Source organism: Staurois parvus, unplaced genomic scaffold (assembly GCF_062004578.1).
Source record: "Staurois parvus isolate SC_StPar_1 unplaced genomic scaffold, SC_StPar_1.0 ptg000099l, whole genome shotgun sequence".
Taxonomy (NCBI): domain Eukaryota; kingdom Metazoa; phylum Chordata; class Amphibia; order Anura; family Ranidae; genus Staurois; species Staurois parvus.
Genome location: NW_028317895.1, coordinates 3,851,534 through 4,303,794, shown reverse-complemented (window position 1 = coordinate 4,303,794; position 452,261 = coordinate 3,851,534). Strand labels below are relative to the sequence as shown.

The 452,261-nt window shown below is 42.0% G+C and overlaps 8 protein-coding genes and 1 long non-coding RNA gene across 12 annotated transcripts; 5 read left to right on the top strand and 4 right to left on the bottom strand.

Moving 5' to 3' along the window:
• The first annotated feature begins 17,944 nt into the window (after positions 1 to 17,944).
• On the top strand, positions 17,945 to 79,931 carry LOC149467828 (uncharacterized). The gene is made up of 18 exons (XM_089671121.1): positions 17,945 to 18,020; positions 33,102 to 33,284; positions 36,514 to 36,692; positions 36,854 to 37,059; positions 43,753 to 43,890; positions 44,039 to 44,222; positions 44,854 to 44,944; positions 47,867 to 47,965; positions 53,323 to 53,413; positions 58,231 to 58,425; positions 60,156 to 60,297; positions 66,226 to 66,313; positions 68,206 to 68,300; positions 70,425 to 70,579; positions 73,334 to 73,517; positions 75,210 to 75,322; positions 77,941 to 78,034; positions 78,121 to 79,931. The coding sequence occupies exons 2-18, from the start codon at positions 33,182 to 33,184 to the stop codon at positions 78,199 to 78,201; spliced, it is 2,238 nt and encodes a 745-aa protein (XP_089527247.1). The 5' UTR covers positions 17,945 to 18,020; positions 33,102 to 33,181; the 3' UTR covers positions 78,202 to 79,931.
• LOC149467827 (uncharacterized) lies at positions 72,201 to 80,418 on the bottom strand. The gene is made up of 3 exons (XR_016311824.1): positions 80,280 to 80,418; positions 80,083 to 80,185; positions 72,201 to 72,663 (listed from the first exon to the last, which is right to left on the bottom strand). It is a non-coding gene; the product is annotated as an uncharacterized LOC149467827 (long non-coding RNA).
• Positions 80,419 to 80,576: 158 nt separating this feature from the next.
• LOC149467826 (ADP-ribosylation factor-like protein 3) lies at positions 80,577 to 97,025 on the top strand. The gene is made up of 6 exons (XM_089671167.1): positions 80,577 to 80,731; positions 88,734 to 88,886; positions 90,179 to 90,295; positions 92,160 to 92,210; positions 94,242 to 94,427; positions 96,294 to 97,025. The coding sequence occupies exons 1-6, from the start codon at positions 80,714 to 80,716 to the stop codon at positions 96,339 to 96,341; spliced, it is 573 nt and encodes a 190-aa protein (XP_089527293.1). The 5' UTR covers positions 80,577 to 80,713; the 3' UTR covers positions 96,342 to 97,025.
• Positions 97,026 to 108,441: 11,416 nt separating this feature from the next.
• On the top strand, positions 108,442 to 118,739 carry NOP16 (NOP16 nucleolar protein). The gene is made up of 5 exons (XM_089671120.1): positions 108,442 to 108,602; positions 110,472 to 110,580; positions 111,755 to 111,800; positions 115,937 to 116,043; positions 118,380 to 118,739. Exons 1-5 carry the CDS (start codon positions 108,499 to 108,501, stop codon positions 118,506 to 118,508), a joined length of 495 nt encoding a protein of 164 aa, XP_089527246.1. The 5' UTR covers positions 108,442 to 108,498; the 3' UTR covers positions 118,509 to 118,739.
• On the bottom strand, positions 118,731 to 140,344 carry ARL10 (ARF like GTPase 10). Its single transcript, XM_089671119.1, has 4 exons — positions 140,143 to 140,344; positions 129,600 to 129,768; positions 122,260 to 122,435; positions 118,731 to 119,202 (listed from the first exon to the last, which is right to left on the bottom strand). Exons 1-4 carry the CDS (start codon positions 140,293 to 140,295, stop codon positions 118,951 to 118,953), a joined length of 750 nt encoding a protein of 249 aa, XP_089527245.1. The 5' UTR covers positions 140,296 to 140,344; the 3' UTR covers positions 118,731 to 118,950.
• A 9,325-nt stretch (positions 140,345 to 149,669) lies between these two features.
• CFAP43 (cilia and flagella associated protein 43) lies at positions 149,670 to 266,211 on the bottom strand. Its single transcript, XM_089671115.1, has 38 exons — positions 266,111 to 266,211; positions 261,924 to 262,177; positions 256,519 to 256,615; positions 253,362 to 253,529; positions 250,035 to 250,185; positions 248,878 to 249,034; positions 247,798 to 247,880; positions 245,405 to 245,536; positions 243,433 to 243,549; positions 242,592 to 242,672; positions 242,271 to 242,419; positions 241,540 to 241,643; positions 240,010 to 240,165; positions 237,698 to 237,867; positions 236,611 to 236,766; positions 232,106 to 232,236; positions 231,500 to 231,653; positions 218,180 to 218,284; positions 217,270 to 217,347; positions 216,213 to 216,338; positions 208,786 to 208,890; positions 208,589 to 208,705; positions 207,841 to 208,044; positions 197,637 to 197,843; positions 195,726 to 195,815; positions 192,988 to 193,068; positions 190,658 to 190,783; positions 188,563 to 188,682; positions 180,154 to 180,261; positions 176,073 to 176,159; positions 175,903 to 175,991; positions 174,428 to 174,635; positions 168,823 to 168,935; positions 164,208 to 164,367; positions 159,296 to 159,460; positions 155,856 to 155,936; positions 150,986 to 151,136; positions 149,670 to 149,967 (listed from the first exon to the last, which is right to left on the bottom strand). Exons 1-38 carry the CDS (start codon positions 266,140 to 266,142, stop codon positions 149,795 to 149,797), a joined length of 4,986 nt encoding a protein of 1,661 aa, XP_089527241.1. The 5' UTR covers positions 266,143 to 266,211; the 3' UTR covers positions 149,670 to 149,794.
• Positions 266,212 to 266,399: 188 nt separating this feature from the next.
• On the top strand, positions 266,400 to 297,457 carry KIAA1191 (KIAA1191 ortholog). 2 transcript variants are annotated; one of them, XM_089671116.1, is made up of 9 exons: positions 266,400 to 266,578; positions 275,615 to 275,724; positions 275,904 to 275,991; positions 277,609 to 277,799; positions 279,245 to 279,362; positions 288,437 to 288,561; positions 291,214 to 291,317; positions 293,430 to 293,548; positions 296,491 to 297,457. In XM_089671116.1, exons 3-9 carry the CDS (start codon positions 275,964 to 275,966, stop codon positions 296,700 to 296,702), a joined length of 897 nt encoding a protein of 298 aa, XP_089527242.1. In that variant the 5' UTR covers positions 266,400 to 266,578; positions 275,615 to 275,724; positions 275,904 to 275,963; the 3' UTR covers positions 296,703 to 297,457. The 2 variants fall into 2 exon arrangements, with proteins under 2 accessions (XP_089527242.1, XP_089527243.1); XM_089671117.1 differs by lacking the exon at positions 275,904 to 275,991 and having other exon boundaries at positions 266,401 to 266,578.
• Positions 297,458 to 327,443: 29,986 nt separating this feature from the next.
• Positions 327,444 to 422,295, bottom strand: SIMC1 (SUMO interacting motifs containing 1). Of its 3 annotated transcripts, none has more exons than XM_089671114.1 (10): positions 422,040 to 422,295; positions 410,797 to 411,423; positions 409,221 to 409,444; positions 405,687 to 405,756; positions 398,468 to 398,604; positions 397,926 to 398,018; positions 396,346 to 396,474; positions 386,072 to 386,234; positions 385,169 to 385,247; positions 327,444 to 327,806 (listed from the first exon to the last, which is right to left on the bottom strand). In XM_089671114.1, the coding sequence occupies exons 1-10, from the start codon at positions 422,121 to 422,123 to the stop codon at positions 327,775 to 327,777; spliced, it is 1,638 nt and encodes a 545-aa protein (XP_089527240.1). In that variant the 5' UTR covers positions 422,124 to 422,295; the 3' UTR covers positions 327,444 to 327,774. The 3 variants fall into 3 exon arrangements, with proteins under 3 accessions (XP_089527240.1, XP_089527238.1, XP_089527239.1); XM_089671112.1 differs by lacking the exon at positions 327,444 to 327,806 and adding an exon at positions 333,591 to 334,814; XM_089671113.1 differs by lacking the exons at positions 327,444 to 327,806; positions 385,169 to 385,247 and adding an exon at positions 333,591 to 334,814.
• A 15,527-nt stretch (positions 422,296 to 437,822) lies between these two features.
• Positions 437,823 to 449,646, top strand: THOC3 (THO complex subunit 3). The gene is made up of 6 exons (XM_089671111.1): positions 437,823 to 438,035; positions 440,848 to 441,004; positions 443,270 to 443,474; positions 444,083 to 444,244; positions 445,417 to 445,517; positions 449,118 to 449,646. Exons 1-6 carry the CDS (start codon positions 437,865 to 437,867, stop codon positions 449,279 to 449,281), a joined length of 960 nt encoding a protein of 319 aa, XP_089527237.1. The 5' UTR covers positions 437,823 to 437,864; the 3' UTR covers positions 449,282 to 449,646.
• Positions 449,647 to 452,261: the final 2,615 nt, after the last annotated feature.

Below are 452,261 nucleotides of genomic sequence, written 5' to 3'. Positions count from 1 at the left end.
TGATGTATGCCTAATCACTTGGTTGTCACGTTTTACAATAGACTAGTAAGTGCACGTCTGTCCATCAATGGAGTCATTCTACTATTTAATAATATATCACATTTTGTATTTCTCTGATTTCTTATCTAAATAAAATATGCAGTTACTACACCGTGAGCATTATCAATACTCTGCATTTTTCTACAGGTACACCTCAATCAAACACGAAAAAGTTTGCACAGAACATTATGATGTAGCTGCTCTAGAGGCACTGTGAAAGGTTTCCTTAATCTGGCTATGGTGCATTATACAAAGCTAAGATTAACCCTTTGAGGACCGTAAGATTTTGGAACGCCAAAAGAATCAATTTTTTTGTTTTTAAAGTTCGTACACTTCAGTTGCTGTAACTAAGCCATTTCATGAAATAACTGGCAAAAAGCTAGATCCATTTGTTGTTTGTTGATAAGAACTAATATTTTGACTCAAACCAAAAAAAAAAAGAGTTTTAAGTTCTTAATCAGATGATACACGCAATTAAAAACATGGGACAAATACGTCCCTTGGTCCTCAAAGGGCGCTGGCGCTGGCGCCTCCCGGCCCTTTAAGGGTTCCAGAAGCCGGGAGGCGGGGTGGGGTTTTAGGGTCATGTGACTGCCGTGATTCGCTGTCACGGCGGTCACATGATCGGGAAAGGTCCCGATCGAAAGAGGAGATCGGGACCTTTCCGTAAATACCGAACGTGTATGCTGGGAGCGCGCAGGGCGCACGCTCTCAGCACATATTTTTTTTTAATAGAACGCAAATGTGCGGCTGCTCGGCATCTAGGCCCAGACCGGCACCAAGAGGTTAAAGGTAAACTGTTTTAATTGCTGTTTAGCATCATTCATTTGTTGGAAGAATTAAAGCTGACTTCTAGCCCTACTATCAGTCTTGTACAGTTATACAGGCCCCTCTCCTGTACTGAAATTGCTTATTCTGATATCATTGCACACTGTGAACTTCTCACACTGTGCATAAGAAGCTTCAGCAAGTCAGAGCCTGCCTCATTTACTGGCTGGAGGACGTCCAGTATTATCTATCGCTTTCCTCCCCAGCCTTAAAGCAGTATTAAACCCAAAACCAAAAATGTAATATAACAGGAAGCACAGTGGCTAAGTGGTTAGCACTTCTACCTGTCAGTACTACCCGTATGGTAAAAATATGAAATATATTTTAAAATTATTCTTCCCAAATATATTGACATATATTTGAAATGCTACAATTTTGGCCGTATTCAATATATTTCAATATATATATATATATATGCAAACTCCAGGCAGGTAGTGCCGTGGGTGGGATTTGAACCAATGACCCTACCCACATGGAAGAAAAATATATTTGAAATATATTTCAAAAATATTCTTCCCAAATATATTGACATATATTTGAAATGCTACAATTTTGTCCATATTCAATATATTTCAATATATATTTCAAAAAATATATATATATATATATATATATATATATATATATATACATATGGTCAGATGAAACCAAAATAGAACTGTTTGGTAGAAACACAACTCGTCGTGTTTGGAGGAGAGAGAATGCTGAGTTGCATCCAAAGAACACCATACCTACTGTGAAGCATGGGGGTGGCAACATCATGCTTTGGGGCTGTTTCTCCGCAAAGGGACCAGGACGACTGATCCATGTACAGGACAGAATGAATGGGGCCATGTATCGTGAGATTTTGAGTGCAAACCTCCTTCCATCAGCAAGGGCATTGAAGAAAAAAATTGCATTTTTTTTTTTTTATTTATTTTTTTAAATATATATTGAAATATATTGAATACGGCCAAAATTGTAGCATTTCAAATATATGTCAATATATTTGGGAAGAATATTTTTTACATATATTTCAAATATATTTTTCTTCCATGTGGGTAGGGTCATTGGTTCAAATCCCACCCACGGCACTACCTGCCTGGAGTTTGCATATTTTCCCTGTGTCTGTGTGGGGTACTCCAGTTTCCTCCCACACTCCAAAGTCATGCTGGTAGGTAAATTGGTCCTAGCATGTGTATGTATGAATGTGAATTAGGGACCTTATTGTAAGCTCCTTGAGGGCAGAAACTGATGTGAATGTACAATATACAATATACATATATATAAAGTGCTGCGTAAATTGATGGTGCTATGTAAGTATCTGTAATAAATAATAAAATATTGCAGGTTACCAATCATTAGAGGTGGTGTCTGCATTACTTTTCTTTTTTAGACTTTTTTTTACCTGATGATTTGGCCAGTAATACACCTCCTGTATTAGTCTAGGTTAACACCTATGTATTTTCTATTGTGTTTTGCATTTTGCAGAAACGCACAGCAATCGATTTAACATGATTTCCTATGGGACAGGTTCACATCTCCGCGTTTTCATGCATTTTCATGCATTTCGTGCATTTTTTGGAAAGGGTCAGGGACTTTTTTAAACACAAAATGTTGTGTTTTTGGTTCAATAGACTTCAATGGAGACCTTGCAGAAATGCATTTAGTGTGTTTTTGATGCGTTTTTTAAGTGGTTTTAATGCGTTTTAATCTCCCCGGCAGCAAGTTGTAAAAAAAACGCATCAAAAACGCACTGCAGAAAGCACTGCAGAAACGGATCAAAAGCAAACTGCATAGGCGTGAGCTTAGCCACTGGATGAAGGAACACAAGGGGCACCTTTGGGCAGCAGTATTGTCAGTCTGGGGGGAGGAGAGTGTTAGATGTAGTATCAGATTTAGATTCACTAACAAATTGAAGCCAAACTCCAGTTACGGCAACAGTTTTTCTCTTTCAGCATTTTTTCTTTCAGGTTTTCCATGAATAACTAAAAGTTGATCATTGTAAGCACCCCTGTCCCTAGTAAACAGCTTGTCTCAACACATCTGCAGGACAGCTTGTTCTGTTGAAAAACAACAGACTATTGCAGGCCACTCCTCTCCTGCACATACTACCTACCGCCATACACTCCACACTCCTCTCCTGCACATGCTGCCTACCGCCATACACTCCACACTCCTCTCCTGCACATGCTGCCTACCGCCATACACTCCACACTCCTCTCCTGCACATGCTGCCTACCGCCATACACTCCACACTCCTCTCCTGCACATACTACCTACCACCATATACTCCACACTCCTCTCTTTCACATACTACCCACTGCCATACACTCCACACTCTTCTCCTGCACATACTACCCACTGCCATACACTCCGCACCAGGGGTGGACTGACAACTCATGGGGCCCCCGGGCAATAGGGTATCATGGGGCCCCTGTGTCCTTATCCAAACTCACAAAAGCCTATGAAAAAGGTACCAGGGGCATCTCATGGGGCCCCCTACTGACCCCGGGCCCTCGGGCAGTGCCCGAGTTTCCAAATGGTCAGTCCACCCCTGCTCCGCACTCCTCTCCTGCACATACTACCCGCCACCATACACTCCGCACTCCTCTCCTGCACGTACTACCCACCACAATACACTCTGCACTCCTCTCCTGCACATACTCCCACTGCTATACACTCCACACTCCTCTCCTGCACATACTACCCGCCACAATACACTCTGCACTCCTCTAATGCACATACTAAACACCGGCATACACTCTGCACTCCTCTCCTGCACATACTACCCGCCACAATACACTCTGCACTCCTCTAATGCACATACTAAACACCGGCATACACTCTGCACTCCTCTCCTGCACATACTACCCGCCACAATACACTCTGCACTCCTCTCCTGCACATACTCCCACTGCTATACACTCCGCACTTCTCTCCTGCACATACTACCCGCCACCATACACTCCGCACTCCTCTCCTGCACATACTACCCGCCACCATACACTCCGCACTCCTCTCCTGCACATACTACCCGCCACCATACACTCTGCACTCCTCTCCTGCACATACTACCCGCCACCATACACTCTGCACTCTTCTCCTGCACATACTCCCATCGCCGTACACTCCACACTCCTCTCCTGCACATACTCCCACTGCTATACACTCCAGACTTCTCTCCTGCACATATTACCCGCCACAATACACTCTGCACTCTTCTCCTGCACATACTCCCATCGCCGTACACTTCGCACTGTACATTTAACATTCTGCACTAATGTAAGTAACTTCAGACTCTATTTAACCACACCCCTTTAAACCATGGCCAATAGTTAGTGCAATTTAAACCACGCCCAATTTTTGCAGCGGCGAGCTTTTCTCACTGTATATATTTTCTCCATGCCTAGGGCACACTTGTTATCTTTCACATGGGCCTACTAATTTCATAATATGCCCCTAGAATGCAAATTAGTTTTGTTTTTTTTTGCATTCCCGCACTTCTTCATTAATAATTTACTCATCATTGCTATTAATTATTGTATTTACTTAGTAATTAACTATAGCACATTTAGAATTTTTATATTTAAAGTGGAAGTCTAGCCAAAACCAATTTTTTTTTTTTTGGTTAGAAGAGAAGGCTGAGAACTTCTGTCAGGTTTTACTGCAACCCAGTATTTCGTGATTCACTTTCTGTTCTGGTGACAACTGTGTCACCACACAGGACGTGAGGGAAACCATGCAACAGCTAAACAGACAGCAATTCACCACTTAAACCATATTTTCACTTTTGTAGTCTGATTTGAAAACCCTAACTATAGCATTACATAGCATAGCCAAAAATAATTTAAAAAAATATTTCTTACCTTTCTTTGGAGCGGGTTTACTCATAGTAATCTATAGATGGCTTGCAAGCCGTTCTGAACAATTTCAAGGGGAACAGAGGACAGATTGAGGGACAGATTTTTTAAAGTGCATTAACATACAATGTACCACCCAAGCCTTGAGATTTATTTAACTTTATTATTTATTTATTTAATTTTTTAGAACAGAGAATTTAGTTTACAATGATTAATGAGACCTGCCAGCACAGCACAGAGGGGGTTGATTAAGGTAAACATCACTTCCCAACCCCCTCCCTAACATTACATACAAGAGGAAAGCTAGGTAGGATTTTAAGCAAGTTAAAAGGTAAGCAGTAATTTTTTATTCTCAGTTATGCTATGTGAATAGGAACATTCAGTATAACAAATATAAAGTTGGTGTTATCCCAATATGGCTGCAAAAGTGGAGATACACTTTAATCCCCTGGTGCCCAACCTGAGGTCCGAGGGTCACATACTGCCCTTTGGTATATGATGTCTGGCCAGGGGTGGACTGACCATTTGGGCACTCAGGCACTGCTTGAGGGCCCAGGGTCAGTAGGGGGCCCCATGAGATGCCCCTAGTACCTTTCATAGACTTTTTTGGGTGTGGTTTGAGTGTGGGTGAGGACACAGGGGCCCCATGATCCCCTATTGCCCGAGGGCCCCATGAGTTGTCAGTCTACCCCTGTGTTTAGCCCTTGGACCTCAGCAGTGTAAAGTGGGAACATTGCTTAGGGTTAATAAGATTGATTTCTGCTAGTCTCATGTAACATGGTCCCAGTTTCATATCGCCTTCTGCAGTATATCCCCAAGCAAAAATGTAGCATTTCTGTACTCTCTGACCATCTTTTCTGTTATTAGATCTGTATTTTCCGACAGCCCTCTCAAGCAATACATACAGTATATTGAACATTATGTGTGGTCCTTTCGTGATGTCAGGGGCCGCGTTTGAGGCCCCTTTTAGCTTATAAGTTGACAACCACTGCTTTAATCCTTTTTCTGCAACCAATGTATGCTATTTTTGTAGCAGCTGGGAATTGTGTAAATCTGACAAGCTGTCAGTCGGCTGTCAGATGGACATGTACTCTATTTTTCCTGAAATAATTTATTACTGTGTTTTTCTGCCTCCTTGTAATGTTCTCTGTGAGCTCCTAAACCTCTCCCTTTCTCTCTCACTCTTTGTTTGTAATGATTAGGGCACATAAATGGCAGTCATGTGTCCTGCTCTATGCACACTGACCTGACAGTAGCATATTTTGGGGTTTATTTTCTAAAGCTGGAGAGTGAAAAATTAGGCTCACTTCTGCATAGAAACCAATCAGCTACTAAGTTCAGCTTCTTCAGTTAAGCTTTGGCTATAAAACCTGGAAGCTGATTTGTTTCTATGCAGAAGTGAGCCTACCTGAGCAAGAGAAGTTGTCTACATTCCTATATACAGTGGGACCATAGAGAACAAATGTAGTAACCTTCTAACACAGAGGTGTCAAACTGCTATTGCAAAATTACAAGTCCCATCATGCCTCATGCTTGTAACTGTCAATCTTGCAATGCCTCATGAGACTTTGGCAACAGCTGGAGGGCCGCCATTTTGACACCAATGTTCTAATAGGAAGTCGGATCACACAGGAAAAAAAAAAGGAATTTGGAGATTTGGAGGAGGCTGGGAGTAATAGAGTATATTTTTTGTTCAGTTCACAACCGCCCTATAGAATATTTACTACTACAGGGTGGCCACTCTGTGCAAATTCACATAAATATATATATATATACACACATGACTCTGCACTACCATGTTGAGGGGGCACACGTGCGCTCCAGGTTAGTCACAGCAGAAGCTGATCAGTGTGCACTGGCCAATGAATGACCGCTGGCACACGCTGATTGTCGAGAAGAAATGGAAACAAGGCAGAGCTGTGTCCTGTCAGTGTGCTGGATTTTGTTTACCTGCAAAGCAAGGAAGAAAATCCAGCACATCCCCTGGTAAAAAACACGAGTAAACACAAAATCACTGGTTAGACACAGTTAACCATTTTGATTGCCCTAGATTTTTAACCCCTTCCCAGCCTGTGTCATTAGTACAGTGACAGTGTATATTTTTAGCACTGATCACTGTATTAGTGTCACTAGTTCCCAGAAAGTGTCAGTTAATGTCAGATTGTCCGCTGCAACATCGCAGTCCCGCTGATCGCTGCCATTACTAGTATAAAGAAAACATAATGCAAACTTCCAGTATATATACCATAGTTTGTAGACACTATAACTTTTACACAAACCAATCAATATACGCTTATTGGGATTTTTTTTTTACCAAAAGTATGTAGCAGAATACATATTTGCCTACATTTATAGAGAAATTAGATTTTTACATTTTTTTATTGGATGTTTTATAGCAGAAAGTAAAACATTATATGTTTTTTCTTTTTCAAAATTGTAGGTCTGTTTTTGTTTATAGAGCAAAAAATAAAAACCCAGAGGTTATTATTATTATTATACAGGATTTATATAGTGCCAATAGTTTCCTCAGTGCTTTACAATATAAAGGGAGACAATACTGCAACAGTACAGTTCAATACAAAAGGTTAGGAGGGTCCTGCTCTTTGGAGCTTACAATCTAAGTGGTGATCAAATACCACCAAAAAAAGTTCTATATATGGGAAAAAAAATTACATAAAATTAATTTATGTACAGCGTTGCATGACTGTGCAATTGTCAGTTAAAGTAGCGCAGTGCCACATTATAGCAAAAATGGTCTGGTCATGAAGGGGGGTAAATCTTCCGGAGGGTAAGAATGTTATGAATACATACTTGAGTAGAGTTTAGAGTTACTAAATTCTAAGGAAAATTTAAGTCAGCAGGCAAAAAGGGTGAATAATTGGTGCATCACATCTTATATTTATTTACTCAGCACTATTTTTGAAGGTGGTATAGATACGAATCTACTGAAATTAATAACATGTATGACTAGGAGTAACTATTTATACATGGAAACTGTTAATATTGTTGTACGTTATATGTCACAAATAATTTTCCTGAATTTGCTAATAACAGGTTAGCAGAGGACCAGTGCTGAAAGACTTTCTGGGGGGGGGGTTTGTTGCATTAATACGTTAATGTATATAAAGATACAAATACTAAAATCTCATATAAGCTTATACATATGTTAATGTTCTTCCAAAATTCATTTTTAATCTTTTTAAACCTACAGCTTTTATCAAAACAGTAGCTGGTGATCCTGCCAACAAGGACCTTGTACGGGCAGTCATGCTATGGGGTGGCAACTGTCTCCCAATTCTTTTCCTGGTTTATCACACCATTGCATGTGTATTTGTTCGAGACTGTAAGAGGCCATGCTGACACATATTAGTCCATGTTACCATCAGGATGCCCTCCTTGAGTAAATAGGACAGCAACCACTGAAGTGTATTGCGTCAGGAAGTGGCTGTAAAGAAGCTGAAGAAGATCAGCTGCAATAAAATACAACAAAAGATTTAAAAAGGTGAAAAAAAGTAATTACCAAAAACAAACTTGCCAATTGTGTGTGATACCCAGGGCTTTAGCCAAATAAATGTTATCCAGGGTACTTTGAAGCTCAACTCTGGGCTAAGCTTACCTCCCCCACCCCCACAGGAGGCCCCCATGCAGTATTTTATTTGGTTTTTTTTATTAACATATTTCAGATGACTTCAGGTCAATAAAGTAAGTGTGTCTTCTTTGTCTTTCTCTTCTGACATAGAAGACAAATATATTTGAAATATATTTTAAAAATATTCTTCCCAAATATATTGCCATATATTTGAAATGCTACAATTTGGCCATATATTTCAAAATATATTTCAATACATATATATATAAATGTATTTTTAAAAATATTTTCACATATTTTGTAATAAAAGTGCATTTCAACATGCAGTATATACAGTATATATACAGTATATATATATATATATATATATATATACACTGCATGTTGAAGTGCGCTTTTATTACAAAATATGTGAAAATATTTTTAAAAATACATTTCAAATATACTGTATGTCTTTAAAAATACAAATCTACATTTTTGGAATCCATTTACAAATATATGTAAAAATATATGTTAAAATTACTTTTTTTATATGTTAAAAAAAACCTAAAGAATATAATTTAAAAATATATAATATATTTTGAAATATATTGAATATGGCCACAATTGTAGCATTTCAAATATATGGCAATATAGTTGGGAAGAATATTTTTCAAATATTTTTCAAATATATTTTTCTTCCATATGGGGCTTTCCATTGCCTTATGCAGGGAGTGGCCCTGACCTTCAATATGCTGGGCCATTAACACCCCACATGCCTAATATGGTATCACTCTTTCAGGCTGAATAACACTGGATGTTAGGCTGGCCATACATTATGCAGTTTTCTTTCCATCATCCACGGTATCGTATTCTGATAGTGGGAAGATTCCCCGCTGTCAAAATACAATGATTACTGCTTGCAGATAAAGCTGCCGCAGTGATCATATGAAAAAAAAAAAGACTGGTTGTACTGAAATCAACTGATAGATCTACTCCAGTAACTTCAGTACAACCAGACTGCCCATGGATGGATTGAAATTTGGTCGGGTCCTGCTGAACCAGCTGAATTTCAATCTGTCTATGGCCAGCTTTTTTATGCCCAGAAGACTGAGGACAAAAAAAAGAAGTACTGCAGAATCTATGCACACTAGGGGCAGAAAAAAATGCCAGAACCTCGGAAGAAAAAACGCTCATAGTGGCTTGTATTGCACAAGCGTTTATTCACAAGACTTTATGGGCCTGAGCTGCATCTTTCACACTGTATGTTGCCTGTTTTAGTTAAAAAAATTACTTGGAGTTGGGCTTTAAGGTAAATATATTAATGTGGTTCTTGAAGTAGACGTATAAGTCATATATTGGTATATAGGGTGATCATTCTTTGTGTGTTCTTTTATATTTGTTAATTAAAATATCTTTCCCACTATGGTTAATCCCACACCCCCGCTCTTCTTTTTTTTCTCCCTTTCTCTCCCGTTCCATTTTTGCAGGGTTATTTGCTGATTGCTTTTAGGGTTTTCTAGAATTGTTACAAAGATGTATGTGTTTCCTATGCTCATCAGCTCCATCTAGTGGCCATAATGTAGTACGTTACTAGAGCCCATAATAAAAAAAAAACATCAATTCAGAAGGGGAAATAGCCATTTTTGCCCCATTCAGTGAGAACAAATGTATTTGCAGATTCACTGTAATTTTTTCTTAATATAGTATAGATATAGATCCCTAAGTAATTAATATGTACGGCTTCACTAACAAATGCCAAAGTTGCAAAACTGAGTTCAGGCTTTAAGGTTTGCTTTACCTTTGTCATTAGGAGGTTAAAGATGCACTCTCACATTTCCCATGCAAAGTAAAGTGACTCTGGAAAGGACCCTTTTAGATCCTCTATACTCCTCTACTCTATACTTTACCAGAGATACCTCATCGCTCCTACCCAGCTTTCATTGAAATGGCTGGTGTTGAAGAACTAAGGGAATGGTGACTTCAGATCCCCACCCCACCATCCAGTTATGTGGCATTGTTCGGACTCATTGATTGATTGCTAGACCTGAGAAGGTCATGTGCTCCTACATTCTTGGAAGTACTGACTGTTGTGGACGGTTGCAGAATAGGAAGGAATAGCGGGGTAGAGCAGATAACAAAAGAAACTCGGGGTGCTTTCTCAAAGACACTGTCAATTTGCCCTACATGGCTAATGTGATAATGTCTCTTTATTGATTCTTGCTCTGTAAGGTGTTCAACATTGAAATCAATGCCACATGAATTTGTGGTGCTTTGTTTCTCTTGTAGAGACACGTATATGATGCAACTAATATACCATTTCCTATCTGTATACAGGCGCACCTTGGTTTACGAACGCCTCGGGTAACGTAATTTTCAGTTTACGAATTAAAATACATTAAAAATAATGGCTCAGTTTACCATTTTTTTTTGCAAAATGAACGGATTAATTGGCTTTCAATGCATTTACAAATTTTTTTTTTAATCATGTCCCTTTATTCCTATAAAGTGCACTCTATAGAGAGTTTTGAACAGATAAAACTTTTTTTGACTTTTTGCTGACCTCCAGAATGGATTAATTGGTTTTCAATGCATTTACAAATTCATTTTTAATCATGTCCCTGTACAGTATTTATGCCTTTAACCACAAGCCTACAGGGCACTTATACCCCCCTTCCTGCCCAGGCCAACTTCCAGCTTTCAGCGCTGCTGCACTTTGAGTGACAATTGCACGGTCATGCAACACTGTACCCATATGAAATTTTTATCATTTTTTTCTGACAGATAGAGCTTTATTTTGGTGATATTTAATCACCTCTGGGTTTTTTATTTTTTCTTAAACAAACCAAAAACCACTGAAAATTTTGAAAAAAAAAAGTTTTTTCTTAGTTCTTGTTATAAAATTTTGTAAATAAGTGATTTTTCTCCTTCACTGATATGCGATAATGAGGCTGCAGTGATGGGCACTGATAGGCTGCACTGATGGACACTGATAGATGGCACTGATGGGCACTGATGAGGAGACACTGGTAGGTGGCACTGATGGGCATTGACAGGCATCACTAATGGGCACTGAAAGGCAGCACTGATACATGGCACTGATATATGGCACTGATATATGGCACTTATAGGCGGCACTGATAGGCGGCACTGATGCGCACTGATAGGCGGCACTGACTGGCACTGATAGGTGGCACTGATGTGCACTGATAGGCGGCACTGATTGGCATTGATAGGTGGCACGGACTGGCACTGATGGGTGACACTGAAAGGCAGCTCAGATGGGCACTGATATGTGGCATTGATGTGCACTGGTAGGCACTGATATGTGGCATTGATGTGGCACTGATGGGCACTGGCACGAGGCACTAATGAGCACTGACACAAGGCACTGATGGACACTGACAGGTGGCACTGCTGGGGCTACACTGATCATCAGGGCACACTGATCATCAGTGCCCTGATGATCAGTGTACATGTCCCCTCTGCTCTCGAACTCTCAGCGTGACAGCTTGTGAGGAGAGAAATGCCGATAACTGGCATTTCCCTGTTTACATGTGATCAGCTGTGATTGGACACAGCTGATCACATGACCGAGCCGACATCTTCAGTTCTTTCCGTGATCGGTGATCTGCTGTGTCCAAGGGACACAGCGCACCGCCAATAGCCGCGGATGCGCGGTGAGAATGGGAGGATGTCATATGACATCCTCCCAGAACGAGAGGACCACCTTGCGTCCGTCATATTACTATATGGCAGGCGGGAGGTGGTTAAAGTTCCCTTTTTTAAAGAGTTTTGAACAGATAAAATATTTTTTTTTTACTGTTTTTTGACCTCCGGAACGGAATAATTAGTTTTCAATGCATTCCTATGGGAAACCGCGTTTCGGTTTGCAAATTTTTCACAATACGAAAAGTCCTGCAGAACAAATTAAATTTGTAATTCGAAGAACGCCTGTATAGTTGCCAACTGTCCTGGACACTCATGAATTTTCAAGAGCTGTCCTGACATGACCTTGTCTTGGGCTGTATCCTAGAAATCAAGGTCTGTCACAGATGATGTGCATTCAAATAAAGGCAAGTGTCTGCTCTATATGCTGTCAGGGGACAGGTTCACAGCACTCTGAATGAACAGACATGCGGCACACAGTGAGGACACAGATCCTTCCCCCTTCCGTCTCCCCCAGAAGTTGAGCTGTGTTCTGGTGGCTCTCAGTATAGACTGAGGTCAGGTGGAGCCTTGTGCCCTGCAGTGATTGGGCAGGACTCGAGGAGAGAATGTGGCCTTCCTTGGAGGTGCATCAAAGAACACACGTGTGAGGCAGGCTCAGTGAGCACCTGTATATGAGTCAGTGCCCCTTACAGCCATGTATAATCTTTTGATTTCTCAGCTATCATTGGAAATGTAGTCCATTCTTTTTCTCTGTGATGGATTGTCAGATAGAGGTACTGCTCTTTGAAATGTGGAGTACATGTTGTGCCTGTTACTTGTAATTGGTTCCCTGCTTATTCATTTCTGAGCAGCAAGGCTTCCCTGTTCCACCTCCCTGTGCTAGAGTGTTCCAGTTTATGGCAGATGCTTCCAATAACCTAATGTCTAACCTGTGCCATGCTGCTGCTTATTAATGTTCAAGAACAGGTGGAAAAATGAAAATCCAGCACAACGAAATATATACTAGTTTTGTTGTATGAATCTGAAGGCCTTTTATTTAACCCCTTCACGCCTAAGGGTAAAACAAATCTAAATGCCTAAGCACAATTTTGCAACGTTGACATGTGATAGAAAAACCGTACATATCATCACAACTACTTTGTACACCCAGGTGAATTATACCGCGTTTTTTTCAGGACAAATTGGGCTTTCATTTGGTGATAAATGGTAATGGATATCTCCTGATTTTTTTTTATCAAAGGAAAACTGGCCCAAAATATAAAAAAAAAAAATTTTTTTATTTAGCTGTGTGTTTCTTGTTACTACCATAACCTACCACCAAAGAACGACCCAAAATAAATTCTCCAGCTCTTGAAGATCGCAGCAATACCATATATGTGTATGTTATTTGTTGTTTGTACCCGTAGTACAGCCCAGAAACAATAGTGCGCACTCCCAGCACAAAGACACGGAAAAAAGCCCAGTTCTGTGAGGCTGCATATTTGTGTTACGCCAGCATCAAGGGGTTAAAGAGAACAAGTCACAAAATGATTTAAGCAGGAATGCCCTTCTGAGGATTTACCCCACTTCCTGATCAGGCCATTTTTTGCGTTACGGCGCTGCATTACTTTAACTGACAATTGCGCAGTCATGCAACGTTGCACCCAAATGAAATTTACTTGTTTTCCCACAAATTGAGCTATCTTTCGGTGGTATTCGATCACTTGTGCATTGTTTATTTTTTGCACTATAAAATAAAGACCAACAATTTTGAGAAAAAAACTGTATTTTTGACTTTTTGCTATTAAACATGTCCAGTAAAAAAAATTTAAAAAATCAAATTTTGTCATAAATTTAGGCCAAAATGTATTCTGCTACATGTCTTTGCCCCAAAAAAAATCCCAATACGTGAAATTAGTTGGTTTACGTGAAAGTTATAGTGTTTACAAATGGTAATATATATACAGGGACTTTTTTTTTTAACTAATAATGGCAGCAATCAGCAACTTATAGCGGGACTTCTGACACTGGGGGGAACTGACTTGATGTCACTGACATCCCCAGTGACACCAATACAGTGATCAGTGCTAATAAAAAGCACTGACACTGTAGTAATGGCACTGGGCAGGAAGGGGTTAACATCTGGGGCTATCAAAGGGTTAACTGTGTGCTGTGTGTGTTATTACTATGAGGGCTGTGTGTGTGCTTTCCATTGTAAGCACACTGCTATGCAGAGCCATACAAAGCAGTGTACTGGATCTGACAGGGGAAAGAACTGTATGCCACTGTTGGTGGCTACTTTCATAATAACACTGGCGCAAAGTCGTTTTTACTGCACTTTTGGCGTGCTTTATGAGCGTTTTTAGAGGACACGTGACTTAAAAATTGCACCAATAACGCTTCTCAGAGGCGTTTTTGAGGTGGTTTTCAAGCATTTTCCATTGATTTCAGTGGGAAGAGGCGTTTTTGGAGCGTTTTTTGAAACTCACCAAGCATGCCCCAAAGATGCTGCAAGAAGGAGGTTTTACACCGCACAGCAAGCGCAACACCTCAGTGTGAAAACATACATAGATATACATTCACTTACATAAGGAAGCGTTTTTCTTGAGTTTTTATAACGCAACAACGTTTCAAAAACTGCTCAGTGTAAAAGTAGCCTAATATTCGTCAATCACCCGATGGCTGCGAGTAATCACCAGCCAGGTGCTAGCGATTTATCACCGGCCGGGACCCGGTGATTGACAGCCGAGGCTGCGAATAGCGGTATATAGGGTATATACATGATTTTGCACACCCCTGTCGCTCTGTAGCAGTATTTCTGCTATAGGGCGACGGGAAAGCGGTTAAAAAGCAACAGTATGGCTTTACTATACAGTAGCGCTTCTTTAGACCTCATATACATGGGCTCTCCATAATCAGGCTGTTTGTTTACATGTCTGAAGCCACCAGGTGCTGTGTTCAGGCAGCTCATTTAAGTCTATAGGGATGCTGTACGGACACAGCCTCTCAACCTAACGTGACAGGCATGCGGGTGAACAGCCCTGAAGACACACTGTCTGCATTCAGGACCACTCACTTGAACCAACAAGCCTGTTACAGTAAGATGAATGGCTGGTTCCGTACAGCCTCTGCATCCCTTTCGCCCTAAATGAGCTGCATGAACACAGTACCTGGTGGCTCCAGACAGGTAATCAAACAAGAGGCCAATTCATGGTGTATGGGCCTCAGCACCTGTGTAAATGAGCCATTAAATAAAAAGCACTGCATATTTATAAAGCACAGCTGTATTAATAATAATAATAATAATAATAATGTGCTGTGTGTGTAAACAACACAGCATAATCGCAGCACCGGAAGTATAGCGTGAATCGTACTGCCCAGCATCAAACTGTCAATAGTACAGAAACACCAGCTAGGCCATCTTAATTATTGATTGGACCCTGGGCAAAAATTTTCTTGGGCCCCCCATTACATTTTTCTCTCCACCTGCTCTGATACATACAATTAATAGCAGCTAAACTCAAAATCAGTTTACTGCAGCAGACCAGGCAGCAATTGCAATTGATTTCTGGAGGTTACAGCATATCATTACCGCTCACTGACTGGTTGCTAGAAGTTACAGCACACATTATTGCTCATTGATTAGTTGCTAGAGGTTGCAGCACATGATTTCTTCTTGCTGATTGGTTGCTAGAGGTTACTGCACATCATTGCTGCTCACTGATTGGTTGCTAGAGGTTTCTGCACATCCTTACCGCTCACTGATTGGTTGCTAGAGGTTACTACACATCATTACTGCTTGCTGAATCGTTGCTAGAGGTTACTGCACATTATTACCACTCACTGGTTGTTAGAGGTTACTGTACATAATTCCAGCTCACCCATTGGTTGCTAGAGATTACTGCACATCCTTACCACTCACTGATTGGTTGCTAGAGGTTTCTGCACATCCTTACCGCTCACTGATTGGTTGCTAGAGGTTACTGCACATCATTACTGCTTGCTGAATCGTTGCTAGAGGTTACTGCACATTATTACCACTCACTGGTTGTTAGAGGTTACTGTACATAATTCCAGCTCACCCATTGGTTGCTAGAGATTACTGCACATCCTTACCACTCACTGATTGGTTGCTAGAGGTTTCTGCACATCCTTACCGCTCACTGATTGGTTGCTAGAGGTTACAGCACATCATTACTGCTTGCTGAATTGTTGCTAGAGGTTACTGCACATTATTACCACTCACTGACTGGTTGTTAGAGGTTACTGCACATCATTACAGCTCACCCATTGGTTGCTAGAGGTTACTGCACATCCTTACCACTCACTGAGTGATTGCTAGAGGTTACAGCATTTAATTATGTCTCACTGATTGGTTGCTGAAGGTTACAGCACATAATCTCCTCACTGCCTGTACACCATGGACTGAGAAGGTTAGGGGAACCACCAATAGACAGAAAACTCCTAGGACTCCTGGGATTAATGGCAGTGCTGGGCGGGAGGGGTTGATGGAATCGGTGGCAGTGGTAGGGGGATGGGATCAGTGGCAGTGGTGGGAAGGATGGGATCAGTGGCAGTGCTGGGGAGGATGGGATCAGTGATAGTGCTGGGGGGATGGGATGAGTGACAGTGCTGATGGGGGGATGGGATCAATGGCAGTGCTTGGGGTGGATGGGATCAGTGGCAGTGCTGGATGGGGATGGGACATGACATTTCTACACCGACCACCACTGTTAGGGGGGATTAAAACTGATGACCAATGTAAGGGGGATTTACCCTGACCGACGGTGTAAGAGCAATTCTGCACTTACCACCAATGTAAAGGGAAATTTACAATGGCTACCAATGTAACGGGGAATCTGCACTGACCACCAATGTAAAGAAGAATGTAAACTAACACCCAGTGTAATGAGGGATTTTACAACCACAACCAATAAATTTCTACACTGGCCACCAATGTAAGGTTGGAATTTACACTGACCACCAACAGAGGTGTTGGTGACTGGGGGGGAACGGGGGGGGGGGATAATATACAGATGAATGCCACATTTCCGCTACTATTTACATATGAATGCCATGTTGCTGTCACTACATATGAATGCTGTCTTTATTTATATGTGTATGCTTACATGGTTTGCACATGTAAGTCATCTGTACATGGCAATAGGACAGAGGTAGGCAGCATTAGTGACAGTGCTTCACACTGAGATATCAGGCATCAGGAAGGTCTCCTGAAGTTATCTTTAAAAAACGCTTCTAAACGCAAACGCTCATAAACGCGCATAAACGCGGTATGCAAACATGGCTAAATAGACGTTTTTTAACCCACATTTTCCAGTAGTCAGTTTCCATCGTTCAGAAGTGTTTTCCAAATGTCCCATGTACATGGAGTCTAAGGAGGATGATGTCACCCTTGCCTAGATGGGAGAAAGCCAAGGGAAAGGTAAGCATTTTATATAACCTTTTTCCCCAGGTAAGGAAATATATTATATAACCTTTTTTTTTCTTTATATGTACTTTCATCCATTATTTTAGGGAGGGGCGATACCTTGAATAAGTGACCCTTGCCACTGATGTGTAAAGTCTGCTTTGAAGCCCAGGTTTTTCCTTGACAAAATCATGTTATTTTTCTTCCTCAGCTGAAGCAGCTTTTGCTTACTTTATTAGTGTTTGCGGTTGTTCTCTCATATTTCCCAAATTTGAATGCAGTCATTTTTTTTCCTACAGGGAATGCTTTGTTTTAATGTCACTCTTCATTTGAGTTATGCAAATGGTTTTCATATTAGCAGTGGTAATTAGCATTTGAAAAGAGTATAAAACACTGAAAATAAAGTTAATCCCAAATCCAAATCCAATAAACAAATTCTCATGGAAATATATCAGAATAGTCAAATGGTTTCTAAAGAAGCCAGACGCCCAGACATGGCCGTTTGGGAGGAGGACTGAATCTGTTTCTTCAGAGAAGCAGACAAAAGAGTGTGGAAACTAGTTCCCATAGAGACAGCAGCAGGAAATAATACAATGTCCCAAACACAAGTTGAATGCAACATGTCGTCCTCAACGTAAAGAATGTTGACAAGAGTCTGATGCAGGTAATGGCACTTGATGACACTGCAATGGACTTTTACTGCACATACATTCCAGGTTGTCCTGTCTGGTCTATACTAATGATTAAGGTCATTTGTAATGAAAAGTGACCAATATTCTGTAGCTGATCATCCACACTAAGGTAATCTTCTACACACTTTACTAAACAAGCTCAAGTTTGCAATTTAGTGCCATAGGCTCAGTTACATTGCCATGCAAATTTCTGTTGCTATTGTACTGTAGGGTAATATGACAGTAATGTACTAATGTAGCACATACGTTGAAATATTCTATTAATATAATAATATATAAGTGCTTCTGTCTCAATGTAGTGAGCCAACAAACTTTCAAGCAATTTATACAACGTTAAAGTAGATGTATAGCTTAACCGAATGACATTTAGGTGTGTAGTCATAAACAAAAAATTGCATAGCTGTGCGTCCATCAAAATTGCATGTAAGTTCATTCAGGGTGAATGGAGCAAAATTGATTGTTCTCCGACTATATTCTTTGCAGATCGAAGGTTATTTATTGGAAAAAAAAAACTGGTCACTAGATGGGCTGTTGTCTCAGTTTCATGAGCTAACAAATATGTGCACTGTTTTACTGTCAAGTGATTTATATATGTCAAATAAAGCTTAACCAAATGACAGTTAGGGGTATATTCATAAAAACACTGCATAGCTGTTTGCCCATCAATACTGCATGTAAATTTGTTCTGGGCAAATGGGGAAAAACTGAATGTTATCTGCAGATCAAAGACTATTTATTAGAAGAAAAATTATTATTAAGTGTTCTTGCATGGCAAGACCACTTACTGTTATCTCACATATATATTCTTATTATTATAGCCAAATTTACCACCCTAACTCCTCCCACAGTTTTTACACTACATAGACAGTAATATACCGAAACGTGTGGATTGTTCCTGATTGGTGTGCTATTACTTTGTGGAACGTTTCGCCGAATGTTTCACGAAATATCGGCGTTTTTGTGGTAAAATTGGTCCCATAGGAATGTATGGCGGAATGTTCAAAACTAGAGTGGGAGCTGACAAAAGCTAGAGTGTGAGCTGAAAAATCAGGACATGATTTCTAAACTGCCATCACTCCCTCATTTTAAAGCCCACCTACACAAATCTTATATCAAAACGTTCAGCTATCCCTGCTGCCACTAAAAATGTCCACAGCTAAGCCATAGTCCTGATAGTTTTCACAATATGACCATTTGTTTGCTACTCACGCCGCCCATTGACATTCATTGAAACTCCACTCTAGCCACCTCAAATTTGAAGGGCAATTTCTAAACTGGGACTGTGCCTTCATTTTTAATATTGCAGAGACATACTATGCATCGAAATGTAGGTCTTGGTCTTGTGATTCTCACAATATAAAGCTCTTCGGTGTAGGATTTATAATTTTTAAACTACAACCATTTGAAGATGGCAACTGCCAGTGCAGTGAACAAGTTGGAGCAGTTTGTTTTTAACCGCTCTTCTCTGCCCTTGCTGTAGAGTGAGTTGCCATAGGAAACCAGGTGTGTGAGCAGGCAGCAGAGTGACAAAAGCTAATTAAAAGTTGAAATGCATTTCTCACTCTATCAAGCTTGCCATGTGCACTTTTTAAATTTGATCAATCAATTGGTTAGTGTAATGTTCACTATCTTTACTCCAAATACTCCACACAGTTACTCTGCCCACTCCATAAAGTTACTCTGCCCAGTCCAACCTTTTCACAGTTACTCCAGCCACTCCAACCACACAATAGTTACTCAAGCCACTCAACCCAGTTACTCTGCCCACTCCAGTTGTAGACTACTGGTGGAGGCAAGAACACTTCACACTATTTCCCCTGAAATTGTAGCTTTTCTAGTTATTATTATTATACAGGATTTATATAACAACAACAGTTTGGGTAGTGCTTTACAATATTATTATTATTTTTATTGTACAGTATTTATAAAGCGCCAATAGTTCACTCAGCGCTGCACATTACAATGGGAGACAATACATGAGACAGTACAATAACAATACAATGTGATACACGAGGGGTCCGAGGGCCCTGCTCCTTGGAGCTTACAATCTAGGAGGGGGGGATAGTGGTACAGGAGGAAATACAGTTGTGTCCAAAATTATTCAACCCCCAATGCTGTAAAGGGGTTTAGGGACTATAGTGTACATTTGGAATTGTATTCAGAATCAAATCCTACAAGGACGTTGTAACTACCCAAATGCAACTAAAATGACATCAATTGTTTATGTAATACAGTAGTAAATGGTTCTTATGTGGTTTCTTCATTGCCACAATTATTCAACCCCTTAAAGACTACCACTCTGAAGAACAGAGGTTCATACAGGTGCTTTCCATCAGGTATTGAAAACACCTGTGGATGTCACCGAGCAGCAATCAAGCATAATAAGCACCAATTAGGCAGCTTTAAAATGACTGTGATACTCAGCTCCTTCTAGACATTTACTGGTGTGGTTACAAACATGGTGAAGGCAAGAGAATGGTCCAGGAAGACAAGAGAAGAGGTGATTTCTCTTCACAGGAAGGGCAATGGCTATAAGAAGATTGCAAAGATGTTAAACATACCAAGAGACACCTTAGGAAGCATCATTCGCAAATTCAAGGCAAAGGGCACTGTTGAAACGCTACCTGGTCGTGGCAGAAAGAAGATGCTGACTTCGACTGCTGTGCGCTACCTGAAGCGTAGAGTGGAGAGAAGTCCCCGTGTGACTGCTGAGGAACTGAGAAAAGATTTGTCAGATGTGGGTACAGAAGTTTCAGCCCAGACAATAAGACGCACACTGCGTAATGAAGGCCTCCGTGCCAGAACTCCCAGGCGTACCCCCTTGCTGTCTCCAAAGAATAAGAAGAGTCGACTGCAGTATGCCAAAAGCCATGTGGACAAACCACAAAAGTTGTGGGATAGTGTTCTGTGGACTGATGAAACAAAATTAGAACTGTTTGGGCCCATGGATCAACGCTATGTTTGGAGGAGGAAGAACAAGGCCTATGATGAAAAGAACACCTTGCCTACTGTGAAGCATGGTGGAGGGTCAATCATGCTTTGGGGCTGTTTTGCTTCTGCAGGTACAGGGAAGCTTCAGCGTGTGCAAGGTACCATGAATTCTCTTCAGTACCAGGAGATATTGGATGGAAACGTGATGCAGTCCGTCACACACCTGAGGCTTGGGAGACGTTGGACCTTTCAACAGGACAATGATCCCAAGCATACCTCCAAGTCCACTAGAGCATGGTTGCAGAGGAAAGGCTGGAACATTTTGGAGTGGCCATCGCAGTCACCAGACTTAAATCCGATTGAGAACCTCTGGTGGGACTTAAAGAAAGCAGTTGCAGTGCGCAAGCCTAAGAATGTGACTGAACTGGAGGCCTTTGCCCATGAAGAATGGGCGAAGATACCCGTAGATCGCTGCAAGACACTTGTGTCAAGCTATGCTTCACGTTTAAAAGCTGTTATAACTGTAAAAGGATGCTGTACTAAGTACTAAGATTGAATGTCACTTGGGGGTTGAATAAAACTGATAATGCTGTGAGCACAGAAAAGACATTTGTGGTTATTTCATTATAACTGTTATGTTATATTTGTCTGACCTACAAGTGCCTCTTTAATGTAAATGTAAGCAAGATGACTGAATGATCAAAAGCAATGTCAAACTGGCCAAAACACTCAATTTCAGTGGGGGTTGAATAATTTTGGACACAACTGTAGCTGTGGGGGATGGAGTTGTGGGAAGAGTGGAGGAGGTCGGCAAGTTAGCAGGGGGTGGGGTAGGCTTCCCTGAAGAGATGGGTTTTCAGGGTGCACCTAAAGGAGAGGAGAGTAGGTGATAGTCTGATGGATTGGGGCAGGGAGTTCCAGAGGATGGGTGATGCCCTGGAGAAGTCCTGGAGGTGGGCATGGGAGGAGGAGACCAGGGAACTAGAGAGAAGGAGGTCTTGTGAGGAGTGGAGAGTGCGTTTTGGGTGGTATTTGGATATTAGGTCGGTGATGTAGTTTGGGGCAGAGTTATGGACAGCTTTGTACGTCGGTGTTAGCATTTTGAATTTGATCCATTGGGCAATCGGAAGCCAGTGGAGGGGTGGAAGAAATGGAGCAGTTGGTAAGGTGGATGAGTCTGGCTGCCGTATTCAGGATCGACTGAAGCAGGGATAGCCTGTGGCGAGGCAGGCCAGTGAGGAGGGAGTTGCAGTAATTGATTTGTGATATGATGAGGGAGTGGATGAGTTGTTTAGTGGTTTCTGGGGTTACGAATGGGCGTATTTTGGCGATGTTGCAGGGGTGGAGTCTGCATGTTAATTGGATTCTGTCTAATATAAAGGGAGACAATAAAGCAACAATACAATTCAAAGATAAATTGGCAGCACAGTGGCAAAATGGTTAGCACTTTTACCTGGCAGTACTCCGGTCATTGGTTCAAATCCCAACCACAGCACCACTTGCCTGGAGTTTGCATGTTCTCCCTGTGCCTGTGTGGGTTTCCTCCCACACTCCAAAGACATGCTGGTAGGTTAATTGGATTCTGTCTAAATTGGTCATAGTATGTGTATGTATGAATGTAAGTTAAGGACCTTAGATTGTATGCCTCTTGAGGGTTAGGGACTGATGTGAATAATAACAATACAAGAGGGTTAGGAGGGCCCTGCTCCTAGGAACTTACAATCTAATAGAATAGCCACTAGGTGGGCTGTTGTTTCGTGAGTCAACAAAAATATGCACTGGTTTACGTTTAAGCAAATTTATATAATGTTATAGTACATGTGAAGACTAACGAATGACATAAAAAAAAACGTTCATAAACTGTAGACAGTACACAACTCTTCTGCTGAAGGAGCAAACCCAGACACGTCCATCGGATTGCCAGACAGAGAAGCATGATTCATCACTACAGAGAACACGTTTCCACTGCTCTAGAGTCCACCAATGCATCTGCCGCTTTGCATTGCACTTGGTGATGTAAGGCTTGGATGCAGCTGCTCAGCCATGGAAACCCATTCCATGAAGCTCTCTACGCATGTTGTGCTAATCTGAAGGCCACACAAAGTTTGAAAGTCTTTAGTTGTTGGCTCTGCAAACAGTTGGCGACTTCTGCGCATTGTGCGCTTCAGCATGCACTGACCCCGCTCTGTCATTTTATGTGGCCTACCACTTCATGGCTGAGTTGCTGTTGTTCCCAGCTGCTTTCACTTTGTTATAATACCACTAACAGTTGACTGTGGAATATTTAGTAGCAAGGAAATTTCATGGATGGACTTATTGCACAGGTGGCAACCTATCACGTACCACAATTGAATTCACTGAGCTCCTGAGAGCGACCCATTCTTTCACAAATGTTTGTAGAAGTAGTCTGCATGCCTAGGTACTTGCTTTTATACACATGTGGCCATGGAGGTGATTGGAACACCTGAGTCCAATGATTTGGAGGGGTGGATGGAAGGAAGGGGTAGGTGGAAGGAAGGGAGGGGTAGGTGGAAGGAAGGGAGGGGTGGGTGGGTGGAAGGAAGGGAGGGAGGGGTGGATATAAGGAAGTAAGGGAGGGGTGGAAGGAAAGAAGGAAGGGGCAATTGCCAAATACTTTTGGTAACATACTGTAAGTATGCTCCTCAACTATATCTAGTAGCCATAATGCAGTATTTCCCCCATTCATACATTTCTTGAATGAATTTACATAAAGTTTTGTTAGACAAACAGCTATGCAAATTCTATTTTAGAAATACAGTCCAGACTCAAGGGGTTGCCTTAGGGATGCAACAGCTGTTAGACATTGTTACTCTATAACAGGAAGTGTCTGAACAAGGACCTCCATGGCAGGATCAATAGGTATATTTTTAATGAAGACTACAGATTTAAAAATATAAAAAAATTACTTTGCAAATTAGACTAAAGCAGAACTATAGCCATTAAGATCTTTAGATTGGGAGGGGGGCAATTGCTATAGCAGACATGGAAGATGTGTGGAAGTAGTGGGGTGTAAAATGCACCCTCTAGGAGTACCTGATATAGGTCATGGTCATGTGACCATTCTATGGGTCATCAAAAAGAAATAAGGCTGGTAAAGTTAATCCATGCATATGATCGCATGGAATCATATCTTTTCCCATGTTCTGTTGTTTCACAAGGAATAAAGCAGAGGTCCAGGCAAAAATATCAAAATAAAAATAACTAGCCTATTAAGCCCTGGTTCACACTAAATGCGACTTTACGCTACTTCACTTGAAGTAGCGCGATTTCAAAGCTGCAGGGCAGTGCGACTTCAGGTGTGACTTGCCTGATATCTGTGCAACTTCATGCACAGATGTCTATTCAAGTTGCACCTGAAATCGGCGAAAATAGTGCAGGAACTACTTTAAAAATCAGTGCTCCTGTCAGAGCAGCACTCATGTGAACAGTTCCATTGCCGGCAATAGGGTGCTACTTGTCATGTGATTTGGAATGGTCAAATCACAAGACAAGTTCCACCAGTGTGAACCAGGGCTAAAAGACAAAATAACATACCATCTTTTGCAACAATATTCAGCTTCAATCTACAGATTTCCCCTGCTGTACTTCTTTTTTCTGTGTTTTTTCTTAGGTGAACTATGTCTTTAATGCAGAACTTCAGCTAACAACTAGATAAAATGTACAGCCCATAAAAAATAAAGTAGGCAAACCAGCTTTTGATACAATGTTCACCATTAATTCAGAGGTTTCCCCTGTAGCACTTTTTTGTCATAGATATCCTCTTTTTAATGATCAGCATCATTCAATCCTCTTCCTCTGAGCCCAGGTTGTCCTGGACAGTGAAATGAGAAGCAGCACAGTGATGAGCTCATCTCTGCCCTTCTCCTATCAGCATGCCTATCAGAACATGAATTGATTGGCTCCTTGTTCTGCTTCTTCCTTTCACACACCAGCCCTGCTATACAAGGACTGCAAGAGGCCGATACCAGGGTTAACCTCTTGCCGTCCGCCTGCTGTTTATAAACGGCAGGGCGGTGGCAGTCCAAGGTCGGGTTGCCGTTCCTAAACGGCACCCGCCTTTTCTAGCTGTGCGCGCTCCCTGGGAGTGCGCACCACCGCGATCCGGTGTCCGCTGTGTCCTCCGGACACAGTGAAACACCGATCGTCAGACGGGACCTCTGTACGAGGTCCCGGTCATGTGATCACTGATTGGCGAATCAGTGATCACATGCAAAGTAGTAAGCAAGATGTCACTTGTGACATCATTGCTTACTACGTGTGAAATCTGTGAATGATCACAGAGGTCACATGGTACAAGGCTATTCACAACAGCCTTGTACCATGTGACAAGCTGTGACCAATCACAGCTCACTCAGTATTTCTCAATGACTGCAAGAATGCAGACAGAGAGAAAGAGAAATGATTGCTTTTACATCCTATATGGGTGTAAAAGCAATCAGTGTAAAAAAAAAAAAAAAAAATCTTCATCACCCCCCACAAGTAGTACAGTGTCACCATGGTGACACTGTACTGCTAGGGTGACAGTATGTAAAAAATAAAAAATAATATAAAAAAAAATAAAATAAAAATGTAAAAAAAAATGTTTAAAAATTATAATGTTTGGTTATAAACTAATTTGGATTTTTTTTTTTTATTAAAAAAATAACGGAATAAATTTTGGCCAAGATTTAGGATGAAATATTATTTATTTGCAAAATTTTATTAAAAAAAACACTTTTTTTCAAAATTTTTGGACTTTTTCATTTACATAGTAAAAAAAATAAAAATCCCAGCGGTGAATAAATACCACCAAAATAAAGCTTTATCTGTCTCAAAAAAATGGTAAAAAATTCATATGGGTACAGTATTGCATGACCGCGCAATTGTCATTCAAAGTGTGATAGCGCTGAGAGCTGAAAATTGCCCTGGACAGGAAGGGGGTAAAAGTGTCCGGACAGGAAGTGGTTAACTCAGGTACTTTGCTTGTATAAAATTAATATGTACACATTGTTATTTATAGAACAATGCACACAGCTGTAGGGCTGACACAACTAATCAACAGTATAAAAATACTTGTCAACTCTTTTCATTATTGATTAGTTGGTCAGTCAAGTAGCTGCTCTGCTTATAGAATGCATTCTTTGTTTATATGTCAGTATACACAGTGCAGCGCACATCCAGCTCAGTACACCATCCATACATGTTAGTATACACAGTGCAGTGCACATCCAGCTCAGTACACCATCAATACATGTCAGTAAGTACCTGAGAACTTCTGATTGTGACTGTGTGAAGATCAATGTCTCATGGGACATGTAGTCTTGGGCAGGAAAAGGAAGTGATGTAAGGGCTCTGTGCAGGGTAGATCAGTATCTGAACCCAGAGAAGCTGGCGGGTGATAGACTGGAGGTAAATTAACCACTTGCCCTCCTGAGGATTTACCCCCCTTCCTGACCAAGTAATTTTTTTTGCGTTATGGCGCTGTTACTTTAGCTGACAATTGCACGGTCATGCAATGCTGCACCCAAATGAAATTTGGGTGCAGCATTTTTCCCACGAATTGAGCTTTCTTTTGGTGGTATTTGATCGCCTGTGCATTTTTTATTTTTTGCGCTCTAAAAAAAGACCGACAATTTTGAGAAAAAAACAGTATTTTTGACTTTTTGCTATTAAACATGTCCAGTAAAAAAATTTAAAAAATCTAATTTTGTCATAGATAAATGCCAAAATGTACATGTTTTTGCTAAAAAAAAAATCCCAATTTGTGTAAATTAAATGGTTTGCGTGAAAGTTTTAGCGTTTACAAATAGCAGCATAGATACTGGAATTTTTTCACTAGTATGGTGGCGATCAGCGACTTGCATTCTGACACTGGGGGGAACTGACTTGGTGTCACTAACATCCCAAGTGACAATAATACAGTGATCAGTGCTAAAAAAAAAGCACTGACACTGTACTAATGGCGCTGGGCAGGAAGGGGTTAACATGGGGGGCGATCAAAGGGTTAACTGTGTGCTGGGAGTGTTTTACTAGGAGGCTGTGTCAGAGTGCTTCAATATAAGCATGCTGCTTTGGAAGGCTGTGCCGTGCATATCACACTTCTCTGTCTGGCAATCTGATGGACGTACAGTCAGGTCCATAAATATTGGGACATCGACACAATTCTAACATTTTTGGCTCTATACACCACCACAATGGATTTGAAATGAAACGAACAAGATGTGCTTTAACTGCAGACTGTCAGCTTTAATTTGAGGGTATTTACATCCAAATCAGATGAACGGTGTAGGAATTACAACAGTTTGCATATGTGCCTCCCACTTGTTAAGGGACCAAAAGTAATGGGACAATTGGCTTCTCAGCTGTTCCATGGCTAGGTGTGTGTTATTCCCTCATTATCCCAATTACAATGAGCAGATAAAAGGTCCATAGTTTATTTCAAGTGTTCTATTTGCATTTGGAATCTGTTGCTGTCAACTCTCAAGATGAGATCCAAAGAGCTGTCACTATCAGTGAAGCAAACCATCATTAGGCTGAAGAAACAAAACAAACCCATCAGAGAGATAGCAAAAACATTAGGCGTGGCCAAAACAATTGTTTGGAACATTGTTAAAAAGAAGGAATGCAGCGGTGAGCTCAGCAACACCAAAAGACCCGGAAGACCACGGAAAACAACTGTGGTGGATGACCGAAGAATTCTTTCCCTGGTGAAGAAAATACCCTTCACAACAGTTGGCCAGATCAAGAACACTCTCCAGGAGGTAGGTGTATGTGTGTCAAAGTCAACAATCAAGAGAAGACTTCACCAGAGTGAATACAGAGGGTTCACCACAAGATGTAAACCATTGGTGAGCCTCAAAAACAGGAAGGCCAGATTAGAGTTTGCCAAACATCTAAAAAAGCCTTCACAGTTCTGGAACAACATCCTATGGACAGATGAGACCAAGATCAACTTGTACCAGAGTGATGGGAAGAGAAGAGTATGGAGAAGGAAAGGAACTGCTCATGATCCTAAGCATACCACCTCATCAGTGAAGCATGGTGGTGGTAGTGTCATGGCGTGGGCATGTATGGCTGCCAATGGAACTGGTTCTCTTGTATTTATTGATGATGTGACTGCTGACAAAAGCAGCAGGATGAGTTCTGAAGTGTTTCGGGCAATATTATCTGCTCATATTCAGCCAAATGCTTCAGAACTCATTGGACGCCGCTTCACAGTGCAGATGGACAATGACCCAAAGCATACTGCACAAGCAACCAAAGAGTTTTTTTAAGGGAAAGAAGTGGAATGTTATGCAATGGCCAAGTCAATCACCTGACCTGAATCCGATTGAGCATGCATTTCACTTGCTGAAGACAAAACTGAAGTGAAAATGCCCCAAGAACAAGCAGAAACTGAAGACAGTTGCAGTAGAGGCCTGGCAGAGCATCACCAGGGATGAAACCCAGCATCTGGTGCTGTCTATGCGTTCCAGACTTCAGGCTGTAATTGACTGCAAAGGATTTGCAACCAAGTATTAAAAAGTGAAAGTTTGATTTATGATTATTTTTCTGTCCCATTACTTTTGGTCCCTTAACAAGTGGGAGGCACATATGCAAACTGTTGTAATTCCTACACCGTTCACCTGATTTGGATGTAAATACCCTCAAATTAAAGCTGACAGTCTGCAGTTAAAGCACATCTTGTTTGTTTCATTTTAAATCCATTGTGGTGGTGTATAGAGCCAAAAATGTTAGAATTGTGTCGATGTCCCAATATTTATGGACCTGACTGTATCTGGGTTTGGTAGTTGCCAGGAGAACGGTACTTGCCTAACTGCATTGTGACAAGTGTAAAGTTTGCTGGGGGGGGGGATTATGGTGTGGGGTTGTTTTTCAGGGGTTGGGCCCCTTAGCTCCAGTGAAGGGAACTCTCAAGACGTCAGCATACCAGGACATTTTGGACAATTTCACGCTCCTAACTTTGTGGGAACAGTTTGGGGATGGCCCCTTCCTGTTCCAACATGACTGCGCACAATTGCACAAAGCAAGGTCCTTAAAAACATGGGTGAGTAAGTTTAGGGTAGAGGAACTTGACTGGCCTGCACAGAGTCCTGACCTCAACCCAATAGAACACCTTCGGGATGAATTAGAGCTGAGACTGCGAGCCAGGCCTTCTCCTCTGACATCAGTGCCTGACCTCACAAATGTGCTTCTGGAAGAATGGTCAAACATTCCCATAGACACACTCCTAAACCTTGTGGACAGCCTTCCCAGAAGAGTTGAAGCTGTTATAGCTGCAAAGGATGGGCCGCCTCAATATTGAACTCTACAGACTAAGACTGGGATGCCAAAAAAGGCTGGCGTCCCAATACTTCTGGCAATATAGTGCAGTTCTGGTACAGAACAACGCAGCTGCTATGTGTGCTGTATTATACTGTTGTAGCATTAGCTCCATACAGTAAGCTTTGCTGTGTTCTGGCAGCAGTGCGGGCAATGTCCCATTTGTTGCCAGAATTAAAGCGAGTCATGTTGCATGCCCCTACAATTAACAGCTACAATATACTGAAAAGGAGCAGTGGTAGTTTGAATTTTTTTTTTGTTCCCTGTGTGTATGGCTTCATGTGAGTCATGAAGCTCTGTAAACAATAAGGCTTTTTGCTTTCAAAATCTTTTTTTTTTAAGCTGGATCAGGGTTATGTTATGGGGTCAATTTATACTCAAATAGCATTAAGTACAATTCTCCTTTAAAAGTGATTAGCAAGAAGATTTATGTCTGGAGAAAAGCTACAAACATACTAAAGCCAAAAGGTCCTTAAAACCCATAAAAGGTTCCTGAGATTCTTTAGAAATATCTCTTCTTGGATAAACTATCATGCTATTAGAGAAGCTGCTGTGAGACAGCAGTTGTCTTTTGTATATAAGTAAAGTAAGTAAGTAAAAACACAAGAAAACAGTGCTGGATTAAACCCTGTGGAGGCCCCTAGGTAGTTAAAACCTTGGGGCCCCCCTCGCAGGTTTCTGGAGGTTTCTTGTGTGTGCGCTATAGTGCAATAAAGTCATATGCAGGTCAGGCACTAAATGGAGATGACCTGTACATTGCACGTACTGTATGTAGGTTAAATTGAAAATTGAATAATTGAGCTGATTTTTTTCGATCTTTTGTAAAAAAAAATTTAAGAACGTGTCATTGTAATTTTCTTTCAAGATCAAATCAATAGTATTTTTATCTGTTGTCACATGGCCCTTAAACAGCATGGGGTCCATATGGTGGTGCTTACTCTGCCTATTGGTAATTTGGCACTGCAAGGAACCATCATCATTTTCAGAGAGTTGACAAAATCAATTGCCATTATATCCAAAAATGACAGCTCCATTATGAAAAACAATTGTTGCAATGTAAAATGTGCATAGAGACCAACAATATGTATTTTTCCTTGTTCTCACTTATGTAGGGGTCAGAAACCAATCAATCTCAATCAACCGGTCGACCATGGGGAGCCAACTGGTCAATCGTGACCATGGTTCTGCCTCCCCCAGCCTCCACCAGGAGGCAGCATATTGATGGATGGCGGGCTGGGTCGGGGGGTGGAAGCTGTTCAGTCATTGTTTGCTAGGCTGACCTAGCAGCCAATTACCAACTTGGTGATTCCACCTTCCACCCAGCACTGTGTTGTCTTTTGATCTCTACACATGCTGACAGGTAGGCAGTGCTACCTGTGTGATATGAAAGGGACACAGGAGACACTGGGGGGGGGGAAGTTAGAAGACACTGTGAGAGGGGGGCTTAAGAGACACTGTGGGGGGTCTTAGGACACACTGTGAGAGGGGGGACACAGGACTCTGTGGGAGGGGGGCTTGGGAGACACTGTGGGAGGGGGGACACAGGAGACTCTGTGGGAGGGGGAGATTAGGAGACATTGTGGGAGGGGAAGGGCTTAGGAGACACTGTGGGAGGGGGGCCACAGGAGATTCTGTGGGGGGTGGCTTAAGAGACACTGTGGGAGGGGGGACACAGGGGACTCTCTGTGGGGGGGGCTTAGGAGACACTGTGGGAGGGGGGGACACAGGAGACTGTGGGGGGTGTAACAACTGGGTGCAATAGAGACAATGGAAGCTGTACGCGACAGCCATTTTGATAAGGTCTTAGCATTTTGGTTTCAGGAGTAGCATTCCTGTTCTTACCCCTACCCCTTTGCAAACTATGGAATTTGTAGCTGTAACTTTTAACAAGCTTCAAAAGAGCTTCTTCTCTTAATTAAAACACAAATAGACTCCAATGTCCAGGGCTGTAAACAGCTAATTAGTCTTGGTATTATGTCTGTTTCCAGGAACCATGAAAAACACTTTCTTCTGCCCTATCATAAAACAACAATAACTTAGTCAACACACACACTCTGGAGTCTTTGGTGTGACTCTGTAGACGTCATACGCCCGGACTCCAGAGTGTGTGTGTTCTCGGGCCAGCTGTGTGTTGTGTGTAGACTTTGGTAGCTGCGAGGGAGGTGGCCAAGGAGGAGCCGGCTGCGCGTGCGCGGTGACCCCGCCTCCTACGGAGCATTGTGAGCGCCATTCGTTGGTGTGATCGGAGAGGTCCGGTTATTCCGAGCTTCTTCCATCCTTGCAGCCCTGGTGATCCCTGTGTCAGCATATTTGGAGGCTTATCCTGATTGATACTGCTCTGACCTGCTGGACCACTTTCTTACCACAAGAGGGCGTAGGATTTCCATCTTTCCCAGCTATTTCCCTGACCAGACCTAAGAGGACAGGGGATCTTCAGGATATATATATATACATGCGCAATTCCATGCGCGTTCTGGTTAGTGTGAATTTCTACCATTTGCACTGGGAATCAAGGAGCACTGTTCTCATCGGACTGTGTTTATCACTATATTCATTAATTTTTAAGAGCGCTGCATTTTCTTTTATTTATGTATTTCGGGACTTTTTATGTGTTTTCCTTAATGTTCAGCTGCTTCATATTTTAAATGAGCGCTTACTATATATTTTTATTCTCTTCTCTGAATATACCTGTCTGTGGTGACAGTGTGTGTTGCAGACATTTATTGTTCACATTTGTTCTTGCTAACATTGTGAAGGGTTGATAGGCCCAAAGTTATCTGGTGGCAGTTTGGAGTTTGAAGGGTTAATTGCATAATTAAACTAACCCAGTGACAAACACTCTCAGGCTGCTGGCACCTAGACTGTGGTCCTGCGAGCTGGAAAATCTTTGTGCAGGGTGCACCTGAGAGGGGCATTGTTATACAGGTGACAGTAAGGTGTGACATTAGCTAGTCATATGTTATGAGTTGGTGAGAAGGGCAGGGGTCAGGCACAGTGCTCGTCACAGCAGGGGCTTAGGAGACACTGCAGGAGGGGGGACACAGGAGACACTGTGGGAGAGGGGACACAGGAGATTCTGTGAGAGGAGGGAAACAGGAGACACTGTGGGAGGGGGGACAGGGGAGACTCTGTAGGAGAGGGGGCTTAGGAGACACTGTGGGAGGGTGGAGACAGGAGACTCTGTGGGGGGGGGCTTAGGAGACACTGTGGGAGGTGGGACACAGGAGACTCCGTGGGGGGGGGCTTAGGAGACACTGCAGGAGGGGGGACACAGAAGACACTGTGGGAAGGGGGACAGAGGAGACTCTGTAGGAGGGGGGACACAGGGGACATTGTGGGAAGGGGGACAGAGGTGACTCTGTAGGAGGGGAGTCTTGGGAGACACTGTGGGAAGGGGGGGCTTAGGAGACACTGTGGAAGGGGGGACACAGGAGACTGTGGGGGGGCTTAGGAGATACTGTGGGAGGGGGGACACAGGAGACACTGTGGGATGTGGGGACACAGGAAATTCTCTGGGGGGGCTTAGTAGACACCGTGAGAGGGGGGACACAGGAGACTCTGTGGGAGGGGGGCTTAGGAGACACTGTGGGAGGGGGGGCAGAGTAAACTACAGTGGGGGGGACTTTGATGAGAAAAGGACAGGGGGCCTCCTAGAACCCCCCCAGGGGATATTTGATTTACTCCATGTTCTCCACATAGATCTCAACCTCTGAAAGGTTGCCTACTCCTGCTCTACATGAACTGTGTTTTAAAGCCACGGATAATCAGTGACTAATACATTACTCTGAATCTTTTTATAGCTTTTGCAGTAAAAGTAACATGGTCCAATGTGGATGCTGTCAGAACGTGTATTCTTGAATGTCATACTGGAGCTGTCAACATGGCAATGCAGAAACACCTTAGTGTGCGAGACTGTCACCAACGATCCATTACATCGCTTGGGTACCACTCAGCAAGACGAGAGTTTCTCACAGGCTTTGAAGGTACTCTTATTGACTATTCACACCAATTACCGAGACTACTGTATAACTCCAAAGTCAGTAAGAAGAAAAAAGGTTCAACAATGCCACTGTGTGATGAACCAGCTGATTCCACTGCTAACAGGTGGTGGTCTACTAGTAGAGTACGTCTTAGTGATATGATTCCAAAATATAATGCAAGTGTAGCACACTGTCAGTGAACCACAATAACAAAAATCCATAGGTAGGCTTCAGTCCGGTTTCTCACCAAGAAGACATTCCCCATTAACTCGTTTTACACACTGAGGGCTTAGTTGTAGAGGATTACAATCTTCGATTAAGCCCTCAGAGAGTGAAACGCCTTAGAGGGTATGTCTTATGGGCAGGAGACTTTTGTTATTGTGGTTCACTTATGGTATGTGATACTTGCTTTACACTTTAGAATCCAAATCAGAAGTTCACCTGCCTTGGGTACTAAATTTGTGGCAAAAGAGCGAGTACAAATACCTTGACTAAAGGTGGCACACTTGGCAAGCTGATGACCATAGATGTCGGTGTCCAGCCATTAAAAAAATTATCTCATCTGCTACAAAAAGACACAAAGGCATGCACACAAATGTTAATCCTTGTATCTCAGGGATATAATATAACCCAGAAAATTGATTTTTCCCTTGAGATTTATTGGCTGGATAGGTTGTCACATATAGACACATCCACCTAAAACAGGGGGTCAGAACACAGTCATCTAATGTTTTGACAGATCTGTAACAACAGAAAACCCTAAAGAAAACACCAGAAAAAAATATAAATTAAGTCCTAAAATACAAACAAGCTTACCTGCCCAGTGCTTTAAGTATACCTGAAGGCAAAACTTTTTTATTTTTTGATAGAGTGAAGATGGAATAGAACACCTGTCAGGTTTTATTGCTGTCTGGGCCCCTGTTAGGGAGATTCAGCTTCCCAATTTGTCCTGTTTATCATTATCACTGAGAGTGAAAGGGAAAGAAAATCTCCAATTTTGAGTTGTCCCCAAAACAGAGGGGAAGTCATCTAATGTGGACATTAGTTCTTGTGATCCTGGTGACAACCAGGTATTCTCTTATTTTGTAGGCATTTCCTCTCCCATCCTGTTTTGGCTATGGGGCAGGAAGTGATGATAAATCTCCCCAAGGGGACATGGATGGCAAAAAAAAAAAACTGGCAGGGGTTATAAAATTTCCTTACTCTATCCAAAAAAATTTTTAAATTGTCTTAAGCCTTACTTTAAGTTTTCACTCAGATGTAGCTGTAGTGCTCTAGGCCAGACTACTGCTGAATCTTCTTACCATTAGTCTGGTTTTCCGGGAATACCCTTTGCTGAGCCATAAGAATATGTGGATGAGATATTTCCAGTTCCGTGCCCTGTAGGCTACCTGCTATCTTTCTGCCAGAGAAGGACATACACATCATGCAGTAGAATATTTTGTTTCATCCATAAGCAACGTAAGAGAAATGAGAAGGAGAGGTGGCAAAAGATACAGAGGGTGTAGGGGAGGCTACAGAAAAAAGGAAGAGAGGAAACTAGGGGAGGGTATCTTTAATCATAGCGGAGTGCAATTTTCAGATAATGAACTGAAAGTATTGGACTTAGGACATAAATGCCCCGGACAGGGATTTTATGAACTCCATGCATATATAGATATAAAAAAGTTTACACGGAAGCTGAATATAAATATTTCGCTGAGAATAAGGGGACGGTCAGTTCAGATAGTCCACTTTATCAAAAATAGTGGTCTTAAAAATAATTCTGTTTGTAATCCAAACGGTTCAACAAATCATTTTATAGAGGTTTTTAAATCTGTTGTGGAAAAGGATATAAAGCAAATAAAGAATAATTCTAGGAAAAAGCAAGACATTTAGGGAGGCATTAGGGAAATAGATAGCAGAAATGATGTGGTCATCCGCCCTGCGGATAAGGAGGGGGGGATAGTTATTCTCAGTAAAGAAGACTATAACAATGAACCCTAGCCTGCTATCTTTTTGTGGCATTGATAAGGTGGAGTTTCACTGTAGAGGCACAGACATGTATAAAGCAGTGTCCATGGATGAGACGTGCTGGATACATGAACTGTGTACTCTGACACCGGATGGTTTGAATAAAGATACAGATATCAACTGCTTTATTTCGAATTTTTGAATATCTGTTAAAGAGTAAACAGCTAAGGAGGAGGTATATTATTCCTTTTAAATATGGGCCATAATATTATAAGTTATCCACAGTTATATAAATTTTGTAGGATTTTTTTAGGATTTATTATTATTAATATTTTTGGTAGAACAAGAAAAATAAGGCAATTATTTGTAATAGAGAGGTAATATCATTTTCCACTATAAGATGGCATTTGTAGAAATTAGATATGACATAGTAGTTTGTTGATCCACAAATTACTAATGGACTTTTTGGATAGTGATTTAAGGCATAGATGGTACATCAATACTAAGTATTAAGAACCAACCCTTGGTTGTTTTCTCTTAATTCAAAATTTGTTGATAATGTGTATGGTGAGGGCAGGTTTGCCGTAGAGCATATAGAGGGGAGTTGCGCACCATGTCTTCCTGCTTCTGAAGACGTCACACTTTGATGGTGAAATGCGTCAAGCGGAACTTCCAGTGTGACACTTCCAGCCCTACTGCGTGGATGTAACGGGGAGAGGTGACGACTAAGGAGGTCCTGAGGTGACCACAACATACTATATGACTTTTCTTATTGTACAACAAGGAGGTCATTGGCATCTAGTGAGTAAGGAGAGTACCTTGGCTGTTGGTGGTGGATCACTTGGCAGTGGGAACAGTGGATTATGAAACATTTTTTACTTTGCATGGACTTTATGTTACTATATTGGCTTTGAGTTTATAGACTGTGTAGGGCTTGGGTCTTGTGCACATGGAAACCTATTTGTGCTTTGCACTATATTTATTTAAAATATATGGATATGTGAGTACATTTAAACACAAGGTCTTGTAGTTGATGGTGGTGAGCAAGCACCATCGGTAACACGTTTATCCATAAGCAGGCATCCAAAGCTTACAAAATCAGAAACATACAGTAAAATTGTAATTAATGTAATTGAATTGCTTTTGTGACCTTAGCACAATTCAGAGTTCTCTATATGACTCTAGTAATTTACTAGTCAACATCATGAATTGTCTTTTGCTGCTTAAGCCTATTTACTGTAGTTTGTAAATAAATTCAATATCTGATTCCATTTTCTAGATGGAGTGATCAAATGGTGGGATCTGGACAGTGGCCGTATGTCTCAGTCAGCCTCAGAACATTCAGGAATGGTCACTAGTCTGTTGTACTGGGCAGATACAAAGCTCATTTTCTCCTCTTCCAATGATGGTTCACTTATTGTATGGACTTCTGGAGCAGTTGTGTGGGATAAAATCAAGGTGACTATAACTTCACTACTGGCTATTGCTTTAGATCGGTGCGCCCTTACCAGTGGGTTTGCTTTTGTTAGGAAGTGTGGATCTTGATTGACTGCGACAATACCCTTCTTTTATAAAACACCTCTATAAGAAATAACATTTTTCTGTGTTTTCGTTTTCAGCTGGGAAGTCCAATCTTTAGCATTGCCATGAATTTCCGCCGTCATTTGTTAGTATGTGGATTTAAGAATCACCTTACAATCTACCCACTAGATGAACAGAAAACCTGTGGACATGTGATCAACCTAAAGAAGAGCTTTACTGACCACCAGCATGCGGACATTGTATCATGTATTGTGTCATTAGACAGTCAGATCTTCACAGTAGGGTATGTACAAATTAAACTCAAAGGAAAACAATGTTACAAAATGTGTAAGTTCAAAAAACTATTCAGCATTTTGTAGCATGGCATAAATGTATGTAAGCATACCTCAACTTTATTAAAAGTTTTTTGTTCTCTTTTTACAACTATTGAGATAAAATCTAGCTATAATGGGAATTTTCAACAAGATGGCTGACTAATAGAAGTACTCTCAAGGAGAGAATTCTTACTAAAATTGGCCACAGACAGGCAGTTTTTTTCTTTCAGCCAGTGTGCTGAATGGAAAAAAACCTAGCAGATTCCTCTATCCACATAAGCAAGGAGGATGAAGGTATTCTCCTCACTGGGACATTGCATTCTGACAGCAATACTTAGAATACTAAGTTTTCCAGCAAATCCTTTTGACAGAAGTTGATCAAACTATCAACTTCTGTTGGACAGGGACAGCCACACACTGATGCAAATGTGTCTGACCTCTGTTGAACCATCTGAACTTCAAACCATCTATGACCAGCTTTAGCAAAGCAAGTTGGGGACGAAAGTGAATGTGTGTTCAATCATTCAATTACGTTCAAGGCAAAATCTTGTTTTTTTGGGAGGGTTTTTGTGTTCAGTTAAAACAGATTCACTTTATTATCTTATCTAAGGGAACGTTTTTTTTCTTCTTTATTAGATCAACACCAAAAACTTGCGTTTTTGAGAAAGAGCATTAAAGCACAACCAATGAGTTGATGTACACCTGTCAGAATTTCAAAGAAAGCTCACCCCTAACTTCTTTTTGCAGTTCTGTCACATGAGAAATCACATGACAGAGCCACAAGAAGCTGTGAAGACACAGAGGTCTATATAGAGCAGCAGGTATATACTATACCTATCTATATGCAGTCATTACAGGGCTATGGATATTCCAACCTGCAGCATTACAGTGACTGGGCATAGCTGTAATACTCAATTTCTGCTGTTGTAAGGGGGCTTTTAGAGCACATGGGGCCTTGGGCAATTGCAAGTTTTATTTTCTTGAAGTGATTTTATTTCTTCTTCAGCTGCTTTTCTCCACTGATCGGCTTCCCTTCTCGGCAAAGTTTCTATGTCTTCCCAGGATGTTGGCTCCTGTGTTTGATGTGTTTTAGCAGCGTATGATAACCTGCGGGGTGGTATCCCTTTTGTCAATCGTGAGGATCTTCTGATTTCTTGTTGTTCAGTGGGTTCTATTGGATCGTTGATTGTAAGTTCCACTTCTTGTTCTGGCTCTTGTCCTGCTTCACATAAATCAGTGTCTCTTGCCGATTCAGTGTGTAAATCCTCTCCACATTTTTCAAGAATTGTATTATCTGGTGCTTCACTTTCATTAAAATAAACACTGCGGCTTACTGTGACCTTGTTGGTCTTTGGACAAAGGATTCTATATCCCTTACTCTGCTCACTGTAGCCAACCAGAATGCCTTCTATGGCTTTGTTCTCCCACTTGGAGCGTTTCTGACTTGGAATGTGGGCATATGCTTTACAGCCAAATACTCTGATGTGTCCTACGTTAGGTTTTGATCCATTCCACATTTCATATGGTGTACTCTCAATAGGTTTTGATGGGAGCCTGTTTTGTAGGTATGTTGCAGTCATTATTGCTTCTCCCCAGTATTTGTTAGGTAAGCATACATCTTGTCATTTCTACAAGAGTGCGATTCTTTCTTTCCGCTACACCGTTTTGCTCAGGAGTGTATGGTACGGTTGTTTGTTGTATAATACCTTGTTTCTTTAGGTATGATTCCATCTCTTTATTCATATATTCCCCTCCATTGTCAGTGCGTATTATTCCAGGTTTCCTTTGAAACTTGTTGCTTGTCATAGCTACAAAATCTTGAAGTTTTTCTAATGTCTCACTTTTGTGCTTCATTAGATACGTTATTGTGTACCTGGAATAATCGTCGATGAAAGTCAGTAAATATCTGTTCCCACCAGGTGTGATGGTTTTCATTGGTCCGCACACATCACTGTGTATCAGTTCCATGGGTTTAATGGTTTTACTCTGACTGGTCTGTGGAAGAGGGGTTCGGGTGGCCTTTGCTTTGATGCAACACGCGCACTTGCTGAGTGTGTGGCAAGGCAATATTTTCATGTCTTCTGATAGACCTCTCTTTGCAAAGTCCTTCTGGGTTTCGATGCCCCAATCTTCTATGCCACAGGTGGATGCACTTGTCATGTGGGCTATGAGTTGCCGCATTGGCCTTCTCACTTTCAGTGACGAGTTTGTACAGATGTTCATTTAATCTTCCTCTTGCTAAAATTTGCTTTCCATTTTGAATTGTGCATTCATTACCTCTGAACTGGACAGTGAGTCCATTGCTTGCAAGGGTTTTAACTGATAGGAGGCTTGGAACATATAGAACATTCTTTACAAGGATGCTCTGCTTGCCCCCTGATGGCGTTTTGCAGTTCAGAAATCCCTGACCATTACCTTCTGCTGTAATACTTTTCCCATTTGCTAGGAAGACTTCATCTTTCACACTAAAATCAATTTCTGTGAAGAATGTCTCGTCGCTTGTCATGTGACTTGTTGCCCCTGAATCAATGTACCATCCATGTGAGGTACTATTCTGAGTCACTTTAAAAGTACCACTCCATGATGCACTTTCATTTTCTTTCATGACTGCTTTAGCTCTTTCTCTTGTGGGTAGCTCCCGCTTTTGCTGCTCAGCTTTCCAGATTGAACAGTTCTTTTTCAGGTGACCGGCCTTTTTGCAGCGAAAAACATACCCTGGTTTCTTTGCTTTGTCTTATGCCTTCATGCACCTTCAGAGCTGCCTCTGGTCTCTCGTTCTCTTCACTATGCAAATTTTCCTTTCTTCTGCTGTATTCATCAATTCATTTTCCCTTAACATATTCTAGCGTCAGTTCAGTTTCCGGTCTAGTTTCTAGAGCATTTATAAGGGCACTGTATGATTCTGAAAGGCTGCACAGAAGTATTGACAGAACATGGTTGCTTTTTAATTCTTCACCTATTGCACCCAGCTGGTCCACAATTTCTAGCATAGCATTTACATGTTCACCCATTTCCTGCCCTTTTTCCAACCTCATCTTATACAGTTTGCGCAGTAGATATAGTTTACTGTTTAGGTTTGCACGTTCATGCAGTCTTTGTAGTGCAGTCCACATACCTTTAGCTGTGCTTTCTTTCCTTATATGAATGAGTTGATCGTCCTCCACTAACAGGCTTATGACTGCTTTTGCTTGCCTGTTTTTTCTGTCCCATTCTTCTGGGTTGTCATTGGGTCTGTGTGTATCTAGTACCTGCCACAAGTCATCTTTGGATAACAGCATTTCAAGCTTAAACTTCCATAGCTGGTAGTTGGTGTTGTTGAGCTTTGCTATTGTAAACTTCATATCTGAAGCACTTGCCATCTTTCAGTGAATTGGATTGTAAATGCAGCACTTACTTGCTTGTAGTTTTCCTTTTTCCAGTGTCTGGAGCTGGGTCCATAACCTGTTGGTTATGTGTTATAGAAGACACTGGTAGTGATAGCAGAATTCAGGCTTTACTTGTGTGGCTTAAGTTACAAACATACAGAGCACATTTCAGCAGACATATTACAGACTCATTACTTCCTGAAGAGATGATAGAGAAAAGGAAGAAGCAGCAAGTTTTACACATACACAACTAGTAACCTTTAGCGTACAGTGCCATCTACTGGTCAAGTGATATTACCACAGAATACTGTATATAGTACATTATAGTACATGCTGTTGCATTCCCAACAGGAATCACAATCATGGGAAAGACTGCTGACCTGACAGTTGTGCAAAAAACCATCATTGACACCCTCCATAAGGAGGGAAAGCCTCAAAAGGTAATTGCAAAAGAAGTTGGATGTTCCCAAAGTGCTGTATCAAAGCACATTAATAGAAAGTTATGTGGAAGGGAAAAGTGTGGAAGAAAAAGGTGCACAAGCAGCAGGGATGACTGCAGCCTGGAGAGGATTGTCAGGAAAAGGCCATTCAAAAGTGTTGGGGACTTTCACAAGGAGTGGACTGAGGCTGGAGTCAGTGCATCAAGAGCCACCACATACAGATGGATCCTGTACATGGGCTTCAAATGTTGTATTTCTCTTGTCAAGCCGCTCCGGAACAATAAACAACATCAGAAGTGTCTTACCTGGGCTAAAGAAAAAGACCTGGTCTGTTGCTCAGTGGTCCAAAGTCCTCTTTTCTGATGAGAGCAATTTTTGCATCTCATTTGGAAACCAAGGACCCAGAGTATGGAGGAAGAATGGAGAGGCACACACTGCAAGATGCTTGAAGTCCAGTGTGAAGTTGATTTGGGGAGCCATGTCATCTGCTGGTGTTGATCCACTGTGCTTCATTAAGTCCAGGGTCAACGCAGCTGTCTACCAGGAGATTTTGGACTTCATGCTTCCTTCCGCAGACGAGCTTTATGGGGATGCTGACTTCATTTTCCAGCAGGACTTGGCACCTGCCCACACTGCCAAAAGCACCAAAACCTGGTTCAATGACCGTGGGATTACTGTGCTTGATTGGCCAGCAAACTCGCCTGACCTGAACCCCATAGAGAATCTATGGGGCATTGCCAAGAGAAAGATGAGAGACATGAGACCGAACAATGCAGAAGAGCTGAAGGCCGCTATTGAAGCATCCTGGTCTTCCATAACACCTCAGCAGTGCCACAGTTTGATAGCTTCCATGCCACGCTGCATTGAGGCAGTAATTGCTGCAAAAGGGGCCCAAACCAAGTACTGAGTACATATGCATGCTTATACTTTTCAGAGGTCCGATATTGTTCTATGTACAATCCTTGTTTTATTGATTGCATGTAATATTCTAATTTTCTGAGATTGTGGATTTGGGGTTTTCATGAGCTGTAAGCCATAATCATCACAATGATGACAAATCACGGCTTGAACTATCTTGCTGTGCATGTAATGAGTCTATCTCATATATTAGTTTCACCTTTTAAGTTGCATTACTGAAATAAATGAACTTTTGCACGATATTCAAATTTTTCGAGTTTCACCTGTAGAATTTAGGTTGGTTTCAAAATGGCAATATATGTTTAAATGTTATCACATTCCTTTGCCTGGAAGATGTTCCCATAATATTTATAGGTATTTGATAGATATCAATCAGTATAGCCCAGCTAAACAATGATGATCATTTATTCTATAGCCATCTGGCCAGACTTATACTTGACATGTTTTACAATAAAATTATACTAGTATTTCAGTTATGGATCTAGGGGCTCTAGTTGTATGATCATCCCACTGGAGTTCGTATCTCTGCACCCTCAAGCACAGTCTCACTATTCTTGTTACTTTGTCTGCAACCTAAAATACCATAAACCAAAAAACAATAATGAGAAGGGAACTACATTGCAGTAGCTCTGGTAGTTTGGACAAACTGGGAGTTCAGGGACAGTAGTCTCCACCAGAGTCCCCAAGAGATATTATGTTTGGCTGGCAATTTTGGAAATTTGCTGGAACTAACCAGAAGTGAAACAAAAAGCTTTAGGGCCAGTTCATAGTACATGCGTTTCAGTTGCTTTTTTTCTCCATCCAAAACGCACAGAAAGTAGGTTATATGGTTGTCAATGTCATAGTTCACATCAGTGCTTGCAATTCCAGTGCGTTCCGGTTGCAGAAAAAAAACAGAATATGCTGCATTATTTCTGCACAGAACTGTACTGGAACGTGGTAAAATGCATCAAAAATGCACTGGAACGCACCAAAAATGCACTGGAATGGACATGTCCCTATATAAATTGAAGAAAATAAGAGGGGAAAAAATTAACTGGAATGCATAAAAAACTCACTGGAACGCATAAAAGGTGTGCATGCGGAAACGCATCCAAAACGCATCTGGAACTAACCAGAAGTGAAACAAAAAGCTTTAGGGCCAGTTCACACTACATGCATTTCAGTTGCTTTTTTCTTCATCCAAAACACACAGAAAGTAGGTTATATGGTTGTCAACGTCATAGTTCACATCAGTGCTTGCAATTCCAGTGCGTTCCGGTTGCAGAAAAAAAAAGTAGAATATGCTGCATTTTTTCTGCACAGAACTGTACTGGAACGTGGTAAAATGCATCAAAAACGCACTGGAACGCACCAAAAATGCACTGGAATGCACATGTCCCTATATAAATTGAAGAAAATGAGAGGGGAAAAAATTAACTGGAATGCATAAAAAACTCACTGGAACGCATAAAAAATGTGCATGCGGAAACGCATCCAAAACGCATCTGCACTGCATTTCTATAGTGTGAACCGACCCTAAGGGGAACCGACCTTTAAAGCATAGATAGTACAAGCAGCACATAGACTGTGAACACTGCATCAGGTTTTCTCTGCTCAGTCACAACAAGACACAGTGGGGAACTGGACAGAAATTCAAACACATGCAAAGCTCCTTAAGCATGCAAGTTTATAAAATATTCCATATAAACAGTCCAGGAGGTGGCCTACTGCCTACTGAGACATTTGTAGGACAACCAATTATCATATGTCTTATTAACAAGAGAAACTTTTACATGCCACATGTTTAATTCATGTAGCATATATTGTACAGCGCTGAGCAAACCCTTTGGCGCTATATAAACTCGTAGTAATAATAATAATATATTAAGAATATGTAAAAATATGACATTGTCTACTTACTTAACTTTTTCAGATTAAAGTATTTCTTTTTTTTTAGATATGACAGAAAGTTTTTGATATGGGACACATATCAGACCCCAGAAAAGATTTGTCTTAAAGCTGTACATTGCAATTTCCGTGCTCATGATGCAGGAATTACTCACCTCCTACTCATTCGTGACCGGGACTGTACAAGGTACATGCATATACTTTAAATGCCATGTATGATGGCCTCAAGCAATAAAAACCTCACAGCTGTGCTATGAAATATTCAAAATCCATAGTTATAATAAATGTAATTTATGCAATTGCCCTTAATCCATAACACCAAGCATTTTTAACAGGTTTTTGACAGGCTCTTTCGATTGTACAGTTGGGGTTTGGTCACAAGATGGTCAGCTAGTCCAGAGGCTTCGCCAGTTTACAGGTGAAATCACTGGCATGTGCTATGTGGCATCGGTGAAGGCAGTGTGGATTACCAGTGGGAACAGTCAACCACTTGTTCTGGACCCACGATCTGGGGACATAGTAAGTGATCTTGTCTTCACTTTTGTTAGCAAAAACGTAGGTCTAGGTTCACAATAAATGATGTGTTTTAATTTGTATAAACAACAAAACAATGCATCTGATAACCATTTAAAAAGCTAGGTTATATGACTGATTTTTATACTGTACAAATCAACAAGTGGGAAACCCCTCCTTATGTGCCCTAACTAATCAGCCAGGATGGTGCAACTCAACCCCCTATTGATTAGCTGCTTTTCATGCCTTACAAAACAATTTGGAGGCGTCTTGTTCTTGAAGCTACTTCATGTCACAGCTCTGGTCTTGGAAAGCCATTGCTCTCAGGGATTTTTTTGCATTTATTCAATAAAGAAAAAAGAAAAGTGTAAATTAAAGTAATCCATAGCAACTAATCAGAATATACAGTATCTTTTACTGATCTGTCTTCAGTCAACTAAAATTCCTAAGTGTTGATGCAGTTTTGCACATAAATCATCATTGCTAACTACTTTGCTTTACCAAATACAGCCTAATGGAGTTTGTCCTGCTTGCTTATTCAACTATAGAGCTTGACAGCAAATCATTACAACAGAACCAAACAAAATGATTGACCCTCTCAAAACACTTCTATTACTTATATTTGTTTTCTCTTCAGATATCTGAATTTGTGGATACTTTTCAAAGTCAAGAAAACAGCCCACAAATAAAGCAACTAGTATGTCTACCTGAGACAAGTCATGTGATTGGTGAGTCACTTCAAATAATTTACCTTTAACCACTTGCCTACCGGGCACTTTTACCCCCTTCTTTACCAGGCCAATTTTCAAAGTCGCACTTTGATTATTGCGCGGTCATGCAAGTTTATACCCATATGACATTTTTATCATTTTTTTCTCACAAATAGAGCTTTCTTTTGGTGGTATTTAATCGCTGCTGGGCACTTTACTTTTTGCGCTATACACAAAAAAAGTGCAAAAAATTTGAAAAAAAAAAGTTTCGTTTCTATTATAAAATTTTTCAAACAGCTAATTTTTCTCCTTCATTGATGTGCGTTGATGACGCAGCACTGATGGACACTAATAGGCGGCACTGATAGGCCGCACTGAAGGGCACTGATAGGCAGCACTGATAGGCAGCACTAATGAGGTGTCATGGATAGGCGGCACTGATAGGCAGCACTAATGAGGTGTCACGGATAGGTGGCACTGATAGACAGCACTGATAGGTGGCACTGACTGGCATCACTGCTGGGCACTGACTGGCGGCACTGCTAGGCATTGACTGGCACAACTGCTGGGCACTGACTGGCACAACCGCTGGGCACTGAATGGTGGCACTGACTGGTGGCACTGACTGGCAGCACTGCTGGGCTGCACTGATGGGTGGCACAGGTGGGCACAGGTTGGTGGCACTGGTGGGCACAGGTGGGAGGACACAAGTGGGTGGCACTGCTGGGCACTGGTAGGTGGCACTTCTGGGCACAGGTGTTTGGCACTGCTGGGTGGCACAGGTTGGTGCACTGCTGGGCACAGGAGGGTGCACTGCTGGGCACAGGTGGGCGCACTGCTGGGCACAGGTGGGTGGATCTGGTGGGTGACACTGCTCGGCACTGATCATCAGTGCCCTGATGATCGGTGCCGATCCCTGCTCTGACAACTGCCGGTTCTCGGCAGTACTTTCCTTACGCTCTGACAGTGTGAGGAAAGTGCAGCCGAGAACCGGCAATTGCATTTCCCGGTGATCAGCGTGTCATTGGACATGGCTGATCACATGGTAAAATGCCGCTGTGATTTGCCTTTTACCACATCACGTGATCAGCTGTGTCCATAGGACACAGCGATCATGGAGATCGCCAGGTGCACGCCCCCGTGGGTGCGCAGGAGAGCGCGTTCTGGGAGGACGTCATATGACGCCCTCCCAAAACTGGCTGGCCGCAGTGTACCTGTCATTCGGCTATCTGCGGTTGGCAAGTAGTTAAGATTACTTTTACAAACAAGGAACCTCTAGTACAGCTCCCCAGTGCAGGGGCGCAGATAAGGGGGGGTTAGAGGGGTTCAAACCCCCCCTCCCAGAGCATCCCTCAACATCACAGCAGCAAAGGACAGGAATGTGGGCGGCAGCAATCTGAGTGTTATTAAGCCATACAGTTGCATTCCTGTAGCCACCTTTATGTTACAAAAAGTCCTAAGCCTTCACACCATTAATTGCACAGGAATGCACACTGCATTTCTGTACAATTCACAAGCTATTCAGTGCAGTGCTATTTGAGCCCATTCATTTTAAATGGGCTCAAATCGCATGACATGGCCGGGTGGGCGGAACCCTGCACAGCCACGTTTTTTTAAAATTGTGACAGCTAGCGGGGAGGGAGAAGATCCCCTGCTAGCTATCACAACAAGGAGCGGGGAGGAGCGGGGTCCGGTCAGTTCGTACCATGTTACACCTTGAATATGGGTGTAACATGTAACATATAATGAAAGGTGAACTTATTCTTTAAGCCTGCAAAGTAATTCCCCATAGACTTCTATAGGGCCATAGAGCTGGAGATGCTCAGCAGATGGTTGCATAGACATCTATGGGAAGCTTTTGCACAACACTGTTGACGCACAGAAGATGTCTTGGCTGAGATATAAACAAAGTCCAGAGCCCATGGCTGCATATCAGTATCTGCTAATCTTATCATTATGTATTACTGTTTTAAAAAATGTATTGAATAAACATAAATAAATAAATACATAAACACATAAATTAATAAAATAGCAGGCAATAAATACAAAATAATGTGAAAGTCAAAATAAAATGTCTGCTCACAAAACCACTACTGATACAAACTGCATATACAGTAGTTTTCTTTATAAAATAATCCAAGTGGCAAGGAAATAAAAACACAATGGGATTGATCTATTAAAGGAATAGCAAAGTGACTGTATCCATGCATAAATAGGGTGAAGCTCTGTTTAGCACAACCTTCCAATTGTGAGCAAGTAAAAATGTTTTTTTTTTGTTTTAAATGTCCCATGTATATGTAAAGGTATCCAAAGTAAACACAGCTTGTTTATTGAAACATAATTAAACCTTAATTATTAAGAAAAAAAAATTAAAAATAGCTCCCGGCTTCATGCCATAATTATGGCTGACTTACCTGCCAAGTGATCCTCTCTAGTGCTGTGGTGTCATCGCTCTTGGCTGTCACGGCCACTTCCATCTTCATCTAGTCTTCCTCCTGGGTTTGGACTCTTTTGTTGCTTGATTGGTCGGGTCGTAATGACATTACTCCTGGGCATGCGAACGTCATCATCATGGCACAGAGTGGTGCCGTATGCACTTCTCAGTGTACATTAGCGCTGACAGATAGAGAGAAGCGGTTTAGACAGAAGAGGCTAACATGGTCTCTTCTGTCATAAAAATCCTACCGGTCAGCTTATTTTTGTTAAATTCTACTTTAAGATATGTGAACGTTAACTTTTCTAACTGAACAGTCTCTATTTCTTTAGTAAATCAATCCCACTGTATCCTTCGTCACACTAATAAACAAATATGTTGTGTCACTGTCACCAATACATTATATGGACACATTCTGACAGCTGAACATGGAATGTTGTTAGATCATAGTCCTATGAAAAAACTAATAAATATGGCAAAAGTAAATATATTCTACTTTTCTTTAGGATCCACTAAGAATAATCAAGTCATAGTGTGGAAATATCACAAGATAGGCTGCGTTGCTGTATTGCATAGCAAAAATCCTCTGGAATGTCTGTCATATAGTAAGTAGCATTTGATTTCCAATACATTACATTATTAGCCAGTCAGCATGGATAACTTGGATAAGCTATCGAGCCATAAGGCCTGGTTTACTGAAAGTAGAACTATAAGCAAAACTTTTTTTTTTTTTCATTTTTGATAGAGTAAGGGAGGGTTATAACCCCTGTCAGGTTTATTTTTACCCTCACATTTGTCCCAATGTGAAGATTTCCCTTCACTTCTTGTCCCATAGCCAAAAGAGGAAGTAAGAGGAAATCCCTGCAAATTAATGAAATCTATTGGGGACCCCCAGGTCACCAGAACTAGTATCTGCATTGCAAGAGTTCCCCTCTATTACTTTCTGGGGAAAACCCAGAAGTTGGGATTTTCTTTTACTTTCAATGATAATGATAAACAGGACAAATAGAGAGGGTGGATCTCCCTAACAGGTGACACAGACAGCAATACAAATCTGACGTGTTTTAATCTCTTTCCACTTTTTCCTAAACTAGAGAAAAAAATGTACCTTTATTTATACTTGAAGTATGAATCAAAATGAACCTGTGTTTATGTCAGACATCCATTCATTTGTACCAGGAGCTCTGGTTATTAAATCCTATCCATACCTGTATTCTTAAAGTGAATCATAGTGACTTATAGTGCATCTTATTTGGAAACAAGCATGACAAACACTGCAGTTAATACTGTTGTGCAGTAAGCTACAATATACATTAGGCCCCTTTCAGATGGGATGGAACCGTCAGCGCATCTCACCGCTGATCCCAGGCAGATGACAGGTCTGTGTCTGCTCCGCTGCTGCAGAACAGACACAGACACTGCCCGCTGTCTTCTATGGGGCAGTTAGATGGAAACAGACTGCCTGTCTGTTTCCATACGACTGCCATCCGACCTAATCCACCAGATGGGTGGGGAACGGATCCCCATCCGTCTGTTTTTGGCATACAGGATCGGAACAGATGCCACAGATGACACTGCCGCTGACACCAGCCGGTCCATAAGGTCTATGGATGGTCTGACCGGTTCCGCCTGAAAAACTGATAGGGTCCTTTCACACGGCGCGGACCCATTTAGCGGATCCGATTGCTCAGTGGGGGATCTATGCTGATCCCCACTGAGCAAGTGGATGACAGTTCTGTGTTTGCCTTGCTGCTGTAGAGCAAACACAGAGCTGCTCGCTCTCCTCAGTGGGCGGTCGGATGAAAATGGACCACCTATCCATTTCCATATGACCCAATCCAATGAACGGAAGGGGAATTGGATCCCCATCGTCCCTTTTTTGTGGATCAGATTGGATATCTGCAGGTGTAAACAGACACGTGTCCATTTACACCCGCTGCTCCATAGAGGAGACTAGATGTTCCAATCGGGTCCGCTTGAAAAATGGGCAGGTGGACCCGATACGAACATCCATCTGAAAGAGGCCACAGACGGACCCGATCGGCCCATCAGTGAGAAAGGTGCCTTGGGTCCTTTCACATGGGTTTTCCATTTTTTTCATAAGTTCAGTCACGTTTTTTCCAAGAAAAAAAAGGATCAGTTCACATCAGTTTTTCATCAGTTTACATCAATTTTTAATTAGTTTACATCCATTTTTCATCTGTTTACATCCGTTTTTTACATACTTTACAAATGGAAAAACAGACCATACATCCGTTTTTTCATCTGTTCCGTTTCTTTTTTCTATTACAACGGTGTTTATTGATAGTATCATTCCATCAACAAACAAATCCAGAGTTAGAAATTACAGTACAGAGCAAACAGACATGACGTTCCTCAATAAAACATGAAACGAGGTAAATGCACTGATTTACATAAGCAAACGAAAGAAGCGGTTACAACATACAAAAGTTAAGGATGCAAAACAATTTACAGTTTTGATCAGCATACGAAAGCCGATGGGTCATCCATACAAATCTTTGGTTAAACATGAAAACAACGTAAAAAGTGTTATGTGTGACCATATAGAAAAAGGTCTGTTCCATTTTTTGTAACGGAAGAAAAATAGGGTTTTCTTCCATTCAAAAAAACGGATGTTAACAGATGCGGACATTAATGGATGTAAACAGATGATCATCCGTTTACATCCGCTAGTCCGGGTGTCGGCAACCCGCGGCTCCAGAGCCGCATGCGGCTCTTTTTCATCTTTGCTGCGGCTCCGGAGCACACTGCCCACCAGGTGACAGGCAATAGGGTTTCAGTGGTCGGCAAGCCGCGGATCGCAAGCCACATGCGGCTCTTCTGTGTGCCGGGCGCCCGCTCCCCTCCCTCCTCTCAGGCGGCCGCCTCAAAAGTCAGGACTCTTTTAATCCGGCCCGCGGAGCGTGGAACATTAGCTGTCAGGATGTAGGCGGGGCAGCCAGGATGTAGGCGGAGCAGCGTGACGAACTCCTCTCACAGTCCGCCCTGAAGACCGGAACACAGCACGGGAACACAGCGAGAGGAACGCGCGGAGCAAAGGTAAGTGAATTGAGACAATATGGGGAATTAATTACTATAGGGGGGATGAATTACTATGGGGGATGAATTATTATATGGAGGATTAATTACTATGGGGGATGAATTACTATGGAGGATGAATTACTATATGGGGGATGAATTACTATGGGGGATGAATTACTATGGAGGATGAATTACTATATGGGGGATGAATTACTATGGAGGATGAATTACTATATGGAGGATGAATTACTATATGGGGGGTGAATTACTATGGAGGATGAATTACTATATGGGGGATGAATTACTATGGAGGATGAATTACTATATGGGGGATGAATTACTATATGGGGGATGAATTACTATATGGGGGATGTATTACTATATGGGGGATGAATTACTATGGGGGATGAATTACTATATGGGGGATGAATTACTATGGAGGATGAATTACTATATGGGGGATGAATTACTATATGGGGGATGAATTACTATGGGGGATGAATTACTATGGAGGATGAATTACTATAGGGGGGATGAATTACTATAGGGGGGATGAATTACTATGGGGGATGAATTACTATATGGGGGATGAATTACTATGGGGGATGTATTACTATATGGGGGATGAATTACTATGGGGGATGAAGTACTATATGGGGGATGAATTACTATAGGGGGGATGAATTACTATATGGGGGATGAATTACTATGGGGGATGTATTAATATATGGGGGATGAATTACTATGGGGGATGAAGTACTATATGGGGGATGAATTACTATAGGGGGGATGAATTACTATATGGGGGATGAATTACTATATGGGGGATGAATTACTATGGGGGATGAATTACTATAGGGGGGATGAATTACTATAGGGGGGATGAATTACTATGGAGGATGAATTACTATATGGGGGATGAATTACTATATGGGGGATCAATTACTATAGGGGGGATGAATTACTATGGGGGATGAATTACTATAGGGGGGATGAATTACTATATGGGGGATGAATTACTATGGGGGATGAATTACTATATGGGGGATGAAGCTAACTGCACGATCCTGTATATAGCATTAAGGTAAGAAACAATATATGCAGTGTCGGATTTGTTTTAAATGTTGCAATGGTTTTGCGGCTCCCAGTCTTTTTTTTCCCTTCGGAAACGGGTCCAAGTGGCTCTTTATGTCTTAAAAGTTGCAGACCCCTGCGCTAGTCCATAGAAATACCACCTCACTTATTTATTTCTCATTGGTTCAAATGATTTACTACAGTTCATTGTTTTATTAGCATAGGCATTTGGGCCACGTTACCAGTTACATTCAAAGGCCTCATGCACACCGGACATAAAAAAAAAACGCCAAAAAATGCCACTTTTAGGGCTCGTTGACACTAGGCTGTTTTGCCAACGCTTGCCAAACGCCCCTATAGCGTTTGGCAAGCGTTGGTCCGGTGTTTGCGGAGCGTTTTTAACGCTCGGCAAACGCTCCGCAAACGCCGCATGCGCGGTTTAGCGGCGGTTGCTAGGCATTTGCCGAGCATTAATAACACCCCACAAACGCCTATAATGCATTTGAGTGGTGTTACCGCTCCGCAAACGCCCCGCAACCGCGTCGCAACCGCACCGCAAACGCCGGCTGGGCGTTTGCGGAGCGGCACCATAGACGAGAATAGGAGGCTTCAAAGCCTCCTGACTCGACCAGAGGCGTCCGTTTTGCCGCGCTGCAATGCGACGGGACGCAAACGCTCCTGTTAGAACAGCACCATGTGCTGTAATGTGCAGAGTTGGCAGAGGCGTTTGGGAAGCGGTAAAAACGCTTCCCAAACGCCTCTCTGCCGCCTGCACACAAGGCTAGTGTGAACGTAGCCTTACAGACATTTGAAGCTTTTTTTTCAATCTCTAAACACCCCTGTATTTTAGCCTATTTGGCCATGCATACATAGGCATTTACAGGAATTTTAGAACAGGAGCGATTTTTACAGGCTGAAAAAAAAAATTACATATGCAGGAGAGTTTGAGCAGAAAAACCAGCTGACACGCCTAAATGCCTATAAACACGCCTAAATGCTAGCCGCGTTTTACACTTGAGCATTTATTTATTCCAATGGCCAAAATAAATTAAGCATTTGAGCCTCAGTACCAAGTTACCAGTTCCATTCAAAGTCCTTATGCACACAGGACATAAAAAAACTGCCACTTTTACAGGAGTTTGAAGCTTTAATTTCAGCTTCTAAACATCCCTGTATGTTAGCCTATGTGGCCATGCACTCATAGGCATTTACAGGTGTATTAAAACAGGAGCATTTACAGGCTGAAATAAAAATAGAACTTATGCAGCAGAGGAGAGTTTGAGCAGAAAAAATGCTTAACTTGCCTAAATGCCTGTAAACACGCCTAAATGCCAGGCGTGTTTAGTGCATGAGCATCTAGTCATTACAATGGCCAAAATAAATTAATATTGTGGCCATTGGAATTAATGAACACCTAAAATGCTCCTGCCAGGAGAAAAGTTGATTAGAGGAGTTAGGCAAATGCTCAGTGTGCATAAGACCAAAGACTCTAAGGCTGGCCATACACTATACAATTTTCTGTCCAATTTCTGCACAATTTCCTTTAGATTTACCTTCAACTATGTAATGCAAGAGCCTGCCTAATTCGATACTATTGAAAGTGTTGTTTAGGTTTGACCTCATATTATATGGTTTTTGGTAAATCTAAAGCAAAATTCTCAAGAAAATTGTATAATGTACGGCCAGCCTTAGGGTTCATCTGACTAGCTGCTATAATAATAATAACAATAGTAATACATTTTATTTATGGGTGCCTTTCAGAACACCCAAGGTCAACTTACAAAGTACATACAGTGTTTTAGAATTTACTAAACAAAAGCTGCTGTGTTATTTCGCTATTTTTCAGCTGGAAAGAAATTTCTTCTACTTTTTACTGGCGATAGCAGTGGCATGGTGGAGAAATGGAAAAAAAATGATTTGTCCCCATGTGTTTACAGGTAAGCAATAACAAAATTAATTAATAATTACTCTTAGCCAACTAGTCAAACATCTGCACATTAAAAACACAAAAATAGCTTGATAGCTCTTATTTTAAATCCATCATCTACGATGGCAGCACAGTGGCTAAATGGTTAGCACTTCTGCCCAACAGTACTAGGGTCACTGATTCAAATCTCAGCCAAGGAACCACCTGCCCGGAGTTTGCATGTTCTCCCTGTGCCTGTGTGGGCTTCCTCTGGGTATTCCAGTTTCCTCTCACACTCCAAAGACATGCTGGTAGGTGAATTGGATCCTGTCTAAATTGGCCCTAGTATGTGTATGTATGCATGTAAGTTAGGGACCTTAGATTTTACACCTCTTGAGGGTTGGGGACTGATGTGAATGTACAATATACAGTTGTGTTCAAAATAATAGCAGTGTGTTGAGAAAAGTGAATAAAGCTCAAAATCCTTCTAATAGCTTTTATTTCCATACACACAAACAAACGCATCGGGAACACTACACATTCTATTCCAAATCGAAACATGAAGAAAAATATATCAAATTTGTGTTGTTCCTCTAAAAAAAATGAAGAAAAATGAATATTAGACTGTTCAAAAAAATAGCAGTGTTTGTATTTTTCTTTACAAACTCAAACATTCACTATATAAACTGAAAAACGTTTGAAGATTTTGTTTTCCTTTGAATCACTTAATTAATATTTAGTTGTATAAGCACTGTTTCTGAGAACTGCTGTACATCTGTGTTGCATGGAGTCAACCAACTTCTGGCACCTGTGAACAGGTATTCCAGCCCAGGATGATTGGACTACATTCCACAGTTCTTCTCTATTTCGTGGTTTTGCCTCAGAAACTGCATTTTTTATGTCACCCCACAAGTTTTCTATTGGATTAAGATCCGGGGATCGGGCTGGCCACTTCGAAACGTCTTGTTGGTCTGGAACCAAGATGTTGCACGTTTACTGGTGTGTTTGGGGTCGGTGTCTTGTTGGAACACCCATTTCAAGGGCATTTCCTCTTCAGCATAAGGCAGCATGACCTCTTCAAGTATTCTGATGTATTCAAACTGATCCATGATCCCTGGTATGCGATAAATAGGCCAAACACCGTAGTATGAGAAACATCCCCATATCATGATGCTTGCGCAACCATGCTTCACTGTCTTCACAGTGTACTGTGGCTTGAATTCAGTGTTTGGGGGTCGTCTGACAAACTGTCTCCGGCCACTAGACCCAAAAAGAACAATCTTACTTTCATCAGTCCACAAAATGTTGCGCCATTTCTCTTTAGACCACATCAATGTGCTCTTTGGCAAATTGTAATCTCTTCAGCACATCTTTTTTTCAACAGTGGGACTTTGCGGGGGATTCTTGCAGATAGCTTGGCTTCACATAGGCGTCTTCTAATTGTAACAGTACTCACAGGTAACTTTAGACCTTATTTGATCTTCCTGGAGCTGATTGTTGGCTGAGTCCTTGCCATTTTGGCTATTCTTCTATCCATTCCAATGGTAGTTTTTAGCTTTCTTCCACGTTTTTCAGGTTTTGCACTTCTTTATATGTTTTCCCCTCTCCAATCAACTTGTTAATCAAGGTACGCTGTTCTTCTGAACAATGTCTGGAACAGGGGCAGACTGACAACTCATGGGGCCCCCGGGCAATAGGGGATCATGTGGCCCCTGTGTCCTTGCCCAAACTCAAAAAAGCCTATGAAAAAGGTACCAGGGGCATCTCATGGGGCCCCTTACTGACCCTGGGCCCTCGGGCAATGCCCGAGTTTCCAAATGGTCAGACCACCCCTGATCTGGAACGACCCATGTAACCAGCATGTACAACATTTTGCTGCCTTCCTTCCTTAAAGAAGGGCAATAATTGCCACCTGTTTTTCAAAGAATGAATGACCTCACTAACAGAACTCCACACTGCTATTATTTTGAACATGCCCCTTCCAATTAGTGATTCAATTACACAGAATCAGCAGCATGCATGTCGTGACTGTTGGGTCTGTTGGATTTCTATTACTTTACTACACCTGCTAGTAAATTATTTGCCATGTAGAAATATCATTTCTATCAAAAACAGTGATTGATCAGGCTAGCGATGTCTGACTGCTATTATTTTGAACACAACTGTATATATAAAACGCTGCGTAAATTGATGGTGCTATATAAGTACCTGAAATAAATAATGATCTGCAGATCCATACCTTCATGTGGCAAGTGACTGCGTAGGAAATCCCCCTCCATATAAGCTCCTGTGCTACATGTGATATATATAGTTGCCTGTTTATTTGAACAGCTGGTTTGTGTACTTGTAATTGGTGATTTAGGTCAGTGTTCCTTAAACTGTTTGTGGAAGACACCAGTCTGCAAAGTTTTTATGTTAAGCCTTCATCAGAGGGATCTTTTTATTTATAAATGCATAAACAAAACTATCAAAAGTAAAATGTCACATACTGGAGTACTTCTGAAATTTGAAGATGTTTTGTTTTTATTCAATCCAGAAAGCTGCAATAAATATAATTATAGAATGATCAGTAATCTAAAAAGCAAATGACACTAAAACGTAGTATACCCGATCACAAAATCATATGAAAAATACTGCTTTTAGAGTGACCGCACGATAATCTGATCATTAGTATACATCTTTAGTCTGAAATTATTTGAAAAGACAAGCACGAAAAATGTTCTTGTATGATACCAGATCGTACGATATTCGTTTAATCAGTACAGTTTTTGTCCGAAAATATAATACAAATACATTACACCACTTCCAAATTTTCTTCACGTTTGATATGAAATTATTTGAAAAGACAAGCACGAAAAATGTTCTTGTATGATACCGGATCGTACGATATTCGTTTAATCAGTACAGTTTTTGTCCGAAAATATAATACAAATACATTACACCACTTCCAAATTTTCTTCACGTTTGATATGAGTCTAGCATGCAAAAAAAAAAGGATGATCATTTGTCTAATATTCTCATGTGTATATGGGGCTTAAAGCTGGCCATGCACGTGTAGGTATTTGTAAGAAAAGTCATATGAAAATTCTTTGCACATTCGATGACTGGACGAATGTCATTTGAAAATCTTCTTTTGCTTTTAACATTCGATTTTAAAATGAATGTAATTTCTGAACAATAACCACATACACTAGCTGAAAATTAGTTTGAGCAAAGTTTTCCTTCCTGCCCCATCAAATTTTCCCATCACTGCTGTTGAAAAAAAACATCGATTTGACCCCACTAACAATTAGAAAATCAAACAAATATTCTTGAAACAAAAACTCTCAAATGAAAATCTAAATTTGTATGGCCAGCTTTAGCATAGTCAAATAATTTTGACCTGTGGCAGCCCAGACCTATAAATAGGCAGATCTCTCTAAGAATGGTGCCCATGCCTATTACAAACAACTGGACCTGCCAAGACTCTTCTTCCAAACCAGTGTTTCAAAGGCACACTTTCACTAATGCTTGCTAGTTATATTTACAGACAAAAAATATAATATTTAATAAGGTCATGTAAAATGAAATGATGATCTGCAAAGAGCAATAACCCACACAAAGATTTAATCTCTTAACTGATCTGATTATACTAAACTGAAATAACTGGCTCGAGTTGCAAAACATTGCATTTTATACTTCCTCATCAAGTAAGCCCAAAGAGCTTTTGGCTTTTATGCTATTTAGCGTTTACTTATAGAGGTATTAAACACAAAAACAAACATTTTATATATTGCAGTGTATATTGCAACTTTCCATTCCTTAAATCTTTTCAGCAATTTTACCTTTTTTATGCTTTTTTTTACCTTTGTTTTTACCATCTGCTATATTAAGGTGTCTCCACTCCAATGGAGGAGCAACAAAGCCACCCTTGAACAGCAGTATTGTTAATCTGGGGAGAGAGTAGTCTTAGATGTACTAGCAGATTTTTAGATGGACTTTATTAACAAATTAAAGTCAATCTCCATCTAACACTTTTTAAAGTAGTAGTAAACTTAATTTTTTAAAAACCACTCACAGGCAGGGAATGACAGAAGAGACCCTCTTGGCCCCTTCTGCCATTAATGCTTCCTCCTGCCTGTCAGCTGCCATGTACACTGAGCCATGCATGCGCAGCTCAGCAAACATTTATGGCCGCAGATCTGTCCTGTGCGTATGCGCGGGAGTAACTTCACCGCATCCTGGCCTTTGAAATGGCCGTAGACACAGAACACGGAAAGAAGACCAGGCAAAGATGGAAACACTGGGGGCCCACCAAATCAACTACACCCCAGAGCTGGAGGGCACCATTTGTTAAGTAAGACTGCCATGGTTTTTTAATACGCTCTGCGTACTAGCACAATATGGCATAACTCACTTGGGGGCCCCTAAAAAGAAAGAAACTACCACTTTTGCTGGACAGCTTGGTCTGTTATTGAAAGGGATAAATACAGACTTACTGGCTAACCAAGTAAAAGTAAAGAAAAAAAGCCAGAAACTAGTCTAGAAAACTAGAATAGCCATGACATCTAAGGATTAGCAAACAGCAATACCCTGTATATTATTTTTTGTTTTCTGGTTTAGATATGCATGAATAAATGCAACATTAAAATACAATTTCCTACAGCCTTGAATCAGCAAACCTCTCCCTTAACTGTTCTGAAGAAATGTGAAATTTGATTGGTTGCTATGGGCTAGTGCAATTTGCACCGCTCTCTGGATATTTGTCCTGTTTTATTAATTAAGCCCAAAAAAGTTCATCAGGTATTTTATGGTGTCTGTGTGTGTGTGTGTGATTAGGTTATGACATTATAAGTGTATTCTTTAAAGCAAAGAGTCATATCAAATGGAGGACAGCAGGCCTGAGTGGAGGGGGCTGCGTTGCTTACAACAGAAACAAACAAAAAACCAGAGCAAGAGACTACAGTCAAGGCTTCAACGACCAGGAACATCTGGAATACCAAGAAAAGGCATCATGATCAATAATGGGAGAACTAGTAGCATGAAGTGCTGCGGATACACAAAGTAAGTGTAAGATCTCTTTAAAAGATTATTTTAAAGTGGTTGTAAACCTTTAAAATAAAAAAAATGAACAAAACATATCCTCATATAGTGTGTACTTGCTTCAGTCCACTTAATGTGGATTCTGTCTGCTCTCTCCTCCCTCTGCTATCTGCATCAGTCACTTCTGACAGTGTTTCCAGACCCGAGCATAAAGCAGGTGATTGACATCTTCAAATGTGCATGTCTCCCAGTGAGACTATGCAGGGGGGGGCCTGTTCTCTCCACTCAAGTCTCAGATTACAGTCAGCTCTCGGTTCTTTGCTGTGCAGTGTGTGACATTAGATCCCCCACCCCCTGCTTACTGGTATCTGAGAAATGCCATCTGCTCTGCATACTTTAGAGGGCTGTAAAGGAGAGTAACCTGCAGATAAACAGATACAGCTTATGTAAGAAGATTTAAATAAGAATTCCAGGTATGAATATTTTATGCATAGTTACATTGGTCCAGTACAGTACAAGGTGGTATCAGAAAGTTTCGAGACTAGCTCTGTTTACAAGAGCTTTTTTTATCTACATTTACTCACTATTACCTTCAAAATAGTCCCCTGGCACAGCAATACAGCACTCTCCGAGTTCCTGACACTTCTGGAATTTGTCCTGGAAGTCTTCTGTTCAAAGAGTGTCAAGAACCTTCTGCTATCTGCAGTATTGTCAAAACATTGACCTTTGAGCTGGATCTTCATCTTTGGGACGAGGGCAAAGTCTGCAGGAGCCAAATCTGGCGAGTAGGATGGGTGCGGAAGTGAGATCATTGCAGCCTGGAGATAAACCTGGCAGCAACATGGCGCATGTTCAAATCACATGTGAGTATTGTCTGGACTGTTCCATATGACACACCGACAATGTCAGCAATGCTGTGGATTGTTCACCAACAATCATCATGCACAAGCTGCCGAATGGTTTTGACATTTTCAGGGGTTGAGCCCGTTGAAGGTCTTCCTGATCTGTCCTCATCTTCCAGTAATGGTCTTCCGCTCTTGAAGCGCGCCACTCAAAACACCTCGAACGACTCATTGCAGCATTGCCGTAAACTTGCCAAATCATGTCAAACTTCTCTGTGGCAGATTTGCTAAGTTTCACGTTTGCTCTTTGTTCTAATTTGCTGTCCATGATGAAATAGATGTGATAACACACATGGTCAGAATAGCACCAGTTGCACAGTTCCCGAATGTACAAAGGATGATGTCTTTTGGCACACTGACTTATGAAGGTCAGTGCTCCCTGTGACTGTGTGTGCAGCCTTGTGCTGCCATCTGTTGGCGTGTTATAAAACTAGTCTTGAAACTTTTTGATACCACTTTGTATATACCTTACCTGGCCAATGCCCCTGTAAGCTCGAGCCCACTTAGGTAGACACCATGGAGGCTTGTAAATAGTTCCAGGAAGTTGACCTCAGTTCATCAGTTTCCTTGGACATCCTGTACACTCCTAACCCTGTTCCAGTTCAAATCCCATAATTAAAATAACAAAAACAGCTCAAGGACTGATCTCTAACTCTGCAGGCCTTTGTGAAGATGCATGTTGCCTGGCTGTGCAGGGCTGTAGGAGGACCCGAAATCTCTTTGCAACTCCTAAGGGGGTAGTGCTACACATTTTATCACCCAACACTCCCCATTGTTTGTAAACATTTACTAGTCCTTTCTAATTTACAGATGCAAGCCATTTGAAAGTAATTTGATTTCATTGGGTAGGTCTGCGTTCTCAGACGAAATGGATCTCCTGATCATGGCCACAGAAAATGGAGACATTTATTTATGGGAATTTGATGATTCCGTCTCAGGTCCAGTACTTGAGGATAACTCAGATGTGGATGAAAACCAGCAGATCATGGAGGTAATTCCATTTTTTATCTTTTCAGTGTCAGTGTGTAGATTTAAAAATCACACACCTCTATGACTATGAGTTTGTTCCTCAGAAATACTATAGACATGTCCACAGATAAATGCAAATGGATTGTGTAGAGAGCAAGGTTTGCAGTGTTTCAGGGGAGGGAACCCTCTTTTAACTACTTGCCCTCCTGAGGCTTTCCCCCCTTTCTGACCAGGCCATTTTTTGCGTTTCTGCGCTGAGTTACTTTAACTGACAATTGAGCGGTAATGCAACGCTGCACCCAAATGAAATTTACATCCTTTTTTTCCCACGAATTGATCTTTATTTCGGTGGTATTTGATTGCTTCTGCGTTTTTTATTTTTTGCGCTATAAGAAAAAAAAAGACTAACAATTTTGAGAAAAAAATATATTTTTGACTTTTTGCTATTAAACATGTCCAGTAAAAAAAATGTAAAAAATCGAATTTCATCATAAATTTAGGGCAAAGTGTATTCTGTTACATGTCTTTGCTAAAATAAATCTCAATACGTGTAAATAAATTGGTTTCTGTGAAGTTTATAGCGTTTACAAATGGCAGTGTATATACTGGAATTTTTTTGTTAATTTTTAAATTTTTACTAGTAATGGTGGCAATTAGCGACTTATAGTGGGACTGCGGCGGACATTCTGACACTGGGGGGAACTGACTTGGTGTCACTGACATCTCCAGTGACACCAATACAGTGATCAGTGCTAAATAAAAGCAGTGACACTGTAGTAATGGCACTGGACAGGAAGGGGTTAACATGGGGGGCGATCAAAGGGTTAGCTGTGTGTAGGGAGTGTTTTACTGGGGAGCCATGTCAGTGTGTGTGCTTTACTGTAATCACACTGCTCTGGATAGCTGTGCTGTTCACAGCCATCCAGAGCAGTGTGCCCGAGCTGACAGGGAGGAGGACTGTTAGTAAACAAAACAGTCCTCCTCCCCGTTGCAGATCTTTGGAAATCACTGGGCGCCAGCGAGTATTTACCAGCCGGGACTCGGTGATTGACAGCCGCGAATAGCAACGCGTGTACGGCACTCACGCAGCTCGCGTGGAAATGCAAAATCACGTATATATACGTGATTTTGCGCACCCGTGCCACCCTGTAGCAGTATGTCTGTTAATGTATGTTCCAAAAGACTTTAAATTCGAAGAGAGTATTGTATGTACAATTATCAGCTATGAAACCCAGACAATATGTAATAAGTGACTGTTTTTGGAATAGTACCATAAAGTGTGACTGCTGCTATAAAATTTGAAATAAACAACTAATATGTCCTCATATTACACAAGACATCTGCTTCCCTTAGGATTGGCAGGTATTGCAATGATCTTGTGACCCAGGCTAAACAAACAACAGCTAGAGTAATTAAATATAACTACAAGAACATTCAGAATCAATCATCCACTTCTTACTTTTATTAATGAGCACTGCTATACAATTTAATAATAGCATAAATATGACACCTATTTTGGCTAGAATTCTAAAATATGCTAAAAAAAATCCCATAATTGAAGATTTCACATGCTTGCTTAGCAAGAAAATGGAAATGAAGTACAAATATGCATCATTTTCCATCCACACATGCATGAAGAAAGGAAAATAATGATCACCAGCTAGGGAATGTGGTCTTCCAGTGCTTCCTTCACACAAGGTAATGGATCCTTTATTGGTTCTCTCAGTACAGCCAGATATCTTGTTTGTAGTTAAAGCTACTTATTTATAAATATACATTTTAACTTTGAAAAGTACATCATACAGCATCCATAACTTAATGTGTAGCTTATAGCATCCTCCAAGTATGTGATTTAGAAGATTTTGTATTTTTGTATTCCCCTTCCTCCTAGATTGTAAGCTCGAAAGAGCAGGGCCCTCGAACCCCTCGTGTATTGTATTGTTACTGTCTTGTCTCATGTTCTGTCCCCCTTGCTACTGTACAGCGCTGAGCAAACCCTTTGGTGCTATAAAAATACTGTATATTAATAATAATAATAATAATATTCTCAATGTTGCCTTTTTAACTGCAATAAAAGACTCTCTCCTTGTTAAAACAGTAGTAAACTGCCTGAAAGAAAAACAAAATAAGGGCCCCCCTGCAGGTGTAGCACATAACGTAACCAAAAGAAACAGCACTGTGGGTAGATGTGAACCTCACATTGAGTTCTACCTTTATTAGAGTGCAATAAACCAAAGTATATGGTGGCCTGGGCAAGGTGGAAGGACCGATCGCTCCTTGGGCATTGCAGGGGAGAGCAGAGAAAGTGCTCTTGTGCACTGATGGAAAGCCCGGAGATCACGGCGTCCCGGAACTGATGTCACTGCAATCTCAGAGAAAGCAGAAGGGAGGATCCTGCTTTGGAATGCAACCTGGGGCCATTAACCTAGACAACGCGTTTCGCGTGCATGTGCTTCTCAAGTCTAGGAACAGATGGTTAGTGGCCATTTTATAGGAGCCAGGCAGGGAGACCTGAACGCGGAGCCCTCCAGCAATGCGCTGTCATGACTCCCTGATGCCGCCATCTTCACTCGGTCTTCCTTCTGGGTTTGCGGGCCCCAGCAGTATGAATGGCCAGACGTCACTGCCATGCATTCACGCGTGAGCCCTGGCTGCAGATGTGCTGTCCCTTCAGAACGCATGCATCGGTGACATCACCAGCTGCATGCTGTGTGAATATCTCCTAAAGGTTGCAAGTTTAGGAGGTATTGACAGTATCTACAGACCTTAATATAGGCTTATCTGTAGGTACAACGCACAAAGTGGACTTTACTTCCACTTTAAACTGCATTTTTAATTTTTTTTTTTGCATTGGTACATGTCCCTCATGGCAGTGCCCAGCTACCCATGCATTTTTATTAACAGAAGCTTGAAAATTGGCCTTGAAAAGGATGAAAATAACAGGTTTCGGCTCCCATCAACTTCAATGAAGTTCAGTTTGTTTGAGCTTACCAGATTTTTTTACTGGGTTTGCTGAACTTCCTTTGAACCAAAGTTTAACCTATTCATTCACCACTATTGATGCTGAAGCACCTGAATAACTCAACGGATGGCAGCAGGGGCGGACTGACCATTTGGAAACTTGGGCACTGCCCGAGGGCCCAGGGTCAGTAGGGGGCCCTATGAGATGCCCCTGGTACCTTTTTCATAGGTTTTTTTGAGTTTGGGAAAGGACACAGGGGCCCCATGATCCCCTATTGCCCGCGGGCCCCATGAGTTGTCAGTCTGCCCCTGGATGGCAGTAACTTACATAAGGTATCCTTAATGCAGTGGGAATATCAACAGTATGCTCCAGATGTTCCTGGTAGTCATACCAGTTAGGATTGGTTTTATTAAAGCCCGCACTGTGGGCAAAAATCAAATTTCAATAGTGCATTTTGCATTACTTATAAAAAATGAGTGCGCTGCACACTAAAAAATCATAAACAATAATAAATCAAATAAATACTGCTACATAAAAATGTGCATAAAATGATATGTCCACATTCATATATGAAATAATTAAAAGTCCCAAAATCCAATAACACAGTGCTGTGTGCATAGGTGCATAGGTGTCCACAAATGCTTGATACAAAAGAAAAAATCAGCCTCTTACCAGACAAGCATTTGTGGACACCAATGCACTTTCCGTTGGAGGATTTCTTTAGCACACAGCACTGTGTTATTGGATATTGAGACTTTTAATTATTTAATATATGATGTGGACTTCATTTTATGCACATTTTTTATGTAGCAGTATTTATTTGATTTATTATTGTTTATGATTTTTTAATGTTCAGCGCACTAATTTTTCATGTGTTTTGTATTTTCTGGTGTTCAGGGAAAGAGTAGCAGCAGTTCACTAATTGTTTCACTATTTTTTCAGAATATATATTTTTTTCACACATTTATCCACATATTGTATTGTCTGGGGTGTAGCGCAGGTTTTTTTTTCCCTTTTTTGTCTATTTTTTTCTATTTTGCATTACTTACCCTACTCGTTAGTGCCCCGGCAAAACATCTTCAAATTCCCATAGTGCCCTCACTGAAAGTCTAGGTTTCTTCTGTGAGGATAGGTCATTTTCTGCTTTTTGGACCAACCACTATACACCACTCGTTATTTCTTTGGGAACCAGTCAGCGTTACTAAATTTTGCATATTTTCATTGCACCGTTTTTAATACTTGTTTGATGCTTCTATGATTATTTGAGCCATAAAATGGCCAGGCAAAACAGGATAACAGCAATGCCAACTGGGGATCGAATGTCTAGAAACTACAACATGTCAGTCTGACTTACTCATGATAAGAATTCTAATGTGATGCATCTATGGCAGAGTTGTTCAGCCAGTGTTATGTATCACCCTAGGGCTACTTCTGACAGATTCATGGAGACTCATGCTTGTAAATTAATGATAGCCATCTAGTTTGACCATCTAGTAAATAATAAATCATAGCAAAAAACAACCGCTGTAAATATCTGTCTTTTAAAAACATACGTTATTTTGTGTAAAATATTCATAAATGTTTAGGGGGTATTGGCAGTAGGTGTACACTGGGGAGGTGTACTTTAAATACAGCAACACGCACCTGGGGAGCACATAAATATTGGCTGTTATAAAATGTTATATAATTTAATAACCTCTGTCATAGTAAATCGTAGAAAACAAATTGAGAAGATTTGTAGAATATACAGTGTTACTGACTGCAGCAAGGTTCTGTGCTTTCCTGACACTAGGTGGAAATGCAACATATTCATATTGACAGTGAACAGAACCAGAAATAAAATAAAAAAATACAGTTTATTAAAGTGAAACAATAAGAAGATAAAGAAACAGTGAAAACAGTGAAGGCAGTGTTCTATGTAAAAAATGTAAAATATATATAAATGCATATAATAAAAGACATTCAAATAATGAATACTATTATTTCAAGTAATAATAAATAGTGGCCTCATACAGTTACCAGCAACATTTTAGTTAAAATAAACAAGATGTTATACTTACCTGCTCTGCTCTGCCTTCTTCTTATGAGTGACCCCTCAGCAAGTCATGTGGTGAGGGGGCACCCATGCAGGCACGCTCCCAAGATGGGCTGTGTGCATCAATAGGCACACACAGCACAGCTTGGCCGTGCCCCCCACTCCCTTCTCACTGACAGCACTGAGCCTATGGCTCTCTCTGCTCTCAGAATCTCCTGTTGGAGCAGTGGTGCTACAGATTGGACAGTGCTGGATTGGTGGAGGAGTCAGGTAAGTGTTTGGGGAAGGGTGGGGGCCGCACCTAATGTAAATGCATTAGGGTAAAAAAAAATTTTGACTTCAGAAATGCTATAAATAGACATTACTCAACAGGTCAATAAATACCTTCAAATATACAGATTTATTCAGTAATGTTTAAGTTATATACAGTATGTGTTACTTACAGCATGTACATTACATTAACAAAATATTCATACCCTATGTCATCAGAAATCCTCCAAGGAAAGGATTGTGTTAGTATCCAGTATTCAAACTTAAAGCTAAACTACAGGAAAGTAATAAAATAACTACCCTTGCAGGAGGCTTTCCTGCGTTACATGGGTTAAGTGCTTATATTTGCTTAAAGTACCAGAAAAAGTACTTTTACTTACCTTACCACTAGCTGCAGCAGACTTTTCCTTCCATGCAACCAGTGCTCCAAAGTCTCTGCTATTCAACACTCCGTCTGGCGGTTCCCGCTTTGACATGATCATGTACAATCCAGGACAATCTAATGGGGGTGCTAAGGACCTGACCACAACTCGATGTGGATGGGTGGGTAAGTGAACGATCGAGGGTAGAAGAGAATGCCAGCTGCCGTTTAATTTTACTTTCCAAGCCAAAGTTTTTACTTGTGCTTTTGATTTTGTCTTCCATTTATTTACTAAATTAGTGTGTACTCTTTTTGTGTACAGAAATATGAAAACCTGTTGTCTCAGAGCTCTGTAACAGAAAGTCAGCCAACACAAAAAAACACAAAGATATTGAACAAGCACTTAGCAGGTAAGTATAACAGTACAGTTTACTGCTGCAGTATTGGAAGTTATTGAAACATTATACTGATTGCTATTAGCTAATGAAGCTGATTTCTACTTTCACTGTTTCTTTAATTGTTCTGGCTTCAAAATTAGTTACTATAGAGCAGGGGTGTCAAGCTCCATTTCATCGTGGGCCGTATCAGCATTTTGGTTGCCCTCAAAGGGTCAGTTGTATCTGTAAGACTAGATGTCCAGAGCACCCCACCCCCATTACATCAGATGTCAAGAATCCCACACCCTCCCTAAAATCACCATGCACCCCCTTTGGGGGCAGAGCTGGAAAGCAGAAAGTGCAGGGTCTGGAGGAGGACCAGAGGAGGAGTGGAATCTGTTACCAGAGTCTGCTGAATGCTGAGACCAGGGGAGGCAGAGATGAGGGGGTGCTGCAGCTGCACTTAGAGGTGCAGGATTTGGCAGAGGAGTTCTTTTCTCTTCTCTGCTGCTGACTGCTGAGACGAGGTGGAGGCGGAGACAAAGGGGTACCTGCAGGAGAGGTACAAGGGACACATGAAATCACCTGGAGGCTAGGATTCGGCCCAAGGGCCTTGTGTTTGACACCTGTGCTATAGAGTATAGACTAACCTGTACATTAACAAATACTTTAAGAAATTTTAGGATTGAATTTTAAAATAAAAGGTGAGAATAAATAGTCTTGAGTTGTGTTTCTGTATCGTGGATTTGTAATTAAAGCAAATGTATCTCAAGACCTATATTACCACTGCTTGTGCAAATTGCACTTTGTAATACTGGAAATGAATAGCATGATTTGCATTAGGCATGAGCTCATTTTGCCCTGGATTCAAGCAAGGTTCAGCAAAGTTCAAGTTAACTGGAACTGAATCTGTCAAATCAAATAATAGACAAAGGGTTGTTAAAAAAAAAAAAAGCAGCATGGGGGTGGACACCTTGGAAACATAAAATGCAAAATTGAAATGAAAGATTTCTAGAATGCAAGCTCAGATGTAGTGTATTTGATGATGCTTAAAGTGAATACTCTGAAGACATTAATAATTCAATGGGAACTTATTTCTCAAAATACAGCAGCAAACCATGGTTGAGCAGTGCAAAATATTGTTAAATGCCCAGATTTATTTCTACTCACATATAGAGATCCCTTTGGCCTGAAAAGTCTAAGTATATGAATTACTCTGATGAAGCACTAATGACGCTAAAAGAAGGCGAGTATTTATAATTAAAACACCAGGCAACCAGCTAAATACACTGTTCAAATGCATGTTTCCGTTTTCCCAACCAAGAATTTGTAATTATGTACAGTCAGTCTTTTGATGTACACAAACTTGGTAGACGACATAGCTAAAACAGTTTAGGATAAGAGCACCACAAGTGTGTTGTATCCAAGCAAGGGGATATCTCCTCTTGTCACCAGAACAGTTGTCCCCAATGGAAGATTTACCCTTACCTCCTGTTCCTGTGACAACCCAAAAATGTTGGATTTTCCATCACTTTCTATACTGGAGACAATAGTCACCAAGACCAATGCAGAGAATGAAAATCCCCAGCAGGCCCACAGACAGCAATCAAAACCTAACAGAGGTTCTAACCTTTCTACGTCCTATCCAAAACAAGGGAAAATTGTTTTGGCTTTGCATACGCTTTATTGTTTGAAAAAGTGGCCCTGGGTCTTCTTTACAAAAATAAACCTTTCTGAAGTTGAATCTTTGGTTTGTGAGCCTGGTGTACTGAACTGAATGTATATTTCTGTAATCTGAACCTGAGAGGTTTACTTATGTTTTATGTATTCTATGAAATAAATATTCTTTTTATTCTTCTGTGTATATATTAGTTAGTGATCTCTGTAGTGTGGTATGATAATCTCTCTCCCCTTTTATTGATCAGGTTTCACCTGTAGGAAGGTATTGGCCGGCCACTTTAAGGCAGTCACAGCTCTAGCTATCATTGGGAAGGAAAGTGGTTTCTCCACAGTGTATTTGGTGAGTAATTAAACACATTCAAAATGTAGTTACGAAAAAACAACAGAAGTATTTACTATATGTTATATTTTCACAATGGAAAACTATATTATGATAGAGTAACACCCTATAAAAGCCAGTAAAGCAAGGAGGACTGCAAAGGATGTAATGCTGGCAGCACTTTCCATAATAGAGAAAATACGCATTCTATGGCTTTGTCCCAAATGTCACACTGCCACCTAGTGTAACACAGACTAACTGAGCCACTAATCGCATCCTGACACATGGGCACAGTTATTATTATTATTATGCAGTGTTTATATAGTGCCACAGGGTTTGCTCAGCGCTGTACATTAACGTGGGGGACAGAACATGAGACAAAACAGTACAATACAATACACGAGGGGTTCGAGGGCCCTGCTCTTTCGAGCTTAAAATCTAGGAGTTAAAAATTCACTCTTTTTATTGGAGCTAAAGGGAACGATCCTTTAACAAGTTCAAACTCTATGGGCATAACATAGCTTGTGCAACAAAGTCATTCACAAAACCAGTCAACTACTGTGCTTGGGGTTAATAATCATGAGCAACCAACATACATCTGTGATATCAGATGACCACAGGAAATAAAAACTTAATAGTGCAGTGCGTTAATATCTCTACAATATACATACATTAAACAAAGACTAAATAATATTTAAAAAAATAATCGAGTCCCAAAAATTGTTCTCAAATAAATTGAAAAATAGAGAGTCTTTCAATCAGTGTCGATTAAATAAATATAAAGGAAATCCTCTCTCCAACAATTCAGTGTCAACACAAAGAAAATGTGCTCCTCACACTGTTCTGTTTAAGCAGCTTACCAGATATACATGACCATGAATTATAATGGTCACCAAGACACACCTCAAAGGGTTAATAATTCTGATGATAGGCCAGATTAGGAAAGCCACCACTTCACCCCTCAACAATGTCTTGTATAGTTTATGATAAATAAAGATCGCTCCTAAGCTTGTGTGACAGTCTCTCCATGGCTTAAGTAATGTCCTGGCATTAAAATGACTGACTTTACCCTTCCAAAGCTTTGATACATTGTGTATATATATATATATATATATATATATGTATATATATATGAAAATGGGTCTCTCATAGCCCTAGAAGCTCTTGGACAACAGATCGTTTTGCCATTTCCAGTTGCCCTTCCCCTCCACCGATGAAAATGGATGTTTTTCTGTATTTACATAAAGATACATTTCCTGATGAAAAAGATCTGTTGATCTAAAAAATGCATTGAATGCCTTCTGTACCCCATCACTACAAATCAGAGCATAATAAAATGCAAAGATCATTCTGTCTTATGCCTAGTACACATGATGAGAAAACTGAGTGAAAAAAACAGATTCAGAATGATCTTCCCATAATCTATTCATTAATACACAACTTTCAAGAGCTGATCACGACAAAATTATCTCAAGGGCATGCACAAAAATGTTTTCTCATAAGTCCGCGCATGAAACATGAAAACAACCCAGAAGGAAAAAGGACAACATAAACAATCTTTGTATAGAAGGAAAATGCTTCTAAATGTGATAAAAATAACATTTTCAGGGCACGAGAAGAACAAATCTACATACAAAGACCAATGCATGAATACGCTGTGACACTTTGAACAGGTATAGCCGAAGAAGTGGCAAACAGAGGGGTTACACATATATGATATCACGTCCGACTACACGCTGGTGCATTGCTACGCACACGGGAAGTTGTTCTGGATTGTATGAGAATTTCCGTATGCTTAGTAGCCCCCTTGTATTCGATATAAGATTAGCATTCAAAAAACCATGAACAATCATGGATCTGATTTTCTCATTGTGTGTATTAGAATATGTGAACCTTGCTGAATGGTGGGGTATTGAGGATGGTTCTATATGGAAACATTTTTTCTATTTAGAAATATATAACCCTTTCCCTCTCCGTTTTCATCAAATTTGTATAATATTCACAATGCAAACACATCAGGATAAGGATCCTTTTAAAAAAAAAGTGCACAAGAGTCCAATAAAAGTTGAATATTAAAGTCAAAAGGCTTTTTCTTGTGTTAAAGCTTTGAGAACTGAACTTAATATATGTTCCATTTTTCAGTAGATGAGTGGTGGATGGGACTGCAGAATCTGTATATGGGATCTACATTCTTGCTCACTCATAGAAACATTCTGCAGACCAGAAATCGATCACTGGAGTGAGCAAAGAGAGAAGGCCTGTGATGGAGTCATTTTGGATATGTGTTATTGTCCAAAAAGGTATGCTCATTGTAAACGTTTCTTATTTAGGCGTTTGTAAACGCTATATTGTTTTTCTTAAAATAATAAACGTTATACTTACCTGTTCTGTGTAATAATATTGCACATTGTGGACCTGAACCTCCTCTTCTGGGGACCCTCACCAGTTCTCTAGGCTCCTCCTCTTCTGCGTGCACCATCATAGAAAGCAGCTTGTTAAGGGGCCACATGCGTGGGCTTGCTCCTGAGTCAGGCTATGGCACCATAGACACACACAATGAGGCTCGGGCCAGCCCTCACAAGATTTGATTGACAGCAGCAGGAGCCAATGGCTCTGGCTGCCCCTGCTGCCTTTGAGTCCTGTGAGGAGAGAGAACAGTGCTGCTGCCCTAAGGCACAGTGCTGGATCAAAAGAAGAGCCAGGTATTTAGGAGGGGGAGGAGCTGATCATGGAAGGTTTTTTTTTACCAGAGAATGCAAGGTCTTAAATTGTAAGCCTTTACGAACACTTTAACCCCTTGACGCCGACGGCACACAAAAATGCGGCCTCACGGAACTGGGCTTTTTTCCATGGGGCCGCATATTTGTTTACTTGTCTTTGTGCTGGGAGCGTGCCGCATGGCAGGCTCCCAGCACAGAGACTGCGGTGTCACTGAGAGCCCGGGTTCCCGTTCTAATGATTGGGACCCGGGACTCCCGATTCCAAGTCACGTGATCACTGTGATAGCCTCTGATTGGCTATCACAGTGATCAGTCACTGTGCAGCCCAGCCCCCTTGTTTTTTCTCTGTGTTCTCTCTGTATGAATTGAGAAGAGAGATACATTGTATTTCTCTAACTCCTGACATAGAGAGATAAAAAAATGTTTGTAAAAAAAAAAAGAAGATAAATAAAAAATAAAGAAAAATACCTAGATCAAGGTTTGATCTAGTTCAGTGCCAGGGTTAGTGTTTTGGTCAAGGTCAGGGTCAAAGGTCAGGGTCAAAGGTCAGGATTTGAAAAAAAATTGGTATCAGTGTCAGTGTGTTTTAGGTAAAAAAAAAAAGGACAAAAACAAAATGCGCACTATTGTTTCTGGGCTGTACTACGGGTACAAACAACAAATAACATACACATATATCATATTGCTGCAATCGTCAAGAGCTGGAGAATTTATTTTGAGTTGTTCTATGGAGGTAGGTTATGGTTGTAACAAGAAACACACAGCTAAATAAAAAAAAATGGATTTATTTTACTATTTTGGGCCAGTTTTCCTTTGATAATAAAAAAAATTAGGAGCTATCCATTACCATTTACCACCAAATGAAAGCCCAATTTGTCCTGAAAAAAACGCGGTATAATCCACCTGGATGTATAAAGTAGTTGTGATGATATGGATAGTTTTACTAACACATGTCAACATTGCAGAATTGTGCTTAGGCATTTAGATTTGTTTTACCCTCAGGCGTGAAGGGGTTAAATTATTTTCCATCACAATAAAATATAACTGGTGATTTGTTGCTATATGTCACAATACTTTTCCTTTTAAAAGTCTATTTTCTACTGTTCCTTGTCTGTATTTATCTAAGCTACCATTTTATGTGAAAATTATATTTTCTTACAAATGAATTGACAATTGACATAGGAGAGGTTCACAATGTTCATTCATTTTGCCTTTATCAGTTTAATTTGTGGTTCCAACTTCAAAATGCACACATTATACAAAATAGAGATGAGCCACATTCAAGTCATATTTAAAAAAAAAAAACAATTTATCGAGATATGCCAGTAAGTAGAGCATGTTTTGCACAGCTGAAGGTTGATCCCGTGGATCAAGCTGAAGTCCATCAGAGCATGCAAAAATTTTCACTCCTCAAGAGAAAGCAAGAAAAGGAACCTCAATTAAAAATAGTAAAATTATTGTCAGGATTTGTGGATTCCTAGAATATATGGAAGGTGTAACACATGGGCTCCATATTTGTTTAAGCCTGAACAGAAAGCAGCCAATGTAGTCAAAAATCTTCACAGCTTCATAGTTTCAGCTAAATTCAGCTTCTTCTTCATCATAGGAAGCACTGCTTGGTTCTGCAATACGGACCTTAATGCCAAGAATCCAAGAAAAGATTGCTGAAACAAGGAGGAGTGTCAGTAGCACTGAGCAAAAATCATGGAGAAAAATCAAGATATCTATGCCAAATGGGCTTAACATCTGAAATATGCACTGACCTTGCCTGTGATTATGCTAATAAGACTAAAAAGAATAAATCTAGATTTTGGAAATGCATTTTTACTATGAACCTAAAGTGTATCTTTAGACAAATGTTTTTTTTCAGTTTTGGATAGAGTGGGGAAAAGTCAGGCCCACTGCTACGTTTTTATTGCTGTTTATGCACGCTGTAGAATGATGTACCGCTCTATTTGTACTGGCAGCTATTGTCACCAAGAAGAAGTAGGTAGGGCAACATTATACATTTTTTAGTTTTCCCCAGAACAAGAGGTAAGGGGAATCTCTCAATCATTTAGGGAGATTTGCTCTAATGTCCTATTGTGTCTTTGAGACAGGAAGTGAAGGGAAATTTCTCAAATAGTACATACAGCAAAAAATACACTGGCAAAGGTTTAATCCTTTCCACTCAAAAAAGTTGAAGATTTCATGCCTCACAGCTAATTCCAAACAAAATGTGATGTCATTTTATTGTGCATGCATAATATGGAAAATAAGGGACATAACGTACATTACAGTTTTGAAAAGAAGAACCACTCATTTCCATTGTTTCATATGCTATTCCTCTTTTAGGAAAGAATTTGCCTATTCCTCCAGTGATGGAAAAGTTTATATACGTCATTTTGGAGTAGCCAGTTCTGAGATGACCCTTGTAAATATTTTAAAGGGGCATGAAGCAGAGGTCACCACAGTCGTGTGGCATCACCTTGTAGACAAGTGGATCACTGGCTCTGAAGATGGAACTATTAGAATATGGGTAGCTATTTAAGTATTTCTTTAACAACATAAAACATATCAAACACTGATAAGGCAAAGTTAGCAAACAGCTGTTATTCACTTCACTTTGTGGTATAAGAATTCAAAAGGCAGCACAGCGTCTAAATGGTTAGCACTTCCCCCTGGCAGTACTAGGGTTATTGGTTCGAATCCCAACCACAGCACCACCTGCCTGGAGTGTGCATGTTCTCCCTGCGCCTGCGTGTGTTTCCTCCCGGTACTCTGGTTTCCTCCCGCACTCCAAAGACATGCTGGTAGGTGAATTGGATCCTGTCTAAATTGGCCCATGAATGTAAGTTAGGGACCTTAGATTGTACACCCCTTGAGGGTTAGGGAGTGATGTGAATGTACAATATATATGTAAAGCACTGTGTAAATTGATGGCACTATATAAGTACCTAAAATAAATAAAAAAATGAAAGGCCATCTTACTAGTTCTTCTGAAGAGGAGCTTATTCTCGTTGCCTGTGGGGCAAAGAAAATAAGCCTACTAATCCTACAGGTGATTACAGAATTTTTTAACTGCTTCCCGTCCACCCTATAGCAGACATACTGTTACAGGGCCGCACGGGTGTGCAAAATTACGTATATATACGTGATTTTGCATCTCCGGGTAGGGAACGCACGTGAGCCGTGCGAGCTCCCTGCCCGCACTGCCATTCGCGGCCGCGGCTGTCAATCACGGGGTCCCGGCCATTGATTACTCGCCTGCGCACAGTGATTTCCAAGGATCTCCGACAGGGAGGAGAACTGTTTTGTTTACTAACAGTTCTCCTCCCTGTCAGCTCCGGCACACTGCTTTGGATGGCTGTGCACACTGACACCACCCCCTAGTAAAACACTGCCAGCATACAGTTAACCCTTTGATTGCCCCTTCCTGCCCAATGCTATTAGTACAGTGTCAGTGCTTTTTTTAGCACTGATCACTGTATTGGTGTCCCTGGGGATGTCAGTGACACCAAGTCAGATCCCCCCAGTGTTAGAATGTCCATCGCAGTCCCGCTATACGTCGCTGATTTCCACCATTACTATTAAAAATAAACAATAAAATCCCAGTATATATAATGCCATTTGCAAACGCTATACTGTCACGTTAAACCAATTAATTTACATTACATTAATTAATTAATTTACACGTATTGGGATTTTTTTAGCAAAGACGTGGCAGAATACATTCTGGCCTAAATTTATGATGAAATTTGATTTTAAAATTTTTTTTACTAGACATGTTTAATAGCAAACAGTAAAAAACATTTTTTTCTCAAAATTGTCGGTCTTTTTTTTAATAGCGCAAAAAATAAAATACCACTGAAATAAAGCTCTATTCGTGGGAAAGAAAGGACATAAATTTAATTTGGGTGCAGTGTTGCATGACCGCGCAATTTTCAGTTAAAGTAACGCAGCGTCGTAATGCAAAATATGGCCTGGTCAGGAAGGGGGGTAAATCTTCAGGTGAGCAAGTGGTTAAATTAGGAAATGTTCACTTTTCAAAATGCAAAGGTAAAGGGTGGAACTTAGTTTATTATTTTTTCATTAGCTGGATCCATAAAATTTGCAGGTTTGGTTCATTAAATGCAGTAAGCACAAACTGTTTGGGTTTTAACAATTGCTTCTTAGACATGGGTACCATCGTCAATACTTTTTTTCCAAATCAACATGTTTATTTATGCAGAGTGCAGAAGGAGCTCTATGTGAGAAGATCCTGCACACTAAAGGAGTAGTAACTTGTATCTGCATTGACCAGATGAATGGATGCATTGCCGCAGGTGTGCAAGATACAATCAGGTAATTAACAAACTTAAGACGTTTTCCAGTTTCTAGAAATTATAGACTACTGATAAAGATTCTTGCATTTAACAATGTATAAGGATCTCTCCTTAAAACACAATTGTTGTAAGAGACAGCAGGACTCACCCAGTTAGGTATTCATACAGACCAAATTCGTAGCACTGTAATAGCATCCACATGGCAACTTGAATACACTGTGATGCCCATGCATTCTAAAGCTGGCCATGCACAGTTTGAATTTTGGTTAATTCCTGTTGATTTGGCTGGAATTCACCAGTAGCTCAATCAGCAAAAAAAAAGTGAAGACTTGGGTGTAAAACTGGCAGCTGAGCAATTTCTGTTTCCTACGGTATCAAGTGCCACTATTTGGGTATTCAGAAAGCCACAGGTGCCAGCTCTCTGAACACAATAGCCAGCAGAGGAGATTTTTCCATCCCACCCTTCCTATTTTCCCACACCTTCCCATGTTCCCCATCCACTGTTTAGCAAGGAATCTCCATGTACATGGCTAGCATAAGTCTCCTCTAGGCAGTGCAGATTCAATAGTAGTAGTGGTAGGTGATCTACCACAATGCCCCACTTATATCTAGCCACTAAAGTACTAAAGCTGACTATTGTATTATATGCCAGTGCATTTTAGATCAAATTATCTATTTTTAAAAAGAGAGAGTGAATTCCACAGAAGAAATGTTTTAAGGAATATGAAGTTCTTCGGCTAATATACATTGAAGTTTCCTTTAGGCTAGGTTCACATTGATGCAGCTCTGCAAGTAGTGTTTTGCACGGGAATGGCAGCCCATTCATTTGAATGGGTTGCCGTGCCTCCTGAAACACAGAGAAAAGGTCCCTGCACCATTTCTGGAATTGCAGTCTGCATGGGAGCCACAGGTGCAGTGCAGTTCCCAGTGCAGGAGTGATTTCCAGTGTGTTCAGCATGCCATTAGGATTAAGGCATCTCCTGCGTTTTCTGTGCTGGTGGTTGCAGCTGCAGGAACAACCGCTCTCAGCAGGAACTACCCGAACAGATGTGTACCTAGCCATAGGCTAGTTGAACTAACTGCTTCCCTAACACAGTAGCAGAACTACTGTTACAGGGTGGCAGGGCTGTACAAAATCATGTATATATACATTATTTTTGAATTTCCAGGTAGGGGGCGTGCACGTCTCCCTACCCGTGCTGCCATTGGTGGCTACAGATGTAAATCACCGGGTCCTGGATGGAGATTCCCCACTGGCACCCGCGATTGCCGTGTATCACTGACAGGGGAGATAACACAGGTCTCTCCCCTGCCAACAGTAACACAGCACAGCAGAGAAATACACAGCAGCATGTCTCCATGCACAGCACACAGCACACAGCACACACAGTCAAACAGCACACAGTTAACCCGGGCGGTAATTACTTCCTGGCGCCTGGTGATTTCCAAAGATCTCCAATGGAGAGGAAGACTTTTGTTTACTAACAGTCCTCCTCCCTGTCAGCTAGGGCATACTGCTCTGGATGGCTGTGCACAGCCATCCAGAGTAGTGTGCTTACAGTGAAGCACACCCCCCATGCCCCCTAGTAAAACGCTCCCTGCACACAGTTAACCCTTTGATCACCCCTCATGTTAACCCCTTCTTGCCCAGTGCCATTAGTACAGTGTCAGTGCTTTTTATTAGCACTGATCACTGTGTTGGTATCACTGGGATGTCAGTGGCAGTTAGTCAGTTCCCCACCAGTGTCAGACTGCCCGCTGTAGTCCAACTATAAGTCGAAAACCAATGAATTTACATATATTGGGACTTTTTTTAGCAGAGACATGTAGCAGAATACATTTTGGCCTAAATTTATGAAAAAATTTGATTATTTAAAAATGGCCTGGTCATTAAGGGGGGTAAATTCTCTGGTTGGTAAGTGGTTAAAGTACTTTGTTTCATTTAGAGGTATATTTCCTTTTTAAATGTTTTAGTTTGCATTTCTGTTGGCAACATTATAACACTCCTAATTTGTAGGTTGTTTGATAGTTTATAAAACTTACATGGCTGTATATTTGATATGATATTATCCATGCAATGCCTCGCTCCATGCAGACAGACAGTTAGTGGAATTGTACATAGACATCAGAGTACAATGGCCTGAGAGCTATTATTATTATATTATATTATTAATATTTTAGTCAGATAATTGCGCATAAAATAACCCTAGCATTCCTCTCTTTTTTTTCTGACTGTGTCCCATTAGGGAGATTTTCTTGTACTTGCACTACTAAGGATACAACAGGAAAGGAGAGGAAATCTCTACAAATGGGGGGATGATTCATTAGAACAGATGTTCCCATTGGAAGATTTCCCCTAACCACTTGTTCTTGTGACAACTGTGTAGTTTTGGATTTCCTATAATTTTCTGTTTGGGAGACAATGGTCACCAGGAAAAACAGAGGGGTAAATCTGCCTAGCAGGGATACGAGCAGCAATGACCCCCCAACAGGCGTTCTAATCCCTAACTACTCTATCAAAAATGAAAAAAATTGTCAATATGCTTAAACTTTAAATGTAAGAGGTTCCATATTTGCTACATGCATTTTCTATTGAAAAATATTTAAGCACGTCATTCTTTCTTTTAATACCCTCAGGGTTTATGATCCAGACTCTCTACTTCAGGTTCAGTTTAACACTGGACATACAGACCTTATCCGGTCCCTCATCCACATTCCAGAGATGAAGCAGGTATGGTGATTATGCACTTTTACATAAAATATGAAACATAAAAGGCAAATATGCACAGGGGCTTATATACTTTTCTGTCTTTTTAGTATGTTACAGTGTCATGGGACAGGACAATGAGAATATGGAAGGCTTATCACAAAGTCAACAACCAACAACAAATACCTTGAGCTACTCGATCTACAGGCCAATACATTTCTGGGGTTACATGATCTTTAAAAATTTAAAAATTTATTGTATGACTATGATTGTATTGGTTTAAACAGTCTTTTAATTGCATGTATTTGAATAAAATGTTTACACTGTTTATGAATTCACAGGCATTCAGATTAATATAACAATTCTTATAGCTATATTTCTTTTACATTGTACCATCATATTCTATACTACTTTATGGACGTGGTGTTTCTTATTAGCCTCTACACCAAAAATGCCAAATGAGCCATGTGTGCCTGTGGATCTCAGACTCAGGCAATGCACTTCTAAAACCTATATACTGTTATCTAATCCATCTAATCCAAGATTTAGCGCCACCCTTCCATTACTAAGCTTCCCCATTGTCATTAAAATGTCAGAACTTCAATGGTAGTAAATATTTTGGTATTTTACAGTTGAATGACAAGAGTGTGGGGCTTTTAATCTTGACTTGGCCTCAAGATGAGGCCCAATGTACAGCCTGAACCTAGAAGTCAAGGCTTTTTTACAACGGTTTTTAGACAGATTAGTGGCATACCTACCAATCAAATGTACAGCATTAACAGGGCTAACAATCAAAAGGAGCCAAACATTTGTTAGAAAACACATCTTAACAGAACAGTATGCATGTTTGATGCTCAGAATAGTATATTGGGGCAGATAGATGGATTACACAAGGTGTCTGGTAATCTACTGTATATAAATAATCCCGTTGTTTGTATATGCGGTTCATGAATACGGAGAAGCTGTGTGGAATTTGTATAGCTTTTTATATAGTCTGGGAGAATAAAGGTTTGATGACCTTAGGGAAAAAGAGGTAGGGGGTAGAGGAAAAGAAAAAAGAGGTAAGGTAAAAAAAAGATGTTAAAAGTTAAAGAGAGGAAGAGTAGAAAAAATGAGGTGGGAGGAGGGAAGAGAAAGAGAGAGATAGAGAGGAAGATTTGAAAAAGAGGTGGGGGATCCCTGGATGTAGTTCAGCAAATAAATAGATACTGTGTTTTGTAAGTTGCAAACAGGAAAACAGTCATTAACAGCTACCTCTACAACCCATAACTCCTCATCCTTTCAAAGGCTCATCCCGATTGAGCATTACTGTTTACATGACCACAAGGGAAAAGGTGTTCTCTTTCCTATTCACTTGTCCTTATTAGAGGGCTAATATGTCTAAATTTCAAAAAGTCTGGACACCATGAATTATTAATTATATGCCTTCAAACATTTCTCAATATCTGATGAGCTCTGGAGCTTGTATCTTGTACCTTGCAAGACTATACCACTGCAGGTATCCCTCCCTATAATCCTTCTCTCTCTTCCCTCCACCCCCTTTCTCTTTTTCCACTCCTTCCCCTCCTTTCCAATTCTCTTCTATTTCTTGTATTCCTACTTAAACTTTCTGCACTTTAATCCTCCCTGTGCTCTTTCCTTTTTTCGTTGTTCATCTGTTCATCTGTTTCTGGTTCTATGTTGGCTCTTATGACCTTATCTAAGCCGCAGGTTCATTACCCCAGGCATTTATGAAATTTCAGTGTGCATCCATTATTGCCTCAGTATGATATTTTTATCTATGTTATGGGTATATTTCATGTATTCTTATGGCATTACCTGTTATGTCCCTCATTGAAAGAAAATGTAAACTGTGTACTGCCTTGTTTATTGTGAAACAGAATACATTTTATTGTAACAGGAATAAATCAAAAATAACTTTTTAATTTTAATAAATAATTCTGCTTGATATACTTGTGTATGCTTTGCTTATTATTGCAGTTCAGATTACCAAATAGTAGCCTTCTCACACAACGAATGAAAGAATTTGATCAACAATTTCTTCTCTGCATAAAAAAAAATAGAGTGCTTACCTATTAGGTGCAAGAATTTGCAGGGAGCATAGATAAGCTTGGTAAAATGTAAGACTGATAGCTATGGGTTACAACACTGTCTTATAAATATGCTCTGTCCACTCTAAACAAGGAAAAAATGAAAGGAAATCTATCAATGCACACAACTAATATCACATATAAATCACTACCAAATATATCCAACATATACATCTTACTTTTAGCTGTCTTTTATCTGATGCATCTGAAGAAATAAAATGAAGGAAGATTTGCTATATAGTTTCACTGTGCATATATGTGTGGTCTTCTTTTGTTCATTGGTACAAGGTTTGCCATCTAAGAGGTTGCATAATGCGAATGGCTGTTTACAGTTGTGTCTGGTGAGAAATAGATATACTACCTACAGCAGAGTGGCAACAGATGGCATGGGGATTAGAAAGGTAATTACTTAATGCTGGGACAAAAACTGCAACTAAGTCTGTCTTCCTAATCCTTGTTCTAGCACTCCTATTTAACAGTGTGCTGCACACTGGGAAAAATATATAGAAAACAGTTCATTATAATGCTGCTATCACTGTAATCTCAGACGCTTTACTATAACCCCACTTGATGGTTTCTTGACAAGATTCCTGTACATAAGGAATGTAGAATTATGGGTGAAGTGCAAAAGGTAAGTGCAAACATAGGTATATTCAACACATAAGCAAGCCACATATTGTTTGTTTTACTATTGTTTGTAACTGGTATGTATTTGATTTGGCACATTTATAGAGGGTTATGTGACAAATCCATGCTTTCTGCTATAATCATGACACAGAGAAAAATGTATATTTCATTAGCTACCAACTATGGTAAACCATGGCTCCAAGGACTATGCTCTTTTTCATAAATATCTGCTGTGTGTGTATGTATATATATATATATATATATATATATATATATATATATAAAGAGTATATCCATAGGGTGGTACTATAGATACATAGCTCATGCACTGTGCCACATCCTAGGAAGACTAGCCAAAATGTGATTGCAGCTACATGGACTTTATAGGCACTTAAAACATCATGATCTTGTAAAATCTTCATCCTCTTTATTGACAAATCACATAGTTACAACAAAGCAATGATTTTTAAAATATGATACTGAAAAAGTACCACAATTTACAACAAGAAATTGCACCTCAATAATTGTATCATTTGAAATCCTACCACTCCTAAATGACCATATAACCTGACTGGTACCAAAATGGATCATTGATGGTTAGGATGACCTTGTAGATGATTGAACACAGATATATTGTAATAGTACAGAGCTAGTACAAGTTCAACTGAACAGTAGCTGTACATGTTTCCCTACTCTCAGTGGCTTCTTCAGGAGCTATGAAAAGGTGCATCTACAATAAAACAAAATTTGATTGTTGAACTGTATATGCAAATATATAATCCAAAAAAAATTAAAATAAACTTCTATACATACAAAATAAAAATAAACTTCTATACAGACATGAATTGGACAAATATCCACTTACAATTATTTGCAATAAAAACACATATTTTGTAGTAAGTCATCGGAGGGAACAAGATGCGTTAGAGTGGGTACCCAGACATGGAGGCACATCAGTGAGGCAGGGGCAACATCATGTAATAACATTTCAATCTGTTGAAAACAGAGCAAGTTTTGAATTCTGTTACTATCAACTAAAATTGGTTATATATATAATTACTTTCATAGGCTAGTTTGTCGCAACCTCTGTCGCTGTCATCTTTTGCTGGTCAGCTTAGGCTGCATTTCAGTGCTGGAAAAATATAAAAGCAAGTATATAATGAATGAAAAAAATTATGAAATAAATATATGAACTTATTGAATGTAATCATTACATGTATTAATAAAATACAATTACTAGAATATTAAATTTACGTTAAATTTAGGGGGGGTTGTCTTATATGGGAGAATGTGCATGATAGGGCAAAATATAAATATACAATTATGGATAAAAAAAATGTATATAAAACTATGCTAATAAATGAAAAAATATTTTAGTTTCATGTGACTATTTATAAATTTGTATGAAAACATTTTTTATCTCTGCGTGGTAATCTTACACTAATTTTTTGAATTGCAAAGATACATATTTGACAAATTACTATATGACACAAAGGACAATGAAAACTGGACAATAAATAACAGATATGTGTTCCTACAATTAAATATACATATTAACACACTTTAGTAAATGATGTCATAACTAGAAGACGACAGCCTCAACAATATAGTATCATTAGAAATTTAAATTGGTTGCAGTATTGAAGCTATCATTGAATTTCTGTAGGAGTTGTAATTTACAGACTGTGAACATTCAAGTGGGAGAAAGCCTCCCAGATTGAAAATTTTAGTTGGACTACATGAAAAAAATTAGGTTTTTTCATCCAAACCACATTTTAAATTGTGATTCACTAACTGGGGGCTTTGATCATTTGAAAATGCTCTAAATGTAACAATGTAAATTTGTAATAACTTTCAATTTAAAAAATTAATTAATTAATTTAATTAATTGATGTTGTAAATAAATACATACATTTGAATACATTTGTAATAAATCAAATAATATACATTTGAAAGCTGATTACCCACATCACATTGCACATTATACTCATTGTACAATCACCTTCATGTTTTCTAGTAACTATTTATTTGCAGTGGCCTACCTGATTGGATGTAAATTAAATAGATTGTTTGGTAAGCCTTCAAGTGCTCTAGTTGTTGGTGAACTAGTACAAGATTGTCCAGTCCAGGGCAAAGTCCTGCAGAAGCAAAGCAGTGGATCATTTATAATATGTCATTACAGTTTACCCTACTGAATGACACATTAAAATACACACTATTTTTAATGACTAAATCTGTAGCATACTCACCTTTTTATATTTGTTGTCTAATGAGGTTGAGTTACTAAAATTGGAGAGGGCAAAATCTGGTGCAACTCTGCATAGAAACCAATCAGCTTCCAATTTTTTTTGTCAAAAGAAGCCGATTGGCTACCATGCAGAGATGCACCAGATTTTGCACTCTCCATTTTCAATAAATCAACCCCAATTCGTTTTCTTATCTCCTTTTGCCTCTCCAAAATACTCATGCACAGTATCCGTTTTTTGGGTTTTTTTACATAGCAGAAATTCTTATCTGACTCAGCAGTCAGCACAACTTTTATGTCACAAAAATATTGGGTAGTCACTGCAAAGTTCTGACCCTTATAATGGCCCCCAACACAGATTAGCTAAGGTCATCTTTAACCTGAGAGCTATGTCTTAAACAGCCAAAGCTATCTGTCTAATCCTGTTGAAAAACCATTAAGTCTTTGGATTCATTTACCTTGACAATGGCATGATACCAGCAAGTTACATTTTACCAGCTATAAAAAAGACAGATCACTACTATCATCAGCTTGCAGTACTCCCTCACTGCAATAAAGTGTTTGCTCTACTGAAATAACTACAGTATGTTATCTGTTTACCTATTATGTACAGTATATGGGGATTGTATAGAGACCAATCAGCTTTTAAGTTTTTTTTTTTTTTTCAAAGCTTAATTTAACAAGTTGAAGTTAGAAGCTGATTGACTACCATGCACTGCTGCACCAGATTTTGCACTCTCCAGTTTTAGTAATTCAACCCCAAGAAGTCCACCAGAATTCAGCTACCAAACTACACAATAAAGTGTTCAACTTCAGCTTCACCACACCTGTGTATTTGTAGCACAGGCTTGGAGGAATATAGAATTACAATTTACCTCAATTTTTAATACAACATTTATACCCTCCTTTGATGCACAGTACAGATTCCATAATTTGATGACTTTTCATGAGTTTAAGATCTGAGTTTAACAGTAATCATGCATTAGTACACACTGGCTGAAAGTGCAGGACCTGTAAATGAGCCATATCTTCAATCTTCCCTTTCTGCAGCATGTTAGAGTAGGGAATACCCATTTCAACAATAACTATTATTTTGCTCTGTCTTGCTTTAATTAAGTGCTGACTTCAGCAGCAAAACCTCCCAATTTGTGAGCTGGTAGGAGGTATTACGAAAGTGCAGACACTTGAAAGGGCTCTTCTTGTCCCTGTTATGGTCAAATACTGAGCTTACCCATTCTTTCTCACCACATCACATTCTTATAGCCTATGATGGGCAGTCCTACTGACCAATAGGGATGTAAGAAAGGCTGGCGTGGGTGGGCAATTCTACACTTTATATCTGTTAGCATCTTTCCTGATTTTTTAGAATGACAGTATACTTTACAGTTTTGGCTACATGATGGAGTCTAGGGACACCTCTGCATTCTATTCTGCTTTCAATTCCTGTACTCTATTGGATGCCTCTGATTGTAGGGGACCTCTCTGTTCTCTCTTTTTGACCATTATCAAAACAAAGCCTGGGGCTGTGTGAGTACTGTATATTCATGGATCTAGTTAATCCTTTTTTTAGACAAGGTGACACACACAGGTTAAAAAGGCAATTAAAGGTTAATTTCCCACATCTGTGGCTTTTTAAATTGCAATTAGTGTCTGTGTATAAATAGTCAATGAGTTTGTTAGCTCTCATGTGGATGCACTGAGCAGGATAGATACTGAGCCATGGGGAGCAGAAAAGAACTGTTAAAAGACATGCATAACAAGGTAATTTAGCTTTATAAAGATGGGAAAGGTTATAAAAAGATATCCAAAGCCTTGAATATCCCAGTCAGTATTGCTCAATCACTTATTAAGAAGTGTAAAATTCAGCGATCTCTTGATACCAAGCCAAGGTCAGGTAGAGCAAGAAATGCGGCCACAACTGCCAGAAAATTGTTCAGGATATAAAGAAAAACCCACAGGTAACCTCAGGAGAAATACAGGCTACTCTGGAAAAACATGGTGTGGTTGTTTCAAGGAGCACAATATTACAATACATGAACAAAACTGAGCTTCATGGTTAAGTTGCCAGAAAGAAGCCTTTACTGCACCAATGCCACAAAAAAAGCCTGGTTACAATATGCCCAACAACACTTTGACATGCCTCTCCGGGCATTTTTCACAGACAATGTTATTACATTTTTAATTAAGCATTCAGAGATTCAATTTTTTAGAATATAGTTTTAATGAAAAGAAAAATGGTGCAGGAAATAATTACAGAAAAGATATTACAAAATAGACCCAAGCAACAATAAAATAAAAGGGTTTTAAAAGAGGAAACAACATTTAAGTGGAGTTCACCTGCTCTTGGTTCAGTGCAAAGTTCAGATTACGTCTTCATGCACACTGCTGCAGCTGCTGTTTTTGGATTTTGGCATTTTTTTCTACAGCCAGTAAATTCCCCAGCATGTTATCCTATGTGTCCATGCACTCATAGGCTTTAATCAACATTTTTTTGGCAGGGGCGTTTTTTGGCTGGAAAAAAACCCAGAACTAGTGGGTTTCTACAGGAGTGTTTTAGCTTTAAAAACCCTCTAAAGCTGAAAAATGCAGTAAAATGTGATAAAACACGGCAAACTGGCATTTTGGGGGTGGCTTTTTGTTAGCAAATGTTTTTTGTGTGTGTAAAAAATGCCAAAAAACATAAATGCAGAAAAACGTCTAAACGTTAATGCAAAAATGTTAAAAATTGCTGAAAAACTTGCGTTTTTTAACGCGACTTTACACAGCTAACGCTACCAGCATTAATAAAACACTTAGTGTGCATGGAGCCTACTTGTCAAGTCTGCCATGGCACAGATGCTGGCCCTCAGAAATGTGACTTTCGGTATCCTTGGAATACAAACGAAAGCTCAAAGCTGCTAATGCAGCAGCTTTTTCTTTCCTTCCAAGAGGGTGTCACAGATCTAACTGCACCCAATAAAAGGGTCAAAGGGGTCTGTTGGAGGTTTGTTGGAGAGTATTTTATTATGTTCAGAGGACATATTCTAAAAGCTGAAGTTTAGTTTAAAAAATAGTTTGCTATCAGCTGCAGTCACATAATTTACCAGTAATATAGTGTATTCCACACTCTGCAGGCTGATGTTTCCTGTAGAAACCTTCTCTTCAGTGATGCCTGGTCCTTTTCACAGCATTGAACTTCCAGCACTGCAGGGGTTAATAGTTTCAGGTCTAACATTGCAGAAGATGTTTCTGCCTTGCCCCTTTCTGTCCTCTGCTTCATTCACAATAGTTCTTGCATTGTTTTCACAGTTCAAAACTTGTTAAAAGTTTAAAAATTGTCCCATCCAATGCTATATAACTTCATCCATACTTCCAATCTTTAGCATGTTTCATTCATAGAATAAAAGTATGTAACTGGGAGTGCATGGACATTTTATCTGTAGTGGAGCATTGGATTATTTGGCATGTATGCAGAGCTGTTTGTGATGTTGTCAAGCTATGAGCTGCACCCTCTGTAGTTCTCAGAATGGGAAGTTAACTATGAAAAATGATATAAAACTCTGATTAAAACCCCAATTCTACCAAAATATGCCCTCTACTCCCAGTTCCCTTTTCTCTTGGAACACCCAGAGAACTTTGCTCCCTTGACCTCACTACCACCGAACAGGTCACTAAGATTTTCTTCAAAGCCCGCCTCACTACCTGCCCCCTGGATCCTGTCCCCTCACAACTCCTGCGGTCCCCCTCCTCTTCCATCCTATGCTCCCTCACTCACATCTTCAATCTTTCCCTCTCCACCGGTACCTTCCCCTCCCCTCTAAAGAACGCGCACGTCACTCCCATACTTAAGAAACCCTCCCTGGACCCCTCCGACCTGAACAACCTAAGACGAATCTCCCTACTGCCATTTACCTCTAAACTCCTAGAACGCTTAGTCTACAATCGCCTGAGCTCCCATCGCACCGACAACAACCTTCTCGACCCTTTACAGTCTGGCTTCCGCCCCCTACACTCCACCGAAACTGCCCTACTGAAACTCACCAATGACCTACTAACCGCCAAAACCAATGGCCACTATACTATACTCCTACTACTTGACCTCTCTGCAGCTTTTTACATGGTTGACCACCCCCTCCACCTCAAAAAACTGCACTCTCTTGGCCTCAGAGACTCCGCTCTCTCCTGGTTCTCCTCCTATCTATCGCAGCGCTTCTTCAGTGTTACCTATAACGCTGCCACCTCCTCTTCACTCCCTCTTTCTGTCGGGGTCCCTCAAGGTTCTGTCCTCGGACCCTTCCTCTTCTCCATCTATACCTCCTCCCTTGGCCAATTGATAAACTCCCACGGCTTCAACTACCATCTCTATGCCAACAACACACAAATCTATCTCTCTACCCCTCACCTCACCCCCTCAGTCTCCAATCGCATCACCAGCCTACTAAGTGACATATTGGACTTTATGTCACTCCACTTCCTCAAACTCAACCTTTCCAAAACTGAGCTTCTAGTATTCCCCCCAGCCCATGCCCCCCCCCCGACTTCTCCATCAAGATCAACAACACTACCATCAGCCCCACCCCTCACGCCAGGGTACTAGGTGTAATCCTAGACTCCAATCTCTCCTTTCAGCCCCAGGTCCAATCACTGACAAACTCATGTAGACTTCACCTCCGCAACATCTCCAAGATACGACCGTTCCTAACCTCGGAAACCACTAAGCAACTCATTCACTCCCTTATTATATCATGCCTTGACTACTGTAACTCCCTCCTCACTGGCCTACCTCACCGCAGGCTATCCCCACTCCAGTCCATCATGAATGCTGCTGCTAGACTCATTCACCTTACTAACTGCTTTATATCTGCCAATCCCTCCACTGGCTTCCAATTGCCCAACGGATAAAATTCAAAACACTAACACTGACGTATAAAGCCGTTCATAACACTGCCCCTAATTACATCACCAACCTTGTCTCTAAATACCACCCAAACCATACTCTCCGCTCCTTACAAGACCTCCTACTCTCTAGCTCCCTTGTCTCTTCCTCCCATGCTGGTCTCCAGGATTTCTCAAGGGCTTCACCCATCCTCTGGAACTCCCTACCCCAAGCTATCAGGCTATCGCCTACTTTGCTCACCTTTAGGCGCACTCTGAAAACCCATCTCTTCAGGGAAGCCTACCCCGCCCCCACCTAATATTGGAATCCACTACTCCTCCTACCACTCCATCCCCCACAGCTAATTACCTCTTGTACCACTATCCCCTCCCTCCTAGATTGTAAGCTCCAAGGAGCAGGGCCCTCTAATCCCTCTTGTATTGAACTGTATTGTTACTGTACTGTCTGCCTCCATAATGTAAAGCGCTGAGCAAACTGTCGGCGCTATATAAGTCCTGTATAATAATAATAATAATAATTACTGCATATTTATTTTCAAGGGGTCTTCTGCCTGGTCATATGACATCATGGGTCCTCTTCTTCATCTTCCTCCTGAACATTTCATGGCACCATTCCCTGCAGCTTTATCCTGTGAGTCTGGGGTGACTTGATGAGACACCCCCAAGGGGTAGTTTCTTAATACCCTTGACACACAGGAAGTGGATTGAATTACACAAGGCATCATTCAACCCAGAAAAAATGGTGCTGGGTAGAGTGCTGTGCTCCCATTTTTTGATACACACAGGTTCACTTTATTTACTAGTCTACATAAAATCTAAATGTCTATGAAAAGAATCTAAAATTCCTGATTTCAAAAACATCTTTGACTTTGTATCATGTCTGTAGGGTTTGATGTCCCTTGTGGAAGAGTTAAAAAAGGTTGAACATTTGAATGACAACGGTGTTAGAATCGTGCTACTTGGCTTGGACAACGCTGGGAAGACGACAATATTGACTCGACTTGCACTGGAGGAGGCCAGCAGTATAACTCCAACACAGGTGTAGAAACGTGCACAAATCCATACCTCCACTCAAGCCTCGCCCCTTTTAAACATGGACAATCCAGGTGCTAGCCACTATTGTCTGTCCCCACTCTCCATCAAAAATATGAAAGGATGTATCTGCTGTATGCCACTCTTACATACTGTAGCTCCTCTTACCATATTTATTAATAGTCAATAAGTGGACAGCGTACAGTATCTCCATTCGAGAACCAACCTTCCTTGATGCATTTCAACACTACTGCAATAGGAAGAAGGGTCAGCTGCACACCAGAGGACAGATGAATAGAGTGTATATTTATTGATCCATAGGACACGCAAAACACCAGGACATGAATACAGGACCTGTTAATGCGTTTCACACGATCTAGTGCTTAATCATGAAAATCGTGTGAAACATGTTAACAGGTCCTGTGTTCATGTCCTGGTGTTTTGTGTGTCCTATGGATCAATAAATATGCACTATATTCATCTATCCTTCGGTGTACGGCTGACCCTTCTTCCTGTTGCATCGTGTGTGGTGGCGAGCCAGAGCCTGCGCCTGTTGTGGATTGATCTGGATTGTTTGCCTGAGTGGTATACCTCTGTTCTTTGGTTTAAACACTCCTGGCTTGCTCACAAGGAGAGAGGAAATCCTTGTGAGCAAGCCAGGAGTGGTGAAACAGGTCAAGGAGGGTTGGTTCTAGGGTGGAAACATTGTTGTATGCAGTCAACTTATTGACTAATAGTAAATATGGCAAGAGGAGCTAAGAGTAGAGTGTGGCTGATACATCTTTCCAACACAAGTGTGTTTCTGGTTTTGTTCCACTGACTTCAGAATATAATCGTGTCTTTGCAATATCTCATTTAGAACACCCTAGTGGTCCTTCTATGGTGGGTACAGTTTCAAGTTTGTGGAATAGTACCACTCGAAGCCAAATGTGAACAGCTGAAAAACCTAGCCTCCACAAAGAACATTTGTAGTAACTGATCAACATTTTAGTGAATGGCTCCACTCTTTTGTGTGGGTGGGTGTGAGCAGTGTTAGATGTATAAATTTAAAGTTCTGAGCTGTGCACTGAAGTTAGTAAGTCTGAAGTTCCTTTTGCTTACCACATGTGTGGCCAACAATAATGTATGTGAATTCTGTGCCTCTCAGCACAGTGGGATGGGTGTACATGTGCACAGGACAACTATAACAGGAGTACATAGTAGTACAGCATTAACATTATGGCAGTAGCCCTTTAATAATGAGTTTATTAAAAAAGTTACATTTGTCAAATTTGTCTCAGTTTTAACTCTCTGTTTTAGGGTTTTAATATCAAAAGTGTCCAGTCTCAAGGTCTAAAGCTATCAGTTTGGGACATTGGAGGCCAAAGGTCCATTCGCACCCATTGGAAAAAATATCTTGGAAGCACAGATTTACTGGTGAGATAACTCTACTGCATACAGGCAGTCCAAAAAATGTGCAATATTGAATAAAGCAGAGTTTTACCAAAAAGTGTAAGCTCCACTTGTTTACCTCCTCCCCCCTCCACTGCCATATTTGGCACTTTTTTGGGGGGGAGTGGATACTTGGTTTTGAAAGGTACCCGCTCCCACTTCTGGCGCAGTTCACCATGGCAAAGTGAGACGGAAGCTTGGCCCCCTCCTTCCTCCACAGTCCTCTGGGACACTTCACAGGTCTCAAAAGACTGCAGGATCAATCAGGATGCATAGCATGACAGCTGAGACACTGGCGCCGGGGAGAAAGGAGGCAGAGAAGGGATGGCGCGGGTGAGAAAATCGCCGGACCCTGGGACAAGTGAGTGTGTGTTTATTAAAAGTCAGCAGCTACAGTTTTTGTAGCTGCTGAATTTCAATAAACACAAAAATGACTGGAACTCCGCTTTGATATATTTGAGCTACTGGCTTGTTAATAAGCAGGACATAAATTCCTGCATGATTCTAAAATGTGCCTTTCAGCTCCCTCAATCTTGTTGACAAAAGCCATGATGGAGGTTTTCATTAAGTCCCCTTGCACACAGGTGTCATAATTTACTGATGTTTACTCAGGAGCTTGTGACGCCCATGTGCAAAGGGTCAAAAACTGTGTGTGAAGACCTCAGTAATGTTGAGTATAGGCGAGTAAAGTTGTGTAACCATATAGATGAGTACAGATTAGTAAAATTCTTCTTCATTGCCAGTATTGTGGTCCCTTGCACATGGGCATCACAAGTTCCTGAGTAGACATCAGTAAATTATGATGCCCTTGTGCAAGGGGCTTAAACGATTCAACAAATGAGTAAATTACTGCACTCAAATTTTTGTTTTACTGCTCTGTACTCAACGCTGTATTACTGATCTTTACTCAGTTGTGTGCAATGTCCCATAGACAACAATGCATCTCATTTCAGATCAGTAAAAAAGTAGATGAGTAAAAAACTCTGCATTTTTCACTCTCATGTGCAACAGGCCTAAATGGAACCTGGCAGATCAAAAAACGTATTCAGGTCAACAATACCAGATGTTTGGTACCCAAAGTGGAATAAATGCACATCTAGGGGAAGGAATGTAGCACAGTGTATAATTTCAAAGTTCCAACAAGGTGGTAACAGGGCTTGAATATCACGGTCGATATATGGCAGGACCTTACAGAAGGACAGTAGTACACAGTCTCAATACTGTAGAAGACAAGTTAGCAGGTTTTACAATACCCAACAGCATCTTATCAAAGGTGACTGGTAGGCAGTGTGGCAACAGAGGCACCTAAGAAGCAGAAGAAAGGAGGTCCAAGGTAGCAGCTCAGGGGTAAGGTACCTACACTGTCCCTCCTCCACCAGAACCTTTCCCTATGCTAGACACACTGTCCCTCACCACAGGGTTCCTGTCCCTGATCTAGCCTCTTCACGAAAGTGCATCAGCTGCAGAGGGACAATGTTTTTGTGTCAGTAGATGGCCGCCCAGGTCATCCAGCACAGCAGTATCCATTCAGATGACTGCTCCCTTGATGATGCCTATGCATAGCAACTACTGTAACAGCACCACTTGTACAGGGATACGGAACTACACCTGTCTACACACCACAACCTAAACTTTTGGCAAAAAGGTGACAATTTGCCCCACACTTCCTGTTGTCATTACTAAAAGTACCAACATAAATGGGAAAACTGTTTTCATAGACATTTGGCCTAGGATGACAGGAAATATAAATCTTGACCTGGAAATAAAAAAATGTATTTAGAATGTGCATATATAAGTATATAGGAAATAAAGTCATCATGCTGCAATACCATTTTTTATTTTGTTTCAGATTTATGTAGTGGACAGTGCAGACCGTAAACGGTTTGAAGAAACAGGGCAGGTAAGGTGTTCTAAAAATCTTTCTGAAAATCTTTTAAATTAGAACTTTGCAGAAGTTGTTGTACAGAAAAAAAAAACAGAAGAAAGGAGGGTCCCTCTTCCAATCTGACCATCTTCTTTCTTTGTTTTCTCAGTAATAATATTCTGAAATAAGAGACAAGACAGGGGGGGCATAATGTATGGTTGTTCCCATTTTGATCATTTTACTATGTGTATTAGATATTCAGCGATGAACCGGTCTTTAGTGTCATTTGTAGGCCAACGATGTTCCACATTGTGGAATATTTCCTTTTTTTAACCAAATAATATATCTACTGTCATACATGTACAGAGTTAGTTTGGTTACTTTTGGGATTCTATTGAAATGGCTCTAGCTGATTTTGTTACAGCTTTTTGATACAGGCATTGGCCAGATCTGATTATTATATCTGACAACTATGTTATGTGACTGTGAGAGACCTTTGCAAACCGGGTGATGACTTGTCTTCAGTTGCTGGCAAGATTTACTAAGTTGCATCCAGACAATGGCTACTATAAAATGGGACAGTACATCTATACCCCTGTATAGCTCCTACCTTTGGGTTACTGTGTAGGGGACATCTTGTCCTCATCACCACATGTGCAACTGTCAGTTACAAGCTCACTAGTTATACAATCACATATTAACCACTTTGCCTCTCACACCTGTTCACCCCCCTATGGACCAGAGCAATTTTTACAATTCTGCTATGGACTTACTTATTTGGCAATAACTCTCTCATTACTAAATATAACAAGGTAACACATATATATTGTTTATATGAAGATAAACAAGGCTTTTTTTGTAAGTATTGTCTTGCAATATTTTTTTCGCAATCTTCAGACAATTAAATGTAACAAAACTAAATAAAAGGCACTTTTTATTTTTTTGACCAGTTTTAGTTTAAAAATAGTGTTATTGCACATAGAAAGTGCACCTTTTATTCTGTTATTTGTCTTGTTTAAAATGGCACTAAAATTATGATTCTGCTACAAAGTTTTTTACAAAACAAATTAGGTGGATTTTTTTTTCAATTTTGCACTTTTCAAAATGGGAAACGTGTAAATATATGTTAATTGTGTGGCAATACTAACAAACAAAACAAACAAAAACTAAAAAAGTTTAAATATTAATGGTTCATAAAACAGAAACTAACAAAAAAAAATCGGCAGGAAAATAATAATGGATAAGGAGAATGAGAAAAGAGTTAATTATGGCTGATTAGAGTAAACTAAGGGTTAATAAGGGGTTAAACAGAGGAATATTTTATATATATATACTAAACTTTTTTTTACTTGTCAGGTTGCTTTAGGTGACATCAGCTGAAGATTGAAGTTCATCTTCAGATGAGAGAACAGAATGATACAAAAGTTAAAAAAAAGTGCAAAAGTAACAATATGTTATGTTGCATCTTTCTATATTATCTGAGTTAGTGTTTAAACACTGTCAGACTGCTTTTCTTTTGACAGTTGAAGCTGCTGACCTTTTCTGTGTACACAGCAATGTCAGCTTTGATTAATCAGAATCAAATTGCTGTGTACTGGGAGGGGAGAGCAGGGCAGAAGGCTTGGATGTACTACACACATCCTGTGTACAATGATACCCTTATTTTGGGCATGTGTAGCATGCCCAAAGTCTGGAACTAGTTAAAGTAAATCTAATCCTTTTGTTTTGAATAATATAACCAATGGTTAATTTGCAATTTGAGTTCTTCGAGGGACTTTACATCCTGTACCATACACAAAAAAAGTGAGAGAAAATCGCTCCAAAGTAGGGGGAGTCCCTCTAAGACAGTTGTCACCAGAATAATTGTTCCCACTGGAAGATTTCTCCTCTATTCCTGTTCCCAATCTCCCAGAGGCTATGTCATTAGGTTAGAGAACAGAAGTGCCTAGAAACATTCACATATTAAGATGCACATTACTATTTTCAGGAGCATTTAAAGACAATGGGTAGATTTTTCAATGCATTGCTTAGTCAGAAATGAACCATTCTATATATTGTTTCCATCAGGAGCTGGCAGAACTGGTGGAAGAGGACAACTTACTGGGTGTCCCCCTTCTAGTGTTTGCAAACAAGCAGGATTTACTGACGGCCGCCCCTGCTGCAGACATTGCTGCTGGACTCAACCTGCATACATACCGTGACCGAATATGGCAGATCCAAGCCTGCTCTGCCCTCTCTGGAGAAGGGATCCAGGTAGTACAGTGTTTGTGTGTACTGCAATCACAATTAATACATTAGAAAATGGCTGGAAAATTGAGGGCTCATTCACACCTGTGCGGTGTGGCAACATATGCTAAAACCTTGGTGTCTAAACAACGCATGGCAGCGCACCTGCTCTAGTATGTGCTGTGTGTTGGGTTGCCATTAATACTCTATGGCAGGGGTAGGCAACATTAAAGAGGTGGAGATCTACCTGGAAAACATAGGAGAAGTCAAAGATCACTGGGCACAGATTTAAACATTTAATTGCCCTACTAATCTGTCGCAAACCGCAACACATCAGTGTCAAAGCAGCCCTTATGTTCAGTGTATTGCTTCACACTGACCTGAAGATCTCTCCTTTCCTGCTGCTGGCACCACTTTGGAGACCTCTAGCTGGGATAAGAGGTGGAGTGCAGCTGGTATTACTCTGCATGGGACAGGAACCAGCACTACAGAGGAGGCATCGGCTTATGCTGCTTACTATGGCTCCAACTTTACAAGCAGTCCCACTGCATTGAACTCTGTTTGATGCTCTGGGATGGCGGTCAGCAAGCCCAGATCGTGATCTACCAGTCACCTAGCCGAGATCTACTGGTAGATCACGATCTACTGGCTGCTGACCCCCGCTCTATGGGAAGCATAGAATAAATCAACTCATTGGATGGCACATACAAATCACTAATGTTTACATACCTTTAGGCTGGCTGTTTTCCAGACCAGTGACATTTTGTGTTCCACATCTCTCTTGTGAAAAAGCATAGGGTGTCATGCAGTGAGCTGTGGTAGGGGAAGATGTAACCCATCAGAATCATTCCCTAAAGGCTTGTTCACACGGGTGGCAACATATCACCTCCTCGCTGACTGTGAAATGCTTTCTGCAATGTGATCTACGATGGTTCACTTTTCAGAGGCAGCATATCCACACATATGAATGAACCCTAAGACTGAGTTCACAATTCTGTGGTATGGCATATCGCATGTGATTCGCACAGGAACCGCAGCACATTTCTGTACAAATCACATGTGAATTCTGTGCAGTGTGATTTGAGCCAAACATTTTGTATGGCTCAAATCGCACTTCATCTGCGCCAAAAAGGTGCAGGACCCTTTTTTTTGGTCTGCACTAGAATCGGATCTCATGGGTATTCACACCTATCTGATCTGATTTTGCACATTGCACCAATTTCAGGGTGTTGTTAACTTAACCTCTTCATGCCAGCACATCCTGGCCCTTTAAGAGTTTCAGAAGCCGGGAGGCGGAGTTTAGGGTCATGTGACCGCCGTGCTTCTCCGTCATGGCGGTCATATGATCAGAAGAGGTCCTGATCGAAAGAGGAGATCAGGACCTTTCCGGGAGCCGCAGACATAAGTGCTGGGAGCGCGCAGGGTGCGTGCGCTCAGCACATATGTATTTTCTAATTGCATGCAAATATGCAGCCGCTCTGCGTCAAGGCCCAGATGCCAAGAGGCAGCATATTTGCGTGAGATCGGCGTCAAGGGGTTAATATATACACCCACAGCTGTTCGCAAGAACGGGGTGCGATTGTGATGCATTGCGGAATTCATGCAGAAACCGGTGTGAATTCCGCAACGCATCAATGTGATCCCAGGCTAACTGCAAAAGCTTTGGTAAACTATCCCGTTTTACTATCAGTTAATGTAGAAGAGGAGATGGACATTAGAGGATGAGAATAAATAGATATAACAGATGACTGCACCCAGTGTTACCGATTAGATTTCAAGGAAATAAAATGACATGCACTAATCATGGTTTATGGAGTTTATGACATCTATGACCTGCATCATTTATACTGGAATATTTTGTCATTAGAATATTTATCTTTGCTTCATATGCAGGATGGAATGAACTGGATATGTAAAAACATTTCGGCAAAGAAAAAGTGAAATCTCAATGTAGCAAAAACAACATAGAAGAGAGAGAAACTCCTATAACTGAACACTGGTTTTCAGATATTTGTTGATGCTGTTATACTGGACTGTAATAAAGATACTTATACCCTACAGCTGGTCATGTGATTATATATATTGAGCTGGACACGCCCATATTTGAACCCACAACCAAACCAGACTAGCCTGAACTTTTTTTGCTTTGAACAAACTAGAGAAATGTTAGAATCTCTGTTTATATTGTTGTCTGTGTGCCCACTGGGAAAATTGTTCCTTACTTCCTGTTTCTTTGACACCAGGACATAAATCAAGAGGCATTGTGGCAGCACCCAAATATTGCAGAGTTCCCCTTTAAGCTTTAACATTTCTAAAAGCATCTGTTTCCAGAACCAGGTCATCAGCTCACTTCCTCCCGTTTCATGTGGAACAATGTGTCCTAGTTTAGCAGCTGACACCCTAACTTTCAGTTGGTGATATTTTATCTAAATGTGAAACCGCAAAGGCTATAGCCTGAACTGCTCAGAATGTATTTTAAAAGTACAAAAAGTAAAGAGGAAATATATGCATTGTGATGTAATTGTTGATATATACACCATGTAAGAGGCTTTTAAGACACTTAGCTTGTAGACAGAAGTCTGGCTAAGTCAACCAGCTGGTAAATAAAAAGCTTGTTTTCCTCAAGTTCATGTCTGGAGTTTTCCTGGAATTCCCAAAGTTGCTATTACAGCATGGGGTTCACCAACACCAGAAGACACAGACAGCATTTAATGCTGATCCAATTCATTAGCATGTGTTGTTGTCTCTATCTCCATTGCAGATTTCTCTGACTTCCCATCTCTTGACAACTGGTGATGGGACATGGACAGAATTAAAGGGGTGATTCAGGGGATTTGTGGGCACCCAAAATGCATTGGCTACTCCTTTTATTGTCACTTGGACCCTTGCAGGAATAAAATTGTATTTGGACTATTAAACAAGTGATGTGGCCTTTCAATTATTCCTCTTCTTGCAAAAATAAAAACCCAACAGAGGTTTTATTTCTTCCCCAACCTGTCCAAAAGTAAAAAATTTGCCAAGAGACTGCCCTTCTGCTTACTGAACACAGGAGGTGATCTACTTGTCATTTAGAGAACACTTTAATTTTCTGAATAAATGCAATGTGTTTTACAATTGGATGAGGTAGAGAGCGTGATGTCACTTCCCTGCATTAGCACTTCATCCAATCAGAGAATGCTTTGCATTCATTGAGAAAATTCATAGTATTCCCTGAATGGCATCTGTGTCAAGCAAGTGACCTCATATGTCCACAATGCAGCAGCATGGGACCTGAAAGCTAGCAGCAGTCACTTAAAGTGTTACTAAACCCACAACAGTAAAATCAGTCTGTATATGCAGTAAAGCATGCTTGTTATACTCACTGTGGAACTTAAGGGGTTAATTCTCTGCATTGCTTAAAAAGGATGTTTGATCCTGACTTCTCTGCTCCTCCTCTTGTTCAAATGTCCACCTCTTATCTCCTGATAAGAGAGGCTGAACCCATGAACCCAGAGCCATTCTGCACATGCTCAGTTTAGTGTGTATTGCTAGAAAGGTTTTTTTTTTTCTTGGGAGAGTGCATGTGATCAGCACAGATCCAGTCAGCACGGTCCGGACAGAAGTCAGGGGTTCTGCAGGATGCCTAGAGCAGAAAGAAAACTCCTCCTACAAGCTTTAACCAGTGCTCTACTGAACACTGATAGAAGTCACAAGACTGCTATATACTGCTGATGAGAAAAGGTATTTAGCAGTTTATATTTACTACAATAATTGCATTTCCATGTTCTGTGTACTGTGAGAGACCAGATATAGTGAATGCAGGGCCCTGGGTTTAGTAACACTTTAAGTAGCAGTGCCTATTACAGTGATTTCCAGCCTCCATAGGAATCCCACAGATATAATTGGTCCAGGCTAGGGATGCACCGATACCATTATCAGCGTGTACTGATATTTTCGGTCAAGTACTCACCAATACCAAGTACCGATACTTTGCATTGTGAATTGCATTAATGGAAACAAATTGCACCGCAAAGAATAGCATGCGATTCCTGTACAAATCGCATGCAGTTTCCCCACTGCTCCTGTGTGAACCCAGACTTGTCATAGCCCGAGTTCACACAGGAGTGGTGCCGGAAACCTCCCTGCAGGCATCCCATGCTGAGTGTAAATGGTGTAAGAGGAGAGAAAGCCCAGGCAATGATAGGCAATTACATACTTACAATGATCTAAACAATGACTCTAATTTCAGGTTTAGATTTGTTTTTTCTTTGTACTGCACAAACCATAAACCTCATAAATTCCACCTACACAGGGGCGGACTGACAACTCATGGGGCCCCCGGGCAATAGGGGATCATGAGGCCCCTGTGTCCTTGCCCAAGCTCAAAAAAGCCTATGAAAAAGGTGCCAGGGGCATCTCATGGGGCCCCCTACTGACCCCGGGCCCTTGGGCAGTGCCCGAGTTTCCAAATGGTCAGTCCGCCCCTGAACCTACATATACTACTATGGCACAATCCAAGAGCTTGGATGACTTAAATATCTTCCCACCTTTCTGGGATCACTGCTATTCACTCAGTGCTGCATCATGATGCCGGGCCAGAATGGCTCCTGGAGCAAACAGAAGGGAAAATGTCCAGTATACAAATGAACTCAAATAAGTGACATGAATCAAGTGTCAAAACACTGAGTATGTGTATCAGCCAGAACCAGATTACCAAATAGGCAGAGTAGACACTGGCCTAAGGGCCAGATTTAGACCTTGGGGGGCTGAGGTCACTTCAGGTTTGGGGGGCACCTTATACACAGAGTTGGTTTTACATTCTCAATGACAGGCACACATTTCTAAGATCCATTATTATAATGCAATATTATTTTATTACTATAAATTTAAAGAACTTTATTATATTGTTTTAGTTCATTTAGTATAAAGGGAGCCCTTCTGTAAGTGGGGGCCCAGAGCAGTTGCCCCTTTTGCTCCCTTATAAATCCGGCACTGGGCCCCATGCCGTTTAAGGGCCGTGTGACAAAGGATGAAAATATTATTGATTTGATCATGAAAGAAAATTACAATTAAGCTTTCTTATATTGTTTACATAAGATAGAAAAGACAAATCAACTCAAAGAAACATTAGGCCTCTTTCACACGGGCGTTCCATGTATTTCTATGGACTAGCGGATGTAAATGGATGATCATCCAAAAACCCTATTTTTCTTTTGCCAAAAAACCCGGAACAGACGAAAAATGTCAACGGATTGTATGCAGCCCGGTCAGGTCAGGGAAGAGGGGGGGACGAGCAAGCAAGCGCCCCCCCAAACCATACCAGGCCACATGCCCTCAACATAGGGGGGGTGCTTTGGGGTGGGGGGCTCCCCCCCAAAGCACCTTGTCCCATGTTGATGGGGACAAGGGCCTCTTCCCCATGGTTGTGGGGGTCTGCAGGTGGGGGCTTATCAGAACCGAGGGCATGCTGGGGGCATGCTGGGTCAATGATGTCACACAGGGGCAGGGGCACATATATGATGGCCCCGCCCCTTACATATTTACCTGTCATGCCAGCGGAGCAGTCAGACAGCGGGAGCCAGCGTCGGGAGCGCAGCCTTTTTTTTTTTCTTCTTCTTTTGGGTGGCGGCGGCGGTGGCGGGCAGTGTGATTTACATTGGATCTACTTCGGGGGACATTCTCTTATTTTCCTTCTTTTAATAAAGGACTTATCAAAGCCTGTCTCCTGTCTTTTTTCACAATACAGTTTTTTTTTGTGAATGGGTAGCGGTACCATGTACTCCATACCAGGGCGGACTGACAACTCATGGGGCCCCCAGGCAATAGGGGATCATGGGGCCCCTGTGTCCTCACCCACACTCAAACCTTACCCAAAAAAGCATATGAAAGGTACCAGCGGCATCTCATGGGGCCCCCTACTCACCCCGGGCCCTCGGGCAGTGCCCGAGTTCCCAAATGGTCAGTCCGCCCCTGCTCCATACTCATTCACACACAGGGGGCCAGGATCTGGGGGGCTTCCAGATTATGATAAGCCCCCCACCCACAGCCCCCCACAACCACAGCCCAGGGTTTTGGCGAAGTGGCCCTTGTCCCCATCAACATGGAACATGGGGACAAGGTGCTTTGGGGGGAGCCCCCATGACCCAAAGCACCCCCCCATGTTGAGGGCATGTGGCCTGGTATGGTTCAGGAAGGGAGGTGCTTGCTCCCCCCCCCCATTTCCTGACCTGCTGGGCTGCATTGCAAAGCGAAATAAAAACGAGAAGCGCACAAACCTTGCGCATTACCTCAGTAAACAGAAGTTTATTAAAAAGAAAGGTACTCACAAACAGCGAATAAAATCAGGCATGTAAGTCCTCACAGGGACTTCAGAGATAGAGGGCCAGCACGAATCGTGGGGGTAAGCACTCAGTTCAGTTGACGCGTTTCGAAGGCCAGACCTTCTTCATCAGAGCTCAGAGATGGGACTCGCGCTGGCCCTCTATCTCTGAAGTCCCTGTGAGGACTTACATGCCTGATTTTATTCGCTGTTTGTGAGTACCTTTCTTTTTAATAAACTTCTGTTTACTGAGGTAATGCGCAAGGTTTGTGCGCTTCTCGTTTTTATTTCGCTTTGCAGTGTTGGTCGGGCTTCCCCAGCCTTGTTTGGAGCTGCACAACCTTTGAAGCACTGGTGGTCGCTGTTTTTCCAGTTTTGGTTCCATCTATTTGCCACCTGCCTGGGTCCTAGAGCGCAGAAGAATTTGTGTTTGTTCTGCTGGGCTGCATGCTTGGATAAGGGTCTGGCATGGATTTTGGGGAGGGGACCCCCACGCCATTTTTTTTTAAATTTTGGCGTGGGGGTTCCCCTCAAAATCCAAACCAGACCCGAAGGGCTTGGTATGGATGGAGGGGGCGATCCCACATCATTTTTTAATTTTTTTTTTCATTGCCGGCAATTTTTTATTTTTTTTTTACATTCAGCTGTCAGTGGGGAACCCCGCTGACAGCTGATGACTTATAGGTTGTTAGGAACTCGGCAGCCACCCATTTCTTAACAACCCATGACAGTACTGACAGATACCACTACATACCGCATTCCTGGACCACTACTTAATTACCTCATGCATTTAATTATTTATTTCCTTTTTTTAATTGACTGCAGATGTCTTGCAAATCGCACCTGAAATCGGCATATCATCCGACTTTGAAATCTTGCCACTTCAAAGTCGCATGATTTCAAAGTCGAGCTTTATGTGAACGGATGAAAAACGGATGAAAAAACGGATGTAAATGGATGAAAAAATGGATGTAAACTCACCTGTTTTTTCTTTGAAAAAACGTGACTGAACTGATGAAAAAAAACAGAATGCCAGTGTGAACAGGCCCTTAACCACTTCAATACTGGGCACATTCCCCCCCTTCCTGCCCATGCCAATTTTCAGCTTTCAGTGCTGTCACAATTTAAATAACAATTGCGTGGTCATGCTACACTGTACCCATGTGACATTTTTATCCTTTTTCATACAAATAGAGTTTATTTTGGTTGTATTTAATCACTGCTGGGTTTTTCATTTTTTTCTAAATAAACGAAAAAAAAGACCAAATATTTTTTAAAAAAGCTTGTTTTTCTTTGTTTCTGTTATAAAATTTTGCAAATAAATAATTGTTCTTCATACATTTAGGCCAAAATGTATTCTACTACATTTCTATGATGGAAAAAAAATCAGTATTTATTACTTAGTCTGTAGGAAAGTTATAGAGTTCACAAACTATGGGATATATCTGAAAATTGATCAATCCTGAACAGGGGCAGACTGAAAACACATGGGGCCCCCGGGCAAAAGGGGATCATGGGGCCCCCGTGTCCTTGCCCAAACTAAAAAAAAGCCTATGAAAAAGGTACCAGGGGCATCTCATGTGGCCCCCTACTGACCCCGGGCCCTCGGGCAGTGCCTGAGTTTCCAAATGGTCAGTCTGCCCCTGATCCTGAAGTACTGACAGCCAATCTAATTTCTTGAGGCCAAAAAATGTCAGATCAGTACAGATATCCCCCAAATGACCCCTTTTGGAAAGTAGACAGTCTGACCTATTTAATAAGAGGCATGGCGAGTTTTTTTGAAGTTGTAATCTATTGTCACAATTTTTTGGAAATTGAAGAAATTAAAAAAAAAAAGTTCAACTTTTGTTTAATATTATAATAAAACACAGCGCAATAAAAAATATATATTCAAAAATGAATAAAGAAAAGTCCAAATAGGTCCAAAACAAAAGTATCAAGCACCAAAGCAAAAAAAGTGATAAAAAATTCTATATATTTTCCAGCGTGCTCACATCGTCTGTGATAAATCAGTTTTCACCCACACTCACCAAATCAAGTGGATTCCAAAGCTATTAGGCTTAAGAATCAAAAAAGCACATTTAGAGATCTCCTCAGGTGTATGTTAGGGCCAGTTCACACTACATGCGTTTCAGTTGATTTTTTTCTGCATCCAAAATGCACAGAAAGTAGGTTATATGGTAGTCAGTGTCATAGTTCACATCGGTGCTTGCAATTCCAGTGCGTACCGGTTGCAGAAAAAAAAGTAGAACAGGCTGCATTTTTCCTGCACAGAACTGTACTGGAACGCGGTAAAAGTAATCAAAAACGCACCAGAATTCACTGGAACACACCATAACGCACCAAAAATGCACTGAAATGCACATGTCCCTATTTAAATTGAAGAAAAAATGAAATAGAAAGCATCAAAAATGCACTGGAATGCATGAAAAACGCACAGGAAAGCACCAAAAACATGTAAAAAATGCGCATGCAGAAACACATCCGGAACACATCTGGACTGCATTTCCGTAGTGTGAACTGACCCTTAAGGCCACTTCACACTACATGCATTTCAGTTTATTTTTTCTGCGTCCAAAACGCACAGAAAGAAGTAGGTTATATGTTGTCAATGTCATAGTTCACATCAGTGCTTGAAGTTCCAGTGCGTTCCAGTTGCAGAAAAAAGTAGAACATGCTGTATTTTTACTGCACAGAACTGTACTGGATCATGTTAAAACGCATCAAAAACGCACCGGAATGCACTAGTACACACCAAAATGCATCAAAAACTAACTGTAACGCACATGTCCCTATTTAAATTAAAGAAAAAGAGAGGGGGGAAATGAATTGGAACACAAGAACGCACTGGAATGCGTCAAAAGCGCACATGCAGAAACGCATCTGGAATGCATCTGGACTGCGTTTCTATAGTGTGAACCGACCCTAAGTCTAGGTTCACACCTATGCAGGTTGCATTTGATGAGTTTCTGTTTTGCGTTTTGGCCGTGTTTTTGATGCATTTTGCGAATTTTTTTTTCATTGTTTTATTTTTCTTGTTGCTAGGCATATTTTAAACGCAAAATGTATCAAACACACAGCAAAAAGGCATCAAAAATGCAACAAAAATACAATACATGCTTTTCTGCCGTGTTTCCATTGAAGTCTATAGAGCTGGAACACATTCAAACACCACAAAAAAAAGACAGCTAATCTCAACAAATACTGCTCTCTCTGCTTCTGCTCTCCCTATTCCTCTCAAAATGTCTGAAATAGTTAATTTTTTACTGTTTCTCAGGGCATTCTGGGCATTTTGGAAGGTCTCCTGAGGTTATCTTTAAAAAACGCCTCTAAACGCAAATGCTCATAAACACTCATAAACATGCATAAACGCACAAAAAAAGCAGTATGCAAACGCGGCTAAACAGACGTTTTTTAACCTATGTTTTCCAGCAGTCAGTTTCCATCATTCAGAAGTGTCCCGTGTACATGGAGCCTAAATCTGTCTTTGCTCTGAAGTATGATCTGTGGTCAGATTGTGCTTCAGAGGCTACTAATAGGCAGTGAGGGAGTAATGTGATGCCTCCTTGCTGCCTGTTTTAACCCCATTTTTGCTGATAAATGTGGTGCATCGAAGGCTAGGTTCACATCTATGCAAGTTCCAGTTGATGCGTTTTCCAGCATGTTTTGCGTTTTTTATGCATATCACGTTTCGCTTTTTTGTTGTTGTTGGCTAATAGGAAAGTATTACAGTTCTGTTCATGTAGTGTGACTTTGATGCGACTTTGATGCTACTTAAGAGTGTAAAGTCCCATTAAAGTTGCACTACATAAACAGAACTGTCATACTTTCTTATTAGCCAACAGAATGTAATGAGGTTGTGCTGTGCCCGTGACTTTCTCTTTGCTGAATTGGGATGTCTCTTTGCTGGATTGGGCTGTCTCTGTGTTGGATGGGGATGTCTCTTTGCTGAATTGGGCTGACTCTTTGCTGGTTGGGTTTGTCACTTTGCTGGATGGGGATGTCTCTTTGCTGAATTGAGCTCTCTTTGCTGGTTGAGGATGTATCTTTGCGGAAATTTTGCTATTTGCTGGATGGGGATGTCTCTTTGCTGGATGGGGCTGTGTCTTTGTTGGATGGGGATGTCTCCTTGCTGGATTGGACTGTCTCTTTGCTGAATACATGGGGATGTTTCTTTTTTGCTGAACAGTGCTGTCTCCTTGCTGGATTGGGCTGTCTCTTTACTGGATGGACATGTCCTTTGATAGATGGGGATGTCTCTTTATTGAATATATGGGGATGTCCCTTTGCTGTATGGGAATGTCTCTTTGCTGGCTTGGACTGTCTTTGTTGGATGGGGATGTTTCTTTGCTGGATAGGGGATGTTTCTTTGCTGAATATATGGTGATGTCACTTTGTTGGATTGGGCCATCTCTTTGCTGGATTGTGCTGTCTCTTTGCTATATATATATATATATATATATATATATATATATATATATATTTATATGGGATGTCTCTTTGCTGAATGGGGATATCTCTTTGCTGGACTGGGTTGTCTCTTTGCTGGACTGGGCTGTATTTTTGTTGTATTGGAATGTCTCTCTGCTGAATATATGGAAATGTCTCTGCTGCATTGGGCAGTCTCTGTGCTGGATTGGGCCATCTCTTTGCTGTATATATAAGGATGTCACTGCTGGATTAGGATGTCTCTTTGCTGAACATATGCAGATGTGAGCTGGATTGGGATGTCTCTTTGCTGAATATGGATGTCTCTTTGCTGGATTGGGATGTCTCCTTGATGAATATATGGGGATTTCTCTGCTGGACTGGGAAATCTCTTTGCTATATTGGATTATCCCTTTGCTGAATATATGGGGATGTCTCTTTGCTGTATACATGGGATGCCTCTTTGCTGGATTATGCCATCTCTTCATTTTACTGCATTGCTTTTTATTATCAAATAGGTTTTTAATTGCAAATTACTTGTATAGCCCCCCCAAATTATACATCGATCCCTGTTCTCTAAAGGGGGTGGTTCTATGGGGTGGATCTAGGGGTGGGTAGGGTGCAGAGACAAGCATGATCTAGAGCAGTGGTTCTCAACCTTCCTAATGCCGCAACCCTTTAATACAGTTCCTCATGTTGTGGTGACCCCCAACCATAAAATTATTTTCGTTGCTACTTCATAACTGTAATTTTGCAGTGGGAGGAGTAGTGCCACGGCATTGGTGTCAGTGGGAGGAATAGTGTCCCATCACTGATGTCAATGGGAGGAATAGTGCCCCATCATTGGTATCAGTGGTAGGAATAGTGCCCCATCATTGGTGTCAGTGGGAGGAATAGTGCCCCATCATAGGTGTCAGTGGGGGGAATAGTGCCCCATCATTGGTGTCAGTGGGAGGAATAGTGCCCCATCATTGGTGTCAGTGGGAGGAATAGTGCCCCATCATTGGTGTCAGTGGGAGGAATAGTGCCCCATCATTGGTGTCAGTGGGAGGAATAGTGCCCCATCATTGGTGTCAGTGGGAGGAATAGTGCCCCATCATAGGTGTCAGTGGGGGGAATAGTGCCCCATCATTGGTGCCAGTGGGAGGAATAGTGCCCCATCATTGGTGCCAGTGGGAGGAATAGTGCCCCATCATTGGTGCCAGTGGGAGGAATAGTGCCCCATCGTAGGTGCCAGTGGAGGGAATAGTGCCCCATCGTTGGTGTCAGTGGGGGAGGAATAGTGCCCCATCGTTGGTGTCAGTGGGGGAGGAATAGTGCCCCATCGTTGGTGTCAGTGGGGGAGGAATAGTGCCCCATCGTTGGTGTCAGTGGGGGAGGAATAGTGCCCCATCGTTGGTGTCAGTGGGGGAGGAATAGTGCCCCATCGTTGGTGTCAGTGGGGGGAGGAATAGTGCCCCATCGTTGGTGTCAGTGGGGGAGGAATAGTGCCCCATCGTTGGTGTCAGTGGGGGGAGGAATCGTGCCCCATCGTTGGTGTCAGTGGGGGGAGGAATAGTGCCCCATCGTTGGTGTCAGTGGGGGGAGGAATAGTGCCCCATCGTTGGTGTCAGTGGGGGGAGGAATAGTGCCCCATCGTTGGTGTCAGTGGGGGGAGGAATAGTTCCCCATCGTTGGTGTCAGTGGGGGGAGGAATCGTGCCCCATCGTTGGTGTCAGTGGGGGGAGGAATAGTTCCCCATCGTTGGTGTCAGTGGGGGGAGGAATAGTGCCCCATCGTTGGTGTCAGTGGGGGGAGGAATAGTGCCCCATCCTTGGTGTCAGTGGGGGAGGAATAGTGCCCCATCGTTGGTGTCAGTGGGGGAGGAATAGTGCCCCATCGTTGGTGTCAGTGGGGGTAGGAATAGTGCCCCATCGTTGGTGTCAGTGGGGGGAGGAATAGTGCCCCATTGTTGGTGTCAGTGGGGGGAGGAATAGTGCCCCATCGTTGGTGTCACTGGAGGGAGGAATAGTGCCCATCGTTGGTGTCATTTGGGGGAGGAATCGTGCCTCATCGTTGGTGTCAGTGGGGGGAGGAATAGTGCCCCATCATTGGTGTCAGTGGGAGGAATAGTGCCCCATCATTGGTATTAGTGACACCAATGATTGGGCACTATTCCTCCCACTGACACCAATGATACTTACCTTGCTGACCCCTGCTCCAGCCTGGGCTTGCTCGCTCCCTCCCTCTCCCATGGTACAGACACTTAACGGTCAGCTGTCTTCCTTCTCCGGCCGTTCTCCTTCTCTTCACTCACTCGATCTTCGCGGTGCCGCTCAGCTCCTCCTCTCCAAGCTCCACCTCCTCGCCGGTGATTGGCCGCCTGTGTGCCTCTCCTGTGCTACACTTCCGGCGGCCAATCGCCGGCGAGGATTGATCCCGGGGGGGTGTCCAGATGACAGGGGCGGCATGTCATCCCGTCCACAACTGGAGACAGACAGAGGAGCGGTGTCTCGGTTCCTAAGACCATCGGAAATATGTGTTTTCCGATGGTCTTAGGTGACCCCTGTGAAAGGGTCGTTCGACCCCCAAAGGGGTCGCGACCCACAGGTTGAGAACCGCTGATCTAGAGGATGGGGTTTAGTTCCTGCACCTGGAGTATGAACCACAGCTAAAGGAAGCCTTAATCACCAGTCACACCGCTGTGATTTAAAATCGCACGATTTGTGTGCAATTTCAGGTGCAATTTCTGAAGACTTTGTTGCTACTTGTGAAGATTTTCTACAATTCCTTGCAATTTGCAGTGCAATTTCCATTATATTCTATGGATGTGAAATCGCAACAAAACTGCAGAAAAAGTAATGCAAGAACTATTTTAGAATTGGCGCTGCAACTAATCACACGTGTGAACACACCGACATTCACATTCATTAGATGAGATTTCAGGTGCGATTTCAATTTGTAAATTGCACCTGAAATTGCACACAAATCATGCCATTTTAAATCGCAGCGGTGCGACCAGTGACTGATGCAAATACACCTGAGCTCATCACTACCCAACAGATGGTGTCACAGCCCTCAGACAGAATGCATTCGTGCCTAAACCTAACCAAACACAACAATATATATGGCCGGCCAACCAACCAATACAAAACAAAAACAAAGTATCCATCATCCCAAAAAAGCACCGAACACAACATGGATTCCACAATGTAGCTTTTATGTATCATAGCACATTGAAGGACTCCTCACTATACAACCGCCTTACTCTCCTCCCCCTCTGCTCTCATTCATATTACTACATATCCCAGAAGCCTCTCCTTCCGTTCGTGTGACGTCAGAACCGTGCGCCTGGTGCTCCGCCGCCCATGTGTTGTTGGTGAGAGGAAGAAGATGGGGAAGGTGAGGAAGACGCGGAAGAACACATTTAATTACAGTGTGGATAGGAAGAAGTTGAGGCGCCGAGCCAAGAAGAAAAGTGCTCCGAGGATCACATGGTGAGGACAGAGAGTGTAGAGGAGGTATTGCTGACAACACTGACACAAGCAGACTCTGTCAGATCGAAACGGGGACTCCAGTCTGCCATTCTCCATCTACAGGGCGATCAACGTCTCACATTCACCCTGAACCTTATATATATATATATTTATTATTGGATCGAGTAAGGGAGGGTTAGCGCAATGGAAAAGAATGCAAATACTGGGATATAGTACCCTCATAAACAAGGGCCCTTTCATGATAAACGTTTATGTATATTAACCACTTCCCCTCCAGAGGATTTACCCCCCCCCCCTTCTTGACCAGGCCATGTTTTGCTATTTTTGGTTTGTGAATGAACATGTTCCTGGCTATCAAGGGGTTAAATGTGATGACTGGTGTACTGACGGGCAAACTGACGCAATCTGGGTGGGGCGTGAAAACCACGAATCACGTGTATATTCTATAGTATATATCAGTATTTCTGCTATAGGGCGGGCAGGAAGCAATTAAAGAAGCGGTTTGTGTTGCGTTACGGCGCTGCGTTACTCTGACAATTGCACAGTCATGCAACTCTGTACATAAATTAAATTTGCGGTGCGATTTCATGCCCTTTCATTTGAGTGGGATGAGTTTGCACCGTGATATGCATTTGTTTTTCATGTATTCCAATGGCCCTAGTTCACACCAGTGCAGTCAGTTTCCGGTGCAGAAAAAAAAGTAGAATAGGCTGCATTTTGTTCTGCACAGAACTGTACTGGAACACACTGGAGAGATTCACCACTTCTGTTCTGCAGTCCTATAGCCAGAACAGGAAGTGGGAGGAAATCCCTGCAAATTAACCACTTCCCGTCCACCCTATAGCAGTAATACTGCTACAAAGTGGCACGGATGCACAAAATCGCGCACGTGTGTATGTATATATATATATATATGTGTGTGTGTGTGTGTGTATGTATGTATGTATGTATATATAATGTGTGATTTTTCATTTCTGGGTAGGGGGCACACGCTGCTATTCACGGCCTTGGCTGTCAATAACTGGGGCCTGGGCGGTGATTACTCATCAGCAGAGGGAGATAACTGTACGTAAACAATACAGTTCTCTCCCCTGTCAGCTCCTGCACACTGCTTTGCATGGCTCTGCATGCCATGCAAAACAGTGTGCTTACAGTGAAACGCACACACACAGCACACAATTAACCCCTTTGTTTGCCCCACATGTTAACCCCTTTTAGCCCAGTGCCATTAGTACAGTGTCAGTGCTTTTTATTAGCACTGATCACTGTATTGGTGTTATTGACATCCCCAGTAACACTAAGTCTTTTTGAGGGTGTTCCACACCAGCTCTTCCTCTGACCTGCTGTTGACTCACCAACAGTCCCATTCACTTTAATGGGATGGCTGGTGACGCGGCCATCAAGGTGATGCGTAAAAAAAGCAATGAACCAGGGGCTGCACACTGTCAAGGACATCCATGAAGCAGTAAACCAAACTCTGGCTCAGCTCAGTCAACTCCTGTAGGTTCTGCCCCTTTGATGCTTTTCACCCTGATAGAGCTTAATCATAGAGGACCTGACTCCTGAGTTTTGATTACTTCTCCATGGTTGTGCTTGACAGTATGCAGCCCCTTTGTTGCTTTCTACATTTGTTTGGATCGCAACTTGCTCTTGGAGGGGAAAACGGCACCTGCAGCAGAGGAAAGCTGGCAGAGTGTATGCTCTGTGACTTTGGAGCAGAGACATCTAACATTATCCTCATTGATGGTTGATATCTATTGTTGTATGTTGTCTTAATACGTGCTCCACATGTACTGAAAGGTGAACTTGGCCTTGAAGAATATATTTATGAGGAATTCCTCATTTTTTTTTTATCTGTTTTATTTACAGTGATGAGATTAGAAATGCCTGGAATTACTCAAAGTCTGTGGCTGGAAACATGGCTGAGATGGGCCTGGTTGCCGACCCCAATAAAGCTCTGCCAATACGTGAACACACAGTAAGCACTGGTCTTTAAATGACACCTGTACTTTAGAATTATTCTTAATACCATGAAGGAGGAAATTCATATCGAGGCATTCTCCCAGCAACCAGTCAGAGCCCACACAATGTGTGTGTGGATTTTTTTTTTTTCAATCAGAAAATGAAAGTATTCTGCTGCTCTGAGTCTCTGTAGAGAATCTATATTATTTAATGTCTTTTGCCCCGGTGGTGTTGTGGCATAGTGCAACTCCTATATATAGCCCCGTGAAAAATCAGCTCAAAATAATGTATTGAAATCATTGGGAAATGCTTAAGAGACATACCAATTGATTTGTGGCTCCTAAAGCTGGGTATTTGCATTATGGGATTGTGAAATGCATTAAAGATACAAAACAAGAAATGACTTGTACATACATCTATTTACAGTTGAACTGCTGAAATTAGGCAGACTCTACCATTGAAGTGCCCCCGTCCTCCTTTAAATCCTCTTTTAGTCCAGGGTGTATGAATAAGGTGTAATACTTATTCCTTGCTCCAGCAGGCGCTCTCACTTCATGCAGTCCTGCATAGCCTCCTCTCTAAGTCTAGGTTCACACTTAAGCATTTTGTGGAACCGCACAGCAGTCCATTTAACATGATTTCCTATGGGACACATTCACATCTCCGCGTTTTCACTTTGTGCGTTTTTTGGAAAGGGTCAGGGACTTTTTTAAATGCAAAATGTGTTTTTGGTTATATACACCTCAATGGAGATGCTGTAGAAAAGCAGGTCGTGCGTTTTTGATGCGTTTTTAGTCTGCCTCGCAACAAAAAAAACCCCAAAAAACGCATCAAACGCATGTGCCAAAGCATACTGCTTAAATGCAAACTGCATAGGTGTGAACCTAGCCTAAGGTGGTTTGGGCCCTTGTTGGAAGTTTATCTATTCACATACAACACAGGGTTAATAGCACATGATGACCCCAGGGTATCGCCCACAGCTTAGTGCTTCGGGTGGAGGAAAACCGTGCTGGACTGAGGGATAGTGTAATACAGCTTATCCCTTCACCACCTGGACTAAACATGCATTTAATCTTTGCAGTGGGGCGTTTACTAGAGTAGATTTTATCCAATTCCCAGAGTTCAGCTTTAAATGGTTTTATTGAAACTGTGTTCTTATAGTGTTTGGTATGTTCTCTGATTTATTGTAGGTGATCGGTGAACGGAGAAGAGTCCGAAAATCCTATGTTGTAGAAGGTAAGTTGTCCGTCTGATCTTGTGTTCTTCTGAAAGGTATGAAAGCAGCAAAATGATGTTGTAGTATACTATGAAATGTAACAAACTGTAACAGCATTTGTCCCTCCTCTGGTGCTGTAAAGACCCAGGCTATCCTTTTGTGTGATTTCTTTTTCCCTCTAATGCAGGCCATAGATGGGTCGAAAATCGGCCGATTTGTCGGCCGAAAATAAAATCGGCCGATTTTCGGATCGTTAGTGGGCGATTTGGTCGGCCGTTTTTCGGGATTTTGGCCGTTTTTTTTTTTTTTGGTAAAGTTGGAAAAAAATCAGCCGATCGGCCGATTTTCGCGGCATTAATGGGCCAATCGGCCGTTTTTTTACCGATAAAAAATCTGCGCATGAGCATTGACCTGCAAGAGGAAGACAAAAAGAAGAGGAAGAGGATGCAGAAGAGGATGAAAAAGAGGATGAAGAAGAAGAAGAAGAGGATGAGGAAGAAGAGGATGAGGAAGAAGAGGATGAGGAAGAAGAGGATGAGGAAGAAGAGGATGAGGAAGAAGAGGATGAGGAAGAAGAGGATGAGGAAGAAGAGGATGAGGAAGAAGAGGATGAGGAAGAAGAGGATGAGGAAGAAGAGGATGAGGAAGAAGAGGATGAGGAAGAAGAGGATGAGGAAGAAGAGGATGAGGAAGAAGAAGAAGATGAGGATGAGGATGAAGAAGAAGATGAGGATGAGGATGAAGAAGAAGATGAGGATGAGGAAGAAGATGAGGAAGAGGATGAGGAAGAGGATGAGGAAGAGGATGAGGATGATGAAGAAGAGGATGAGGATGATGAAGAAGAGGAAGAGGATGATGAAGAAGAGGATGAGGATGAAGAGGATGAGGATGAAGAGGATGAGGATGATGATGAGGATGAGGATGATGATGAAGAAGAGGATGAGGAAGAAGAAGAGGATGAGGAAGAAGAAGAGGATGAGGAAGAAGAAGAGGATGAGGAAGAGGATGAGGATGAGGAAGAGGATGAGGATGAGGAAGAAGATGAGGATGAGGAAGAAGATGAGGATGATGAAGAAGAGGATGAGGATGATGAAGAAGAGGATGAGGATGATGAAGAAGAGGATGAGGATGATGAAGAAGAGGATGAGGATGATGAAGAAGATGAGGATGATGAAGAAGATGAGGATGATGAAGAAGAAGTAGGATGAAAATAAGAAGAATTCCAGTCCAGCAAAAAGTATCTCTGCAGAGAGCTCCGCTATTTCTGACAGTTCTCTGACAGTTCTTTGACATTTACAGCGGTTGAAACATTGTATCTATTTGTTTCCGAATAAAAACATCTGTATCCTAAATGGAAACAAATAGATACAATGTTTCAACCGCTGTAAATGTGAAGGAACTGTCAGAAATAGCGGAGCTCTCTGCAGGGACACTTTTTGCCAGCTGTAGAAGGGATGAAAATCGGCCGATTTTTTTTTTTTTTTTACCATTGATGGTAACGTCGGCCGCTTGAACGACCGAATTTTCGTTTTTTAAAAGAAAAATCTGCCGTTTTTTCTCCCCATCTATGGCCTGCATAAGACGTAACCAAATTTATTGCTGGGTTGCAGTACCAAGCTTATAGTAGTCAGCAGTAGAAATGCACATGTTGCGAACACTGCAAACATCACACATTGGCACATATATAGGCAGACGTTTTGCAGAAACCTTTCCAAAACTTCAGTTGCAAAAGGAGATGCAAATTGGTTAAAAACTGCAGGTTTCATATACCCCATGAGAGGCTTGTGATTTCCCCTCCACCTGCAATGCATTTACTCCTGTAGTCCTGTCTTTACTCAAACCATGCCAGCTAATTTTATGTTGCAGCTCCCAGATTTCCATTTTTTTTTTTTTTTTAGATATTTTCATTTGGATCTTTTTAAAATATACAGTTCATTCATAAAGTATACAGGCACCCTTCACTTTTTTTCACTATTATGTTGCAGGCTGATACTACAGTTGTTTACTTTTTTTTTTTTTTCTCTTCAATCTACACAGAAAAACAGAATTTTAGAAATGTCTGTGAATTTGTTAAAACTAAAAAACTCTGAAATATCACATGTACTTAAGTATTCAGACCCTTCACCCTAGGTTCATACCTAAGCATTTTGCAGAAATGCAGTACAGTCCATTTAACATGATTTCTTATGGGACATATTCACATCTCCGCGTTTTCATCTGGTGCCTTTTTGGAAAGGGTCAGGTACTTTTTTTGAACGCAAAAAGTTGCGTTTTTAGTTCTATAGACTTTAACGGAAATGCTGCAGAAAAACATGTAGTGCTTTTCTGACATGTTTTTGATGCGTTTTGCATTTTAAATCTGCCGAGCAACAATAAAAATGGGGGGGGGAGCAAAACGCGTCAGCACACAGGTGCAAACGCAATGTAGAAACAGGTCAAAAGCAACCTCTGTACTTTGTTGAAGCACCTTTGGCAACAATTACAGCCTCAGGTCTTTTGGGTATGATGCCACAAGCTTTGCACACCCGGATTGGGGGATTTTCTGCCATTCTTTGCAAATCCTCTCAAGATAAGTCAGGTTGGATGAGGACAGTCGGTGGACAGCTATTTTCAGGTCCCTCCAGAGATGTTCAATAGGGTTCAAGTCAGGGCTCTGGCTGGGCCACTCTAGGACATTTACAGAGTTGTTCCTAAGCCACTCCTGTGTTGTCTTTGCTGTGTGCCTAGGATTATTGTCATGTTGGAAGGTGGACCAATCTGAGGTCCTGAGCACTGTGAAAGAGCTTTTCATTGAGGATCTCTTTAATTTGCTCCATTCAGCTTTCCCTCAACCCTAACAGTCCCTGCTGCTGTACACCCCCACAGCATTATGCTCCCACCACCATGCTTCACTGTTGGGATGGTATTGGGCAGGTGATGAGTGGTGCCTGGTTTCCTCCAGACATAATGTTTAGACTTGAGGCCAAACAGTTCAATCTTGGTGTCACCTGACCAGAGAATCTTGTTCCTCACAGTCTGAGAGCCTTTCAGGTGCCTTTTTTTTAAGCAAAGTCCAGTCGTGCTTTCATGTGTTTTTAAACTGAGGAGAGGTGTCTAGTCACTCTGCACTAAAGCCCAGATCGCTGGAGGGTTTCAGTGATAGTTGTCCTTCTAGAACCTTGTCCCATCTCCACACAGGATCTCTGGCGCGCCGTCGGTGAACATGGGGTTCTTGATCACCTCTCTTACGAAGGCCCTTCTCCCCCAATTATTCCCTTTGGCCGGGAAGAGTCCTGGTTGTGGCTTACTGTTGCCATTTGAGAACTAAGGGAGGACACTGTGCTCTTGGGAACCTTCAGTGCAGCAAACAAATTTTTCTAGCCTCTTCCAGATCTGTGACCGTAATCCTATCTCTGGGCTCTGCAGCCAGTTTCCCTGAGCTCATGGTGTTTGCTCTGAAATTCATTGTTAGCTGTGAGGCCTTTTACAGAGAGGTGTGTACCTTTCCAAATCATGTCCAATCAATTTAATTTACCACAGGTGGAATCCAATCAAAGTGTAGAAGCATTTCAGCAATTATCAAGAGAAATAGGAGATAACTGAGCTAAATTTCAAGTGTTGTTGCAAAGGGTTTGGACATTTATGCCAATGTGATATTTCAGTTTGTTTTTTTCATACATCTGCGGACATTTTTTTAGAATTTTTTTGCTTTTTCATCATGGGGCACGAAGTGTAGAATAGTGAGGGAAAAAAAAGAATTTAAACAACTGTAGTATTAGGCTGCAACATAAAATTGCAAAAAAAAAAAAGAGGGAGGGGGGGTCTAAATACTTTATGAATGCACTGTAATCACTACAGCCTTGTTCAGGAAAAAAAAAAAAGTATGAAACGTGTTGTTGCAGAGGACATCTTGGGCTGCAGGATTTCCAAATTTTGGCTAGAGGATTCTCAGTTACCCAGTGAAAAGAGCATCACTTGATGTCATCATGTAAGATTTTTTTAGAGAGGGCACCCAGAATATGTAGTGTCTAACCGCCTGCAGCTTGAGATGTCTAGGGGAGAAAATTATTGCTTGGTACCTCTAACTCACCCATTTCTAAGATCAAAGGCTATCCGGGGGGACAGTGAGAGTGTTTGTTTCTTTCTGAATTTTGTGCTCATCCATATTATGTTACAGAACTGAAAGCTGCTGCCAGCATTCCATCCAAAAAGACTATGGGCATCTCTAACGACATGATTCTGTATGTTCGTCACATGGTGGAAAACTATGGTGAAGACTACAAGGTACCAAACATATGACTATACTAAATCTGTTACACCTTTTGTGTTTGGATAGAGTAGAAAAGCATGTTAGGTTTTTATTTTAATCCATCTGTGTCCCAGTAAGGTGGATTTCCACTCACTTCTTATCCATTAGGAAATGAGACAAAAATCTCTCCAAAATAAGGGAAATCCCTTCTTAAACAGTTGTCACTAGAATAACTGTCCCATGGAAGGATTTCCTCCCTATTCATGTGAACCCAACATTTCAAATTCTCCCTATGTGCCTGCTGCGCCGTGTCCTTGTATGAAAACATCCTGTTTTTTGTATTAATCCCTGGTGTTCCTGCCAGTCCCTTTTGCTTTCCTATTACACTGACTGCACTAAGCATAAGCACAGCGTGGTCAGTTCTTTAGCTGTGCTGGGAACAGAAGGTATGTGATCACGTATAAAAAGGAAAAACTGGTAATATATATATTTTTGTGTGTGTATCTCTCTATCCATACACAAATGTTTTGCCTTTCATTTCTATGTGTTTAATTTTTTTTTTTTTTGAGCAGTGTTTTAAACTGAATGGTTTGTTTTACAAACACTTTTTGAGCAGAGTGTGGCATCAAGTCAGTTAAACTCCTGGGATATCGATCTGGTCAGTTAAGTAGCAGGGGGGGGTTGATAATCAGGTTCAGCTGCTTTTGCTGTTAATGAAATTAACAGGTGCACTAGGTGCGCAACAATGAGATAACCCCAGAAAACAGGAATGGTTTTACAGGTGGAGGCCACTGACATTTCTTTTCCGACTCATCTTTTCTGACAGTTTTTCACTAGTTTTGCATTTGGGTAGGGTCAGTGTCACTACTGGTAGCATGAGGCGATACCTGGACCCTACAGAGGTTGCACAGGCAGTCCAACTCCTCCAGGATGGCACATCAATATGTGCGATTGCCAGGTTTGCTGTGTCTCCCAGCACAGTCTCAAGTGCATGGAGGAGATTCTAAGAGACAGGAAGTTACTCTAGGAGAGCTGGACAGGGCAGTAGAAGGTCCTTAACCTATCAGCAGGACCGGTATCTACTACTTTGTGCAAGGAGGAACAGGATGAGCAATGCCAGAGCCCTACAAACTGACCTCCAGCAGCCACTGGTGTGAATGTCTCTGACCAAACAATCAGACTTCATGAGGGTGGCCTAAGGTCCTCTAGTGGGCCCTGTGCTCACTGCCTGGCACCATAGAGCTCAATTGGCATTTGCCATTGAACACTAGAATTGGCTGGTCCACCACTGGCACCCTGTGCTTTTCACAGATGAGAGCGGGTTCACCCTGAGCACATGTGACAGACTTGAAAGGGTGTGGAGAACATTATGCTCCCTGTAACATCATTCAGCATGACCATTTTTGTTGGTGGGTCAGTGATGGTCTGGGGAGGCATATCCATGGAGGGACGCACAGACCTCTACAGGATAGACAATGGCACCCAGACTGCCATTAGGTATTTGGATGAAATCCTTGGACCCTTTGTCAGACCCTACGCTGGTACAGTGGGGTCTGGGTTCCTCCTCGTGCATGACCTCATGTGGCGAGAGTATGCAGGCAGCTCCTGGAGAATGAAGGTATTGATACCATTGAAATGGCCCCCCATGCGTTCCTGACCTAAATCCAATAGAATACCTCTGGGATATCAGGTTTTGGTGCATCTGCTGCTGCCAGGTTGCACCTCAGACTGTCCAGAAGCTCAGTGATGCCCTGCTCCAGATCTGGGAGGAAATTCCCCAAGACACTATCCATAGTTTCATTATAGCGGCATGCATACAAGCACATGGGGACCATACAAACTATTGAGTGCCATTTTGAGTTGCTGCAGTGATATTTCAGCAACATTGACTAGAATGCTGCATTTTTTTTTTTTTTCCCACGGTCTTTAATTGAAACAAAAATTATCAACCTACACTGGACTGAATTCAAAGGATGGGGCATCCTTACGTTCCTAACACATTACCCAGTCCATATCAGTATTTTTATTTTTTTTCCCCCCATTGAGATCTGATGTGTTTTCAAAGTGTTGCTTTTAATTATTTTTAGCAGTATATATACTCCTGTGTTCATTGATTACTTGAATTTCAAGCAACCTACTACACCTAGCATAGATATGTATTGGGACTAGGAAGTTGATTTAAAAAAAAAAAAAACTCAATTTTCAAAGTTAATTTCTGATAATAGAGCACCTGCTGTAAACAAATGTATGCATTGAATGGCAGAAAACTCATCTTTGGATACAGTTTTGCTAAAAGAATGTCTAAGCTGGCTTGTAGGTGACAGACTTTTTTTTTTTTTTGTTCTTTTCACTTTATCATTCTTCTGTGTAGGCAATGGCTCGTGATGAGCAGAATTACTACCAGGACACACCCAAACAGATAATGCGTAAAATCAACCTGTACAAGCGACATCACCCACAGGAGTACGAGGCTCTGCTTACATCAAGAACAAAACAGTAACAAACTGTAGAGCATGCTTCTATGCAGACTCTGATATGGCCTGTGATTTGAGCACAGACCTTTTCCAACCATCATTGATGTGTTTTAGTTATGGACAGAAATAAAAGTGGCTGCAACCTCAGTTACCCCAAGGCCCATCCTGACATCAGGTAGAGCCGTGACTAAATGATCTTATAATTAATGTATTTTTATATGTATTTGTAACATTAAATAAGGACAGTGGCAAAGTAACATTTTTATTATATTGTGTATAAACATTGTAATTCTTATAAAATAAGTTATCAGCAGTAGATTGGCATATTGCCGAAAAGGCAAGAGGTTGGAGCAGGGACCAGCCCTCACATCCTATCACCTCTGAGAGGGCATCTTATGCATGGCTTTTGTCAGTCCTCCAGTACTAACTCAGTCCACAAATTAGTAGCAGGACAAGTCTACATATCCGTTATGCACTTTTCTCTCTTTCAAATGAGGTTTGCCAGCAGCTGTTTTGCAGCGGTATGATATTTTGCTGTGATCCTCTAACTTGGTGTAGTCGTTCTTCAAGCAGTGACCTCACCATCTGTAAACTGGTACTCTGACCAAATCCATTGCAAACAGCACTAGTTCCCAGTAACATCACCTCCCTTTGGCCCTGGATTCGATGCAATGATAACTCTGAGTGAATAGCAGAAATATCAAGTGCTGACTGACAATCCTAATGAAAAAGGGAAGAAAAAGTCTGATATTAGAGCAGAACATGCTGTATAAATATTCAGCCATTTCACTCCATGAAAATTTTATCCAACAGTCTCAGCACATTTAAATGTGATGTTTGTATCCTCTCAAATGTCCATTATGCCCAGCCATCAAGAGTTATCTTTAGCATAATGAATAACACTAAAGACTTTTTTTGAAAGGGTAAGAAACTGTTGGGATTCAGACACCAGTAACCACCTAACGGTGAGATCCAGTCTTTGCCTTGGTGCCCCTTTTTTTGATGCCTCAGTACTACCTGCTCTCATACCACAAACTGTCCATTGGCATTGGGTATTGACTTTATATTCAGTAAAGTGGTTACCTCCACATTTTTTATAAAAACAGGGCAAAAAAAAAAAAGTGAATCAAATAGTGCTTCTTACATAGACTTCCATCCCACCAGCAGGTGGAGCTCTAGTCTCCTTTTTACATATTTAAATTCTGTAAAACAAGCTATATGGCTAAATAAGTCATCAGTGTAGGGCTGACGCAAATGTTTTACCCCCTAAATCAATTTTCAGGTCTCAGAAAAACCCTGTCAAGAAATGTTATCAGGGGCCAGTGGAATAAGGTGCCTTACAGAGATGGTGGCCAGGATGCCACCCTTAGAGCTTAAAAGATCTTTGGTATCGTGGCACTAGCTTTGCCACCCAGAACCATCAGATATGAATCTAAATTCTGATCTGATAATTCATCAGCTGAAGCTCAAGGAACCAACCTCTAGAGCAGGGGTGGGCAAACTGTAGTCAGTCAACTGTTGCAGAACTGCAAGTCTCATCATGCCTCGGAGTACCTGTCTGTCCTCCCATCATGCCTCTGGGAGTCGTGATTGTCACTCTTGCAATGCCTGATGGAACATATAGTTCCACAACAGCTGGAGGGCTGCAGTTTTTCAGTTCTGCTCTGGAGGAACCCTGGTTGAGAAGTACAAGATTTCTATCAGAGGCACTAATGCAACCTTCTGCTGTCTATAATTTAATGTGAAAAGAGATTCCCAAAGTGCTATGGGTTAGACAAAGCAGGAGAAACATTTACAGTGGAATTCCAGCTCAGCCCTAAATTACACAAAGCTGTAATGCAATACCTATGCTAACCTGTGTAAAAAAAAAAAGTGTATATACTTTTTCTTGCCATTTACAGTCCTTTCGTGTGATATGGCTCCCCTATGTCAGCCAGCACAGCTTCAGGGGAGAGCAGGAAGCACCAATAACAAATGGGCCATTGAAGCCTATGGGAGACATCTCTGTTCCAGGCTTTACTAGCCATTGCTGGAGAAGTCTCTCCTTTTGCCTGCAGCCGCTGGCTGACATAGGGAACTCACATGACTGGAGTGAGCTGAAAATAGGCAAGTATGTACAGTTTTTAATGCCTCGAAAAGGACCATCACTGTATGGTACGAGGAGGGAAAACAAAAGTTTTACATAGGACACACAAATGTCACTTTTACGGTTTCTCTCTACTACAGTTGAATTTCAGTAGGAATGGTCCTGTCACAGTGTAACATGTTCTAATGTTATCTAAAAAATAGGTGACACTAGACAGGTGCTTTGCAACATTTACTAAATCTGTTTTAAAATATTTGTAATTAGCAACACCATACCACAGCACTAAAGCATGAACCAACTATCTAGCCTAAAATCCTTTCATTATCCTTAGGGCCCTTTGTACTAAGTCACTTATAGGCCAATGCTAAGCAAAAAAAAAAAAAAATGTATCTATCACACACCTATTCACACCAGGGTGGTTTGTATTGGTATGTTTTCATTTTATGTCAGAAGGGACCCAAAAAAAAAAAAAAAACCTTCTGCACTTTTGTTGCAGTGGTGTGCCATTTACAAAGCATAGAACTATAATGTGCATTACTGCAGTACAGTGGTGTGAAAAGGCCCCAACAAAAGAAAGTAGCACAGACACATTTGCCATTTGTTTATTTTTCTTTCATCTGGCCACTACTTGCACCTTCAGTTCAGGTACTGTATTTGCTCACCATTGGTTAGACAACAAAAATACATACAAAAAAAACTGTTATGGTTTTGCACACAGGCTTCAGGTTGTATAGGAGCAGTGTGTACAGCAAGTTTTGCCACCCCTGAGACTGAGGTAGAGAATCGGAGGTCACAACTTGGCATTATTCTATAGTACAGCAATAAAACTGCAATTTACTATATCGGCTATTAGATACGATATGCACTGACCAAGGAAATGTATGTACGATTCTCAGAGGCAGTTGGGGAAATCTAAAACTGGAACAACTGTGCATAGTAACCAATCCACGTCTAAGTTTTATTGTTAAAGATTAATTGAGCAAGCTGACATTAAAGCTGGTTGGTTACTATGCACTATCTGTGCTCCCGTGTTAATAAATCTTAATGTGCCACCATTACATCTAAATAAAACATAATTAGGGGTTGATGAAAAAAAGTGAGGACTTTTTGTATATGTAGACTGAAATAGGAATGTTTAAAAAAAAAAAAAAAAAAAAAAGTGTGTACACATTGTCTTTATAGTATAATATAAAATATGCATATTACTGTGCAGTCTTAGATTTGGCCAGCAGGTAGAGCTCTTGGCTCCTGTTCACATTTTTCTCCCTGCACTTTGTTATAGTAAGCCCATTTACAGACCTCACTAGCTCCAGCTGACGTTTACACAGTCAGCAAAGTAAGTCATCCCTTACTGGGCAGCTTTGCCCATTGTTTCAAGACAAAGCAACCCTCAAAGCAGGCAGCTTCTACTGCGCTGTCTCTATAGCTAACCCATGGTGTTTTGGGAAGCATTTGGCATTTTTTTTTTTTCAAACAAAAAAGGATATTATGTATAGTAAATGTTGTTTTTTTTTTGTTTTTGTTTTTTAAATAGACACCCAGCCATTATATTTTCATTGTAAAACTGAACTCCAGGCAGAAATAAAAAGATTTAAATGAATGCAGTGACAGAAGACCAAAGCATCCCTTTTTGTAAACCACACACTATTATAGACATATCACAGCAAAGCAAAAAACCAGCCAATATTTACCTGCTTGTTTGCTAGGACCATCAGTGGCAAGTGTGATGCCTCTTCCAAAAGCCGATGCAGTTCTCGTCTAGCCAGCTGCAGGCGCTTGTCATCCGTGGAATCCACAACAAAAACCATTATATGTGCATTCTTCAGGTACTGGTTCCAGTATGTCCTAAGGTTCTGACTACCACCTACTGTGGAGGGAGGAGATAGATAATATTACAGTATAGAACAGGTGCCTGCAGATCCCATAACCCTGGTTCCATGTTTGAAATTTTGTAACACAATATTAAATTTTCTAACTATTATTTTGTGTATTGTAACAAGATATTAAATTTTCTCATAGGGCCCTGCAACTGGCAAGGATGGATGTAATAAAACAAATTATAGGGCCCATTTACTAGAATGCATACAGAAACTATCTTGCATTCTTGTCAGGGCAGTAAAAATAACTCTGCCCTCTTGAATTTTGAGGTCCCCACTGGTGGCTTGAATTTTGACATTTCTGCTGAAATCGGCACAAAACCAGAGCTATGAGTTGCCCTGCAAGTACCACCCAGCTCCACAAAAGTGGATTTAAAAGGCTAAGTTCACCATTTAAAAAAAAATAAAAAAATACACATTTGTGCAGGCAATTTGTTTTGCAGGTGCATTTATTTATTTTAAAGAGGCCTGCAGAGCACTGAACCTATGAACAGCAGATCGTGGGTGCAACCTCAGGCTCCTGCAGCCTCTCAGGATAGCTGTCTGCCCATACCTCTTACCTGAGAGCAGGAAGATCAATGTACTACCATAGTGCTCACCAGTGCCATTGCAGTTTTGAGAACTACAAGCAGTCAGCTGCAATGGCTGATGGTACTTGTCTATCCATTCACAGGAAACTAAAAGAATAAATGCAACGGCCGTATGGGCAGAGCCCCGCACTGTCACACGGTTTTCAAATTGAAGGAGGGAGGCTGCAGATGCTGGAACATGTAACATTTTCCAAAGGTGACCTTATTCTTTAAAAGAATAAATAAATCTACTGGAGGCAAATTATTGGCCAAAACAGTGACTGCAATCTATCAGCTGCAGTCACTGTGACAACTGTGGTTACTATGGGTGCCTAAATACAATGGATATTTTCTCATCCACACGGTTACTGTGTACGGGGGTATGCTGACCACTGAGTACCACTATCCGGGAATGCACCGAGCACGAACCACTATTGTAAGGTGGTCGCGCTGAAAATTGACCAATGATGGAAAGGGGGGGGGGGGGGAAACGCTGAGCACGAACCACTATTGTAAGGTGGTCGTGCTGAAAATTAACCACTGAGGGAAAGGGGGGGGGGGAAAACGCTGAGCACTGACCATCAGTTAGGGGACGGAATGAATGCTGACCCCCCCCCCCCCCCCAGTGTGTATGGGGGCATACTGCGTGAAGGTAGCAGACTGACCATTAGTGCAAGATGACACCTAATCCTGACCACTGCTCTCCGCTAGCTGTGCAACTACAGCTTGACTGCTGCACTGTATACTCTACATAAACTTTTTTTTTTGTTTTTACTGCTGGAGCATGGAAGATTTTTAAAAGAAATGTACTTTTACTTTATTTAAACATGCTTTTTAATCACTGTAATAGCAGCTGTGAAGCACTCAAGTGGCACTAGTTGGAATGGGGTTACAATTCCCTTACAGCAGGCATGTCCAAAGTTGGGCCCGCGGGCCATTTACGGCCCGGGGGTCGGTTTAATACGGCCCTCCAACAGCCCTCCCTGCTCTGTGTAATGTGGCCCTCCCACGGCCCTCCCTTCTATGGCAGACAGTCTTCTGCTTGAGAGCAGAGGGCAGTCCGCATGCCTGACTGCGGCGCGTTCTCCCTGGTCTGTGTAAATGCGGCTGTCCCACGGCCCTCCCTTCTGTGGCAGACAGTCTTCTGCTTGAGAGCAGTGTGCATGCGTGACTGCGCCGCGCTGGGAGTGACAGAGGGCGGTGATGTCAGGGCCGGGCTTCCAGCGTGAAGTGTGTTTCTCTTCCCCTCCCGGCTGCCGAGCAGAGACTTCAGCTCCAGCTACCTTTTTCACCCTTCACATTAGTGCAGGTAAGTTTTTTTTAAATTTATTTTAAATACATTGTGAAAACTCAGCTGTCAGTTGATCTTAATGTTATGAAATGAAAAGTATGTCGTTTGCAATTAACTTGGCATAAAATAATTTATTTGCATTTAATTGTAATGGTTCAAAGAATGTTCGGAAAAATGTTCGGCCCTCCACCATGTTCACTTCATCCAATCTGGCCCTCTTTGAAAAAAGTTTGGACACCCCTGCCTTACAGCAAACTTGCCTGCCTTCCTGCAAATAGTAGCAAAGAATAAAAACTAACAATCTTACAATGAAACAAATGTTTCCAGTCTAGATAACAAAATATCATTGTGGTAGAAAGCAGAGTAAACATCTGGGAAGGGCTTGGCTCTGCCTCATGCATTCCAAATGGGTGACAAAACAATCGCCTGCGCTTGGAAGTTGGCTCAGATAACAGGTGGTATTCTTCCCATCCTGGCTTTAACAGTCATGCCTTGCTGCCCTTTTAAGACTGGGGAAGTCTGGATCACTATAATCATGAAACAGAAAACTGCCTCATGGACACTGACAGACATCCTGGACATTTTTCTTTCTGGCAGCAAAAAAAGTGCTTGACGCTGGTAAATGTGTACTGCGTTTACCCACGTCAAGCACATGGGCGTTTTATTCATTTCATTGGCCAGAATACATTTTGGTCATTGAAATGAAGAAAAAAGAAAAGCCCAAACACGCCTAGTGATTACATGTTTTTTGCCGTGTTTGACAGTTCTGTCAAAACACTCCTCTGCTGAATGTGATTCTTCTGCATTTTATGGCCTGTGAGTGCTGCTGCTCCTGAACTCAGGTAAATGCATGGACACATGGCTTTTAAAAAAGTAACATTGAAAGGTTTGTTTTTTTTCTGTTCAAAATAAAACATGCCATATGTAACTGCACAGAGCATCCCTGATCCTTTTCTTCTGGGATCCCCCACTGGCATTGCTAACTTCTCTTTAGCAGGCACTAACACAGGAAGAAGCTTCCTATACGGCACTTTTGGGGGCTCGCTCCCAAGCTGCCTTGTCTGCATCTATTGACACAGGGCAGCTCAGCCTACCCCATCATCACAGAAATTGATTGACAGCAGCTGGTATCAATCTGTACAGTGAGGTGTGAGAGCTGGAAGAGCTGCTGCATACACATTGCTGGATCTGGTTCAGGCAAGTATAAGGGGGGGCACAAATGCAGCGCAGAGGTTTTACCTTCATGCATAGAATGCATGAAGGTAAAAACCCCTAAGGCTTTACAACCACTTTAAAAGTTGAGTTCAGGGGCTAGGGGGGGGAAAAAAAAAAAAAAAAAAAAAAAAAAAGATAGCTATAGAGGTAGATTCAAGGAAACCTACACAGTGAGAGAAACATTCGCTGACTGCTGAATTTTCCTTTTGAGAATCCCAGTTGCCTTGCAGTCACCAACCCACAAGTACACAGATCAAGAGTTTTAACTGTACTTGATACCTGCATGTTCCAGATCAGGGTCTCAAATTAAAACTAAAAGATAGCAAGTTTCTCTTAATAGAAGTCTCCTATAAAGGCTAATCAAGAACAAGGAACTTTGACTTTCAGCCAGAAGTTTGTAAAAGGTCTGAGGAGAAAGTCTCTCTTGTCCCATTAATTCTGCCAATGGTGGCATATGGAGATATGCATGTAGGGTCCTGGTGCCCACCCTGTGGCCCTTTGGGACATGCTGTGTGGCACTTGGCAGGTCCCAGCAGTCAGTAAGGGAAGCAATGATTTGTAAAAAGGCATTAACCACTTCCCGTCCAGCCGTTGTATATAAACGACCGGACGGTGGCAGTGCAGGGCCTCCCCGCCCCCTGCTCGCAGCACCACGATCCGGTGCCTGCTGTGTCTTCCAGACACAGTGGAACACCAATCGTCGTACGGGACCTCTCTGCGAGGTACCGATCATGTGATCACGGATTGGCCAATCCGTGATCACATGCAGAGTAGTAAGCAAGATGTCACTTCTGACATAATTGCTTACTACTAGTGAAATCTGTGCATGATCACAGAGGTCACATGGTAGAAGGCTATTCACAGCAGCCTTGTACCATGTGACAAGCTGTGACCAATCACTGCTCCCACAGTTCTCAATGGCTGCAAGAATGCAGCCAGAGAGAAGGAGAAATGATTGCTTTTACAGCCTTTATGGGTGTAAAAGCAATCAGTGTTAAAAAAAAAATAAAAAATTAAATTATAATTTTTGGTTATAAAATAATTTTTTTTTGTACTAAAAAGATAAAAAAAACGGAATAAATTTTGGCCAAGATTTGATGAAATATTATTTATTTTCAAAATGTTATAAGAAAAACACTTAAAAATTTTTGGACTTTTTCATTTAAATAGCAAAAGAAATAAAAATCCCAGTGGTGAATAAATACCAAAATAAAGCTTTATCTGTCTCAAAAAAAATGCAAAAAAATTCATATGGGTACAGTGTTGCATGACCGGGCAATTGTCATTCAAAGTGTGATAGCGCTGAAAGCTAAAAATTGGCCTGGGCAGGAAGGGGGTAAAAGTGTCCGGACTGGAAGTGGTTACAGTGATCTCTAGTAGTCTCATTTACCATGTCCTGTAGTGTATTTCACACTCCAAGAACCCATGTTGCATGTCTACAGTCTCTGGTAATCTCCCCTAGTATGTATGACAGTCTTCTGTAAACTGAACATTAGGTATGTGGCCCTTTCGAGCTTTCAGAGGCCACAGTTGAGAAAGCCCACTCCTTGTATGTTGACAGCCACTGACAGGGCCTCTACCAACCACTCCTAATAAATTCTAGTTACCTTGTTATTGTACTAATCTAGGGCAAGCTTTCCTCCTAAATCCCACTCCTAGCATAAATCCTCCCTCCTAGCACAAATCTCCTCCCCCAAATCCCCACTCCTAGCACAAATCCTCTCCCTTGAATCCCCAGAATAAATCTTAACCTCCAAATCCCTACTCCTAAAAAGGGATTTTTACCCCCTTACTCCTCCCTCCTAGTACAAATCTCCCCCCCAAAATCCCCACTCTTAGCATAAATCCCCCCCCCCCCCCTCCAAGTAGCCCTACTAGCACAGATTCCCCCATTCCCATTTTCAGAACAAACAGCTCCTCCATAAGCCCCCCCCCCCCTCCATTCCTACATGCAGGAACTATAAGAGTAGTGACGAGGTGCAGACTCTGCTTTCCCCCCTCCTGTATACAGAGCTTCAGATTACACAGGATTGCCCTTACATCAGACCGTACACGGCTTGATTACCTGCCCTCTGCCCACATTTCTGAGAGATGATCAGCTTTGGAGGAGATAGAGGGCAGGCGATTACACAGAATCACTCTTAACTTGAACGGTACATGGCTTAATCTGCTGTTCAGAGGAGCGCTCCACTGACAGGAATGGAGAGAGCTTAGAGGGCTTGCACCTCCTCCCAGCTCTTTCCTCTCTGCCACTGACACCTCTGTCCCCCACCCCTTGTTCCAGCCCTTGCAGGGATTGGGGGCCCAGGCGTCGGGAAACAATTTCTGGTCACCATGGTGACCTGGGATGTATCGATCCCTGTGCTAATCCAAAGGATTCCGAACTTTCAATTACATACCCAGAACATTTCCATAAATTAGGTGTTCCGACTTCACTGGCTGCATGCTTGCTTCAGGTCAGCTTTTACTACCAAAGCCAGAAACCGCAAGACAACCATTTTTCATAGGTTGACAGCATTGGCAGCCTACATATTTCACTCAGTACAGGTCTCCTCTCTTGTTCACACCAGTGTGCAGAGATGTCAGTTTTTCTGCATGCGTTCTGCAAGGGCACAATGAAATCAATTGTTCTCACCACACCACACCACTAGTATCAGGTGCAGATTTTTTTTTATGCACAGGAATCTGCAAACATGTAAAAAACTCATTGAAGCGTGCATGAAAACTGATGTAAGCTGATGTCTCTGCAAGTGAAATCTGTGTGTCAGTTTCCATCAGTTTTTCTGCACATATGGTGTGACCAAGGCCTTAAAAAAAAAAAAAAAAAAAAAAAAAAAAAAAATTGCTTGCTCTTTTACCATTAGCCGCCCGGCCAATGGCCGAATGGTGGCGTGCAAAATCCATTAGCGTTCCGGGTGGACGCCATATGGCATCCTCCCGGGCATGCGCAATTTGCGCGCCTGCAGAGCTGCGCAATCTGTCACTGGCCATGTACCTTGGACACGGCTGATGACAGATCTGCGTACTGGCACCGTTGTCGATACCATGTGACCTGCTGTGACCAATCACAGCAGGTCACATGACAGTTGTATACAATGGATGGCTTCATTCATGCCATCCATTGTAGAAAAGTGTGTGTAGCTGTGATTGGTCAGAGCAATCACATGCACAAGCTGGGCTAATCACAGCCCAGCTGTGTCATTAGCTGTGGCCAAATCACAGCTAAGCAAAAAAAAAAAAAAAACCCCGAATCAATTGATGTCATTCAGGTAAATGCTTGTTTACAGCAAAGCAATTCTTTGATATAAGCAAATTGTGTAAAAAAAAAAAAAAAAAAAAAAAAGAAAAATTTAAATTTCTCATTTTCCAAAAAATGACAAAAAATTACAACTTCAAAAAACTCGCCATGCCTCTTATGAAGTACGTTGGACTGTCTACTTTACAAAAAGGGGTCATTTGGTGGATATCTGTACTGTTCTGACATTCTTGGCCATCAAAAAATTAGATTGGCTGTCAGTACTTCAGGATTGATCAATATTCAGATCTATACCATAGTTTGTGAACTCTATAACCTTCCTACAAACTACAAAATACATCCAAATTTGGGTTATTTTCAAAGACATGTAGCAGAATACATCTCGGCCTAAATTTATGAAGAACAATTATTTATTTGCAAAGATTTATAACAGAAACAAAGAAAAACGTGTTTGTTTTTCAAAATTTTCGGCCTTTTTGTTAATTTAGCAAAAAATAAAAACCCCAGTGGTGATTAAATAACACCAAAAGAAAGCTCTAGTTGTGTGAAGAAAATGATAAAATTTTAGTTTGGGTACAGTGTTGTATGACCGCGCAATTGTCATTCAAAGTGTGAGAGCGCTGAAACCTGAAAACTGGCCTGGGCAGGAAGGGGGTAAAAGTGCCCGGTATGGAAGAGGTTAAGAGCAATGTAGCTTATGAAATTGCCTTTTACTGTGCCATATATGACATCACAAGGACACTGACCAAATCCCCCTAGAATAGTAAACAAATGACACAGATCTCCAGAAATATATAATTCTCCCCCTGATGGAAGAACTCACCTTCCAGTAGTTCAATCTTCAGTCCCTGGCTGAGAATCTGGGCAGTGTTAAACCCGTGAGTAGGTGCTGAGCTTGATCTGGTGGTGTTAGTGCTTAGGGCATGAATTATACTGCTCTTCCCAGCTCCATCCAAACCTAGGACTAAAATCTGCCGATCCAAATAATTAGGCTGGAAACAAAGAAGAGACACACATCAGCATTGTGCAAGTCAAGAGGTACAACTACTTTATCTGCAAACGTAAACCTAAATTACATTTTTAAGAATAAGTAACTGCAACATTTGGGGTAAAAATACAGCTTCAACCAAACTAGGCAATTAAAGCGGCAATCCAGTCATTTTTGTGTTTATTAATAGTCAGCAGCTACAAACCCCCCCCCCCCCCCCCCCAAAAAAAAACACACAAAAAAATAAAAATAAAAAAACTGTAGCTGCTGACTTTTAATAAATACAGACTCACCTGTCCTAGGGTCCAGCAATGTGCTCACCCATGCCTTGCCTTCCCTTCTCTCTCTTTTCTCCCTAGTATCGGCATCTCAACTGTGGGCACCAGGCTGTCGCAGCGTGTGGCTTTCCCAGCCGGATGCCTGTCAAAACCAGGTATGCACTCCCCAAAAGAAAGAAAAAAAAAAAAAAAGTACTAAATATAACAGTGGAAGAGGAGGAGGCAAACAAGCAGAGCTTCCACTTTTGGGTGGAACTCTGCTTTAATAAAATTCTTTAAATGTGTTTTTACCTGCATTGCCCTACAGCATTTAATTTGATGCCAATGTCAAATACATTCACATCCATCACCAGGATAATTTATTGTATTCAAAACAGTGATTTATGGTGGCATACACGCTTCAATGGTATTATCCCATCGATGTGCGATTCCATCAAAACTATTAGATCGGCAAACAATTGATCAGGTTCAATTGGCCAGAGTAAATATTTATTGATTGTTCTCCATCAATCAGCAGCAGAGCTGCTGTGGTCATGAATTCGATCAACCAGGATTATGGTGTCGTATATTGAAAAACCATACTACCAACTGCTAACTACTACATTGTCAATTTACACAGTGCTCAGCATAAATGAGTACATCCCAACAGATTTGTCAGAAAACCTTCACTTTCCTTTCAGAATCCACTTTTTTTTTTTTATAGGACACCATACTACAAAATACTCCCACAGATGCAGGCCATTGATTGCAAACACGATTTGTTAATTTGCACACACAAAAATGTATATTTCCTAACAGTCATTCAACACCATGTTGCAAAAATGAATACACCCCAATGAAAGTCTTAGGAGCAAAGCCAAATTTTAGACAAAAAAATTCTAATTAACAAGAATTCAACTACAGGCAAGTCTAATTATTCATTAAACCGGTGTCCAGCAGACAGTTGATTATAAAAGGGCGTTACTTAAAGAAAACCCCTTCCCCCATTTCATGCGGTCAGCAATGGCACCACATGGAAGAGAAATGACTTAAGGCCTGAGAGAATTTTTTTTAAACAAAAAAGATGCAGGCTACTTATCAGTCATAATACTGCAGCAAAAGTGATACAAACTTTTTACAAAGATGGAACTGCAACTATCTCACAGAGACATCCAGGCTGTCCATGGAAGTTAACACCTTGACAGGAGCGTCTTCTGTTGAGAAGGGTTGAAGAAAAAACATACACATTCACTGCAGTTAGCTAAAGAAGAAGAAAGCCAAACTGGGGTGATTGTTTCCCGTGACACAATATGGCATACACTGCAGAGGAATGGCATGCATGGGTGTTGTCCACGAAGGAAACCTCTCCTAAAGTCCATGCACAAAAAAGCCCCCCTAGAATTTGCCAGGGCCCATGCTGAAAAGGAAGAAGACTACTGGGACTCTGTACTCTGCAGTAACGAGACCAAGATAAATGTTTTTTGGAACTGATGGCTTCAAAACTGTATGCCGTTGCAGAGGTGAGGAGTACCAAGAAAAATGCATGGTGCCTGCAGTGAAACATGGTGGTGACAGTGTCCTTCTGTGGGGCTACATGAGTGCAGCCGGTGTTGGGGAGCTGCATTTCATTGATGGTATCATGAATTCACAGATGTACTACTCTATATTGAAAGATGATGCTACCATTACTCCGTGCCCTTGGGCATCGTGCACTTTTCCAACATGACAATCCAAAACACACATCTAAGGCCAATGTTGCATTTCTGAAGAACAGGGTGAAAGTGATTCAGTGGCCAAGTATGTCTTCTGATTTGGACCCAATCGAACACCTATGGGGAATTCTGAAGAGACAAGTTGAGCATCACTCTCCATCCAGCATCCAGGCTCTAACAGAGGTCGTTCTTGAAGAATGGATAAAGATAGATGTTACAATATGTCACCAACTTGTTCATTCCATGCTTAGAAGACTTGGTGCTGTCCTTACAAATACAAAATACTAGATGTAATAGTTTTTGTTGTGGGGTGTATTCATTTTTGCAGCAACTAATTTGAGTAAAACTGAAGATTTTGTAATCTAATTTATATAATTAACCTTACTTTAATAAGCTAAACAAATGTTCTATAAAAGGCAGTTTTGTAAAAATTTTGGAAATGGTTCTTGTGTCCATTGAGATATTGATTAAAATCTTACTTTTCAAAAGACGTGTACTCATTCATGCTGAGCACTGTATATCTTGTACATTCACATCAGTCCCTGCCATCAAGGAGCTTACAATCCAAGGTCCCTAACTCACATTCATACATACCAGGGCCGATTTAGACAGGAGCTAGTTAACCTACCAGTAGGTATTTGGAGTGTGGAAGGAAACTAGAGTACCCGGAGGAAACCCATTCAAGCACAGGGAGAACATGCAAACTCCAGGCAGGTAGTGTCGTGGTTGGGATTTAAACTGATGAACCTAATGCTGCTAGGTGAAAGTGCTAACCACAGATCTGTTATTCCTATTGGGAGAAATGGATCTTCAATAAATTATTTTCTGAGCATATGGCCACCTTAAGGGCTCTTTCACACAGAGCTGCTTTGCTCCATTCAGCAGGGCACTGTGTGGGTCTGTAGACAGATACAAGTCTGTTTTCAGGCAGACATGATTGGAAGCTGTATACAGATTTATGGACAGTCTGATGTAAACAGGTGTGCCTGACTGTAAAGCCCATGTGAAGAGGGTCCTAAGCCCTTGTTCACACAGACTTCTCATGCGATTTGACAGTTTCAAATTGCATGATAAGTCGCACCCTATTGTCCACAATGGAACCGGTCAAATTGATGCAACTCCAATTTTATGGTGCTGCACAGATATAAAAAAGTTCCTACACTATTTTTGGTGATTTCAGTTGCAACTTGCATAGACATCTGTTTCCTGAAGTTGTACAGATGTCATAAGTCACACCTAAAGTCGCACTGACATGCAGCTGTGAAGTCACACAATTTCAAACTCTGATTCAATGCTTAGAGTAACAGATGTGCAGCCCAGTGGCTAAATGGTTAGCACTTCCAACACTCCCCTTTCCGGACAAGCACCCAATAGATGCTCATTGCACTGCAAGGTCTCTCTCCTCCCTGCTAGGTGCGGTGCTGGAGACATGCAGGGAGGGGAGGAGGAGATAAAACGGCGCAATGTTAAAAAAATTTAAACGTTTAAGTCGCCATAAAGCTCCTTTTGATTTTAAAAGTCCCAGGCATTCCTAACAGCACCTCATATTTAAATATGCTTTTGGTTAAAATTGAATGTTGAACAAGTAGACTGTCATGCCGTCATGCGGGACAAGTAGATTGGGACACAGATTAATGCAGGCCATAGATGGGTCGAAAATCGGCTGATTTTTCTGCAAAAAAAATCTGCAGATTTTAACGGCAACGATGGGCAAATCGGCCAATCTCTTTACCGATAAAAAAATCTGCGCATGAGCCGTGACCTGTTAGAAAAAGAAAGAATTCCAGTCCGCTATTATATTTGACGTGAAAAAGTATTGCAGTTGCAACAATGTATCTATTTGTATCCGAATAAAAACATCTGTATCTTAAATGAATACAAATAGATACAATGTTGCAGCCGCTATACTTTTTAATGTCAAATATAATAGCAGAGCTCTCTGCAGGGCCAGAAGTAATTAAATGCCAGCCGTAGACAGGACGAAAAATCAGCTGATTTTTTTTTACCGTTGGCGGGAACGGCGGACTATTGAATGACCAATTTTTCGTTTTTTTATTAAAAAAACGGCTGGTTTTCGACCTGTCTATGGCCAGCATTAGTCCCTGGAAAAGTAGTTTTCAAACATTTCCACACCCCTGAAAGCGGATCTGTTGTTGCTTATTTCATTGTCAAAGGCTGCCCTTAGGTAACCCCATATGATGTTCTATTAAGTTTTACAACTCTACAATACACTCCATACTGTTTACATCACAGAGGAGAAAGTGCAAGGGTAACTATAGGTGGCTGTAGATTCCAGGAACACGGTATCTGATCATCTCATAACACTGCTGATTTAAGCTAAACATATACTAGAAGTTAGATTTTTTTTGTTTTAAGAATGTTTGTTCAATTTCCTAATCAGTGAGGTCAAATCAATTGACATTTGTTTTTGTGACAGAGGAGAGAATTGAAAAAATTAACAGGATGACATTTTTTCTTGAGGAATAGGTAGCAAGTTAGGTCAATAGTAAGTGGTTGCAAACATAGTTGGGGCAAACAGATCTATACTCAGTCAAAAGTTGAGAATCATGTGAGAAATGTAAAAAAAAAAAAAAATGCACGAGGTGTGACCTGGAAAGAAAAGAAAATTCTTGGCCACAAATTTAAGTTTAAATTAAAGGCTTGGTTGGTCAAGTTTTGAAATAAATGGTGGCGCCATCGGATTACAAAATCTCCAATTTTCTAACGAAAATTAATTTGGAGTTTGGAATTGAACCCATGTATGGCCTGCATTCGTGCATAGCAGCTTATTTTTTTTCTGATATCACAAGTGAAGCTGAAATATTTGTCAGATTCACCCATTCCCTTCTATATAGTCCTTTTATGGCCAACAAAACCTAACAGTTAATACCATTCAGCCACAAATGTATCTAATCTGCAGAGTTGAGAGTAGCCACCCACAAGTTACATTTTTAACTGTTCTAAATATTTCAGTTACTTTTTTCTTTAAGGCTGCATTCACACATGGGCGGTTTGAATCGGGGGAAGAATCACCACAATTCTCCCTGCGATTTCAAAACGTTCTGCTAAAATGACCAATCACGGAACCATGTGTTCAGGTGCCATTTAAGTTCACCTTTTAAAAAAAGGTGCATTTATTATTTTGTCTGCAGGAGCCTGTAAACCATTCCACCAGCAATCAGCAGATGATTGGTGCCATGCAGGTCTCCTGCAGGTCTGTCAGTATATCATACATCCCGTACGAACAAGCAGATATACTGTCTGGAATAATGAATGAAGTCCCACAACGCTGTGTTAGTTCATTGAGGACTACAAGCTGACAGCCGCTAAGGCTGTCGGGACTTGTAGTTTCATTCACAGATGACGGTGAATGAGTGATGGGTCCGTGTGGGTGGAGCCCCGCACAGCCACTTTTTAAAAAAATTTGACAGAGTGGGGAGAAGATGCCCTGCTAGCTGTCAAAGCGGGGAGCAGGAGCTGGTCTGATCACAACATGTTACACCCTGAATATGTTACGAAAGGAACTTATCCTTTAAGGTCACCTGAAAACTCACTGCTGTTCTGGTGCAATAAATTGTGCTGCAATCGCAGCAAATTGCATTGTGTGAAGCATGTTGCCCAAAAGAAGTTAAATTACAGCAGAACTGCATGGTGTTTTCGGGTACCATTAAAATGAATAGCACCTGAAAACGTGGTTCCAGGATTTGTCATTTTGGCAGAGTGTTTTGAAATTGCGGGCGGAATCTCAGCGATTCAAAACACCCATGTGTAAATACAGCTCAAGTGCCAGTTCACACTACATGCGTTTCAGTTGCTTTTTTTCCTGCATCCAAAATGCACAGAAAGTAGTTTTTATGGTTGTCAAGGTCATAGTTCACATCATCAGTGCTTGCAGTTCCAGCACAATCTGGTTGCAGAAAGGAAAAAAAAAAAAAAAAAAAAAAAAAAAGTAGAACAGGCTGCATTTTTCCTGCACAGTACTGTAGTGAAACATATTAAAACGCATCAAAAAATGCACCAAAACGCACTGTTCTCTAATTTGAAGAAAAACATGAACTGCAACACATAAAAAAAATGCACTGGACTGTGCCACAAAATGCGCATGCAGAAACGCATCCAGAATGCACCTGGACTATGTTGCTATGGTGTGAACCGGCCCTCAAGGTTTCACTCACTCCAGTCTCGTCTCCCTCCTCTTTGGCCCGAACCACATCCTACATTTAGCAATCAACTTCCTGCTACTCCAGGGTGTCATGGACATCACTCCATGGTACTTCTGCACAAGACAGTGCTCACATTTCTTGACATTTTTTCTATTCAGCCCGTTCCTTGCTGGCATTCTGGCCTAGGAGAAAAGGATATTTTCCTGCTCCTGCAGCCTCCTGGGATATTCTGTCACATATCCAATGAGACTGCAGGGATGCACAGCAGTCAGTGATGTATGAAGGGCCAGTAAGCTGCAAAAGACAGCCTGACGACATCAGAGAACATGGTAACACAGGCAGTGGCATAGGATTGCAGCTGGACAATGCTGGATTTGCTAGGTGGAAAGGGTATGTGAATTAAGGACAAACCCTAGTGAACACGCAAGAGGGGTTATTACATTTAAAAAAAAAAAAAAAAAAAAAAAAAAAAAAAAAAAACACACCACTGTCTATCATGGAGGCCCAAAAAATGTGGGGGGGGAAGGCCTTTAATCACATACTAATAAAATGATAAAACACTCAGCCATAGTTTTATTTTTTTTTTTCTGAAACGTTCCTTCTTGGCAGAGAAAGAGGCCTTTGAAATCACTAGGGAATCTGACACTTCTGGGAGTGTCAATCCCTTAGCTCTTCTAAATGACAGATGCAGTTCCCCTCCCCCTCTACTTCTACGCCATCTCCAGCTACTCACAGCACATCCTCATGAGACTTCAGCAAACAGGCCTGAAGAACATTACGGGAGCGCTCTCCTGACCCAATCTTTGGCACACACGTGCGGGATCATGTCTGTGTTTGATATGGGTGAAGCTGTGCAGCCCATGCACAACAACGTTGGCCATTCACAGATCCAATGAAATGACTACAAGTCCCATTTGACACTGGGGCAGAGGGTCTCACAGATCTCAATGGGGTGAGGTCAGGGGCCGACTGGCAACTTTTGGCCCAGGAGGCAAATACAACCCAGAGGACCACGGTGCAACTTGAGCCCCATCCCAGGCTGAAGATCAACTCCAGGTACTTTCTGCTCACCTGCCAGGTTGGGCTGGACTTAGGGTTGCCACCTTTAAGCCTAGGATCACACTGATGCGGTGCAGCACATCATGTGATCCGCACTGCATTCCTGTGCAAATCACATGCGATTCCCAGGTAGTGCAATTTGAGCCATACATTTTGTATGGCTCAAATCACACCGTATCAAAAAAGTGTAGGACCCTTTTTTTTGTCTGCACCGGAATCGGATGGCATGGGTGTTCACACCCATGCCATCCGATTCTGCACATCGCACCGCATTTTGCGAACTGATTTTGGGATGTCAACTGAAAATACACAGCAGCAGCGGTTCATATGAATGGGGTGCGATTATGATACGGTGTGGAAATTGCACAGAAACCAGTGTGAATTCTGCACAGCATCAGTGTGAACCCAGGCTAAAACCAAACCCATTACACAGGTTCTGAGGCCAATTTAATGCAGATAAGGCACCAAGTGAGTTTATTTACCACCTTAACTAGTCCCAGAACCTGTGTCATTAACCACTTCCCGTCCGGCCCATGTAGATAAACGGCTGGACGGGAGCGCTGCCGATGCGGGTGGACGTTTCTAAATGTCCCTCCACATCCATTGCCTGTGCGCACTCCCTGGACACAGATCGCTGTACGGGGCCGCTGTGTGAGGTCCCAATTCATGTGATCACTGATTGGCCAATCAGGGATCACATGAACAGTAATAAAGATGTCACTTCCTGACATCATTGCTTACTACTTGTGAAATCTGTGAATGATCACAGAGGTCACATGGTACAAGGCTATTCACAACAGCCTTGTGCCATGTGACAAGCTGTGACCAATCACAGCTCTCACAGTATTTCTCAATGGCTGCAAGAATGCAGCCAGGGAGGAGAAATTATTGATTTTACAGCCTTTATGGGTGTAAAAGCAATCAGTGTAAGGGAAAAAAAAAAAAAAATCTTCATCACCCCCCACAAGTAGTAGTGTGTCACTACGGTGACACTGTACTGCTAGGGTGACAGTATGTTAAAAAACTTTATAAAAAATAAAAACAATTTTTGAAAAATAATTTTTGGTTATAAACTAATTGGTTTTGTTTTTTTTTTACTAAAAAGATAGCTGAATACATTTTGGCCAAGATTAAGAAATATTATTTGCTAAATTTTATAAGAAAAACTTTTCAAAATTTTTGGGCTTCCATTTATATAGCAAAAAACTAAAAATCCCAGTGGTGAATAAATACCACCATTATAAAGTTTTATCTGTCTCAAAAAAAATGCCATATGGGAATGGTGTTGCATGACCGCGCAATTGTCATTCCGCAACATCTCCAAGATACGCCCGTCCCTAACCTTGGAAACCACTAAGCAACTTATTCACTCCCTCGTTATATCTCGCCTTGACTATTGTAACTCCCTCCTCATTGGCCAACCTAATCGCAGGCCATCCCCTCTTCAGTCTATCATGAATGCTGCTGCCAGACTCATCCACCTTACTAACCGTTCTGTATCTGCCCCCCCCCCTCTCTGCCAATCCCTCCACTGGCTTCCCGTTGCCCAACAGATACAATTCAAAACACTAACAATAACGTATAAAGCCATTTATAACATTGCCCCAAATTACATCACCGATCTTGTCTCTAAATATCACCCAAACTGTACTCTCCTCTCCTCGCAAGACCTCCTACTCTCTAGCTCCCTTGTCTCCTCCAATGCTCGTTTCCTGGACTTCTCCACAGCTTTCCCCATCCTCTGGAACTCTCTACCCCAATTTATCAGACTATCACCTACTCTGCTCACTTTTAGGCGATCTCTGAAAACCTCTCTTCAGGGAAGCCTATCCTGCCCTCAGCCAATAATGGAATCTTCTACTCTTCCTACCAGTCCATCCCCCACAGTTACTACCTTTTGTACCACTAGCCCCTCCCACTTAGAGTGTAATCTCCCAAGATCAGGCCCTCCTATCCCTCTTGTATTGTTGCTGTATTGTCTCCCTTTATATTGTAGAGCCCGGAGCAAACTGTTGGTGCTATATAAATCCTGTATTATAATTATAGTGCTGAAAGCTGGCCTGGAAGAGGGTGAAAGTGTCCGGACTTGACGTGGTTAATATGGGTTTGGTTTTAAAGGGATGAGGTGGCAACCCTAGCTGGACTACATCTGCTGCACCGACTCCAGGTTCCCAAACTGGCTGGCAGAGGGCAGCCAGGGGTTGCAGTGGGTAGCCTGCGCTGGCTGGAGGAGGAGAGCCTCTGGTGGGGCATGAAGCCGGCCTCAGCTCGGGCACAGTGTACACCATCCATGCCAGGGGGGCAGCCTGTCCCCAGAAGAACACTGGCTGGGACTTTTTACTGCTCTTCACCAGGAAGCCTGTAGGATTGTCTGTGGCAGAAGCAGTGCAGGATTTATATGGGGTAACAGAGTGGCCCAGAGGGGCAACAGAGTGGCCCAGACTGCCCCCCCTCCCAGTCTACCCCAGGTGAGGTCACTGCTTCCATTGATGACGTCCTCTAGTCCTGTAATGGAAGGTGCTTACTAGGGTTTGGTTTTAATTTGAAAGGAAACAATCACTCCCACCCAATCAGCATAAAGGGGTGGAGGTGCTGGTGACACCACTGACCCAGTATGACCACACAGGGATGGACTGACAACTCATGGGGCCCCCGGGCAATAGGGGATCATGGGGCCCCTGTGTCCTTGCCCAAACTCAAAAAAAAGCCTATGAAAAAGGTACCAGGGGCATCTCATGGGGCCCCCTACTGACCCCGGGCAGTGCCCAAGTTTCCAAATGGTCAGTCCACCCCTGTGACCACATGGCTATGAAATCCCAATGATGGGGATGTAGTCAGATCAGGTGAATGATGTCCTCCCCAGGGTCAGGAAATAAACAATACACTGAGCACAGGCACAATGCTCTGCACATGGAATAAATGCACTGTAGTGATGTGAGGACCTTCCTTCCATGTGTCCCATAGGGGGGCTCTACATGGAGCCGACTGGTCATCTGAGGTGATGATGGGACGGACTAGGAAAAGTGTCCTAGAAGGTATCGTCCAATCAGCTTGCAGCTAGCATTTCCCCAGCCCGAGGTGTGACAATGAAGGCAGGATAGTGTCGGGGTCACAGGTGAGGTGACGGCAGGACATACGGGGGATCCCGGATAATGACAGTCATTCCGGCCGGCAGGGAGCGGCTCACCTGACTGCACAGCGGTCTGTAGTCCAGCTGGTACCCGGCCCTCCTGGACCTCCTCCGGCCCGGCATATACCGGTTCCAGGCAATGAACAGCACCGAGCCCAAAGCCGCCACCGCCGCTCCAATCACCATTGACAGGTTCCTCAGGGCGGCCATCCGTGCGGCACTGGTAGCACCTCCAGCCGAGACCACGCCCGCCTCTGACGCAAAGACACAGCGTCACGCCCTCGGGAGCCTTTAACTGCTCTTAAAGGGAACTCTGCCTGGTAAAAGATCCTGTGCGCATGCGTGATATTTTTATTTATTTATTTATTTATATATATATATATATATATATATATATATATATATATATATATATTTTTTTTTTAAATTTGGTTATTCCTACCTACCCCAATAAAAGCTGTTCTGGTACCTTCCACTTGTCCTCACAGGAATCGCATATTTACCTTCGCTGGTGGAAAATGCAAAAAGTGTTTTTGGTTCGATAGACTTCAATGAAGATGCTGCAGAAAAGCATGTCGAGCATTTTTGATGTGTTTTAATTTGCCTAGCAACAAGAAAAAACAACTGCATAGGTGTGAACCTAGCCTAAGCCCTGGTTCACACTGGATGCGACTTGGCATGCGATTTGCATGCCCTGCAACTTGCAAATCGTATGCCAAGTCGCACCCTATTGTCCGCAAATAGAGCGGTCATATCGGTGCAATTCTGACTTGGTCGGAGCCGCACCGATTTTTAAAGTAGTACATGCACTACTTTTGGTGCGATTTGCATAGACATCTGTGTCAGATATCTTGGAAATCGCACCTGAAATCAGAAATGCACTACAGTCCATTTACACCCTGGTCCAAGGGAGGACTGGCAACTCATGGGGCCCCCCAGGCAATAGGGGATCATGGGGCCCCTGTGTCCTTGACCACACTCAAAGCACACCCAAAAAAGCCTATAAAAGGTACCAGGAGCATTTCATGGTGCCCCCTACTGACCCTGCGCCCTCGGGCAGTGCTCGAATGGTCAGTCTGCCCCTGCCCCGGTCACATTGGGTATGACTTGGTATGCAATTTGCATGCCATGCGACTTGCAAATTGTATGCCAAGTCGCACCCTATTGTCCACAATAACAGCAGTCATATTGATGTGATTCTGACTTGGTCAGAGCCGGACCGATTTCTAAAGTAGTACATGTACTACTTTTGGTGCCATTTGCATAGACATCTGTATCAGATGTCTTGCAAATCACACCTGAAATCAGCATGTCGCCCAATTTTGAAATCATGCGACTTCACTGTAAGTCGCACTATTTCAAATTCGGGCTTCTTGTGACCGGGGGGAGGGGTTAACATGATTTCCTATGAGACAAGTTCACATCGCCACATTTTCACCCAGTGCATTTTGTGGATCAGGGGCTTTTTTTAAATGCAAAAAGTTGCATTTTTGGTTCTATAGACTTCAATGGAGACGCTGCAGAAAAGCATGTAGTGTGTTTTTTAGGGATTACTAATGCGTTTTACGTTTTAATCTGCCTAGCAACAAGAAAAAAAAAGGTCAAATGTCAAAATGCATAAAAAAAGCATGTGCAAAATTAAAAAAAAAGCACGACCTGCTTTTCTGCAGCATCTCCATTGAGGTCTATAGAACTAAAAACGCAACTTTTTGCCTTTAAAAAAGTCCCTGACCCTGTCAAAAAAACGCACCAGGTGAAAACGCAGAGATGTGAACGTGTCCCATAGCAAATCATGTTAAATGGACTGTGTTTCTGCAAAACGCTGCAGAAAACGCATAGGTGTGAATCTAGACTCAAGGAGATTGTACAGATAGATTGGAATGTGTGTGCTGAGAAAGCCCCATTCACACAGTGCTGTGCGATACCAGGTGCTGCGCATATGTGCATTCTTGTGTGTTGTCATATGTTGACTCCTGGTTCACACCTATGCGTTTTTTAATGCTTTGCTTTTTGCAAAAGCGCACCACAGTCCATTTAACATGGTTTCCAATGGGACACGTTCACATCTGTGCATTGTGAGCTGCTGCGTTTTTTAGAAAGGGTCAGGGACTTTTTGAAATGGAAAAAGCAGTGTTTCTGCTACAAGAGAGTGCGTTTTTTGCGCATTTTGCATTTTTTTTTCTGGCCAGCAACCCACAAATTTCCACTTTAAGCACAGGTTCACACTTCTGTGGTGCGGCAAATCACATGTGAATTCTGTGTGGTGCAATTTGAGCCATACATTTTCTATGGCTCAAACTGCACCACATCCACACCAAAAGGTGCAAGATCCTTTTTTTTGTCTGCACTAGAATCAAATCGAATGGGTATTCACACCCATGCGATCCAATTCTGCACATTGTTAACTTGACATATACATCCGCAGCAGTTTGGGGTGTGATTATGATGCGGTGCAGAATTCGTACAGAAACCGGTGCAAATTCCACACCGCATCAATGTGAACCCAGGCTAAGGCTACGTTCACATCTATGCAGATTGTGCGATTTGACAGTGCATTTTGCTTATAGAACACGCATTTTTGATGCGTTTTGCAGGTTTTTTTAGGCCATAGGAAAGTATTGATGCCACTTTGGATGTGTGCAACTTTGATGTGACTTTGGATGGGTGCAACTTTAATGCAACTTTGGATGGATGTGACTTTGATGCAACTTTGGATGGATGTGACTTTGGATTAATATGACTTTGAATCAACTTCGGATGGATGTGACTTTGGTGTGACTTTGAATGGATGTAACTTTGATGTGACTTTGGATGGATGTGACTTTCATATGACTTTGGATGGATGCAACTTTGGATAGGTGCAACTTTGATGTGACTTTGGATGGGTGCAACTTTGATGCAACTTTGGATGGATGTGACTTTGATGCAACTTTGGATGGATGTGACTTTGGATTAATATGACTTTGATGCAACTTTGGATGGATGCAACTTTGGTGTGACTTTGAATGGATGTAAATTTGATGTGACTTTGGATGGATGTGACTTTCATATGACTTTGGATGGATGCAACTTTGGATGGGTGCGGCTTTGATGTGCCTTTGGATGGGTGTGACTTTCCTGCAGTTTTGGATGGATGCAAATTTGATGCGACTGCAAAGCATCTTTGAATAGATGTGACTTTGGATAGATGTGACTTTGATATGACTTTGGATGGATGCAAATTTGATGCGACTGCGAAGCATCTTTGAATAGATGTGACTTTGGACGGATGCGACTTTGGATGGGTGCGACTTTGATGTGACTTTGGATGGACGTGACTTTGATGCAACTTTGAATGAATGCGACTTTGGATGGATGTGACTTTGATGCAACTTTGAATGAATGCGACTTTGGATGGGTGTGACTTTCCTGCAGCTTTGGATGGATGCAAAATTTATGTGATTTTGGATGGGTGTGATTTTTTTGCTAATAGGAAATTCTGTTCATGTAGTGCAGCTTTGATGCGACTTGAGTGCCAGAGACTGTAAGTCCCATCAAAGTCTCATCAAAGTTGCACTACATGAACAGAACTTTTATACTTTCCTCTTAGCAAAAAAGTCACACCCATCCAAAGTCACATCAAAGTGGCATCACAGTCAATACTTTCCCATTGGCAAAAAAAAAGCAAAATGCATCAAAAACTCAAAATGCTATCTACTGCAGGAAAAAAAGTCCCTGGCCCTTTTAAAAAAAATGCACAGATGTGAACCAGATCCATAGGAAATCATGTAAAACAGACTGTAGTGTGTTTCTGCAAACTGGAAAATGAACTGAAATCTGCATAAGTGTGCACCTAAGGTAACCAATAAAAACAGCAAAAACGCATGTGTAAAAAAACACAAAGCACATGCAATAAGCATTATAAAATGGATCAAAAGCAAACTGCATAGGTGTGTACAAAACCTAGTCCTCATGCACAATGGACATTTTTCCAGTTGCTGTTTTTGGATTTTTGACCTTTTTTTCTACAGCCAGTAAACTCCCCAGCATGTTATCCTATGTGTCCATGCACACATAGACTGTAATCAATGTTTTTTTGCCTGGAAAAAAACCCAGGACTAGTGGGTTTCTAGAGGTGTTTTTTAGCTGTAAACGTTCTAATGTTGAAAAATGTGGCAAACCTGCATTTTTGGACACAAAAAAACTAGAAACCGAAAGCAACAAGTATTATGCCACTTCCGGTTTTCTTGTACAAAGCATCTGCTCAAACCGATCTGAGTCTGATGAGATGCTTTCAGAGCAGATGAGAGATCTGGGGTCTAATAGACTCCAGGTGTCTCAGTGAAGAGTGCCTTTCACTGCCTATTGCTATTACAAGGGAAAGTTACATTACTTATAGCAATAAAAGAAATCAAAATATCTAACCACCTCCGCAACATCTACAAAATACGTACGTTCCTAACTCCAGAAACTACAAAGCAACTCATTCACTCCCTTATCATCTCCCGACTTGACTACTGTAACTCCCTCCTCACCGGCCTACCCCAACACATCCCCCGCTTCAGTCTATCCTGAATTCTGCGGCCAGACTCATCCACCTTACCAACTGCTCCATATCCACCACTCCCCTCTGCCAATCCCTCCACTGGCTTCTGATTGCCCAACGCATAAAATTCAAAATCCTAACACTGATGTACAAAGCTGTTCATAACACTGCCCCAAACTACATCACTGACCTGACATCCATCTACCACCCAAAACGCACTCTTCGCTCCTCACAAGACCTCCTACTCTCCAGTTCCCTGGTCTCCTCCTCCCATACCCATCTCCAGGACTTCTCCAGGGCTTCCCCCATCCTCTGGAACTCACTACCCCAATCCATCAGACTGTCACCTTCCCTCCTCACCTTTAAACGTACCCTGAAAACCCATCTCTTCAGAGAAGCCTACCCTGCCCTCACCTAATTGCTGATCTCCGCCCCTCCCACCACTCCATCCCCCACAGCTATTTCCTCCTGTACTACTCTCCCCTCCCTCCTAGATTTTAAGCTCCAAGGACTGTCTCGTGTACTGTCTCCCCTTAATTATGTACAGTGCTGAGCAAACCGTTCGCACCATATAAATACTGTATAATAATAATAAAATCTTCTAAAAATAAAAAAAAGTAATACAATAAATGAAAACTACATTTTTTGTAAAGCGTCCCTGTCCTGCAATGCTTGCATACAAAGGCGAACACATAGGAAGGTTGAGCACGCATATGTAATTGATGTTCCAACCACACCTGAGGTTTTGTCACAAAAGTTACAGTGAGCAATAATTCTAGCAGCAGACCTCCTGTGGATCTCCAAACTGGTAACCTGTAAAGGCTTTTAAAGCGTTGTCTATGGAGATTTTTAAGTGCTGAAGTTTGTCGCCATTCCACGAGCATGCGCAATTTTAAAGCATGACATCTTAGGTATCTATTTATTCAGCATTACGTCAGGGTCCATTTAGGGTCCATGCATACTGGACATTTTAACCAATTCCCTAGACGCCTTTCTCCTGGCAGCAGAAAAACGTGACAGTTGTAAACGTGAGTACCGCATTAAGTCGCATTAAACGCCTGGGCCTTAATTCATTTGATTGGCCAGAATAATAATTTATTATGGCCACTGAAATGAATTAATGCTCAAGCTCTAAACGTGTCTAGCATTAACACACTTCTAGACCTGTCTACCCATTTTTGTATCGTCAAGCCCCCGGCCACATCAAAGCCGATTTTGAAATCGTGGGACTTACAGCAAAGTCGCTTGATTTCAAAACTGGTTGACCTACCGATTTCAGTTGAGATTTGCAAGACATCTGACACAGATGTCTATGCAAATCGCAACAAGTGTAGTGCATGTACTACTTTAGAAATCGATGCCGCTCTGACCAAGTCAGAACCGCAGAGATATGACCGCTCTAATAGCGGACAATAGGGTGCAACTTGGCGTACCATTTGCAAGTTGCAGGGCATGCAAATAGCATGCCAATTCGCACCCAATGTGACCGGGGTGTAAGTGTTTTCTGCCAAATCTCTCCTGTCCTGAACACAATTCTTCTGATTCTCCAATTCTCTAAATACTGCTGCTCCTAGACTCTGGTAAAAGAGGTGTGTTTAGGGACTTAGGCAAAAACACCAAAAGCCCCAAACACATGCGTTTAGGAGCAGCAGTGTGCATGAGTCCTGAAAATAACTCCAGATGATGGACCAAATCTGTCCTGAGATTTTGCTTGCTTTATTTCAGTCCTTACCAGGGGCGGACTGACAACTTATGGGGCCCCCGGGCAATAGGGGATCATGGGGCCCCTGTGTCCTTGCCCAAACTCAAAAAAGCCTATGAAAAAGCTACCAGGGGCATCTCATGGGGCCCCCTACTGACCCCGGGCCCTCGGGCAGTGCCTGAGTTTCCAAATGGTCAGTCCGCCCCTGGTCCTTACTACAATTAAATAACATTTATATGTGAAAAATCTTTTCTGGCTTTAAAACTGAACTCTGGGACAGAATGCTTCCATAATACTTTTTTTTACCAATCCGTTGTATTCACCAATAATTTCTAAATATTGTTGATTATTGATTGTTATAGGATATCATCCCTATCTTGCACTACTAGGTCATTAATGAAAGGTATTCTATCTTTATCACACTTACACATCTTTAGACCCCTTAAATTAGATACTTTTTATCTCTACTAGCATCAATCTACTTTTTCACTGATGCAGTTTACTGTTTTGGTGGAGATTTTGGATATTTTTTCACACATCAATGGGGCAGATTTATTAAAACTGGTGCACTCGGAATCTGGTGCATCTGTGCATGATGGCCAATCAGCTTCTAACCTCAGCTTGTTCAATGAAGCTTTGACAATAAAACCTGGAAGCTGATTGGTTTCTCTGCAGAAGTGCACCTACTTTCATACTCTCCAGTAAATAAACCCCAAAATCTGATGGCAATCATCGTGGTGTATATTTTTTCCTCTGTGATATATTTTCTGCGTTTTGTATATTCTGTTCTTATATTGAAAACTTTATAAATTAAAGATTGCATTAAAAAAACTCAACTCCGTGAAAAGTAAACGTTCTGCTGTTTATGTCTAAGGGACTGGGTAAAGTAGTTTTACTTACCTGATCCTCCACTTCTGTGGGCTCCCCTGAGCTGCTAGACTCTTCTACCCTGAATGTTGACAATCAGATGGCCCTGTAATTATCATGACAGATGCAGAGAGCATAGCCCTGCATTGGATGTGAGGATGCCAAGGAACAGTCCACTGTCAGAGCGTAGTGGGGTGCCATTTACCAGAGAGTGGAGGATCAAGTAAGTAAAACCACTTTTGCCTTCAACTAGACTAAATAAGCATTTAACCCTTACAGTGTATGCACAGCTCCTCTGCAAGAGAGGACTTTTACTTTTGCCGGAGTTGGGCTTTAAGGCACTGATATCACAATCCAAAGAAAACTTCTTATTACACTGGTCTACCATGACACAATCTATCCCCCCTTCAGTCTATTATGCATATTGCTGCCAGATTTATACACCTTACCAACCGATCAGCGACTGCTGCCTCTCTTTGCCAATTCCTTCACTGGCTTCCACTAACCCGGGTGTCGGCAACCCGCGGCTCCGGAGCCGCATGCGGCTCTTTTTCACCTTTCCTGCGGCTCCGGAGCACACTGCCCACCAGGTGACAGGCAATAGGGTCGGCAAGCCGCGGCTCTTTTAATGCAGCTCTTCTGTGTGCCGGGCGCCAGCTGGCAAACATTGGCTGTCAGGATGTAGGCGGGGCAGCGTGAAGAACTCCTCTCCTCTCACAGTCCGCCCTGAAGACCAGAACAGCGCGGGAACACGGCGAGAGGAACGCGCGGAGCAAAGGTAAGTGAATTGACACAATATGGGGAATGAATTACTATAGGGGGGATGAATTACTATAGGGGAGATTAATTACTATATGGGGGATGAATTACTATATGGGGGATTAATTACTATGGGGGGTGAATTACTATATGTGGGATGAATTACTATGGGGGATGAATTACTATATGGGGGATGAATTACTATATGGGGGATGAATTACTATGGGGGATGAATTACTATAGGGGGGATGAATTACTATGGGGGATGAATTACTATGGGGGATGAATTACTATATGGGGGATGAATTACTATGGGGGATGAATTACTATATGGGGGATGAATTACTATATGGGGGATTAATTACTATGGGGGATGAATTACTATGGGGGATGAATTACTATATGGGGGATGAATTACTATATGGGGGATGAATTACTATATGGGGGATGAATTACTATGGGGGATGAATTACTATAGGGGGGATGAATTACTATGGGGGATGAATTACTATGGGGGATGAATTACTATATGGGGGATGAATTACTATGGGGGATAATTACTATATGGGGGATGAATTACTATGGGGGATGAATTACTATGGGGGATGAATTACTATGGGGGATGAATTACTATATGGGGGATGAATTACTATAGGGGGGATGAATTACTATATGGGGGATGAATTACTATGGGGGATGAATTACTATATGGGGGATGAATTACTATGGGGGATGAATTACTATAGGGGGGATGAATTACTATGGGGGATGAATTACTATATGGGGGATGAATTACTATGGGGGATGAATTACTATGGGGGATGAATTACTATATGGGGATGAATTACTATGGGGGATGAATTACTATGGGGGATGAATTACTATATGGGGGATGTATTTTCAGTTTTAAAAATGTTTCTCTCAAAATAAATTTCAATCGTGGTTTTGGCGAGATTTGGCTCAGTTGAAAAAAAAGGTTGCCCACCACTGACCTAAGGCTATGATTGTGATTATGACGATACACTGTGGCCCTGATTAACCCTTTGCTTACTGGGCCCTTAAACCCCCTTCATGACCAGAGCGCTTTTTGCAATATATGCAGTGTCGGATTTGTTTTAAATGTTGCAATGGTTTTGCGGCTCCCAGTCTTTTTTTCCCTCTCGGAAACGGGTCCAAGTGGCTCTTTATGTCTTAAAGGTTGCAGACCCCTGCACTAACCCAACATATAAAATTCAAACTACTAACCACAGCTTACAAAGCCATCCACAACACTGCCCCTAGCTACATCACCAACCTCATCCACAGATACCACCCAATTCACCCACTCCATTCCTCCCAAGATATCTTCCTCTCTAGCTCCCTCAACACCTCCTACAACACTTGCCTCTAGCACTTCTCCAGAGCCTCTCCCATCCTCTGGAACTCCCTACCACAGTATGTCCGGTCAGCCCCCACCCTTTTTGCCTTTAGACAATCTTTGAAAACTCACTTATTCAGGGAAGCTTACCCCACCTGCACCTAAGAACTGTACTTGAATCACTTCCACCAGATCATCCCCCACAGCTATCACCTTTTGTATCACCTCCCCCTTCCTTTAGATTGTAAGCTCCATGTGCAGGGCCCTCATATTCCTTCTGTACTTAAATTTATTGTAATTGTAATGTCTCCCTCAGTGCTGCGCAAACTGTTGGTGCTATATAAATCCTGTATAGTAATAATAATTACACAAGATAATACCAATTTTTTATTCATGAACTGTTTTGCACCTCATCAGGTGAAATGAACAAGCCAACCAGACATAATAAATACAAATTAAAGATAGAAAATTAGTTTAGGTAATGTTAGGATGGTAAAGCCTAGTACTCCATTTGCATTAATGCCGGAAAGGTTTTCATCCTCAGTCGATCAAGATCAGTGCGTTGCATGGCGATCTCGTGAGCTTGTGCCTTAACAAGATCTACTAATTTCCGGCGCTGCAAAATGTCTTTGTATCTCTGTCTTGCATTCTTCTCGGCACTTTGCTCTGCACCTGAAGAAAATATCAAACAAACCATTAGTCATGAACAGTATTTAGTATTGAATATGCATACCTTTCTTCGTTATTGAAAGCACAAATATAGCTAAAACATGCTGCTTTTTAAGTTTTGGAAAGTCAGGAAAGGTTAGAGCCTCTGTAAAGTTTTTAGTGCTGTCTGAGTAGCAGGGGCGGACTGACCATTTGGAAACTTGGGCACTGCCCGAGGGCCCGGGGTCAGTAGGGGGCCCCATGAGATGCCCCTGGTACCTTTTTCATAGGCTTTTTTGAGTTTGGGCAAGGACACAGGGGCCCCATGATCCCCTATTGCCCGGGGACCCCATGAGTTGTCAGTCCGCCCCTGCTGAGTACCAATTATGAAGATTCTCCTTCACTTCCTGTCCTGATTTGAAACATGTAATCAGGGCAGGACATGGGAAGAATCTCTTGAATGAGGACGCAAACAGCAATAAGAGCACTTTGAGCTGTTTTGTTCGATCTCTACAGATTAGTGTGACAGCCAGGAACTTAGCAGTTTCAGAAGGAAGGGTCAGCACTGACAGCCCAAAAAACTCCCAGCTCACTTACGAGCCAACCCGCAGCAAACCAAATTAACCCTGTATAACAGTTTATGTTAAAAGAAGGGGTTTCATTTGCACACATTTGCAAATATATGCTTAAGCTGCAGAGGCCACGTCACGGCACCCCAGTGTACTGCAGTCCTATCATTTTGAGACTCTCCCATGTTGGAGCACATATATAATAATGGATAGATTAAGGGCAGGTATGACTAGAGGAAGCCCATCCCTCCTTAATGGTATAGGGACACACTGGACACCCAGCAATAGCACAATGGCAGCTGAAGGCATCCAGTGCAATCCCGCACTAACTCAACAACTGTGCAAACTGTACGTTGCTCTTTCATGTGCTTCTTGCTGCAAAGGCTAGGTATAGGTTGGGGTGGTTGTCCTTTGTTTGTACAACCTACATGTGTTAGTACATATTTTCCTTACTTTCATACATCAGAACTTACCAACTACATCATAGATGTGTTTCCTTTCAGAGAAGGAGACAAGTACATCCTGCAGTTCTTTATCCAACTCTTCATCTGCTTCCATTTTCCTAATATATTTCTCTAAATCCTCGTGAGTTTTTTTGTAGTGCTTCACATTTTTCTCATGTTGCTGCAAAACAAAAGAAGCATGTTTTAACTTGTGACTCTATGACTAGATATTAGTATTTAATTGGGGTTTTCACACTGCTGGTGGAGTAATTCTGATATGGAAAAGCTGTTTTGTTGCCATTTGTTTGACATCCATGTATTTTGTATGCTTCAGCTATGATCCAACTCATTGGATCACAGGATACAAATTAGACAAATGCTTGCTACTTAAAATCCCTTGAGAATTGAGCTCATGTGCTGGAGGCTGAGGTTCAATGTAAGTATTTTTACCTATTTCTTTTAATAGGTTTTTTTATGTTTTAATCACTTTGTTTCATAGGGTGGGGGTGGGGGTAAGGAAATAAGTGGAGGTCTGCCTTAACTGTTAAGGGTAAGGTTAGGTACATGTGTTTTTAAAAACGTTTGTCAGTGATCTTCAATTTACAAGGTATAAAGGGCCTCAACTGCTGCCACTGATATTAATATAGGACCGCAAATAAGATTTATTATTTGCAACACTAGAGAGGACAGTCAAAAAATGCAGACATGCAAGAGGAGATGATGGTCAGAGAATGTGGACATGCTACAGATTTGTTCGGGTCTGGACACATGCTACAGAGGACAGTGAGAAACTGGGAACATATAACATGAGGCTAGTAGAGACCACTGTGATTATCACTTTACAAATCAGTGCTACACTCCCTTTACAGACTGCTGGGGTTCAAGAACCACACAAGTACCAAAGGCCACTCACTGGGCACCAGGAACCTATGTACTAGCTTGTAGCTCTGCTAAAGAGCAGAATGTCCTCATACTAAAAATATCAGCCTCCTTAATGCCACATGCATGCCCTTCATCTTGGTAATGGGTGCCAAACGTGGTTTCAAAGCTGAACTCTAGGTATGAATTGTATTGCTTACTTACTTTGGTCCAGCTTGGACCAATGTAAGTATGCATACAACATACCTGTGGGACTTATGTGGAAGTGGAAAATCACTGTAGCAGTCACCAATACTACAGTGATAACCACTGTTTTTTTTAGTCCAATTGTTCAGCACTGCTGCCATTTACTGAATGCCATTTTTTTAAATGAACGCACAGCATTTTCTGATTTGACGAGGGTTGTGACATCACCTCATGTTGCTCTGTGCGGGACCTTGAAGACAGAGTTGATCACTGTAGTAGCAGAGACTACTACAGTGATTCTCTGCCTCCACAGCAGTCCCATGGGTACAGCATAAACATATTTATATTGATACATGCTGGACCAATGTAACTATGCAGGAAAATCCATACCTGGAGTTCAGCTTTAAAGCAGTCACATGGTCAGTAGCTTGTGAAAAAGCATTTACAGTTTGTATACTTTGCTCTGATTTTTTTTTAAACCAGCTGATGCACAAAGGAATTATGGGAGACAATTAAAATGTTTGTTTTTTTTAATATGTTTAGGTTTTTTTAAATAACAAGTTCATTTTAGCATTTAGTTTATTTAGTGCCTAGAGTTAATCTTTAACACACAGTTTACTATACAAGGCAAAAGCGATAATTTTGGTAGAAGATATTTTACACCTATATTCACAGTGAAATGTTTTTCATAATTATAGGCAGCAGCAAATCCTTCACCTCTACCGTTGTTACACCAGCTTCTACATACTGTATGTCTACTCTCATTTATCCAGGTCTTTATATAGCTAGTAGTAGTTACTCACACTCGACTTGTTTAGCACAATTGACAGTGTAACCGGGTGGTGCCCGCCAGCTGTGTGAATCCTCCACCCCCCCCCCCCCCTTTTTACTGCTGGCTCTGAGGTTCACTGCCTGTGTGATCTCCAGCCAGCTCTCTTCTTTCACTTTCCTGTTGTGCAAAGAAGCTGTGGGCTCTCCCCACTCTGTGCTTAGGATCAGAGTGGGCTGTGTAAAGCCCCCCCCCCCCTTTGCTCCTACTCCCCCCTTTCCTTCTTGACAATGGCAGAGAGGACTTGCTGTGTAGCTGCAATGGAGTCTGGGATATGTAGTCTTTACTGCACCATGGAAGTGGATTGGCTGCAGAACTACAGAGTGCCCTACTAGGAGAGGAGGAGGGAACCATGATTTTCCCAGGCAAATGTGCAGAGATCTGGGTAGTCGGTGCTGGTGAATCAGTGTGTGCGGACCTGCTGCTATGTGTGCCTACTCTGGGAAAGATATTACAATTCTTTAACCAGCTCTCAAGTGTCTCCAATCAGCTGCTAGACTGCACAATAACACCCCCTAGTGAATTTCGGTATGTAAATTCTAAAAGTCCAGCACTTAAATATATGCAGTTGTTTCTTCAATCAGCCAATAGGCAAGTATATCCAGTGGCTTCAATCTCAAAAATTCTTATCAGATTTTCCAACCCATACACCAATCAATGGGTCTAATAAAGCTTTTTTTTCACTTCTCTGTGTCTTCCTTATACCTCTTCACAATCTCTCCAGTGTATCCCCAAAAAAACAAAAAGCTCATACAGTGCAGTGTCTTCCAAACTATAAAACACTATCCACTCGTGCCCATATGCATTCATACCATCATACTGCACTATTTGAATACAAGGTGTGGTCCATTGAATTTGGATTGATGGGTGTGATGATTTTTTTGTTTAGTAAGGATTTAAACAAAAGGGGAATCACAAATTCACTGATCACTGGTGGTTACAGATACATGATGGTATGCATGCATGTGAGCACATAAGTGGAAGTGTATTACAGTTTGGAAGGGAGATAATAATTGTGCACAGCTCATTGGTATAAATGCGGTCTGACAGTCAGCTGTCTAACCCGCTGATGAAGTCACATGACTAAGTGACGATACGTGTAGGGAGGGGCTTGATGACGTCACACCGCACAGACTGGAAGTGAGCAGGCTGCCTTTTTGCATTAAACCATACCACATACAATACATGTATTCTGCAGTGCACCAGTTATAGTGCACTTTTAAAGTTGAAAGTTTATAAATTGGGAGTTATTTTAATGATAATACTGCTGGATACACAGAGAGTACTATGTGTACTCTTCTTTTTTGAGCTTCCCATGTTCATGTGGAGGATGGCCAAGGATAGAGATGGACTGAGGATTACCTGGATACCACTGAATGAAACATCATTCCTGGTATAGGCACCCAGCCTTAAAGGGGAAAGCACTTAAGACCTACTATCCCATTTCGGTCATAGGATCAGGTGAGAGCATTTCATTATTGGTGGAGGCATGGCACTGTGTATGGTGAATTACAAAAAATGTGAAGAGAAATTTCTGGAACAACACCTAATTCTTAAAGGCACAGTCACAGGAATTGTGTGGACTTCATACAAACTTGTTTATTTTCAGCTGGGACTTTATGTTTCACATTTAGTCACAAATGTACATTTATATATGTTTTTCTGATAATATATGTTTTTTATTATTTTGTTTTTTCCCTGGAGAATATCACTATACATTCTCACTGTAAGTGTGATAGTACTGGTTTGCATGTTTTACTGCATGGCACTATTTGTAAACTAGTTTTATTACAATTTGTAAGATACTGCGCTATATGAGCTGTTTTATTGGGGATGCACTGGAGAGATTTGAAGAGGTTTAGGGAAGACAAGGAGATGTTTGAATGAAAAAGAGCTTTATTAGACCCATTGATTGGTGTATGGGTCGGAAAATCTGGTAAGAATCTTTGAGATTGAAACTGGATATACTGACCTATTGATTGATTGAAGAACAGCTGCATATATTTAAGTACTGAACTTTTTGAATTTACAAACTCTTGGAAGGAGCCTGGTGGAGACTAGAGCTGTGTGCTGCATCCATAAAGGCTGAGGACTAATCCACAGAGAGTTTCTTGTACTGCGGACTGTGGGGGCATAGACTTGCTGCTCCTATCTGTGCCCACCTTCAGAGAGATTGATCCTGGGGAGAGTCTGAATGCAGGAACTAGACCTGATTGTGAGGACTACAACTTCTGGAACAACTGACCACCAAATGTTTGGGACCAGACCTGTTTGCATGCCAGGATTGGTGAGAGAAACAACAGAACTTAACCCCTTACAGCCCACAGTTAAAGCAATAGAGACTACTCCTTATTCAGGAGCCCATCAGCCATCCATTGTGCACTAATAAAAGGGGCAGCTTCATGTGCACCACCTTACAGAAGGGTCCCAATGATAGCTGACTAATACTGACAATTAGGCGTCAGTTACTTTGCAGATATTCTCAGGGGTACCCCTCTTAGGAACACATACACCCACCCATGATTGGGGTAGTATGTGTCATGTGCACACAAGGACCTTTGTTCTTGGGTTAGTTAATGCCTATACCTTTAACCCTGTTTGAATCAGTTAAAATTGAGTTTAGCATTACTACAGTTCATTTGTTTGCCATCTTATGGGTCAATGTTCACATTATCTAGTACAGCATCTTTAAACCTGTTTGATTGCTTGTAGATGGTGTCATGCATTGTTAAGCTGCCTTGCCATAATACATCCGTTTAATCTGCCTTCCAGTTGCTTGTGGCTTATTTCCTGTGCAGTATTATGGAGTGGTAGCTTATTAACTTTTAAGTTACACAGGTGTGAGCGGCCTTCAATCTATAACCAGGTGTGTCAGATGGGACAGAGCAGTTTAAGGAGTCATAGCAGAACAGAAGATCCATCAAACCAAGCGGCTCTTGCAGGAGTATCGCTACAACAGCTTCTGCATAATGATTAATAGAAAAATACTTAGCCTTTTCAACATACTTTTTCTTGGACATTAATAGTTTCTTCCAGAACCAGGATCTGGTTAGATACACGCTTGTCATAATTTGATTCATTGAGAAACTATGTAACAAGAAAAATAAAAATGCTGGTTAACAATGTGCAATAAAGTTTCATGTCTGTATTACTTACTCCATCTATTATACTTATATTACAGATCTGGTGGAAATTTTTGAGTTGAACAATAAAATGCTTGCTTTCCTTTTTGCAAACCTATTCTCAAAAAATAACAAATGCTTCATAATTTGTTGATTTGTACAGCATGTTATAGGGTAAATATGTGTTTAACCTCTCACCAACCATGTACAGTAACTCATTTGGCAGCAAGAAAAGTAGACTCTATGTCCAGCTGCCACACATAAACATCCATGGTGACCTGCGGTTGTGTACTGAAAGCAGGGCTGCTGTTAGAAATCATGGACCCCATACAGCCTGACAGCCCCTCCTGAAGATATGAAAATTATATTTTCAATAAAAAAACACTAAAATCGTTATTAGCAGACACAAACATTACATAACTTACAAAATTCCTGCCGAATCAGTCGAACAAATCTGGCTTCAAAATTGAAGGAACTGGGTGGAAAATTATCAACCAAACAGTGACTGCATCCAATCAGATGCAGTCACTATCTGGGTATTCAGACAGCCACGGCTGCCACTGTCTGAATACAATAGCCACCAGAGGAGATTCCCTCATCTGTTTTGTGTGGATGGGGTAAGGGGGGACCCTACACTGTAACTGGGACAGTTACACTGACCTCAACACAACAGGAGTATTTACACCAACCACCAATGTAATTGAGACATTTACAATGTCCAACAAAACATGTAATGTAACAGATGTATTTACAGTGACCTCCTCCCATCTCTCTGCTCATCTCTGCATTCTTCCTCTCAGTACACCTTTGCATCCCAAATCCCCCTGCTGCCTTCTGTGCCCCAGCCCTCCACTCCACTAACCTCTGCACCCCAACTTCCCCCCCCACCACACTCTGCTAGCCTCTGCACTCCAAACACATTTCTGTTCAACTCTGCTCCCAAACTCCTCCTCTTTTAACCTATGTCCCCCAAACCCCTCCTCTACTAAACTCTGCACCCCAAATCCCACCTCTTCTAACCTCTACCCCCAAACCCCTCCTCTACTAACCTCTGCACCCCAAATCCTACCTCTTCTAACCTCTGCACCACAAATCCCACCTCTACCCTCCAAGTCCCTTTTCTACTAACCCCTGCACCCCATATCCCACCGCTAACTTCTGTCTCCAACCCACTCCTCTACTAACCTCTGCACTCCAAATCCCACCTCTGCTAACATTTGCACTCTAACCCACCTCCCCTCCCTGTTTACCTCTACATGCCCCCTATGCTTACCTTGGCATACTAACCCCTCCTCTGCTTATCTTTGTACCCTAAATGATAATCCCTTCACTTTACACCTCTGCACTCTACCTGTTCACCTTTTTATCCCAAGCAATAACCCCCTTCACTTTACTCACCTCTGGTGCAGGATTTAAACCACCTATTTACATCCTCTAGGTGGGTGGCATGCAGAGGAGGGGCGTTATTTGCATATGAATCCTGTCAGATGTTAAAATATCGGTGCAATTTATATTTCAATGCCTGGGATTTAATTACAGAACCCTGCCCTGTGTTACTCTCCCTCCAGCGACCGAAAGCCAGCGGGAGGGGGAAAAAACGGCTTTCAGCTGCTGCAGAGAGCTGCATAGGGTATTCTTTCTGTTAATAACCCCACCCCACCGCACTGATAATCCTCCCTGCCCAGGCCCCCCCCCCCCCCCCCGTGTGCCGGGCCCCCTACAGGAGGATTGGGGATACTCCACTATCGGAGGATTGGGGGTACTCCACTATCGGAGGCCCAGTGAGCTCCGGTGAGCACACTCACTCAGCACTCCCAGCATATTGACCAACCTGTCCCCAACATCTCTTGATTATGGCTTCTGTTTGGAAGCCAGCTGGTTGGAATCCCAATCATGTGACCAATGTGAGAGTCATACACAGGAGTCCCAAAACAGAAAATCAGTGTGTTAAGGAGGTAAACGATAAAGCGTTTGGATCTGTTTTATTTTGTTTTAGTTGCTTTGTTTATTTTTGTATATTTTCAATAATGTATTTGTAAAATAATAATCCTTCATTTACAAGTACACATTTCCTACAGAGAGCACCATTGACACTGATGCTGCACAGCTTAGCATAGGATACTTCAAACTGACTTTCAATATTTAATTCTGCATTGGAAAAAGCAGGCAGAAATGGAGAGGGATAAATCACTTCTTTGATTTATGATAAATCGTGAATGTTAAATCATTCATTTGTATGTGTAAATCTTTTACTTAGGTATTGAGCTTTATAACAAGGCTTCTGTTTCAACAAGGCAGTTGAGTTTAGCCTAGCAAATATGTAAAAGGGAGCCTGGAGCCTGGTTAGGAATGTAAATATGAATGAGAAATATTTTATATTTATAATTATGGCATTTTTACCTGATTTAATATATATATATTTTGAAGTTTTATTTTTTTGTCTAGAACTTAATAAATAAAAATAAATAAATATAAGCATGTGTATACACCTAACAACTGGCCACACTGCAGGCTGATAGTTAGCACTATCATACTCATTGTCATCTGGTCCAACAGATCCGCCTGCCATTGATGACCTTCTCTGAAATTGCTAGTTTCTGGGCACAGAACTGGCATGACAGACAGGCAGTTCACATTTTTTATGACAGGGATAAGCATCATCAGCCCAAGTACTGCTCTTTGTACAAGCTTCAGTTTTAACGTTTTTAAATTGTTGTTTCTCCTTTTACTCTGTATATAATTATAAGGGTTATAGAAGTATTTTTAGAATTGTAAAAAGGCTGAAGGGATCTAAGATATCCCAAGAACATACTTCCTTAATAACTTAAGCTAGCGAATACAGGATATCACTTAAACTCCCAACTTTCTGCATTCAGCCCCTCTCACACAAGCAATTTGATGGGGTCCACCTGTCCGTTTTTCAGGCGGCCTGAATGCACCCTCTATTCTCCTCTATGGGCAGTTGGATGCAAACAGACTTGTATCCATTTACACCCAGCTACCTCTGACCCGATCAGGCAAATACAAACAGAAGGGGATCCATTCTCCTCCCCTAGCCGGATCGGAAGGCAGTCAGGTGTACATGGACAGATCCCCCGCTGAGCAAACAGGGTAAAAACAGATTCTGCCCTGTGTGAAAGGGGTCCTAATTGATGCATAGCAAGCTAAAATTCTTTAATATTTAACACCGTATAATACTCTACTAATTTTAAACACTGAAACAATCACGTGCCTGTTTCAGTTTAACTAACCAAAGTAAATATTGAATATATTGTGCTTATTTTATAATTAAAGCTAATATAAATTATTTGCAAAGTGTCATACGATCTGAATTTCTTTAGTCACACGGAGCATCGTAATGTCTCTCGATTTCTTTTTCAAGTCTTCCATCTCCATTCGGATCTTCTTGTGTTCCCACTCAAGCTGAAATATTCCTTTACGGAAATCTTTACTTTCCACCATGATGGCAATTTTCTGTTCTCCAAGGCCCTATGTAAATGTATGGGACAGTAAGAAAAAATGTAACATTGCCACTTTAGTGTTATGTGATCATCCTGTGTATATGCAAGTTGTACTCCTAAGTTGCCTTTGCTTTTGCTAAATGTTGGTAGAAAGAACTTCCATAAATATGAGAAGGACATAACATATTTATGTCACATATCCGGAAAATATGATGGCAAAAAAGAGATGTGTTAAAAAAAACAAAACAAAAAAAAATTCAATATCTTTAAGCTCAACTCTGGGTTCTATGCTTCCCCCCACACCCAGCAGTATTTCATATATACTGTATATACACTATATTGACAAAAGTATTGGGACGTCTGCCTTTACATGCACATGAACATTAATGACATCCCAGTCTTAGTCCATAGAGTTCAATATTGAGTTGGCCCATCCTTTGCAGCTATAACATCTTCAACTCTTCTGGGCAGGCTGTCCACAAGGTTTAGGATTGTGTCTTTGGGAATGTTAGATCATTCTTCCAGAAGCACATTTGTGAGGTCAGGCACCCCAAACTCGTTCATCCATGTTTTTATGGACCATGCTTTATGCACTGGTGCGCAGTCATGTTGGAACAGGAAGGGGCCATCCCCAAACTGTTTCCACAAAGTTGGGAGCATGAAATTGTCCAAAGTGTCTTTGAATGCTGACGCCTTAGGAGCTCCCTTTACTGGAACTAAGGGGCCAAGCTCAACCCCTGAAAAACAACCCCACACATAATCCCCTTCCACCAAACTTATCACTTGGCACAATGCAGTCAGGCAAGTACCGTTCTCCTGGCAACTGCCAAACCCAGACATGTCTATTGGATTTCCAGACAGAGAAGCATGATTGGTCACTCCAGAGAACACATCTCTACTGCTCTAGAGTCCAGTTGCACCATGCTTTACACCACTGCATCAGATGCTTTGCATCGCACTTGGTGTATCAGACTATCATCGCCTACTCTGCTCACTTTTAGGTGATCTCTGAAAACCTCTCTCTTCAGGGAAGCCTATCCTGCCCTCAGCTAATAATGAAACCTTCTACTCTTCCAACCAGTCCATCCCCCACAGTTACTACCTTTTGTACCACTAGCCCCTCCCTCCTAGATTGTAAGCTCCAAGGAGCAGGGCCCTCCTGTCCCTCTTGTATTGAACTGTATTGTTGTTGTATTGTCTCTCTTTATATTGTAAAGCGCTGAGCAAACTATTGGCACTATATAAATCCTGTATAATAATAATAATGTAAGGCTTGGATGCAGCTGCTCAGCCATGGAAACCCATTCCATGAAGCTCTCTATGCACTGTTGTTGTGCTAATCTGAAGGCCACATGAAGTTTGGAGGTCTTTAGCTATTGACGCTACAGACAGTTGTTGACTTCTGTGCATTGTGTGCTTCAGCATGCGCTGACCCCGCTCTGTCATTTTATGTGGCCTACCACTTCATGGCTGAGTTGCTGTTGTTCCCAGTTGCTTCCACTTTGATATAATGCTACTAACAGTTGACCGTGGAATATTAAGTAGCAAGGAAATTTCACGAATGGACTTATTGCACAGGTGGCAACCTATCACAGTACCATGCTTGAATTCACTGAGCTCCTGAGAGTGACCCATTCTTTCAGAAATGTTTGTAGAAGCAGTCTGCATGCCTAGGTGCTTGATTTTATATACCTGTGGCCATACATACATACAGCGGGTAAAGTAAGTATTGAACACGTCACCATTTTTCTAGGTAAATATATTTCTAAAGGTGCTATTGACATGAAATTTTCACCACATGTTGTTATCAACCCATGCAATCCAAATATACAACAAAAACCAAAACAAATAAGTTCAGAAATTAGGTTATGTGCAATAAAATGAAATGACACAAGGAAAAAGTATTGAACACATGAAGAAAGGGAGGTGAAAAAAGGCATGGAAAGCCAAGACACCAGCTGAAAGCTATCAGTAATTAGAAAGCAATCCTGCCCTTTGTCAGTGCAAATTATTATCAACTGGTTCAGTGTCAACTGATGGCCTATAAAAAGGTGTCTTATTACCAACGTGTCACACAAGAAACATCTCATGATGGGTAAAAGCAAAGCACTCTCTCGAAGCCCTTTGTATCCTTATTGTTGCAAAACATACTGATGGTATTGGCTATAGAAGGATTCCTAAACTTCTAAATGTTCCAGTGAGCACTGTTGGGGCCACATTTCAGAAATAGAAAAAACAAGATTTCTGAAGGAGTGAAAAGAACTGTCAGAAGAGTTGTCCAAGATCCAAGTACCACTTGTGGAGACCTGGAAATAGCAGGTACAATTGTTTCAAAGAAAACAATAAGTAATGCACTCAACCATCATGGCTTGTATGTACGCTCACCACGCAAGACTCCGTTGCTGAAGAAAAAGCACATTGCACCTCATTTAAAGTTTGCTGCACAACATTTAGACAAGCCTGTGAAATACTGGGAGAATATAGTCTGGTCAGATGAGACCAAAATTGAACTCTTTGGATGCCATAATACATACCATGCTTGGAGGTCAAATGGCACTGTACATTACCCCAAAAACACCATACCAACAGTGAAGTTTGGAGGTGGGAACAGCATGGTGTGAGGCTGTTTTTCAGCATACAGTACTGGCAAACTTCATATCATTAAAGGAAGGATGAATGGAAAAATGTACCAACATATTATTGATAGAAATCTGCAGCCATCTACCAGGATGAGGAAGATGAAACAAGGGTTGTCATTTCAGCAAGACAATTATCCCAAACACAATGCCAAGGAAACTCTCAATTGGTTTCAAAGAAAGAAAATAAAGATGCTAGAATGGCCCAGCCAATCACCTGACTCGAATCCAATAGAAAATCTATGGAGCGAACTAAAGAGTTCATAGAACAGTCCCACAGAACCTTCAAGATTTGAAAACTGTGTTTAAGAATGGGCAAAAATCACACCAGAGCAATGCATGCGACTAGTTTCTCCATACAGGGGGCGTCTTGAAGCTGTCATTACCAGCAAAGGGGTTGATTTACTAAAGGCAAATAGACTGTGCACTTTGTAAAGTGCAGTTGCACTCTGCAAGAGCAGCTGCTCCAGAGCTTAGTAAGTGAGCAGAAGCTCTGTTGACTTCCATCATCCAATCACATGCAAGCAAAAATGCTGGGGTTTTTTTTCCGCTGCACATGATTGTATATTTTTTGCAAAGTGAAACTGTACCTCATTTACTAAGCTCTGGAGCAACAGCACTTGCAGAGTGCAACTGCGCTTTGCAAAGTGCAAGGTCTATTTGCCTTTAGTTAATCAATCCCAAAGGATTTTGTACAAAGTATTAACCACTTTCCTACTGCCCCATAGCAGAAATACTGCTACAGGGAGGCAGGGGTGCGCAAAATCACGTATATATGTGACTTTGCATTTCCGGGTATGGGGCGTGCACGAGCCATGCGCACACCCTAAGCGCGCCTCCATTGGTGGCCTCACCTGTCGCCATTGGCGGCCTCCCTACCGACACCCGGCAATCGCCGTGTATCACGGACAGGCGTAAACAATACAGATCTCTCTCCTGTCAGATCCTGCACACTGCTTTGTATGGCTCTGCATAGCAGAGCCATACAAAGCAGTGTGCTTACAGTATAAAGCACACAGTAAAGCAACACACAGCACACAGTTACCCCTTTGATCGCCCCCAATGTTAACTCCTTTCTGCCCAGTGTCATTAGTACAGTGTTTTTTATTAGGTGTCACTGGGGATGTCAGTGACTGTTAGTTCCCCCCCAGTGTCAGAATGCCCGCCACAGTCCCGCTGCAAGTCACTGATCGCCGCCATTACTAGTATAAAAAAAATTAAAAATAAAAATTCCAGTATATATACTGCCATTTGTAAACGATATAACTTTCACATAAACCAATTAATTTACAAGTATTGGGATTTTGTTTTTAGCAAAACATGCGCCAGAATACATTTTGGCCTAAATTTATGACGTTTTTTATGATTTTTATAAATTTTTTACTGGATACGTTTAATAGTAAAAAGTCAAAAATATTGTTTTTTCTCAAAATTGTCAGTTAAAGTAACGTAGCATCAAATCGCAAAAAAATGGCCTGTTCAGAAAGGGGGGTAAATCCTCTGGAGGGCAAGTGATTAAATAAAGTGCAGTTAGCGTGTGTACTTTTTCCCTGTGTCATCCCATTTTCTTACACATAACTTAATTTCTACTGTATTTGTTCTGATCTCTTTGTATATATGGATTGCATGGGTTGTTACCGACATGTGATGAAAGTTTCATGTCAACAGCACCTTTAGACATATATTTACCTAGAAAAATGATGATGTGTTTAATACTTATTTTACCCGCTGTATATCCAGATGTCTTTAAGCTGGTCATGTGATGTACAGTACATATGACTCCGTCAGTGGGCAGCCCTCAATGATACAGAGAACGGTGCTGATGTCACTGTGGTGTCACTCCCTCAGGAGGCGGGTCCATGACAACCTGCAGACACAAGCAACCCAGAAGACTGAGGACATCTAGGGGCAGAAAGAAATTACTGCAAGGGAGCAGCACCTGAGAAGAGGAGAGGTGAGTGTTGCAGTCACAGCTGCTTTTTTGTTTTAAACACTATCTGGGAGACTATATTTTAAAGATGTGCCATGAGTTGGAGACTAATAGCAAATATTTTAGTCTCAAGCAGAAAAAAACACAATACCACAATAAATGTGTGTTTCAGCTCCTTCCAACAGATAAGCATTCATACTGAGATTTACCCTTATGCTGCTATTCAAATCTTCGATCACACTCCTGTGCAGCAGTATCGCATCAGCATAATTAGGCATTAAATCTGTATTTTCAACTTCCACTTGTCCTTGCTTAAGTATGAACTGGACAGTCAAATCCAGCAGAAACTTCATTTTCTCATTCCGCAATCTGTAATGATGAAATGAGGAAAATATGTTTTATTATGGACCAATAATAATAAAGTAGACAGTGGCCATTGAGATTTAATTTGACCTTATTTTCATCAGTACAGGTTTAATGTAGATGAGGTTCTATGGGTTCCAGCACTTTACACGGTGTCACTGTTTAGCATCGCCTTATTGAATCATCCTCACATGACACTATAAGGATCTGTGTTGACAGGTTTTGGCCATGTGTTGATGACACCAACTTGCTGCTGCTTCTAAGAATATTCAGAATTAATTGGGAGGTATATGTGAGTTGTAGTTGAACTCCTTCTGAAATATATTTCATTTGCTATAGTGCATTCCTATAAACTCGTATAGGAATGCCAAACCTTTTTAAAGCGACAAAAAGCCAATCAAGTGGTTGTAAACGCAAATATTAAAAAATTTACTTTTTGCCATAAATGAATAAATGCTAATGTGAATATACAGTACATACAGCTGTGAGTGTACCTCAGACAAATGTTCTCTTAGCTTGTCTCAGTCCTCCAAAAACTGCTGGTCTGTAGGCGTGGCTTAGGACCAGAGAATAGTAGGCAGCAGGGGCGGACTGACCATATGGAAACTCGGCACTTCCCGAGGACCCGGGGTCAGTAGGGGGCCCCATGAGATTCCCCTGGTACCTTTTTCATAGGCTTTTTTGAGTTTGGGCAAGGACACGGGCCCATGATCTCCTATTGCCCTGGGGCCCCATGAGTTGTCAGTCCACCCCTGGTAGGCAGATGTGATGTCACACAATCCCTCAGTTATACACACCCTCCAGCCTCGGCTCAAGAACGTGCACAGCTATCTGATATCTCTATGCCTGCGAGCATGTCTCCTGAGTGCATTATTATTATACAGTATTTATAAAGCGCCAACAGTTCGCTCAGTGCTGTACATTACAAAGGGAGACAGAACATGCGACAGTACAATAACAATACAATGTGATACGCGAGGGGTTCGAGGTCCCTGCTCCTTCATTCAGGGGAATGCACAGGACTATGTCAGCTCTGCTTACAGCACATGATCTGTGCTAATCAGGAGAAAGCTGGTAGGAGGGGGTTAATGTTAAAAATCCTAGGAATCCTGCAACCTAAAGTGGCAATGTGGAGCAGGAAACATTCTCATGTAAAACTCTGTAAACAGCAATTTACAAGCTAGGTACTGTGAATAGAGCAGTACAATAATCAACTGTAAGCAGACTTACCTAGATAACCCAACTACAGCATTACTGAAGTGATGCCGATCTATGTCATAAATCACTGATGCTGAGTTCTCGATCTTGTGAAAGCAGAGACCAGCAGGGAGAGGACACCCACTCCCCCACCCCTTTGCAGTGTATTACATGGATGTTCATTCTAATCTCGTCTTCAGCACAGTCTGTCACTCACAGGAGAAGGGGAGTGGAGACACCATTTTTCTGCTTGTGTCAGATTTATTCTGTTCAGAAGAACAGGGGGGATTTCTGGAGAAGGGGATTTCTTCAAGATACCAAACTAAGCTCAAATGCTTAATAATGATCAAATCTATTCAACTGTAGGATTAGATTGATTTGTGTTTTTTAGGTTTACAAATATGTAGGTCTGCATTGTCTACCTCCATCTGAAAATGCTAGTTTCCTAGTTGTTACTGAATGAATACTTTCTGAGTCAATGACACTGAATAAGCATGCAGCAAGGCAAGGCAGAGTAATATCAAAATTCTGGTGCTGCATCTATCCCCTGATGCCTTTACACTAAGAATTGAGTGATCAAAGACTGCTGATTGCTCAGTTCTCAGTTCTGCTCTGAGCAGTCAGTCATCACTCTGCTCTGCTCCTCTAGTGTTCACTGGAGTGCTGGAATGTGCAGGGGGCAGCTGGCTCAGGCTCTCGGGGGTGTGATGAAAGGCTGAGACAAGTGCCAGTCAAGCATCTGGGCAGATTATTGTTGGGATCCTTGCATAGCCTGGACTGGCTCTGTGTTGGCTATACATAAGTCACAGGAGTGCAGAACTAAGTTGTTTGGCCATACATCTCCTTTAAAATTAGCGTATCTGTTCCACATCAGTGACTCTAAAAGTACTAAAGCTAGAGGACTAAATTGACAACCAAGCAACCATCCATCATTTCAAACGGAGAGGTCAGCAATGGGAGACTATTTGTTTTCTTTAAATTTTTTTACATTTTTTTTCTGGTATCTGTTCTTCTCTCTCACCTCTTTATAAAGCCATGGCAAAGGAAAGACAGATCAATGACCTTGGTGTGCACAATCATTAGGCTGTAAATGGTGTGACAGAAATATCAATCAAAATGTTCAGATAAGTCTTTACAGCGAAACACCTTCTACTTATATGCCAGGTGCTGTTTGCAGGGAACAGTGCTGCAAAATCTCTGTTCTCTCTGCTGTTTACCTGCTGAACTGCACAGCTAAGATTTCATCTCTAATGTTTGATGTAAAGTAAAGGTAAACCCTAATTGAATGACATGTAGTTTGTTAATGCGATGTGTATAATAAACAAAAGCATTTTTAACTTAAGTTAATACAACTTTTAAATTTTTTAATCCTTTGTTGCATCTCAGTGCTGCTGATGTCAGCAGACTCTTTGCAGCCTCTTCCAGTCTACAGTATATGCATGCACTCCATCTATAACTATGTAATGTGTGTTGAAATGGCCACTTGTAGTATCATATTAGAAGCCTATGGGGTTTATTTACTAAAGTTTGAGAGTGCAAAATCAGGCTCACTTCTGCATAGAAACCAATCTGCGTCTAACTTCAGCTTGTCCATTTAAGCTTTGGCAATAAAACCCTGGAAGCTGACTGGTTTCTATGTAGAAGTGGGCCTGATTTTGCACTTTGCAGCTTTAGTAAATAAACACTTGTGTGATAGTATGATAAAGCAGGAGCCAAACTGGGAGGTAAGGACAGAACAATGTCACCCTATAACAGAAAGTGCCTGATCAAGGACCTTCATGGGAGGATCACCATGTATTATATTAAGCTGCATATTTAAAAGTATTGAAAATTACAGTTTAAATTATGTTAAAACTTATATGAGAATTTGGCAATTGGATTTACAAATATTAAATATTTAATAAACTATCGCCTATGGAGATTTTTATGTATCAAAGTTTGGCTCCGTTCCACGGGCATACACAATTTTAAAGCATGACATGTTAGGTATCCAGTTACTTGGGGTAACATCATCTTTTGTATTAAAAAAAATGGGTATTATATAGTTTTTGTGTGCAATGAAATAATTAAAGTTTATTTGAAAAACAGATGTGCAAATACCATGTGACAAAAAACATTGCAACACCCACCATTTTATTCTCTAGGGCCTCTGCTAACAAAATATATAATGTTTGGAGGTTCTAAGTATTTGTTTAGCAAAAAAATGTAGATTTCTACATACACTGTATGTGAGAAGAGTCAGAATTGGCCCAATGTTAAAGTGGATGAATATATAGAATGTAGTGCAAGGCACCAGAGCCAAGAGTGGATAGTGAGTGAACAGGAAGGAAGGCAAATATTTTTCTACAGTAGCATTCCCAGCAAAAGACACCATGAAGGTAAATACAATTTATAGGTCACACTACTCCAAGCACTGCCATTTTAAGCTGCCATAGTTTACCTTTAATAAACAAATATGCTAGCTGTCTTATGTAATTGTGGATAAGACTAAGGTATACATTTTCAGACGTATACATACCAGGGGCGGACTGACCATTTGGAAACTCGGGCACTGCCCGAGGGCCCGGGGTCAGTAGGGGGCCCCATGAGATGCCCCTGGTACCTTTTTCATAGGCTTTTTTGAGTTTGGGCAAGGACACAGGGGCCCCATGATCCCCTATTGCCCGGGGACCCCATGAGTTGTCAGTCCGCCCCTGATACATACACGTGTTAACTGGCAACATTATGGAGCTAACTAATTAGACCATATACCTAAGGGAATGTGAATTTTACATTTTTGGCTACAGGGTCTTTACTGCTGAGACTTAAGGGATACTAACTGAAACTTCTTTGATGACTTAGCACCTAAATCTATATATCTGAATATAAAAACACATCTGCTTCCGAGAATGATGTATTGACTGTCTAAATGATATGTTTAGTAGCGTTAAATAATTCTCTTTTTGGACAAAAACTAAAAGTGCTGATTAAGGGCAGAGGACTAATTTGCAGGCTCACTTTAAACCTGCGGTAGCATGTTATTGTGCATTTTTCATTAGTTTTTATCACGCAGAAAACACGCAGCAAAACATGTGACTGCTACCCATGTTTGGGGTACCATTAAGAAATAATGGATCTGCAAGCGTGCAATGTGTTTTATCATGTTTTTCACACGTCTGCACCACAGTGGGCAGAAATGCTAGTTTCTGCCTGCATTTCTGTTATGCCTAGGTGTGAACGGGGCCATAATGTTAAGACCACAATAAAATGTTACATTATAGTTACATGTTAATATCTTGCATAATATTCTCAATGTCCTGCCGTGTCTTCTCATCTTCTTCTATTCTCTTATATAGAAACTCCTGCATTTCAGCCAGGATCTGTGCATTTCGCTTCACCTAAACCAAAAGAAAACACAAATACATTATTAGAACTGACACATTTATCACAGAGATACATAAACAAATGAAATTTTAAAAATCCACCCCTATTCTCTCCCACAACTTTATTATGTTTTTAAAGAAAGCAATAGGGTGTATTACTTACCTTATTCCTGCCTCCAGCAGGGTCCCTCAATCCATGCAACCAGTTCCCCACAGTGTCCTCTGTAAGCAGCTTCGGGATGCAGTTGCATTAAAAACAGAAATTTTAGTTGCACAATTGCACAGCTGCCACTAAAGGATCAGTTCACCTTTCGACCAAAAATAGTAAATGCACATTTTTTTGCAGGTAAAAAAAATATGCATTTATTATTTTTGGTTGCAGGAGCCTGTAAATCATTGCACTAGCGATCAGTAGATCTCTGGTGCTATGCAGGTCTCCTGCAGACCTGTCAACATATCTGCTTGCCCGTACGGGATGTATGGGCAAGCTGATATACTGACAGGAAGAATCAATGAACTACCATGGTGCTCCACAGTGCCGTGTTAGTTCACTGAGAACTACAAGATGACACTTGCTAAGGCTGTCGGAACATGTAGTTCATTCATTCACAGAATTCTGCATGGCTGCACTCTATTTAAAAAGTGACAGCTAGTACAGGGATCTTTGATCTTTGACAGCTAGTACAGGGAGGGGGGCGGGGGAATCGGGCGGTGATTGCAGCATTGGGAACATGTTACATGTTCCACCGTAAAAACAGGTGGAACATGTAACATGTTCCCAAAGGTGTACTTATCCTTTAATTACTCATTGCTATATATCCTTCAACATGAAGACTCCCATAGATCAGAGTTAGGGCTGCACTTTACAGAGGGGCCTTGACGAGACAGTGCGGCTTCTCTGTATATTTGCAAATGTTGTACAATTAAATCCTCTGTTTTTAACGCAAATTATTACAGTGTATTTTTTTTTTTTGCAGGCTAGCTGGTACGCTAAATACATTTTGTTTTGTTTACAGGTTGTCTCATTCAGCTTTAAGACTGGCTTGGTTTGCAAAACAAAACATGTAAATCATTCAGCTTGTGACCACCATCCCTATTGGCCACTGAGCATCTCACTGTCCATACCTTTACCAGGAAGAGGAGACCTTCCTAGATGCAGGAAAGGTGCCTGCAGTCTGTACAAGGCTATCAGGCAGCATCTTTAACAGCGCTGGAGAAGCTCCAGGTCAGGCATTTTGAATGGAGAACCCAGTACTACAGGGCTGGAAGGCAGGAGCTGGCTGTATTGTCACAGCCATCCACAGGTAGTACCCATTCCACCACCTGTCTGTAAGGGGGCTTCTGATTGGCCCATTGTTGGCACCAAATTATTAAAGCCCTGTAGCTGAGGTCAGAAATATTAGATTTTTGAGATATAGGGAAAGACAGAAAACTTCTAAGGGCTCAATCACACCACAGTGCAGAGATATCAATTTTTCTGCACGTGTTTTGCAAAGGCACAATGAAATCAATTGTTCTCGATGTGCCCTGTACATGCCACAACACTAGTATCAGGTGCAGATTTTTTTCTCAGCAGGAATCTGCAACGTGTATAAAACTCATTAGGGCACGCATGAAAACTGATGTAAACTGACATCTCTGCAAGTGAAATCTGCGTGTCAGTTTCCATCATTTTATTTTCACGTATGGTGTGAATAAGCCCTAAAAGAACATTTGCTACATGAAATTAAATGAAAAGCAGTATGTAAAAAAAGCTAACTGATCTGCATAAGTGATTAGTGAGTTTCTGGGACCAAGCAGAGGGTCTGGAGGTATGGAGTCCATCTCAGCAGGGAGTACAGGATTTTCTGAATTTTGTACCAGGTACTGAGATATGGCAGCTGAGATCTCTGGCAGCATTAAAAGTTCCAGACAACAAAGAAAAGGGTCAGAATGTTCAGAGTTTAGTCCTGTAATGGAGAGAGGAGCTGATAGCTGAAGGTCTCACTAGGAGGCTAGAAAATGCATGGAACCGCTGAGGTCAATACTATCGTATGGGTTGTGCTTTGCTCTCTGCACTGCTGGAACTTTTAGTTCCGCATTCCGCTGCCCTGTGCCTTTAGACTTAGTCCTTGATGTGCCATATTGCCACCCTGTTATATTTCTGCATCTCCCTCATGGTGTTGGAATTATTGGCCTGTGGCCTTCCCCTTATCTGACTCCCTGTTTTTCAGCCCCTAAAAAAAAATAACCCCTTGGTCAGGGGCCCTAAAATCCCTCTTGATCCCTGCATGTGTTCTGTTCCACCCACTCACAAGCCCCCACCTCACTTCTTCTTGGATAGGACAACAACCTACTGCTATAGCCCAAAATGTCTGCCATGTTGTGCCCAACTCCTTGCCATAGGCCTTCCCATGACATCCCTGGCCATTAGCCTTTATATTCACAAGAAACGAAGGTTCACACAAAGTTATATTTCTGCACTTTACTGATATTCTAAAATATGGTAGTGACACATCACAGACATACCATCCAGTGTCACTTGGCATAAGTTGCCAATATCATATCATATCAATATCATATCACAGCAGTCAAATGTGCAATCACCGTAAAGCCATCTTCACTTAATATTGCTCTCCTCTCCTTGGGAACACCACAGTCGTGACTTGGGAGTCACAACTGAGCACCCAGCTCCCTAATGTCACTTTCCCACTCCCCAGAGTCATTAGTACTTACTCTGAGGGCTCTGACTGTCCCTTTAGGCTTTGTGTATCCACCTCATGGCTCCCTTCATGTCATTCCAGGGACAGTACTGCTGCAGCTGCACTTCCATAATCTGTACACTTTCCCCAGGTATCATTAAAAGTCCCAGGGGTATTAGCACTCATGACAAAGAACACTTCTCCCAGTCCAGTCAGACCATGTTACCGGTCCAGTTAGACCATGTTAAGTGAAACAGGATGACTATAGCCAGCTCATATGGGCTTTGGACTATCTCACCCAGGGGCTTCTGCCCTATGCACGGCCCTTGTTGTACTGACTACATTTGCATAGGTGTGGGGTGTTTGTCTCCTATGCCCCTAGTGCCAAAGGCTCCGCTCATCCTGGCTTTTAAAAGGGCAATGACTACACCAAGGGACTTCTCTAAAAGGTCACTTGTGTATAACTTTTCCCTTCCCATACTATTATGAGAACAGAATCATCTAGTGGCCAGTCAGCTAACTGCACCAGCTTACGTTGGTTACAACTGACTACCCATCTAGCATGCACTGTGAAACAATATACAGTAAAATAGTGAAGTGGTGACTTAGGCTGAAGTCGGGGATGAATAGTGAATTTGAGCGAAAGACGGTACAACTGGTCAGTAAATTTGAGTCTGTATTTGAACATTTCCAATTACTATTTACATCTGTTGAATTGTGGCCTATGGATCCAATTGCAACCGTCCTTGCAGTCTTTGAGCAAAGGAACATGCAGCTGTGCAGTGAATGTTATCTAAAGACAGTGCTGAAAAGTAATTTTGAGCTAAAGAAGATGAATGTGAGTGCATAAAGGTTTGCATCACAACAAATCCAATTACTATTTATAGATGATAATGAAGTTTATTTACTGAAGCTGGAGTGTGCAAAATCAGGCTCACTTCTGCATTGAAACCAATCAGCTTCTAACCTCAGCTTGTTCAATTAAGCTTTGGCAATAAAACCTGGAAGCTGATTGATTTCTATGCAGCAATGAGCTTGATTTTGCACTCTCCAACTTTAGTAAATAAACCCCAATGTGCGGCCCATGAATGAAGGTGCGACCACTTTTGCGGTCTATGATATTTGTAAAATATAAAAGATGGTGTTTCATCAAGTAAATAGATACTAAACATGTCTAAATTTAAAACTGTGCAGCCTGTGAAATGGCGACAAACTATGGTACCTTAAATTGTCCATAGGCCACACTTTAAATGTCTTTACAGGTTATCAGTTTAGAGTTAAATTTTAGCTATGGTAATAGAACTATTGCCCTCACTCTAACGTTCATGGCGATACCTCACATGTGTGGTGCAATCATCAGTTACATATGTGTGCGTTTGCATTTGTGTGCGAGCACAAGGGGAACAGGGGTGCTTTTAATTTTTTTTTTCAATCATTTTTACTAATTTAAATATTTTTTTTACACTTTTTCTTTATATATTTCTCATTTACCTTTATTGCTATCACAAGGGGTGAACAATCCCCTTGTAATAGCTTTGGGTAATGACAGGTATTCATTATGGAGACATAAGAGGTCTAGTAGAACCTCAATATCCCCCTGCCCTTCAAAACGTCTGATCATACATAGATCATGTTTGATCAGATGCTTCCCTGGCTGGGAATCTGAAAGTTACAAAAATCCTCATCACTTCTGGCTTAATTTATCACAGAGGAGATTGGAGAATAGATGTCCCTCAGTCTCCTCTGTGCACACTTGACCTGACCATTTACAGAGGTCCTAGGCTCCCCAGTGGAACGGGAGAGCCTGGGAACGGCAGTGAGAGGAGGGCCCTGCTGAGCACTGTGAAAAGGGAGGGGGTGGCTGTAAAGCTGCTTGGATCACTTTTACTGGAAGGCCCATCGCTTGAACAAAAAAAATGGTGCCAGAATCATGGCTGCAGCAGCTTGCTTCCGAGGCCGTAAATGTATGGCCTCTGGGCAGAAAGCGGTTCAGCAACTACAGGCTGGAAAATAATTATAAGAAGTGGTATGATGTAGCTGTCCTTTTTTTTAAAGGATCAGCACTTGAGGGGGGATTTATTTTCCTCTTGTCTGTATTACGATTACAAATGCATGTGGATTGGTATCTTAATAGCAACAAGCCCAACCTTGCTGATATCACCAGCACACTAAAGTATCTTTGCCACATGCTGATGAGAGGATTTTTGTCTCATGAGGTGTGATAGGATAGAACTGACTCTTGTTGTAACCCCTCACTAGTGAGTTGTTTTGTGTGCAAGGTTTGAAATGAGGTACAAGTTGGTTATTATAAATCATGACTAATTGTTGATCGATGGGGCACTATTCTAGATTTTCTATATAGGACAAGGGAAGTTCTGTAGTTAAAAATCGTCCTCACCATTGTGCTGCATTTTGTTATAAACAAAAATTGTGATACTTATGCTGATCAGTCTGAATGTAATTAAAAAAAAATAAACTCTCCCAGACCACAGACAGATCTTCAAACCACTGTATATGGCATCTCTTTGCTTGCTGTGTTAGGATCCTGTGCTTAGTTCCAATCTGAAATACTATTTTCAGGAAGTTTATTTGCTGTTTTTGTGTTTAAAACAATTCATTCTGGTTTCCTCAATTATTCAGAAAAGTAATGCAAGATTAACTGCCTTCTGACCAAACTGTGTGCGTCTGTATACTGTAAATGTGTTGAGGACATTAGATTGTAAGCCATCCAGTGCCCAGCAGAATGGTTCCATTTACTCTGCAGTATTTTATAACATGGAAGTGACATGTAAATACATAAAATAAATGTTTGTTTACGTTACTGACCTTCTGTTCATATTCCATTTTAGACCTTCTTGATAGACAGAAACGTTCCCAAACTGGAAGTTCGAGCCCTTCTGACATGTGTTCTGGTGCATCTAACTCATCCATGGCTTTCATGAGCTGAGCAATTGAATCACTGTACGTTTTTCCCGATGCTGGACGATCACCAAATGGGGCCTCATTTTCTGTCTGAGTCCTAAGACGCTGAACTCTGAAATACATAACCATTTTTTAGAGGAATTCTGCAGTTAACAACTCAGTACACTTAGGAAGTGGTTTGTCAATAATATGTGGTTTTGCATAATGATACACTTTTCATACACTTTTCATAAAACCTAGAGTGGGTTTCACACGTTATGCTGTTTTGTGGAATTTTTCACTTTAGCATTGCTATGGATTTTAGAACAGTTAATTAATTCTAAAATAAGTGTGGTAACTCACACGTATATCAACCAATCAGCAATCACCTTTCAAAAACGTTGTTCTGGCGATGGTAAGCTCATGACAGCTGAAATGTTTGAAATGAGGTACAAGTTGGTTATTATAAATCATCACTAATTGTTGATCAATGGGGCACTATTCTTCCCACTGACACCAATGATGGGGCTCTATTCCTCCCACTGACACCAACGATGGGGCTCTATTTCTTTCACTGACACCAATGATGGGGCTCTATTCCTCCTACTGACACCAATGATGGGGCTCTATTTCTTTAACTGACACCAATGAAGGGGTACTATTCCTCCCACTGACACCAATGATAGGGCTCTTTTCCTCTCATTGACACCAATGTTAAGGCACTATTTCTCTCACTGACACCAATAATTAGGCATTATTCATCCCACTGACACCAATGATGGGACACTATTCATCCCACTGACACCAATGATTAGTCATTATTCCTTCCACTGACACCAATGATTAGTCATTATTCCTCCCACTGACACCAATAATGGTGCACTATTCCTCCCATTGACACCAACGATGAGGCACTATTCCTTCCACTGACACCAATTAATGGTCATTATTCCTCCCACTGACACCAGTGATGGGGTGCTATTCCTCCCACTGACACCAATGATAGGGATCTATTCCTGCCACTGACACCAATGATGGGGACACTATTCCTTCCACTGGCACCAATGATTGGTCATAATTCCTTCCACTGACACCAATGATGGGGCACTATTCCTACCATTGACACCAATGACGGGGCACTATTCCTTCCACTGACACCAATGATAGGGCACTATTCCTTCCACTGACACCAATGATAGGGAACTATTCCTTCCACTGACACCAAACCATTTCCTACTACCACTGGCCACAGTCCGGCCCCTCTGAAGTTTGAAGGACAATAAACTGGCCCTATGTGTAGAAAGTCTGGAGCCCCCTGCCCTAGAGGACTACCTTTTGTGCTCTAGTAATATATACAGGTTTCTCAGTCATACTATACAGTAAGTATTCCTAAAATGTACCTTGGTCTTCGTTTGTAGAGTCTGTAAAGCTGGTCCACATGATGGGCTGGTACATCCGAAAATTCTTTCTTAAATCCTCGATCCAACAACTAAAACCAATGCAGGTTGACATTATATTGACTAGGAAAGAACAGTTATCATTCCCATTAAGACAGACATATAGCCTTTACCTTATCTTCTGCCACAAGGTCATCATAGGACTCTCTGAAAGATTCCACCTGTACTTTAAAGGTCTTAACTAGTTCAGCTGTTTGATTCTAGAACAAAAATACATTAGAAATAAAATGTAATTTATCTGGATGGGGTGAAAATGACAGATCACATATATTGTAGATTGAAAGTAGTTTTTTATAATTACAAAGGGTGTACAGATAATGAACTGTTAGCTTCTTCATACAGGATTCCACCTTGTCATCAAAGCTGTATCTACAGATGTGCAGCTAAAATCTGAACATCTTTGATGCTCAGGAAACTTGCATATTACTGATGCCTACATTCATATCCCATAGGAGAGCAGTACATTTTCTATATTTCCAATAACACAGTAAGATTGGTCTCCCTAAAAAGGTCAGTCAGAATGCATAACCTTTGCTGATTGCAGAGCTATAGGCCAGACGCCACAGAGGGTGTGGTAGAACTCTTTATAGAGATATCACTGCTTCCCCATGGACAGTAAGGATAATACTCTGTCGCACCGGCAGGAGACAGGATTTCCTACTCAGGCTGTGGCTGCTTTCTAAAGAAAACAAACAGTAAGACTTTTGTTTGGATGAACCTGCAATGTACAGTATTTCACTGATTTGAAACAAAGCTTTTATTGTGTTTTAACAAGCATATAAAGTTAAAAAAGGATGGCCATGCTAAAGCACACCAGTTGTTTACAATCTGTATCCAACCCTGTGAATACTAAAGATTAATAGGATCAGCTTTTGAATCAAAGTCTGGGTCTAAGGCAGAGCATATTAAATCTACATATGCATGAATATTTTCAAAATCACATACACAGCACAGCAAATGAAGAAGAAATCCAATGCACTCAGAAAGCTGATAGTAGATTTACAGGATTTGTTTTGTATTTTCTTAACCACTTGCCTACCAGGCACTTATACCCCCTTCCTTACCAGGCCAATTTTCAGCTTTCAGCGCTGCCGCACTTTGATTGACAATTGCGCGGTCATGCAACATTGTACCCATATGAAATTTTGATCATTTTTTTCTCACAAATAGAGCTTTCTTTTGGTGGTATTTAATCGCCACTGGGCGCTTTACTTTTTGCGCTATAAATTAAAAAAAGTGCAAAAAATTTGAAAAAAAAAAAAGTTTATTTGTTTCTTTTATAAAATTTTTCAAACAGGTATTTTTTCTCCTTCACTGATTTGCGTTGATGAGGCGGCACTGATGGGCACTGATAGGCGGCACTGATGGGCACTGATAGGCAGCACTAAAGGGCACTGATAGGCAGTACTAATGAGGTGGCACGGATAGGCGGCACTGATAGACAGCACTAATTAGGGGTCACGGATAGGCGGCACTGATATGCAGCACTGATAGGCGGCACTGATAGGTGACACTGATGATGGGTACTGATAGACGGCACTGACTGGCATCACTTCTGGGCACTGACTGGCGGCACTGACTGGCACAACCCCTGGGCACTGACTGGTGGCACTGACTGGCAGCACTGCTGGGCTGCACTGGTGGGTGGCACTGGTGGGCAGCACTAGTGGGTGGGCACAGGTGGGTGGCACTGGTGGGCACAGGTGGGTGGCACTGGTGGGCACAGGTGGGTGGGCACAGGTGGGTGGCACTGCTGGGCACATGTAGGTGGCACTTCTGGGCACAGGTAGGTGGCACTGCAGAGTGGCACAGGTGGGTGCACTGCTGGGCACAGGTGGGGGCACTGCTGGGAACGGGTGGGCGGGGCTAGTGGGCGCACTGCTGGGCGGAACTTGCGGGTGTCACTGCTGGGCACCGATCATCAGGGCACTGATCATCAGTGCCCTGATGATCGGTGCCGATCCCCGCTCTGACAACTGCCGGTTCTCGGCAGTACTTTCCTCACGATCTGACAGCGTGAGGAAAGTGCAGCCGAGAACCGGCACTTGCATTTCCCTGTGATCAGCGTGTCATTGGACGCCGCTGATCACGTGGTAAAAGGCCGGTGGGATCGGCCTTTCACCACATCACGTGATCAGCTGTGTCCGTAGGACACAGCGATCACGGAGATCGCCGGGTGCGCGCCCCCTGAGGCGCGCAGGAGAGCGCGTTCTGGGAGGACGTCATATGACGTCCACTCAGAACTGGCCGGCCGCGGTGAAGCCGTCATTCGGCTATGCGCGGTCGGCAAGAGGTTAAACTTGTAGCATATACTGTAAAATGTGGATATGGCAATTGGAGAAGCAATATTTTAATTAGAAAGGTCATATTTAATAGCATTGAATTAGAAACTTGTTACTGTTGCAATATTACTTTTGTCACATCATCTCCTCCCTGAAACATACTGTGATGAACGCCAAGAGGCACCATAAACAGGGTGTGTACAATTATGATATTTTTAGTGGTTGTTTAAGGTGTTGTACCCATTTTTCTCTGTAAATATTTGAAAGCACAGTCTAGATCAGTGTTTCTCAAACTTTTTTCAGTGAAAGCACCCTTTAAAATTATGGACAGTTAAACTTTACTGCAACACCTATACTGTGATGTTGTGTAGCTTTTCACTGTTATATTTTTGTTTTTGTTTTTTTGTTGTTGTAACTATATTTGTAAAACCAAATAAAAATTTATTATGGAAAAAAAAATATGGATAGTCCCGAGGCACCCTTTAAAATTATGGACAGTCTTGAGGCAACTCATTCTAAAGTGCGGTGCCTCAAGACTCCCTAATTTTAAAAGGTCAATCCATTCTAAAATGTGAAAAACTATTCTAAAAGTTTTATATAACGCAGCAACATCCACACATCTAGGACACCCAACATTAGAGGTGGTTTATTCTTCCAAAGCAAATACACTTTTGTTCACTTGTACTGAGTAGTATTCGAGTGTTTCTCTTCTCCCTCAGTTTTTCTCCATCACTGAGCTAATCTGACCCCAGCATTGATAGAGAGGGGCAAAAGAGGGGCAACCTAGGATTCTGTGCAGGCAGCTGAAATCCTCCTTATCAACTGATGATGTTATTGGTTGATGGTGGCTAGAAGGTCGTAAAGGTGCACAATGAAAACCAGTGACTTTGAGTAACTAAAAGGCGGGCTTGTTTTACCCACTGGCTGTATACAAGTTTTGGGCAATTTTTAGACATTTTGCTAAGGCACCCCTGAAGAAACCTTGAGGCACCCCAGGGTGCCTGGGCACCCTAGTTGAGAAAGGCTGGTCTAGATGCACCTTGTCTCCTGTGCCCTGTCATAGGATGCCAAACACATAAACTATTACAAAGGAATACTGTAATCCAAAGCCCTTATTTGTGCCTTGACCTCTTTCTCTACATTAAATTCACTATTAGGCGGACAGATGACCCAAATCTTAAGCACCTATTTATATCCAAAAGGTGTAGCTCTAGAGTAAGCTATCATATTGGAAACACATTTTCAATAGCAGTTTTTGGTCCTAAAAACATACCTTATTTATCAGAGGAAGGGTACACTTCCCTCTCCTCTACCAATAAAGATGGATGTCCTAACCACTGGAAACCAGTCTCACAAGACAATGGCATGCTTAAGGGCAGTGCTGGGCTTACTTATTAGAAAGCCCAGGTGGGAGATGCCATAAAGAGTTTCTATGATTCTCTTTGGAATTCCATCATGCCTCCATGCAGCAAAGTTGGTGCTGGTGAAAGTATAATTTACCATTTGGAATTGGGAACATAAATTTGGGTCAAGACCGCATGCAGAGGAACTCTGAGACCTCCATCCTCACTGCAGCTGTTTCCTCACCCACCACTGCAGCTGCCACACAAACAGCCACACAAACAGCACAGGTACTCAGCCTGCCTCCGTATGATAACTTAAAGCAGAACTTCACTGGACTCTGGTGTGTGTTTTTAAAAAGGCAGCAGATACAGTATTTGTAGCTGCTAACATTTAAAATTTTTGTTTACAGGGTGCCATATCTGTTCATAAAGGTACTGAAATGGACCGCAAGGATTTTTGAATTTGGTGCAGGCCACTTTAGAAGGCAATACCACCACAAAAGTATTATTAGGGCTTTATTGAATACCCCCTATAGTTTCCCCTAAAGTAGAAGGAAACTATTTCTCACCTTTTGTTTTCGTTTTCTGTCCAGGATTTGGTTTAATTGTACCATTCTGGTATTTATCTCTTCTTCAATCAAAATGGAGAATAGAAGATTGCTGATTTTCAGTTCTTCCTGTTTAGTACAAAGATTAGTTCAATAAACAAAGCATGGAATAACAGGGAGGTTAAAAAAAATATCAAAGTTTCACTACAGTATTTAAAGGGCTAGGCTCCCAAAATGAATATTTCATGTGCAGAGATGTCATTGCTGAAGACTCAGAGTTATAGAACACAGGGTAGCATCCAGTGCACCATAGATTGTAATTATTTTTTTATCTTTCAGTGGAGAAGTAATGTTATGCATCTATGAATCTCACAGGACAACTATTGTGTTATTTTCACTTGGGAATAACTGGACGTACCCCGTATCTTTTATTTCTGCATGAAAGTTGTATGTTTAGACTGACTACCGTATATACTCGAGTATAAGCCGACCCGAATATAAGCCGAGGTACCTAATTTTACCACAAAAAACTGGGAAAAACTATTGACTCGAGTATAAGCCGAGGGGGGAGGAATAGTGCCCCATCATTGGTGTCAGTGGGGGGAGGAATAGTGCCCCATCGTTGGTGTCAGTGGGGGGAGGAATAGTGCCCCATCGTTGGTGTCAGTGGGGGGAGGAATAGTGCCCCATCATTGGTGTCAGTGTGGGAGGAATAGTGCCCAATCGTTGGTGTCAGTGGGGGGAGGAATAGTGCCCCATCGTTGGTGTCAGTGGGTGGAGGAATAGTGCCCCATCATTGGTGTCAGTGTGGGAGGAATAGTGCCCCATCGTTGGTGTCAGTGGGGGGAGGAATAGTGCCCCATCGTTGGTGTCAGTGGGGGGAGGAATAGTGCCCCATCATTGGTGTCAGTGTGGGAGGAATAGTGCCCCATCGTTGGTGTCAGTGGGGGGAGGAATAGTGCCCCATCGTTGGTGTCAGTGGGGGGAGGAATAGTGCCCCATCATTGGTGTCAGTGTGGGAGAAATAGTGCCCCATCGTTGGTGTCAGTGGGGGGAGGAATAGTGCCCCATCGTTGGTGTCAGTGGGGGGAGGAATAGTGCCCCATCATTGGTGTCAGTGTGGGAGGAATAGTGCCCCATCGTTGGTGTTAGTGGGGGGGAGGAATACTGCCCCATCGTTGGTGTCAGTGGGGGGAGGAATAGTGCCCCATCGCTGGTGTCAGTGAGGGGAGGAATAGTGCCCCATCGTTGGTGACCCCTGCTCCAGCCTGGGCTCGCTTGCTCCCTCCCTCTCCCATGGTACACACTTACCGGTCAGATGTCTTCCTTCTTCGACCGCTCTCCTCCTCTTCACTCGCTCGATCTTCGCGGTGCCGCTCGGCTCCTCCTCTCCAAGCTCCACCTCCTCGCCGGTGATTGGGCGCCTGTGTGCCTCTCCTGAGCTACAGTTCCGGCGGCCAATCACCGGCGAGGATTGATCCCGGGGGTGTGTCCAGATGACAGGGACAGCATGTCATCTGCAGATGTTGACTCGAGTATAAGCCGAGGGGGCCGTTTTTCAGCATAAAAAATGTGCTGAAAAACTCGGCTTATACTCGAGTATATACGGTAATTTGATCAATTTTTTTCTCAAATTGCACTTACCCTTTAAGATATACAGTATCTCACAGAAGTGAGTACACCCGTCACATTTTTGTAAATATTTTATTATATCTTTTTATGTGACAACACTGAAGAAATGACACTTTGCTACAATGTAAAGTAGTGAGTGTACAGCTTGTATAACAGTGTAAATTTTCTGTCCCCTCAAAATAACTCAACACACATGTCTAAACTGCTGGCAATAAAAGTGAGTACACCCCTAAGTGAAAATGTCCAAATTGGGCCCAATTAGCCACTTTCCCTCCCGGGTGTCATGTGACTCATTAGTGTTACAAGGTCTCAGGTGTGAATGGGGAGCAGGTGTGTTGAATTTGGTGTTATCACTCTCACTCTCATACTGGTCACTGGAAGTTCAACATGGCACCTCATGGCAAAGAACTCTCTGAGGATCTGAAAAAAAGAATTGTAGCTCTAAATAAAGAAGGCCTAGACTATAAGAAGATTGTCAAGACCCTAAAAACTCAGCTGCAGCATGGTTGCCAAGACCATACAGTGGTTTAAGAGGACAGGTTCCACTCAGAACAGGCCTCACCATGGTGGACGATGTTGAGTGTATGTGCTCAGTGTCATATCCAGAGGTTGTCTTTGGGAAATAGACGTATGAGTGCTGCCAGCATTGTTGCAGAGATTGAAGGGGTGGGGGGGTCAGCCTGTCAGTGCTCAGGCCATACGCCGCACACTGCATCAAATTGGTCTGCATGGCTGTCGTCCCAGAAGGCAGCCTATTCTAAAGATGATGCACAAGAAAGCCCGCAAACAGTTTGCTGAAGACAAGCAGACTAAGGACATGGATTACCAGAGCCTGGTCTCTGATGAGACCAAGCTAAAACTTATTTGGTTCAGATGGTGTCAATCGTGTGTGGCAGCAACCAGGTGAGGAGTACAAAGACAAGTGTGTCTTGCCTACAGTCAAGTATGGTGGTGGGAGTGTCATGGTCTGGGGCTGCATGAGTGCTGCCGGCACTGGGGAGCTACAGTTCACTGAAGGAACCATGAATGCCAACATGTACTGTGACATACTGAAGCAGAGCATGATCCCCTCTCTTCAGAGACTAGGCCACAGGGCAGTATTCCAACATGATAACGACCTCAAACACACCTCCAAGATGACCACTGCCTTGCTAAAGAAGCTGAAGGTAAAGGTGATGGACTGGCCAAGCAAGTTTCCACACCTAAACCCAATTGAGCATCTGTAGGCATCCTCAAATGGAAGGTGGAGGAGCGCAAGGTCTCTAACATCCACCAGCTCCATGATGTCGTCTTGGTTGAGTGGAAGTGGACTCCAGTGGCAACCTGTGAAGCTCTGGTGAACTCCATGCCCAAGAGGGTTAAGTGAGTGGAGGAAAATAGTGGTGGCCATACAAAATATTGACAATTTGGGCCCAATTTGGACATTTTCACTTAGGGGTGTACTCACTTTTGTTGCCATCGGTTTAGATATTAATGGCTGTGTGTTGAGTTATTTTGAGGGGACAGTAAATTTACACTGTTATACAAGCTGTACACTCACTACTTTACATTGTAGCAAAGTGTCATTTCTTCAGTGTTGTCACATGAAAAGATATAATAAAGTATTTACAAAAAATTACAAAAATGTGAGGGGTGTTCTTACTTCTGTGAGCTACTGTATGTTAATATATTTTACATTTATAGTCTGCAGGTGCAGCACAGGTTCCTTGTTTTACAGCTCACTTATCAGAAGCGAAAAGGAAAAATGTCTCCCCTTTATCTATTGTAGTATGTTATGAGATAAATTATTGACTCTATAGGAAGTTTTACGTAGCACCTATCGGAGTGGTTTTACTAAAGGTATCTAGGCTGTTCACGTTGCAAGAAAATGTTGCCTTAACTTAGTAAATGAGGTGAAGCTGTGCTTTTTTCCAATATCCAATCATGTGCAAGCAAAAATACCTTTTTTTTATTTTCCTTGCATATGATTGAGTGTTGAAAAAAGAATTTACACCACATTCAATAAGCTTGGAAAGTGAAAAGCCTGCTAATTTTTAGTAATTAAATCCTACGTTTTCCTGTCATTTGCATAGCTGCTCACACTAGCGTGTCTAAAATCATGAAGCTGCAAAGGAAAAGACGCAACGCATGCTTTTTTAATTCATATTTTGCAGAAACAATGGTCTGTCCTAGCCCTGTGTGTTGTTCTGGGTGACAATAGCCTGTTTATGTATTTCAGGTACTTTGAAGGTATCATGTGTGATTTTCAGAAGGGTTTTTGTACTGCCTTGTACTATATCATATATGTGCTGCCCCATGTTTAATTTCCTTGACTTTTTTGGACATCCTCCTTTTCCCTGTTGCTAGGCATTGGTGGGTATTGCTCTGCTTGGGTGCAGGGTTCAAATGGATGAAGAAGTTGTCCCCCAATGCCCACCTCAGGCAGAATGCTCTGTGTATTCTTGAGTCCAGGATGCTATTAGACCGATTGATATTCTGTTTAATGTCTCTGTTTTCCTGGTGGTCATTAAAGGTATAAACAGAATTGTTATAATTATGGTTTTATAAGAGAAACCAGTAGACTAATGGCCTTTTATATACTTTGCAGATTTTTATTATCCTAGTTTAGCTGCTAAGAAAACAAAAATGAAGTCTTAACACTGGAATTGCATATCTTCTCAGCAGCATATGTTAGACAGTATGTGTAATCCTGAGTTTCTCAACCATGGGTCCATGGAACCCTAGGCTTCCTCCAAAGGTTGCTAGGGGCTCCTTGAGCAATGAGCGATTTATGCCTCTCAGATATGTTCCCACTGACACCATTGATCTTTTTAGCTTTCTGTAAGGGGGTAATTCTTCACAGTGACCACCAATGCAAGCAGCATTCTTCCCATTTACCATCACACTAATGTATCAGGAGTTATAGATGTAGTAATTTTTAGAAGTGGTTCCCCAAGACCGGAAAGTTATTTCAACGGTTCCTCAGGTCTTAACAATTTGAGAAAGGCTAATCTAAACGTTGTCTCTTGTGTGCACAGCCTCAAGATGTCATCATTTCTCTGCAAATGCTTCAGACATAATAGTTTACCTTAATGTGTGATAATAATTCATTGAAGTTCTAGACCTTGCAGCTTGTATACAAACTCTGGCAGAAACATTGTATGAGGCTTTTCATTGTAGCCTGCGGTTCCTCACAGGGAAATGTCAACAAGGAACATAATCTAGTAGGATGAAACATTTTGTGTTGTGTCCTGAAGTGTATTAAGTGGGGTATTTATCAGACTTTCAAGAACAACCTATAAATCCCAGACTGCACATTGTTTTGTTAAGCCTAACATCCTGTTAAGTGTATCACATTCAAAATAGCAACTTATTGTACCTTCACAATATTACACTTTTTCAAATCCTTTATGTAGAAAGAGGAGCATGGAAGTCAATTACGGACCAAACCTCCGAATTCTGCATGAGCTAGTTCCCCTCTGCACACTGACCACAGGGCTCTGCCATTCATAGAACGCCTTATATTTTTTTTAAGTGAAAACAAGATGTTCTCTGATTGGATGAGCTGGAGATCCTCCTCTCCACCTTGTCCAACCACAGAACACCTTGCATTTACTGGAAAAATGGTCTGTATGGACAAGGCTTTCTGTGAATAGCAAGGTGCCGAGCGAGCAAACCCTCCTATTATCAGTGGGCAGTTTGGAAGCATAGAACCCAGAAGATCACTGCTATAACTGTATCTGGACTAGGAATACTATTAAGAGCATCCGCAGTGGTCCCCTGGATAACAAACAGATTTGAATATAATGAACAAAACTGGGCCAATAGACTATGCAAAAAATATAATTCCTAGAATTCCTCTTTAAGGGCTGACGTAGCCTCTAGTCTGCCAAGCTGAAGTTTTAAAGATTTAGCTGGAGCAAGTATTCCTGGACCTAGAAAGTCAAATGACAGCTGTTGTGAGCCAGCATCTCTAAGGGTTGCAGTGATCATGTCCACCCTGATTACCAAGCACAGGAAACTACTTAAAAGTTTACCTTTTTTCTTTTTTTACCTTTTTACTACATTTTCCTTTCTGTAGCTTCTCTACTACTTTTTTTCTTTTTCATTCTGGTCGGACAGGTCCCCAGGTAACCCTCCACTCTCCCCCTTATTCCTTTAACCTAGCAATCGCATTCACCTATTATTTTTTTTTTTTTTCTCATACCAGTTCTCATTCATACCACCTATTCTGATTGCTTTCTCTGCTCACGATTCTTCCCCCCTATACTTTTATCTTCACTCTCCAGCTTTCCTATTCTTTTATACACTCCCAATTCTTACATCCTCGGGTCTTCTTTTTTTTTTTTCTGATCCTTCCTCGACATGGTAATGTTGGGCAAATTCACTCGGCCTGTGTCACCTCTGTTTTATATAAGAGCTACGCACTCATCACTCTCACGTATTCTTTTTCCGTCACCTACTTATGCAAGCTCTATTCTCCAGCAATCCTCAAACGTCTCTCATGTCTGCTTCTATTTCTTTAAGTTTGTGCTATTTGCCATCAGCTAACCTTTATGACTCGATACATTTGATGTAATATTCATGTCATAACTGCCTCATCATTTTGACTTTTCCTACCTTGTCCTTTCTTGTTAAACCTTAATAAATTTTCTTGAAAAAAAAAAAAAAAGTTTACCTTTTGACAAAAAAAATGAATGCACATTTTTTTGCAGGTAAAAATAAAAACGTGCATTTATAATTTTTTGTTGCTGAAGCCTGTAAAGCATTGCACTAGTGATCAGCAGATTGCTGGTGCCATACAGGTCTTCTGCTGAGCTGTCAGTATATCTGCTTGCCAGCATGGAATGTACAGGCAAGCAAATATACTGACAGGAAGAATCAATGAACTACCATGGTGCTCCACAGCACTGTGGTAGTTCTTTGAGAACTACAAACCGAGAGCCACTAAGGCTGTTGGGACTTGTAGTTCATTCATTCACAGAACACTGTGAATGAATGATGCGGTGCTGTTTTTAAAAACTGACAACTAGTACATGGTATGTTGGATTGGGCAGTGGCTGCAGCATTGTGAACATGTTACATGTTCCACCCTAAAAATGAGTGGAACATGTAATATGTTCCTAAAGATGAACTTATCCTTTAAAGCTGAACACCAGGCAAACAGCTAAATATACAGAAGAAATACATACAGTAAAATGGGAGCTGTTTTACCTGCCAAAGGATTTGTATTTCTGTCTATCTAGCCATAAAATGTACACACCTCTGCCACAGGGCACAGCCCTGTTTGGCCAGGAAGGATACCTGATTTTTCTCTGCTGCAGATAAGTAACACTTACAAGTCTTGTCCATACCCCCAGCCTGCGAGTGTACAGTGAAATCTCTCTGTCACTCTACTCTCTCCCCTAATTAGCATGTCCCTTGTTCACATGAGCACTGCAGCAAAATAATTGGAACCTTGAGCCACTTCTCCCTCCTCCTGTCTAAGCTCTGCTGTACACAGACTGCAAGTGACTGATACCAAGTCAAATTCAGGTTCTTACACTGCTTGCATTTCATAAATACATGTTATTATGTATTAATGGAAGCCTTGAGTACAGTTTCATAAGTTATTCCTTTTATCCGTTAGCATTTTTCCATTGGGGGTAGAAAGGAAGGTACTGAACTCTTACCCAAAGTGTCACATTAACCTTTTTGCAGCTTACCTATTGCAATATAACCCTTTAGGGCAGACACATCTGTGTCTCTAAATAAACCAGGTCAATTACATGCAGGAAAGGTATTATTTTTAAATATAGTTAGTGCAAGTACCTGAATTTTCTGGAGTTCAGCTTTAAAGTGCTTCTAGCGCATTCCCTACATTAGGGTAATAAACGCTCCAATACTAGTCTCCCTGCCCCTAAACACACCTGACTCCTCCATAGATCCAGTGCTGCCCCCAGCTGCAAAGGTGCTCTCCTCTCTTCCTCTTCTCACAGGAGACACAAGTGGCAGCAGGAACTATAGGCTCCTGCTGATGTCAGTCAAATCCTGGGAGGAAGGAGAGGGGGCATGAGCAAGTTGTGCTGTGTGTGTCTGTGGATGCACTTAGCCTGGCTTGGGAGTGTGCCCACATGAGTGCACTTCCAGCACAAGGCTTGCTGAGGGGGCACTCGGAGGACAGAAGGAGTGGAGAGCATCAGCGGGGGACTCCAGAAGAGGAGGTTAGAGACTGCTGTTTGGAATACCATTGTACAGAGCAAAAAATAACCTTTAGAACCACTTTAACCTTCTTTCCAGTTGTAGATATTTGTACAGCTGGTCTTTTGTCACACAATAATAGAGTAGACATTCTAGACTTCAGCAATGAAGCCTTTGTGTTGAGGGAATAGTGGTTAATTCCATCACATTATACCAAAGATGGAAATGGTAGAAACATACTTGCTGAAATTTGTCTTTAAATCCCAGGGATCAGTTATTTAATTCCTTTTCCATTTTTAATTACACAAAAGTGCTTCACTTTCTTTCCACCGTTTCAGTTATGAATGTACTAATGAGGACAGCTATGCTAATGATGTACACATATCAAGTTATTTAGTGCTAAGTGATGCTTTCTACAGGAGTCAAAATTTGAGATTTGAACTATTCCCATGCTGCCAAAGACTATAGTAAGGACATCTCTTTCTCAGTCACTGTCGCCTTTGCAAGCTGTAAGTTAGTAACATACTGCTTAACACCACATGTACTAAAGTTCACATTGCCAACATTTAGTGAATAAAAAATATTTTAAAATCCTCTCCTTATCAAATATATTAAATGCTAACAGCAATAAAAATCTACCTGGTAAATGGCCATTTCAGATTTCACCTTCTTTTCAAATAGTCTCATCAAAACATCATCAAAACTCTGGGTAGTCTCCATTATTGAAGCTTGAATTTTTTTAACTTCTGCCTCTAGAATCTAAATATAAAAATATCAATTATGACAAATAAAATGGAACAAACCTGAGACTCATGTTCATATCAAGAACATCTGCCAAACAAGTCTGATGATAGTGCTGCAACAACACTGTTCATCATATGAAGACAGTAGAAAATCCATAAACATTACAAATGGTTGAGGCACAAACACACAGCAAATATCCTATCCAGCAGTGGCAGTAAATTATTGTCTATTCCACAGCCACTTTGATACTTTAAGTGTAGCTCCCTCTAGCTTAGCTAGGTAGGTTTGTTGTTCTTTTTTAGGCAGAGGCTGAGTAAGCCTGGAAGTGATGTAGTGAGGTTACCTCAAGACAGGCTAGGGAGGCTCTAAGCTCAGAGCTTCTGGAGCCCTCCTACCTCTTCAGAAACCAGAAAGCTTTCTGGAGGAGGGCAGGATGCTCAGATTTGCATGCTATAGGGACCTCGACTAATCTCCTGGCAGGAGGCTGGGCATAGTGACTGAGGCAACCCTTAAGAATCACAGAGCATGGGAGTGGCAGGAGAGTGTTGGGTGGAAGATGAAGTGAGAGGCTGGAGTGTGGAGCCTAGGAGAGGGACCTGGGAAGGGGCTTACCTACAGGCAGGTGCTGAAGAAGAGGATCTCCACTGTACCACCACCAATCTAACTGTCAGGAATGGACTCGCCAATAGTGTTGGGACTCACCTGCCTTGTGGTTTGCAGTACCAGGACTGGCCAGCGGGTGCTCTCAGCAACCAGAGGCTCACGTCTGCAGTCAGCCAAAACACCTGAGGCTGATTGCAGGAGGTGCATATAAGGAATGGCCAGACTTGCAAGCAGGGCCTTGGTGTATGTTTTCTCAAGAGCCCTTGTACCTGCATCCTGTCGGCTTCCTGTCTGATCCTGCTTTATCCCTGACTCTGATTGTACTCCGCCTGTCCTGACCTCTAGTATTCCTGACCACTCTCCAGTCTGCTCCTTTGGTACCTTGTCTGCCTGATTGTTCCTGACCCGGCCCGTCCGACTACGCTTAGTATTGTTCTTTTGTTATCTGTTGGGGGTTTTGGTTTGGTTTGTTTTCACTGTGTTTATGTTTAGTCTTGCACTGCATTTATGTATTGTTTAGTCTTAAATAAATTATATTGTTTATACTATATCTGAAGCCTGCGTTTCCCTGTGTCAGTCCACACACCTCTGGTCATACCCGGGGCCCTGACACTAACCTTCAAGGGAGGATATCCTGAACAGCAGGGAAGCCCAGCGAAAGGCCTGACAAAAGCCACCAACCCATTAAAGCTATCAGGAAGGACAGAATAAGTACTCTTACATCTCCTGGGTTTCTTAAGAAGAGAGGGCAGTCAGGTGGAAAACCAAACTTGCTTATCATTCAGGGCTGCTGTGCTAAATTAGCAGTTTCTGGGCCCCCTTGCCCAGGGAATACCCTCAGTACAGCTGGGTGAAGAGAAGGATGCATCTGGTGTCTGAGGAGGTACACCAGAGTGCTGGAATGCTCTCAGAGGAGAGACTATTTTGTCCATATCTGTACATAGTTGCTTAGGAGTTTGTCCTCAAATTTGCAGTTCCCTTGGGCATCCCATACACCCCTCAACCCTATCCAAGTTATCAACTCCTTATTAAAATCACAAAACCAAGCGCAAGAACTGTTTACTGACTCTGAATGCAACATGTGAAAGAGAATGCTTGTTGCCTGACTGTGCAGAGCTGTAGGGGGACCCAAAACTCAGCGACTCCTAAGGGGGTAGTGCTACAGAAGTGAAATGTAATAAAATTGCTAGCACTGATTTGAAGGAATTATTTGTAAAGGGTTTGTCTAGTTTAACAACCAGCTAACAACCAGCAAGATGCCTCCTCCATTTTCTAACCAGCACTTGAAAATTAAAAGCCACAGCTGGCATGCATGCAATATGACAAATGAACTTTTCTTTTTAGCAAAAAGCAGATGGCATTTAGATGCCCAGTTCATCAATCTTACCTTCCTGTACTTGTCCTTCTCCTCATTCAGCTCCTTACATTTTTTATCATACTCTTTGAACTGCTTTTTCTCATCTTCAGTCCATTCGGCCTCAGTCTTAGACAGAAACCCTGGACTTGGCACTTCCTGCAGGGCAGAGATAAACAATGCATGTTATTTTCATTTATATACAATATTTTTAACCTCTGCTAAGTTGTATGAATGTAAAATTGTCAGTTAATGGGAAGGTCCAAAAATGGGTAATTCAACTATTGGCAGATGCTAAAAAGTTAAACTACCTTATATTGTTTCAGGGTGTGTATTAGTAAGATCTCTGCACTTATATTCCTGGGTTTGCACACCTGTTGTGGCCATAATGAGGGGACCTTACCTTCCATATGGGATAACTGAGTTGTATTACAGAGATGCTGGAAACACAAGTGGGTAGGATGGCTTGAAGGTCCAAGGGGCACAGAACATATTCAGCAATCATCGCAGAGGGATCTTGTTGAGACCTTAGCATAGCTGCGCATTAGGCTGACTTTGAACTGTATTGTTGCTGTATTGTCTCCCGTTATATTGTAAAGCACTGAGCAAACTGTTTGCGCTATATAAATCCTGTATAATAATAATGCCCTTGTCTCCTCCTCCCATACTCGTCTCCAGGACCTCTCCAGAGCTTCCCTCATCCTCTGGAACTCTCTACCTCAATTTATCAGTCTATCGCCTACTCTGCTCACTTTTAGGCAAACTCTGAAAACCTATCTCTTCAGGGAAGCCTATCCTCCCCTCAGCTAATAATGGAATCTTCTACTCCTCCTACCAGTCCATCCCCCGTAGTTATTACCTTTTGTACCACTAGCCCCTCCCTCTTAGACTGTAAGCTCCAAGGAGCAGGGCTCTCCTAACCCTCTTGTATTGAACTGTATTGTTGCTGTATTGTCTCCCGTTATATTGTAAAGCGCTGAGCAAACTGTTGGCGCTATATAATTCCAGTATTATAATAACTTACCGTTTAGTATTTCTTCCTCGTGCAAAACAAGGTCTGCACTTCCTCTTCCCTCCCTTGGTTTACTGCCACTGCATAGTTGCATCAGCCCAGTGCCAAGCTCCATTCTCAGCATATCACAAATTACAAGAATGGACACTATTGCACAGGCAGTATACACAAAAGTGGTGGGAAATTATCGGCCAAACAGTGACTGCATCCAATCGGATGCAGTCACTGTTCAAGTATGCAGGCAACTTCAGGTGCTGAATGTCTCAGCAGGGAAGATTGTGTAGATGGGAGAATCGAGTGATTCTCCACAGACTGAATGGGGAAAATGTAAACATGTATGGCTAGCTTAAGAAAACATTTGCTACCAGACAGGTAAAGCTTTTTTTCTCAGCAGAAGAGAATTATAAATTCTACCTGCTAATATTTTTTCTTTTTTTAAGTTTATGTATAGGCTAACTCCAAATACTTATTTCAACTCAGATTCTTCTATTTCATGCAGACTCAAGTGGTACTGCAGCAGTCTGCCTCTCCTGCTCCACCACAGCCTATAGTAAAACTGTCAAACTCTAACAGTAAGACTTTCAAATGACTTATTTGTACATTATAGAGACTCTATCATAGAAACTTGACAGCTCATTTTGCTTTGTATGAAACCACCAGTTGGGGATGAACTGCAAATTGTGGTGGTGGTGGTGGTGGTGGTGATGAAAAGAGATCTTTACCGGTGTCCCTAAATGATATAGGAATTCCACATCAGTGAGTAACCAGTCAAAGCTAAAATTTAAATTATCAACAGAGCTGGCCTTTAGCAAGTAATTGAAATTTTAAAGCTCATAAAATACCTGAAAATCACTGAAAAAATACTGTGAAAAAACATTAAATGTAACTAATTACAACAGAAACTGAGTCAGCTGCTTGAATTCAATCATATTCGTAAATGGTTTCTGAACATTGCTCTTTTCACTCCCAAATACATAATATTTTTTTCCATTCTGTAGTATGTAAAGGAGGATGAATTAACAATCTAACTTTTAAGTAGATATAAACTAAAACTGCATGATATTTATTTCAATAAAACAGTATATTATAAACAACTGCCACTTATTTCATAAAATACTGTTTTCACCTTTTTAATCTTTTCAAGCTTTATTCAGCCACTTCCTGTCTACATGCTTCAGCAATTACTGACTGGGACTATTTGCATGCCATTACTCTTGACTGGCTATGAAATTAAATTAACTAGTAAATCCTTTTAAATTGGAGTACTTGGGTTTAGATCTAATTTAGTTGTGACCTGAATACACTTACTACTACTTAGTCTGACCATTTGGTGAGTCCATTTGACACTCACCATTCTTAAAATATCTTCTTTCTTTACTTCCAGAACACCTCCCATCATATCATTGAGGGCACGTTGTTTAGCATCATCTTCCTAAGAAAATTGAAAATAAGATAAATTAAAAATAATTTAAACATTTCTAAATTGGCAAAAGGTATGGCAAATAATGCAGAAGTTTCTTTGTATACAAGACTGCAGTGAACATTGATGTCATTTTTTTTTTTTGCCACTGCACTTTTCTCTACTATAGACAAACAAAATATAAACTACAAAGATAGCTACTGTTTTCTACTGGCATTCCTACTCAGTAGTTGACAATGATCTAATGCCCACTATTTCTGATTGGTGTGTGGGATCTAAAAAACAGCAATGATTACCCCCAGGACCTACCAGAAACATTGCATCTCCAGCAAACTTTAAAATGTAAAGGCTTTGGGGCTGTCATATTAGTATGCTACCCAGCAATGCATTGACCAGTCAATAATGTTTAGACTTCTGTCCTGTATATTGGTTCCAGGCCAGTGCAGATAGTAGAGACAAGGTTAGGATGACATCACTTCTGTTCCACAGGAAATTAGATAGAAAGGCAAGGGCTTGGGTTTCATGCCATATAAGGATTGGAAACCATGAGATATTATATTAACTTGAGCTTCATCATGCTGACGAATAGAATATGTATGGTAAAAGTGAGAGGAAAATACTTTATTATCTGCATAATTATTAAGCATGCATGCCATAGATGACAAAGATACGCGCATCACAAAAAAAAACAAAAGATTTGCCAGCTAGTCTGCAAAAAAAAACCCAAATTGGCACTGTCTAAAAATTCACGTTACAAACAGAGGGTTTAATTGTACACGTTTACAAATACAGTATATGTAGAAGCCACACTGCCTTGCCAAGGTTCCAAGGTGGAGCATATATAGCAGTGGGCATGCATGCCTGGAGGGAGCCCACTCCTCCTCAAAGGCGCAGGGACACATTAGAAGCCCAGCAAGAGCACAATGACAGCTGAAGGCATCCAATGTGTCTTCACACCAAATCCAGCCAGCAAGCTATACAAAAATGGCAACCGCCCCAATTTATGACTAGGTTTTGAAGCAAGGTACACATGGAAAGGTATTGCATATCACAAACAAAAGATTTCCCAGCACACTTACTTACTAGCTAGCCTGCCAAAAAAACCATTGCTGGCAGGGCAGAGACTAAACAGGAGGGGTACAGAGCATGCAGCACTAGTTCTCATGTTTTCTGTCCTGTGTGCTGTATCTGTCACAGCCACAGAGCAGAGAACTGATCACTCCTAATTGAGAAAAGAGCTTGCACCCCTCTTATTAATTAGCAGCAGCATCTGCACCATGTTCTAAATTTAGAAGAGTTGCGCAAGAGCCCCCCTCTTCCTTACACAAGAGTTTACCCTTACATCAGAGTCTGCATGTAAAGGGGACCGCTGCGGACCATGATGTATGGGAGAATGCTGTGGTTTAAAGGAGAACTGTGATGTCACCAGAGCCCCCCCCCTTACATCAGAGTCTGCAGCACTCCCCTTTACATCAGAGTTCCTCCTAACATCATGGTTTGCAGTGTTCCCCCTCACACTGTAAGGGGGAATCCTACAGACTCTGATGTATAGGAGAACTCTAATTCTCACTAATTTAAGGAGGAATGCCAAGATGGGGGGGGGACTCTGATTACCACAGACCACCTTCCGCAGAGTGAATACACTAAGGGTTTACTGATATAAGGGGGAACTTTTATATCAGTGTCCCTCCTTACCTTAATGTATTCACTCTCCAGGTCCCCCCTTACATCACTGAAATCCCCACCCAACAAGACTATGTAGCCTGGCTGGTGGCTAGAGTAATGTAATGTCACACTGACCTCCCGAATGCTTGCTCGCTTGGCCTCAGGTCAGGTGCAACTCAGTAAGAGTAACGTCCTGGGCTCCTGGTGGCGCTCCCTCTCCTGGGTCCTCCTGGCTCCCCCAGCTGGCCCTGCTGTAAAAGGCGCCAAAGGGTGCCATGATGTCATCAGTGCCCCCCCCCCCAAGCCTGGCCAGCTTGAAACTGCGCATATGTGACCATGCCTGGCCCCCCAGCTGAGCCTGCCCAGCTTCGGCACATGCACAGTTTCAAAGCGGGCATGTTGCAATAGTTTTACGGGTGGCCTCTGTCCGTACCAGACATTTACAGACAGTTGTAAATCGCCTGATATTTACAAAACTGTCATAGTACAGTACGAATAGTTGGCAACCCTGATTAAGAACAGTTATTCCAGTGGAATCAATGCTGTATAATAAAGATGTTTTACAGAGGAAATGTTGTAGTGGTGTAAAAGAAAAGAGAAAACATTTTCAACCAAGAGTGGACCCTTACAGAAGTGAAAATGATGACCTCATGTAGACACAGATCAAATTAAGAAAGGATTCTTTGAACTGGTAAATACAAACCCAACTGAAGCCAAAGAGGATAAAAATACAAAAGGAAACGTAACAGGATAACGATCAGAAATATTACAAGTATTAACTGGGAGGTGAAGGAAATACTAAATATCTAAAAAAAAGACTCTGGCAAAGGTACAACTGAAGTGGAAATATTAGTAAATAAAGGCAAAAGTCAGGAAAAAACAGCTTATTATTAGAGTACAGGGGGAAGTAGAGATGCTGGGACAAGGGCCGCTGTCTTATTCTCATAGATTGTTACAGGGCTTAAGCCTTATGGACACAGAGCTGTTATAAAATGTATATTTACCTGAGCAGCCAGGTATTTCTCTTCTTCCTCTTTAGCTTGCTGCTCTGCTTTGGCTTTTTGCTTAGCTGTCAAGTATTTTTCAACCTTTATCTTTAGAGAAACAGTAGAGAGACATTTATATACATAATGTAACGCTTTTTTTCATCAAGAAATCAATTTCAGTAACTCTAAAAAATTTCTATTTTTAGTTCAATATTTCTCTTACAGATACATCTTATCAGTAACAGGAAGCTTTCTGTAACTATAACAGATAGATCACTACCTTTTGAGCTCCAAAGGTGCTGTTTGATCTCGTCACCACACTGGGGGAGATTTCCTAAAATTGGTGCACTCAGAATCTGGTGTAGCTGTGCATGGTAGCCAATCAACTTCTAACTTTAGCTTGTTCAATTAAGCTTTGACAAAAAAATACCTGGAAGCTGATTGGTTTCTATGCAGAATTGCACCAGATTGTTTGCTTTTCCTCTTGCACACCAGCATTAAAAACTTAACAGGGGCCCTCCATCTTACCAAAACCAAATACAAATATTTCACTTCAATTAAGTGTATATGTTAGGGGTTCGTTTTTAAGTTTACATTAAAGTGTATGCAAACCTTAACAATAAAAGTTTCTTTTTTTGCTTCCTTTTGGTCTGTTAAATCATTGAATGCATTTTGTTCTGCTAATCCTGCCAGAAATCCTCTACCTCTAATGGCTGGTAGCAGCTGCACTGCTCCCAGTTTTCTTTGTGGACTACAGAATACTGGCCCCCTGTGTAATGGAGAAGGGGGGGGGGGTTCTGTAGTCCCCTCCAGTACAGGGAGCAAGCATTGTTACCCCAGCACAGGAAGTGTGTTACTGGCAGGATTAAAAATAAAGGTAATGCAATCTGAATAAAAGGAAATATAGCCAACATATATAAGGACTGGTAAGCTGAAATATAAAAATGCTGTTCTTGGGTTTAAATATGCTATGTGTTCATCTGCAAGAGAACATTTTCATGGTATTATGAGTGCCCACCTTTTCCATGAGGCATCAGTGAGGCACACAGTGATTTGACCTTTGCTCTCGAAATGCAGAGACAAAGGTGAATATTTTTTTATTTCCTGCAATAGCTTTATTTTTTGCATTGCTCTTTAAATAAATAGGTATTTGGTTGGCTGTCAGTAAAGCAAACCTTCTACTTTAATGAAAGGTCACCTTTAAGGGTTAGAGATAGGTAGAAGTCATGGATATTGCTCTTAGCATTCCCTAGGATCTTGCCGAAAGGATCATGACTTCACCATCACCTAGGTACCGCGGGCAGGAGGTAAGTTTATTTACTAATTTTTTTCCCCCACTTTTTTTCTATAATGCCACTATTAAAAAAGAAGTATGGGTTTTACAAAAAAGAAAAAAAACATTATACTCAAGTAGGTGGATGCAGCATTGACCCAATGCTGGACCTGTCCCCCGCTGGGTCTACACTGAGAACTGAGTGATCAAACATCGCTGATCACTCAGTTCTCCCCTTCCTTCCGAGTAGAGAGTGGTCACTGTCAATCACAGGCTCTCTGCTCTGCGCCTCAAGCACTCACTAGAGCTCCAAGCTTCTGGGCGGATCCTGACCGATCTTATCAGAGCCTGAACCAGCCGACAGCAGGCTTTAGCCACAGGAGAACTAAATTCACTCCTGTGATCCATGGGAGAAGTATAGACAAAATAGCTTTGGCTATACTTCTTTAATTATGGGTGAGGGAGCTCTAATATATTAGGCACACCTTGCTTTTTAGTGCATGGTCTGCATTAAATTACAAATGTCTTGATGAAGATGATGACAAAAACACTATTAATAGCAATGATAAATACGATGATAATCATTTTAACTGTTTTATTAGTAAAAGTGACCTGTGTTATTATTTTCATGTGGAAATTATTATTTTAACATTTACCTCAGAATCCTCCACTGTGAGTGCTCTCTCTGGTTTCTCATTATCTGTAAATTTTGGCTCTAGAATTTTTTCTTGGATGTTTAGTTCAGACATGATATCCAGTATTCTTTGGTTTCTTTCATTCACCCGAGCCATTTCTTGTTCCTTTTGTCTATACATAACTTCAAAATCTTTGTTAAAGGCTGTTTTGACATTGTGGATGATGTCCTGTATGAAATGGTATAATGTATATAAAAACAGGTTGGTACCATTGGAAATACATGTCTACAATATTCGGAAGGCAATATGCAAAACATAATTTCACTCTTTTCTACAGAATAAATGAGTACTCCCCTTTTGAAAAGTAACATTTTAATCATTTATAGAACATTTATAGAACATTTATATATTTATGTTTTATAGAATATTTGTTTAGCTCATTACATGAAAGTAAGGTTAATAATATAACTTGTATTACAAAATCTTCAGTTTTACTAAAATTAGTTGACGCTAAAATGAATACACCTCACAACAAAAACTACTACATCTAGTATTTTGTATAACCTCCATGATTTGTTTGGACACCACCAAGTCTTCTAGGCATGGAATGAACAATTTTGCGATGTATTGAAACATCTATCTTTTTCCATTCTTCAAGAACAACCTCTTTTAGAGCCTGAATGTTAGATAGAGAGTAATGTTCAACTTATTTCTTCAGTATTCCCTATAGGTGTTTGTTTGGGTTCAGATCAGGAGACACACTTGGCCACTGAATTACTTTCATCCTGTTCTTCTTCAGAAATGCAACAGTGGCCTTAGATGTGTGTTTTGGATCATTGTAATTTTGGAAAAGTGCACGAAAACCAAGGGCATGCAGCGATGGTAGTATCTTCTCTTTCAATATAGAGCAGTACATCTGTGAATTCATGGTACCATCAATGAAATGCAGCTCCCCAACACCAGCAGCACTCATGCAGCCCCACAGTAGGACACTGCCACCACCATGTTTCTCTGTAGGAACCATGCATTTTTCTTTGTACTCCTCACCTTTGCGATGCCACACAGTTTTGAAGCCATCAATTCCAAAAACATTTAACTTGGTCTCATCACTTCTTCTTTTTCAGCATGGGCCATGGCAAATTCTAGCAGGGCTTTTTTGTGCATGGGTTTTAGGAAAGGCTTCCTTCACGGATGACACCCATGCATGGCATTCCTCTGCAGTGCATGCCATATTTTTGCCACGAGAAACAATCGCCCTGTTTGGCTTTCTACTTCTTAAGCTAACTGCAGTGAACTTGCATTGCGATTTTCTGCAACCCTTCTCATCAGAAGACACTCCTGTTGAGGTGTTAACTTCCATGGATGGCCTGAACATCTCTGTGAGATGGTTGCAGTTCCATCTTTGTTAAATTTTTGTATCACTTTTGCTACAGTATTCTGACTGATAAGTAAAGCTTTGGTGATCTTCTTGTAGCCTTTACCTATCTTGTGTAGAGAAATAATTTTCTTTCTCAGGCCTTGTGACACTTCTCTTCCATTGCTGACAGCATGAAATGGGAAAGGGCTTTCTATGTTAACCTCCCTAGCGGTATGATTATGTCCATATTTCTGTGCTCAAAGCGGTACATTTTTTTGCATGGAAATATGTATTTGTTTTATTGTAGGCCTGTAATGTTTAGGAATAACTCACTGAAATCTGTCCGAACAAGAGTCTAGTAAACATCCCGGGTATGTTACAATTTGAAACACGAAATAATAAATTATAATTTAATAAATAATCGTAAAAAATAATAATATGATAATAATAAATTTAATTCAATAATGTAATCAAACCAAAAACACTGAAATTTGAAATAGAGCGCCAAGTTCGCACATCACTGAGCAAAGTTGCAAAATTGTTTTCAGTGTCTGATGACGAATTTCCCCACAAATCATTATCACTCAATTCTGCAAGTGGTTCTGATTTACTATTGCTGTTCTCTAGCTGGTCTAAAACCGATTTTGACCTAAAGGGACGCTTTTTGGACGCCATGGACATTTCTCAGTTTCCAGACAGAAAGAACAGTAAAAATGCAGACAGGTCACAGGACAAAGCACTAGGAACAACATGTATGTGAAATGGTTTGATACAGTAATGTTTTACTATGTGATTTTAGTGTATTTAGTGAACGTCAATTTTTGTCATTTTCAAATTTCCCACCGTTCCGTCCCCCGTACGTCCCGATGCTCGCAGGGGGCGGAACCCAGATGACAGATGCCGGCATCCGCCGGAGTACATTACAGGGGACACTGCAGGAGGGACATCGCAGGAGCGAAGGACAAGGTAAGACAAGAATAGACCCGGAGCAGCGCCGCATGGAAAGCCCGAGTGTAGCTCAGGGTTACCGGTTGTGGTACTGAAACTTTACCCCGAGCTACACTTGGGAATAACGCCAGGGAGGTTAAGTAACGCCCTTTTATAATCAAATGTCTGCTGGACACCTATTTCATGAATAATTAGACTCACCTGTAGTTGAATTAGGATTTTGTTGTCTAAAGTTTTGCTTTGCTCCTAAGGTTGGCCATACAGTATACAATTTTCTTGTACAATTTTCCTTTAGCATTAACAAAACTATATAATACAAGGTCAAACCTAAATACTTCCAATTTGTATGCAATAAGGCAGGCCCTGCACTACATAGCTGAATGTAAATCTAAAAGAGATTGAGGAAGAAAATTGTATAATGTATGGCCAGCTTAAGACTTCCACTGGGGTGTATCCATTTTTGCAACATGGTCTTGAATGAATTTGTAAGAAAAAATACTTTTTTTTGTGTGTGCAAATCAACAAATCTTGTTTGCAATCGATGGGTTGCATTTGTGGGAGTATTTTGTGGTATAGTGACCCATAGAAAATTTTCATTCTAAAAGGAAAGTAAAGGTTTTCTGACAAATCTCATTTATGTTGAGCACTGTATATGAAATTGTAAAGAGACTGAAAAGGCCAGTCTAGCTCAAACTTATATTTAACTTTTTTGACAGTGTATTCCTTCAGCTAAATACACACACACACACACACACACACACACATTTCCACTTGTTGTCTCCAATGACCAGTCTATGGGGTTGAACTAGTGTGATCTATTCACATTGAGGACATCTAGCTGATTTCTTAGTTGAGCACTTTTGATGTCTTAGGTGAAGCAGATAGCAGGCTTCCCTTCACTTTGTAGCAACAAGTTGTTTAGAAGTTATCAAAGTCCCATTTTGCAGTAGTAGTAGTTACAGGGCTGAGCTCCTCAGGTATAAGCCAGTTATGAAACACTGTGACAGCCCAAAGGTAGCTGAGCAAAGTCCTTTGCAGTAGCAACACTTGGACACTCTTTTCAGAACACTAGCCAGTGTTCCCTTTTTCCTGACCCACGTTGACTATCAAACACCAGGGGAGGTAGCAAGCACACAAATTCCCCCCAGATTTCTCAATGTCAGTACTCAAAAGGCTCAAGGATAGAATGGTTGCCTCCTTCCAATCTTCCAATCGAAACCCTCCAGTGATACCAGACAGAGATTTGGCAGACAGCTCCCCTTAGTCAGCTTACTGAAGAACCAGGGTCATTCTCTCTAAATACAGGCCCCTCAAGTCGACCCACCTGAGGCCACATGGCAGCAAGAGCCAGGAGAGGTAGCCTGCCTCCAGTCTGGCTGGTGCAATCCACTCTCATTCTTCTTTTCATTCTTCTTTTCATTCTTCTTCTTCTTCTTCTTTTCATTCTTCTTCTTTTCATTCTTCTTTTTATTCTTCTTCTCCTTCTTTTCATTCTTCTCATTCTTCTTTTCATTCTTCTTCTTCTTCTTTTCATTCTTCTTCTTCTTTTCATTCTTCTTTTCATTCTTCTTCTTTTCATTCTTCTTCTTCTTTTCATTCTTCTTTTCATTCTTCTTCTTCTTTTCATTCTTCTTCTTTTCATTCTTCTCATTCTTCTTTTCATTCTTCTCATTCTTCTTTTCATTCTTCTTTTCATTCTTCTTCTCATTCTTCTTTTCATTCTTCTTCTTTTCATTCTTCTTTTCATTCTTCTCATTCTTCTTTTCTTCTTCATGAAAAGAAGAATGAGAAGAAGAATGAAAAGAAGAATGAAAAGAAGAAGAAGAATGAAAAGAAGAATGAGAAGAAGAATGAAAAGAAGAATGAAAAGAAGAATGAGAAGAATGAAAAGAAGAATGAAAAGAAGAAGAAGAATGAAAAGAAGAATGAGAAGAAGAATGAAAAGAAGAATGAGAAGAAGAATGAGAAGAATGAAAAGAATGAGAAGAATGAAAAGAAGAATGAAAAGAAGAAGAAGAAGAATGAAAAGAAGAAGAAGAATGAAAAGAAGAAGAATCTTTTCATTCTTCTCATTCTTCTTTTCATTTTTCTTTTCATTCTTCTTCTTCTTCTTTTCATTCTTCTTCTTCTTTTCATTCTTCTTTTCATTCTTCTTCTTCTTCTTTTCATTCTTCTTCTTCTTTTCATTCTTCTTTTCATTCTTCTTCTTTTCATTCTTCTTCTTCTTCTTTTCATTCTTCTTTTCATTCTTCTTCTTCTTTTCATTCTTCTTCTTCTTCTTTTCATTCTTCTTTTCATTCTTCTCATTCTTCTTTTCATTCTTCTCATTCTTCTTTTCATTCTTCTTTTCATTGTTCTTCTTCTTCTTTTCATTCTTCTTTTCATTCTTCTCATTCTTCTTTTCTTCTTCATGAAAAGAAGAATGAGAAGAAGAATGAAAAGAAGAATGAAAAGAAGAAGAAGAATGAGAAGAAAAATGAAAAGAAGAATGAAAAGAAGAATGAGAAGAATGAAAAGAAGAATGAAAAGAAGAATGAGAAGAAGAATGAAAAGAAGAATGAGAAGAAGAATGAGAAGAATGAAAAGAAGAATGAGAAGAATGAAAAGAAGAATGAAAAGAAGAAGAAGAAGAATGAAAAGAAGAAGAAGAATGAATGAAAAGAAGAATGAAAAGAAGAAGAATGAAAAGAAGAATGAGAAGAAGAATGAAAAGAAGAATGAAAAGAAGAATGAGAAGAATGAAAAGAAGAATGAAAAGAAGAAGAAGAATGAAAAGAAGAATGAGAAGAAGAATGAAAAGAAGAATGAAAAGAAGAATGAAAAGAAGAATGAAAAGAAGAAGAAGAATGAAAAGAAGAATGAGAAGAAGAATGAAAAGAAGAATGAGAAGAAGAATGAGAAGAATGAAAAGAAGAATGAGAAGAATGAAAAGAAGAAGAAGAAGAAGAAGAAGAAGAATGAAAAGAAGAAGAAGAATGAAAAGAAGAATGAAAAGAAGAAGAAGAAGAATCTTTTCATTCTTCTCATTCTTCTTTTCATTCTTCTTTTCATTCTTCTTCTTCTTCTTTTCATTCTTCTTCTTCTTTTCATTCTTCTTTTTATTTTTCTTCTCCTTCTTTTCATTCTTCTCATTCTTCTTTTCATTCTTCTTCTTCTTCTTTTCATTCTTCTTCTTCTTTTCATTCTTCTTTTCATTCTTCTTCTTTTCATTCTTCTTCTTCTTTTCATTCTTCTTCTTTTCATTCTTCTCATTCTTCTTTTCATTCTTCTCATTCTTCTTTTCATTCTTCTTTTCATTCTTCTTCTCATTCTTCTTTTCATTCTTCTTCTTTTCATTCTTCTTTTCATTCTTCTCATTCTTCTTTTCTTCTTCATGAAAAGAAGAATGAGAAGAAGAATGAAAAGAAGAATGAAAAGAAGAAGAAGAATGAAAAGAAGAATGAGAAGAAGAATGAAAAGAAGAATGAAAAGAAGAATGAGAAGAATGAAAAGAAGAATGAAAAGAAGAAGAAGAATGAAAAGAAGAATGAGAAGAAGAATGAAAAGAAGAATGAGAAGAAGAATGAGAAGAATGAAAAGAATGAGAAGAATGAAAAGAAGAATGAAAAGAAGAAGAAGAAGAATGAAAAGAAGAAGAAGAATGAAAAGAAGAATGAAAAGAAGAAGAAGAAGAATCTTTTCATTCTTCTCATTCTTCTTTTCATTTTTCTTTTCATTCTTCTTCTTCTTCTTTTCATTCTTCTTCTTCTTTTCATTCTTCTTTTCATTCTTCTTCTTCTTCTTTTCATTCTTCTTCTTCTTTTCATTCTTCTTTTCATTCTTCTTCTTTTCATTCTTCTTCTTCTTTTCATTCTTCTTTTCATTCTTCTTCTTCTTTTCATTCTTCTTCTTCTTCTTTTCATTCTTCTTTTCATTCTTCTCATTCTTCTTTTCATTCTTCTCATTCTTCTTTTCATTCTTCTTTTCATTGTTCTTCTTCTTCTTTTCATTCTTCTTTTCATTCTTCTCATTCTTCTTTTCTTCTTCATGAAAAGAAGAATGAGAAGAAGAATGAAAAGAAGAATGAAAAGAAGAAGAAGAATGAGAAGAAAAATGAAAAGAAGAATGAAAAGAAGAATGAGAAGAATGAAAAGAAGAATGAAAAGAAGAATGAAAAGAAGAATGAAAAGAAGAATGAGAAGAATGAAAAGTTCTCTGACATAGAACTGTCAGAAATAGAGGAGCTCTGCAGATACACTTTTTGCCGGCTTGGAATTCTTCTTATTTTCATCCTACTTCTTCTTCTTCTTCATCCTCATCCTCTTCTTCTTCTTCTGAGGATGAGGATGAAGAAGAAGAAGAAGAAGAAGTAGGATGAAAATAAGAAGAATTCCAAACCGGCAAAAAGTGTATCTGCAGAGCTCCGCTAAGTGTATCTGCAGAGCTCCTCTATTTCTGACAGTTCTCTGACATTCACATTTACAGCGGTTGAAACATTGTATCTATTTGTTTCCATAAATGGAAACAAATAGATACAATGTTTCAACCGCTGAGCTCTGCAGATACACTTAGCGGAGCTCTGCAGATACACTTAGCGGAGCTCTGCAGATACACTTTTTGCCGGCTTGGAATTCTTCTTATTTTCATCCTACTTCTTCTTCTTCTTCTTCATCCTCATCCTCAGAAGAAGAAGAAGAGGATGAGGATGAAGAAGAAGAAGAAGTAGGATGAAAATAAGAAGAATTCCAAGCCGGCAAAAAGTGTATCTGCAGAGCTCCTCTATTCTGCAGATACACTTAGAGGAGCTCTGCAGATACACTTTTTGCCGGCTTGGAATTATTCTTATCTTCTTATTTTCATCCTACTTCTTCTTCTTCTTCTTCATCCTCATCCTCATCCTCTTCTTCTTCTTCTGAGGATGAGGATGAAGAAGAAGAAGAAGAAGTAGGATGAAAATAAGAAGAATTCCAAACCGGCAAAAAGTGTATCTGCAGAGCTCCGCTAAGTGTATCTGCAGAGCTCCGCTAAGTGTATCTGCAGAGCTCAGCGGTTGAAACATTGTATCTATTTGTTTCCATTTATGGAAACAAATAGATACAATGTTTCAACCGCTGTATGGAGTGAATGTCAGAGAACTGTCAGAAATAGCCTATTTCTGACAGTTCTCTGACATTCACTCCATACAGCGGTTGAGGAGTGAATGTCAGAGAACTGTCAGAAATAGCCTATTTCTGACAGTTCTCTGACATTCACTCCATACAGCGGTTGAAACATTGTATCTATTTGTTTCCATTTATGGAAACAAATAGATACAATGTTTCAACCGCTGTATGGAGTGAATGTCAGAGAACTGTCAGAAATAGCGGAGCTCTGCAGATACACTTAGCGGAGCTCTGCAGATACACTTTTTGCCGGCTTCGAATTCTTCTTATTTTCATCCTACTTCTTCTTCTTCTTCTTCTTCATCCTCATCCTCTTCTTCTTCTTCTGAGGATGAGGATGAAGAAGAAGAAGAAGAAGAAGTAGGATGAAAATAAGAAGAATTCCAAGCCGGCAAAAAGTGTATCTGCAGAGCTCCTCTAAGTGTATCTGCAGAATAGAGGAGCTCTGCAGATACACTTTTTGCCGGCTTGGAATTCTTCTTATTTTCATCCTACTTCTTCTTCTTCTTCTTCTTCCTCTTCATCCTCAGCCTCTTCTTCTGAGGATGAGGATGAAGAAGAAGAAGAAGAAGAAGTAGGATGAAAATAAGAAGAATTCCAAGCCGGCAAAAAGTGTATCTGCAGAGCTCCGCTAAGTGTATCTGCAGAGCTCAGCGGTTGAAACATTGTATCTATTTGTTTCCATTTATGGAAACAAATAGATACAATGTTTCAACCGCTGTAAATGTGAATGTCAGAGAACTGTCAGAAATAGAGGAGCTCTGCAGATACACTTAGCGGAGCTCTGCAGATACACTTTTTGCCGGTTTGGAATTCTTCTTATTTTCATCCTACTTCTTCTTCTTCTTCTTCATCCTCATCCTCATCCTCAGAAGAAGAAGAAGAGGATGAGGATGAAGAAGAAGAAGAAGAAGTAGGATGAAAATAAGAAGAATTCCAAGCCGGCAAAAAGTGTATCTGCAGAGCTCCGCTAAGTGTATCTGCAGAGCTCCGCTAAGAAATAGCGGAGTTCTGCAGATACACTTTTTGCCGGCTTGGAATTCTCCTTCTTCTCATCCTTCTTCTTCTTCTCATCCTTCTTCTTCTTCTCATCCTTCTCCTTCTTCTCATCCTTCTTCTTCTTCTCATCCTTCTCCTTCTTCTCATCCTTCTTCTTCTTCTCATCCTTCTCCTTCTTCTCATCCTTCTCCTTCTTCTCATCCTTCTTCTTCTTCTCATCCTTCTTCTTCTTCTCATCCTTCTCCTTCTTCTCATCCTTCTTCTTCTTCTCATCCTTCTTCTTCTCATCCTTCTCCTTCTTCTCATCCTTCTTCTCATCCTTCTTCTCATCCTTCTCCTTCTTCTCATCCTTCTCCTTCTCCTCATCCTTCTCCTTCTTCTCATCCTTCTCCTTCTTCTCATCCTTCTCCTTCTCCTTCTTCTCATCCTTCTCCTTCTCCTTCTTCTCATCCTTCTCCTTCTCCTTCTCCTTCTTCTCATCCTTCTCCTTCTTCTCATCCTTCTCCTTCTTCTCATCCTTCTCCTTCTTCTCATCCTTCTCCTTCTCCTTCTTCTCATCCTTCTCCTTCTCCTTCCTCATCTCCAAGGGCATTTAAATTAAAGGTACAGTGTTCTGCACTAATTTAAAGGCTCTCTGAAGCCTAGAAACCCTTTTTATAAGTTAAATTCGTAGCGAATAAATTCGCATCAAATCGAATTTCTTCCTCAAATTCGGCGAATCAGCCGAATCGAATTTTTGAATAATTCGCTCATCTCTACTGATTTGTATGGATAAGTTAGATTATCTGATCAGGTATTCTCTTCAGTTTCTAGGATCCTAGTCTCTGTGTTGGCTTTTTAATTTATTTTAAAATGCAATTTTTCAACATGCAATGGATATTTAAAAAATCTACACACATATATGTAGAAACAAGTGACAAATACAGTGTGGTTAATAAGACAGGAAATTAACAGAATTTTTAAATTCAGGAAATAGACAGGAATAAAAGTATTTGTTTTTAGTAGAGTGGGCAACAGACAAAATTGTTTTTTATTGTTGTCTGTGGCTCCCTATTGGGAAGATTTTTCTGGCATCCTGTTAGGTCACCAGGACAGATCGAGAGAGAAAATTTCCCTGGGGACATAGACAACAACAGAACTGTGTAGACCTCTGGTGCCCACCCGGTGACCGTGGGGGAGGGGGGGGGGGGTGATGCAGCCCTTTGGCACTTTTTGTGTGGCTTTTGGGTCCCCTGCAGACACTAATATGTGTTTCACTATTGCCCTGTTATAGCAGTGATTTCTAGCAGTCTCATGTAATATGTTCACTGATCTTTATGTGTGGCCCTTTGAGGGTTGCACTTGAGGCCCTTCATATCAAGAAAGCTGGCCACCACTGGTGTAGACAATTGGTATTTCAGACAGCTGGATCCCCTAGTGTAGTTCAAGTTCCCAATGGGGGGGGGGGTGTCTTCTAAATATAAGGCTCTTGGAAGCCAGCTGTCCGGTACTCAAGTGACAGTATATGGTTGTTGGATCCACCATTAAAAAAAGTGCCAGAGAGCAGCCAAACCAGCAACTAGAACAGGCTTTAGGATCCTCAACAAACTGTGCACTTGAGAATCCAACCTCTTGTTGTCCAAAGCTTATTCTGCCTAACATTTTAAAGGGTCTGATGAAGAGGGCCCCTCAGAACCCCTAAATTGTATTAGCTTTTTAACAGATAGCATGAAGAAGAGAGTTTCTTGTTGGAAATAACACAATATTTATAGATTTTAGTAGATGTCAGCAATCCACCTACTTGAAGCAATATGATTTGGTTTATTTTCTCTTCTCTGCTGTGCATTTCCAGCTGGCTGTACAAGTTAGATGTGTCACCACCATACTGATCGCTCAAACTTCCAATTAATGATGTGGTATCTTGACTTTTCACTGTCTCCTCCTCCACTTCTTCATCCTCTTCTGACCCTATCTTTGTGTGAACTTCAACAATTTCCTTTCTGGCCTACATTTAAAAACAGAAAAATGGCATTGTCATACAATCCTTGGTCTTACAAGAAAAGAAAGAAGTACATAAAACAATAGCAACTGCTCTATTTGAGTTGTGCTAATTTTCAATGCATCATCCATTAGAAAATTATGACACCTGAAATGAAGTACAACTCCAGGTAAATGTATCTAAAATATTAATTATCTGAAAGTTGCAACTGGGCTTGTGGTGGGAGTGCTTAATCTGTAAACTGATGAGCAACAGAGGAAAGTACTTAGGTGAGCTTCCAGAAAGATGACAATTTAGAATGGATGTCCCGAATTTGGTAATGTTCACTAGTTGGCTAAAGATCAAGACAGGGGCTTATAAGATTGCCTTTATTATGCTACATAGTCAGAGTGGGCCATAAGAGTTTGGGATTTACTTTGTGCCTTTTGGCACATACACTTGTTTTGTATTTTTAATTGTGTGTTTGAATTTCATGTCCTTAATTTAGTAAATTACTATATATATATATATTTTTTTTACTAGATGTAAATGAATGTAATATTGTCTTTACCCTAAGATCAATAGCTTCAATCTTCTTTAGCTTCAGTACTCTGGCAATATCTTCCAGTTCCTTTGCACTTCGTTCTTTCAAAGGATAATTTTTGACCTCATATCCTGCATGAAAGGACTAAACCAAATAAATGAGTATTGTTAGGTTGGGATGCTTCCACGTAGACAATGGCCTTATGCTGATTACACTATATTTACCACAATAGCTCGTCCTTTAACAGCCATTGCATCCCAGCATTCTTTCTTTATAACATCACGCAGGTACTGTTTGGCCAAGTTTTCCATTTCGATTTCTTGCCTCACCTTTTAGAAAACAAATATTTTGACTGAAAAGTATGAACTATAAGGCTCCATGCACACGGGGTGTTTTAATAACGGTGGTAACGTTAGCTGTGCAAAGTCACATTAAAAATGTGAGTTATTCAGCTTTTATGAGCATTAATGTATTAGCGTTTAGTGGCGGTTTGCCGCATTTTTTTATTTTTGTGTTTTTTAGAGTTTTTCTTTTACCAAGAAAAACATTTTTTTGGGGTCAAAAAAAGTAAAAAAACGCTTGTTTGCCGCAATTTAATGCGTTTTTCAGCATCTTTCAGCGTTAGAGCGTTTTTACAGCTAAAAACTTCTCTAGAAACCCACTAGTTCTGGGTTTTTTTTCCAGCCAAAAAACTCCCCTGCCAAAAAACGTTGATTACAGTCTATGTGTGCATGGACACATAGGATAACATGCTGGGGAGTTTACTGGCTGTAGAAAAAAACATCAAAAGCGAAAAACAGCAGCTGTAAAAACATCAAGTGTACATGACGACTAAATAATAGAACTACAAAAAAATATATTCCATCCCTTTGTAAGCATTAACAGATACAAACCAAACAAAATACAAGAGCATAATATAAGAAAATGTTAAACTTTGTTTTTCTTTATCCTCCCACTGTCTTCAACTCAAGAACTATAGGAAAGGAAATGTAACCCACACCAAAAAGTGATAAAAAAAACTATGGTTGTTGCCTAGCAAATACGAACGGTGCTGTATGTACAAGCTAATCCACTTTGTGAGGAGGAGTCTACTCACGCCGTGACGTCACGCCGTCGGAGCATCGTGGAGCTCTGGCGGCCATTTCCTTTCAGGGACGGTTAGTCCACTGTGTTTACTCCGTTTTTACTTGGATGCATCCTATTCATCTTAATAATAAATGTTATCTAACTTACTACACTATGGGCATTTTTTTGTTCTGACCCCTTGCGGGGAGTATTAATTTCCTAGATGCCCAGTACTTACTCAGCGTATCCAGAGAGGGAGCCTCCTGTTTAAACCTTTGAGAGCTGCACCCACCCATCCCTAAAGGAGAACTCTGGACACCCCTGGATCATCAGCACCTAAGTTCCTGGACCCTATCCATCCTGAGAGGGAGCCTGTTCCATCTATTGACCCAGATGATTACCTGATGACACCAGGATAATATACAATGCACATTAATAGTGCACGTCCGGTGAGTGCGCATTACTTATATTAATACGAAGCACAAACACCGTTTTGAAGCTGTGGGGACTATTTCAATACTTTCCAGTCACCTTTACGGATTTATTTATTTTATTTACTATCCATTATATGTTTATTTGCATTATTTGGGCATAGACATTTTCTACGTGCATTGCTCAATTTAAAATACTGTAGTGTCTAGCTGTATATTTGATGTTTGCACAGACTTTTTATACATGGTCAATTCCTCTTCATTTACTCTTTGTGATTACTACTTTTAGCGCTGCACTATTTTACTTCAGATAAAAAAAACTATGGTTGTTGCCTTTAGCAAATACGAACGGTGCTGTAGGTACAAGCTAATCCATTTTGTCCATATTCATGACACATAACTATTACTGAAACTTTTAAAGCCAGGATATGCCTTTCAGAAGCCCTTTACATGCTTCATATGTGGGGCTCTTACAGTCTAAAAGTCAGGAACCTACAGAAAAATAAATGATCTTTCTGTGATACAGACCTGCTGAGAGACCTGTGATTGATATTGCAGTCCCCATAATAGCCAAATTTCAACTGCCAGTGCTGATTTTTCACAGAAAATATAGCCCTGGACAGAAGACAAGCAATTCCAATAATTGTGTGCTAATGAGTGGACAGTGAAGCCATAGAAAACAAAATGATGTCAGCATCATCTGCTGTATTTATATAGAGCATTACCGCCACATGATTATAGCTGAACTGCAACCCAATGGCTAAACATACAGGTGCATGTATACAATACATGTGAACTGTTTTAAATGCCAACAGATATATCTTTCTGTGCAGCTACTTACCCTGCCCTGTTACTTTAAAGTGATTCTAAACTTTTTTTTTTATTTTTAATACTAAACATGTTATACTTACCTGCTCTGTGCAATGGTTTTGCACAGAGCAGCCCTGATCCTCCTGGCTACTGGCTCCTTTTGACTTTTAAGTACCCCCTTCGCAAGCCATTAGCGTGCTCCCGAGCCCCATTGCCTGCGTCCATAGACACAGGTAGCAGGACTTTGCCCCTTCCCCCCACTCCCTCATGATAGGATTTGATTGACATCAGCAGGTGCCAATGGCTCCCATTGCTATAATTCTGCCCTGTGAAGAGGGAGAGAGCAGAGAGAACCACTGCTCTTGTGCACAGCGCTGGATCGAGATCGGACTCAGGTAAGTATTGGTGAGTCTGGGGGGAGGGGGATCCTGGACACAGGTTTTATTTTATGCAGAGAATTGAGGTAAAAAAAACTTTAAGGCTTTAGAACCACCTCAAACATTGGAGCTACGAATATTTAGAATAATTTTGTGCAGTAGTCTCCCACATAGCTATATACAGTGGGGATCGAAAGTTTTGGCACCCCAGCTAAAAATTTGTATTAATGTGCATAAAGAAGCCAAGGAAAGATGGAAAAATCTCCAAAAGGCATCAAATTACAGATTAGACATTCTTATAATATGTCAACAAAAGTTAGATTTTATTTCCATCATTTACACTTTCAAAATAACAGAAAACAAAAAAATGGCGTCTGCAAATGTTTGGGCACCCTGCAGAGTTAATATCTTGTACTGTCCCCTTTGGCAAGTATCACAGCTTGTAAACGCTTTTTGTAGCCAGCCAAGAGTCTTTCAATTCTTGTTTGAGGTATCTTTGCCCATTCTACCTTACAAAAGTCTTCCAGTTCTTTGAGATTTCTGGGCTGTCTGTCACGCACTGCTCTTTTAAGGTCTATCCATAGATTTTCGATTATGTTGAGGTCAGGAGATTGTGAAGGCCATGGCAAAACCTTCAGTTTACGCTTCTTGATGTAATCCCCCGTGGATTTCGAGATGTGTTTAGGATCATTATCCATTTGTAGAAGCCATCCTCTCTTTAACTTCAGCTTTTTCACAGATGGAATCAAGTTACCATCCAAAACTTGCTGAAATTTTATTGAATCCATTTTTCCTTCTACTCGTGAGATGTTCCCTTTGCCACTGGCTGCAACACAACCCCAAAGCATGATTGATCCAACCCCATGCTTAACAGTTGGACAGAGGTTCTTTTCATTAAATTCTGTGCCCCTTCTTCTCCAAACGTACCTTTGCTCATTCCGGCCAAAAAGTTCAATTTTAACCTCATCGGTCCACAGAACTTGTTTCCAAAATGCATCAGGCTTGTCTATATGTTCATTTGCAAAGTTCAAACGATGATTTTTGTGGTGAGGACATAGAAGAGGTTTTCTTCTGATGACTCTTCCATGAAGACCATATTTGTACAAGTATCTCTTTATAGTGGAATAGTGTACCACAACTCCAGTGTCTGCCAGATCTTTCTGGAGGGATCGTGCAGTCAAACGTGGGTTTTGAATTGTTTTTCTCACAATCCTGCGAGCTGTTCTGTCTGATATTTTTTTTGGTCTTCCAGATCTTGCTTTAACTTCCACTGTTCCTGGTGACTGCCATTTCTTAATTACGTTCCGAACAGAGGATATTGACATCTGAAAACGCTTTGCTATCTTCTTATAGCCTTCTCCAGTTTTGTGAGCATCAACTATTTTCAGTTTCAGTTTTCTAGACAACTGCTTAGAAGAACCCATGGTGTTGATTGTTGGGGCAAGGTCAGATGAGTCTGGGCATTTAAAACCTTTGAGATTGACATAACCTGGCCTTCCCAGACGATGATTGAGAACAATCCATGACACTGGCAGGTCTCAGCTTGGCAAAGGGGGCAGTGCATGCTATAAATTCTGCAGGGTGCCCAAACTTTTGCAGACGCCATTTTTTTGTTTTCTGTTATTCTGAAAGTGTAAATGATGGAAATAAAATCTAACTTTTGTTGACATATTATAAGAATGTCTAATCTGTAATTTGATGCCTTTTGGAGATTTTTCCATCTTTTCTTGGCTTCTTTATGCACATTAATACAAATTTTTAGCTGGGGTGCCCAAACTTTCGATCCCCACTGTATATATATCTCACTGACCAACAGGATGATAACAGGATTTTGTACTTGCCGTAAAATGCTTTTCTCCAAGTGCAAGAACAGAAAAACAGAGGGCAAGGACATGTGTCTCCAATGGACTACAGGAAAGGGTTTTTATACCAAGTACAAAAAATCCTAATCTCATTCTCATCCAGTGAAAGGCACAGGAATGCAGAAACAGTCAGGATGTCCAAAGGCAGTGCAACTGAATGGTGGGTAACAGCAACACAGCAACAACTTTTAACAGGTCCAATGAAGAGGATTGGTGACTGTCTTTAGCCCAGGAGCCACCTACGGAATGAATGCCTGAATCTGAACCTGTATAAGGTGGAGCCCCCGATTAAATAGGGGGGCTTTCCAAACCTAAAAGGAGGACACTTTGGGATTGATTTTCTAAAGGCAAATAGGTTGTTCACTTTGCATGACAATTTTACAGGGGCATGTTCCCTTAGCTTAGTAAATGAGGTGAAGCTCTGTTAACTTCCATTATCCAATCATGTGCAAGCAAAAATATTTTCTCCTTTTTTTACAAAGTGGACTTTCACCACATTCATTAAGCAAAAGTAAAGCCTATTTCCCTTTAGTGAATCAACCCCAAAGAATCAACCTGATGGTCAATACCAGGATACATAAGGTCACCGCCATAAGGAAATGACTCCACACAAAAAGGAGTTCCAAATCTGAACAAGCTGAAGGCTGAGCAACTAGAACCCACCAAACAGCTGGAATTACAATGAATTCCCAAGTAGAGAAGAGCAGAAACACAACCTGATGTGGTCAACAGAAAACTAGTGGCGACCCCAGAAGGTACAGGTCCCAAGAGGAATCCTATGACAGAAAACAAGTTGAGCAAGTATATGGGAAGGCCCTAGGCTTTGCTTCACCAAGCCTTATGGTTAAGGAGATGGAACTCCATGGCAAAAAAAGTACTGCCTAGTGTTAGGAGTGTCCAACGTGCTCGTCTTATCCCTGCAGCTTCTGCCTCTCACACTATTCCACTTCTACTGAAGCTGAGCTGGACACTGGATCCTGGAGTTGTGATAATGTTTGCTCCCTGGCTACCTGGCTTTTATATTTTGTGCTTCCCCTTGGCTCTGGACACTCTTTTACTGACTTTTGCCTGGATACAGATATCCTTCTTAATGCTGTCTCCCCTAAACCCCTTGCCCAGGTAAAGATACTCTTCTTATTGCCACCTACTCTGATCCCCTTACCCTGAAAAAGAATTACGCTACCATCAGCTATCAGTTCAGACCACTGCTAGCTTGACAACACACCAGTTACCAATCCTGGTTGCTCCTGCACACAGCATCCGCCTTAAATTTTATCATATAGATGCCATATGACAATATATGAACTTTCTCCCTCTGGGTTTGCTGGGGAGCATCCCAGTTGTTTGAATATAGCATTTCACCTTAAAGTATAAGTAGAAGCAAAACATTTTTAGGTTTGGATAAATCTGAGTGTTTAGAAGACCTGTCACATTTTATTTCCTATCTGTTTGTCCACTAGGGAGATTCACCCACTCTGTTTGTCCTGTTTACCTTTATCACCAAAAGTGATCGTAATAGAAAATCCCAAATGTTGGGTTTTCATCAGAGCAGGTATAGAGGGGAAATCTTCCAATGGAGACACTAGTTCCAGAGACCCTGGGACAACCAGAGATTCCCTCATTTTAGAGGGATTTCCTCTCACTTGTTGTTTTGGCTATGTGGCACTCTTTCAGAGATAAGATGCTGGTAATAAATTCAGTGAAACAAATCACTGCTAGTGTTTGAGTAACAAGTGGTCTACTCATTGACTGAACCTTGTAACAATTTAACAGTAAACACACATGATACAATGTAACAAATTCTTCATACTGTGACATGTGGGAATAAACATAATCGCGATAAGGCTGTATAACTGGATATATATACAAACACTATGGGACCAGGCTACAGACTTCAGTATGGCTTGGGAAGACCGATATCTGAAATGAATAAATAGGGAAGGGGAGAGAGGCACCCAAGGAACCAATATAGTATAGTATGTCAATTTATTAAAAAGATCTTTAAAATCATATAATATTGCACTCACAAGAGTGAAGTGTTTTCAGGCATGCCATTATGGCAGAAGTCCATAACCGTAGGCAAATGGATAGCTTGATCCACTGGGAGCTGCATGGAGAGGCAGCCACTAGAGGTGCAGAGAGGATGGGTGCCTTAGAGAGTGGGATGCAAAGCCAGGAACATAGCAAATAGTGCAAGAGCTTCAGCCGCTGTGGGCATAGCGAATCCGTGGATCAGTGGATCGCTGGAACTGAAGCTTTGCTGGAAAGGACTGTCATACAGGAAAGGATGAGCAGCCTGGTAATACCACTGAGGGAGTGAGTGTGTGTTAATCTAGGGAACACGTCTTCGATAGGCAGATGAAGGAAGTTTGTTGTTCTTCTGAAAAACGTGCTCTCTAAAGTGCAATATTATATGATTTTAATTATCTTTTTAATAAATTGACATACTACACTATATTGGTTCCTTGGGCCCCTCTCTCCCCTTCCCCATTTATTAATTTCTTACTCATAGCTATACTCATAGCTATTACTCATGCCAGCTTGTGTTCATACCAATCTACCATGATCTTTTAGATTAGGGTCGCTGGCAACACAGGGCAAAGGGCAGAATCAGTCAGTTCAAAATGGGCTTTAAGGAGCTGCCTGTAAGTAGAATCCTGAGAGGTAAGCACACCTTCCACTTGTCTAGTGGTACCCCTGTTAAGGTGGGCCACTGCTGGATCCACAATAGGACCAGACCACCATTCAACAGATTGTCTGACAAAGGGGAACAGTTCCACCTGAGAGTGTGCTAGAGCTGTTCCCCTTTGAGACTAGACTCCCCCCTTTCTGGGTGCTTCCAATCTGCACAGAGGAATGTTTAAAATAGCAGGTGTAGTGGGAACGTTTTTGCACCTGTAAGCACTCTAAAATATTGGAGACAGAAGGTTGAATTTTCCACTGAAAAGCTGTGAAAGCATAGTTAGCAATTTTTTTTACAGGAGAGGAGCCTTTACAACTTTACAAAACTGAAAGTTAAGCTTCCAATGAACATAGTTTATTCTCATCACTTGGGGAATAGATTTTCCTAATAACCAAGTCCTGTAGCAAATAAATGACCACTCACCCTTTCCACAGCCTGCTCTCTTTCTGCGTGGAGTCTCTCTTGCTCCTCTGTGTCTAGATTAAATTCCTGTTGATCTAGTTTTTCAATGTCAGGCAAAGATTCATTCTCTCGCATCATTGACTGTATCTAAAAAGACACATTTAATAAAGAAATTTAAACAGGGACACCTATACAAATGGGATACCATAACTAAGGTAAGAGAGCAAGAGTAAGTAGGAGTAAGAGTAAAAACATCTCATCTCAGAGTTTTAAATTTGTAAACATCATCTGGAACCATTACTAGGAGCCAGATGCCAATATCTTTAAATTTTTATCAGTGGTTTGCTGCAAATCCTCAATACAGTATAATTGGCTGGAAAACTCTAAGGTGACACCTTCCTAGAATCAGCTGTAAGAATGCATCCACATTTTTGGTTTGAAGTGGGTGCAATGCATTAAGAGGAATCCTGTTTTCTGCTTCTTTGGTGTGGTCTCCAAGTACACCTTCCACAAGGAAGGTTGGTCACACATGTGAAAAGTGTAAAACTCTGATATATAAAAAATTCAAAAGTCTAAATAAGGCCTTAGACCAGACATTCATATGATTATCTCTAAATACAGAACAATAGAAGATACAAAATCTGTCCATGCTCATTTAGCAGGCCACACCAAAGGTAACCACTATGACTTCTCTCCTAAACTTGACCGACAGGGTGCATACAATGTGAAACCAACAGAAAAAGCAAAAATTGACAAAAGCAAATACATTTTCCAGTGCAGTAATGGGAATTTTACTATGTTCATCAGTTGCAAAGTACAACTCATGACCTATAACCAGTCCAATGGCTAATAATAACTGCCCAGATAGAAAGGCTGACCACATTTTTGTCAAAAATGTATGGAAAAATATAATATTGTTTGTGCTTATTGCAATGAGTCAGTAGCATTCTGGGATTTGCTATAGAGCAGAATATGGATATCAAGGTATTAAAAATAAAGCAAATGTAACTTAAATAATATTAGATACAGGCAACATCTTCACACATTTACCTCTTAAAATAATTTAAAAGGAACTTACTCTCTGCCTCATTTCTTTTATACCATTTTTTAGACTCTTCTTCTTGTTGGCATATTTCTTTGTTTCTTCTTTTATTGCCTTTTCAAATGAAGATTGAACACGTAAAAAGTAAAGTACTTAAAAGTGATAGCTACAATTAGATGGCTATTTAGTTCATATGCTCTTTTCATAAATATGAAGCAAAGCAACAATCAAAATTCTGCAGTGCATTTAGTGAAATATAATTTGTAAATGGTTGCTTTAGGCATTTAGTAATCCAATAATTACTGACCATACAGCCATAAAAATCTACCTTTATATTACTCAGAAATGTCTGCACATTTCTTGCTGATTCTTAACAGTGGTTAAAACAAAAATCCAATTAATATAGCAATGAGTATGTTCCAAAAAAACATGGAAAAATAGTCCTCTGTCATCAGCAAATCTGCAGTCTCATTTCCAGGCATTACTCACAAATGGGGTAATTTCTTACCAAGGTGGTTGGCAATACCTTTAGTTCAGTGATTTATCTGAGATGTACTCATATCTTTCATAGGAAAGATAATAGTGTACTTAATAAACTAGCCTTTTGCAGCATGAATTAAGGAGGCTCAACCCTTGTTGTTCATTCTATTTGCCACCATTTCCCCCACTGTTGTTGTATTCTCTAGAAGGTTTTAAGGACTTTATACAATTTGAACTGTTGTATATATTAGTCACATGGTTATGTGAATGGGAACCCGACCTGCCAGCTACCCAATCATAACCAGAGACCAGGAGCTGTCTGTGACAGCTTGGTCACTTTGTTGGGAGTGACCATTTGTGGACTCATATGTGCAGCATGTGGGTATTAAAGCCCATCTTCCTTGCCACTGCACATGTGTTATGGTCAAAAAAAGGTTAAACACATTTCAACAACTGTAATTTATACCTCATCACGCTTCTGATCAAGCCATGTAGGATCTCCAGATACAATAGATGAGGCTAATGTGATGCTATCATCCTGATCAGTCACCTCCACACTCAACTGGTTTTCCTAAATAAAGAGTATGTCATCAACATATGCAAAGTAAAAAACATAATTACAAAAAAAAAACAATTCATAACAATTTAAATGATTAAAGAAATTAAGCAAAGAAAAGAGCAGGTGCTGCATATACAGTACCAACCAAATTCCAGTTGTTGTTTGCCTAAGGGCTCACACTGGTGGTCGGGGGACAGTAAAACAAGCAGTTGAGCTGCCAGTTTTACCACCCCCTGAGATTCTAATATTACAACCTGACAGGACTGTACATGTTCCATGGCCACAGCAATTGTAACTCAGACGGCAGAGTTTGACAGGTGGCACTGCAACAAGCGGATCAAATCAATTTTTGCAGATTTAACATCAGAGACTCTGAGAAGGAAGAGATCACTGAGACCCCTGTTAGAAGTGATGAAAAAACATAATGTGAAATACAGATGGGGCCGTGATACAAGTTTAATCGGGTGGAGGGATGGAATTACATGTATCTTAAAATTTCCGGAAGATATGGAAGACTTCTGTGATAAACTTGGACTGCAGAGACAAGTGATACCGGGTTGGGAAGTGGAAGAGGGAGAGTTGGACACTGGTAGATGGCAGTTGGTTAAAAGAGGAAATAGAGAGACAATAGATAAGGAGACATTGGGGAAGAGGGGGGGAAGGTGAGCGGTCATAGTTGGAGTCGAACCCCTATAGAGGGATCAAAGGTGGAACATGATCCATAGGCAAAGGAGGCCTAGGAGGGGGAGGAGGTTGGGGAGGGGGGAGGGAAAAGGGGAGGGTTATGGTGGGGGAGGGGGAGAAGGATGGTATAGGGGGAAGTTTTTAAAAATACTCTGCATAGTGAGGAGATGTATACAAGACATATGGAAGATATAAAGTTTATAACTTACAATGTAAAGGGGTTGAATAGTCCTGGGAAGAGATTTAAGCTATTTAAGGAGTTGCAACATAGAGAAGCTTCGGTAGTTTTTTTACAGGAGACGCATTTTGAGATTAAGTCAAATATTAAATTTATCACCAGAAACTATCCAACATGGTTTTATGCAGACTCCCCAATTAAGAGAGCTAAGGGGGTGGCAATCGGGTTTGCTAAAAATGTAAGGTGGGAGGTAGAGGATAGAGATGACGGATCCTGAGGGGAGATTTCTGTTTTTGAAAGGTAGATTGCAGGAAATAGAGTGTACAATAGCGAATATATACTGCCCAAATAAGAGACCAGAAGTATACCTGAAAGGGATATTAAGAAAGCTGATGGATTTTAAAAAGGGAAGACTGATAGTGGCGGGAGATTTGAATTTATGTTTAGATCCACAGATGGATACAACTTCTCGTGTGCAACGAGAGGGAGGTAGGTCTATGAAGACCTTAAAGAAGGAGATACATGAGGGCCAACTAGTGGATATATGGAGAATAACGCATGGAAAGGAAAGAGACTATACCTTCTTCTCTAATGCACACGAGACTTATTCGAGATTGGATTATATAATGGTAGAACATCAACTTATTGAGAGGGTGGTTAAAGTAGAAATAGAGACAATGACTATCTCAGACCATGCCCCAGTTATAATGAAGGTAAGATGGGGGAGGCAGTTGACAAGGGGGGTAGGATGGAGGTTAAATGAGGCCCTTTTATTAGATCAAGAGATCGATCAGCAGATCAGAAAAGAGATGGAAAGATACTTTCAAGAGAATGAAACAGGGGATGTATCAGTGGCTACTGTCTGGGAATCCCATAAGGTATATATTAGGGGTATATTGATCGCGCTAGGGGCAAAAAAGAAAAGGGAAAGGAGTAAGAAACTGACAGGGCTCTTAAAAGAAATATACGACCTGGAACAGATCCATAAAAATAGAATAACAAGTGAGACAAGGCAGAAGGTAATAGGAAAGAAGAAGGAGTTGGAGATATTAATGGAAGAAGAAAGGAGGAGAGGACTCAATAAAGTAGCAGTGGAGAGGTATAGATGGGGAGATCGACCAGGAAAACACTTAATGAGAGCCCTGAGAAAAAAGAAAAATAGAAACTATATAGAAAAAATAAGAAATCCCAAGGGAGAAATGGCTCACTCTACTAAAGAGATTGGGAAGGTATTCAAGGAATATTATAGCAAGCTGTATAATATTAATTCCCAGAATTTAGCAAATAATAGTGAAAATGAAAGCAGAGAAAAAAGAAGGGCATATTTAAAAAATGCAGGACTACCAAAGATAGATGAAGATCTATTGAGATCCCTGGAGTTGGAAATTACGCAGGTGGAAATAAAGATAGCGTTGAAAGATACTAAGGTGGGGAAAAGCCCTGGCCCAGATGGATATACCGTGAGGTATTATAAAAAATATAGTGAACTGTTAATACCTAAATTGAGGGAGTATATGAATGCCCTGGGTGGGGAAATGGAGATTAGACAGGAATCCCTACAAGCCCATATAACACTTATACATAAAGAAGGGAAGGACGCTACTCAATGCTCTAGTTATAGGCCAATTGCACTCCTAAATATAGATACAAAGTTATATGCAAAGGTCTTAGCAAATAGGATGAAAGACTTGATGCCAGAATGGATCCAGGGGGATCAGGTTGGTTTTGTATCGGGGAGAGAGGGTAGAGGCAACGGAATCAGAACTTTGTTGCTGATCCAGAAAGCTAAGAAAGGGAAAACCCCGGCAGTGATGCTCTCGATCGATGCCGAAAAAGCTTTTGATAGAGTAAACTGGAGCTTTATGATGGATACCCTAGAGATCATGGAAGTAGGTGGTAGAATGAGGGAGTGGATAGGAAAGTTGTATAAAATGCCATCCGTGGTTATTTTGGTTAATGGTGAAAAGTCTGAGCCCATAGGGATGTCAAACAGGACAAGACAGGGATGCCCACTGTCCCCATTGTTGTATGTGTTATCATTGGAACCCTTGTTGGAAACAATTAGGAAGAATGTAGATATAAAGGGAATACAAATAGGGGAAACTGAACATAAAGTGGCAGCTTTTGCAGACGACCTGTTGTTTTATGTGGGAAATCCTAGGATAACACTCCCGAATTTAATAAGAAGTTTAAAAGAGTATGGGGAAATATCAAACTTAAAAATCAACCCGACAAAAACTGAGATCTTAAACGTAAATCTTCCAAATGGTGAGAAAGAAAAGATACAAAAAGAATTCCCTTTTATATGGAGAGATACAGAGATAAAATATTTAGGGGTTAAACTTACTGCTTCATATACAAAATTGTTTAAATTAAATTATATTGCTCTTCTAAATGAGATCAAAGAGGAACTGAAGATACTGGGAAGAGGAATCCCCTCTTGGTTAGGACGAATAAATCTGATAAAAATGATAATTGTACACAAAGTCTTGTATAAATTTCAGATGATCCCAATAAGACTCCCAGAGGCCTTTTTTAAAGAAATTAAAAAGATGATAACAAAATTTATATGGAAAAATAAAAAACCTAGAATATCCTATGATCTGATGAGTAGAGGTAAAGAGAGAGGGGGATTGGGAGTGCCAGATTTTAGGAGATACTATAATGCTGTAGTTTTAACAAGAATTTATGACTGGACACACAATATAAGGGGGAAAAGGTGGGTTAAGATAGAGAACGAACTGAGTGGAGTTGACCTGAGTAGAAGCATATGGGCACCAACACAATATAGAGGTTTAAAAAATACCACGAGTGTGTATACACTGAATGTTTTAAAGGTTTGGGATAATTTACATAAACGTATGAAGTGGGATTTTAATTCACAATTAATGTCACTAAGAAACATGGAATATTTTCCACCAGGTATAGAGGGGATTATGGGAAAATGGATTAAAAAGGAAGACATTCAATTAAGGGATATTATGGATGGACAGAAATTGAAAACATTAAAAGATTTAAAGAAAGGTGGAAGGGAACTTTTTATTAAGATTGATGAGTGGAAATATCACCAATTAAAACACTTTGTTGAGAGTCTTCCGAAACCTATGAGAGGGAGAAAGGTTTGGAACCTGTTTGAGAAGTTGGAATCACGGGGAGAGGGGAAACGGGGCACGGCAAAAATATATAAAATTCTCACTGAGTTAGTCACGGAGGTAAAACCAATGTATATAGAAAAATGGGAAAAGGACTTGGGGATAGAGATAGATGAGGATAAACAGAGGAAAATATATAGACTCACACATGAAAATATCAGCATGAGAGAAGTGGAGGTAAATTATAAAAGTTTGGTAAGATGGCACATCACACCAAAGGTGGAACATAAAATGGGTATAGAGAGAACACAAGAGTGCTGGCGTGGGTGTGGAGGGATTGGTACGTGGTTTCATATTTGGTGGGAGTGCCCAAAGATTCAAAGTTTTTGGGAGAAAACGGTCAACTTAATAGAGAAAATCTCAGGGATAAAGATAGGATTAGATCCGGAAGTGTGTTTGTTACATAAGACAGATATACCAGTGAATAAATACAAGGATTCGGGTATATGGTACTATGTGAATGCAGCAAAGGGGTTGATACCTAGATTCTGGCATAGTTTAGAGGTTCCGAGAGAAAAGGACTGGGTAGAGAGAGTAAATCAGATTAGTAAGATGGAGAAATTATACTATATCCAAGAAGGTAAGATGGAGATATATAATAGGAGATGGGAGAAATGGGAAGATTTTGTACATCAAACGAATATATATGAAGCAATAAGAAATGAGAAGAGAAGTTTCTTGATTTTATAGGGAAGGAGAAAAGAGAAAAAAAAAAAGCAGAGTGGGAGGGTGGAGGGATGTGGTAGGGTGTAGGGGTAGAGGCATGGGATATAAATAGGGGGCAACAGAAGGAGATAGGATGAAGAATGTTATATATGATATGAGAACGTTGATGAAATGTATTGTAACGTTCTTTTTTTTTTTTTTCCTCTCCCTTTTACTATATATGTATTTATAAATATGAAAAATCAATAAATATTTGAATTAAAAAAAACAAAAAAACAAGCGGATCAATAGGGCCGCACCACAACTGCAAGTCACAGATTTGGCACAGTCCTGCAATGTAAAATTGCTGTTTGGCAATTAAAAAGAAAATAAGAAAAACACAAAAAGCAGTACCTCCTGAATGCCTGCCAGGCGCTGCTTTACTGCCATGAATTGCTTTTCAGAGCTGCCCCTTTTTTCCGTCCTTTGGCCACCCACTGAGATTCTAACATTATAGCCTGACATAGCTGTATGTACATATTTTATGGTTGCATGCAGGTAGCACCGCTTGTAAAACTCACTCATTGAGAGCAATGAGTCAGCACCATAACTGTGAAGCAAATTCTTGGTACAGTCCTGCACAGGGGCGGACTGATAACTCATGGGGCCCTCGGGCAATAGGGGATCATGGGGCCCCTGTGTCCTTGCCAAAACTCAAAAAAACCTATGAAAAAGGTACCAGGGGCATCTCATGGGGCCCCCTACTGACCCCGGGCCCTCGGGCAGTGCCCGAGTTTCCAAATGGTCAGTCCGCCCCTGGTCCTGCAATGTAAAATTGTTGTTTGGCAATAAAAAAAAAGTAAAAAAAACCTAGTTGCATCTTCTGAATGCTTGCCAGCCATTGCTATACCACAGTGAATTGCTTTTCAAAGCTACCCGTTTTACCGCCTCCCTGGCCACCCACAGAGAGTCTAACTTTACAGCTTGACATGGCTGTACATATTCCATAGTTGCAGCAATTTTAACTCGGACTGCAAAGTTTGACAGAAGGCACTGCTTGTCAAATTCACCCTCTGAGATCAATGGGACTGAACCACAACTGCGAACCATATGCTTGGCATGGTCCTGCAATGTAAAATTGCCTTTTGGCAAAAAACACAAAAAACCTGTGTCAGGAGGTGACAGTAGCGCATCCTGAATGCCTGCCAGCCACTGCTATTCCACGGTGGATCATTGTTCAGAGGGCTGAGTACGTGCATAATTGTGTTTCTTTCACATTTTGTGATGCACCAAGTGGAATTTACGTTGTTGATGTAGCTTTTTACATGCGTTATGGTCTCTGTGGGTTTTCAGCCTCTCCATTATTTTTAGTTTAGAGCCTTTCAGGTGTGGTAGCGCAGCAACATTCCCCCCCTTTTATTTTGTTTCTCTCTTTTTGGTTATATAGCTAGGTGCTTGCTGCTTCCCTAGATTTTATTAGTGCTTAGTGGCAGCGTGGGAGGTTTTTTACGATAAAACATGTCAAACAACCCGTCAGGGTGGGAGGTTTTTTACAATAAAACATGTCAAACAACCCCTCAGGGGAGGTGACCACGATCGATTACTCCTTCGCCATGAGGCGTACTGGATATACACGTTAGACACATTACAACCTGGTGGTCTTAACACCAATCTGACATTTAAATGTTTTCTTGACAGTAGATAATATACATAATTTTTTCAATTTCTCCTGGATACCAGTTTCCTTTGACCTGGACACGCTAGGTTGGTTATGTTTTTAGGTTTTGTAGCCGTTACTATAGTTTCACTCTTTCTGCCTTATTTTTCTATTCCTTTTTCTTTTTTTTTTTTTTCTCCTTTTGCCCATATATGTATATAAGCCTGACCAAGCAGCCCCAACCCTGCTCCTTTTAATTAATTGCATTCCCTGGTGTGATGCTGACGATTATTTCACTTGAAATAGCTGTATACATTGTTCCACTGGGCTAAATCCTGATGATAGTGCTATGGAGGTTTTTTGTCCTTTGGGACAATGATTTTCTTCGTTTTTTTCTTCTTTTTTCATTTTTATTTTATTTATTTTTTATTTTTTTTCTCTTCACCCCTAATTCCAAATTTCCCCACTTCCTTTTTCCCCTTCCCCACCTTTTTCTTTCTTTCTTTTTTCTTCTTTTCTCTATTCCCCCCTATTTTTACTTTTTTTTTTCCCTTTGACCTTTTTTTTCTTTTTCTCGATTTAGTTCCCTTATTTTTCCTTTTTTTTTTTCTCCTTTTTTTCCATTTTTTCCTTTTTTCTTTGTTTCTTTTTTTTCCTCTTTTTCTTTCCTTTTGTGGTTCTTTTTTCTGTTTTCTATTTTTTTTGTCCTGGTAAGTCTTGCATTCTCTATTTTTCACCTTCACGTTCACTTTGCTTTTTATCACTGTCCCTGGTGTCTATTCAGCTCCCTTTCTGAAGCTGACCCTGCACCTGGCCTGACAAGGAAACCCACATCATGCGTTGCCATGGCGACAGCAGTTCGTGTCCCACCGCTCAGTAGATATGCACACATACACCACACGAGGCACACTCTGATTGGTGGCAACCTCCGTTGCTTAGCAATGGCACGCCAAGGTTTGCTAGTGATTCCCAATCGGGCACATCTGTCTAGTGTGCCCGATTGAGAATAGAGATTAGCGCCACGTCTGCTGCACTTGGCAGAAGATAATTTTTAGTACATGGAGGTATATACACATAGTAGTATGTCTCTATTTAACCATATTGCACATATTTTGGTGGGATTGCGATGTCATGGGATGCCAGGTGAAGGGGATGGGGATATGTTCTTGGTTTTGATTGATGGTTTATGTATATATAGAATGTTTAGTCACTACTGCACCCTTTCCCATGCCTAACAAAGGGGTCCTGCGTGGCTCCGAAACATTGCACTTTCTTTTGTGATGTGATTATTTTGGAATAAAAACCTTTTTTGGACCATATTGGAGATCCGTGGTGTGCTGGCGAATAAGTACGTTTACAAAGCCAGGCACAACACTTGGCACAATGCTGTAGTCACAAAGCCAGGCACAAAGATGTAATCACAAAGCCCGGCACAAAAATGTAGTCACAAAGCCCGGCACAAAAATGTAGTCACAAAGCCCGGCACAAAAATGTAGTCACAAAGCCCGGCACAAAAATGTAGTCACAAAGCCCGGCACAAAGATGTAAAAATGTAGTCACAAAGCCCCGCACAAAGATGTACTCACAAAGCCAGGCACAGAGCTGTACTTACAAAGCCAGGCACAGAGTTGTAATCACAAAGCCAGGCACAGAGCTGTACTTACAAAGCCAGGCACAGAGTTGTAGTCACACAGCTAGGCACAATGCTGTACGACAAAGCCAGGTACAAAGCTGCACTCACAAAGTTATAAAGGGGTTCTCACAAAGCCAGTAATTATTCTTTGATCACAAAGCCCGTTATAAAGCATTTTTTACAAAGCCAGATATAATGCATTTCTCACAAAGCCAGATATAAAGCATTTCTCCTTTATGACTAGCTTTGTGAGAAATGCTTTACAACTGGCTTTTTGAGTACTGCAAAGCCAGAGATAAAGCATTGCTCAATAAAAACAGTCATAAGGCATTTCCCACAAAGCCAGTTATAAACAGAGCTTTATATCTAAAGAATGTCATGTATAGCCGAGCGCTGGAAATAAATCTGAAGCAGCTAGCACATAGGTATAGGTAACAACTCCTTATAAAATATGGTATAAAGTGCAGCGCTAAATAAATAAATAAAATAATTAATTAAATAAGTATTGTGAGACAACCAAGCGCAGCGCTGATATAGGGTACAACGCTAAATAAATGATAACTATGGAAAGTCAAGTACAACATATAAAGTGAAAATAAATAAAGTCCATATATAAAATAAATAATGTCTGTGGGACTATAAGGCAGAGCAATGACAGTGAAAAAAACAGTGAAAGGAATCCATTTGCTGACGTCACGCCGCCACTGCCAAAGGTCAGACCGGTGGCCATCTTGGTACTCCATTTACTTCTTTTGCTATATACTCCACTTGGATTGTTTTTACTGATTCTTGCAATAAAATACTGCACTATGGTGTCCGTTTATGACACACAGAATAGCTGAGATTCAGAGGATCACAGCTATTCTCTGGTCATTCACAGTTTATAACACCCAGGAGAATATGTTCAGCCCTTCTCTGGAAATCTGTGTTCTCCCTCCAGATTCTCCAGCCCAGAGCTGGAGAATCGGAGGGACCGCAAACTAAGCAGAGATAATTTACCTCTGTTTAGTAAACTGATCTTTTACTGTAATCTTGCGAGATTATAGTAAAATCAGCCGTTTTCCAGAGTTTGTAGACCGTTCTCCCTTCGTTCGGAGAACTGCTTCATAAACTGCATTCACAGGAGAACTGTGTTCTCCGAGAATGCCGGAGAACTGAGCAGCGATCTATTACCGCTGGTTCATAAACGGACACCTTAATTCCATCTGCAGTTTGCCCTTGGCGGAGCATTCCTTATAGAGGTTTCTGGCTGTTTCCTATGTCCTGATGTGATGTACTTACATGCTGTTTACCAGTAGCTTTCTGGTTTGTTTACATCTGACAGAGGTGGTAGATTCCTTCACTGGATCATTTCACAGTTTTTTCATCATGATTGCTGTGCCTTATAGTCCCACAGACATTATTTACTTTAATATTATTATTATTATACAGTACTTATATAGCGCTGAAAGGTTTGCTCAGCGCTGTACATTATAGTGGGGGACAGAACATTAGACAATACAGTAAGAAAACAATACTCGACGGGTTCATGGGCCCTGCTCTTTCGAGCTTACAATCTAGGAATATATATGGACTTTATTTATTTTCACTTTATATGTTGCACTTGACTGTTCCATATTTAGCATTTATTTAGCGCTGTACCTTATATCAGCGCTGCACTTGGTTGTCTCACAATACTTATTTAATTTATTTATTTAGTGCTGCACTTTATACCAGAGCTTTATATCTGGCTTTGTGGGCAATGCTTTATAACTGGCTTTGTGAGTACTATTACCTGCAAAGCCTGTAATATCCTTAAACAACCTCATAAATACCCCATCTGCAGCCAACATGGTCCACTCTTCCGACTGAGCCAGTTGCATGGCTACTTAGGGTAAGGAGGGCTCTGAGACAGCAGGTGCACACTCAGAAAACAAAAGCCTGGCCATGAGATGGCTGATTAAAAGACTGAGGGAAAAAAAGTGCATAATTACCATGAACATAAGCAGCACTGTCTGCCCCAAGGCATCCGACTCCCTCACTGCACAGACGGAAAGTGCTGATGCAAGAGGGAAGAGAGGTGAACAAGTTCAGAGGAAGGGAGTGGGCAGGAACCAGCCACACTGCCTCTCCATTATACAGCCACTGAATTAGACTGGCTTTCACATGTGGGAGGTGGGTGTCCCAGGATCGCTCTCACGTGCCACCCGAGGGGCAGCCATGTGCCATATCTGGCACATGTGCCCGTGGTTGCCAACCCCTGCTGTACACTGTAGTTATCTTCAGATTAGGATGCTACACCAAACAATGGGAAAAAAGTGATAACTGTCTGGGAAGAATTCCTAAGAGTAATCATTACTATGGTATTTTACTCTCACTAGGGAAGTATGCTGATATAACAGCAAGTGTATTGGACTAGTAAGTTACCCAGACACCACATTCTCAGTAGAATACAGTATACCAAAGAGTTATTTTTATATATTTTATTTTTAATACATTAAAGTGGTGGTAAAGTCATGTTCATAATTGAAAATAATGAGTCCCCTGCTGGTTTAAGACATAATGTACTAGTATGCACTGCATACTAGTACATTTTCACAAACTTACCCACAAAAGGAGCCCTGCAGTGCTGCGCTGTCACGGGTCTCCCTGGTTCCCGGCAGCTTCAAATTTCACCAGGTCTTAATTCCAGGTTTTATATCTTCAGCAGCTTGAATGGCCAGGCCTAAGTGATGTCACGCATTCGCATGAGAGTCACATCGCCGCCTCACACTGAGCGGGCCATAAGGCTACGTTCACACTACCGTTGTGTGCAGGCGGCAGAGAGGCATTTTACCGCTTCCTAAAGCCTCTGCCAATGCTGCACATTACAGCACATGGTGCTGTTCTAACGGGAGCGTTTGCGTCGCGTTGCGTCGTGGCAAAACGGATGCCTCTGGTCGAGTCAGGAGGCGTTGAAGCCTCCTATTCTCATCTATGGTGCCGCTCCGCAAATGCCCGGCGTTTGCGGTGCGGTTGCGACGCGGTTGCGGGGCGTTTGCGGAGCGATAACACCACTCAAACTGCATTATAGGCATTTGTGGGGCGTTATAAACGCTCGGCAAACGCCTAGCAACCTCTGCTAAACCGCGCATGCGGCGTTTGCGGAGCGTTTGCCAAGCGTTAAAAAACATTCCGCAAACGCCGGACCAACGCTTGACAAATGCTATAGGGGCATTTGGCAAGCGTTGGTAAAACAGCCAAGTGTGAACGAGCCCTTAATGTGGTCTAAGCTATGCATGTGCGGCTCCAATCACATTACCCGCTGACAGGCAGGGGGATCATTTATGACAGAAGAGACCTCTAGAATCTCTTCTGCTATGAAAAACCCTGCCTGTCAGCGTTTTTTGTTATTCCTGACTTTACTACCACTATTTATGCACATATACGCATTTAGTAAAGTTTAGAGGCAGGGGTGTTTATAGGCTGACGGGAAAAAAGAACTGCTAGGTGCATTTAGCGCTTGAATGTTAATTCATTTTAATGGCAAGAATAAATTAATACTCTGGCTAAGTAAACAAATGAATGCCCAAGCGGTTGACACGCCTAAATGTGACTAAAAACGTTACACATGTTTACAAAGTTTTTTCCTGCCAAAACGCTGCTGCTAGAAGGAAGGGCATCTAGGAGAGATCACCAAATGTCAAGTGTGCATGAGGCTTTAAAATCACATAGAAAAGCTTTTAGAAGGTCCACAAAGATACATCTATTTAACTGCTCACACATCACATAGATACCCTCACATGTCTACCCTCAAGCACCCACTGATCAGCAGAGTGAAAGTGAAAGTATATCATATTTTAGATGCCGCCAGCTGTACTATAATTAACAGATTTTCTGTTAATATTGACTTTTAGGCCTATTCTAAAACAGTATTGTTAAGATAAGACACACCATGGAGTTGAGTAATTAATATATAACAAGACAGAGTCAAAAGGAAGCTATCTAGGTGTGAATTAAATGTGAACTGCAAGTGAACTATGTCCTACATCTTGTGTTCTGAGTTCTTTCTTCTTTTTTTAGCTCTGTCTAAACAATGTAGGAAAGAAAGGATGCTGAGGATGTCTGTAAATCTATGGCTATAACCATTGTTCCGGATGTGTGGGATGGTGGTGAGAAGCAGATGGATAGGAAAGGATGTTTGGTCTTACACCTTTGGTTATGATTTTTCTTTTTATATTATGTTTTTTTTTTTTTTAATGTTATTTTTAATGGCTTTGTGGCTGAGATAAAAGACTTTGATTAATATGTAAACGTCATATATTGCCATTTTTAATTTTATCTACAATCTTACATAATCAGAATTTCTCCCTTCCCAATGGATATATGCCCGAAATATAGAATAGTGTAGAAAGCATCTAACGGATATCATAAAAATGTATTCTTGGAACTTATCACTCTGCATTTGATGTTTTGTGACCTAGTGAACACTGCTATTGCTCAGTAAACCATACACAGACTGAACATATACCTGTGTGGATGTCCTTCATTGCAAGGCTAATCTTTACAGTATCAGCATCCAAGACACACAAGTTACTACTTTCAAATTTTTATTTCAGGGTTTAAAGTGGTATTAAACCCAAAAGCAAACATTTATTATATTGCAGCTTACCAATTCTTACATATATTTTTCTTTTTTTAGGCTTTCTTCCTTTCTGTTTTTTTCTGGTGATCTGGCCAGTAAGTCTGTTGTTTTTTTCAAAAGAACAAGCTCTCTTCCAGATGTATTATTACAGTTATAGAGATGAGACAAACCATTTAACACTAGCAGGGGTACTTACATTGATCAGCTTTAATTTAATTATACAAAACCTTTATCTCAGAAGGAAAAACACTGTTTTCTGAAACTGCTTATAAAGTATTAGCTGGAATTTGGCTTCAATTTGTTACTGTATTTATAGCTGCTATTACATCTAACACTCCCCTTCCCCTAGCCTGAAAATGCTGGCCCTGTGCTCCTTTATCCAGGGTGGAGGTACTCTTATACAGGAGGTGTGTTACTGGTGGGATCACCAGGTGAAAACAGAGGGAAAAAAAAGAAAACTGATGCAGTCACCACTTCTAATGATTGGTAACCTGCGATATATTACATTTTTGGTTTTGAGTTTAATACCGCTTTAAAGAGAGTATAAAACAAGTGTTAAGAAAAGGAGGGTAAACAGATGTGAATAAAAAAGAGAGATGAAAAAGTATTAAGTATAATGAATAAATTAATAAAAAATATAAACTACAAAGGAAAACTCATGATGTTAAAACCAACCTCTTTTCCCTGAAACGGTGCAGTGTCAATATCTAGTGACCAAGCTGGCAGTTTCCTTAAAGCTTCATCTTCATCAAATATTGTGGATTGAAGAGAAATGCTAAGAGCTCTACCATATTCTTGGGCAGATTTCACTATATTGTTCCTGGGAGATCTGTAAATGTAATGAAATATTTAAAAGTGTCTCTCTTTAGATTAGTGCTAGTGAAATAAATAGGGGGTTGTTTTTGGATTTCCCCCTTATATTAAAATTATGTACTATCTTGTCGGTCCCTGTAATTATCTAGTGCAAAATATCTAAGCTATGACAATGTTGATGACAGTAATATATTACAATATTAGCTATAATAATAAACACAATACTGAAAGAAACCAATATAAAGATGTGATTGCAGCAATATACTGACTAGAAAAGCCTTTACACATTACAAGTCAATTACAAAACAAATTGTTGAATGCAATATTTTATTAATTCTTCTAATTGTAGATAAAAAGATTTGACCAATCTGTTCAGACAGACTGACTGGTTGCTGTTGCTGTAGTTTAGTTGATATATTGAATCTGTTTTCAGCATGTGCAATTGCATCTATTGGCTTCTGAACTCACCTCCACCCAAGGCACACAATGGCTCCATCTCCCATTCCTGCGGTAGCTAGTGTATGTCCATCTAAAGAAAATGCCAGTGAGCCAATACCCCCAGTGTGGTACGAGTGACAGCTTGCCTGAGCAATGGTTCCCTAGAAATTAGTCAACAGGAATAGTTATTAGATTTTGTGGCGAACCAAAGCATAGTTAATATTTCATATATTGCATAATAACTTTAGCAACTATCTGAAATATTCTGACTGTATGCTATCAATGTCTGTACCTTGGGGTGCACATGGTCAGCCAAAATGTGTACATAGTTACTGCCAGTGATTCTACCTTTCAAGGTGATGATGGCACCTTCAGAATACCAAGATATAGCTGCCCAAACCATAATTGGGGCGCCACCATGCATTACAGCTGGCATAAGACAGCCCTGGTTGTTAGCTTGGGACAATTTTTGCCACACGTAAATACGTCCGATGGTTAGGAACAGGGTGAAGCTTGATTCATCTGACCATATTATATTCTTCACAAAGGCAATGTGTCGGCCTTCTTTTTATCAAACACATTGAAGAAGTCATGGTAGGTAGAGGGAACTGATTGACTGGCCTCTGGTGAAGGTTGGACTGAGAGACATATGGAAGAATTGGTGGGTGTAGGGGCACCACAGTGTTGTAGACAATATTCTGAAGAAAAGATGATTTCCTTCTTGGGCCAATTGATCTGTGGGATGTGGGCTTGCAACCAGGGTATTCCTAGGATGGCTGGAAACATGGGGATCTGATCACGTCAAAACGAATAAACTCCTGATGGCCAGAGTCTATGGTTGCAAGAATAGGAATGGTTTCCTGGGTAACAGGTCCGGAAGTCGGAGTAGTGCCATCCGCAAGTAAGACGTCAAGTCTCTGTTTCTTAGGCAGAAGAGGGATGTGTAAGTCCTTGGCCAATTGGATGTCTAAGAAACAGCTACAAGCTCCCAAGTCGACTGTGCGCAACTTGACATCCCTTCCAGCCACCTGCAATGACATGGGGAGAATGACATGGGTGGTTAAAGTCCCAGATAGCTGAAGGTACCTAGGATGAGGCTGGCTGGACTTACTTGGGCGTACTGGGCAGTTACGCAGGAAGTGGCCCTACAGTAAAGACAGAGGTTGCCTTACTGTCTGCGTAGCCTTTCTTCTGGAGTTAGGGCAGGTCGGAGAAGGCCGATTTGCATAGGTTCTATCTCCGAATTGTTGATGGGTTGCGGAGCAAGGGCAGGAGCCGTTGTCCCTGGAACTTTTGGCAGAACCCAAGTAGGCCGAAAGGTCTGAGTATGCTCAGCACGTCTTTCCTGTAGATGCCGATCTAACCGAGTAGCGGGCAGGATAAGGTTCTCCAAGGAGGAGGGAGCTTCCACCCTAGCTAACTTGTCCTTGAGGGACTCGGACAGGCCTAGGCGGAACTGGTACTTCAATCATGCATCGTTCCAACCGGTGTCTGCAGACCATTTACGGAACTCCACTATGTAGTCCTCCACAGGCTGCCGACCTTGTAGTAGGGCATGGAGGGCGGACTCAGCAGTGGAGGTCTTCTGGGGATCGTTGTAGAGGGCAGCCATGGCTTCAAAGAATTCACTCACTGAATTGAGTGCTGGGCTCTTTTGTTCCAGAAGACTATGTGCCCAAGACTGAGGTTCTTCAGACAAGAGGGAGATGATGAACCCGACCTTGGCCGCTTGCAGAGAAAGGGTCCTGGGTTGCAGAGCAAAATATAATTCACAGGCATTCTTGAAAGCTCTGAACTTACGTTGATCCCCGAGAAAACGCTCCGGAGTAGGAACTCTGGGTTCCGGAGGTGGTAACACGATAGCAGGAGTGGTGGCAGGAGACTGACTGGTAGGTGCGGCTACTGGGTTGGAACTGGTGGAGGGATCCTGGTGTGCGGAAGTAGAGAGGGAGTGAAGACGCCCTTCTAGCTGGAAGTATCCTTGCTGTAGATCCTTCAGTGCTTGATTAAGTGCCGTCATCTGTTGGCACAGGGCCTATAGTGCGGAAGTGCCTCTCTCGGCCTCAGACATACTGGCTGGATGATACTATCACGTACCTGGTGATGGAGGCCAATGGAAAGAGGGCTTCCCTTGCGGCTAAGTTCCGGACTCCCCTGAGAGTGGGACAGCGGGAGTCAGACCCAAAGTTCTACAGGTAGCCTGTAGGAGTGCTGGTTTGTGGTCCACTCAGAAGCACAGCTGGTGCACAGAGATAGGTCTGCAGACAGGAGGTGCCTGTGCATGGTATGCAAGCCCTTCCGGGATTTAGATGTTTACTGGGTAGTCGCTTCAAGCCAAGGTCAGGTACCAGATGGGAATCAGAGCAGACGTAGTCAAATGGATAGCCGAGGTCATACACAGGGAAGCAAGAGAGAGAGAGTATCCGTAAGCCAGGCTGAGGTCAGATCAGGGGTAAGGTAGAAAAGACAGGTCCAGGAGCAAGCCGAGTTGGTAACAGAAAATCAGGGGTCAAAGTCACAGGAAACAGGAACAGGGCACGGGGAGCTAGAGATCATCCAGCAACTTTAGGAAGTGATGAGCCTCCTTATAAAGGCCGTCTAGCACCAAACTGAGGCTGATGTGTCCTTCTGCGGCCATGCAGAGTACTGGCAGAAATGCCAGATCTTGCAGAACTTCTGCTGTGGACAGGACCCTGACACACTCTCTCCTCTTCTGAGCATTAATATCGATCACAAATGGCTTGATAATTGCAGCTCCCCATGAATGTTTTGCTTTTGAAATTCCCCCCCCCCCTTTTTTGTTAACACAGACTTTGGAAGATTGAGCTCTGCAGTCACTTTTGCAGCAGCTGTTCTCTTATTCCAGGTTACAATCCTGCGCAATGTCCTTTTGTCTCTTTCGGGCAGTTGGCCATGCTTAGGCTTATCAGGCCACATTTTTCTGGAAACTGTATATGCCATCATAACCTTTCAGACAGTACCTCTCGACACGGCAAATAAATTGGCAGTTTCAGTCACATCAACTAAGCAGGCACCAACAATTGTCCTTCTTCAAAACTCAGTAAGCTCTGACATGACTCTGTATTACTAGCAATGTATGCAGTTAATGATGAAAATAAGGCTTTCCATCTGTTGGCTAGGTGTCTCATCACACAGCGGAAGCAAAAGAATGCTACATCACTTTAGCTTTCAATGCGAAACATATTGTCACTTACACACCTGCAAGTCACGTAGCATTTCCATATTTTTTTCCAACCCCTGTAAATACATTGATTCAACTGTTTCCCAAAACAGTTACATTGAAAGTATGTCAAGTATGATAACTGTCATGGTTGCCTGTGCCTGTGCTGAACTAAAAAGTCATTAAATGGCTAGTGTCATAACTAGCACCATGACAGCTGCTGATCAAATAGTGGTCAAGAGGGTAGCTTCCTTGGCTTCATTGGTAAAGGATAGGAGAGTTTAGTTCTGCTTTAAAAAAAAAAGACACAGGGAGGAAATAGCCTCCAACAAGGAAAAGGTATCTATGAATGGAGGATGAGAGTATGAATGAAAAGTCCAACTCCTTGAATCACAGTTCTCTTTTCATTCATGGAAGCTCTAGTACTTCTTATATGAATGGGTGGAAAGGGTGGGTATAGTTGATACTCTAAATGAATTTTGCATTGAGTACTATCCTTCCTGCTGATTTTTAATAGAAAAAACTTGCTAAACTTAAGCCTAGTACACATAATGAGAAGATCGGATGAAAATACACAGCAATTGTTTGATAATCTAATCGTTAGTACACAGCTTTCGACATCCAATCACAACATTTCAGACAAAAGTTTCCAAAGCAACATGACTAAAAAATTTTCTCATTTGGTAACAGAACTAATGATTTTTGTGTGATTAGTACAGAATTCGTACGAAAATATTTAAGGGACAAAGACCTTGCATGGTCGGAAACAAATGGAAGAAAAAAGGGGCAATAAAAACAAATATCGTGCAATATGAAAAATGTTATATAATATGAAAAATCACAAATTGCCTTTATAATAAATATTTAAATCCCTTTGTAACCATGTTGACAGCCCTGTCCCATTACATGCTAGAACGTAGTTACGTGCGCGGGAAGTTGTACTGTGTTGTACGAGAATTTTCACATCTTAATAACCTACTGTATTCATTTTTAATATGAGACTAGCAAGCAAAAACAAAAAAATGCAATCTTTCGTACAATTTTCCCATCGTGTGTAGTAGGCATAAGGCTTTAAATTCTATGTGGCACGTAAATTAACTACACTACCAAGCTATGTGTGAAGGAGACAGTACCTGCCTTTTATCTGTGCACATTTGTTAATAAATGTAAGGCATGCCAGGCAGTATGGTTAGTACAGGTGCCTATCTGGATCAAATTGGGTACAAAAAGGGCCACATGCACTGCAATAATATTAATTTGTCCATGCTAAATTGAGGTAATTTAATACTTTCCTGTGAAAATTCTGCATGATTCTTGCATTGGCAATCTAGCGCATATATCTTTATATACTAACTAAATGATAAGAGTCTTGAAGATACAAAATTCCATCTCTTGCAGCCACAGCCAGCCACTTTTGATGAGAAGACAAATGAAGAGACCCAGGTCCAAGCTGACTTCCCTGCACATTCTTCTCAGCAGGCAGAACTTTAAGTAGATCCCCAGCAGAATCCTATAGACACAAACAGACATTTTTGTTTCATAGAGACAAAAGCAGCTCTGACAAATACTGTACTGAAAATGGCAGTGGTTTGCAGTGAGCAAAGCAAAGATCAGCGTAAAACAGTTTATCAATAGCTTTAATTTCTTTTGTGGTTTTCTGGAGTTACTAAACAGCATCACTCTTTATACCATATTATTTAATACAGCTATGGTTGAGGTTGTATTTTGTGGTTTTCTGCATGGCCAGTTTGTCTTGCGATCCTTGGTATTAAACCTTAAACTCAATTTTTTATAGATTTAGAGTGCTAGAACCTTTGCAGTTAGTGACCCCATTGGGGAGGTAACCCCTAACATCCTGTCCCACTGACATCAGGACAAGACATGACAAAGGCTCTAATCCTTCCCCATTTTGGAACACATTCAGAGAAATGTATGCTTATGATTTTTAGTAAACATTTGCACATTAAAGAGTCCTAATACCAATTTAACTAAATTTGGGCCAACAGACATGATGGGGTTAACTTGCTAAAGCTGGTTCACCCAGAATCTCGTACACTTCTGTATGGAAACCAATCACCCTCCAGGTTTTATTGCTAAAGCTTAATTGAACAAGCTGAGGTTAGAAGCTGACTGGCTTCCATGCAGAGGTACACGAGGCTCTGAGTGAACCAGCTTTAGTAAATCTCCCCCATGTGACAAATGACATCGCCAACCCAGCCTATTTGCTGGAGTACTATTTTTTTTCTTACAAACCTTTGATAAAAATACATAGTATATTTACAAGTTATAGAGCTAATAGGTGCTCACTGCATCCTGAATGATTACAAGTGGCAATGCTTTAATACTGCACAAAATGAATGTCAGGATTACAAACAAAACATGTACACTGCCTATCTCTTTAATTATGAAACACTTCAATAATATCATTCCAAGACAATTACCTTTGGCAGCACAAATTTGTAAATCAACGTAGATTCGCCACAGTAACCATAGACTGAGTTTCCGTTGCTTCCTAGAACAGCCGAATACAGGGGCTGCTCAACTTTATACTGTTGCTTTTGGATCATGAGGTCTTTAAACATCCCATGCTGATCAGTGTATTCAATTGGATCTGTAAGTACATGGCACAGATAACTTGTCACTGAATATCAAAATTATAGGTTCACCTCATAGTTTTCCCATGGCCTGAAACCTCCTTGAAATCATGGGACCTCTACTCTATGTTACCTTTATATATAGTTAATGGGGAAATTTTATATTTCCTCAATATTAATGGCTCACAATATCTGTGAATTGAATTCTAAGCATGGTTACCTTGGATTACTTCATACTATAGGAATATCATTACAAACTGACCAAGCCAAAGCCCTTTCAGGAATGTGTGCTATCTTCCTTAAAAGATAATACTACTATGCAGATTTTACAATTGGTTAATGCCACCCACTAGTCCTGTAAATACCACAGCCAAAATTTGTAATAGTTAGTCCCGTACCAGGGCATTCAAGCATTGTGCCAAGCCGTAAAGATGGGGGACTCCTTGGCGAATGGCATCTATAGCTAAGTATTCTTTTTGCATTTTCCAATATCATTGCATTTGATTTTTATCTGTTATTATTTAATAAAATGTTATATACAGTTTGATCTTACCTACAAGTGTTTGTGTGATCTCTCTTTGCACATCTTGAAAAACCCCAAAAAAGTGAGCTATCACATGTACGTAACCATGATGAAACAATTGAAGGCTGGCCTACAAATTTCTATTTGTAATCAGGTTACTCTATGTACTTCAATGCCTGCTGTTTGGTAAACCTGGCAAATATAAGTATCTGTAGCTACCCCTAATAAAATTATATTTATATTTCTAATTCCTTGTTAGGTTTTAAAAACTTTATATACATTTTGAATTCCAAGGCTTTGTATTTTTAATCATTTGCAGTTTAACCTATTGACAGCCCATGCAGGACAGTAGGGAAATGTTTGTAACCATTGATTGTAGAAGATCCTGCAGCCACTGGTATGCCCTATGTCTCATCCAGAGCAGGGGTGGACTGACCATTTGGAAACTCGGGCGCTGCCCAAGGGCCAAGGGTCAGTAGGGGGCCCCATGAGATGCCCCTGGTTCCTTTTTCATAGGCTTTTTTGAGTATGGGCAAGGACATAGGGGCCCCATGATCCCCTGTTGCCCGGGGGTCCCATGAGTTGTCAGTCCACCCCTGATCCAGAGTACTATAATATTTACAGGCTATGGCATGTAGTAAGTGTTAATGATTGGCTGGCCAGTGTATTTTCATGAATATTTCCCTAGGCTGCATAGCTATAGGAGGGGAAATTTCAGCACTAATAATGTAAATTGCCTGCACAGCACTATGCTTTTCAAAATATCTCTTTGCAAAGCCGTAGTGTAGGCATGCCTACAGTATCCTCCAATTTACCTGTAATTTAGAATGGTCTCTTACCCAGAAAACTGCCTTGGTCAGCTTCATGTGTCAGGTGTGAGTAAAAGTGGAAAGAGAAATGGAACATTACTAGATTTTGGCCATGAAAGCAAAGAATTAAATTATGAGCAGTGTTAGTAAAAAGTGATATATGAGCAGAAAAATATAGGTGGTGCTATTGTTGACTTAGTTGACTGTCAACCGGAACCTAGATTGAGTATCTAGAACCTTGACTGATTACCTGAACCATTACAGTGACATTACAGTGGAAGATTCATGAAGCTAGTGAAGTCTGAAAGAGCTAAATTTCTAGTGTTTATTGTCAGTGTTTCATTGCCCTTACTCCTGGACAGAGCTGTCAGTGAAGTACTATAAACCCAGGCAAGCAAGATGATGTATCCCTAAGGGGGAGTCCAGGTCCAAAATGATCTGGACTTGTAAGCCATTCCTTGACAGGCTGGTCTTATAGTAAGTGGGTTGGATGATGCTGGTCATCATTCAACCAGAAAAAGGATTGGCACTGGACCACAGAGCGCAGAGTCTGAGGGAGAAAGTGCCGGTGAGTACTGCAGTAAGAGCTGTTTATTTTGTACTTTTTTTTAACATGCCTGACTACTTCTTTTTAACATATTGTGGACTTGGACATTAAGTCAGGTCCAAGATGACAGCCCCAAAGTCTGCAATAATAATGGCTCACGGGTTCTCTTTAAGCATCCATAATAATTCATCAACAATATTATTATTCAGTATTTGTGCTCTTAAATTATTTTTTTTACATTTTCTGTAATCACAAATCAACAGATGTGTTTGGAATTTACCTGCTAAGATTTGCAGTGCCAATGAAAACAGCTCCAGTTGAGTGCCACTCTCCTCTTCTTCCTTCTCTCCCATGGGATAGACAAGTGCCAAAACTTTAATGTGTGATGTATCTGTTGTACTCAGTGATGACAAAGACAGGATATCTCCACCAACCACTATGAGAAAGCACATTTTACTATATAAAAATACATAAGTACAATTACATTTTTCTCTTTTTATAGCCTTATATTCCACAGAGCTTTTACCGCAACATAATTGGTAATGAAAGCAGTGGTGACTGGAAATATGGAAAAGAGAATACCCATACTGTCTGTATTGCAATCTGCATTTCAAGATTATTTGTACAGGCAAGAGCTAGCAAAATGTCGGTTAACCTTCATTGTTAGGTGCTATTGAGTTGTGAGCGCTTAGCAAAGATGGTTCACAGCAATTGTTGTGCTGAATCTAACCTATACAAATAAACCTTTACATTGGTGCCTGAAGTCATATATATCTCTTATCCCTATTTCCCTATTACTGATGAGAAATGCAATAAACACTTGCTACAGCACAAGAACCTGCTGCAATGTAGATGTCTTTGGAAACTGACTTTTTTTCCACCATATTCAGGTAAGACATGAGGCCTAGTTGGTCTTCATTTTATGCTGAGGTCATACAGGTGATAAAACTGATGCATTTTTCAATTATTCACCCCTTGCTTCTGTGCTAAAATATAAAATCACCATAAAGCACCTGATTTAAAAATATAAATATATCTAAGGAAAATATTAATAAAGTGTGAAGAATTATCCATCTAATAGAGCCACTAAAATAAATATTTCTATTAAAAATATGTTCTAGCATCTACCATATAAGCAAAATTTTAGATGTACTCTTTACTGCCCTCCACCTCCACCTGTTGCAGACGTCCAAGTTCCTTTGGTTAGATAGTGAGTCAGAGAGGGACAGGACAGATGTGTTGATTTACTAAAATTGGAGATTGAAAAATCTGGTGCACCTTTGCATAGAAACCAATCAGCTTCCAGGTTTTATTGTCAAAGCTTACTTGAACAAGCTGAAGTTAGAAGCTGATTGGCTACCATACACAGCAGCACCAGATTTTGCACTCTCCAGTTTTAGTAAATCAACCCCACACTGTTGACAAATAAGATGAAGCACAAATGACTACTTGTCTGAACCTCAATTGGTACTATGTCCTGTCCCTCAACTTCCTCACTATGCAACCAGAGTGCCTTACAGCCTTATGAGGCTATTCTGATTGCCTAGAAAGTAGGCACAGCACCAGTTCTCAGCTTAAGCTATTGCCTATATTTACTGTTTGCCAGGGAACTAATACTTTGTTTATATCACCATCAGTTCACAGAGCAGAAGAGATTTTAAGCTGCAGGCATGAATAAGACAATAAAACACAAAATAAATTTGGTAGATTTTATTGAGAACATAAATAGAGCATTGAAAGTTGTAAGTTCACAAATCTTGCCTTTTTAACAGTACCCCCATCTTAACGTGCATTTTAATCAAATTATTACCTGTATATCCAAGAACTTGAAAACAACTGGAAGGCTTTGCATCTACTATAAATATGTGCCCATCAGCGCCCCCCGTCAGGAGGAAATTTCCTTTTTGATCAAAACTAGAGAAAAAAAAATAATTGCAGATTAAACGCCCTGCTATTTTTTATATGTAAATATTTGTTACTGTCGGTGATGGAATTACAATCTGTTAATACTGACAGTGCCTAAAGATCTTGCCTGTTTGGGTCTTTAAAAATCATTTTGGGGGTCAAAACATGAAACAGACCCATTTTATTTAAACTGCATATGTCCGTGTCAAATACGCACACTCTCTCTTTAAAGCAAACCTATACTTTGCCCATTCAGGGCAAAGCAGCATGTTTGCCTTAACCCCTATTATAACCCCAGCGTATACTTATTTTTGCTTCACTGCCAGCTGCCCTGTTCAATGCCAGGAGCCTAAAGGAAATATATAGTACCTCTGAGTATGGAGGAACATGTAACTCATTTGTCAGATTTGTCACAGGGGAAGTCAACTTCAGTGACTCATAGCTTACAGGGCTTTGCCTTGCCCCCCCCGGTTGCAGAACAGAGCAATGGGGGAGTGAAAGCAAAGTAAGTACTGTATATGCTGCTGAGAAGGGCTGCATTAAAACCAACCTGTTTCTTTCCCCGATACGGCAAAGTGCAAGTTCACTTTATAGTGCACTCCAGAAAGGGATCAAGTCAAATAAAAGGTAACTTACTGCAGGTGCAGAACAGGAACATGATAAAGTCTTTTTCTTTGAACTATTCGAGGAGATTTTAGTTTTACTCCATCAATTAAATAAATATGTCCGGTATTGTTTCCAATTGTTGCATAATGGGATGATGGGCAGCATGCCATGCAAGTTACCTAAGGAAGAAAGGCTACTTTACCACTCAAAGACAGACATGGGTATGATTTAGCAGATCATGATCAATACGTTGATTTATTTGTGTACTTAAACATCACAAAATACAGGGAAATTACAGTAGAAAGATAACATTTAATAATTCAGCAATAATAGACATTTTAACATAATTACCTGGGTGTCAAGAGCCAAAGCACTGATGTTTGCTCCATCTTCCACTGACCACATCTGGACATCTCCAGACTTGCCTACACTCTTTAATTTGAAAATAAAAGGAGATAATTTTAGGCATGAAACTTGTGTTGGACGTAATAGAAGAATGGGGACTATTCAACCTTAGAAATACATGACCTTTTCTCTTGACTTTCTATTATATAGGAAATGTATTCTCCCCACTATATCAAGCCGTCTCTGTTGATTAATAAACTAAATTACTACTTAAATGTCCTGACAGAAGGATAGATAGTAGCTGAGTTTAATTATCCATGAATTTAACGGTAAACATAAAAGTAAAAAATATGGCCCCATGCATACTTCCTAACATATTAAGGGGTAAGTCTATGCAAAGATTATAACTCAGACTTAGCTGTGTTGTAGCAAATTTGATCTTCTTTTGTCTTGGTAAATTGTTTGAGACCCCAGAAAGAGGTCTCACTTCTCTGTCATAAGCATTGAAGTAAGAGAATCAAATTAACATTCAGACGACTAGCATTTTCAGGAGAGAGCATTTAGCATGTGTCCAAGACCAGTGGAAAACAAGGTGAACAAATTCAGGGAATCAGTCCCGGTATTGTGCGTTATCTACTAAAACTGGAGAATTCAAAATCTGGTGCAGCTCTGCACTGAAACCAATCATCTTCCAGGTTTTATTGGCAGAGTTTAATTTAACAAGCCGAAGTTAGAAGCTGATTGGCTGCCGTGAACAGCTGCACCACATTTTGAGTACACCAATTTTAGTAAATCCCCCCCCCCATTGTGCCTGAATTATGTGAAATTAAAAATGCAAAGGACTTACCATGCAGTACTTGCTTCCATTGGTCAGAAAATCCACACCAATTAATCCCTTATTGTATGCGTTAAGAATTTGGATAGGGTCTTGAGAATGTTTGTGGTTGTATATATATACAGAACCCTAAAATAGAAGATAAAGAGTGTAGAGCAGTTCAAAGCTGTATATGTTGTGTAAAGCATACATTTATAGAACAATGTTATGCAGGAGGAATTATGTTCCTGCAAAATTCAAGAACCGATATAATTCAGGATGTGTCCCTTTAAATTACTGGTATATTTCTTCTATTCCACAATCCATGCAGCATCTTTGCATAAGCATGTTTAAGGCTCAACATTTTATTTTATTACTGACAAGAGTGCTTCATCCCTCTCATAGGTCCAGATGCAGCAAAAACATTACTGCAGGAGCAATGTAAATGCTTCCACATGGCGATGACGGCAAAACCACAGTCACAGGAACAAAAGAAATGGGAGCAGCAACAGGCCAGCATGATCCAGCAGAGACCTGTAGATGCAACAGTGCAGGTAGTGACAGTAATTCAATCATGAAGCTTTGCATGTGTTTTCACTAATGAGGAAAGCCTTTAGCTTACTTTCCAACTGCACACCAGATGGAAGACTACAATACACACAGCTACTGGTTGGTGAATTAGATGAAACTGTTGCCGTTAGATTGAGAGGTCCTGAACAGAACTGGAAAGAGATTTTCTGCAGCAGCAGGTATGTACTAACAGCTTATGTTGTCAAATTTCTGATAGAGGTTTTTGACATTTTATTTCAAGCACAGGTTCACTTTAAAGCATCAGTAAACGTAAATTCAAATTTGTTGATATAATTTTGTGACATTTTTAGTAGAATTTAATTGTAGAGCAACGGCCACTATATGGCAGACATCCAGCAAGGATCCCACCACAGCTCCTGTCTGCCCACAAGGTAGCACTCTGATGGACACATTGAATGTTAAGGGGCACTCTGATAGGCCCAACATAGAATATGCCCATCAGAATGCCCCTTAACATAACATGTGCCCATGGGAGTGCCCCTTAACATAAAATGTGCCCATCAGCATGCCCCTTATTTTATCTTAATTTTATGTTAAGGGACACTCTGACAGGCACATTTTATGTTAAGGGGCACTCTGATGAGCACATTTAATGTTAAGGGGCACTCTGATGAGCACATTTTATGTAAAGGGGGCACAAATGGGCACAAACTGTGGAAAGGGGCACTCTGATGGACACATGTGATGGAAAGGGGCACTCTGATGGGGAATATGATGTAAAAGGGCACTCTGATGGGGAAATATGATAGAAAGGGGTACTTTGAGTGTAAGGGGGCACTCTGACGAGAATACTTGATGTAAGGTGGCAATGTGATGGGGATACCTGATGTAAAGGGGAACTCTGATGGGGACAACTGATGTAAAGGAGCACTCTGATGGGCAAACCTGATGTGATGGGAATACATGATGTAAAGTTGAACTCTGATGGCGACACCTAATGTAAGGGGGCACACTGATGGGCACACCCTATTCGGACCTCGGCCAGAAGAAAATTTTAGTGACCTCCTGGAATTTTAATTCAATACCCCTATTGTAGAGGATGTTTGAGATACAGGGTTCTGCAAAGCAAAGAGATTCCTACACATAGTTAACTCCCTATCCAAAAAACCCTTAAAACAATACTGTCTCTGATAGTCTTTTATCCTAAATAATAGATAACAGAAACAGACTGCAGTAGAATCTAAAATATTAGCAAATGTCTCAGTGTCATTAAGTAATCAATGGTATGAATAGCTCTTTTATATAAATTAACCTCTGTATTAGGTCTCTTGGTCCTCTACAGTTTCGACAAGTGTCTGTGCAAAAGCTCGCAAAGCTTCCAAGTTGTATCCAGGTTTTGGAAGTATGGAGTTGCTCAATTTTTGGGAATTAATAAATATTGATTCATGTGACTCTCTTAGTCTCTTTGGTTTACCTTGCTTGTTGCAATGGAAAGAATCCTGTAATTACTGGAGAAAGCAATATTTTCAATGGGTTCCTTTGCATCCCAGCATTGTTCAAGTTTACATTCTGAACCCTTTACGGAACATGACCACAAAATGCCTTCCTGGAAAATACATACAAATTAATCATGTGAGAAAAATATATATCATTGGATATAGGAAACCATCAGCAAAAAAATGCAGAGGATGCCATTGCGGAGCTCTCCTTCTGAAGATGCTAGCTACCTGGATGTTACAGTGCCCTATTGGAATCAAGAGTCTGAGTCACAGATCTAAGAAAGGTTTGCAGATGGGTGTTATTGCTTTGACTTTCTAGATCTGCATACTTGTTTTAGGTTAGTGGCTCATAAATTATTGAAGCCAGGGACAGCCAAGCAAATAGCTCTTTCAGCAGGAGTTTAGCAGTGACATCTGCTGTATTTCTCCTACGGCAGATATAGGGCCTGTGTTAATTAATAAACAGGTGCATCTGACCTGCAATTGAGCTACTATGAGCCTCGCATAGGAAGAAAAGCAGATCTGATGCCAACAAAAGCCTATAGACAGTGGCCATAACTCAAAATTAAGATAAATTTAGAGCACTGATTAATTATTGGTTCATGGTGTATGATGCCCATCAATTGTTTTTCTGAATAATTATCTGGAGAGAACCAAGTAAAGCAAATCCAAGTACAAACAAGCAACATGCCTGACAAATGAGTTTATCCACATAACTAAACATAATCTGAGTATGTCCTTTAGGGGTATGTCCTGTATGGGTACAGAGTTTGATAAAATGGTTCAGGTCAGGGGCAGACTGACCATTTGGAAACTCGGGCACTGCCCGAAGGCCCGGGGTCAGTAGGGGGCCCCATGAGATGCCCCTGGTACCTTTTTCATAGGCTTTTTTGAGTTTGGGCAAGGACACAGGGGCCCCATAATCCCCTATTGGCTGGGGGCCCCATGAGTTGTCAGTCCGCCCCTGGTTCAGGTAGTATGTTTTGTTAATATTTACAGTATTTCTAACTTCTTGAACACCTAACCTGTATATCTCTCATGGAACAAAGCAATTTTTGCATTTCAGCTATTGTGTTACCATGGATAAAATGTAAAAATGTTATACTGATAATTGTCCCTTTATGCGGACATTAAAATTTGGCTTCTGGTTTAAAGCATTGTGAAGTTATTCACCAATACAATAAGGTGATCAGTGTTCCTGAAAGGGATGGGATACAACTGTTAAGCAGCCACAGCATGGTGAGTATTAGAAGCTTTCCATAAGCATGGGACAGGGAAGCACTGGCCATATGAGGTACAGTATGCTCAAGGTATTTAGTCTTTTGGCTGCAACTCTGTTAAAGAATAGGCAAACGTTTGCATTAACAATAGTATATCCGTTTTCCAACTCTGTAACAAAGAGTGCCTTGTTTCTTTAGGAGTAACCCACTTAGGGGTTACGTAAAGTATGCTTCCATTGAGATAACACTTTATACTGGTTCCATTCCAGTATGGGGACCATTTACAGAGCATACCTTAAAAAAATTACAGCATATTGTACCTTTTTTGGATGCTTATCTGGAAATTCCAGCAAGGAAAAATCCTACAAGCTCCCTTTTGGCTGGAGAGCTGTTTTTGCTATACTTAAAGCGGAGCTCCACCCAAAAGGGGAAGTTACACTTTATGGACTGCTCCCCATTAAGGATTGGCACCTTTGGGGGGCGGGGGGAGTGGGTACCCGAATTTGACAAGTACCCGCTCCCACTTCCGGTTCGATCGCCTAGGCGATCGGAAACGGAAAGTGTCCTCCCTCCCTGTTTTCTTTTGGGACACGTGACAGGTCCCAGAGGCCTACAGGACCATTCTACTCGCGCATGCGCAGTGGGTACTCGGCTGTGAAGCTGCAAGCTATCACAGCCGGGTGCCCACACTGAAGATGCCGGCCTCCTGGAATACAGGACGGCCGGTGAAACGAGCTGCGGGGGACACACCTTTGGACTGAGGGACAGGTAAGTGGCTGTTTTTTAAAAGTCAGCAGCTACAGTTTTTGTAGCTGGTGACTTTTATTTTTTGATAGGTCGAGTGTAACTCTGCTTTAACCTTGTCTTTACCATACTGGCAGATTTCATCTTATCAGATGCAAACTAGATTTGAACATTGTCTGTCCTAAAAAAGAGTTAAATGTTTAGAAGCTGGGCTTCTCCATTGTATGTCAATGAGAGGGAGCTCGACCTGCACAGAAAATCACTGACATATCTTTATATCATCCAGGACTAAGAAACACCCACTGCTGATGCCTGAGCAGAAGAGGTAGGGCTGGGAGGTCATTTAATCAACCTGAAAACTAGAAATGGGGGAGCTTTAAATAAACATATTTAAAAATTCTTACACTTCCAGCTACGTAGAGTCCATCTTTGTAAAGTACAACACTGTTTATGCTTCCTTTCATAACAGTACCTCTGGGCAATTCATCTGAAGAGAAACAGAGTTTATGCAAGTTAAAGGGAGCTTCACAAAGAAGTATATAACTTAAATTGATTCTACAGGCTGAAGGTTTTTTTTACCTTCATGCAATCTATGCATGAAGGAAAAAAACCTTGCAGCTCCCTCCGCAGCCCTCCCTAATACTTATCAGCCCAATCTCAATCCAGCGCTGTGCATGAGAGCAGTGGCTCTCCTTGGTTTCTGCCTCCTAATTGGCTCAGACACAGCAGAGGGAGCCATCCCAACCAGTAACCACTTGTTACGGACCTTTGACTTATTTACTGATTATGCTTCTGCTTGATTCCTAACTGCTATATCTGCTACTGGACCCTGGCTTGCACACGTCCTGGGGGGACGATCCGGAAGACAGCAACTAACTAACATACAGCACAAGCCATCTCCACTATTAGCAGCTCCAGTGAATACTGCTTAGTGCTTAGGGTAAACCTACATCATCCCCCAGGGTGACCTGCTTGTATACTTATCCTGCTACTCAGTGGGAGCCTCTTTACTGCTATAGCTACTGGTCTCTGAGCCTGACCCCTGACCGTGGCACTCCCTTTCACAAGCCAGTAATCAAAAAGACTTGCTTCCTCAGTTATCTGTTTAACCTACATTATGCCACACAGTTATTTGGCTTTTTGAAGACTGCTGTAGCTGCACAGCACAAAGATGTCAGATAAATGTCCCTGGCCTTCCTAGGAGATAATCAGCATCTGCTTCTTTTTTTTGTTTTATATGGAGTCATTCTTTACATTTGGCAAATATTTTAAGGTACCTACAGTATATCATAGTGATCTTGTAACTACAGTATGTGCTCACATTTGTGCTTCTTTATATATTGATAAAGCAAGAGTGTACCTTCTTTCCAACCTCCTCTTCAAATAAAAGCCAGCAATGCTATATTGGCTGAGCATTAGCTAAACATTTTATTATTTAATTATACTTATAGTTAAAAGTAAAGTCCAGAAATTAAGTATTTTACCAGCTGTTTGCCAATCCACTGGGCTAAGAACTGTAACCATCTGTGTTTCTGGATTAATGGACAATAGTTGTCCTCCTTTGCAGCCCACATACAAGTCAGACGTTGCACTCCAGCAATGTGTATTGGGTTTAACAAATGGTTTTCGGACTTCTTTAGGCTTAAATACAAAAATAAAGTAAACATTTAATATTAGACAATACTGTTATGCTTTGATATACTGTGCCAAAAAACTTTACCTGATGTGCTATCTAGGGAACAAAGCAACTTTTTTTTAGAATATAAAATTTTAATAAATGTAGTTTTCTTTTTCTCTGACTACAAGCACCAAGCAAACATTGACAAGCAAGCACACTCTCTTAAAGTGTATCTAAACCCAAAAACAAAACTGTAATATATTACCAGACCTTAGATTTGTGGCTGTATTTGTTTTTTGCAGAGCTCAATCTCAGTCCTGTGAAGACTGAGATTGAGCTCTGCAGTCACTTTTTCTTATGCAGCAGTTGTTTTCTTATTCCGGGTCACAATTCTGTGCAATGTCCTTTTGTCTCTTTTGGTCAGTTAACCATGTTGACCGTGTTTATGCTTATGAGACAAAATGTTTTCCCAGAAACTGTAAATGCTGTATATACCTTTGATACTGTACCTCAGGACAATGGAAATAAATCGGCAAGTTCAGTCACACCAGAGGCACCAACTAAGTGGGCACCAACAAATTTCCCTCTTTGAAATTTGGTAAGCTCTGTCATGATTTCGTATTACTAGCAGCGCATGCAGTGAATGATGAAAGTGAGGCTTCCCACTTGTTGGCTAGATGTCTCATCACACAGCGGAAGCAAAAGAATGTTACATCACTTCTGCTTTCCATGTGAAACATGTTGTCACATTCACACCTTCAATTCCCATTTCGATTTGTCTAAACCCTGTAATTTGCATATAAATGTATCTGAGGCATGCCATAATGCTTTTAGAGAATTCATGAATCAAATTTGAATACTGGAATAAAAAAATAATCTATGGAAATAAAAATACCACACATGTATTGCTTTTGTAAACTGAGGTTAAAATAACAAACATATATAAAGAAATCTCTATGCTCTTCTGGGAAAAAAATACATTATGCTCTATAGGTTATTACTGGTATGGACATCACCACTTACCATGAAAACTTCTGCTTCATCACCCAATAAGCCAGCAATGGCTGGTACTGGCATCTGGGGTCCAAGGTATGAGAGTTCAGTGTCAATTTGAGAAGTAAAGTACTCATTATCTGCAGTCATTGTACCATCCTCATTAGGAATTTTAATTAGTCTGTAAGTTAAATGCAGTGTAAAATTGAGTCAAATTTTTGTTAGGGTTAGAGCTGAACTCCAGGTAAATGATAAAATACACAAATGAAATACATATATTCAACCAGTTTTACCCGCCTAAGTATTTGTATTTCTGGCTATCCAGTTCTAAGCTTTACATTGCTCTGCCAAACACCACAACCAGATTTTCTCTGCTGCATCGAGGAAGATCTAGAGGTCTTGTCCTTCCCTATGCTATGCCTGGGTAACATCCATGGCTACTTACATAAATAAGTGTGGGGGGGTGAGTGTAGTGACCTTAGGGTAAGGAGTGTGTTTTTGCAGGACTACCAGGTAAACATAAAGGAAAATATTCCTGAAAAGAAAAAAAAACTAATTAAAAACTAATAGCCACCTTATCTAAGAACTGGTAGGCTACATGCACACAGGCATTTGGAGCCTTAAAAAAATATGTCTAGCGTAACATCCAAACTTTTTCTGAGCCCGTGGAGCCACAGGTGGCGCATACTAGACTAAACGGCAGTACTTTTGTGCATTGGCAAAACACACGCACATAAAAACCAATATACTAAACTTTCTAACAAACTCCTCCACCATTGTTTGAACAGTCATGTAACCTTGTGTGATTCTTCTCCACAAAGCAGCAGAGCAATGTTATATTTGTATTGCCAGTGTGTGGAGGTGGGTGTGCTGATTTCAAAATAGGTGATCTGTTACCGTTCTTTATAAATATTCCTTAAAGCCAGAAAAAAAAAACAATGGGCCCCTACAGGTTTAGGTTATAATGTACTAGTATGCATCACAGACTTACCTTAATATGGAGCCCTCCAGTGCAGCGCTGTCACGGCTTCCCTGTGCTACCATATTCGCCTACTCATCTTTCCAGGTTCACGGGCTTCAGCCGTATGAATGGCCAGACCCGCGATGACATCTCTCCTGCACACTGCACATGTGTGCAGAAGCCCTCGGCTGCGGCACGGGCTCTGAAGGTCTGGCACGGCTATGCCATTCCTTCACATGTGCTGGTGACATCACTGGCTGCGTGCTGTGTGAATATCTCCTAAACAGTGCAGGTTTAGGAGATATTCACAGTACCTACAGATAAGCCTTATTATAGGCTTACTTGTAGGTACAACCTAAACAAAAGACTTTACTACCACTTTAAAAGGACCTTTACACAGAACCTCTTTTCTTGTAACTGACTACTTGTATGACACAGGATGCTACTTTTAATCTGACCATAGATGGATTAATATTCATTTGGTTTGGCAAGTTCTGGCCAAATTTCAGTCCATCTATGGATGTTCCTGTACAATGGAAGTTGAACTACTGATTGAACTGGCTTGTTGAAAAATATTCCTTCAATCAGTGCTGCAGCCAATCGGCTGTTGATCAGTGTATTCTAACAGCGGAGGAGTCCCCATCTGTTAAAATACAATAGCAGAGGGGAGGATTCCTCCATCCACCTTGCTTGTGTCGATGGGGGAATCAGTTAGGTTTTATGTTGATCAGCCCACTGTCTGATTGAGAAAAACTGGTCTGTGTATTGCCAGCCTTAGAGTACCAATTTTCAGCAAGGAAACAGAATCACATCAAATGGCTGTAGAAAGAGATGTCTCTTTTCCTGCCCACCACTGTCTGCCCTCTCAACACCTCATAAGACCTGTCTTTATCACTAAGGATGACCCTCTCCAAATATTGATGTTAACCCCTTCTGGAAAACTAGAACAGGCCCGGCATGACTTTTTCCTCCTGGGCAACTCTCCAATGATACAATGTTTTAGTGGAAGCTTATCTGTAAAAGGTAATAAAGTGAACTAGATAGATGTTCTGAGACAAGATCTTGGGAAGTCTATGATACCAAAGTGTCAGGCTCCTGATAAGGTAAACATTTTAGGTGTTCATTTGAAGACAGGGAATAAGTTATAAGTGTGAGATTATGTATACATCCCTACGGAACAGACAGTACACCGTCCATGTGTGTTTATGTGGCTTATCTGGTAACAGGAAACAGGAACTTTATAATAGAGAAAAGACATAGAGTTTTATCATAGATGCAGCACAAAATTACAAAAACTGCCATCTACTGGTTGAAGAATATATCTCTACTGAACATTGACACTGATGTAGTTGTACAAAAATACATGAACAAGGTATTCCAACAATAGGTTATTTCTAACTCCTTATGTTAATACTAACTTTCTGAAAGTCAGTATTTGAACAGCTAACAGTGATCAGGCTTGGTGGCTGGATTTTTGAGCAACAGGTTCTTTCTCCTTTAGAGAGGAGGGCTGTCCACTCACTCCATACCCCAGAAGTCAAGGTTTTTTATGACTTCTAGTGGCTTTGTGGTGCTCATACCCATCCAAAAGCTTGTCATACACATTATACAGCATTAATGGATGAATCTGCAGTATCAGTTATAGTATTCTGGCAGCCAGTTCCAGCGGCTATCAAAATACTTAAATTGTGGCTGAATCTGACTGGATACAGCTGCTGTTCAGCTGACAATTTTCCACCTGGCTCCTTCGATTTTTCAGTTGAAGAATGTTTGGTGGGAGGGGAAATATAGGTTAACCAGATTTAGTCCGTGTCTTGACTGTATTTATTTAGCCACAAATCTTGTAGTATAACAGTCAAGTACTCACTGATAACGAGTACCGATAATTTGCAGTGCGATTTGTGTCAATACAAAATGTATAGACGCAAATTACACTGCAAAGAATAGCATGTGATATGAACAGGAATGCTGATTCTGCCCAAATGTGGTTTCCCCACTGCTCCTTTCTGAACCCAGGTTTGTCATAGCCTGAGTTCACACACGATGCGGGAAACCTCCTTGCACCAAACCCATGTTGTCACAGAAGGAAAAGCTAGGAATTTGAAATCCCTGTGGCTTTCTCTCCCTTCAGGTGTGTGTGAGTGACGTTCCTGAGGAATATGATGCTTACACTAGTGACTTGCTAAGCAGTAAAGTAAAAATAACGAGACCGGTTCCAGAGCCAGTACCTTGGAAAGAAAGTCAGCAATAGAAGTCTCTGTATTTTTACTCTGAGATGTTCCTACACAGCTGTGATTATTATTAGCAGCTTTATTTGTTAAAGCAAGTATGTAATTCTTTTGGTATGAGTACAGTAGTGCTTCAAAGATAACATTTAAGCAGGAAGTGAGTCTTACTTTTCTTTCAGGTGATACACTGTATCACATACTTCAATGTTCCACACAGTGACAAATTCCTCACTAGACAGGCATAGCTGATGCCAATCACTAGGGTTAAAAGTCAGACCGGTAAAACTGCTGCTGTAATACGACTTGCTGCACAGAGAAATGCCTTCCTGCCAATTCCTGGAATTATAAAAAAAAAAAAGTTACATATAAACGCATTCGTTAGCAAGATACACATTTTATGTATAAACGCTAAGAACAGATATTAAAGTGTTACTAAACCCCGGACCCTGCATTCACTATATCTGGTCTCCCACAGTACACAGAACATGGAAATGCAATTATTTTAGTAAATATAAACTGTTAGAGGAGTCTTGTAACTTCTATCAGTGTCCAGCAGAGCATTGGTTAAAGCTTGTAGAAAGAGTTTTAATTTTCTGCTGATTGTCCTATGAAGCTGCATAACCCCTGACCCTCTGTCTGGACAGTGCTGATTGGCCCTGTGTAGATTACATACACTCTCCCAAGAGAAAAGAAAAACTCTAGCAATACACACCAAACTGAACAAGTACAGCTTGCTCCCAAGGCTCTGTTCTATCAGCAGTTGGAGTGGGGACTGTGGAAGGAGCGGAGGATCAGAGAAGACAGGATCAAACAGCCTTTTTACACAATGCAGAGGATTAACCCCTTTGGTTCCACAATAAGTATAACAAGCATGCTTTACTGCATATACACACTGATTTTACTGTTCTGGGTGTAGTGACACTTTAACTGTTGTACTTTGGATAAACTAGCTAAGCCTTTTACATGCAGATATATTTTTGTTTATTTTAAAGGTAAATTCTCAGTATGGCAATTTTTGCATAGTCACATTGGTCCACCTTGGACTTGCTTTATTCTATATGCCATAAAAAGATCTCCATCGCAGCAAGCAGTGGACAAGGTCAAATACAACCCAAAATATTGGGTGGGAGAAACACCCCACAACTACATCCCATAGCTGAGCTGCAAAAAAACAATAACATGCAAATCCATCAGGAAAATCCCACTTACATATTTTCTTCCATTTATTTTCCAATGGTTTTTTTATTGAGTAGTCTTACAAAAACAAGTAGTACAAAGAAACAGTGTACCATCATACATACAAATATAAGACACCAATAACAACAAAGTGTGCCACAAACAATTGACATTTAAGGCAAAATGCATATTACAACCAAAGCTAGATTAAGTGTATCTCACCTAACCAATATATAAGGGACAATGCAGAATAGAGGAAAGGAAACGAGAAAGCAAAGAAAAGAGTGGAAGAGAGGGTTAGAGATGAGGGACATTAAGGCACAGAGATGTATTGAATCCATGGGCTCCATGTGTTATCACATTTTTGTGCATGATATAGGCAAGTTTGTAATAAACCAAAATCCAGTTTAGTTTATTTTTAACATAATCAATGTCTAGCTATAGTAATTCTCGCTGCCAGAAACATGTAGGTGATCAATTTATGGGATTTCTTGGGAACATTATCTGGAAATGTATGAAAGAATGCCATCTCCAGGGATCTGCGAATATTTACTCCAGTCACTGAATTTACAAAATTAAACATGCAAATCCAAAATGTAGTTGCAATTGGACATTGCCACCAGATGTGATACATAGACCCCACCTGGCCACAACACTGGAAACAGAAGCAGATGGATGCATCCTTACAATCTGAGTATCCGAGTAGAGACCAAATTCCATCTCAACAAAGTTTTATAGTTTGCTTCAATTAGGGTAGTATTGATAGAAATTTTTGATCTTGCCAATCCGATTATTCCTAATTGACAGCTAAATCATCAATACTCCATATAAGGATGTTTACCATTTGGATCAGTGAGGAGAGCATATACTGTGGAGATGCAACCTCTTGGGAAATCCCTATTCCAGCAAGAAAGTTCAAAGGTGGTGAGAAAAGGTGACTCATCCAATAAAGGAAGCTTTGAGCGGAGAAATGAGACAATCTGGTTATATCTGAAGATTTCAGAGGTAGGCATATGCAGCTTGTCTTTAAAATATTGTAAAGAATGTATGCAAGCACTGTTAAGATAGTCTCATATCCCAACAATCCTTTATCAATCCACCATTGAATCTTCCATTTATTTAAATGTTAACATCACACATATCCACTATGTTCAAATAAGGCTATACTCCCTACCATATGTACACACCAGCCACCCCCAGGGGGGCACCACCCTGGTGTGACATCTTCACATCACACACAACCTATCTTGTATATGTGTGGAATGAGTTATCCTGTCATTATTTGGTGCACTAGACTCCTATTGGATGTCACTACTAAGGGAATAGGTAGGATATATTAAAATAATATTTGGCTTTTAAGTTGTACACACTGGATAGTCGTGATATGTAAGATTCTCTGCAGGACACCGCAGCAGATCAATGCACCAATGCAAACAAAGTTATTTATCGTAATGTAAGGGTGCTAGCAAAGTCTACGTAAATCAAACTAAACACAATGGTTCTGAATGTTCTGACAAAGGTTCTAACACTTCCCTATTCTATCCAGAACAGTATAATAAAGTTTTGAGTAAATTTATTTTGTTTATTTATTTCAGGTACTTATATAGCGCTGACAATTTATGCAGCGCTTTACATATATATATTGTACATTCACATCAGTCCCTAACCCTCAAGGGGCATACAGTCTAAGGTCCCTAACTCACATTCATACATACACATACTAGGGGCAATTTAGACAGGAGCCAATTCACCTACCAGCATCTCTTTTGGAGCAAAGATACACTAATGAAACTAAATCTGAAACTAAATTTAAAGCTAGCCACACATTGAGTGTATTTTTTTGATCAGCCAAAAAATGGATTCCTCCATCCACACAACTGAGGTGCATAGAGGAGTCCCTCTGCTGGGACTCTCCGCTGTCAAAACATACTGATCAGTGGCTGCAGAGAAAAAATTTCCTAAAAGCCCAGTCAACTTCAGTTGAGCAGGCACGAGCATTTCTATATATCGAAATTCGTTTGGTCCCTGTTGCCTTTTGATCCATCTGTGGCCAGCTTAGGAGACCGTCTGTTGCTGGGAACTTGTATTACGAATGTTTTTAGAGATTGACAGGGTCCTTCTATGTACAAATCTCAATAATATTTCTTACCAGATAGTAAGCATATGATCAGGAACAGATGAATAACTAGCTAAATAGTATCCAGAATGACTGAAAGTTATTGCAGAATATTCCAACTGTGCTCCATCTGCAAAATGAGAAAATCATAGAAAGTCAGTTAAATGAGGAGGTGAAAGCAAGAGAAAAATCACAATAATAACTTGCTGAAATTATTATATGGAACTAACAGTGTACTTAGTTTTCACTGGTGGCAGAGGGGCAGTAAAAACAGGTGACTGGTACACCTTTTTACTGCCCTAGACTACCCACCTCCACACTGCTGTGGCTGCAATGCTTTACAGAAATGTTAACTCAGCATAGCAAGTTTGACAGGCTGCACCTCCTGTCAAATTCACCCATTTAACTCAATAGATGTATGCTACAAACATGTCCCAAATGTCATCATTGCTTAATAGTAAGTGTGGTTTGACTATCAAAGAAGGTTTGATTGTATAATGATTTATCCAGACTGCAAGATCATATTATTATTATACAGTATTTATAAAGCGCCAATAGTTCGCTCAGCGCTGCACATTACAAAGGGGGACAGAACATGTGACAGAACAATACCAATACAATGCAAAACATGAGGGGATTGAGGGCCCTGCTCTTTCGAGCTTACAATAAAAACAAGTTAAGATGTAACTAACAAAAATGTTGTTCAGGCCAAAGCCCACTATTGAATTACATCTGTCATGGAATGCTCCAGATCTTTGGCTCTGAAATTTGGAAGCCAGACACAGCCTGGCAACTAACATTTTAACACCTTTTGAAAATCACCTGGTTATGTCTTGCAGGTACCTTTGGAGTGGATCTTAAAGGATAACTTCACCTTTAATAAAACATGTTACATACAGGTGAAACTCGAAAAATTTGAATATCGTGCAAAAGTTCATTTATTTCAGTAATACAACTTAAAAGGTGAAACTAATATATGAGATAGACTCATTACATGCAAAGCAAGATAGTTCAAGCCGTGATTTGTCATAATTGTGATGATTATGGCTTACAGCTCATGAAAACCCCAAATCTACAATCTCAGAAAATTAGAATATTACATGCAATCAATAAAACAAGGATTGTACATAGAACAATATCGGACCTCTGAAAGGTATAAGCATGCATATGTACTCAGTACTTGGTTTGGGCCACTTTTGCAGCAATTACTGCCTTAATGCAGCGTGGCATGGAAGCTATCAGCCTGTGGCACTGCTGAGGTGTTATGGAAGACCAGGATGCTTCAATAGCGGCCTTCAGCTATTCTGCATTGTTCGGTCTTATGTCTCCCATCTTTCTCTTGGCAATGCCCCATAGATTCTCTATGGGGTTCAGGTCAGGAGAGTTTGCTGGCTAATCAAGCACAGTAATCCCACGGTCATTGAACCAGGTTTTGGTGCTTTTGGCAGTGTGGGCAGGTGCCAAGTCCCGCTGGAAAATGAAGTCAGCATCCCCATAAAGCTTGCCTGCGGTAGGAAGCATGAAGTGCTCCAAAATCTCCTGGTAGACAGATGCGTTGACCCTGGACTTAATGAAGCACAGTGGACCAACACCAGCAGATGACATGGCTCCCCAAATCAACACAGACTGTGGAAACTTCACACTGGACTTCAAGCATCTTGCAGTGTGTGCCTCTCCATTCTTCCTCCATACTCTGGGTCTTTGGTTTCCAAATGAGATGCAAAAGTTGCTCTCATCAGAAAAGAGGACTTTGGACCACTGAGCAACAGACCAGGTTGTTTTTCTTTAGCCCAGGTAAGACGCTTCTGACGTTGTTTGTTGTTCAGGAGTGGCTTGACAAGAGGAATACGACATTTGAAGCCCATGTCCAGGGTCCGTCTCTGTGTGGTGGCTCTTGATGCACTGACTCTAGCCTCAGTCCACACCTTGTGAAAGTCCCCAACACTTTTGAATGGCTTTTTCCTGACAATCCTCTCCAGGTTGCGGTCATCCCTGCTGCTTGTGCACCTTTTTCTTCCATACTTTTCCCTTCCACATAACCTTCTATTAATGTGCTTTGATACAGCACTTTGGGAACATCCAACTTCTTTTGCAATTATCTTTTAAGGCTTTCCCTCCTTATGGAGGGTGTCAATGATGGTTTTCTGCACAACTGTCAGGTCAGCAGTCTTTCCCAAGATTGTGATTCCTATGTGTTATGGCTTAATTAGCTGATTAGAGTGGGACACTTTGAGCCTAGAATATTGCACCTTTTCACAATATTCTAATTTTCTGAGATTGTGGATTTGGGGTTTTCATGAGCTGTAAGCCATAATCATCACAATGATGACAAATCACGGCTTGAACTATCTTGCTTTGCATGTAATTAGTCTATCTCATATATTAGTTTCACCTTTTAAGTTGCATTACTGAAATAAATGAACTTTTGCACGATATTCAAATTTTTCGAGTTTCACCTGTATGTAACCTATATTCAGGTTGTAACATGTAATATGTTACGAATCCACCGGTCCCGTTCCCCCGCTTTCACAGCTAGCGAGGGATCTTTTCCCCCCTCGCTAGCTGTCAAATTTTGAAAAAATGCAGTCATGAGGGGCTCCGCCTGCCTGGTCGCATAACTCATTCACTGAGTTCTATGAATGAGAGACTACAAGTTCCGACAGCCTTAGTGGTTGTTGGCTTGTAGTTCTCAATGAACTACCACAGTGCTGTGGAGCACCGTAGTAGTTCATTGAGTCTTCCTGTCAATATATCTGCTTGCCTGTACATCCTGTATATACTGACAGATCTGCAGGAGACCTGCATGACACCAGTTATTAGCTGATCGCTGGTGCAATGCTTTAGAGGCTCCTGCAGCAAAAAAAATTAAATGCACATTTTTTTACCTGCAAAAAAATGTGCATTTATTATTTTATGTATAAAAGTGAACTTATCCTTTAAGCTGGCCATACATGTGTAGATTTTCAGACGAGAATATTCATAAGAAAAGTCATATGAACATTCTTTGCATATTCAATGAATGGACGAATGTCATTTGAAAATTGTCTTTTGCTTTTAACATTGAATGTAAACAATGTAATTTTTGAATGAAAACCACAAACATTGGCTGAAAATTTGTTAGACAGAGAAACGTTTTTCTTCCTGCCCCTTTGAATTGTCCCATCACTGCTGTCGAAAACAAACATCAATTTGACCCCGCTATTGATTAGAAAGTCAAACTAATATTCTTGATATGGAAATTCTCGAACGAAAATCTATACGAGTATTGCCAGCTTTAGATTGCTGAAGTGCCAAGAAAAATACGATTTGTTCTTACTGTAAAATCCTTTTCTTTTTTGAGGGACACAGGATAGAAGTAATTCTTTTACAAGTGGGTTATACTGCTGCCTTCAAAAGGTTTGGACATTGGCAAAAAGATCATTGTATAATCCCACCTCCAACCAACATGCCTCAGATTTGTGAGCAAGCCATGCATAAGGCTAAATAACAGAGGGGCTAGACCTCTGTCACTCATGGAACTTCAAGAAAACCATTTTTTGGAATGAACAAAATACTTTTTTTTCAATATCATCCATTGCTGGACACAGGACAGTAGTAATTTTTGGACAAGTGGGTTGTCCAAAGTTGTCCAACTGAAGGGTGAGCAATAGCCACCGAAGGATCCCACAAATGTGGAAGCTTGCTACAGTAGTAGGAGAAGAAGTCAATACCTGCAAGAAGGCTTAAAGCCTAACTCCAGGTTTCTTGTGCTTTTAAATAGCTTGTTTGGATCAAGCTGGTCCAAATGAACTATTTGCTTACTAACAAATGTGTCCATAAGGAGCACTGTGTTAACTAGCATATAGCATCAGCTACATATAGTATACATCACTGTGTTCTGGCAGTGGGATGGGGACTTCCCATCCCCCTCCTGGAACAAAATTGGGTCAAGGTGAGTGATGCTTAACCACTTACAAGATGCAGGGCTGTTGTTAGACATCACAGGGCCCTGTACGGCCTACCTGACTGCTGCTCCCCCTTCCCGAGTACACCTGTCAAATTGGGACCTGTGGCTGTGTTTGTACAGCAGCTGTTTTCCCTTAGAGTAATAGCCAGAGTACTGCGTGAATGATTCCTCAGGGATCATTCACACATGAGGTTGGGGGTCGGTAAAAACCCCATGGTTGAGCTTTGCTTTTACCACTACTAACCCCTGTAGCAACAGAGGCAGTGACTAGTGGTGCACTCATGCCACGGCCGCAATTCTATGCTTTGCAGCTATGGCAGAAATTATAGACAGCAAAGCACATGTGAATGAGTCCTTATATATTTTTTCCTTTTAATTTTTGTAATTTCTTTTAGAATTTTAATTATTTTAATTATTTATTTATTTTCACGTTTTAACTGCCCTGTTGGGGGGGGGGGGGCTTTTGTGAAATATCAGTGAAATATAAACAGACCCCTGATGTCTCACATTTGAGACTGAGAAAGGAACTGAGGACATAGATTTATCAAGTCCCCTTCTCTGCAGCCTCAGCTGCACAGATGAATAAAGAGGAAGCGCTCTTAGGTTTCCTGTTCATTCACAAACTGAAGAATACACAGTTTACTATGCTTCAGTGATGAATGGACACATGAGCGATTGGTACCAATCACTCCTTGAGTTCATTCAGGAAAGGAAGGAGCTGGTAAATATTCTGAAACAATCCACTTGTGTGTCCACAGCAGTTTCTGGCAGGAGAGGAGAGGAGGAAAGCTGTTAGCACTGTGGGGGAAAGGGGCACACAGGGGGCCCAGACAGCAAATGGAATTGGGGCACACGTGGGTCCCAGATAGCAAGGGGATGGGGGAGCGAATACTAGAACTGATCCCCCTGCAGTGCAACTGGAGGGAGAATGAGAAGTGGAAGTTGGCAGTGCAGAACAGAGAAGCACAAGAGGATTGGTTCCAGCAATAAGGCAGTACAGCCATCCATCCTGCTCTGCAGGTGCCTGGGCCCCCCTTTTGAACTGATAAGGTCTGAGCACAGGACAGGATGTCTCGATCTCCACTGGCGTTGGGCTTTAATAAAGAAGGTCAACCAAATATAGAGATTGTCAGCACGAAGAGCTGACTCTGAGGTTCAACGTGGTATTCCAGATCGGAACAGATAATTCCAATTTTTTAAATTTAAACTTTAGTTCCACTTTATCTAGTTTGTTTGCAAGTGTCAAAACATCCTGAAGATGGCAATTGTCCAAGAATTACTACTATCCTATGTCCTATATCCTATCCTATGTCCCTCAATATAGGATAAGGAAAATGTATTGTTATGGGGTCTAGTCATTTCTGTTTATACCCGTGTATACTGTAGCTTAAGATGGAGGTATAGACTAATAGTGAGACAAGTGTTATTTTTCCAAGCAGAAGGAAAGTATATATGTAAAATAAATGAAACATTTTGTTATCCATTGGAATACCTTTCAGTTCTGCTCTTTTGACAAGTCCTGGGAAAGTATACACATAAATGTTTGGTTGGAATTTTTGGTCAGTAAATGCCACCATTTCACTGTTCGTATTAACAGCAAACGCTCCAATACTCCCCCTTTGACATTGTAGCAAGGTCTGTTTTCTTGTTTCTATGTCAGTAAAAATGATAAAATTTCCACATGGATGGCACACTGTATTACAATTAAGAAAGGTGACATGTTTTTCATTGATTCCTTGCACCCATCTGAAAAAGAAAAATCATAGTAAAAGTCAGTCTGATTCAACTTGCAGAACATTTTCTCAGTAGTAGCCAATAAAGTAAGAACAGGTATGTCAGTGACAGGTCCAGGCCCCATCAAGATATCTATGAAATGCAGAGAAGATTCAACATTAGAAAAACTACAAATGTAAGAGCCCTGGAACTGTACAGGATTAGTGGAGGAATTGCTTTCTAATAAATCCCAGTAATGGAAGATAATGTTTTGGATGTAAAATCCTGCTTAAAGAAGAAGTAGGGTCAAAGCTCTTTTGACCATACTTCTCCTGTGGGTCACAGGAGTGCACTTAGTTCTGCACTTCTGTGTATTGTATTCAGCTGACAGCAGGCTAAAGGCCACTGTCAGCTGACATCACTAAGTTGGTCCAGGCTCTAGAGAAATCCTGACTTTAAAGTCGGGATCCATTCAGATTCCTTACGGTTCGGCCTCTCAGTGTGCTGCTGCCGCACCCGCCCTCGTCACACTGGAGTGGCGGAGCAGAGAGCCAGTGACAGTCACTGGCTCTCTGCTCACTGAAGAGCAAGAACTAAGCGATCAGTGATGTTTGATCACTCAGTTCTTTGTCTTAGAGGCGGCAGGGACAAATACAGCATTGAGCCGAGGCTGCATCCAACTAGGTGCAAGTTTGTTTTTTTTTTTCAGTTCCCCAACTTCTCTTTTAAAGATGACATAGATGAGACTACTAAGGATGAGCAAATTTAAGAGTTTTAATTGCCTAAACGTTTGTCAATAATTGTAATGTTTCTGCATAATTTCACCATTTTGGAGAAATGCATTGGGGTCAATAGAGAAGATGAAATTAAGGAGATTTTAAGGGCTGAAATCGTTTTTAAATGGCTTTTGAGGGCTATGAAAGATCCAAGATCCTTTCCGCTATCTTGGATCTGTTCTTGTGTAAACAAACAGTCCCTCAATATGCTCATTATTTAAAAAAAAAGAAAAAGTTAAATAAAAAATTGAAAGCAACAAATAAAAATCAAATACACAATAAAGGAAAACTTACAAATGCCAAAAACACTTAATGAATAAACTATTCTATAAATTCTTCTAAATTCACTCATAATAAAACACACTCACAGAAAAACATAATAAAGAATAAGCAAAATTAAACATTTCCACTTCAGCAACAGTTTTGCTGACCGTTACACCACTCACACCTACCCGAATGCAAATTTTAAAACAACAATCACATTTTCACTATGGCTGGTGGCTAGATCATTGTCTTGTATATAGTTTTATTAGTTGAGTAGCATACAGGGTCTAGTTATTATTATTATACAGTATTTATAAAGTGCCAACAGTTCACTCAGCGCTGTACATTACAAAGGGGGACAGAACATGTGACAGTACAGTAACAATACAATGCGATACACGAGGGGTTCCAGGGCCCGATGCAGCAGTCTCACAGTGGGTGCCATGTGGTGCTACAGAGGGCCACAGTAGGTAAGATCAATAGGTATCTTAGAAGCCTATGCATATAAAGAAGAAAAAAGTCTTGTGCAATGTGTTATTAAGGTATTAGTTTTCAGTAGTGTACTGTTATATCTAGAAATGTTATACCAAAGAAATTTTAGGGATAAGGTATTACTATATTTAGTAAAACTGAATGTCCAGCAGTTTAGCTGACTGAACATAGAGATGAAGAAGGAATGGACATTCCCAAATCATCTCTATAGTCTATGAGACTGGAAGAGACAAGAATTTTGTAATTTCTGGTTTGTTGTTTACAAGCCATTACTGGTTTGTAACAGCATCTGATCAAACCAATCAGATGCTGAGCAGAAGCATCTTATCGATGCTTTTAAGGGCAGAGGAGAGATCTGGGATCTAATAGACCCCAGATGTTTCAGTAAAGAATACCAGTCATTGCCCATGCTATCACAAGATATGTTGCTCATCCCTTGTGATAGCAATAAAAATATTAAAAAGCTTATCTAAATCGATGGGAATAGAAGTTTTGGCTATGCAATTGCTCATTGAGTTGTGTTGATTGGATCACAGTAATTGGATAATAAAATCAAAGTGTGTAGGCCCCCCCATTAGCTATGTAGTACAAGGGGTATGTCTGATTTTACTCTAGGTTTACACTTGTGCAGTCTACATTTGCGTGGGCATGGCAGCCCATTCATATGAATGGGCTGCTGTGCTTGCGTTTTCCACATACAAAAAGTGAAAATTTAAAATAAAATTTTTTAGAGTGCTCCTCTAAAACATGTCCAGTTATATTCAATCATATATGTGAACCAGCTCTTAAAGTAGAACTATAGGCAAAACTTTTTTCTTCATTTAGGAAAGAGTAAGGGAGCGTTATAACCCGTCAGATTTTTTCTTTTCCATCTGTGTCCCATTGCAGAGATTTCCCTTCACTTTCTATCCCATAGCCAAACAGGAAATAGGAGGAAATCCCTCCAAATTAAGGAAATTCCTTGGGGACCCCCAGGTTACCAGAACTAGTATACCCATTGGCACATTTCCCCTCTATTACTTCTCTAGGGACAACCCAAAATTTGGGATTTTCTTTTAAGTTCACTTTTAATGATAATGGTTAACAGGAGCGGGAAGCACGGGAAAACTGCATGGTTCAAAAACACCAGGCAATTTCCCTGCAGCCACTTTTTTTTTTTTCTTATGAGCTAAATTTGTATTGTGTTCTTCAGCAAGACAAGAGATCTTACAAAGAGAATACAATGTTACAAATCTCAGAAGTGCATCCACTACCACAGAACAGTCAAAGCAGTATCACAGCCTATTGCAAGTACTGAGAGCCAATTCACACATGTGCGGTGCAGATTGAAACTCAGGTTTCACAGCTAATTGACACAGTAGTGGTTCAGCAGTTTAGGTCAGGTTTACATCACGTTCAGGGCAAGATTTTAGAGCTGGTTCACACATGTATGATGCAGATTAAAGCTCAGGTTTCACAGCTAATTAATACAGTAGTGGTTCAGCAGTTTAGATCAGGTTTACAACACGTTCAGGGCAAGATTTTAGAGCTGATTCACACATGTGCAGTGCAGATTGAAGCTCAAGTTTCACAGCTAATTGATTCAGTAGTTGTTCAGCGGTTCAGGTCAGGTTTACAATAGGTTCAGGGCAAGATTTTAGAGCTGATTCACACATGTGCGGTGCAGATTGAAGCTCAGGTTTCACAGCTAATTGACACAGTAGTGGTTTAGCAGTTTAGGTCAGGTTTACATCACGTTCAGGGCAAGATTTTAGAGCTGATTCACACATGTGCAGTGCAGATTGAAGCTCAGCTTTCACAGCTAATTGATACAGTAGTGGTTCAGCAGTTCAGGTCAGGCTCACATCAGGTTCAGGACAGAATTAGCTCAGGATCTTATCATGTTCACACATATGCAGTTTAGAAACGGTTGCCATAAAAGTCAATAGCCTGTCTTCTGAACCTGAACTGGACCGCACTGCTCAAAAATCGGACTTTACTCTTTTTTAAACTTCACTGAATCCAGACTGCTAGTGCATTGGACATATGTGAACAGGCACCATAGGAAGCAATGTTTTTTCACATGCCATGCGGATTGGATGTGGTTCAAACCGCATCCAATCCGCATATAAGTGAATGGGCACTTTGAGTGAATCGTCTTATTGCGGAGCACAGGCAGCAATAACAGATGAAGTGTTCTAAACCATCTCCACTCTTTCCAACACTAAAAAAAACAGTTTTGCCTTTAGCTGTACTATAAGTATAATACTATAACAAAACAAGTCCCAACTAGGAGTGAACAGAGGGATTTGATCTCAGAGAGGAGAATGTCCTTCCAAAAAGAGGGAATGCTGCATCTGAGTAATTCTATTACACAGAGCTGACATTTCCAGGAAAAGTGTATTTCAGTGACACAGACATTTTCATAGGAGCTCTCTGCCCAGGTTGTATTTACCTGACTTGTAGAGGGCAGCTGGAGGGGTCCATGATGTCCCTGGAGTGCCAGCTACAGCACCACTACAGAACATACACAGAGTTGCTAGGAAACACTAAACATCATACTCCATTGGATGAGGACACGTGCAAGGGATTGGTCTCACAGTTCACGTATAGAAACACAAACACAACATGCGCCTGCGCTAATTCTCTTCCCCACAACAAAAATGGCGTATAAGTGCACGACTGCTGGCAAATGAGCACAATTGTTGCCACAAGGCCTCCCACACGCGTTGTTCCTCAGACCCCGCCTTCCATTCAGCGCAGGCGCGGTGTGCTTTATTTCCGGTCGCCATTCTAGGAGTGGATAATGGCTTGTTTGGTCGGAGAGGGAGTTAGCGGTGTTTGTGTGAATCTTGTGGCACGGGAGAAGAGAGCTACAGGCGGGTTGTGATATACGAGCAACGGGGAAGAGGGAGGACGGCAGGTGAGCACGGTTGTGGGGCCTCCCCTCTATGTGTATGTTTTGGGGGGCTCTATTACTGCCTGATATCAGTGTGTAGACTGCAATGTACTCCTTTCTACGTCATCACTTCAGCTCCTGGCCTATCACCATTACACTGCTATTGTGGACCAATATACTAGACTAGAGGCCATATGTGAGCACCTTCTGAAGACCACCTCACACCCACCTTACTGCATGGGCACTGCCCAGGTGCACGGGGGCCCCTTCATAATTTTGCATTACATTATGCTTGCCAACTGTCCCGGATTTGCTGGGACAGTTGTGCTTTTTACTAAGCTGTCCCGGGATGGCAGCGGCCTGGAACCTGCACTGTGCCCTCCTGATCCCCACTGTACTGTGCCTTGAGAATAGGTGTAGGTGCAAATTGGGGGAGGCTGATACGGGCCACAGTGCATTACTTTGCCCAGGGGCCCATGATGCTATTAATACTGCCCTGCTCACACCATACAATCCCCTTTGTGATGGCCATCCCTCCACATAGGAGTGATCAATCACTATGCCACCTATGGGGATTTGGTTGATTAGCTGGAAGATACATATGTGAGTTATTGATCGCTTCTGTTTCCACCATGCAGTCTCATAATTTGATCAAATAGGATTCAAGAACAAGGCATCTTGTTCTGCCATTGGATGCAAAATTATTATTTTCCACCATGGCCAATTGAATCAATTTGATCAAAGCTTATCTAAGTCCATGGGAATAGACGTTTTGGCTATGCAATTGCCGATTGAGTTGTGTTGATTGGATAATAAAATCAAAGTGTGTAGGGCCCCCATTAGATATACATTAGCTATGTAGTACAAGGGGTATGTCTGATTTTACTCTAGGTTCACACTTGTGCGGTCTACATTTGTATGGGCATGGCAGCCCATTCATTTGAATGGGCTGCTGTGCCTGCCTTTTCTGCAAACAAAAAGTGCACAATTTTAAAAACGTGGCTGCAAAAATACTAAGTACGTAAGCAAGACTTTGCATAAGAGGTAGTAGTATGCCTACACAATGTACAGCTATGGTGAATCTATATATCAGGGAGGTATCAATCCCAGATGGACTTGTATTTTTGGTCCAGTTACCACCCTGCTAATATATGCTGGATAGACTTTTTTATTTTCTGTTTTAGTGCCGGTTCACATATATTCGGATTGGATGCGGTTTGAACCACATCCATTCCGCATGACGTGAAATAGCATTGCTTCCTATGGTGCCTGTTCACATATGTCTGGTGCGGATTCAGTGTGGTTTGAAAAAGAGTCCTGTTCCATTTCTGAGTAGTGCCTTCAGGTGTGGATTACAGGCTATTGATTTCTATGGGAATCATTTCTAAACCGCATATGTGTGAGCAGGATTGGATCATGAGCTAATCCTGTCCTGAACCTGCGAACAACTACTGTATCAATTAGCTGTGAAATCTGAGCTTTAATCTGCACCACACACGTGTGAATCGGCTCTAAAATCTTGCCCTGAACCTGATGTAAACCTGACCCAAACTGTTGAACTACTGTCAGCTGTGAAACCTGAGCTTCAATCCGCACTGCACATGTGTGAATCGGCTCTCAGTACTTGCAATAGGCTGTGATACTGCTCTGACTGTTCTGTGGTAGTGGATGCACTTCTGAGATTTGTAACATTGTATTCTCTTTGTAAGATCTCATGTCTTGCTGATGTACACAATACAAATTTAGCTCATAAAAAAAAAAAAAAAAAAAGTGGCTGAAGGGAAATTTGCACCATGCAGTTTTCCTGTGGTCCCCGTACCTGCAAATGCACTGCAGGTTGAGATGTGTGGGAATGCCTTTAAGATTAAATGGCAACCCCCTGTGTCTGTACAGAGCAATGCATTTTGACTGCAGGTGCAGGAACAACTGTGACACCTGCAACCACCCTGCACAGTGTGAACCTAGCCTCACACTGATTAAATGGAGGGCTGAGGATTGTATTTTTCATGGCTTTAGTAAAGCTAAAGATGATTGTATAGGGCAGTGGTTGTCAACTTATGAGCTAAAGGTGGCCTCAGATGTGGCTCCGGACATCACCAAAGGGCTGCAAATTTTCAATATATGTAATACTTGAAAAGACTGCCAGAACCTGCCAACCACCAAACATTTTAATTTTTTTTTTTTTTTTTTTGTTAAGGAGAGGCCCTAGAGAATAAAATGGTGTTGGAATTTCTTTATCATGCGGTATTTGCGCTGCGGTTTTTCAATAGCAGATATTTTGGAAAAAATACACTTTTTAAAAATTTTATTACACAAAAACACAAATACCCTTTTTTTGTAAAATATAAAAGATGATGCAGGGATGTTTAATTTATATCGCCTGCCTCCTGGGACTTGTAGTTCTGGGTGACAGGCAGGTAGTGTGTTTAATTTCTTCTTTTTTTTTTTTTTTTTTTTTACCTTTTTAGCCTTATTGCAGGCAAGCGGCAGTGCTCACCTGTCAGGTGAAAGCATTTGGGCAGCCGTGCTGCTGCCGGATTGCTTTCAAACTGCCCGCAGTGTCAGCCTCCAGGTCCCCTATGTGATGAAAAGAAAAAAATTAAGTAAAAAAAAAAAAGAAGTTTTTTTAATTATAAAAAATTAAAGTTAAACCCAAGCACATAACATCTCAAAAAAAAAAATTGAGGCCCGCATGTACAAACACAAAAGCACATGCTGGGGTGCCTATGCATGAAAACATTGTTTGATACATGTTACATATGACCTCGCATGCCAGAATAAGAGATAATTCTAGCGCAAGACCTCCTCCGTATACTATACTGATGACCTATAAGGGGCTTTAAAAGTGTCACCTATAGAAAATATAGGATACTGAAGTTCGTCACCATTTTATGAGTGCATGTAAATTTAAGGTTTGACATGTTGGATAGCGATTTACTCGGTGCAACCTCATCTTTTATATTTTTTTTCTTTTTTTTTTTTTTTTTTGTGCCCTAATAGTGTATTTTGCTACTGAAAGTTTGCGGTCATATCATGCTACATAAAAAAATGGAACTACCACTATTTTATTCTTTAGGGTGTCTGCTTTCAGAAAATGTTTGGGGGTTTTGTGTAATCTTCAAGCCTAAAATTATAAACTTTTGCAAAAAACACAAAACCCTCTGTCGCAGAAGGGATAAGATAAGTCTGACACTCCCCTTTCCTGACAAGCACCCAATCGGTGCTCATTACAGTGCAAGGTCTCTCTCTTTCCTGCTAGTCTGCGAGTGTAGTGCTGGAGAGAGGCAGGAAGGGTGAAGAGGAGACAAACAGCACACCGTTAAAAATATTAAACATATAAGTCGCCATAAAGCCCCTTTTTGATTTTAAAATTTCCTAAAATCATCTTGGATTTAAATAGTTTTGGTTAAATTTTATTTTTATCTGGACAAGTAGATTGGAACCCTAATTTAGTGCCGGGACAAGTAGTTTTTTCAAAAATGTCCACACCCCTGTGATATGCTGAGTAAATAGATGCCTAACATGTCACACTTTAAAATTGCGTACACCCATGGAATGACAAACTACAGCACTTAAAAATCTCCAGGCGAAATGAGGGTCGGAGAGAGTGGAAATGCTCCGATTGGCTGGCGATATGCTGCTGAAGACAGTCCAAAACTTGGAACATGTTACATGAGGCTTAGTAGAAATAAATGTTATTGTAATCCAGTGTTTCCAATACAGACTGCTGAGGGCTGCACATCATATACCAAAGGAACCCCAGTACCATGTGGATTGGTGCAGCGCAATTTAAAACAAAATTGTGCTTGTACTACTTTTTGCTCATTTAATGCATATAAGATTATGGCAGCTCAGTGAAACGAATAGGCTGTTCTAAACACACTGTGCCGGAACATGCAAAAACCACATACACCTTTATAGTGTGAATGAGCCTGTAATGCATAGTAATTTTCTTGGACGTATAAAACTTCTTCCCTGGTACAGTTCTATTCTGGCAGGCACTGGGACGCTGCTTCACTGATGCAGGGAAATCCCTGCGGTTTAATCTGCTAGCTCTTCTCCCTCCGGCCAATCGGAGCTCATGAATAACACAGAGCGGTGCGTGCAGCCACCTCCTCTCCTCTGTCCAATCCCTGGCCAGCGCCGTGTGTGAAATGTTCTGGCCCCGTCCTCTGTCTGTCAGATGGTGAGGGCGGCTCTGGGGATGTGTTCTGGGGCTCAGGCAGCTCTGAACAGTGGTGGTGAAGGTTCATCTGGTGGTCCTGGTCTCCATAGTGGACAGCTATGAGCATAGGAACAAGGGGCCTGCCAGAGTGATCAGGACTGTTTACTCTGATCACTTGTCTGGGAGGGGGCCACAATGAGCATGTGTAGGGCCCATGTGTTGTGCTGATCATATGCAGGGGCTACTGTATTGTGCTGATCATATGCAGGGGCTCTTGTACTGTACTGATCATATGGGGGCCTCTGTACTGTACTGATCGTGTGTGTGGCGCTTTGCTGCAGGGCTAGACAAATCCCAGGTCTCCATGGCACCTAGAAATTGCATCCTGGCCTCTGGGCTTTTGTCAGCCATCTGCTGACAGACACTGGGACACTGCTTCACTGATCCAGGGATTTGAAATCTCTGCGGCTTAATCTCCTATCCATACCTCTTGGGGTACGCACAAGAGGTATTCTAGTTGGTCCGCACAGTCACATGGACAGCACTTGCCAATCAGAATTCATCTAGCCCGTCCTGTCAGTGCTGGGAGGAGAGGTGAGAGCCACAGGGATTCAAATCCCTGAACCAGTAAGCGGTGTCCCAGTGTCTCTTTTCATTTTTTTCTTTAAAAAAAAAAACTGGCTCCTAACTTTTTTAGATGGCTCCTACATCCAAAGCAAATGTGTCAAGCCCTGCACTAATGAACTCTGTAGGGAGAAAAAGGAATGATTTGCATGGCTGCACCAGCTTCTATTGTTTTGGGGATATGTGATAGAAGTTTTGGTATAAGAGGGTTTTGCTGTATATCTAATAAATGAATAAAATGTCTCAGATCGGTGCAGGCTAATGCATACATAATATTGGACATGTTACAGACCTAAAACTGCATCGGTAGTACCTGGAGTGCTCACTGTTATTTGTGACTAAAAGTGCAGATCTGCATTAGATTTTCTTTTCGATAGAGAAAAATGAAGTAGTGTTGGGTTCTCTTCACCTTACAGCCCTGTTATTTCCTCTGCTTTGCACATTTTCTAGTCCCATGTATGTGTCTGTGCTGTCATTTACATGATTTTAATTGATTCTCAGGTTTTCAGGGGGTGGAGTGTTGTTGGAAGGAGTATACATTTGTTTCATCCCATATAAATGAATGCGCTGTGATAACATTGACACATTGCTGAAAAGTTTTGTAATAGATTCTGTCAGTATATAGTTTGAAACCTAAATAAAGTATGCTGTATAGCGTTCCACTGATTTAATTCTTGAACAAACTATGCTTCTTTACTACGCTGTGAAGTGGAGATCATTACAAACATATCCACAACTAATTTTCAGCCACAGCCCATCACAGATCTAATTTGTTTTAAATCCATGGGGTTTAGCCTGGGTTCACATATATGTGGTGCGGTATATCGCATGTGATTTGCACAAGAAGCAGAACACATTCCTGTGCAAATCACATGCGATTTGTGGGTGGTGCAATTGGAGACATACATTTTGTATGGCTCAAAATCGTACCACACCCGCACTAAAAAGGTGCAGTACCCTTTTTTTGGTCTGCTTTAGAATCTTATCACATGGATATTCACACCCATGCGATCTGATTCTGCACATCGCACCGCGTTGGCGGACTGATTTCGGGGTGTTGTTAACTTAACGTACACACCTGCAGCAGTTCACATGAACTGGGTACGATTCTGATGCGGTGCGGAATTCGCACAGAAAAAGCTGCAAATTCCACACCGCATCAGTGTGAACCCAGTCTTGACGTTCTTTCTTGTTGATTTGGAGTGATCATGTGAATACCAAAAACGGTCATTGGCTGAGCAATTTTCTGACCCTTTTTTTTATTTTTTATACAAATTGGCTGTTTTGTGGGAAGAAAAAAAACCTTTTCCAATTGCTACACAAGCCATATTGTAATTTAATGCTTTTTAATATTCCCTTTTTAACCTGCAGCACTAACTTTATTTAAAAGGTGTACTGTACACCTCCAGAAATGTAATTTCCTGCTTGTGTGATTGGCTGCACACTAAGATACAAGGCAGGTTTAGGCAGAAACAGAAATTTCATTTTTTGTTAGATACCCTAAGGGGTTGTTTCTAAAGGGATGAACAGTCAGAGTGCAGTAGCTGATTTTAATAAACTAGACCCTCCCATTCAGAATAATCCCTGGTTTACACTGCTGTGACTTTTGGTGCGACATGGAATTTACAAATTGCACCTGAAGTCGTATCTAATGTTCTAATGTGGCACTGTCTTAGTAGGTGCAATTTCAAGTAGCGTGACTATAGGGTAAAAGGTACTGAAATTGTTCCTGTATCTATAGCAGTGCTATTTTGAAGTCGTTTTAAATAGGACCTGATCGGACCACTTTGAATTCGCATCTGGTGTGAACCAGGGCTAAATCACCAAAGGACATGGTGAAACAAACTGCTATTTAAGGGCAACGTGATATGAATCTGGTACAAAAGGTTACAGTGTACAATGATCACACAAAAAGGATTATGTTTTGATTTTCCAACAAAAGCTGTGTTGCTCTTTAAATTAAAAATGATTGGCTCTTGAAGGCATGGTGTTTATGGGCAAATGTATATACCATGATGAATTCATTGTTACAGGTTAATCTCTGAAAAGAGGTTCATCATAGCTGAACACTTATAACACTTCTAAACAAATTTAGGTTTGGGCATTTCAATGCTCAGCAATACATTTTGAGGCGGTAGTCTAGGATTCATGGTTCACTTAGTAAGGAAAAACTGCTATATTGGGAGACCCTCATAACAAGTTTATCTCAATTAGGTAACTATGTTCTAATTAGTCCCCCTCTCCTTTTTTCCCTCCCACCAACAAACCTCATGCAAAAGTGCATTTTTTAAAAAAGGTGTACTAAGCCTTTAATTGAAAACTGAAGTGACTAGCATTTGAAATGTACCCATTCAAAAGAACACTGTAAACGAAGTCTTAAAGTGACTCTTTGCAATTATTACATAATGCTTTCACAACCCATCCTAGCTGAATGTGAGTGGCCATCTATTCCAGTGCACCCTTTTTTCTTTGTAGTTATTCCACAGGTGCCAGTGTCTGCATTTTTATCTAAAATTACACACAGTGGCCTCTCAGAGAATTCCATTTAAAATTCCCTTGCATTCTAAACATGTTTTCAACTAAGATTTATTTATTTGGTCTGTTTTTACTCGGTGCCATTTGACTCTTAGGGCTAGTTAACACCTAGATGGAGTTCAGTGCGCTTTTTTTTTTTTTTTTTTTTTCCTGCATCAAAAATGCATGCACAGTGTTTTCCATGTATTCCAATAGCCCTGGTTCACACTAGTGCAGTCAGTTTCCAATGCAAAGAAAAAGTAGAACATTCTGCTTATTTTTCTGCACAGACCCATATGAACAAACAGATATACTGACAGGTCTGCAGGGGTCCTTCATGGTACCAGTGAGCTGATCACTGGTGCAATGCTTTAGAGGCTTCAGAAACAAAAACGAACAACTGCACATTTTTTCCCTTGCAAAGAAATGTACATTTTATGATTTTGTTTTTTAAAAAGGTGAACTTATCCATTGCACCTTTATTTGGGGTGTAACATGTTTCAGTATTTCCTGCAACTGCCCTCAGTTAAAATCGGTTAGCGATCTGCGAATAAATAAATTACCAGTGCCATCTGCCTATGTGGCAGACTGACTTGTAGTTTAGTGGGACTAATTGCACTAATCGGCACTCATAGTCCATTGACACCTTAATTTTTCTAACCGAAAGCCGATACAGAGGAATGGGAAAAAAGAAAGCTGGAGGACATGTCTTCAGGAGCCTTACTACACCAATGATCCATGGATTGTGGGTGCAATACTTTGTCTTTTTTTTTTTTTGTTTTGTTTTTTCCTGCAAAAATATATGCATTTTATATTTTGTTTAAAGGCAGGTTCACACTATAGAAACTCAGTCCAGATACGTTTCGTGATGCATTCCGGCATTTTTTATGCTTTTCAGTGCGTTTTTGATGCATTCCAGTTCATTTTTCCGCCTCTTTTTATTTAGTTTAAATAGGGACGTGCATTTTTGGTGCAGTTTACCGCATTCCGGTACAGTTCTATTCAGAAAAAGAATGCAGCATGGAACTGCAGGCACTGATGTGAACTATGACACTACCAACCTTATTATTATTATACAGGATTTATATAGCGCCAACAGTTTGCTCAGCACTTTACAATATAACGGGAGACAATACAGTTCAATACACAAGGGATAGGAGGGCCCTGCTCCTTGGAGCTTACAATCTAGGAGATAACTTACTTTCTGTATTTTTGGATGGAGAAAAAAAGCTATTGAAACGCATGTAGTGTGAACTGGCCCTAAAAGGTGAACTTGGCCTCTGATGCAGTGTGACAGTATTTGAATGAGGCCTTACTGTGCATTTGGGGGTGCAGCCAGAGCAGTCCATAGCCAGATTGACTGTAGTGAAAAACTTATAGAAAGTTGCAGGCATTCTGGTTCCCTGTCCAATCCTGTATTATGTTAAAGGAAACCTGTACTGAGAAAAATCTGTGGGCTGCCAAGTGCTGATCTCATTCTGAAAATGCCACTTGCCTTGCTGTTCCTGGTTTTAGTTTTGTTTGGGTCCATGACCTACAAGTAGCATGCAGCAAATGAAGCTGGTGCACTAAATCTGAATGCTAGTATGAGGTCATTAGTATTAGTCGCTGGATTAGTATGACATCAAGGCTTCCTAGCGTTTGCATGCACAACATATACATTTGTTTTTTTCCTGTACGTACAATGTAACCATAGTTTTTCTAACAAGTTAGACTGAACATTACTTTCATTACTGTTTTCTCTGCTTAATCTTCAGGTACTCTGCATGGACCACTCCAGGGCTCTTTTCAGGGTTTCTGATTTCTTTGCACTATGTTCCATTGTGGCTCCTCTCATTTCTCATAATCCAAGGAACAGTGTGGCCTGGTAAGCTGGTTTTCATTGTGATTTGAAATGCACAGTGCTCATATAGCTGGTTGCAGAGTGCTGACTTACTAATTACACAAATAGCAAATGTGATTACAACTGGATGGGATTGATTGGGCCTTGTTTACATCTCTCATGAATGTTTGTTGGAGTGATAAACAGATGTTTGTTTTCACCAGGTAACAGAAAATATTTTCTGGACTGTCATAGAAAAAAAGGCAGCATCATTGTCCACAATAATGGCATCAAGACAACCTGATGTACCTGGTAAATGAACTCTTAAATGTGGCTCTCCTCAATGAAGGGAGGTTCTAATCTAGCATGTGAAGGTCCAATCCAGTTTTACTGAGGAATAATTAAGCTAATTAACCCTTTCCTATTAAGCCATTTTAACAAGAATACTTGTGAGTTATTTGTGCTTTTAAATCTATTTTGAAATCTGTTTATTTTTATTTATATATTTTCCTTAATATGTTTAGAACTACAATCTAAGGCCCACATGAGGTGGACCTGTCAGTGGATCCGCTTGCTCAGTGGGGGATCTGCCCGCTGTCCTCTATGGGGTGTCGTACCATCTGTGCGTTTCCCTCTGTCATCCGATCAGCCTGAGGGACCCATTCTGTCTGTTGTGGACATGATTGGATGTAAACGGACACTTGCCTTTACACCTGCCACTCAATACAGAGCAATGGAGCATGAAAAACGGACAGGCGGACCTGATCGGTCCGCTCATGTGAAAGGGGCCTTATATGCAACTGTTACCAAGCGTGGCAGAGAACCAAATCTACGCTGACTTTGGAGCTTCTGTCATTTGCCATTGTTGAAGAGGGGAGGAGTGGTTTGGGTTCAGTGTCCCTCTCACTTTGCCTGTATGTGTAGTGCAGGGAGTGGCTACATGAAAGATTAAAGTTCTAACCAGGCATGTGCATATAGTGAACACTCCAGCGGTACTCTATTAGTCCTTTCAGGCACAGAGGGCACCCTCATACCTGGAGTTGCACAAAATGGCTGGGGGATGGGTAGAGGCAGTATGAGGAAGCTCAGAGGAGAAACATTATTATATAAACGGCAATAGAATGTGTTTTTAACATTAAACGGCTTCAATACCTTCTGTGTTCAATTTGGAGTGTGCCTTTTGGTAGTAATGGTGGGCTGATGGGAATGGCCACTGGCAATCCTGTAGAGGAACGTTTTGAAATATTTGGGATTTGTTAATAGTTCTCAATATTTAGTAAGTTGAGCTTTTGTTACATTTAGTAATGGTTATGACACCTGCAGATAAACACAAATTGTCTACATTTATAGACCATAAACTACATCTAATGCTTTAACAGAAGTCTTAGAAACAGGAAAGGTATGACCAACATTTAATACAACTGACAACCAGACACATGACTCATCAGTAATTAAAAGTAAATCTATTACTTTTTAGCTGTGCTGTTTGTTTGCCTTGTGCTATAAAACTACGCAGATCTGTGCCTAGGTATTTACTTTTCCTTTTTGAGTTACTGTGTAACAGTGGTTTTTTTTTTTTTTTTTTTTTGTAGCATTAATACTAATTATGTACATTGGAAGCCTCCATATGCTTTGTATGGGTGTATAGGTCTTTTTAAGCACATACACCACATAGGGAGATCTCAGCAGTGCAGAAATCTGCTTGGACCACTGGATTTGGGGTGGTGTCACCACCCTACTAGCACTGTCTGTAGTATTGTCACTTATGGCTTGTGTGACTAGCTGTAAGATCTAGGACATATTTTTCAGCAATTTTGTATGTAGCCCTTTTTTTTTTTTTTTTTTTTTTTTTTGGAGCCTATTGTCTGTTTTAGTGTGCGCAAGAATATTTCTTAATTGTGTAGTAAGTAGTGGACTCTTTGTCCTCAGCCATTGAGCACGGCTCCAGTGGGCTTCTAGGAAAAATGTCCCTGCCCATCGGGATGCACCGTCGGGCTTTCAGCTATGATGATGCTCTGGAAGATACAGCGCCGATGACTCCACCACCATCGGACATGTGTACTAACACCTTATGGAGAAAACCTGTAATCCCAGAACGTAAATACCAGAAGCTGTCCAAGGTATGCTGCATAGAGCCAGCTTTTAGGAGCTTTAGTTTGTGACTTGTAACGCACAGAATTTGTGGTAATTTTGTAGCCAGCTGTGATTAAAGTGATTCATTTAGTGGTGGGTCTGTCTTCTAAAACGGATAATTTTGGCTTATGTATACATTTGGTTATGTTGGTGGAATTTTTAGAGTGTATTTCCAATTTTGCAGCCAATTTAGGGTATTGCCTACTTAATATTTCTTGTTCTCATTCACATAGCAAAAGTTAAAGGTTAAAACTTGTGTACATGGAAAATCGCCCAAAATTGGTTGGTTCAGCAGGAACTGGCTAACTTTCTGTCCTTGTATACAACTGCCAATGGCTGCCAGCGCAGTGTTTTCTGACAGGGCAGGGAGTTCCCCTGTCCAAACCTAAAGGCACAGCGGCGGAGAGCCCTGCACTAACCTTACTTGTGTTTTAGTACAGCAATTTATTTTTCCGATCAGTCTGCTGGGTTGAACGAGAGGGAAAAAAAACAAACTTTTAGTGTGTACCCAATTTAAGCAACAATTTTTATTTTACTTAATCCTACCGGTCTTCCTCTTCTGTGTAATCTTAAGGAGGGTGTTGGGTAGTTTACCATAATTTACACAATCTGGTCTGTGCTGACATATCTACATTATCATTTGTAAACTAGATGTATAAATTTCTGCCCTTTAAAGGCTTAAAGATTTCAAGGCTTGGATAGTACAGTTGGTTAATGCACTTTAAAGCAGAGTTCCACTGCCATATTTGGCACCTTTTGGGGAAGGGGGAGCGGATACCTGTCTGACAGGTAACCGCTCCCACTTCTGGCTCAGTTCGCTGGCGAAGTGAACCAGAAGTTCAGCCACCTCCTTCCTCCCGCACTCTTCTGGGAACCTTCATATGTCCCAGTAGACTGCCGGACCAATGAGCGTGCGCTGCACAACTCGTGCATGCGCAGTGGTCACCAGGTTGTGAAGCCACAAGCTGGCGCAGCCTGGTTCCCATGGTTGTGATGCCAGGAAGTGAAGAGGCAGAGAAGGGATGGCATGGGTGAGCACATCGCTGGACCCTGGGACAGGTGAGGTGTGTGTTTTTATTAAACGTCAGCAGCTACAGTGTGTTTGTGGGGTTAAGTCCCTTATCTGTATGTTTCCATCTATCCTAAGCAGTAGCAGCTGCCTGTAGAGCCCTATGACTAAACCCCCTCCTCCAAAGAAACCACTAGAAAGGTAAGAAATACGTATGTTTTAATTATTTGTAGATGAATGAACATAAACCTATAGTGGGGAGTTTCTCATTTGGCTGCAAAAGGGGAAATACACCTACAGATTCTCTTCTAGTGAATATGAAGCCTTGTACTTAACATTTAATTTATTTTATATTTTCCCCTCCCTTCCCATCATAATGTCATTCCCACTCTCTCTTCCCGTGCATTCTTCTGTCCTGAGCAGGTTGAGGATGGGGATAACAGTATGCCCCCACCTGCCCTGCCCCATTCCTCTTCTGTTGAAAAGGCACCTGTGGTGAAGGCTAAAGCAACTTCTGTCATCATGAACTCCCTTTTGACAAGTAAGGATGTCTAATGTTTCCTCATTTGGACCAGTAATTTGTAATGTACAAGTCAATTGATATTTTTAATGGCAAATGTCATTGGTAGGGTCTAGTTTTAGATAATCGGTGTTCAATAGAGCTGGCAGTGTTGCTCACAGTAACTCCTTCTAGCTGTCTCTATTCAGCACTTTTCCAGTGTTCAAACACTGGTGGCCCATGTGGGTGTTTTTTTTTTTTTTGTTTTTTTGTTTTTTTAAATCTAGGAATAAGACCAAGTATACAGCTGCTTCTCCGTGGTCCTAGATTTGTCAGCAGAAGTTCTTCTATATAGATATATAAGAGTTGGGGCAACTACAAAAAAGTCTTTCCACTATTTATGCATTATTTTTTGTTTTGACATATGTTCTGTGTTTACTTTTTTTAATGCATTTTAACCTGGTTGCAGATGTTTTGCCTTTCATTCTGATAACATTATCTGGGATGTGCTGAGTAGACAGTTTGGCTCAGCTTTGTTTGCAGAGCTGTTAGCTGAGGCTTTTTGAATAGCTGCTACTTTTGTGCATATTTACTCCATTAGCCTCCTCCTTTGATGTCAACTTCTTTACTAATTTAAAGTCAACTTTTGAGTTGCTGTACCTTATTCCTTAGATTGCTTAATGGTGCACACCTGTGAATGCACCCTGCCTGCAATTTAGATGTGAGAACACCAGCAGGGGTTCCCAAGATTAGCTGTGAGTAGGCAGAAAGCAGTGGCCTTTTGCATCTAATCGCGCCCACTTGCATGTAATCTGTGAAGCATCACATGTCAATGATTTGCCCAGGGTGCAGGCATCGGTTACCTTGCATAAGACATCCCATCTTTCTACATATGTAGTAACTTTTTATATGCTATTTGATTCTGTGAAACATAGCTAAAGCAGTACAGATAGGAGGCTTTGCTTTGAGAACCTTGTAGCCAGCTTAGAGCTGCTGCTGACAGTTATCACCTGACCCAGTGACAATGACTTCAGCATGCCCCAATATATTTCTGCTATTTGTGGTAACAAGTACACATCTGGATAGTCTGCTCAGGTTTCTGAACACCTCTGGACAGATATCAAGTAACTGGAAAAAAAGAGTTTGGGGGATATATATATATATATATATATATATATATATATATATATATATAAAACCCTCTTCTCTTTTATGCAGCAGCATTGATCTGCGGCAGCTGTGATGGCTGATCACTTGGTTCTTCTGGGAGCGGAGAGCAGTAGCATCAGTCACAGTTCACTGCTCTGCCCCTGCAGTACTCACAGCACTGGGCAGGTGAAGTGCAGGGTATAGCTAGATTCAACTAGAGCTAGCTGTCAGTTGGGCAGATCCGACAATATAATTGGGATCCTTCCTGAACCTTGAGAGTGTGTGACAGATGACAGGGGATGTAGCCCACTGTTGGCTGAGTCTGGGTCACAGTAGAGCAAAAGTGCACTCCTGTGACCCGTAAGAATGGCCAAAGCTGTGTGGGGGGTTTTTTTTTTCCCCCAATACTTTTAAAAGTGCACTGTGTGCAGTCCTTTGATGCTTGGGGTTTAAACCCCAAAACAAATGTTCTATATTGCAGATTACCAGCTTTTGTATAAGGTGGTTGCAATCATATATATATATATATATATATATATATATATATATATATATATATATATATATATATATATATATATATATATATATATATATATATATATATATATATATATATATTTTTTTTTTTCTCCCTTTCACCTGTTCAATCCTGTTAATGACTGGCTACAATTGTTCATCTTTATTACATGGGGATTTATTTTATGGAGTTTGCTGTTTACTAACATGTAACAAAATGTGTGGTTTTTTTTTTTTTTGTTTTTTTTTTTTCTTCCCCTCCCATGTATGTATGTCATGTGATTTTATATAAAACATTCATGCTCTTTCAAGTAAAGCATGCATGAGTGAAACTACTGACATTCATACATTTAAGGCGGATCCACATGAAAATCCGTGCAGCTGGAATGCGGACCCATGGGCAGGTGCCATTAGTTCTAATGGCACGCCGCCCACACTGGAAAACACAACCATGCTGGGAACTGAGGTTCCCGTATAGGCTGAGTCTTCAGAAGTGCAGGGACTTCTTCCCTGCTTGTCACAGGGCACAGGAGTCCATTCAAATGGACTCTCATGCCCTTGCAAAACGTGACCGGCACAGCTGCATATATGTAAACGGGGGGGGGGGGGGGGGTAAATGTTAATTGCATCCAGTAACATGTAACATCTGTGCACAAATCTTTCTAACAATTTGTATGAAAGGACTGCTCACACTGAGCAACATGAATGAACACAATATTTATACTAAAATACAATGGAAACGTTGCATCTCAGCGTCTCCACTTTATTCTCCATCCACAGTGCAACCTGTAAAAAAAAAAAGTCACATGGGAAGATTACTTAAAAAAATTCACAGAAATGGGAACAAATCACAATCAATGTTTAACCCTTTGGGTTTATGGTGTCCAGTTCTGCTATCCATTTAACATCTCTGCTTTTCTCTTGATGCAGGATCACTCACTATCTTGGCCACTCTAGCCATCTGACTCCTAGGGATAGAGTTGAACACTGTATAAGCTCGGGTTCACACTAATGTGGTCAGGCACATCACATGTGGTTCACAGAGGAAATCACAGGTGATTTTATGTGCAGTGCAATTTGAGCCATACGTGGTGTTTTTTTTTTTTTTTTTTTGTTTTGTTTTTTTTTGCGCAGCAGAATAAAGTTGCAGGAGTATTCACACCCATGTGATCCGAATCTGCACATCGCACTGCGTTTTACGAACTGATTTCGGGGTGTCTTTCACTTAAAATACACACCTGCAGTGGTTCATATGAACTGGGTGCTATTTATGATGCTGTGCAGAAATCGCACAAAATCCGATGTGGATTCTGCACCACATCAGTGTGAGCTTGGGCTGAGGGTGACAACTCGAATGTAACCACAACTGGTTGCTGTCTGTGGGCTTAACATATAAATCTCTTTAAATGTCCATCCTCTTTTGTAAGCCCTTACATCTAAAAATATTCTGTCATTATCAACTTTTAAGCCTTTCACAATATGATTAAGTTGTAACTCAAGCCTAGTGAGGGACAAAGTCTCCTCCCCGCAATGCATATGCATCAGTAAAGCGAAACCAAATCGCAAAAGGTTTCTGAAATCATTAATGTAAACATAATTTTGTTCAACCGTACCCATAAGTGCATTGTGTGGGGTGGGAAACACAACCTATCCCCTGAATTGCAAGAACGTACCTTCTTGAAATAGCGTTTATTTTCAAGCACAATCTGTAATAAAGACCAGAAAAAATTGATCTGGGCTGGAAAGTACATATTTACTGTTCTGTAGCAACTGTTGTGTTGCAGCAATTCCTGCCCTGTGTTGAATCAATGTATAGAGATTATCCACATCCCAGGTAACCAAAAGGAATGTATCTGGTAACCTCAATTTTATGTAGTTTCAATATAACTTCTGTGGTGTCCCTGAGAGAGGACATATTTTTTGGTTACTAGTGGGAAAATCATTTTATTCAAATATAGCAAGAGGTGCGCACAAGGAGTCCCTCCCTGCCACTATCAATGTGAACCTTAGGTAAAGTGTGCAACCCCTGGAAAAAAGTATGGAATCGCCACTCTTGGAAAATGATCATTCAATTGTTTAATTGTGTAGAAAGAAAAAAAAACCAAACTAATCAGACATGCATCAAAACTATTTTCATTAAACATTTCAACCTTCTGGTTTTAAGAAACACTAAGAAAAAAAAAAGTCAGTTGCAAAATTTTTGCAGATCAAGCAAAGGAAAAATATGGAGTCATTCAATTCTGAGAATATTGTGGAATCATGAAAAACAAAACTACAGTACACAACTAGTACTTTTTGTTGCACCACCTCTGGCTTTTATAACAGTTTGAATTCTCTGAAGCATGGATTCAACCATTGACAAACAGTATTCTTCATTAATCTGGCTCCAACTTTCTCTTATTGCAGTTGCCAGATCAGCTTTGTAGGTTGGAGCCTTGTCATAGACCATTCTCTTTAATTTCCGCCATCGATTTTTCAATTTGGATTGAGGTTCGGACTATTTGCAGGCCATGCCATTGACATTCTATGTCTTTCTTGAAGGAAGGTTTTCACTGCATTTGCCCTATTGCAAGATGCATTATCATACCAAAAAATGTCATCACCAAACATCCTTTCAATTGATGGATTAAGAAAAGTGTCCAAAATCTCAGTATAAACTTGTGCATTTATTGAAGATTTAATGACTGTCCTTTCCCCCGTACCTTTACTTGACATGCAACCCCACAGCATCAATGATTGTGGAAATTTGCATGTTTTCTTCAGGCAATCATCTTTATACATTTCATTGGAAGGGCACCAAACAAAAGTTCCAGCAGCATCATCTTGCCCAATGCAGATTTGTGATCACCACTGAATATCACTTTCATCCAGTCATCCACAGTTGATGATTGCTTTTCTTTAGCCCATTGTAAGCTTTATTTTTTTTTTCTGTTTAGGTGTTACTGATGGTTTTTCATTTTGGCTCTTCTGTATGTAAATACCATTTCCTTTAGGTGATGTCTTACAGTTTGGTCACAGATACTGACTCCAGTTTCTGCCCATTTGTCCCTCATTTGTTTTGTTGTGCATTTTCTGTTTTCAAGGCATATTGCTTTAAGTTTTCTATCTTGACGCTTTGATGTCTTCCTTGGTCTACCAGAACACTTCCCTTTTTACAACCTTCCCATTTGATTTGTACTTGGTCCAGATTTTAGACACCACTGACTGGGAACAGCCAACCTCTTTTGCAACATTCCCTGATTATTTACCTTGAAGTTTTATAATCCTGTCCTTTTGTTTCAACTGGCACCTCTCTTGTTGGAGCCATGATTCATGTCAATCAGCTTGGTGTAACGGCTCACCAAGGTGTGCAAGCACTTTTTTTTTTCTTTTTTTTTTTTTTCTCTGCAGGCTAATTTAGCAGATTTAATCTGATGCAGATGTTTGTTTTAGAACTGCAAAGTACATGGTGATTCCATAATATTGTCCTCAGAATTGAGTGATTCCATATGCTTTTTTGATCTGCAAAAAATAGTTGCAATTGATTAGTTTTTGTTTTTTGTTTTACCCACAATTAAACATTTTCCGAGGTGATTCCATACTTTTTGCCAGGGGTTGTATAATACAGTTGTAACAGGGAATTTCTCAGTCAGAAGGCCTCATGCGCACAGGGTGTTTTTGCAGCCATTTTTAGGGGCACCAGGCATTTTTGCTTTCCAACAACCCTCTGTTATCCTAGGTGCCCGTGCACACATAGACGTTTAGTAGCAGTAGTGTTTACCAGCAGGGAAAAAAACCCAGAGCCAGGGCATCCAGGGGCAGTAGCATTTTGGCAAAAAAAAAATCTTGACTCGTGTTAACGTTGGGTGCGTTTTTAGCACTTCAGCGTTCATTATTAATCTGGCCAATGAAATGAATTAGCACCCAAGTGCTTGACGCTTGTAAAAGCACTGGACACTTTGACAAGTGTCAGACATTTTATTCTGCCAATAGGCTGCTGGCAAAAGGAGAATTTTTAAAACGTCCTGTGTGCATGAGTCCAAAAAGGCACAGTATCTTTTATCAATTATGCCCTCCCTGGATGCAGCAGTAACCCCCCCCCCCCCCCCCTATTTTTTCTTTATCTACATCAAGGATGGGATTTTAGAAGTCTATTTTCTATATACCTGGTCATCTGCAATCTGTGTGCTTATCTCATTCATACAACCACTTGTATTCCTAATGACAACAGAACCCCCTATCTGCTGGTTTTACAGATAATTCATCTGGCCTGCCTAGTTTGAGTTGAAATGCAGGGAAGTGTAAATGGATAGCAGTTATACAAGTGTTATACAAGTGTGGATAGATTAGGTGGAGGCAATGAGATGCAATGTTTCCAATGTATTATTAAGTAAACATTTTGTATTAATTTCATTCATGTTGCTCAGTGTGAGCTGTCCTCTCATACCAATTGGTAGAAAGATTTATGCACAGGTGTTACATGTTACTGGATGTAATTGCCATTTAAATGTGTGAATGTTTGTTTCACTCTGAATGCTTTACTTGAGAAACTGCTATATATAAATCGTGACTTGAATTTTGTGGATTTTGCAAGAAATTTAATAAGGGTGAATTCACACTGGTTTGCACTAAAATTCATGTAGATTTCCATGCATTTTAGTCATGTGCTAGTGCGTGTTGACTTGTGTTGATGCGCATTTTAGCATTAGCACTAGTTAAACTGCACTGAAGCATTTCCTGTGACATCACATCCTGTGGGTCACAAAATCACAAGGCAAACTTTTTTGTTTTTTTCTTTTTTCTACACTTTGGAGAGAAGGGTAAAGTTCCCTAACTGCGTGCACTCGACATCAGTGGATTGGTGGTGAGAGCGCCCCGCATTCTATTATACTACTATTAGTGCTACTAAAATAGAGATGTATATAAATATACATTTTCTCTATCTAGTGTGTATGTATGTATATCTTTTTTTTTTTTATTTTTGGGTTTAATTATAACTTAATATTTTTGCCCCTAAAAGCTGTCCATACATAGATCGAATTTTGCCTGGTTCAGCAGGGTGTTGATCCACTTGATCTATTCTGCCCTGCCCTGTTGGAACATTTTCTAGTTGATCAGCACTGCATGCAGGTTTATCTGTGAATGCAAAGACACTGGGGGAGGGTGTCTGCCGCCTCCTTCTTTTGCTGAACAAACTGATTAATGTATGGCCAGCTTAAAGTGTGATGTATGTATATCTATATATAGATAGATCATTTTTTTTTTTTTTAGCAAGTAAACAGACCTAAATTCTCTCCAGATACAGCACCGCTCTGAAGCAGAAGTTTTGAAAGTAATTGTGTTTGGAATCCAGACATTCTTTTCCTACATGCTGGGATATCAAGTGCTTTTAAGTATTTTAGTTGGCTAAACCACACATTTTATACACCACTACTATAATGGCAAATTTTATTAGTTTTGTAAACTTCTAACAGTGAAAATTAATGGACTTGTAGGAAACAGTAAAGGCATTTATTTTTAAACAGAATAAAGCAATTTATAGACTACAAAATGTGATTATCAAAATAATCATGTTGCTTAGTTATGTATAAAAATACATTTAAAGGGTAAGGTCATCTTTCTGGGGAAAAAAAAAATGCTAACGTGCATAGAGCATTTCACCTCTTATCAGTAGATTGTGAGTGCGTTTCGGGCTTCTGCACATTCTCCCTCCAGCTTTCTTACCCATACCTTCTGTATGGGCTTTCTGTTAGAAAACTGGTGAAAGTGTCAACAACACCCTCCTAGACAATTGAGGAATACAAACTGTCTGCCACTGTGGCAGATGGGAATCTGTAGTTCATTTATTCACAGGTCTCTATTTTAAAATGTGACATGGTCTGTCTGTGGGAAAGAGGATCCCTGCTGTGTGGAGTGGGGGGAAGGTGCTGCATAGTAAAATGTTACACGCTAAATATGGATGTAATATGCCACTAAAGGTTAACTTATCCTTTAACAGAATGCAACAGAAATGGTAACTGCACTTATTCCCCATATGGACACCTCAGTACTGACTTACTGCCTGGGCACATAAAAGGCGTTTTTTTTATCTTTTTGGTTTTCAGAAAAATAAAGGGATAAAACTTGTCAGGTTTTTTTTAATTGCTCTTCCCCCCGTCACACCAATCCCAAATTTGAAATCATGCGACTTACAGGGAAGTCACATGATTTCAAAGTTGGATGACATGTCAATTTGAGGTGTGATTTGCAAGACATCTGACACAGGTGTCCATGCAAAATAGCACCAAAAGTAGTGCATGCATAACTTTAGAAATCGGTGCTGTCAGAACCGCATGGATATGACTGCTGTAATTGCGGACAATAGGGTGTGACTTTTCATGAGATTTGCAAGTCTTATGGCATGCAAATTGCATGCCGAGTCGCACCCAGTGTGACCAGGGATTAAGGCTCTGTGAAAGTGATTTAACTTTCCTTTTTGTCCTGCTGACAACATTTATATCACACAGGAAGTGAGGGGAACTTGTGGTAACACGAAAAAAAAAACTTTAGTAGTGTTGCAAATGTTTTGTCTGGTAAAACCCCAGGACAGGAACATAGGGAAAATCTAACTGAGCCCCAAATAGTAGTAAAAATCCTGATTTGTAGATCCCATTTTTTTTTTTTTTTTTTTTTTTTTTTCCCCCATGCTAGCCAAAATAAAATATTTGGCTTGACACACTCTTTAGGGAAAAGATTGAAGTATATTTATTTAAACACCTTTTTTTTTTTTTTTTTTTTTTTTTTTTTTTTTTTTTCTTGTAAGACCCAATCCTTGAAAAGCACTTTTGCCTGAAGATTACCACATAAAATAACTCCAATTTACAAGGTAGCCCTCACACCTACTGAGTGTTTCCAGTGTCCTTAATGAATGTGAGATGTTGGAGCTCCAGGTATTTTCTATTCTATGAATAGGGGGAAACAATATTTTTATATCACACGTAATGGTTTACTTGATTATAAACCTGTAGACTCCTGTTTGCTGTTTTTGTGTTATGTCACAGCATTTATAAGCATGAGACTCGTCCAACACCAGACAAACTCACCTGAATGAAGGTGATGTCCTTGGTCAGCTCCATGCCCTGTTACTGAGTAGCATACATCACCAGTGAAAGAAATGGTCTAGGTGAAATGAATGGGGAAAAAAGTCTTGTCTGCATATGAATCTGTAAATGCTCTGCGACAGGTTTTTTTTTTTTTTCTCTTTTTAACATGCAGCAGTGTTGATAAAGCAAACCTAAACCAGAGATGTGAATTAACATATTAGCAATACCTGTGTAATCAGCATTCCAGTGTTAATTTCCATTGTGCCCACTATGTCTGCCTGTATTGTTTATTTGCAATGACTGGGTGAATATGGAGGAGTATGGCTCCGGTCAGTCTAGCTATGGCACCCGCTTGAAAGCTGTGTGTGCAAATGTCTTCCATTTCAGAACATACACAAGAGAGCATTCAACGCTTCGAACAGCAGGCTGGTCTCAGGGATGCTGGCTATACTCCACACAAGGGTCTCACTACTGAAGAGTCCAAATACCATCGCGTGGCGGAGGCTCTGCATGTAAGATTTGTGCCTTGCCCTCTGTCCCTTGTACTACCTTCCATGCTCCTGCCTGGATTGTATACCCTGCCCTCTAGTATTTACCTGTAGTGCTGCTGTGAGATAAATGTGGGCTTTGCTTTTGCTTGCCGTTTTTTTTCCCCCTCCATCTTCTCTTCAAATGTATTCTGCCTTTTAATGTACTGTACTTGCATGAATGTGTGGGATCTTTCAGAAAAGTGAGCACATTTTTATATGTCTAATAGTACACCTATTCATGGTTTGTACTTTTTTTTTTTCACCATCTTCATCATTTGGACTAATATGGCAATATATATTTGGTCTTTGAGGAATTTTATTCTTTGGATGCTAATTGTGGATGATACATTTTGGGCACATATGTGTCTTAAGACTTTAAGCCTAATGCATATTGCTGCATTCAGAAATGTGCTATTCTCTGGGCATAAACAGACGTTCATGGCATAGAAAAGTGTATATTTTGACAGATGACAAACTAAATCTGTGGATGATGGCCTGCTTTTCACTTTAGGCACCAGTGGGTGCCATCGTGCAGGTACTGTATCATTGAAGACTATTAGCCCAAGTAAATGAGATAGATATATAGATATAGATGTGCTGGACGGGAAAACGTTAGCAGGGGCTCCCAGGCTAGTTCCAATGGATGTAATATCCATGCTAGCCATGAGAAGGGCAATGCATGGTTAACCTCACATTTTTAGCTGAGCTTATGGTGATTTGTGGATTTTCTTTTGGCTAGCATGCACATAGATCTTGTGCTGATATGCCAGTGTGATGAATTGAAAAATCATTTTTATTTTGGTACATCCATTTTTTTTTTTTTTATGGAGGATGTGTGGGTTTTTTTTTTCCAAGCATTTATTAAGGATTGCTCCTTGCTCTTGCTGTATATTCATATAGCTACTTTTTTAATGGTGGGAGATTGCTAATACTCAGTAAATCTACTTTTCATTTTCAGTTTGAGGCTGGCTTTCAATGCATTGGGTGTCTGGTGAGGTTTAGGATGGATAGTTGCATGTCATAAAAAGGATACTTTGGCTATGCAGTATGTATGGTTTAGTTTTCCTGGAAAATGTAAAGTTTTTTTTAAGAGAGTGGACTTTAAATATTTTTCATAGTTTAGTGTGGCAATACACAAAGCATAGTAGGCTACTATTGTTAGTCTGGATATTGGAATGTTTGCAAACATTTGCCAATTTATTTCCATTGTAACTGTTTCTAGGAATTCTAATACACAGTAATTGGGTTGCTTTGTGCAGTTGTAGCCTATAGCAGTTTATGTAAAGTTTTTTGTGTAATGTTCTTGAAAGACATTACAGAGGAGGTACATGTAATTACCTAATGCTGATTTTGTTCATGTATTTCTACTTTATTACAATTTGTAGAAAAAAGCAGGGCTGAGTGTTGGCCACCCAGATTGTGTCTTTTTTTGTATTTTTATGTAGTGCACTCATGCAGCCCATGCACTAATCATCCTTCTTTCAATCAGCAGACCTGATTTCCCCCTTGAATGTGTGGATGGGGGAATTTCGTCTGCTAAGTTATTGTATTGTGACAGCAGACCGATTTCCGGATCAATGCTGCAGACTTTAGTTTGTGGCACTGATCGGGTTAAAATCACAGGGTGGTTGTAGAGAGGTAGAACCAGCTTGTCCATACATAGATCAAAATGTGGCCGATCCATGTACAGGTGGCTTTAGCCTAGTTGCGTCATTGCTTAGATTCATAAGCTAGGCTAGCTGTCATTTTATTCAACCCTTGTTCACTCATTGGATTGTTGTTGGTTTTTTTTTTTTTTTTTTTTTCTGTGAATGTGAATTGTGGTTTAGTCTACAATACTACTACATAAATAGTTTGGAGGAATATGTATCCCTCAGGCTGCATGGCCCCCATTCTTGTGCAGCTTTAATAAACCACTGTCGCCAACATTTCAGTGTGGTCGAGGATTTTTGCCAGGGTGAAGCTGCTTTGCTTCGCCTTTACAGAAACAACTTGTATGAGCTTTTTAATTATGGTTATATAAACCTTTTACCTCCATGATTTGGGTAGTGACAGATCAGTATAAATGGTGCCTATTTTGTGCTGCACCATTCATTGCCATAGTCTTAGTATGGTATAGTATTTAACCTTGTCTGTTTGATACGATGCTCAAAATGCGCCCTTTTTTTTATTTATTTATTTTTTTGTAAGAATAGATATGTTGTGCTTTGGCAGTGTATAACAATGTGGGACTATTGTCCAGCTGTTGTAGAGACAGGGTTTTCAGGTTCTTTGTGGATTGGTAAAAAAAAGGCTTTATATACTTAATAAAATTAAAAAAAAAAGGGCTGTGTATAAATTTAGGATTGGCCATATATTTAAAATATTGCATAAAATGCTTGCCTGAGCTGGTAACATTTTACTTCATGCCCTTCACATGTCTGCTGTTTTCTATTTAATAGCATTGCTGACTCAGGTCTCAGGTTGCCTTTTTGCTATTTATAAGATGCTGTTTAAGAGATTCCAAAACATTTTCACACAGGAATCGTTTTATAATGTGTCAACTGGCCTCCAATTCAACATTAGTTCACATGCGGACTTATTGTGTAGTCTGAATCTTTGATGTAATTGGTAGATTTTCTTTCACCCTGACAGAAGCTAAAGATGCAAACTGGAGAATCAAGTGAAGAGAGGCAAAGTTCATCTGCTCAGTCCACACCTTGCAGCACTCCAAGCTCTTCACCAAAGCAAATGCGCAGGTAACGCAAACCTCACTTGACAAATTTAGTCTTTTTATACATCTTTAAAAAAAAATAAAAATAAAACAAGCTTTAAAATGAGAAAAGGTGTAGGTGTTACTTTATGTAACCCCATCGACAGCTTGAAGCAGGTTAGTTGCTATGCACACCACCTCGGCTTCCCTTCCTCCACTTCTATACATGCTCACATCGCTCCCCGGCAGCATTAGGATAGAATTTTGTTTAGCGAAATGACAAGTGCCATGCTAGTAGTGATGCTCATATACAGTACATACTGTGGTAGTAATGGTGTTCTAGAAGTGGTATGATGCTTTGAAAGGGAACTAAAGTTCACCTGTTTTTCACTGTGAGCATGGAGGCTCTGTTTTGCAGAAGAGACTGGCAGTGGGGTCAATTCACAAAGATAAATATTGCATGAATTTTTTAGTTAAACTAGTTCATGCAGTATTTTATCTCAAGTAGTCATTTCACTAAAGTGTTTTTTTTTTTTTTGTTTTTTTTTTTTAATGCATTAAATATTTTTTGTGATATTTTATCACTTCAATTTTAGCATTATTTTGGCTGGCTGAATGCAACATACATCAATTTATGGCTAGCCTTAATCCGTGTGTGCAAACCTCAAAATTCAATGTATGTGTTCCCCTCTGTTCAACAGAAGCTGGTGTAACAGTCCTGGGGAACCAGCATTCAATCAGTCACTGCAGTGTTGATCTGTGTGTTGGTGGGATGGGGAGGAAGGAGTCCCCAAGTACAATAGCACAGTGGGAAACATCCCTGCAACCTGTGTGTTTTGTGTGTGTTCACCTGGTGGTTGAACTAAGGGGAAAAACAACTGTACATGGCCAGTGATTTATGACCTGGATCTGCTGATTGGCTTAGTGAAAAACCATACAGAGCCCCTGTGCTTTCTAATGCAGAGAAGTGGCTATGTGGTGGTTTTTTTTTTTTTTTTTTCTCCTTGCTTTAAAACAGTACATCTTAGTAAAAGCAGCACACATTACACACTGATTGCTTTTAGATGTTAACTCCTTCCTAGCTAGTGTGATTAGTACATTGTATAGTATTATAAATGATCAGTATTCGTGTCACTGGTGATGTCCTACCTAGTGTCGGTGCTAGATTGTCCGTTGCACTAGTATAAAAAAAACCCAAATTTTATATATATTAGTTTATACTATAATTTGTAGACTCAATAACTGCTCTTATTGGAATTTTTTTTATTTACCAAAGACGTATCAAAATACATTTAAAAAAAGGTAAAAATTAGGATCATTTTTTTTTTTTTTTTTGCAAAATGCTCAGTGATTTTTTTTTTTTTTTTTTCTATATAATACAAAATAAAGCCCAGTGGGAATCAAATACCACCAAATGAAAGCTGTATTTTGTGTGAAATTTCATGACTGAGTCAAAAAGTTGCATGACTGTGCAATTGCCAGATAAAGTAGCACAGTACCGAATAGCAAAAAATGCCCTGGTCATGAAAAGGGGTAAAAACTTCCAGAGCTTAATGTGTTAATAGACTCACAACAGTAAAATCAGTCTTTATACACAGTAAAGCATGCTTGTTATACTCACTGTGGAACCTAAAGGGGCTAATCCTCTGCATTGTGTAAAAAGGCTGTTTGATACTGTCTTCTCTGATCCTCCCATTCTTTTACGGTTTTAAAATCAATTTGCCATAGTACAGAGAGGTGTGTGTGTGTTCAGACTGGGGTCATGCAGCCTCATAGGGCAGTCAGAGGAGACTGAAAACTCCCTCTACATAAGTGCTTGACCGGACACTGATAGAAGTCACAAGACTGCTATATAATGCTAACGACAGTATTTAGCAGTTTATATTTACTAAATGAATTGCATTTCCATGTTCTGTACTGTGGAATACTGAAAATAGTAAATGCAGGGTCCTGGGTTTAGTAACAATTTAAGTGGCTAAACTTAAATGCCTGATAAATAGGGTCACTTGAAATCTCGGTTTCTGCTACTGAGAAAGTATCGGTACCAAATAAGCATTCATTCTTTAATCTTTGTTCCTGCTGGTATGGAAGTATCAGTATTAAATGTCGGTGTTTTAACATGCATTCTTTACAAGTTATTTGACCTGTTTGTCTACAGATCGTGGTTTAGTCAGGGATCCACTACCTCCCTCCCATCTGGTGAGCTTCAGGGTACAGACACAGACAAATGGAGCATGTTTGCTCCTCGTGCAGTACAAAAGTCAACCACAGATCCAGGTAAGAAATTCAAATGCCAATTCCTCTGTGCAAGGTGAAAGCCACAGGTTCGTCCATTCTTCAATTCCCCTCCTTTTCCTAGTATTTTCTTCGATTTGTAGCAAAATAGTATGATTACGCTTTTCAACTGCTTTTGGAAAGTACTGTATGTTCTCTGGCTAACTGAACTACCACATCAAAAATGTTTGCCTCTCCACAATTCAGCAGTGCAAAAAGCAACGTGTCTGATGCAGTACCTGTAGTAGCCAGTCCCTATCCATCTTGTCCTAACCTTGCTTTACTGTGTGCCTTTTGCCTGTAAGTAACCAGTAGTTCACATCCTCATCTGCCCAATTACAGAAGTATGGAAGTTCATAATGTGCAGTGATGCAAGATCGAAGATGTCCTCTGCAATAAAGTGGTGGCATAATATTGCAATTTGGTACATGCAGCAAAACCAGCATTTGTCAGTTCAGTTCTGCTGAATTTTGTTTTTACATTCATGGAGCTCTGGTAATAGTGGCATCAAAAATGATTGCTTGATTTTAGGAACACTAATTCTAGTTTGATTGATTTATTGTATATGTAACGTTGGAGTAACTTAAAAATGACGCTAGCTTGTGCAAAATTCTATAGTGAATACCCCTGATGTTAAGGAGTTACTGTTGATAAACATTTGTGGCGCTGTATGTGTGCAGTTTTCTGGTGATTCCAACACTTATTGAAGTGATTTGAGCAAGGACTAACTGGAAAAGCCAAATTATCATTGTAAATTTTAATCTGGCATTTACAGCCTAACTGCTGCTAATATTTTGTTTTAATATATCTTAATGGTACAGGATACAGGTTTGATATTCATAGACGCTGGGTTAGAGGCTGGTACCTTCTGATAATTGGCTCTTGCAAAGCTTTTTCGAGTGAGTGACTCCAGCAAAGCTTTTGAGGTGACACCCCCTGGCCATCCCCTCTATAACCCTTGAGTCCTTGCTTTTTGCCAGAGGCTTAAGGTGATGGACCTCCTTTTTTCTTACGAAGAAATCACTTCACTTTGGCCTTTTCAATCAATTTTTCAATGTTCTTTAACATAGCAATAGAAGCTATGCATATGGATTGGTAAAACCTTGGGAGCCTATGCTGGACTCCACACCATGGCCAGCCTGTAATGTGGCTTCGGGCACTGGGTCCTGCTCGGGGGCTCAGCTTTGCTCTTGGTGTAATGCATGTAGCTAGCTGCAGGGTACTATACAGGGTCAGGGCCTTGGTCCATCCTATGGAACACCGCTCCTGAAGACTCCTTTTTGGGGGTATGTCCACTGTAATGGGCATAGCCTGGACCCCATATATGAGCTAGTAAGATAGCGTCACCCTGACTATTCCACAGGAGCTTGCACACCAAATGATAAAACATTGTGCACTAAGTTTACCTTTTTGACCAAAAATAATACATGCACATTTTGCAGGTAAAGTGCATTTATTATTTTTGATTGCAGGACTTTTAGCTCATTGTAGATCATTCTCATGCGGCCATGTGGGCAGTGCCCCACACGGCCACGCTCTAGTCAAAAACTGACAGCTTATACAGGAAACTTCTACCTGTGCTGCTGTCGGGGGGGGGAGGAGGAATTTTTGTGGCTACAGCATTGGGAACATGTTTCACCCCAAAAATGCATGCAACATGCAGTATGTTACCAAAGGTGAACTTATCTTTTAAGCCTTTGTTGCCCAGCTTTTAACGCTGCCACCTGGTCTTTAGGTCATACCTTTTCCAAGTTCTGCCACATGGATATCCAATCCTGTGCAGATGCAGCTTTCAGGCATAACATTCTCTCAGCAGCGTTGGTTCTGTTGACTCTCCTTGTTGGCACAGTTCTGTTTGCTTTGTTGCCCATCCTTCTCATTTATTTCTTGAGGACGACCCAGGGTCTGTGAAGATCAACCCTTTGCCCTGTACTAAGATAAAAGTATTAAAAGTATTTTTAACTTTCCTGTAAATTTTTATATCTTTAAATACAGCAGGGGACACTGGCCACTCTGCCATCTGCGTCTGTGCTATTCTGTAAGGCTTGCAAAAAAAAAATAGAAAACAAAATTTGCAGGGTAGTATTAAAAGGGGCTGTCCTGGGGGATGACCTCCCTTCATATGAAGGTCCCAGCCTATAACCTAGGGTCTATGAATTTCAACCTTGTGGCCTGTACTGTACAATATAAAAATTACAAAAAAGTAAAACTCCTTCTTGGCCTTTTTACATGTGTTACTTGGACATCTAAAGCCCACTGTTTATTGACGTCACAGAGCCGGTCCAGACTTTGGATCGGTGCTGACTTTAAGGTCAGGGTCCACCCAAATGCCTGACAAATGGCTGGCTCAGCCTCCTAATATGCCACTGAGAGCCTGAGCCAGGCATTCCTGTCCCCTATGCAACCTGGTGCTCCAATGGGTGCCAGAGATCTGAGCAGAGAGTTGGTGACTGACTTTCATCGCTCTCTGCTCAGTGAAGACCGAGAACGATCATGCAATTGCTCAAATTTTAATCTTAAAGCCAGTGGGGGACAGCTGCACACACATAGGTGAGTGTTTAAGAGGAAAATGTGGGATATAAAAAAAAAATTAAGACACCTACAGATAATATGCTTTCCCGATTTTGTTAGTGTGAAATCAGATTGAATGTCTGTAAGCCTTCCCTAATGATCCCTGGCCAAGTCTGCCCAAGGGAACAATCTGCAGGTATAGATTTTTCTGGCTGAATGCAATCGTTTTTCAATGAAGCTGGCAGAGCTGTTGTCTCCATAGGGAGCTAATTACGAGTTTGCCCAATGCAGACTACTTGTTTGTGCAGGCTGTCTGCCTTCTGATGCAATAGGATCTTTTTGCTTTTATATTGTGTATAGCATGTTTTCAGAACAGGACTACTAGATGCATTAACATGTATGTGTGTGATTATTTTTTTTTTTTTTCTCTGCAGGTGGCTTTACAGTCCAGTCTTACAAAGGTGCTCAAAAACCAACTCCAATGGAACTGATGCGAGCCCAAGCTAACAGAATAGCTGATGACCCTGTTGCATTGAAACCACCAAAAATTGAAATGCCACCATTAGTTACTGCAGAGAAGAAAATTTCCCGAGGCCACAACCTTAAACCACGTGACATGAACATTCTAACGCCCACTGGCTTCTAAGGCATGCAGTTCTCTTCATAGGATGATCTAGTAGTAGACTCTTTCCTATGGAAACACAATATACATCTCCACTCTCTACAAAGTCAGTTAAGCATTTTCTAGTTGTCACTCATGATATGGTCCTTAATTTATTCTTTCTTGTTTAACAGTAGAAGACAAATTGCTGGTTCCACTTTTCTTTACTGACAGGTCAATCCAGGGACTGTTGTAACTATGCATATTGTGATTAGCTGTCTATAATTCTTCAACTATTGTACACAAACGGTGAATTGTGCCACAGCTTGTCATAATGTTAAACCTTGACTTTCCACTCCCTTGATAAACTTTCAGCTGGGTATACCCCATTATGTAATGATTAAGTTTCAGGACCATGTCATCTTATACTAGGGCAGCTGTAGCTTCCAACACCAGGTTTTGTAAATATCACAGAAGTTGAAATGCAATAAGTGAAGCATGGAATAGCCAATGTTGTGTCTCCTGAGCTTTGCCAGACTAATGCAAAGAATTTAAATTCTTAGGTTTCTAATTTGCAAATTCAGTAATAGGTATCTAGCTCAGCCGATGGATAATTATGGATTCCTGCTTTCTATTGAACATGAGCACATGCAGGCTGCTTAGTATTCTTCTTTTCCATTCCGTTTTAACTATATTGCACACGGAAATTCGGTTGGAGTTAATTTATTCGTATGCATTTTGTGTGTGTGCTTCTTTGTGCCTCCAATTTTGGTTTAAAATAAACTGAAAATGGGATGTTATTTTGGTTTTGATGTTCCTTTTTAGTCTTTTTTTTTTTTTTTTTTTTTTTTTTTTTTTTTTTCCTACAAACAAGTACAGATTTATTATTCAGGCTGCATACATGTATGGTTTCTTTTGTGAAAGCACTTGGAAGGTCTGCGCCTGCTTTGGGCCAAACTTGACCCCTCATTAGATGTAGTAAGTCTGGAGGTCTGGTAAGCTTTGCTTCCTATGGAAAGTGTGTATATCCTCATGTTGACAGGCCATGATGCCACATATTTTGCAATCTAATTAAGGCCTCTATTTTTCATTTAGAAGTTGTTTTTATATGGGCTGTTACCTCCTATTAATCTTCTTGGCACAAAAGAACAGAACATGTATTAGTAAAATAAATGCCCCTAGATAAACGTCTATTTATATAGAACATTTTAAAGATGACTTCTACTGGAAGAATAGTTTCTGTCCTTGCTTTCCGCCCCTGACAATGCTAGTTGTCTGTCATGCTGATACAGTGGCTCCAATTTTTTAATTTTGAGTCCTTTTCATGAATCTGTTTATGCTTCATTGTCTCTCTCTAATTATGATAGGTTTCTTTTAAATTGCATACTGATGAAAAGCAACATAATGTTGCATGTTACCTTTTATAAGTGACTGTTTTTATAGTGCTGGAACCCTTCCCCTGTGCCACACAATTGCACTTGTGCATCAAGCACTGTGATTTGGTTGGAAGTGTGCTTGTTTGTCTCCCATTTTCTAATTCTTGTTTTTTTTCAGGGGTTTTCCCCAAATACAGTGGACAAGAGGTAAGCACTCCAAGCAAGACAAGTATACATGCAGATCTGGTCACAGACTTGACTTTAGTTGCTGCACACATTTTTCAGGCCAGTGAATGAAAAGGAAAAAAAAAAAGTAACCGTGTGTGTGTGTGTGTGTGTGTGTGTGTGTGTATTCCAGGGTCTCTACATTCACAAATTGTTTAGGGGTTTTAACTAATCTTCAGGTGTAAAATGATTTTATAAGCCTGTGTCCAAAAATGGCTCTGCCAGTGAAAGAGCTACCTTCATGTACAGTGGATGTTTTTACAGCTGCTGTTTTTGGCGGGTTTTTTTTTTTTCTACAGCAAGTAAATGCCCTAGTATGTAATCCATTCACACAGACTGTAATCAGCAGTGTTTGGCAGGAAAAACACCCAAGAAATAGTGGGTTTCTAGAGGGGTTTTTTTTTTTTTTAAGCTGTAAAAACGCCCTAATGCTAAAACAGTGGCAAATCTGCGGTTTTGGATGGTTTTTTGAGCAAAAAATAAATTTTTACATTTTGGTTAAAATAAAAAAAGCCCACGTGGCAAAGTGCTCCTAAACACTGAAAAACCTCATGTTTTTAATGTGACTTTACACAGCTAATGTTCCCAATGTTATTATAACGCCCTGTGTGTATGGAGATGTAAAGTAACCTTTACTGCTGCTGACTTAAGGCTTACAGTGGTGGCAGGTTTGCATATACAACTCCAGCTGCTGTAGGCAATGTTTACTTGTCTAGTTATATTTCTGCTGAGGGGATGAACCTGATCAAGCAGGGATAGACCTAGCCATTTAAAAGGCCAGAGATCCACACCTCAGGTGTGAGAATCTGTCCACAGGGCAACTATTAGTCGTGCACTTTACAAATCTAGCCTTCATGGAAGAGTGGCAAGAAGAAAGTCATTGTTGAAAGAAAGCCATAAAAAGTCCCGGTTGTAGTTTACGAGAAGCCATGTGGAGGACACAGCAATCATGTGGAAGAAGGTGCTCTGGTCAGATGAGAGCAACATTGAGCTTTTTGGCCTAAAAGCAAAATGCTATGTGTGGCGGAAAACTAACACTGCACATCACCCTGAACATATCATCCCCACCGTGAAACATGGTGGCAGCATCCTGTTTGGGAATACTTTTCGTCAGTATAGACAAGGAAATTGGTCAGAGTTGATGGGAAGATGGATGTAGCAATCTTAGAAGAAAACCTGTTAGAGTCTGCACAAGACTTGAGACTGGGGCAGAGGTTCACCTTCCAGCAGGACAGCGACCCAAAACATACAGCCAGAGCTACAATGGAATGGTTTAGATCAGGGTGGGCAACTGTGCCCCTCCTGCTGTTGATGAACTACAAGTCCCATCATGCCTCTGCCTTTAGGAGTCATGCTTGTAACTTTCACTTTTTCAATGCCTCATGGGACTTGTAGTTCTTCAACAGCTGGAGGTCCACAGTTGCCCACCCCTGGTTTAGATCAAAGCATATTCATGTGTTAAAATGGCCCAGTCAAAGTCCAGACCTAAATCCAAGTGAGAATCTTGGGCAATACTTGAAAATTGCTGTTCACAGACAATCTCCATCTAATCTGACAAAGCTTGAGCTAGTTTCCAAAGAAGAATGGGAAAAAAGTCACTCTCCTAGATGTGCAAAGCTGGTAGAGACCTCCCCAAAAAGACTTGCAGCTGTAATTGCAGCGAAAGGTGGTTCTACAAAGTATTAACTCAAGGGCGGCTGAATACAAACGCATGCCACACTTTTCAGATATTTGTAAAAAAAATTTGAAAACCACTAATTTTCCTTCCACTTCACAATTATGTGCCACTTTGTGTTGGTCTATCACATAAAATCCCAATAAAATAAATTTACATTTTTGGTTGTAACATGACAATGTGGAAAATTTCAAAGGGTATGAATACGTTTCCTAGGCACTGTACCCAGCTGGATGCAGCAGTTGCCCCCGCTGCCTTTAAGACGGAGAACTCGGCGATCAAAGACTGCTGTTCGCTCAGTTCTTGGTCCACAGTGAGCAGATAGTGGCTGGTCAGGAATGTGGGTGGATCCCAACATTAAAACTGAGATCCCTCCAGAATCTGGACTGGCTGAGCAATGTCAATTGGCAGTGAGCTTTATCCTACTGTTGGCTGAATTTGGCTAACAAGAGTGAGAACTAAATGCACTGCTGTGACACACTGAAGAAATAGGGCCAAAAGAGCTTTGGCCCTACTTTTCCTTTAAGCACACCAAGTCTGGGAGCAATCCCTCCTGTCAACGAAGAGGCATCCCCCACCTATCAAACAAGGGAATATCTGTCAGCCTTTGCTGCTGTCTGGTCCAAACACAGATGTCTGGGTTTAGGATATCATGTTCAAGGATTACAGAGTTCCATGCTCTCAAACTTGCCTACATCTTATTGCCAGCCAGACCTTTCATTGCCTTGAAGCAGCACCTCCAAGGAGTCATCACCCCTCTGTCATGACCCAAGCACAGTTGAGCCCTTTATTTTAAAGCTTAAAGGGATTATTAAACAATAAAGTAAGTTCTAGAAGACTGTGCAGTGCATAACTGCTGCTAATGAAATGTCTAATGATGCAAAGCAACGAATTATCCTACTTTCCAAACTAGAATGACTCAAACTGTTATTAGAAAAATACTCTTGTATTTCAAGTGTTAATGCAGAAGCATCTCTGTAAGATGTTAATGAATTTACTGACCTTAAAAGGGTATACCGGTACATAACATCAATACATAAACTACGCCTACTAAACATGCTAAGAGCTTTAAGATCATTCTACGCAGTATTCCACACTTAGCAAAATATCTTCTGCTGCTCATGTTTGCTGCATAAAAAAGAAACAGCTATTATGGTACAAGTCGCTGACGTATAGGCAGGGGTGCAGGTAATACAGGTCAAAGTAGAGTTGGAAGTCCTTCATAAAGAAAGGGAGGAAGAGGCAGCTATAGCTAAAGAGGTTTTAGAACAATCTGATACTGTGAATGAATTCCAGTGTTAGTCTTGCAAAATTATAAGATCTCAGAGTAAACTAAGAGCTAGGTCTTAACCCAGAGCAAAAGATTCTCAGTTTATTCTGATGCCACAGTTATTCCTTTAGAACATCAGCCAACTGAGACTACATGTGTATATGACAAACGTGTTATCCCTACCTTTCCAGCTGAAACATTATGCTCTACTAGGCCATTTGAGCTTATTGCATCCTACCATAGCAATGAATGCCAAATGTAGTCCAGGTTTGAACACCTTCTCCATACTATCCCCAAGCCACCCAGCTCTGACATTTCAGACCTTGCCAGATTCATTGCATACTGTCAATTTACAAGCACTGGGCCTTGATGACTGGCCGGAGAACTATAGAGAGCAAAAGTTTACTGTTAAGGCTGCCATCAGGGACTAGGTATCTCTCCTGGTGAAAAGTTCATTGTTGATAAAGGGCTTGGGTCACCAATCCTCATAGTGTGTTTAGAGCAGGGGTGTCAAACTGGCAGTCTTCCAGCTGTTGTGAAACTACAAGTCCCATCATGCCTTTGAGAGTCATGCTTGTAACTGCCAGCCTTGCAATGCCTGATGGGACTTGTAGTTTGGCAACAGCTGGAGAGCCGCCAGTTTGACACCCCTGGTTTAGAGTCTAAGAGCTGGTAATGTTAGAAATACCGCTGTAGGCCTCCACACCAATCAGGAGCAGCTGGATCAGAACTATGGCAGTCCAGAAGCTATAAAAGGCACTCTGTTCAAAAGGTTCACGACTTTCCTAATATACTGTATCTGGCAAGAATAATCAGAAGTTTCAAGAAATGAGTGATCTTTTCCTTGCCTGGTATGGCAAAGCCACACATTATGGACCTCAGCTATCTAAATACCACTCCAGTGTGAATCCTGTTGTTTCAAAGTTGTCATACAACACGCAAACAAAGAGGGTCGTTATGGATTCAAAGTATAGGAAGGGAGACCAAGTTTCCTTTCCACCATTCTTGTATTTCTGTGATTTCATTACGAACAGTAGCCAGGGTCCAATCTTTCCAAAGGATGATTTTTCTCACAATAAGTTTCATAAACCCCAAGCTTACTGTGTCTTAAAAAGACAACTATGCTACCAATACCCAACACAAGCTTTGACAGTGACAATGAGATGGAAAACACCAATATCCTATTCATACGACACCACATCATCTCACAAAATGCTTTAGGTTCCACAAAAAATCTTTGCAAGAAACTAAAGAACTTATAAAACATTTTCTTTGAGTGTTTGTGCTTCTACAGGACATCTTGCAAAGGACTGTAAGGCCATAAACAAATGCATAAAGGATGGGTCTCCAAACTTTATGAAGCAAGGGCCAATTTACCGTCCTTCAGAATTTAGGGGGAGTGGCCAGTGGGAGTAAAAAAAAATTACATAGTGTCTGTAGTCAGTAGAAGGAAGGATAGTGCCCCATCCTTGGTATTGGAAGAATAGTGCTTGATTGTTTATATCAGTGGGAGGAATTATGCCCTTTTGCTGATGGCAGTGGGAAGAATAGTACCCCATCATTGGTGGCAGTGGAAGGACAAATGCCCCATTGTTGTCAGTGAGAGGAATGGTTTCCCACTGTTTGTGACAGTGCATGGAAAAGTGACCCAAGGGCCAGGTAATGTCATTAAGAAATTTTGGGGAAAAAATGTGAAATAGTCATGTCAAAGTGTTTCCTGATAGACTTCTTTCACAGGGGCTGTAACTGTATACCTGTGAAGGGCTGTGTTTACCTGCACAGAGATGCAGACTTTCCATGCATCCCCATTGCTATCAATTAGGATACAGCAGCTGCATGGATAACAGCCGCTGCTCTGAATGTGACATCAGTATGGGTGCATGGCCCTGAACGCACTGTGTCCCAATTGATAGCAATGGGACTGCCTGCTTGGAACACCTGTGCATCCTCATGCAATCAAACACTCCTGGGATATTGATCTGGTCAGTTAAGTAGCAGAGGGGGTTAATCAGTTTCAGCTGCTTTGGTAATAATGAAATTAACAACAGGTGCACTAGATGAGCAACAATGAGGTGACCCCCAAAACAGGTGCACTAGATGAGCAACAATGAGACGAACCCCAAACAAACGAATGGTTTTACAGGTGGAGGCCACTGCCATTTTTTCCCTACTTATCTTTTCTGACTGTTTTTCGCTAGCTTTGCATGTAGCTAGGGTCAATGCCAGTACTGGTAGCATGAGGCAATACCTGGACCCTACATCAGTTGCACAGGCAGTCCAGCTTCTCCAGGATGGCACATCAATACATGCGCTTGCTAGAAGGTTTGCTGTGTCTCCCAGCACAGTCTCAAGAGCATGGAGGAGATTCCAGGAGACAGGAAGTTACTCTAGGAGAGCTGGATAGGGCCATAGAAGGTCCTTAACCCACCAGCAAGAACGGTATCTGCTCCTTTGTGCAAGGAGGAACAGGATGAGCACTGCCAGAGCCCTACAAAATGACCTCCAGCAGGCCACTGCTGTGAATGACCCGGACCAATCGGAACAGACTTCATGAGGGTGGCCTGAAAGCCAGATGTCCTCTAGTGGGCCCTGTGCTCACTGCCTGGCACCATAGAGCTCGATTGGCATTGTCCATTAACTACTTACCTACCGCAGATAGAATGATGGCTACACTGCGACCGGCCAGGTCTGGGAGGGCGTCATATGACGTCCTCCCAGAATGCGCGCACCCGGCAATCTCCATGATCGCTGTGTCCTACGGACACAGCTGATCACGTGATGTGGTAAAAGGCCAATCACAGCTGATCACCAGGAAATGCAATTGCCGGTTCTCGGCTGCACTTTCCTCATGCTGGCAGAGCGTGAGGAAAGTACTGCAGAGAACCTGCAGTTGTCAGAGCAGGGATCGGCACCGATCATCAGGGCACTGATGATCGGTGCCCAGCAGTGCCACACCAGTTCCGCCCACCTGTGCCCAGCAGTGCACCCACCTGTGCCACCCAGCAGTACCCACCAGTGCCACCCACCAGTGCCCATCAGTGCTGCCAGTCAGTGCCCAGCGGTTGTGCCAGTCAGTGCCCACTAATTGCACCAGTCAATGCCTAGCAGTGCTGCCAGTCAGTGCTCAGCAGTGATGCCAGTCAGTGCCGCCTATCCGTGCCACCTCATTAGTGCTGCCTATCAGTGCCGCCTATTAGTGCCCATCAGTGCTGCCTCATCAACGCACATCAGTGAAGGAGAAAAATTACCTGTTTGAAAAATTTTATAATGGAATCAAAGAAACTTTTTTTTTTCCCAGTCTTTTGCACTTTTTTTGTTTATAGCGCAAAAAGTAAAGTGCCCAGCGGCGATTAAATACCACCAAAAGAAAGCTCTATTTGTGAGAAAAAAATGCTAAAAATTTCATATGGGTACAATCTTGCATAACCGCGAAATTGTCAATCAAAGTGCGACAGCGCTGAAAGCTGAAAATTGGCCTGGTAAAGAAGGGGGTATAAATGCCCGGTAGGCAAGTGGTTAAACACCAGAATTGGCAGGTCCACTACTGGTGCCCTGTGCTTTTTCACAGATGAGAGAAGGTTCACCATGAGCACATGTGACAGACATAAAAGGGTCTGAAGAAGTCATGGAGAATGTTATGCTGCCTGTAACATCGTTCAGCATGACCATTTTGGTGGTGGGTCATTGATGGTCTGGGGAGGCATATCCATGGAGGGATGCACATACCTCTACAGGCTAGACAATGGCACCCTGACTGCCATTAGGTATCAGGATAAAATCCTTCAATAACTAATAGCTGTGCACACTCCCAACTAGAACAGTAAAACTTCTATCCCAAAAGAAAAGAAAAAACCTTTCACCCTTGAAAGTAATACAATGTGTGAACTCTTCTCTCAACTATAATCTAACCCAATCCTGTCATCTATGCATTAAGTAAATATATAAATAAATATTAATTCACATGAAGTCCCTTAAATGTCTCTGAAATCTCAAAATGTCCAAACACTTTCTTTTCCACCTCCAAATCACATCATGTCATGCTGTATATGGTAGTCCAACGTGTTGATTCCCAACATTCGTGAACCTCAAAAAAATATATAAACTAGGGGGCGTGTCCAAGATGGCGACCGGAGCGGCCGCATAATCCGGAGCTCCGGCGCCGAACTTTTGAATCCGCTGCCATCCGTGCGGCAGCGGATCACAGAGAGACGGCGGAGGGCCCGGTAGCATCCCCGATCCCTGGGGGGCGGACTCCGGGCGATATTTCCGCCCCTCGTGGCGGCAGACGTCCACGGCCTGGTACGGCCGCGTGGGCCGGTGCTCCGGCGCCTCCCATCTACACTCCCGTCGGTACCCGCTGCCATCCGGGTTGTGGGAGATCACCAGGGGACATCCGCAGCGCCCTCTGCATTGCTGGAGCTGGGGGAGAGACGCCGCTGAGTGTTGCTGCTCCCCGCGGTGGAAGCGGCACTTGCGGCCTACAGTGCCTGTCGGGAGCCTCCTGCATCCGGTCACAGTGAGTGGGGGGTGCGGGTGGCCTCCTGTCATCAGATCCCCCTGCAGTGATTTGGGGAGCGGGCCTCACGTTGCTGACCCCAGAGCCCATCATCTTCAGTGACCACAGCCCCTGTTGGGCTCAGAGGCCTACTGAGGCCTTAATACCGCCCCGGAGGGTGTCTCCCTGGAGGGCCCTGTGCCTGGTACTTGAGGTCCTCTGCTTCCCATTTGTCCCTCTTGTATCTTAAGTTGGGATCTGGTGCCATCGTCCTGCTCCGGTGTGATATCTCAGTTGGTTGCTGCGATCTATGACCTCTCTACCCTTCCATGGCTTATTAAATATTTTTACCATATAATGTCCTCGCAGATGGTTTTGACGGCTTTCATGTACCTACAACCCTAGACCTATTTTGGGCGTTATAGGTCCCCTGGGGTCATAATCTCCATTCATTATCCTATTTTCAGTTGATCACCCCCAGGAGACTCCCTGTATGCCGTCCACCAACAAAAAAAAGGGACAAGCCCAGAAGTACCTCACAACATACCTACTTAAGGCACATGAAATTTGCGGCATGTCTCCAGTCAATACAGAGCGAGCATCCCTGTCCGATCCCACACAGGATACCACAGCTCCTTTATCGGCCTTGGTCAGCGAAAATGCACAGCAACTCACAAAAGGGGACTTGGAGTCCTGCTTGGAATCTATGTACGCCAAACTAGCCGCCAAATTTCAATCAGAATTGCATAAAAGCACTAATGTTCTCTCTCAGGAAATAGCCGCGCTGGGCTCCAGGGCAGACCGCTTAGAAACCAAACACGATGAACTTAGCCTGGCCTATGGTGAACTTTCCAAGGAGCATGATCATTTACAAACGGCCTTTTTTCAACTGCAGGCGCAGGTTGAGGATCTTGATAATCGCAATCGCAGGAATAATCTGCGAATCGGGAATCCCGGAGTCTATGTCTGACCTCTCCTTAACCGTGACCAAATTATTTAAGTCACTCCTCCCGGATCGTGATCCTGGGTCTTTTGCCTGTGACCGCATTCACAGAGCCCTGCGCCCTAAGCCTCCTACTGACAAGCCGCCTAGGGATATTATCCTGTGTATGAAGGATTTTTTAACCAAAGAAGAAATACTCAGAGCTGCTCGCAATACTCCAACGATATCCTTTGAGGGTTCGGTTCTACAAATCTTTCCGGATGTTTCCCCGGCCACGTTGGAGAGGCGTAGAAAAATGAAAGAAGTTACAACGGTTCTGTTCTCAGCTCGTATCCGCTACAAATGGGGCTTCCCCTTTAAGTTGATAGTTCCGCATAATGGGAGCACATATATGGCTACATCCCCTTCTGAAGGTAGAGCAATCTTGGCCAAATTAGGCCTAGCGGATGCCCCATCACCCCAACGTCCGCCCTCCACCCCTCGTATCTCTCCCATTTGGCATACCCCCTCTCCACGGAGGGATAGAAGGAGAGTCAGACAGGATCCGGGCTGACAGATCCATTCTCACTTGCCTACTACCCACTGTTTGACGGTCCTTGGTCCTGCCTATGGTCTCTTATGACTTTCCCAAGAATTGGGACACGGATTTTGCTCTTTATATCTTACGTTGTCAGGATGTGTATTTCTATGGTTACTGCTGTGATAATTTAGTGTTTCTAGGTATTATGTGTGCCTTGCATTGATAGCTGGACGAGTTAAGGTATAACAAGGGTCCTCGGACTCTCCTAATGACGCCCATTGGTTTATGGTTTCACAACTCTTCGACACGTTACCCCACCCTGCCTCCTGACATGGCCGGAGGTGTCGCCGCCCGATTGAGGGGTGGCAGCTCCGTTTTCCATGTTTTAGGGAGACAGGGTTTGGGCCCATTTGGCCCCTTAAGATTTGAACTTTTTGTTTTATCAGGTATGATAACTTTTCTGCCTGATCCATGTTCTTCAGTTACCTTCTCAATTGTAGGAGCTATTAAAATCTCCTCTCTATTGTTTTTTGTACTCTCTTTTCTCAAAACTTTAGTGCATGAGGATGGTATTGTGTCGGTCTGTGGACGTCACGGCCCCCATATTGGGGCCGGGGGGTCTTCTGGGCTGGTTCTGCCACCTGTACGTCTGTCTGCTGTAGACCTGCGGATTTCTATGTCTAGCCAAATAATTTTAGGGGATATCCTTGTATTGTGTACTTTTATGATGATAGTCGTAAGCTCTGTTTATTATGGTAATTCAATGTATTTCGCATAATGTCCAGGGTTTCAATTCACCAAACAAGCGCAGAACAGCCTTTCTTCAATATAAACGACTGGGAGCCAAAATTATCTTATTACAGGAAACACATTTTGCAGCCGCAAAGCACCCGACATATTTTCATAGATCCTATAGGCAGGGGTATTATACCCTGCATTCCTCCAAGAGTAGGGGAGTGGCCATCTTTCTACATAACTCATTCCCTTTTGAGGTACAACATGTGTATCGTGATCCGGACAGTAGGTTTATCATTCTTAAAGGCACCCTTTCAGGTCGAGAACTTACTATTGCTAATGTCTATGCACCGAATTCAGCACAAGCTACCTTTTTTTCTAAATTTTTTGGTGCTCTAGATAAATTTTTGTCCCCCCATCTATTGGTGGGTGGTGATTTTAATCTGGTGGCAAATCCTCTTTTGGACCGTAGCTCCTCCTCGCACACTTCCCAAGCTTTCCCAAAATCCATTACTAAGAAACTAGACGCTCTCCAGTTGGTGGATGCCTGGAGACCGCATAACACGGGTGCCAGGGATTACACATTTTATTCCCACCCACATGACTCTTATGCTAGACTAGACTATATCTATTGTACCCCTATTTTGCTAGCTAATTCTAGGATAGCTAGTATTCACTTGAGCACCTGGTCGGATCACAGTATTATGGCCTTATCTATCACGTTTGTGGGATTGGCACCTACTCCCTTTTCATGGAGACTTAATGATTCTATGTTAACGGATACTGACTCTCGCCAGGAGGTGGTTACGTCTCTTAAGGAATACTTTCAATCTAATTCAACTCCTGATATTTCCCCAGCCACACTCTGGGTAGCCCACAAGGCGGTCCTACGAGGCCGACTTATCTCTATGGCTTCGGCCAGAAATAAAAAACGTTGGCAGCAGATACTACTTCTAACCCGAGAATTAGAAGCACACTATAGAAGCCATGTAGCTAATCCATCTTTACTCAATAAACAGCTATTGTCCCAAAAACGCTTGGAACTGAATGCCCTACTTTCCCAAAAAACTGAAAAGGCCCTCCGCTGGTCGAAGGCCTCGTTCCTATTACATAGCAACTCAGCATCTACCATGTTTGCAAGGAAATTGAACCATTCCTTGCGCCCCCCACACGTGTATAAATTGCGTACTAATTCAGGTGCTATCTCATCTTTACCTCGGGAAGTATTGGGTATTTTTGAAAATTTTTATTCTAAACTACTGGCTTCTCCACAGTCGGATTCTGTTTCTCTATCAGATTCATGGCTAGATTCTATACCCCTTCCTGCTCTCGCACCTTCTCAGATTGCCTCTCTTAATGCTCCCTGTACTTTGGAGGAAATAACATGTGCAATAGGTACGCTGAAACGCTCTACTGCACCGGGTCCTGATGGATTTACTGCTAGCTATTTTAAACATTTCACCTCTATATTGGCTCCATACTTGATAACATTATTTAATGATGTTTTACAGGGGGGTAAGTTCCCCGAGGAGATGTTGTTAGCTAACATGTCTCTAATACCCAAGCCACAGAAAGACCACTGTTTGCCGCAAAACTATAGACCAATCTCAGTAATGAATAACGATCTGAAGATATTTAGCCGCATTTTGGCGAACAGGTTGGCTCCTATCATCTCCTCTTTGGTTTCACCAGACCAGTCCGGTTTTATTCCCGACAGATTTATTACTGATAACATTCGTCTCACTCTAAACGTTATTCAAGATGCCAATTTACATTCCAAAGAGGTTCTGCTGATGAGTTTGGACATAAACAAGGCCTTTGACAGTGTTCTTTGGCCCTACCTGTTCTCCTTGCTACAGAAAATGGGCTTCAGTGATGGGTTTTTGGCAGGCATACATGCCCTATACGACTCTCCTAAAACAAGAATAAGGCTTCCTGGCTGTAACTCTGACTTTTTTACATTGGGTAGAGGTACCCGTCAGGGTTGTCCTCTTTCGCCCCTTTTGTTTGCGCTGGTGTTGGAACCTTTGGCTTTGGCGATCAAATCACATTCGGATATTTCTGGCTACTCATTATTAGTTTCACATTTTAAGCTGAGCATGTATGCTGATGATGTTATGCTTTTTATTACTAACCCGTTGACTTCTTTGCCTAATTTGTGTGTCGTATTGAATGATTTTGCTAAAGTGTCAGGTCTCACCGTTAATTTTACCAAATCTGTAATTATGCCTGTTAATGTTCCTGACTCCCTAAGTGCATCTCTCCGTAGTTCTTTTCCATTTCGCTGGGTCAAGGACAGGATATCCTATTTGGGGATTAATCTTGTTCCCAGATACTCAGATATGTTTACGGCTAATTATCCACCATGTGTGTTACGTCTCTCTACTCTACTGAAGATTTGGCATGGTTATCATATCTCCTTTCTGGGTAGAGTCACGGCGGTTAAAATGAATATCTTGCCCAAATTACTTTATCTTTTTAGAGCACTTCCAGTTCCGGTTTCAAAAACGTTTTTGGATCATTTTCAGCGGACTATTAACAATTTTATTTGGGGAAATAAGCATCCACGTTTTGCCTCATCCATTTTATATCGCTCACAACGGACGGGAGGTCTTGGTCTTCCCAACTTTTGGCTATATTACCTCTCGGCTCGTTTTGCGCAATTATCACAGTGGGCTACTATTAACTCTCAAATCCCATGGATTAAGTTTGAGTCTCAGTCGATACGTCCTTTTTATTTACCGGGAATTTTATGGTCTAAAATCTCCCCCCGATCGCTTACTTTTCATAACTCTATAGTGACCCACTCGCTGACACTTTGGTCTAAATACAAGGCTAAGTTGAGTTTAGTCTCTCATACTCCCCCAGGTGCTTCTTTTTTTGGCGATCCTACTTTTGTTGTAGCCTTTTCTTCCCCTCACATGTTTCGTTGGTGGTATGATCGATCCTTTATCAGATTATCAGATTTCCAAAGAGGAGGATCTTATATTACCTTCGATATGCTGCGTGTGTTATTTGATGTTCCTCTTCGTGAGTACCTTCGTTATAGACAGATTAGGCACTTTTTTAATGCGCACTTTGGTCTTACCCCATCTTCTCCAATCTCTTTTTTTGAGCGTGTCAGCCGTGATTCTCCTAGAGGTAGGGGTCTTATTTCAGATCTTTATCACCAATTTTTGATCTGTCTTTTTCATGCTCCTCCTTTGTACAGACAGAGGTGGGAGGAGGATTGTGGTATCACTTTTTCGGATGAGGATTGGGACTCCATGGTGGATAATATATGCAAGAGCTCTAGATCTCTTTCGGTTTGTGAGACGGCCCTTAAAGTTTTAACCAGATGGTATTATACTCCGTCCAGACTACATACATTGTTTCCACAAACATCCCCTTTATGTTTCCGGGGCTGTGGCCGCACAGGTACTTTGGTCCATATATTTTGGGATTGCCCGAATATATCTTTGATCTGGCGTAAAATATCTGAGGTGGCTACCTCACTATCGGGCAACCCGATACAATTGTCCATACAGACCTGTTTATTGGGGGTTCATATCCCAGGGGTCCCTGATGCCACTCTGAGATTGCTACATACATTATGTATTGCCACTTTATGGTCCATTGCCCTGCATTGGCGGTCCAATGTTGTACCCTTGGACTCCGTTTTGCACAGAATTGACGCTGTAATGCTTATGGAACGCATTCATTATACACTACTGGATAAGATGCATTTATACGATAAAAAATGGGAGTCATGGAGGGATTGTAGACATTTATTGCATGATTGATAACATCCCCGGTGAAGATTGGCTGACATGTATTGTTGATAGATGTATCACTCAATCTATTTTATCATTTATGTATCTTATGTACTTATAACTTTCTTGTTTCCTCTATCTTCTTTCTTATGTTAATATACTTTTATGTATTGTACATTTCAAATATGCCTTATTTTTTTGGACAATATCACTTTCATACTGTGCTGTTGTTTTACTGTCTACTTATGTACAATAAAATCGTTTGTAAACAAAAAAAAAAAATATATAAACTAGAAATAGTGTATTACCTTTTAAATAAACACGCCAGTGCAGCAAATAATGTGTCATGCACACTGCATATCATGTGTACAAGAAGTGAAAAAAAGGGATCCCTTTATGAAAAAGTCCAGGAAGTGAAGAAACGCGTCGGGACACGTGACGTCTGATGCATCTACGTTTACCGGAAGTACGATCACAGCCATTTTTGTTTAGGGAACATGCTGTTTTTGCCAGAATAAGACCACATTGGACTACTACTGATGCTTGAAGCGGTTTTTATGTAAGTGATTGAATAAATATGTTACATTTGATTACATATAAGTCTCTAAATATCTGATTTGCCTTATGAGGACTATGGGAACATGATAACAGGACTATTAAGAAGCCTGGAGGTGTCAGCATCTACTGTGTGGGAAAAGCTTGATAATACCTACATAGGATATTTACCCATTGCTGCACCAGTTGGAATGTTTCACTTGAGTTGCACATCTTGGATTTCACTATTTGGTTGATTTAATTTTTGATTCAGTGGATGAGTCAATAATCACATTATACAGAGATCACGGTTATTATTATTGTTTTTGGAATTGGAGTGTTCACTTTTTGATTAACATGTGATATTAATCATACATTTATTATATATTATATTATAATATACAGTCAGGTTCATAAATATTGGGACATCAACACAATTCAAAAATTTTTGGCTCTATACACCACCACAATGGATTTGAAATGAAACGAGCAAGATGTGCTTTAACTGCAGACTGTCAGCTTTAATTTGAGGGTATTTACATCCAAATCAGGTGAACGGTGTAGGAATTACAACAGTTTGCATATGTGCCTCCCACTTGTTAAGGGACCAAAAGTAATGGGACAGAATAATAATCATAAATCAAACTTTCACTTTTTAATACTTGGTTGCAAATCCTTTGCAGTCAATTACAGCCTGAAGTGTGGAACGCATAGGACATCACCAAACGCTGGGTTTCATCCCTGGTGATGCTCTGCCAGGCCTCTACTGCAACTGTCTTCAGTTCCTACTTGTTCTTGGGGCATTTTCTCTTCAGTTTTGTCTTCAGCAAGTGAAATGCATGCTCAATCGGATTCAGGTCAGGTGATTGACTTGGCCATTGCATAACATTCCACTTCTTTCCCTTAAAAAACTCTTTGGTTGCTTTTGCAGTATGCTTTGGGTCATTGTCCATCTGCACTGTGAAGTGGCGTCCAATGAGTTCTGAAGCATTTGGCTGAATATGAGCAGATAATATTGTCCGAAACACTTCAGAATTCATCCTGCTGCTTTTGTCGGCAGTCACATCATCAATAAATACAAGAGAACCAGTTCCATTGGCAACCATACATGCCCACGCCATGACACTACCACCACCACGCTTCACTGATGAGGTGGTATGCTTAGGATGAGCAGTTCCTTTCCTTCTCCATACTCTTCTCTTCCCATCACTCTGGTACAAGTTGATGTTGGTCTCATCTGTCCATAGGATGTTGTTCCAGAACTGTGAAGGCTTTTTTAGATGTCGTTTGGCAAACTCTAATCTGGCCTTCCTGTTTTTGAGGCTCACCAATGGTTTACATCGTGTGGTGAACCCTCTGTATTTACTCTGGTGAAGTCTTCTCTTGATTGTTGACTTTGACACACATACACCTACCTCCTGGAGAGTGTTCTTGATCTGGCCAACTGTTGTGAAGGGTGTTTTCCTCACCAGGGAAAGAATTCTTCGGTCATCCACAGTTGTTTTCCGTGGTCTGCTGGTGTTGCTGAGCTCACAGTTGCGTTCCTTGCTTTAAGAATGTTCCAAACAGTTGTTTTGGCCACGCCTAATATTTTTGCTATCTCTCTGATGTGTTTGTTTTGTTTTTTCAGCCTAATGATGGCTTGCTTCACTGAGTGACAGCTCTTTGGATCTCATCTTGATAGTTGACAGCAACAGATTCCAAATGCAAATAGCACACTTGAAATGAACTCTGGACCTTTTATCTGCTCATTGTAATTGGGATAATGAGGGAATTACACACACCTGGCCATGGAACAGCTGAGAAGCCAATTGTCCCACTACGTTTGGTCCCTTAACAAGTGGGAGGCACATATGCAAACTGTTGTAATTCCTACACCGTTCACCTAATTTGGATGTAAATACCCTCAAATTAAAGCTGACAGTCTGCAGTTAAAGCACATCTTGTTAGTTTCATTTCAAATCCATTGTGGTGGTGTATAGAGCCAAAAATGTTAGAATTGTGTTGATGTCCCAATATTTATGGACCTGACTGTATATTTATTTATTTTAATATATATATTTTTTTCACTTCTTGTACACGATATGCAGTGTGCATGACTCATTATTTGCTGCACTGGCATGTTTATTTAAAAGGTAATACACTATTTCTAGTTTATATTTTTTTTTTGAGGTTCACGAATGTTGGGATACAACAGGTTGGACTACCATATACAGCGTGACACGATGTGATTTGGAAGTGGAAAAGAAAGTGTTTGGACATTTTGAGATTTCAGAGACATTTATGGGACTTCATGTGAATTAATATTTATTTATTTGATGTATAGATGATAGGATTGGGTTAGATTATAGTTGAGAGAAGAGTTCACACATAGGATAAAATACTTGGACCAATTGTTAAAGCCTATGCTGGTGCAGTGGGTCCTGGGTTCCTCCTGGTGCACGATAATGCCTGCCCTCATGTGGAGTGAGTATGTAAGCAGTTCCTGGAGGATGAAGGAATTGATACCTCTGAATGGCCCCCATGCTTGCCTGACCTAAATCCAATAGAACATCTCTGGAATATCATGTTTCAGTCCATCCAATGCCACCAGGTTGCACCTCAGGCTGTTCAGGAACTCCGTGATGCCCTGGTCCAGATCTGGGAGGAAATACCCCAGGACACCATCTGTCATCTCATTGGGAGTATGTCCCAATGTTGTCAGGCATGCATACAAGCACGTGAGGGCCATGCAAACTACAGCGTACTATTTTGAGTTTCTACAATGAAATCTCACCAAAATGGACTAGCCTGCTGCATCATTTTTTCACTTTGATTTTCAGAGTGTCTTTGAATTCAGTTCTCTGTAGGTTGATAATTTTCATTTCCATCAAACGATGGGGCATCCTAACATTCCTAACACATTACCCAGTCCATATCAGTATAGATATCCAGCATGAGATTTTCCCCTTTGAGATCTGATGTGTTTTCAAAGTGTTTCTTTATTTTTTTGGAGCAGTATATATATTTTACATATGGTGTATTCCTATTTAAAAACATTAGTTAAAAGCAGAGTTCCACCTAAAAGTGCAAGCTCCACTTGTTTACCTCCCCCCCTCTCAACTGCCATATTTGGCATTTTTTTTGGGGGGGCAGGGGGGGAACGGATACCTGGTTTTGACAGGCACCTGCTCCCACTTCTGGCAAAGTGAGCTGGAAGTTCGACCCCCCTGCTTCCTCCTGCAGTCAGTCATCTGGGACACTTCACAGGTCCCAAAAGACTGCTGGACCAATCGGTACACAGCACAACTCATGCATGCGCAGTGGGCACCCACCTGTGAAGCCACAAGCTGTCACAGCCTGGTGCTGACAGCTGAGATGCCGGGGAGAGAAGAGGGAGAAAAGGGACAGCATGGGTGAGAACATCGCTGGACTCTGGGACAGGTGAGTGTGTGTTTATTATAAGTCAGCAACCACAGTTTTTGTAGCTGCTGAATTTTAATAAGCACAAAAATGACTGGAACTCCGCTTTAAGGTACCGTATTTTCCGGCGTATAAGACGACTTTTTACCCCTTGAAAATCCTCTCAAAAGTCGGGGGTCGTCTTATACGGCATACTGACACTTTTTAGGGAGGAGGCGCGGTGCTGCCGCCACCGCCGCCCCCCCCCTTCCAACGGAAGGGACAATAAGTACAGTGGTGGGCAGGGGCTGCTGTTTCTTACCTGGCTCTGGTCACACGATGATCCGGTCCAGGAAGCGCGGCTGCTCCTTCAGTTTGGCCACTGGATGTTCGCGCGGCTGCTCGGCTCTGCCTCCTCACCGGTGATTGGCCGCCAGAACTGTAGCTCAGGAAAGGCACACAGGCGGCCAATCACCGGCGAGGGGGCAGAGCCAAGCAGCCCCACGAAAATCGAGTGAAGGAGCGGCCGGTAAGTGTGCAGTGTAGAGGTGCTGCTGCAACCACATATGCTGGCTGCAGCAGCACCATACTATAACATCGGTCAGCAAGTGTAATTGGTGTCAGTGGGAGGAATAGTGCCCCATCATTGGTGTCACTGATACAAATGATGGGGCATTATTCCTTATTCCTCCCACTGACACCAACGATGGGGCACTATTCCTCCCCCCACTGACACCAATGATGGGGCACTATTCCTCCCCCCCACTGACACCAACGATGGGGCACTATTCCACCCCCCCACTGACACCAACGATGGGGCACTATTCCACCGCCCACTGACACCAATGCTGGGGCACTATTCCTCCCACTGACACCAATGTTGGGGCACTATTCCTCCCACTGATACTAATGATGGGGCACTATTCCTGCCACTGACACCAATGATGGGGCACTATTCCCCCCACTGATACTAATGATGGGGCACTATTCCTGCCACTGACACCAATGATGGGGCACTATTCCCCCCACTGATACTAATGATGGGGCACTATTCCTGCCACTGACACCAATGATGGGGCACTATTCCCCCCACTGATACTAATGATGGGGCACTATTCCTGCCACTGATACCAATGATAGGGCACTATTCCTGCCACTGATACCAATGATGGGGCACGATTCCTCTCACTGACACCAATGATGGGGCGCTATTCCTCCCACTGACACCAATGATGGGGCGCTATTCCTCCCACTGACACCAATGATGGGGTGCTATTCCTCCCACTGACACCAATGATGGGGCACGATTCGTCGCTCTGACACCAATAATGGGGCACTATTCCTCCCACTAATACCAATGATGGGGCACTATTCCTCCCACTGACACCAATGATGGGGCACTATTCCTCCCACTGACACCAATGATGGGGCACTATTCCTCCCACTGGTGTGCATTGGAAGAGGGGTAGTCTTATACGGCAAGTATAGCCCAAACACTACATTTTAGCAGAAAAAGTAGGGGGCCGTCTTATACGCCCAGTCGTCTTATACGCCGGAAAATACGGTACATAGTTACATTTTACTCTGTTTACTGCAGACAGTACAAGCCTTTATTCGTTACTTGACAAAGTTATTTTCCTCATCTGAAGAATACCATTATTCTTGAAATGTAGGCTGGTCAAAAGTTTAACTTTAAATGTATATTTTCTCTATTATGAAATAATATACAAGTTTCTCAAGACTAACAACTATTGCTTAATATTGAATTAATAATAATGATAATACTAATAATATGAATATCAAGAATAATTATATCATTGACCACTTCCTGACCGCCCTATAGCAGAACTACTGCTACAGGGCGGCACAAAATCACATTATACACACACACACACACACACACACACACACACACACACACACACACGTTCAAAATAATAGCAGTGTGTTGAAAAATGTGAATAAAGCTCAAAATCCTTCTAATAGCTTTTATTTCCATACACACAAATGCATTGGGAACAATACACATTCTATTCCAAATCAAAACATGAAGAGAAATATATCAAATTTGTGTTGTTCCTCAAAAACAAACAAATGGAAGAAAAGTGAATATTAGACTGTTCAAAAAAATAGCAGTGTTTGTATTCTTCTTTACAAACTCAAACATTCACTATATAAACTGAAAAATGTTTGAAGATTTTGCTTTCCTTTGAATCACTTAATGAATATTTAGTTGTATAAGCACTGTTTCTGAGAACTGCTGTACATCTGTGTTGCATGAAGTCAACCAACGTCTGGCACCTGTGAACAGGTATTCCAGCCCAGGATGACTGGACTACATTCCACAGTTCTTCTCTATTTCTTGGGTTTGCCTCAGAAACTGCATTTTTGATGTCACCCCACAAGTTTTCTATTGGATTAAGATCCGGGGATTGGGCTGGCCACTCCATAACGTCAATCTTGTTGGTCTGGAACCAAGATGTTGCACGTTTACTGGTGTGTTTGGGGTTGTTGTCTTGTTGGAACACCCATTTCAAGGGCATTTCCTCTTCAGCATAAGGCAGCATGACCTCTTCAAGTATTCTGATGTATTCAAACTGATCCATGATCCCTGGTATGCGATAAATAGGCCCAACACCGTAGTATGAGAAACATCCCCATATCATGATGCTTGCACCACCATGCTTCATTGTCTTCACAGTGTACTGTGGCTTGAATTCAGTGTTTGGGGGTCGTCTGACAAACTGTCTCCAGCCACTAGACCCAAAAAGAACAATCTTACTTTCATCAGGCCACAAAATGTTGCGCCATTTCTCTTTAGGCCAGTCAATGTGCTCTTTGGCAAACTGTAACCTCTTCAGCACACGTCTTTTTTTCAACAGTGGGACTTTGTGGGGGCTTCTTGTAGATAGCTTGGCTTCACATAGGCGTCTTCTAATTGTAACAGTACTCACAGGTAACTTTAGACCTTCTTTGATCTTCCTGGAGCTGATTGTTGGCTGAGTCCTTGCCATTTTGGCTATTCTTCTATCCATTCGAATGGTAGTTTTTCGCTTTCTTCCATATCTTTCACGTTTTGGTTGCCATTTTAAAGCATTTGCGATCATTTTAGCTGAGCAGCCTATCATTTTCTGCACTTCTTTATATGTTTTCCCCTCTCCAATCAACGTTTTAATCAAGGTACGCTGTTCTTCTGAACAATGTCTGGAACGACCCATTTTCCTCAGAATTTCAGAGAGAAATGCACTGTAACCAGCATGTACAACATTTGCTGCCTTCCTTCCTTAAATAAGGGCAATAATTGCCACCTGTTTTTCAAAGAATGAATGACCTCACTAATAGAACTCCACACTGCTATTATTTTGAACATGCTCCTTTCAATTAGTGATTCAATTACACAGAATCAGCAGCATGCATGTCATGACTGTTGGGTCTGTTGGATTTCTATTACTCTACTACACCTGCTAGTAAATTATTTGCCATGTACAAATATCATTTCTACCAAAAACAGTGATTATTTTGAACACAACTGTAGGTGAAATGTTTGTGTTTTTATGATATGCTATACTGTCGAGTTTTCCTATGTTTTTCCTCTGTAATGGAAAATGTAATTTACACACCAGTAAACGTGCAACATCTTGGTTCCAGACCAACAAGATTGACGTTATGGAGTGGCCAGCCCAATCCCCGGATCTTAATCCAATAGAAAACTTGTGGGGCGACATCAAAAATGCAGTTTCTGAGGCAAAACCAAGAAATAGAGAAGAACTGTGGAATGCAGTCCAATCATCCTGGGCTGGAATACCTGTTCACAGGTGCCAGAAGTTGGTTGACTCCATGCAACACAGATGTACAGCAGTTCTCAGAAACAGTGCTTATACAACTAAATAATAATTAAGTGATTCAAGGAAAGCAAAATCTTCAAACATTTTTCAGTGTATATAGTGAATGTTTGAGTTTGTAAAGAAGAATACAAAACACTGCTATTTTTTTGAACAGTCTAATATTCACTTTTCTTCAATTTTTTTTAGAGGAACAACACAAATTTGATATATTTTTCTTCATGTTTTGATTTGGAATAGAATGTGTAGTGTTCCCAATGCATTTGTGTGTATGGAAATAAAAGCTATTAGAAGGATTTTGAGCTTTATTCACTTTTTTCAACACACTGCTATTATTTTGAACACAACTGTACATCTCCCACTACCTTCTCCCCACCTCCCACCACCCCCACCCATTCCTCAACTAACCTGTCTATATACCTTTTCCTGTTTCTTTCCATCATTCCAGTCTACATCTATTTTACTTCTCTCTAATCATCTCTTCCTACTCTTCCTCTTCATCCTTTCTGGTTTCATTCAACTCTCCTACCTTAGGCCACTGAGACTCCTCAGTATTTCCAAAAATGTCTCAGATGTCTTAAAGTCGTACCATCTAGTCCATTCCTTTCTAAACTTTTCCATTTTGTCTTCATCTATATGATACAGCTCCTCCATCTTATTTATATATTCGACCCTGTCTATCCAATCCCTCATTTTGGGGGCTCCGGTCTCTGCCAGAATTTTGGAATGAGACCTTTGGCCACACTAATCAGATGATATAATACACTGTTTCATTGATGACTGACTTATAAAATAAGCACACCCACGGATCTTTCTGTATTATTCCACAAAATCTCCTGTATTAGTTGTATTATATCTTGCCAAAAATCCTGTATTTTTGGACAATCTCACCAGATATGTGCCATTGTTCTCTTAAATCCACATCTTCTCCAACATAGTGGTGATGCTTCTACTCGCTGTCTATGTGCAACACTCAGGGGTTTATTTACTAAAGCTGGAGTCCAAAATCAGACTCACTTCTGCATAGAAACCAATCAGCTTCCAGGTTTCATTGCCAAAGCTTCATTGAACAAGCTGAGGTTAGAAGCTGATTGGTTTCTATGCAGAAGGGAGTCTGATTTTGGACTCTCCAGCTTTAGTAAATAAACCCCTCAGTGTCAGATACCATCTAGTCAAACATTTATAACTCATTTCAACTGTACTCATATTCATTTCCCCATGTATTAATTTAACCACTTGAGCCCCAGAGGATTTACCCCCCTTAATGACCAGGCCTTTTTTTGCTGTTTGGCGCTGCACTAATTCAAATGATAATTGCGCGGTCATGCAATGCTGTACCCAAATGAAATTTACGTCCTTTTTTTCACACAAATAGAGCTTTCTTTTGGTGGTATTTTATCACCTGTGCGCTTTTTATTTTTTGCGCTATAAACAAAAAAAACACGAAACTTTTGAAAAAAAACAATATTTTCTACTTTCAGCTATAAAAAATATATCGTAAACTCAAAGTTAGTCATAAATTTAAGCCAAAATGTATTCTGCTACATGTTTTTGGTAAACAAAATCCCAATAAGTGTAAAAATTGGTTCACTGATCAGTGATACTGGTGACAGGGCAGTGAAGGGGTTAACTGGGCGGGGGGGGGGCGATCAGGGGGTTAAATGTGTCCTAACTGTAGTGTAGTGCTTGTGTACTCACTTTTTGGATGTCTTCTTCTCTGTCTGGAACGGAATGTGTCCAGGCAGAGAAGAATGACATCATATCCTGCCCTGTGTAAATATCAACACAGGACAGGATAGGACAGGGACCGATCATGTGATTTCAGCCAGAAATCACTGGCTGAAATCTAATGATCGATCCCTCCTGGATCGAATCGTATCACCCGCGGGTGGGCGGGAGCGCGCGCGCCCCCTACCCGCGAATGCTCCGCACTCCCGACACACGTTTTAAAACGTGCTTTTGCGCTCCACTGCCGCCCTGCACACGTATATACACAGTGGCAGGGCGGCAAGCGGTTAAACATTTTTTTTTTCTGTTCACTCATTTTTGTTCCCAGTTCCCCTTCCCATTTCTCTAAGAATGATGGAGGACCTGTCCCCTTCAATTCAATAAGAATCTTATATATCCTAGAGGTAACGTGTTTTGGAGCGATATCCGCACCCAACATTTTTTCAAATGAGAGCATGTCCTCCGGCATCCTAAGCGGTTGAGGCAACTCTGAAACAAAATGTCTTAATTGATAGTATCTAAATTCTTCCAATACTACAAATAACTCTTGATAAGTGCACAACTTCCTCTTAACTACTATATCTCTTAATTGAGTGTCCCCATCCTTAAACCATTTACCCGAGATATTGTCTTTCCCTGGTGGGAAAAACTCTGTGCCCACCAGGGGAATCAGTAATGAATTATACTTCCAACCTACTTGTTTATGCATTCCATCCCATAATTTTAAACACCTCCTGTGTCAAAGTACTACTAATCTCATCTATAATACAAAACTCATGACAGTATCACCGCAATATAATTCCTAATATTGGGCAAATATAATCCCCCTCTCTATTATTACACAAAAACTTCATAACTAATTCTTGGTTTCTTGTTAGCCCAAATATATTTAAGTATTAGTTTTTTTTTTATCCCAAAAAAGGATCTTAGAACGTGAACTGAAAGTTCAAAAATTTTATATAAAATTCATGTGCTATCACAAACTTGACCAAGTTTATATACCCAATCCAGGAGATCCTACCCCTTGAGAGTCTTCTCAGCTTGTCCTTTATTTAGTTTATTAATGGAATATAATGTACCGGATATATATTCTTTATAGAAGGGGTTAGTTTTATTCCTAAGTAACCCAGGTCCTTCTCCCTCCATGTAAATGGAAAGTCATTTTGTAGGGCCTGTCTCTCTTCCTTAGAGATGTTAATATTCAAGATCTCTGAATTTAAGTAGTTTATCTTCAGATTTGAGAGCTCTTCATATTGTTTTAATAACCTCATTAAATTAGGTAACGTTAGTCCAGGGTTCACTATATAAAACAGCATATCGTCTGCATATGATCTTTACCTTGTGATCTGTCTCTTATCTTAATTCCTCTGATATCTACACTGTTTCTTACCAACAGAGGTTCTAGGGATATAAGAAATAACGGAGATAATGGACATCCCTGTCTGGTACCATTATACATCTTAAAAAACCCAAAGGAGGAAACCATTTACCTTAACTGATATACCATTATAAAGCTCCTTTATCCACTTTCACATCCTAACTCCTATTCGTAAGACCTCTAGAGTATTTATCATAAACCCCCAATCTACTCTGTCGAAGGCTTTTCAACATCAATCGACAGTAAAATTGTCACTTTTTGAAGAAGAAACAATGTCCTTAACCCATTATCCCTCCCCTCCCTACCTACCTGGGAAAAATCCCACTTGATGTAAATGTATCCATTCCAGCATTAATCATTTTAACCTAGGAGCTAGCACTTTTGCAAACAGTTTTGTATCTATATTTAATAAAGATATAGGTCTATAACTAGCGCATTGTGAACTACCCTTTTCTTCTTTCAAGATAATTGTTATATGTACTTGAAGCGAGTCCTTTTTTATTCCTATTCCCTCTCCTAATGCGTTCATGTATGTACAGTTTCGGGATCAATAAATCTTTAAATTTCTTATAGTACCCCACTATCTACCCACAGGACCTGGGCTCTTCCCTCCTGTTGTATTCTTCAGGGCCATATTAATTTCATCTTGGGATATTGGTTGTTCTAGAAATGCAAATTTTGCTTCTGATATTTTTGGCAGGTCCACAGCCTCTAAATAATCCTGTAATTTTCTTCCTCTTTACCTTCTCAATTCCTGGAAACAATATTATATAGTCTACCCTAATTTTTGGAAGACATTAGCAATGTAGGTGGTGAAATAAACCTGTTCTCCATTTTCATTTTTAATCTTTTCACTATAAATTTTTTTATTTCTTTTCCTTAAGTTTTTTCATCAGGTATTTTCCTGGCCTATTCCCCCACCGGTATCTTTCCTTTGAAACCCTGTTAAATATGTTCCTTGTTTCCTGTTCCAGTATATATTTTAAGTATAATCTTCAAATATATCTCCGTATCCCGTTTCTTTTTGTGCCTGCTCCAAAACATAACTCCGTCACCTCTTATTTTTCTCTCCCTTTCTCTCTTTTTTTTTGGGCCCTATACCTATCAAAATTCACCGAATATATGCTTTATGTGTTTCCCAAATAGTGGCTACTGAGAATTCTTTGGTTTCATTTAACAGGAAAAATTGCTCTATTTCCTCCCTCAACCTTCTTTCTACCTCAGGATCCTGTGTAAGCATCTCATTTAATCTCCACATGCCCCTTTTATCCCAATCTCCTCCCACCTTTAGTTTCCGTGACAGGAGCATGATTTGACATAGACATAACCTCTACATTAGATTTAACCAATAGGTCCAATTGTCTATGTTCGATCATTATATAGTCCAACCTTGAATACGACTTATGTGCCATAGAGAAGGAATAGTCTCTCTCTCTGGGATGTTTCACCCTCCTGGTATCTATAAGTTGGTATTGATGTAACTTCTTTTTCAACACTTAGTTTTTTACCGCCTCCTTTCTGTGCAGTTGAAGACATATCCAACCATGGATCCAAACAAATTTAAATCTGCCAGGGCAAGACTGCCTCTCTTAAAATCCATGATTTTCCCCAACACTTCACACATAAATATTGCTGGATTTTGATTCGGACAATAAATATTAGCCAGTGTATATTTTTTCCCCACATTTTCCCTCTTAGACATAGAAACCGACACTCTGGATCCACTAGTTTCTCCTCCAAATCAAAGCCCATATTTTTTCAGAACCCAATTACTACATCTTTAACCCTCTTTATTGGTGAGTCTGCATAGTACCAGGTTGGATAGTGCCTCGAGTATAATTTAACATTAGTATCATATGATAGATGTGTCTCTTGTAGAAATACTACATCAGTGGAAAGTTGAAGGATTTCCCGAAGTATCTTATGCCTTTTAGTAGGAGAATTTAAACCTTTCACATTGTATGTTGTTAGGTTAATCAGGCTCATTACAATCTAAAGTTTCTCTTCACTTTTTGTTCACATGGGAAGAGATATAGACTCCTCAACTCATGGAACTCCTCCCCACTCCCCCCCCCCTTCCATATCCCCATCCTCCCTCCCCACTCCCCCCCCTTCCATATCCCCATCCTCCCTCCCCACTACCCCCCCTTTCCATATCCCCTTCCTCCCTCCCCACTCCCCCCCCTTCCATATCCCCATCCTCCCTCCCCACTCCCCCCCCTTCCATATCCCCATCCTCCCTCCCCCTTTCCTAACTTACTCTTAAAAACCCCTTGGTCTATATATTGCCCTGGAATCTGACGTGAGGCTCTTCCATTAATGATTCCTAATATGGGGTATGGCTCTGAACATGAACACCTATTTCTACCCCAGCTCTCAGCATAGGGTTTTAAAATGTTTATTTAGTCTTCCGACATCCCACCATCTCTACTTATTTTCCCTAAAGCCTTCCTATGCGGGGGTGAGGTAGTAAGGGGGGGGGGGGGGAAGAGAAAAAAAAAAAAAGAAGGGAGGGGCAAAAGGGAGGAACATTGATCCCTACAGCCCCAATTCTCTCCCCCACCATACTCCCCACGCCCTAGTCATCTTCCCTTTTTATTTACTGCATGCCATTTCTCTTTTTCAACCTTGCATTTTCATTAGACCCCTCTGACCACCCCATAATGTCCAGCCTCTGCAGTTCTAATTTTTCACAAAAGTCACTAAGTTCTGGGAATCTTAGCCTTGCTGATTTCACATCTTTCCACCCGATCAGATATGCCAGGAATCCCCAGCTATATTGAATTCTTTTCTCCCTCATCTGGTCCAGTAAAAATTTTCAACGATCTCCTTCTGGCTAATGTCTCAGATGAGATATCTGTATAAATTTGCAATTTCATATCTCCGTATTTTATGTCTGGGAACTCCTGCAATTTTTTCCATATTCTTTCCCTATCTTCAGAACGATGGAATCAAACTGTTACATCTCTTGAGATGTCTGATGATACTCCTAGCGGGCGTCTTAGTCCGTGTATTCTCTTGAACTCCAAAGGGTCTGTGGCTAATCTATTTTTTCCTGGAGGTCCTCATCTGGCGGATCTTCTGGCAGGCCCCTTCACTATTTCTTCTCTCTCTATTTTATTGATCCTCTAATTTGAATGAATTTCCCTTGCTCTCTTCATATCTCCTTCAGCTGTATCTCCAGATCATTTATCTGCTGGGCCTGAGTCTTCATCTTCTCCACTTCTTCAACCCTTGTTAACATTCGTCCAAGGTCTTTGTGGATCACGGCCATTTCATTTTTCAGAGATACAGTCATGGCCGAAATTGTTGGCACCCTTGATATTTTTCCTGAAAATCAAGTATTTCACACAAAAAAGGTATTGCATTAACACATGTTTTGCTATACACATGTTTATTCCCTTTGTATGTATTGGAACAAATATAAAACAGAGGCAGAAAAGCAAATATGACATAATGTCACACAAAACCCCAAAAATGGGCTGGACAAAAGTATTGGCACCCTTAACTTAATATTTGGTTGCACACCCTTTGGAAAACATAACTGAAATCAGTCGCTTCCTATAACCATCAATAAGCTTCTGACACCTCTCACCCGGAATTTTGGACCACTCTTCCTTTGCAAACAGCTCCAGGTCTCTCTTATTGGAAGGACACCTTTTCCCAACAGCAATTTTAAGATCTCTCCACAGGTGTTCAATGGGATTTAGATCTGGGCTCATTGCTGGCCACTTCAGAACTCTCCAGCGCTTCTTTGCCATCCATTTCTGAGTGCTTTTTGACGTATGTTTGGGGTCATTGTCCTGCTGGAAGACCCAGGATCTTGGACGCAAACCCAGCTTTCTGACACTGGGCCCTACAGTGCGACCCAAAATCCTTTGGTAATCCTCAGATTTCATGATGCCTTGCACACAGTCAAGGCACCCAGTGCCAGAGGCAGCAAAACAACCCCAAAACATCATTGAACCTCCACCATATTTTACCGTAGGTACTGTGTTTTGTTCTTTGTAGGCCTCATTCCGTTTTCGGTAAACAGTAGAATGATGTGCTTTACCGAAAAGCTCTATCTTGGTCTCATCTGTCCACAAGACGTTTTCCCAGAAGGCTTTTGGCTTACTCAAGTACATTTTGGCAAACTGTAGTCTTGCTTTTTTATGTCTCTGTGTCAGCAGTGGGGTCCTCCTGGGTCTCCTGCCATAGCGTTTCATTTCATTTAAATGTCGACGGATAGTTCGCGCTGACACTGATGCTCCCTGAGCCTGCAGGACAGCTTGAATGTCTTTGGAACATGTTTGGGGCTGCTTATCCACCATCCGGACTATTCTGCGTTGCAATCTTTCATCAATTTTCCTCATCCGTCCACGACCAGGGAGATTAGCTACAGTGCCATGGGTTGCAAACTTCTTGATAATGTTGCGCACTGTGGACAAAGGCAAATCTAGTTCTCTGGAGATGGACTTGTAACCTTGAGATTGTTGATATTTTGCCACAATTTTGGTTCTCAGGTCCTCAGACAGTTCTCGTCTCCTCTTTCTGTTGTCCATGCTTAGTGTGGCACAGACAGACACACAATGCAAAGGTTAAGTGAACGTCTCTCCTTTTTATCTGCTTTCAGGTGTGATTTCTATATTGCCCACACCTGTTACTTGCCCCAGGTGAGTTTACAGGAGCATCACATGCTTGTAACATTCTTATTTATCCGCAGTTGTGAAAGGGTGCCAATACTTTTGTCCAGCCCATTTTTGGAGGTTTGTGTGACATTATGTCGAATTTGCTTTCTTTCCTCCCTTTTTTTGTTTTGTCCCAATACACACAAAGGGAATAAACATGTGTATAGCAAAACATGTGTTAATGCAATACGTTTCGTGAGAAATACATGATTTCCTGGAGAAATATCAAGGGTGCCAACAATTTCGGCCATGACTGTAGTTCTAATTTTGCGAACATTTCTGCCCTCTCCATTTTTGTGGGAATCTGTGATGTTCCTTTCGGTTGTTCCAAGGTTTCTTTGATCTCTTTCACCAACAATATTTATTGATTCATTAGCCTCATTCTCTTAGTGTTCCGAATAACAATCTGGACTGCTCACCGTCATATTTTCTACTTCCGCCCTGTTTCTCTGTTCTCTCTGGGCTTTTTTTTTGTAAATTTCATATATTCTTTATTGTACTGGTATTTATATTAGGTTGAGGGGTTTTTGTCCCCCCTCCTTTTCGAAGATCTATTCTTCATCTTTTGATAGACTTGGCCACTGATTTTCTACTCAATACTCAAAAAATGTTTTTTTTATCACACCTAGAAAAAAAAAAAAATAATTCATAACCCTTCTCCTCTGGTAGCTTTCTCAGGCCCAGATAGCATGCAAACATACAGTATCTCACAAAAGTGGTGTTGTCACATGAAAAGTTATAATAAAATATGCGGGGTGTACTCAAAGAAATGACACTTTGCCACAATGTAAAGTAGTGAGTGTACAGCTTGTATAACAGTGTAAATTTGCTGTCCCCCTCAAAATAACTCAGCACATAGCCATTAATGTCTAAACCGCTGACAACAAAAGTGAGTACACCCCTAAAGTGGAAAATGTCCAAATTGGGCCTAATTAGCCATTTTCCCTCCCCGTTGTCATGTGACTCGTTCGTGTTACAAGGTCTCAGGTGAGAATGAGGAGCAGGTGTGTTAAATTTGGTGTTATCGCTCTCACTCTGCCATGTTGAACTGCCATTGACCAGCATGACACCTCATGGCAAAGAACTCTGAGGATCTGAAAAAAAAAAAAAAAAAAAAAGAATTGTTGCTCTAAAGATGGCCTAGACTATAAGAAGATTGCCAAGACCCTGAAACTGATCTGCAGTACAGTGGCCAAGACCATACAGTGGTTTAACAGGACAGGTTCCACTCAGAACAGGCCTCGCCATGGTCGACCAAAGGAGTTGAGTGCATGTGCTCAGCGTCATTTCCAGAGGTTATCTTTGGGAAATAGATGTATGATGCTGTCAGCATTGCTGCAGAGGTTGAAGGGGTGGGGTCAGTCTGTCAGTGCTCAGACCATATGCTGCACACTGCATCAAATTGGACTGCATAGCTGTCCTCCCAGAAGGAAGCCTCTTCTAAAGATGATGCAGAAGAAAGCCCGCAAACAGTTTGCTGAAAAAAAGCAGACTAAGGACATGGATTACTGGAACCACGTCCTGTGGTCTGATGAGACCAAGATAAACTTATTTGGTTCAGATGGTGTCAAGATTATGTGGTGGCAACCAGATGAGGAGTACAAAGACAAGTGTGTCTTGCCTACAGTCAAGCATGGTGGTGGGAGGGTCATGGTCTGGGGCTGCATGAATGCTTCCGGCACTGGGGAGCTACAGTTCATTGAGGGAACCATGAATGCCAACATGTACTGTGACATACTGAAGCAGAGCATGATCCCCTCCCTTCGGAGACTGGGCCGCAGGGCAGTATTCCAACAAGATAACGACCCCAAACACACCTCCAAGACGACCTCTGCCTTGCTAAAGAAGCTGAGGGTAAAGGTAATGGACTGGCCAAGCATGTCTCCAGACCTAAACCCTATTGCGCATCTGTGGGGCATCCTCAAATGGAAAGTGGAGGAGCGTAAGGTCTCTAACATCCACCAGGTCCGTGATGTCATTATGGAGGACTCCAGTAGCAACCTGTGACGCGCTGGTGAACTCCATGCCCAAGAGGGTTAAGGCAGTGCTGGAAAATAATTGTGGCCACATAAAATATTGACACTTTGGGCTGAATTTGGACATTTTCACTTAGGGGTGTACTCACTTTTGTTGCCAGCGGTTTAGACATCAATGGCTGTGTGTTGTTATTTTTTAGGGGACAGCAAATTTACACTGTTATACAAGCTGTACTCTCACTACTTTACATTGAAGCAAAGTGTAATTTCTTCAGTGTCACATGAAAAGATATAATAAAATATTTACAAAAATGTGAGGGGTGTACTCACTTCTGTGAGATACTGTATGTGTTAGTAACATCCATACTTGGCACTTAGATTCCCCCCTCTTTGATCTTCTGCCCGCCCAGCCCCATTGTTCAAGTATACATTCACTAGTGACAATAACAACTTAACTCTCCGCACGTTACCCACGGCAACTCACCCACCACTGTATGGTCTTGGTCCACCAAGCCTGGGGTTCTGGGACCTTCTGTCATTGTATACTTCTCAGTCCCGTACGGAATCTCCTTTCCCTGCTTGCAGGGTCTCTTGAGGGGGTCTGGGCGGGAGTTCAGGGTCTCCTCGGTTTCAGCTGTCTCCAGTGTTCAAGATCTCCAGCATCTCCACTTTCCACCTCTCACATGCTCCCCTGCACACCAGGAAGCTCCTCCGTCAGCCAACGCTAATCCCTCCAGGGGCTCCAGGATCCCAGCACCAGCTCCCTGTAGCACCTCTCCCGCAGCTCTACTCCGTCCTCAACTGGTGGGTGTCTCCCGTTGAGTGCCACAGACTCCTCACACTTACCCCGCCGGGATCAAAGGCTGGGACAGGTAGGCTTTCAGGGGCCGGTCTATAGCGGTCCGAGTCAGGCATTCATCCTATGGCGGATTTCGGGAGCTCCTGCGGTCAGCGGTCTCCTGGCGCCATGGTCAGGCCCCCACCCCCCAGAAACCTGACATTTTAACCACTTGCCCTCCTGAGGATTTACCCCCCTTAATGACTAGGCCTCTTTTTGCTACTCGGCCCTGCATTAATTCAACTGATAATTGCGCGGTCATGCAATGCTGCACCCAAACGAAATTTACATCTTTTCTTTACACAAATAGAGCTTTCTTTCGGTGGTATTTGATCACCTGTGCGCTTTTTATTTTTCACGCTATAAACAAAAAAAGACCAAACATTTTGAAGAAAAACAATATTTTTTACTTTCAGCTATAAAATAAATATATAGTAAACTCAAAGTTAGTTATAAATTTAGGCCAAAATGTATTCTGCAACAGGTTTTTGGTAAAAAAAAAAATCCCAATAAGTGTATATTGATTGCTTTGTGTGAAAGTCATAGCGTCTACAAACTATGGTATAGATACTGCAATTTACGCCCTTTATTTTTTGCTATACAGCGCTGCGCTAGTTTAATGGACAATTGCATGGGCATGCAATACGGTACATAAATTAAATATGTCCTTTCTTTCACACAAATAGAGCTTTCTGTCGGTGGTACTTTTACACTATTAAAAAAAAAAAAAAAAAGGGTTGACAATTTTGAGGAAAAAAAAAAAAAATAGTATTTTGGACTTTTTGCTATAAAACATGTCCAGTAAAAAAAAAAAAATTTAAAAAACTCAAATTTCATCTTAAATTTTGACCAAAATGCATTCTGCGACATGTCTTTGCTAAAATAAAAAAAAAACAATACGTGTAAATTAATTGGTTTACGTGAAAGTTATAGCGTTTACAAATGGCGGGAAAGATACTGGGTTTTTAAATTTTTTTTATACCAATAATGGCGGCGATCAGCGACTTATGGCAGGACTGTGACGGACATTCTGACACTGGGGGAACTGACTTGGGGTCACTGACATACCCAGTGACACCAATACAGTAATCAGTGCAAAAAAAAAAAAAAAACCAGCACTGGACACTGTACTAATGGCACTGGGGAGGAAGGGGTTAACATTTTTATTCACTAAAAGGATTAACTGTGTGAGGGGAGTGTTTTACTAGAGGACGGGGTGTGGACTGCACGGGACATGCTGATCCGTAGAGATAAAAACTCTTTGCTCTGGCTCAGCATGTCAGGAGCTGACAGGGAACTGACAGAAAGCAGAGCTACTGCAGCCGTGCTCTCTGTCAGCGATTGCCGCTAATCGGCAGGACACGGCCGGTAATGACCGGCCGTGACCCGGCGACTGACACCCGCGGCCTCGATTGGCGGCGCAGGTAGGGCAGTGGCGCGCCTCGCGCACGCTCCCTACCTGTTTTGCAAAAGCACGTTTCAAAACGTGGTTTTGCGCAGCCGTGCTGCCCTGCCACCGTATTTCTACAGTGGCTGGGCGGCAATTGGTTAAAAAGGTGTGTGTAGATGGTTTATATCCACTGTACATACTGAATAGCACCAGCCATATCTGACATGTCATGCTTGGCATACATCCATAGAGCATTCTTATTTCAAATTCAATGCAAAAACCAGATAAAAGCACACTAGAATACAATAAATTACTTGTAAAGAATGAAACACCACAAACAGAAATTGCCCATCTAAACTTCCCTTGTAATCATTTTAAAACCATTTCTACCCTTGATTTAATCTCTACAGGTCATAGAACCTCATGGCAGTCTATATTCTCCACAACAAAGACTTTCATTGGGAAAACGGTCCTTCTTTCAGAGAACCAGTAGCCAGATTAAGAATATTTTGAAACTTTATTATCCATAAACAGCAAAGAAGATTTTAAACAAGTTATCACTGACCTTTTTGCTGTAGGCATTGTAAAATACCTCACCTTAAAGATTATAACCGTCTCTGAAGCTTGGTTTTGGTTTACACTTTATATGACGATGTGCTTCGTTCATTTTTCATTTCAGTGTATACTTGCCTCTGTACATCTATTGTGGATCCTGGCTGCTCTCTACCACTGTGTGTGTCCTTTCTGACAACAGGCAATCGTGGTGACAACCTGCCCCCCCTCAGTCGCGCTAGCAAGTGACTGACAACCTCTGTTGTCGTGTGTGTGTGTGTGATGTCAGATCCTACCCCTGCAAGCTAAGAATTAAGATCTGATTTTTGCACTTTGGAGCACTCAGGAGAAGAGGTTTGCAGATCAAGAGGTACAGCTTACAGGGGAGAAATTTGCTTCATCATTGTTTAGCACCTCAGGCTAGTCATTTCAGAGGTCTTATGCAAGAGTTTATTACCACTTTAAAAGGTTGGACAGACCTCCAAGTTCTATGGAATCTTCCTATAGAAGTATTTCTTGCCCATGCTACCCTAACCCCTATTTATTAGTAAGCCCATGCTACCCTAACCCCTATTTATTAGTAAGATCACCTTATGCCAAACCTGTGCTTTATCAATGCAGTATAAAGCAGCATTGCTCAAGACCTCTACTTTTCCTGGAGGTGCGTCTTGAGGATCCCTGGCACCACCCTTAGGAGGTAGCTCCACACTGTATGCATGAGATCGCATGCAGCCTCCTAGAGTACTCATCAGTATCCCAGGAGCCGGCAGGCCAAGGCAACATAATCTTCACCTAGGCAAGGATTTAAAAAAAAAAAAAAAAAAAGTATTTTTTTTTTTAAATTTTAATAAAAACCTTTACAAAAGGAAGTGGACACCTGTCAACAATAAAAAGAAAGGCTTCCCTTCCCCACCCCGACAAAAAAAAAAACCCTGCCATTCAGCTAGTAGTTGTGGGATGGAAAAACTTATGAGCAACTTTCGTTTTCAGATGACTGCTTTAAATCCTACCTGCTCCTGCAACACATACTTTTTGATCACACCAACTCCACTTCGCTAGCAGAAGTGAAGAAAATATCCTGCATTATTAGATATAGAGAAGCATGTGACTCACTCCATGTGATAATGCTGCAAATCACAAACACAGATGCTGTCCCATAGAGAAAGTCAAACAGTATTGTGTAAGCAGCCCTTGAGGGACTCAGAACTTACACAAGTTGTCTTATCCTACTCCCAGAAGTTAACAGACCAGCAGAGGAAAGGGGAGTATATTCTGCTGTGGAGATTAGACCAATGTATACCTGTTGCTTTGCCATGTATTTAAAGCCGATCTCCAGCTAATGTTAAACTAGTTTGTTGAGGCCAAGCTAGCCCAAACAATTTCCTACAGTAACAGGTGTACACACTGGGCAAGCTGTATAAGCAAGGTGTAGCTTCAGCTATATACATCCTTGTATTCCAGGTGTGAGACGAGACCTCCCCATCTCACAGGATGATTTCATAGACAGATTTGTATTCTATGACTGAATACAAAGCATTTTCTGACTGGTTGGGGCAGGCAAATGGCGTCACAATCTCTTAGGTTTTACAGCGGCGATGACCATACATTTATAGTGTCTTAGATGTGAACAGTTTTCTGCCAATACTCTTATATTTAAAAAAAAAACTTTTATTGTTATGAATATGTAATGAAATGCCATCTGTACATATACTTATTATTGTACCATTAATGTGCTTACTGCTCTTCTCACTTTATGCAAATACCTGAAAACAGCAGGCTGAATATAAAACTAAACGGAGCTTATCCCAATATTCTTTTAGCAGAGACAATTAATTTCCAAAATATACAAAATAACCTTTAGGGCTGGCTCACACTAGTGCAATTTCAGTCACACAGAATTGCATGACAAATGAAATCACATTGTTTTCAATGGTACCTATTCACATCAATGCAACTCAGCACAATGAACCCAAAATTACACTGAAAAGTAGGACAGGAACCTTTTTTCAACATTGCATAGAATATACAAACTACATCCAGGTACCACTATATAATCACACTGAAAGTTGGATCAAAACCAGATCGCAGCAGTGTGAACCTAGCCTTAGAGAAAACCTGTAAAATAAATATGTTTACAATAAAAAGCAACAAGCAGCTTAAAATGTTAGACTTATAAAAAAAAAAAAAAAAAAAAAAAAACTTGCACTTAAATATCACATATATTAAAAACTTTAAAAAGTTAGTCATTTAGGAAATAATTTACAGCAGTACTGTTTACAGCTTTCAGGCCATGTAAAAATTATGTCTAAGTTTTCCTTTACCTAATGAGTACACTGGTAATATTAGGGATGATGGCAAGCTCTAGATCGTCCATAACATGTATTATAATCATGTACTGCTTCAGGAGGTAAGCAAGATATTTTTTGGTTTATATTTCTTTTTTTAAAAATCATTCTTGCAGTTTATTAAAAAAACTTTCACTCGGCAAGCACACACCATTTGTGGAAGGAAAAAACAAAAATGTACACGTGTAAAGTGCCAAGAATTTGTGCAGAATCCAGCTACGCACAAAACATTTTAAAAAGGTAATTGTTGAATAGTCCAGTAGAATAAGCTTAAGCTTACATATTATGCATCCAAAGTAATGGAAAATTCATGAGATTTGTCTTTTAACAACTGTAAGTAGCAAGGACTTCAGCATGTAAAACCGATTGTGAAGGGTAGAAGGAACATCAGATCCAAGTGCAGCCCGTCTCCAGAATTGTGACAGGCACTGCTCCACATCTGTTTCCGTGACTTCCTCATAGAAAGGTAATTGCATTTGTGGCCTCCGAAGGATTTCATCAGCACGATCTGTAATTGGAGTTCGCAAGCGTTCTAGAAAAGGAAATTGCACTTTTTTTAAACACATCTCGTTGCAATAAGAAGTTGCTGTTGAATACATGTGATCCTCAAGGTCTAGTGACAGTCTGCTGCCTCCCACGGTTACTGATTTACGGTACCAGTCACATGTCTAGACCAGCCTCTCCCAATCTTTTTAACCCCAGAGAAACCACTGAAAATAACTTTCAGGAAGAATTCCCCGAGCCCTGCAAATTATCTGCAGTTCACGGTATGTTAGCAAGTCTAGTATACTGTAGATATTCAATTTTTAAAGCAATAAAATAAAAATTATCCACTTTGGTTATGTCACGTTCTTTAACAGAACCTGTTGCACTTAGAAATGATTTTCAGTAATATATGCAAATTTAAAATGAAAAATAGGAATAGTTAAAAACAAAAAGAAATGCAGGCAGACTCCTACATTGGCAGTCAACTGAGAAATGCCTCCTTACATTAGTGTTCAGTAACGGAGGTCTTGTACCAGTGGCGGACTGACAACTCATGGGGCCCCCGGGCAATAGGGGATCATGGGGCCCCTGTGTCCTTGCCCAAACTCAAAAAAGCCTATAAAAAAAAGAAAAAAAAAAAGTACCAGGAGCATCTTATGGGGCCCCCTACTGACCACGGGGCCTCAGGCAGTGCCCAAGTTTCCAAATGGTCAGTCCGCCCCTGTCTTGTACAGTAGCAGTCATTAAAGAAGTGGTCCCTTAGGTTATGTTGCATGCACCCTCAGATAGTTGGCAACATAACCACTACTCTTCTCCTCCCTCTCCCCCCTTAATATGAGTTTCATACTGCACTTTATATGCAATTGATATTTGTGTCAAACCTAGCAACTGCTGAAGCCACCCTGGTTGAGAAGGACTAATCTAGACAGCTGTTATAACATACCACAGCTTTTGTACAAGAGGTTCCCCACCCACACCTTTTAGCCATAAAAAATAATCCATGATACAAGTTGAGAAAGGTAGGGCTAGCAGCATACTTCTCAGAACATAAACATCTACGGTGTTATGTATCATTTTAATCATCTACTTTCCTAAGTATAAATGTATTTTGCAGACAAGAAGTTTTTGTTCCACACGAAAGATTCTTTATTTAGAATATCTCCACCTTAAAGTGGTTGTAACCATAGCATATCCTTGGATACCGTTTACTTGTTCCTGTTCAAAACACCTAGTGTCATTTGTCTGTTGCCTTTTCCCCCTGCAAAAAACACGAGTCATGGCTGAGGGTTTCCTAACACCACATTAAAAAAAAAAAAAAAAAGAAGAATTCTACAGCACACCACCTGCAAATGCCAGCCTCAGCTTTTTTTTTTTTCCCCTGTGAACAGAGGTGTGTCCCTTCTCTCCAATCAGAACTCAGCTCTGCAAAGTATACCATCAGCTCCTCACCCTCTCTTTCTGTAAACTCAGACAAGCTGTGTGGTGCTGTCATTAAGTTGTTGCTTTCTTCCATACCCGTTTTGATGTGTTCAGGAAGCACAGAGAGGCCAAAAAAAAAAACAAAAAAAAAACACAAATGGTTGTACCATCACTAGCATGATGTCTGAGATATACTGTGGACTCAGCATTTCCATCACCTCTAATGCTAGTGGCAACCATTGCAGTCAGATATAAAGAAAAGAGCTTCTTCAGAGCTTGGATTGATGGACAAAATGAGCTTATTTTTAGTGTGCATACAACTTGATTTGAGATTATGCAATCACTACCCAAAGAAACTAGTCCACCTAGGGCTGGTCAACTGTGGGTTTATTATGGAAATCATATACAGGATAACAGATGTCAAGAAAAAAACCCCCATAAAATTCCTTCAAGTTAAAACCTATGGTTAGAAGAGCCGTGTGTATCAGTGTCACCTAAAGATGCAAGCACCTCAATTTCCTGACATTTACATTTGAAAGGTGTGCATGGATGAGCAGGTAGCCACCTTACCAACCTGAGACATAGATGCCTAATGGCAGAACACCTAGAGACACTAAACACTACTGGAATGTGCTACAACAAGGAAGCCTGACCCTTAATCATCTGTCAAATCCCACAGGGAACAGTAGCCCACCATCAGATTGCAAAAAGGTCCAATACCCAATAACATGCGGGAATGAGAGCAACTAAAAAAGGAAAGTAAATGAAGATCTGGATATTTTGAATACTTTCAAAGGGAGGCTTCTACAGCACCAAAAATAACCAAGCTCAGATCTCATAGCAGGAACAGGGAACACACAGGAGTCACCAGATGGTGAACCCCTTGGATGAAGGTACAAATAAAAAGGAGTATGGGCCCAAGGGTCATTGAAAGAAGATTGCCTGAAACCTGGCCCAGGGGAAAAAAAACCAAAAATTTTAAAGGCAAGCTTGCGCTCAGCTGCCCATGGGAGAAAGACTAAAAGCCAAGCCACCAAAGAGTTAGGACAGCCACCCAGAGCTTCGCACCAAACGATGCAAGCCTTCCAGGTGTTATATTTAGAGATGAGCGAAGAAATGAAAAATTCGATTCGACTGATTCGGCGAATTCGTGGACAATATTCGATTCGAGTCGAATAAATTCGCTGTGAATTTAACTTAAAAAAGGGTGTTTCTAGGCTTCAGAGAGACTTAATATTAGTGCAGAACACTGTACCTTTAATTTAAATGCCCTTGGAGTCTGCTGGGGAAGAGAAATAATACTGTCAGTCAGTATGACATGCAGATGAGTGCCGTCGATCTTAGAATCACCGCACACTTCACTCATTTGGGCAGTCACGGGGCCAAAACCAGAGTGTGGAGCCACAGTGTGGCGGTGGAGGCAGCAGCAATGGGAGGCCATACAGCACCCTATGACAAAAATGGAAACCACCAGCAGTGTGAGGAGACCTGAAAGTGGCACATGGCAGAGTGTGGCGATAGAGACAGCAGCAATGGGAGGCCGTACAGGGACCCATGACACACTCTGGACCTGGCAGCAGCATGAGGAGGCGGTACAGGGGCCCATGACAGATTACGGGCCTGGCAGCAGCATGAGGAGTCGGTACAGGGGCCCATGGCAGATTACGGGCCTGGCAGCAGCAATGGGAGGCCGTACAGGGACCCATGACACACTCTGGACCTGGCAGCAGCATGGGGAGGCGGTACAGGGGCCCATGACAGATTACGGGCCTGGCAGCAGCATGAGGAGTCGGTACGGGGGCCCATGACACACTCTGGACCTGGCAGCAGCATGAGGAGGCGGTACAGGGGCGCATGACAGATTACGAGCCTGGCAGCAGCAACTTGGACAGGAGGACGTTCAGCTTCTGCACCGTCGGGTGCGTGCTCGCAAACTGTTGTCTCTTGGAAACGGATTCCAAGAAAGACTGCTGACGGAATCCGTGAAGAGGAGTAGCAGGAGAAGGAGCATCTGAACGAGCGGAATATGCCAACAAGCGACAACAGTGGCCCATGACAGATTACGGGCCTGGCAGCAGCATGAGGAGTCGGTACGGGGGCCCATGGCAGATTACGGGCCTGGCAGCAGCTATGGGAGGCCCGTAATCTGCCAGCACCCTATGACAAAAAATGGAACCCACCAGCAGTGTGAGGAGACCTGAAAGTGGCACATGGCAGAGTGTGGCGATGGAGACAGCAGCAATGGGAGGCCGTACAGGGACCCATGAGAGACTCTGGACCTGGCAGCAGCATGAGGAGGCGGTATAGGGGCCCATGGCAGATTAGGGGCCTGGCAGCAGCTATGGGAGGCCCGTAATCTGCCAGCACCCTATGACAAAAAATGGAACACACCAGCAGTGTGAGGAGACCTGAAAGTGGCACATGGCAGAGTGTGGCGATGGAGGCAGCAGCAATGGGAGGCCGTACAGGGACCCATGAGAGACTCTGGACTTGGCAGCAGCATGAGGAGGCGGTATAGGGGCCCATGGCAGATTAGGGGCCTGGCAGCAGCTATGGGAGGCCCGTAATCTGCCAGCACCCTATGACAAAAAATGGAACACACCAGCAGTGTGAGGAGACCTGAAAGTGGCACATGTTTGGGGCATGATTCATGGCGGATTTAGTCAGTTGTGTCAGGAACTGGTGGTTTGAAATCCAGACTAATCCACGCCTGATTCATTTTCACAAACGTGAGTCTCTCCACACTTTGGGTGGACAGTCGTGTCCTCCGCGGAGTTGCAATACCTCCTGCCGCACTAAACACGCGCTCCGATGCCACGCTACTGGCCGGGCATGACAGCCTTTCAAGGGCAAATTCAGCTAGTTGGGGCCAAAGGTCAAGTTTCGTTGCCCAGTAGTCAAGGGGATTGTCTACCTCGGTTGGCAGGGTGCTGTCCAAGTAGGCCTAAGCCTGTTGTTTGAGGTCCTGCTCCAGGTCCACCTGATGCTGCTGCTGCTGCTGCGGCTGGTTAGTAGTTTCCTCACTGCGCTGGTGAAGAAAGCTACTCATCATCGACTGCAGACTGAGGCAGCCGCTGCTGGTGGAGCTGCCACTGCTCCTACCACCCCACCCCTCCCCTGCTGCCATGGCAGCGGAACACGAGCGCACAGGGCCCACAGTGTCTGAGGATGGACGTTGGCGCAGACAGGCAGAGACCAGCTGACTACATAGGTGTTTTTTATAGTACGTTATTTTGGCCTCCCTCTCAGCAGGTGTGAAAAAGGCCACCATTTTTGAACGGTAGCGAGGGTCCAACAAGGTGGACAGCCAAAAGTCATCCCTCTGTCTGATGGTTATTATTCGGCTGTCGCTACGCAAGCAACCGAGCATGCTATGGGCCATTTGTGCCAAGGAATGCGAGGGACTCCCTGCCTCCATCTCCACAGCATACTGCCACGGTGCGTCTAGGTCCTCTGTCTCCTCTTCCTCCTCCTCTACCAGATGCTCCTGCTCCTCCACTCCTGTCCGCTGAGTGGAAAAACCACCCATTTCACTCAATAATTCCTGAGCACCAATGTCCTCCTCTACCTCCTCCTCTTCTTCCAGTCCTGCCCCCACAGGGGCCATGTGGCGTTGAGATCTGTGCGCCACGTCTACCGCACCCTGACCAGCCATTGTTAACAGCATTTGTTCCAGGACGTGCAACAGAGGAATGACGTCGTTCATCCCATAGTCCTGCCGACTCACGAATAGCGTGGCCTCCTCAAAGGGCCTGAGCAAGCGCAGGTGTCACGCATGAGCTGCCAATGGCTGACATCTAAGTTACACAGGGAGTACCTTTATCTGCTTTTAACATCAGGAAATCTGTGATGGCCTTTTGCTGTTCGTAAAGGCGGTCTAACATATGTAGGGTTGAATTCCACCTTGTTGCAACGTCACAGCATGAGGAGTCGGTATAGGGGCCCATGGCAGATTAGGGGCCTGGCAGCAGTTATGGGAGGCCCATAATCTGCCAGCACCCTATGACAAAAAATGGAACACACCAGCAGTGTGAGGAGACCTGAAAGTGGCACATGGCAGAGTGTGGCGATGGAGACAGCAGCAATGGGAGGCCGTACAGGGACCCATGAGAGACTCTGGACCTGGCAGCAGCATGAGGAGGCGGTATATAGGGGCCTACGGCAGATTAGGGGCCTGGCAGCAGCTATAGGAGGCCCGTAATCTGCCAGCACCCTATGTCAAAAAATTTAACACACCAGCAGTGTGAAGAGACCTGAAAGTGGCACATGGCAGCAGAGTGTGGCGATGGAGACAGCAGCAATGGGAGGCCGTACAGGGACCCATGAGAGACTCTAGACTTGGCAGCAGCATGAGGAGGCGGTATATAGGGGCCCATGGCAGATTAGGGGCCTGGCAGCAGCTATGTGAGGCCCGTAATCTGCCTGCACCCTATGTCAAAAAATTAAACACACCAGCAGTGTGAAGAGACCTGAAAGTGGCACATGGCATGAGAGACTCTGGACCTGGCAGCAGCAGGAGGAGGCGGTATAGGGGCCCATGGCTGATTAGGGGCCTGGCAGCAGCTATGTGAGGCCCGTTATCTTGCAGCACCCTATGTCAAAAAATTTAACACACCAGCAGTGTGAAGAGACCTGAAAGTGGCACATGGCAGCAGAGTGTGGCGATGGAGACAGCAGCAATGGGAGGCCGTACAGGGACCATGACAGACTCTGGACTTGGCAGCAGCATGAGGAGGCGGTATATAGGGGCCCATGGCAGATTAGGGGCCTGGCAGCAGCTATGTGAGGCCCGTTATCTTGCAGCACCCTATGTCAAAAAATTTAACACACCAGCAGTGTGAAGAGACCTGAAAGTGGCACATGGCAGCAGAGTGTGGCGATGGAGACAGCAGCAATGGGAGGCCGTACAGGGACCCATGAGAGACTCTGGACCTGGCAGCAGCAGGAGGAGGTGGTATATAGGGGCCCATGGCAGATTAGGGGCCTGGCAGCAGCTATGTGAGGCCCGTAATCTGCCTGCACCCTATGTCAAAAAATTTAACACACCAGCAGTGTGAAGAGACCTGAAAGTGGCACATGGCAGCAGAGTGTGGCGATGGAGACAGCAGCAATGGGAGGCCGTACAGGGACCATGACAGACTCTGGACTTGGCAGCAGCATGAGGAGGCGGTATATAGGGGCCCATGGCAGATTAGGGGCCTGGCAGCAGCTATGTGAGGCCCGTAATCTGCCTGCACCCTATGTCAAAAAATTAAACACACCAGCAGTGTGAAGAGACCTGAAAGTGGCACATGGCATGAGAGACTCTGGACCTGGCAGCAGCAGGAGGAGGCGGTATAGGGGCCCATGGCTGATTAGGGGCCTGGCAGCAGCTATGTGAGGCCCGTTATCTTGCAGCACCCTATGTCAAAAAATTTAACACACCAGCAGTGTGAAGAGACCTGAAAGTGGCACATGGCAGCAGAGTGTGGCGATGGAGACAGCAGCAATGGGAGGCCGTACAGGGACCATGACAGACTCTGGACTTGGCAGCAGCATGAGGAGGCGGTATATAGGGGCCCATGGCAGATTAGGGGCCTGGCAGCAGCTATGTGAGGCCCGTTATCTTGCAGCACCCTATGTCAAAAAATTTAACACACCAGCAGTGTGAAGAGACCTGAAAGTGGCACATGGCAGCAGAGTGTGGCGATGGAGACAGCAGCAATGGGAGGCCGTACAGGGACCCATGAGAGACTCTGGACCTGGCAGCAGCAGGAGGAGGTGGTATATAGGGGCCCATGGCAGATTAGGGGCCTGGCAGCAGCTATGTGAGGCCCGTAATCTGCCTGCACCCTATGTCAAAAAATTTAACACACCAGCAGTGTGAAGAGACCTGAAAGTGGCACATGGCAGCAGAGTGTGGCGATGGAGACAGCAGCAATGGGAGGCCGTACAGGGACCATGACAGACTCTGGACTTGGCAGCAGCATGAGGAGGCGGTATATAGGGGCCCATGGCAGATTAGGGGCCTGGCAGCAGCTATGTGAGGCCCGTAATCTGCCTGCACCCTATGTCAAAAAATTTAACACACCAGCAGTGTGAAGAGACCTGAAAGTGGCACATGGCAGCAGAGTGTGGCGATGGAGACAGCAGCAATGGGAGGCCGTACAGGGACCATGACAGACTCTGGACTTGGCAGCAGCATGAGGAGGCGGTATATAGGGGCCCATGGCAGATTAGGGGCCTGGCAGCAGCTATGTGAGGCCCGTTATCTTGCAGCACCCTATGTCAAAAAATTTAACACACCAGCAGTGTGAAGAGACCTGAAAGTGGCACATGGCAGCAGAGTGTGGCGATGGAGACAGCAGCAATGGGAGGCCGTACAGGGACCCATGACAGACTCTAGACTTGGCAGCAGCATGAGGAGGCGGTATATAGGGGCCCATGGCAGATTAGGGGCCTGGCAGCAGCTATGTGAGGCCCGTAATCTGCCTGCACCCTATGTCAAAAAATTTAACACACCAGCAGTGTGAAGAGACCTGAAAGTGGCACATGGCAGCAGAGTGTGGCGATGGAGACAGCAGCAATGGGAGGCCGTACAGGGACCATGACAGACTCTGGACTTGGCAGCAGCATGAGGAGGCGGTATATAGGGGCCCATGGCAGATTAGGGGCCTGGCAGCAGCTATGTGAGGCCCGTTATCTTGCAGCACCCTATGTCAAAAAATTTAACACACCAGCAGTGTGAAGAGACCTGAAAGTGGCACATGGCAGCAGAGTGTGGCGATGGAGACAGCAGCAATGGGAGGCCGTACAGGGACCCATGAGAGACTCTGGACCTGGCAGCAGCAGGAGGAGGCGGTATATAGGGGCCCATGGCAGATTAGGGGCCTGGCAGCAGCTATGTGAGGCCCGTAATCTGCCTGCACCCTATGTCAAAAAATTTAACACACCAGCAGTGTGAAGAGACCTGAAAGTGGCACATGGCAGCAGAGTGTGGCGATGGAGACAGCAGCAATGGGAGGCCGTACAGGGACCATGACAGACTCTGGACTTGGCAGCAGCATGAGGAGGCGGTATATAGGGGCCCATGGCAGATTAGGGGCCTGGCAGCAGCTATGTGAGGCCCGTTATCTTGCAGCACCCTATGTCAAAAAATTTAACACACCAGCAGTGTGAAGAGACCTGAAAGTGGCACATGGCAGCAGAGTGTGGCGATGGAGACAGCAGCAATGGGAGGCCGTACAGGGACCATGACAGACTCTGGACTTGGCAGCAGCATGAGGAGGCGGTATATAGGGGCCCATGGCAGATTAGGGGCCTGGCAGCAGCTATGTGAGGCCCGTTATCTTGCAGCACCCTATGTCAAAAAATTTAACACACCAGCAGTGTGAAGAGACCTGAAAGTGGCACATGGCAGCAGAGTGTGGCGATGGAGACAGCAGCAATGGGAGGCCGTACAGGGACCCATGAGAGACTCTGGACCTGGCAGCAGCAGGAGGAGGCGGTATATAGGGGCCCATGGCAGATTAGGGGCCTGGCAGCAGCTATGTGAGGCCCGTAATCTGCCTGCACCCTATGTCAAAAAATTTAACACACCAGCAGTGTGAAGAGACCTGAAAGTGGCACATGGCAGCAGAGTGTGGCGATGGAGACAGCAGCAATGGGAGGCCGTACAGGGACCATGACAGACTCTGGACTTGGCAGCAGCATGAGGAGGCGGTATATAGGGGCCCATGGCAGATTAGGGGCCTGGCAGCAGCTATGTGAGGCCCGTAATCTGCCTGCACCCTATGTCAAAAAATTTAACACACCAGCAGTGTGAAGAGACCTGAAAGTGGCACATGGCAGCAGAGTGTGGCGATGGAGACAGCAGCAATGGGAGGCCGTACAGGGACCATGACAGACTCTGGACTTGGCAGCAGCATGAGGAGGCGGTATATAGGGGCCCATGGCAGATTAGGGGCCTGGCAGCAGCTATGTGAGGCCCGTTATCTTGCAGCACCCTATGTCAAAAAATTTAACACACCAGCAGTGTGAAGAGACCTGAAAGTGGCACATGGCAGCAGAGTGTGGCGATGGAGACAGCAGCAATGGGAGGCCGTACAGGGACCATGACAGACTCTGGACTTGGCAGCAGCATGAGGAGGCGGTATATAGGGGCCCATGGCAGATTAGGGGCCTGGCAGCAGCTATGTGAGGCCCGTTATCTTGCAGCACCCTATGTCAAAAAATTTAACACACCAGCAGTGTGAAGAGACCTGAAAGTGGCACATGGCAGCAGAGTGTGGCGATGGAGACAGCAGCAATGGGAGGCCGTACAGGGACCCATGAGAGACTCTGGACCTGGCAGCAGCAGGAGGAGGCGGTATATAGGGGCCCATGGCAGATTAGGGGCCTGGCAGCAGCTATGTGAGGCCCGTAATCTGCCTGCACCCTATGTCAAAAAATTTAACACACCAGCAGTGTGAAGAGACCTGAAAGTGGCACATGGCAGCAGAGTGTGGCGATGGAGACAGCAGCAATGGGAGGCCGTACAGGGACCATGACAGACTCTGGACTTGGCAGCAGCATGAGGAGGCGGTATATAGGGGCCCATGGCAGATTAGGGGCCTGGCAGCAGCTATGTGAGGCCCGTTATCTTGCAGCACCCTATGTCAAAAAATTTAACACACCAGCAGTGTGAAGAGACCTGAAAGTGGCACATGGCAGCAGAGTGTGGCGATGGAGACAGCAGCAATGGGAGGCCGTACAGGGACCATGACAGACTCTGGACTTGGCAGCAGCATGAGGAGGCGGTATATAGGGGCCCATGGCAGATTAGGGGCCTGGCAGCAGCTATGTGAGGCCCGTTATCTTGCAGCACCCTATGTCAAAAAATTTAACACACCAGCAGTGTGAAGAGACCTGAAAGTGGCACATGGCAGCAGAGTGTGGCGATGGAGACAGCAGCAATGGGAGGCCGTACAGGGACCCATGAGAGACTCTGGACCTGGCAGCAGCAGGAGGAGGCGGTATATAGGGGCCCATGGCAGATTAGGGGCCTGGCAGCAGCTATGTGAGGCCCGTAATCTGCCTGCACCCTATGTCAAAAAATTTAACACACCAGCAGTGTGAAGAGACCTGAAAGTGGCACATGGCAGCAGAGTGTGGCGATGGAGACAGCAGCAATGGGAGGCCGTACAGGGACCATGACAGACTCTGGACTTGGCAGCAGCATGAGGAGGCGGTATATAGGGGCCCATGGCAGATTAGGGGCCTGGCAGCAGCTATGTGAGGCCCGTTATCTTGCAGCACCCTATGTCAAAAAATTTAACACACCAGCAGTGTGAAGAGACCTGAAAGTGGCACATGGCAGCAGAGTGTGGCGATGGAGACAGCAGCAATGGGAGGCCGTACAGGGACCCATGAGAGACTCTGGACCTGGCAGCAGCAGGAGGAGGTGGTATATAGGGGCCCATGGCAGATTAGGGGCCTGGCAGCAGCTATGTGAGGCCCGTAATCTGCCTGCACCCTATGTCAAAAAATTTAACACACCAGCAGTGTGAAGAGACCTGAAAGTGGCACATGGCAGCAGAGTGTGGCGATGGAGACAGCAGCAATGGGAGGCCGTACAGGGACCCATGAGAGACTCTGGACCTGGCAGCAGCAGGAGGAGGCGGTATATAGGGGCCCATGGCAGATTAGGGGCCTGGCAGCAGCTATGTGAGGCCCGTAATCTGCCTGCACCCTATGTCAAAAAATTTAACACACCAGCAGTGTGAAGAGACCTGAAAGTGGCACATGGCAGCAGAGTGTGGCGATGGAGACAGCAGCAATGGGAGGCCGTACAGGGACCCATGACAGACTCTAGACTTGGCAGCAGCATGAGGAGGCGGTATATAGGGGCCCATGGCAGATTAGGGGCCTGGCAGCAGCTATGTGAGGCCCGTAATCTGCCTGCACCCTATGTCAAAAAATTTAACACACCAGCAGTGTGAAGAGACCTGAAAGTGGCACATGGCAGCAGAGTGTGGCGATGGAGACAGCAGCAATGGGAGGCCGTACAGGGACCATGACAGACTCTGGACTTGGCAGCAGCATGAGGAGGCGGTATATAGGGGCCCATGGCAGATTAGGGGCCTGGCAGCAGCTATGTGAGGCCCGTTATCTTGCAGCACCCTATGTCAAAAAATTTAACACACCAGCAGTGTGAAGAGACCTGAAAGTGGCACATGGCAGCAGAGTGTGGCGATGGAGACAGCAGCAATGGGAGGCCGTACAGGGACCCATGAGAGACTCTGGACCTGGCAGCAGCAGGAGGAGGCGGTATATAGGGGCCCATGGCAGATTAGGGGCCTGGCAGCAGCTATGTGAGGCCCGTAATCTGCCTGCACCCTATGTCAAAAAATTTAACACACCAGCAGTGTGAAGAGACCTGAAAGTGGCACATGGCAGCAGAGTGTGGCGATGGAGACAGCAGCAATGGGAGGCCGTACAGGGACCATGACAGACTCTGGACTTGGCAGCAGCATGAGGAGGCGGTATATAGGGGCCCATGGCAGATTAGGGGCCTGGCAGCAGCTATGTGAGGCCCGTTATCTTGCAGCACCCTATGTCAAAAAATTTAACACACCAGCAGTGTGAAGAGACCTGAAAGTGGCACATGGCAGCAGAGTGTGGCGATGGAGACAGCAGCAATGGGAGGCCGTACAGGGACCATGACAGACTCTGGACTTGGCAGCAGCATGAGGAGGCGGTATATAGGGGCCCATGGCAGATTAGGGGCCTGGCAGCAGCTATGTGAGGCCCGTTATCTTGCAGCACCCTATGTCAAAAAATTTAACACACCAGCAGTGTGAAGAGACCTGAAAGTGGCACATGGCAGCAGAGTGTGGCGATGGAGACAGCAGCAATGGGAGGCCGTACAGGGACCCATGAGAGACTCTGGACCTGGCAGCAGCAGGAGGAGGCGGTATATAGGGGCCCATGGCAGATTAGGGGCCTGGCAGCAGCTATGTGAGGCCCGTAATCTGCCTGCACCCTATGTCAAAAAATTTAACACACCAGCAGTGTGAAGAGACCTGAAAGTGGCACATGGCAGCAGAGTGTGGCGATGGAGACAGCAGCAATGGGAGGCCGTACAGGGACCCATGAGAGACTCTGGACCTGGCAGCAGCAGGAGGAGGCGGTATATAGGGGCCCATGGCAGATTAGGGGCCTGGCAGCAGCTATGTGAGGCCCGTAATCTGCCTGCACCCTATGTCAAAAAATTTAACACACCAGCAGTGTGAAGAGACCTGAAAGTGGCACATGGCAGCAGAGTGTGGCGATGGAGACAGCAGCAATGGGAGGCCGTACAGGGACCATGACAGACTCTGGACTTGGCAGCAGCATGAGGAGGCGGTATATAGGGGCCCATGGCAGATTAGGGGCCTGGCAGCAGCTATGTGAGGCCCGTTATCTTGCAGCACCCTATGTCAAAAAATTTAACACACCAGCAGTGTGAAGAGACCTGAAAGTGGCACATGGCAGCAGAGTGTGGCGATGGAGACAGCAGCAATGGGAGGCCGTACAGGGACCCATGAGAGACTCTGGACCTGGCAGCAGCAGGAGGAGGTGGTATATAGGGGCCCATGGCAGATTAGGGGCCTGGCAGCAGCTATGTGAGGCCCGTAATCTGCCTGCACCCTATGTCAAAAAATTTAACACACCAGCAGTGTGAAGAGACCTGAAAGTGGCACATGGCAGCAGAGTGTGGCGATGGAGACAGCAGCAATGGGAGGCCGTACAGGGACCCATGAGAGACTCTGGACCTGGCAGCAGCAGGAGGAGGCGGTATATAGGGGCCCATGGCAGATTAGGGGCCTGGCAGCAGCTATGTGAGGCCCGTAATCTGCCTGCACCCTATGTCAAAAAATTTAACACACCAGCAGTGTGAAGAGACCTGAAAGTGGCACATGGCAGCAGAGTGTGGCGATGGAGACAGCAGCAATGGGAGGCCGTACAGGGACCATGACAGACTCTGGACTTGGCAGCAGCATGAGGAGGCGGTATATAGGGGCCCATGGCAGATTAGGGGCCTGGCAGCAGCTATGTGAGGCCCGTAATCTGCCTGCACCCTATGTCAAAAAATTTAACACACCAGCAGTGTGAAGAGACCTGAAAGTGGCACATGGCAGCAGAGTGTGGCGATGGAGACAGCAGCAATGGGAGGCCGTACAGGGACCATGACAGACTCTGGACTTGGCAGCAGCATGAGGAGGCGGTATATAGGGGCCCATGGCAGATTAGGGGCCTGGCAGCAGCTATGTGAGGCCCGTTATCTTGCAGCACCCTATGTCAAAAAATTTAACACACCAGCAGTGTGAAGAGACCTGAAAGTGGCACATGGCAGCAGAGTGTGGCGATGGAGACAGCAGCAATGGGAGGCCGTACAGGGACCATGACAGACTCTGGACTTGGCAGCAGCATGAGGAGGCGGTATATAGGGGCCCATGGCAGATTAGGGGCCTGGCAGCAGCTATGTGAGGCCCGTTATCTTGCAGCACCCTATGTCAAAAAATTTAACACACCAGCAGTGTGAAGAGACCTGAAAGTGGCACATGGCAGCAGAGTGTGGCGATGGAGACAGCAGCAATGGGAGGCCGTACAGGGACCCATGAGAGACTCTAGACTTGGCAGCAGCATGAGGAGGCGGTATATAGGGGCCCATGGCAGATTAGGGGCCTGGCAGCAGCTATGTGAGGCCCGTAATCTGCCTGCACCCTATGTCAAAAAATTTAACACACCAGCAGTGTGAAGAGACCTGAAAGTGGCACATGGCAGCAGAGTGTGGCGATGGAGACAGCAGCAATGGGAGGCCGTACAGGGACCCATGAGAGACTCTAGACTTGGCAGCAGCATGAGGAGGCGGTATATAGGGGCCCATGGCAGATTAGGGGCCTGGCAGCAGCTATGTGAGGCCCGTAATCTGCCTGCACCCTATGTCAAAAAATTTAACACACCAGCAGTGTGAAGAGACCTGAAAGTGGCACATGGCAGCAGAGTGTGGCGATGGAGACAGCAGCAATGGGAGGCCGTACAGGGACCCATGAGAGACTCTGGACCTGGCAGCAGCAGGAGGAGGCGGTATATAGGGGCCCATGGCAGATTAGGGGCCTGGCAGCAGCTATGTGAGGCCCGTAATCTGCCTGCACCCTATGTCAAAAAATTTAACACACCAGCAGTGTGAAGAGACCTGAAAGTGGCACATGGCAGCAGAGTGTGGCGATGGAGACAGCAGCAATGGGAGGCCGTACAGGGACCATGACAGACTCTGGACTTGGCAGCAGCATGAGGAGGCGGTATATAGGGGCCCATGGCAGATTAGGGGCCTGGCAGCAGCTATGTGAGGCCCGTTATCTTGCAGCACCCTATGTCAAAAAATTTAACACACCAGCAGTGTGAAGAGACCTGAAAGTGGCACATGGCAGCAGAGTGTGGCGATGGAGACAGCAGCAATGGGAGGCCGTACAGGGACCATGACAGACTCTGGACTTGGCAGCAGCATGAGGAGGCGGTATATAGGGGCCCATGGCAGATTAGGGGCCTGGCAGCAGCTATGTGAGGCCCGTTATCTTGCAGCACCCTATGTCAAAAAATTTAACACACCAGCAGTGTGAAGAGACCTGAAAGTGGCACATGGCAGCAGAGTGTGGCGATGGAGACAGCAGCAATGGGAGGCCGTACAGGGACCCATGAGAGACTCTAGACTTGGCAGCAGCATGAGGAGGCGGTATATAGGGGCCCATGGCAGATTAGGGGCCTGGCAGCAGCTATGTGAGGCCCGTAATCTGCCTGCACCCTATGTCAAAAAATTTAACACACCAGCAGTGTGAAGAGACCTGAAAGTGGCACATGGCAGCAGAGTGTGGCGATGGAGACAGCAGCAATGGGAGGCCGTACAGGGACCCATGAGAGACTCTAGACTTGGCAGCAGCATGAGGAGGCGGTATATAGGGGCCCATGGCAGATTAGGGGCCTGGCAGCAGCTATGTGAGGCCCGTAATCTGCCTGCACCCTATGTCAAAAAATTTAACACACCAGCAGTGTGAAGAGACCTGAAAGTGGCACATGGCAGCAGAGTGTGGCGATGGAGACAGCAGCAATGGGAGGCCGTACAGGGACCCATGAGAGACTCTGGACCTGGCAGCAGCAGGAGGAGGCGGTATATAGGGGCCCATGGCAGATTAGGGGCCTGGCAGCAGCTATGTGAGGCCCGTAATCTGCCTGCACCCTATGTCAAAAAATTTAACACACCAGCAGTGTGAAGAGACCTGAAAGTGGCACATGGCAGCAGAGTGTGGCGATGGAGACAGCAGCAATGGGAGGCCGTACAGGGACCATGACAGACTCTGGACTTGGCAGCAGCATGAGGAGGCGGTATATAGGGGCCCATGGCAGATTAGGGGCCTGGCAGCAGCTATGTGAGGCCCGTAATCTGCCTGCACCCTATGTCAAAAAATTAAACACACCAGCAGTGTGAAGAGACCTGAAAGTGGCACATGGCATGAGAGACTCTGGACCTGGCAGCAGCAGGAGGAGGCGGTATAGGGGCCCATGGCTGATTAGGGGCCTGGCAGCAGCTATGTGAGGCCCGTTATCTTGCAGCACCCTATGTCAAAAAATTTAACACACCAGCAGTGTGAAGAGACCTGAAAGTGGCACATGGCAGCAGAGTGTGGCGATGGAGACAGCAGCAATGGGAGGCCGTACAGGGACCCATGAGAGACTCTAGACTTGGCAGCAGCATGAGGAGGCGGTATATAGGGGCCCATGGCAGATTAGGGGCCTGGCAGCAGCTATGTGAGGCCCGTAATCTGCCTGCACCCTATGTCAAAAAATTTAACACACCAGCAGTGTGAAGAGACCTGAAAGTGGCACATGGCAGCAGAGTGTGGCGATGGAGACAGCAGCAATGGGAGGCCGTACAGGGACCCATGAGAGACTCTAGACTTGGCAGCAGCATGAGGAGGCGGTATATAGGGGCCCATGGCAGATTAGGGGCCTGGCAGCAGCTATGTGAGGCCCGTAATCTGCCTGCACCCTATGTCAAAAAATTAAACACACCAGCAGTGTGAAGAGACCTGAAAGTGGCACATGGCATGAGAGACTCTGGACCTGGCAGCAGCAGGAGGAGGCGGTATAGGGGCCCATGGCTGATTAGGGGCCTGGCAGCAGCTATGTGAGGCCCGTTATCTTGCAGCACCCTATGTCAAAAAATTTAACACACCAGCAGTGTGAAGAGACCTGAAAGTGGCACATGGCAGCAGAGTGTGGCGATGGAGACAGCAGCAATGGGAGGCCGTACAGGGACCCATGAGAGACTCTGGACCTGGCAGCAGCAGGAGGAGGTGGTATATAGGGGCCCATGGCAGATTAGGGGCCTGGCAGCAGCTATGTGAGGCCCGTAATCTGCCTGCACCCTATGTCAAAAAATTTAACACACCAGCAGTGTGAAGAGACCTGAAAGTGGCACATGGCAGCAGAGTGTGGCGATGGAGACAGCAGCAATGGGAGGCCGTACAGGGACCCATGAGAGACTCTGGACCTGGCAGCAGCAGGAGGAGGCGGTATATAGGGGCCTATGGCAGATTAGGGGCCTGGCAGCAGCTATAGGAGGCCCGTAATCTGCCAGCACCCTATGTCAAAAAATTCAACACACCAGCAGTGTGAGGAGACCTGAAAGTGGCACATGTTTGAGGCATGATTCATGGCGGATTTAGTCAGTTGTGTCAGGAACTGGTGGTTTGAAATCCAGACTAATCCACGCCTGATTCATTTTCACAAACGTGAGTCTCTCCACACTTTGGGTGGACAGTCGTGTCCTCCGCGGAGTTACAATACCTCCTGCCGCACTAAACACGCGCTCCGATGCCACGCTACTGGCCGGGCATGACAGCCTTTCAAGGGCAAATTCAGCTAGTTGGGGCCAAAGGTCAAGTTTCGTTGCCCAGTAGTCAAGGGGATTGTCTACCTCGGTTGGCAGGGTGCTGTCCAAGTAGGCCCAAGCCTGTTGTTTGAGCTCCTGCTCCAGGTCCACCTGATGCTGCTGCTGCTGCTGCGGCTGGTTAGTAGTTTCCTCACTGCGCTGGTGAAGAAAGCTACTCATCATCGACTGCAGACTGAGGCAGCCGCTGCTGGTGGAGCTGCCACTGCTCCTACCACCCCACCCCTCCCCTGCTGCCATGCCAGCGGAACGCGAGCGCACAGGGCCCACAGTGTCTGAGGATGGACGATGGCGCACAAAGGCAGAGACCAACTGACTACATAGGTGGTTTTTATAGTACGTAATTTTGGCCTCCCTCTCAGCAGGTGTGAAAAAGGCCACCATTTTGGACCGGTAGCGAGGGTCCAACAAGGTGGACAGCCAAAAGTCATCCCTCTGTCTGATGGTTATTATTCGGCTGTCGCTACGCAAGCAACCGAGCATGCTATGGGCCATTTGTGCCAAGGAATGCGAGGGACTCCCTGCCTCCATCTCCACAGCATACTGCCACGGTGCGTCTGGGTCCTCTGTCTCCTCCTCCTCCTCCTCTACCAGATGCTCCTGCTCCTCCACTCCTGTCCGCTGAGTGGAAAAACCACCCATTTCACTCAATAATTCCTGAGCACAAATGTCCTCCTCTACCTCCTCCTCTTCTTCCTGTCCTGCCCCCACAGGGGTCATGTGGCGTTGAGATCTGTGCGCCACGTCTACCGCACCCTGACCAGCCATTGTTAACAGCATTTGTTCCAGGACGTGCAACAGAGGAATGACGTCGTTCATCCCATAGTCCTGCCGACTCACGAATAGCGTGGCCTCCTCAAAGGGCCTGAGCAAGCGGCAGGTGTCACGCATGAGCTGCCAATGGCTGACATCTAAGTTACACAGGGGAGTACCTTTATCCGCTTGTAACATCAGGAAATCGGTGATGGCCTTTCGCTGCTCGTAAAGGCGGTCTAACATGTGTAGGGTTGAATTCCACCTTGTTGCAACGTCGCAGATCAGGCGATGCTGTGGAATTCCGTTCTGCCGCTGCAGCTCAATGAGGGTGTTCTTTGCGGTGTAGGAATGGCTGAAATGCATGCACAGTTTACGTGACATTTTAAGGATGTCTTGCAGTGGGATGGTGGATTTTAGGAACCGCTTGACAACCAGATTGAACACGTGAGCCATGCATGGCGCATGGCACAACCTTCCTTGACGCAGAGCAGACACCATGTTCTTTCCGTTGTCAGTCAACATGGTTCCGATTTTTAGTTTGCGCGGAGACAGCCATCTGTCGATTTCTCTGTTCATTACACTCAGCAGTTCCTCCCCTGTGTGACTACGTTCGCCAAGGCATACCAGGTGCAGCACAGCGTGACACCGTTGCGCCCTGCACATGTGATATGCCGGTCGGGTAATGGGACTTGGCACGGGGGTGGCGGCTGAGGACACGGCGGAAAAAGAGGTGGTAGAGGCGGACATGCTTGCTGGACCAAGGACGTGCAAACGTGGAGGCAAAAGCGTCGTGACCTGTCCAAGTTGCTGGTGCGGCTGTGCCGGCACCACGTTCACCCAGTGGGCCGTAAATGACATGTACTGTCCCTGACCGTAGTTACAGCTCCACACGTCGGCGCTGCCGTGCACTTTGGCAGAGACCGACATGCTCAAAGACTGGCCCACCATCTCTTCTACATGTGAATGCAGGGCTGGCACTGCCTTTTGGGCAAAGAAATGACGGCTTGGCACTCTCCACCGCGGCGCGGCACAAGCCATCATTTCTCGGAAAGGTGCTGAGTCCACCAGTTGGAAAGGGAGGGACTGCAGCACCAGCAACTTGGACAGGAGGACGTTCAGCTTTTGCACCGTCGGGTGCGTGCTCGCAAACTGTTGTCTCTTGGATACGGATTCCAAGAAAGACTGTTGACGGAATCCGAGAAGAGGAGTAGCAGGAGAAGGAGCATCTGAACGAGCGGAAGATGCCAATGAGCGACAACTCCCCTCAGCAGAGGTGTTGGAGCCTTGACTGGCTGATAGAGGGCGATTGACGACGTCGGGTGACGGAGCAAGTAACGGAGCGGGTGATGGAGCGGGGGCTGGGGCAGGCAGAACCGCCGTATGTTTATCACGGTTTTCCCAGGCCACCGAATGGTGACGCTGCATATGCTGACGCAACGCTGTAGTCACAACATGGGCCCCCTGGCCACGCTTGCATTTCTGGCCACATAGTCGACATACGGCTACGTTTACTTCCTCGGGCGGCTTGAGGAAAAATTGCCACACCACCGAGTAGGAAACTTTGCCCCCGCTACTCTTCACTGGCTGACTGCTACTTCCTCCGTGCGCACCGGCACCACTACTGGCCGTGGTGGTAGGCTGCAGTGGAGCTGGTGCTCTACTCCGTGGACGTTTGGCTCCACTGACACTGATGCGACCCTGCTGCTGTCTCCTGGGCAACCCACCGACTGTTTTGCTCGCTGCCAAGCTGCCACCCTCTTCTCCTGATGATGCGGAAGAAATTGCCTGATGACGACGAGGCTGCCAAGTGCGATCAACCTCCTCATCATCAAGTAGGGTCTCCGCCTCACTACTAGCCCCCTCGGCTGCGTCTGGGTCAGGAGACAGACCTGTCTCTAGACCGGCTACCGAGCCACTCTCCTCGCCAGTACTTGTTCGCTTGGCTGCTGAAAAGGCCGATGTCTCCCCCCGTTCCTGACCGCCCTCTGTTAGCTCTTCCTCACTGTACAGTGGGGCTGAGCCCACAGCATGCGATACTTCGCTTGGTGAGGGAACAGCAAAGGACAGGGGCAGGTAGAGGACACGTGATTTCAGTGGGCTTGGTCCCGGGCCATGCCAACTAACGGTTGTGTCTGACGTACCCACCGACCGTTGGCTGTAGGTGTCAGAGGTGACCTGGGAAGAGGAAGACGACCGAGCCAACCAATCAATGACGGCAGGGTTGTCGGTGGAGACACGACCGCTGGATGACACCGGGAGCACTGGCCTCTGGCTGCGAATACTGCTGCCTCGACCCCTTCCTCTGCTGCCACGTCTGCTCGCTCCTAAAACATTGCCTCCTCTGCCACTCCTCTGCATGTTGTCTGACATACTATTTAATTCAACGATTAGGTGTCCCTGAGTAACAATTCTCTGGCACTCAGTAACAATTCTGTCTGTCCCTGAGTATGAATTCTGTGGCCCTGAGTAACAATTGTGTGTCTGTGCAAGTAACAATTCTGTGTCTGTGCAAGTAACAATTTTGTGTCTGTGAGAGTAACAATTCTCTGGCACTCAGTAAAAATTCTGTCTGTCCCTGAGTAACAATTCTCTGGCACTCAGTAACAATTCTGTCTGTCCCTGAGTAACAATTCTGTCTGTCCCTGAGTATGAATTCTGTGGCCCTGAGTAAGAATTCTCTGGCACTCAGTAACAATTCTGTCTGTCCCTGAGTATGAATTCTGTGGCCCTGAGTAACAATTGTGTGTCTGTGCAAGTAACAATTCTGTGTCTGTGCAAGTAACAATTTTGTGTCTGTGAGAGTAACAATTCTCTGGCACTCAGTAACAATTCTGTCTGTCCCTGAGTAACAATTCTCTGGCACTCAGTAACAATTCTGTCTGTCCCTGAGTATGAATTCTGTGGCCCTGAGTAACAATTCTGTCTCTGTGCGAGTAACAATTCTGTGTCTGTGCAAGTAACAATTTTGTGTCTGTGAGAGTAACAATTCTCTGGCACTCAGTAACAATTCTGTCTGTCCCTGAGTAACAATTCTCTGGCACTCAGTAACAATTCTGTCTGTCCCTGAGTAACAATTCTCTGGCACTCAGTAACAATTCTGTCTGTCCCTGAGTAACAATTCTCTGGCACTCAGTAACAATTGTGTGTCTGTGCAAGTAACAATTCTGTGTCTGTGCAAGTAACAATTTTGTGTCTGTGAGAGTAACAATTCTCTGGCACTCAGTAACAATTCTGTCTGTCCCTGAGTAACAATTCTCTGGCACTCAGTAACAATTCTGTCTGTCCCTGAGTATGAATTCTGTGGCCCTGAGTAACAATTCTGTCTCTGTGCGAGTAACAATTCTGTGTCTGTGCAAGTAACAATTTTGTGTCTGTGAGAGTAACAATTCTCTGGCACTCAGTAACAATTCTGTCTGTCCCTGAGTAACAATTCTCTGGCACTCAGTAACAATTCTGTCTGTCCCTGAGTAACAATTCTCTGGCACTCAGTAACAATTCTGTCTGTCCCTGAGTAACAATTCTCTGGCACTCAGTAACAATTGTGTGTCTGTGCAAGTAACAATTCTGTGTCTGTGCAAGTAACAATTTTGTGTCTGTGAGAGTAACAATTCTCTGGCACTCAGTAACAATTCTGTCTGTCCCTGAGTAACAATTCTCTGGCACTCAGTAACAATTCTGTCTTCCCTGAGTAACAATTCTCTGGCACTCAGTAACAATTCTGTCTGTCCCTGAGTATGAATTCTGTGGCCCTGAGTAACAATTCTGTCTCTGTGCGAGTAACAATTCTGTGTCTGTGCAAGTAACAATTTTGTGTCTGTGAGAGTAACAATTCTCTGGCACTCAGTAACAATTCTGTCTGTCCCTGAGTAACAATTCTCTGGCACTCAGTAACAATTCTGTCTGTCCCTGAGTATGAATTCTGTGGCCCTGAGTAACAATTGTGTGTCTGTGCAAGTAACAATTCTGTGTCTGTGCAAGTAACAATTTTGTGTCTGTGAGAGTAACAATTCTCTGGCACTCAGTAACAATTCTGTCTGTCCCTGAGTAACAATTCTCTGGCACTCAGTAACAATTCTGTCTGTCCCTGAGTAACAATTCTGTCTGTCCCTGAGTATGAATTCTGTGGCCCTGAGTAAGAATTCTCTGGCACTCAGTAACAATTCTGTCTGTCCCTGAGTATGAATTCTGTGGCCCTGAGTAACAATTGTGTGTCTGTGCAAGTAACAATTCTGTGTCTGTGCAAGTAACAATTTTGTGTCTGTGAGAGTAACAATTCTCTGGCACTCAGTAACAATTCTGTCTGTCCCTGAGTAACAATTCTCTGGCACTCAGTAACAATTCTGTCTGTCCCTGAGTATGAATTCTGTGGCCCTGAGTAACAATTCTGTCTCTGTGCGAGTAACAATTCTGTGTCTGTGCAAGTAACAATTTTGTGTCTGTGAGAGTAACAATTCTCTGGCACTCAGTAACAATTCTGTCTGTCCCTGAGTAAGAATTCTCTGGCACTCAGTAACAATTCTGTCTGTCCCTGAGTAACAATTCTCTGGCACTCAGTAACAATTCTGTCTGTCCCTGAGTAACAATTCTGTCTGTCCCTGAGTATGAATTCTGTGGCCCTGAGTAAGAATTCTCTGGCACTCAGTAACAATTCTGTCTGTCCCTGAGTATGAATTCTGTGGCCCTGAGTAACAATTGTGTGTCTGTGCAAGTAACAATTCTGTGTCTGTGCAAGTAACAATTTTGTGTCTGTGAGAGTAACAATTCTCTGGCACTCAGTAACAATTCTGTCTGTCCCTGAGTAACAATTCTCTGGCACTCAGTAACAATTCTGTCTGTCCCTGAGTAACAATTCTCTGGCACTCAGTAACAATTCTGTCTGTCCCTGAGTAACAATTCTCTGGCACTCAGTAACAATTCTGTCTGTCCCTGAGTAACAATTCTGTCTGTCCCTGAGAATGAATTCTGTGGCCCTGAGTAAGAATTCTCTGGCACTCAGTAACAATTCTGTCTGTCCCTGAGTAACAATTCTCTGGCACTCAGTAACAATTCTGTCTGTCCCTGAGTAAAAATTCTGTGGCCCTAATAACGTTTCTGTGGCCCTAAGTAACAATTCTCTGGCACTGAGTAACAATTCTGTCTGTCCCTGAGTATGAATTCTGTGGCCCTAACTAGCGTTTCTTTGTCCCTAAATAACGATTCTGTGGCCCTCATTAACAAGTCTGTGTCCCTGAGTAATGGTTCTCTGTCCCTAAGTAACTTCTCTCTGTCCCCAATTCTCGTTTCTGTGGCCCTAACTCTGTCCCTGTCCCTAGTACAGAGCGGTCTGCCTCTGTTCAATGACTGCAGGCAAATGAAGATTTCCAAAATGGCCGCTATATATACCTCGACCATTACACAGTGCTGGCTGGCTGGCTGCTGATTGGCTGATGCGATCACATGTCGTTGAGGAATGCATTATGGGGCAGCGCGCCTTGTCTGCGCGCCTTCCCCGACATCCCCGCTCCGTCGCCGCACATGTCAGCCGCCATTTTCGGAAAAATTTCGATTCGCGCGTCCGAATTAGGCTGTTTTTCGGATTCGGCACGAATCGAAATTTTTCCGAAATTCGACTCGAATTCCACTTCGGATACTTCGATTCGCTCATCTCTAGTTATATTCCCAAGAAGACGACTTGCATGCCCTTAAGATAGAGGTTTGCCGAGTTCTCTAGCCAAGCTGTCAAGGCCATAAACTGTATGCAAGGTTGAAGATCAGTCTTTGGTACACACAATCTTCCCAAGAGACAACCATCAGGGAATATCCAGAACCAGCCACACCATGGCAGTGTAGCTAGATTGACAAGGTCAGTCCTATCCCAACAGAATAACCAGAATCCCTTAAATTCCTTCCTCATCTGCAGTGTAGGAAAGAGGGTGGAGAGGAGGAAACACATAAATGAGACAAATACCGTATTTTTCGGACTATAAGGCGCACCGGATTATAAGACGCAGTATTAGTGAACGGATCTATTTTCATATATAAGACGCACCAGATTATAAGGCGCATAAAGCGAAACAAAATAGTCGGATAAGTCAGACTTTATTCAAATCATTAACAATACCTGTCAATATTACACAATAGATCCAGTCAGACCACAATATTACACAATATTAAAGCGAAACAAAATAGCCGGATAGGTCAGATATTACACAAAAGAGTATGCTCACTTTTTCAATCATTCCTATTCTACGAATCCATCAAATTCCTCGTCTTCGGTGTCGGAATTTAACAGTTGGGCGATAGCTGCATCAAGCAAGCCCGGATCCCTCTCGTCATCATCCGATTCAGTCTCATTGCTGTTGCTTGGCTGTTCATTGATGATTCCGGCCTTCGTGAAAGCTCGGACGACAGTTGAAACCGATACCTTAGCCCAGGCATCGACGATCCATTGGCAGATAGTGGCATAACTAGCCCGGCGTTGCCTGCCTGTGTTGGTAAATGTGTGCTCACCTTCTGTCATCCATTGCTCCCATGCGGCTCGCAATTTAGCCTTGAACGCCCTGTTGACACCAATATCTAGTGGTTGGAGTTCTTTGGTCAATCCTCCAGGAATGATGGCAAGCTCCGAATTGGTTTTCTTCACTTGGCTTTTGACAGTGTCAGTGAGATGAGCGCACATAGAGTCGTAGATCAATAAGGCCGGAGACTTGTGGAAGAAGCCATCTGGTCTCCTGACGTAAACTTCTCTCAGCCACTCACTCATTTTCTCCTCGTCCATCCAGCCTTTTGGATTGACCTTGACGATGATCCCAAGAGGAAACGTTTCCTTTGGCAAAGTCTTCCTCTTAAAAATGACCATGGGTGGTAGTTTCTGGCCATTAGCCTGGCAACCGAGAACTACAGTGAAGGATGATTTCTCATTCCCTGTGGTGCGTATAGATACAGTAGACGTCCCTGTTTTTTCTACAGTACGGTTCGCGGGGATGTCAAAGGTGAGAGGGATCTCGTCCATGTTTGTGATGTGGTCTGACTGGATCTTCTTTTCGATGATCTTGTCCTTGCAGTAAGTGCGGAAGATGGCCATCCTTTCTTCATAATCCTTTGGCAGTTGCTGCGAAGTGGTAGTTCTTGTGCGGATGGAGAGATGACGCCTTTTCATAAAACGGAAGCACCAAGAAGGACCTCCTTGAAATTCGTTGATCTTCATATCTCGTGCCATCGCTGTTGCCTTAAGTCGAATGGAGACTGTAGAGACGCTTCTACCTGCTGTTCTATGTTCAATAATCCACTGCTCAATTTTGTCCTCTAATTGTGGCCATCTTGCCTTGTTCCCTCGGAAACTCTTCTTCGTCTTCTTTACTTGACGCAGGTCATCTTCTTGTTTCCTCCACTTCCGTACCATTGATTCATTAATGTTGAATTTTTTTCGCTGCTGCTCTATTCCCATGTTGTACTGCTTGGCTGATGGCCTTGAGTTTGAAATCCGCGTCGTAAGCATGTCTCTTAACAGGTGCCATTTTGGGGTCCTTAATTACCGGATTTGGAAGCACAGTACATATCAGGAAATGTAGTTTTCGAATAAGCAAGGGGAGTGGCTTCGTCGCTTACCAAAGTCATAATAAAACATTTTGACAGATTCTTCAGCACAGTGTGAACATACACTGTTCATACATAAGGCGCATTGCCGATTTTTGTACAAATATAGATATTTTATGTGCGCCTTATAGTCCGAAAAATACGGTACTGGCAACACCAGCACACTCTCTTAATCTGTCAGGGGGCCCCTTGCCCTGAACCTTTGCACCTTCCTGTTGAGGCAAGACACCAGAAGATCCACATCTGAGATGCCTCAGTGTATGCAGATTGGACAGAACATGTCTATGGTAATTAGACTTTGCATCAGAAAGAGTGATCTCTACACCTAGTTATCTAACCTGTCAGTTCCTGTGATCGCACATAGCTCCAGGACACTACTGGGCAGTGGAGCCTTCTCTGGTGTCCAATGACACAGAGCTAATCGAAACCCAGAACCCCTCCCCAGTCAGACAGACTGGCATCTGTTGTGATCACAGACCAGCAGCTCAGGGCCAAGGTTTGGGCCATGTGCTTTTTTTTTTTTTTTTTTTTGCCATGTCAAATACACACAGGATAGCCCATTCAAGTGAATTAGCTGCTCTATGTGCAATATACAGAAAAGCATGTAATCCCACTCTGTATACTATTTCCAACCAGCAGCTAAAAGGTGCCTTTAAGGCCTTGTTTACATTTCACAAAGATCTTGGGGCAAGATCACATGGGAATGCGTGGATTAAAAATGCACCGGGACGTGCAAAAAGTAGTGTACGCACTACAAAATACCGATTGTATGGCATTGCAGTACCATTTGGTGCCCACAAATTCACTGCATTAACGATATTAATATTGCTTTGGCACGCACATACAGGTCTGAAAGGCAGTGCAAATTAATTCAGTGGGGAAAACACATGGAATGCACCTTCTCACAATGCGTTCTGGGATGATCAGCCCTTAAAAAGCACGGTAGTAAAACTCTTGCATAGAGAGAGGGGATAAAAAAAAAAAACCACCACTTCTTCCTGCACATTAAGGGCACAATGTGCTAGTATGCAATGCATACTAGCACATTATGACAGGCTTACCATAAAACCAAGCCCTCCAGCAATGCACTGTCACCACAGACAGCGTGATCAGTTCTGACATGAAGTTGGACTCCATCGGTATAGGGCCCTTACTGTGTGTCTCACAATGAAAGAGCAAGATGTAAACCAAAAGGAAAAAAACATTTTTTTCCCATTTAATATAGGGCTCATAGTTCTAAAGTATATTAAGCAACGGAAATACATGTAAACTTTCTTATAGACCAAAATAGAAGCTCAAAATAAGTAATCTAGGCTAATGCTAGTCAAGCTTAAACCTGCCCCTCTATTAACCATCATGTAAAGTAAAGATGTGTATACTGAAAACAATCTAAGGGTGCTCCAGTCCTGTCATTTGATAACCCCAGCGGCCAACTGCAGTCGAGAAGAGAAAGCAGAGACAACAGCTGTAGTATCTGGATAGTGACTTGCTATGGGGCATCCATTGTCCATCTTCCCTGAGGCCTTCATGAGGGTAGCCTGAGGGCCCACATCCTCTAGTGGGTGCTTTGCTCGCTGCCCGGCCCCATAGAGCTTGATTGGCATTTGTCATTGAACATCAGAATTGGCAAGTCTGCCACTGGCATTGTGTGCTTTTCACAGATGAGAGCAGGTTCACCCCGAGCACATGTGACAGACAGCATAACATTCTCCATGGCTTCTCCAGACTCTTTCAAGTCTAACATCATTCAGCATGACTGTTTGGTGGCGGGTCAGTGATGGTCTGGGAAGGCACAGTAATGGAGGGATGCACAGACCTCTACAGGCTAGCCAATAGCATCCTGACTGACCATGAATCCAAGGATTTTATCCTGATACTTAACGGCAGACCCTACACTGGTACAGTGGGTCCTGGGTTCCTCCTGGTGCATGGCAATGCCCAGCCTCATGTAGCAAGAGGATAGAGGCAGTTCCTGGAGGATGGAGGCAGTTCCTGGAGGATGAAGCAATTGATACAACTAATGGCCCCCACACTCGCCTGACCTAAAGCCAATAGAACACCTCTGCGCTATCAAGTTTCGGTCCATCTGACACCACCAGGTCGCACCTCAGACTGTCCCAAGAGGTCAGTGATGCCCTGGTCCAGATTGGGGAGGAAATACCCCATCATTTTGAGTTGCTGCAATAAAATTTCACCTAAAATTACTAGCCTGCTGCATCATTTTTTTTCCCCACTTTGATATTCAGGGTATCTGAATTCAGTCCGCTGTAGGTTGATCATTTTCAAACAATGGAGCATACTTACATTTCTAAAACATTACCCAGTCCATACCAGTATAGAGATCTGATGTGTTTTCAAAGTGTATCTTTAATTTTTTTTGAGCAGTGTATTTGCACTTTAGGCTGAACTTTAATGCATATTACCAGCTCTGCTGCAGAGCTGAATGAGTTAGCACAACCTACCTTTTTGTCATCCCTTTCATGTCATTGTCCAAAGTGCAACTACATTGTGGGCTGCTTTGGCAGAAGTCTTTTCACACACTTTATAAAGAGTACAAAAATGTGCAGTGTCAAGTCTTTTCCCAAAGTCCATAGAGGATAATTAGAAACTGTAGGGTTATACTGTCACCTACAGGAGAAAAAGGAGACGACCTATTAAAAGCTCCCACCTCCTCAGTTGTTGCAAGCAGTATAAACAGAGGAAATATTAAGGTAGGCTGCGTGATCCAGTACTGTAGGCAGAATGCAATAACCACAGAATTGTGTCTGCTGAGGTCCACAGTAGAGAACTACTGAAACATTAGTTAACGAAGTGCTTGAATGCATTTTCATGCACAGACCATACCAGGCATTGGCTGAAACATGTACTTGCTGTATTTAGTGGAAGAGGAGAGCTGTCAGGCTAGTGATGGTTAACCTTAGGTGATGAAGCCTTCTGAAAGAAAAAAAAAAAGTCCACTGCACCCTACCCCCATTGTAGAGCTGGGTCAAGTGCGGCTAAGAGGTGATGGTGGCAAAAAAAAAAAAAAAACCTCAAATGATAGGTCGGGCTAAGAACACAACACCATTTTCTTTTTTTTTGTTTTGTTGCCCGAGTGCAAATAAAAGCACTCCCCCTGTGACCATTAAGTGAATTGCAAAAGAAATTAGCAGCTCACAAGAAGTCACAAGCAAAACACACTTGTTGATTTTTGCCTATTGATCAAATACTGCATATACATTGTTCAGAGTATACGAGGCCGATTTTTTTTTATATATAAAATTTACCCTATCAATGTATTTTTGAGTTCTATATTAAAATGTGTGTTTTTATACAGGTCCTATGGACATATTCATTTTTTTTTTCCTTTACTAAATTTGGTTGAACAGGTAAACCAAAAATTCTATTTCTTGGGGAAAAACTGCAGGACCCAGGGCTTTTTTTTCCATGACTACTTTGGTTATGCTTCGCAAAAAAAAAAAAAGTTTCTGCTCAGGCATAACCCCTCCTAGCTTCCAATTTTACAGCAAGCAATAGGGAATAGAGAGGGGAGGGATAAATCCCCATATCTTGTGATGTACCCCAAGAAAAAGGATTTTACAGGTACACAAAGTCACAATTTATAAGCCATACAGCACAAGATTTCTTCATATTCATGACTTTTTGGGATGTCCCAGAGCACTGAACTTGAGGAATGTGCAATATGACCAACACAGAATAGGGGAAACCCCACTATAAAGTCACCTGCAAGACTTTTCATCTAAAAATGGTTTTAGCAGAGACACGAAAAAGGGGATTGGGAATAAAAAAAAATAAAAATAAAAAAATAATCAGGTAAAAACAAGATTGCCTAGTATGGTGTTGGACTGCCCTTGGCATCCAAGAGTGCCTGAAGTCTGTGATTTGATACATTTAAGTCTTGGATAATGGAATCTGATACCACTCTTCATGCAAAAAAATTGTTCCAGTTCTCGCAGAGATGCTGGAGGCAGAAAACATGCCCAAACATTGTTCTCCAAAACTCACCATAGTGGCTCTAGGATATTTAGGTCCAGCGACTGTGGCACCCAGGGAATGTGCAAGACGGTCTGCATACTTGTCAAAATTATGGTTTGACACCACCAGCTGTGTGAATTGGAACATAATCATGTTGGCAAATGGTGCTGTCTTGGGGGCAGCAATGTCTGCACCATGGGGTGAATATGGTTTGCCAAAATTTGTACATGTCACTGCCAGTGACTACCTTTCAAGGTGATTGGGGACTGCAGCATCCCAAGATATGGCTGCCCAAACTGCTTGCACCACCATCATGCTTTACTTTTGGCACAAGACAGTCCTAGTCACAAGTGCAGGACTGTTTACCCCACCAACATCCAGGGATTGGGAGCAGGGCAACCTCAATTCATCAGGCCATATTACAGTCTTCCATTGATAGTCCACCATTTATGGGTGTTGCACCACTCTTTCCTCTTCTGAACATTAATATCGGTTACTAGTAGTTTGACATTTGCAGCTTGCCCGTGAATGTTTTGCTTATGGTGTTCCCTCCACAGTTTGTGGACAGGGGCTTTGGAAGAGTGAGATTGATCTCTGCAGTCCCTTTTGCAGCAGTTGCTTTCTTATTCTGCACCACAATCCTACACAAATGTCCTTTTGTCTTTTTCGGTCAGTTGACCATGTCAGCTACACTTCTGCTTCTCCAATGACTTTTCCCACAAAACTGTACAGTATATGCCGTCATAACCTTGGATACTGTACCTCACTACAGCAGCAAATTGGCAACTTCAGTCAAAGAGGCACCAGCTAAGTGGGTACCAACAATTCCCCCTCTTGATACTCAGCAAGCTCTGCCATGACTCCGTATTTCTAAGCAGCACATGCAGTGAATTACAAAAGTGAGGCTTCGCCCTTGTTAAGGAGTCTCATCACACAGCAGAAGCAAAAGAATGTTACCTCACGTCCGCTTTCAAAATGTGACACGTCACTTTCACACCTGCAAATCATGTAGCGATTCCATAGTTTGGTAATAACCTTACAAATATTCAGGGGTTAAACAAGACCTCTTCATGAGTTTACCAACTTGAACAATAGCTTGAAGCTGAATAGCCCAGAAAGCACTAGCACCTTATCCTTGATATCCTAGACCTGAGACAGGAAAGGCCCTACAGTTGGAGCAACAGCATTGCTGGGGGGGGGGGGGGGGGGTCTTACTACCCTGGAGGCATGAAACTGGCTTCAGCAGGATGCATAGATACCCTTCCTTGAGGAGCAGCCCCAGGAGGAATAGGGGACACAACTGGAAGGGCTGTTCTAAATCAAGATGTTGGATCAAGGATACTGGGTGCTTAATTTGCAAGCTACCCACGTTAGTGCTGGGCCCTTCAAAAAGCATAGCCCTCTGTGGGCGTATCATTCTCCAGCCCTGGAGAATTTGAGAGAACCCAGGAAGACCCACACCGTCATCTCTGCCACAAGCTGTACTTCAAAATTATTTGGAATATCCAGTTCCCCAAAATCCTTTGGGATTGCAGGGGAAGATTTTTTTTTTTTTTTTTTTTTTTTTTTTTAAATACTGCAAGAGTGGGAGCTAGAACAGGCATACAAAAAAAGGATTGTTAGACACTGCTCAACAGCATGCCACAGTGACCCATAATGCAGCATTTCCCGAGCTCTAGAGAAGTCCCCCCCCCCTCCAAAGATGTGGGCAGAAAAGAGCCCACAGCCCCTGCTGGTATCAGGGCAGAGCATTGTGGATCTCTGCCCAGCACCTTCAGCTCTTGAACTCCAGGGGGCCTTTCTCCCCAACAGCAGGTCTGTACCATGGAGATCCCACCCCCAGCTGAAGCTCTGGCATTGGGGCAGAGCACTACATTACTATATTCTGCCCAGCATGAGTAACCTCTCCCAGATTCAAGGGAGAGAATATCGTGAACCTCAAAACCCCTGTTTCTGGAGCTGGTGATAAATACTTTTCTGCTGAGGCGGAACAACTCAGTGAGCCTCCAGCAGCAGTGCTGGCATCAGGGCAGAACATAGCTGAGCTCTGCCCAGCACCAACAGCAGCTTCATCCTTCCTGAGAGAAGAGGCAGTAGGGTTCTCTCCAACACCAACAGTAATATGGAATTTCATGCCAGGAGCATCTGTGGAATAACAAACTTCTCTAGCAGAAACACTGGCCGCAGGGCAGAGTACTGCCCATCTCTGCCCACCCTTGCCTGCAAACCCAGCAGAGGTGCTGGCAGCAGGGCAGACTACTGCCCACCTCTGCCCAGTCCCATCAACACCTCCGGATCTCAAGGGAGCCAGGGCAGATGGCCCATCTCACGAGCGACAAACTGATGCAGAGAAGCTTGAACCCCCAGCCGAATCACTGGCAACTAGACAGAGGATCCAAGACCTCTACCCCACAGTCAGCAATTCTGGGGGTCCAGGGAGAGGTGGTGGTTCTCCCCCCCCCCCCCCCCCCCCTCTGGAAGACAGATGTGTGGCTACTGTCTCTTCAACTAAAGCACTGACAGTAAGCATAGCACCTCTGGTGCTGTGGAGAGGTATGGAAGTTTGTGTCTGCACCTCTGCAGAAGCGCTGACAACAGGACAGAAGGTCCAAACTCTGCCCAATACTTAAAACATTAGAATCTCAGGGTAGTCATGCAGCTAGTATTCCTGCTCATCCTTCGCACTGAATATGGACCCAGGACTAAAGACATCCCAGGTACCTGGATGGCCATAAATTTTACCAACTACTTTCCATGTAATTTTCCATGGAGAAAATTAATCCCCTGCAGCTTTTGCAAGTTTGCCCACTTAAAAAAAATTATAGACTCTTCATTTCTTTGTATCATGGGTGTATTTTAAAATGACAAAATATCAATGAAATATTTAGAAGAAAAAAAAAACACCACACCTAAAACAAATGTTATAAATGGAGTTGCAATTCAGTGAGTAAAAATAAAGCATTTGATCCCTACCAACCAACAATTCTGGCTCCACCTACTGGCTATGTGCACATGTGGTACACAAAATTAGTCCTGTCAATTTAAAAAAGATGCTCCTAATAACTTATGTGTATAAAAAAAACCTGCCCACAGAATCTCTCCATTCAAACCTCACCACCATGGGCAAGACCAAACAGCTGTTAAGGACAAAGACTTTAGACCTGCACATGGCTGGAATAGGCTATACACCTTCAGCAAGAAGCGTGGTGAGAAGGAGACAAAATGGTGGAGTGATTCACAAATGGAAGAAATACAATATAACCATCAAATTGCCCTTGGTCTGCAGCTCCATACAAGATTTTGCCTCATGGGGCAAGGAAGACCATTAAAAAAAAAAGGTGAGGGATCAGCCCAAAACTACACAGGAGGAGCTTGTAAAATGATCCCCATTTCTCTGCTAAAAAAGATCCAGGCTGACTTTGTTGCATTGAAAGGCCAAATGGACAGACCGGACCATGTATTGTAAAATCTTAGATGAGAACTTTCTTCCCTCAGACAGAAAACTGAAGATGGGTCTTCCAGCATCACAATGACCCAAAACATACCACCAAGGCAACAAAAGAGTGGATTAAGGTTATTGAGTAGCCTAGCCAGTCTCCAGCCCTTATTCCTATAGAAAGAAAAAAAAAAAAAAACTATGGAGGGAGCTGAAACAGTTTGAGCAACAGCCAAGAAACCTTTAGCATTTAGAGAAGATCTGTAAACAGTGGACCAAAATCCCTGAGTTGTGTGCAAACCTATTAACCAAATACAAGAAAATCTTACTTCTGTGCTTTCCAACAAGGGTTTCTCCACCAAGTAGGGATGTTTAATTTATAGACCTTGATGCCCGGGACATGTCATTCCATGCACTGGGCAGGTAGTTTATTTTAACCTTTACAAAGCAATAAATAGCAAGACAGCGCTCTTCCCAAAAAATATCTTATAATACAAAGATGCTGAAAAACTAAAAAAAAAAAAAAAAAAAAAACGTGGGAAAGTGTCCAAAACTACAATGTGCAGAAAACTATTCAAAAACATGGCCTATTAATAAATCTAACAAACAAAAATATCAAACAAGAAATTTAACTTTTTTTTTTTTTAAGAATTATAAAAGTTTAATAAATAAATAAAAAGTTTAAAAAATAAATAAAAATGTGACAAGAACCAATAATCAGTGAACCGATGGAAAGAAACTTATTATATCCAACCAGGGCAACCCACCAAGGAAAATTTATAGCACTCTCCCACAATTTTTTTTTTTGGGGTAAAGTGTCCAAAACTGAAGTGTGGAAAACTGTTCAAACCAACATACTAATATCTTAAAATTATTAAGATCAAACCATAGACAAGTCAAAAAAGTCAATAAATTGGTGAGACAATAGGTGAAACAATGGTGAAGTGCGCTAATCTTCAAAATTCTTCATGTTTTATGAAGTTAACCCAAGTAAGAATCCGCCACCAAAATAGAAAGGAGAAAGGAGGAATCCACAGTGTAAAAATCATACAAAATTTTTATTCATCCAAATTCATATAAAAAAAACTACTCACACTGATAAGTGTCACAGCCGACACTAGCATCTCTCACTTCAAACCATAGACTAAAGTGGCACAAAATGTTTAATTTTGATGTTAAATTTTTTTTTTAAGATTAGTATGTGATGTTAAAAAGTTTAAGATATTAGTAGCTTATGTTTTTGAACAGTTTTCCACACGTTTCAGTTTTGGATGCTTTCCCACACTTATTACAAGTTTTTTTTAGCACTTTTAGCATTAGAGATTTTTTGGCTAGAATGCTATAAATTTCATTGGCCATTTGCCCTGGTTGGGTATAAAATACATTTCTTTCCATCGGTTCAAATTTTTTCACTCTTTTGTAATTGAGAATTTAAAAAAATTGATATTTTCATTGATGTTAAACACTTTATTCAAAAACATGGCATATTAATCAATATATCCAGTTTTCCACACATTGTAGTTGGACACTTTCCCACACCATTAAGTTTTTTTTTTATAGTTTTCACCACTTTTGTATTAGAAGAGTTTTTTGGGAAGAGCGCTGTCTTTAGATTTATTGCTTTGGTTGGTTGCCCTGTTTGGGTTGGTAGTGGCTCTCCTTAAACATACTCCTTATTTATATTTTTTTCGCGTTCCAGAGGCGCTGTTCTCATCTGTTGGTCATCTTTTAACCTTTAGCCCTGCTGCAGGTGAGCTTCTTACAAATGTCCATATAAAAACATCTAGGTAGCAGTGACCATAACATGATTTCATTTATTGTTAGCTGCAAACCGCAAGCAGATACGGGAAAAATAAAAACGCTCAATTTTAAGAGCTAATTTTCCAAGGCTGATAGCTGCTCTCCAAGATTTAGTCTTTGAAGAAGTCCCATTTTTGTGGTGTTTGTTTGATGCCAATATTCCCTTCTAGTCTATGAACACACTGCAATATATATTCCCATAGGAACAAGTTATGTAAACCTATGTGGTTTACATAAGATAAGAGCTTATTTAAACAATGATGGCGTACCTTCATATTTAGATTTAACATTACAAAGAATATAACAGAATATGCAAAAAGGAAATAAAGGCCACAAAAATTGAACGAACAACAGATTGAAGAACTTTGGGGGGGGCTGGTCCGGTCATCTTTTGCAATAGTAAAAAGGTCCGGTCCGAGCATGCAGGCACTTTACAAAATAATCTAATCTAGAGTGGGTGACTGGGGACAAAGGCAGCGAAAATTTATTAAAACACCTTCTTCAGCTCTGTGTCTACAAAAAGGAGCCCGGGGGAGCTCTTGTCCATAATGGGCATGGTATTGACAGCTCCAGATCCACATTGGCTTACAATTGATACGATACAAAAATATTTAGACAGAAGAAAAAAAAAAAGTGAATAAAGCACCTGGACTGGATGGCATACACCCACGGGTGCTTTAAGAATTGAGCTCTGTAATTTCTAAGCCATTGTTTCTATTTTTTTTTGGGGGGGGAGGGGGGGGGGGGGGGACTAATGATTGGCATAGTACCACTGCATTGGCGTAAGGCCAATATTTAAAAAGGGGTCATAATCTTTACCAAGTAATTATAGACCTGTTAGTTTAACTTCTATAGTTGGGAAGACACTAGAGAGTTTAATAAAAAGGACACATAGATGAGGAGTTCTTGCTGGAAAAAAAAAAAAATATTTTAAGCAACAGACAGAATGGATTCATGAAATACAGAAGTTGTCAAACAAATCAGATTTCTTTTTAGTAAAATGAGCAAAACTTAAGACAGAGGGGTGGCGGTGGATGTGGTATATGTGGATTTTGCAAAAGTGTTTGACAAAGTACCCCACACACAGCTAATGTGTAAATTAAAGTCTACAGGATTGGAGAAATCCGTATGTAAATGGATAGAAAACTGGCTAAAAGATCGTATTCAGAGAGTAGTGGTTAATGATTCATACTCTGGTCTAGGGTTGTCAGTGGTGTACCCCAAGGTTCACTCAGTGTTGGGCCCCTTCCTTTTTAATATATTGATAAACAATATAGGGTCTGGGATTAAAAATCCCATTTCAGTCTTTGCAGAGGACACCAAGTTGTGCAGTGGAATAACGTCCTTACAGGATGCCTCCAATTTACAAGCCGACCTCAATGCACTGTGTAATTGGGCAACTATGCGGCAAATGAGGTTTAAGGTTGATAAATGTAAGGTTATGCACTTGGGGGTTAATAAGCATGCATCATACATACCGGGGAGGGTTATAACTGGGGGAATCAATGGTAGAGAATGATCTTGGGGTTCTGGTAGATCACAAGCCTAATAATGGCATGCAATGCCAAGCTGCGGTTTCTAAAGCGAGCAAAATCCTCTTGTATTAAGAGGTATAGACTCCAGAGAGATATCATTTTACCCCTGTACAACTTAGTAAAACCTCATCTGGAATATGCAGTTCAATTTTGGGCACCAATTCACAAAGAACATTGGTTGCCCTTCTCTGTACTTTCACCAGTTCCCCAAACTGATAAGAAGCATGGAGGAGCTCAGCTATGAGGAAAGATTATAGAAATGAATTTGTTTCTTGAGGAGATTAAAGGGGAGATATGCCGGACCGATTGCAATGTATCGGGGGTTCCATACGCGGGACAGGAGTTTAAGCTGAGCCTCTTTGCGGATGATGCCCTCTTGACCCTTACTAATCCTCCGACGACGCTTCCTAACTTGCAACGGGTTCTTGAGCGCTTCTCCTTGATCTTGGGTCTATGTATCAACTTGGATAAAACCGTCGCTCTCAATATTACTTTGGCTTCAGACTTGGTTTCGCACCTACAATCCCACTTCCCTTACCAGTGGGCTTCCTCTTCTCTTGAATACTTGGGCATTCGCTTGACCCCCACCTATGACTCCCTTTTTGGTGCAAATTACTATCCTTTGCTTAGCTCTTTATCTTCCCTTATGCATTCCTGGCAATTTCCGCACCTGTCTTGGATAGGACGGGTCCATTCAGTGAAAATGACCATCTTGCAGAAATTGTTATATTATTTTCGCACCCTCCCAGTGCGGGTTCCCCCTCATTTTCTTCAGTTGCTTCAGGCGAAGTTTATGCGGTTTATCTGGGCCAATAAACACCCCAGAGTCTCTAGAAATACGCCCTTTGCTCAGACTCCAGGGTGGTCTTGGGGTACCTAATGTAACTAAGTATTATCAGGCGAGCCAGATTGCTCCGCTGTCTATGTTGCACGCTTCCTCCGATGTTCCTCTCTGGGTCCTGCTGGAACTACCGAATTGTGCCCCTATCGCACGGTCGACACTTCTATGGCTTCCCCCTGCCCTGCGCCCTATGGCGCTGAGTCCAATGTTGCTCCATGGCCTACAAGTCTGGGACTCTGTACGTTACTCCAGTGGCCTGATGTTGCCCTTCTTGCCCTTGCTTCCAATCATTAACAACCCTCTTTTCCCGCCGGGTCTGGATCACCCGAGGGCATTTTCTTGGTGGATGGCTCATGGTTTCTCACAGGTGCAACACTTTTTGATTTTTCGGTCCTTTCCCACCTGGAATGTCCTTCGGGAGTCTCGAGATGTTCCCCCAGCGGAATTTTTTCGGTACCTTCAATTGCGGCACTGGCTACGCTCGCTGAGGGCCACTTCTGCTTTCCCATATCAGAAATCTGCCTTTGAACGGCTTTGCCAGCAGCGCCCAGGTGCCCCGGGCCTTATCTCCGTTCTATACGCAGCTTTGAACAGACGCTCGTTGCACACTTCTTTCATATGTTGCTCAGTGGGAACGCGACCTGGGAGTGGCTGTGGATCCGGAGGACTGGAATAGGGCCTGGTCACTCATAGCTAAATGTTAATTTAATACGACCACGCTGGAAGCAGCCTACAAAAGGTATTGTTTCGTTGGTACTGGGTTCCGGCTTGTCTGGCCCAGGCTAACCCTGCCTGTAGTGATCGATGTTTTCGGGGTTGTGGCCATCGTGGCGATGTACTGCATGTCTGGTGGTCATGCCCGAGGTTGGTTCGTTTTTGGTCTCGTGTGTTTGGCCTCCTTTTCACTTTGTTCCATCTCTCCATACGCCGGGATGCTCGGTATGCTTTGCTTCATTGCCCCATACCGGGCCTCTTGGCTCGTCAGCAGCGGTTGGCTTCCTATTTGTTTTTATCGGCCACTAGGACAATTGCTCAGGCCTGGAAGAGTCTGTTTGTACTTTTTCAGGGGGTGCGGGATCGTATGACTACTATGATGCTCAACGAGCAGATGTCGAGTATATGCAACGACTCTCAACATAAATTTTTGAAAATATGGGAGCCATGGTTGCAATATGCCTTTCCCACGCTCCCCCCGGCCAGTGTGGGGAGGTAATGGAGTTTGGTATTGGCGCTCGTGGACCCCTGCTCTTTGGTTTGTGTTTTTTTTTTTTTTCCTTTCCTCTCTGCTCTTCTCTCTTTTTTGTTTGTTTTGGTGTAACAGTGGACAGCTGCCTTTAGTTGCGTTCGTCAGCGTTTCACTGATGTTATTGTAACCTATGTGCCATTGATAGCCCCTGCGTGGGCGTACGCTTTGCCTTATTGGAATTAGAGCGTTGTCTGCTCTATTATGCCTTTATTGGTGCAATTGATAGCCCCCGTGTGGGTGTGTTTTGTTGCCTCTGTTTTATACTGTTTAAAATTAATAAAAACCATTAAAATACAAAACATAGAATCATAAGTTAAAGAGAAACTGCTGTTTATTTTCAGGATGTAAACCCTTTAATTGTTATACCCTTTTATTGCCTTCAAATAAATGATAAAAGGATCCAGCTACACTTCAAAACAGAACAAACATCCCTGGCAAGAGTTAACATTGAAGCCCACCTTGACACCCTACAGTGCCTCTCAATGCACAATGACTAATTCTCCCATTGGTAATCATTGGAACCAATTAGAGTGGGACATATGTCATGGGGATGGATAATTACCTGTGACTGTATCACCCTAAAACAAGCACATTGAAAATAAAAGCTCATTATTCCTACAAAAAAAAAAAAAAAAAAAAAAAAAAAAAAAAGGGGGGAGATATGATCAACATGTATAAAATACACCAAGTTCACTATATGAACCACTGATGTATAATTATTCACCCTGAGGTCATCACAGAGGACAAGGGGGCACTCCATGTCTGGAGGAAGAGAAATTTAATATCCAGACACAAAAAGGTTTCTTCATAGTAAGAGCTGTGGAAATAACCCCCTTAAGAGTTGGTACTGGCCAACTCAGTGGATAGCTTTTAAAAAAAAAAAAAAAGCCTGGATTCTTTCCTAGATACACTACCTATAAGTGTTATGTCCAGTTACATTCAAAGTTGATCTAGGGAATGCTCCTGCAAAGGGGAAAAAAATAAATAAAAAATTATTACTTCCTGATCCCCCTGAGAGGCAAACTGGATCATGCTTTGAGGGCTTTTTTACCTTCCTCTGGATCAACTGTGGGTGTAGGATTATAACTTTTTTTTTATGGTTGAACTGCATGGACTTGTCTTTTTTCAGCCAGACTTACTATGTAACATGTTACATATCACTGCGCACGCTAGGATGAGAGCAATAATTCTAGCATGAGACCTCCTCCGTACACTATACGGATGACCTATAAAGGGGCTTTAAATGTGTCACCTATAGAAAAAATAGGCTACTGAAGTTGGTCGCCATTTCAATAGTGCATGTAAATTTAAGGTATCTAGTGCAACCTCATCTTTTATAATTTTACAAAAAAAAAATATTACCCTGCTTGTATTTACTGAAATTTAGCAGTACTATGCGATAAAAAAACAAAAAAAAAAAAAACGGAACTACCACTATGTTATTCTCTAGGGTGTCTACATAACTCCAAACATTTTCTGAAAGCAATTTTCAGGTCTAAAAGGATTTAAAACTTGTGCAAAAAATGGCTCTGGCAGCGAAAGGGATAAAGGATAAGCTGGACACTCCCCTTTCCTGAGGAGCACCCAATCAATGCTCATTAGACTGCAAGGTCTCTTCCCTATAAATAGAAATTAGCAGTTGACAAGAGCAGACCGGCCATAAAGTGGTATATTACAAATCCTACGTGAAGTTCTGATGAAGTCCGCAATGATTAGCGGGCGAAACGCGGCAACGAAGTGGCATTGCACTCTGCGTCCTTCCATGCTGCGGTGTCCATGAGGGGAAAGAAGCAAGCCATTCATCTCCATCTTGGATGGACATGAGGCAAGACAGAAAACCACTAATACACACAACTCCCAGGAGTTTTTTGCAAATATAAGTGGCTTAGTACACTTTCACCGGTGGAAAGTACCTCTGAATAGAGCTAAGTCATACCTTGCTAATAATCAGTGATACAGGGTTGTTATACCTCATGCCACAATTGAGAATTCAAGCGCTCTTATAGAGAAAATGTTTGGGCCTTATAGGTGAATACAGAGTATTCGCATTAGTATTTTTATGTAAAACAGCACATATGTCCTATTCATCCCTGTAAGGAACCGCACTTGCTCTCATTTAAAGAGAAATTTTTGGAGCCCAGTTTTAGGCTAATCACATGAAGGCTTTAATGCGATTATGCATAAGACTTTCCTATCACATTCAACCAATTTTTTGACTTAAAGATTATACCTCTCCAACCTCAGAATATATATATTGAGGCCAATTTCTTCAGTGGAAACACTATGGTTTCTATAAGGATAAATATATATTCCAGCCATCCTTTAGGTTTTTAGTTTCATTAATATATGTTCATTCTAGAAGCCAAACCACTGTAATTTCTTGATCAGCAATGGCCATACACTGAATATACAATTATTCACCTATGGAAGATTTACATACACCTGTATTTTCTACATGGACTTTCCATTAATGAACACAGAAGTAGTCTTTGCCTACTAGATCGGGCTTATTAGTCACACAGCTAAATGGAAAACACGGAACTTTGTTTTTATACTTTTTTTTATTTGATTGGTAACTGTCCACCATGATACAATGTCTACCTTTTCATGATCCATGAAATCTTGAATACAATTTGCATTCACTAATTCAGTGACCATTACTCTATGTAGGATTTGTAATATACCACTTTATGGCAGGTCTGCTCTTGTCAGCTGCCAATTTCTATTTATAGGTTATTTGGTTTAAGAATCCACACCTTATACATAGGGTGAGTCGGTGACCATTTATGATATGGCGATTGCACCCAATTTCAATGGCAATTGTTTATATTAAGGTCTCTTTCCTCCCTGCTAGTCCCCATGTGCAGTGCTGGAGACAGGCAAGAAAGGGAGGAGGGCAATGTTAAAATGACAGGTTTAAGTCTCCATAAAGCCCTTGGTTTTTAAAAGCCCCAGACATTCCTAAAAGCACCTCAGATTTAAATATGGTTTTGGTTAAAAAAAAAATTTTTTATCTGGACGAGTAGATTGGGACACCGATTTAGTCCCTGAACAAATAGTTTTTTCAAAAATTTCCAGACCTTTGCAAAGTCATGTTTTGCTTGGGGATCAAATTATTACTCATGCTTGATAGTCTAAAAATACACTGTGGGACTGTTCTGGAACTTCTTGGCATACTGCATCTATTATCCTGGAGCAATGTGTTATGTGCAGGGGCTGAATTTCAACATATGTGGGGTTAAGAAACTGTTACAGGTCTCCTGGAATCAAACTATTGTTCACTGTAATTTGGGGAGGGGGAGAACAAAGTAAAAGCTTATCGCCTAAGGTAGGATTGCAAGGAGGTGGGCAGAGGCACCGACAACGCAAGGGGCCCCCAGGCAATGGGAGAGCATGGGGCCCCCCTGTGTCCCAGTCCATACCCACACAAAATGGAAATAACTGAAACTGATATTTTGTGGCCCTCACTGCAGCAGTAGAGGTCAGCTTTCATCTGCTGCAGTGAGCCACAAAAGATTGGTTCCAGTTATTCCCCCCCCCCCCACCCCCCACTGCATGGAGCACCTGCTCTATGCACACATAATCATCCCCTATGATGGGGGAGAGGGATGCAGGAGCCCCCTGGCTGTGCCCAGTGATGCCCATGTAAAAAGAATGGGGAGCAGTGTGTTACAGCAAGTGTAGCACACTGTGGCAAACAGTGGCTGTGGGGACATAGGCCAAAACCCAGGCTTATCTGTATAGTGCACTTAAAATTGATGTGCCACAAGCAAGAGTCCCACGGACTTAAACCTCAGCACAATAAAAAAACCAAACACACGGACCATCTCCACGTAACCATGAGAATACAAGGACCGGCTCCAGGTAACCCTGACAATACAAACAAGGACCGGCTCCAGGTAACCCTGACAATACAAACAAGGACCGGCTGCAGGTAACCCTGACAATACAAACAAGGACCGGCTGCAGGTAACCCTGACAATACAAACAAGGACCGGCTCCAGGTAACCCTGACAATAGAACAAGGACCGGATATAGGTTATATAGCGAGCGCCCACTGTAATGCAAAGATTAAGCTGCTAGAACACCTAAAAAGGTAACCAACATAACCTTCCAAAATAGTATAAAGAGAAAAAGGGTGCAGCGCTAATAATGCCAATACTACTATATTAATATCAAATCAATATATAAAATACAAAAAAGATATTATGGATATATTAAACGTCCCAAAGTCACACAAAAAGTGTGATGTGCAAATTCTGTCGTATCTCCTTATTTCAGGATCATCAATCCACAGGTGAAACAGGAAATGAGTGAAATACGCACTTACCAGAAGTCCGTTCAATAAACAAATGAAAAGAAAAATTCCTATTTTCCTCAGGTGCGTCGGGGTCCTTTGGTCTCAGGTTAGGCTACACTCTCACTAGAGATCCCTCCTGGCCGGATTCCCTGGTTCACTTCTGGGGTCCCTCCTTAGGTATGGTATATCTAGGATTCCTCCTTAAGCTTGATACCTCCCGGAGTCTCTCCTTACGCTTGATACTAGAAGGGTAGTGCTCATAGAGAGCAATAAGGGACATCCCATAGCGTGATACTGTATGAAAAGCTTTATTCCAAATTTATATATATATATATATATATATATATATATATATATATATATATATATATATATATATATATATATATATATATATATATGGTAAACAGGCAAAAAAGTACTGACCGCAAGAATAAGTGTTGGCCACCTGCGGTGGCTTAGATGTCCATGTGCTGTAGCCCCCCTTGACGCATAGAACAAGGAGCGGCTCCAGGTAACCCTGACAACAGAACAAGGAGCGGCTCCAGGTAACCCTGACAACAGAACAAGGAACGGCTCCAGGTAACCCTGACAACAGAACAAGAACCATCTCCACAGAACAGGGATAATCTATATACTCCAAGAACCATCTTCTCAGAACAGGAACTGTCTATATAAAAACAATGACTGTCTCTATAATGGACTGTCTCCAATATGGAATGTCTCCCCCGTCTCTGCTAGTTTATGAGTCCCTCACCTCCCCCAACAGCAGTTAGAATTCGGGGGGGGAGGGGGGGGGGTCAGGTGCCAGAGTAGACAGCCCCATGGAGGTTGACTCCAGCACAGTTCTGCAGGATGCCAGAAATGGAGCCCCCCTACTGACCCTGGGCCCAAGTACCCGAATGGTCAGTCTCCCTGGTGTCAAGGAGGAATCCATTGGTTTCTTGTTAATTTCCTTATGCAAGGCTTTTCTTGCAGAACTCAGAACACTGTTCCACCACTGGTCTCATGTAGATACAGAAGCACTGCTTCTGTCTCTTCTTGCGTCAGTCGCTCAGAACCCTCCTTGCATAACGCTATGAGAGCAAAGGAGGGAGGGGGCTGGGAATTTACAGCAGCAGAATAGCTGCTGCTATTCTCACCACGGAAGTTCCACCTGAAGGTCACCAGCAGCCTGCACTGTCTAGTCCCTTACTGCAAGTTGTAGCTGCTCTTTTGGGACAGGTGGGAGAGTATTTGGGGTGGGAGGAGAGCTCTCTAATGGAAGAATGAAGATGGGGGGACTTGGGGGTACACAGCACACTTTTCAACCCTGCACTATTTCACGCACACCTCAACTCTGCCCTCTGTATGCAGCACACTCCTGAATACCTGGTGTGTACCAATGCCCCACTGTTACCTGCAATATAGCCACACCCACAATTTGTGGTAGAGGGCCTGCTGAGCTGTGACACCCCCCCCTCTCCACAGAATGCACGTGTGGGTGGGGTTTGAGTTTCTGCACCTTTTCTCTGAAAAAAAGACACACCCACACCACACTTTTCTTGGGACTTGTAATGTATGCCATATCTGTCTAAGGGGGAAGGTTGGTGTATAAATTCTGTGCGGTTTGTTAATAAAGTCAGTCCTGTTTTACTCAACATTGGAACCAGAATATAGCAACTTTACCCCAAGCCTCAGACAGAACCAGTGGGTGAAGCTGTAGTTCTAGCAGTGTATAGAGTCCTCCACTCTGACGATCACACTCTAGACCTTGTCTTCTCTCATCTCTGTACTTCCTACAACCTCACAAACACCCCCTTTCCTCTCTGAGGACGGGGAGACGGAGAAGGTGATGAGGTTGTGATCAAACACCTATCCCTCCAAACAATTACCAGCAGAAACCTCCGGAACTTGAACCCTGCTCCCTTCCACACTGCAACTGACCAACTTTATGACAGTATCCATCCCCTGTCCTGCCCTGACCTGGCCACTACTGTCTACAACGACTCGCTTTCAGCCACTCTAGACTCGCTCGCACCCCTAACACCATGAAGCATTAGGCCCCGACCGCTACAACCCTGGCAAACTGACCAGAACTCTCAAACGACATAGTCGCGCACTGGAGTGACTATGGCGTAAAACCAAATCCCAAGAAGCGTTCACCAGCTAAAAATCTCCCTTGATGCACACTTCCTCCCTTTACGCTGCCAAACCAGCCTACTTTGTTACCCTCATTAATACCTTCTCCACCAGTCCTTGTCGGCTATTCTTTCTCCGCCTCCACCCAGTACCTCACTCACCGCCCACGAGATTGCTAACCACTTCAAAAACAAGATTGACGCAATTCGTAGGGACATAGAAACTGCTCAGACGTCCACCCCACTTAACATTCCTCACACAAACCTCCTCAACACTTCACTCTTGACCTCGCTACTACCGAAGAGGTCACCAAGGTTCTCAGAAGCCAGTCTTACCACCTGCCCCCTCAAAACTCCTACGGTCACCCTCTTCTTACATCCTATGCTCCCTTACTCACATCTTCAATCTTTCCCTCTCCACCGGTACCTTCCCCTCACCTCTAAAGCATGCGCACATCACTCCCATACTTAAACCCTCCCTGGACCCCACCGACCTGAACTTAAGACCCATGTCCCTGCCATTTACCTCTAAACTCCTAGACCGCTTAGTCTATAATCGTCTGAGCTCCCACCTCACCGACAACAACCTTCTCGACCCTTTACAGTCTGGCTTCCACCCCCTACACTCCACTGAATCTGCCCTACTCAAACTCATCAATGACCTACTAACCGCCAAAACCAATGGCCACTATACAGTACTCCTACTTCTCAACCTCTCTGCAGCTTTTGACACGGTTGACCACCCCCTCAAAAAAAACTACTTTTGGCCTCAGACTCTGCTCTCTTGGTTCTCCTATCTATCGCAGCGTTCCTTCAGTGTTACCTATAACGCTGCCACCTCCTCTTCACTCCCTCGGTTGGGGTCCCTCAAGGTTCTGTCCTCAGACCCCTTCTCTTCTCCATCTACACCTCCCTTGGCCAATTGATAAACTCCCACGGCTTCAATCACCATCTCTACACTGACAAATCTCAACCCCCCACCTCACCCCCTCAGTCTTCAATCGTATCCCTAGCCTACTATGACATAATCGGACTGGATGTCACTCCACTTCCTCAAACTCAATCTTTCCAAAACTGAGCTCCTAGTATCCCCCCAGCCCGTGCCCCCACCTTCTCCATCAAGATCAACACGATCATCAGTCCCACCCCTCACGCCAGGGTACTAGGCGTAATCCTAGACTTTAATCTGTCCTTTCAGCCCCAGGTCCAATCGCTGACAAACTCGTGTAGACTTCACCTCCGTAACATCTCCAAGATACGACCGTTTCTAACCTCGGAAACCACTAGGCAACTCATTCACTCCCTTGTTATATCACGCCTCGACTACTGCAACTCCCTCCTTATTGGCCTACCTCATCGCAGGCTATCCCCACTTCAGTCAATCATGAATGCTGCTGCCAGACTCATCCACCTTACTAACTGTTCTGTATCTGCCACCCCTCTCTGCCAATCCCTCCACTGGCTTCCAATTGCCCAACAGATAAAATTCAAACCACTAACACTGACGTATAAAGTCGTTCATAACACTGCTCCAAATTACATCACCGATCTAGTATCTAAATACCACCCAAACCGTACTCTCCGCTCCTCGCAAGACCTCCTACTCTAGCTCCCTTGTCTCCTCCTCCCATGCTAGTCTCCAGGATTTCTCCCATCCTCTGGAACTCCCTACCCCAATCTGACTATCGCCTACGTTGTTCACGTTTAGGCGCACTTTGAAAACCCATTTCTTCAGGGAAGCCTACCCCGCCCCCAGCTAATACTGGAATCCTCTCCTCTTCCAACCACTCCATCGCCTAGTTATTTACCTTTTGTACAACCATCCCCTCCCTCCTAGATTGTAAGCTCTAAGGAGCAGGGCCCTCTAATCCTTGTATTGAAACCGTACTGTCTCCCTCCATAATGTAAAGTGCTGAGCAAACTGTCAGCGCTATATAAATCCTGAATAATAATAATAATAATAATAATAAAAAATAAGTAGAAAAGCTACAATTTCTGGGGAATTTGTGTGAAGAGTTCTTGCCTCCACCAGTAATCTACAACTGGAGTGGGCGGAGTAACTGGGTGGAGTGGCTGGAGTAACTGAAAAGGTCAATGGGCGGCGTGAGTTGCAAACAAATGGTCATATTGTGAAAACTATCAGGACTATGGCTTAGCCGTGGACATTTTTAGTGGCAGCAGGGATAGCTGAACGTTTTGATATACGATTTGTGTAGGTGGGCTTGAAAATGACGGAGTGATGGCAGTTTAGAAATCATGTCCTGATTTGTCAGCTCCCACTCTAGTTTTGAACATTCCGCCATTCATTCCTATGGGACCAATTTCACCACAAAAACGCCGATATTTCGTGAACCATTCGGCGAAACGTTCCACAAAGTAATCGCACACCAGCCGGGAACAATCTGCACGTTTCTGTATATTACTGTGGGAGGAGTTAGGGTGGTAAATTTGGCTATAATAAGAATATATATATGTGAGATAACAGTAAGTGGTCTTGCCATGCAAGAACACTTAAGTTTGGCAGATAACTAGTTGGGGGTGTCAGGCAGTCTGTCACAATAAGTAGTAGAAAAGGAATCTCGAGAGGAGCAATTCTGTAAAACCAACACCACCAAATTATGGTCCCACAGAGATAAAGGGGGCCACAGACAAAACAATCCACATTGCCCCCTGCACAAAGGCCTAAGCAGCGAGACATGAAAGGTCTCCAACAGAGAATGGCCAGTGCAGAGATCTGCCCCTTGATGGTACTTAAGAGTTCTAGGCTCCCCCAAAAAAACATTAAAAGTCAGCAGCTACAAAAACTGTAGCTGCCAACTTAATATAAGGGCACTTACCTGTCCAGGGGTCCAGCGCCTTCATCACCTGGGCTAGTTTCTTCACTTCATTACTAAGCCTTGCAGCTTCACAGCCAGTTTCCCACTGCGCATTTGCAAGTCACACTGCACCTTGTGAATGGTCTCGTAGTCTTATGTCCGACCATGTTGTCCTTGGCCAAGCTGATGCAATAGGAATTGCCAGAATACCCTTCACTTTTATGCTGTGCAACAAGGAAGAAGCTGCAGTGGAAGAAAGGCATGGATCAATGTGAACTGATGCCAAAAAGACACACCAGGGCATAAAGCACAAAATGCCCAAGGATTCTTGATTCAGGACACAACCCTATCCTGCTTGTTCATGAATGTGGATGGAAAGAGATCAGACAAATCTCTGCACACACTTTGGGTGAAGGGCCTACTTGCCCAGATTCAGCTGTTAACAGCTGAGAAAAATGCACCTGCTAATGTTCCACACTGGGAATGTGTATAGCAGAGAAGCAGAACATGAAAGTCTGCAAAGGACAAGACATCTGCATAGAAATCCAACATAGAGTGGATATGGTCTTAGCACTCCTTGGATTTACCCATGTATCTGATTTGACATTTGCAGTGCAGCACAGCTGTTTAACAGTATAGCACACTGGGGGGCACCACTGCTAGGACACTCATCCAGCTGCAGGACAACGTGAGGGTCAAAATTCAGCCATCATGGAGGGCACATGAAAGGTCCTTCAGGGACATGACATGCCTGCAGGCTGTCACCCCTGTGATTGGCACTGGAAAATGTTGGTAGCAGACGGACATTTTACTGGCCTTCTCCGATCTTCCATAGCGGGGTCTGGGTACTGTCCCTCTGGGCCCCAGGCAATAGATCTTGATAATGCCCTTCAGTTACCCCAGTGGGGGTGTACAGAATAGACAACGAAGCCACATGCAAAAACATAGGCTTGTCCAGTGAAAGACAAGGAGTTAAAGACCAGACACAAACACCATGAACAGCACAAGGGCCATCAATGAAATGTGTACCTTGTGCAGCTGGCTCCTGCTTTAGTTGAAATCTTCCAGCAAGATGTGGGTTAATAGAGATTAAAAAAAAAAAAAAAAAAAAGAAAACTCACCATATGTACCTAATAAAAACTAAGTTCGCCCTTTCATCTATTCACTGAAGGTTTATTATTGCTTTTCTTAAAGAAAAGCCATGAATAGGAGACGGACCAGTCATTCACACTTTTTAACCACTTGACCTCATGACCGTTTTACCCCCTTTCAGGACAAGGCCAATGTTTGCTCTTCAGCACAGTACTACTTTTACTGGCAATTGTGTGTTCATGCAACAGTGTAGGCAAATTAAATTTATTTAACAAAAATAAACCCAGTGGTGATCAAATACCACCAACAGTCTATTTTTTGTGAAATAAATATACTACTCCCACCACACAATTTTCTACCTTCTGTTCTATCAAAATCAGCCATGTAGCCGAATACATTTTTTCGCCTAAATTTATGAATTAAAGACCAAGTTCAATTTCACATACTTTACATTACTTTCATCAGAGTAGTTCAGTGTCACCACAGACACTACTATTGAAGGGGAGATGGGGTGATCTGGGACTGATTGCTGTTACAGTGATTAACACAAAACAGCAATTGTTCATAACAGAAACCACTGACAGTTTGCTTACTGTTGATATGCTGTGATTGGCTACAGGTAATCACATGGTACAGTGTGCTGTGATTATCCCAGGTATCATTTGATAGCTGTGCGCCAATCACAGCATCACTACAGAAATCAGAGCGGTTATGAATGAAACTTATTGTTTCAATATTGTGACAATGTGAACACATACAGAACCGTAATCCGTTGTGTCTTGTACACACACTGGTTACAGGAGCGGTGTGCTGCACGCCCCAGCGAGCTTTCCAGTGCACATGTATGAGGCAACATATTTGTAGGTTGTTGAGCCTGACTGTTGTCCTCCACAGTAAAAGCACTGAGCAGGCAGCAAGTGGTTAACCCCTCCCTCCTAGATTGTAAGCTCCGAGGAGCAGGGCTCTCCTATCCCTCTTGCATGGTCTCCATTTATATTGTAAAGCGCTGAGCAAACTGTTGGTGCTATATAAATCCTGAATGTGGAAATTGTGTGCACACAGTTGGCATTAGAGTATGACAGGTCCCTCACCTCTATTGACCTCAGTGAACCATCAGATTTTGGCAGCAAGGGATGGGCAAAACAGGTCAGGAAGTGTCCAACTAAAGCAGGAGCCTGAAGCACAAGAGACTTTAACATCTCGTGCGGATTTAATTTTTGAAGTAGTGGTAAAGCCCTTAAAAAACACACACGCGCTCTTGGCCCCAGCCCCTCACATGATTTGACTGACAGCAGCAGGGGCCAATGGCTCATGCTGCTCTTGGCCAAGCTTGTGAGCATGGAGTGAAGAACTAAACCCACACAGTGCTTAATTGATACAGGACTCTGGTAAATGTTTGAGGGGCAGAGAATGCATTAAAGTAAAAAATATTTTGCCTTTACCACCACTTTAAGTGTAAATATAATTTCTCAATTTTAAAATTAAAAAAAATTGCATTTTAAATACATCTCAGAAAGTAGGGTAATTGCAGGCTGTATACCTGTGGTAATCCTCTGCAGGCTAAGAAACAGGAGAATGATATGATGCAATATTTCATCCCATCGCTGCCACTCTGGTCCCTGTAGAAATTATACAATTCTCAATGCTGGCCAAGTTAGGTCAAGATAGCTTACTAAAAATCAATTTGAAATAAACATATCCTATAATTCAGGCTTCAGAATCCCAACCTTGTCAGTCAATCACCAGACAACCAGATGCCCACTGATCAATTTTAGATATTTTTTAAAGGCCTGGAAGAGGGCAATAGTCTTGGCAATGGCATATATTCACAATATACTTATAATCAAATTGCCAGTATATCTTCTGGGCAAAAAGAAGAGTATGTGTACTTAGTAGGAATTGTTAAACCACTGAAAAAAGGTGATCTTTATAGGATTATTAGACTTGCTTTTAGTGGGTGCTTGACACTAGTACAATGGAATGTTTTCATTTAATTGCTGACAAGTGGTGCAGACATGGGGGCTAATTTACTATTTACTAAAGGCAAATAGGCTGTTCAATAAGCTCTGGGGCAACTTCCCTTACAAAGTGAAGTTCATTTTGCAATGAATACCAGTCAAATGCAAGGGGGGGGGGGGGGTGAAAAAAAAAAAAAGTTGACAAGTCTAAAATATCCAATAGCACCTTACATCAAGTAACTGAAAACAATGCAAGTCATTCAGTAGCAAGCATAATATATTTTCCCATAGTACACTCCGATATGTCCTATGATTGTGTAATCACTATATGTGAACATATAGCATATATTTGTGCACATGGGTTCACTTTGTTAGAATGCCTAAAGACACTCGTTCTATTCTTTGTAAACAGGTATAAAAATGGCCAAAAACATGGAATCTATTCAAGAATATCTATAGCACTAGCTGAATAAATTCACACTTACCTGGTTATCTAGCAGCAGTGTGGAATTGCCAATGAAGTGCAGTATTTTGCATAAAGAAAGGGGTAGGTCTGGAGGGGGCACAGACTCACAGCTATTAAGGAAAATCAGCTCTAACATCTTTGCTCGTAAAAGGTGATTTTCTGTGCTGCTGAAGAACAGCTCCCTTTTGAAAAAAGCAGAAGCATCTCAAAGCTTGAAATCATACCACAGTAATGAAAGATTTATGCATATTAATGTGTTAGTTAACCTATTTAAAATCTATACAGTGGGTACAGAGGACACAAAATGACATTAAAAATAAGACCTGTAGTGTACTACACTGCAGGTTTCTTTTGCAACTATGGGTCATATGCAGCTATGGTCAGGTGATTAAATATTGACAAACTTGCTAGGGCTTCCCCCAGAGCACACCATATTAGGGATGAAACAATGAATTGACAAGATTTATCAATAATAAATAGTTGACAACTAATTTTATAATCGATTAGTTGGTGAGTCAGTTGGCCTCCATACAGAATGGATTTGTTTACATATCAGGAAATACAGTTCTGCACACCTATAGCTCAGTACACTGTCCATACATGTCCATAAGTGCTGAGAACTTGTGGCTGTGTGAGGAGCAATGCATCTTTGGACATTTAGTCCTGGGAAGGAGAAGGAAGTGATTCTCTGCTGCTTGTTCTAGGAGCTCTCTGAAGGCAGGTGAATCTAGATCAAACAAAAGCCTCCAGCTTCAGAACCCAGAGACGCTGTAGGTGGCTACGATGGAGGCAATATAAGGAATTCCAACATTTAGAGTAAAAGTTTACCAGTATTGTGCATTACATTTAAAGTGATTATAAAATGTACACACACACACACACACACACACACACACACACACACACACACACACGTGACAGCTTGAAGCGGGGGGGGGGGTAACATGGATATATGAAAGGCCATTGATTCTGGACCAACATATTCTATTTCAATGGTTTTTATTCATTTTTAAACAGTATAAAAGAGAGGCAATAAAACACGCCCACGCAGGGGCTATCAATTGCACAGAAAAAAAAAAAAAAAAAAAAAGTGTGGGGCAAGGGGCAGGGGTCCAAGAGCGCCAATACCGAACGCCATTAAATCCCCAGACTAGCCGGGGAGAGTGTGGGAAAGGCATATTGCAACCACGGCTCCCATATTTTCAAAAATTTATGTTGGGAGTCGTTGCGGATACTCAACATCTGTTCGTTGAGCATCATAGTGTGGACCAACATTTTAACATTCTATGAGGTGGTAAGTTGTAATCTGGATAAAAGGAAAGCCTGTGGACAAAGCGTATCTGGATTTCAACAAGGCATTTTATATAGTACCCCACAAACTTTACAAATTAGGATCTTTTGGCAGTTATGAGATTGCACGTATGTGCATAGAACAAATTACATGCAGGAGCATGTTAAGGTGGCGATAAGTGGAATATTTTCTGAATGGTCTAGAGTTGTACGCAGGGTACACCCCAGGGCTCTGTCTTGGGTCCAATTCTGTTTAGGTTGTTCATAAACACTGAATTTATTCAAACCTCCAGCTTGCATGAGCCGTGAACATGAAGATTAACAGGGAAATACCTTCACAATAAGATAGGTTTAAGGTTTATATAAGGTTTTTATAAGGTTTAAATACAGAGAAATGTAAATCAATGCACTTGCAAGTAGGAATGCACAGATACCAGTATCGGTGCCAATACTGAGTATTTTCATGAGAACTCCAAAAATACTCGATACCTTAACCAATACTTTGCAGTGCGATTTGTGTTGGACAAAAATTACACCAGAAAGATTAGCATGTGATTGGAACAGGAATGCAATTCCTTTCCAGATTGAATGCAGTTTGCCCACTGTTCCTGTGTGAACCCAGGCTTGCCATAGCCTGAGTTCGCATAGTCGCAGTGCATGCCGAGTGTCAGTGGTAGGAGAGATTAGAACAGAAAATGGACGGTGCGGATCAGAAGCAGTCTAGCCAGAACAGTCATTGCTGCAAGGAGAGAAGATTTTAAATACCTGTCACTTTCACTCCTACTACTGACTCCGTATGGGAGCAGGGAGGTTTTCCGCACCACTCCTGCGTGAACTTTGGCTATAACAAGCCTGGGTTCACACAGGAGCAGTCGGGAAACTGCAAGCGATTATAACAGAAAATCTCATTGCTAATCTTCGTGGTGCAATTTACACCCATTAATTCAAATTGCACTGCAAAATATCGGTTAAGGTATCCTTGAGTACTTGACCAAAAGTATGTTACTTGAACTCGCCAAAAAAAAAAAAAAAAAAAAAAAAAAAAAAAAAAGGACAAAAAGTTGCATCCTTACTTGCGAGCCACCAACATGCATGTGTGTTACACATTAGAGGGAGAACCTAATGGGGAATCTAAAGTATGGAAGAGGATAGGGTGGTCCTGGTTGATCATGGACTCTGCCTGCTGCAGTTTGCTGGGTTAGCCATAGCATGCAATGTCAGACTATTAGCATGTGGTAAAAATGGTATTTACTCAAGAGAACTATAAAATTCTACCACTTTACAGAAGTCTGGGGGGGGGGGGGGGTGGCACATGCTGAACGGCCCAAGATGGAAACTATTTGATCTAGCTCCGCTCACCCCTCTGGCTAGGAGCCCATTGAATCCCCGCTAGTCTCTGCGGGTATCGGAGAGTAATCTGTGGCCATGGCTCCTCCAGATCAGGTCTGCTCCAAGCAGCAGGCTGATCCTAAGCCGCAACGCCAGCTCCCTTCCAAGATGGTGTCAGCCCCCTCTGCAGATGAGACCACGAGGCAGTCATTAGGAGACTCAGAGGATTCAGTTGACAGCTCTTTACAGTTCCCCTCTGCCTTGCAGCCATCCTGCACGGATCAAGATTTGGTTCTGTTGGGCAAGATTTGAGGGATTGCACGGGAGGAACTTTGAGTAAATCTGCTGATAATGTGCAAGCAATCTCACAAAGAACTTAGAAATGTAGGTGAGAGGGCTGCTCTTCTAGAACACAGAATGGATGAGGTTACTACAGTTCTGGATGGCCATGATGGTGATATAGAAAATCTACAAGCAGAATTACCTTCTCTTAAGAATCAACTGGACGAGGCGGAAAATAGAGCTAATCACAGTAATAGTCGTATCAGACAGACCATTACAGATCTCCATGGCTCGGTGTTTTTATTGCAAAAACTGATCCGATGTTCCGGTGGATAGTTTGGAAATGGATAGGATACATAGGGCCTTAGGCTGAAGGCCATCTTGAGACATCCTGAAATTGTTATAAAAACGAAGGAACAGGTGATGCAAATGGCTAGAGAAATGAAGGCCAGTTCGTTTCAAAGTCACCCCTATCAGGTTTACTCTGACCTCTCCCAAACTACTAACGCAAAGCAGAGATCTATGACGCATTATCTCCAAATTCTTCAGGAAAATCATACGTTACTGCTGGGGGTTCCCCTTCACACTGTCCTTTGTGTATAAGGGGTCTCAATATGATTCCTTTAATCCACCAGATCTTAAACGCTGTCTGTCGGAGCTTAATCTTCTAGATCCCACCTCTACTGCGCAGCCTTCAACGAATTCCTCAGCACATCAGCCAGGAAATAGATGGCTCCGTCTGTTAAGAGAGGCCAGCTCATGAGCGGGCGACCCCTCTCGATCATTGCTGGGGTATGAGGAATTGTTCCAGCCACTCACCTACACTGCTTGCCATGTGTTTGTGACTGGGCGATATTGCTTGACCCCCCTGTTAAATTTAGGATTCCCCTTGACAAGATGTTGCCATTGTGAGTTCCATCCTCATTTGCCTGGTTTCTATGTATGTGATTGTCTTCCTCTAAGGGTTCTGTATATGTTTTGATATGTGCAGGGGGGGTTTGGGGTGCTACATGCCACCCTCTTGTTCCCAGATGTGGGGTATGGTTTGTGCCCTGTGAATTCCATTGGATGCATGTGGTGCATCGCTCCTGCTCTTTGGCATTCTATGGGTGTTTTTTTTTTCCTTTTGCGGGACCCCCATTAGTGTACCGAGTTCTCCCTCTCCTTTTCTGGTTCCCTCAGTCTTGGCGGTAACCCTTTTTCTGGCTTTTCCCCCCCGTTCGCCTTGGGGGAGGGGCCTATTTGGGATGCCCCCATGGTCGAGTGATTTTTGCCTGTTTTGACTCACTTTGTTGTCTTACACCCCCCCTTTTTTTTTTTTTTAGGTGGTTATGTCCAGGTTTTTTTTTTGCCTTGGCCCCACTTAAGAGGGGGTGCTCAAAATTGGGTTACAATAGAAAATACACTTAGTGGAAAGTATTTGAGTGGGATTGTTTGGGTGTCACAGTTTAGAGAATTAGCTGAGAGCACGAGTCCATACACTAGGATTGTATTGAAGGAGTGGGATAGATTGCACAGAGAAATTGAATTTCTTAATGGCATTAGCAGTGAGTTAAAATCCCAGAGTTCCCCCCCCCCCCCCCCCAAGTAAAGAGGAAATTATGGGTAAATGGATTAAGAAGGAAGATGCTCAGTTGAGAGACGTAATGGAGGGGTTAAACGTAAGAACACTGGAGGATTTGAAAAAGGGAATAGGGAGGGATTTTCACTAAGATAGATATATGGAGATATAACCAATTGAAACAATTTGTGGGGAAACTGACAAAAACCCTTAGAATTAAAAAAAGATTGGAATTTGAGAAACTTTTTGGAAGTTCGAGGTGATTGGAAGCACAGCACTGCTAAAAAAAACATACAAAATTCTCACCGATTTAGATAGTAAGTCAAAAGATATATAGAAAAATGGGAAAGGGATTTAGGGGTGGAGTGGGAGGAATATACACAGAAATATATACAGTTGCAGGAAAAAGTATGTGAACCCCTTGGGATTACGTGGAGTTTTGCATGAATTGGGCATAAAATGTGCTTTGAACGTCATCTAAGTCACAACAATAGAACACAGTCTGCTGAACATAATACTACACAAACATTAGATGTTGCCATGGTTTAATTGCACATAACATGTAAACATTAACAGTGCAGGGAGGAAAAAGTATGTGAGGCCCTAGCTTAATGACTTCTCCCAGAGCTAATTGGAGCCAGGAGTGAGCCAACCTTGACTCCAATCAGTGTGATGATATTTGATGTGTTGCTGACAGCTGTCCTGCCCTTAAAAAACACACACCTGTTTTGGGTTTACTGGTTTCAAGAAGCACTGTCTGATGTGAACCATGCCTCGCAGAAAAGAGCTCTCAGAAGACCTATGATCAAGAATTGTTGACTTGCATGAAGCTGGAAAGGGTTACAAAAGTATCTCCAAAAGCCTTGATGTTCATGTGTCCACGGTAAAACAGACGGTCTACAAATGGGGAAAGCTTAGCACTGTTGCTACTCTCCCTAGGCGTGGTTGTCCTGTAAAAATTACTGCAAAAGCACAGCGCAGAATGCTGCATGAGGTAAAGAAGAATCCCAGAGTGTCAGCTAAAGACCTACAAAAATCTCTGGCACATGCTAACATTTTTGTTGACACATCTACAATAAGGAAAACATTAAACAAGAATGGAGTACATGGGAGGACACCACGGAGGAAGCCATTGCTGTCCAAAAAGAATATTGCAGCACGTTTGAAGTTTGCAAAAGAGCACCTGGATGTTCCACAGCACTACTGGCAAAATATACTGTGGACAGATGAAACCAAGATTGAGTTGTTTGGGAAGAACACACAGCACTATGTGTGGAGAAAAAAAAAGGCACAGCACACCAACATCAAAACCTCATCCCCACTGTAAAACATGGCGGAGGGAGCATCATGGTTTGGGGCTGCTTTGCTGCCTCAGGGCCTGGACGGATTGTTGTCATTGATGGGAAAATGAATTCCAGAGTTTATCAAGACATTTTGCAGGAAAATGTACGACCATCTGTCTGCCAACTGAAGCTCCGCAGAGGATGGGTGATGCAACAGGACAATGACCCAAAGCATACAAGTAATTCAACAAAACAATGGCTGCAACAGCACAGAATACGCCTTCTGGAGTGGCCCAGTCAGAGTCCTGACCTCAACCCGATTGAAATGCTGTGGCATGACCTTAAGAGAGCGATTCACACCAGACATCCCAATAATATTGCTACACTGAAACAGTTTTGTGAAGAGGAGTGGTCCAAAATTACTCCAGATCGTTGTGCAGGTCTGATCTGCAACTACAGGAAACGTTTGGTTGAGGTTATTGCTGCCAAAGGAGGGTCAACCAGTTATTAAGTCCAAAGGTTCACATACTTTTTCCTCCCTGCACTGTGAATGTTTACATGTTATGTGCAATTAAACCATGGCAACATCTAATGTTTGTGTAGTATTATGTTCAGCAGACTGTGTTCTATTGTTGTGACTTAGATGACGTTCAGAGCACATTTTATGCCCAATTCATGCAAAACTCCACGTAATCCCAAGGGGTTCACATACTTTTTCTTGCAACTGTAGATTGGTACATGGAAATGTTAGACATTTATAGTTCAATTCCACCTCCCGCATACTAAGTAGGTGGTATATTACACTGACGGTAGAGCACAAGATGAGTGGTGAGAAACAACCTTTGTGTTAGCGAGAGTGTGGAGGGGTGGGCACAATGTACCACATATGGTGGGGATGTTCAAAAATACAAGTTTACTGGAGAAAGGTTATAAATCAAATTAGGATTATCACTGGAATCGAGATTGGTCTGGACCCTGAAATATATGTCTCTCATATCACAGAAATATCAATGAATAAATATAAAAGATATGGGCATAGAGTGCTATTTAAATGCAGCTAAAGGATTGATACCTAGGTTTTGGCACAAAGTTGAGGCACTGAAGGTAGAAGACTGGATGAACAGAGTGGATCAGATTGTTAGATTGGAGAAACTATACTATATACAGGAAGATAGGATGGAGGTTTATTATACAAAATGGGAGGAATTTAGAGTAAAGAAGAAAGAAGCTACTCTGTGAATAAGTATAAAGGAAAGGTGAGGGGAATCGGACAGATGTCAGGGGTTTACTGAAGAGGGGTGGGAGGGTGGGTTGAGGGAACGGTGTTATGGGGAGAAAACTATATGCAATAAGTGGTTTTAGAAGAAATTTGTTATGTTGTATTTCGTATTACTTGTCTTGGAAATATTTATATTGCTATATTTGAAAATGGGGGGGGGGAAAGAGGGGGTGTTCTTCTGGCGATTTACAATTCCTTGCCTTTTCAAGAGCACAAAGTAGTTGGACCCCCAAGGCTGTTACTTGATAGTTGTAGGGATTCTACAGGATGGGGAGGTTACAAACTGTACGTACTATGCACCTAACCAATGCCAAACCAGTTTTTTTGCGCATCTTTCGTGTCAGTTCTTCAGGCTCAGAAAGGCCATCTTATGCTGTCAGGCGATTCTAATTTGGTCCTTAAATCCTAAACTAGATAAATCTGAGGGCTCAGCTGCCTCCTCTCCGCTCTGGAGTTTAGGCATATTCTCCATTTCCATAATCTGGTCGATGCCTGGTGGGAATTACATCCCACTTCTAGAGACTGCTAGAATGAGGGTTGGAGAAAAAGGTATTCTCATATTGATCATGTTGTTGCAGCCCCTTTTCTCCTGCATTTAATCTCGATGCCTCGGTTCCCTGGTCTGACTACGATCCCATTATCACACAATGTTCAGTTCCCCCTCAGTGTCCACAAGCTCCCTCCTGCTATCCCAAAGATTCCCTTCTTTTCCTCTGTAGTTGGTGTTCGGATCCATTCCTTGAATTTTCACAATAATTTGGGTATGGTCTTAGTCTAACTCTATGGGAAGCGTATAAAGTGGTTATTAGAGGTCACATCATACAGTTGGCTTCCAGATGGTGTAAGGAATGGGACCAACACCGACAGACTTTGGACCATGAACTAGAAAGGGTTACGGCACTGTTTAAGTGATCTCCAAACGGCTGAGCTCCGACAGAAAGTGGATAGCCTTTGCACAGATCTCAATCTTTGACAAGGCTGAGCGCCATTTGCAATGTCTTGTCAAAAGCTTTATGCAAACAAAATAGGGACTAGGTTAGCTAATAAGTTACGATTGTTTGCCCCTCGACGACATACTCTGAAAACTAGGAAATGTTTGAGAACCTCTAACCCCAGGCATATTGTGGATGAGTTCTCACCATCTTTCAAAACTTGACTCCTTGACCTCATATCAGATAATCAAAAAGGGACATGTTGGGTGTTGATATTACACAAGACAAGCTTCGACAAACTATTCAATCTTTGAAGGTGCATAAGTGTGCTGGCCTGGATGGCTTTTATAAAAAAAAAAAAAAAAAAAAAAAAGATCCGGTTGAGGTCTTACTTTTTAAGCTGCTTTGTGGCCAACCTTCCAAACCCCGCTCATTGGTCAATTTCTTTTTTTTTGGCTATTAAGCAGACTTGCCAGTTCTTGGAAATCCCCCTACTGTACTATTGGAGGTGGTCAGGTCCAGAATCCAAGGTTTATCAACGAAAAATTGAGAGCGGTTTTGGAGGCTAAACAACATAAGTTTCTCTGTTTGGCAAACGTGGGATGATGGGGGGGGGGGGGGGGGGGGAGAGAAGATTACCATCCGGTAGCTCATTTTACCACGAAAACTTACTAACCTATGATGTGTTGGGTTTTGCCTCTCTATTCCCCCTTCTCAGGGAAAGTGGTCCACTCATACCTCAAACAGGCAGTTACACACTGACAGGAAGCGTCAATCTAGAGCACTCACCAGTGCTCTGGTAGTTCACTGAAATACAAGCCATCAGCTTCAAAGGCTGTTGGTACTATTCGTTCACAGAACTCTGAATGAATGACATGGCCATGTGGGTGCAGCCCTGCATGGCCACGCTCTTTTCACAATCGTGACAACTGGTATCTTGAGAAGATGCCTGACCTGTTGTCACTGGGAGTGTAGGGATTGGTTGCACATAGGACAGTATAACATTGTTATTTTAAGTACATGTTACTTTAAACAAAATTTTACAAGCTGAGAAGCACTAGTGAAACAGCAGGGATTACCATAGTAACGTGAACATGCCCCAATACCTCTATCTAAAGGGCTGCAAAATGTGCTATGCACTGCAAATTGTGAAAACTAGGAACCAGTGTAAATACACAGGGAAAGATTGCAGCCCCTTTTAGTTATCCAGGCTTCACCTGTCATGATCGGCATGCCCCCAAAAGGGTGGTCTGGGAATTAGAGAAATGGACCACGGCCCTGGAGCTGTATAGCACCCTGAAGCCAAACTACACCATGCACTGTGTGCCAAGGTGAGCACCTAACAGTACCCAAAGCAAATGTTACAGGCTGACCCTGCAGTACAGATATCCAGTAAGCAGGGCAGTAAGCAGTCAGATACTGATAGAAGATTCACAGAAAAACCTGAATGGTTAGAACGAAAAATTCTCCAGGGAAAAAAAAAAAAAAAAAAAAAAAAAAAAACCACCAACATTCTCAAAATTGGCAGGGTTATATGGTATGCTCCAGGGGGGCAGCATTAGCAATTTTTTTGGCCAGTGTCCAATCACCTGAAAGAAAATAAAAGGAGACAATCTTATTGAATAAGCTGCTTTCATTAAGCACTCTGGATGCTGTTGCTAGCCAACAGTCAGGTAGCATGGCTTTTACTGGAACCCCTTCCTCCCAACCGGACAGTAGTAGGCAGAGAAACCATAGTGTTTGGTGGGGACACTTCTCAATTTTATGAGAAAAAAAAAAACAAAAAAAAACAAAAAAAAAAAAAAAAACAAACACACTATGGTCAGTTTAACTGGTATCCCAATGACAAATGGTTTGCTCTGAGCAGATTCCTGCCCATCTTGCTAAAACATGGAAATAATCCCACCTTCCACATGCTTATTTATACGAGGCGGCCACACGTCTAAAAATGGCTGTGACCTCTTTCCATATTTCCTATATGCCTAGCTATTAAAATATTCAGCATTTGCTTTGCTTCTAATGTAATAATCAACACACCCTTCCTGAATCAACCAGTGCTACTGGATTTTCCTGGCTGACACTTTACAAAGGATCACAATAAATTGCATGCAAAAGATGTTTTGTAAAGCCTAGTGCCTTTCAAACCACTTGCTTCTTAAAATTACATTCATAAAAATGCGTATGCTACTGCTGATCTGCAGGTTCTTAGTTTCATTGTAGTGATACGTTTCCAAATCTGCAGCATGGTGATGTTTCAATTTGTAATAACCCTTTTCTTCAGTAAACATAATTAACAAAATTTTTGGGAAAAAAAAAAAATAAAAAAAAAAATTTTACCTCTGCTGCCTTGTTTTTAAGACAATAACATAAGGAAATAGGAGATCCGCTATCCTGTTTGAGTTAATAACTGGTAGGTTATCCACCTCTACTGCAATAGTAAGCATGCGCTGCAACAGGAACACAACCCTGGAAGAAAAAAAAAAAAAAAAAAAAGTATAAAATTGCAATGTCATTTCTGCAACATACCTCACTTTACTTGCAATACATTTTAATGGAGAGCACACTATATTAGGGCTCCATGTCTCTCAGATGTTGAAACCAAGGGAGAGGGGAAAAAACCCATACACACCCTCTTAAGTCAATTAACCATGGATGGAGGAATTTATCAGATTTATCCTACTGGCTAGTGATACAGCCACAACACATTGGTTACAAAGGATAAGGAGTCCTTGTGCAAAACTGCCCCAAGGTCATTTGGGCTGTGCCAAAAGCCAAGACAGGAAAGACCAAGGGTTGTGTGATAGGGTCAGAGTTTCCAACCGTTTGACAAAGTCCATAATTTAACATTTATGCTTTTGTCCATGATGTCCATGGACAGAACAGTGTTGATTAAAATATCCCCTCTAACAGTCTGAGCTCAATGCACGTGCAACCCTGATGTCAAATCTCCTCTGCAGTGAGAAGAGAGCCAAGCAGCTACTTCCATCTCCCCTGAACCCAAAACTGCAGCACACAGCCCCTGTAACCCCACACTCCTCAACCTCAATCCCCCACCACATTTGGCTCTGCAGCTTGCTTTGGCAGAAGGTCCTTCAGGCTCATTTATGGCACCGGTTACATCTCCACTCCACCTAAACCCAGATATTGCTGAGGTGCCTCTGCTGTGCACACTTGACCCGACCACCTACATCTGACCAGGTGATGATTGCACGCTTTACACAAGCAGCAGCCAACAACTCAGTCCTTAAAGTAATTAAATCGAAAACCTGCATTTGGGAATTTGCAATAAAATTAACAGCTGACAGTAAATAGGCTAAAATAAACTAAAAACACTTAGTGTAGCGCTTATGGTGGTAAAAAAAAAAAAAAAAAAAAAAAAAAAAAAAAAAAAAAAATTGTCCAAATCCCCACAAGAGAAGGATAATTGTAAAATATAGTATATTAACCACTTGCCCTCCTGAGGATCTACCCCTTCCTGACCAGGCCATTTTTTGCGTTACGGAGCTGTGTTACTTTGACAATTGCGTGGTTGTGCAATGCTGCATGATAGGCAAAAACAGGTACACGACCCCTTAACAGATTACACACAACAAGCAGGAGACCCCAGCATCCAGTTTTAGTGGATCATAATCTTCTGCTTTGAATCAGAGTCAAAGAAGGGGGTTGAAGCAGTCAATGCTTGTTTTAGCACAGAGGCCCCAAATCTGTATCCGGGTCCTCCAGTTCTCAGTCGATTTAAAAGGAGACAAACCACTGCAAAAAAATGTCCCCCCCCACCCACAAGCACATACCTTCCAAAGAACCACCCCCCTCAAATGCCAGGGCCCATAGTAGGCAAGAAGCTAGCTCCTCCAAAAGCCTGTCACATCACACACAAAGATCCCCTTCTTCCTCTTATGCAGATGAACACATCTTACCTTTGCTCACACTCAGAAGGTGCATCCAATTCTCTGTTAACCACTATATCACAGGCATTTTCCACAGCATGTATAAGCCAGGCAATTACATTCCTAGAATACAGCAAATAATTTTAGTATGTAGGACACAAACTCTTAACAGTTTCTTTAAAATTGAACAGATGCCAAGATAGGGCCAGAACCCAGCTAGAGGTCTGGTTATGTGAACATAGCTTTTATTGTGGGCTACAGGAATAATTGAATAGTTTAACCAGTTCTCACCAGAGGTACAGCCTCCCAGCACAGTAACCGGTGGGTACTGGAAAGCTCCTGATCCGCTAATCAGAGGTCACATGATCAGAATGCCTGCCTCTACCTCCTGGCATTTAGAACCTCTTAAAGGTCTGGGAGGTGGTGACAGGAAGGGGTTAAAGAGGAGTGCTAGTTTGGAACACATTCTACATGTTATGGCCTCACCATTGGCTTTGGGGAACCCCCCACCTACCAGTCCAATAACTCATCCATTTCTGCTAAATCTGTTGATCTTTAGTAAACAAACTCACTTGAAATTGGCCTGGTCAGAAGCCAGTACTGTTTTACATAGGCTTTTCTGAAAGCTTCTTCGTTGCAGGTGGATTTGAAAGTCATCATCCAGTGTCTGTACTACATATTTGAGGAAAAGGTAATAAGTATTGTTGTCCTTTAAAACGATAAAGAAGAAATACAGATTAAAAAAAAAAAAAAAAAAAAAAAAACACAGACTAAACAGCTATCCAGGTTAAAGACACACACAAGAATATGGCAAAGTCCAAAATAAGACTGCTGGTGGGAATATCCTGCTGTCCAAGTAAAAAGGGAATATCTAGAAGCAGGGTCCTCAAAGACAGGTTCCTGGTTTCAGTTCATTACTTTTGTCCAGTTAATAGTCTGGAAAAAATCGATATGACAGCAATAACTGACTGTAGGGTTGAACCTGTGAGGGGAAAGACATTTAGGAGAGCTTCCAGATGCCCATCTAGCAGAATCTCTAAGAGGGAGCATCCTCAATAACACAATTAGGTGTTTTGAGAACTGAAATGGCAGGATTTGCTATATGGTCATTTCATCTTAAATTCGAAAGATAGATTACCCCTTTCACAATTGGGTGGTTGCTCTAAAGTGCTAATCTATATGTGTATGGAAAAAGTCTTTCTAGACTGTCTAGCAGTACATGACTATGTATAGCCGCCACCACCCCCCAAGACTCTCCCCCCCCCCCCCCCCCCACAAAATTGCCCCGTTGACACTTACTTCCCCTCTCCCTCCCCCCACCCAGCACAGTCTTCCCTGCAGTCAACGGCTTCCCTCTACCCTCCTGCCAGATTTAGGGGCTGCAGGGAAGACCATGGAATAACTAAAACATATGGACCAAGCAGATTTAAAAAAAAAAAAAAACACCCCACACAACATAACCAACCCACTGCCGATTAGACCACCCCTGCAGGTACCCCTCCCCCCACATCCACGCCCCTCCATTGCTGGAATGGCTGACTCCCTCCTCCCCCCAGCTGCATCTACTGTTGTGACAGTCAGGATGGAGAGGCGTGTCCCCTATGTCCATTTACACTGGAGCATAGTAAACATGATTTACCATCAGTTTTGTGAATGGATAGTCTATACAGAGATGTCTGTTCATTCATTTACAAATTCTGAAAAGGTGGAAGTGAAAAACCTCCAGGATTATGAAAATTAAAAAAAAAAAAATGCAAAATTCAAAGTTTCCAAAATTTGTTATTAGCTCAATAGTTTTAACTTTTAGATTTAGCAGGAACTTAGCTTGAATTTTGCCATGTATGGATGTATCCACCCACTAATGATTTGAGTATTCTTTGCAAAAATAGCAAATTGCTAAAAACATTTGCGCAGATATTCCAGGGCCTAAACTAAAAATCATTTGCACTTCTGGTCATGTGCTTTGACAAAAAAAAAAAAAAAAAAAAAAAAATCATCCTCTTTAGTTAAAGACACGTCTATAATTACCTGCGCTGTGCACTAGTTGCAGAGCAGCCACAATCCTTGGGGTCCCCCACTGGTACTCCTGACTCATCTTGCTGGTTCCCCCAATAGGAAGCAAATTCCCATAGGGGCACTTGTGAGCTTGCTCCTAAGCCCTACTGTTTCATCCATTGACATCTCCTGCTTGCTCATCACTGAAGTTACATGACGGAAGCCAATGGCTCATATTGCTTTTGATTTACCCAATGAATGAAAGCCAGGAGAGTTGCAGCTCATGCAGTGCTGGATTGTGTGGGGGCTCAAGTAAGCAAGTGGGGAGGAGGGGGGGGTGACTTTACCTTAATGCATAGAGTCCATCAAGGTAAAAATCTTGAGGCTTTAGAATCACTTTAATGTCCTCAAGAAGGAGGTTCTGAAACCCATTCCTGAACAAGGTTGGGGAAAATAAAAGGATGTAATAGCATTTCTGGCCTTTGATGGAAAAATAAACCTTTGCTTAGAACTTGTGACAAAAAGCAGTTTCTATGCCACAATCTGAATTTGAAGACCACAAGGCGCATTGTGCACAAGAGGGAGCTAGAGTCAGACAGAATGGTGTCACTAGGACATAGCTGTTCCCTTTTACCAGAGCAGTCACCCTGAGTAGTATTCTGAGTTTCCTGTAGGCCATCAGAAGAGCGCATACCATCTGGCCCTTTTCTCCCATCTCCTTTGCACCTGTGATCCACCATGGTAGATTGAGGGTATCCCAAGTGGACTTACTTACAGAATGGCAGTCAGCGTGAATGGGCATTTGTGTGTTCAGATCCAGAAACTGCTATAAACTAGCATTGACAGTGTTCTTGTGGCTCAATACATTGTTGCACTCTGCTGCAAACTTTTACAATGTGTTTCATACAGCAGGTTCCTGTTGAGTCTGGAGAGAGCGAGGAAAGCCTCACTGCAATTGCTTGTGTGAAGAAATGTTCAAGACAAATGGCAGGTGTTACCACAATAAAGCAAATAAGTCCCAAATGCAATTAACCTTTTTGCTGCCAAAACTGCTACCTGGCCAGGTCCATACAGACCTGCATTCCTCCTCTACTATAAGCTCATGATCACTACAGAAAGAAAAAAAAAGAAAAAAAAAAAAAAAAAAGTGCCTAAATCTCCCTAGCTTCTGGAGCATGACAACATCACCCTGTCCACTGCCTATTGCAGCTTAAGGCAGGGGTGTTTGGCAGGTGGCAAAAATGCAGCACGACTGCATTTTTGCTGCACTCCACCACAAGTCTAAACAAGGTCAAATGCCTTGTTCAAGTGGGGCATACTACAGTGATGCCATGTTTAGCTGCACAGATGTTCTGAATCATGATTTATGTAACTTGGGACAGTGGTTACATTTTGTGCAAGCAGTCCCATCCATATCAATTGGGATGCAATGGCTCCCAACTTTACATCCATGTTGGTGTATGTGCCTGAACTCAAACGGTCTGCATTTGGGGCCTAGAGCTACACCCACATGGATGTCAGATCTGTCCCTGCAACTGCTACATCCCAGCTGATGCCAACAGGACTGCCTGCACAGAACACCTGTGCATCCCTGTGCGGGTAAACATGGCCCTCCATGGACATATGCTTTAGTACACCACACTGAACGATGCCGTAGTAGGAATTTAGAAAGTTATGTTGTGGTTGTGTGCAGTTAGGGATTTTAGTGGCTCGCAAATATTTGCACAACTATTGTGGTGCCTAGAAATCAGTAGCACCTTTTCATTCTACTGGTCATGTGCCTTCAGAAAATATATATGTGGGGGGAGGGGGGGGGAGCAGGGGCGTCCGAAATGGGGGATTGGGAGGAGTCTTACCAGCTCTGAAAACTGGTAAAAAAAAATTGAAAACCTACAAGAACGGTCTGGCCAGCTGGGTTTAAATGTGGAGCACAGGGCCTGTCAGAAAGGGTTAAAAAGCCAGGAACATGTGCCAACATACTGAAAACTCTAAATGGTATGGGATCCTCCTGCGCTCATGGGAATAACTAACACAATACAGCTGCTGTCACTTTAACTAATACCAATAAGTGCAAGAAATAAACATAAAATTAGTGAAGCGCTTGTATCTCATGAATACAATCATGTGTCTCCATAAAGTATAATAGTAAATCAAAGTGACCACTATATATATTAAAAATATGTGAACTCCCTCTAGTGGATAGAAAAAATAATGTCAACCGAAATGACTATAATAGCTAAATATCACACATTAAGAACCTAAATATGTAGTGCATAAATCAGATATACTAAACAAAGTATATATACATGAAAACAGAATAATTGGCCACATACAATGGTGTCTAAATCAAACATAACTAATATATGCCATAAGTGAAAGACAATATCAAAGGTGAAAAAATATTCCATGCATGTGACTGTGCTTTAAGCTGGAACACACACGTGATCTCCACTTCTAAGTGCAAGTACTCTCCTTCAAATGGCAGCAATGCCTGCTCACCTCCCTTCCTCGACCCACACAGGGCCTCAAAGCAGTTACCACCTCAGTGGTGTATTCCTCTGGCAGACTCCTTAATCCTCCTCCTCTCTTATGCAACTCATAAAAAGACAAGAAAGCCTTCCATAGTGTAGTAAGTTTTAATAGGCAAAGTAAAAAGTGACAAAGTAAACCACTCACATGCTCCTTTCCATAAACAAGCGTTTTTCCCAGCCTGTGGGTAGATATGCATGCACCTGGGGGAATCCAATATGGCCACTGCGTCCGGACATACGTCACCAGGAAGTAGACAAACCGACGCGTTGCGTCACGTGCGTCGTATACTTTGTTTAGTATATCTGATTTATGCACTACATATTTAGGTTCTTAATGTGTGATATTTAGCTATTATAGTCATTTCGGTTGACATTATTTTTTCTATCCACTAGAGGGAGTTCACATATTTTTAATATATATAGTGGTCACTTTGATTTACTATTATACTTTATGGAGACACATGATTGTATTCATGAGATACAAGCGCTTCACTAATTTTATGTTTATACTGAAAACCCTGTTTCGCATCATCTACAACACTGGGTTCCAGTTCTTAGCTTGTCACAATAAGCATTCCCCCTGAAGGGTTCTTTAGGGTCTGGAACCATAGAAATGGACCACAGCCCTGGACCTGTATAAAACCCTGCAGCCAACTACACACATTGCACTAGGAGCCAGGTAAGATCCACACAAAGCGGAAGCAATCCTGAAAAAAATCTAGTGTAGGGCAACAGTCAATCTTGAGGAAAAGCTTAGTTTAAAAAGAATACTTCTCCAGGAGGAGAACAGGTCCATCATCTAAGGCAGCGGGTCGCGACCCCTTTGGGGGTCGAACGACCAGTTCACAGGGGTTGCCTAAGACCATCGGAAAACACATATTTCCGATGGTCTTAGGAACCGAGACACCGCTCCTGTCTCAGGCGATCTGTGGGTGGGATGATATGCTGCCCCTGTAACCTGGCCACACCTCCGGGATCACTCAACAGCTCCGCCTCCTCGCCGCTGATTGGCCACCGGAACTGTAGCTCAGGAGAGGCACACAGGCGGCCAATCACCGGCGAGGAAGTGGAGCTTGGAGAGGAGGAGCCGGGCGGCAGCGCGCGGAGATCGAAGAAGATCGAGGGAGCTGCAGGAGCGAGTGAAGAGAGAGGCCAGAGAAGGAAGACAGCTGACAGATAAGTGCAAATTTTGCTGCTGCAGCCAGGTATGCAGGCTGTAGATGGGAGAGGGAGAGAGCGAGCCCAGGCTGGAGCAGGGGTCAGCAAGGTAAGTATCATTGGTGTCAGTGGAAGGGATAGTGCCCCATCATTTGTGTCACTGACACCAACGATGGGGCACTATTCCTCCCTCCCACCGACACCAACGATGGGGCACTATTCCTCCCTCCCACCGACACCAACGATGGGGCACTATTCCTCCCTCCCACCGACACCAACGATGGGGCACTATTCCTCCCTCCCACCGACACCAACGATGGGGCACTATTCCTCCCTCCCACCGACACCAACGATGGGGCACTATTCCTCCCTCCCACCGACACCAACGATGGGGCACTATTCCTCCCTCCCACCGACACCAACGATGGGGCACTATTCCTCCCTCCCACCGACACCAACGATGGGGCACTATTCCCCCCACCGACACCAACGATGGGGCACTATTCCCCCCACCGACATCAGTGATGGAGCGCTAGTCCTCCCACTGCAAAATTACAGTTATGAAGTAGCAGCAAAAATAATTTTATGGTTGGGGGGTCACCACAACATGAGGAACTGTATTAAGGGGTCGTGGCATTAGAAAGGTTGAGAACCAGTGATCTAAGGATATTAGCAAAAAATGGAAGTCTCATGGAGTAGGCAGGATTATAGGAGTAAGCTCTGGGAGTAGCCCTAGCAAGTTTGACAATGGAGGAAAAAAGGAAACAAAAAGACCAGTAAACATGTCTATATGCAGGTTACCATTAGGTGATCAGTAATTTTTTCTTTGCAAGTTGGACTGGACAATAACCAAATAAAAAAAACCCCACAAACGAACCACACTTACTCTATTGAGCGGGCTAGAGGAACACGTGAAGCATTTGGGAATGGGAGTTGGAGAGAAGTGTCCTGATTACTGAAATTGGTTTAAAAACAAGGAAAAGCTTGCATTTTCCTCAGGTCTGAAGCAATGCCTGAGGAAGGGAAAAAAACCCTCTTGAAAGCTGGTCTTTTAAGCACTGGGTTAGTATAAAATGTATCATTGCACACCACATTACTCTCGTATTGTGTAATCTTATATATACTCATTTCGATTTCTTCAGTGGTATGATTTAGTGGTGAAAATTAGTGCCCCCCCACCTTGACAGTGGTATCTTATGTTCCTCCTATATATTGTTCCTAGTCACCACTCCCCACAGGGATGCCATCTGTACAAAGGAGAAAAAACACTCAGTTTGGGGAGCATACTGGACAAGTGATCAGCAACTAAAAAAAGCCATCTGCTTTCATAAGTCACATGCCTGCCATCCAGTCAGGGGAATGCACAGACCAGAAAGGTCACCATGGTCCAGAAGCAAGTCAACCTGAGACACTGCTCTCCCTGGTGCGATTGCACAGAAAGTAGAAAGCCAAAACCAGCAGTGTCCATAAATTTAGTTTGCCATCTAGGTATTCTCTCCACCCACCTTGCTTCCAGCCCAATTCTGGCCTTTAATGGATAAGGAGTTTCCCCATGTCATGCATAATGAGCCACTCATGTTTAAGGAAACCAAATATTTGCAAATTAACATTTTAGTAATTAGTCAATAGTTTGCTTGGATCAAGCTGGTACATTCTTAGATAATGTTCCAGGAACACTTTCAGCAACAGAAGAGGAATCCTCACAGGAGGACATCCTGCTGACTAAGTTGCATTCCTTCTGGCATTATTGGTCTGATTTTGGCTGCACTTAGGCTTTAATGTCAGATAATGAATATGCTGCTTATGCAAAATCCAATTACATAAAAGTGTAATAGGGACAATCCACACTGCAACAGAGCAGAAAGAATGAATCACTGTTCTGAGCCGCCAGCTGTGCTAGAGGGCAGTATGGTTTGCAATTCAGTGCATCACCTGCTGAATTTTAGCGCAGCACTAGGCTGTGTTGTGGTGTAAATGGGACACATTAGGAAACCATTGTTTTCTGCAGGTCCCTGCAGTGAGACGTTTTACCATGCAGTAAAACATCCATCACCGCATATAGTGTGAATTAGTTAAGGTTAATCTTTAGCATATAGAAGACTCGTACCTTTCTTTCCATCACCTCAGTGAGTAGACTCCAGTTCCAGGCCACTGTATTCACAGCAGCTGGATGCAGCCTGAAAGAAAAAAATCTCAGGTAAAGCAGTTGTAACACATTACTAGAACAAGCCACAATGTATGGAAATTACAGTATATCTACTAACAATTAAAAAAAGGACACAAAAACCCCTTACCAGTAACTATTTCTAGGAGCCACACAAACCCCTTACCAGTAAATATTTCTAGGAGCCTTTCAGGACCGCACCCATTTTCCCAGGAAACACGGCAGTAAACTTGAGGCCTTCATCACACCGTATATGTAGAAAACCTGATGCAGACTTCACTTGCAGAGAAGTCAGTTTTCATGTGCACGTCAATGAATTTTGTACACTTGCAGATTCCTGCATAGAACAAAAAAAAAAAAAATCTGCATATGATACCAGTGTTTTGGTGTGAACAGGGCACAGAGAAAAATGAATTTAGTCTCTGCACCATGGTGTGAATGAGCCTGAAAAGCCGGACACTTACACCATGGCCTCAGTTGTAAAAGTAATTTCCACCATGCTGAAAAACAAGCTGCTGTCCTGAAAGACTCCTAGATATACTGTTACCAGCAAGTCTAAAGTTTTCCCAAATAGTCTCTCAGGACAACACCTGGAGGATATGAGAGTCCGCTGCTTGGAGGACCTTCCTGCCAAAAAAAAAAAAAAAAAAAAAAAAAAAAAAAAAAAAAATTGTACAGTGACTGAGAGCAAATCCATCCAATGTCATATGAAAGTAGTAGAATAACTCATCCATCCAAAGTAGCGGCTTTGCAGGTCTGCACAGAAGCACCAGCCGGTTCTGCCCAGGAGGCTGCCACTGCCCAGGTTAAATGGGCCACAATACCAGTTGGAACTTCTAAGCCAGAGGCCACAAGATTCCTGAATGGCCAATCTAAGCCATCTCCCTATAGTACTTTTAGAAGCACCCAAACCCTTGTGTGATCCTGCATAAAGCAAGCAGAATTAGTTTTTAAAGTCTTGAGATTTCCAAATAATGCAATAAGCATCTAATGTCCAAGATATGGAAAGTTTCTTCCCTAGGACAAGATGGAGATGGGCAAAAAGCAGGAGGACTTCTTGAGACCTGTGAAAGGATGAAACTTTAGGGTAAAAAACAAAACAAACAAAACTTTGATCTGTTCTCAAAATGGATATGATCCATAAATATTAAAAATGTTCCACAATTGAGAGCCTGCAGTTCACCAACTGAGTAAAAGTCACTGCCCCTAGCAGAAATGGTTTTAAAAAAGGTCAGATCTTTGACTGAAGCATCCTTCAATGGTTCAAAATGGTCTTTTAGTCAGACTCTGTAGAACCACTGACAAGTCTCACTGGGGGGGGGGGGGAACAAACAAAAAAACCCCACAAACCCTAGACACTTTTTCTTAAGGTTTCTTCATCAGTAACCAGGTGTCAGCTTGTGCTGGCCTATCCCTGTGTGAAAGAGGCCCCTGAATAAGAAGCTTTTCGGGGTAACATCCAAGGAGGTTTTCCTGCTAGGTGTTGGAGAGCTGAAGACAAAGACAATGTTCTCTTGGGCCAAAAGGGGCTGCAAGAATCAGACTTGTGCATTCCTCCAGAAATTGATCAAAAGTGGAATTCACTGAAAAAGAGGGAAACAGATGAAGGTCCATACCTAGGCCCTCTGCTTGCTCTTCCTTGCACAGGGAATAAATTTGGTGCCTTTACATTTGAGCGATTCACAAACAGGTGCACCTGTGGAGTACCTCACCTGGATGTAATGTAAAAAACCTTCAGGGTTCAGGCTCCATTTTGACTCCACCACCTTCTGCTTAGAAAGTCTGCTAATTGAATCAGGCTACCCTTCAAGCGGATTGCTGTCAGACAAATTGTGTTCTGCCCAAATCAGAATTTGGAAAGCCAAGTCCAGAAGAATAGTTCTGCTTCTGGTGCCCCCCTACTTTGACACGTAGGCTACGGTGGTAGCGTTGTATGAAAACTTTAACATGATGGCCCCCCGATTATCTCCTGGAAGGACATAAGTCCTAACTGGACAGCTTTTAAATTCTATCCAGTTGGAGGACCTCTTGGCTTCCTGCTTAGACCAGGACCCTTGATTAGTTCCCCAGCCCCAAGAGCTTGAACCTGCTGTTAGTCTTCTTGCAACTGGGAAAGAAGACAGTAAGCCTATAGATTTGCCTGATTTTGCCACCATGACTTCCCCTTCACCCAAGAGGAGACAGTGATGGGTTTTGAGAGATTTTAAATTACTTCAATTCTGTAAAATGCTTTCTTGGAGATCCCTTGGATGGAGACGGACTCATGGAACTGCTGGAATAGAATCTGTAAGGCAGCACAATGTTGACATAGCTGCATGAACTGGAACGGACATGCTTATCTACTTGTTTTACAGCCTCCTGAACAACATTTCTGGGGTACACCATCGATTTACTGCAATGGATGAATATTTCTTCCTGCATCCGTAGGGGAGCCAAAGCTTCTGCCAAGACCATGGTGAAGATTCTTTGAGCCGAGGACAGCTCAAAAGGAATTGCTGTTAACGTGAGGTGCAATATTGTGTCCTCCAATTTGACAGCCAGTTGCAGAAACCTTTGCAAGCTTTTGGATATCTGAGTGAGCAAACATGCATCCCTCAAGTGGAATCTGGACAGCTGGAAGGAAGGAAGGAGACTTCCTCCCACCCCTGGAGGTCTAAATAAACCCCTGCTTTGCCTTTACCCAAGGGTTCCAGGGCTGAGAAAATAAAAGTGGTACAAGGAGAAAAGCAGAATGCAAATAGATACATTTTTGAATCAAATGATGTTTAGAATTTTTCTACTAACACTATATAGCATGAATATGGCTATGGGAAATAAATATACAGTAATACCTAGGTCTAAGAACGCCTCGGTTAAAGTAACTTTCAGTTTGCAAATGAAAATCCACTAATAATGCCTCGGTTTACAAATTTTGTATGAATTTTTTTTTTCACAATACGAAGTGCATGTCAGTGCTGATTTTTTAATGCAATTGCTGGCTCTTTTCTAAGAAACATTGTCTGCCCCCCCCTTCCTGACCTGCATGCTCTGAAAAGGGTCTGGTATGGATTTTGGGGAGGACCCCCACGCCATTGTTTTACATTTTGGCGTGGGAGTTCCCCTCAAAATCCATACCAGACACAAAGGGCTTGGTATAGATGGGAAGGGGGACCCCACGCAGTTTAAATTTTTTAAATTGCCGGCAATTTTTACATTCAGCTGTCAGTGAGGAACCCCGCTGACAGCTGAAATATTAAACACATGGCTGTCACTACTAAAATGCCGTATGACCTGATAAAATAACTCATGCGGTATTTATTCGTGTTTACTTTTTTTGATCTCCGAAACAGATTAATTGGTTTTCAATGCATTCCTATGGGAAACGGCGTTTCGGTTTAAGAATTTTTTGCTATAAGAAAAGTCCTGCCGAACGAATTAAATGCTTAAACCGAGGTATTACTGTACCGGTTTAAAAAAGCACAACACAAGTCAACTTACTTTTGCACCTTCATTAAGATCATGTAAGCCTCATTCTTGATTGCCTGTTCCACCTCACCCAGTAGCATGGACTGGATGACATGCATGACAGTGTCTTTAGGTGGGTAATGTTCAGCAGTTACAAACTCAGAAAGGAAATGTAGTGTGCCCTGGTGAATGCTTTCTTCCCTTGTATTGTTCACAATACTCATACGACTCTGAGGTATTGACCTTTGAGGCTTGCTCTGCAATAGGATACAAAAATGACAAGTCTAGAAGAAAGCTTTAAATAGTTTAATGTTGAACGATGAAAATCCCAAAAGTCACCAATATGAACATGGCAACATTTTCAAAATTAGCAAGATATGCAAATAACTTCAAAATGAGGTGAAGAAAACTACGTTCCCCATAGTGTGTTCTAAATGCACTGCCCTTGAGATCTGCAGTGGCTGTCCATACAATCTTAAACACGCCAGACAAAGGTTGGAAATGAAGTGTATTTGCCTGCACCAGATTGCATGGTACAGAAGTACCATGCAATCTGGTTGCAGTGTTTTGTAAAGTGGTGCATGCACTACTTCTGGTGCAGTGCAATTCCAGCCCAAATGAATTTGTCTGAAAACACAGCAGTGAAGATTAGTGTCAGATTCAAGGCTTGAAGTGGCCCTAAATGTGACCTATAATCTGTAAAAAAAATAATTAATGCGGCTGCATAAGTGTACACATCCTCTGAGGGATGTGGCTGTGTTCAGAATTAAAATTGTCAGTCAGACGGATGATAAATAGTAAGTATACACATGCAATCAATGAAAAGTACTTTGGATTAAGCCCATATAAAAAAGTCAGCTGTTCTAGCAGGATTTCTGACATTTACCCAGTTGCCGCTCACAGCAAAAGACATGATCTGCAAAGAGCTCATTGGGTACTGTGAAATACCAGATATAGTGAATGCAGGGTCATGGGTTTAAATAACACCGACCCAAAAGCATATCTCCAAATCAAAAGAATGGCATCAATTCAAGTTTTGGAAAGGCCCAGCCAGAACTGAATCCAAATTGAAAATCTGAGCTGTGCACAGGAGATGCCCTATCAGACAGATTGGGAAGGAAGAGTAGACAAAGATTCAAGGCAAGATGTGCCATGCAGATAGACTCCTACCCAGGGGCGGACTGACCACTTGGAAACTCTGGCACTGCCCGAGGTCAGTAGGGGGCCCCATGAGATGCCCCTGGTACCTTTTTATAGGCTTTTTTGAGTTTGGGCAAGGACACAGGGGCCCCATGAGTTGTCAGTCTGCCCCTGCTCCTACCCCAAAAGGACTAAATAAAAACAAAAAAAGGTGCTACAAATTAGTTTAAGGGTGTGCATATTTATGCAACCATGCAAGTTTTTCTATCCCCCCCCCCCCCAATCATTTAAATTGCTTTAATTGAATTGCACAGATTGTTAAAATTGAAACCTGTAAAGTGATTTTAAATTTAAAAAACAAAAACTGGCTTTTTACAGGCATGTGTAGACTCTTTATATCCACTGTTATTCCAATATATGCAGAGCAATCATTGACAATTTGTTGGTTACACAAATGTCATGCCTTTACCTTTTCTGGTTTTTCAATTCTTTGGAAGTAGTAACTGACTGGTGGTTTCTTGAAATATCTCAGTTTATAAAGTAAAGCTTTGTTGATTGGAGATGGAGATGATTGAGTATCAGATTCTTCTACTACAGGCAGAGAGGGCATGAAGCCTGCATCAAACGGAGGTTGATAGTTGACATTTGGAAATCTGATTGCATAGTCAGAGCTGCTTTCACCACTAGCAGGAGTGGGTAAAGGAGACCACCCTTGTAACATTAAAACAGAATCTGACTGTTCTTTAATGTCTGCTTTAGAGGTAAGGCACTTCCTGCTGGTTTCATGTGCAAGGCACTTGTCTTTCCCTGAAGTACAAACATCTCTTTGCAGAAAACCATTTTCTATTGAGGTGGTTTCACTGTCTGTTCTCCAGCTGCACTCACTAGTCCCTTCCTCATTTTCTGAGATCACTCCAGAGGAGCTGTTAGATGACATATCCCCATTACTATCAGAATTTGAAAAGTAATCTTTGAAGGGTGATGTTACAGGACATGACCCTAGACCATCTTCATTAGCAGTGAGATCAATAACACTGCTGTCCAGCTCTGGCAGGTTCGTCAGTGCACAGTGGTTGATTGTCAAATCAATAATATCCTGTAAAAAAGGTCAACATTAATTGCATAGTTTATTATACACTGAACAAACATTTTAGAATTACAAAATCCACCTAAAATGCAAAAAGGATACATTTGGCAATCCACAATCTCAACTGAATCTTCAGAAAGAATATATATAAATACTGGGTGAAGACATTGATAATTAGACCCCTAAAATGCAAAATAAAAATTGAACCTTTTTTGCCCTCCCCCTCCCCTAGATCTGACCCTGTCTAAAGGTGCAGAAGCTGAGGCTCATTTGAGACCTGAAGTTGAAGAAATTGGGACAGATCTGTTGTGTGAATGTGCATGCTCCGGGGCTTGCATGAGAACTGAAGGAGCAAAAATTGAGCCTGATCTGAAGTGAGGTGCATGCATTGGCGCTCATGAGATCTGATGGGGCAGAAATTGGGGCTGCTCTGAGGCATGGAGGAGCAGAAATTAGGGCTCACATGAGAGCTGAAGGTACAGGATTTGGGCTGATCTGAGGTGTGAAGGTAAAGAAACTGGTAAAGGTAGCCTTGGCAAGCTGCATTTGGATCTATTTATATGTGTTAAGTTCTTATTATTCAAGTGCGACAGTATTTATTTATAAAAATTCCTTTTCATGACCAAATATCAAACTGACATTTTATGTAGCTGGCACCATTAGTGTCCTTGAATTTTTTTTTGGGGCACATTATGCTCAAAAAGTTGCCTACCCTTGGAATAGATACATAAAAACACTTACTGTATCAAAGTATGAATTAATCCCTTATAGTAGCAATTGTCTGCTGTAAAAAAGGGCTAATTTTTTTTTAACACCACCCCCCCCCCCCCCCCCCATCATGACATGATACACTTCTTACAAGCGAAGACATAACTTCTGTCCTTAGTTGCATAAGGGGCGCTGTGCTGTCATGCATTAGCAGAAGGTAAGGAGAAAGAAATTCATTGATCCTCCCACTGAAGAGTGGTGCAGGGGTGTCAACACAAGTCTTGGCTTGGGTAGAAAATGTTCAGCAAAAACAAAAAAAACCCCAAAAAAACCCAAAAAAAAAACGCAACTGCATCCAATCAGATATAGTTGCCATTTGGAAATTCAGACAGCTACAGGTGTCAGCAATCTGACTGCAATAGCTGGCAGGGGAGATTTCGTCATCTGTGTTTTGCAAGGATGGCAGAATTGAGAGATTTAATCCATTAAGCCCACAGTAATGAACAAGAGAAAGAGAGCAATGTTTGGCTAGCCTTAGGGGGTAGTGCTGCGGCTTCATTTGACAACTAAAGGCCTCTTGCACACTGTACGGATATACAAGCATTCAGTTAGTGCAGAAGCCTCTGACACCAAATACAGATTGCCCCTTGCTTACCCAAGTCATCTCCTTGGGCACAATTAGAACAGGAAAAAACCTGCTCCAGTGACATAATCAAACCCTAGAGCAGCCATAAGAGTTCCAATTTAGTAGAATTAATCAGAAATACCATATTTAGGAAGTTGAATATTCAAGTAGGGCCAACACTATCAAAAGTGTTATGTATATCCAGGCTACATAGACAAACTGAGTGAAGATTTGAATCTTTAATATTAGTGGCTAAACAGATTCTGTGATTTGTCTGGGATAAAACCAGTTGGATCCGGTTGAACCAGAGGTTCAAACTTTGGCTAGTCTGTCAGCTAATAGATGACCAAAATTGAGATAATTAACATAAATTTGTCGAAAATTGTGGCAAAGTGTGATCTTTATAAGGTTTGGGTAACGGACATATTTGCTAATAAAATTTCAGGAAAGTGATTTCCTTGGAAAATAAAAAAAAGGTATTCAATTTAAACGAGGAACTAAAATTGAAGACTTTTTTATAATAAGTGGTAGGGAAACCATCAGGGCCAAGTGCAGTGGAAGTTTTAAGTGATTTAATAATGTTAATTACCTCTAGATTGGTGCATGGGGCATTAAGTCTATCAGTTTGTTGTTTAGAGTGTGGAAAGTGAAATTCTGTCTAACCACAATTGAAAAGATGAATTGGGAGATGGAATAGAGCAAGTTCTTATAGAAAGCTGAAAAAGATACTCAATCTCTTGAGGGTGGGAGACTAGATTTCCTGATGCATTTCTAAGTTTGTATACATGAGGAGGTTTAGTTCAATGATTTAATTGTCTGGCACACATGGTAGATGTGGAATTGCTATGTAAAAGGAATTTCACCTTAGACCATTTGAGAGATTTTTGGCATCAGATGATATAGTATCTAAAGCATGCTGTTTATTTTGAATTTTGGTTAAAAAGGTCTGGAGAGGGAGACGGACTGTCTATTATACAGATGGTCCAATTCTCTGGTAAGAATTCTGATAGACAATTTAGCTCTGTTTTTTGTAGCAGCCACACTGATTAAGTGTCTTCGTATTACAGATGTGTGGTCCAAAAGGAAAGTGGGAGATTAGAATTTGTATTGAGTGTAAAATAATCTTCCATATATGAAGAAAGTTGTGGTATAATTTCTGGAGCCGATAACAGTCATTGATGCGCCACCTGTATGGAGTAGGAGTAAACCTATATGGGAAGTGGTGAAGGAAACCGATGATCTGACTATGGGCATATGTGTATGTCTGCAGTAGAATTGGCTAATAGTATAGGAGTACTGAAAATATAGTCCAGATGGGTGTAATCATGTGGATGGGAATAGAATGTATAAGCCTTTACTCCAATATGTGCTCTCCATGTATCTATCAATTAGAAACTATTCAATGAGCAAGAAAGATTTAGCAAATGCCTTGGTGGATAGGGATAGAGATAAAATATTTACAAAAATGTGAGAACACAGTAAATGAGAAGACCGCAAAAGAAAAATATAAAAAAGGGGGGTTTAGATCTCATCTTCTCTGTTGTTCATCTGCATTATTTCATCCTAAGTGATATAGGTAGTGGATCAAACTTTATTGAATGAAATATGTTCAGTTATGAAGGAGTGAAGGCATTTTTTAAGCTGCCAAATCCCTGAAAGACTGTCGCCATCATCTTTGATCTCCACAAGAGGAAGAAACGTAGACCATATAGGTGATGGACGAGGTGTTGCAGGAAGGTGTAGTGCAGGTTCAGGTTCTAAGAGTCCCAATTTAAGCAGGATCTCTTTACCCTCTGCGACAGTGAAAATTGTATAAGTGGTACCATTATGAGGTACTGACAATTTAAAAAGGAAAGCCCCAATGATAAACCTTATACAAGCTGATTGAAGCACTGAGGTTGTCATTTTGCATCTTCTTTCTAAAGTAGCCAAAGAGATATCTGAAAATATTTGTATTTTGGAACCTTCTAATTCTATATTGGAGGTATTCTTGGATGAAAGTAAAATTTCTTCTTTAGTTAGGTAATCCTTCATACAAAGAATTATATCTCAGGTGATTTATCAGCAGTTGGTTTGGGTTGTAAGGCCCTGTGGATTCCAACGCATGCAAAGGAGGGTAGTGGTGTCTCAGGGAGGAGAGTATGAAATATGGATACTGTAGGCATTAGTTCAACAGACTCCGGAATACCTCGAACCTGCAAATTGTTGCAACGATTTTGGTTATCCAAGTCTTCTACCTGAGATTGTAAATAGGAAAAAAGTTCTCAGCCAGCAATTCATGTTCCTTCCTGAGATTATGGGATAAAGAAAGCTCATCATGTTTAGTCTCCAATATATCTGTGACTGCCCAATTCTGCAATTTCTTGAGTAAGAGTGCTGGTAGTTTTATATAGTTCTGTTTGTATTTTATCAGCTAACTTTTCATAAATGGCAGATAGACTAAGTCTAAGTCAGCTTTAGTACACTGACCGGAGTACTCCCTGTCCCTCTGGATGGTAGGAGACTCAGCCGAGGATCCCCTGGAAGCTGCATGGGCCCACTCTGACTGGGTGCCATGTTGGGAAATCCCCTCTTTGGTGCGGAGTAAATACGTGGTTAGTGAATGCTGTAAAGCGCAACCACGTGCCTTTTTGGCCGACAGCATGCACAGGGGTGCTGATGCAAATCAGCAGAAAATTAGGCGTTATTGCCCTGGGAATCAAGCCGTAGGACTCCGAGTCTAATGGAGCCAACGCTGGGAACAGGTGTTCATCATGCCGTGCATGAGCCCCTCTGCATTACTTGCTTACAAGTCCATATACACAGTACAGCACACATGCAGCTCAGTACACTGTCCATACACATCAGTAAGTGAGAACTTGTGACTAAAAAGCAATGCGTTATGAGACAAGTAATCCTGGGCAGGAGACAGAAGTGATTTAGCCGGTGTTCACACCAATACAGTGTGGGAAACTCTACAAATCCTGTGCGTTTCCCACACTGCATTGACACCTGCATCAGATCCCATGAATGCAACTGCAATGATAAATGGTGCAAAAAAAATAAAAAATCCTGCACCTTTTTGGTGCAGAATGCAATGTGATTTGAGCTCTAGAAAAATGTATGGCTCAAATCACATAGGAATGTGGTGCAATTCCTGGGTGAATTCTATGCAGTGTCCTGCACCACAGTGTGAACCTGTGCTTAACGCGATTCTCAAGGCAGAAGCTTTTTTTAACCTTAAAGTGATTAGAAAAGCTTTTTTTTTTTTTTTTTTTTAAAGAAAAACAAATGTCTATACTTACCTGCTGTGTGCATTGGTTTTGCCCAGAGCAGCCTGGATCCTCCTTGGGTCCCCCACAGCAAGCAGCTTCCTAAGCGGGCACCTGCTGCTCTGTCCATTCACACAAAGCTGTGGCTTGGCCCCTTCTCTCTTCTCATTGGCTCACTGGCTGTGATTGACAGCAGGGGGAGCCAATGGCTCCTGCTTCTGGCTCAGCCAATGAGAAGAGGGAGTCCTGGGATAGAGACTCCAGTGAGCCTTCATAACCACTTTAATGCATTCTATGCATTAAGCTAAAAACCTTAAATGGCCAGCTTCCCCAGCAGGCCCCCGACCCCCATATAAGTACCCAATCCCAAAGCAGCGCCTCTCCCAAAAAGGGCTCATATTGCAGTAGCCATTGGCTTCTGCTACTGTTAAATCACAGCTTGTGAGGAGGAGTCGAGCTGCACTGTCAACAGAAGCACACAGTGCAGCAAGGACTCAAGCATGAACAAGTGTCCCATGACAAGCAGCTTGCACTAGTGGGGGGGCCCCAGATAAGGAGGGACCAGTGCTGCTCTATGCAGAACCATTGCAAAGATCAAGCATGACTTAAATTCCAATGTTTACAATCACTTTATAAACAGAAGCTGGAGGCTGATAGACTTGTGGTAAATTAAGGCATTACAATTAAATTTAAAGTAAGAGTTTCAGTATTGTACATTATATTTCAAAACGATAAAAAAAAGATTTTAGCACCACTTTACTAAAAAAAAAAAAGCAGTAATTCTACACCACACACACACACTTAGCTTCAGGACTGACTCACAGTTAAAATGTCCTGTGCCCATCAGGTTCTTGGTCACCTCTTACTAAGGCCCTCCTCCCCCAATAGCTTAGTTTGGCCAGGGAACCAGGTCTTGCATTTGATTCCATGGCGCCTTGCAACAATTGTCTTTGCTGGCAGTTCCTATAGCTTTTGCTTAGATACAGTATGCATTGTCAGCTGTGAGGCCTTCTATATAGAGCAGTGTGTCTTTCAAACATGTCCCATCAATTTTACCACAGGTGGATTCCAGTCAAGATGTAGCACACACCACATACTTTAAGGTGTATGCAAAACCAAAATCTCACGTTTGCTTTTTTGCTCTGTTAAATGTTGCACTGGAGTAAAAAAAAAAAAAAAAAAAAAAAAAAAAAAAAAAAAAAAAAAAAAACACCACGGACAAAGAAATAATTTCAGAACTTTCCACCTTTAACGTGACCTATAAACTGTACAAATAAAGTTCAGCTATTCTAATAGGTCTTTCCTGACATTTTCCTAGTCGCATCCTACAGCAAAAGGCATGGTCTGCAGAGAGCTTCCAAAGCATCAGAAGAATCTCATTGTTAAAAAGGTATCAGTCAAAAGAAGGGTACAAAAATTTCCAAGGCATTAGATATACTATGGAACACAGTTAAGACAGACAAGTGGAGAAAGGATGGTGCAAAGTGACATTACCAAGAACTGGACTTCCCTCCAAAATTGATCAAAAAAGAAAAAACTGGTCTGGGAGGCTGCCAAGAGACCTACTGCAACATTAAAGAAGCTGCAGGAATATCTGGCAAGTACTGGCTGTGTGCTATATGTGACAACAATCTCCCATATTCTTCATATCTCTGGGCTACGGGGTAGAGTGGCAAGACGGAAGCCTTTTCTTAAGAAAAACATCCAAGCCCAGCTAAATGTTACAAAACCACATTTGAAGTCTCCCAAAAAGCATGTGGGAATATGTGTTATGGTCTGATAAAACCAAGGTTGACCTTTTTGGCCAAAAACACTGCACATCACCAAAAGAACACCATACCCACAGTGAAGCATGGTGCTGGCAGCATCAGCCCTGAATCTGATCAAAAATCTATTAGTTTAATGGTTTACATTTTAGAATTTGGTACCTTGAGATTGGGTATGAGTTTAAAGGGTACAAAGTTTCACGTCACAGAAATGTAGTCTAGATGCATTCCAGTGCATCTTTCCCCTCCTTTCTAAAAATAAGGACATTTTTTGCACATTTTTCTGTATTCCTGTACAGTGCAGGAAAAAAATGCAGCAGGTTCTAGCGACAGTGGTGTTAACTAGGCTATTGGGATCCATACAACATACTGCCCATGCGTTTAAAGGGGGGGGGGGGGAAGCACTGAACTGCATCTGGAGTGAACCAGGCTTTAAAAGCAGAGTTTGTCATTTTTGGGTTTACCAAAAGTCAGCTACAAAAACTGTAGCTGCCGATTTAAATGCACTCATCTGTCCTAGGGTCCAGTGATGTGCTCACCCATACCGTCCCTCTCCCCAGTGCTGGCATCTCAACTGTGGGCACCAGGCTTTGACGGCTGGGTGCTCACTGTGCATGGGAGAGTTGCGCTGTGCATTCTGATTGGTCTGGCAGTCACAGGTCCCAGAAGACTGCAGGATGAAGGAGGGGGGCTGAACTTCCAGCTCACTTTGCCACGGTGAACTGAGCCAGAAGTGGGAGTGGGTACCTGTGGAAACCAGGTGTCTGCGCCCCCCCAAAAAAGCACCAAATATGGCTGTGGGGAGGGATGGAAACAAGCAGAGCTCTCACTTTTGGGTGGAACTCTGCTTTAAAGAGAATAGACTGCAGCCCGATAAGGACAAATTGTGTATGGACTTTCGTCCAAGCAGTTTTAAAATCAAGGGGGGGGGGGGGGCACACCATGCACACATTGCCATGCCAAACTTACACGGTTGTCATGTTTACCTCATTAGACAGCTGCTGCAGCGTCACATCAATACATCAGGAGCCAACAATTTTGTTGAACACCAGAGCAGGTTCAGACACTGCTGATAATCAATCCACATAGTATAAAAAAGGTGTTCCCAATAGACAAAAGGGGAAACTTCCAGATCACTTTGCCACAGCGAACTGAGCCAGAAGTGGGGAACACAGCAAAGAATGCACATGTTTATATTTATATTTACATTCTACGTCAAAACCAAGCAGGATCAATATTTACTGCTGTTCGTAGTTTTAGATCTTTTATACAGGAAAGAAACCGCAACCTGAACACATTCATGTATTGATCAGATAGTACTTGTGTGAGTGGGCCCTGAAGAGGGAAAAAAAAAAAATTAGATGTGGTGAAAATGACTTTATGCAAGCACTTTGCGTAGTACTGATCTTTCTTTTTATAAATAAAAGTGTTAGACAAATAATCTGCATACTTTGTAGACTGGTAGTGTCTCATGAGGATAACCAACTCTCCCCTCCCCCTCCCCAAGTTGAATCATTTACTTGTCACAGGTGCACACAAATTATTGAGCCCTCTAGAGAGTGGGCTGCACCCCACTGAATTATATGTTGTAATAAACACTGTCATATGTTCTTGCGTTGCAAAAGCTGCAAACAAAAAAAATATAAATAAATAAAATAATCTTTTTGATCGACAGTCAGAAACACCTGAACAAGGTGGATCACATGAACTCATTAGACTGCTCACATCTTGCTCTCAAGCCCTGGTTCACACTGATGCGACTTGTTGGCAATGGAACCATTCAAATCGGATTGGAACCAGTCAAATGGGTGCGATGCCATCAGAGTCACACCAATTGTAAATATAATTCCTGCGCTATTTTCAGCTATGTCAGGTGCAACTTGCATGGACATCTGTGCACAAAGTCACACAGATGTCAGGCAAGCCACATGAAATTGCACTGAGTCTGCAGCTTTGAAATAGGAGGGTTTAGTTCTGCTGTAAGCAAAACAAAGGAACCCAAATAGAAGATTAACCACTTGCCTGCCGCCCTATAGCAGAAGTAGGGCTATAGAGCGGTAGGGTTGCGCAAAATCACGTACAAACACATGATTTGCATTTCTGGGTAGAAAGCACAAGCCGCCCTACCAGCGCCACTATTGATGGCTAGGGATGTCAATCACTGGATCCTGGCTGGCAATTGACGAAAGCTGACAGGAGAGAGACCTGTGTTTACAAACAGCACATTTAACCCTTTGATTGCCCCAGTTAACCCCCTCCTGCCCAGTGTCAGTACTTTTTACTAGCATTGACGACTATTAGGGCTCGTTCACACTTGACTGTTTTACCAACTCTTGCCAAACGCCCCTATAGCGTTTGACAAGTGTTGGTCCGGCGTTTGTGGAGCGTTTAATGCTCAACAATGCCGCATGCGCGGTTCAGCGGCGGTTGCCAAGCGTTAAAAACGCCCTACAAACACCTATAATGAAGTTTGAACGGTGTTACCGCTACGCAAACGCCCTGCAACCACGTCGCAACCGCACACGCCGGCCGTTTGCGGAGCAGCATCATAGACTAGAATAGGAGGCTTCAACGCCTCCTGACTCGACCAGAGGTGTCCATTTTGCCGCGTCGCTGACGCTCCTGTTAGAACAGCACCATGGGCTGCAATGTGCAGAATTGTCCGAGGTGTTTGGGAAGTGGTAAAAACACTTCCCAAATGCCTTTCTGCTGCCTGCACACAACGCTAGTGTTAACGTAGCCCTAGTGTCACTGGGGATTTCAGTGGCAGCCAGTTCCCACCCAGTGTCAGAATGCCCACTGCAGTCTCGCAATAAAGTTGCTGATTGCCATTACTAGTATAAAGACACACACAGTTTTTTTTTCTAGCAAAGAAATGTCACAGAATACATTTTGGGCTAAATGTATGAAAAAAAATTTTGATTTATTTAAAGTATTTTATACCAAAAAGTAAAAAATAGTTTTATTCAAACCTGTCGATCTCTTGTTTATAGCGCAAAAAAAAAAAAAAAAAAAAAAAACCAAACACAAAATCAAGTACCACCACAAGAAAGCTCTATTTGTGGGATAAAAAAAAAAAAAAAAGACAAATTTCAGTTGTGTGCAGTGTTGCATGACCGTGCAATTGTCAGTAAAAGGAACGCAGCACCGTATCACAAAAACAAAAAAAAAAGAAATGGCCTGGTCAGGAAGAGGGGGGGAGCAGGTGGTTAAAATACCTAGAGGCACATTTTTTTTTTTTACGCTTTGGATACAGTGGAGAGGGATTAGAACGCCTGTAAATTGTTCTGTGCCCTCAGAAAATCTTATGAAAATTTGAGCGTTCATCCAATAATCGAATCGTTACAATAGATCTTTCGAGAGCTGAGAAAGACAATTCAAGGTCCAAAAGTTTTAGTGTTAAAATGTCTTGTACAATACCAGATTGTATGATTTGTTTAATTAGTACAGTAGTCGTTCAAAAATACAGCACAAGATAAAGACTGCAAAACTATACGCTGTCCTATGAGAATTTCCCTAATTTGGGTAACCTCTTCATTTTTTGATTTGAGACTGCCATGCAAAGAAGAAGCCAAAACACACGACCATTCGTCCGATATGGTCATCGTGTGTTCTAGGCTTTAGGGATTTTCCCCCTTATCCTGTTTTACTGTTCTCACCAAAAGTGAAAAGGTTTCTCAGCAGAACAGGACTAGAAGGGGGGGAATCTGCCTGTGGGGACTAGTTCTGGTGACAACCAGGGATTCCCTCACTTCCTGTTTTGGCTAAGGGACAGGAAGTGAAGAGAAATCTCCTCTACAGAACACAGGGCAAAAACAAGTGACACTTTAAATGAAATACACACGATGGGTAGACAGGAGCAAAGCTTTAAAGTAGCCACACAGCAAGCACAAAGACGAAAGTGAAAGCAGCCAGTAATAGTCACAAAGATGAGGAGAGGTAGTGAAGCATGTTTGATCCTGTCCCCGGCACAGAAAGTGTCATGTGAACACACGCCACATGAAGAGCATACAACTCGTGTTATTAGTAAATACAACTAATTAACTACTTCGCTCCCACTCCTCCTTCAGCTATACAAATCTCATAATGTCCTACCTGGACCTCACAGTATACCTGCTCGCCCGATCTCTCCTCCCCTACTTCACCCCATAAATCCCAGTATAATAATAATCAAACGATCAGAGCAGTGCTTGGACCCAGTGTCAGGTATATGACAGCTCTGAGGATCACGTGACTCAGCAACCCAGTCAGTCACCGCTCTCCTGTACTACTCACACAGTCTGAACTTTCTGTCAGAAGTCGTGCCCCCCGAGGCTCGTCCTCCTCCTCGTCGTCTGAGATAACGATAGCTTCTTCCATAATACGCACCGAGCTCCTCTTTGGCTATCTATTCCGAGGAGGCGCCATCACTGCCAATCACTGCCAACCAAAACCTCTCAAAACACTCACAGGACTGACTAATGTTCTGTCGCTCCCCATCGCGCCCTTTTTATAGGGAGTCCCCACAGGGGCGCCCCGAGCTGTCTGATTGGAGGAGTGGTAATTGTGTCCCTTGGCCACACCCTTCTAATACGTAAAAGTCACTTGTAAGCCCCTCCTCTTGATAAGGATCATTACTAGACTGTACAGCTGTGTTCTGTCATCATCTTCTCCAGATAGAGCATGTGCTCCTAGTATTGTCTACGCCGGGCTCTTAGTATTGTCTATGGGCTCCTAGTATAGTCTGGGGGCTCCTGTAATTGGCGACAGGGTTCTGGTATTGTCTATGGGTTCCTAGCAGGAGCGGACTGACAACTCATGGGGCCCGGGGAATAGGAGATCATAGGGCCCCTGTGTCCTTGCCCAAACTAAAAAAAGCCTATGAAAAAGGTACCAGGGGCATCTCATGGGGCCCCCTACTGACCCTGGGCCCTCGGGCAGTTCCCGAGTTTCCAAATGGTCAGTCCGCCCCTGGCTCCTAGTATTGTCTACGAGGTTCTAGTATTGTCAGTGGGGTCCTAATAATATCAATGGGCTTCTAGTACAGTCTGGGGGCTCCTGTAATTTTTGACAGGGTCCTTGTATTGTCTATGGGCTTCTAGTATTGCCTACAGGGTCCTAATATTGTCAAGGGGGCTTAGCATAGTCTATGCGCTCTTAGTATTGTCTACGGGCTCCTAGTAATGTCTGTGGGCTCCTAGTATTGTCTACAGGGTCCTAGTATTGTATGTGGGCTTCTAATATTGCCTATGGGCTCATAGTGCTGTCTACTGGGTCCTAGTATTGTCTACAGGGTCTTGTATTGTATATGAGCTCCTAGTAATATCTGTGGGCTCCTAGTATTGTCTACAGGGCTCCTAGTAATATCTGTGGGCTCCTAGTATTGTCTACAGGGTTCTAGTATTGTATGTGGGCTTCTAATATTGCCTATGGGCTCATAGTGCTGTCTACTGGGTCCTAGTATTGTCTACAGGGTCTTGTATTGTATATGAGCTCCTAGTAATATCTGTGGGCTCCTAGTATTGTCTACAGGGCTCCTAGTAATGTCTGTGGGCTCCTAGTATTGTCTACAGGGTCCTAGTATTGTCTGTTGGCTCCTAATATTGTCTATGGGCTCATAGTGCTGTCTACTGGGTCCTAGTATTGTCTACATGGTCTTGTATTGTATATGGTCTCCTAGTAATGTCTTTGGGCTCCTAGTATTGTCTACAGGGGTCCTAGTATTGTTAATGGGCACCTAGTAATGTCTATGGGCTCATAATGTTGTCTACAGGGTCCTAGTACTGTCAGTGGGCTCCTAGTACTGTCAGTGGGCTCCTAGTACTGTCAGTGGGCTCCTAGTACTGTCAGTGGGCTCCTAGTACTGTCAGTGGGCTCCTAGTACTGTCAGTGGGCTCCTAGTACTGTCAGTGGGCTCCTAGTACTGTCAGTGGGCTCCTAGTACTGTCAGTGGGCTCCTAGTACTGTCAGTGGGCTCCTAGTACTGTCAGTGGGCTCCTAGTACTGTCAGTGGGCTCCTAGTACTGTCAGTGGGCTCCTAGTGTTGTCTACGGGCTCCTAGTAATGTTTATGAGCTCATAGTGCTGTCTGCGGGGTCCTAGTATTGTCTGCGGGGTCCTAGTATTGTCTGCGGGGTCCTAGTATTGTCTACGGGGTCCTAGTATTGTCTACGGGGTCCTAGTATTGTCTACGGGGTCCTAGTATTGTCTACGGGGTCCTAGTATTGTCTACGGGGTCCTAGTATTGTCAATTGGGTCTTAATAATATCAATGGGCTCCTAGTATTGTCTACGGGCTCCTAGCAATGTCTGTGGTCTCCTAGTAATATCTATGGGCTCCTAGTATTGTCTATGACAGGGGTGTCCAACCTTTTGATTTTCCTGGACCATATTGGAAGAAGTGGAATTGTCTATAGGGTTCTATTCACATCTAGGCATTTTTATATTGTGGGCACAATCTCCACGATTCTGCCCCTGATCCCAAAGCGCTCTGCAAAACTGACAAATTGCACCACACTTGTTCAGATGCCATTCAGGTGTAATTCATTAATTTAATGGCACCTAAATGCGGGTGTGATGCTCCCGCAATTGTTGCATGATAAATCGCACTGCAATAGGCGGCAAACCGCATCGCACAAAGCTTGTCACCCAAAAAGGAGTAGGAGCTTCTTTTGGGGTGACAAGCTTCGCATGATGCAGCTTGCGCAACTGCAGCGCGATTTATCGTGCAACAATCATGGCAGAATCGCACCACGTTTTAGGTGTCATTGAAAATGAATGGTACCTCCACAAACGCAGTGCAATGTCAGTTTTAGAGAGCGTTTTGGGATTACGAGCAGAATCACAATATAAAACACCTAGATGTGATTGGAGCCTAAATTACACTAACATTAAGGTTAACTGATAAGCAGAAAAAGTCAGGCAGATCACTGATATACTGTGAATAATGTACCTATCTGAGTAATAAAACTTCATTTTCATTTCAATTTTTTATTATTTTAAATACAAGAAAGTAACATAAAACTAGTGTGATATTTGACACTGTTTTTTACAACTTAAGGCAACTTTCACACTGCTCCATTGCAAAAATGCTGTAACCGTGACCACAAGTGCATTTTTGACGCATTTTCCATTCATTCCAAAGGGGAGGTATGTTTTTGGTGTATTTTATTTTTTTACCGCATCAAATGTTTGCCAAAAATTTAGCTTGCAGGACTTTGAAAAACTCATCTGACGTGAAGATCTCCATAGGATTTATTGGTCATGCGTTTTTCTTCTGCTTTTTTTAACGCAAAAAATGAACAACTGATCAGTGTGAAAGCAACCTAATGCATCAATATCTGGTTGGATGGATGGATGGAGTAACCAGGGGCGGACTGACAACTCATGGGGCCCTCGGGCAATAGGCGATCATGGGGCCCCTGTGTCCTCGCCCAAACTCAAAAAAGCCTATGAAAAAGGTATCAGGGGCATCTCATCCCTATTGACCCCGGGCCCTCGGGCAGCACCCGAGTTTCCAAATGGTCAGTCCGCCCCTGGGAGTAACAATTCTCAATTAATTCTCAAGGTGCTCATCAGATGTTTTGGTTCTAATTTTGCCCTTTGTGCTTCATCCTTGAATAGTTGCTCACAAATCTAGGTGCTGCCAAAAACTGATGATATGAATAAGGCGTAATTGTGAAGAGAGGGATATTTTTCTTTGGGAAGGTAAAACTTTTAAAAGTCTAGGAAAGTGAGACTGTCAGATTTGTCTTCGTCTGCATGTGTTTGTTAAATGCAAACACATTTTTATAAAGGAATAAAAAAAAAAAAAAAAAAATTTTGAAGTAAGTTTATGATTTTGTGTTGGACCCCATTCATAGTTGTCCTGGGCCACATGCGGCCTGTGGGTCATAGGTTGGACATCCCTGGTCTATGGGCTCCTAGTAATGTCTATGGGCTCCTAGTAATGTCTATGGGCTCCTAGTAATGTCTATGGGCTCCTAGTAATGTCTATGGGCTCCTAGTAATGTCTATGGGCTCCTAGTAATGTCTATGGGCTCCTAGTAATTTATATGGGCTTATAGTGATCTCTATTGGTTTATATTGATGTCTATGGGGAAATCTTGATGTATAGATGGGTAATCTTCCAATTGGGACACTAGTTCTGGTGGCAACCAGGGATTCCCTCACTCAGAAGAGATTTCCTCTTATTTCTGTTTTTGGCTAAGAGACAGCAAGCGCATGGAAACCTTCCCAAGACACAGATGGCAAAAAAAGGTTGACGGGTTATTCTAACCCTCCCTTACGCTATCCAAAATAAAAAAAGTTTTGGCTTTTGCTTTACTTTAAAGGTTCTTGCCAGAAAATAACCTATGCAGTCAAGGGACTTCCGTAGATATAATAAAACTGTGCAGCTTTGTAAAATGGTCACTCATTTCATTATCATACCTGTAGGCTATTTGTCCCCCTTCACAAGCCTGGGGAAAACTCCCAGTTAGAAACTACCATGTTCTGCCTCATTGCTAGGACCTGAAACTATTAGTTTTCACTCCTGTAGTGCTGGGAGAGATCGTCCAACTTATTTTGTGTCCTAGCAACAAGACAGGATCTAGGGTTTGCTAACTGGGAGCTTTTCAGCCATGGCTCTGCGGGACCCAAATGGCCTACAGGTATGACAATATGATATTGGTCTTCCTAGTGAATGACTGTGCAGTGGGGAAGGGTAGGGGCATGTCAGGGCAAATCTGATCATTGGAGCAGAGCAGGCTGAGTTCCCAGCAGATCTAAAGAACTGACCACGCTGTGCTGTCCTGCCTAATGTGGCCAGTTTTTAATAGTAAAGCAGAGGAACTGGCAGGAACACCAGGGATATCACACAAAGGAAGCACTACAAAGAGGACAGGATACTTTCATACAAGTACATGGCACAGCAGGCACATATTAGAAATATGAAATGTTGGGTTTACATATTTTTTAAGCCTTGTTGGTTAGGAGGTGCTTTGAAAATGCAGATCATGTACCCACTTTTGAATGTAACCTTACTAACCAAGGTGATCCATGAAAATTTATTAAAGCCTTTTGTTTTCATTTTGGATACAGTGGTGAAGAGATATGTCCCCTCACTATCTCCGTAGGAGCCATTGGTTAGAATGGGTTCTCTCTTCTTTGCCTGGACCCCTTTAAGAACATCACCCCTTTTTACACACTAGGTTGAGTGAACAATGCAAGCAATATCACAGAATATCATTGAAAGTACCCAGTCGTACATAAAAAAAAACAGGCACTGAAAAATTAGTAAAGGCAAACTTATTATATTGTCACCTGATATAGTTGGTAGCGAAGGAAGCATAGAAATGGATTAACACAATTTAGCATACAAGATGATCAGTAATAAGGACTAGGCACAAGATGACACTTTCCAGATCAGCATACACAGTAGCAAAGTTGCCTAAGATGCAGCAGTGGGCAGTAATAAAGCTTGATTTTCTGAACACAGGAACTATACTGCCAAAGTGCATTAACGATGACTATGCTAGGTCTTGACAGACTGGATGTGCACTGTCCATCGAATGAAGGAAAAGGGATAAGGGGACAAAGGGGGTTTGCGGGCTAGTTTTACAGGAGGGGCAGTTCTTATGTTGTTCTTCTGCTGGCTATCATTGGGGCCCTTTTGGTGAACTTTACAACAGTTTTCGTAAACCAGCATGCAGTATAGGTGCAGTAAAGATTCAGTATATGTGCGGTATAGGTGTGGTGTGGGTGCAGTATAGGTGCGGTGAAGGTATGATACACTTGATGTCATGCCTTCAGTAACTCAGTCCCTGCTAGCAGTGTGAACAATGGACAATGAGCCCTCGCACCAGTCTCTGTGGTACAGATGTGAACTTTCGCTGTAGAAAGGAAGCCCCCTCAGTCTCTCCACAGCATGTCTCCTGAGATTCAGCTTTGGGAAGTAGAGGGTGAGAGGCTGCTCTGGTCTCTCTGCAGCAATGGTGCAGGTGCATTAACTGCAGTCTGTGCTGCGCTGCCTCGGATGTCTCCACTGGTCTTTCCTTTCAGCAGTCTGTTCAGTATGCAGCAGATGTGTTTGCATTGCTTTTTAACTGCCTCCCGCCCGCCATATAAGGAAATGACAGGAGCGCGGTGTTTCACCTAGGGGGAACGCGGCACGGCAAACGGTGGTGTGCTGTGTCTCTGGGATACAACGGATCACTGATCACAGTAAAGAGCCAATGATGTCGGCTTTATCATGTGATCAGCTGTGTCCAATCACAGCTGATTGCATGTAAATAAGAAATGCCGGTTATCAGCAGTCCTCTCCTCACGCTTACAGCGCATGAGGAGAGGAGAGCCGGTAAGCGGCATTCCTAAGAGGGGACATGTACACTGATCATCAGGGCACTGATCATCAGTGCCCTGATGATCAGTGTAGCCCAGTGTTTCTCAACTCCAGTCCTCATGGACCCCCAACAGGTCATGTTTTCAGGATTTCCATTATTTTGCACAGGTGATTTGATCAGTTTCACTGCCTTAGTAATTACCACAGCTGTTTCATCTGAGGGAAATCCTGAAAACATGACCTGTTGGGGGTCCATGAGGACTGGAGTTGAGAAACACTGGTGTAGCCCCATCAGTGCCACCTGCTAGTGCCCATAATTGCCACATACCAGTGCCTATCAGTGCACATCAATGACACCTATCAGTGAACATCAATGCCACATATTAATGACCATCAGAGCTGCCTTTCAGTGCACATCAATGCCACATATTAGTGCCCATCAGAGCTGCCTTTCAGTGCCAACTATCAGCACCAGTCAGTGCCGCCTTTCAGTGCCCATCAGCGCCATATATCAGTGCTGCCTTTCAGTGCCCACCAGTGATACCTGTTAATGCCCATCAGTGCTGCCTATCAGTGCCCATCACTGCAGCCTCATTAGCGCACATCATTGAAGTAGAAAAATTTATCATTTACAAAATTTTATAACAGAAACTAGGAAAAAACTTTTTTTTTGCAAAATTTTCAGTCTTTTTTAGATTGTTTAGCAAAAAATAAAAAAAACAGTGGTGATTAAATACCACCAAAAGAAAGCTCTATCTGTCTCAAAAAAATTATAAAAATTTTGTTTGGGTACAGCGTTGTATGACCGCGCAATTGTCATTCAAAGTGCGACAGTGCTGAAAGCTGAAAATTGGCCTGGTCAGGAAGGGGGTAAAAGTGCCCAGTAGTCAAGTGGTTAAAGGTCCCATGCTGTGTACTATGTTTCAGACTACACATCCCATGATCCTCCATTTCCCGCATAGAAGTCCATAGGCTTTCCTGGCTATAGTTCTCCATCTGCTGACTGGAGGGGATAATGCAACACCACATTCAGCATAACAACTGAAAATGAAAGTAAATTGATTTGTATACAAGGAAATATCTCCTTCTCCATGTTTCTGTAGTCCAGTACCTGGCTATAGTTAACCTTTTTGTCAATTAATATAGCAGCTAGAGACCCCCCAGTTTGGCTATAGAAAATGTGGGAAGTGACAACATATAAAGGCTAGATTTTTGCAGGAGCCCTTGGAAAATTGTCTGTTTGGGTATTCAGACAGCCATGGGCCTGTCTATCTGTCAGCCAGGGGAGATTCCCCCATCCACCCAGGGCTGGTGCTAGACTATTTTGCCCCCTAGGCAAGACCAGCTACTTGTGCCCCCCCCCCCCCACAAAAAAAAGATAACATTTTTTATAACAGTAGAAAACATTAAATCAACAAAACATGAAACTGCAAAATTTCTTCTAATTTGCACAAAAATAAGTGCCATAAGATAGCTCTGATAGATCACTGCCTGGAATTCCCCAGGCAATGCGGGGAGATAAAACTCTATGATAGCAGGCAGCCCAGTCCACACAGAGAGAGAGAACACCTGAACTGAGTGATCCCACACAGTGACAGATCTGACACAACACACCAGCACCAACAATGACACAGATCAGCAGGACCAGCAGGCACTAGAAGACCAGGCTGTGTGTCTTGATGATGTCATCACTCACTGACAAATTGCACATGTGATGCCCCCCTGCCCCAAAGCACCCCTCCCCATGTTGAGGGCATTTGACTTGGTATGGTTCAGAAATGGGGGGGGGGCTTGCTTGCCCCGCTTTTTTGTGACCTAGTAGGCTGCATGCTCAGATAAGGGTCTGGTATGTATTGTAGGGGGCCCCACACACCTTTTTTTTTTTAATTTTGGCAAGAGGGTTCTCCTCAAAATCCATACCAGAGTCAAAAGGCTTGATAGGAATGGGGGTAGGACCCAATGCGTTTAAAGAAAAAATTAATTAATTGTGCCCTTTGTGTTGAGCCTATGATTCATGGCATGTTTTTTTGGCATGTTTTCTTGAGAGTAGGTGCGGGCCATGTTCTTAGGGGCCCTAGTGCATTACTTTGCCCAGGGGCCTATGATTCTGTTAAGACAGCCCTGTGGAGGGAAGTTGGAAAACATGGGCCAGCAGAACTTTAAGTATAATACCTCATTTGTGGGGACCTGCAGTTTGGATTTGTTTGGTAAACTGACAGGGTCTCTTTAATAATTAAACTTTAGCTTGATTATAAGCTCAAAAACCTGTGGCAATAGCTGCAGCTTTGTTCTCCCTTTGCCAGGGTGGACATCAGCAGCTCCATCCTCATAAGGTTTCTGGCATGGCATCATGTAATACTGCCTATAACTGGTTAATTTTTGCACACATAACAAGTACGTTTTACCCTGATTACCCTGATCACCAGGTGGAAGCTAAAAGGCTAATTTTTGCATGAAGCTATTTCTCCCCTTTCCTGAAAACAAGTAATGAATCAGAACTATTTGCAAAACAAACCAGTGCAAGATAAATTTGAATTATTATTCAAATTATATAAGAAAGCTTTTGCATGTAATGGTTAAGGATTTAAAACAAATCATATGAAATAAAAAAGAATAGGAAATAGGAAAAAAATAGGAAATACAGTGTGAAATCATACTGACCTTTCATACATAGGTCCAATATTCGTACGAAAATCATTCGGAATTCGAACCATGTATGGACTGCAATAGATACAGATTTATATGTTAGGCACGCAGACTGCAACCAGTTGTTATTACATTCAAGAGTCAGATGGCTAGAGTGGGCAGGATAGTGAGTGAGTGTGGGAACAAAGTCACATGGAGATGGTACAGAAACTGAGTGATAGGGGTAACCCTCTGACTGAGTTGGAAAAAGAAAAAACAAGAATTTTAACCTCCCTGGCGATATGATTCTTTCCGATTTTTTTTGTGCTGAAAGCAGTACCATTTTTTCGCATGGAAATAGTTTTTTATTGTAGGCTGTAATTTTTAGGAACATTTCCCCACAAATCATTATCACTCAATTCTGCAAGTGGTTCTGATTTACTATCACTGTTCTCTAGCCGGTCTAAAACTGCTTTTGACGTAAAGGGACGCTTTTTGGACGCCATGGACGTTTCTCAGTTTCCAGGCAGAAAGAACAGTAAAAATGCAGGCAGGGCACAGGACAAAGCACTAGGGACAATATGTATGTGAAATGGGATGAAACAGCAATGTTTTACTATTTAAAATAAAAAATAAAAAAAACGACATTTTTTAAATTTTTTAAATTTCCCGCCGCCGGCGGCGCCCGTACGTCCCGACGTCACGGGAACCGGAACACAGAAGCCGGATGCCGGCATCAGCCGGAGGAGATGGCGGGGGACGCTGCAGGGGACACATCGCGGGAGCGAAGGACAAGGTAAGCTCTGCAGGGACTCCCTATGCAGCGCCGCATGGTAAGCCCGAGTCTAGCTCGGGGTTACCGCTTTTGGTATAGACATTTTACCCCGAGCTAGACTCGGGAATACCGCTAGGGAGGTTAAATACTACTAGAACAGTATTACTAGTAGGTAACAAATCACAGAAGGGGTGCTTCGCGCATTACTTTTTTTTGTCACAATACCACCAATTTTCAGATAGGGTATATAATGCTATTAAAACACATTCACGTTCACAATTGGAGAATTCCATCAACCACCCTTGAAGTCTGGAAAGCCAAATCCATACGGGACAGTGTTGTTAATGCTGATGTTGTTCTTCCTAAAAAGCAGCTTTTAACATTTCTAGGTCCTAAACGCAATGGATCTTTCCCATGCTTGCCCTGTGTATATTGCTCGAGCATGATAAAGGGTTTTTTTTTTACACACCTTCACACAGACAGGAAGATAGATATTAATGGGTATTTGTAGCTGTATTTGTTAAAATAGTAGTTTTTTTTTTGTAGTTTATTTGTTAAACCCTTCACGCCTGAGGGTAAAACAAACTTTAATGCTTAAGCACAATTTTACAATGTTGACATGTGTTAGTAAAACCGTACATATCATCACAACTACTTTGTACATCCAGGTGAACTATACCTTGATTTTTTCAGGACAAATTGTGATTTCATTTTGGTGGTAAATGGTATCTTCTAATTTTTTTTTTTATTATAAAAAAAAAACTGGCCAAAATAGTAAAAAAAATTATATATTTTTTTAATTTAGCTGTGTGTTTCTTGTTACTACCATAACCTACCACCAAAGAACAGCCCAAAATAAATGTTCCAGCTCTTGACGATCACAGCGATACAATATAACCATATAAGTGTATGTTATTTGTTGTTTGTACCCATAGTACAGCCCAGAAACAATAGTGTGCATTCTGTTTTTTTGTTTTTTTTGGGTTTTTTTACCTAAAACACACTGACACTAACTAAGAAAAAATAAAAACCCTGACCTTGACCCAAACACTTACCCTAGCACTGAATTAAATCAAACGTTGATCTAGGTATTTTTCTTTGTTTTATTGTTTAATATGCATTTATTTATTTATCGTTTTTTAACAAACATTTTTTTTTCTATGCTAGGAGTTAGAGAGATACAATGTATCTCTCTCCTCCATTCACAGATTAAAAAAAAAAAAACAAGGGGGGGCGGGCTATACAGTGACTGATCACTGTGAGAGCCAATCAGAGGCTATCACAGCGATCATGTGACCCAGAATCGGGAGTCCCGGGTCCCGAGCATTAGAACGGGACTTGGGGCTCTCAATGACACCCTGGGCTTTGTGCTGGAAGAGCACTGTGCAGCGCACTCCCAGCAGAAGGACAGGTATGCAGATATGCAGCCCCATGGAAAAAATCCTAGTTCTGTGAGCCCGCATATTTGTGTGATGTCAGCGCAAAGGGATTAAAATGCCCATGTGGGTTATACTAGAGATGTGCACGATGGAAACATTTGTTTAATTTCGGATTAATTCATTAACCTCCCTAGCAGTCTGATTATGTCCATATTTCTGTGCTCAAAGCGGTACATTTTTTTGCATGGAAATATGTATTTTTTTTATTGTAGGCCTGTAATTTTTAGGAATAACTCACTGAAATCTGTTCGAACAAGAGTCTAGTAAACATCCCCGGTATGTCACATCAAGCCCAACTTTGAAATTGAGCAACTTACAGTGAAGTTGCACGTTTTCAAATTCGGGGGACCTGACGATTTCAGGTGCGATGTGCAAGACATCTGATACAGATGTCTATGCAAATCGCACCAAAAGTAGTGCACGTACTACTTTTGAAATCGATGTGGCTGCGACCAAGTCAGAACCGCATCGATAGGACAGCTCCAATTGCGGACAATAGGGTGCGGACATGCAAATCGCATGCCAAGTAGCACCGGTGTGAACGGGGTGTTAGCCCTGGTTCACAGTGCCGCGATTTGGGAATTTAAATCGCACCTTAAATCGGATCTAATGAATGTGTGTGTCTTAACATGTGTGATTTGCTGCAGTGTGATTTCAAAAGTAGTTCTTGCATGACTTTTTCTGTAGTTTGTTGCGATTTCACATACATAGACTACAACAGAAATCGCACTGCAAAACACAATGGAAAACACAAGAAATCATTGGGAAATCTTCACAAGTTGCAAACAAATCTTCAGAAAATGCTGTGAAATCGCAAACAAAACATGCAATTTTAAATCGCATCCAGTGTGAACTAAGGCAAAGTCCTCACTCAAGGAGAATCAACCAGAGCTCCCTGTTGCTAAACATTTTACTGCACATAGATATTCAATTTCACGGCTCAGATTCATGATTTCTGATCACATTCCCAGTGTATTTAGGTTTCGTGCCGCCCTAGGCAACACAAAAATCAACTCCCCCCCACATGGAGAGACCCTGCTACTAACCAACACCTCCCTCCCCCACGAAGAGAGCCTGGCATTGACCAACAACACCCCAGCCCCCCCCCCCCGGGAGAGCCTTCCACTACCACCGCCCCCCATACACTGACAACCCCCCCATCCCCACCCGGCGAGACACTCACCTTCACAGCTCCGGACATCCCCTGGAACAAGATTCAGGCTCTGCATACACCATCAAGCAGCCCTCAGCCTCTCTCAGATCCCACCTGGTCCCCATGCTGAGTATGTCCCTTCTTTCGGGGGGCGGAGCTGCCCCCCTGAAAAATGCTGCTGCCCCCCTCCTGAAAAATGCTGCCCTAGGCAAATGCCTTGTTTGCCTTGTGCTAAATACACCCCTGTACATTCCATGTAACACCTGTGCACAAAGCTCTCTACCAATTTGTATGAGAGGACAGTTCACACTGAGCAACCTGAATGAAACTAACACAAAATGTTTATATAACAATACAATACAATGGAAACATTGTATCTCAGTGTATCCACCTTATTCTCCACCCACAGTGTAACCTGTAAAAAAAATTCACATGGGAAAATTACTAATACAATTCACAGAAAAAGGAACAAATCTAAAGCAACATTTAACCCTTTGGGTTGTATAGTGTCCAAATCTGCTAGACAGTTAACTTAACTGGATGCAATTAACATTTAAATGTATGAATGCCAGTTTCAGTCTCATGTATGCTTTACTTGAGAAAGGGACCATGAACTGTTCAATAAACCACTTGAGGTGCTGCAGAACACAGTGATCAGTCATAGTGCTGCTGGCTTTAGCCAGGGACACTGATCAATTGAGAAAAACCCGACAGGCTGGTTATACAGTGATTAATCAGCTTGTATACAACAAGCCTGCCCATGCATGGATCGATATTCAGTCAGTCCCTATTGAACCGACTAAATCTCTATCCTTGGTGTTCTTGCCAGTCACTCTGCTTTCCTATTAAAAAAGCACTGGTCAGTTTTCTATCTGTGCTGGGAACTCAGTGTGCTCTCCGCCAATGATCAGGCTTCTTCTGACCCCCTCCCCCCCCCCCCACACACACACACAGCCATTCACTGGGAAGGTCCGTGTTCTGTTTCTCCTCTTCTGCTCCTTATGAAGCTGAGAACAGAGGGTATATGATCACTTATAAAAAAAAAGTTTTTTTTAATGTTTTTTATATTTATACACAATTTTGTTTTTTTACAAGGTGAGGGTTTACTTTTATACTTAAGTTGGGATCCACCCCAGAGTCTGGAATGGTACCTGGCTCAGCCTCTCAGCGAGCTGCTGAGAGCCTGAGCCAGCCACTTCCTCCACCTCCACATCCCAGCGCTCCAGTGAGCACTGGGGGGGGGGGGGGGCAGAGAAGACAGTGGTGACTGACAGTCCCACTCTCTGCTCAGATTGGTCATGTGATCATTGAGTTTTCACCCTTAGAGGTGTTGGGGGACAGATGCAGCATCGGAGCGATGCTACATCCACCAAATATAAATAGCCCTACTTCTCTTTTAAATGAAAACTAAAGGCAAAATTTTTAACCACTTCAAGTCCGGACACTTTTTCCCCCTTCCTGTCCAGGCCAATTTTCAGCTTTCAGCGCTATCACACTTTGAATGACAATTGCGCGGTTATGCAACACTGTACCCATATGAATTTTTTAGCATTTTTTTGAGACAGATAAAGCTTTATTTTGGTGGTATTTATTCAACGCTGGGATATTTATTTTTTGCTATATAAATGAAAAAGTCCAAAAATTTTGAAAAAAAAAGTTTTCTTATAAAATTTTGCAAATAAATAATCTTTCTTTATACATCTTGGCCAAAATGTATTCAGCTATCTTTTTTAGTAAAACAATTACCTCAAATTAGTTTATAACCAAAAATTATAATTGTTCAAAATATTTTTTTACATTTTTTTTTTTTAAATATGTTTTTTTTTTAACATACTGTCTTCCTAGCAGTAGTGTCACCATAGTGACACTGTACTACTTGTGGGGGGTGTTTTCTTTTTTACACTGATTGCTTTTACACCCATAAAGGCTGTAAAAGCAATTATTTCTCCTTCTCTCTGGCTGCATCCTTGCAGCCATTGAGAAATACTGTGATATCTGTGATAGGTCACAGCTTGTCACATGGTACAAGGCTGTTGTGAATAGCCTTGTTCCATGTGACCTCTGTGATCATTCACAGATATCACAAGTAGTAAGCAATGATGGCAGGAAGAGACATCTTGTTTACTACTATGCATGTGATCACTGATTGGCCAATCAGTGATCACATGAATCGGGATTCACACAGAGGTCCCGTACAGCGATCGATGTTTCCAGGGAGTGCGCACAGTTTAGAAACGTCAACCCGCTTCGGCAACTCTCCCATCCGGCCGTTTATCTACATGTGTCATTAACCACCTCTCGTCCGCCATATAGTACAATGATGGGCGCAAGGCAGTTCTCTCGTTCTGGGAGGACGTCATATGACGTCGTCCCATTCTAACCACGCATGCGCGGCTCTGGGAGCGTGCAGAGCGGCAATTGGCGGGACACTGTGTCCCTCGGACACAGCGGATCACTGATCAACAGAAAGAGCCGAAGATGTCGGCTCGGTCATGTGATCAGCTGTGTCCAATCACAGCTGATCACATGTAAATAGGAAAATGCCGGTTATCGGCATTTCTTTCCTCACGAGCTGTCACGCTGACAGCTCAAGAGGAGAGCCAGTAATTGGCATCCCTCAGAGGGGACATGTACACTGATCATCAGGACACTGATGATCAGTGTGCCCTGATGATCTGTGTAGCCCCAGCAGTGCCACCTGTCAGTGTCCATCAGTGCCAACTGTCAGTGCTCATCCATGCCACCTGCCAGTGCCCATCAGTGCCACATCAATGCCACATATCAGTGCCTACCAGTGCACATAAATGCCACATATCAGTGCCTATCAGTGCCGCCTATCAGTGTGCATCAGTGCCCATCAGTGCTGCCTATCAGTGCCACCTAACAGTGCCACCTATCAGTGCCATATATGAGTGCTGCCTTTCAGTGCCCATCAGTGCCACCTACCAGTGCCTCCTCATTAGTGCCCATCAGTGCCACCTATCAGTGTCCATCAGTGCAGCCTCATTAGCGCACATCAGTGAAGGAGAAAAATCACTTATTTACAAAATTTTATAACAAAAACTAAGAAAAAACGTTTTTTTTTTACATTTTCAGTGGTTTTTAGTTTGTTTAAGAAAAAATAGAAAAACCCAGAGGTGATTAAATACCACCAAAATAAAGTTCTATCTTTCTCAAAAAAATGATAAAAATGTCATACGGGTACAGTGTCGCATGACTGAACAATTGTCATTCAAAGTGTGACAGCGCTGAAAGCTGGAAATTGGCCTGGGCAAGAGAGGGGTATAAGTGCCCTGTAGGCAAGTGGTTAATATGTGTTTGGGTTTAAAGGGATGAGGTGGCAACCCTAAAGAGAGGGGCCACTAGTCCCATGGTCTCAGGTGACAACCTGGGATTCCCTCACTTTGGAGGGATTTCCTCTCACTTGCTGTTTTGGTGACAGAACAAGAAGTGAAAGGAAATCCCTACGAAGGGGAACAGATGGGGAAAAAAACAAAACGCCTAACATAGGTTATAAGTCTCCCTTACTTCATCCAAAATGAAAGAAAAGTTTCTCATTTAGTTCTACTTTAAATAAATGTCAACCCTACTGACTTAGTTAACACATTTAGGTGCTATTCCAGTGTATCTTCATGTTACATTAAAGATATCAATGTTCTATTGTGAAATACAAAATGAAAGAAATGATTTAATTGGCTATCCTAGGTTTTGTATATAACCAGGGAAGGCGGGGCTGGTAACCCGGAAGCACAATCATGGCAATGCGCCGCCGGTCGTCGCAGCTTGGTGACGTGTGCTGCGTGGATCGCCATGTCGGCTCAGGCTCTGCAGGAACATTTCCGTGGAAACAGCAAGACCCGAGAATTCCCGGCACATAGCGCCAAGGTGCACTCGGTGGCCTGGAGCTGTGATGGGCGCCGTCTCGCCTCTGGCTCCTTCGACAAGACGGCCAGCGTGTTTGTTCTGGAAAAAGACCGACTGGTAAGAGGGCAGGACCTGAGCACGGCGCTACCTGTCGCGTGATAGGAGCTTTCATCGTCAGCCCAGTGTTCTATGTGTGCTGTCTACCTCCCATCCCAGCTATGTGTATCTCCTGGCTCAGGTGCCCACACACTGCCTTCTTATTACTTTCAGATCAGGGAATGTGGAAGGGCACTGGTTGCACAAAGAGAGTAGATGGGACAGTGTTGCCCTGTTGAGCCTTATGATCAAGGTGCACTCATGACTTTTTTCATTGAAGCTAGCAGAGCATTGAACCAGTGTGTGGTGGGTGCAGTGCACAGGCTCTTGAAGTGTTTACCCCCAGCCCTTGGTCAGTGTGGACGGTTGGTTCAGCTGCATTCATATTTGAGTATCGCGGTTTTGTCCCTTTTTTTTGGGGGGTGTTTTGTCGTGCGCTGTTTTTCAACAGTGTTTAAGTGTTTTGGAGTCACTGTATTAGCCAATAGAAAAAGCTATCATCTGGTACATCATTTGTTGCTATCTGTGTCTGCTTTCAGCTGCTTCAAAAATGCACCAATCCTGCCCAAATCAAGCTACAAAGTAACACCAAAAAACACCAAAAATGTGGCTTCAGGAGTTTTGGAGCAGGTAGCCATCATAGAGAATATTTGATTTCTGTGTTTTTTTCTTTTTCCCTGATCGTTTTGTATCTTTTGGCTTTAAGCTACAAAATACTCAGGTGTGAATGGTGCCTTCAGGGGCTGGAGGAAGTGTGGCTAGACCAAATCTGCAGCAAGGTCACTGCCCAGCTGCTGTTGTGTTCTGTTGAGTGCCTCTACTATTATAATTCCCCTAGTTCGGGGGGGTCTCCAAACTTTCTAAACAAAAGGCCAGCTTATTGTTATTCAAACTTGGCTAGTGGGAGTAGAACATGTCCTGGCGTCAGTGAGAGTAAACCATGCCCTATGATTGGTATTCGGGGGTGAAATAGTGCCCCCTTGTTGGTATCAATGGGGGGTATACTTTCCCCATTGTTGGTATCAACGGGGGGGGGGGGGGGGAATAGTTTCCCCATTGTTGGTATCATGGTATCAAGTAAGTAAATACTTGTATCTTTGCAGAAAAAAATAAATTTATTTTTTATTTTTTCCCTAAGGAGTTTCCAAAGCATTGCACATATATATTATATAGGGTACACAATCTCCTTGTTTTTTTTTTTTTTTCTCTAACCTGTCAACACTTCAAAATTAAAGAGACAGTTTTGGCTAGAATTGCGTTTAATAGCTGTTGCTTTAGTTATTTTCTTACATTGTTCTGGCACTGACAATTTACCTGTGGCCATTGACACATTTCTTGGCTTCCTGTAGTAACAATTGTTATGTGTATATTTATATACCAGCTCCCACCAGCATACTCTAGAATGTATGCTTCTTTTTCTGACAAGATTTATTGATTTCTTACAATCCTCAGCTCCATCTACTGGCATTATGCAGTATTTTCCTGTTGTATGTTCTTTTTTTTTTTACAAAAGCGGTGTTTTATTGTAGAACGTACAAAAACATTACAACAGATGCGCAATGCAAACATTTGACATGGTAGGTATAGTACAATACAGAAGAGCATTAACAATATATTGCATAACATCCAATGTAGGACAAAAGGAAAGGAGACTCAGAACAAACTGCATACAACAATCATGGAAAATCAGTCCAATATTGCCTCATTAGAGGCAGTGTGAGGGAAAAACCCAAGGATATAAGGATCCCAAAACAGATATCCAGTGAAGTAGAGGAAAAGGGGGGGAGGGGAAAAAAAAAAACTGAGAAATCCTAGCAGAGGGTAATGGGCCACCACAGTACCTTGGTGAGATGTCCAGGCGAGCCCTACCTTATCGTATTTCCAAGGAAAGCCCCTATTAATATAGGTAAGCTTGTACATTGGAAGGGCCTCATCCACAGCCGATTCCCAAGATGACGCCACTTGGGGATCCCCAGAGTTCCACTTTTATAGAATCTCTCTTTTGGCATAATAGAGGAGATATGAGATCAGCAATTTCAGATAATGTGACTGTTGCTCATCATCATGAAGCCCCAGCAATGCTAAGGCAGGTAAACCGTTTTAGGTTCATAATTTACAAATGGTGTGACCGTTCTGTCAGCATTTGTGTTATTTGTATTCATCTTGCCGACATGTACATGAATCTGTCACAATTTGTGCTATTTTGGTACACTGATGGGGAAACAGATTTTTAATGAGTTTTTGTGACACATACAGGGCTTGACAAATTTGCTTTGAATCTAGGAGCCAGCTGAAAAAATTAGGAGCCAGTTTATTTGACTGTCAGGGCTTTGTTTTTGGCAACAGAGGTAACCAACCATTGATCTCTAAAGGGGACTCTGGTATAATGGGGGGCCACTAAGGTGGGTGCTAATATGAAGGAACTCTAATGGTGGGGGGGTCTCTAAGGGGGTGCTAATATAAAGGGAATCTGATCTAATGAGGGAGGGGGCATGTAAGGGGAGTGCTAATATAAAGGGACTCTGATCTAATGGGATGTCTCTAAGGGGGTGATGCTGATATAGGGGGGGCTCTGATCTTATGGGAGGGGTGCTGACTTCTGATCAGCAGCAGTCAGCACCCCCCTTAGAGACCCCCAAGTTAGCTCACAGTCCCCTTATATCGGTGAGTCTTCCTCTTGAAGATCCTCCATTAGATCAGACTGACACCCCCCCCCTCCCCCTTTTATTAACGCATCAATTAAAGCTAGGAACCTTGCACTGTGAGTCAGATTGCAGCCCAATTGCCCAGCAAAATGCATTAATATAAGGCTGACCTTTATTTTATATTGTAGGTAAAAGAACTTAATTACCGTGGCCATGGAGACAGTGTGGACCAGCTGTGTTGGCACCCCTCAAACCCAGATCTCTTTGTCACTGCTTCAGGAGATAAGACAATCCGCATATGGGATGTCCGATCTGAAAGGTGTGTCACAACTGTTACAACAAAAGGTGAGTAAGGTGTATAAGAATTTTGTATTACCTGAGAATATTTCAAATAAGTAAAAATGCAGCACAGCAACGCCTCTATTTCAAATTTGCCAAACCTGTTTGACTGCACGCTTTTCTTTTTTAAAGCGGTAGTAAACGCTAGCAAAAAAAATCCAGTGCCCTGAAAGGCAGTGTCATAATGTGTTTAGCACATTATGTCAGACTTACCGTAGAGCGAAGCCCTCTAGTGTCGCGCTGGCACTGATGACAGGGCCTCCATCAGTGGTCTTAAGGGTTTGCGGACTCTAGATGTTTGATGGATGGCTTAATCGAGTAGGCCGCCCATTAAAAGCAAAATCTGTTGTTAGCAGATGCCAATATTTCCTAAATGGTGCATGTTTAGGAGATATTCATTTTTACCTACAGGCAAGCTTTAATATAAGCTTACCTGTAGGTAAAAATTACTGTGGTGTTTACTACCACTTCAACTGACAATATATTGAAGATTTTTTTTTTTTTTTATTTGAACAGTTGGGAGAAAAGGGCACACAGCAGATAAGTAATTTATGTATTCATTAATGTAGCATGGGATAAAACAATTCTTATTCTGTCTGTTTATTGATTTAATTTAGGAAGTCATCGGTATGGTCCTTGATTTTTATTATGGTCATGGTGCTGTGATGTCCTGTGATCAATAAAAGCTGCATTTTGTTTGTGATCATGTGGAAATGTTGACTTTTTTCCAAATCATAAGCTATGACATTTTGAATACATTTTCACCGTACTTGGAAGTCTCGGTATCGCCTCACATGTCGTGGGTCACTTCTTATATGAATTTACAAATAGAATAATCTAAAGTCTCAACTTTATGTTCTTCCATAATAAGGGCTTGAGGCTGAGGTACTGAGAGGAAGCTCAGGATGTGCATTATCAATATGCTGTTTATTAGCAGTCCCATTTGAGGAGAATTGCAGGCTCTGAAAAGTGTTGCTACTCTCCTTCTCCTGTGTAGTCATGTGTAGCATAAGTCATTACTTTACATCCTTTCTCTTGCAGGTAAACCTACATGTGTTTTGATTGCTTAAAGGATAGGTTCACCTTTTGGACAAAAATAATAAATGCACATATTTTTGCAGCTAAAAAAATGTGCATTTATTATTTTTGTCCAAAGGAAACTGTAAAGCATTGCACCAGCGATCAGTAGATTGCTGATGCCATACAGGTCTCCTGCAGATGTGTCAGAATATCGGCTTGCCATACGGGATGTACAATCAAGCAGATATACTGACAGGAAGCTTCAATGAACTACCACGGTGCTCCACAGCGCTGTGGTAGTTCATTGAAAACTACAAGCCCACAGCCACTAAGACTGTCGGAACGTAGGCATTCATTTACAGAACAGCCGTGTGGGTGGAGCCCCGCACAGCCGCACTGTTTTCAAATCTGACAGATAGTACAGGAGGAAGTTTCCCCGTACTATCTGTCAGAGGGAGCGGAGGCGGTGGGCGTGGCTGCAGTTATGGGAACATGTTGCATGTTCCACTCTAAAAACAGGTGGAACATGTAACATGTTCCATAGGTGAACTTGCCCTTTAACATACTGACTGGAAATTCCTTTTAAAGCCCTAACTGCATTTCTAATTTAGTAGAGTGGAGATGGCTTAGCACTTCTGTCTGTATTCTCCTTTGGGAGATTACATCTCACCAACAACCTGGTGACCAAATGGTAACAAAAAGTGAGTGGATGTTTTCACAACACTAAAAAGCTGAGGGGGGTTATAACTGTTTCTGACTAGAGTTGGTCTTTAGAGTGGCCAAAAGACATTTTTTAATTCTGCTGGTTCCAATCAATTTGCACATGCTAAAAGTTTTAGCCCTGGAAATGCTACTGGCATCCTCAAGTGGGCTTTGCTGGTGCTGCTTCACTCATTTGCACGTGCCCACAATTGGGTGGTCCCCTCTGTGTGTTTTTGATGGAACAAAGAAAGAAGTGAACACAAGCTAGCAGCCAGTCTTACATAGGATCAGCATTTCAAGGCTAACGGTGTTGCTTCTAGCATGGCTGATGTAAGAGGGACCATCAGACCTAAAGTCAAATTTTATCTTTACGTTTGCTTTTATTCTTTACAACAAGTTCACTTTTAATTTTGTAAGTTCCTTGGATATTTAAAAAAAAATTTTGCAGAAAATCAAGATATTTACTGTAAGGGAAAATAAATGCTGTCTCTGAAAATTGGTGTTCTGCACTACAGTAATCCTTGTCCTATCCCTATTGATTGATTATAGGTGAAAACATAAATATCTGCTGGAGCCCAGATGGTCAGACTATTGCAGTAGGCAATAAGGATGATGTAGTCACTTTTATAGATGTAAAAACCTACCGTCCCAAAGCAGAGGAACAGTTCAAATTTGAGGTCAATGAAATCTCTTGGAACAATGATAACAATATGTTCTTCCTCACAAATGGAAATGGCTGCATCAACATTCTGAGGTATGTGACCTACCGCTATTTATATCCTGTGCAGATGATGACTTTGAGACTGAGCATTGCCATTTCAACCAGCTCTAGAGCAGGTGCAAATGTGCCTTTTATCTGTTGTTCATCTTTGAAAATATCAGTGCATTTTCTGATGTGTGTGCATCTGCAGTGTGACATCTAAGGCACTACTGCCTGCTAGTCTCCGTATATCTGGGGTGAGATTTAGTGTTGTCACTACTGTGGTGCTCAATGTTATCAATGCTGGAGGCTCTGACAACTACCTCTACCAAGATGGCTGCCTAAGCAAAAGAGATAAAAGGGTGGTAAATCAGTAATGGCGAAAATATGAGTTTCCGAGAGACCACAGGCGAAATAATATGAAGGACCCAAATCATCGCTATTATTTCCCAAAGTGGATACATTGTTTTTTAGTTTTTTTTTTTTTTGTTTTTTTTTCTAAATGTTCCCTATTATACAGCACTTTTTGAGTTTAGTTCCACTTCCACAGGGGTTTATGTAGTCAATTTGTTTTCCATTGTAATGTACATAATTAACAGTGATTTGTGTTTACTTTTGAGATGCTAATACCTGTGTTTTTATTTATTTTTTTTTCTTTTTAGCTACCCAGAGTTAAAGCCAATTCAGTCAATCAATGCACACCCATCCAATTGCATCTGCATAAAGTTTGATCCTACAGGGAAATATTTTGCCACAGGCAGTGCTGATGCCCTGGTCAGTTTATGGGATATAGAAGAGCTAGTGTGTGTACGATGCTTTTCACGGTATGACTCTGACAATGCAGTTACCAGTGAACAGTCACTCTCATGTTCACATACTGATAATATTTAACTTTGAAGTATAAAAAATGAATTAAAGCTCAATTCACTAAGCTATAACCTGTTTTATTTCCCATAATCACTTTTAGCTCTTATTACTAAAAACAGTTGCTGTAGCTTAGTGAATTTGAGCCTGCTTATATCTGTTAATTTAACTATAGTTGTTAGAAATCTTAGTAAAGTGATTCTAAAGGCAAACTTAATTTTTTAAATTAAACTAAAAAAAATGTTATACTTACCTGCTGTGTGTAATGGTATTGCATACAGCAGTCCCTTACCTCCTCTTTTAGAGTCCCCTGCTGAAGCTCTATGCTCCTGCTCTCCTCTGATTGCCCCCACTCAGCAAACCATGTCCATAGACACACACAGCTTGGCAACGTCCCCGATCCCTCCTCACAATATTTGACTGACAGCAGCAGAAGCCTATGTTTTCCGCTGCTCTCGGAGTCTCCTGTTAGACTACGAAGAGGGAGGAGTGGTGCTGGAGACGAGATCACACTGGGTCTAGTCAGGGAATGCATTAAAGTAAAAAATAATTTAGCCTTTAAAACCACTTTAAGTACTGAGGCACAGACCTGGAATAAGTATGCAGGTCAGGAGTTCTGACTTCAGTCTTTAATTTGCATGTTTGTTCCTGTTCTAGCTCAAAACGTAGAAGCCAGGCAACTAGACTATTTAGAGGGTGGTTAGCAGTGCCAGTTCCTATATTTTTTTACTCCAGCAGAAAGATGGCAGCTAAAAGTGAAACTGTATGTACCATAAAGTAAAAAAAAAACATACCTACAGGCCACTTTTTGTAAGCCCCTACAGCATAGCATGTTTTAAAAAAAAAAAAAAAAAAAAAGAAAAAAGAATGCAGGGTAAGAAGTCTGTCCCCCTTCTCCAGCCCACAATGTAGTGCTTGCTGTTTTAATGAACTGTCAAAAAGCCCAAATGCTGTCCCCAGCAGTAGGCTGTACCTACCTGTAAGTGTATGCAAATACCAACTTTGAGAAAGCAATTGTTTTGCCTGTTTGGTTTACTCAGTAACCTGCAGCTAGGTTCTTGTTATATAAAATGACATCAGTTTTTCTCATGTAATTCTGCCACGTTTTTAACTGCTGTTCCATTTTTTATAGTTTGGATTGGCCTGTGAGAACACTAAGTTTCAGCTTTGATGGAAAAATGTTGGCGTCTGCTTCTGAGGATCATTTCATTGACATCGCCCATGTTGAAACAGGTGTTGTAGAAAAGGTTTTCAACATACTTTTATAGAAAAACTGAGCAGAGAATCATGAAAAGTTTCTTTTGGAGTTGTTGTTTAGGAGTCCAATACATTATATGACTTGTAAAACACATCAACTTGTATGTTGGGTATATTATGAAGCCAACAAGGTGCCCGAGTCCAAGTGTTACAGTCTCCGGAAATACTTTTCAGATCAGGGGCTAAGCTGCAATTTTTTAAAAGGCTCCATCCTAAATTAAATCCGTTCCCAGTAGACTAAATTCAGGCATTTGAACTGATTTGTTTGGGTTGTCTACTGTCATCCTATACCTTGCTTGTGGCCCTGGATTATTTTATTTATATTAAATAAAGGTTTAGACAGTTTTCCAGTTGCAGCAATGCAATACTATACCTTTTTTGTATAATATTATAATTAAACTGAACCTGTCAGGTCTTAAAAGGGTGTCTTCATAAACGAAGCTACTGATATGTACCAGTGTTATTCCAAAAATCATTATTTATGCACCCAGAAAGCCCTTGATCTCAGTTGAATGCGGTATACTCTACAGCAGGCCAATGCCTCAAAGGCCTGTTATTGAACTTTGGTCTTTTGAAAAAAATTGGGGTCTTTGTGGTTGAGTGGGCTAGTGTAATGTGTACAGTCTGTACTTAGAGGAATTTCACAATCCCCCAATAATATTTTTTTTCCCCTTTCCTACTTGATGTGTTCTGCACTGTAAAGATACCCACCCAGTGGATCCAATGTTGTCCCCCCAAGTTCCTTTCTCTACAGCCAGCACCTGGGTCCTGCGCCACCATCTTCTCTTGGGATGCTCTTCCATGTTCATGCACACCTGCTGATGACACACCACTAGGCCCGCTTCCTTCTGCTTTGGTGAATGGAATGAGTATAATGCTCCCTGTGCCTCCTGGGATACGCAGGTCACATATACCAAGGCACTGGGGGTACTGATCTCATTCTCCTAGGCCAGGGGTAGGCAACCTGCAGCTCTCCAGCTGTTGCAGGACTAAAAGTTTCATCATGCCTCTGCAAGTCATAGCTGTAACTGTCAGTTTTGTAATGTTACAGTGCCTCATGGGAAATGTAGTTCCATAACAGCTAGAGAGCCGCAGATTGCCTACCCCTGTCCTAGGCGAATGATGAGGGATTGTGGGGCAAGACGAAACCTTTTCTTTACAAAATATTAAAAGGAAAAGAGTTGTTTGTCACTGGAACAGCAAGTGAGGAGAAATTTTCCAATGGGGACAACTGTCTAAGATGGGATTTGTAGAGATTTCCTCTCATTTCTGTTGTCTGAGACAGGAAGTGAAGGGAAAACTTCCCAAATAAACAAGAGTTTTAAAGCATTAGTAAACCGCTAAAAAATACAACCAAAAAATCCTTGCGATGCAAGTTAAGAGCATAATGTGGCAGTATGCTTTGCATACTAGCACATTATGAAAGACCGTGAAAATTAAGCCCTGCAGTGGGGCGCTGGCTTGGTTCCCCACGGCTTCCATCTTCACCTTGTCTGGGTTTGTGGGCTGTGGCCGTTGGACCAGCAGAGCCGCGATGACGTCCCACACATGCACGCGTGAGCCACGGCACAGCTCTCTCAGTGGACTCTGTTCATTGAGAGCGCATTGAGCATACACCGGTGACATTGTTGGTGCTGCTAAAGTAAATCTATTTATTGTACCTACAGGTAAGCCTTATTATAGGCTTAACTGTAGGTACAAGAGGGAAAAAATGGCTTTTCTACCACTTTAACCCTTCCCAACTGTATCCAGATCTTAAACAAAATGTTTTGGATATATAGGTGAAACTTGAAAAATTAGAATATCGTGCTAAAGTTCATTTATTTCAGTAATGCAACTTAAAAGGTGAAACTAATATGAGGCTCATTACATGCAAAGCAAGATGGTTCAAACCGTGATTTCTCATAATTGTGGTGATTATGGCTTACAGTTCATGAAAACCCCCAAATCCACAATCTCAGAAAATTAGAATATTGTGAAAAGGTGCAATATTCTAGGCTCAAAGTGTCCCACTCTAACCAGCTAATTAAGCCATAACACCTGCAAAGGGTTCCTGAGCCTTTAAATGGTCTGTCTGGTTCAGTAGGAATCACAATCGTGGGAAAGACTGCTGACCTGACAGTTGTGTAGAAAACCATCATTGACACTCTCCATAAGGAGGGAAAGTCTCAAAAGGTAATTGCAAAAGAAGTTGGATGTTCCCAAAGTGCTGTATCAAAGCACATTAATAGAAAGTTATGTGAAAGGGAAAAGTGTGGTAGAAAAAGGTGCACAAGCAGCAGGGATGACCGCAGCCTGGAGAGGATTGTCAGGAAAAGGCCATTCAAAAGTGTTGGGGACTTTCACAAGGAGTGGACTGAGGCTGGAGTCAGTGCATCAAGCGCCACCACACAGACGAATCCTGGACATGGGCTTCAAATGTCGTATTCCTCTTGTCAAGTCGCTCCTAAACAACGTCAGAAGCGTCTTACCTGGGCTAAAGAAAAACAGACCTGGTCTGTTGCTCAGTGGTCCAAAGTCCTCTTTTCTGATGAGAGCAGCTTTTGCATCTCATTTGGAAACCAAGGACCCAGAGTATGGAGGAAGAATGGAGAGGCACACACTGCAAGATGCTTGAAGTCCAGTGTGAAGTTTCCACAGTCTGTGTTGATTTGGGGAGCCATATCATCTGCTGGTGTCGGTCCACTGTGCTTCACTAAGTCCAGGGTCAACGCAGCCGTCTACCAGGAGATTTTGGAGCACTTCATGCTTCCTTCCACAGACTAGCTTTATGGGGATGCGGACTTCATTTTCCAGCAGGACTTGGCACCTGCCCACACTGCTAAAAGCACCAAAACCTGGTTCAATGACCGTGAGATTACTGTGCTTGATTGGCCAGCAAACTCGCCTGACCTGAACCCCATAGAGCATCTATGGGGCATTGCCAAGAGAAAGATGAGACATGAGACCGAACAATGGAGAAGAGCTGAAGGCCGCTATTGAAGCATCCTGGTCTTCCATAACACCTCAGCAGTGCCACAGTCTGATGCCGCATTGAGGCAGTAATTGCTGCAAAAGGGGCCCAAACCAAGTACTGAGTACATATGCATGCTTCTACTTTTCAGAGGTCCAATATTGTTCTATGTACAATCCTTGTTTTATTGATTGCATGTAATATTCTAATTTTCTGAGATTGTGGATTTGGGGTTTTCATAAGCTGTAAGCCATAATCATCACAATTATGACAAATCACAGCTTGAACTATCTTGCTTTGCATGTAATGAGTCTATCTCATATATTAGTTTCACCTTTTAAGTTGCGGGGGGGCACTGCCACTTTCTGTTGATCATCAAAGTGATGATCTCTCTTTCAGTAGCACTCCAAAGAGCACGTGGGCGTGCAGGTTTTAGCGGAGCCTGTGAAATTTGAATCTCCTGAAGACTGTGACACTCCTTACGCACTATGCACTATGCACTTGTGTGGTGTGACAGGTAGTATTAGTTTTGTAGAAGTTGCCCTTTAGTGTATATATAGGAAAGTAGCAGAGTTATCTTATATTGATTATTTATGTGTGTTAATGTTTGGACATGTTTTCAGGTGAAAAGTTGTGTGAAGTTCAGTGTGAGTCTCCCACTTTCACAGTGGCCTGGCACCCTAAGAGATATATTCTGGCCTTTGCTTGTGATGACAAGGATGGCAAGTATGACAGCAGCCGTGAAGCTGGCACTGTGAAGTTGTTTGGTCTACCGAATGAATCTTGAAGATCTGTGTTACCCACCTGCTAAAGGAAGACAACAACTGTGCATGCCATTAGGCGCCATTTGGATAGATGGTACCACCTACAGACTGACATGGCTGAAGTACCCAGGCTGTGATTGAACTGTACCCCTTCCATATCACAAAGTGACTCTGGACTTTTTGGAACAATGACTGAAAACAAACCTTTTTTTGTATGGACCTATTTTTAGTGTTAAAATTTATATTAAAATGTTTGTGTTTATTTTAGATCTTTGTTCTGAGCAGAGAAACAAACATTTACTGATATTGCAATGTCAATTAGTGAGTTTCAACTTGTTGGCATATTTTACCTTTTACATTGTATATAAAACCTGCAGAATGATACAAATGCTTGAGCCCCTTACCAAGAATTGTGTTTATTTTATCAATTAATATCCTATATTAATTTTAAATGAGTATTCCAGCTTGGACCATGTAATCATGTGTTTGCTATGTGGCGATTTCTAAAAACTGGAAATCGCCATAGAAGACATCACTATTACCGTGATCTCCCCTAGCTTGCACATTCTATGCCAAACAGCTGCCTTGTGAAGACAGGAGGTTGACCGCTGTGTCACAATGACTAAGAGATCACGTTGCATTTCTCCATAAATTGGACAAAAATGGAGAGCATGATCCCATCCCCCCCCCCTCCCCCCCCATCTCCACCATGTCCAATCAGAAAATGCTTCTCAATAATTGAGAAACTGCAAAGTGATCTCTAAATGGCGCCCGTGCCCAGTGGCCGATATTCTGTGGTCACAATGCAGCAAGACGGCTGCTTGTCACAGTACCAGGAAGCTAGCGGAAGTCACTGGAGGAGCGGTCTCTACTACAGTGATTTTTCAGCTTCTAGAAGGTTCACACAGATATGCGCATGTATGGTTGCATTGGTCTTAGCTGGAGCAATGTAACTATATACAAAATGGCATACCTGGAACTACTGAACTATATTATTTAGTAGGGTTGCGCCGATACTAAGCATTTGCATGAGTATCAGTACTTTTTGCAAATGCTCCGGTACCTGAAACTGATACCTTCAGGCTCAGCTCTGTCAGCTGGCAGCTGAAATGTAAATAAAAAAAAAAAAACTACAATTACTGGTTAAGGAGCAGGCCGCCATGCCCTTAAAACAGAGCTCCACCGGAAAGGGGAAGTTCTGCTTTAAAGCTTTGTCCCCTTCTCCCGTTAAGGATTGGCACCTTTGGGGAGCTGCAGGGGGGTACCCGAATTTGACAGGTACCTGCTCCCCACTTCTGTTGCGATCACCTGGGCGATCGGAAGCGGAAGTTATCCTCCCCTCCCAGTAGTCTTTTGGGACACATGACCGGTCCCAGACGACTACGGGACCATTCATAAAGAACAGCGCTACTTGTGCATTCACAGTGGGCACCCGACTCTGAAGCCGCAAGGGAAGAGAGCTGTGACTTAATTTATGGCTCTCTGCTCTGAACAGACTGAAAACTGAGTGATCGGCAGTCATGTGATCACTCAGTTCTCAGGCTTAGAGCTGATGTGGGACAGCTGCAGCATAGAGGTGAGTATTTGTGTTTTTACAACCCCAGACCAGTCCCCTTGCTCAAGGAGAGAGCACAGCAATGATTGTCTGTATTACAGGAAACTCCTGCATAGTGGCAAAGTTTTGCACTGGTTTATCACAAAGATCTGAAAGAAATACACAAAGCACGCTAATCTACTGGATCTGGGCTTTAACCACTTGCCTATGGGACCAATTCTGACATTTCTATCCTACATGTAAAAATCAGTATGATCTAATTACCAACTGCAGTGTACCACATCCCTAAATGTTACATCTTGAAAAAAAACTAAATTATATGGGACTTTACCGGTAAAAATCAGTTTTTATTTCTGCTAGAAAATGACTCACAACCCCCAAACATATCTTTTTAAGCAGAGGCCCTAGAGAATAAAAAGGTGGTTGTTGCAATTTTTTTGTGACATGGTATTTGTGCTGTGGTTTTTCAAACGAAATTTGGAAAAAAAACCACTAAATTTTAAAGCATAAAAATACCCAGTTGTTTGGTAAAATATGATGTTAGACTGTGTAAATACTGAACATATCATGCTTTCAAATTGTATACACTCATGGACTGGTAGCAAACTAAAGTATTTAAAAATCTCCATAGGCAATGCTTTAAAATTCTTTACTGGTTACCAGTTTAGAGTTCCACAGGAGGTCTGGTGCTAGAATTATTGCTCACTGTAAAGTTAATGGCGATACTGCCCATGTGTGAGACACAAACACAGTTTACATATGCAAGCACAAACTATGCGTTCGCCTTTGAACGTGAGGACAGGGAGCGCTTTAAAATTTAACATATTATTTACATTTTTTTTTTTTTTTTTTTTACCACTCATGTTTTTCTCTTGATCAACTACACTGCTCAAAAAAAATTAACGGAACACTTTGAAAACACATCATATCTCAAAGGGGAAAAATATGCTGGATATCTATACTGATATGGACTGGGTAATGGGTTAGGAACGTAAAGATGCCCCATCATTTGATGGAAATTAAAATTAACAACCTACAGCGGACTGAATTCAGACACCCTGAAAATCAAAATGAAAAAATGATGCAGCAGGCTAGTCCATTTGCAGCAACTGAAAATGGTACGCAGTAGTTTTTATGGTCCCAATGTGCTTGTATGCATGTCTGACAATATCGGGCATGCTCCTAATGAGACAGCGGATGGTGTCCTGGGGTATTCCCTCCCAGATTTGGACCAGGCTATCACTGAGCTTCCTGAACAGTCTGAGGTGCAACCTGGTGGCGTCAGATGGATCGAAACATGATATCCCAGAGGTGTTCTATTGGATTTAGGTCAGGCAAGCATGGGGTCCATTCAGTGGTATCAATTCCTTCATCCTCTATGAACTGCCTGCATACTCTTGCCATATGAGGCTGGGCATTGTGCACCAGGAAGAACCCAGGACCCACTG

Excerpts from the sequence above, each read along its gene's own strand:
- ARL10 (XM_089671119.1), bottom strand. The coding sequence starts at position 140,295 with ATGGCCGCCCTGAGGAACCTGTCAATGGTGATTGGAGCGGCGGTGGCG. Across the intron at positions 129,769-140,142 it reads ACAGACCGCTGTGCAGTCAG|CCTAATTATTTGGATCGGCA; the intron begins GTGAGCCGCTCC and ends CTTTGTTTCCAG. Across the intron at positions 119,203-122,259 it reads TGGTCCTAGCAAACAAGCAG|GATTGTCAGTCAGCACTTGA; the intron begins GTAAATATTGGC and ends CTTTTTCATTAG.
- SIMC1 (XM_089671112.1), bottom strand. The coding sequence starts at position 422,123 with ATGGAAGAAGCTATCGTTATCTCAGACGACGAGGAGGAGGACGAGCCT. Across the intron at positions 409,445-410,796 it reads GAATTGAAAAACCAGAAAAG|AGCAAGCCTCAAAGGTCAAT; the intron begins GTAAAGGCATGA and ends ATCCTATTGCAG. Across the intron at positions 396,475-397,925 it reads CCTTCTGAGTGTGAGCAAAG|GGTTGTGTTCCTGTTGCAGC; the intron begins GTAAGATGTGTT and ends TTTTTCTTCCAG.
- THOC3 (XM_089671111.1), top strand. The coding sequence starts at position 437,865 with ATGTCGGCTCAGGCTCTGCAGGAACATTTCCGTGGAAACAGCAAGACC. Across the intron at positions 441,005-443,269 it reads CACAACTGTTACAACAAAAG|GTGAAAACATAAATATCTGC; the intron begins GTGAGTAAGGTG and ends GATTGATTATAG. Across the intron at positions 445,518-449,117 it reads CATCGCCCATGTTGAAACAG|GTGAAAAGTTGTGTGAAGTT; the intron begins GTGTTGTAGAAA and ends ACATGTTTTCAG.
- CFAP43 (XM_089671115.1), bottom strand. The coding sequence starts at position 266,142 with ATGGACCCCTCCAGCTGCCCTCTACAAGTCAG. Across the intron at positions 243,550-245,404 it reads TTTCCATTGCAACAAGCAAG|GGTTCTGTATATATATACAA; the intron begins GTAAACCAAAGA and ends CTTCTATTTTAG. Across the intron at positions 241,644-242,270 it reads GTTCCTGTTCTGCACCTGCA|TTTTGATCAAAAAGGAAATT; the intron begins GTAAGTTACCTT and ends TTTTTTCTCTAG.
- LOC149467826 (XM_089671167.1), top strand. Across the intron at positions 88,887-90,178 it reads GCAGTATAACTCCAACACAG|GGTTTTAATATCAAAAGTGT; the intron begins GTGTAGAAACGT and ends TCTCTGTTTTAG. Across the intron at positions 94,428-96,293 it reads TCTCTGGAGAAGGGATCCAG|GATGGAATGAACTGGATATG; the intron begins GTAGTACAGTGT and ends CTTCATATGCAG.
- LOC149467828 (XM_089671121.1), top strand. The coding sequence starts at position 33,182 with ATGGCAATGCAGAAACACCTTAGTGTGCGAGACTGTCACCAACGATCC. Across the intron at positions 36,693-36,853 it reads TTGTGTGGGATAAAATCAAG|CTGGGAAGTCCAATCTTTAG; the intron begins GTGACTATAACT and ends TTTCGTTTTCAG. Across the intron at positions 37,060-43,752 it reads AGTCAGATCTTCACAGTAGG|ATATGACAGAAAGTTTTTGA; the intron begins GTATGTACAAAT and ends CTTTTTTTTTAG.
- NOP16 (XM_089671120.1), top strand. The coding sequence starts at position 108,499 with ATGGGGAAGGTGAGGAAGACGCGGAAGAACACATTTAATTACAGTGTG. Across the intron at positions 108,603-110,471 it reads AGTGCTCCGAGGATCACATG|TGATGAGATTAGAAATGCCT; the intron begins GTGAGGACAGAG and ends TTTTATTTACAG. Across the intron at positions 110,581-111,754 it reads TGCCAATACGTGAACACACA|GTGATCGGTGAACGGAGAAG; the intron begins GTAAGCACTGGT and ends GATTTATTGTAG.
- KIAA1191 (XM_089671116.1), top strand. The coding sequence starts at position 275,964 with ATGGCATCAAGACAACCTGATGTACCTG. Across the intron at positions 279,363-288,436 it reads CATGAACTCCCTTTTGACAA|AACATACACAAGAGAGCATT; the intron begins GTAAGGATGTCT and ends CTTCCATTTCAG. Across the intron at positions 288,562-291,213 it reads GCGTGGCGGAGGCTCTGCAT|AAGCTAAAGATGCAAACTGG; the intron begins GTAAGATTTGTG and ends TCACCCTGACAG.